This window comes from Pseudophryne corroboree, chromosome 4 (genome assembly GCF_028390025.1).
Source record: "Pseudophryne corroboree isolate aPseCor3 chromosome 4, aPseCor3.hap2, whole genome shotgun sequence".
Taxonomy (NCBI): Eukaryota; Metazoa; Chordata; class Amphibia; order Anura; family Myobatrachidae; genus Pseudophryne; species Pseudophryne corroboree.
Window position 1 is genome coordinate 121,462,569 of NC_086447.1, and position 576,716 is coordinate 122,039,284.

At 45.5% G+C, this 576,716-nt stretch overlaps 3 protein-coding genes and 2 long non-coding RNA genes across 7 annotated transcripts; 3 read left to right on the forward strand and 2 right to left on the reverse strand.

The window, feature by feature from the left end:
* Window positions 1-25,621: 25,621 nt before the first annotated feature.
* TRIB2 (tribbles pseudokinase 2) lies at window positions 25,622-52,034 on the reverse strand. 2 transcript variants are annotated; one of them, XM_063915388.1, is made up of 3 exons: window positions 51,957-52,034; window positions 49,127-49,419; window positions 25,622-28,019 (listed from the first exon to the last, which is right to left on the reverse strand). In XM_063915388.1, exons 2-3 carry the CDS (start codon window positions 49,279-49,281, stop codon window positions 27,551-27,553), a joined length of 624 nt encoding a protein of 207 aa, XP_063771458.1. In that variant the 5' UTR covers window positions 49,282-49,419; window positions 51,957-52,034; the 3' UTR covers window positions 25,622-27,550. The 2 variants fall into 2 exon arrangements, with proteins under 2 accessions (XP_063771458.1, XP_063771457.1); XM_063915387.1 differs by lacking the exon at window positions 51,957-52,034 and adding an exon at window positions 50,658-51,484.
* LOC134909018 (uncharacterized) lies at window positions 51,633-236,955 on the forward strand. Its single transcript, XR_010175829.1, has 3 exons — window positions 51,633-51,722; window positions 55,992-56,075; window positions 236,344-236,955. It is a non-coding gene; the product is annotated as an uncharacterized LOC134909018 (long non-coding RNA).
* Window positions 236,956-465,077: 228,122 nt separating this feature from the next.
* LOC134911155 (uncharacterized) lies at window positions 465,078-485,011 on the forward strand. Its single transcript, XR_010176361.1, has 3 exons — window positions 465,078-465,205; window positions 465,525-466,462; window positions 484,668-485,011. It is a non-coding gene; the product is annotated as an uncharacterized LOC134911155 (long non-coding RNA).
* Window positions 485,012-503,204: 18,193 nt separating this feature from the next.
* LOC134909019 (uncharacterized) lies at window positions 503,205-507,704 on the forward strand. Of its 2 annotated transcripts, none has more exons than XM_063915390.1 (2): window positions 503,205-504,447; window positions 504,884-507,704. In XM_063915390.1, the coding sequence occupies exon 2, from the start codon at window positions 506,247-506,249 to the stop codon at window positions 507,153-507,155; it is 909 nt and encodes a 302-aa protein (XP_063771460.1). In that variant the 5' UTR covers window positions 503,205-504,447; window positions 504,884-506,246; the 3' UTR covers window positions 507,156-507,704. The 2 variants fall into 2 exon arrangements, with proteins under 2 accessions (XP_063771460.1, XP_063771459.1); XM_063915389.1 differs by having other exon boundaries at window positions 503,205-504,250; window positions 504,349-507,704.
* An 11,689-nt stretch (window positions 507,705-519,393) lies between these two features.
* On the reverse strand, window positions 519,394-526,813 carry LOC134910852 (uncharacterized). The gene is made up of 4 exons (XM_063919237.1): window positions 526,379-526,813; window positions 525,734-525,793; window positions 525,449-525,658; window positions 519,394-519,620 (listed from the first exon to the last, which is right to left on the reverse strand). Exons 1-4 carry the CDS (start codon window positions 526,725-526,727, stop codon window positions 519,394-519,396), a joined length of 846 nt encoding a protein of 281 aa, XP_063775307.1. The 5' UTR covers window positions 526,728-526,813.
* Between the last annotated feature and the right edge of the window lie 49,903 nt (window positions 526,814-576,716).

The following is a 576,716-nucleotide window of genomic DNA, read 5'->3' on the forward strand; positions in this document are numbered from 1 at the left end:
ATCATGTAAATACCTTTTTATGATTGGGTAATGGAGGAGAGGAGAAGGTGAGAATGATATGACCTAGTGAGATAGTAGAAGCGTGTGTGTATGAATCCATGTCTGAGGGGTCATGTATCATCGTGCCGTACGTGTTTTAAATCAAGCTTCGAGGTATGGCAAAGTATACATTTGAATCCTTCTTATCCCGTATTAAGGGTCTGTGGATGGGCTGTCAAACTCTACCGAGCTCTTTTCGGCTTTTGGTTGCAACAAATGGGGTGCACATTAGTTGATGATACATGAAGGGGGAGAATATGTGGATGCTAGTATGTGAGGATCACCTGTCGACTATGTGAGATACTACCTGGAGGTTGTAGAGATGAAGATAAGAAACAATCGTTATAAATGCCGTCGTAAAACTATGTGAGTTTTAATAGACAGTCGCCGATTGAGGTCTTGTCTGATGTCTTGTCTTGATGTACATGTTGTCTGATGTCTCTCGGTGCTTTTGCTGTAAGTGGCGAGCAAAAGCTGTTCCAGTGTCCATAAAATTACAGTCTCTAAAGTTTTGGGTTTTCCGTAGATAGTTAAAGTCACTAAAAGTATTGGGGGTCTGTGACACAGTTCATCAATGGTCTGTATAGAAGAGGTTGTCAAATTCTTCTTCCAAGCGGATGTCTTTGTACCTTGGAGGAAAACAAAGGAGAAACGGGTGAAAGAAACGGACCGTGGAATCACGTTTTCATCACAACATTGTCTCTATCGTTGGGTCATAAATTAAATTAGTTGTTGTTATTACAGTGTCCTCGCTCCTCAGACTCATCACTCTGGTACTACGTTTACACTTCAGTAAAGTCCGAACGCATCTAAATATCAGACCAACCAATATGACGACTCCCAGAATACACAAGAGAAATTTCCCTACATCCATTATAATGCCTTGGGCCCATTCTCCTAAACCAGAGAACCAATTTCGTGGGTTCAACCATGACACCCAACCGGTCAGCTCATTACCCACAGCAGCAAGTGTGAAATTGTGTCTCCTTCGGAACTCCCACTTTAATTGTAAAATGTCATCCATCTTTTGGTCTATGACCTCGACCGGGTCCTCCGTGCTGTTTGTAATGTACGTGCAGCACTTTATTCCATACTGAGTTGCTAGGGTAACACAATACCCGCCTGTCACTGCTGTGAGATAATTGAGAATCATCCTATGCTGAACCAGCTCTGTTTTGTAGGCTTGTAACTCTCTCCCAGTATACCTGAACATGTCGTCATACATTTCGGTGATATTGTCTAACAAGTTTGCTAGCGCAGATATATACCTATAATTTATCACTCCTCTGGCTGTACGAGTGATATCTAACGCGAGTAGGAATTGAATTCCGGTGGATTCATGGATCAAATCAGAGGCCGGATGCTCTGTCCTTTCTATTAGGTGCCGTTTAACGACGTGCTCGTAGTGAGTGTGAGTATAAGGAGCTTGGGCACCACGGTGAATATCTTTAATTTTGATATGGGATACAGTCATTACTTCAGGCAGTACTTTTCCAATGTAACACAATCCCTCTGAGTTTGGGGCAAGCCACTTATACGCCTTCCTCCCACATGTGAAATATGCATCATCGGGGAGAACGTATGGGACTGAGTATGACATAACCATGTTACAAACTTTCCATGTGAAATCTCCTAACCCTTATTCTCCCATCTGTCTAGTACACGTATCCGATTGTATGATATGTGCACAGTATCCTGGTGATACTTCTCTAACTCGCATGGTCCTACTTCCTAGAGTGTACCTATACCGGAAATATTTTCCACTGTTGACTATGTGGCGTATAAGTTCTGTATCTATGGGCATTCTGTCGGCTCTGTGTGAAAAGGTCATGGTTTGATTACTCCATGACACTTCCCAATTTCCCGGCTTTCGGGGATTGGAAATGTTAAAGCATACTAAGGACCTATCCACATGATATTGGTGGAGCTTCAAACTAGGAGGACTAGAGATATTAAACCTCTTATCCACCGGCCTCCCACCACTTAACTCAAGTACCTCTCCTACAGTTAAAGGGAATGGTACTAGTCCTGATTTGCTATGACCTTGAGGTACTTGAGAGCATACCCAACAGTCTGTCTGGTTTAACACTTTACCCACTAAGGAGTGATAGTCACTCAATGGATGCCGGTCCATGTGGATATTAAAACTGGACTGACATTTCTTGATGCACCCATCCTCAACTATATTGTCACAATGCCTACAGATGCAGTTTTCTTCAGCTAACAATCCTTTACAATTCCTTCTATTGTCAATGCTACCAGATCGTTTTCTGATACTCGCCTTTACTCTGTGATTGTGTTGCTCTTGGAAATCTACGCCTCCATCCTAGTCATCCGAACCCATTCCAGATCCTTTCTCGACCTCCATGGTACTCTCACCGAAACAGACTGCTCTGGTCAACAACAGGGTCAACAGGAAAATCCGGATCACAGTCTCTTGGGGCGAGTCCATCTTACAGGAGGAGAAAGAGAAATTTGTAATGGGGGTACAAAAAAATAATTTGAGGGGAAAGAAAAATGTTACGATGCTTTTGTCCTCTAGTCTTGTTGTTCTTCTTGCTCTGTTGTCATCTCAAAGGTGCTGTCTCTCAGTCTTCCAAACGAACATTCTGGTGATACAATGTTCCTTCCAAATCTGCGATCTTTCTGTAAGGAGCAAAAATCTTGCATTACCATTTGTCTAACTGATGTGTGACATACCATCTGTAAAGCATGAGAACATGAGAGAGAAGAGAGAGAAAAAACAAACGAGAGAGAGAGAACAATTCATATATATGTTACATAAAACAACAAACAAAAAAAAACATTGTCAGATCTTCCGTTCACCATCAGGCTGTCACACCAACACATCCATTGGTATCTTTGCGCAGTCTCCCCCACCAGTATTTCCACACTCCACCCTTTTGTGCCTGGCCAGGACACACCGATGTCGGTAGGTCACACTGGGGTTAGGTAGACTTCTGCAAAGACCAAGTAGCTGTGTGATGTTTGAGTTCTGCCGATGAACGTCAGAGATGGGGAAAAAGAAACATTTACAGATAAATTACAAAGTTTACCCGGCCGTTCCTGTGTCTACAAGGAACTGACCTCCCAATATCATTAACTGTAACCTCGGGTTTACTACCAGTCCTAATGATCAACTTTCCTGACTGCATATTACAGGTGCGGCCCAAACTTCTTCCTAGGTGATTCCTGATTACAATTTCGTGTATCATGACTTTGCTCATGTTTTTGTCTAGGGGGTTGATATGACTTTTGTATATTTCTTGATCTACAATCTCTTGCAAAATGTCCCTCTTTGTGACAATGATAACAAACTATCACATTTGAATTTCTCACAGGGGTTTGGGGCTTAAGCTGGTGTGGCTTCGTTGTCAGGGCTTGTCTACTGATTGTCATTTGCTTACTGCCCTGTGACTCCAGGTGTCTTTTGATGTTCCATTCATGGTCAATAGCAGACTCTCTCAAAACAGCCACCGAGATACCTCTCCAGTTAGGTAGAGAGGTTTGTTCCCTTGTTCTCAATACTACCTTTAAACCATCCATTATTACCTTAACCGCTATATCTCTATGCTGTGCATTTCTCTCAATGTCCGTGATCCCAGTGTCTCTAGCCATTACTTGCAGTGCTCGATTGAAATAATTAGAAGTACTTTCTCCTCCTCTTTGTCTTATGGAGAAGATTTTGTTCCACTCGACAACGGCTGGGAAATATACTCCCAACTGTCGGTTGATCTGCTTAATACATTCCTGATTGTGTTCCTCCGTACGAGGTACTTCTGTGTTTAACTTACAATCAGTAATAAACTTCGCAGGGTCAACACTGGAGGGCAAACATGCCCTCAGCACTGTCCGCCAACCTTTGTTGGTGGGTTCTGTGGAGTTTCCTAGTTCTTTAATAAACCTCTGACATGCAACTAGATCTTTCCTAGGATCAGGGAATTCAGACATAATTGCTCCTAATTCTGTCCGAGACCAGGGACGGCGCATTGCACTGTCCCTGGCGGGAATGATTCCCTGAGCGTCAGTCTTCTCATTGGGGACTGTGATCACCCTGACAGGATTAAATTCAACCACATCATCTTGTGTTGGTTCTACAATATGAGGTACATTTGTTTGTGCGTGATATATAACACCGTACGTACCTGTGGACACGACCTCACCTGACCCTCCGTTAGGGGGTTTGACTACTGCCTTTACCGATTTGGTCGCGTCCACCTGGATGTCTTGTATGATGGCTGCTGGAAAAGGTGCCGACATCGTGCTGGGCTCACTTTCTTGCTTGTAATCCTGAGGGAAGTTTAACATGGGGTGCAACTTGCACGGCTTAACAGTTGTACATTTAACAGTTTTACTTTTATCATTATTACATTTGTTACAATTATTCTTATCATCAATAATACAGTTGCTAAGTGCACAATTATCATATACCAGTGTGCCATTCTCTGTAACCACTTTCTCTCTTGTTGCCATATTTTTCTTACCAAAGTGAGAGTCAGCTGTGTAAGCTAATCCTCCTTGTATTTCACTTTCCCGTTGCCATAACTGTAAACAATCATAATGTCGGATCCGCCTCTTCGCGGACTTAATTAGACATATCCTTTTCTTTAAATTTTGTAACACCTTGGGACTAAAACTGCCTACCCGTGGGAACTTTTCCCCGTCATGCACAGTCATTCTTTCCCATTCATTGAAAACCTTTGTGAGTGATTCATCTCGGACCTCCTGGTCTGTATCACACGTTATATACCTTGCCGACCTTATGGGTCGGTTTACTAAATCAACCTGATCCAGGGTTGATCGTCCCTTACCTGAACAACTGGCCCCCATCTTTGCAGGTGTTGCTTTCACTACCTCTGACCTTCAAATCAGGGTCTTCAGCGAACCCTTACAAAAACCAAGTTGCCCGGGGTAAGCCGACGGTGAAAGTTCGACCGAGTACTTTCACCCACTCTTCGCCCACGTTGGCCAGTACTTCAATCACTGACTCAGAGCTGCTGTACCCAACCTAGGGCCCCTATAAACCTTTATTTACTGGGGCGTGTGGGAGTAGGTTACCCGTCCCCAGCAAGTATCGGTTGTTAGAGAATTCCTGAGTGACCAGCGAACCTCCCTTAAAATAAAAAAATTTACACAAATCACGTTAGAATGTACAAATAGCGTTTATGACCCCTCTCATACGCAAACGGTACTGGGTCAAGTTACAAACTAATGCACACAATTACATGCGGTACAATCGTACTGCACATAAGCAACTAATCTTATGTGCGGAACGACCAACGGAATCGAAAATTACGGCTGCGAATTCCTTCAGCCAGAGCTTGATGGCCTATATGGGTACTGCACCAACCCTCCTGGGGTTGTACTTCTTGACTTTGTCTTATAGCGGACTTCCTAGTCTGCTGCACCTAGACCTCCTGGTCTGTCTCTGGACCTCCTGGTCCGTGACCTCCTGGTCTGTGTCTACAGTAGACCTCCTAATCTGCTATACTCTAATGCTCTTATTTCAATATTTAACAAGGGATGCCTCCCAAGCCACCACGCGCTGTCACTTTCACGGATGTACCTCACGAGAACTCGACTTCCGGGGGTTCCAACCAAAAATTAGAAACTTATATATATGCACACACTCTTTCACCTCATATACTCTTTACTTTTGTTTTCTGTACAGAAAATTCCTTTCATGCAGTATCACAGGCTAGTCCCAGAGGAGTTGCAACTAGAGAAGGATTTTAAATTTTGGACACTGAGATTAACTTGCGCTATTATCGCGTTGCTTCCGTATCGCCTACTAAAACAATACTATCGTGTGATTTGTATTAAGTGGGCGTACCCATACGCTTCGTTGCGTAATATACGCTACGTGTGTCAACCCTTGCGTCGCGTATGCTTGTCCCGCCCTTTGTTAGGGAAACGTGTACACAGGCCAGACACGTCCACAGTAACACAAGCAACACGTTTCTATCAATGCAAATGATATTTAACTGTAATCATTTACCGAGCACCACACAGCCCTCCCTTGTATCTTAGGCAAAGCCGTGTGCGTGTTTTACAAATTACTCCCTTACGTATTAATTTTACTTTTAACTACCAATAGCAACAAATCTTTCTCAGCACGTTATCAATGATAAATGGCAAACAGGAAAGTGAGATATGTGAAAATACACAGATGAAAATGCAATTCTAAATTAATCTAATAACATACATTAATGTAAACACACACATATAATATTACATATATGTACTAATCACTATTACATCTATGAGACCTTATTCAGTGCTTCTAATTTGCATATGAATGTGCTTTTAACTATCTGTGAAGGCGATTTCTTTCACTGCTGGGAGAAAAAAAACAGTTGAGAAGTATCACCAGTTACACAGGTTAATTTGCATCTCAATGGCCCATCTCACAAGTAGCAGAGTTAAAACAGACTCTTGAAGGGAGAAAGAGAGAGAAAAAAACAACAACTTTGTTTTATTTCTGTGTGTCGTTCTTACATCAAATATTAATTTTACTATTAACTTACATTAAACCCTATCTGAACTATTTATGATTGATTATGATATGGATTAAATAAATGCATTGAAAACTCATTAAATGGTGATTTCTTTTTGACAATGGATGGCTGATTATTCCTGAGTCAACTGAAAATCAGCCATTCAGATAAAAACATTTTTTTTGACCTTCCCAAAATGGCCGCTGCTCCTCCCCCTTCCACATCCATGAGGGTTACACAAAATGGAGGACAGACCATGCGGCTTCTTTTGTCACAAGGAAAATCATCATTCAAGCCCCTGAAGTTATTTTTTTTTTAAGCCTGGGTTAAAAATAAAACTATCAAGCTATGCAGAGCGATTAAAAATACTTTTAAACCTATTTAAACAGACAAGCAATCCAATCTGCGTGTGCAGTTGGCACCAAATAGAAATTAAAACCAGATTTAAAAAGACAATAGCTTAATGTTCTTACCTTCTTCGGATTTCACCAGTATCCCTACAAACCAAGAGAATCAGACGCAGACTCTCATCTGATCAGCACTACAAGATACCACCTTCCGCAGTTTGCTGATCGATAAAGTCTGCGCGTTTTCGCCTGACTGCGGATATGAGGTGGACCAGACTTGCCCCCAATTGATAGAGTCAGTTTTCTACCTTTTAACACAAGCTATTTACTAATACCTTCAAGCCGTAATGGCCGCTAAACCACGTGCACGTGCTACGCACTCCGCACGCTATTTGCGTACAAAGACCTCGCACGTGGCACGCAAGTTACGTACAAACGCTGCGCTGAGTGTACGGAATACCCACAGCGAGCGTACACACAGATAATAACCTTTTAAACATTAAACACAGAGTATGATTATACTGTAAGTCTTAGTATTGAGATACTGTAATGATATACCACTGGTTAACCTGGATATTTAAGCAAGCTGTTTGAGTGATTGAGATACTCAGAAACCCTTTGTACTAGCTAGAGAAACACAGACACCTTGCTGAGGTTCCAACACCTTTACTAACGAGATTTAGCTATGTAAAAAGGAAAAATACAGTTAACAGCTTATACACTACAGCACTAACATAAAACACTTAAACAGAATACTAGACATAAATATACAATAGCGTCTTAATCCTAAACAATAACAGTGAGAGAGAGAGAGTATGGCAAATACAGACAGAGAATAAGGTGGTCACAGAGAAACTTACACACGTGGGGAATGATCGCTAGCGCAGTCCTGGAAACCAGCTCTCTAGTTAGTCAATGATGAAAACCTTTGTGGAGAGAAGACTGAGCTGGCCCAGGCTGGCTGTTCTTATATACACAAAGTACAGTACACTACAAAGGGCCCTACAATCTTATTGTTCCTTGGACACAGGAATCTGTCTTCGCATTATAACCAAAGGTCATAGGTTTGTTTGAACAGGTGGGCTGTGACTATTTCAAACTGCTCAGGTGGGAGGTATCCTCTGGATTCTCCCTGCATGTGTAATTAAACTGCAAATACTGTAAATGTCCATAAACTTCTTTTAAACATAACTATACGCTGGAGCGACCGATCTTTTCCTAACCAACACCGGAATGTTTCTAATAAAATACTCTTCGGTTAGGTACTAAACACCACCGCTCAGACCCTGTCTGACCCTTCGTATAATGCAAAGAGGAATTCCCTTGTCCCTGAACCAGTTACACTAATCATACTTACAGATATTATTAAGGGGACCATAACCTATAAAATACACTATTTAGATTAACTATGTAACGCCAGACGCACACAAACTCTACCGTAAATGCGCATACCACGCGCCTGAGCGCACAACCGTGGAGGCGCCGTCACGCAACTGCGAATATGCGCACGCACGGGAGAGAATGTGCACGTGCAGCGGGCAAGCGCATGGGGTTAGTACAAGGCATCATAGGTCGCTATATTTTTCGACATTGACAGGGGGCGGTTTACTGTTTAATCTTGACTCCTCCCTCTACAATCCCAACTCCTCCCATCTGCAATCCAAACTCCTCCTCTCTAAATTCTGACTTAACTTTTTGAGTGAGACTGAGATAGAGCTTTGTGATTGTTCTATGTACATGTGACTGTGCTATGGGGTAATTGCATTTATTAGCCCTAGTACCCACACACCAGCAAGTGAGGGGCAAATGCTCTGTAACCCTTGCTCTCCTGGCTCCTCTGTGCTGCTGTGGTATAAGCTGCAGCACATCATTCTGCCTCAGGCTCTCCCCGGAGAGCTCTCTTCTGCTCAAAAGTGGGCGTGGCTATGACTGTGTTAGGGGGGGCGGTTGCCCCCTTCGCCCCCCCTAGATCCGGCCCTGTCTCTACTATGCCCACAACCAGAGAGATCAGCCTTCCAGCAGCGGGACGCTGCTCCAGCTCCACACGCCCAATATGCAGTTTTACATTTTCATTGGTGGATTGCTCTGGTTCCTGAACTCTGATCCCCAAGTCCCTAGCACCTACTGAAAGGTGGGACTCTCTAGCTTTTTATCCCATTCAAATCTAAGAAATCTATTTTCAGGAACTTGAGATATCTGCAGTCAAGCAAGCTGCCCTGACCCCCAGAAAATGATGAATATTAAGCCCACTCCACTATCGACCCCTCCCCTACGTATTAAACATCCCCTACTACCCTGAAAGTCATGTACCAGGGCCCCTTCATTCAGCACAATGTCCCCTTCTACAGTTTTGTGTTCTCCTTCCTGCCCCATCTGTGCAGTAAAGGAGTAATTAGCAGAAATTATTTCTCCAGGTCCTACATGCTGAGCGACAAATAGAACACCCCCTACCGCCCGCGGGACATCAAAGCTGCCTCTGACAGCACCACCCACCCCTACTTCTGGAGGATGGGTAGGGGCCCCAGTGCATTGCTGTGCGCAGGGGCCTACACTGCTGTAAAGACGGCTCTGGCTGTGACATGGAATAGATAAAAAAAAATGTTGTGTCAACCATTTTCCATGTTGATGTTTTCATGTGTGACCTTTTGTCAGTGTCGACCTAGACATCCATAACACACCCATCCATTAGATGATTCAGTTATAACATTACAGAATTCCTTACAGTGAATTCCTTATAAATAAAAAAGTCAATGTCTTACAGTAGGTTGCCATGTCGTACAATAGGTTATGTCTTGCAGTAATTTATGTTTGTCCCAAGGTGGATTACTAAAACTGAATATTTATTAGATCAAATTAAAATGACTTATATTAAAGAGTGTGATTCGTAGCCTACGCTAGCCTCTTAGCTTAGGTGTCTTCAAGATACTGTATATATATATATATATATATATATATATAGAGAGAGATATAGAGAGAGAGAGAGAGAGAGAGAGAGACTGGGTTTCTGTCTTATTTTTCTTTCAAATTAAATCTTTACTGCTCCAGACTTTCTTAGCTTTTTGAAAATGTACAAAAAAAATGAAATAAATAAAACCTAAGGGATAACAATTGTGTACTAAACATTCTTAAAATGATGTGAGATGTAGAACTCGAGAGCCTTTAATGTGTTTTGCTCGTGTCCCCTATTCTGTTTCATGCCTGTATATTGAAGTACAAATGGGCAATGAATGAAATAGATTACATCAGAGGTGTTGTATGCAATTAAATCCTTTGTGGTGAAGCTCTCTCTCTCTATTTAACTATCTATAGCAGGATCTAGTTTCATCACACAGGACTTTATTTCATGCAATACTTCCGATGTCATCTATTTAATTAATTGCCCGTTTGTATATAGGAAGGCTGATAAGAAAGCTAAAAACCAGAAGAAGGGGAACAGGTGAGAAATATCAGAGAGGATTCTACAGTTACATCATTTTAAGATTCTACATTCTTATGGTTCATAGTGAGAGGGCGTATATACTGTATTATTTCTGTGGTATGCAGTTTAATCTTTATTTTAACACCTGCAGATTCACAACCAGAATAACAATCCCTTGCCTGTAGGTTTTTTTTTTTTTTTACAGAAAATCTGGCAGTTAACACAACACATGGATTTAATAATTACACAAACAGCATATTACAGGTTTATTCATTTAATATGCTTTTGTAGAATAAAACAATGTCAGCTTTAAATAGTTCCTTTCTATTATTTGAGAAAGGGCCTATGCAGTCTGAATCATTGTAAATTTTAATAAACCAATGGGTTATTTTTTTTTCTTTGTAAGGATGTTCATGTCTATCCCATGCATGTTTAAATTGCTCTACTGACTTAAGGGCCCTACACATTTGTCGATCCGCCGCCAAGCTGCCCGACGGCGGATACGGCCGACGGGCGACCCAGCGGCGGGGGGGGGGGGGGGGAGTGAAGTTTCTTCACTCCCCCCGTCACCCGGCTCCATAGAATTGCAGGCAAATATGGACGAGATCGTCCATATTGGCCTGCATGCACAGCCAACGGGACACCAGCGATGCACGAGCGCGGGGCCGCGCTTCGTTCATCGCTGGAGCCTCCACACTCAAAGATATGAACGGTATCTCATTCATTAATGAACAAGATCGTTCATATCTTTGATATCGCCCAGTGTGTGGGGCCTATTAGCCTCTACCACCTCTGACGGGAGGCTATACCACTTGTCCACTACCCTTTCTGTGAAGTCATTTTTCCTTACATTTTCCCTGAACCTGCCTCCCTCCATTTTCAGTGTATGTCCTCGAGTTCTAATACTTCTCTTCTTCCTTGGTTATACACTTAATTACAGTTCGGAGTGCCGCTATTTATGAACTTTTATAACTAAACAGATCCAGGCACCCAACTAAAGGGGTCAATTTACTAAGGTGGGAGATTTTTTAGAACTGGTGATGTTGCTCATAGCACCCAATCAGATTCTTCTTAACATGTATCTACAGTAGCTGCTTCTAGAAGATTGATTGCTATGACCAACATCACCAGTTCTAAAAAAAACTCTCAATTTAATGTTAAATTACCTGTCATACTTTTCCAAGTAGTGCACCCTATATAAGATGTTCTATATAAAAAAAAAAAGAGTTTTGAAATGATAATATCTCAGAGAACAGAACATTATATAGGATGTGGTATTTGCTAAGGAAACGGTCAAGGACATGGATGCTATTACAAGATTGTGACTCCTGGCAGCGAGGGAACCTCAAGGCTGACTTTAGTACAAGTGATAAATATTTAAATTAATTTCCTTATAATCATTGTTTTATCTCCACAAATCTCTGTACATTTTGCATTGCCAGTGATGTAAAAGTTACAGAAGACATAGGGGTCTTAACAGGAAACAGTGAAAAGAGTGGAGAAGTCATCCAGTGGAGAAGTTGCCCATGGCAACCAATCAGCTGCTCTGTATAATTTTATAATAGGCAAATTATAAATGTTACATCAATGCTGATTGGTCGCCAAGGGCAACTTCTCCACCGTCTCACTTCTCCACACTTTCCACTGCTTCATGAATAGACCCCATAGTTGCATAGTTTTCACTATCCGCATTTGTAATATGGATGTGATAAGTAAGGTTTGGCAAAATTTGTAATGTGAAAATTTATATTTTCAAGCAAATTTACTAAAATACTCTTGTCAGGAGATGGACTCCACAGCCCGTCCTAGAGAAAGCTGGAAGTGTGGTTGTGTAACGCTATCACACTGCTTCCTTGTTCAGTGCCATGGCAGCCAAAGCGCGGCTGTTGTCCGATGCACTCTTCACCGCCGGCCAACACAGAAGGAGCCATAGGCTTGCCCTGCAGAAAAAAAAAGTGAATTAGTAGCCCATAGGTTACTATATGGTAACGCCATCTGGAGATGATGTTATTCTATCGGGGTCAAGCAGTCCAGAGCTTTGCAAATCCAGCAGCATTGCACGGGTTGCAGTGAGAGCTACATTTGAGGATGATGATGATGATGATGATAGATGAGTCATTGCAATATCTGAAGGAATACTAAATATATGTGGCATGTACCATAAATGTAACCCAGAAATCTTCGGAATGCCCATGATCTGCAATGGTCCAGCATCTATTCTGCAGGTTCTGTTACACACGTACAGTACTTTGGGGTCATTTTTAAATCAGCTGTATAGGTAGAAAGTCCTGCAAACCTGTTTGTGACTCTAGTCATCTGTCTGTAAGACTGTGGCACGTTTTATACTTATACACCTGCATTTCCTGAAAAGATTGCATCTTTACCATGGACACTTTCTTTTGCTCTGATTTATAGGGGTTCAGGTTAGGTCAGGGGTGGGCAATTATTTCAGCTGGGGGGCCTCTTAACACTTCCAGCGAATATTCGAGGGCCACACACAAAATACTCAGAGTCCCCTTTTTACACATTACGGCAGACAGCGTCCCCTTTTTACACATTACGGCAGACAGCATCCCCCCTTTTTACACATTACGGCAGACAGCGTGCCCTTTTTTACACATTACGGCAGACAGCGTCCCCTTTTTACACATTACGGCAGACAGCGTCCCCTTTTTACACATTACGGCAGACAGCATCCCCCCTTTTTACACATTACGGCAGACAGCGTGCCCTTTTTTACACATTACGGCAGACAGCGTCCCCTTTTTACACATTACGGCAGACAGCGTCCCCTTTTTACACATTACGGCAGACAGCGTCCCCCTTTTTATACATTACAGCAGACAGTCCCTACCCCCCCTTTCCTCCCCTCCCCTAAACCCATATTGCAGTTTTTAACTCCCCTCCCTCCCCACCCTTAAACCTATATGGCAGCTTAAGAACTGATCCAGGGGTTGGCTGGACAGGGGGTTTACCTGTTTGTCACAGTGGCAGACGATCCCCGCTGTCCGATGATCCGCGCTGCTGCCGGCCGGAGTCACCACTGATGTGGCCTCTCCTGCTCCGGCTCGCTGCCCGCTGCTTCTCCTCACTGGCCACCATTCAATCTCCTCCTCACAGGCCGCCGCTCCTGCTCACTGCAGTGCCCGCTCCCCGCGCCACCCAGCTAACAGAGGAAATCCCGGTCAGCTGACCCTGTGACGTGACCGGGATTTCCTCAGCGGCGCCGCATCTGAGAGCAGTGCAATGACAAGCGGCCTGTCGGGCCGCTTGTCATTGCACTCTGGTGGGGCACAGCGGGCCAGGCAGGATCGGTCCGCGGGCCGCATCCGGCCCGCGGGCCGCCTGTTGCCCACCCCTAGGTTAGGTGGTATGTTACTTATACATAGACAGAGGGCTGGTTCAGCACTATTATCACTAAAACAAGATTGTGTTTGGGCCACAGAGGGGGAGCTTAGGGGGAAGAAGAGAGGAACACATGAAGTGGGAGATGAAAAGGAGGGATTGATCTGTTGGTGATGAGAGAAGGGCCCAGGGCTGGGCCCAGGGCTGGTCCTAGGGGTGGGGCAAGTCCACATTAATTAGCCACACACTCTAGCTAGGGGAGGAGGGCCCCGGGATGTGGGTGAAGAAAAGCTGTGACAGAGGTAGGAGGTGGAACAGCTGGAAAAAGGATGATCTGCATCTGGACATTACCCGTGGTAACTCTAGGCAACGGCCGCACTGAGGGGCCAACTCAGACCTGATCACTGCTGTGCGTGTTCGCACAGCAGCGATCAGGTCTGAAGTGCGCATGTGCCGGCGCAAAAGTGCACCGGCACATGGCAGACAGCAGATGGCTGTCTTAGCCCTGCGATCGCTGCGTTTGGGCGCCGTTTAGTGGGCGTGGTCTGGGCAACGCAGGTGTGCCCGGACCATTGTGGGAGCTGGCCACTACGGCTGCGTAATGTCACATGCAGCCGCTGCGACCTGGGCAACGACGTGTAGCTCCCTGCCAACGCGCAGGAGCTGCGCTGGCTGGGAGCTACTCCTACAGTACAAAAGCATTGCCGCTGTGCGATGCTTTTGTACTTGTACGACGGGGTCGGGCCTGACATGCGGGGCGGACTAGACCTGTGCTGGACGTCCCCCCGCATGTCAGGGAAGCTGATCGTAGATGTGCTAAATTTAGCACATCTACGATCAGGTCTGAATCACCCCCGAGACCGTTATGGGGTGGCAACGCCCGTGCAGCCTCTCCGCTCGAACAGGCCTTGAGTGGTTATAACATATTGACATCTCACATTTGTGCACTGCTTTTTCAGGGTGTGGTAATAAGGCTCTTATCAATATTTAGAGGAGGAGTCGAGTGCATCACATTGACATAGTCCATTACATATTTCCAATCATTATTTTAATGTTTCGTTTAATGTGATCATTGTTTTATTATGGTAAATATCCTCATATTTCTAGATTTGGTGCTTTTAGAAAATTAACTGTTGCACAACCTAATGTCTTTAAATAGAACAATATTAACAAAATACAATAATAGAAATAACTGCTGCCCTAGTAGGCATACTACTGTAAATGAGCTAGTCATACAGTGCATCCGGAAAGTATTCACAGTGCTTAACTTTTTCCACATTTTGTTATGTTACAGCCTTATTCCAAAATGGAATAAATTGATTTTTCCCCTCAAACTCCTACACACACAATACCCCTTAATGACAATGCAAATTTATTAAAAATAATAAACTAAGAAATCACATGTATGTAAGTATTCACAGCCTTTGCATTGAAGCTCACAATTGAGCTCAGGTGCATTCTGTTTCCTTGAGATGTTCCTACAGCTTAACTGGAGTCCACCCGTGGTAACTTCAGTTGATTGGACATGATTTGGAAAGGCACACACCTGTTTATATAAGGTCTCACACTTGACTGGGCATGTCTGAGCACAAACCAAGCTTAAAGTCAAGGGAATTGTCTGTAGACCTCTGTGGAAGGGTACAGAAAAATATCTGCTGCTTTGAAGGTCCCAATGAGCACAGTGGCATCCATCATCCGTAAATGGAAGAAGTTCAGAACCACCAGGACGCTTCCTAGAGCTGGCCGGTCGTCTAAACTGAGGGATCGGGGGAGAAGGGCCCTAATCAGGGAGGTGACCAAGAACCTGATGGTCACTCTGTCAGAGATACAGCATTCTTCTGTGGAGAGAGGAGAACCTTCCAGAAAGACAACCATCTCTGCAGCAATCCACCAATCAGGCCTGTATGGTAGAGTGGCCAGACGGAAGGCACTCCTCAGTAAAAAAAATGCATGGCAGCCCACCTGGAGTTTGCCAAAATGCACCTGAAGGACCCTCAGACCATGAGAAACAAAATTCTCTGGTCTGATGAGACAAAATTTGAACTCTTTGGCGTGAATGCAAGGCATCATGTTTGGAGGAAACTAGGCACCGCTCATCACCAGGCCAATACCATCCCTACAGTGAAGTATGGTGGTGGCAGCATCATGCTGTGGGTATGTTTTTCAGTGGCAGGAACTGGGAGACTAGTCAGGATAGAGGGAAAGATGAATGCAGCAATGTACAGAGCCATCCTGGATGAATATCTGCTCCAGAGCGCACTTGACCTCAGACTGGGGCGACGGTTCATCTTTCAGCAGGACAACGACCCTAAGCACACAGCCAAGATATCAAAGGAGTGGCTTCAGGACAACTCTGTGAATGTCCTTGAGTGGCCCAGCCAGAGCCCAGACTTGAATCCGATTGAACATCTCTGGAGAGATCTGAAAATGGCTGTATACCGACGCTTCCCATCCAACCTGATGGAGCTTGAGAGGAATGCAAAGAGGAATGGGCGAAACTGCCCAAAGATAGGTGTGCCAAGCTTGTGGCATCATATTACAAAAGACTTGAGGCTGTAATTACTGCATCAACAAAGTATTGAGAAAAGGCTGTGAATACTTATGTACATGTGATTTCTTACTTTTTTATTTTTAATAAATTTGCAAAAATCACAAAAAAACTTTTTTCACATTGCCATTATGGGGTATTGTGTGTAGAATTTTGAGGGGAAAAATGAATTCTATTTTGGAATAAGGCTGTAACATAACAAAATGTGGAAAAAGTGAAGCACTGTGAATACTTTAGAGATGTACTGTATAGGACCTTGCTCTCTCTTTTCTAACCCCATAAAGGTTACATACTAGAGGGTCTAGTTATGAAAGCTAAAACCCAGCTGAAATGGCTCTTTCCCACATGATTTAGGTATCACGGCAATTCAACAAATGCCTAAAGCAGGAGAAACAGTATCAGAGATATGTACAGTATAAGGCAAGATAATGAATTAGTAAAGTAGTATATAATATATTTTATTGAAAATTCATCAAGAGTAAAGATTTGACCTCTGTGTCAGTTTAGCACATTGGAGTATAAACTTTATATTTTGACATGATAAAGAAATTGCTATGGCATAATCCTATTACGTGTTTTGCAGATATCCTGCCAGCTTCATCAGACCTGGTTATGTTGTATGCTTATGGTGGTAAATCTAATACGATCCTGACAAAATCATCAGTTGTGTGGCGTTGTATATCTGTCTCTTGACCAAACGGTTGTACTAAGCCTGTCTGGAAAACATTGCATCAGAGGGATCTTCAGATCCCTCCTGGCCAGTCTCCCTGCTTCTCATATCCCATCTACTGCCTGATGATACTTTTTGGGGCCCATTGTTACCAAAGATAAATAGACCTCTTAGGGTCCAATGAAAGTCAAGATTTTAAATGATCCAATAATGGCTTTTTTTGTCCATTGCCATGATATTTACAGTACCTTAATCAGGCCCCGAGTCAGTATTTTCATATACTGCACATAGGGGGTAATTCTGAGTTGATCGCAGCAGCAAGTTTGTTAGCAATTGGGCAAAACCATGTGCACTGCAGGGGGGCAGATATAACATATGCAGAGAGAGTTAGATTTGGGTAGGTTATTTTGTTTCTGTGCAGGGTAAATACTGGCTGCTTTATTTTTACACTGCAATTTAGATTGCAGATTGAACACACCCCACCCAAATCTAACTCTCTCTGCACATGTTATATCTGTCCCCCCTGCAGTGCACATGGTTTTGCCCAACTGCTAACAAATTTGATGCTGCGATCAACTCAGAATTAGGCCCATAATGCACTGGACTTTTCTAAACGAGTGTCAAAGCAGGAAACCAAGCAAGACCACATGATTCATTAAATAAACTGTTAGATTTGCTGGCTTCTGCCAAAAATGAACCCTATTTGTATGTGTGTGTGCATGAAGAATGAACTATAGCTTGTATGCTTTACTGGGGCAGGGACTGATTTGAATTACTAAATATTAACAGTAAGTACTACATAGTATTAGCTACTGCACAGACTTTAATCTTCCTGTTCTCCAGGTAGGCTTCATGCGCTATCCCAAGATGGCCACTAAAATCTCTACTGAACATGTGCAGGGCTCATATCTTTAATGTATGACTGTTTTAGAGCATCACAGTGGGAGACCTGTTTTCCACTCCAGAGAGACCTGCGAAAACCTGCAATCCACAATGATTCCAATGTTCTTGCACCACTATCCAGTGCCTACTTACCACTCACTGTTGAGCTGTATGACACTCATTTCCATGAGAATCAGTGCTGAACTAACTCTTCAATATCAACACTTGCACACACACATTTTGTGATCCCAATATAAATAACTGTATAAATAATATATTAAACTCAGCAGCCGTATGTAAAATGTATGAAGAGGTTTTCAAGGAACCATGTTGAGTATATTCTGCAAGCTTGTTACAGAGGGAAGTGGTTACCATACCACTAGTCGGGAACCTAGATGTCACAAGGCCGACACCGGAATCCGGACTAGCTCTGAAATACCGACGCCGGAATCCCGCTGCCACATGCTTTTTTCCCTCTATGGGTGCCCAGGACACACATAGGGGGAGAATAAGTACTGCGCGCAGCGTGGCGAGTGCAGCAAGCCCGCAAGGGGCTTGCTAGGGGATGCGGTCAAGATCCCGCCGCACGGAATCCCGGCGGTCGGAATCCCAACACCGGAATCCCGACATATTCTCCCTCTGTGGGTGTCCACAACGCCCATAGAGGGAGAATAAATTAGTGTGCCCGCAGCGTGGCGAGCGCAGTGAGCCCGCAAGGGGCTGCGTTGCGCTCACACCCCCCTGTCGGGATTGTGCCGGTCGGGATTCCGGTGTCAATATTCCGACCGCCAGGATCCCGTCCGGCGGGATTTCGTACTGATCCCCTTGCTAGTGCTCGCCCCGCTGCCGGCATACCGGTATCCGGGATCCCGCTGTCGGTATACTGACAGTCGGGATCCCATTACAGAAGAATAGTCCCTAACACAAGGTACTAAGACTATAACAGACTCTTATTCTTTTAGGGTTATCTTGGCTCCCTTCTTCCATTGCTACTTACCTTTATAAGATTGAACCAATTCCTTCTAGGAACTCTGATCTTCCATTCCGTCTACATTTTGAATATTTCACATTTGCTTCTTCTGTAAACCTCTGCATTATCCATTTGGGCCTGCCAATAACTTTGTGTCAGATGTGCAGATGACATACAGTACATGTGTCCCTTTTGCCATACCTGAAAACAAAGGCTGAACACAAAGAAAATGGGGGTTAATCTGCAAATCTCCATTATATCTGATGGAAGACCTTATAAATAAATGCAGTATCTGCAGATGATACATAGATCCTGCATTTATTTAGAAGGTCAGTGGCCCTCAGTAAGTGTTGTCCATTGTGTCTGTATAAGTGTACTGGACACTGATTTGTGCAGCATTTGATACATACTGTACTTTTATTAGATATAATGTAATTTATGTGCATTTCCTTTGTTTCATACCGGTTTGTCACAACTGTACTTTGTGCTGTCTGTGATACATTAATCTGACATGATTTGTCCTCTGTATGCTGGTTCCATGCATTTTTTTTTTATGTCTCACATAGTAACCATGGTGCAATGGTATTGGGATCCCGGAGCTTGGGATGCGGCAGTCAGAATACCAACAGCAGCACCTTGACACCTACTAGGAAAGTATTCTACCCCTAATCCTCCCCCCTCTGCAGCCTAATCCTAACCCTCCCTGGTGGTGCCTAACCCTAAACTCCCCCTATCCGCAGCCTAAACTTAACCTCTACCCCGGCATCCTAACTCCCCCCTTCCCCGCAGCCAAACCACAACACACCCCCACCCCTCCTCTCTGGAGTTCAGGCAGACCTTTATTCGGAATCCCAGCGCCGGCATTACGAGCCATGTTGGAATCCCGGCGTCAGTATTCCAAGCAGTATTGAGATACCGGTGGATTACCTGGAGTGACGTCATCTGTGATCATCCCACCTCCAATTCTGGGTGCTGCATGCACACTTGGTGTTGTGAAGGTATAAGGTTAATGTATGTTTGATACTTTCCATACTGTACCCCAATGACAGTGCAATAAACTTAGAATCAAAATGTTGGTGATTACACCTGCATCTGAGATCTTATTATATACCTGCGTGAAGCCATCCTTGCTGAATTATTGTTGGACTCTGTACTGGAGGACCTATGAAAGGCACCAGGGCCTTTCCATGACTACATGGGAGTGCCTCTTAACTTGGACTATAGAGAGATACAATATCACATATAGGCCCAGATTTATCAAGCCTCGGAGAGTGATAAATTTCACCGTGATAAAGTACCAATCAGCTCCTAACTGTAATTTTTAAACACCGCTTGTAACATGGCAGTTAGGAGCTGATTGGTTGGTAATTTATCACTCTCAGAGGCTTGATAAATCTGTAAATTCAATTTCTGCGGAATAGCAAATGAATACAGAAACTGCTGGATAACTATACAAATAGATGATAAAGTTATTTACGATATATATATTTTGTCTTCATAATTTTAAGCAGTAAATATGTTGAACCCATTAATCACTATATTAGACAAAGGTCCACGTGTTCCAAATGTTTATTACTATGAAGGATTACCGCTCAATCAGTGCCAAATTCCAACACACACCCTGTGTGGGATCCATGTTCTATTCTAATCTCTGCCAGTTTGGATGACATTGATAGATAATGGAACAAAGCGTCACAGCTTGAAAAGTACTGCTAACATTTTTATCGAACACCTCGCCAGCACGCATAGGCGGCAATCCTGATGCTTCCTCTAGGATGGCTGAAGTGAAAAGTCCTTTACATAAATCAGTTCTCTAATCATCAATGCAGAATTCTATGTACATAGTCTGAGCCAGGTAACTATCTCCTACACCCGGTGCTAGAATTTCGAAGAAAAAGCTGAAATATTAGTTGTTGTTTTTTATTATTCAAACAAAACATCTGAAACTGCAGAGATTTGTAACAAAACAAACGAGACTAAATAGGTTCGAGTGGGGCTTTATCAGAAGCCCAAAATTCCCTTTACATCCTTTGTTTCAGTCAAGACTAAATATAAAACTGGGTCAGATGTATTAAGCCTGGAGAAGTGATAAATCAGTGATAAGTGGAAGGTGATAATGCACCAGCCAATCAGCTCCTAACCGTCATTATTCAAACCGGTAATGATTGGCTGCTGTGTTAAAGCAGTGATAAGTGGAAGGTGATAATGCACCAGACAATCAGCTCCTACCTGTCATTTTTCAAACTGGTAATGATTGGCTGCTGTATTAAAGCCGGAGTGGAAGGTGATAATGCACCAGCCAATCAGCTCCTACCTGTCATTTTTCAAACCGGTAATGATTGGCTGCTGTGTTATCACCTTCCACTTATCACTGCTTTATCACTTCTCCAGGCTTAATACATCTGCCCCCATGGATGTTTTATTTGTCATTTTTAAGTATTTATCACCAGTTGATACAATTAGATTGATTATAAATAAATGGTATCATCTTGGAGAGTCACTGTACACTAATTTTCTTTCCCTTGAATTCAAATAGAAAGTTAGTCGTAAAATAAACATTTTATAATTTGGCACCTGTTTGGATATACCCTCTATACAGTACATGTTAACTCAAGGTCATTTAATGCACCATAATTTAACAACTCTTGCTGCTATTTGTTCCCATTCTGTGAATGTAGTCTGCCCATGTTGATTCACTTTGATTATTCCAGCTTTAATAAACCACTGTAAAATGTGTACAGTTTAACTTAAAGATGTTCGACAATCCAATATATATCTCTTTGGGTTTAGTACATCAGACAAAATTCTCCTGGACTATGAACAAATATGCACTTCATAGCGGACCATTACTATATTGTTTGCTCAAAAAAATACCAAAGTCGACAAGCTTATCCCATCCGTAATCTAAATACATTTTCTGTGTAAAGTCTATAGTTACTGTACGCAGCAGAAGCTAGAATGCATTTTGTACAGATATCTACTTAAATGAGAAATCTGAAATTATGATACAAGGGAAGTATCAAATACATTTTTCTAATAATTGTGGGAAAAAGAGGCATCATCTGCAGATCAAACATTTATTTGCTACTTTATATGTATCCCAGCATTATATGTGGAAGCAGTGGTCTTGTAGGCTATGAGCTTACGTATTAGCTGCGATATACAGCCATGGGCATAATTCTGGAGAGTCTTCCCGTATAGTTAAAACGGCACTCTTAAAAAGGCGAAGCCATCCTGGCTTTGCCTTTCAAAATGACTGCAGCATTAAAAAACACAGGGCAGCCCTGCTGGAATCTCATAGGCTATTACATAAATCTCTATATGCAAGTACAGAGAAATCTTCTAGAAACTCACCACAATAGTGTAACCCAGGAGGAGGTTCTCAAACGCGATCCTCAAGGCGCCTCAACGGTCCAGGGTTTAAGTATAGTCATGCTTGGCCACAGAAGATTTAAATTAGTACCTCAGTCCATTTGATTTAAACATCTGTGCTGAGCCATGGATATACCGTAGCAGTGCCTTGAGGTCTATTTCAGAACCTCTGGTAAACAATGGCAAATGATCAATAAAATAACAGATTATATATTATATATAAATATGGGAAAGTTATGTCAATAGTCACTGTCAGCAAATACAATTTATACAGCGGAATGTCGAACCAGGTATACCGACATAGAGGTTTATTCAATTAATGTTGGATCCTCTCCGACAGAGGATCTGACACTTCACTATTCAATTCCAACAGGTTTCGAATCAGCATTGTCAATAATGGGCCAAAAACCTGTCGGAAACGCCCATAAATTAGTCGAAAAAATGTGGATCCGCGGCTAACCCGCTGATTGACGTGTTTTCCGACAAGTCGGAAAAACAGTACTGGTATCGAATAGGTTGAATCCAGATTTGATCTAAAGTCGAAAAAAGTGCTATTTTTCTGACTAATTGAATAGACCACATAGTAGCAATGTCATTTAAAACATTGTAACTGTGTTACAGTTACAATGCTTTAAATAACAGTACTACAGTGTCCGCATACCGGTTTCGACATTCTACTGGCCACTATATACTATACAACATGTAAATAAACTTAAAAACACCACATAATACCAATGAAGAATACGTATTACTCTAAAATTCCTTAGAACATGAAACAGTCACTACAATAAAAGGAAAAAAAAAAAAAAAAAAAAATTATATATATATATATATATATATATATATATATATATATATACACATACATACATACACACACACACACATATATATATATATACACATATATATATATACATATATATATATATATATATATATATATATATATTTTCTGTCAAAAGTTTATGAAGTGTTCACTTGTTTGTGTTGAACTTACATGTACAGTCCAAGTTGAGAGGTGGATAAACTAAGCAGTGTTCTTGCAGAGTAGGAACAATTGCAGGATGACTGTGGGTTATCTGAGCCTCAACACTAATTGTTTTAATATTGCAATGCATGCTATAGTGACTTTAGAAATTCCTTTGTTCACAGAAGCTTGGTAACACGATTTACAGGATTTCATCAGATATCGTTATATACGTATTTTAATACACATTACCTGGAGTACTATGTTAATGGTGGTAGCACCTTTAAATATATTTAAAATAAAAAAAATCCATGAAATTAAAATTAATTAGCGATTAATATATGCCTCTTATACGGCAGGTATCAAGAACTAGTTTTGACAAAGAAAAAAAAGAAATGTTACAATGTCTTTTTTTTTTAAATGTATTAAGACAAGAAAAAAAAAAAACACACACCAGGTTTTAGTTCCACATTTCCAATAGGAAAGCAGCGTGAGCAACATTTCAAACATCAAACAGGTGCGCAGGGGAAAATAGTATTCCAAAAAGATTTTAAATACACAAACTTACACAATGGGGTTGTTTCAATTCAATGTGAATTGAATAGTGCCAGGGGAGGGAGCTCCCAGAGCTATTCAATTCAGCACAATGTTATGTCGGAGAATACAGAGTCACAAGCATTTAACATGGTGTTTAGTCTTGAGAAATGGCATTCTCGAACTTAAGGGCAAAGCGCAATGCTGTTTCTGGCACGCCAAGAGCAGAAAAACATTGCACCAGTAGTTTTGTTGGATTTCTGCTCGCTCCCCAGGAGGGGTGCGAGAGTAAATCCTCAACTCCGGCATAACATCGCACTGAATTGAATAGCTCCGGAAACTCCTTCCTGATGCTGTTAAATTCGCATTTAAATTAAATCGACCCAAGTAACTCTAAACACATCAACCTTCTGCCTTCTCTGTATTAAGTGGTTTAGAATTAGTATTGTGCTGAAATAAGCAGTAATATTTTCTATAATAGACCATGCTTGCTGTGTAATGGGCAGGGGGGGAGGGGGGGGGGTTTACAGATGTCTACATTCAAGAGCAAGGGAGAACTTTAATTTAACATGAATAGCAATTACTGAACCTTGGGTCTCCTGAAAAACACGAACAAAAAACAAAAAAGTGAAGCTGTATCAAGCTTTCTAATGAGCAAGAAGTGGGAGCTCTTGCCCCCAGTGGTCAGCTCCTATAGCTTGCACTGATCAAGTATATTCTGTAAAATGATATGTAGAACCTGATTGGTTGCTATGGGCGACTCCTCAACTCTTTAGAAGATACATATCCCCCAAAGTGTATTATATGGTCTCAATCTCTTCTGCCATGTGCCAATCAATGGAACAGAAATCACAGTAGGAGTTCCAACATCTAGCCATTATGTACTAATAAACATAAAATTATCAGGCACTTTGAATGCATGGGGTAGGACTAGCCAATAGCTGCTGAAGAGTTGGCATTCCTAGTGAAGCAACAAGACTGGATTAAAATTCTGCACATTCACACAAACCACACCCAGTGACCCAGCCATCAAATCTCAGACCTTTTTTTTGCACTAGACCTGGGATACCATACTCAGAGGAGAATTCCAGGCTTACATTACAACCCACTCCTGTCTCCTTACCAGAATTAGTTTTCATCCTCGGAAACACTCTCCTATATGCACTTTGACATAGGAGTCGCAACTAAACATGCTAGGAGGCCACTACCAGAGTCCTCTAGATCAAAGGTTCTCAAATGTGGTTCTCAAGGCACTACAACAGTCCAGGTTTTAGGTATATCCATTGCTCAGCACAGATAATTAGCACCTCAGTCAATTTGATTTAACTAAGACACTTGTGGCCAAGCATGGATAAACTTAAAACCTGGACCGTTTAGGTGCCTTGAGGACCGCGTTTGAGAACCTCTGCTCTATGGGGGCAATTCCAAGTTGATTGCAGCAGGACATTTTTTAGCAGTTGGGCAAAACCATGTGCACTGCAGGAAGGGCAGATATAACATGTGCAGAGAGAGTTAGATTTGGGTGTGGTGTGTTCAATCTGCAATCTAAATTACAGTGTAAAAATAAAGCAGCCAGCAATTACCCTGCACAGAAACAAAATAACCCACCCAAATCTAACTCTCTCTGCAAATGTTATATCTGCCCCCCTGCAGTGCACATGGTTTTGCCCAACTGCTAAAAAATGTCCTGCTGCGATCAACTTGGAATTACCCTCAATGTCCCACACCTTGCTACAGATCTTCAAGAACTCCGTAGGACCAGGTATTTCTGAAGCTGTGTGACAAATGGATCAGATGGAAAAGCCAGCATAGGGTTTATCTTGTGGCAGACTCATGAGTCAGCCCCTACATTTTAGGTACAAGATAATAATCCTGAACCCCTACAGGTCTAAAGTATCAATGATGAATAATTGGAGGGGTGTCACTAAGTCTGCTTAAGTGCGGCCCTTATACACAGGTTACACTGGGTTACATGACTCAGCCCTCCATTAGTAATAAACGAATAGACCCAATAAAAACTTGAAAAGGGTTTTAGTTAAATATGCACAATTTATTGAAGAGATTAGGACAAAAACATTAAACCAAAATACATAACATTCAAAGCACCAGAGGCATAACACCTCACCATGCATTTTTTATCACCAGTCACTCACCTTACAAGGAACTAAAAGATGGAGAAAATTAAATGGGCCTTTGGGGCAGGAGGGAACAAAAAAAAATAAAAAAAAAAAATAAAGTTTTGAATTGTAAAGTCCTTCTGACAAAGCACCATTGCCAGTGTTGTTTACCACTGCTTTTACTATTAGATACCAATAAACAAAATCGGATCAGCTGCAGTTGTCATATTTTAGTCAAATCTAAAATAAAAAAGTATAAATTGTCCGGAATAAATGGTGGAATAAAGAAAAAAAAAATATATTGGTAATTAAAAAACGTAGGTCTTCCCACAGGGCAGGCAATCTGTGTCCCAGAATTAATATGCCAAGTAGCTGCACGCACATGCCACATACTACAAGTAAGCACAAATTCAAGTAACATTTACATACTTACAAAGTCAACATGTACCTACCCAAAAAAAAACACAAAAAAAAAAAACAACCATTTCACAGAACAGATACAAGCAGTTTAAAAATCAGAACAACTGAGGTACAGGGAAACACAAATATTTATGCTTATATTTTTTATTATATAGCAATAGAGAGGTGGTGAGGGTGGGAAGAAATGCCAGGTCTCATTTATTACAAGCTATAAAATAAAAAAAATTCAAAAATAAAATAAAAAAAAAAAGTGGCAAAATACACACAGAAAAAAAAATAAGGTGTACAGCATGTAATAAGTCATTGTAAGTCAACCCGTAATTTAATTGAAGTACTGGCTTAATACATCACTACTGTGACATTTTCATGAAAATAAATAATTCTTGACAATACAAAAAGGTACACTTTAATGCATGTCCATGCAGGGGTTATGGGAAGGGGATCCTTACTGGGTAGTCATAAGCTTATAAAAACTATTTTCCTTGAAATGTTACCTTAAAATAAACTCTTCCTTGCTGAGGAATTATTTCAATGAGGAAAAAAAAAAAATATGGAGAAGTTATTTGAATACCATCCTTTAAAAAATGGCTCTGCAGCTTATATCATATACGCTCCTGGCTGTAAGTGCAAGATGGCAAGTCTGGAAGCCAGTATATCAAACCCTGTTTATTTTTCCAATTGTAATATTGTCCTCCCATTAGCATAGCAATAATGCATCTGGAAGTTTGAATGATAACAGCTTCCTGTAGAAAACCATTTAACAGAAAACAGAACAGCTTGTTAAATGAATTACTTCCCCTAAAGGGAGCAAAGCATTAAAATTTCATTTCCTGACAGGAATATTAAGTAGTTTGCAATTAGACAAAATAAGAGCTTAAAATTGGAGGGAAAAAAAAAATATACAACACTTATTCTGCTTTTAGCACCCACTTTGTGTCAGTGCATCAAACTTAGTTTTACCTTTCTATAGCTCACTGTACCATTTTTGGCACAAGTACAAAATAAGTAATAGCCAATTGTACCTTCCCTGAACAATGGCACAAGAAATATTCTGTAACAGTGCGATGCCAGGATGTGCGAGGCAAAACATTGACAAATTTGCCAATAACAGGAGTGACATAGCTGCACTGGAATTGGCTTGTGAGTCTCCTTGGCTCCAAACAGGGTGTAGCTACAATTGATCCATGCTAATTATTTAAGAAAAAACAAACAAAAACAAAATAAAAGAATAACTGTATAGCAGCCTTAATGCTACATGTGTAGAGTAGTTCCTTGTAGACTTGTCTTCTCAATCCAAGAAGCCCGGAGTAGCCTTTCCCAAGCTACAATCCTGGGACAATACAGATTTTGAATACTACAGTCCAGAAGGTCTTCTTCATGTGGACATGATCAGCTCAAGTACCGAAAATAAAGTTTTGTGCTCAGTTAAAAAATGCGTCCGTTTCCTCATCCATATTGACATCAGGCACCAGTTGATCCGATACTTCTTTAGCACCAAATCCTGAATTCAATGCATTGAAATCTGTGGAAAACCAAGGATGGTCCAGAATTTCTTGAGATGTTAGCCGTTCCGATGGCTCCCGACGAAGTATGCTACGTATGAGGCATTTTGCCTTGGGTGATAGTGTCTCTGGAATGTTAAACTGGCCACGACGTATTTTGCTGAACAACGAACTAGGCTCAATGTCGTGAAACGGATATCGTCCAACCAACATGGTATAGAGCATAACACCCAGACTCCAAACGTCAGCAGCTTTGCCAGAGTAACTGCCACTGGTATTTAGAATTTCAGGACTTACATAGGCTGGGCAGCCATGTTTGTCAGACAGAGAGTCATCATTTCCCGTTAGAACATAAGCATCTTCCAGACTTTCCAGTTTCACTCTAGTTCTGTAAGAAAAAACAAAATACACATTAAAAAAAAAGGTAAATAAATAATATGTACGTTTTTTTATTTTTATTAGGCTACAGAAAATAAGAGCAATAATAATTGGTTAATTGGCACAGAAAAAAAACCCCCACCTCTTCATCGATTAAGAGGAATGGACTTATTCTATTATATCAAGGAAGGCTGGACTAGGGCATTTTTCCCCAACAATGTAGTTCTGCATTCCAAAACAGTGCTAGAGTAAATAGAAGTAAGCAAGAAACACCCACCCCTTCAAAAAAAAAAAAAAAAAAGAAGGGGGGGGGGGGGGCGGCATCATAGAACCATCAATTTAAAAAAATAAATACAGGTTGAGTATCCCATATCCAAATATTCCGAAATACGGAATATTCCGAAATACGGACTTTTTTGAGTGAGACCGAGATAGTGAAATCTTAGTATTTTGATGGCTCAATGTACACAAACTTTGTTTAATACACAGTTATTAATAATACTGTATTAAATGACCTTCAGGCTGTGTGTATAAGGTATATATGAATTATAAATGAATTGTGTGAATATAGACACACTTTGTTTAATGCACAAAGTTATAAAAAATATTAGCTAAAATTACCTTCAGGCTGTGTGTATAAGGTGTATATGTAACATAAATGCATTCTGTGCTTAGATTTAGGTCCCATCACCATGATATCTCATTATGGTATGCAATTATTCCAAAATACGGAAAAATCCCATATCCAAAATACCTCTGGTCCCAAGCATTTTGGATAAGGGATACTCAACCTGTATATAAAAAAAGAAAAAAAATGCTCAAAAAGCATTAACAGAAAAAAAAAAAAAAAAAAAAAGAAGAGGAAAAGGACAAAAGAACCCTCCACATCTAGATCAATACTATGACTGTTTGATTAGATTTTGTTTCTGTCCAGAAGTCATGAGCATGTCAAAAAGAGGAAGCAATTGAGCCTGTGAATGCCTTCCCATTAGTGGTGAATGAAACCGCAGAAGCTTATATCAGTCAGCCATGGCACTTCAAGACAGGAAATGCATTGTTGTATCCATGGAAACAGACAGGGAACCCCATGCAAGACAAAGGCACTTTGATAAGGGAATTCAATCACTGCATTCAGCACTCTTACACAGCAACAAAAACAACTTGATCAATGAAATGGTTAGAAAACTATTTCACAGATCAACACCTCTGTTTATGATTCCCTTTTACCACAGACCACACTCGGAGATGAAATTGTCTGGTTATTTCTGATGCACGTACTCTAGTAGTTAAACAGGCTTGAGTACATGAACAGGTTAAAATAAATGCCCTCTTCGCACAGCCCCATACACACCATATGAGAGAGAGAGAGAGAGAGAGAGAGAGAGAGAGAGAGAGAGAGAGAGAGAGAGAGAGAGAGAGAGAGAGAGAGAGAGAGAGAGAGAGAGAGAGAGAGAGAGAGAGAGAGAGAGAGAGAGAGAGAGAGAGAGAGAGAGAGAGAGAGAGAGAGAGAGAGAGAGAATTATTTTTCCACGGATTTCCCTGCCTGTTGCCCGGGAAACGCAGACGTAGGTTCTGTCTTGAAGAATTACTGCTGTAATTCTGTGGTTTTCCCCCACTGGTAATAGAAAACATTTTGTATTCAGATTCATCTCTCAAGTGCTGTTAATGCTTTTCCATGTTGCAGCTCTTGAAAGTCAAAATGCCAAATACAGTTTGTATCATTAAAATATTAAAAATATTTGTGATTGCTTTTTCTTTTTGCTACTGTACAGAGCTGTTCGATTTGGAGTTTCCAGATAAGCTTTTCTATAAATTTTCTATGTACATTTGTAATTATATACACGCATATTTTGCTATATAGGATTGTGCAGCTTTAGAGATTATGAATGAAGCCCCAAATAGGCTTTACAGAATTGCCAGAAGGGGCCATGTACACCATACAGTGAGCTATGTACAGATTCCCCAAAGATTAGGAGATGGTGCCGACCATTCCCTCTAGCCTTTTAACAGTGTGACCAAAAAATAAATAATATCATTCAACACAGAGGCTAAGAAACGCAATGCAAAATGTTCCAACCAGACTCCAAACCATTGTCCCAACAAATAAAATAGAAGACTAGTTTCCACCCACAATGAGTATAGTGGAAGAGGCTTCTGTTGCACCCTGGAGACAGATAACACCCAAATAAATTAAACAGTCAGATTATTGCAAAGCTGAACGTTTACAGAATCTTGACATGCAATAAAAAATAAAAAAAATAAACCACAGGAGAGCAAATTAAGTCTTCCATGATGTTCAACTTGTGTATAATGAATAAAATCTAGTAAAATAAGCTTCAAGGTTATTCCAGCTAGAATGCTGAGAATGACTACTCCGTGACTACTCCGGCCGGACATGCACTTTGCTTATGTTTACTGGATCTAACATGAAAACAAAAACTTCCTTCTGGAGCCCAGCCTTGCATGTAGCAAATACTAAAGGGAGGATATAAAAATTCAATCCACATTTGGGAAGACTCAAAGCACTGGTTACTTGTTAACTCACAGAAGTCAGATTCTGCACGCAGCTGCCTTAATAGGCTGATAAACGTGCTACCGACAGCAGAGTCCATGAAACTGAATCTGCCCCCTAGTATTGCACACCCCACGCCACAGGAACATCTATACATCCGTGAAAATGAGGATATTCATGAATATGAAAAAAAATAAAAATTTAGAAATGTATAAAAAAAAAAATTATATATATATCTAGTTATCTATATACATAGACACACACACAAAGCTAGTATATGCTTTTAAAGAGGAGGACCATGAGGCCCTAAGACCCCCCCCCCCAGAAAAGTGTGTTGCCATTGAGTGTGTACACAGTTATAGTTCATTTCAATGGGATTACTGAAAATATATTTGCTGTAAATATATAGGGGTATATTCAATTCGGGTCGGATCCACTCCGACATGCATTTGTCGGAATGGATCAGACAACCCCTACTCAATCTCATCTTAATTCGACTTGAGATGAGGGACCCAGGGGAGGAGAGAGAGAGGGGGGGGTGGGGGGGGGGGAGCTGCAGGGAGACCAGCGGGGACCTCACTTGCTGGAGCCGGGTGGACACTGCCGTGAGCGGCGCAGCTGTGAGACATCCAACTGCTGTGCTGTAGCGCTTCTTTCCCAGGGTGCCCGCGGCTGTCCCGTCTCCCCGCGCCCCCGCTCTCCTCCTCCGGGTCCCACATCTCAGTCAGACACTGTCGGACTGAGATGGTCGGAAACGGGGCCAAATCCTATCGAATTTTGCCCCGTTTCACTCAAAAGTACGTGAATCGGCAGCTATACCGCCGATTCCTGTACTATTCGACAAGTCGAATTCCACGACTTGTCGAATAAAAACTGATGGGATTTAATAGGTCAAATCACTATTCGACCTTAAAAAGTCGAAAACGGCCATCTTTTCGACAGACGTCAGTTTTCGACCCTAATTGAATATACCCTACAGACTGTTATCCTGCAAGCAAGGCCCTCTTACCTCTTTGTTTGTCCGTTATTACCCAGTGTTTTATTATGGCTTTGTTCCCAATTGGAAAGCGTAATGGAATATGCTAGCACTATATACCAAATATTACATTCACTATTAACACTATCTGAAATATATTCAGCTCAAAGTCTCCTGAAGCTGCTGCTATTTTAAGACAGACAAATTTAGATTTAAGTTTAGTAATTAAATATAGAAAACAAAAACCAAAATGGTGTATGGACAACTGCCTGCAAGATTCCAGACTTTCCTGGGACTACACGGTTATCTATAACAGGTGTGTGAAGTGATAGTACATTTTATTTTTCATTAATGTAACCACAAAACGCAAATCTTTGTAAATGTATAACACCCACAGTAACAGCCTTTAGATTTTGTTAAAACACTGGGACTCAGATTATAAAATACACAGCGTTGCTTGAAATCGTACACTTGAACCAGCAGCTGCAGATGTGGTCATTGCGGAGTAGCTGCTCTTATAACAAAAATAAAATTATTAATACTTAGCCGATTAAATATAAAGATTACACTCAATGTAAAATTTCCCCACTTCATGTAATCTGGTTGGCAATTCTGCAAATCCGTAGGGTTCTAATATTGTATGGGGAATAAAATGGAAAAAGTGTATTGCCATATATACAACTGGTGTTAGGTAAGGTGTACATGTGGGATCAGGTCATGGAGTAGTAATGGAGTTTCAGACTAAGGAAGCATGGGTGTAAGGAGAGGGCATCACCACATCTGTTACAGGAAGCTAATCGAGCAAAGGTTCCAAAACTCCGCCCTCAATGCACCATAACAGTCCAGGTTTTAAAGGATAACCAAGCTTGGGCGCAGAGGACTTAATTAGCACCTCGATTTTATTGAATCATCTGCGCTCAGTGATACCCTTTAAACCTGGACCGTTAGGGTGCCTTAATGACTGAGTTTTGGAACTTCTGTAATATAATAAGATTTTACTTACCGGTAAATCTATTTCTCGTAGTCCGTAGAGGATGCTGGGACTCCGTAAGGACCATGGGGAATAGACAGGCTCCGCAGGATAGGGCACTTTAAGAAAGCTTTGGATTCTGGGTGTGCACTGGCTCCTCCCTCTATGCCCCTCCTCCAGACCTCAGTTAGGGAAACTGTGCCCAGAGGAGATGGACAGTACGAGGAAGGATTTTTGTAAATCTAAGGGCGAGATTCATTCCAGCCACACCAATCACACCGTATAACTTAAGATAAACTTACCCAGTTAACAGTATGAACAACATAGGCACGGTATCACCGAAAACTATAACATAACCCTTATGTAAGCAATAACTATATACAAGTCATGCAGAAGAAGTCCGCACTTGGGACGGGCGCCCAGCATCCTCTATGGACTACAAGAAATAGATTTACCGGTAAGTAAAATCTGATTTTCTCTAACGTCCTTGAGGATGCTGGGACTCCGTAAGGACCATGGGGATTATACCAAAGCTCCCAAACGGGCGGGAGAGTGCGGATGACTCTGCAGCACTGATTGAGCAAACAGGAGGTCCTCCTCAGCCAGGGTATCAAACCTATAGAACTTTGCAAAGGTGTTTGTCCCCGACCAAGTAGCTGCTCGGCACAACTGTAATGCCGAGACCCCTCGGGCAGCCGCCCAAGAAGAGCCCACTTTCCTAGTGGAGTGGGCCTTAACAGATTTCGGTAACTGCAATCCTGCCGTAGAATGCGCCTGCTGAATCGTGTTACAGATCCAGCGAGCAATAGTCTGCTTTGAAGCAGGGGCGCCAACCTTGTTGGCCGCATACAGAACAAACAAAGCTTCAGTCTTCCTGATCCAAGCCGTTCTGGTCACATAAATCTTCAAAGCCCTGACTACATCCAGGGACTCTGAATCCTCCAAGTCCCTTGTAGCCACAGGCACGACAATATGTTGGTTCACATGAAAAGATGAGACCACTTTTGGCAGAAAGTGAGGACGAGTCCTCAACTCTGCCCTATCCACGTAAAAAACTAGGTATGGGCTTTTATGCGATAAAGCCGCCAATTCTGAAACACGTCTCGCCGAAGCCAACGCCAACAACATGACCACTTTCCACGTGAGGTATTTCAACTCCACAGTTTTAAGTGGTTCAAACCAAGGTGACTTGAGGAAACGTAACACCACGTTAAGATCCCAAGGCGCCACCGGAGGCACAAAGGGAGGCTGAATATGCAGCACCCCCTTCACAAAAGTCTGTACCTCAGGAAGAGAGGCTAATTCTTTTTGAAAGAAAATGGATAAGGCCGAAATCTGGACCTTTATGGACCCTAATTTTAGGCCCAAGGTCACTCCTGTTTGAAGGAAGTTTAGTAGGCGGCCCAAATGGAACTCCTCCGTAGGAGCAGCTCTGGCCTCACACCAAGAAACATATTTCCGCCATATACGGTGATAAATGTTTCAACGTCACGTCTTTCCTAGCTTTGATCAGGGTAGGAATGACTTCCTCCGGAATTCCTTTTTCCGCTAGGATCCGGCGTTTAACCGCCATGCCGTCAAACGCAGCCGCGGTAAGTCTTGGAACAGACAGGGCCCCTGCTGCAGCAGGTCCTGCCTTAGAGGAAGAGGCCACGGATCTTCTGTGAGCAACTCTTGCAGTTCCGGATACCAAGTCCTCCGTGGCAAATCTGGAACAATGAGGATTGTTCTGACCCTGCTTATTCTTACAATTCTCAAGACCTTGGGTATAAGAGGAAGAGGAGGAAACACATAGACCGATCTGAACACCCAAGGTGTCACCAGAGCGTCTACCACTACCGCCTGAGGGTCCCTTGACCTGGCGCAATACCGCTTTAGCTTTTTGTTGAGACGGGACGCCATCATGTCTATTTGAGGCAGGCCCCACCGATCCGCGATCTGTGCAAAGACTTCTTGATGAAGTCCCCACTCCCCCGGATGCAGGTCGTGCCTGCTGAGGAAGTCCGCCTCCCAGTTGTCCACCCCCGGGATGAACACCGCTGACAGCGCGCTTACATGGCCTTCCGCCCAGCGTAGAATCCTGGTCGCTTCTGCCATGGCTACTCTGCTCCTTGTTCCGCCTTGGCGGTTTATATGAGCCACTGCCGTGACATTGTCTGACTGAATCAGAACCGGTCTTCTCCGAAGTAAGTTCTCCGCTTGATGCAGGGCGTTGTATATGGCCCTCAACTCCAGGACGTTGATGTGGAGACAAGTCTCCAGGCTTGACTAGAGACCTTGGAAATTTCTTCCCAGTGCCACTGCTCCCCAGCCTCGGATGCTTGCGTCCGTGGTCACCAGGACCCAGTCCTGAATGCCGAACCTGCGACCCTCTAGAAGGTGAGCACTGTTCAGCCACCACAGGAGAGATACCCTGGTCCTGGGAGACAGGGTGATCCTTTGATGCATTTGTAAATGGGACCCGGACCACTTGTCCAAGAGGTCCCATTGAAAAGTCCTCGCATGGAAACTAGCGAAAAGGGATGGCCTCGTATGAAGCCACCATCTTCCCCAGGACCCCGTGCACTGAAACCTTCTTTGGTTTCAATAGGTTCCTGACCATGGTCATGAGTTCCTGAACCTTTTCAATCGGAAGAAAAACCTCTTTCTGGTCTGTGTCTAGGATCAGGCCTAGAAAGGTCAGACGCGTTGTAGGAACTAGCTGGGACTTCGGTATATTGAGAATCCAGCCGTGTAGCTGCAACGTCTTCATGGACAGAGACACGCTGTCCAGCAACTTCTCCCGAGATCTCGCCTTTATTAGGAGATCGTCCAAGTATGGGATAATTGTGACCCCCTGTCTGCACAGGAGCACCATCATTTCCGCCATTACCTTGGTGAAAACCCTCGGGGCCGTGGAAAGCCCAAACGGCAACGTCTGAAATTGGTAATGACAGTCCTGCACTGCAAATCTCAGGAACGCCTGATGAAGGGGGGGGGGGGGGGGGGGGGAATATTGGAATATGAAGGTATGCATCCATTATGTCCAGGGACAAAATCCAATCCCCCCCCCCCCCCCCCCTCCAGGCTGGCGATGACCGCCCGGAGTGATTCTATTTTGAACTTGAAAAACCGAAGACGAGCACCCACCAGATCTGCTTCCCCCCGGGAAGCCCCAGCATCATGCGGTGGACTTTGCAGACGCAGGGGAGGACTTCTGCTCTTGGGAACTAGCTGTGTGCAGCTTCTTTCCCCTGCCTTTTCCTCTGGTAACAAAGGACGATCCCCTCACCTTCTTGTTTTTGTTGGAACGAAAGGACTGCATTTGATAATAAGGTGCCTTCTTAGTATGCTGCGGGGGGACATAAGGTAAGAAATTCGACTTAACAGCCGTAGTGACAAGGTCCGAGAGGCCGTCTCCAAACAACTCCTCCCCCTTGTACGGCATGGACTCCATGTGCCGCTTAGAATCGGCATCTCCCGTCCACTGCCGGGTCCACAGGGGTCGCCTAGCAGAACTAGACATAGCATTTATTCTGGAGCTTAATAAACAAATATCTCTCTGAGCATCCCTCATATACAAGGCAGCATCTCTGATATGCTCTATGGTCATTTGAATGGCATCCCTATCTAAGGTGTCAATCTCCGCAGATAAGGAATCTGCCCATGCCACAACCGCACTACAAACCCAGGCCGACGCCATAGCCGGTCTAGCAATAGTACTGGAGTGAGTGTAAATGTGCTTCAAGGTAATTTCCTGCCTGCGATCAGCCGGTTCCTTGAGGGAAGCCGTATCCTGAGAAGGCAGTGCCACCTTTTTGGACAAGCGTGTCAGCGCCTTGTCCACTTTTGGTGAAGATTCCCAGCGTATCCTATCAGTTTGTGGAAAAGGATACGCCATTAGAATCCTTTTGGGAACTTGTGGTCTCCTATCTGGAGAGTCCCAAGCCTTTTCGCACAATTCACTTAATTCAAATGATGATGGAAAAGTGACTTCAGGCTTTTTCTCTTTATACATGTGTACCCTCGTGTCAGGGACAGGGGGTTCCTCAGTAATATGCAAAACCTCTTTAATGGCCATAATAATGTACCGAAAACCTTTTGCCACCTTCGGCTGTAATTTTGCATCTTCATAGTCGACACTAGAGTCAGAATCTGTGTCGGTATCTGTGTCATCGATCTGGGATATGGTGCGCTTCTGAGACCCCGACGGGCCTGGCGCCATAGGGACAGGCATGGACTGGGTACCTGACTGATCCCTAGCTTCTGCCTTGTCTAACCTTTTATGCAATAGATTGACATTTGCATTCAAGACATTCAGCATATCCACCCATTCCGGTGTCGGCGTTGCCGACCTGACATTCAAACACTCCCCCTCCACAGTAAGCGAGCCTTCCTCGTCAAACATGTCGACACACGCGTACCGACACTTCACATACACAGGGAACCCCTTTCCTGAAGACAGTATCCCCGTCAAGGCCCTTTGGAGAGACAGAGTATGCCAGCACACACCCAAGCGCAATAACCCTGGAGACCAACACAAAGTGTTTTTCCCCAGCAGCGCTATGTAATATGTAAACCGCCAATTATGTGCCCCCCCTCTCTTTTAAGCACCTTTTCACCGTGTGTAAGCAGGGGAGAGTCCGGGGAGCTTCCTCAGCAGTGCTGTGGAGAGAAAATAGCGCTGGTGAGTGCTGAGGGAGAAGCCCCGCCCCCTCGGCGGCGGGCTTCTGTCCTGCTCAAATTTAGTAAAATATGGCGGGGGCTCTTTTATATACATGTACAGAGCCCACCTGTACATGTATATAGTCTTTTTGCCATGCAGAGGTTTATATTGCTGCCCAGGGCGGCGGGCGCCCCCCCCCCCTTCCTGCACCCTTACAGTGACCGGAGTGTGTGAGGTGTATGGGAGCAATGAGGCACAGCTGCAGTGCTGTGCGTTACCTCAGTGAAGCTGATGGCTTCTGCCGCCTGAGACGTCTTCCGACTTCTGGCTCTGTGAGGAGAACGGCGGCGCGGCTCCGGGGGTGGACGCCCAGTAAGAACCTGCATTCACCCCCTCTGGAGATAATGGTGTCCAGTAGCCGAGCCTATCTTTGACAAGAAGGTCTGCTCCTCTCTTCCTCGATGCAGGGAGCCTGTTGCCAGCAGTGCTCCCTGTGAAAAAGTAGTAAAAAGTAGAAGGAAAAATCCAAACAAAAATGCTTTCAGGCAGAGAACTCTGGAGAGCTCTCTGCAGTGCACCCATCTTGCTCTGGGCACAGTGTAAAACTGAGGTCTGGAGGAGGGGCATAGAGGGAGGAGCCAGTGCACCCCCAGAATCCAAAGCTTTCTTAAAGTGCCCTATCTCCTGTGGAGCCCGTCTATTCCCCATGGTCCTTACGGAGTCCCAGCATCCTCAAGGACGTTAGAGAAAGAGGGTTTTCAATTTGGTAGACCCACCATTCTAACCCAAAATTAACTGCTCAAAAAAACAAACATGCACATAATACAAAGTAACTACAGGTCATGACGTAACTACAGTAGCTGCTGCAGTTTGTGCTTACAGTCAGAACGGAAAACAAAAAAAACAAAAACAAAAGTACAACCAACACTATTTAATGCTTACAGCAATATGTGGCCATTTCAGATCACACACAGAAAAATATTTGTAACCTGTGTGAAAGTAGAGAAAAAAAAAAAAAAAAAGAAAAAAAAAAAAGGGGGGGGGGGGGGGGGGGGAATGCGGGTGTTGCATCAGAATGCTTGCTATTCAGAGCTCAGCACACAAACAGAACGCTGAGCAATGGTCAAATTTACACATTGTTCATATAGGAATGTGCTGAGGTGACAGGTTCAGTCACATCCTTCAGTCACTGCCACTGCTCTTTTCCCCAACACTTGGCCTGCTCATTCCTACACAAACATTGCAGTTTGGACTGCTGTCTCAATATGATTAAAAGCGCAGTCAGCAAAAATAAGAATTTACTTACCGATAATTCTATTTCTCGGAGTCCGTAGTGGATGCTGGGGTTCCTGAAAGGACCATGGGGAATAGCGGCTCCGCAGGAGACAGGGCACAAAAAAGTAAAGCTTTACTAGGTCAGGTGGTGTGCACTGGCTCCTCCCCCTATGACCCTCCTCCAGACTCCAGTTAGGTACTGTGCCCGGACGAGCATACACAATAAGGGAGGCATTTTGAATCCCGGGTAAGACTCATACCAGCCACACCAATCACACCGTACAACTTGTGATCTAAACCCAGTTAACAGTATGACAACAGAAAGGGCCTCTTAAAGATGGCTCCTTAACAATAACCCGAATTAGTTAACAATAACTATGTACAAGTATTGCAGATAATCCGCACTTGGGATGGGCGCCCAGCATCCACTACGGACTCCGAGAAATAGAATTATCGGTAAGTAAATTCTTATTTTCTCTATCGTCCTAAGTGGATGCTGGGGTTCCTGAAAGGACCATGGGGATTATACCAAAGCTCCCAAACGGGCGGGAGAGTGCGGATGACTCTGCAGCACCGAATGAGAGAACTCCAGGTCCTCCTTTGCCAGGGTATCAAATTTGTAAAATTTTACAAACGTGTTCTCCCCCGACCACGTAGCTGCTCGGCAGAGTTGTAATGCCGAGACCCCTCGGGCAGCCGCCCAAGATGAGCCCACCTTCCTTGTGGAGTGGGCTTTTACAGTTTTAGGCTGTGGCAGGCCTGCCACAGAATGTGCAAGTTGAATTGTGTTACAAATCCAACGAGCAATCGACTGCTTAGAAGCAGGTGCGCCCAACTTGTTGGGTGCATACAATATAAACAGCGAGTCAGATTTTCTGACTCCAGCCGTCCTTGCAATGTATATTTTTAAGGCTCTGACAACGTCCAACAACTTGGAGTCCTCCAAGTCGCTAGTGGCCGCAGGCACCACAATAGGTTGGTTCAGATGAAATGCTGATACCACTTTAGGGAGAAAATGCGGACGAGTCCGCAGTTCTGCCCTATCCGAATGGAAGATTAGATAAGGACTTTTATAAGATAAAGCCGCCAATTCAGATACTCTCCTGGCAGAGGCCAGGGCTAGTAACATAGTCACTTTCAATGTGAGATATTTCAAATCCACCTTTTTCAATGGTTCAAACCAATGGGATTTGAGGAAATCTAAAACTACATTTAGATCCCACGGTGCCACCGGAGGCCCCACAGGAGGCTGTATATGCAGTACTCCCTTGACAAAAGTCTGGACCTCAGGGACAGAGGCCAATTCTTTTTGGAAGAATATTGACAGGGCCGAAATTTGAACCTTAATGGATCCCAATTTGAGACCCATAGATAATCCTGATTGCAGGAAATGTAGGAAACGACCCAGTTGGAATTCCTCCGTCGGAACCCTCCGATCCTCGCACCACGCTACATATTTTCGCCAAATGCGGTGATAATGTTTCACGGTGACTTCCTTCCGTGCCTTAATCAAGGTAGGAATGACTTCTTCTGGAATGCCTTTCCCTTTTAGGATCTGGCGTTCAACCGCCATGCCGTCAAACGCAGCCGCGGTAAGTCTTGAAAAAGACAGGGACCCTGCTGTAGCAGGTCCCTTCTCAGAGGTAGAGGCCACGGTTCGTCCGTGAGCATCTCTTGAAGTTCCGGATACCAAGTCCTTCTCGGCCAATCCGGAACCACTAGTATTGTTCTTACTCTTCTTTGCCGTATGATCTTCAATACCTTTGGTATGAGCGGCAGAGGAGGAAACACATACACTGACTGGTACACCCAAGGAGTTACCAGTGCGTCCACAGCTATTGCCTGTGGATCTCTTGACCTGGCGCAATATTTGTCCAGTTTCTTGTGGAGGCGAGACGCCATCATGTCTACAATTGGTCTTTCCCAACGGTCTATTAACATGTTGAAGACTTCTGGATGTAGACCCCACTCTCCCGGATGAAGATCGTGTCTGCTGAGGAAGTCTGCTTCCCAGTTGTCCACGCCCGGGATGAACACTGCTGACAGTGCTATCACGTGATTCTCCGCCCAGCGAAGAATCTTGGCAGCTTCTGCCATTGCACTCCTGCTTCTTGTGCCGCCCTGCCTGTTTACATGGGCGACCGCCGTGATGTTGTCCGACTGAATCAACACCGGCTTTCCTTGCAGGAGAAGTTCCGCCTGGCTTAGAGCATTGTAGATTGCTCTTAGTTCCAGAATGTTTATGTGAAGAGACTTTTCCAGACTCGTCCATACTCCCTGGAAGTTTCTTCCTTGTGTGACTGCTCCCCAGCCTCTCAGGCTGGCGTCCGTGGTCACCAGGATCCAATCCTGAATGCCGAATCTGCGGCCTTCTAATAGGTGAGCCTTCTGCAACCACCACAGAAGTGACACCCTTGTCTTTGGTGACAGGGTTATTCGCAGGTGCATCTGCAGATGCGACCCTGACCATTTGTCCAACAGATCCCTTTGGAATATTCTTGCATGGAATCTGCCGAATGGAATTGCTTCGTAAGAAGCCACCATTTTTCCCAGGACTCTTGTGCATTGATGTACTGACACTTTTCCTGGTTTTAGGAGGTTCCTGACCAGATCGGATAACTCCTTGGCTTTTCCCTCTGGAAGGAAAACCTTTTTCTGAACCGTGTCCAGAATCATTCCTAGGAACAGCAGACGAGTTGTCGGGATTAAATGGGATTTTGGAATATTCAGAATCCACCCGTGTTGTCTTAGCACCTCTTGAGATAGTGCTAAAGCTGTCTCCAGCTGTTCTCTGGACCTTGCCCTTATTAGGAGATCGTCCAAGTATGGGATAACTAATACGCCTTTTCTTCGAAGAAGAATCATCATCTCGGCCATTACCTTGGTAAAGACCCGAGGCGCCGTGGACAATCCGAACGGCAGCGTCTGAAACTGATAGTGACAGTTTTGAACAATGAACCTGAGGTACCCCTGGTGTGCGGGGTAAATCGGAACGTGTAGATACGCATCCTTGATGTCCAAGGATACCATAAAGTCCCCTTCTTCCAGGTTCGCTATCACTGCTCTGAGTGACTCCATCTTGAACTTGAACTTTTTTATGTAGAGGTTCAAGGACTTCAGATTTAGAATAGGCCTTACCGAGCCATCCGGCTTCGGTACCACAAATAGAGTGGAATAATACCCCTTTCCTTGTTGTAATAGGGGTACTTTGACTATCACCTGCTGAGCGTACAGCTTGTGAATGGCTTCCAACACCCTCTCCCTTTCGGAAGAGACGGTTGGTAAGGCAGACTTCAGGAAACGATGAGGAGGATCCGTCTCTAATTCCAACCTGTACCCCTGAGATATTATCTGCAGGATCCAGGGGTCTACCTGCGAGTGAGCCCACTGCGCGCTGTAATTTTTGAGACGGCCCCCCACTGTCCCCGAGTCCGCTTGAGAGGCCCCAGCGTCATGCTGAGGTTTTTGCAGGAGCCGGGGAGGGCTTCTGTTCCTGGGAAGGAGCTGCCTGTTGGTGTCTCTTCCCTCTTCCTCTGCCTCGTGGCAGGTACGACAAGCCCTTTGCTCTCTTATTTTTGTAGGAGCGAAAAGGCTGCGGTTGAAAGGTCGGTGCCTTTCTCTGTTGGGGAGTGACTTGAGGTAAAAAAGTGGATTTCCCGGCAGTAGCCGTGGCCACCAAGTCTGATAGACCAACTCCAAATAACTCCTCCCCTTTATACGGCAAAACCTCCATGTGACGTTTTGAATCCGCATCGCCTGTCCACTGTCGTGTCCATAAGGCTCTTCTGGCTGAAATGGACATAGCACTCACCCGAGATGCCAGTGTGCAAATATCCCTCTGTGCATCACGCATATAGATAAATGCATCCTTTATTTGTTCTAACGACAGTAAAACATTGTCCCTATCTAGGGTATCAATATTTTCAATCAGGGATTCTGACCAAACTACTCCAGCACTGCACATCCAGGCAGTTGCTATAGCTGGTCGTAGTATAACACCTGCATGTGTGTATATATTCTTTTGAATAACTTCCATCTTTCTATCTGATGGATCCTTAAGTGCGGCCGTCTCAGGAGAGGGTAACGCCACTTGTTTGGATAAGCGTGTGAGCGCCTTGTCCACCTTAGGGGGTGTTTCCCAGCGCGCCCTAACCTCTGGCGGGAAAGGGTATAATGCCAATAACTTTTTTGAAATTATCAACTTTTTATCAGGAGCAACCCACGCTTCATCACACACGTCATTTAATTCTTCTGATTCAGGAAAAACTGTTTGTAGTTTTTTCACACCATACATAATACCCTGTTTTACGGTATCTGTAGTATCAGCTAAATGTAACGTCTCCTTCATTGCCAAAATCATATAACGTGTGGCCCTACTGGAAAATACGTTTGAATTTCTACCGTCGTCACTGGAATCAGTGCCCGTGTCTGGGTCTGTGTCGACCGACTGAGGCAAAGGGCGTTTTACAGCCCCTGACGGTGTTTGAGGCGCCTGGACAGGCATTAATTGATTGTCCGGCCGCCTCATGTCCTCAACTGACTGTTTAAGGGAAGATAAACCATCACGTAATTCCACAAATAAAGGCATCCATTCTGGTGTCGACCCCCTGGGGGGTGACATCTGCATATTTGGCAATTGCTCCGCCTCCACACCAATATCGTCCTCATACATGTCGACACCACGTACCGACACACACCGCAAACTCACAGGGAATGCTCTAATGAAGACAGGACCCACTAGCCCTTTTGGGGAGACAGAGGGAGAGTCTGCCAGCACACACCACAAAGCGCTATATATACAAGGGATATCCTTATATTAAGTGCTCCCTTATAGCTGCTTTAATATATATATATATATAGCCATTAATGTGCCCCCCCTCTCTGTTTTACCCTGTTTCTGTAGTGCAGTGCAGGGGAGAGACCTGGGAGCCGTTCTGACCAGCGGAGCTGTGACAGAAAATGGCGCCGTGTGCTGAGGAGATAGGCCCCGCCCCTTTTTCGGCGGGTTCTTCTCCCGCTATTTTTCCAGTCAGGCAGGGGTTAAATATCTCCATATAGCCCCTATGGGCTATATGTGAGGTATTTTTAGCCTTGTATAAGGTTTATATTTGCCTCTCAGAGCGCCCCCCCCCAGCGCTCTGCACCCTCAGTGACTGCCCAGTGAAGTGTGCTGAGAGGAAAATGGCGCACAGCTGCAGTGCTGTGCGCTACCTTATGAAGACTGAGGAGTCTTCAGCCGCCGGTTTCCGGACCTCTTCACGCTTCAGCATCTGCAAGGGGGTCGGCGGCGCGGCTCCGGGACCGGACTCCACGGCTGGGCCTGTGTTCGATCCCTCTGGAGCTAATGGTGTCCAGTAGCCAAGCAGCAAATCCACTCTGCATGCAGGTGAGTTTACTACTTTCCCCCTAAGTCCCACGTTGCAGTGATCCTGTTGCCAGCAGGACTCACTGTAAAGAAAAAAACCTAAACTAAACTTTCTCTAAGCAGCTCTTTAGGAGAGCCACCTAGATTGCACCCTTCTCGTTCGGGCACAAAATCTAACTGGAGTCTGGAGGAGGGTCATAGGGGGAGGAGCCAGTGCACACCACCTGACCTAGTAAAGCTTTACTTTTTTGTGCCCTGTCTCCTGCGGAGCCGCTATTCCCCATGGTCCTTTCAGGAACCCCAGCATCCACTTAGGACGATAGAGAAATGCAGGTTTAGCCAGCTTGTGCAACACCTTCAAAAGGGGGCGTGTACATTGTTGCACGCTACCAACACGAAACATGTGCTCCACATAAATAAGAGCGTGTCCTATTACATTGTGGCAACAATGAAATTACTTCCAAACTACTGCATTGAAATAAAAGATAACACGACTTTCCTCGTCCGATTATTTTAAAAGGAGTCCTGTCAATGTTACCTCTGAATAAGCCACAATTTTGTTCTATTTTATTTCTTTAAAGCAACACGATTTCCTGGCTCTTGAAACTAGTCTACAATAGTGCCTCCAGAATGTACTCTGTATATCCACCAGCATAAATGGAGAAGTACCAAACATCTCTGTGTATCAAACTCAATCACAGGCAGTACCACACACACACACACACACACACGAGAACCAAAAAAAATAAAAAAAAAATAAAAAAGGATAGATAAAACATTTTCTATGAATGGAGGTGTCTTGTAGTTTAATGTCTCATGCACTACAACATACATCTCCAGAACCTCCACTCAAAAGAACCAAACTGGAAATTCAGGCTTCCCATACACATGCCTTGGAATGCAAAAGATTACTTGAATTGTAAATACTAACAAGCAAAAGATGGACCTGAAGGAAGTTGGCAAAAACAAGTTGGGATGCCTGCAGCAAGGACATTATCTGGTCTACTGTTCCAAACAAGGGGGAGGGAGACCTTATCGCTGGGAAGCAATTTTTGCAGCCCTGCAACCAGATAGTCGCCGCCTACAGGGGAGTGTATTTTAGCTGTGCAAGTGTGCGATCGCATGTGTAGCAGAGCCGCACAAGCTGATTTTGTGCAGTCTCTGCGCAGCCCAGGACTTACTCAGCCACTGCAATCACATCAGGCTGTTCAGGACCGGATTTGACGTGAGACACCCTCCCTGCAAATGCTTGGACACTCCTGCATTTTTCCAAACACTCCCTGAAAACAGTCTGTTGCCACCCACAAATGCCCTCTTCCTGTCAATCTCCTTGCGAACGCCCGTGCGAATGGATCCTTGGCACGAACCAGTCACTGACCGGCGATCCGCTTTGCAGCTGTCCGTCACGCCTGCGCATTGCGGTGCATGCACAGTTTGGATCTGATCGACCACTGTGCGAAAACGCACAGCAGCGATCAGGCCTGAATGACCCCCAAAATTCATACACAGGAACACATTTGCAGGCCACCCACATGCTGAACAGGCCCATTTAGTTTTTTTTTTGTTTTGTTTTGTTTTTTTATTAAACATAGAACCAATGGTAACCAAACTTGAGGAACGTAGAACTTCTCAAATCAGGAAACCCTACAATAAATAAAAAAAAAACTGCCCTATTTTTATGCAACCCAGATTACATTATATTCTTAGCTAAAGCCGATTAACAATTTCCTCTAGCCCGGTTTGTGCTCTATTCAATTTGAGCGAGGTCAAGAGGTTAGCAATACCATGAGCAAGATCAGCTGACGGACATAAAAATGATACAAGAAAACCATTGTCAACAGCAGACTAATCCAGAAAACTCTCACCCTGGGATTCACATGGGAGAAAGTACAGCAGGAACGCTCTTGGATAGTCACCACCACATTACACTTACTGCAGGGAAATTCTGAAGATCGCCATCATCTAATGTTACTCATATGGGTATGTGGAATCTGTGTTTTAGTCTGGCTTTATGCTAGTTATACACAGTGCAATATAAGCAAAACAATACAGCCTGAAACTGCCATGTGTGGCCTAAAAACTAGTGATGCAGATAGCAACACAAGCCACAGCCATGGGGACCACAATTGGGCAAACTGGTAAATTTGATCAGAGGATGACTTCGCAAGGTGAGATGTATCAACCCCTCTAAAGAAAGGAGAAGAGGAGAAGTTGTACACAACAGTCAATCAGCTTCCACCTACCAAATTATAGAATGTACTTCATAAGTCGCTAGCTAGATGACAGTTGACTGCTATGGGTGACTTCTACACTCTCTAAAAGGTTTGATACATTTCCCCCTTGGTCTCTAGGTGTACTAATCGTCGGACCACGCTAACAGGCCCCAGTAACACCAAAATGTTATCCAAATGTTTGGGCCAAAGGGCTAAAACCCCTGTATCACCCAGCATCAACCAGGAGTAATTGGTGCCATCCCTGAAGAAAACAGTGGATCTTATGGAAGGTAGACTGGAAATAAGTGCAGACACTCCCAAAATATAAAAACACTATAAAATCAACAGTAGATTAAATCATTGTAGAAGAGATTCTACTGCAGAGGCCTATATGAAGTAATGGAAGATCGCACTGTGGTATCGGAATACAAATTGGATGAATGCGGGTAGACCAAATCCCACATAAAGTAGCATTAAAAGCCAGAGCAGACCCTCCACATAATCCTGCATTTGGTGCATTCCTAACATGAATTGGAGGCCTTAGATTGCTGTTGTACCAGCTTAGCACCTGGTTCTCCGTTTCTAGTTGAAAGCAGCCATAGTTGTGGATAAGAATTACAGTACCAAGAGCAATTCATTGGCACTTTGGGCTGTTCTATAACTAAATGGTCACAAATAGCAGCATCAGTACCACTTACGCCAATCTCCATCTGATCAGACTATTACAGGACACTAGAGGTAGACAATATTGGAAGGACAACCACCACTCTTCCTGGAGGCATACTTGTGGTTTGTGTCCTCTCTTAAAGATAAATGAATACTAGGCTCATTTGGATGAGCCCTTATGCTTAAGGATTGTCTGATAACAGACAGGAGATTACATGGTTGGCTATTCTCTATACACACACACACACACACACACACACACATTATTGGTTTCTGATGCCCTTCTAATTGGAAGAATTTCAAATATTATAGGTTTAGTGGCCTTATAAGTTGCAAAATGGGCAGAGAGAGGTCACAACATTCCCCAGAAAAATCTTTACTTTAAACCTATGGATTGTCAGATATGCGTGTGGTCTGATAAACAACCACCTGCCACTTGGGTGACCAGCTACAATTGCTGCCCACACCATACATAGTCAGGCGGAGGTTTGGAATGATCTAACAGGTGCAACAGTCAGCAGAAATATGTGGGATACAGCTAGCAATTACAGAACAGGCAGGTTGGCTGACACAGCGGACTGTGCTCTTATGCAACCAATCACAAGACAGCATCACTGCGCAGCACACACCATTATGACCATTCAATGAGTTCTTACAATTCTGACTGCAACAATGTTTGGTCATCCACTAAGTGAAAAACAATATTGCTGTGCGTGGGATGATGGAAGGATCTAATTAAGCAGTTTTTTTACTATACATAATCACTATATGAAGTCTATCAGACTTTGGCGAGTCTCTGCACGTACTTGTCGTTACATCAAAAGACCTTAGAACCCTTATGCGTGGTTCGCTGCCTATTAGTGTTGTTATAGGACTATCCTATGCTCTTGAAGCACTTTACAGCTGTGCTACTGTTCTCAAATGTTCTCCTTCATTACCTGCTCCTAGACTGAACAAGTTTACATGGCTTCAGGAGCAATAACCTCAATAGCACACTCATACTAATAGGCACCTTAGAATAACCAGCGGCTTCCAGACTCGGTCCTCAAGGATCCCCAACAGTTCCCATTTTCCAGGTCTCCTCACAGAATCACAAGTGAAATAATTAGCTCCAACTGTGGATCTTTTAAAATATCAGTGAGTAATGAATACACATGTGCACCTGCTGGGTGACCTAGAACACAAACTGTTGGGTGTCCTTGAGGACAGAGGGGCAGATTTATTAAGCCTGGTGAAGTGATAAGTGGAAGGTGATAATGCACCAATCACCTCCTAACTGTCATTTTTCAAACCCAGGCTGTAAAATGACAGTTAGGAGCCGATTGGCGGCTGGTGCGTTATCCCCTTCCACTTTATCACTTCGCCAGGCTTAATAAATCTGCCCCAGAGTTTGGGTACCACTGACCTAAACTGATAAAATATATCAAGAAACATTGCACAATTACAGGGATATTCAATTTGTCCCAAGGGTGCCGGGTGATAAGTATCGGCACCGGGGGCTATATAATTGGCCCTGATAAGCCGGCGCGTGCCACGGGTTATTGGGGGTTTTGCTTCACCTGCCAGCCACAGGCGAAGCAAAATCCCCGAAAACAGCCCCGTTTTCATCCAAAAACGGGGCTATTTCACCCAAAAACACACAGGTTTCACTGAACCTGTGTGTTTTCGGGTGTAAGAAGACTTGTTACCGGCCGAGCAAATTAAATAGCCCGACAGCAGCACCCGAAGAAACATCGGGGGTTTTTACTCCCGATGTCTCTTCGGGCCAAATTGAATATCAGGCAAGGAATATATATTCAGGAGTCCAAAACTATGGTGCCGTCACACGGTTTATTCAGGACATGTGAAACTCAATTTCTCTGCATCTGTACAGTCAATGGGTTGCCTACCTTGAACGTAATTAGTGGGCACTGGCAATATATACTTTTCTAATAGGCTATAATCTACAATGCTAAAAAATATCCTAAATCTCCACCTCAATCTAGTTTGGTCAGACATGCACAAGGATGCATCAGACTTGGTGCATGCATAATTAGGTCATTGTATAGGTATCTTCCGCTATGACAATGTACCATCTTGTACAATACGCAAAGACCAAATACATTGTTTGCTTCATTATAACCTACATATGAAATAGTTTACAAAACACCGCATTTCACACTTCTGCACAGCTGAGATGTTACACAGATCCTGGCTGTATAGATCAGGTTACAGGCTGCTAAATTATTAGAGAGAACAATAGCCTTAAATTGACTATAGGAAATGCTAATTTGTTGTGCAATGATTATTGTTTGAAAATATTCATTATAAAATGTAATATAACCATCTAAAACAAAGCAGTATATTACTAAACAGAGCTCTACGTTTAAGAGTTTTGTTTGTTTTTAGTATTGCTTTCAGTGTTTTGAAACCTAAAAGCACAAAAAAAAAAAAATTGGGGTTTTTTTTTTGCTTGTTTTTTAAATATAATAAAATGATGCACTTTGTAGTCTTACCTTTCTTCATCATTGAAAACAAATTTCCTAAGTTTAAGGTCTCTCAGTACCACTCCACCATCGTGACAGTGTGCTACGGCAGACACGATTTGATAGAACAGTCTGGCAGCCTCTTCCTCTTTGAGCTTTTTGCAGGTACGAACAAAAGAATGCATGTCCCCGTGGCTTTTCTCAAAGAACACGTAGGCTTTAGCCTCTCCAAGAATGATTTCAGCTATTTGGTTAATGTTGCTGTGTATAGGTAGACAAAAACAGGGAGCTAAGGACTCCTGATAGCAGCGTATATCAAAAACCTAAAACAAGAGATGAAACCAAAAAGAGGAGTTAAGAAGAAAAAAAAAAAAAAAAAAAAACGAAGAAGATTAAGAAAAACTGAACGCAGATGGAATCCTCACATGCACTGGAAGTTATAGCAATTAAGTCAGCAATGTGGCAGAAATATGAATCACACACATCTTTAAACTATATGACCCCAGCCTTTGTAGGGATAAAGCATAATATTTAATTCTTTACCCAAGAAACCTCTACAAAAATAATATATTTCTTATTTTTTTATTGGCACGAATTAAATGATTACCTGGGAACGAGAGTGTTTTACGTGTAGACTATGCAATTTCATTTAGTTATGTCAGCATAAAGTTGCATTGTGTGTAACAATAGGAACACGGCCACCGAGGGAAGCTTATGCAATGCAGGACTCTATTTCAACAAACTTTTAACATTTATAAAAGGGAACGGGAATACAAAAGTAAATGACAGGCATTCATAAACACTGTAAAACATGACTCATTCACAACTGGCGATTAACATTAGTCCCCCCTATAAATACATTTACTGCGTCTGCATTACATAAAGTATTCCATTGAAATCCTTCAGAATGGATTGCCATATTAGCCTCCATAGGGAATTATGTGTCTGTCTGCAGTTTGCAATTACATCATTCATGCCCCATTGTTTATGAATGAATGAAGAGAGCAGATTATATGTTGCATATGCACAAGATGTCTCTTTATGGTATACTGCAAAATAAAATAAAGTGAATGGAAACCGAACATAGGCAGGAGAAATAAAATGAGTTCTCTCATGTATGTTGACCCAAGTACTTGAACAGCAAAAGGGAAGCTATTGATGAGCGCCTGTATACAATGGGGTCATTTTATCTAGAGGGAACTGCTTGGACAACAGCAGGTACTGTATAAAGGGGCTTTGTGAGCACAGTTAGAATGCAACTATAAATGAGAGATCAAAGCGGAATTATTTTTTTCTAACCAAAAGGAGTTATGTGCACACCTGCAGACTCTATTTGGGAAGAGGGGGAGATGTATTCCCAAATGTATTATACTAGTCTGTCTGAACTACTCATTGACTGATCTGCTGCCCCTCCCCCACGCTAATGTAATGTCTACATCTTTTCTTTTACTGCAAACATAAAGAATCGGGACAATAAACTATTGAATTAAAACTGCTACATCATTGCACAAGCAATAAACAAAGAATAAACACACGATGAAGAGGATTGCCGGAGAATTACCTTGCAGAGCAGCTCCTCGCCACTATGTAGATGCACTGCACGGAAAACGTGGTCTCCCTCCAAAGGCTCCAACAATAAGTATTTCCCAATGCAGGAAACGCAATGCGACGAGTTGGGAGTCTCTGGGGGGCTTGGGGAGCCGAGGTTTGGGCTGAAGCTCTGGCTGGGTTCTGTACACCTTATGGTCGATAACTCTTCAAAATCCTGGGTTTTATTCCGCGATCTCCCATACCTTGTGATTGTAATAGGGTTCGACCTTTGTATGTTCATGAGTATGGGAGAGCAGCCAAATCCCAGGCTGGGGTGTATGGAGGATTTTGTGCTTTTGTTAGTAATGGGGGGGCTTTCCAAAATCACTGAGCAGCAATGTATCAAAGGCAGCGTCAATGTCAGAGGAAGGGGGTTGTGCAAGAGCAAAGATAGATCTCTATCAAGTGGAAGAATAGAAGTGGATGGGGGGTAGCTTGCTATGGGGGGAGAATAGCGCTGTGGGGCTAATAAGGCAGCGATCAGAGCGCTCGCCAGGTGCGTTTAGAACGTTGTGTTTAAAAGTTGTTACAATGCATCAATAACGTTCTAAGCGGACTTCAGCATTCCATCCGGCTCTCGTGCAAACACCAGCGCTTTCACAAGACAATACTATAGAGAGGTGAATATTTTATATTAATATAATTCCTTTCAAGAAGAAAAAAAAATACGATTTTCCAGAAAAATAATAAAATCTTTAATTTTTCAACTGCGATCTTTTCCTCTGCCACATAATAACGCGACTTTTATTGGGAACAATAACAAAGTTGACTTGGTGTTAACTGTAGATGGCGTGCGGAGCTCTTTCCGAGGACAATTCGCAATAAAAGGGAAATGAATGGTCTATGTACTATATAGTCCTGTAGAGGAGCATAGTAGGATTAGCAGCAGTGGGTTAAGCAGGAGCACAAGCCATGCACCGACTGAGGGTGGCCGAGCAATCAGATGGAGGAGGAACAATAACCCGATGTGCAAGGCTTGCAGCCCTGGGAAAGTTCAATCAAGGACAGAAGAGATCGATGGTCCTTCCACGATGGGGTGAGTGCATGTAAACTCCAGCAGAGGACGATTGCAGATTGGGAGCTTGGTGCTTTGTGTCCGGGCTCTGAGATGATTGCCTTGCAAAAAATAAAAATTACCCCAAAGAAAAAATATATAAAATGCTCTATATATAAACCAGCTTCTGCAGAGGTAGGAGGGAGAGGAGGAAAAGGGATGGCTGCAGCCGATCCCTTTCAGCAAGACATCATCTTCCACGGTGCTTGTACTTACGTGGCCGGGAAGCTCTCCCTTGTGCCTGAGTGGAGTGTGCCTGTCCTCTGACGCTGCAGCCTCACTACTCAATGTCAGCGGCTGCTCTCAGTGCAGGAGCGGGACTGAGCCATAGGGAGAACGGAGGCCATGCACGTCTCTGATAGGCCCGGTTCGCTGTCCATCAAGAGCAGAGGATGTCGAATACGGTTAGAGGCTCACGCAGCTCATGCTCCGCCTCCCCCCACTTATTCTGGGTTTGTGCTGCTAATCCTGTGGCTGCTCCAGTTAGAGAGCAAAGGAAATAGGGCATGTATCCCTCCGCGGGGGGTGAGATGTCTCAGGTGTTGTTATAATGCTTTCTAGGTAAAATATAACAAAAAGGTGCAGTTTTCGTTCTAAAGATTGAAGAGCTTTAGCTAGTAGATCGTAACTTTTTATTTCAGCAATGCATTTCTTGCAAACGTGCTCTACCTGTCTGGACGTCACTGATGCCTTAAGTTGACTATCTATCTATCTATCTATCTATCTATCTATCTATCTATCTATATATATGTGTATATATATGTGTGTGTGTGTGCGTGTGTATATATATATATATACAGACCCTCCAACATGACCCGCCCCACTAGGTACAAAATGCTCTGTTTCTGGACTTCCCTCTTAATTTATGATTTCCATCACCTGTGTTGAACTAGTTAAATGATAAGAAAGCTGTTTCTTCACAGGTGATGGCAATAATAAATTAAGAGGGAAGTCCAGAAACAGAGCATTTTGTACCTAGTGGGGCGGGTCATGTTGAAGGGTATGTATGTATATATATATATATATATATAATGTGTGTGTGTGTGGATAGATAGATATATGAAGTGTGTCACTGAAACATGTAAGCTACAGTTAAAAGGAAAAATAACATTATTCTTGCTTGAATATCTATTGTGTCTCCAGCAGGGGACTGTAGAGGGGTTTATATACATATATCAGCAGTGTCTATGTATTGTGATATGGAACTGGATTTTTAGGTTAACAAAACAAACGTAAATTCAAGTTCATACATGCATAATAAATATGTACACATATATACACAGATACACATAGCAAATGTTTCTAAAAACAACAACAAAAAACAGTAATATAGGAAGGGTGACAGGCTTCTGTTTTGACTCCTACTGACAGAAGGGAATCCGGTCGGGAAATACCGACGCCGGTATAGCGACACTGCTCGGAGTGCCGGCGCCGGCATCCCAAATGAGATCACAATCCTGGCGCAATTTCAGCCTCAACCTGACATAAGTACTGTACAAACACCCACCAATCCGTTATGAAAAGGCAGTTTGTGACATTCATTCCCATTATGCTAGAGGCAGACCATAGGCAGACTACAATTCCCAGCATACCTCTTGTTTACTGCTTTGATTCTTACGCTATCAAAGTGATAGTTTATAATTAGTGTATATAGGAATGCATGCATTTGCTTTTCATTCTATAACTTGTCTATCTATCTATCTATCTATCTATCTATCTATCTATCTATCTATCTATCTGTAATATAGGGGCTAATTCAGACCTGATCGCTGCTGTGCATTTTCGCACAGCGGGCGATCAGGTCTGAACTGCGCATGCGTATGCATCGCAATGCGCAGGCGTGTCGGTCCGCAGCACCAGTCAGTGCTGGGATGGTGCGCAAAAAAATCCGATCGCACCGGCGAACGCAAGGAGATTGACAGGAAGAGGCCGTTTGTGGGTGGCAACTGACCGTTTCCAGGGAGTGTCAGGAAAATCGAAGGAGGGTCCCGGCATTTTGTGGGAGGATTCCTGACGTCGGCTCCGGCTCTGATCATCGCAGCGGGTGAGTAAGTCCTGGGCTGTGCAGACCTGCACACAGCTAATACCCTCCTCCTGTAGGCGGCTACTACCTGATCGCAGGGATGCAAATAACGCACCCTAGTGATCAGGACTGACATAGAGGGCTTCACAGTGTCAGAGGTTGCAGTTGGAAGCTGCTTCGTTCCTGCATTCCGGAGTTCGGACCGTTCCTGCTTTTACCCAACCCCTGAGGTGGGAACAAAGCAAAAAAAAACAAGTAACTTTGTATCTGTGACAAACCATGCTGTAATGCAAGGGTTGCAGATACAGGTATTCATTTTTGCATGCAGGGTAAATACTGGCTACTTTTGCATGTAGCCCACACATGCTGGACAGCTTTATTTTTACACTGGTAGTATGGGATTGTTAGAAGTTGTGCAGAGACTTGGCTACTATATAAGTAAACCCATATGTTCATCTGACTACCTAGCACTGGGGTTAAGGATGTGTTTCCAACCAGGGCCTTATATGTGTGAAGTTTATATGTTGCTTTCCTCCCACAGTCCAAAAACATACCTAATTGGCTTTAGACAAAATGGGCCCTGATATGCTCTCTGGGGTCGATCCAATGTGATGCGAGACCGGTGTGAGAACCGCTGTAATAGTGTGGAAACGCCACAAACTGCACCACAAATTGCTCCCTTTGCCGCCTTATCTCACCCCGGACTTGTGAATTTTTGTATGTAGCCCTATGGATTTGGAGGTACCAAAAGTGCAGCTTATAACCTCACTCGCTCTTGGCCACAACTAATTTGTGGCTAATTAAATCGATACCTATACATCTATAGTGGAAAAGTAAAGGCATACTTGCCAATATTCTGGCTGCCCCATCTAGGAGGAGGCAGCCAGCTCGGCATGAGGGGGTGGGGGGTGGATGCGGCATACTGGGGGGGTGGCAGAGGGGGGTGATGCTGGGTAGGGGCAGAGTGGGGGGCATGTCCGCAAAATTGCATCATTGTGAACCCGCCCTCACTACCCAATGCTGAGATTTCAGGCATTGTGAGGCAAGGGGCGGGGCCCCAATGAGTCAATTCAATAGATCAACCTCATATGGTCAACAGGCAAAAGGTTGACAGGGTGAAAAGGTCAACTGTGTATAAGGTCAACAGGTACAAAAAGTCTACATGGATATGGTCCACACAAAAAAAGGTTGACACACATTTTTAATGTTTTTTGGACAAATTTGTTAATTTCACAGTCTGTGACCACGATTACCATGATTAGCCCAAAGGTAGACCCTGGGGTACACTTCACTTACCACACTTCGGGCAAGTTGCCTCGCTCCACTACTGCTGCACTCGCTACAGGTTACTATTGTAGTCTAAGTTACAGGTTCTCAAACTCAGTCCTCAGGACCCCACACAGTGCATGTTTTGCAGGTCTCCTCACAGAATCGCAAGTGAAATAATTAGCTCCACCTGTGGACCTTTTAAAATGTGTCAGTGAGTAATTAATACACCTGTGCACCTGCTGGGTTACCTGCAAAACATGCACCGTGTGGGGTCCTGAGGACCGAGTTTGAGAACCTATGGTCTAAGTCAGAGGTTCTCAAACTCGGTCCTCGGGGGCCCACACAGTGCATGTTTTGCAGGTCTCCTCACAGAATCGCAAGTGAAATAATTAGCTCCACCTGTGGACCTTTTAAAATGTGTCAGTGAGTAATTAATACACCTGTGCACCTGCTGGGTTACCTGCAAAACATGCACTGTGTGGGCTCCCGAGGACCGAGTTTGAGAACCTCTGGTCTAAGTGAATAGTAAATGAAGCAAAAGTTTAAAAAAATTTTTACAAAAATTTCAAAAAACTTGTGTTGACCATTTGTGTGTCAGCCATTGTTAAGTTGACCTTTTGTACCTGTCAACCATTAGCACAGTCGACCTTTTACCTGTCAACCTTTTGACCATGCTGACCTATTGCATACCTTTCCAGGAGGGACAAAATGCTCTGCTCCTGGACTTCCTTCTTAATTTATGATTACCATCACCTGTGGTGAAACACCTTTCTTATCCATTAAACTGTTCAAAACAGGTGCTGACAATCATAGATTCAGAGGAAAGTCCAGGAGCAGAGCATTGTGTCCCTCTCGGAATGGGTCATGTTGGGAGGCGTGCTATTGCATAACAACCACATGGAGTTGACCTATTGATTGTCTAACTAAGCACTGTCTATCTATACACTGGAACCCATTAGGCACGGTGAGGAAGATCAGCCACCTCTTCCAGGGGGTCTGTTGGACTACACAGAAAATCAGCAGTCTCCAGCACCTCCAGGAGAGTAAGTATGTTTTATTGTGTTATATGTCTCTTTAATAACTTTAATCTGTCTTCACTTGATTAGAAAGGCCATACTGCAGGTTCAGGATCTTTTATTTGCATTATTTTAATTTATTAAAGCATTACAGATAACATTGAAAACCTGCAGTCCTGCTTGTCTAAACTACAAGTCCCAGCAGCCTTTGCTCTGTTTGACAACATATAATTATTGAGATCTGTATTCAAATGCATGATGCAAATTCTAGGACACATCTCAACAGAAAGCAAAAAGCAAGCACTGTTAGACTTTCTGATGTAATACTCTGTAACAGGAACTTACAGCTTGATAGTTCTTGTGTTAATATTTACTTAAGTATTCCTTTTTTCCCCAGTGTTATGGTACAGGTTCTTATTTAAGCTATGAGTGAGCAGATCATTTTGTAAATGTTTTATGTATGTATCCACAGCCCTGCTGCTTCTCAGCCTGAATTCACGTCCTTTTGATTCTGTAATCAGGTTACACTTACCAGGTTTTCCAAATGTCACAACTGTCAGCTACTGGCATCCAGCAAGTCTGTGTTATTTACTACCTGACATGAAAGAATAGTAATTTTTCTTTTCCGTAATCATGTTTAGGAAGCGGTGACTGCAAATCACCCACATCTGAACGCTAACGTGTCCTTATTTAGCTGTGGTCACATCTCCAGTTAGCCAATGCATCCGTGGCCCACATAAAGGGGGTCATTCCGAGTTGTTCGCTCTGTATTTTTTTCTCGCAACGGAGCGATTAGTCGCTAATGCACATGCGCAATGTCCGCAGTGCGACTGCGCCAAATAAATTTGCTATGCGGTTAGGTATTTTACTCACGGCATTACGAGGTTTTTTCTTCGTTCTGGTGATCGTAATGTGATTGACAGGAAGTGGGTGTTTCTGGGCAGAAACTGGCCGTTTTATGGGTGTGTGCGAAAAAACGCTACAGTTTCTGGGAAAAACGCGGGAGTGGCTGGAGAAACGGAGGAGTGTCTGGGCGAACGCTGGGTGTGTTTGTGACGTCAAACCTGGAACGACAAGCACTGAACTGATCGCAGATGCCGAGTAAGTGTGGAGCTACTCAGAAACTGCTAAGAGGTGTCTATTCGCAATTCTGCTAATCTTTCGTTCGCAATTTTGATAAGCTAAGATTCACTCCCAGTAGGCGGCGGCTCAGCGTGTGCAAAGCTGCTAAAAGCAGCTTGCGAGCGAACAACTCGGAATGACCCCCAATATGTGGACTGCCACCCACAAAAACAAAATATGTTTGGCGTATATGGTTCCTGTACAGATGAGTAAAACGTTCAAAACTGTTCTTGAAAATATTCACCTTTGGGCACAGAGTTACCCCCTCTTCTGAGTCGGTCCAGCACCGCAGTCGTAATGCCACAAATTGTAGCATCACATTCCCCGCACCTCTCATCTGGACCTTTCACAAGTATGGTACTAAATGTGGCATGTTATGCCAGCAGAATATGTCCTTCACACACAAAGGCATAACGCGGGGCCATGGCACTCAGAGGAAATGCATGCTACAGCATCTCCCAAGACTCCCCTTTGCCCAATAGTGTAGTGTGCCTACGGAGGGCATGGCACCAGCATGTGGGTGGAAGTTGTAGTGGTTTTATAGTGTAACATCTCCAGCTATCTTTGAACTATAAGTTTTATCTTACCCTCTTTCAGGACTGGCTGCTTTGTAGTTCCATAATAGGATTCAGTATGACTTACCGGTAAGCTGGGATGCCGGCTGTCAATATACCGACAGCGCATCCTGGCCACCAGTATGCCGGCAGCGGGGCAAGCGCAAAGAGTCCGCTTGTGGGCTCACTGCACTCGCCGCGCTGCGGACTCGGTGGCTCACTGCGCTTGCTGCAGGATCTATTCCCACTTTATGGGTGCCGTGGACACCGACGAGTGGGAATAGTCCTGTAGCACCCGTATTCCGGCTGGCGACATTGCCAGCTGTCGGGATTCTGGCGTCGGTATCCTGACCGCCGGGATCCTGACAGCCAGCAAATTAAACGTATCCCACATAATACTAGAGAGCCAGAGGCACTGATTCTGGCCATATTGCCTCTCATACCTCTGCAGCTTCCCTGGAGCAGTGCAGGGGATTGAAGTCCATCCTTGCGTCACTAAAAAACATAAAAAGTAAAGCTTTCATTGCTGATTATTTGTGTTTTTATAGCAACATCATTTTGAGACTGCTTATTTAAACTAGCATTACCAAGACAGCCAGGGAGCTTGCCAAATTTTCTATCAATACAATTTTCAGGTTCCGAATTCGCTTTATGGCTCCACGCTGTGGGTCTGATGCAAGTTTGTCATAATACGGGTTTAAATGACTCTGAATCCCCCTCCCACCCCTCCACACACGCACACAAGATGCAGAGGCACGGCTGCCAACACCAGCTGGAGAAGGACGCTGTGGCTGTTTTTTCCTGGAATAGGGGGAAGCTATGCGCCCAGGCACCCTGTATGCCAAATTCAGATGCCACAGGGCAGTGGTGGTGTTGACCCCTAGGCCATGCGCCCTGGTCGATGGCACCCCTCGCCCACCTTTAGTTCCGGCCCTGACCCTCATCATCACTATCTATGCACCTCCTGTGACACTTGCAGATTATACTGGTATTATTACATTGACAATGTCATAAAGAAAGCCCAACAACGGTTATATTTTCTTAGGAAAATGCGTTTAGCAGGAATATCTGAGCCAATTTTAGTTAATTTTTATTCTTGTATTATTGAAAGTGTGCTTGCATATGGTATTTCTGTTTGGTATGGAAATTGTAAGGTAGCAGAGCGCGAATCGCTTGACAGAATTGTTAAAACTGCTGGAAGAATAGTTGGTTCAGTATTGCCAAACATTCAATCCATTTATGAAAAGAGGCTCCTTAAGAAGGCCAGGAGTATATTGAATGACGTAACCCACCCCAATTACGGGGTATTCACCCTGCTTCCTTCTAATTTACGTTATAGATCTTTATTGTGTAAGACCAGTCGGTTGAGGCATAGTTTTTTCCCTAGGGCAGTTAACATGCTTAATGGTTTAGGGGGAAGATAGGAGCGTAGTACCTGCTTATGTGTCTATTGTGTTCCTACGGCTTTTACAAATATTTGTAAAATATTTTATGGTGTTTTATTGGTGTTGTACTTATGATATCTGTTTCACTCACATGGAAATCTCATTGTTTGTTCATACGTGAATATTTAATGATAATAATTAGAGATGAGCGCCTGAAATTTTTCGGGTTTTGTGTTTTGGTTTTGGGTTCGGTTCCGCGGCCGTGTTTTGGGTTCGAACGCGTTTTGGCAAAACCTCACCGAATTATTTTTGTCGGATTCGGGTGTGTTTTGGATTCGGGTGTTTTTTTCCAAAAACACTAAAAAACAGCTTAAATCATAGAATTTGGGGGTCATTTTGATCCCAAAGTATTATTAACCTCAAAAACCATAATTTACACTCATTTTCAGTCTATTCTGAATACCTCACACCTCACAATATTATTTTTAGTCCTAAAATTTGCACCGAGGTCGCTGTGTGAGTAAGATAAGCGACCCTAGTGGCCGACACAAACACCGGGCCCATCTAGGAGTGGCACTGCAGTGTCACGCAGGATGTCCCTTCCAAAAAACCCTCCCCAAACAGCACATGACGCAAAGAAAAAAAGAGGTGCAATGAGGTAGCTGTGTGAGTAAGATTAGCGACCCTAGTGGCCGACACAAACACTGGGCCCATCTAGGAGTGGCACTGCAGTGTCACGCAGGATGGCCCTTCCAAAAAACCCTCCCCAAACAGCACATGACGCAAAGAAAAAAAGAGGCGCAATGAGGTAGCTGTGTGAGTAAGATTAGCGACCCTAGTGGCCGACACAAACACCGGGCCCATCTAGGAGTGGCACTGCAGTGTCACGCAGGATGGCCCTTCCAAAAAACCCTCCCCAAACAGCACATGACGCAAAGAAAAAAAGAGGTGCAATGAGGTTGCTGACTGTGTGAGTAAGATTAGCGACCCTAGTGGCCGACACAAACACCGGGCCCATCTAGGAGTGGCACTGCAGTGTCACGCAGGATGTCCCTTCCAAAAAACCCTCCCCAAACAGCACATGACGCAAAGAAAAAAAGAGGCGCAATGAGGTAGCTGTGTGAGTAAGATTAGCGACCCTAGTGGCCGACACAAACACCGGGCACATCTAGGAGTGGCACTGCAGTGTCACGCAGGATGTCCCTTCCAAAAAACCCTCCCCAAACAGCACATGACGCAAAGAAAAAAAGAGGCGCAATGAGGTAGCTGTGTGAGTAAGATTAGCGACCCTAGTGGCCGACACAAACACCGGGCCCATCTAGGAGTGGCACTGCAGTGTCACGCAGGATGTCCCTTCCAAAAAACCCTCCCCAATCAGCACATGATGCAAAGAAAAAGAAAAGAAAAAAGAGGTGCAAGATGGAATTATCCTTGGGCCCTCCCACCCACCCTTATGTTGTATAAACAAAACAGGACATGCACACTTTAACCAACCCATCATTTCAGTGACAGGGTCTGCCACACGACTGTGACTGATATGACGGGTTGGTTTGGACCCCCCCCAAAAAAGAAGCAATTAATCTCTCCTTGCACAAACTGGCTCTACAGAGGCAAGATGTCCACCTCATCTTCACCCTCCGATATATCACCGTGTACATCCCCCTCCTCACAGATTATCAATTCGTCCCCACTGGAATCCACCATCTCAGCTCCCTGTGTACTTTGTGGAGGCAATTGCTGCTGGTCAATGTCTCCGCGGAGGAATTGATTATAATTCATTTTAATGAACATCATCTTCTCCACATTTTCTGGATGTAACCTCGTACGCCGATTGCTGACAAGGTGAGCGGCGGCACTAAACACTCTTTCGGAGTACACACTTGTGGGAGGGCAACTTAGGTAGAATAAAGCCAGTTTGTGCAAGGGCCTCCAAATTGCCTCTTTTTCCTGCCAGTATAAGTACGGACTGTGTGACGTGCCTACTTGGATGCGGTCACTCATATAATCCTCCACCATTCTATCAATGTTGAGAGAATCATATGCAGTGACAGTAGACGACATGTCCGTAATCGTTGTCAGGTCCTTCAGTCCGGACCAGATGTCAGCATCAGCAGTCGCTCCAGACTGCCCTGCATCACCGCCAGCGGGTGGGCTCGGAATTCTGAGCCTTTTCCTCGCACCCCCAGTTGCGGGAGAATGTGAAGGAGGAGATGTTGACAGGTCGCGTTCCGCTTGACTTGACAATTTTGTCACCAGCAGGTCTTTCAACCCCAGCAGACCTGTGTCTGCCGGAAAGAGAGATCCAAGGTAGGCTTTAAATCTAGGATCGAGCACGGTGGCCAAAATGTAGTGCTCTGATTTCAACAGATTGACCACCCGTGAATCCTTGTTAAGCGAATTAAGGGCTGCATCCACAAGTCCCACATGCCTAGCGGAATCGCTCCGTGTTAGCTCCTCCTTCAATGCCTCCAGCTTCTTCTGCAAAAGCCTGATGAGGGGAATGACCTGACTCAGGCTGGCAGTGTCTGAACTGACTTCACGTGTGGCAAGTTCAAAGGGCATCAGAACCTTGCACAACGTTGAAATCATTCTCCACTGCACTTGAGACAGGTGCATTCCACCTACTATATCGTGCTCAATTGTATAGGCTTGAATGGCCTTTTGCTGCTCCTCCAACCTCTGAAGCATATAGAGGGTTGAATTCCACCTCGTTACCACTTCTTGCTTCAGATGATGGCAGGGCAGGTTCAGTAGTTTTTGGTGGTGCTCCAGTTTTCTGTACGTGGTGCCTGTACGCCGAAAGTGTCCCGCAATTCTTCTGGCCACCGACAGCATCTCTTGCACGCCCCTGTCGTTTTTTAAAAAATTCTGCACCACCAAATTCAAGGTATGTGCAAAACATGGGACGTGCTGGAATTGGCCCAGATTTAATGCACACACAATATTGCTGGCGTTGTCCGATGCCACAAATCCACAGGAGAGTCCAATTGGGGTAAGCCATTCCGCGATGATCTTCCTCAGTTGCCGTAAGAGGTTTTCAGCTGTGTGCGTATTCTGGAAAGCGGTGATACAAAGCGTAGCCTGCCTAGGAAAGAGTTGGCGTTTGCGAGATGCTGCTACTGGTGCCGCCGCTGCTGTTCTTGCGGCGGGAGTCCATACATCTACCCAGTGGGCTGTCACAGTCATATAGTCCTGACCCTGCCCTGCTCCACTTGTCCACATGTCCGTGGTTAAGTGGACATTGGGTACAGCTGCATTTTTTAGGACACTGGTGACTCTTTTTCTGAGGTCTGTGTACATTTTCGGTATCGCCTGCCTAGAGAAATGGAACCTAGATGGTATTTGGTACCGGGGACACAGTACCTCCAACAAGTCTCTAGTTGGCTCTGCAGTAATGATGGATACCGGAACCACGTTTCTCACCACCCAGGATGCCAAGGCCTCAGTTATCCGCTTTGCAGTAGGATGACTGCTGTGATATTTCATCTTCCTCGCAAAGGACTGTTGAACAGTCAATTGCTTACTGGAAGTAGTACAAGTGGGCTTACGACTTCCCCTCTGGGATGACCATCGACTCCCAGCGGCAACAACAGCAGCGCCAGCAGCAGTAGGCGTTACACGCAAGGATGCATCGGAGGAATCCCAGGCAGGAGAGGACTCGTCAGACTTGCCAGTGACATGGCCTGCAGGACTATTGGCATTCCTGGGGAAGGAGGAAATTGACACTGAGGGAGTTGGTGGGGTGGTTTGCGTGAGCTTGGTTACAAGAGGAAGGGATTTACTGGTCAGTGGACTGCTTCCGCTGTCACCCAAAGTTTTTGAACTTGTCACTGACTTATTATGAATGCGCTGCAGGTGACGTATAAGGGAGGATGTTCCGAGGTGGTTAACGTCCTTACCCCTACTTATTACAGCTTGACAAAGGGAACACACGGCTTGACACCTGTTGTCCGCATTTCTGGTGAAATACCTCCACACCGAAGAGCTGATTTTTTTGGTATTTTCACCTGGCATGTCAACGGCCATATTCCTCCCACGGACAACAGGTGTCTCCCCGGGTGCCTGACTTAAACAAACCACCTCACCATCAGAATCCTCCTGGTCAATTTCCTCCCCAGCGCCAGCAACACCCATATCCTCCTCATCCTGGTGTACTTCAACACTGACATCTTCAATCTGACTATCAGGAACTGGACTGCGGGTGCTCCTTCCAGCACTTGCAGGGGGCGTGCAAATGGTGGAAGGCGCATGCTCTTCACGTCCAGTGTTGGGAAGGTCAGGCATCGCAACCGACACAATTGGACTCTCCTTGTGGATTTGGGATTTCAAAGAACGCACAGTTCTTTGCGGTGCTTTTGCCAGCTTGAGTCTTTTCAGTTTTCTAGCGAGAGGCTGAGTGCTTCCATCCTCATGTGAAGCTGAACCACTAGCCATGAACATAGGCCAGGGCCTCAGCCGTTCCTTGCCACTCCGTGTGGTAAATGGCATATTGGCAAGTTTACGCTTCTCCTCCGACAATTTTATTTTAGGTTTTGGAGTCCTTTTTTTACTGATATTTGGTGTTTTGGTTTTGACATGCTCTGTACTATGCCATTGGGCATCGGCCTTGGCAGACGACGTTGCTGGCATTTCATCGTCTCGGCCATGACTAGTGGCAGCAGCTTCAGCACGAGGTGGAAGTGGATCTTGATCTTTCCCTAATTTTGGAACCTCAACATTTTTGTTCTCCATATTTTAATAGGCACAACTAAAAGGCACCTCAGGTAAACAATGGAGATGGATGGATTGGATACTAGTATACAATTATGGACGGGCTGCCGAGTGCCGACACAGAGGTAGCCACAGCCGTGAACTACCGCACTGTACTGTGTCTGCTGCTAATATATAGACTGGTTGATAAAGAGATAGTATACTCGTAACTAGTATGTATGTATAAAGAAAGAAAAAAAAACCACGGTTAGGTGGTATATACAATTATGGACGGGCTGCCGAGTGCCGACACAGAGGTAGCCACAGCCGTGAACTACCGCACTGTACTGTGTCTGCTGCTAATATATAGACTGGTTGATAAAGAGATAGTATACTCGTAACTAGTATGTATGTATAAAGAAAGAAAAAAAAACCACGATTAGGTCACTGGTATATACAATTATGGACGGGCTGCCGAGTGCCGACACAGAGGTAGCCACAGCCGTGAACTACCGCACTGTACTGTGTCTGCTGCTAATATATAGACTGGTTGATAAAGAGATAGTATACTCGTAACTAGTATGTATGTATAAAGAAAGAAAAAAAAACCACGATTAGGTCACTGGTATATACAATTATGGACGGGCTGCCGAGTGCCGACACAGAGGTAGCCACAGCCGTGAACTACCGCACTGTACTGTGTCTGCTGCTAATATAGACTGGTTGATAAAGAGATAGTATACTACTAATATTATATACTGGTGGTCAGGTCACTGGTCACTAGTCACACTGGCAGTGGCACTCCTGCAGCAAAAGTGTGCACTGTTTAATTTTAATATAATATTATGTACTCCTGGCTCCTGCTATAACCTATAACTGGCACTGCAGTAGTGCTCCCCAGTCTCCCCCACAATTATAAGCTGTGTGAGCTGAGCAGTCAGACAGATATATAATATATATAGATGATGCAGCACACTGGCCTGAGCCTGAGCAGTGCACACAGATATGGTATGTATGTGACTGAGTCACTGTGTGCTGTGTATCGCTTTTTTCAGGCAGAGAACGGATTATAAATAAAAGTGGTGGTCAGTCACTGGTCACTATCAGCAAAACTCTGCACTGTACACTACTGAGTACTCCTAATGCTCCCCAAAATTAGTAAATCAAGTGTCTAAACGGAGAGGACGCCAGCCACGTCCTCTCCCTATCAATCTCAATGCACGTGTGAAAATGGCGGCGACGCGCGGCTCCTTATATAGAATCCGAGTCTCGCGATAGAATCCGAGCCTCGCGAGAATCCGACAGCGTCATGATGACGTTCGGGCGCGCTCGGGTTAACCGAGCAAGGCGGGAAGATCCGAGTCGCTCGGACCCGTGTAAAAAAACATGAAGTTCGGGCGGGTTCGGATTCCGAGGAACCGAACCCGCTCATCTCTAATAATAATAAATTCAATTCAATACTGGTTTTCCAGCCATGCATGTGTATTTTTCTCATTCAGCATGCATCCTTAAAAATGAAAGACTATGAACAGAGCTGAGATAACAACATTACATTCATTCTGCTGCGGGGATATGTTTTTGTGACCGGTGGTCTCCCGGCATCTGACAATTCTGCCGGTCGGCATTCTGACCATCGGGGACTATATCCACTCGTAGGTGTCCACAACACCCATAGAGTGGGAATAGAACATGTGATGAGTGCAGCGAGCTTGCGAGGGGCTTTGTTCCGCTCGCCCACCCTGCCAGCCATCTCACTGCTGGGATCCAGGCGTCGGTATAGTGACCGGCGGTCAGGATACATACCCAACGCCTGCTGTGTGCTGTAGTTGGGGGTAGTACCGGCACCACTTTAGGCCAAATTCCACCTTTGTAACATGCTAAATATTCTCAATCAAGTGAGACATATATTAAATATTTAACATTTTTATCCCATCTCATCTTTGAATTTTAGAATGCCCACTTCTGAATTACTGCACTGGTCCACACCTGTCTACTCTCCCGGAACAGTTGCGAAGCCCCTGAAAATCGAGTGGTGCTCCCGGCCATCCAGAAGAGTGGGAGAGTCTGCCAGAGTCAGTCGCCACCTATCCACAGCCACCCACCTTCCAAGCAAAAGTGTGAGGTCTGGGCAGCTGGTGATTTGCGCTGAATTGCATCTTCATGGCACTACCGCCCCCCCCCCCCCCCCCCCCCCCACCTTCCCAGTAATCGTGCCATCACGCCCACCGGCCTGTACACTTTTCTGTGATATACCGATTTGGCTGACCGGAAGTCGATGAGTATGACTTGTACCCAGGGACGTGTGGTGAGCTTGGGTCAGGAGGCACTGGCTAGCACCAGAGCCAGATTTACACGCAATATATGAGCCAAATGGTACATCTGGGCATTATACACAGGTACAGCAGTATAAACTCCTGGAAATTTGGTGAGTTTTGATCAGAGATGTGCGACAAAGATAGGCAAGGGGGGGGGGGGGGGGAGCACTGCCTCGCCTGCCATAAACTTTTTACACCAGAGTTTTGGCAATAACACATTATTAGTATTTTTCATATACTTTATACAGTCAAAACTCTGGCACAAACGTTAGTATGACAGGAAAGGCTCTGCCTCACTTGCCTCACCCCACCACACGTCACTGCTGAGTGCAATTCTAGCAGTTATTTGCCTATTAGAAGTTACTTATGCGTACAGTACTTTTTGGATTTTGTATTATCAGTATATAAGAAAATAACTATTCCCTTTTTAATATATTGTATAATATATTACTGGAAATTGCTATTACAATAATTGTCTTATAGTCATTGTTACCACCATGTCATTGTTATGTTCTGCAGCTGTCATTACCTGTCTGACACCTATGTGAGCAGTTGCCTTTGATATATGCTTTTGCCTGTACTTCAGTAACTACTGCCCCCGCAGCCCTCGCGGTGGCTTGGGGGCGAGGGGCTGCGGGGGCGCCGCCACTGATTTAGAGCAGTTGACATGCGGACGAGCGTCCGAATGTCAATCTGTTGTCACTAACCCTCCCTGCTGTAAGGAGGGACACGGAGGGCACAGCGTGCGCCTCTTCCGTGTCCCTCCTGCATCTCCGTTGGGTCTAATAAAGGAAGTGCCGTTCGTGAGCTCTGATTGGCTCACGAACCGGCACTTCCTTTATTAGACCCGACGGAGATGCAGGAGGGACACGGGAGAGGCGCGCACTGTGCCCTCCTTGTCCCTCCTTACAGCAGCGGGGGAGCGCGGGGGGGGGGGCACTGAGGGGGCATATATGGCACTGAGGGGGCATATATGGCACTGGGGGGGCACTGAGGGGGCATATATGGCACTGGGGGGGCACTGAGGGGGCATATATGGCACTGGGTGGGGCACTGAGGGGGCATATATGGCACTGGGGGGGCACTGAGGGGGCATATATGGCATTGGGGGGGCACTGAGGGGGCATATATGGCACTGTATGTGTACCTGGCACATGGGGGGGGCTATATTTGGCACTGGGGGCACGTGAGCACCTGGCACTGTGGGGGAATATCTGGCACTGGGGGGGGGGGGGGGGCTATATTTGGCACTGGGGGCATGTGAGTACCTGGCACCGTGGGGGAATATCTGGCACTGGGGACATATGTGGCACTGGGAGCACAGCCCTAGCAACAAGCACTACCCCCTAGCAACGAGCATGGCACACAATGCATGAAACCCCTGGCAACGAGCATGACACCCAGTGCATGAAACACCTGTCAACGAGCATGACACCCTGAGCATGAAACCCCTGGCACCGTGCATGGAACCAAGAGCATGAAACCCCTGGCAACGACCAGGTAATTTAAAAGTAATTAGAAGACTTACTGTAGAACTTAATGTGTAATGGGCATTGCAGTGTGTGGCATAATGTATCACGGACATTGCGGTGTGTGTCATAATGTGTCAGGCATTACGGTGTGTTGTATACTATATCACGGGCATTGTGGTATGTGGTATAATGTCTCAGGGTCATTGCAGTGTGGCATAATGTATAACGGGCATTGCGGTATGTGTCAGGCATTACTGTGTGTTGTATACTATATCACGGGCATTGTGGTATGTGGTATAATGTCTCAGGTTCATTGCAGTGGGTGTCATAATGTGTCACAGGCATTGTATGTGCTATAGTCTATCAGGGGCATTGCAGTGTGTAGCACAATGTATAACTGGCATTGCGATTCCTGTCGTCATGTGTCACAGGCATTACGGTGTGTGGCATAATGTGTCACAGGCATTACGGTGTGTGGCATAATGTGTCACATACATTGTATGTGCTATAATGTATCAGGGGCATTGCAGTGTGTAGCATAATGTATAACGGGCATTGCGATTCCTGTCGTCATGTGTCACAGGCATTGTGGTGTGTGGCATAATGTGTCGGGGGCATTATGGTGTGTGGCATATTGTGTCATGGGCATTATTGTGTGTGGCATAATGTCTAAGGGCCATTGCAGTATGTGGCATGATGTATACTGGGCATTACTATAAGGAGGAAAAATGACAAATAATGTAAGGGGCATGAATCAGGATTATTTTCTTTCCTGTGGTGGCTAACGTCTGGGCGTGCAGGTTGCAAAACTGGGGCATAAGGAAGTCTTTTCCTGCAATGCCACGCCCCTTTATGCAAAGCCACGCCCATCCCAACGAAGCCACACACCCTTTTTTGCGGCATGCGTCTTCGGCGCGCGCATGTTTGTCCCTTTTAATAGTGCCAATTATGGGGGATGGGGGGGCGCCGAAGAATTTTTTGGCTTGGGGGAGAAAAACTTCTAGATACGCCACTGCTGTACTTGGCAGAGATTTAAGACTGTTGCCCTAATCAGAGTTAGTAAATACTCATAAATGTGAGCTATAAACTCTGTGTTTTTCTTTGTAAATAATATGTATTTCCTTTAATAAGTGTTGTCCTCAAATTATCTTCCCCTGGGTGTTACATAGATATTCAATTCTATGTTCATTGATAATGTGCTGTTTTTTGTGTGTGTTTTTGTTGTAATTACAGTGTTGTTAATTGCATTACACCACACACCCCGACACTCTGTATCCAGGACTGACACACCGCAGCACACTCTCATAGAATGAAATGATGTTGCTTTTTTAACACATGCTTTGGTGCCTGAGTGTTTATGAGGAAATGAGGAGGGTGGGGTGGCTGGAAGTGATAATTGAGTTTTCAGTTTGAAATGGAAGACCAATCACTTGCAGCAATGTTCTCCTGTGAGTTCTCTGTATGGCAAGTCTATGTACAATGTAATACAGCGAGCGGTAACTCGCCTCCTCCTCTCTTGAGACATTAAGCACAGTACAAATACATTTTATGTTTTACTTATATCACTTTAACACCGCCACTAAAAACCTGGGTTATTGCCGTGGTAACTCCGGAATGGCTAGGTGTAAAAGGGTTAACCCGGGTCCAGTTACCTGGGAATCCAACTGGGTATGCTTGCAGCGATGGTCCAGGGAAGGACCTAGGTTGCGGTGCAGTGTAAACGCAATGTGACTCGGGACCCATCTTTGCATAGAGAAGAGGCGGAGCTTGGAGATCATTTCATCTCCAAGCACCACCTCCGCACATGTAGGCGCTGACATCACCAAACCAGCATTATGCTTGGTCGGGCTGCTGTCTGGAATGGGTCTCTTGATGGGTCGCACCCGGGTGCGACCGGTCATTTTAGTATAGAAGCTGTATTCGCGTATAAGCAATGGTATTACATTTGAAAGCGTTATAGCATTCTGTGTTAACCCTAGTGATAATGTCGATATTATCTTAAACCATAAAGCTATACCTTTAAACACACTTTTACCATGGAGCCGCTGCAGCCGCTAGACTTAATATGCACTCTACGTACTTTGTACGCTATTTGCGTACAGAGTCCCGTACCTTGTACGGACTTAGCGTACAAACGCCGCGCTGGGGGTACAAAGTACACACAGCGCGCACACACCCAGAGTTATGCTTTAAACTTTATGCAGCGCTGACGGTACAAAGTACCCACAGCGCGTACACACCTTATCAATACACTTTTAAACCTTATACAGTTAGGTAATGTAATACACTTTAAACCCTAGCAGGGAAAAGAGGACACAACACCGATTTGTAGTTAAACACTGGGTTCTGACACCACAGAGTAATATATCTGAAAGGGGGTTAACAATACAATTTATACATTACAATACAACAGAGTAAATGGCTACAGTCAATGTACATACGTGAGAATATTTGCATGCGCTTCCTGGTCCAGTCCTCCGCTAATCAGGTAGATAGCGTTAAGAGTCTTCTGACTGGCCAGGCAGCAACAGGCTTTTTATACACTACTTCCAAAAGCAATACAATGGATACTGTAATCCCTTTGTCCATTGGACACAGGGATGCATCTTTACATTACAGGAGAGGTCATAGGTTGATTTGAAAAGGTGGGCGATGTCTTTCTCAACTGCTCTTGTGGGTGGTCTCCTTTAGATTCCCGCCGCATACATAATATACAGTAAATACAGTTTAAATCTATATTCTACTTCTGCACATAACTATACGCAGGAACATGCGATCTTCCTCTAACTAACACCGGAATGTTACACTTAAAATACCCTACAGCTGGATACCAAACACCACCTTATAACCTTAGTCTGTCCCCTCCTATCATGCAAAGGTGAATCCCTCCGTTCTGAAATAATTTAAACTGTTGATACTTGCTGATGTGGTGCAGGGGGACTATGTGTACAATGTGCACTATTTGGATTAAATATGTAATGTTTGGATAGCCCTCCATGCGTTCACAAACTCTGCCGTAAATACCCATACCACGCGCAGGATCGCGGGAGCGACCATACGCAAATTGCGGATATGTGCACGCACGGCGGAACAAGTGCACGCGCAGCGGGCATGTGTGTGTTGTTAGTACGTGATGTGTGTACTGCAATATTTTTCGACTTTGACACTAGTAATCTGCCAAAACATTTAGGTGGAGGTAGATGTCAAATGGCTTTTCTTTTTCTGTTATGTCCTACGGACTTGCGCCACTTGCTTAGCACATGCCAATTACATCAAGTTCTACGGATGGTGTAATGGTTAGCATTACTGCCTCACAGCACTAAGGTCATGGGTTTGATTCCCACCATGGCCCTAACTGTGTGGAGTTTGTATATTCTCCCCGTTCTTGCGTGGGTTTCCTCCCACAATCCAAAAATATATACTGGTAGGTTAATTGGCTTCTGACAAAAATGAACCCTAGTATGAATGTGTCTGTGTGTACATGTGATAGGGAATATAGATTGTAAGCTCCACTGGGGCAGGGACTGATGTGAATGGCCAAATATTCTCTGTAAAGCGCCGCAGAATATGCGTGCGCTATATAAATAACTGGTAATAATAATATTAATAATAATAATTAATGCAAGATAATATTTTTTATGGATGGAGCTTATGCATTTATTTATGGCCTTGTTGAGCAGGGGTGGGGAACCTATGGCCTACCAGCTGTTGTTGAACTACAAATTCCAGCATGCCCTGCAACAGTTTTAGCATGGCCAAATAGCAAAACTGTAGCAGGGCATGCTGGTATGTGTAGTTCAACAACAGTTGGAGGGCCAAAGGTTCCCCACCACTGTTGTAGAGGCTTTTTGCGCACAAAACATTTTGCATAACACCTGATGAGGTGGTTCATAAAGCTGGGTAAAAAGTGAGCGATATGTCATCCGATCCGGTGGATTGAACCGGCATATCGCTCACAACGATGCACATAGGACAGTGTGTATGCCCGATAGGTGAGTGCCTGCAGTTACTAGTGATGTTATCAGGTTTGGTGTGCTGCACCTCAAACTTGACAATATCACTAGCGTTCTGCAGTATGCTAATGAAGGACGGAGCATGTCCATCCTTCATTAACATTGATTGTTCCATCCTTCATTAACATTGCTCAATGTGTGCCCAGGTTCCGATGTGTCAGCTCGTACTCAGCTTTAGAAAGTATGAAACTCCAAAATGTCTACTTCTGCTGAATTGTGCAAATTTGAACTCGGAGTGATTCAATTCAGCCTGTGGGTTTCATGTCACAGCGGAACCAACCAGCACTGTTTTTATAGTGCCCAGCACCACATAGGCTGCCAGATTTGCCATAATCCTCAGACAATGGTGGTCATTCCGAGTTGATCGCTAGCTGCTTTCGGTTGCTCTGCAGCGATGAGGCTAAAAAACAGCACTTCTGCGCATGCGTATGTGACGCAATGCGCACACGCGTCGTACAATTGCAACCAACGATGTTGTTTCACACAAGGTCTAGCAAAGCTTTTCAGTCGCACTGCTGGCTGCAGAGTGATTGACAAGAAGTGGGCGTTTCTGGGTGTCAGCTGACCGTTTTCGGGGAGTGTACAGAAAAACACAGGCATGCCAGGAAAAACGCAGGCGTGGCTGTGCGAACGCAGGGCGTGTTCGTGACATCAAAACAGGAACTGAACAGTCTGAAGTGATCGCAAGCGCTGAGTAGGTATTAAGCTACTCTAAAACTGCACAAAAAAAGTTTGCCGCTGCTCTGCGATCCAGTGGGAGGCGGCATAGCGTTTGCATGGCTGCAAAAAACTGCTAGCGAGCGAACAACTCGAAATGACCACCAATAAGCAAAGATGGGACCTATCATTGGAAAGAGTGGACCCCCCTCTTTTTAAAATAGGTGTCCCTGATTTCATGGATTTACTAACAAAATTATTGTTAGTAAATTTCCCCCCAGGGATGGGGACAGAACTCCCACCAGAGTTCTTCCCCCATCCCTGGGGGGAAATTTACAAACAATAATTTTGGTGAGATTTGCCGTCACAATGCCATGATTTCACTAATTTCTGTAGCTGATTCAGTAAAAATTTGTCTTTTTTAATTGAACTATTACTGCTTTGTCAAAAAAGTTCTAATCCCAGCAATTGGCCTTCAGAAGCAGATTTGACCTCAAGTGCTTATATTACTCAATCTCAGGGTTATCTCATACTGATACTTTTCAACCACAAGTACCAGCATTCAGTGCTTTAAGAGCCCACTGGTACCTGTAGTCCCACCTGTAAAGGAAGTATATAAAAAAAAGGACAAACACACACACACACACACACACACACACACACACACACACTAACCTACATTCCCTGTAGCCATTCAGGTCCACTTCTCCAGAATCCACCATAACCTATAAAAATAAGAAATAAATATTCACTTATTTAGGTGTAGATCAGCCCTCTTCATTCCAGTAGGCATCCAGGGGTTAAAAAAAAAAAAAAATTACATACGCGTACCCTACGGATATAGGAGATCTATGTGTGTCCACATAGATCCCCTTTACTGAATGTCTGCCTCCACGTGACTTCTGTCACGAGGAGAGCTGACAGCCAATAGGAGCGCCATGCAATGCTGCTCTCCTGATGGCTATGTGCTGCAGCACTGTCAATAACCGTTTTCCATATTCTTCTATGGTAAGAATTATCCATAGAAGCGTATTGTGGAATACCAGTGGGCCCTTAATGCCCTGCATGCTGGTACTTGTGGTTTTCCACAACCTGTATTTCCACCAATAAAAGTCAATATTGGGCTAGATGCATCATCGCTTGGAAAGTGATAAAATGGACAGTGAAAAAGTACCAGCTAATTAGCTCATAACTGACATTTTTCAAACACAACCTGTGACATGGCAGCTAGGAGCTGATTGGCTGGTACTTTTTCACTTTCCATTTTATCACTTTCCAAGCGATGATGCATCTAGCCAATTATCTCTAACGTTTACACCTGAATTGCTATAAACTCGGCACCCACCACCCAGGGGTGCTGAGGATAGCCTCGGGCTCAGCCCTGGCCTTGGTTGCCCTGGAGGGGGTCACCCCTTTATTGGAGGGGTCCCCACTTCCCCAGAAATCCCCCCCAGCCAGGGCTGGCTAGTTGGAGAGGGGGGTGGGGGGTAATGCTGCGGGGGCCGGGACCAATATAAACATGTCCCTGGGTTGTGTCATTACCTCCCTGGATAATGGAACCCGTTACTGGGTACAAAAATACAGGGGTTTCCTACATCTTTCTTCCCCCTGTGTTTTAAGAACCAGGACCGTCTCAAAGAGCCCGGGGTTGGTTATGCTTATAGGGATTGGAGTCCATGCAGTTTTTTTTTTAATTAGCTCTTTATTTTACAAATTTTAACAGAGAAGCACAGCACGGACAAACATGGGTAAAATACGATTCTTAGTAAATTTAGCCCTGAGACTGATACAAAGTTCGCCACAATTCTCATGCATAACACTAGCTGCATTGACATAGCCATGCATGTAAGTTTGTACTGGAAGCACTGAACCTTGAAGGCAACGTTTACAATGCATTTATAGTATATAGTCTTTGTTTATTTATTAGGATGGCAATAATATTCAAAGAAAGGTCTAGTTCTCCCGTGGCAATATCTAGCACTAACCTAATATAGATCAGCTCTTTAATAGATTGACTAGCTTGTACAGCATCTGTTGCCTTGGCAATAGGAAACACAAGCATAAGATCCTACCCAGCCCAAGCCTAATTGACTACAGGGGTCAAAGTCATGTCCTGTTACCCCATAGTTCTAACACCTTCCCTAGATAAAGGTGATTAGAACAAGTGGTCTGTTGTCCTGTCTACAAAACCTCATAAATGAAGACTGCTAACAGCAGGAGATTTTCTGCTGAACACGTTACAGTATGTCACTCATTGGGGGGGGGGTATCCAATTAGCCTCGGTTAATTACCGCTGCTAATTGTCCCGCTGGAGGCTATCCAATTAGCTGGCGTGAGACTTATCAGGGAACCAAATCTCTGGAAACAGCCCCCAAACAGGGCTGTTTCTACCGAAAACACAGAGGTTTCACTGAACCTGTGTGTTTTTGGGAGAGAATGTTTTTTTTTACAAGCGACCAAATTGGATAGCCTATAAAAAAATCATGAAAAACATAAATTTTTCACGCCCGTCGTTTCTTCACCTGTAATTGGATACCCCCACATTGTGTTTTCAGACAAATTGATTTATGACATTTGTGTTAATTTGCTTCTATTTTTGGAAAACAAAATTTAAACCTAAAATAAAAAAAGAGCCACACATTGAGCAGATATACATTATAAACACGTTTTATACCTTTAAAGCAGCTTCTTAAACAACTGTTTTTCTTTAAAGTCATAAGAATATTTTTGCCTAAAAATAGAACTATGGTTTCAGTATCACACATTTTACTGTGAACTCAACTGCCGAACATTACACTTTCAATATACAAATAACACTCTACTGTATCTGTAATTGGATGTAACCTATGTTTGGCATATAATTAAGCATTATGATGTGCACAGTAAATAATGGAGAAGTTCACAGGACATTTCCATTCATTTGAAGCACTGTGGCAATCTTCTTACATCACTTCATTCACTATTTATAGTGTTACGCCACTTCTTCTCCCCTGATGAATCATCCTGCTTTGATAATTGTACTCAACATTCTTGTATATCCATTTATTTACAGTGGTAATAAAAGAGACAGCTCAGTGGATTCATTCCAAATCAAATTAAAGGGATTACAGAATACATAAAAGAAGAATAAACAAGAGAAAGGCATGGGGAGTCCAATGGGAACGGGTTTGAGAGACACTGAGCCATGATCTAATACAGCCATTTGGGTGAGCTTGACTTTCATAGCAGCCTTGTCATTACTTGAAAAGCAGGGAACAGCTATATATTTCTGCTTGTCAGTGTAATTAGCCTTTGTGAGAAAGCTCACACTGGTTTTCCAAGCACTCATGTAAGAGTGTTGATGTCACTGACATTCTCACTGCCTCTTTGCATGCCCGTACTCTTCCAGATGAAACTCAAAGGAGTAAAGAATTACCTAATGTGCAACTATACGAGAACAATATCAATGCATGCACTATGTTTCATGCAGAGCTGTAATACTGGCTGACAACAGTAAGTAGTGACTTACCACATCACCAGCCATCAGGGCCCTTACTACTCATGTGTGACTTGCCATTGTTGGGCCACACATGTGCATTGCCCCCGGAAGCTTTCTCTTGGGCTTCCCAGTGCAGTTTCAACAAAAAATGTAAATAGGAATTTTTTTAAGGGTTGGGTATGTGTTACCAGCGGTCAGGAGACCACTGGTAACAATACCAATGGCGAGATCCCGGCAGTCGGATGGCGGGCGGATGAGCGGAACGAAGCCCCTTGCGGCTCGCTGCACTCACCATGCAGCAATCCCGGTGGCTCGCTGTGCTCGCCACAGGTTCTGTTCCCACTCTATGGGGTTTGTGGACACCCATGAGTGGGAATAGTCCCTGTTGGTCGGCATACCCACTGGCAGGACTTTAATACACCAGGATCCCGGCGTCGGTATCCTGACCGGCAGTCACATAAACGCAACCCACTGTCAGGTTAGAACCCAGAGGCGGCAACAGTCCAGATACCACTGCTGTCCTTCTTAAGTATGCAGAAAGTTGATTCCCCACTCTTTGGAAACGGACGACGGAGAGCCCCTGTGGTGGCTACCACTGCCCATTGCAGGCTGCAGGCATTGATCCATAGAGTAAATCCTCATATCTACATAAAACACTTTTTATTTTTGTTTTAGGGACCTTCTCCATTTTATAAACAGACCCCATAATCACACAGCTGTTCAGGTCACTGCCTCACTCAAAATAAGCACTTACGGTGTATCAGACCTTCTAAAAAGGACAAGTGGAGGGGTTGCCCATACCAACCGATCACATTCCAGCTATCATTTATCTAGTACATTCTATAAAATGAGAGCAAGAATCTGACTGGTTCCTGTGGGCAGCACATCAACGTGTCCTCTTTTGAAGGTTTGCTAAATCTCATCCTTAGATTTACATTAAGTTCTTGGCAACAGGTTGCTCTATCAACACCTACTTCACAAGATTTTACACACAGATGAACGAAATGAATAAAAATATCAAATATATATTCAAACTTTAATATAAATTAAAATCATGGCACTAGAGAAGAACTGCAGATGGCAGTGCCATTTTTTTCTGGACAATAATTATTTTTTTGGAGAGAAGGGGGTAATAGATTAAAAAAAGTTTCATATTGCGTTAAATGAATTTTTTTAAAAAAAAAGATATGTTACTCTATACAATTTTTTTATAGTAAATTTAAATCCCTCAATTGATAGTTAATTATTTTATATGAGTTGGTAATTATTTTTATTCCTTTTCCTACTGTGTTCTGGTAGAATAATAAGCATATACTTGCATGGTATCATAGGCTTGGTTTATTCATGTTACACCATCAATGTACAGTAGATTTATAAGATAGCAGTCATGGATGCAGTAGCGGATCTTGCCATGGGCACACAGGATTTTTGCCCGGGGCGCCGCCTTCCGGAGGGCGCCACCGCCGTAGCAAGATCCGCTACTGGTGGTGCCCCCTGGTGCTGTGCTGTCACAGCTGTGTAGTACACGATGCACCGCACGGCATTGTGGGAGCGGCACATAGACACTAGGGGTCATAATTGACCTCTATTGTCTATGCTGCGCTATGGGAGAGACGTCATGACATTTCTCCCATAGATCAGAGAAGCGGCGCCTGCGGCCAGAGATGGAGATGGAGGTAAGCAGCGGTCGGGAATCAGGAGTGGGGATGGTGAGAATTAATTGTTTTTTTTTAAGTGGCACAAACGGGGGGCACAAGTCTACAGGGGGCACAAACGTGGGCAGAACTCTACAGGGGGCATACCTGACCACGCCCCTTTATGAAGCCATGCCCCTATTTTCGCCCGGGGCACCACAAGGGCTAGAACCGGCCCTGCATGGATGTATGTTTAGTGGTTCTACTTCCTCCTCCTGTTCACCCCACACTTCAAACCTCTGCAAGGAACCACCTTAAGGACTTTGGGGGAAAGGGAGAAACTAGTATAGCACATAATGATATTTAAATTATATGAATTTTCTAGTATTTTTAACGTTTGTACTACTCATGTAAATGGATCTAACAATGGAGCCCAGTGCCAGCATACCCACGTGTGTTTGGATACTTTATGATTGTATTATGTGACATTTTATGCTCCACTGAATGCATTACACACAAGAGAAAAACACTGAGGTCAATGATGAGACCTCTTGAATATCTGGAAATGTTACCTAGCAATGTCCAGGATGCGGTTTTCACTTGCATTGCAGTATAAATCAAAAGGCAGCAGGTAGCTGCCTAAAGTAAATGAAGTCATTGTTTGCAAATTATCTTATCATACATTGTTGTCTTTCAGTTTGGTTAGACAAAAATGCAGCACCTATCTTGACAGCTGCTGTTACAACAAATTACTCTGTCATTCCCAACCCAGGACTGAACCGCAGGGCAGGTGGAATGGCCATCTGCTTTAAAAAAAGCACTCATTTGAGTATATCACTGCCTGAAGATCTACAGCAGGGGTAGCCAACCCTGGTCCTCGAGAGCTACCAACAGTTCACATTTTTCAGGTCTCTTCACAGAATCACAAGTGAAGTAATTAGCTCCAACTGTGGATCTTTTAAAATGTGTCAGTAATGACTACACCTGTGCACCTGCTAGGGGAGCTGGAAAACGTGAACTGTTGGTAGCTCTCGAGGACCAGGGTTGGCTACCACTGATCTACAGAATTAAGTTTCAGAGTAATTCTCATTTACCGCCTCCCTGGACATATTGTTGCTGGACTAGTTCTGGAGCATCAAATGTGGCTGATTCTTGGGAATTTCAATGCATGGGTCGATGATGAGCTCTCACACTTTGACCAAAATCACCTGTGCACAATGAATGCATTAGGCCTCACACAAGTCATTGCTTCTTTTACACATAATGGATTGGATTAGACATCTCTGACCTAAAAATAAATCCAGTCATGTAGTCAGATCACCACTCAATATGGTTCTTAGTCGCAACCCCTCAAAATACAACTTTACCCATGGAGTTGACCAGGTATTGTCTAAGGAGGGGTATGACTCCCCAGGCTCTTGCAGCAAATATGGATCTCTCTGCGGTAATGGGTGTCTATGAAGATACTTGTTCCCTGGTTCATTACTATAACAGGTATGTGACAGCTGCAATGGATATTATTGTCTCTGTGCATATACGACCCTGCTTACCACACCATTGCAGATAAAGTATCTGCTATCCATTCTGGAATCTCCACAGTGCCATCAGAGGAGTGCCAAACTAACAAGTCTGCCAATGTAACCCACCTGTCTTCGTGGACCAGCTTTGACCCAGTGGCTGTAAAAGACATTGCCCAAATGTTGCGTGCCACCACCTGTGATCTGGACCCTTTCTCAACCAAGCTCCTAAAAGAGTGTATAGACATAATTGGCCCTGTATTTGCTAAAAATGTTCAATGCTCTTTGCAGACAGGCATTTTTCCTAAACCACTAAAGGAAGAACTTGTTAGACTACTTCTTAAAAAAGCTAATTTAGATCCTGACTGCTTGGCCAACTACAGACCGCCTGACAACCCAAGATATTTATGATCCATTCCAGTCAGGATTCAGGAGAAGACATGGCACTGAAACAGTCATGGTATGTCTGCTTAATGATCTGATGGCAAGAGACAGAGGTGTCTGTTCAATATTTATCCTTCTGGATCTCTCTGCAGCATTTTATACACTGAACAGTGGGATTCTAATTCAGCACCTAAAACATTTCTGTAGACTGTACCTCACTGTGCTTAGCTGGTTCAAATAATTTCTCATTGACAGGTCACAGTTTCTTCTGGAGTACACTCATTGTCACCAGTGCCAGTTCCATGTGGTGTCCCACAAGGTTGTATACTATCTCACATGTTTTTTTGCAATATACATGCTACCACTGGGTGAAATATTCAGGCTATGCAGATCATACACAACTGAACCTGTCCTTTGCTCCGGGTACTGAGAACCCAATAACAACGCTAAATGACTGTCTAGCTGAGCTCCAGGAGCGGATGAGAACCAATTGGCTGTGACTAAAACCTGATAAAACAGAAGTCCTTATGATAGGACAAAGGGCAAGACTGTAGCATAGCCAACTAACAAGACTTATGCTTGGAGTTTCAGAACTATAAAACAATGAACATCTGTGGAATCTTGGTGTTGTCCTGGATAGTGGCTTGACACTTAAACATTAAACATTGCTCAGTATTCACTACTAAAAGAGAGAGTAAGGGGCCACAGTTAAGTTGCAGGGATATTCAGAAACATGAAACAAGTACACTTACAGAGGAGAAGGTCCTAACAGAACTCTCAAAGCTGAAAGTGGACAAATCTATGGGGCCAGATGGGATACATCCAAGGATACTAAAAGAGCTTAAAGAGGTGCTGGTAGCACCATTAACAGAATTATTCAACCAGTCATTAGCTATAGAAGTAATTCAAGAGGACAGGAAAAGAACAAACGTAGTCTCACCGTGCAAAAGTGGAAGCAAGGAAGAGGCAAACAACTACAGACCAGTGAGTCTTACATCAATAGTAGGGAAATTAATGGAAACACTCTTAAAAGAAAGAGTTGTAGATTATGTCAAATAAGCAATTTACAGGATCCCAAACAGCATGGATTCACTGGTGAGAGATCATGTCAAACAAACAGTATTGACTTTTTTGACTGTGTGACTAAAGTGATGGATAATAGTGGAGCTGTGGATATAGCTTATCTAGACTTTAGTAAGGCTTTTGACAGTGTTCCACATCGCAGACTGCTAAATAAACTCGAAAGCTTGGGATTGGATACTAAGATTGTTGAATGGATAAGATCTTGGTTGCAGGATTAAAAACAGAGAGTTGTAGTAAATGGAGTACATTCACAGGAGGGAAATGTTACCAGTGGAGTACCCCAGGGATCTGTACTTGGACCAGTGTTTTTTAATATCTTTATTTGTGACATTGCAAATTGCATTATATGGAAAATATGCCTTTTTGCAGATAACACAAAGGTATGCAACAGGGTAGACACACCAGGAGGGGTAAAATAAATGATTGAGGATCTAGGTAGAAAATGTCAAGAGTGTGACAATTACAGTTTAATGCCAAAAATGCAAAATCATGCACTTGGGTCTCAAAAATACAAAGGCTAAATATAGTATTAATGGCACTATAATGGAAACTACTGTGGAGGAAAGGGATCTAGGAGTCACTATTTCAGGTGACTTAAAGGCAGGTAAGCAATGTAACAAAGCAATGAGGAAGGCTAGTCAGATGCTTGGCTGCATTGGGAGAGGAATCAGCAGCAGAAAGAAAGAAGTAATAATGCCATTGTATAGGTCATTGGTACGGCCTCTAGAATACTGTGTTTAATTCTGGAGGTCATATCTTCAAAAGGATATTAAAACATTAGAGACTGTACAAAGAAGGGTAACTAAAATGGTGCATGGTCTACATCACAAAGCATACCCAGAAAGACTAAAAAATCTCAATATGTATAGTTTGGAGCAGAGAAGGGAAAGGGGGGACATGACGGCAACTTTCAAATATATCAAAGGTTTTAAGTCCTGGAGGGAGGTAGGTTTAGGGGAAATTTGAGGACAAATTACTTCACAGAAAGGGTAGTGAATAGCCTCCCATCAGAGGTGGTAGAGGCTAAGACAGTAAAGCAATTTAAACATGCATGGGATAGACATAAAAGTATCCTTATGAAGAAATAAGGATCAAATAAGGTTTGAGATAAAAATATGGTTAAAAAAAGGGGGCATACTAGATTGGCCAAGTGGTTCTTATCTGCCGTCAAATTCTATGTTTCTATGTTAGGTATGAGCCACAATCAAATCCTCATTTGTTCATCTCAGGAACATAGACAGAATCAAGCACTTAATTCCCTCAGATGATCATAGTCAAACATGCTTAGAGGCTAAGACTGTAGAGCAATTTAAACATGCTTGGGATAGGCATATGAATATCCTTACAAAGAGTTAACAAAGAATTAAGGTTCAAAAAGGGTTGAGATTACCTAAAGGATAAAAAAGGGGCAGACTAGATGGGCCAAGTGGTTCTTATCTGCCATCAAATTCTATGTTTCTATGCATTTGTATCATCATGCCTAGACTACTGCAATGCCCACTACCTTGGTCTCCCAGCAAAAGAGTTGCACCACTTGCAGATGGTACAAAGTGTAGCTGTCAGGCTATTAACCAACCAACCTCATTCCAGCCACATAACACCCATTCTGGATTCCCTTCACTGGCTGCCTGTGTTTACAAGATTGGTTTATTGACTTTCAAAGCCCTAAATAACCAGGGCCCAACGTGCCTGAAGTAGCTTCTGATCCCTTACTGTCCTGCTTGATTGCTGCAATCTGTTGAAGAAGACTACTAACAGTACCTAGAATCTCCCAGAATTCATCTGGGGTCGAGCTTTCAGTTTTGTGGCTCTGACTCCATGGAACCCACTTCCCCGCACAGCTCAAGAAGCCTCCAAACTAGAATCCTCAAAAATAGTCTTGTGACTTTCCTGTCAACCCAAGCATTTCACTAATGTCTCTTTTTAAGCTTGTTTTGTATTTTGTGCTGTAAAGGCAAATGTAAAGCACTTTGAGACAATTTGTTGTTATTTGTGATGCTTTGAATAAAATTATTGTTTTCTCAGTTACCATATACCAACATTGGATGAAGACTTACACTCATCTCTACGTGGATTCCCATTCTTTATTGATTTTAAATTTCTCTAATCTCTATAAGGCTGACAATATTATTTTTTAAGTGAGAATACTTAGTTTCTATGGAAAACATGTATTGAGTTTGGGGAACTGCCCCACAGTTCCATGATGGTCACAGCACATTTGTCCCAACATGTGTTGGGAATGATGTGTGTGCAGGTGCTGTTATTTGCACAGTTAAATAGGCACAAACCAGCGGATCGCTCAAGCTATGAATAGCTCAGTTACTTAATCAGTGGTGTTAGTTTACTGAAGTATAAGAGATATAGCTGTACTCACTGTTGTATACACAAAATTGATGGACTAAAGCTTTGAGTTAAGTGGGGCTCTATACTGCTCACCTTCCAGTGATGTTGCTTAAAGATAGTGGTGCAGGGTTGCTGGAACAGCTTTATATTGCAGGTAATCACTGGGGTCTCCCTGGAGTCAAAAAAACTACAAGATGGCTGCAGTCACATTGTGCAGCAGTAATCAGTTTGGAGGACAGCCCTCTCTGGGTCCTAGTGCTCAGCATGCATGCACAATGGGGCCAAAGGAGTGCATTGCATTCTAACAATATGCAAGAGGTTGGGAGGGATCTCCATAAAAATGCTGTTTTTTTGTAAAAAGTGCTCACTGGGGGCTTAACCACGCCACCTGTCCCGATTTCCCCTCATCCAATGTTGGAAGATATGGAACATTAACTGTTAAACAAAGCATCTTACAGATACAAGCGTATCCCTGTGATATTTGGCATCACTTTTAAAGCGCGCAATTGTGAATAACTATAAGACTTGAAACTCATTAAAAATGTGATCTAAACCATAGCAACAAGAAAACTGACTTCATTTTGTAAACTACGCAGGAACAACTAGATTGGTTGCTAAGGGTTACAAGGCTTTTCTTATCCAAAAGTTTTTTGATATATTTCCCTCATTGTTTTAAAGTTCAGAAGTGTTTTAGTACAATGAACCCTGAGAATCCTGGATGTGAAGTTAGGTGTATAATAAAGTTCCATTTGCTCCCACACACAGCGATCTCATATGTTGCCTAGCAACAACATATTTGTCAATGATTAAGATGAGTCATTAATAATGACAGACAACACACTGCGCTGAAAGATTTCCTTGCTGCAAACTCTAAAAAGAAAGTTGAAACAAATGATCCTACCTAAAGTAATGTAAATAATGGTAGCATTTGCTCTGGAAGAAAAATAATGTTATGCCAGGGTCAGTATACCGTATTGGGAACCTGCTCACATAACTTAGCATTAAATGAAATGGACAGTAAAATGGACAACAATAGCCCATAGGCTTCAATGGGCTAACACTATCTTTTAATAGGTTGATAATTATAAGGGCCAAACTCAAGAAAGCTTGGCATTCCAAAGCTTGGTAAAGGTCACAGGATCCGGCCTCTAGGTTGACAATAACTAGGTCGACAGGGTCTCTAGGTCAACGGGGTCTCTAGGTCGACAGGTCAAAAGGTCGACATTAGTTTTTCACAATTTTTTTCTTTTTTTGACCTTTTTCATACTTAACGATCCACGTGGATTACGATTGGGAATAGTAACCTGTGCTGAGCCCAGCGGTAGAGGAGCGAGGCACCTTGACCAAAGCATGGCGAGCGAAGCGAGTCATGCGAGGGGACACGGTGCACTAATTGGGGTTCCCGGTCACGGTACAGAGAAAACAACACCAAAAAAACATAAAAAACTCATGTCTACCTTTTGACCTGTCAACCTAGACCCTGTCGACCTAGAGACCCTGTCGACCTAGTTACTGTCGACCAATAGTGGTCGACCTAGTTACTGTTGACCTAGTTACTCTCGACCTTGCATACCACACCCAAAGGTCACAATTTAGCAGCCCCAATACAAAAGCATGGGGGCAGCTTTTACAATAAAAAATGGAGGAACCTCAGCAGAAATCTCCATTCTCACTTCATAGATCCTTGGGGTGTTTATTTTTTGTGAGTATCCCCTAAAACATCTGTTTTTGGAGGATTTCCACAAAAAAGTTTAGCATTTCAGCCTACATAATAGAAACACCTCCATTCAATCCTATATGTGCAAGTTTCAGCAGGGAAACAGAAAATATATTTGAGAAACAAATTGTTTATGTAAGGTACATTTTTCCTAGGCATAGCAGACATCCTGTCACAGTAATCTCATATAAGTATCGTTTACATGGGTGTAAAAGTCCGTCAAGATTGTGAGGGGGTAGGATTTAGTGGGAGGTTATGTGACCGTCGGTCTCCTGAGCGCCGGTCACATGACTACATTCCGTTTATACATACTGTATGAAAATACCAGAAAACTACATATGATTCACATGAATACTAACATGATTTTCCCCATGTATCGCACTGTTACACATACAACCTATTATATTGCACAGTCGCAATATTATAAATCTCTGATTAGGCCCAGATACCAGTAGCTTCCACCTAAGTGCCTATCAAATGTAAATACACTGTAACATCCAGGTATGGAATCTTCTACTTACACTATATATTTGTGTATGATATTAGATACATTTTCGTATAACTTTCTGTTAGATTTAATGATGTGGAAATCGTATGTAATCATATAACGTCTTTTCATACATGTAATGTAATAAGACTAAAAAGTTCACAGACATAAATTGTATGAAATCTCACTTGTCTAGCAATAATGGAACAGATTTCAGTGTCAGATTAAATTCATACAAGAACGTACAAACATATTACTTATAATGTATACAAATATTCAACATTTCCCTTCTCAGATGACAGTACCTAAATAACTACAAGTAAAAAATGTAGGAACTGGCATGATAATGATTATAACCAATAAATGAACAATTTGGCCCGAAGAGACATCGGGAGTAAAAAACCCCAATGTTTCTTCGGGTGCTGCGGTCGGGCTATTTAATTAGGTCGGCCGGTAAAACGTGCTTTTACATCCGTAAACACACATGTTCAGTGAAACCTGTGTGTTTTCGGGTGAAATAGACCCATTTTCGGATGAAAACGGGCCTGTTAACGGACACTTTGCTTCGCCTGCCGGAGGCAGGTAAAGCAAAATCCCCGATGATCCGCGGCACCCGCCGGCTTATCAGGGCCAATTAAATAGCCCCCGGCGGCGATACTTATCACCCGCCAGTGACAGGACAAATTGAATAACCCCCATGGTGTAGTGAAGATATTCGGTTGATTGAATATGTTTATAGGTCAAAGTTATGTTAATCTAGCAGGTACGCAAGTGTAGTTGGATTTTTTTAAACAGGTGCTTCACAATATTAATTTATTTATAGAAATTTAATATCTAGCCTCACCCCTTCATGTTATATGACATTTCCAGCATCTGGTGGTGCCATTTTCTTTCTAGATATAGAGATCATACTTCCTAATCATTACCTACAGGTACCGGTAGGTTCTATGATGGAATCTAGATCCCAAGAGCTTTACAAACAGAGGACCCTATTCAGTAAGGATTGCAAATTCTGCTTATTAGTAGAATTTGCAATCCTTTTGTTCACATGCTGGGGGCCACTCATCACAGGGCAAGGCCGCCCACCATGCTAACCACCGGCCCCCCTCTGAGACCATGCTGAAATAGCGGTTGCATCACAATTTCAGAGTGATCGATGAAAGTAGGGAAGCCTCCTGCCGGCGTAGCCTGGCTGCATGGCAGGAGGGCCACCCCCATCTTTGTGATTGGAATGGCTGCGTGTGATTATGCCCACACCGCGCCCCCCATTCACACTGCCATGCCTCCGCTTCCCATCTGCCGCCCCCACAATGCTCCATCTCTGCCTTGGAAATGGAGCGTTGCCGCCCCGCGATCGCCTCTACCTGATGTGACCGCAAGCCTTAGTAATTTTTGCGGTTGGATCGCTCTTGAGGGCTAGAATTGAAATATAAAAGATGTGTTTGCACAATGCAAGACAACAGAATATTTTGCCATAGTCATGAGGTGTCCCACTGATGGTATCATGTACATGCAAACCTACATAAAAAGAAGGAAACCGACTACTCTTTAATTAATGGTTTACTAATGAGGTACTTTCAATTTTGTTGATTTGAGCTCATTGCCACACACCTGAGGAAGCAACAAAAGGCGTAAAGGCCCCATACATCTATGAGGCGATTTCCCAACAATGCTGGAAATGCTGATCCGCCAACTTCGATGGCTGCTGACCGGTGATCCGCCAGGGAATCGGGGAAATGAATCATATTAAAAATGCCCAAATTGCCAATCCCAACTTTTTCCGATCAGGGGCGGGCAATCAGAACTTTTAAACGTTGAGGGATCAGCCATTACCCCAATCCATTGCTGATGTATGGGGCATTAAGTCATTAACATAACCATGGGTGGTTCCTCTGGTTGCTTAGTGAAATACTTTTGAATCATGGATCTATGCATTCACTAATATGGAATATTTCCCCATATTTTCTGGCTGCAGCTTAGCAAAGGTTCTCATACACTCAGCGCCCGAGTATATCTTGATTAGATTTCTTTTAACTAATGTGGAAGAATTCTGTAAAATTAGATTACAGGGTAAATTTAAGTAGCAACAGTTTTGGCTTTAATTCAAAGCAGATGGGCATCGACAACGGTTTAGTGTCTAAAGAAACTGGCATTTAAAACCACTATTGATGCCCATCAGTTCTGAAGTCCCTATCCCGTCATATACTCTAGGAATTCACTTTCAATTAGCGACAGACTTCAAGCACTGCACACCTCAAAAGGGAGGGGCCATTCTAAGCAAGAATACATAAAACTGTTTTCCCCAGCATACCAAGGGATATTAGCAATAGACTTGAACACTACATGGTAGTAGATAATTCAGAGATCTTAGTTAAATACAGCGGCAGCTCCTACCTTGGTGGAGGAAGGGGACTGCCGCTGGTCATGCTGATGAGTCCGTCCTCTCTTGTCCCCACCACCGGGTCCCTTGTCCCTACCGTTGGCTGGGTCCCGACAGCTGTACAATGTAGTTCACAGAAGCTGAGACCAGCGCATGAGCAGTGTCAGTGACGGTATTGCACATGTGCAAACCCCAGGCTTCTATGGTCTGCATCGGCTGCAATACATAGAAGCCGGTTAGGGCTACCCAATAGGCAGAGAGCTGGCTCCCTGAAGCAAGGTCTCTGCTAATCACAGCCCGGTCTGGCAGTCCCGTAGGGAGGAAAAACCTCCTAATGGGACTGCCAGTAGTGTCTGTGACTGACGGGTTGGACTTCCAATAGAAAGTCACTGACAGTCTCAGTGAAGCCAGTGCAGTCTCACGGACTGGATCTGACTTCACATACTCTGTGCTGAAGTGGTGGATTTACCTGGGGAGGGCTGCAATCCTGCAGCCCATAGGCAAAATTAGCCACTGGTTACATATATTTGCAAAGATATGGTTAAGCCTCTAGGGCAGGGGTGGGCAATTATTTCAGCTGGGGGGCCGCTTAACACTTCAAGTGAATATTCGAGGGCCACACACAAGGGCGGGGACGAAGATGAATGACAAATATTTGTAGGAGTAAGTCCTGGGCTGCGCAGACTGCAGAAAGTAGATTTTTGCAGCTCTGTGTACACATACGATCGTACACTTGCACGGGTGAATTTACACTCCTCCTGGGGGCGGCGACTACCCGAACGCAGGACAGCAAAATTTGCAGCACAGTGATCAGGTCTGAATCAGCCCCTTAGTCAGCAGTTGCTGCAAAATGAGACCCGTTATAGGGCCCAATTCAGACCCGGTCGCTGCTGTGTATTTTCGCACAGCGGGTGATCGGGTCTGAACTGCGCATGCATTGCAGTGCGCAGGCACATCGGTCCGCCGCGCTGGGGAGCGTCAGGCAGTGATGGGATGGTGCGAACAAAGCGATCGCACAGGCGATCGCAAGGTGATTGACAGGAAGAGGCCGTTTGTGGGTGGCAACTGACCGGTTTAGAGGAGTGCACGGAAAAATGCAGGAGGGACCAGGCGTTTGGAGGGAGGGTTTCTGACATCAGCTCTGGCCCCGATCATCGCACTGGAAGAGTAAGTCCTGGGCTGAGCAGAGACTGCACAAACTTCTGTTTCTGCAGCTCTCCTGCACATGCGATCGCTCCCCTGCACAGCGATTACCCCCTTCCCCTGTAGGCGGCGACTACCTGATCGTAGCAGTGCAAAAATCACACCCTAGCGATCAGGTCTGAATTAGGCCCATAGTTTTATATATATATATATATATATATATATATAACTATAAAAACATAGTATCTCCTATATATTTGCCTACATCTGTGACTCTGTGCCTGGCCGTAACGCTGGGTGGACTCACAGGGCTGGCCGGGGCGGAACCACCTGCTTCTGACCACTGCCTAGATGGACAGCCACACAATCCAGCCACCATCATCACAGGGAACCAGCACTGGACGGACACCCCACTGAGCATGGTACCACACACCCCTCCCTTGCTTTCCCCACCACAAACACCCACTCACACCCCTAATGACACCTGCTATTCGCACCCGCACCCTAACCCACCACAGCCACGCTCCGCTAACCCCCCTCTCCAGCTCCCACCTGCAGCTTCTCATCGGACGCAGCACCGGAGCCACCCGCACCCCCCCACCCCGACCCAACACAGCCAGCCTCCACTCACCCCCGTCCCCAGCTCCCACCTCTCACATGAAGCCGGAGGACGGGAACCAACAGACAGCCGCAACTAGCACCGCTGCCTGCCTCCCCCACCAGCAACCTCCTTCACTCTCTCAGCGCCCGCACCACGGGAACCCTCCGCACCCCGACTCGCAGCACGGGACCCCCCCGCACCCCCCACCCCAACACAACACAGCCACCATCCACTCACCCCCGTCCCCAGCCCCCACCTCTCACATGAAGCCGGAGGACGGGAACGGCAAGACAGCCACAACTGCCACCGCTGCCTGCCTCCCCCACCCTCACCTCCTCCACTCTCCCTCACCTCCTCCACTCTCCCTCCCCCTCACCTCCTCCACTCTCTCACTGCCCACACCACGGGAACCCTTTGCACCCCGAACCCCAACACACCACAGCCACACTCCACTAACCCCCCTGCCCAGCTCCCACCCGCAGCACGGGAGCCACCTGCACCCCCCACCCCGACCCAACACAGCCAGACTCCACTCACCCCCGTCTCCAACTCTCACATGAAGCCGGAGGACGTGAACCAAAAGACAGCCGCAACTACCACCGCTGCCTGCCTCCGCCACCATCCCTCCCCAGCAACCTTCTCCAGTCGCTCAGCGGGCGCACCACGGGAACCCAATGCACCCCCAACCGCAACACACCACAACCACACTCCACTAACCCCCCTCACCAGCTCCCACCCGCAGCTTCTCATCACCCGCAGCACGGAAGAAGGCCGCACCCCCCACCCCGACCCCCAACATGTAGCCTCCAATAACCCCCCTCCCCAGCTGCTAACTCTCACACGCACCCCCTACCCCGACCGACCACATCCAGCCTACACTAACCCCCCTCCCCAGCTACCTCCTCCTGCCTCTCATCACCCGCAGCACGGGAGCCACCCGCACCTCAACCCACCACGGCCACACTCCACTAACCCCCGTACCCACCTCCCACCTGCATCTTCTCATCACCCGCAGCACAGGAGCAGCCCGCACCCCTCACCCCGCTACCAACACAGCCAGCCTCCCCTAAACCCCCTCCCCAGCTCCCACCTGCAGCCTGTCATCACCCCCAGTACGGGAGCAGCCCCCACACCCAACATCCACCCTCCACTTACCCCCCTCCACAGCTCCCACCTCTCACACGCACCCCCCACCCCGACCCACCACATCCAGCCTCCACTAACCCCCCTCCCCAGCTTCCACCTCCAGCCTGTCATCACCCGCAGCATGGGAGCCACCAGCACCCCCCACCCCGACCCACCAAAGGCAGCCTCCGCTAACCCCCCTCTCCAAATCCCATCCCCACCCTATCATCACCCGCAACACGGGGACCACCCTCACCAATGCTCCCTGCCTCCGCTAATCCTCCTACCCAGCTCCCACCTCCAGCCTGTCATCACCCGCAGCACGGGGCCCACCCGCACCACCCCCACCCACCACAGCCAGCCTCCGCTAACCCCCTCACCAGCTCCCACCTCCAGCCTCTCATCACCCGCAACACGGGAGCCACCCGCACCCCAACACAGGCAGCCTCCGCTAATCCCCCTCCCCAGCTCCTACTTCCAGCCTCTCACATCACCGCACCACGCTAGCCGCCCGCACCCCGACCCATCACAGCCACCCTCCCCAGCTCCCACCTCTCACATGAAGGCAGGGGACAGGAGCCCCAAGATACCCGCACATCGCATCAACGCTGCCTGCCTCCACCACCCCCCTCCCCACCTCCAGCCTCTCGCATGAAGCACAGGACTAAATCCCCAATACACCTGCACCACAATCCACCACAGGCTGCCTCCGCAAACACAACTCCCCAGCTCCCACCTCCAGCCTTTCGCATACAACGCTGTTTGACAGCCGCAACACACCCGCAGTACCACACACTCCTTCTGCATCCCCCCTCCACAACTCCCACATGTACACACTGCCCAGGAGCCACAGCCAAACGCTGCTGTGGACCGCACCAACACATTACTCTACATGCCGCCCATCATCCCCACCTGCCTATTTACCAGCCCCCACTGTCTGCTGCCCCCAAACCCCCACAAACACATGTGCCTTAAACTAACTCTCCCCCCTCCACACACAAAACACCTTAACCATCTTGACTCAACCACCACCCAACAACCAACACTCCTGCAGCCATCATCCTCAGACAACTAGGGTCAACCAAACAATAAACACACTAACACTACATTTAACACACATAGCCACACCGACACAACCACCTCTCCAACACCCAACCACCCCACCACAATACCATCACCCACCCCCAGTAACCCCATAGCCGAAAAACAACCTCAACAAATAAAACACCCCCTACACTCCTCTACAACATTACCCATATGACTAACCCACACCCCCCCTTCCCTACCCTTCCCTCCCATCTCTTCCCCTGCACACACCATAGCGCCCACAAAACACTCCACCATCCACCCGGCCATCCTATGTGCACCTCTTCCACCCATGGTAACTTCCACCCCCCTTCCCCACCCACCCATATCTGCATCCCACACAGCACCTCCAGTCACCACCATAAGCCCGCACCACTACGCAACAACATATACAGCCAGCAGTCCCACTCCACACACTCCCCACAGTTTCATACATCACAGAACACCACACACCAAACTACGCACCCCTTACAACTAAGACTCCACCACACTCCTTCCCTTCAAAAACCACAACAAAACACAACACCACCACCCGAACCCTATAACACACACACCGCTCTTCCTGTGCAACCATCTAATTCAGGCAAACCATACACACACCACAAAACCCACAACATTACCCCATATCGTAGTGACGCCCGTCACTTTACAAAAAATGTAGTTTTCAATCAAGTGTTTCAAATGTAAAACATGCCTTCACATACTTTACCTAAACAAAGCGTTTTCATTTACATTTTATTCCCATCCTAATTCTCTACATCGTACCCTTCACACACTCACAACCCCCTACACACCATTCACCATTACATTTCCCTTTTGCCATACAGCATTTAACCAACACCAAAAACCACAGTCCACCACAATACATACGTGGTTTTTTACAGGCAAATACAAATGTCTAAAAAACACATCCAGTAATAAAAAAATAAAAATAAAAAACTGCTGAAAACAAACAAACAAACAGCATCCTGTGTAATGCTGTTATCAATCGTATTCACAGCTGGTTACTAGCTCCCCCCACCCGCTTCCCTGAACCCACATAGCAGTCTCAAACCTCCCCTCTCCCTTAAACCCATATAGCAGTCTCTACCCCCCCTTCCCCCATCCCTGAACCCATATAGCAGTCACTACCCCCCTTCACCCCCTCCCCTGAACCTATACAGCAGTCTCTACCCACCTTCCCCTGAACCTATACAGCAGTCTCTACCCCCCTCCTCTCCTCCCTCCCTCCCTCCCTCCCTCCTCCTCCTCCCCCCGGACCCATATAGCAGCTTTACCTTTGATGTATTTTTTTCACAGTGGCAGATCTGCTGCCCAGATTATCCACCGCCTTCTGCCAGATCCGCTGCCCGCTGTGCTGCGCAGAGCTGCTGCTGCTACCCACTGCCCTCTGCACGCTCATGCCGTGGCTCCGCCCCATATGCCGCCCAGCGCCTGATGTCACAGAGGAAATCACGGTCAGCAGACCGGGTATTTCCTCAGCGGTGCCGCATCTCGGAGCTTCGTAGCGCAATGACAAGCGGCTCAGCCGGGCCGCTTGTCATTGCACAGTGGTATGTGACAGCGGGACAGGCAGAATCGGTTCGCGGGCCGCATCCGGCCCACGGGCCGCATGTTGCCCACCCCTACTCTAGGGGGTATATTTACTAAAATTCGATTTTGAGAAAGACTTTATGAATCTTCCAAATCGATTGAAATCGATTCTTTTTGGTCTTTGTAAACTTTTTTAATTTTACCTTATTCACTAAAAATCGATTTTTCATTCAATTTTAAAATTGAATTCGATGTTGATTCATGTTTAGAAGGGTTTTAGAATTTAATCTATGAAATCCCTTCCTAAATCGAACCTCAAATCCCCATTGAAATCCACAGCCAAATAGAATGTAAAATTAAACAGAACACCCTCATTGCTTCCTTTTGGTCCAAATGTATCACATGCTCACTAATTAAAGAGGAAACATACTGATTACATTGTTTTATACATGAAAAAATGTTTTATTAATTGTGCGTGATTATGCAATAGACGACAGCTTAGCAAAAAGATAAATTTGACAAATATTGTTTTAAAAATCTGAAATTTGTAAAAAAAAATATTATTAGAATCAAACAAAGATGCATTTTGCCAAGGATTGGGTGGCTGTATGTGCCTCTATTTTTTATTTTTTTTTACAATTTAACATATACTGCTATCTTGCACAACAACCATCCCTCTGCAATTTGTCCAACAAGATTTTAGACAGGGGTGAGTTGGTGAGGATTTAAGCATCCTGGGTATAATTTGGACAGCCACTTACTTTACTCTTGTTTTTTGGTAATTTATTCATAATTTACTGTAAATTTGCCAATATTGTGCTCTGGTGCTATCTTTTGCATATTTTTAAAAAAATTGCCTAAAAGTCTGAATTTGTGCAATACTCAACTCATGAGGCTACTGAAAGTACTCAGAATGTTTTTTTCAGTCAGGTGGTGTTTTGCATGATATAGGTAGGTGCACATCATACCATTGCCTTGGGCATCCAGTTTTGCCACTTTCACAGGACCCTATGTGTTTTTGGGTACTTAAAAAGTCATCAATATCATATTCCTATCTTTAGAATAGGGTTAGAAGCCAAAATTGAATGTCCAGGATCATTCTAAACATTTGGAGATTTGAGGATCGATTTGAGGTTCGATTTGGAGGGCCATTTCAAATCGAATATTAGTAAACTAGGGGATTTCATGTTGTTCTATGGAAAAACATCATTTTTTTTAGAAATTCAGTTTCTATTGGGATATACATTGAACAGTGCCGTAACTAGACATTTTAGCACTGTGTGTAAGAAACGGCATTAGCGTCCCCTCACCTTCCTTATGTAAAATAGGGGCAGAGCACGCCGTCGGTGCGTGAAAAATATATAGTGGTATGGCTTCATGGGGTAGAGGTGTGGCCACAAAATAATACCAATTCATATTACGGTGCACAGTAGTCTCCATTATTCAAATTATGCTGAACAGTAGCATCACTACACCAGGTAGAGCCCCTTTTACACATTACGCCAGACAGCATCCCTTTATTACACATTACGCAGATAGCGTCCCCTTTTTACACATTACGGCAGCCAGTCCCCCTTTTTACACATCATGGCAGACAGTGTCCCCCTTTTTACACATTATGGCAGACAGCGTCCCCCTTTTTACACATTGTGGCAGACAGCGTCCCCGTTTTTACACATTACGGCAGCCAGCGTCCCCCTTTTTACACATTACAGCAGACAGTGTCCCCCTTTTTACACATTATGGCAGACAGCGTCCCCCTTTTTACACATTACGGCAGTCAGTCCCCCCTTTATACACATTACGGCAGCCAGCGTCCCCCTTTTTACACATTACGGCAGACAGCGTCCCCCTTTTTACACATTATGGCAGACAGCGTCCCCTTTTTTACACATTACGGGAGACAGTCCCCCTTTTTACACATTACGGCACCCAGCGTCCCCCTTTTTACACATTATGGCACCCAGCGTCCCCCTTTTTACATATTATGGCAGCCAGCATCCCCCTTTTTACACATTATGGCAGCCAGCGTCCCCCTTTTTGGCAGGATAGATAGATAGATAGGCAGACAGAATAGTTGATACTTACCATCTCTCCGCTGGCTCAGTAAGTCAGGCTCCTCAGTGCTCGCAGGAGGAGGGACGGGGACTCCGTAGCCGCAGCAGCGCAGTGTAATTGGTAGCGGTGCCGCTGCAGCTGTCCCTCTCCTTCCACATTGGCTGGTCGCCACCGCTGTGAATGCTGGGATGAGGGAAGCGCATCCCAGCATTCACAGCAGCGGCGGCCAGCCTATGTGGAAGTAGAGGGACAGCTGCAGCGGCACCGATACCAATTACATAGCACTTCTGCAGCTCCGGAATCCCGCTCCTTCCTTTTCCTTCTCACCTGCCCAGGATCTCCTGCTCCTCGTCCTCTTCTCCTCAAGCACACACAGGCAGGGCTGGATTAAGCCTTGGGGGGGGCCCGGGGAACACACACAGGGGGGCCCTTCCCTACTCCTTCGGACTTTCCCCTCGTCATTCAGCAAGCCCGCAATTGCAAACAAAATTAATTATATTGGGGGAGGGGGGTATGTAACAGCCAATTTAATCACCTTAAATGTATACTGCCTGTTATCTAACTGCACTACATTAAATAAATTAACAGGAAACAATCCATGAAATAAATAAAAAGCAGAAAAGGATGTGAACGCTGGGGGCCTCAGGTAAGCAGGGGAGGAGCACATAATTGTGAAGCAGCATTTTATATATATATATATATATATATATATATATATATTCAAAAGGATAACGGCGTCACTCCAGGTCTTTCAAATGGTAAAAATGTATTTCAAATAAACATCACAAAATCCAATGTTTCGGGGCCCGTAGCCCCTTTGTCAAGGGGCTACGGGCCCCGAAACGTTGGATTTTGTGATGTTTATTTGAAATACACTTTTACCATTTGAAAGACCTGGAGTGACGCCGTTATCCTTTTGAATGCATGTTGAGACCAGCACGGAGGGCACCCAGGCAATTTACATCAGCAGGACCGGGAGTGCCGGGCACCATCGATACATCTATATATATATATATATATATATATATATATATATAATTCGTTATACAGCAGAGGTGAGTGACCAGTCAGGGTCCCGGGCAGCCAGTGCTTGCTCCTTCCTCACACAAGTACAGACCAGTCACCAGACTGGCCCCCTCGCTGCTCACTGCAATCCTCACTCATGGCACATAGGCTATAGAGTGCAGGGTGAGAATATATAGAGCCGCCGCTATCCAGTGCCGCCTGCGTCCACCCCACCCGCACCCGCAATAATCACTTTTACTTTTTTACCTCCCCTCCTCCCATCTTCACTCAGTACCTCTTCAGTGCCGCTGCCTCTGTGGATCTCCTCCTCCCGGCTCCCACGCGGCACACACACAATCCCCCTGATTTGGCGGCTGCACAATCCAGGGGCAGTGACGATGCCTCAGGTACCGACAAAGGGGGGTGGGGCAGCACAGTCTCCTCTAGCATTGCCATCGGGGGACACCTGTAAAAATAGCAAACTCAATTTGGGTGCCATATGTGTGCTTTGGCTGGGGGGCCCCCTTGTAGGGGTGACCCGGGGTACTGAACCCCCATGCCCCCACCCCCTTAATCCGGCTCTGCACACAGACGGCTTGTAATGAGTAAATTTGACTTATTACAAGCCGCTGACTTGGAATGCGGGCAGTTCCGTTCTCAGGGCGACTGCCCTGTGTGCCAGGCACACCTGGCACACACGTAGTTACGGCCCTGCAATCGAATCTGTCAATAGAATATATTTGACATTCGATTTGGGCTTTAGTAAATCTATTCTACCCAAATCAAATGGAAATCGAATTGAAACAGAATCCCAAATCCCTTGAATCACCAAAATCAAACTTTTGCCCCAGGTCGTCAAGGCTTATCTGATACTGAAGGTCCCTAATACTGCATGATAACAGTACCCACTCTGGGCATATAATTGTCTACTATAAGGCCACATGATAATAGCACTTACAAAAATATATCTAAAGCCAACTTAACTGAAGTCACCCCTATGTTCTCCAGAGGACGCTACAAGAACCATCATGCTCTCCAAATGTTGGTTCTACTCATGCATGAAAACCATTTCCAGGCCTCTTAGCCTGGGCTGGTATTGAAAAATGGGTAGAAGACTGATGTGGCATCCTCTCTATTTTTCAAAAACCAACACTAGGGTGTACCAGCCAGAACTGGTGACACTATAGCAGGGAAAAATGTAGCGTGGGGTCCCACTGACATAATGTCAACCAGCCCTAAGGTATTACAGCAGTTGGAGAGCCACAAGTGCCAGTATGCCCATGCATCGAAGGCCCATTAGAACCTGTACTCCACATGTGAAAAAATAGAAGACAAGACACATACCATAGAAAAGTAATTAATTAATAATGACTCCCCAACACCACTCATATCACCCATGTATTACAGAAGGAAGAAATCCAGTTCACTTCAGTCCATATACTGTAGCTTCCCGGGGTCTTGACAAAACAAAATATGATGTGACTGATCCTCACTCTTCACCATCACTAATGACAGGTCACTTGAGGAGCAGTTGCATTACTTTTTGCATTATTTTTTAATAAACATCAGATTCAACTGAAAGGAAAGTATTTTTGTTTTTACCCATTTTTATGCTCTAGGGTGTCTCTAGCGGTTTTTTTACAGGCAGTAAGTTACCTGTGCTGTTCTGCATTTTCTTGGCTACTGTGAGTAATATGCACACACCCATACATGCACACTTTTCAAAAATAGCTCAGGGAGATTTTAGTTGGCAGTAGTACGTGGCATGTAGGGGGGTGTCATGCTCCACCTAAAGGGTGAGTTTAACTCCACTTACTGCCCCTCAAGGGTGTGTCCTGCATTCGCACTCAGATTCCAATAGAACATTGGCAAATAAAAATTATTACTATATTCCGGTGCCCTTTACCAGGGACGCCAACATCTGCGCCGGGCCCTGGTACTGGGGGCATGGCCAATTCAGGGAGGTGTGTCCTGCTTCCCTCCTTAGGAAATATCCTAAATATTAGCTATTGTACAGCTGCACAGGGGGGCACCAGCATCAGGACTGATGGGTGCCAGAGGCAGGCGGGTAGCGGGCGGGAATGATCGATCACCATCCCCCCTGCACATCATGCAGGGAGAGAGAGGCCTCTCTCCCCAGTGGAGCACACAGCAGCAGGCACTAGTCTCTCGCCCTGCCCCAAGTGCTGCTGGCTACAATGGGAACGGGGTGGGTGGAGCGGAACTCGGGTTTTCACCCCAGGCCCCTCCAACAGCCCCCCCCCCCCCCCCTCGGTGCCACTGCCCTTACTAAATATGCATAACAAGATACAGAGCGTGGACATTTATTTCAGTTATTCTTCTGAGTTGTGGAAGTGCTACCTGACTGTTGTTATGTTAAAGTTGTTGCAGTACTGAGGGGGTCATTCAGACCTGATCGTAGCAGCAAATTTGTTAGCAGTTGGGCAACACCATGTGCACTGCAAGGGGGCAGATATAACATGTGCAGAGAGAGTTAGATTTGTGTGGGATGTGTTCAAACTGAAGCCTAAATTGCAGTGTAAAAATAAAGCAGCCAGTATTTACCCTGCACAGAAACAATATAACCCACCCAAATCTAACTCTCTGCAAATTTTATATCTGCCACACCTGCAGTGCACATGGTTTTGCCGAACTGCTAACAAATTTGCTGCTACAATCAGGTCTGAATTACTCCAAGAGTTCTTTCTGTGTTGACTCAGATGACTTGGAACTGCCAACACACAGACATACATACACAAAGTCAGCCATAATTAACATACACAGTAACAATTCAACAGCTTGGCAGCTATACCCATACAAAGTCACTGAACATTACTTGCTGTGTCATCTGCCACCCAGAACCAGCCATGCACAGAAGGGATTACTGGATATAGGTTACCTGAAATCACAATTAATGAGATTGCTGCTTTAATTGGGTATTTGACATTATTATTATTATTATTATTATTATTATTGTTACACTTTATTTATACGTCGCAACAAGTGGTCCGCAGAGCCGTAAAAAGGCAAATAGTAAGGGGGTATCCAATTATCCTTTGTAAATGACTAGGTAATCATGATATCCAGCCGCTTGATTGGCTGAAACAGCATCAGAGTTAATTGGATACCCCCTAAGATGGAACAGGGTAAAACAGAACATTAAAGTAGCCAAAACAGAAACAGAAACAATTAGCATCACAGATCTCAGTACACAATACAGCTGCTAAGCAGGTGAGCGACTAATGTCATTGTCACGACGCTGCCGGCCAATTCTACAAATACGCCAGTTTGAGAATTGCCACATGCGATGTGGGGGGCACTTTTGACACACAGGATTACTCAAACACAGTATACTGCCACCAGCTGAAGGAACAGTACTATATTTGAAGGCAAACTTCAGCCCTTACCTTCATACACAATTATTAATATTTTGAGAAATTGGTAACATGCCACACGGGGTTTTGGTTTATAAGAAACACAGAAAATCAGAACTAGAATTTTTTAAAGTTTAATTCCAAGAATACTTCAGAGCTTTAGTTACAAAAAGTGTTACAAAGATTATTAAGAATATTTTAAAAATACACACAGATTATGGCACAATATCCAACAAATGAAAATAAATAAAAGTACAGAAAACCTAACTCACTTACTCAAACGAACTTAGGTGGTTCTGTTGTGGAATTTCACAGAATATGCACTGGTCATCTCCAGCATATACAGTAGCTGTCTTCCCCAAGAGATGCACACTCAGTCCCAGTGAGAGGGACAGATATAGCCCTCAGCTGCAGCAGCCCCCACCTTTGGGATTTTTAACCACCTCCCTGCTGGACACTAAACATGCACCATTTTTACACACTGTAGGTGCCTGGCAACAGACAGGGGAGGGGGTTTAGCCCAGCGGGCACAGGAATCTCTTTCAAAGAGAGTGAGGTCTGCGAGGATCTGTACCTTGTCACCCCTGAATGGTTTTATGACTAGCCAGGAAGTTTAGTGGCTTAGTCATATAAACATGTAGAATTCCTTTATTTTCCATCAAGTGTGATTGATCCGGACATCTCCCCCATATCAGGATTTATAACCTCTGATCTGGTCATCGCACATGGAGCATTACTTTCATCCCCAACTTTAGGGTCTGTAGATAAGAGCTGGTTTGAGGGAGACAGAATCTGCTCTCTCTCTCCCAGCCTGGATACATGTAGGTCAAACGCAGGACATAGCCTGTCAGCCATTTTGTCACAGAAACTTAGGTCACATCTAAGATGAAAGAATACAAGATTATATATATACAGTCACTTGAAATCATTATTGGTGATTATTTCTGCAGGTAATCACCACACCTTAGATCACATATAATTTGTGATTCTCCTTTCTGCGTTTAAACATGACAGTCATCAATATCACATCATCAATAGTGATGGCGACACTAGTAATTTAAGAGTTGGCAGAAGAGATGAGTGGCTACAAGCGTCTACATTAATGTATACTTTATTTATATACTGTAAACGTCTCTAATTCATTATTATTGCAGCAAGGAATCTTATCAAAGCATGAGGCTATGTAATACAATATATCAAATGGAGGCTTAAAGTACAGTTCTGGTTTTGCCACTTCTCATTCACTGGGCAGTATTCAAATGATATATCAGGCCCAATATCCTTTCTAAAGTCATCCTCGTTATCACGCATATCACACCCATAGTAATCTGGTATAGCTGCACAGAGGGTTGGGTGCCCTCACTACCCCATTGGTGGTGAGCTGAAATTATTATACCATGCCTGTCAGGAGAAACAGAATGTGTATGGAAGGGGGTGAAAAGAATTGAATACAGCCATTTGTATGGTCTTGAACACTGTACAGTACAAACCCACAATATCATATACAGGGTCTTATGTGTTGATTAATTTTTCTGTTTTAATTATCTTCACTTTGCTCTTCACGCACTAACAAATTCCTTCTGCAATCCCAAGTAGAATATGCAAATAGCATTTCAATTATGAGGTCTGGATAGGGATAACCATCAATCATTGATGGTTTGATGAAGATGGTGACTACTTTTGCCATGGATGGAGGACTACTGATGGTAGACATTGTGGGAGGTCCAATGGTACATGGCATCCGCTGTCTGCACATGGCAGCAAATCATCGATGAGAGGGCAAAGCAGTGGTGCAAGTAGAAATTTTTACTTAGCGATATTGATGGTAAAAATGGGCGTGGTCACGTGTCGTGAGGGGGTGTGGTCACACAGAACTAGTGGAGTGGCTACATGACAATAGGGGCATGGCCACATTATTCCACACACCGTAATGCCTCTTACACAGTATGTCAAACACCGTAATGCCCATTACACATTATGCCACACACCGTAATGCCCATTACACATTATGCCACACACTGTAATGCTTATTACACATAATGCCACACACCGTAATGCCCATTACACATTAAGCCAGACACCGTAACACCCATTACACATTATGCCACACACTGTAATGCCTATTACATATTATGCCACACACAGTTATGCCACTAACACCATTTTTGTCCCACACACAAAAATGCCCCTTATAAATTATGCCCCAGTGGTGGGCTGGTAGTACCACCACCATACAGTATTTCTTAATGGTACTCCGTACCACCCTACTTTCAGCACTGGGGCAAAGTGAAAGCTCCTAGAAAAACGTGAACAACCTACAATAGCTGCTCTACTCCATTGAACCTGTCTCTCGTGAGCTGCAATATTTAATAATGTTTTATTACAAATTGTACAATAATAACAGGAAATAATAGAATTATTTTAAATATATTTAACACCATGTATCTACCCATAATATAAAACGTTTGCACGCACATTCTCGAGACTTCACATAAAGTCCCCAGAAAGTACTGTAAGTCTTGTTGCTACAGTTTAGAATTTTTACAAAATAAATACAGTTCCAGTACATTCCTATATAAGAATCTCTGCTAATCACACACCAGGACGTGTGCAGTAACAACAACAGGAAACCCCCACAAAATATCTGAGAAACCGGATTTAATTTGCGCCATTGTGAATGGTGTCTTTGTGTGCGGGCCCCTTTGTTTGCTTTACACGCACACAGCCTTCCAACTATTAATACTCTACTTCCACATTTAGTTTTTTTTGTGCGAACATTGACAATTCCATTTTTGCATTTCAGTTTTCTTGTGATAATGGCCCATCACTTTGAAAAGCAGGAAATGAAAAAAAAAAAAGATAAAAGGATGGTTCTACTTCAATGAGTTCTGACAACTAATGTTTTGGATAACCAGAAATGTGCTGTGGCACGCTTTGTATTCAGTTCCTCCGCTGTTCACATAATATGCAAGAATGTGCTTTGATTTTTGTCAGTCGCAGCAAATTGTTCTGTTCTGCAGTAGACGTGTAGCATTAAAATAACTGCTTTGCTATAAAATGATAGTGAGTAAATATAAAATTGTCAATTACCATTCCCTCAGATTACCATTCCCACAGATTACCATTACCTCAGATGCAGTTACAATGTCACACTGCCCTTTGTAGCACTACCAAAATGAAACAATTACTACAGTATGTTCATTTAAGATCATTAGCTGACCACTTGTATGAGAGAAATGTATTTCTGACTGCGAGCATCTATGAAAGAGGAAAGGATCCTGTGGTTCTTCAGATGCTGACGAACTACACATCTCATCATGCCCTAACAGTTTTTGTCACTCTATATAAGATGACTGACCTCTTTCATACCCAAATCAAACACAAATAACATACTGTTACACATACTAGAGGTTATATACAAAGTGCCACCTTGGTCCGTGCAAAATCCTTGTACCACTGCACTTCAGAGCTTCACTCAATGCACCTCAAGCCGTATACATTGTCTTTGTAGAGGGGTGGGAACATCTCTAGGACTGAGGTGCAGACTGTAAAGTGCCCATTTTGTAGTAACCTTTTCAATTAAATAAACTGCTTTTCTCATTTAATATCACATGTTTTAGCCTTATTTATGGCTAATACATCATGACAGAGACTGTGTTTTTATTGCATGTATCACTTTTGTGTGCGGTAAGCTTTTTATTGCACCGCTTGAGTACGCTGAGACATGCATTGCATCTTTAGTACATCTGGCCCTCAGTGCCTGACTCGGGCAAGTAGGGCCCACTGGGAAAATGCAATGGTAAGGGGCCCTGCTTAAGGGGGCGTGGCCAGCCACCACAGAATCTTGGCTAACTATTAGGTTATTCTTAGCGGAGATGTTGCCCATAGCAACCAATCAGATTCTATTTATCTTGTATCTTCTAGATGATAACACCTAGAATTTGATTTGTTGCTATGGGCAACATCTTCACTTCTGGAAACCTGCACTTTAGTAAATATACCCACTTAGTATAGATTATATAGAAGAGAACCAAGTACCCATGTTTATCAGTGGCCCTGCTGCTCCAGGTTAACTGACCCTCTAATAAAGTAACAATGTATAAGTTGACTGCACAGTTTGAAACCAGACCCCCTAGAGCAGGGGGTGGGCCCCTCAGGCAGTAGGGCCCACCAGGGAATTCCACTGTACCCCTGTGGGCCAGTACACCCTGGACACACTTGTGCAATACTGTGTAGTGGGTGTCAGCTGTTTCTGTGCTTCATAAATGGCCCCCACCGAGTGAGAAAACAAAGTTACTTCTCTGAAAGTTTTGCTCAACTTCCAAAGGTAACAGATTTCCATATTACACAGCTGGGCGCATAAAATACTGTACTGAGGTGACATAGTTATTGCACATTTAACAAGAAAGCAGATAGCTCACACAATAGCTCCTACAACCATAATGGAAGTAAAGCCGCTGCAGGAATATATTTTATCTACACAGCCCTAAAGAGATTAAATAAATCCCATTTATTTGGATGTAGTTGTAGACTTGTGTTTTATTTATATCTTTTTAGTAGCAAGGAGAGATTGTTTTATTGTGTCCTATCAGTACCTTCCACAATATTTTCTTGTTTATGTTTTTAGGAGAAATCTTAATTCCACACAGAGTTAGAAATTCAGTTTATTGAGTTTTCTGTTGTTACACAAAATATGTTTAGTTTTGGAGAAATTACTTATACCTTCTTCTGTTTTCTTCATTCAGGTAATAAAATCACCCAAGTGCCATTTTATGGTACAGTAAGTACTATGGGGGTCATTCCGAGTTGATCGTAGCTGTGCTAAATTTAGCACAGCTATGATCATTCACACTGACATGTGAGGGTACGCCCAGCACAGGGCTAGCCCGCCCCGCATGTCAGTGCCGCCCCCCCCCCCCCCCCCCCCGCAGAAGTGCAAAGGCATCGCACAGCGGCGATGCCTTTGCACTTCAAGAGTAGCTCCCGACCAGCGCAGCTTTAGCGTGCTGGCCGGGAGCTACTCGTCGCTCCCCGGCTTGCAGCGGCTGTGTGTGACGTCACGCAGCCACCGCGGCCCGCAACCCCAATGGTCCAGCCACACCTGCGTTGGCCGGACCGCGCCCCCTGAATGGCGGCTTAACGCCACTGTCCAGCCCCCTCCCGCCCAGCTACCGGCTCTGCCTCAGAGGTGATCGCTAGGCAATGACGTCTGCAATCCGCTGGCACACTGCGGCGCAGGCGCAGTTCCAACCCGATCGCTGCGCTGCGAGAAACTCCAGCGAGCAGTCGGGTCGGAATGACCCCCTATAAGCAGTGCTATTTTGAACTACAACGTGGCGCTCCCTGATTGGCTGAAGAAACCCACTTAATCAGGGAGCGCCACGTTGTAGCACCCTCCTGATCGGCTGTGTGCTCCTGTACTGTATGACAGGCGGCACACGGCAGTGTTACAATGTAGCGCCTATGCGCTCCATTGTAACCAATGGTGGGAACTTTCAGGTCAGCGGTTGACCGAAAGTGACCTCACCGCTGACCTGAAAGTTCCCACCATTGGTTACAATGGAGCGCATAGGCGCTACATTGTAACACTGCCGTGTGCCGCCTGTCAGACAGTACAGGAGCACACAGCCGATCAGGAGGGTGCTACAACGTAGCGCTCCCTGATTGGCTGAAGAAACCCACTTAGACATCAGTCAGAGTGGGTTTCTGGCATTCGGGGAAAGGGGACCCATGTGAAAACATGGGTCCCCTTTCAGTTCGTGGTCGGGTATCCGTTTTTTTATTTTTTCAAGTACGTGGATTACAAAAGGATTTACCGAGGAGCCGAAAACACTGGATTATGTGAGTATAATTTTTTCTACAGGTACACCATGGATTCTACTGGAGAAGAGGACCGACCTGCGTGGGAACATAAGGTAAGTATGTGTATATGGAGGTGTGGATGGATGTATTAAAGTTATACTGTCAAGGTGTGTGTGTGTGTGTTGTCTTTATTGGGGTATTTTTTTAGTAGTAGTACTACAGGTACCAGCAGGCCCGTTTTTCCGCCGCATGCTGGTACTTGTGGTTCTCCAAGTACCAGCTTGCGGGGGAGGCTTGCTGGGCCTTGTAGTACTGCTACTAAAAACAATATCAATCACTTTTCACAAAGGCTATCAGCCCCCCATCCGCAGCCTATTGGATGGGGGGGACAGCCTCGGGCTTCACCCCTGGCCCTTGGGTGGCTGGGGGGGGGACCCCTTGATTGAAGGGGTCCCCACTCCCCCAGGGTACCCCGGCCAGGGGTGACTAGTTGGATATTTGATGCCACGGCCGCAAGGCACTGTATAAAAGTGACCCCCGGCTGTGGCATTATCTGTCCAGCTAGTGGAGCCCGGTGCTGGTTTCAAAAATACGGGGGACCCCTACTCTTTTTGTCCCCCGTATTTTTGGAACCAGGACCAGGCGCAGAGCCCGATGCTGGTTGCTTAAATATGGGGGAACCCCTGTCCATTTTTTCCCCATATTTCTGCAACCAGGATCGGCTCAAAGAGCCCGAGGCTGGTTTGCCTTAGGAGGGGGGACCCCACGCTATTTTTTTTAACATTTAAACTTTATTTTTTTGTTTAACAAAGTGCACAATGAAGCCCAGCACGGATCTCTCAGATCCGGCCGAGATTCATTGTATTAAAGTCGGCAGTGTTTTACAAGTCACTCACGTAAAACACTGCCTAAAAAAACGAATGACATCGACATCGGAAAACCCGAAAATGCAGAATACGGCAGCTTAGTAAATTAGTCGTAATCAATTCAAAAAGTTGCATATTTACACTTTCGATGTCATTCGTGATTGAACTTTGACCTCAAACAGGAAAACACGAATCTTAGTAAATTTACCCCTTGGAGAGAGATAAAGAGAGACCAACCAATCAGCGCCTGTCATTTTTCAAACACAGCCTTCAACATGGTAGTTCGGAGCTGGTTGGCTGGTACTTTATCTCTCTCCAAGCGTTGATGCATATGCCCCAATATATCATAAAATATTTTATTTATTTGTGGAATTGTAAATTATTGTTATGCATCCATATTATTCATATGAGGTTTTGTGTCTGAATTTTAGCACGTGTCCTGTGTTTCATTGTCTGGTGACTAGAACACACAGCCAATTCATTTCGGTTTGTTTGCTAAGCAAGTGGCCATTTTCTATTGGCTAGTGAACAATTCGAAAACAAAGACATGGTGGCGTGCCAGAAGGCCACACTGCCACGAGTTGTGAACACGCCCCCTTTTCAGGCACGCCGCCACATCAATGCCAGGGCTCTTATACAGCCCCAGTCCGTCCCTGTTTTAGGGTGTTCTTGAACCTTACTGGGTAATGATGGATCGTTACACTCTGGATTGGTTCTTTTGATCCTCTTGAAACATAGGGGGTCATTCCGAGTTGATCGCTCGCTAGCAGTTTTTAGCAGCCATGCAAACGCATATTCGCCGCCCACGGGGGAGTGTATTTTCGCTTTGCAGGAGTGCGAACGCCTGTGCAGCAGAGCGCCTGCAAACACATTTTGTGCAAAACAAGACCAGCCCTGTAGTTACTTATCCTGTGTGATGATTGCTGCGACGAGTGACACGGTAATGACGTCAGATACCTGCCCAGCAAACGCCCGGCCACGCCTGCGTTTTTCCAAACACTCCCAGAAAATGGTCAGTTGACACCCATAAACGCCCTTTTTCTGTCAGTCTCCGTGCGTTCGGCTGTGCGATTGGAATCGTCGCTAGAACCAGTGCAAAACCACAATGGACTTCGTACCCATACGTCGCGCATGCGCATTGCGGTGCATACACATGCACAGATTAGCCATTTTTTTCACTGATCGCTATGCAGCGAACAACGGCAGCTAGCGATCAATTCGGAATGACTCCCAAAGAGGTAAGGAGGATTGCTCCAGACATAATTAATTATTCCTGTTTTTACCAAATAGCTTTCACTTTATATTAGATTCTGTTCTTGAGTAAGGTATGAGTAACCAGTTACAATATCAACTTCTCAAAATACTTGAATTTAATTAATATAACACCTGCCAACAATTAATAACACCTACAATGCATAAGAGTGTATATACTGTACATAACTCCTACTACTCCACTTTACTTAAGTACCTTAGGGGGTCTATTTACTAAGCCTTGGATGGAGATAAAGTGGTCGGAGATAAAGAACAAGCCAATCAGCTCCTGTCATTTTCAAACCTAGCCTGTAACATGACAGTTAGGAGCTGATTGGATGGTACTTGATCTCTGTTCACTTTGTCGCCATCCAAGGCTTAGTAAATTGATCCCTAAATCTGGACAAGGGTGGTCATTCCGAGTTGTTTGCTAGCTGCATTCGTTCGCTGTGCAGCGATGAGGCAAAAAAAGTAACTTCTGTGCATGCGTATGCGGCGCAATGCGCACGTGCGACGTACTTTTACAACGGCCGATGTAGTTTCACACAGGGTCTAGCGAGACTTTTCAGTCGCACTGGTTGCCGCAGAGTGATTGACATGAAGTGGGCGTTTCTGGGTGTCAACTGACCATTTTCAGGGAGTGTTCGAAAAAACCCAGGCGTGCCAGGAAAAATTAAGGCGTGGGTGGGAGAACGCAGGGCGTGTTTGTGACGTCAAAACAGGAACTGAACAGTCTGAAGTGATCGCAAGCACTGAGTAGGTTTTGAGCTACTCTGAAACTACACAAAAAAATCTCTGTAGCCGCTCTGCGATCCTTTCGTTCGCACGTCTGCTAAGCTAAAATACACGCCTAGTGGGCGGCGGCATACCGTCTGCACGGCTGCTAAAAACAGCTAGCAAGCGAACAACTCGGAATGACCACCTAGGTCTATTCTCCTTAATAAAATCTACCTTATAGGCCAAACTGCTTTCGTTGGTGCACATATAAATTGCTGATCCCTAGGTCTCTCAGGTTTAACATTGAAGTAGACCAATAACTCTCATGGTATCTATGGCTCAGTTAGGAGTAGGTAGGTTTACGGAGTAGCTCCTTCGACTGGTAACTCCTCAGAAATCATCTAAATTCTGTGAATGCCCACATAAGTCTGAATATATGGTTCCAAAGTTTAGTTAGAATTTTATCCTTCCTCAAGTTTGATTAGTGATTATTTTGTTAATAACGCCGGGTGCTAATGATATAACAGTTGATATACAGTTATTATGCTGCTCCTACTGGTTCAGGCCTATATGATGAGAAACTGCTGACTGGAAGATATTCACTTGCTAAATTCAAAGCCAGACTCCTGAGACTCAATGGGGTACTTTTGATCGCAATTAATTCTCTGTCTCTCCTTAATATGATATTATTTCCCAGCAGTCACTGATAATGTAATTAAAAGAAAGCTGTTCCTGACCTCCCTATGGGATAATAGTCTGAACGTACAGTAGCTGCAGTATCCTTTATCTTGACATGGCAGGGGTAGATAATCTATTAATAAAACAGAGAAAGTATCCCTGATTTTGGTGAGGACTGGCAAACTGTCTTAAAGGTGTGATGGAGGTTACGTTCCTGACTCCCTTGAATGGCAGCAGTGCTTTCCCAATTAAATACCATGTGGTATTTGCAGAATACAATCTGACAGGGCTAGCAGGGATCTGTTACTCATGAATCTCTGTCATGTTGGAGGTGCACCCTGATGTAACCTGTAGGCAGTGAGACAGTCTATAGTGTCACAGTGTTGCATTTACCTGCAGAGTAAAGAGACAGAAACTGTCTTCTTCACCCAGGTTCTGTGCTTCCATTACTTGACATGGGCTGCAACTGGAGTCACCACTGGCACCGCTATTTATACCCTCTGTACTTCCTCTGCACATGCGGCTGCCTTTCCCTTTGGACCCATATGCCGCTAGCTGTCTCCTGCAATGTCCTTACACAAACCAGGGTTAAGGGGGGGGGTCCCTTTGTTTCCCCCAGTGCAGTGGGGGCTCTTGTCAATAGCACTGAGGGCGTAGGCTACCCTGTTACACGTGTGGGGTTCTGAGCCCCTAATCAGTTAATGTATACTGTACATGGCCACCCAGGGTACTGGTGGTGATCCACAATAAGGGTATGCCTGAAGGCTAGGAGGCTGAATGAAAGTCTAATGGCCATGAAACAGCCCCGGAGACATCATGAACATGGGAGTAAGTGGTGATCATGAAGGAGGTGAGTCGGGAATCATTAGCCGATTGAAGTGGACAGGAGAGACTTTGTCAGGAACTGATGCTGGAAATGAAACGAGAGCATTATAGGTGAGAAGGAGACTTTTCAATTTAACTCTGAGTACAACAGAGAACCAGGGGCAGCAGAGGTAGAGCAACGAGAGATTAAAATTAGGCAAGCATCCAGCGGTGGCTGCTGTCCCTGTGCTGCAATGCAGACCACACATAGCATGGGGGGCGGGGTAGTGAAAACATATAAACATACCTTTAATGTTACATGTGATATGTGTGATGGCTGCCTGACCCCGGGGATCAGTAGCACTGCTGTGTATCACAGGAGTGGCTGCATTTGGGATGTAGCACTTAGCTTCAGTTCTCCTTCCTGGATAAGCATTCCCCCAGATTCCTGTGTAACCAGCCAATGGGAGTCTGGCGTGGGCTTATACAGTAAGGAGAACTGAGGCTGAATGCTGCATCCCAAGTGTAGCCGCAGCTGTGAAACACACAGCGCTGCTGATGCCCGGGGTCAGATTGCCATCACACATATTTCATGTAACATTAAAGGTATGTTTATTTGTTTGAACCACCTCCCCTACCCATGCAATGTGTGGTCTGCAGACAAGGAGGCAGCAGCTGCCGCCACACGCAGCACAGCTGAGGATCGACTAGAGAGGGGTGAGGTGGGTGTTAGGAAGGCCAGGAAGGAACAGAGTACATTAATCAAGGTGGGACATGATCAGGGTATGAATGAGAGTTTTAGTAGCTTTCAGGTTATTCTAGAAATAGAGTTGGAAACCATAGTAAGCCATTGCATAACACCCTCACAGAAATTAGTGATTTATGATCATTTGTTACATACATAGTGTATGTATACTTCAAATAATTTGAAGTACTGCAATCTACTCTATGTCATTGCATGGACGTGATTGGACCAGGAATGAGGAACATACAGATCAGATCAATAATCCTTGGCATAAAGGTAATTCCCACTGGTTTTACCTTTGGGGCTGAATGGAATGTCCATTGTGGTAGTGCCAGGCCTGGCTAGCTTACCTAATCAATCCAAATAATTTAAGCGCTTGAAATAATAGTTCCCAATGCACCGTATCAAATGTCTTTTACCAATCTTTTGAAAAATCATTGTTGTTGCATCTTGTTTGTATGCATTATCAAATATTTGATTTATCAGATATTGGGCCTAATTCTGAGTTTATCGCAGCAGCAAATTTGTTAGCAGTTGGGCAAAACCATGTGCACTGCAGGTGGGGCAGATATAACATGTGCAGAGAGAGTTAGATTTGGGTGGGGTGTGTTCAAACTGAAATCTGAATTGCAGTGTAAAAATAAAGCAGCCAGTATTTACCCTGCACAGAAACAAAATAACCCACCCAAATTTAACTCTCTCTGCAAATGTTATATCTGCCTCACCTGCAGTGCACATGGTTTTGCCCAATTGCTAACAAACTTGCTGCTGCGATCAACTTAGAATTACCCCCATTGTCGGGCAGTGATGAAGCCCATTTGTTCATTGACAGTACAGAAAGGGAAATATAGTAAGTATTTTTGCAAATGCAAAGATGGTTCAATAAATAAGGCAACAAGATCATTCATTGCGTAAATGTATTCAACTCGTACATATTATATGTATAATCAATAGTGCGGCCTTGGTACAGATTATTTTTTTACATAGTTCCCATACTTGTCTAAGCATTTGTTGCAACGGTACACCAAGGCATCTATCCCGGCATAGAATAAATCAGTGTCAAGCACCTGCAACCAGGACGTGCTGGCTTGCGGAACTTCACCGTCGGTTGTGAATCTCCTTCCACCCATGTGATACTTCAATGGTCTAAAGAGAGGGAAATCACTTGATGCCAGGTTAGGGCTGCAGGAAAGATGGCCATGCACTTCCCAATGGTAGCGCCATAACAACTGACGCTCGTGGTTGGCTGAGTGTGGCCTGGCATTATCATGCAGCAGTATGATGCCTAATCGCATCAACCCAGGTACAAGGTACCGTGTCAAGTGCACGAGAGACAATCTCATCCCATTGGGTTTGTTGACTTCTGTGAGTTGCTTCAGTACCAAGCATGAACACTTTTTCCTGTACCCCAGTTGCTCATGATAGTTGTTGTGCACAGTGCCCACTGAGGTGTTCAGTTTGTCATCGATATCAATACTCAAATGTGACTGTCCTTCTTAATCAGACCTTCAGTGCAGCACAAGTTGTCATCTGTGGTAGATGAGCTTGACTAGCCGTTCATCTTGAATGTCTATGCTGCCATTACCAAAGGCAGTGCACCAAACCCAAACCAATTACCATGACATGACATTATCACCTTACACCTTGACAAGTTGGCTATGAATTTCAGCTGCTGATTAAATTTTATCACACTACGTACCTCAATATGTGACCATATTTCCGCCAGCCCCTTCATCTTACCACTGACGTTGGGACAGTATGATTGGTATGAGGTGCAATCTAATGGCCTGAGGGGAAGCAGTGGTCTACCTGCTCTAGCATGGTGAGAAATTAGAATGAACAAAGAACATTACACATGTGAGAGGTCTTGTTAACTTATTGAACCACCTTCATATTTTGTAATGTCCGATTAGTGGGGTGTTTGTGATATTTGGAGTGAGAGGATCATGAGTTCCACAAACAAACCAGTTTTAGTTCTGTGTTGAGTGCCACGGTAAAAGAGAAGATGATCCATTAGCCTTGACTGAGTAGAGAATTTGGAGTAAAGTGCTGATTTGAAAATTTAGAACATATGAGATTCTTGAATATGATATTAAGACAAACTAAAATACAAGGATTAATAGAGGTTAGCTAAACTAATCCAAGTGAAAGTCAAATGCCGAGAGGCTGTGCATAGAGTAAATGCATCTATATATTATATACAACTAGCTGTTCTACACGTTCTTCGCACGGGAGTTTCTGATTTTCACGGTTGTACATATAGATGAGTATTAAAAATTTGATAAATCTATGGAGTTGTAAATTTGAGACGTCTTAATGTAAGTAAATATAAATCCATGGTTCTTGACGTTACCCGAGGAGCACCCACAGCAGATACGACAGTGACAGGACCATTTTTGTAGTTTATTAAATTCTACACACTGGAGGTGCAATCCAAATTTTGATCCGATTGTCCATTTGGGCATTATCGTTCACGCAACACAAGACACGCATCGGTATTGACGTCATTATGTCAAGCCCCTTTTCATCCCCTTAGGGGAAGTTTATTAAAATTCTAATTACGTAGTTTTCCTATTTCCCACCTTAAGAATACCTATGTTACATTTCAGCTTCCTAACTTATCGGAAAGTAAGAGAACTAGTGATGAGTCAGTCATTCAGTGAGTGAGGTCTTTCGCATTTATATATATATGGATGACCTTGTGCCCATTATTTTCATGAATTGTATCTGTGTACCACTCCACTTGCAAAATACTACATGCATTACATTTATTCCAGTGTGAACAAATCTCCATGTGTGAGGACATTTGATTCAGCAAAGAATTAGAATCTGTTGAGAATACGTTGGATTTAGTTACGTGTAAGTGGAAGTTTTGTCTAAAATATGTCTTATTGTAGTATTAAAGACAACAGTATGTAGAGATGAGAGAAAAATTGGTTCCAGAAACAGCTTTAGAGACAAGAGACATACACCAATACCATAGTGACTTTCCGGCTATGCAGCTCCCTCATCATCCTTATGTCGCATCCACCGGATTCTGCATGTTTGGAATATAAGACAGATAGAGTATGTTTATGCAAGAAAATCGCTACTCCTATGGTTTCATTGTTAAAACTAGCTGAATGGACTTGCGGGTTAATGTGTTGGAGCTAATTTTTTTGCCAATACTTTTTTGAGAAGTGGGTCCCTGGCTAAAAAGAATACTGTAATCTGCTTTGTGTGGGGAGTAATGGAAGTTCTGTTGTGTCTTCAAGGACTGCTAAGCCCCTGAGTGTTGAGATACTCAAATTGTAACTGTACTGATGTATTACCCGCAACTTTGATGCAAGAGTTGGGGAAGTCAGAGTGGTAGACGTACAAATAGCAATAATTTAGACAACACACCTGTAGACAGCCAGTACAGAAAATGAAAATAGAGAGGGTGAGTGAGAGAGAATGAAGGTGGGAAAGAAAGAAAGAAAGAAAGAAAGAAAGAAAGAAAGAAAGAAAGAAAGAAAGAAAGAAAGAAAGAAAGGAGAAAAAGAAAGAAAGAGAGAGGGGAGAGAGAGAGTGAGAATGCGGGGTGTTAGCAAATGTGTAGTGTAAGATAGCAGAATGGGGTCTTGAAAAAGGACCTGTTACAAGATTAAAGGAACCAAATAAACTGATTTACTCAAAATAAGGTAAACGGGAATATAGAAATAACTGAAATTAATGTACCATGAAGAAAAATAACTTCATTTTTAGTAAAGAAGAGCATCCCGCCTAAAATAGCCTTAACTATGAAGATAAACCATACGATAACAACAACATGACAGTCATGGAGACACAGGTTCTATTGTTTATGTCAATGTTTCTCAAACTTTCTAAATCACGGCACCCTAGAGTATCAGAATTTATTTTACCGCACCCCTAGGTCTTATTGGGAAATTTAGATTAAATACTAAATTAAGTAAATTGTGTTTATATTTCATCCTAAGGTTTCATTGTGTGATGAGGGACAAGATTTGCTCCTGTTTGTCCACTTATTGTATAATTGACAGCCACCAGCACTGGTTTTGCCAATTACATTGACCAAAAATAATTTTAATTGGTCCTGGACCATAAACCCAGGGCACCCCTGCAAATGTCCTGAGGCAGCCCAGGGTGCCACGGCACACAGTTTGAGAACCATTGGTTTATGTTATTTTAATAAAGAGGTTTATTGTCAAATACATAACTATCAGTGGAATTTGACATTTGGACAAAGGACCTTAAGCTAGAAGTTTAATAAAAGAGAGTCTAGAATGAACTGTCATGTTTCTTACTATACTGTACATTAATATTAAAGTTATAAAACTTGTCATTTATCAGTGGCTTGGAAACAACATACATTTTAGACAGAAATGATAAAATTACTAAACAAAATAAATCTAAACAACCATATCTATCACTATTGTTACCAAGATTAAGAGGAGTTAGACTGAATAATGTGACATTATCACTCTCCTAACTCTGTCATTACTATTGTGTACCATTAGTATACACGTTGGCATGACTGATGTATGTCTGGCACAAATACTACTATTTTGAGTTCTGCTAAACATTGTCAAATTAGCTTTTTGTGTATAATTTGTTCTGCATAAATTCCATGCACAAATGCATCCAGCAAGTTTAGAGTCAATTTTGCCAATTATGACGTCAATATAAATAGACTATAAATAACGAAATAAAATAAAAAAATGAATGCAGGACAAAAAAATTAGCTTAAATGTTTTGGTAACCATTTTAGTCAATACAAAAACAAAAGTAAAACAAAAGCCCGCTTTTGTCAAAGCCAAAACACCAGGGTCTGTCTGGGTGTGGTATGTTAGGTAGATTAGATTTAGGTCGACAGTGTTTAGGTCGACCACTATTGGTCAACCGAAAGTAGGTCGACAGGGACTCTAGGTCAACATGTACTAGACCGACATGAGAAAAGGTAGACATGAGGGTTTTTTTTACTTTTTTTGGTGTCGTTTTCTCTGTACAGTGACCGGGAACCCCAATTAGTGCACGGTGTTCCCTTGCATGGCTCGCTTCACTCGCCATGTTCGGTCAAGCTGCCTCACTCCACTAACGCTGCGCACGGCACAGGTTACCATTCCCAATTGTAGTCCACGTGGATCGTAAAGTATGAAAATTTTAATTATTTTTTTTAAACTCATGTCGACCTTTTGTCATGTTGACCTAGAACAAGTCAACACAGAAACCATGTCGACCTACTGACTGTCGACCAATAGTGGTCGACCTAGACTGTGTTGATCTACTTACTGTTGATCTAAAGACCAGATCCCGGTCTATCTATAGAGTTGACCCCACCAATTTGTACATGAGATAATTTTTTTGAAATGTAATGAAATATAAACACCTTCATATCAGTTACTTACCCCTTTAATCCAATGTCATCCTCTCAAGTTGACATAATGGGCCAAATGTAATAGAGTGAGAGTTTCAGAAAGTGAGAGATTTGATAAGGTGTTTCAGTTTTTTTTTAAAGTGACAATCATTTACACTGCAAAACAAGGTTGATTTTGCTGTGTAAATGAATTCCACTTTAAAAAACTCTCACTCTATTACATTTGGCCCAATATATGCTATTGAATCAGCAGGAGAGGTCTATATACAATCAGCCAACCAATAGTGTCCAGATAGAGCCGCTGATATTCATTACTTTTCTTTGAACCAGACCTCTAGTTCCCACAAGAAATCTGCCACCTAAGAGCAGCATATGTTTATGCAGGGGCGTAACTCCCAGTGGCAATGGAGACGCCTGCCTCCGGTCTCCAAGCCCTGAAGGCAGAGGCGGATTGGCCATAGGGTCTACAGGGAAGATTCCCGGAAGGCCGGCACACCCGTGGGGCCTGTTTTGTTTGAGGACATGTGGTCCTTTTTATAGACATAATGAATAAGATGCAAAATAATTTGCATATATGAAAATGACTTTGCCACTTAGCCTGTGATTGCAGATGATCTAGTGTATGCTCTGTCTGCCTGCTTGGCTGACATATAAGATTGAGTGAATAGTGATTGGGATACGGTTGGTGTAATAAGCAAGAAAATATATCTTTCTAAAGAATGATAACGTTTCCTAAATTCTTAAGGTGTATCATATAATGTGCTCATAATATTCAATTTTATTTCTTTTTAACTTCCCCCTTGATGCTGGACATGCCCTCTATCTGGAAAGTCTTGGGGGGAGGGTGCTGCAGCCATGGCCCATGGATAGACCTTACACCTCTGGTGCTGCCCATGTGGGGCCACTAGTACAAATTTTTCCAGGACCGCTTTTTGTTCCCAATCCGCCCCTGCCTGAAGGGGCACCTGCAAGTACAGCAGCATCTGTGTGGTTCACAGTGGGATCAAGTGTGACTGCTGCTCTGTCAACAGAGCTCTGTGGCACACCCGCTGATGCTGCAGTTAATCGGCTCTGTCCCAGGAGCCCTGCTAACACTTGCAATAGGGGACAGGACGGCTTCGGCCTTGTACTGCTCAGTCTGCACTGCAGCAAACAATGGTGCACCTGCTGCTAGACTGTAAGATGGGACCTGCTGGTGAATGGTGATTCTGCACGCTGTGCGATGCTTTTGCACCTATGGCAGACGGCAAACTGGCCCTGTACTGGGGGTCCACCCGCATGTCTGAGAAACTGATCCTAGATGTGCTAAATTTAGCACATCTACGATCAGATCTGAATTACCCCCCAAGATAGTAGTTTACTGTAATATTTACTATTACCATTTGTTCAAATATTTTTTTGTAAAAGGAATTGTTGACCGATACAACGACTGCACTTATATGAAAAGAAACTAATTTATTCTACTAAAACAGCCTAAGCTCTAAGCTCCAGAGTTCCAATAAGAAAAAGTATTTATATGTTTGTGAGTGTAAATTATATGTAAATATTTATTGTGTGGGTTTTTGTATTGTGGTGGAAACATTATTGTGGCAGTTGCTACTCATTGATTTCCTTAAGAATAATCTTCTTGAATAAAGTGAAGTTTCTTTGAGAACAAAGGAATACATTTATTTGTGCCAAGAATAACCCTCCTTACCTCTCTGGCCTGCTAAGAGGAAAAGAGAACTGAAAAAAAGCGCAGAAGGATCCACCCTCACTGATGAGGTATGAGAACAATCTAACACACCTTTACACAGCTTAGAAGGGTATTACAGACATTTGTATAGTGCGCATGCACAGTGTGAAAATGTGTATCTTCCCCTTGATTCCAGTTAAGGTAGTGAGCAGTGGCAGCTTCAGAAGTGGGACTGCAGCGTGGTTCAAAATTCAGACGGGATCCACACCAACTGCCACCCCAAACACTGCCAAACATCACCGGCCGGGACTCACTGGCAGTAGGTGTAGCTCCACAATTTAAATTTTGGACTGCATTGCTGCCCCACCTCTGGAGCCGCCACTGGTAGTGAGTCAGTGTTTCTTGAAGTATACCAATCAACAGTTCCACCATAGTGTCGCACGTGTGGAGGCCCCCTCTAACCCACTGCTGTCTTGGCACTGTGTCTATTCACAGGAGAGAGGGACCAGGGGCATGTTCAGCAGCTCATGGGCATGCCCCTAGCATGGTGAATATGGGGAACGTGACTCGCAGGAACAGCACTTGCCATGAGGCCACGCAACCTGTCATGAGGCCATATTCCCTTTTTCAGGCACACGTAAAAGTCTCCTTAATGTTGGAAGGTATGCTTAACCATCCAACCTTGAGGAGACTTTTAGAGACATGGGGGTATATTTACTAAAAATCGTATTTTTCCGAATGAGGTTAAAGTTCAATCACGAATGACATCGAAAGTGTAAAATTGCAACTTTTTGAATTTTTTACGACAAATTTACTAAGCTGTCGTATTCTGCATTTTCGTATTTACCGATGTCGATGTCATTCGTATTTTTTGGCAGTGTTTTACGGGAGTGAATTGTAAAACACTGCCGACTTTAACACAATGAATCTCGGCCGGATCTGTGAGATCCGTGCTGGCCTTCATTGTGCACCTTTCGTAAAAATTAAAACATTGTTAAACATTTTTTAAAAAAAATGCGTGGGGTCCCCCCTCCTAAGCAAAACCAGCCTCGGGCTCTTTGAGCCGGTCCTGGTTAAAAAAATATGGGGAAAAAATTGACCGGGGTTCCCCCATATTTAATCAACCAGCACCGGGCTCTGCGCCTGGTCCTGGTTCCAAAAATACGAGGGACAAAAAGCGTAGGGGTCCCCCGTATTTCTGAAACCAGCACCGGGCTCCACTAGCCAGATACATTATGCCACAGCCGGGGGACACTTTTATATTGGTCCCTGTGGCCCTGGCATTACATACCCAACTAGTCACCCCTGGCCGGGGTACCCTGGAGGAGTGGGGGCCACTTCAATCAAGGGGTCCCCCCCCTCCAGCCACCCAAGGGCCAGGGGTGAAGCCCGAGGCTGTCCCCCCCATCCAAGGGCGGCGGATGGGGGGCTGATAGCCTTTTTGACAAAATTTGAATATTGTTTTTAGTAGCAGTACTACAAGTCCCAGCAAGCCTCCCCCGCAAGCTGGTACTTGGAGAACCACAAGTACCAACATGCGGTGGAAAACTGGGCCCGCTGGTACCTGTAGTACTACTACTAAAAAAATACCCCAATAAAAACAGAAGACACACACCTTGAAAGTAAAAGTTTAATTCATACATCCACACCTCCAAACATACATACTTACCTATGTTCACACGAGGGTCGGTCCTCTTCTCCATGTAGAATCCATGGGGTACCTGTTGGAAAAATTATACTCACATAATCCAGTGTAGATCGGTCCTCTTCTGTTCTATTTGTAATCCACGTACTTTGCAAAATAAAAAAACGGACACCCGATCACGCACTTAAAGGGGCCCCATGTTTTCACATGGGACCCCTTTCCCCGACTGCCAGGAACCGCCCCCTGACTTCTGTCTAAGAGGGTTCCTTCAGCCAATCAGGGAGCGCCACGTCGTGGCACCCTCCTGATTGGCTGTGTGCTCCTGTAGTGTATGTCAGGCAGCACACGGCAGTGATACAATGTAGCGCCTATGCGCTCCATTGTAACCAATGGTGGGAACTTTGTGGTCAGCGGTGAGGTTACTTTCGGTCAACCGCTGACCACAAAGTTCCCACCATTGGTTACAATGGAGCGCATAGGTGCTACATTGTATCACTGCCGTGTGCTGCCTGACATACACTACAGGAGCACACAGCCAATCAGGAGGGTGCCACGACGTGGCGCTCCCTGATTGGCTGAAGGAACCCTCTTAGACAGAAGTCAGGGGGGGTTCCTGGCAGTCGGGGAAAGGGGTCCCATGTGAAAACATGGGGCCCCTTTAAGTGCGTGGTCGGGTGTCCGTTTTTTTATTTTGCAAAGTACGTGGATTACAAATAGAACAGAAGAGGACCGATCTACACTGGATTATGTGAGTATAATTTTTCCAACAGGTACCCCATGGATTCTACATGGAGAAGAGGACAGACCCTCGTGTGAACATAGGTAAGTATGTATGTTTGGAGGTGTGGATGTATGAATTAAACTTTTACTTTCAAGGTGTGTGTCTTCTGTTTTTATTGGGGTATTTTTTTAGTAGTAGTACTACAGGTACCAGTGGGCCCGGTTTTCCACCGCATGCTGGTACTTGTGGTTCTCCAAGTACCAGCTTGCGGGGGAGGCTTGCTGGAACTTGCAGTACTGCTACTAAAAACAATATTCAAATTTTGTCAAAAAGGCTATCAGCCCCCCATCCGCCGCCCTTGGATGGGGGGGAAAGCCTCAGGCTTCACCCCTGGCCCTTGGGTGGCTGGAGGGGGGGAACCCCTTGATTGAAGGGGCCCCCACTCCTCCAGGGTACCCCGGCCAGGGGTGACTAGTTGGGTATGTAATGCCAGGGCCGCAGGGACCAATATAAAAGTGTCCCCCGGCTGTGGCATTATATATCTGGCTAGTGGAGCCCGGTGCTGGTTTCAGAAATACGGGGGACCCCTATGCTTTTTGTCCCCCGTATTTTTGGAACCAGGACCAGGCGCAGAGCCCGGTGCTGGTTGATTAAATATGGGGGAACCCCGGTCAATTTTTCCCCCATATTTTTTCAACCAGGACCGGCTCAATGAGCCCGGGGCTGGTTTTGCTTAGGAGGGGGGACCCTACGCATTTTTTTTGGGCAAATGTAACACTTTCCCACCCCTTCCCACTGATAAACATGCACGGGTCTCATGGATCCGTGCATGCCTATCAGAACACGGTAAAAAAAAAGCAGGTCTGTTTTATTTTAGCACTTTTTCACGATTGGTATTTTTTCACGGCAGTGTTTGGCTATTGTCGGCAGTGTTTGTGAATTACAATTTTTAGTAAATGACCGAGTTCTACCAAATTACAGGCGTATTTAACCGATGGCGTATTCATTCGTATTTTTTTTCTTGGACTTCCAAAAAAATACGAATGCCCTCATCACTGCCGTGATTTGAGTTTAGTAAATTCCCGAGATGACACTTTGAAGAAAAAACACCATCTCGGTCAAAATCGGGACCTTAGTAAATATACCCCATTTTGGGGGAGATTCAAATGTTTGAAAAGTCAGTTGGGAGTCTGTGTTTTTTTCCTATCTAATAGACAGGAAAAAACAGACACCCAACCGACTTTTCAAACATTTGAATTTCCCCCTATGAGACTGTTAGTATAAGGGGATGAGAAAAAAGTTATGAGTGCGCTGTCAACGGCAGCCTTTATAGGGGGGGTCAGCCCCTGTAATAGATAAAGCAAAATGATAAAAGGTATACTGGCGCCGGCTGTAAAACCAATAAGGGACGGTAATAAATTTAAATAAAAAATTAGAACAATTTATTAAACATACATTCCTCCTGAGGAAACTGGCAGCCATCAGACCAGCGAAAAGCGTTGAGCCAAGGATCATTGACCACCAGCACTGCATCCACTTGTGTCACCTCTGGTACCAATTGGACTCTTTGCCTCATTTGGACACTACAAACAATCTACCATTGGAACCCGAAACCACCCCCATGCTGCTACTTGGATCCTCTTCTGCGAACTGAGATCCTTTGGGGACTGCATCTATAAGGACTGGGTAAATAATAACATCCAAATGAACCAAAGGTTATTGAGGAATGAGCCCTAACCGGAAGCTGCACACGGCACACTATATGAGTGAGATCTAAGTGGTCTAAATCCTAAATTCTCTGTCAAAATTTGAGACTAGATTGAGAACTGTGATAGTTCTCAAGATATACTTTTTAATTCTATTTTTAATGTATGTTTAATAAATTGTTCTAATTTTTTATTTAAATTTGTTACCGTCGTTTATTGGTTTTACAGCCGGCGCCAGTATACCTTTTACCATTTTAGTATAAGGGGATGACACTGATTTGCAAATAAAAGTGTTAGCACATTGGTAGTTATTCTCTAAGCTCACTTCTGCTCACTACAAGGTCAAAAAGGAAATAAAAAAATAGCATTGTCTAAATCTTTCATTACAGCTCCTGCCAGGCTTATTGGTAAGACAGTTCAATATAATTCCTTATTTCATCCATACATTATCTTTTTTTCTCTATAATATTAATATCAGTGCAATATATTAGCTATTAAATTGGTATTCATCGTATAAACGTTTGTAACCATAAACATACACTATTTATTAATAAATGTTACTATATGTTTTGTACAGAGAATCATAAATAAATGAACTGATAAAAAAACTACACAAATATAATAATCAAAATATACTGGCCCCTTCTGTGGTTTCCAGTTACAGATGTATTGCAGCAGGAATTTTGGCAGAACCTCAAATGTCAAACTCTGAAAAATACTTTACAAGGTTACAGTCATGTAAAACGCAATTTAATATGCCGACGTTATATAAATATACAGAATATTATTAATAAATGTAATTGTGGCACTTGTATTGTGATTGCCTATTTTCATCTGCACAACTGTGACTAATGCAATTCTACTAGAGGCATTACAAATGTGTTTGCCATGAATTTAAGAAATTGTTTAAGTTTCCACTTCAAATGAAAATTAATTTCAATTCTGTTTTAGCTCTTACACATTATGAAACTTATTCTGTGAGGGTTGTTGTACAATACAGACCCTACAATATTATACTTCAGTGTTTTTATACTTGCTGCGCACCATTCCCAGTATTATTTTTATCATGTGGTTTCTGCATTGGGTTTCCCTATTTATAGTCATGCATTCCAAAATAAATAAATTCTCCAATTAAGAAGGACTATTAAATGTACTGTGACAGAAGACACCATTTATTTATTGTGTACATGACTCATTTAAATAATTGGAAGCAGACGCAGCCCAACCCCATGAGAGGTTAAAGGGACACTTTTACCTCCCGCATTCTGTATCGTTTTATGATAGAAATTAAGCATGGATTTCTTATTTTACAATGTTCTATGTCATATAGTGGCGCCCACACAGTAAATGCAGTGTTATTTTAAACATGGATATCATGCCACCAACGAAACTCATTAGAAAGGAGAAACAGCCTCAGACCATGCTAACGAGTGACACTAAATTAGTGTTAAACCTACCGAAACATCACGCCATTCTCATTAATTGACATAAGGCATAGGATGCAATTAAAAATGATTGTTCTGCATCACATTGATAGGAAAATACATTATTTATGTTGAAAGCAGAATCTTTCCATTCTGTTATTTCCGTCCTCCTTGTGTACATTCGGAAAGGCAAGATTTAACTACCTGCCACAAGCAAAGCAAAAAGAAAATGAACAGTGACAAAGCCATACATCTGTTTTTTTATGTCATTTTTCATCACGTTCATTTAAGTATTCAATTATTTTGATTTTAAAAGACTGGAGAAACAAAAAATGCAAAGGTAGCAAATAGCTTTTAGGTTTCATGTATTAGTTCTCTTCCAGTACTTTCAATTAAAAATAAATCCAATAAAAATGACCATGTAAAAATCATTTACTGTCCATCTTTTAAAAAACGTTTTTAGATTTAGTTTCTCCATTTATATTAATACCGAAACATTATTAAATTGGACATGCATAGAAAAACAAATATTGCTTATCTGCCTTATCTACCTTAATTCCAGTTGATATTGATTCCTGTTAACAGATGCACGTTTTCTTCCTAATACTCCTAGTTACCAGGAGTAACTGTGGATTGAGATCAGGAAAATGTAATGAAGACCTTTTATTTTGTACATGCTTTTAAGAATTCACATTAAAATAAGTTAAAGAGTTTGACTGATACGTTAGACAACAGAACCATGGAACTACTATCTGGAATAGGGTGGCCAATTCCGGGCCATTTTTTCAATCCCGGGAATCGGGATTGAAAAATGATCAATCCCGGAATTGGTTCTTTTTCAATGTCTGCCCCCATGCAACCCCCCTCCCCCCGCCCCCTCTCAGCCACAAAACTTATAGTCATCTGAATGGTCCTCCTGCTAGAAGGAGTGGAGGTGCTGGACAGTGCAGGCACTGAGGTTCGAGCGGCAGGCGGCTGGCTGCGCAGCGCGACCTCTGACTTCACGTCATGCTGCACAGTGCGCACAGCCGGGGGCAGGGGGAGGTGAGCAGGGGGAGCCGGGCAGTGTCTGATCCTCCTGAGGATGCTCAACTCTGCCCGGCATTGAAAAAACAAAGCGGTTTCCTAATCCTGAAATCCCTGGGATTGGAAGCCCCAATCCCAGGATTTAATCCTGGCCAATTTTTGGCCAAAATCCTGGGATTCCACATATCCCGATCCCGGGATTGGCCATCCTAATCTGGTATGCATGGTATGTAGTAATATGGTAGGTGCATGATAAGAGGGAGTTTCTGCAGGCTATATGAATTTACTCTAATTAATGTTCCCTACTGTGCTGAACTGTGAGCATTAATTATGTGGTGTTTACTGTATCTCCCAATTATTGGTTCTCCTCTGATCTGACAAAAAGTTAAGATTTTGAATAGATGGTAGAAATATAAACTTTTAGAAAATGTAGTTTCTATTTTTGTTTTTTTACTTATAAAGGCAATTACTGACTTACACAATATTAAATAATACATTGCCACTTTAGGAACTATGGTAATGTCACAAGAAGTCCAGGAACTAGGAATGACATATGGATTCCACTCAAATCCCAGACGTCTGTATCCACTCAAATCCTGGTCTGTACAATCATTCTAATCTACACTATGGGGGTAATTCAGATTTGATCGCTGCTGTACGTTTTTGCACAGCTGGCGATCAGATCCTAATTGTGCATGCGTATACACCGCAATGCGCACGCTCGTCGGACAAAAACAACAGGCATTGCCGGTCAGCAACGGGATGGTGCGAAAAAATCTGATCGCATAGGCATTCGCAAGGCGATTGACAGGAAGAGGCCGTTCGTGGGTGGCAACTAAGCGTTTACAGGGAGTGTCCAGAAAAAAGCAGGCATTACCAAGCATTTTCAAGGAGGGTGTGCTCCTGCTCCGATAAGCCTGTTCTCATCGCACTGGAGGAGTAAGTCCTGGGCTGCGAACAAACTGCGCAAAGTGGATTTTTGCAGCTCAGCTACACATGGGATCGCACACTTGCACGAGCGAATCAACACTCCCCCTGGGGGCGGCGACTATCTGATCATATGACAGCAAAATTAGCAGCCCAGCAATCAGATCTGAATTACCCCCTATTTTCCCTCATAAAGTTCTAGTAGGAGATGCAATATAGCATTGTATCAGATTAGTGGCCACTTATAGTTACCAAACGGTTGCGCTTTTCTTTATATATGACACAGGAGTCTATTTGCTAAGCCTTGGACAGTGATAAAGTGGATGGAGATAAAGTACCAGCCAATCAGCTTCTAACTCATGTCACAGGCTTGGTTTGAAAAATGACAGCTAGGAGCTGATTGGCTGGTACGTTATCTCCATTCAAGGCAGTACGGGCACGCAGGACTTCTGGAGGGCACTGCCGCCGTGGCAAGATCTGCTACTGGTGGTGCTGTCCAGTGCTGTGCGGTGCTTGATGACGGCATTGCGCACCACACGGCATTGTGGGACCGGCACATAGACGCTAGGGGTCATAATTGACCTCTAGTGTCTATGCTGTGCTATGGGAGAGACGTCATGATGTCTCTCCCATAGATCCAAGGAGCGGCGCCGGTGGCCGGAGATGGAGGACAGCAGTGTTCAGGAAGCAGCAGCAGGGATTGTGACTATTTTTTTATTTTATTTTTTGGGGTGATCGGCGCTACTGGGGGCACAGTAATGGGGGCACAGCACAGTATTGGGGGCACAGTACAGGGGGCACAGCATTGGTTGCACAGTATGGGGGGCACAACGGATGAGGGCACAGCTACAGGGGGAATAACTGACCACGCCCCTTCTCCGAAGCCACGTCCCTATTTTTCATCCTGTTCGCCACAAGGCCTAGATCCGGCCCTGATTCAAGGCTTAGTAAATAGACCAAACAGTCCTGCTCTTCAAATGCTATCACTCACGACCGCTGGTGCTCACCTAATCTATTGCAGTCATCTCCCGAGTGGAAGCAAGCAGTTTGGCATCGTGATATGGAGAGTTTGGTCAGCTGATAGTTTAAGAGATTTGGCTTGGATTGCCGCAAAATCTTTTAAACCACCAGCTGACCAAATTCACCATAACACGATGCCAAACAGCTGTGCGAAAATATGCAAATGTCAAGGCTATTGGTATTTGTATTGAGACGCCCACTGGAGGCATCTGAGACCCACCGCTTGTGTACAAAGATGCAGACATTAGATGCTCATCAGTTGATAATCGACCTTTTGATTAACACTGTGGTAAGACTCATTTTAACTACATACAGGGTTGCAGTCGCAAGATTGGACACGCCATAAAAATGGTCGTGGTACACCAGCATTTGAGTACAGGTTCTCATGTAACTACTTAGCAGGTAAATATGTTGGAGAAATAAGTCCCTCCACTTAGGTTTGGAGAGAACTGATGCTGCACAGTGTTTGCCAAAACATAGAACAATGGGTGAGCAGATCCCCTCCTATACATAGAGGTAGATGGATAGCACCAGGGGTATCTGCTGTTGGACTAAAACCAGGAGTGAAACTGTTAATACAGCGCAGGATCACATGCCCTAGAGGAAGGACCAATGAGGAGATATAATTCTGAAATCTAAAATCAGTATAAGAAATTTCGACAGGGTGGATACACAGTGAACAATAGGTGAGTGATCCAGTGCAATGCAAGGGATCAGAATAGAAATAGGAAATCCTGTATGGTACACCTGCCCCTCGGTACCCAGATGCACTTGCAGCACAATAAAACAAGAATGGGTGTGTGCTCTCGCTGAAGAACCCAAGGAGAAGATGGTATCTGAGTGTGTATGCTGCGCTGCTGCAGAAGATTAGCCAGAGGAGTTCTCCAGTGCACTGTGGGAACTCCGTATGACACAGCCAAGATGTACGTTTCACCATTTCTCAATAGGTGATCATTCTCTCCTTACTTATTTTTGCTGCTTTAGCATACCATGTATCAGGCGGATTGGGATGGAAAACCAGTCCGGGAAATTTATGGAAGCAGCCCTAATGGAGGTGTGATCTGATGAGTGGGGCAGATGTATTAACCTGGAGAAGTGATAAAGCAGTGATAAATGCAAGGTGATAATGCACCAGCCAGTCAGCTCCTTACTGACATTTTTCAAATTCTTAATGATTGGCTGGTGCTTTATCACCTTGTGCTTATCACTGGTTTATCACTTCTTTATCCCTTCTCCAGGTTATTACATCTGCCCCAGTGTACCATGTAGCCATGGCTGCATCACTGGATGGCAGAGTTGCTGTACAGCAGAGATGGAATAACAGAATGAATGGGGACAATGCAGTGTACTGAGGGCCTAATTCAGACCTGATCGCTGGGCAGGGATTTTTGCTGTCCTGCGATCAGATAGTCACCGCCGACAGTGGGAGGGTATTTGAGCTGTGCATGTGTGCGAACGCATGTGTAGCAGAGGTGCACAAACTGATTTTGTGCAGTCTCTGCACAACCCAGGACTTACTCAGCCTCTGCGATCACTTTAGCCTGTCCGGGACCGTATTTGACGTCAGACACCCTCCCTGAAAACGCTTGCACATGCCTGCGTTTTTCCAGACACTCCAAGAAAACGGTCCATTGCAACCCACAAATGCCCTCTACCTGTCAATCTCCTTGCAATCGCCCATGCGATCGCTTTTTTCGCACCATCCCGTCACTATGCACCGATGCCCAGTGCAGTCGTCTGACTCGCCTGTGTTATGATTCCAGCACTCTGGTCAGAGGAGATCTTATGGCAAGGACCGGAACACCACGAACACCACTGGATATAAAACGGTGATCAGTCAGGACTCCAGGGACGAGATGGTAACTCCCGAGTACAGGACTTCTGAGGACTGGAATGACCGGATACAGCAGGACTGGAAACAGACTCTCAGCAAACAAAGGCAGCATGCAGGAAGCTATTACCGGCGTCTGTGAGAAGCCCTGGGAGTGTACTTAACAGGGAGTCCTCCAATCAGCTGTTTAGAGGCTGATTGGACTAAATGCCGTGCAGCTGCCTTGCTGCACGGCCAGAGAACAGGTGAACGCATTAAATCCTAAAACCCAGCAACGGGGAACGCGGTCCACCAGTGGCGTCCCCGTTGCTAGGGTCCGTGCGGCTTCAGCGCGCCCGGCGTCTAGCGTTGCTAGGGAGCCGGCGGCTGTACGTGCACGGCGTCCCTAGTTGCTAGGCGCCGGGTCGCGCGGACAAGCGGACCCTGGCGCCTAACAGTACCCCCCCCTTGAGGAGGGGTCAAGGAACCCCTAAAGCCAGGTTTCCGAGGAAATTCCCGAAAAAATGCCCTCTTGAGCCTCGGGGCATGAAGATCCTTATCCAGGACCCAAGACCTTTCCTCCGGACCATAGCCTTTCCAGTGAACCAGAAAATAAAGCCGGCCCCGGGACAATTTGGAATCGAGAACCTTCTCCACCAAGAACTCTTGTTGTCCCTGTACATCCACCGGAGATCTACCCTGAGAGATCCTCCGAGGAAATTTACTGGAAGAAACGTATTGTTTCAACAGGGAACAATGAAACGTATTTCCAATCCTGAGAGATCTTGGTAAACGTAACCGAAAGGCAACTGGGTTGACTCTTTTAATAATAAGAAATGGCCCAATAAATTTGGGTCCCAATCTAGCCGAGGATTGTCGAAGCCTGATGTTACGAGTCGACAACCATACCCTATCTCCCACCTTAAAAGTGCAAGGACGTCGGAGCCTGTCAGAAAATTTCTTCTCTCGAAAGGCCGCTTTTCTGAGAGCAAGGTGCACTTTTTTCCAAATGGCTCTGAGATGGGAGGTTAAGGTTAGCGAGGAGACTGAGGAATGATGAAAAAAAGAATTAGCTCTGGGGTGAAAACCAAAAACTGAAAAGAATGGAGACTCTTTAGTGGAGGAATGACAAGAATTATTGTAAGCAAACTCCGCCAACGGAAGAAACTCGGACCAATCATTCTGGAGTTTGGCAGGAATACAAGCGCAAATACTGTTTCAATGATTGGTTAACTCGCTCGGTTTGCCCGTTGGATTGTGGGTGGTAACCGGATGTTAACGACAATTTAATCTTTAATGAGGCACAAAAACATTTCCAGAATTGTGCGATGAATTGTGGACCCCGATCAGAAACAATATCAGTAGGCAACCCATGAAGTCTGAAAACATGGCGGAGAAACAAAACTGCCAACCCTTGGGCAGAAGGCAATCGGGGGAGAGCAATAAAATGAGCCATCTTGCTAAAACAGTCCACTACCACCCATATGACTCGGAATCCGGCTGAAAGGGGAAGGTCAACCACAAAATCCATGGAAATATGGGACCATGGCCTGAGAGGAACATTTAAGGGCATAAGTTGCCCGATAGGCAAGGAACGGGGAACCTTATGCTGTGCACAAACCTGACATGAATAAACAAACTCCCTAACGTCTTTAGAAAGACCAGGCCACCATCCTGAGCGAGAGATTAACTCCAAAGTCTTAGAGATTCCCGGATGCCCGGAAACTTTGTTATCATGGAATTCCGTTAAAACAGTAGCTCTCAAAAACTCAGGGACGTAAAGACGACCAGCAGGAGTATTTCCAGGAGCTTGGTGTTGAAGCTGTTTTAACTGGGTAAATAAATCTTGTGTGAGGCCTGCCCAGATGACCGAAGATGGAAGTATGGGAGTAACAGGACTGTTATTGTGAACCGGAAGAAAGCTGCGTGACAGGGCATCAGCCTTAGTATTCTTGGAACCAGGCCTGAAAGTGATTATAAATTTGAAACGAGTAAAAAATAAAGCCCAACGTGCCTGCCGGGCATTAAGCCGTTTAGCCGATTCGATGTATTGCAGGTTTTTATGATCAGTCAATACTGAAATAGTATGTTTTGCTCCCTCCAGCCAATGCCTCCACTCCTCGAAAGCCCACTTTACCGCCAGTAACTCCCGATTACCAACGTCATAGTTGGATTCAGCGGAGGAGAATTTCCTGGACATAAAGGCACAAGGATGTAACTCCAGAGACTCCGGATCCTTTTGAGAAAGGATAGCCCCCACTCCAACCTCCGAGGCATCAACCTCCACAACAAAGGGCAATTCCGGATTGGGATGTCTGAGGACTGGAGCCGAGACAAAGGCTTGTTTCAAGGCCTGGAAGGACAACTCAGCTTCACGCGACCAGTTGGTAGGATCCGCTCCTTTCTTTGTCAGAGCTACAATGGGAGCCACCAGGTCAGAAAAAGAATGAATGAACCTCCTATAATGATTCGCAAACCCTAAAAAGCGCTGAATTGCTTTTAAATTGGTGGGTTGCGCCCAACTAAGGATGGCCTGGAGCTTCTTTGGTTCCATGGAAAATCCCCGAGGGGAAATAATGTACCCTAAAAAAGATACTTCCGTGACATGAAACTCACACTTCTCCAGCTTGGCATATAAATGATTCTCGCGTAACTTTTGAAGAACCAGACGCACCTGGGTAACATGTTGTTCCATTGATTCAGAATAAATCAGGATGTCGTCTAAGTAAACGACCACGAATTTCCCTAGGAAGTCACGGAGCACATCGTTAATGAGGTCTTGAAAAACTGCTGGAGCATTAGACAAGCCGAACGGCATCACCAGGTACTCGTAGTGACCCGACTGAGTACTGAAGGCCGTTTTCCACTCATCTCCAGATTTAATTCGGATGAGGTTGTACGCTCCTCTAAGGTCAATTTTAGAAAAAATCACAACAGAACGTAACTGATCAAAGAGTACAGAAATCAACGGCAAAGGATAGATGTTTTTAACTGAGATCTTATTCAGGGCTCTAAAATCAATGCAAGGTCTAAGCGAGCCATCCTTTTTCTCCACAAAGAAGAAGCCTGCACTTAAAGGAGATTTTGATGGTCTAATAAATCCTTTCTCAAGGCTCTCCTTTACATAATCATTCATAGCCGCAGTTTCTGGCCCGGATAATGCATATAATCTTCCCTTTGGCAATGCGGCACCAGGAATTAACTCAATAGCACAATCATAAGGCCGATGGGGAGGCAGAATGTCCGCATTGCCTTTGGAGAAAACATCAGCAAACTCCTGGTATTCCACCGAAATGGGTTCTGGAATGATAGCTGCTACTCTGACTGGAAACGTGATACATTCCTTATCATAAAAAGTACCCCATTGTGAAATCTCCCCCGACCGCCAATCAATGGTGGGATTATGAAAGGCCAGCCAAGGGTGACCCAGAACAACTGGAACTGCTGGGCAATGTGTAAGAAAGAACTCGATTTTCTCGGAATGTAGAGCTCCTACTGTAAGTAGTACAGGGGGTGTACGGAGAGAAATAATCCCATTAGACAGCGGACTCCCATCTAAGCCATGCATGGTGACACACCTACCCAAAGGTAACTGAGGAATGCCTAAGGCCTTAGCCCAAGTTAAATCCATAAAGTTTCCTGCAGCTCCACTGTCAACAAAAGCCGAAACCGAAGAACTGAGGCTGCCAAAGGAAACTTTAACTGGGACTAAAAGGGAGTTATTCGAGGAGATAAGCTGCAGACCTAGGTGAACCCCCTCACAATTCACCTGGTCAAAGCGTTTCCCGACTTGTTCGGACAATTACGAGCAAAATGTCCCTTACCCCCACAGTACAGACAAAGACCAGAATTTTGCCTTCTGGCTCTTTCTTCAGGAGACAGCCGGGAGAGACCCATCTGCATGGGCTCCTCTACGTCTTCAGGAATGGAATATACACACGGAGTTGACCTTACAGGTGCTCCTTTTTCAGCCCTCCGCTCTCTGAGACGACGATCAATCTTAATAGAAAGCTCCATGAGTTTATCGAGAGTCTCAGGAGCGGGGTACTGAAGGAGACTGTCTTTTAGAGACTCTGATAAGCCGAGGTGAAACTGACTGCGCAGGGCTGGGTCATTCCAGCCACAGTCGTTCGACCAACGGCGAAACTCCGTACAATAAACCTCCGCAGGATTTCTACCCTGTCTGAGAGCGCGCAACTGACTTTCAGCGGACGCCTCTCTATCAGGGTCATCATACAAGAGCCCTAAAGACTCAAAAAAAGCGTCAACTGACAACAATGCCGGATCCTCTGCTCTTAAACCAAATGCCCAGGTCTGAGGATCCCCCTGGAGCAAAGAAATAATAATCCCGACCCGCTGAGATTCAGTACCCGAGGAAGTCGGTCTTAAACGAAAATAAAGTTTACAGGATTCTTTAAAATTAAAAAACTCTTTTCTATCACCAGAAAAACGGTCAGGCAAATGCATCTTTGGTTCAGGGACTACCCTTGGGGAAGCTCGCAAAAGATCTTCCTGCGACTTCACCCGAAGAGAAAGATCCTGAACCATCTAAGTTCTTGAATCTGGCTGACTAAGAGCTGACCAGGATTTGGCCCTAAACCTGTTGGATTCATGAGGCCGATAAACTCTCACAAAACTGAATGGGAAAAAATTAAACCCCGTTTAATTTTAAGTTTTGGTATGGCCGGTAATAATGTTATGATTCCAGCACTCTGGTCAGAGGAGATCTTATGGCAAGGACCGGAGCACTGGAACGGAATGCTGGGGAAGGGAGCAGGACAGGAAAATAGCCCCTGGCGCCCTAACTCTGTTGTCTCACCCGTGTTGTCAGAAATCCCCTGCGAGACTATGGTTTCTTGAGCCCTTGGCAGCCGCGTTTGAAGGGCGGATTATGTCTGCCCAACTTCGATGCCCCCCGGTCTTAATGAGAGACAAAGGGAAACCCGAGACAGGGTGATAACAAGAGGCCCTCTAACTAAACAACCAGGCCAGGGGCTAAGCAAACTCAAAACTATAATATGTGCGGAAAAACCGCCAAGGAAAAGGACAACCAAAATATCCACTTGTCCAATTCTCCTACCCGGCACCGCCGAGTACCAGAGAGGACTTGTGGAAGCGGAACCCTCCGCAAATGCTCCAAACACAAAATATAAAAGGTAAAGTGGCTGAGCCGCAACACACGGCAGAGCCGCAACTCATGAACACCACTGGCTATAAAACGGTGATCAGTCAGGACTCCAGGGACGAGATGGTAACTCCCGAGTACAGGACTTCTGAGGACTGGAATGACCGGATACAGCAGGACTGGAAACAGACTCTCAGCAAACAAAGGCAGCATGCAGGAAGCTATTACCGGCGTCTGTGAGAAGCCCTGGGAGTGTACTTAACAGGGAGTCCTCCAATCAGCTGTTTAGAGGCTGATTGGACTAAATGCCGTGCAGCTGCCTTGCTGCACGGCCAGAGAACAGGTGAACGCATTAAATCCTAAAACCCAGCAACGGGGAACGCGGTCCGCCAGTGGCGTCCCCGTTGCTAGGGTCCGTGCGGCTTCAGCGCGCCCGGCGTCTAGCGTTGCTAGGGAGCCGGCGGCTGTACGTGCACGGCGTCCCTAGTTGCTAGGCGCCGGGTCGCGCGGACAAGCGGACCCCGGCGCCTAACAGCCTGCGCATTGTGGTGCATATACATGCGCAGTTCTGTCCTGATCGCAGGCTGTGAGAAAACGCAGCCTAGTGATCAGGTCTGAATTACCCCCTGAGTGCGGTGGGCTGCCTGTCATGTGGGGGCTGGGGCCACATGACAAAACACAAAACAGGCCCCACAGACAGAGCGGCCTACCATGATTCTTCATGGTGAGCCCTATGGCCAATCCGCCCCTCAGAGCTCGATTAAGGGGGTCACAGGGGTACATTACCCTGGGCCCCCCTTCTACTAGGGGCCCCACAGTTCAGTGTGCAGCTGCACTGCAAAGTGCACCGCGAGCTGCATAAATTCCAAAGAAAGAAGAGGGACAGGGCAGAGGAGTGGAATCCGTGCCGGGGGCCGTGGCTGCACGGCACTGCTTTCTTCATACCTCCCAACTTTTTTGAAGTGGAAAGAGGGACCTTTGGTGTGGCTTAGCCGCGCTCCACTGGAAAAGGGTGCGTGCTCTCGAGAAAAGGGGCATGGCTACGCAATAGTGCCACGATCGCTGGCCACGCCCCTGGTTTTCGTCACTGAGGGGGCATGCCCAGTGCTCTGTGAGCTGCTGGCATGCCCCCTCTTCCTCTGTCTCCACTAGTTGGGAGGTATGCTTTCAGTTTCACTGCAGGCAGCATGTGAGAGGAGGGAGGAGAGAAGGCAGTAGGAGCAGAAATAGACAGTGTGCCCACAGCCCACCCAGTGTGTGATAGTGTAAGGTAAGAGCAGGGCTGTTTCTAGCCAATTTGGCTCCCAGTGCGAGATTTAAAAATGCGCCCCCCCATGACATAAAAAAAAAAAGCGCACTCCACCTAGATAAAAAATACCGGGGAGCCGGACGCCGGCAACTCATACTACACCCCTTTGAGATAGAGGTACCGTGCTATCCCACATACTCAGTGTTGTAAGTGATTTCATTTCTGCATTACTGCCTAGCTCAGTGGTTTCCAAACTTTTTTGAATCACGGCACCCTAGAATATCAGAATTTTTTTCACGACACCCCTAGGCCAAAAATTTTTTATTAAGAAATTTAGAAAGAAATATTACATTAAGTAGATTGCATTTATATGTCATCCTTAGGCTCAATTGTGTGGCGAGGGACAAGATTTGCTTCTGTTTGGACACATATTTTATGACTGGCAGCCACCAGCACTGGTTTTGCCTATTATATTGACCATGAATAATTTGAATTGGTCCTGGACCACCAACCCAGTGCACCCCTGCAAGTGTCCCGAGGCACCCCAGGGAGCCACGGCACACAGTTTGGGAACCTCTGGCCTAGCTACTGTATAATATATCTACACCGTTACAATGCTGCACTGATTATTTTCTATCAATTGACTTTATTTCATATGGTGTTTACCGACAATTGACTATGGGTATGGGTCGTTGGTCGACTCAACTTAGGTCAAGTCATTAGGTCGACCACCGACGGTCGACATTAGCATTAGGTCGAGAGGTAAAAAGGTCGACATTAGGTTTTGCACTGTTTTTGGTGTTGTCTTTGTAAAGTGACGGGGAACCCCAATTAGTACACCATGTCCCCTCGCATAGCTCGCGCTTCGGGCAAGATTACCATTCCAATTGTAGTCCACGTGGATTGTCAAGTATGGAAAACTCAAAAAAAATGGGAAAAAGTGAAAAACTCATGTCGACCTTTTGACCTGTCGACCTAGAACATGTCGACCTAATGACCATGTTGACCTATTGACCCTATTGACCTAATGTATGTTGACCTTCAGTGGTCGACTTAATGACCGTATTCCTTGACTATAAAGGGAAATCTTTCTCAGACTTATACTCCTTAGGAACTTCTATACTACTTGACCTATGACCTATGATTTACTTATGACGGTATTATTGTGAGAAGGGTTTTATATCATTTTTTCTCTCCATTTACATATTGGTCGACCTTGAGGTTTTTGCCTTCATTATTCTGGTCTCTGTCTATGTACCAGAGAATTGTATTGTCATTTTTTTGTTTTGTGTAATGCTGTATTGTTTGACCACCATGATCTTATTCTAACATATACTATTCAAAGTTCAGTTTTATATATCAGTAGGTTGAGTGTCCCCCAAAAAGAGAGTACTTTCTGTTGTTTTGTTGCTACACTATATATGACTCTCATGGGTGCACACAGTGACATTCTTTATACCAAGCTCAGGGGAGAGGTAGTCAATTAACCGCCTCACGGGATCCCGTCGGTCAATATACTGATGCCGGAATCCCAACAACAGCTGCAAAACCAGTGGTCGGGGAATAGAACCCTGTAGCGACCGAAAGTCACCACCAAGCCCGAATCATGGTGAGCGGACACGCTGCATCGGTCATCTGACCGCCGGGATCTCATACTGATCCTGTTTAAGGTTCTACATTACTCTGATTGCAGAATTAATTAGATCCCATACTTTATTATTTATTTATTTTTCAAATTATTTTTTATTGAATTTAAAGTTGTGGGATAGGGAAAGAGTACAGAAATAAAAAAGGGAACATACAGTATAGAAGGGAAAATAGACCATAGCGGTACAGCTATACAATTATATGAACATCAAGCAATCAGTGAATAAACACACCATAAATAGTAGTGCTCTAAAAATTAGTAATACGGGATAGAATAAGCAACAATACATGAAAAGTGAGACGTCTGTAAAGCCTGGAAACAGAAAACATAAAGCCTAACACAGAGCAAGATGAATCATGCCTACAACTGATCCCAATAGCTCAAACACATAGACTCAATATATTGGGAAGAAAAAATGCGAGGAGACTCAACCACCACATACTATTTCAGCTATTCCAAAATATATATTCGATAAGCTTCTCAAAAGAGGAAGTAAAGGTAGCTTATCTTGGTGGTACTCTCTCCTAATCACTCCTACTACATTTACAAAGGTACCCTCTATACTAAAGGAAGCAGACCTATCATGTTCCATTTCGGAAGAAGACTTGCAATTAATCTTCAGAACATGTTTTAACCTTTCTAGGTGAAGACCACCCCTGAACAACCAGTGTCTTAGCTGTAAATATTTGTAGAATTCTTTGGAAGATAGAGAATATTTCCTTCAATCTGAGTGAATGAGAGAAGAGTACAGGAAGACGTAAGCATGCCTAACGTGGTTGCCCCATTATTCGACCAGGAGAAAAGGGAGAGGTTCGGAGTAAGTAGTGCTAGACTGCCTAGTGAGAGATGGGAGATAGGGAAAGGAAATTCTACAGTAACATGTGGTTAACACCAAATTTGACTGGGTCAAGGAATGTACATTTATAGACGGGGGAAGCCATAAGCAGACTGTCAAAGGAAATGGGGAGGTCATATCTCGCTCCAATATGACCCACGTTTTAGGGTTTACTGAATCAAACCAAGCTCCAATTTGAGAGATTAAAGAAGCCAATTGATACTTGTGTAGGTCTGGGTAAGCCAGCCCCCATCTGATTTGGGGTAAGACAATAGTTTTCTTGCTAATCTAGGTTTTTTGCTTTTCCAAACATATTTAATAAAAGCAGAATGAAATTTATTCAATAAATGAGAATGGACTAATAGAGGGATAGTCCTAAATAAATATAATATTTTAGGAAGTAATACCATTTTTAACGCCGCAATTCTGCCCATCCAGGAAACATTTTGCATCATCCAATCAGACGTGAATAATGAAATTTAATTTAGAAGGGGATATAGTTAGCCTGAATTAAACCATCAGTGCTTGGTGTTAACTGAATTCCCAAGTATTTGAGAATTCTATCCTGCCAGGCATAATGATATTCTGATTGCAAAGATCGCAAGGGGTCGGGAGATAAGTTGACTGGTTGTGCTTCAGTTTTTGAACGGTTTAATTTATAATAGTATACTTTAGAATACCAGTTAAGGACTGAATGTAGGTGCGGTAAGGATGATTGTGGCTTGGTTAGGGTCAACAATACATCGTCCACGAACAAACAAATTTTATATGCAGTGCCATGAAAGATAGGTCCTTGTAGAGCTGTTCTAGATCTAATCATCTCTGCTAAGGGTTCTTTAGCCAAAGCGAATACTAGAGGGAAAAGGGGGCATCCTTGTCATGTACCATTTCTAATCGTAAATTAATGAGAAAGCAAACCATTGACAAACATCCTCGCTGAAGGAGCAGAATACAATGCTGAAATTGAAGATAGGGCTCTACCATTAATTCCAAAGTTCCGCAGGACTGCAATGGAGTCTGTCGAATGCCTTCTCTGCGTCTAATGACAGCAATAATATGAATTCACCAGTAGCGGAGAAGGCATCCACAATATCAATAATCCGCCTAGTATTGTCCAAGGATTGGCGACCCTGAACAAATCCCACCTGGTCCTGGTGGATTGGGGAGGGGAGGCAGTAGCGGATCTTGCCACGGGCAAGCAGGACTTTTGCCCGGGGCACCGCCTTCCGGAGGGCGCTGGCGCCATCCGAAGGGCGCCGCACCGTGGCAAGATCCGCCACTGCTGCCCGCTGTGTCCCCCGTCCGCCTCCGCTGCCCGCTGCCCGCTGCCGTCCGCCTCCTGTGAAGGGAACTAGACGCTATGCGTCTAGTTTCTCTTCGTGGAGAGTAACTTTGCTGAGCGGTGCGCGATGACGTCATCGCGCACCGCACAGCAAAGGTCCTCTCCACGAAGGGAACTAGACGCATAGTGTCTAGTTTCCCATCGCGGAGAGGACCTTTTGCTGTGCGGTGCGCGATGACATCATCGCGCACCGCTCAGCATTCAAGCTGCGCTAGCAATGTACAGGGGGCGTAACTGACCACGCCCCTTGTATTAGGTCACGCCCCTTTCCTGCCCGGGACACAGAGCGCCCTTGAACCGGCCCTGAGGGGAGGATAGGATTAAGTCTATTTGAGATAAGCTTTGCATGTATTTTCACATCAGTATTTAGCAAGGCAATCGGGCGGTAATTCAGTAATTGTGAAGGATCTTTACCTGGTTTAGGGAAAGCAACTATTCTCATCTCCAACATTTTCTTTGGAAAATGGCCTCCTAATGAAGCTCCATTAAATACTTGAAGTAAGATAGGGGATAGGATACCTTTAAAAGTTTTATAGAATGTATTAGTGTATCCATCAGGACCAGGGGCCTTATCAGAGGGGAGGGAATCAATGACAGTTCTATCTCTTTTGTAGACCAATGCCTATTTCCCTATAGATTGTAAGCTTGCGAGCAGGGACATCCAACCTCTGTGTCTGTCTGTTTTCCCCAGTTTTGTTCTATTACTGTTGTTCTAATTGTAAAGCGCAACAGACTATGCTACGCTATATAAGAAACTGTTGTTAATAATAATAATAGACCATGGGCATTCCAGATCGTTGAGTGTAGCTGCATCAATAGAGGGGAGCGTTACCTCCTTCAGGAACTTGTCAATTTCTACGTCAGAAGGTTGTGGAACTGATGGGTCATTAGCTAAATTATATAAATTGGAGTAATAAAGTGCAAAGGCCTCAGCAATATCTGAGGGGGTCTGAGACTTTAGAACCCTGCAAGTTGGTGACTACTCTAATTCGTTCCTTAGCCCTTTTGCCCCTGAGTTTCCTAACGAGAAGCCTTCCCGCCCTGTCTCCTTGAGTATTACATTTCTGTTTTAGCTTAAATAGAGATTTATGAACCTCCCTTAAAGCTAAAATGTTCCACTCTTCCGTTAGCTGAAAAAGTTCACAATAAGGTTTGAGAGTAGTGGGGGAAGATTTATGATTCGCCTCCAGAACTTTCAATCTGGATTCAATGTCAGCCTGGCGGGACATCTTAATCTTACGCTTTCGGGCTGCCGCTTGTATAGCAGAACCCCGATTCACAGCCTTTAATGTACACCAAAAATTAAAGAGAGAAGTATCATCAGGTTTGTTGTTGTCTAAAAAAATTGCGAGAGTCAGAAATGGTTTGCTTTGCCTTGTCATAAAAAAGCAAATGATCATTTAGATGCCATGGACTGGGAAGGGTTGTAGTTGACCTGATAGCCCATTGCAAACTTAAAGCTGCATGATCCGACCAGGTCACTTGGAGGATAGAAGCCCGTCCTACTTGTTGTAAGGTCCACTTATTAGAAATGGTCAAGTCGATACGGAAATAGGAGCCATGGACATGGGAAAAAAATTATATTACCGTTCCATGGGGTTTCTGGCTCTCCAGACATTGTAAAGATCATATTCACTCAATAAGCATCGCAACACAGCAGTATTGGGTCTAAGACCATATTGAAGTCTCCCACTATCAAAAGGTGTCCTTTACTACAGGAATGAAGAACAGAGCACAGTTACCTAGCAAAAGTGGTTTATTTAGTGTTTGGGGCATAAGCTACCATGATCGTTACTGCTCTGTCTTCGAGTTTACCAACAAGAATCAAATAGCGGCCATCTTGGTCATTTATCTGCTTGTCTAAAACAAAGGAACATGAATTTGAGAAGAGGATGGCTACCCCAGCTTTTTTAGATGGACCATTCGACATGTAACAGTGAGGATATTTGATATTTGAAAACTGAGGGGGAGATGACTGCATGAAATGCGTTTCCTGTAGGGCGACAATATATGCTTTATTTTTCGAAAGGAGTGGCGAAGAGCTACCTTTCTCTTGTTAGGAGAATTCAAACCGTTTACATTCAGAGATAGTACATTAACCATAATTGAAAGAGGTTGGTAAGATAAGACCCAGGCTGAACAGGCATCCTGTCTTCAATATAGCATGTAGAGCAAACAGTCGTAGCACTGTAAAAATAAAGAACAGAAAAACAGTACCCGTATACGTAAACTCAGATAAGAACAGGGACAAATGAAAAGAGCAAATAATTAAGAAAAGATAAAATAAAGATACAAAGGGACAAAAAAAGCACCACAGAGGTACTACGGGGACCTACCTGTGAGGCGGCACATTGGGGTGTGTGAAGGGAGCTACTTTACTCCATCACTCCATGCGGAACTGAGATTTAAAAAAAAACACATATAACCGAATAACAGCAACCAGAATTATCCTGGTACATATATTGTGTGGCGTGAGACTCAGCCAACATTACCAAAACATTAGCATAAATACCAAAATAGGATGCCAGCAAATGACACCAGAACTTTATACGGTGTTAGAAAAGATAACCAGTGGGGATTATACCAATGCACGAGGCAAGAAAATGGCTGAATGGGATTGTGAAACCCCAATAAACAAGTATGCAAAATACAACAATAAAGAAGAAGGAGACATAACTATGGGGGTAATTCTGAGTTGATCGCAGCAGCAAGTTTGTTAGCAATTGGGCAAAACCATGTGCACTGCAGGGGATGCAAATATAACATTTGCAGAGAGAATTAGAATTGGGTGGGTAATTTTGTTTCTGTGCAGGGTAAATACTGGCTGCTTTATTTTTACACTGCAATTTAGATTTCAGTTTGAATACACCCCACCTACATCTAACTCTCTCTGCCCATGTTATATCTGCCCCTCCTGCAGTGCACATGGTTTTGCCCAACTGCTAACAAATTTTCTGCTGCGATCAACTCAGAATTAGGCCCTATAAACCATTAGCAGGAGCATCCTGCAAAGGACCAGTCTTGAGCAAGTCGGGGGCCGCTCGGTACCTTAGACGAAATTACCTCTTGGTTCCAGGAAGACAGGATACGGGAGCCCTCGGCTGGAGTAGATGCCACATGTGTAGAGCCATTCCTTCATATCAGCAACTTTGTGGGAAACCCCATCGATAGGGAATATCAGTGTTGCGCAAAGCCTTGGTGACTGGCTGAAAAGATCTACGGAGGGCTAGGGTAGCCGCCGAGAGGTCTCCAAATACTTGGAGATCCCCGAGTACAGAATTGGATAAGTCTGATGGTTGAGCCACCCGAAGAATTGCCTCCTTAACGTTAAAATAATGGAGTCGTATTAGAGTGTCTCTGGGGACCCCTGGAGGGGCATTCCGTGCTTTAGGCAAATGTGAATATTATCTAAGAGGAATTAATTGATTGAGGTTGTTGGAAGGAGTTTCAAGAACAGATCGGTCACAAATTCACAAAGTTCTGAGGTCGACACGGATTCTGGGATTCTGCGGATTTTAATGTTATTCCGTCGTGACCTGTCCTCCAGGTCACCAACTTTACTTCGTAACGCCGTTACTTCCGTTTGGAGATCTTCGTGGAGAGTTATCAGGACATTGGGAAATTTGACCACTTCCTCCATTTTATTTTCAACATGATCTGTACGTTGACCAATGGTATCAACTGGCTGTTGACAAGATTGTAGGGTGGCTTTGAAGTCCGTGGAGATGTACGCTTTAAAGGTAGCCAGTAGCTGTTTCATGGTTCCCAAAGTTAATGCAGCATCATCATCCGAGCCATTAGCTGCCATAGTAGGTGCCGTAGTGGGTTCAAAAGGCGGACTATGTGCTGAAAGCTGTTTGAGGCCTTTGTCCTGTATAGAACTTCTTTTGGTTCCTTGTGTAGAGGAGGAAGATTTAAAGAAGCTTACTGGGGGCACCCTAGTCGAGTCTTTCTGATGTTTATGAGGCATTGAAATGATGAAAAGTACCATATATCCCAGGAGAAGTTATATCAGAAGCAGTTCCGAGAGTCAAATAGTGTGGCACAATGAAAACATGTTGAAGCGATGGAGGAAAGTAAAAAGGTGAATTCAGGGTGGAAGCATCTCCCGTGTCCCCCTGGACAGGAGAATTCCAAACACTGTAGAGGGGTAGCTGAAAATAATAGGCACAAATAGAGCAATCATGCCTGCACAGGTCGCCTTAAATGACGTATAGTAAACCTCCTGCTACTAGAAGTCTGTAGAATAGAGCAGAATGTCTCGTGGAGAGAAAAAGAAGAAAATAGCAACTACAGGGGCTGAAACACTCACCCTGTCAGTGCAGGTGGAGAGAAAGAGCAGGCTGTGAATGGAATTAGGCAGCTGGTGGCGCATATGGTGTACTGTCCCTCTCCAGTATGGCAGCTCAGCCCTTGTAATATAACAAAGCCTGGGATCCGCAGCTCCAGCCCTTATACAGGACTCATGCAGCACTCAGCAGCTTCAGAAGGGTGACCGGCTCCGCTCCCCTGTAGTAGTTCGGGTCGGTTCAAGAGCACAGGTCCTAGGCGCAGTAACCATCACTCCGGGCCCCATGTCTGTGCTCTTTTGAAGACTTGAAATATCCAGGTGTAGATTCCTCAGAGTTTCTGTGAGAGGATTAAACTTTAACATTAACTTTAAGCTCCCCTGTGCCGTGAGCCCTGCTTTCCAGGGCTGTGTCAGTGAGGAGCAGGGGAAGTGAACTTCCTGCTCTCCTGCAACCGAGATGCTCATCGCACACAGGTCTCAGCACGGAGCTTCCAGCAAGCTGGCCAGAGAACAGAGCAGTGTCCCAGGCAGGCAGAGAGTGCCAGTAGCGGGCAGGTCACTGACCATGAGGAGGCTTCCAGTTAATGCGGGTGGCAAGTTGCGGCTCGGTGCCGCACTTCCGGTGCGGCTCAGCAGGACTTCACAATCAAGGTCCCGGCTTGGAGATGGTGGGGAGGCTGCAATCTGCAGGGATGGAGAGGACGTTTCCACAGTGCATCCCCACAAACACCAGGCAGTAGGCTACGGGAGGGGTAAGTGAACAGGGACCCTAGGCCCCTCTGCGCAAAGAATGTTAGCTCTTATGATACTGAGAAAGACAGGAGCTCTTTCCCTACACAATCACCTTGGTCACCAGCCAAGCCACATCCCTCCCATAATTTAGTGTTTATACTAGTGCTTAGGATCTTCTCTCCTCCTCCTCCTCCTCTGCTTTGGTTATTACATAACAAGAATGTGACTGGATAACCTGGGATATGTTCAACTGAAGGTGTCCATACACGAGGTCTTCTTCTGTGAGCTGTAGTAGCCAAAATATTAGGCAGACCAATGGGACCATAGCCTATGCTTAGGAAATGTTAACGGCTTAATTATCTCAAGGACTAAATTCTTATTGAATAATCTGTTATTCCAGTACCTTTAATTCTTCATTTGCTAAAGTACTCCTTTTTTTTGGTAATACCCTGTAGATGGTAACAAACCAAGAACAAAAAATTCAATTAGTGTATGCTACCTTATCTATTAATTCATTTTTTTTTAAATTCTTTATTTTGTATGGTGAAACAAACTGGAAAAACAATACAACGAGGAGAAGGACAGAAGGTTATAGAACCACTGTGCAATATAAACCATATTATTTTTAGAGAAGAAAAACAACAACAATCGGAAGAAAAAAAACAATCGTTAGAAAAGCAGCAAATTTAGGGGAGGGGGGAGGGGGGGGATGGGGGGGACCACAATTCAGTCATATATTAATAGATATTTTGAGATCTTCCAAAGAATAGAAAAAGAGAGAGAGAAGGAAAGAGGAAGGAGAAAAAGTAACAGTTGTCGCCCATGGGTCCGCGGAGGGAGCTAACAACAGGAGGGAGGAGGCGTTAATCTATGCTCTGCAAGGAGCCAGGGGGTCCAAACCTGATCAAAAGTGCGCCCTCGATCATGAAGATAATATGTCCATAGCTGCAATGTGCCATATTTTGGCTGTGAGAGCCGAGAGAGAAGGGGGAGAAGCATTTTTCCAATTAAGAGCGACCAGCGATTTTGCCGCAGTTAAAATGTGGGTAACCAATATTTTTGAAAAGTTATCTAGTATCGGGGGAGGGTAACATAGCAAAAAAATCCAGGGATCTTTCGGCACCGGAGATTCCAGAAGGGAATTCAGGAGGGCATGGACTAAGTTCCAGAAGGGAACGATGATTGGACAGGCCCACCATATATGTAGCATAGTACCCCTGTAACCACAATCCCTCTAACAGTTAGGAGAGGCAGATGGGAATAGTTTATTGAGTCTATCCGGAGCATAGTACCAGCGATAGTAAATCTTGTATGCCGTCTCTTTGACAGTGGTAGCAATAGAGCTCTTAGCTATCCCCAGTCTCATGTCGTCCCAGTCCTCGTCCTCCGGGCGAGATCCAAGATCTCATTCCCAGGCAATTTCGTGGGACCTGGAAGAGGGAAGGGTGGAGTCTAGGAGGAGGGAATAAAGCTGGGATATTACGCCTTTGGAGATGTGATGGTTTTTACATATATTTTCAAAAGGGGTAAGGTCCCGAAGTAGAGCGAAGGAGGGCAAAGAAGATAAAAAGTGGCGAATTTGTAGGAATTGAAAAGGATTGAGTGTCCGTGAAGGGGTCATCTGTTGAAGATCAGATAGGGGTAACCATTGGCCCCATTTGGCAAAATCAGCAGGGAATTTAAGACCAAGCAGAGTCCATGTACGGAATCTCGTGGTCGAGGATCCCGGAGGAAACAGAGGGTTCTGCCAAATAGGGGTCAAGGGGTAGGGAAAGGAGGTAAGATTCATCTTCACAGAGTAACAGTCCCAGAGTTTAAGATTAAATTTGATAGTGGGGAGTAGCTTGGATGTGGGGGGTCGGGAAGTGGGAGATAAGCCCCACAAGGGGGTTAGGTCTGGAAGGTTAATATAAGATGATTCAATATCTAGCCAGGAAGCAGAACCAGAAGGAGCATAGGAGGTGACAATTTGGGAGAAATGAGAGGCCAGATAATAGAGTTTAATATCGGGGAGATCCCTACCGCCGGCGGAGACCGGCCTTTTCAGAGTGTTGGCAGCAATGCGGGGGGGTCTGTGATTCCAAATGAAACGGACAAGGGCTTTCTGGATATTGCAAAGGAAGGAAGCAGGGACAGCTACAGGGAGGGTCTGGAAGAGATAGAGCCATTTGGGGATTATATTAATTTTGACCGCTATAATCCTGCCCAGCCACAAGATGATAAGATTATACCAAGATGACAAATCAGATTGCGTCTTGGAGAGAAGTTGTGGGAAATTTTCACGAAAGAGAGAGTCGTAGTGGGAAGTCAAATAAATCCCCAAATATTTGAGTTTTGTGGGTTGCCATTTAAATTTTAATTTAGTTCGGAGGGTTTAAGCCTCCTGGGGGGGGGGGGACACATGGAGCAGCATAGCCTCCGACTTGGACTAGTTAATCTTATAGCCCGATACAAGACTATAAGAATGGAGGGCCAAGAATAAGTTCGAGAGCGATATGAGCGGTTGAGTCAGGGAGAGGAGGACGTCATCTGCGAAGAGAGAAATTTTGGGGTCGGTATGGCCCACTTGGACACCATGTATGTCCCGATGGGATCTAACTTGAGAGGCGAGCGGTTCAATTATAAGGGCAAATATCAGTGGGGATAAAGGGCCTCCCTGTCGTGTGCCATTGGAGATGTGGACTGGGGCAGACGGGACGCCGTTGATCAAGACCGTGGCAGAGGGAGTGGAGTATAGTGCTAGGACACCAGTGAGAAAGGGACCAGACAGGCCATAGGCCTCAAGAGCGGCTTTCAGAAAACTCCAGGAGATCAGATCAAAATCCTTTTCGGCATCTAGAGAGAGCAGGATCGTAGGGGACCCCCTGAAGTTCGAGATATGAATGAGATCAACTGCGCGTCTGGTATTGTCCCTCGCCTGGCGGCCCCGGAACAGACCCCACTTGGTCATAGTGAACCAGAGAGGGAAGATATGGGTTCAGGCGGTTAGCCAGAATTTTAGCAAATATTTTTAGGTCCAGGTTTAAGAGGGAAATAGGTCTGTAACTAGCACAATTAAGGGCGTCCTTACCTTCCTTAGGGATCACTACAATTCTAGCTTCCAGCATCTCAGGAGGAAAAGAGTCGCCATGGATAATCCTATTAAAGAGTGAGTGGAGGTGGGGGGTAAGCAGGTCAGAATTTTTTTTATAGTACAAAGCCGTGAACCCATCCGGGCCAGGAGACTTGCCAATTTTTTGCATGTTTATAATCTGAATTTTAAATTAGAGAAACTCCCGCACCAGATTGTACATTAATGATCCTTTATAGGGAATATTTATAATATAACATATTGTGCTGATAAATATTTCCGCACAATTGTATTCAAGTGGTGCTGCTTGTTGATCTGAATATATGAATATGTAGAGAAAAGAGAAAAAGCCAATCAACTTTATATAGCAGCACTCATTCCCTAAGTTCTTTTTTCAAAGCAAATGCACTTTATTAAATATATTAGAGATAATATAAACTTGGAAAAAGATTCTCAATACCCATATGTGATGTAAGTGCCTTTATTATTATCACATATGATGTATTATATGTCCCCTTATAGCAAAGGGGACAACTGAAGTGAAATATTAAAACATTAAAACAATAGAGATAGAATAACGTGTAAGAAAAAACTTAAATTTTATGTGTATAAAGATAATTTTAAAAGAAAATGCTGATGCGCTGTCTTAATTGATAAATCAATAAATACCTGTGATCAATAAGATTGTTAGATAATTTATTTAATTCATTGAAACAACCACTGATTCCTTTTTGGCCAGTGATGTTTATTAAGGGTTACAAGATGTGTCAGTGTTGTAACAATTCTAGTGCATTCTCAATTTTATATATCATGATGCAACATTTGTTGCTGTATGGTAATGCAAAAAGAATGTTAAGGACAACACTGCATATATCCGGATGACAGTTTGTCTGTCTATTTATCTACAGATTTGAGGCTGTTATTGCCTTAAATAATACCGGTATATGATTACACACTGGCAACTGGTAATTTAATATTGGGTATTATAAATTACCCCTGTTGGAATGTATGCTCACTAACTACTACTCCTAAAATGATATCTTGCTTATCGCAGCAATACCTGGGATGATAGTTATAATTTAATGTTGTACTATTTTTAGGAGTAAGCCTGCTTGAACACCTCTTTATGAGATTCTATAAGAGGGGAATGTGAAATAAATATATGCATATTAATGCTGCTGCAGAAATTGATGTTTAAACATATGCAGCTAATCCGGGCACATATAAATCTCAAGTTGGTAATTTAATCCTTTTTTCCTTTATAGTTCTAATTGTATGTGTTCACAATAAAATAAGAGGGAGCATGCCAGATTAATTCCTCTATGATTTATGTATACCTTTAAATATTACTACAAGTATACTGTTATAGATGAACAATTGATCCAAACCTATGTGGTTTCCAAATAGATAGTTATATCATTACATTATCACTGTTGGTTGTTATCCCCGTGACATGTATTCACACTAAATCAAGCATGTGATAAACATCACTGGCCAAAAAGGAATCAGTGGTTGTTTCAATGAAATAAATAAATTATCTAACAATCTTATTGATCACAGGTATTTATTGATTTATCAATTAAGACAGCGCATCAGCATTTTCTTTTAAAATTATCTTTATACACATAAAATTTAAGTTTTTTCTTACACGTTATTCTATCTCTATTGTTTTAATGTTTTAATATTTCACTTCAGTTGTCCCCTTTGCTATAAGGGGACATATAATACATCATATGTGATAATAATAAAGGCACTTACATCACATATGGGTATTGAGAATCTTTTTCCAAGTTTATATTATCTCTAATATATTTAATAAAGTGCATTTGCTTTGAAAAAAGAACTTAGGGAATGAGTGCTGCTATATAAAGTTGATTGGCTTTTTCTCTTTTCTCTACATGTTTATAATCTGAACAATTTCTTCCACCGAGATCTCACTATTAAGATGATCCATAGCATTCTGAGGTAGTATGGGCAGGTTCGAAGCAGAGTGAAAGTGGGAGATCAGGTCAGAATGGGACGGAGAGGATGAGGCAATTGAGGGGGATGGAAGATTGTATAAATCATTATAGTAGGTTTGGAAGGCGGCCCTAATTGCAACAGGATCATGAACTAAGTGGTTGTGGGGATCCCTAATTGAAATGATGTTCGTTTTGGCCCTAGTGGATCGGAGTCGCGATGCCAGGATTTTGTCCGCCTTGTCTCCTTTCTCATAAAAAGACTGGCGAAGCCATTTAAGACGTTTAGCCACTTGCCTGGAGAGAAGGAGATCAAGTTCCGCCTTAACTGTACGGAGTTCAGACAAAACCGTTTGGTCAGGAGACGCCTTATGTTGAGCATCTAAGGTGTGGAGTTTAATAGAAAGCTCGTTAATCCGGGTAAGGGACTACTTATTGATCTTGGAGGCCAGGCTGATCAGGTGTCCCCGAAGAACCGCTTTGTGAGCCAACCAAAGAGTGGATCTGGAAGTATCTGGGGAGTCAGTCAAAGCAAAGTAGTCAGTAAGTTGGTCACGAAGATGGGACAAACACTCCGGGTTGTGAAGTAGAGAATCGTATAGGCGCCATGTCATAGGACGAGGGCGAGAGAGTAGGCCTGAGATATCATAAGAGATAGGGGCATGGTCAGACCAGACAAGTGGATAAATATGGGCAGATTGAAGATTCAGAGCAAATTCGTGGCTGAGCAGGATCATATCGATGCGGGAGTAGGAATTGTGAGGTGAAGAGTAAAATGTGTAGTCACGAGCAGATGGGTCTTTCACCCTCCAGGAGTCATAGAGGAGCTGGGACTTCATGAGACGGAGGAGGGATCTAGAGCGGAGAGAGTCCGATGAGGAGGGAGAGGGCAAAGAAGGAGAGTGGTCCAATTTGGGGTTTAGAACAGAGTTGAAATCCCCTGCGAGTATGAGTTCTCCCTGCCGAAATTGGGTAAGGAGGGTATCTAGTTTGGCAAAAAACAGCTCTTGATGTTGATTGGGGGCATATACATTAGCTAATGTACATAGTTTATTGTTAAGTTTCCCCACTAGTACAAGAAAACGTCCCTCTCTGTCTACATGGGAGTCAATAAGTTCAAAAGTGAGGTGGCGGGCAATCAGGATCGCGACCCCTCGTTTCTTGGCCTTATGGTCGCATGCATAAAAGGAGTTAGGGTATGGCTTACAACGCAATGCAGGATGGGAGTTGTGTAGGAAATGTGTGTCCTGTAGAAAGACCAGGTCACCTTTATGAAGTTTAAGAGAGGGAAAAGCTTTCCCCGTTATTGGGTGCTGTTAAGCCCCTTCACATTAAAAGAAAGGACCTGAAGACCCATGGGCGAGCAACTGGGGAGCAGGCAAAAATAGAAAAAACGTTGCGAGAGACAACGTGGTCAGAGGGAAGGGAGGGGGGAGGAAAACCGGGATGAAGGGAGGGGGAGTTGGTCATCCGGCAATGGAGGCCAGGACCGGTGGTGCTGACAGGGGGAAGGGGTACTAGATGTCCGAGGGGCACCTAGGTCAGCTGGAGGGCCATAAGCCCCCAGGGGGCGCAGCAAGGCATCGAGGTGACGCATCACAGTGCACATAGCAAAAGGTGGGAGACAGACCTCCCCTGGAAAACCTGAGGGAAAATGCTAGAAAAGAAGACAAGAATGAAGAGCAGATGGAGCGCGAGCACAAAAGGGGTGCGAAGGAAGAGAAAAAAGAAACATGGAAAAAACAGAGTATCAAATTGCAGCAAAAGTTAGTAACATAATAATTGGGAACCGACTAAGGAATCGTAAGACCAGAACACAGTAAATCTAAAGTTAAACAGTTATCCAGCTAGGGAGTACGACCGTGGCCGGTCGCCACGAAGAAAGACACAAGGTAACAAAATAGAAAGCTTGAGGCTAAATCAGGTTACTGGAGGCGGAGCTGGAGAGGCCACAGCCGCTGGAACCGTAAACCACTCTGAGCGGGGGGGGGGGGCAGGGGGGCCTTCCGCTGTTCTTGTGGGGGTAGGCGTGCAGCAGTAGAGTCTTGTATGTCGGCAGGAATGCCTAGTTTGGACAACAACGATTGGGCCTCAGATGGGTTCCTAGCCGTGAGTAGTTTTCCTTGATGCCAGACCAAGATGCGGAAGGGATAACCCCAGCGGTACTTGACGTTGTGTTGAGAGAGCAGGGAAGTGATGGGTTTAAAGTCTCTACGTTTGGCCAGGGTGAGTGGGGAAAGATCTTGGAAGATCTGTAGGGAGACATTCTGAAAGGAAACAGAGCACAGTCGACAAAACTCTTTCATAATGGCCTCCTTTGCAGTGAAGTAATGCATTCTGAGAATGACGTCTCTAGGTTGGGAAGAATCTTGCGAACGAGGTCGGAGAGCTCGGTGAGCATGGTCTAGAAGGAGATGGTCTTCAGGAGTACCAGGGGATAACTGGGTAAAGAGACGCTTGAGGTAAAGGTCAAAGTGGGTCATTTCGATCCCTCAGGGATACCCCGAATCCTCAAATTGTTTCTTCTTGCCCTATTATCTTGGTCTTCATGATCCTCCCGTAGCTGGGCAATATCTTGACGAATCTGGTGGAAGTCGGTCTCGACTGATTGTTGGAACATCACCACCTCCTCCACCTGTCGTTCAAGTTGATCAGTTCTGGTGCCAATTTCCGCAATATCGGACTTCAGTGAGTGGAGGGCTTGGAGTGAGGTATTAACATCCCTGAACTCCTTGAGGAGGGAGAGAAAGTCCCGCCGGGTAAGGGGTGTGAGATCGTCGTCTTCGGGGTCGGAGTCTGAGAGACCGTGAGAGTGTTCAGAAGTATCGGATCTACTCTTGGCCGGGGTGCTTTTTTTAGTAAGGAAGGGTGTGAGGTCGGACCCCTGGGATTTTTTACCACCTCTAGGCATCTTGAGGGGGTGGAAATAGAGGTAGTCAGCAAGATAGAAGGTAAGAAGGGTGCTCCAGCAATTCGGCTCAGGACCAGGGGGGGTGGAGTAGCAGGTTCAGGGGAGAATCATGAGAGAGTCAACAGAGAGCCGTGGGTGAGACCGGGTTAGGGAAACACAGCACTGCAAGGGGTCTGTATGGTATGAAGAGGCAGGCAGGAGTGGGTGGCAATTATAACTGGGGAGCACACAACCCCATGCAGTGAGGCGCATCCACCACAGGGGGGAGCCAGATAATCAGGGATGATAGGTGGAGGGGATATAACGTTGTTCCTTGAGTGTTCACCCCTTTCCAGGGCCAATTTAGGGAGCCCACTTGCAAGGTGATGTCCGGCCACGGGGCGGCCAGTGACCGGGGCACCCCCAGAGCCAGGCAGCAGTGGAACAGCGGAGAAGGAGTGATGGCTGCCGGAGTACAGGCCGCAGCAGCAGCAGAGGGGACTCCTATGACCACCAGGACAGGCAGGGGCCTGGAGGATGGGTGGTAGAGGTGTTACAAGACCGCAGGAATCAGAATGAGTGAGGCGGGGGCCAATTCGGGCTTCCGAGCCCTTATCAGATGTAGCGTGTTAGCCCTGGAAGTCCGCGGTGGGGGCACCGCCAACTCGAGGTCCTGGTCCCTGGGGAGCGGGAAGGCCGCAGACCGCCAGAAGGCAGAGTGTCCAGTGCGGTACGGAAGCAACAGGCAGCAGGTCACGGCTTCCGGATGGAGGGTAGGCCGCAGTCGGAGAAGGCTCAATTCAGCGGAGAGGGTCCCCAAGGCTGGTCGCAGGTATGGACGGTCTTCAGGGCAGTGCGGGGAGCCAAAGGAGCAGGAGGCAGGTGGGTGAGATCCGTAAAGCTCCCGCCGCCGCTAGGACAGGTCCCGCCGGCCGCGTCCGCAGCAGCGGTGTTGAGATAGCCACCGGTTATCAGCTCCAGCCCGGGCGTCACACACAGGGTGGCCACCCGCCAGACAAGCAGGGCTCCACTCCCGCAACAGCCGATCCGTGGTGGTAAAGGGGAGGCAGAGAAAGTCCGTCCGTCCCGGGTGCCCCGGAGCTCCGGCCGGGCAGACTGCAAAATCGAGGTCCCGGTGGAGGATCAGTGAGTAGGCCGCGGGTCACAGCGGCATCTGCGGCACTCTCCAGGCGTGCCGCCAGCAGCAGAGGGTAAGGGAAGGAGTTAGTAGGAATGGGGAAAAAACTGGAAAAGAAAAAAAAGAAAAAAAAAAGGGCAGTTTAATCAGAATAAGAGCAGGAGCTCCGAGATGCTGCGACTGCTCTCTTTCAGTGCCAGGCCACGCCCTCCCCAATTCATTTTTTAAAGATATGAGATCAAAGGTTATTAGCTGTTGTCCCAGCAATACAAAAATGGCCAGCGTACCCATAGTAACTCCCAGCATGTTAACAAAGCCACAAAATGATGAGATGGATTGCAGAAGTTCTGACACAACTAATGATTAACCAGCAGTTGTGTCTTCTTTTTGGGAAAGTCTACTGGTGTCATCAAGTGTGAGCCAGTAACTAAACTAATATTAATGAAAAAAGTAACGTCACCTATTCTCTCAAAGCTAACTCTCATTATAAGAGTTAAGAAGACTAAACCTTCATTATTTCTGTATCTAATGGATTCCATTGGACTGTCATTTATAAAAGGTCTTAGGCCAGGCATGTCAAACTCAAAATCCCAACCGGACCAAATAATCAAGGTCTAACTCTTGAGTGGGCTGCAAGAAAAAGAAAATTCTTATATGCAATTTAGAAAGTTTTATTAGGAAAAACCAACAATAAAGTATAATCAAAAAGATGTCAAGTATCGGGAAGAAAATGACTTTAATAGTGTGAGCTGGAAGCTGTGTTATTCCCCCTCATATATCACTGAGTGGTCCCCTCTCCTCTATAACACATATCGGTGTGAGCCGGGAGCTGTGTTATTATCCCTCATATATCACTGTGCTGACCCCTCTCCTCTATGTATTAATAATACCACATATCAGTGTGTGCAAGGAGCTGTTATTCCCCCTCATATATCACTGTGCGGTCCCCTCTGCTCTATATATTAATAATACCACATATCAGTGTGAGCTGGGAATGGTGTTATTCCCCCTCATATTTATTTTCACTGTGCGGTGCCCTCTCCTTTATATAATAATACCCAGGGGCGGAACTGCCGGAGACAATGGAGTCTTTTGCCGCCGGGCTCCAACCCTGAAGGGGGCACTTACGTACCCTTCCAGCTGTAACAGACACAGGAGCTGATGAGTGGAGGGCAGCGTCAGCGGAGGCAGTGTGTACAGCGCAGGGACCAGCATTAGCACTGATTCCATTACTGCTGTAATCAGCGCGACTATGTCAGCACAGGTCGGAGACGATTCCAGCCATAGGCGTGCGCATGGGGGTGCCTGGTGTGCACAGGAACCCCCTAATATCTGGCACTCCCCTCGCACACGCTGCCCCACAGAACACTAGACGCTGTGTTGCTATATACTTCACTACCGTCTGAGCCACCACAGGCTGTCAGCGTTTGAACTGACAGCTGCCGGGACTCGAGCCGGCTCCAGCACACGTGACCGTGTCTCCTGCACGTCTACATCACGTGACATGCATGGAGAGAAGAGTCGGCCGAGGAGCTTGAAGACTGTAAGGTTCGCTGCCGCCTGGCCCAGAGACTGGATAGCAGATTACAAGGTGAACCTTTGCCCCAATGCCACTGTGCATTTGCTGTGAGTTGTGCTGATGCCATTGGCCATTACCCTGAAGGTGGGGGGGGGGGGGGGGGGGGCTGTGAGGTGCACTGATGACATTGCTGTGAGGGGTGGGGTGGGGGGATGTGAGGTGCACTGGTTCCATTGATGTGAAGGGGGGGAGGCTGTGAGGTGCACTGGTGCCATTACTGTGAAGGGGGGGAGGACTGTGAGGTGCACTGGTGTCATTGCTGTGAAGTGGGGGGAAGGCTGTGAGGTGCGCCGCTACCATTACTGTGAAGGGGGAGGGGGACAGTTTGTGAGGTGCACTGGTGCCATTACTGTGAAGGGAGGGGAGTTGTGAGGTGCACTGGTGCCATTGCTGTGAAGGGGGGTCTGAGAGGTGGGTGCGTTGGTGCATGGCATGATGTCAGCGAGATCACCCTGCACAGCCCCACGGCAGCCTCCACTTCAGCCATGCCCGTCTGCCATCAAGTTAAGCAGAGGATGATGCCAGTGAGCCCAGACAGTCACATGGGATGGTGGTGAGTGACACAACAGGTGACACTACAGTGTGTCAGTGTCACTCACACTAGCAGGTCCTGCCCAGGCTGCGGCCACTGGCCAGAAAGGGGTTTGTTGCAGGCTTAGCTGTTTAACATTAAAGTCAGGGGCGGAACTGCCGGAGACAATGGAGTCTTTTGCCGTCGGGCTCCAACCCTGAAGGGGGCATTTACTCCATTGTTCACCGGCAGTTACGTGCCCTTCCAGCTGTAACAGACACAGGAGCCGCCGAGTGGAGGGCAGCGTCAGAGGAGGCAGTGTGTACAGCGCAGGGACCAGTTACGGACTTTCATGACCTAGCATGGCTTTCCTGCCCCCACACCGCTAGCTGCTGCACTGCCAGCGGTGGGGAACAGCGGCTCCGCCTCCTTCTCACACCGCTGCATACAGCGAGCTGGGAGCGCTGTAGCTGCCCGCCTGCATGCTCAGCCCCTCATGGCTCCCGGCCTCTACTGCTTCTGTGACCCAGTGATCCCGGAAACAAAAGTGTAGCAACGCGGGGAGTGGAGATATGGGATGAGGTGCATGGCTGGAAAGCGGATGAGTGTCCTGTACAGTAGGTACTGTAACTGAGTGTCAAGTAACTGCCCAGAACACCCACTGCTGTCACCGGTCACAGGATCTTTTTACTAAGCCTGGCTCTGTGTCTCCTCTCTCCTGAACCTGTCACCCCTGCCCTGTCCGTGTCACCTCTGTGCTGGCCTTGTCATCTTTCTGCTGACCCTTCTGTCCTGTCCATGTCACCTCTGTGCTGAACCTGTCGCATCTGTGCTGGCCCTGTCTCCCCTCTTTCCTGTCCCTGTCACCCCTGTCCAGTCCTAACCCTGTCACCTGTGTGCTGGCCCTGTCTCCCCTCTCTCCTGTCCCCTCTGTCCTGTCCCTGTCACCCCTGTCCTGTCCCCTCTGTCCTGTCCCTGTCCCCTCTGTCCTGTCCCTGTCACCTCTGTCCTGTCCCTGTCCCCTCTGTCCTGTCCCTGTCACCTCTGTGCTGGCCCTGTCTCCCCTCTCTCCTGTCCCTGTCATCTCTCTCAGCTGACCCTTCTGTCCTGTCCCTGCCACCCCTTTCCTGTCTCTGTCACCCCTGTCCTGTCCCTGTCCCCTCTGTCCTGTCCCTGTCACCTCTGTGCTGGCCCTGTCTCCCCTCTCTCCTGTCCCTGTCATCTCTCTCAGCTGACCCTTCTGTCCTGTCCCTGCCACCCCTTTCCTGTCTCTGTCATCCCTGTCCTGTCCCTGTCCCCTCTGTCCTGTCCCTGTCACCCCTGTCCTGTCCCTGTCCCCTCTGTCCTGTCCCTGTCACCCCTGTCCTGTCCCTGTCACCCCTGTCCTGTCACTGTCACCCCTGTCCTGTCCCTGTCCCCTCTGTCCTGTCCCTGTCACCCCTGTCCTGTCCCTGTCCCCTCTGTCCTGTCCCTGTCCCCTCTGTCCTGTCCCTGTCCCCTCTGTCCTGTCCCTGTCACCCCTGTCCTGTCCCTGTCACCTCTGTCCTGTCCCTGTCATCCCTGTCCTGTCCCCTCTGTTCTGTCCCTATCACCTCTGTCCTGTCCCTGTCACCTCTGTCCTGTCCCTGTCACCTCTGTGCTGGCCCTGTCTCCCCTCTCTCCTGTCCCTGTCATCTCTCTCAGCTGACCCTTCTGTCCTGTCCCCTCTGTCCTGTCCCTGTCCCCTCTGTCCTGTCCCTGTCATCTCTCTCAGCTGACCCTTCTGTCCTGTCCCTGCCACCCCTTTCCTGTCCCTGTCACCCCGGTCCTGTCCCTGTCACCTCTGTCCTGTCCCTGTCCCCTCTGTCCTGTCCCTGTCACCCCTGTCCTGTCCCTGTCACCCCTGTCCTGTCTCTGTCACCCCTGTCCTGACCCTGTCGCATCTGTGCTGGCCCTGTCTCCCCTCTTTCCTGTCCCTGTCACCCCTGTCCTGTCCCTGTCCCCTCTGTCCTGTCCCCTCTGTCCTGTCCCTGTCCCCTCTGTCCTGTCCCTGTCACCCCTGTCCTGTCCCTGTCACCCCTGTCCTGTCTCTGTCACCCCTGTCCTGACCCTGTCGCATCTGTGCTGGCCCTGTCTCCCCTCTTTCCTGTCCCTATCACCCCTGTCCTGTCTCTGTCACCCCTGTCCTGACCCTGTCGCATCTGTGCTGGCCCTGTCTCCCCTCTTTCCTGTCCCTGTCCCCTCTGTTCTGTCCCTATCACCTCTGTCCTGTCCCTGTCACCTCTGTCCTGTCCCTGTCACCCCTGTCCTGTCCCTGTCCCCTCTGTCCTGTCCCTGTCACCCCTGTCCTGTCCCTGTCACCTGTGTGCTGGCTCTGTCTCCCCTCTCTCCTGTCCCTGTCACCTCTGTTCTGTCCCTGTCACCTCTGTCCTGTCCCTGTCACCCCTGTCCTGTCCCTGTCCCCTATGTCCTGTCCCTGTCACCCCTGTCCTGTCCCTGTCACATCTGTCCTGTCCCTGTCACCCCTGTCCTGTCCCGGTCACCTGTGTGCTGGCCCTGTCTCCCCTCTCTCCTGTCCCTGTCACCTCTGTCCTGTCCCTGTCACCTCTGTCCTGTCCCTGTTCCCTCTGTCCTGTCCCTGTCACCTCTGTCCTGTCCCTGTCACCCCTGTCCTTTCCCTGTCCCCTCTGTCCTGTCCCTGTCACCCCTGTCTTGTCCCTGTCACCTGTGTGCTGGCTCTGTCTCCCCTCTCTCCTGTCCCTGTCACCTCTGTCCTGTCCCTGTCACCTCTGTCCTGTCCCTGTCACCCCTGTCCTGTCCCTGTCCCCTCTGTCCTGTCCCTGTCACCCCTGTCCTGTCCCTGTCACCTGTGTGCTGGCTCTGTCTCCCCTCTCTCCTGTCCCTGTCACCTCTGTCCTGGCCCTGTCACCCCTGTCCTGGCCCTGTCACCTATGCTTGGTCCTATTTCTATTCTTCCCCACTGTCCCTGTCATCTCTGTATTGGCCCTGTCACCTCTGTCCTGTCCCTGACACCCTTCTCTCCTGTCCCCTCTATTCTGTCCTGGTCCTGTAACCCATCTCTCCTGCCCCATCTGTCCTGTCCTGTCCCTGTCCCCTCTGTCCTGTCCCTGTCACCTCTGTCCTGTCCCTGTCCCCTCTGTCCTGTCCCTGTCACCTCTGTCCTGTCCCCTCTGTCCTGTCCCTGTCACCCCTGTCCTGTCCCTGTCCCCTCTGTCCTGTCCCTGTCCCCTCTGTCCTGTCCCTGTCACCTCTGTCCTGTCCCTGTCACCTCTGTCCTGTCCCTGTCAACCCTGTCCTGTCCCTGTCCCCTCTGTCCTGTCCCTATCACCTCTGTCCTGTTCCTGTCACCTCTGTCCTGTCCCTGTCACCTCTGTGCTGGCCCTGTCTCCCCTCTCTCCTGTCCCTGTCATCTCTCTCAGCTGACCCTTCTGTCCTGTCCCTGCCACCCCTTTCCTGTCTCTGTCACCCCTGTCCTGTCCCTATCCCCTCTGTCCTGTCCCTGTCACCTCTGTGCTGGCCCTGTCTCCCCTCTCTCCTGTCCCTGTCATCTCTCTCAGCTGACCCTTCTGTCCTGTCCCTGCCACCCCTTTCCTGTCTCTGTCACCCCTGTCCTGTCCCTGTCTCCTCTGTCCTGTCCCTGTCACCTCTGTGCTGGCCCTGTCTCCCCTCTCTCCTGTCCCTGTCATCTCTCTCAGCTGACCCTTCTGTCCTGTCCCTGCCACCCCTTTCCTGTCTCTGTCATCCCTGTCCAGTCCCTGTCCCCTCTGTCCTGTCCCTGTCACCCCTGTCCTGTCCCTGTCACCTCTGCCCTGTCCCTGTCCCCTCTGTCCTGTCCCTGTCACCCCTGTCCTGTCCCTGTCACCCCTGTCCTGTCACTGTCACCCCTGTCCTGTCCCTGTCCCCTCTGTCCTGTCCCTGTCACCCCTGTCCTGTCCCTGTCCCCTCTGTCCTGTCCCTGTCCCCTCTGTCCTGTCCCTGTCATCCCTGTCCTGTCCCTGTCACCTCTGTCCTGTCCCTGTCATCCCTGTCCTGTCCCCTCTGTTCTGTCCCTATCACCTCTGTCCTGTCCCTGTCACCTCTGTCCTTTCCCTGTCACCTCTGTGCTGGCCCTGTCTCCCCTCACTCCTGTCCCTGTCATCTCTCTCAGCTGACCCTTCAGTCCTGTCCCTGTCCCCTCTGTCCTGTCCCTGTCCCCTCTGTCCTGTCCCTGTCATCTCTCTCAGCTGACCCTTCTGTCCTGTCCCTGCCACCCCTTTCCTGTCTCTGTCACCCCGGTCCTGACCCTGTCGCATCTGTGCTGGCCCTGTCTCCCCTCTTTCCTGTCCCTATCACCCCTGTCCTGTCCCAACCCTGTCACCTATGTGCTGGCCCTGTCTCCCCTCTCTCCTGACCCTGTCACCCCTGTCCTGTCCCTGTCCCCTCTGTCCTGTCCCTGTCACCTCTGTCCTGTCCCTGTCCCCTCTGTCCTGTCCCTGTCACCCCTGTCCTGTCTCTGTCACCCCTGTCCTGTCTCTGTCACCCCTGTTCTGACCCTGTCGCATCTGTGCTGGCCCTGTCTCCCCTCTTTCCTGTCCCTGTCACCCCTGTCCTGTCCCTGTCCCCTCTGTCCTGTCCCTGTCACCTCTGTCCTGTCCCCTCTGTCCTGTCCCTTCTGTCCTGTCCCTGTCACCCCTGTCCTGTCCCTGTCACCCCTGTCCTGTCTCTGTCACCCCTGTCCTGACCCTGTCGCATCTGTGCTGGCCCTGTCTCCCCTCTTTCCTGTCCCTATCACCCCTGTCCTGTCTCTGTCACCCCTGTCCTGACCCTGTCGCATCTGTGCTGGCCCTGTCTCCCCTCTTTCCTGTCCCTGTCCCCTCTGTTCTGTCCCTATCACCTCTGTCCTGTCCCTGTCACCTCTGTCCTGTCCCTGTCACCCCTGTCCTGTCCCCTCTGTCCTGTCCCTGTCACCCCTGTCCTGTCCCTGTCACCTGTGTGCTGGCTCTGTCTCCCCTCTCTCCTGTCCCTGTCACCTCTGTTCTGTCCCTGTCACCTCTGTCCTGTCCCTGTCACCCCTGTCCTGTCCCTGTCCCCTATGTCCTGTCCCTGTCACCCCTGTCCTGTCCCTGTCACCTCTGTCCTGTCCCTGTCACCCCTGTCCTGTCCCTGTCACATCTGTCCTGTCCCTGTCACCCCTGTCCTGTCCCGGTCACCTGTGTGCTGGCCCTGTCTCCCCTCTCTCCTGTCCCTGTCACCTCTGTCCTGTCCCTGTCACCTCTGTCCTGTCCCTGTCCCCTCTGTCCTGTCCCTGTCACCTCTGTCCTGGCCCTGTCTCCCCTCTTTCCTGTCCCTATCACCCCTGTCCTGTCTCTGTCACCCCTGTCCTGACCCTGTCGCATCTGTGCTGGCCCTGTCTCCCCTCTTTCCTGTCCCTGTCCCCTCTGTTCTGTCCCTATCACCTCTGTCCTGTCCCTGTCACCTCTGTCCTGTCCCTGTCACCCCTGTCCTGTCCCTGTCCCCTCTGTCCTGTCCCTGTCACCCCTGTCCTGTCCCTGTCACCTGTGTGCTGGCTCTGTCTCCCCTCTCTCCTGTCCCTGTCACCTCTGTTCTGTCCCTGTCACCTCTGTCCTGTCCCTGTCACCCCTGTCCTGTCCCTGTCCCCTATGTCCTGTCCCTGTCACCCCTGTCCTGTCCCTGTCACCTCTGTCCTGTCCCTGTCACCCCTGTCCTGTCCCTGTCACATCTGTCCTGTCCCTGTCACCCCTGTCCTGTCCCGGTCACCTGTGTGCTGGCCCTGTCTCCCCTCTCTCCTGTCCCTGTCACCTCTGTCCTGTCCCTGTCACCTCTGTCCTGTCCCTGTCCCCTCTGTCCTGTCCCTGTCACCTCTGTCCTGTCCCTGTCACCCCTGTCCTTTCCCTGTCCCCTCTGTCCTGTCCCTGTCACCCCTGTCTTGTCCCTGTCACCTGTGTGCTGGCTCTGTCTCCCCTCTCTCCTGTCCCTGTCACCTCTGTCCTGTCCCTGTCACCTCTGTCCTGTCCCTGTCACCTATGCTTGGTCCTATTTCTATTCTTCCCCACTGTCCCTGTCATCTCTGTATTGGCCCTGTCACCTCTGTCCTGTCCCTGACACCCTTCTCTCCTGTCCCCTCTATTCTGTCCTGGTCCTGTAACCCATCTCTCCTGCCCCATCTGTCCTGTCCTGTCCCTGTCCCCTCTGTCCTGTCCCTGTCACCTCTGTCCTGTCCCTGTCACCTCTGTCCTGTCCCCTCTGTCCTGTCCCTGTCACCCCTGTCCTGTCCCTGTCCCCTCTGTCCTGTCCCTGTCCCCTCTGTCCTGTCCCTGTCACCTCTGTCCTGTCCCTGTCACCTCTGTCCTGTCCCTGTCAACCCTGTCCTGTCCCTGTCCCCTCTGTCCTGTCCCTATCACCTCTGTCCTGTTCCTGTCACCTCTGTCCTGTCCCTGTCACCTCTGTGCTGGCCCTGTCTCCCCTCTCTCCTGTCCCTGTCATCTCTCTCAGCTGACCCTTCTGTCCTGTCCCTGCCACCCCTTTCCTGTCTCTGTCACCCCTGTCCTGTCCCTGTCCCCTCTGTCCTGTCCCTGTCACCTCTGTGCTGGCCCTGTCTCCCCTCTCTCCTGTCCCTGTCATCTCTCTCAGCTGACCCTTCTGTCCTGTCCCTGCCACCCCTTTCCTGTCTCTGTCATCCCTGTCCAGTCCCTGTCCCCTCTGTCCTGTCCCTGTCACCCCTGTCCTGTCCCTGTCACCTCTGCCCTGTCCCTGTCCCCTCTGTCCTGTCCCTGTCACCCCTGTCCTGTCCCTGTCACCCCTGTCCTGTCACTGTCACCCCTGTCCTGTCCCTGTCCCCTCTGTCCTGTCCCTGTCACCCCTGTCCTGTCCCTGTCCCCTCTGTCCTGTCCCTGTCCCCTCTGTCCTGTCCCTGTCACCCCTGTCCTGTCCCTGTCACCTCTGTCCTGTCCCTGTCATCCCTGTCCTGTCCCCTCTGTTCTGTCCCTATCACCTCTGTCCTGTCCCTGTCACCTCTGTCCTTTCCCTGTCACCTCTGTGCTGGCCCTGTCTCCCCTCACTCCTGTCCCTGTCATCTCTCTCAGCTGACCCTTCTGTCCTGTCCCTGTCCCCTCTGTCCTGTCCCTGTCCCCTCTGTCCTGTCCCTGTCATCTCTCTCAGCTGACCCTTCTGTCCTGTCCCTGCCACCCCTTTCCTGTCTCTGTCACCCCGGTCCTGACCCTGTCGCATCTGTGCTGGCCCTGTCTCCCCTCTTTCCTGTCCCTATCACCCCTGTCCTGTCCCAACCCTGTCACCTATGTGCTGGCCCTGTCTCCCCTCTCTCCTGTCCCTGTCACCCCTGTCCTGTCCCTGTCCCCTCTGTCCTGTCCCTGTCACCTCTGTCCTGTCCCTGTCCCCTCTGTCCTGTCCCTGTCACCCCTGTCCTGTCTCTGTCACCCCTGTCCTGTCTCTGTCACCCCTGTTCTGACCCTGTCGCATCTGTGCTGGCCCTGTCTCCCCTCTTTCCTGTCCCTGTCACCCCTGTCCTGTCCCTGTCCCCTCTGTCCTGTCCCTGTCACCTCTGTCCTGTCCCCTCTGTCCTGTCCCTTCTGTCCTGTCCCTGTCACCCCTGTCCTGTCCCTGTCACCCCTGTCCTGTCTCTGTCACCCCTGTCCTGACCCTGTCGCATCTGTGCTGGCCCTGTCTCCCCTCTTTCCTGTCCCTGTCCCCTCTGTTCTGTCCCTATCACCTCTGTCCTGTCCCTGTCACCTCTGTCCTGTCCCTGTCACCTCTGTCCTGTCCCTGTCCCCTCTGTCCTGTCCCTGTCACCCCTGTCCTGTCCCTGTCACCTGTGTGCTGGCTCTGTCTCCCCTCTCTCCTGTCCCTGTCACCTCTGTTCTGTCCCTGTCACCTCTGTCCTGTCCCTGTCACCCCTGTCCTGTCCCTGTCCCCTATGTCCTGTCCCTGTCACCCCTGTCCCTGTCACCTCTGTCCTGTCCCTGTCACCCCTGTCCTGTCCCTGTCACATCTGTCCTGTCCCTGTCACCCCTGTCCTGTCCCGGTCACCTGTGTGCTGGCCCTGTCTCCCCTCTGTCCTGTCCCTGTCACCTCTGTCCTGTCCCTGTCACCTCTGTCCTGTCCCTGTCCCCTCTGTCCTGTCCCTGTCACCTCTGTCCTGTCCCTGTCACCCCTGTCCTTTCCCTGTCCCCTCTGTCCTGTCCCTGTCACCCCTGTCTTGTCCCTGTCACCTGTGTGCTGGCTCTGTCTCCCCTCTCTCCTGTCCCTGTCACCTCTGTCCTGTCCCTGTCACCTCTGTCCTGTCCCTGTCACCCCTGTCCTGTCCCTGTCCCCTCTGTCCTGTCCCTGTCACCCCTGTCCTGTCCCTGTCACCTGTGTGCTGGCTCTGTCTCCCCTCTCTCCTGTCCCTGTCCCCTCTGTCCTGGCCCTGTCACCCCTGTCCTGGCCCTGTCACCTATGCTTGGTCCTATTTCTATTCTACCCCACTGTCCCTGTCATCTCTGTATTGGCCCTGTCACCTCTGTCCTGTCCCTGACACCCTTCTCTCCTGTCCCCTCTATTCTGTCCTGGTCCTGTAACCCATCTCTCCTGCCCCATCTGTCCTGTCCTGTCCCTGTCCCCTCTGTCCTGTCCCTGTCACCTCTGTCCTGTCCCTGTCCCCTCTGTCCTGTCCCTGTCACCTCTGTCCTGTCCCCTCTGTCCTGTTCCTGTCACCCCTGTCCTGTCCCTGTCCCCTCTGTCCTGTCCCTGTCCCCTCTGTCCTGTCCCTGTCACCCCTGTCCTGTCCCTGTCACCTCTGTCCTGTCCCTGTCAACCCTGTCCTGTCCCTGTCCCCTCTGTCCTGTCCCTATCACCTCTGTCCTGTTCCTGTCACCTCTGTCCTGTCCCTGTCACCCCTGTCCTGTCCCCTCTGTCCTGTCCCTGTCACCCCTGTCCTGTCCCTGTCACCTGTGTGCTGGCTCTGTCTCCCCTCTCTCCTGTCCCTGTCACCTCTGTTCTGTCCCTGTCACCTCTGTCCTGTCCCTGTCACCCCTGTCCTGTCCCTGTCCCCTCTGTCCTGTCCCTGTCACCCCTGTCCTGTCCCTGTCACCTCTGTCCTGTCCCTATCACCCCTGTCCTGTCCCCTCTGTCCTGTCAATGTCACCCCTGTCCTGTCCCTGTCACCTGTGTGCTGGCTCTGTCTCCCCTCTCTCCTGTCCCTGTCACCTCTGTTCTGTCCCTGTCATCTCTGTGCTGCTGGCCCTGTCATCTCTCTCTGCTGACCCTTCCGATCTGTGCAGTCCCTGTCACCCCTGTCCTGTCCCTGTTATTACCCTGTAAACTCTGTCCTAGCCCTGTTAACAATCTCTTCTATACCTTCAGTTCTGTCTCTGTCCCCTCTGTCCTGGCGCTGTCAACTATGCTTGGTCCTATTTCTATTCTTCCCCACTGTCCCTGTCATCTCTGTATTGGCCCTGTCACCTCTGTCCTGTCCCTGACACCCTTCTCTCCTGTCCCCTCTATTCTGCCCTGGTCCTGTAACCCATCTCTCCTGCTCCTCTGTTCTGGCCCTGTCACCTCTGACCTGTGCCTGTCCCTTTTGTCTTAGTCTGTCCTGGCCACACTGGACTGTCCCTTTCATCTCAGTACTGCCCGTATTACCTCTGTCCTGGTACTTTTTTTCGAGGGGCAGGGGCACCAAAATCTTACTTGCCTCCGGCCGACGGGGATGAACTTACGCCACTGATAATACCCATGGACGGACTCGGGCCTGGCATCTGTGTGCGCGCTTGTGCACATAAAAGGGGGTGTGCGCGCTGAGAAAGAGGCATGCGGACACTGCAAATGGGGGCATTCCCAGCTCTCTGTGGACCGACTAGCCCACCAGCCCATCAATCCTTCTGGCATTTGCCAGAAGTGCCAGATGGGCAGTCCGGCCCTGATAATACCACATATCAGTGTGAGCTGGGAATGGTGTTATTCCCCCTCATATTTCAATGCGCGATCCCCTCTCCTGTATAATACATATCAGTGTGAGCTGGGAACTGTTATTCCCCCTCATATTTCAATGTGCGATCCCCTCTCCTGTATAATACATATCAGTTTGAGCTAGTAAAATGTGTCATTTCCAACACCCCTCTATCCCTCCAGTCCAGCCACATGCCCCCTGGTATCCTCTCTTACTCCTTGTATCCCCTCCAGCCACAAGCCCACTGTGTCTCCTGTGCCAGCCCCCTCCAATTTACCTTCTTCGTTGAGAGATATTTTTCTATCCAGATTCCAGAAGAATCCTCCTGCAATTAGGGCAGCTGGGTACACAGGGCAGTTGGGCACACACACACACAGAGGGCATGGTGGCATCAGTGCTACTGGCACTGAGCAGATGGGATGATGCAGGGGGCAGAGCTTTGCAAAGGCAGCTGGGCATGCGCAGCAGCTCCCCCGTGGACATTTATCCATCTATATCACTGTCTTCTTGTGCATGTGCAGAACAGTGAATGCTGCCCGATCGGAGCTAAGCTCTGAGCATGACGGACGGGCCGACAGTAACTCATCCGGTGGTGGTGGGCCGCATTCCCATGTATGCATTGTGGGCCGCGAAGTTTGACACTTCTGTCTTAGGCCTGATTTATCCCAATCATAATCAGTGTCCATTTTGAGAACTACAATACTATTTATCAGCTAAAATGTCTGCATTCAGTTTGGATATATGTTTAGAAAGTAAAACTCTAGATTTCTCTTTCCTTTCCTTGATGCCAGGAAAATAGTTGATAAAAAAGTATTTTATGTATTATATTTACTCCTGTGACAAGATCACTGGAATAGTGGTGGAAAGCAGGTATATTTGCCTCAGTTTTCTTACCTAAGTGTTTTAAAACACCAGGAAAATTGTGTTGGTTCTGCTGTGAGCTTTTTTAGCCCCAGTGCAGGTCTTTGGCTTTTAGCCTTACAGAAGGCTTATTAGGGCTTTCAGCTGTATTGGTGTGTGCAAACGCTGTCAGCCTGAGATCATTTCTCTCTCACACTGCTTAGGGAAAGCACAGACTATGGAGTCTCTGGGGTATATTTACTAAGGTCCCGATTTTGACCGAGATGCCGTTTTTTCTTCAAAGTGTCATCTCGGTAATTTACTAAGCAAAAATCACGGCAGTGATGAGGGCATTCGTAATATTTTGGAAGTCCTAGGAAAAAATCACGAATCAATACACCATCGGTCAAATACGCCTGCAATTTGGTAAAAATCGGTCATTTACTAAAAAGTGCAAAACACAAACACTGCCGACAATAGCAAAACACTGCCGTGCTAAAATACAAATCGTGAAAAAGTGCTAAAAAAAAACAGACCTGCTTTTTTATCCCGTGTTTGTATAGGCATGCACGGATCCATGAGATCCGTGCATGTTTTTCAGTGGGAAGGGGTGGGAAATGTTATAGTTTAAAAAAAAAAAATGCGTGGGGTCCCCCCTCCTAAACCAAACCAGCCTCGGGCTCTTTGAGCCGGCCCTGGTTGCAAAAATATGGGGAAAAAATTGACAGGGGTTCCCCCATATTTAAGCAACCAGCACCGGGCTCTGCGCCTGGTCCTGGTTCCAAAAATACGGGGGACAAAAAGCGTAGGGGTCCACCGTATTTTTGAAACCAGCACCGGGCTCCACTAGCTGGACAGATAATGCCACAGCCGGGGGTCACTTTTATTCAGCCCGAGGCTGTCCCCCCCATCCAATGGGCTGCGGATGGGGGGCTGATAGCCTTTGTTGAAAGTAATGAATATTGTTTTTAGTAGCAGTAATACAAGTCCCAGCAAGCCTCCCCCGCAAGCTGGTACTTGGAGAACCACAAGTACCAGCATGCGGCGGAAAACCACTGATGTCTAAGTGGGTTTCTTCAGCCAATCAGGGAGCGCCACGTTGTGGCACCCTCCTGATCGTCTGTGTGCTCCTGTACTGTCTGACAGGCGGCACACGGCAGTGTTACAATGTAGCGCCTATGCGCTGCATTGTAACCAATGGTGGGAACTTTGTGGTCAGCGGTGAGGTCACTTTCGGTCAACCGCTGACCTCAAAGTTCCCACCATTGGTTACAATGGAGCGCATAGGCGCTACATTGTAACACTGCCGTGTGCCGCCTGTCAGACAGTACAGGAGCACACAGCCGATCTGGAGGGTGCCACAACGTGGCGCTCCCTGATTGGCTGAAGAAACCCACTTAGACATCAGTCAGAGGGGGTTTCTGGCATTCGGGGAAAGGGGTCCCATGTGAAAACATGGGTCCCCTTTCAGTTCGTGGTCGGGTGTCCCGTTTTTTATTTTTACAAGTACGTGGATTACAAATGGATTATCCGAGGAGCCCTCTACACTGGATTTGGTGAGTAGGATTTTTTCAACAGGTACACCATGGATTCTACAGGAGAAGAGGACCGACCCTCGTGTGAACATAAGGTAAGTATGTGTATATGGTGGTGTGTATGTATGCATTAAAGTTATACTTTCAAGGTGTGTGTGTAATGTCTTTATTGGGGTATTTTTTTAGTAGTAGTACTACAGGTACCAGCGGGCCCGGTTTTCCGCCGCATGCTGGTACTTGTGGTTCTCCAAGTACCAGCTTGCGGGGGAGGCTTGCTGGGACTTGTGACAATGCTAAATTCCTTTGTCGTATAAACAACCCTTTATGAAGCTAAGAACACTGTACGCTGTTTACTTAAGAAGTACCGTAATGGTACGCTATTGGCGTAGCGATCGCTCAGCCGTAGGCGAGACGCTCTAGCGTCACGTTCGCTCACGGCCCAGTGATCACAGGACACGTTATTGGCTATGACTAGAGTAATGATTCGCTATGGCGTAGCGGACGCTCGAGACCACGAGGAGATCACCAGCGGCGCAGACGCTCACAACGCTATACCTTAATGTTTAAACCTTATACCAATGAAATACACAGAATAACTTAATGTGAATACAGGGTGTAAGTGCAACCTTGTGTAACCTGACTAACTACAAAGCTGCTTGAGCGTCACCGACGCTCAAGTGAACACTTAACACTATAGAAAATACACAGATACTGGTTTAGGTTCCAAAGCCTATTAACTGTATTATATCTAATATACTTGTAAAAAGGGGATAACAGTACAAATGATACACTACAATATAACAAAGACTTCCTAACCACAGAACTAAACAATAAATACAAAAAGACAATACTACACTGACCTAAATGCAATACAATACAATACTATCTAATACAATACAATACTAGCCTAGTCTAGGGGAGATATGAGAGAACAGAACAGAGAGAGAGAGAGAGAGAGAGAGAGAGAGAGAGAGAAATTGGCTCACAGAAAGACAATGATAACGGAGAGAAACTTACGCACAAAGGGTATGATCGCCTGCGCCTCGATATCCAGCTCCCGGCTATCAGCAGATAACCGTTGATGAGAGAGTGAGAGCTGGATGTGGTCGGCCTGCCTATTTATGCCCCACACACAATGCAATCTCATGGTCCTACAATCCCATTGTCCATTGGCCGAAGGAATTCGGCCCTACATCATAACAAAAGGTCATAGGGTGATTCATACAGGTGGGCTGTGACGATTTCCAACAGCTCAGGTGGGTGGGAAACTGGGTTTCCCGCCGCATACCTGAGTATGTGTAAATAATAGAAATGGACATAAACTTCTTATGTCCATAACTATTCGCACGAGCGATTAATACGCTCCAAACCAACACCGGAATATTGCTAATTAAATACTCTTCCGATGGGTACCAAACACTGCTGTATGATTCCTGTTAGACCCTTCGTACGATATAAAGAGGGATTCCTCAGCTCTGGGACATTGTATTTTAACCAAACTTTCAGAATCTATCAAAGGGACCATGATCTATAAACTACATTAATTGTGAACATTTGTAACGAATGAGTCGCACGCTACGACTACATAAACTCTACCGTAAATACGCATACCGCGCCTGCGAGTGCACGCTATTGCGGGTATGCGCTTCCACGGGAGAGCGTACGCACGCGCAGCGCGGACCAGTGTGCGGTGCAAATATGGCAACGTGCATTGGGACATTTTTCTGACTTTGACAGTCCACCCTTTGGCAGTCAATAATAACTGCCACAAAACATTTAAGGAGAAAAATGTAAGTCAGGGGTTAATTGATTTCCATGGTTGGGTAGGGGAGGAGAGAGGAGAAGGTGTGAAGAGGGTATGACCTAGTGAGATAGCAGAAGCATGTGTGTATGAATCCATGTTTGGAGGGTCATGTATCATCGTGCCGTACGTGTGGTAAATCAAGCTTCGAGGTATTGCGAAGTATACATTTGAATTCCTTCTTATCCTGTGGTACAGGTCTGTGGATGGGCTGTCAAACTTTACCGAGCTCTTTTCGGATTTTGAACAAAATGGGGAGCACATTTTAGTTGATGATACATGAATGGGGGAGGTATGTGGTTGCTGATATCTGTGCCTGTATTCCCTATCGTCTATGTGTGTCATTACCTGAGGGTTGTAGAGATGAAGATAAAGAACACTTATGGAAAATGCAATGATATTCTATGTCAGGGAAATGTACATCTGTCGTCGAAGTTGTGTTCGGTATCTGTTGAGAGTCGTCTTCTTTGCGCTGTATTGCTCCTTGGGCATGAGCAAATAGCTTTGTCTGAGCCATCAGATTTACAAAAAAATGTTGGGCTAGCGTGAGTTTAAAAGTACTAGGGAAACTGGGGATCCATGGCAAAGTTCATCAAGTGTCCATATTTAAAGTTGTCAAATCTTCTTCTTTGGTGCTTGTCTGTTGTCTGTATAGCGTCTCGTCAACTTCCTCGTCCAAGGGGGTCTTTGTATCTTGGAGAAAAGCAGAAAAACAGGTGAAAGAAACGGACCGTATAATCGCATTTTCATCACATTCTGGTTTCTATCATTGGGTCATAAATCAAATCCAGGTTAATTACGGTTTCCTCGCTCCTCAAGCTCATCACTCTCGTACTTTGTTTGCACCTCATTAAAGCCTGCCCGCATCTAAATATCAATCCAATCGATATAACGACACCCAAGATACATAGTAGAAACTTTCCAACATCCATTATGACTCCTTGAGCCCAGTCTCCTAACCCGGAGAACCAATTTCGCGGGTTCAACCATGACACCCAACCAGTCAGCTCATTACCTACAGCAGCAAGGGTGAGATTGTGTTTTCGACGAAATTCCCACTTCAATTGGAGAATATCGTCCATCTTTTGGTCTATGACCTCTACCGGATCCTCGGTGCTATTTGTGATATACGTGCAACACTTTATGCCGTACTGTGTTGCCAATGTAACACAATATCCGCCTGTCACTGCTGTGAGATAATTAAGAACCATCCTATGCTGAACTAGTTCTGTTTTGTAAGCTTGAAGTTCTCTTCCAGTGTATCTAAACGTGTCATCATACATTTCAGTGATATTATCTAACAAATTTGCGAGTGCGGAAATGTATCAATAATTCATCACTCCTCGAGCGGTACGAGTGAAATCTAACGCTACCAGAACCTGAATCCCGGTGGATTCATGGATAAGATCAGAGGCCGGATGCTCTAACCTTTCTGACAGTTGTCTTTTAACTCGGTGCTCGTAATGAGTGTGAGTATAAGGAGCTTGGGCACCACGGTGTATGTCCTTCATTTTGTCATGTGTAACAGTCATCACTTCAGGCAATACTTTTCCAATATAACACAATCCTTCAGAGTTTGGGGCAAGCCACTTGTACGCCTTTCTCCCACATATGAAATATGCATCATCGGGGAGAACATATGGGACGGAGAAGGACATGACCATGTTACAAACCTTCCAGGTGAAATCTCCTGACCCTAATTCTTCCATCTGCCTAATGCACGTATCGGTTTGTACGATATGTGCACAGTATCCTGGTGATACCTCTCCAACTCTAGTAATCCTATTTCCTAAGGTATATCGATACCGAAAAGATTTTCCTCTACTGGCTATATGGCGTACGAGCTCTGTATCTGTAGGCATTCTATCTGCTCTGTGTGAAAAGGTCATGGTAAGGTTGCTCCATGACACTTCCCAATTTCCCGGTTTTCTGGGATTGGAGATGTTAAAACATAAGAGGGACCTATCCACATGGTATTGGTGGAGCTTCAAACTAGGAGGGCTGGAGATGTTAAACCTCCGGTCCACCGGTCTCCCACCACTTAGCTCAAGTACCTCCCCTAACGTTAAAGGAAATGGTACTAGCCCTGATTTGCTGTGACCCTGAGGTACTTGAGAGCATACCCAACAATCTGTTTGGTTTAACACGTTACCCACTAAGGAGTGATAGTCACTCAATGGATGCCGGTCTATATGGATATTAAAACTAGATTGGCATTTCTTTATGCATCCATCTTCAACCAGATTATCACAGAGCCTACAGATACAATTTTCTTCAGCCAACAATCCATCACAATTTCTTCTATCGGATCGTTTTCTGATACTCGCCTTTGCTTGTTGGTTTGGTTGATCTTGGAAAACTACGCCTCCATCATCATAATCGGAACCCATTCCAGAACCTCTCTCGACCTCTATGGTACTCTCGCCGGAACAGACTGCTCTGGTCAACATCATGGTTAACATCAAAATCCGGATCACAGTCTCTTGGGGCAAGTCCATCTTTGAGGAGGAAATAGAGAAGAATGAGAAGGGGGAAAAAGAAATTTTAAGGGAGAGGGGCTGGGAAGTGGAGAAAAACAATAAAAGGGAGAAGGGAGTCGACAACTGCTTTCGGTCTTCAAGGCTCAGGTGCCGCCTCAGTCCTCCTGGAACAGACACTCCAGTGATACAACCTCTACCGTCTGTTCCTTATCACGGGACTTCTCTGGATCAGCAACCTTTTTGCAGTGGGATGAATGGACCCAGGTCTCTCTCTCAGCAACCTTCAATGCTGTGGTGCTAGTCAATAAGACCTGGTATGGTCCTTCCCATCTATCAATAAGACAACCTGAGCGTAGAAAATTTCGTATCATTACATAATCCCCAGGTTCAATGTCATGACAATTACTATCTGGTAAATCAGGAATCATCAACTTCAGATTATCATTTTGATTCCTCAACTGCTTACTCATGTTAATCAAGTACTTTACAGTTACTTCATTGTTACATTTCAAATCATCCTGAGGGTTAATCATGACATGCGGTTGTCGACCAAACAAGATTTCAAAAGGAGACAGATTAAGAGGGGACCTGGGAGTGGTTCTGATGCTATACAAAACAATGGGTAAAGCTTCTGGCCACGTCAATCCTGTCTCTGCCATTACTTTACTCAATTTATTTTTAATAGTGCTGTTCACTCTTTCGACCTTCGCACTCGCCTGTGGACGGTACGGAGTGTGCAGCTTACTATCAATTCCCATCAACTTACACATTCCTTGAAAGACATCACCTGTAAAATGGGTACCCCTATCACTTTCAATGATTCTAGGGATACCATATCTACATACAAATTCCTGCACAATTTTCTTAGCTGTAAACATAGCGGTATTTGTAGCTGCTGGAAAAGCTTCGACCCAATTCGAGAAAACATCTATACAAACAAGTACATATTTCAAATTTCGACATGGGGGTAATTGAATGAAGTCAATTTGTATTACCTGGAAAGGGCCGCCGGCAGGTGGGATATGGGATGGTTCTGTAGGTATTGCTTTTCCAATATTCTTTCTCAGACAGGTAAGGCATGACATTGCTCTTTTACCCGCATGAGAGGAGAATCCTGGGGCGCACCAGTATGCTCTTACCAATTTGCACATCCCCTCCTTGCCTAGATGAGTCAGCCCGTGAGCTGCTTCAGCCAGACATGGAAGGTATGCCCTGGGGGCCACTGGTTTACCATGTCCATCCGTCCAGAGCCCTGAGGACTCCTGGCCATATCCCTTTGCCTTCCAGACTGCTCTCTCCTGTGTGGAACACAAATTCTGCATCTCACACAACTTTTGTGTGTTGATGGTATTAAATACCATCAGTTGTGTGGTGTCTGTCTGTATGGGGGTAGCAGCTGCAAGCTTTGCGGCTTCGTCTGCTCGGCTGTTACCAAGGGATACTGGGTCTTGGCTATATGTATGTGCTTTACATTTGATAACAGCCACTCTGTCGGGTTCCTGTATCGCTGTTAGAAGCCTTTTTATATAAGCTGCATGCGCTATCGGTGTACCAGCCGCCGTCATGAAATTTCTGAGCCGCCATAGCGCTCCGAAATCATGGACTACCCCGAACGCGTATCTGGAATCGGTGTAGATATTGGCTGACTTACCCTTAGCCAATTCACATGCTCTGGTTAGGGCGACCAGTTCAGCAACCTGGGCTGAGTGAGGTGGGCCTAGCGGTTCCGCTTCTATGGTGTCTTGGTCATCTACGACTGCGTATCTAGTACACAAGTCTCCCGAGTCTGACTGTCTGTGACAACTACCGTCCGTGTAGAACGTGAGTTCTGCATCTTCCAGTGGATTGTCACTGATGTCAGGCCTTGCGGTAAAATTTTGGGTCAAATATTCCATACAATCATGTGTATCTTCCTTTGCATTAAATCCTCCTTCCCCATCACTCTCACCTTCCACCCTTTGTGTCTGACCAGGCACACCTGGGAGAAATGTTGCAGGATTTAATGCGCTGCATCTCCTTATGGTGATGTTTACTGGGGCCATTAATGCCAATTCCCATCTTGTAAACCTTGCAGATGAGACGTGTCTGGTTTGGGCAGAATTCAATAAGGCAGATACCGCATGTGGTGTATGGATTGTGAGGTTGTGGCCTAGCACGACATCTTCGCTTTTCGTCACTAGCAATGCTATCGCCGCAACGCTACGCAAGCATGTGGGGAGGGATCGCGCTACCGTGTCTAGCTGGGCGCTGTAGTATGCGACTGGCCTGCTGGCGTCACCGTGTTTTTGTGTTAGTACACCTGCTGCGCACCCAGCACTTTCTGTTCCGTATAGTTCAAAGGGTTTCCCATAGTCTGGCATACCTAGTGCTGGTGCCTGCGTTAGGCACTGTTTGAGTCTCTCAAATGCTGTTTCAGATTCGTCTGTATGCGAAATCCGATCAGGTTTGTTTGAAGAGACCATTTCCTGCAAAGGTAGCGCCAATATGGAAAACCCTGGGATCCAATTACGGCAATACCCACACATTCCTAGAAACGTCCTGATCTGTTGTTGGGTTTGTGGCAGTGTCATGTCTCTAATGGCTTGGATTCTATCAGCGGTCAGGTGTCTCAGTCCTTGTGTTAGACAGTGTCCCAAATATTTTACCTTAGTTTGGCATAATTGCAACTTGTCTTTGGAAACCTTGTGACCTGTGTCTGAAAGATGAAACAGGAGCTGTTTCGTATCCTTCAGGGATGCCTCCAGTGAATCTGAACACAGTAATAAATCGTCCACATACTGTATCAATACTGATCCACTGTCTGGTTGGAAAGACTGTAAACAATCATGCAAAGCCTGAGAAAATATACTTGGACTATCTATGAAACCTTGGGGTAACCGAGTCCACGTGTATTGGACTCCTCTGTATGTGAATGCAAACAAATATTGGCTGTCAGGGTGCAGAGGTACCGAAAAGAAAGCGGAGCAGAGGTCAATAACAGTGAAAAATTTGGCAGTGGGAGGAATTTGCATTAGGATGACAGCTGGATTAGGCACTACGGGGAACTGACTCTCAACTATTTTGTTAATCCCCCTTAGATCCTGCACTAGCCTGTAACCCCTCCCCCCACTCTTTTTAACAGGGAAGATGGGACTATTTGCTGTGCTGGACGTTCTAACTAGAATGCCCTGTTGTAGCAAGCGCTCTATTACTGGGAAAACTCCTAACTCCACCTCTGGCTTCAGAGGATACTGTGGGATTTTTGGAGCTATCCTACCATCTTTTACTTGTACAACTACTGGAGCTACGTTTGCCATTAATCCAGTGTCCTGTCCATCTTTTGTCCAAAGTGACTCTGGTATCTGAGATATCATCTCTTCTACTTGGGATGGATTCCTATTTGTCATAATGGAATGTGACATTAATTTTGATGGGGAGTCTAGCATGTCTCGTACTTCCTGAGCGTGATTCTCTGGAATGTCCAAGAATACACCTTCAGGAGTACAATAAATGACGCAACCCATTTTACATAGTAAGTCTCTCCCCAGGAGATTAGTTGGTGCCGATGCAGCCAGCAAAAAGGAATGCTTGGTATGCAAAGGCCCTATTGTAATCTCGGCTGGTTTGCTAACAGGGTAGTGCTGGACTACTCCTGTTACTCCCATGGCTGGAATTGTCCTACCAGTGGTTCTCATGCCCACTGTCGAATTTATCACTGACTTGGCCGCCCCTGTGTCTACAAGAAAGTTTAAAGTTTTACCAGCTACATTGATTGCAATTTCTGGTTCGCTTCCAAGACTAGCAATCAACTTAACTGGGTGCAGATTACAGGTATGGCCACACCCCTATTGGGTATGCTGACCTCCCTGAATCCCGCTGGCAGCAACTACTTGTGAGGGAGTTAGCTGGGAACTACCAGAGGCATGCCAATCTCTGTTCGGGGGATATCTTTTTGTTTCCCCTGTATGTGGCTCAAAACTCCGCCTCTGTGGACCCTGCTCCCAATGTCGTGTGTTGTGTTGTTGTCTAGGGGGTTGAAAAGATCTTTGTACATTCTTTGTTCTACATTCTCGTGCAAAGTGTCCCGGTCTGTTACAAGAAAAACATGTTATTACACTTGCCTTACCCACAGGATTCGGTGGTACATACGCAGGCTGCCTTGTGGTCAGCGCCTGTATACTTACGGACATCAACTTATCACTTTGCGATTCCCTGTGCCTAGTGATGTTTCTGTCGTGATCAATAGCAGCCTCTCTCAATGTGGACACTGACAGACCTCGCCAACATGGCTGCGTGGTCTGTACCCTAGCTTTTAATGTTTCTTTCAAACCATCCATCAGTACAGATACTGCTACTTCTCGATGGTTTGGGTTGGTCTTAATGTCTTCTATACCAGTGTACTTTGCCATTTCTAATAGTGCCCGGTGAAAATATTCTGTTGCCGTTTCGGACTCCTTTTGCTTAATGGAAAATATTTTATTCCATTTAACAACGGCTGGGAAATACTCCTTTAGCTGTAAATTTATCCTTTTTACATTATCCTTGTTGTACACGTCTGTAAGCGGTACATCTTTATCCAATGCACAGTCAGCTAAAAATTGAGTTGCGTCAACATTGGAAGGTAAACAAGCTCTTAGCAGTATCTGCCAATCCTTGTTGTTGGGTTCTACAGTGTTACCTAGATCCCTGATGTATTTTTGGCTAGCAACTAAGTCCTTTCTGGGGTCAGGAAATTCGGACACTATTGTTCTTAATTCCATTCTGGAAAATGGAGTGTACATGGCAATGTTCCTTATGGGAGTGGCTCCAGACACATCTGTTTTTCCATTGGGAACTGCTATTACCCTTACAGGAGCAATTCTAACAGCCTCTTCCTGTGTAGATTCTACAGCTTGTTGTGGTTCAATTGTTTCAGTGTAGTGCATGGTGCCGTACTTACCCGTTGACACGACCTCACCTATCCCTCCGCTAGGGGCTTTCACTAATCTCGTGGGTGTCGCTGTGCCTACTGTGGTTTCTGCTATGGTGGCTGCAAGAGAGAGAGCTGAAATTGTTGCTGAATCGTCTTCTTGATCACACTCCTGAGGAAGGTTCAAAACAGGGTACATCTTGCACGGGTTAATACTTGCATGAGTTATTTGGTTAACATCATTAACATTTACAGGGTTACTAAGAGTTTGTGTTTTACAACCCAGTGCGTTTCTCTCCGCAATCAACTTCTCTCCTGCAATGTATGGTGGAGGAGGAGCTGTGGCAATCAACTTCCTGACTGCCCCAGATCCTGCCGCCAGAGCCAAACCTCTCTGTATCTCACCTTCCTGGTGCCATAACTGTAAATAATCATGATGCTGAATTCGTCTCTTTGCTGATTTTACGAGACATATCCTCCTCCTTAAATTTTGTAACACTTCTGGACTAAAGCTACCTATTCTTGGGAATTTGTCCCTGTCTTGTACAGTCATTCTCTCCCATTCATCACATAAAGATTCGGTGTGAATTCCATATTTTTCACACATTACATATCGTGCCGACCCAACTGGTCGGTTCACAGAATCAACCTGAACCAGGGTTGATCGCCCCCTACCTGAGCAACTGGCCCCCATAGTCTGCAGGTGTTGCTTAGTCCTCCTTGGATTTCTGTATCAAGGTTTTCAGCAAGCCTTTACAGACAACCAAATTACTCCACAGTAGGCCGGCGGTGGCGGTTTACCGAGTACCCCACTCACTCGCCCACCTCGACCAATACGACCTGATCACACCGATATGGTGCTGGCGTACTCGATACAGGGCCCCTATGGAACCTTCAGTTTACTGGAACATATGAGGGTTACCCGCAGGACACTTACTCTTTCCAGTAAAGTTGGGGTTGTTAGATAGTTCCTGAGTGACCAGCGAACTTCCCTTCCAAAAATAAAAAATTACACAAATCACGTCAGAATGTACAGATAGCGTTTGTGACCACTTTACTCTAATGGTATTAGGTCAGATTACTAACTACTGCACACAATTACGTGTGGTCCAATCGTTCAGTACACAAGCACTACTTGTCATGTACTGAAAGATCAATGGAATCGATGTTTCCGGCCGCGATTCCTTCAGCAAGAGCTTATGGCCTATATGGGTTCTGCACCAACACCCCAGGCGTTGTGCCACTGGACTTTTATAGCGGACCTTTTACCTTACGACCTCCTGGTCTTGTTACCTTATGACCTCCTGGTCTTGTTACCTTATGACCTCCTGGTCTTGTTACCTTATGGTCCGCTATACTCTAATGCTCAAATATTATTTAACCAGGGATGCCTCCCTAGCCACCGTATATGTCACTTACACGTGTGTCCCTTGACGAGTACCCGACTTTCCTTTTGGTTCCACCTTAAAGTTATATAAACTTTTGTATACAAAACACACTCACTCAACACATGTACACTTTTGTTTCTATATCTATTTCTGCGCAGAAATTGTCTTCAGTCCAACAGTGTTACCAATTAGGAGCAGGATCTGTTAAACTAAATTTCAGATTTTTTTTCCAAAAATAGATTTGCGTTATTTACCGCTTCGCGTTATCTACCGCTGTGCGTTACTTATCGCCTTTGCGCTAATTATCGCTTTGCGCTAATTCAACTTTTTCGTGACTTGAGCTACGTGAGCGTAACCGGACGCTACGTTGCGTAATGTACGCTGCGTGCGTCTGCCTTTTGGATTGCGTACGCTAGTCTTTGTTAGCGACACGTGTACGCAATGCAAAGATCCACCGTAACACAATATATACTTTTATCAATGTAAATGATCCCTGATCATCTACCGCAATCCACACTGACTGCCTTGTCTCTTAGACAAATCGTGTGTTGTTCTATACTTTAACTATTACCTTTATTATGAAATAACAGCAAATCTCTTTTTAGCACTTTCTATCAACTATAAAAATTGGCAAACAGGAATAGTGATATACGAAATTGAAAAAGAAATGCAGATAAATGTATGCGTGCGTGTATACGCAAGACAGAAGAGAAATAAAACAGTTTTAAAAGACACAAGCGTTTTGTTCTTACTTCCGGTTCCCGGATTCCTTCAGCACTCTTTATCTAAGCGAAGCAGACGCTTATCCCGTCAGCACTGTGAGACAACCTCCCACCCTTTGCTGGAGGGATAATGTCTGCTGATCTACCTAGTGCAGATATGAGAAGGATAGGACGAGTCCCCAATTGACAATGCTAAATTCCTTTGTCGTATAAACAACCCTTTATGAAGCTAAGAACACTGTACGCTGTTTACTTAAGAAGTACCGTAATGGTACGCTATTGGCGTAGCGATCGCTCAGCCGTAGGCGAGACGCTCTAGCGTCACGTTCGCTCACGGCCCAGTGATCACAGGACACGTTATTGGCTATGACTAGAGTAATGATTCGCTATGGCGTAGCGGACGCTCGAGACCACGAGGAGATCACCAGCGGCGCAGACGCTCACAACGCTATACCTTAATGTTTAAACCTTATACCAATGAAATACACAGAATAACTTAATGTGAATACAGGGTGTAAGTGCAACCTTGTGTAACCTGACTAACTACAAAGCTGCTTGAGCGTCACCGACGCTCAAGTGAACACTTAACACTATAGAAAATACACAGATACTGGTTTAGGTTCCAAAGCCTATTAACTGTATTATATCTAATATACTTGTAAAAAGGGGATAACAGTACAAATGATACACTACAATATAACAAAGACTTCCTAACCACAGAACTAAACAATAAATACAAAAAGACAATACTACACTGACCTAAATGCAATACAATACAATACTATCTAATACAATACAATACTAGCCTAGTCTAGGGGAGATATGAGAGAACAGAACAGAGAGAGAGAGAGAGAGAGAGAGAGAGAGAGAGAGAGAGAGAGAGAGAAATTGGCTCACAGAAAGACAATGATAACGGAGAGAAACTTACGCACAAAGGGTATGATCGCCTGCGCCTCGATATCCAGCTCCCGGCTATCAGCAGATAACCGTTGATGAGAGAGTGAGAGCTGGATGTGGTCGGCCTGCCTATTTATGCCCCACACACAATGCAATCTCATGGTCCTACAATCCCATTGTCCATTGGCCGAAGGAATTCGGCCCTACATCATAACAAAAGGTCATAGGGTGATTCATACAGGTGGGCTGTGACGATTTCCAACAGCTCAGGTGGGTGGGAAACTGGGTTTCCCGCCGCATACCTGAGTATGTGTAAATAATAGAAATGGACATAAACTTCTTATGTCCATAACTATTCGCACGAGCGATTAATACGCTCCAAACCAACACCGGAATATTGCTAATTAAATACTCTTCCGATGGGTACCAAACACTGCTGTATGATTCCTGTTAGACCCTTCGTACGATATAAAGAGGGATTCCTCAGCTCTGGGACATTGTATTTTAACCAAACTTTCAGAATCTATCAAAGGGACCATGATCTATAAACTACATTAATTGTGAACATTTGTAACGAATGAGTCGCACGCTACGACTACATAAACTCTACCGTAAATACGCATACCGCGCCTGCGAGTGCACGCTATTGCGGGTATGCGCCTCCACGGGAGAGCGTACGCACGCGCAGCGCGGACCAGTGTGCGGTGCAAATATGGCAACGTGCATTGGGACATTTTTCTGACTTTGACACTTGTAGTACTGCTACTAAAAACAATATTCATTACTTTCAACAAAGGCTATCAGCCCCCCATCCGCAGCCCATTGGATGGGGGGGGACAGCCTCGGGCTTCACCCCTGGCCCTTGGGTGGCTGGGGGGGGGACCCCTTGATTGAAGGGGTCCCCACTCCCCCAGGGTACCCCGGCCAGGGGTGACTAGTTGGATATTTGATGCCACGGCCGCAAGGCACTGTATAAAAGTGACCCCCGGCTGTGGCATTATCTGTCCAGCTAGTGGAGCCCGGTGCTGGTTTCAAAAATACGGGGGACCCCTACGCTTTTTGTCCCCCGTATTTTTGGAACCAGGACCAGGCGCAGAGCCCAGTGCTGGTTGCTTAAATATGGGGGAACCCCTGTCAATTTTTTTCCCATATTTTTGCAACCAGGGCCGGCTCAAAGAGCCCGAGGCTGGTTTGGCTTACGAGGGGGGACCCCACGCAAAAAAAAATTTAAGTTTAAACATTTTTTTTTTTTTTTTACAAGGTGCACAATGAAGCCCTGCATGGATCTCTCAGATCCGGCCGAGATTCATTGTATTAAAGTCGGCAGTGTTTTACAAGTCACTCACGTAAAACACTGCCTAAAAAATCGAATGACATCGACATCGGAAAAACCGAAAATGCAGAATACGGCAGCTTAGTAAATTAGTCGTAATCAATTCAAAAAGTTGCATATTTACACTTTCGATGTCATTCGTGATTGAACTTTGACCTCAAACGGAAAAATACAATTCTTAGTAAATTTACCCCTCTGTGAGAGAAACCTTCCCTTGTAATCCAGTGAGCTATGCCTGGTAAAAACCTCTTGTATTTTTTTCTTTTTTAGTGAGTTAGGGTTATCTTCTTGTGTATAGTTAGTACTGATCGGCAAGGTATTTATTTTGATGTTTATTTCTGTTTTTCTGCACAAAAAAACTGTATGTGGCCAGTTGCACCAAACCAACCGACCTGTGTAATCTCTCTGCTGCTGCTGACTGCCATCTACCCCAGGAGATAGTACCCAGGGCTGTACCCAGTGGTGCCTGGCACACAGCGTAGATGCTCTGTCTGCCTAATGTGCAAAAAAGGGGGATTATGCCTGCCGTAATGTGTAAGAGGGGGGACTCTGCTGCCATAATGTGTTAAAAGGGGTCTCTGCTGTTGTAATGTGTAAAAAGGGGGACTCTGCCTGCCTAATGTGTAAAAGGAGGACTCTACCTGCTGTACTGTGTAAAAGGGGGCTACACAGATGGAGCCATGCGCATCTAGGTTTCTCTGCTGCACCTAGGTGCACCAAGGTTTATTAGCATAAACCTTTCATCTATTGTTCTCAGCTGCAATACAATACAGAGAGAACACTACAGCAGGGGATTAAGTCATTACAGCAGGGAATTAATTCCGACTGCCCTAGCTCAGTTAATCCTATTAAAGGCAATGATGAGGAGGGCTCCATCTGTACCTGCCGTAACGTGTAAAAGGGGGCACTACCTGCTGTACTGTGTAAAAACGGGACTCTACCTGCTGTACTGTGTAAAAGGGGGCTCTACCTGCCTTAATGTGTAAAAGGGTACTCTACCTGCCTTACTATGTAAAAAGGGGACTCTACCTGCCGTACTGTGTAAAAGGGGGCTCTACCTGCTGTACTGTGTAAAAGTGGGCTCTACCTGCCATAATGTGTAAAAGGGGACTCTACCTGTCGTACTGTGTAAAAGTTGACTCTACCTGCTGTAAAGTGTAAAAGGGAGCTCTGCCTTACATAATGTATAAAAGGGAGCTCTATGGCCATGCCCCTTCATCATGAAACCACGACCCTATATTTTTGGCATGTGACTACGGCACACATTGACCCTGTTTTGTATATGGTGGGGGGTGCCAATGTGGTTTCTTGCACACAACACTAAAATGTCTAGTTATGGCACTGATAGTACCTGTTCCCCTGACCCTGTTACACTTTACTGTGATGTTTGATTGATTAGTGTTTTAGTATGTTGGTGAGTGTAGAGTAAATACTGCTGTCTAGGTAATGATCAATAAAGGCATTGCATCCGATTGCATAACTTTGTATTACATTTAAATAACTAACCAATGAGCAAAAGTGTTCTTACAATGTATGTGATAACTGTAATTCATTAATCCTTATTCAATAGATCAGTGATTTTCAACCTTTTTCAACTCATGGCACACTGAACAAGGTATGAAATCAGTTCTTTTTTAATAAAATTGAATATATAATAACAAATTATCAGCATATATTTAATATATGTTATTTGTTATTAGTTCCAGGTTTTTCTGAAATATGTGTGAATGTGTTACTTAGTTGACAGTTATCACCAAGCACGTGGCAATGACATAGGGGATCATTCAGACCTGATTGCACGCTAGGTCTTTTCGCAGCGCTGCGATCAGGTCCGAACTGCACATGCGTATGCACCGCAATGCACAGGCGCGTGGTATGGGTGCAAAGTGGATTGTTGCTGAGTGATGGATTTAACAAAGAATCCATTCGCACAGCCGATCGCAAGGAGATTGACAGGAAGAGGGCGTTTGTGGGTGTCAACTGACCGTTTTCTGGGAGTGTATGGAAAAACGCAGGCGCGTCCAAGCGTTTCCAGGGTGGGTGTCTGACGTCAATTCCAGCCCAGAACAGGGTGAAGTGATCGCAGCGGCTGAGTAGGTTCTGAGCTACTCAGAAACTGCACAAAACTTTTTTGTACTGCTCGGCTGCACATGCGATCGCACACTAGCAAAGCAAAAATACACTCCTCCTGTAGGTGGCGACTATCTGATCGCAGCGCTGCAAAAAGTAGCTAGCGAGCGATCAGGTCTGAATGACCCCCCATAGAGGGGAGATGCAGTTCACACCATTATTATGACAAGCAATTCAACAACCAAAATAGGATCACAGATAGCATCTTATTTTATACAGTAGAAGAAATATAAGGCAGATATTACAGGAGAGATACAGAACATTGGAGCACATGTATTAAGCCTGGAGAAGTGATAAAGCAGTGATAAGTGGAAGGTGATAACGCAGCAGCCAGTCATTACGGGTTTGAAAAATGACAGTTAGGGGCCCTCCACTTATCACTAGAGATGAGCGGGTTTGGTTCCTCGGAATCCGACCCCCCCCGAACTTCATCCATTTTACACGGGTCCGAGGCATACTCGGATTCTCCCGTATGGCTCGGTTAACCCGAGCGCGCCCGAACGTCATCAACCCGCTGTCGGATTCTCGCGAGATTCGGATTCTATATAAGGAGCCGCGCGTCGCCGCCATTTTTCACTCGTGCATTGGAAATGATAGTGAGAGGACGTGGCTGGCGTCCTCTCACTTTGTTTCAGGGGGCTGCATATCTTTATTCTGGGGACCAGCAGTATTATAGGAGGAGTACAGTGCAGAGTTTTGCTGACCAGTGACCACCAGTATACGTTGTCTGCCTGAAAAACGTTCCATATCTGTGCTCAGTGTGCTGCATATATCTGTGCTCACACTGCTTTATTGTGGGGACTGGGGACCACCAGTATATTATATAGGAGGAGTACAGTGCAGAGTTTTGCTGACCAGTGACCACTAGTATTATACGTTCTCTGCCTGAAAAACGCTCCATATCTGTGCTGCATTGCAGTATATAGTAGGAGTACAGTGCATAATTTTGCTGACCACCAGTATATAATATATAGGAATACAGTACAGAAGGCCACTACTCTACCTACCTCTGTGTCGTCAAGTATACTATCCGGGTTCACTACGGCTGGCCGGCGGTCGGGCTCCCGGCGACCAGCATCCCGGCGCCGGGAGCCCGACCGCCGGCTTACCGACAGCTTGGCGAGCGCAAATGAGCCCCTTGCGGGCTCGCTGCGCTCGCCACGCTACGGGCACGGTGGCGCGCTACGCGCGCCACACTATTTTATTCTCCCTCTATGGGGGTCTTGGACCCCAACGAGGGAAAATAAGTGTCGGTATGCCGGCTGTCGGGCTCCCGGCGCCGGTATACTGAGCGCCGGGAGCCCGACCGCCGGCAAACAGAAGACCACCCTACTATCCATCCATACCTGTGGTGCATTTCAGTTTTGCACAGTTTGCTGACCACCAGTATATAATATATAGGAGTACAGTACAGAAGGCCACTGCTCTACCTACCTCTGTGTCGTCAAGTATACTATCCATCCATACCTGTGGTGCATTTCAGTTTTGCACAGTTTGCTTACCACCAGTATATAATATATAGCAGTACGGTACAGTAGGCCACTGCTCTACCTACCTCTGTGTCGTCAAGTATACTATCCATCCATACCTGTGGTGCATTTCAGTTTTGCACAGTATATATAGTAGTAGGCCATTGCTATTGATACTGGCATATAATTCCACACATTAAAAAATGGAGATTAAAATGTGGAGGGTAAAATAGGGAAAGATCAAGATCCACTTCCACCTCGTGCTGAAGCTGCTGCCACTAGTCATGGCTGAGACGATGAAATGCCATCAACGTCGTCTGCCAAGGTCGATGCCCAATGTCATAGTAGAGAGCATGTAAAATCCAAAACACTTAAGTTCAGTAAAATGACCCAAAAATCTAAATTAAAAGCGTCTGAGGAGAAGCGTAAACTTGCCAATATGCCATTTACGACACGGAGTGGCCAGGAACGGCTGAGGCCCTGGCCTATGTTCATGGCTAGTGGTTCAGCTTCACATGAGGATGGAAGCACTCATCCTCTCGCTAGAAAACTGCAGTGCCACTCCTAGATGGGCCAGGTGTTTGTGTCGGCCATTTGGGTCGCTTAGCTTAGTCACACAGCTACCTCATTGCGCCTCTTTTTTTCTTTGCATCATGTGCTGTTTGGGGACAATTTTTTTAATCTGCCATCCTGTCTGACACTGCAGTGCCACTCCTAGATGGGCCATGTGTTTGTGTCGGCCACTTGGGTCGCTTAGCTTAGTCACACAGCTACCTCACTGCGCCTCTTTCTTTCTTTGCATCATGTGCTGTTTGGGGACAATTTTTTAAATCTGCCATCCTGTCTGACACTGCAGTGCCACTCCTAGATGGGCCAGATGTTTGTGTCGGCCACTTGGGTCGCTTAGCTTAGTCACACAGCTACCTCATTGCGCCTCTTTTTTTCTTTGCATCATGTGCTGTTTGGGGACAAATTTTTTAATCTGCCATCCTGTCTGACACTGCAGTGCCACTCCTAGATGGGCCAGGTGTTTGTGTCGGCCACTTGGGTCGCTTAGCTTAGTCACACAGCTACCTCATTGCGCCTCTTTTTTTCTTTGCATCATGTGCTGTTTGGGGACAATTTTTTTAATCTGCCATCCTGTCTGACACTGCAGTGCCACTCCTAGATGGGCCAGGTGTTTGTGTCGGCCACTTGGGTCGCTTAGCTTAGTCACACAGCTACCTCATTGCACCTCTTTTTTTCTTTGCATCATGTGCTGTTTGGGGACAATTTTTTTAATCTGTCATCCTGTCCGACACTGCAGTGCCACTCCTAGATGGGCCAGGTGTTTGTGTCGGCCACTTGGGTCGCTTAGCTTAGTCACACAGCTACCTCATTGCACCTCTTTTTTTTCTTTGCATCATGTGCTGTTTGGGGACTATTTTTTTGAAGTGCCATCCTGTCTGACACTGCAGTGCCACTCCTAGATGGGCCAGGTGTTTGTGTCGGCCACTTGGGTCGCTTAGCTTAGTCATCCAGCGACCTTGGTGCAAATTTTAGGACTAAAAATAATATTGTGAGGTGTGAGGTGTTCAGAATAGACTGAAAATTAGTAGAAATTATGGTTATTGAGGTTAATAATACTGTGGGATCAAAATGACCCCCAAATTCTATGATTTAAGCTGTTTTTGAGCGTTTTTTGTAAAAAACACCCGAATCCAAAACACACCCGAATCCGACAAAAAATTTTCAGGGAGATTTTGCCAAAACGCGTCCGTATCCAAAACACGGCTGCGGAACCGAATCCAAAACCTAAACACAAAACCCGAAAAATGTCCAGTGCACATCACTACTTATCACTGATTTATCACTTCTCCCGGTTTAATACATCTGCCCCAGTGTTCCATATTAACCTAAAGCGCTTTTCCCCCCTGCCCAGCGATGTCAGCGGGGGTGAGCGGCTTTCCATAGCAGGACGCTATGGAAAGCCGCTCACCCCGCCATTCATCTACTGGTAATACTAGTAGATGAACGGCGGCCACTGGCGATGAAGCGGGAGCACGCATCAGCACTCACGCTCATCGTTTGGGCATACACACTGGGTGGTTTTGAGCTGAAAGCAGCTCAACACACCAAAAGTGACCTGCTTTCAGCTCAAAATCACCCAGTGTGTATGGGCCTTAAGAAGCTGCAACCAGAGATGTAGCTAGGTGCCATGGTGACCGGAGAATGGGTATATTTTGGCACCCCCCTCTTATGTTACACTTGAAAAGAAAAAATATATAAAATAATCCTAAATTGGAGCCCATTCTGTTGTATTATTCTAAGCAGCACTCCTGTGGGTAAATTTACTAAGATGGGAGTTCTATTTAAGATGGGATGTTGCCCATAGCAACCAATCAGACTCTACTTCTCATTTATCTAGCACCTTCTAGAATATAATACCTGGAATCTGGTCGGTTGCTATAGGCAATATCCCATCTTAAATAGAACTCCCATCTTAGTAAATTTACCCCCTGGTGTCTTGAATAAAATACACTTATAGGCACAAGTCAAACTGGCAACGTTTCAGTGCCCTTTAATAGCGTGGCACTTTTGTCAGGTAACATAAGTGTATTTTATTCAAGACACCAGGAGTGCTGCTTATTTGGACATGCAGTGAAATTTGGATGCGGGCATCTGGCGCACACGCGCTATTGAAGAGTGAGCCAGACACCTTGGGGTAAATTTACTAAGAATCGTATTTTCCCGTTTGAGGTCAAAGTTCAATCACGAATGACATCGAAAGTGTAAATATGCAACTTTTTGAATTGATTATGACTAATTTACTAAGCTGCCGTATTCTGCATTTTCGGTTTTTCCGATGTCGATGTCATTCGTTTTTTTAGGCAGTGTTTTACGTGAGTGACTTGTAAAACACTGCCGACTTTAATACAATGAATCTCGGCCGGATCTGAGAGATCCATGCAGGGCTTCATTGTGCACCTTGTAAAAAAATAAATAAATGTTTAAACTTAAAAAAAAAATTGCGTGGGGTCCCCCCTCCTAAGCCAAACCAGCCTCGGGCTCTTTGAGCCGGTCCTGGTTGCAAAAATATGGGGAAAAAATTGACAGGGGTTCCCTTATATTTAAGCAACCAGCACTGGGCTCTGCGCCTGGTCCTGGTTCCAAAAATACGGGGGACAAAAAGCGTAGGGGTCCCCCGTATTTTTGAAACCAGCACCGGGCTCCACTAGCTGGACAGATAATGCCACAGCCGGGGGTCACTTTTATACAGTGCCTTGCGGCCGTGGCATCAAATATCCAACTAGTCACCCCTGGCCGGGGTACCCTGGGGGAGTGGGGACTCCTTCAATCAAGGGGTCCCCCCCCAGCCACCCAAGGGCCAGGGGTGAAGCCCGAGGCTGTCCCCCCCATCCAATGGGCTGCGGATGGGGGGCTGATAGCCTTTGTTGAAAGTAATGAATATTGTTTTTTGTAGCAGTACTACAAGTCCCAGCAAGCCTCCCCCGCAAGCTGGTACTTGGAGAACCACAAGTACCAGCATGTGGCGGAAAACCGGGCCCGCTGGTACCTGTAGTACTACTACTAAAAAAATATCCCAATAAAGACATTACACACGCACCTTGAAAGTATAACTTTAATGCATACATACACACCACCATATACACATACTTACCTTATGTTCAGTATGTTCAGTATTTCCTTAGAGACAGTTAAGGGGTCAGCTTGCTGGGGGTAGCTTGCTGGAATTTTTTAAGTGTGGAATTAATAAGTGTGTTATCCGAACAGTTAAAAAAAACAGTTGAACAAACATTGAAAAACATCAAGAAAAGGTAACTTACTTTAACAACTTACTCTACCTCCACTTAACCCATAATACACAAACAACCTCAGCATGCTCATCACACTACTGTGTCTAATTTCAATTCATGGAATTCTCACCAAATTTAACACATTCTACACTCACCCTGAAACTCACCCCTCTGTACACATTACAGCTTCTATTCTCCACTCCCCTCTTCTAAACACTCATGAGATTTATACTTTCCTCTCTGCAAGTACTTTGACAACCGCAATTGGCCACCAGTACAAACACTCGCAAACATCCACCAAGATTTATCTCACTCTTCTGCTTTTATTAGCTGGTGACATATCACCAAATCCAGGCCCCAGCTACCTTTCCCTCTCACACTCTGCTGTCTCAAAACAACATAGAAATCCATCTAACCTCATAAATATCACGTGTCTCCCATCCCCCTCCAAATCAGTAAAATGTGCCTTATTGAATGCACGCTCTGTTTGTAACAAATTAACATCCATCCATGACCTCTTCATATCTCACAACTTTAATCTGCTGGCTATAACAGAAACATGGCTCACACAATCAGACACTGCCTCCCCTGCAGCACTGTCACATGGTGGTTTCCACTTCTCACACACATCTAGGCCTAATAGTAAAGGTGGTGGGGTCGGAATCTTACTGTCACAGTTTTTCACATACACTGTTCTACCTCAGGTTCCATCACTCGCATTCACCTCATTTGAAGTTCACTCTATCAGGATTTTCACCCCCTTCTCTCTGCGTGTTGCAGCTATCTATCGCCCTCCTGGGCAACCTAAACAACAATTTCTAGAAGATTTCTCTGCCTGGCTCCCACACTTCTTATCCTCTGACATCTCCACCATCATTATGGGTGATTTCAATATAGCTCTTGACAGTCCACAATCTGTTCATGCATCCAAACTCCTCTCTCTAACCTCCTCTCTTGGCCTAACCCAATGGTCCGACTCCTCTACTCACCATGAGGGCCACTGCCTTGATCTTGTGTTCACCAGGCTCTGCTCAGTTTCCGAATTCAGTAACACTCCTTTCCCTCTCTCTGATCACAACCTGATCACCTTCACAATCTCTTCTATTACTTTAAATTCTAGGACACTAAAACCAAGCAAGCCTCCTCTAACCCGCAGAAATACTAACAATATACATTTTCAACAACTTTCCACTTCTCTGCAACAACTGCTCTCACCAATCTCTACATTTACTACACCTGACACTGCTGTATCACACCTGCACCAGACCCTAGAGAGTGCCCTTGATGAAGTGGCTCCAGCTACCCATCACACTCCACGTAGGCTTAGATGCCAACCATGGCACTCAAAATCAACAAGACACCTACAAAAACTGTCACGTAAAGTAGAACGTCAGTGGCGGAAATCTCAGAATCCAAGTGACTTTCTCACATATAAGACTACCTACCACTCCTATCGTCAGGCCCTGGACACTGCCAAACAAACATATTTCCAATCTCTCATCTCTTATCATGCCAACAACCCCAAGCGACTTTTTAATACATTTAAATCACTTCTTTACCCTCCCTCACCTCCCCCACTAGCTACTATCCGTGCACAAGAACTTGCTTCCTACTTCAAAGATAAGATTGATAAAATCCGAGATGAAATGGTATGCTCTAACTCAGCCAGTGACCTGCTCAATCCCCTACCTGAACCCTCTGGAACTTTCTCTTCATTTGATCCCACAAGTGAAGATGAAGTATCAACACTCTTTTCATCCTCCTACTCCACTACCTCTCCTCTTGATCCTATACCCTCACAGGTCAGTAAAACTTTGTCTCCTGTGCTTATCCCAACCTTAACTAAAATCTGTAATCTCTCTCTCTCTACTGGTATCTTTCCCTCTCTGTTTAAACATGCAGTCATTACTCCCATTCTAAAAAAACACAACTCTGACCCAAACACACTCTCTAACTACCGTCCCATTTCTCAGCTACCCAGTCCCTCCAAGCTACTTGAGAGGCTTGCCTACACTCGCCTTACACACTTTCTTAACTCGCACAACTTATTGGATCCACTTCAGTCAGGCTTTCGTGCTCAACACTCCACAGAGACGGCACTGACCAAAGTAGTGAATGATCTGGTCACTGCTAGATCTAAAGGCCATTACACACTACTTATTCTTCTAGATCTCTCTGCTGCTTTTGACACTGTTGACCACTCTCTTCTCATACAAACACTACAATCCCTAGGTCTTCAGGACACAGCCCTTTCTTGGTTCTCATCCTACCTATCTAATCGCTCTTTCAATGTTCACTTCTCTGATTCTACCTCCTCTTCTCTACCTCTATCAGTTGGAGTACCGCAAGGCTCAGTCTTAGGTCCTCTGCTTTTCTCAATCTATACCTCCTCTCTTGGTAAACTAATCAGCTCCTTTGGATTTCAGTATCATTTGTATGCTGATGATACTCAAATCTACCTATCCTCCCCAGATTTGTCACCACCAGTATTGGCTCGTGTCACTGGATGCCTGTCTGCCATTTCATCCTGGATGTCATCTCGCCACCTCAAACTCAACATTTCCAAAACCGAATTAATTATTTTCCCACCAGCTAAGAGTAGTTACCAACCTGATATCTCTATAACTGTTGACAATGCAACTATCCACCCCACCCCACAAGCTCGTTGCCTAGGTGTCACCCTCGACTCTGAACTGTCCTTTGTTCCACACATTCAATCTGTCTCTAAATCATGTTACATGCACCTTAAAAACATATCCAAAATACGCCCTTATCTTACACAAGACACTGCAAAAACTCTAATCCATGCACTCATCATCTCCCGCATTGATTATTGTAATAGTCTCCTTACTGGTCTTCCCAAACATAGGCTATCACCACTTCAATCCATTTTAAATGCAGCTGCGAGGCTAATCTTCCTCGCCAGACGTTCTTCATCTGCTGATCCGCTCTGTCAGTCCCTCCATTGGTTACCGGTATTCTATCGTGTCAAATATAAAATACTTTTACTTACATACAAGGCTATTAACCAAACTCCACCATCATACATCTTCTCACTCATCTCAAAATATCTCCCTACCAGACCTCTCCGCTCTGCACAAGATCTGCGTCTCTCATCCACATGTATTACCTGTTCCCACTCAAAATTACAGGACTTTACCCGGGCTTCACCCACTCTGTGGAATGCACTCCCACGCACAATAAGACTCTCCTCTAGTCTCCAAACCTTTAAACGTTCTCTGAAAACTCATCTCTTCAGACAAGCCTACCAAATTTCAGACCCACACACATAACCTTCACAGCTTCCCTATCAAGTTACATCCCCTCTGTACAGTCCACATAAACTCACATTTTGTCTTCCAACATTGCTGGGTGATCATATCATATACAACCCATTAAGAACCTAGCAACCTGGGGAACCATTATGTGACTGGTAGCATCTATCCTTGTGTATCAATGCCTATTTCCCTATAGATTGTAAGCTTGCGAGCAGGGCCTTCCTACCTCTGTCTGTCTGTCTTTGCCCAGTTTTGTTCTATAATTGTTGTTCTAATTGTAAAGCGCAACGGAATATGCTGCGCTATATAAGAAACTGCTAATAAATAATAATAAATAATGTTCACACGAGGGTCGGTCCTCTTCTCCATGTAGAATCCAAGGTGTACCTGTTGAAAAAATCCTACTCACCAAATCCAGTGTAGAGAGCTCCTCGGATAATCCATTTGTAATCCACGTACTTGTAAAAATAAAAAAACGGGACACCCGACCACGAACTGAAAGGGGCCCCATGTTTTCACATGGGACCCCTTTCCCCGAATGCCAGAAACCCCCTCTGACTGCGGTGAGGTCACTTTCGGTCAACCGCTGACCACAAAGTTCCCACCATTGGTTACAATGGAGCGCATAGGCGCTACATTGTAACACTGCCGTGTGCCGCCTGTCAGACAGTACAGGAGCACACAGCCGATCAGGAGGGTGCCACAATGTGGCGCTCCCTGATTGGCTGAAGAAACCCACTTAGACATCAGTCAGAGGGGGTTTCTGGCATTCGGGGAAAGGGGTCCCATGTGAAAACAAGGTGTGTGTGTAATGTCTTTATTGGGGTATTTTTTTAGTAGTAGTACTACAGGTACCAGCGGGCCCGGTTTTCCGCCGCATGCTGGTACTTGTGGTTCTCCAAGTACCAGCTTGCGGGGAGGCTTGCTGGGACTTATAGTACTGCTACTAAAAACAATATTCATTACTTTCAACAAAGGCTATCAGCCCCCCATCCGCAGCCCATTGGATGGGGGGGACAGCCTCGGGCTTCACCCCTGGCCCTTGGGTGGCTGGGGGGGGGACCCCTTGATTGAAGGGGTCCCCACTCCCCCAGGGTACCCCGGCCAGGGGTGACTAGTTGGATATTTGATGCCACGGCCGCAAGGCACTGTATAAAAGTGACCCCCGGCTGTGGCATTATCTGTCCAGCTAGTGGAGCCCGGTGCTGGTTTCAAAAATACGGGGGACCCCTACGCTTTTTGTCCCCCGTATTTTTGGAACCAGGACCAGGCGCAGAGCCCGGTGCTGGTTGTTTAAATATGGGGGAACCCCTGTCAATTTTTTCCCCATATTTTTGCAACCAGGGCCGGCTCAAAGAGCCCGAGGCTGGTTTGGTTTAGGAGGGGGGACCCCACGCATTTTTGTTTTTGAAAAATTAAAACATTTCCCACCCCTTCCCACTGAAAAACATGCACGGATCTCATGGATCCGTGCATGCCTATACAAACACGGGATAAAAAAGCAGGTCTGTTTTTTTTTTAGCACTTTTTCACGATTTGTATTTCATCACGGCAGTGTTTGGCAATTGTCGGCAGTGTTTGTGTTTTGCACTTTTTAGTAAATTCCCGATTTCTACCAAATTGCAAGCGTATTTGACCGATGGTGTATTGATTCGTGATTCTTTCCTAGGACTTCCAAAATATTACGAATGCCCTCATCACTGCCGTGATTTTTGCTTAGTAAATTACTGAGATGACACTTTGAAGAAAAAACGGCATCTCGGTCAAAATCGGGACCTTAGTAAATATACCCCCTTGTCTTATATACAGTATATATATATATATATATATATATATATTAGAGATGTGCGGCTGGCACTTTTCGTGTTTTGTGTTTTGGTTCTAATTCCACTTTCGTGTTTTGGATCTGGATTGGTTTTGCCAAAACCACCCTTTCGTGTTTTGGTTTTGGTTCTGGATGATTTAAAAAAAAAACCCATAAAAACAGCTAAAATCACAGAATTTGGGGGTCATTTTGCTCCTACGGTATTATTAACCTCAATAACATTCATTTCCACCCATTTCCAGTCTATTCTGAACACCTCACAATATTGTTTTTAGGCCTAAAAATTGCACCGAGGTGGCTGTATGACCAAGCTAAGCGACACAAGTGTGTGGCACAAACACCTGGCCCATCTAGGAGTGGCACTGCAGTGTAGACAGGATGGCACTTTTCAAAAACTAGGCCCCAAACAGCACCTCATGCAAATATGTAGAAGAGGTGCAATGAGGTAGCTGTATGACTAAGCCAAGCGACACAAATAATTGGCCCATCTAAGCGTGGCACTGCAGTGGCAGACAGGAGGGCAGATATGAATAAAGGCCCCCAACAGCACATGATGCAGAGAAGAAAAAAAGTGCGGCGGGCACTTTTCATGTTTTGTGTTTTGGTTATAATTCCATTTTTGTGTTTTGGTTTTGCCTTGGTTTTGCCAAAACCACCCTTTCGTGTTTTGGTTTTAGTTTTGGTTTTGGATCTGGATGATTTTTGAAAAAAACCCCATAAAAACAGCTAAAATCACAGAATTTGGGCGTCAATTTGCTCCTACGGTATTATTTAACTCAATAACAATCATTTCCACTCATTTCCAGTCTATTCTGAACACCTCACACCTCACAATATTGTTTTAAGGCCTAAAAGTTGCACCAAGGTGGCTGTATGATTAAGCTAAGCGACACAAGTGGACAACACAAACACCTGGCCCATCTAGGATTGGCACTGCAGTGTCAGACAGGATGGCAGATATAAAAAAAAAAGGCCCCAAACAGCACATGATGCAAAGAAGAAAAAAAGGTGCACGAGTTTGCTGTATGACTAAGCTAAGCGACACAACCACCTGGCCCATCTAGTAGTGTCACGCAGTGGCTGAATGTCGAGTGTGGGCCACAATTGTTCGGTCCACTGACAGCATCTCCAGCATGCTCCAGTCACTTTTTAAAAAAATCTGCAATTGGTGGACTTATACGGCAGCACCCCAGGACAAATACAGCTGTACCCCTGGACTCATACGGCAGTGTCACACAAGCTGGCACTTTTCAAAAACTAGGCCCCAAACAGCACCTCATGCAAAGATGTTGAAGAGGTGCAATGAGGTAGCTGTATGACTAAGCCAAGCGACAAAAACAATTCCACCTGGAATTATACGTCCAAATCACTGGAATTAATTGGCAAGATCACTGTAATTACTAATTGTAAATCACTGACATTAATTGGCAAAATCACTGTAATTATACGTCCAAATCACTGGAATTAATTGGCAAGATCACTGTAATTAATAATTATAAATCACTGAAATTAATTGGCAAAATCACTGTAATTAAACGTCCAAATCACTGGAATTAAATGGCAAAATCTCGCTATCGCCTGCCTAGTGAAGTGGAATCTAAATGGGATTTGGTACTGGGGACACAATACCTCCATCAATTGTCTAAATCCCACTGCACTAATGGCAGATACCGGACGCACGTCTAACACCAACATAAGTGTCAAGGCCTCAGTTATGAGGGCTTCCATCGTCATGTGAAGCTGAACCACTAGTCTTGAACATAGGCCAGGGCCTCAGCCGTTCCCTGCTACTCCGTGTCATAAATGGCATATTGGCAGTTTACGTTTCTCCTCAGACCGTTTAAATTTATTTTTGGGGGTCTTTTTACTGAACTTTGGCTTTTTTGATTTTACATGCCCTCTACTATCACAATGGGTATCGGCCTTGGCAAACAACGTTGATGGCATTTCATCGTCTATGTCATGGCTAGTGGCAGCAGCTTCAGCACTAGGAGGAAGTGGTTCTTGATCTTTTCCTAATTTATCCTCCAAATGTTTGTTCTCTATTATTTTTCTGGAGTTTATATGACACAATATGCAGCACAAGAGAGCATACCCCTACACCTCACAGGGCAAACCCTGTAAAAATTATTTGGATTAAATATTAATAACCGCTGTATTTGGAGTAAATAATATACAGCACAGGACAGCACCACTGAATTTATATGGCAGCACCACTGGACTGGATTTATACGGAATTATATGGATTTATATGGAATTATACGGCAGGATAACTGGAATTATACGGCAGTATCACGGGAATTATACGGCAATATCACAGGAATTATACGACAGTATCACGGGAATTATACACCAGTATTCCGAGAATTATACGGCAATGTCACAGGAATTATACGTCAGTATTCCGAGAATTATACGGCAATATCACAGGAATTATACGGCAATGTCACAGGAATTATACAGCAATATCATAGGAATTATACGCCAGTATTCCGAGAATTATACGGCAATATCACAGGAATTATACGCCAGTATTCTGAGAATTATACGGCAATGTCACAGGAATTATACGGCAATGTCACAGGAATTATACGCCAGTATTCCGAGAATTATTTGGCAATGTTACAGGAATTATACGGCAATATCATAGGAATTATACGCCAGTATTCCGAGAATTATATGGCAATAGCATAGGAATTATACGCCAGTATTCCGAGAATTATACGGCAATGTCACAGGAATTATACGCCAGTATTCCGAGAATTATACGGCAATGTCACAGGAATTATACTCCAGTATCACGTGAATTATACGGCAATATCACGGGAGTTATACGCCAGTATCACGGGAGTTATACGGCAGTAACACTGGATATATGGCAGCATAGGACACCACCACTGTGTCTGGTCACTGGACTGATGCACAAGAGACTTCCCCTGGTCTAATGCAGGACAAAACAGCACCACTGAAAGGGACTTATACAGCTACAATGGATATATGACAGCATAGGACACCACCACTGTGACTGGTCACTGGACTGATGCACAAGAGACTTCCCCTGGTCTGATGCAGGACAACACATCACCACTGAAAGGGACTTATACCGCATTCAGATCGCAAATGCCGGATCCCACCCGGTAAAAGAAACGTGTCCTTACCGGGTGGGATCCGGCATTTGCTCCTCTCTGCTGGCTTTCCGACCCGGTAATATACCGGGTCGGTTGCCATAGCAGCGGGGGGGCGCAGCAGCAGCAGGGGCGGGGGTGGAGGCGGCGCTGGGAGATGAGCTCATCTCCTGCGCCGCCTCTCCCTATGCTGTGAATGGTAACCGTGTCGCATCGACGCGGCTCCCATTCACACTGCACCTGACCCGGTATTCAACCCGGGTATAATCCTTCTTTTATACCGGGTTGAAGAACCGGGTAAGACGACCCGCTAATTCTTGGAAAGTGCTTTCACATCGCACACTGACCCGTGTCGACACGGCAATATGCCGTGTCGATACCGGGTTATTTGTGCGATGTGAAAGGGGTATTATACAGCTGCAATGGATATACTGTATGGCAGCAGAGGACACCACCACTGTGACTGGTCACTGGACTGATGCTGCACAAGAGAGACACTACCCCTGGTCTGATGCAAGACAACACAGCAAAACTGCAAGGGACTTATACAGCTACACTGGGGACATATAGCAGCAGAGGACACCACCACTGTGACTGGCTGGACTGATGCAGCACAATACACTGACTGCACTGGACTGAGCAGCACAACACAGCACAAGACTCGCCACCCCACTTTCCCGCCCCCAAACAGACACTGAGGACGGAGACACATCCTCTCACTACACTCTCCGAGACTGGAGTGAAAATGGCTGCGACGCGCGACTCCTTATATGGAATCCAAATCCCGCGAGAATCCGAAAGCGGGATGATGACGTTTTGCCTCGTTCGGGTTTCCCAGTCAGGCGGGAAAACCCGAGCCGGGCTCGGAACCGGGCTCTGAGCATGAGGTTCGGTACGGTTCGGTTCTCTGAGAACCGAACCTGCTCATCTCTAATATATATATATATATATATACACACACACACACACACACACACACACACACACACACACACACACACACACACACACACACACACACACAGTATGTATATATATACAGGTTGAGTATCCCTTATCCAAAATGCTTGGGACCAGAGGTATTTTGGATATGGGATTTTTCCGTATTTTGGAATAATTGCATACCATAATGAGATATCATGGGGATGGGACCCAAGACTAAGCACAGAATGCATTTATGTTTCATATACACCTTATACACACAGCCTGAAGGTAATTTTAGCCAATATTTTTAATAACTTTGTGCATTAAACAAAGTGTATGTACATTCACACAATTCATTTATATTTCATATACACCTTATACACACAGTCTGAAGGTCATTTAATACAATATTTTTAATAACTTTGAGTATTAAACGAAGTTTGTGTACATTGAGCCATCAGAAAACAAAGGTTTCACTATGTCACTCTCACTCAAAAAGGTCCGTATTTCGGAATATTCCGTATTTCGGAATATTTGGATATGGGATACTCAACCTGTATATATATATATATATATATATATATATATATATATACACATATATACACACAGTATATATATATATATATATATATATACACACACATATATGTAAATATATATATATATATATATATACATATACACACTGCTAAAAAAAATAAATGGAAGACTAAAATAACACATCCTAGATCTGAATGAATGAAATATTCTTATGAAATACTTTGTTCTTTACATAGTTGAATGTGCTGACAACAAAATCACACAAAAAATATCAATGGAAATCAAATTTATTAATCCATGGAGGTCTGGATTTGGAGTCACACTCAAAATTAAAGTGGAAAAACACACTACAGGCTGATTAACTTTGATGTAATGTCCTTAAAACAAGTCAAAATGAGGCTCAGTAGTGTGTGTGGCCTCCACGTGCCTGTATGACCTCCCTACAACTCCTGGGCATGCTCCTGATGAGGTGGCGGATGGTCTCCTGAGGGATCTCCTCCCAGACCTGGACTAAAGCATCCGCCAAATCCTGGACAGTCTGTGGTGCAACGTGGCATTGGTGGATGGAGCGAGACATGATGTCCCAGATGTGCTCAATTGGATTCAGGTCTGGGGAACAGGCGGGCCAGTCCATAGCATCAATGCCTTCATCTTGCAGGAACTGCTGACACACTCCAGCCACATGAGGTCTAGCATTGTCTTGCATTAGGAGGAACCCAGGGCCAACCGCACCAGCATATGGTCTCACAAGGGGTCTGAGGATCTCATCTCGGTACCTAATGGCAGTCAGGCTACCTCTGGCAAGCACATGGAGGGCTGTGCGGCTCCCCAAAGAAATGCCACCCCACACCATAACTGATCCACTGCCAAACCGGTCATGCTGGAGGATGTTTCAGGCAGCAGAACGTTCTACTTGGCGTCTCCAGACTCTGTCACGTCTGTCACATGTGCTCAGTGAGAACTTGCTTTCATCTGTGAAGAGCACATGGCGCCAGTGGTGAACTTGCCAATCTTGGTGTTCTCTGGCAAATGCCAAACGTCCTGCACGATGTTGGGCTGTAAGCACAACCCCCACCTGTGGACGTCGGGCCCTCATACCACCCTCATGGAGTCTGTTTTTGATCGTCTGAGTAGACACATGCACATTTGTGGCTTGCTGGAGGTCATTTTGCAGGGCTCTGGCAGTGCTCCTCCTGTTCCTCCTTGCACAAAGGCGAAGGTAGCAGTCCTACTGCTGGGTTGTTGCCCTCCTATGGCCTCATGTACTAGCCTGTCTCCTGGTAGCGCCTCCATGCTCTGGACACTACGCTGACAGACACAGCAAACCTTCTTGCCACAGCTCGCATTGATGTGCCATCCTGGATGAGCTGCACTACCTGAGCCACTTGTGTGGGTTGTAGACTCCGTCTCATGCTACCACTAGAGTGAAAGCACTGCCAGCTTTCAAAAGTGACCAAAACATCAGCCAGAAAGCATAGGAGCTGAGAAGTGGTCTGTGGTGACCACCTGCAGAACAACTCCTTTATTGGGGGTGTCTTGCTAATTGCCTATAATTTCCACCTGTTGTCTATTCCATTTGCACAACAGCATGTGAAATTGATTGTCAATCAGTGTTGCTTCCTAAGTGGACAGTTTGATTTCACAGAAGTGTGATTGACTTGGAGTTACATTGTGTTGTTTAAGTGTTCCCTTTATTTTTTTGAGCAGTGTATATATATATATATATATATATATATATATATATATCTTTTATAAAACGTATAATGTAGCAAATAGTTGCAGGCAAGCAGGCATAGCAGCTTTTCAACATTTGTTTTTTTAATGCTCGGTCACGGTGCCGCTGTGTGTCTCCTCCCATTGCACGTGCGCTGTGACGTTATGACGTTACACGCACCATTCCAGACTCGGGAGCGCGGAGGGAGGATGCAGCTCATGCTGTTGTTAAACAGCTGTGAGCTGCGAACTGCAGGCTGTGGGTGAACGGGAGGCAGGCGCCGGCAGAGTCGGGCTGCAGCACGCCTTCCAATATTTTAGGTGCCCGGAGCTTGAGCTCCCTTGGAGCCAACCTTCCTACGCACCTGGCTTCAACATCACTCCTACAGTGTTAGAGCAACAGTGTCCTGATAACGGAGACAGAGCCTAAATTTCAGCATGGCAGCAGACTACTACATTCCAGTTATACACCACACGGGCCATAGGAGCAGGGCCGGTTCTTGCTCTTGTTGCTCCCCAGGCAAAAATATAGGGGCGTGGCTTCACACGGGGGCGTGGTCAGTTACGCCCCCATTTGTGCCCCCTGTAGCGCCGCTGGAAGAGAATAAAAAAAAAAGTATACTTACTATCCCAGTTCCTGATTCCAGACCGCTGCAGACAGCCGCCGGCTCCGCTCCTCTCCTCGGATCAGCATAGACACTAGAGGTCAATTATGATCCCTAGTGTCTGTGCCACAATGCTGTGCGGTGCACGATGATGTCATCGCGCACCGCACAGCAAAGGTCCCCTCCACGAAGGGAAACTAGACGCGTAGCGTCTGGTTTCCTTCAGAGCGGGGGACCAGCGGGGGGCACAGCGGCAGGGGGCACAGTAGCGGATCTTGCCACGGTGCGGCACCCTCCAGATTGCGCCGGCGCCCTCCGGAAGGCGGCGCCCCGGGCAAAAGTCCTGCTTGCCCATGGCAAGATCCACTACTGCATAGAAGTACAAGAGCCTCCCCCCGGACCATCACTTGCGGCTTGTCACCTTGCTGGATGTTCCTTTTGCTGCTGTTGGGTAGTGGGATGCTAAGCTGCCGCTCAGGCTCTAGAAGGCAGAAGAACTGCAGGCAGGGAAGCAGCTTTGGGTCGGACTCCCAGCACACTGCAGGCTTTTCCTGCACACCCACGTTTATCCAGCAGTGAGGTAAGAGGATTACCTTTACTTACTGCTATTGTTCCTCGGTCTCTCCTGCTGTCAATGTCAGTGTCCAGCGTCATTACGTAATGCTAGGGATTGCCATCAGCCATCGATGATTCAAAATTATCAATGATTTATGGCCGATGTACAATAGTTTTTTCATCGATGGTTCCCCACCATAGATTAAACACAAGCATCAATTTTTTTTTCAAGGTGTTGGGACACAGAGCTTTGCTCCACCCCCTGACAGTCCCACGAAGCTCCACCCTCAGGCTCCCATTGGCCCACATTGCAAAGCATGGGTGACCATCAGTGGGGAAAACCATTGATGGTTCCATTGCAGATGGTTTCACACTATCAATGTTACCCACCAATGGTACCATCGATGGTGACCATCTATGGGCATCCACCGATGGCCATCCCTACATTACGCTCCCAGCTCAACCCTCTGTGCACTGGCAGGTATGATCTGCTTTTCCGGTGGCACACCTGATGACCGCTCGTGGCACACTAGTGTTCCGCAGCACAGTGGTTGAAAAATGCTGCAATAGAAGATTGAAAAAAAAAAAAAGTAGAGATAATAATAATAATAATAATAATAATAATAATAATCATCATTTTATTTATATAGCACTCTTTCTCCAGTAGGAATCAAGGCAGCTTAACAGATAGAATGAACATAATATAGTACAAAAACAATAAAGTACAGAAAAGCTTTTCATAAAATACAGAGAGCATGGAGATACTAAAGGGACATTATCGACATGATTGAGTAAACAGGAAGGTCTTGAGTCTATTTTTGAAAGATTCTAGAGTGGGGGCTTCTCGAACTGTGCAGGGAAATGAGTTCAATAGAGTCAGAGCTGCATGACTAAAAGTTAGAACCCAGATGAATTACGGGAGATTCTAGGTACTGATAAAAGTCCTTCATCTACAGATCGCAGTAATCGAGTGGGGCAGTATGGAATCAGAAGCTGCTTCAGGTACCTTGGGCCCTGGTCATGTAATGCTTTGAAACTCAGTAAGCCAATCTTGAAGATGATTCGCCATCTAACAGGCAACCAGCTGTAAGCGGTCAAATTCTTTTGCTGGGAGACCAAGGTAGAGGTCACTGTGAGATAATACAAATGCATGCATGACTGTTGACAGATCATCTGAAGGAATTAAGTGCTTGATTCTGGCTATGTTCCTCAGGTGAAAGAATGAGGATTTGATTGTGGCTGATATCTGATGTTTAAGTGTCAAGCCACCGTCAAGGACAAAGCCAGGATTCCGTATATGATCAGTGGTTTGTAATTCTGAATCCCCAAGTTTAAGTCCAGTTGGTTGGCTATGCTGCAGTCTTGTCCTTTGATTGGATGTGGATCATTAGATCGACAGTGTCTACGTCGACAATGTTTAGGTCGACCACTATAGGTCAACAGTCACTAGGTTGACAGGGTTTGAAGGTCGACAGGGTTTCTAGGTCGACATGTTCTAGGTCGACAGGTCAAAAGGTCGACATGAGTTTTTCACAGTACTGTGTTTTCAAGCTTAGCTGACCAAAGATCAAGTTTGCTCAGTGTTGTGTCTTGGTGGACAAAACAGCACAGCTTTTTAAATTGCACATGGCAATGGGAGATAAAGGATACGACACTATATCTGTACACCAGCAGTGGCCAACCCACGGCTCTTGAGCCTCATGTGGCTCTTTCTTTATGCTGATGCATCTCTCGCCACTCCTGACAGGTGCAGTAAGCTGCTCCGCCAGGCAGGGTCAGACTGGCCCAAAGGGGTATAGGGGAAACCACCGGTGGGCCCCACTGCCTGGGGCCCCACTCCTTCCTCTAGGGATCAGGTTTCAGACTGTGCACTTGTATTATACATGGTAGATATGTTGCATTACACTGCACAAGTCTATTGTGTATTTCAAGCCTCTGTAGAGGTTGGCCACACCCCCTTTGTAGACTGACCACCCCCCCGAGTATGGGCCCCTATCACTGCATTCCCCCGGTGGGATCTTCATGACCCAGTCCAACACTGCCACCAGGTAATGTGATGTAATTAGAGGCAGAGCCCAATCCATGAGGAGGACGCGGTTGTGGATGCCAGAAGCTAGTCTCCTTCCCTGGATTCTGCTGCAATCAAGTTGAGACTTGGTAATCACCGCAAGTGAAGCTGCCAACCTGAAAAGAATATAGACGCCCACCGGAGCAATCCGAAAGTTCTCAGCAACTGCGTACATATACATTTGCAGCCACTCCATGTTACCTCCCCCAAACGGTCCCTTCCTGTCAGTCACTCTGTGTTTAAAATCTCACTGTGAGCAGCAGCGCAAAGGTACCTTGGCATGTGCGCAGTTTACGATAATCAGTCAGCTGTGTGAACATCGCCATTGCATATAAACATGAATAAAGCCCTATATCCCCACACATTACCCCTATAGCACCCTACATAAATAGAACTCACACATCTCCCCTATGCATTATTTCAATACCCCTACACATTACACTAATACCAACCACACATTACACCAATAGCACCCACACTACACCATTACCAAACTCACTGCTCCATCAGCTGCACCTTCTCTGAGGCAAACAGAGCGTTCCACGGAGGGGTTTCCAAATTATTTTTTAATAAAGCAAAAAAAAAAAAAATAGATGCAATAATATATTATACTGTACATACTGTGAAAACTAAAACTATTGTAGTCATTCATATATATGGAATAAGCAAATACTGTGTATTGTATGCTGGAAGTCAGTTTCAGTGTAGATTCTTTTCTTGAATGTAATGGACAACTGTACATTAACACCTCTCAGGATGGACTCTCCAGAGTCCTCTCCTAAAGGTACAAGAGGAACATCAGGACTGTGTACCATGGGGGTAATTCCAAGTTGATCGCAGCAGGAAATTTTTTAGCAGTTGGGCAAAACCATGTGCACTGCAGGGGAGGCAGATATAACATGTGCAGAGAGAGTTAGATTTGGGTGGGTTATTTTGTTTCTGTGCAGGGTAAATACTGGCTGCTTTATTTTACACTGCAATTTAGATTGCAGATTGAACACACCACACCCAAATCTAACTCTCTCTGCACATGTTATATCTGCCTCCACTGCAGTGCAAATGGTTTTGCCAAATTGCTAACAAAGATCCTGCTGCGATCAACTCAGAATTACCCCCCATATACAAGCTTTCTGATACTCAGCATATGAGAAATACGATGCAGTTTGCTTAGATTTAGCACATTTTTGTGCTCCACTGATTCCTAACAGAACACTAGCAAGTTCCACTTAATATACTTGGTTAAGCAGTTAAAATATAATTTACAATGCAGAGATTCATGATGTTTGACCATTCAGTTACTGGTAGTGGAAGGACAAAAGTTAATTCATAAAGAGATCTCCACCTACTGTATATGTGAGTTAGTGGTTCTTTATGTGTCATTTGTTCCAGTAGCATCACTGGGGTCAGTGTCATTCAATTCGACAAATAGACCCTGTGCATGCCTTTGGCTTGTGTAGTAGCCTAAAAAGGGTTATGGTCTTGAGGGCAAGGTGGCACTGCTTCAAGGCATGCCCCTCATTTTCAACACTCTGAGTGCATGCCCAGCACTCCCGAAGATGTTGGGCTACCCTCAGAGACGCTCCCCACACTGTCAGCAGCTCCCCAGTAACCCTGAGCCAGGCACTGCACAATAATATCACTGAGAAGAAGACTGCGTTTTCGTGTCATCCCCTTGGATGGTGACACCTGGAGTGAACGCCCCCTAGTGACACCACTGATCTGTTCCATTGTCTCAGGAGGTGTCCAGACTTATGTGACTTCCGATACCAAATACATTAAGGTCAATACTGTCACTTTAGTATTTTAATGATTATAATTTTAATAATTATAATGTTACACCGTAGATTCAGCATTGACACGGACTGACGAGTAAAGATTTCTCAGTATATGAGGGAAGGCTGCCATGGCCATGAATGGTCTACCAAAAGACAGGTGATCGGTTGAAGCTGGAATATACAGCTCTCAGTTCTAGGGTTAAATGACTGGCATGATGAATCTGCAGCACAGTCCATGGATTGAGATAACCAGCTTTCTGGTATTACTGATGCTGCACTCATCATCCACCTGTAAACTTGCTATGGGCCATGATGACTTCTGAGCAGAATCTTATAAGTGACACTCTCAGCTGCCAGGACTTGAGCCAAATCAACACTTCATACTGCCATGTCAATGTGGTGTGAGCGCTAAAGCTGGATCCACATCTACCAACAGTTCCACGCAGCGATGCAGTGATGCGATGTAAGTAACTATACAAAGCACCACTGTACACACTATATGATCTGCTGTATGACAGCGCAATGTATCATTACATGCAGCTCTGTTCTCCCAAGCAATCTGATGCTGTGTCTTCGGACGCAGCAGCAGATCACACAAGCATGCAGAAGGCATCTCTTAGACTCCTGCAGCAGTAACATATTTGCACATTTGCTGCTGTGTTCACTCCATCCACTTCTGAATCCCTCCCAGTGTGTACCCAGCTAAAGAGCAGTCAGCAGTCGGGCTGACCATATGTATCAACAGCCCTGTCCACTGATACCTAACAGTGCACTAACTGTCTGGGGTGCACGAAATTCTGTTACTGTAAGCACAATTTGGGCAATAGAAAAGGCACAGTGAGTTCATGAGTAGATAAATGACAATATCTGCTGGTCTGTGGCAATGTCCTGCTGGCATTAGCTCCAGAATGGTTTATATGATTTGAGTGTTAGTGCACTAATTGCTTCCATAGATAAATGCTGTATATGTGTAATATCCCTTTCCCACATTTCCCACTGAATTTCATGGAGCATTTGCCACTGTGTACCTGGCACACCATGTTGCAGGGCTATTTAAGGCATGGGCACACTCAGCAGCTGCCCGAAGCCCCATGATTCTAGGGGCCTTCAAGCAAGCAGGGGCAGTCTGGTGTCCCCAGGGCTGGTGCCTCCTGAGCTACCTGTACTTGAGAGGGAAGTAGAGAATGCTGCCCGACTGCCCTGATTGAGAATTATACACATTAGGATGTGGCCAGGTAGAATTGCGTTGCCCAGAGCCCACAGTGAATTGCGTTGCCCAGAGCCCACAATGCTGTTAAAGACGGCCCTGCCATGTTGCACCGCAGGTGGTATTGATTGAAAATAGCATTTAGATTTGAAAAAGGGTGTTCAATCTCAAATCTAAATCACAGTATAAAAATAAAGCTGTCCAGCATTTGTGGGCTGCAGAAAAATTATAATAATAATTTGCACTCCTTGTATTGCATGAAGGTTTGTCCAGGAGCAGTTATTTATTTGTTTGTTTGTTATTTTTAACTTCCTTAATTTCCTTTTCGGTTCTGTGTCCCCAGTTAAAAGTTGTTCTATTGATGGTCTAGTTGGAAATACAGTATGTGTGTACAGGTGTGAGGATGTAGCAGAGTTTCTGTACACACCAGTGGATGCCTTACAGTATGATTGACCACGGGATGGGATTCCAGTAGGTACAATACCGACGCCGGAAACCCGATCTGTGAAATCCTGACAGGGGCAAGGTAAGTATGTGCTCCCCTGTCTCCTACCCCAAAACCCTAACCCTCTGTTCCCGCAGCCTAACCCTAACCTCCCTCCCTATGTGCCTAACCCTAATCCGGGGGTGCCTAAACCCAATCCCCCCTTCCACATAGCCTATGACTGTTTGTTATTACCCAGTTTTGTTTTATCATTGCTGTTTCCAATTTTAAAGCCCAACGGAATTTGCTGCTATATATAAGGAACTGTTAATAAATTATTATTATCCTTTATTTATATGGCGCCACAAGGGTTCCGCAGCGCCCAATTACAGAGTACATAAACAAATAATCAAAACAGGAAAACAGTGACTTACAGTTGAAGACAATATAGGACAAGTACAGGGTAACTAAGCATAGCTACACCAGTAAACGACATAGGGGGTCATTCCGAGTTGATCGCTCGTTGCCGATTTTTGCAATGGAGCGATTAAGGCTAAAATGCGCATGCGCATGGTACCCAGTATTTTAACACAAAACTTAGTAGATTTACTCACGTCCGAATGAAGAATTTTCATCGTTGTAGTGATCGGAGTGTGATTGACAGGAAGTGGGTGTTTCTGGGCGGAAACTGGCTGTTTTCTGGGAGTGTGCAGAAAAACACGGGAGTGTCTGGAGAAACAGGGGAGTGGCTGGCCAAACGCAGGGCGTGTTTGTGACGTCAAACCAGGAACGAAACGGCTTGAGCTGATCGCAATCTGTGAGTAGGTTTGGAGCTACTCAGAAACTGCTAAGAATTTTCTATTCGCAATTCTGCTAATCTTTCATTCGCTATTCTGCTAAACTAAGATACACTCCCAGAGGGCGGCGGCCTAGCGTGTGCAATGTTTCTAAAATCTGCTAGCGAGCTAACAACTCAGAATCACCCCCATAGAGATAAGTTCCAAGGTGGCCAAAAAACTAAAGTAAGAAAAGGATAAGCACATGAGGGAAGAGGGCCCTACTCGTGAGAGCTTACATTCTGAGGGGAGGGGTAGACAGACAGGAGTGACACAGATGGGGTACATAGAGAGCGGGGTACATAAATAAATAAAATAATAAATATTGCAATAGCAGGCTGAAAGCCATTGAAGTATACCAACTCTGAAGTGCTTCGATTCAAGCTGATAACATTTTAGTGTAGCAATTATTTTTGCAACAATTTAACAACCACATCTAATATTGCCACATTGTATCAATAATTGTTGTTCGTCATTCTTCCAAGTTGAATATGTATGATTTTATGTACTGTATATGTGTATTCTGTTGTAATAAATATTTTTAATACATATAATTTGGCACCATCGGCCTATATGATCCTTTTAGCGGAGTTAGTTACCATTATCTTAGCAGTGCCTACAGATCATTCCGATAATCGATCATCTGAGCTATGGTCACGGAGAATGGCCACAGAACTGAGACCCTGGTCCCAAGTTTTCTGCTTATGAGACTGCAGATGTAGATGTAGGGCCAGTCAGAGAACGTGGTAGGGTTAAGTGGAGAATGAGGAGATAACGAGATAAGCACCATGCAATAGAGAATTTTTTTTTTGCTGCATCACCTTCAGACCTCTGCCATGGATGGAAAAGCCATTGACCAACAGCGCCAAACTATTAATGGTTGCTGTCCATCAATGGGTCATATACAGAACAGAGGGAAACAAGAGGAATGTTTTACATGAAGTGAAATCAGTGAAAATAAAGGGCAAAAGATCTACCTATAGCAGGCGTCCCATCACGGTCAGCACACTACTGAAGTTGGCTAACATGCACGCGACACTCCAACTACACTCCCACTAGGCAGAGCAGTTCTGTGAATCTGATTGGTAGCCGCCCAGCTAATTCCCAGAAATGCCCATTTCTCAGAAAGAGTGGTCCAATCAATCCACCCTCCTCTACAATCTTCAGCCGTGTGTATGTCTGATTCAGCACATACATAATCACTGGTTTATTTATACGGTGCCTGTGCAGTTTGCTGAAGTCCATGAGATGGATCCTGGCATCCAACTCAGATCTAGGTAAATATTATATAGCCATTTACAGAGAAAATGCCATCGTTACATCGGTCCCTACCCCAGCAGAGTGTACAAATTTTAAGGTGTAACTTGGGGTGTGCAAACGGTGCCCAGGACACAGGGCACTGGGGGCAGCACCATTGCTACCTCATGGCCCCAGCATCTGACTAACACAAAGGGCCACCTTAACAGCATGGTAGGCACTGGGTAAAAAAAATGCACTGTGGCCCCTGCACACCGATTCACGGGAACCAATAAATAAAAATATAATTTGTTCCTCCTGCGGACCTGCGCAAACTCTCCACATTGTTCCATACAGTGAATGGCTATCAGCACTCTTATTGGTGGATAACTCCAGCCATCCACCAATCAGCATGCTTACAGCCATTCACGGTCTTGCTGCAGACTGGGAGGCAGGTAGAGAATGTTGCCTGGCTGCTCTAGCTATGTGACCACCACCTGCCACTGCTCGGTGGCCCCTAGAATTGTCACGCCCCGAACAGCTGCCCAGTGTGCCTATACATTAAGATGGCCTTGCTAACATGGTGTCTAGCATGGCACCCTGCAGCCAGTGTTGCTGATACAGAGCTACCCTGCAGCCCATACAGCTGCCCAGAGTGCCCCCAAGACACTACAGGCACTGCTGTACTTAACGGTGCTGGCAGCCCCGCCCTCTCAGTGCAATGTCATAATGGCAGTGGGCAGGGATGGCATATGGCGCAGTGAAGCCCTGTTATAGCATAACGTACCATCCACATTTCCTACCACATATATAGATATATACATATAGTACACAATAGAGTTGATTTGTTTTACATAGCAGGAAATTAATATACCAGTATAATTCTGGAGTGCGGAAGGAAGTCGAAGCAACTAGAGGAAACATGGTGAGAACATACACACTCCACACAGAGATGGTATTGGTCAGGAATTTAACTCGTGAGCACAGTCCTCTGAGGCAGTAATGCTAACCACTCTACCACTGTGTTGCCCAATAATATGTACAAAGAAAGGAGTCATAAAAAGAATAAGTAAAAGATGGGAATAGAAGTATATGGAGCAGCACTCCCAACAGATGTCCTCTGTAACATTCTCCTTACTGACACTTCTGAATTCCCACTGTACTGTACATTATGAATACAATGTAAAACTATGTTAACAAAGTTTGTTTTTCTCACAACAAACAGCTGACAAATGTGTTAATCAGGGACAGTATTTTACTGAAGTTTGACTAGATAAATATAAGTTTGAGTGTAATGACAATTGTCAGGATAAAAATCCATCTCCTATACAGTATGTTCCCTCTGCAGATTACAGGGAAATGACTATAATCGAGACGTAAGTGCTAAGTGCTTTAGGTGCTTTACAAAACATTTCACCATGGAGATTGCCTTGTATTGCAGCTTCAAAAAGTTGTTCAACACTAATTGCTATCTTTATGAATCATGATTGTAATGTTTTAGTTTACAGTGAAAGCTATGCTTTAGGCTGTCAGAAACAAAGCCTTATTTTATACTGTACAGTATGTGCAAAGGAGGAAATCTGAGCTGGGATAGTTTACTGAAGTGTCAACTTCTAATTATATTGCCTATATTAGATATGCAACAAGATGATACTATTGCTGGATGCTGTGTAAGTGGCATTTTCCACGAATGCCTATCATAGGGGATAAACAAAGCACAATTGGAAATCTGATTTTACCCTTTGAGCCTTATTTATTAATGTACTTTTGCTGCATTATTTAACTATTGGGGCTTTTTAAAATGATCCCATGGGGACTGCGAACATGATAGTTATGTAGCTTATAGGCTCCACATATTTTTAGCCAAATAGGGCCCTTTTAGATCCCTCCATGCAGCGGCGCTTCTAGAGAGGAGGGGACCCGTGTGCAGACTCCGTGTGTGGGCCCCCTCCTCTCCTGTAACCATCACCACCGCTGTCAGCGCTGAGACTCTGGCACAGTGCCAGAGTCTACAGCGCATGTGCAGGACTCAGAAAAATGGCCACTGCGCCATTTTTCTGGAGTCCTGCATATGCACTGTAGACTCTGGCACAGTGCCAGAGTCTCTAGCGCTCAGTGTACTAGCAGCGGCGGTGGAGGGGACCCACACACAATCACCGATGGACGCCGGAAAGGTAAGTACAGAAGAAGTGGGTGCAGTGTGTGCGGTGTGGGCCCCCTCTGGACTCAGGGGCCCGTGTGCACCACACACACTGCATCCATTATAGATATGCCAGTGCCTCCATGGCAGCCTATGATCGTACAGTATATATACTGTATGTACAGTACGTATGCTGTATCTAAATTCTTCAGTAAAGGTATAGTACAAGCTATCACTTTTTACTCTTCATCTGGATCGGCTCTTATCAGAGTCACTGTTTACATGGACATTTTGCAAAACAATTATAATTTTTGTTTCAGATGAATCGACATCAAAAATCTTGTTTAAACTGTGAAAGTTTATACACTGCATGAATACTAATGGTACCTCATTTCCGTGAATAATCCTAGGTTATAAAAATGTGTTCATGGAAGCTTCTGTGCCCGATAGCAAAAATAGTTTGCATATATACAAAAATAGTGCACACACACAATACATGATCCTGCATAAAAACCATGAGATTTCTAACTACATGAAGCTGCTTGCACTTTGTAAAGTTATAATCAGCATTGCAATTGAGGGCCTAATTCAGACCTGATCGCAACAGCACAAATTTTCTCTTATGGGCAAAACCATGGGGCTCATTCCGAGTTGTTCGCTCGTTAGCTGCTTTTAGCAGCATTGCAAACGCTAGGCCACGCTCTCTGGGAGTGTATCTTAGCTTAGCAGAATAGCGAACGAAAGGATAGCAGATTTGCTATTACATATTTCTTTGCAGTTTCTGAGTAGCTCCGGACCTACTCACAGATAGCGATCAGCTCAGTCCGTTTAGTTCCTGGTTTGACGTCACAAATACGCCCTGCGTTCGGCCAGCCACTCCCCCGTTTCTCCAGCCACTCCCGCGTTTTTCCTTGGCACGCCTGCGTTTTTTTAGCAAACGCCGTGAAAACGCTGAGTTGCCGCCCAGAAACACCCACTTCCTGTCAATCACACTACGATCACTCGAGCGTTGAAAAAACTTCGCTCGAGCTTGTGTAAATCTACTAAATTCTTAGTTAAATTACTAAGCGCATGCGCTCTGCGTACCATGCGCATGCGCATTTTCCACCTAATCGCTGCGTTGCGAAAATCGGCAACGAGCGAACAACTCGGAATGACCCCCCATGTGCACTGCAGGGGGGGCAGATGTAACATGTGCAGAGAGAGTTACATTTGGGTGGGGTGTGTTCAAACTGAAATCTAAATTGCAGTGTAAACAATAAAGCAGCCAGTATTTATCCTGTACAATATAACCCACCCAAATCTAACTCTCTCTGCACATGTTACATCTGCCCCACCGGCAGTGCACATGGTTTTGCCCATTAGAGGAAGATTTTGCGATTAGATCTGAATTAACCCCTAAGCAGATCTATGTAGTGTGCTGCCACACATCCGATCTCTTGCAGCCACACATTACATAGATCTGCTCAGCCAAAATGCTGATAAGTTTTTCACAAAGTACAAGGTAAGCTTCAAATAGTTAGAATTCTCTAGCTTTCTATGTAAGGGCAAATAGCTCAATTAATAGAGAGTCTGACTGCAATGCTACAGGCGATGGGTTTGAGTCACAGGTATGTCAGCATCTTTAAATGTAATAAAGGACAGGGTGACTGAATAACAAAGAGCTCTCAATCTAAGTTCATGAATGTTCTATAGGTATTAACGACAGAAAGGGTGTGGGAAGGAGACAGGGGTGGTCAGCAGATGCAGGGCTTCAAAAAGGGTGAAAGCTACAAGTGGAAGTAATGAATACAAATAATTGACAAGTGCCACCAACAGCGCCCCCTACCCTGCAGCGCTATGTGTGGTGGCACACTCCGCACATACCTAGTTACGGCCCTGATTATTATTATGATTATTATCCTTTATTTATATGTCACCACAAGCGGTCTGCAGTGCCTTACAGAGTACTTAACCAGAAACAGTATGAAAAAAAAACAAAAAACATTGCAGAATATGGACAAGGTTTATAAACATTGTTGCAGCAGCAGTCAAATACCCAAAATGAGCAGCAGGGTGGCCAGACCAAAAGTTTGGTGCAGTTGTTGGCCATAGGAATGAGATGATGGTATAAGTGATGGAAGCAAAAGCATATGAGGGGAGAGGGCCATGTTCATGAGAGCTTACAATCTAAAGGGGAGTGGGAGAAAGACTGGTGACAGAAGGGAGAGACAGCAAGGAGCATGGAGCAGTGGGTCAGGCTGAGAGCTGAAAAGCTTTAATAAAGAGAGGGTCTTGAGAGCCCATTTTAATTTTTTTAGAGAGGTGGAGAGTCTGACAGGGATAAGGACAGAGTTCCAGTGGTAGGGAGCAGCACGTGCAGAATCTTGGAGCCAGGAGTGGGAGGAAGTAATCAGGAGTGACGAGAGCCGATACTTATTAATGGAGTGAAGTTGGCAGGCATGAATGTGATGGATGTGAGGTCAGAGATATAGATAAAAGAGGATTGGGTGAGGGCTTTGTAAGTGAGTGTAAGAAGCTTAAATTTGGTTCTAAAGGGGAAGTGTAACCAGTGAAGGACTTGTAGGAGAGGGGAGGCAGACATACCATATTTGGAGAAGAATATGTGCTGGGCAGAAGTATTGGCGTGGGGAGAGATGGGAAACAGGGAATCTAGATAAAAAGGTTACAGAAGTCAAGTCTAGAGCTGACAAATGGATGAGTCTAACTTGCCTCCAATGTTAGAAAGGGTCTGATCCCAGAGATATTTCTGAGATGGAAATGGCAGGACTGCGAAAAGAACTGAACGTGAGTTTTCAAGGAGAGGGAGGAGTCAAGGATAATTCCAAGACATGGTGATAGTGGTGCTATCAATAATTAATGAAATTAAGGAAGGTGAAGTTATTCGGCAGAGTGGAAAGATGATCAGCTAAGTCTTATATATGTTAGTTTAAGAAAGCGCTGGGACATTCAGGAAGGATTAGCAGAGAGATCGTTGAGGATACGAGTGAGGAGAGAGGATAAGAGGTCAACGTAGAAGAGGTGTCGTCAGCATATAGATAATATTAGAGGCTGAAGCAGCTGATGAGCTCACCTAAGGAGGATGTACTGTATAAAGGGAGAATAGAAGGGGTTCAAGAACAGAACCTTGGGGAACACCTAGAGATGTGCACCGGAAATTTTTCGGGTTTTGTGTTTTGGTTTTGGGTTCGGTTCCGCGGCCGTGTTTTGGGTTCGACCGCGTTTTGGCAAAACCTCACCGATTTTTTTTTGTCGGATTCGGGTGTGTTTGGATTCGGGTGTTTTTTTCAAAAAACACTAAAAAACAGCTTAAATCATAGAATTTGGGGGTCATTTTGATCCCAAAGTATTATTAACCTCAAAAACCATAATTTCCACTCATTTTCAGTCTATTCTGAATACCTCACACCTCACAATATTATTTTTAGTCCTAAAATTTGCACCGAGGTCGCTGGATGACTAAGCTAAGCGACCCTAGTGGCCGACACAAACACCTGGCCCATCTAGGAGTGGCACTGCAGTGTCACGCAGGATGTCCCTTCCAAAAAACCCTCCCCAAACAGCACATGACGCAAAGAAAAAAAGAGGCGCAATGAGGTAGCTGTGTGAGTAAGCTAAGCGACCCTAGTGGCCGACACAAACACCGGGCCCATCTAGGAGTGGCACTGCAGTGTCACGCAGGATGTCCCTTCCAAAAAACCCTCCCCAAACAGCACGACGCAAAGAAAAAAAGAGGCGCAATGAGGTAGCTGTGTGAGTAAGATAAGCGACCCTAGTGGCCGACACAAACACCGGGCCCATCTAGGAGTGGCACTGCAGTGGCACGCAGGATGGCCCTTCCAAAAAACCCTCCCCAAACAGCACATGACGCAAAGAAAAAAAGAGGCGCAATGAGGTAGCTGTGTGAGTAAGATAAGCGACCCTAGTGGCCGACACAAACACCGGGCCCATCTAGGAGTGGCACTGCAGTGTCACGCAGGATGTCCCTTCCAAAAAACCCTCCCCAAACAGCACATGACGCAAAGAAAAAAAGAGGCGCAATGAGGTAGCTGTGTGAGTAAGCTAAGCGACCCTAGTGGCCGACACAAACACCGGGCCCATCTAGGAGTGGCACTGCAGTGTCACGCAGGATGGCCCTTCCAAAAAACCCTCCCCAAACAGCACATGACGCAAAGAAAAAAAGAGGCGCAATGAGGTAGCTGTGTGAGTAAGATAAGCGACCCTAGTGGCCGACACAAACACCGGGCCCATCTAGGAGTGGCACTGCAGTGGCACGCAGGATGGCCCTTCCAAAAAACCCTCCCCAAACAGCACATGACGCAAAGAAAAAAAGAGGCGCAATGAGGTAGCTGTGTGAGTAAGATAAGCGACCCTAGTGGCCGACACAAACACCGGGCCCATCTAGGAGTGGCACTGCAGTGTCACGCAGGATGTCCCTTCCAAAAAACCCTCCCCAAACAGCACATGACGCAAAGAAAAAAAGAGGCACAATGAGGTAGCTGTGTGAGTAAGCTAAGCGACCCTAGTGGCCGACACAAACACCGGGCCCATCTAGGAGTGGCACTGCAGTGTCACGCAGGATGGCCCTTCCAAAAAACCCTCCCCAAACAGCACATGACGCAAAGAAAAAAAGAGGCGCAATGAGGTAGCTGTGTGAGTAAGCTAAGCGACCCTAGTGGCCGACACAAACACCGGGCCCATCTAGGAGTGGCACTGCAGTGTCACGCAGGATGTCCCTTCCAAAAAACCCTCCCCAAACAGCACATGACGCAAAGAAAAAAAGAGGCGCAATGAGGTAGCTGTGTGAGTAAGATAAGCGACCCTAGTTGCCGACACAAACACCGGGCCCATCTAGGAGTGGCACTGCAGTGGCACGCAGGATGGCCCTTCCAAAAAACCCTCCCCAAACAGCACATGACGCAAAAAATTAAATTAAGAAAAATTAATTAATTAATTAAATTAAGAAAAATTAAAGAAAAAAGAGGTGCAAGATGGAATTGTCCTTGGGCCCTCCCACCCACCCTTATGTTGTATAAACAGGACATGCACACTTTAACCAACCCATCATTTCAGTGACAGGGTCTGCCACACGACTGTGACTGAAATGACGGGTTGGTTTGGACCCCCACCAAAAAAGAAGCAATTAATCGCTCCTTGCACAAACTGGCTCTACAGAGGCACGATCTCCACCTCATCATCATCCTCCGATATATCACCGTGTACATCCCCCTCCTCACAGATTATCAATTCGTCCCCACTGGAATCCACCATCTCAGCTCCCTGTGTACTTTGTGGAGGCAATTGCTGCTGGTGAATGTCTCCACGGAGGAATTGATTATAATTAATTTTAATGAACATCATCTTCTCCACATTTTCTGGATGTAACCTCGTACGCCGATTGCTGACAAGGTGAGCGGCGGCACTAAACACTCTTTCGGAGTACACACTTGTGGGAGGGCAACTTAGGTAGAATAAAGCCAGTTTGTGCAAGGGCCTCCAAATTGCCTCTTTTTCCTGCCAGTATAAGTACGGACTGTGTGACGTGCCTACTTGGATGCGGTCACTCATATAATCCTCCACCATTCTTTCAATGGTGAGAGAATCATATGCAGTGACAGTAGACGACATGTCCGTAATCGCTGTCAGGTCCTTCAGTCCGGACCAGATGTCAGCATCAGCAGTCGCTCCAGACTGCCCTGCATCACCGCCAGCGGGTGGGCTCGGAATTCTGAGCCTTTTCCTCGCACCCCCAGTTGCGGGAGAATGTGAAGGAGGAGATGTTGACAGGTCGCGTTCCGCTTGACTTGACAATTTTGTCACCAGCAGGTCTTTGAACCCCAGCAGACTTGTGACTGCCGGAAAGAGAGATCCAAGGTAGGCTTTAAATCTAGGATCGAGCACGGTGGCCAAAATGTAGTGCTCTGATTTCAACAGATTGACCACCCGTGAATCCTTGTTAAGCGAATTAAGGGCTCCATCCACAAGTCCCACATACCTAGCGGAATCGCTCCGTGTTAGCTCCTCCTTCAATGTCTCCAGCTTCTTCTGCAAAAGCCTGATGAGGGGAATGACCTGACTCAGGCTGGCAGTGTCTGAACTGACTTCACGTGTGGCAAGTTCAAAGGGCATCAGAACCTTGCACAATGTTGAAATCATTCTCCACTGCGCTTGAGACAGGTGCATTCCACCTCCTATATCGTGCTCAATTGTATAGGCTTGAATGGCCTTTTGCTGCTCCTCCAACCTCTGAAGCATATAGAGGGTTGAATTCCACCTCGCTACCACTTCTTGCTTCAGATGATGGCAGGGCAGGTTCAGTTGTTTTTGGTGGTGCTCCAGTCTTCTGTACGTGGTGCCTGTACGCCGAAAGTGTCCCGCAATTCTTCTGACCACCGACAGCATCTCTTGCACGCCCCTGTCGTTTTTTTAAAAATTCTGCACCACCAAATTCAAGGTATGTGCAAAACATGGGACGTGCTGGAATTTGCCCATATTTAATGCACAGACAATATTGCTGGCGTTGTCCGATGCCACAAATCCACAGGAGAGTCCAATTGGGGTAAGCCATTCCGCGATGATCTTCCTCAGTTGCCGTAAGAGGTTTTCAGCTGTGTGCGTATTCTGGAAAGCGGTGATACAAAGCGTAGCCTGCCTAGGAAAGAGTTGGCGTTTGCGAGATGCTGCTACTGGTGCCGCCGCTGCTGTTCTTGCGGCGGGAGTCCATACATCTACCCAGTGGGCTGTCACAGTCATATAGTCCTGACCCTGCCCTGCTCCACTTGTCCACATGTCCGTGGTTAAGTGGACATTGGGTACAACTGCATTTTTTAGGACACTGGTGAGTCTTTTTCTGACGTTCGCGTACATTATCGGTATCGCCTGCCTAGAGAAGTGGAACCTAGATGGTATTTGGTAACGCACTACCTCAAGAAATTGTCTAGTTCCCTGTGAACTAACGGAGGATACCGGACGCACGTCTAACACCAACATAGTTGTCAAGGCCTCAGTTATCCGCTTTGCAGCAGGATGACTGCTGTGATATTTCATCTTCCTCGCAAAGGACTGTTGGACAGTCAATTGCTTACTGGAAGTAGTACAAGTGGGCTTACGACTTCCCCTCTGGGATGACCATCGACTCCCAGCAGCAACAACAGCAGCGCCAGCAGCAGTAGGCGTTACACGCAAGGATGCATCGGAGGAATCCCAGGCAGGAGAGGAATCGTAAGAATTGCCAGTGACATGGCCTGCAGGACTATTGGCATTCCTGGGGAAGGAGGAAATTGACACTGAGGGAGTTGGTGGGGTGGTTTGCGTGAGCTTGGTTACAAGAGGAAGGGATTTACTGGTCAGTGGACAGCTTCCGCTGTCACCCAAAGTTTTTGAACTTGTCACTGACTTATTATGAATGCGCTGCAGGTGACGTATAAGGGAGGATGTTCCGAGGTGGTTAACGTCCTTACCCCTACTTATTACAGCTTGACAAAGGCAACACACGGCTTGACAAATGTTGTCCGCATTTCTGGTGAAATACTTCCACACCGAAGAGCTGATTTTTTTGGTATTTTGACCAGGCATGTCAATGGCCCTATTCCTCCCATGGACAACAGGTGTCTCCCCGGGTGCCTGACTTAAACAAACCACCTCACCATCAGAATCCTCCTTGTCAATTTCCTCCCCAGCGCCAGCAACACCCATATCCTCCTCATCCTGGTGTACTTCAACACTGACATCTTCAATCTGACTATCAGGAACTGGACTGCGGGTGCTCCTTCCAGCACTTGCAGGGGGCGTGCAAATGGTGGAAGGCGCATGCTCTTCACGTCCAGTGTTGGGAAGGTCAGGCATCGCAACCGACACAATTGGAGTCGGACTCTCCTTGTGGATTTGGGATTTCGAAGAACGCACAGTTCTTTGCGGTGCTTTTGCCAGCTTGAGTCTTTTCATTTTTCTAGCGAGAGGCTGAGTGCTTCCATCCTCATGTGAAGCTGAACCACTAGCCATGAACATAGGCCAGGGCCTCAGCCGTTCCTTGCCACTCCGTGTGGTAAATGGCATATTGGCAAGTTTACGCTTCTCCTCCGACAATTTGATTTTAGATTTTGGAGTCCTTTTTTTACTGATATTTGGTGTTTTGGATTTTACATGCTCTGTACTATGACATTGGGCATCGGCCTTGGCAGACGACGTTGCTGGCATTTCATCGTCTCGGCCATGACTAGAGGCAGCAGCTTCAGCACGAGGTGGAAGTGGATCTTGATCTTTCCCTAATTTTGGAACCTCAACATTTTTGTTCTCCATATTTTAATAGGCACAACTAAAAGGCACCTCAGGTAAACAATGGAGATGGATGGATACTAGTATACTTATGGATGGACTGCCGAGTGCCGACACAGAGGTAGCTACAGCCGTGGACTACCGTACTGTGTCTGCTGCTAATATAGACTGGATGATAATGAGATGAAATCAATATAATATCACTAGTACTGCAGCCGGACAGGTATGTATATTTATTATGTAATGACTGATGACGGACCTGCTGGACACTGTCAGCTCAGCAGCACCGCAGACTGCTACAGTAAGCTACTATACTATAGTAGTATGTACAAAGAAGAAAGAAAAAAAAAAACACGGGGAGGTGGTATACAATTATGGATGGACTGCCGAGTGCCGACACAGAGGTAGCTACAGCCGTGGACTAACGTACTGTGTCTGCTGCTAATATAGACTGGATGATAATGAGATGAAATCAATATATATGTATATATAATATCACTAGTACTGCAGCCGGACAGGTATATATATTTATTATGTAATGACTGATGACAGACCTGCTGGACACTGCCAGCTCAGCAGTACCGCAGACTGCTACAGTAAGCTACTATACTATAGTAGTATGTACAAAGAAGAAAGAAAAAAAAAAAACCACGGGGAGGTGGTATACAATTATGGATGGACTGCCGAGTGCCGACACAGAGGTAGCTACAGCCGTGGACTAACGTACTGTGTCTGCTGCTAATATAGACTGGATGATAATGAGATGAAATCAATATATATGTATATATAATATCACTAGTACTGCAGCCGGACAGGTATATATATTTATTATGTAATGACTGATGACGGACCTGCTGGACACTGTCAGCTCAGCAGCACCGCAGACTGCTACAGTAAGCTACTATACTATAGTAGTATGTACAAAGAAGAAAAAGAAAAAAAAACCACGGGGAGGTGGTATACAATTATGGATGGACTGCCGAGTGCCGACACAGAGGTAGCTACAGCCGTGGACTAACGTACTGTGTCTGCTGCTAATATAGACTGGATGATAATGAGATGAAATCAATATATATGTATATATAATATCAATAGTACTGCAGCCGGACAGGTATATATATTTATTATGTAATGACTGATGACGGACCTGCTGGACACTGTCAGCTCAGCAGCACCGCAGACTGCTACAGTAAGCTACTATACTATAGTAGTATGTACAAAGAAGAAAGAAAAAAAAAACCACGGGGAGGTGGTATACAATTATGGATGGACTGCCGAGTGCCGAAACAGAGGTAGCTACAGCCGTGGACTAACGTACTGTGTCTGCTGCTAATATAGACTGGATGATAATGAGATGAAATCAATATATATGTATATATAATATCACTAGTACTGCAGCCGGACAGGTATATATATTTATTATGTAATGACTGATGACGGACCTGCTGGACACTGTCAGCTCAGCAGCACCGCAGACTGCTACAGTAAGCTACTATACTATAGTAGTATGTACAAAGAAGAAAGAAAAAAAAAAAACACGGGGAGGTGGTATACAATTATGGATGGACTGCCGAGTGCCGACACAGAGGTAGCTACAGCCGTGGACTAACGTACTGTGTCTGCTGCTAATATAGACTGGATGATAATGAGATGAAATCAATATATATGTATATATAATATCACTAGTACTGCAGCCGGACAGGTATATATATTTATTATGTAATGACTGATGACGGACCTGCTGGACACTGTCAGCTCAGCAGCACCGCAGACTGCTACAGTAAGCTACTATACTATAGTAGTATGTACAAAGAAGAAAGAAAAGAAAAAAACCACGGGGAGGTGGTATACAATTATGGATGGACTGCCGAGTGCCGACACAGAGGTAGCTACAGCCGTGGACTAACGTACTGTGTCTGCTGCTAATATAGACTGGATGATAATGAGATGAAATCAATATATATGTATATATAATATCACTAGTACTGTAGCCGGACAGGTATATATATTTATTATGTAATGACTGATGACGGACCTGCTGGACACTGTCAGCTCAGCAGCACCGCAGACTGCTACAGTAAGCTACTATACTATAGTAGTATGTACAAAGAAGAAAGAAAAAAAAAAACCACGGGGAGGTGGTATACAATTATGGATGGACTGCCGAGTGCCGACACAGAGGTAGCTACAGCCGTGGACTAACGTACTGTGTCTGCTGCTAATATAGACTGGATGATAATGAGATGAAATCAATATATATGTATATATAATATCAATAGTACTGCAGCCGGACAGGTATATATATTTATTATGTAATGACTGATGACGGACCTGCTGGACACTGTCAGCTCAGCAGCACCGCAGACTGCTACAGTAAGCTACTATACTATAGTAGTATGTACAAGGAAGAAAGAAAAAAAAAAAACCACGGGGAGGTGGTATACAATTATGGATGGACTGCCGAGTGCCGACACAGAGGTAGCTACAGCCGTGGACTAACGTACTGTGTCTGCTGCTAATATAGACTGGATGATAATGAGATGAAATCAATATATATGTATATATAATATCAATAGTACTGCAGTCGGACAGGTATATATATTTATTATGTAATGACTGATGACGGACCTGCTGGACACTGTCAGCTCAGCAGCACCGCAGACTGCTACAGTAAGCTACTATACTATAGTAGTATGTACAAAGAAGAAAGAAAAAAAAAAACACGGGGAGGTGGTATACAATTATGGATGGACTGCCGAGTGCCGACACAGAGGTAGCTACAGCCGTGGACTAACGTACTGTGTCTGCTGCTAATATAGACTGGATGATAATGAGATGAAATCAATATATATGTATATATAGTATCACTAGTACTGCAGCCGGACAGGTATATATATTTATTATGTAATGACTGATGACGGACCTGCTGGACACTGTCAGCTCAGCAGCACCGCAGACTGCTACAGTAAGCTACTATAGTAGTATGTATAAAGAAGAATGAAAAAAACAAAAACCACGGGTAGGTGGTATACAATATTATATATATATATATATATTATATACAATTATATATATATATATATTAAACTGGTGGTGGTGATTGATTATTAAACTGGTGGTCAGGTCACTGGTCACACTATCAGCAACTTGCAAGTAGTACTCCTAAGCAGACAATCACAAAATATATTATACTGGTCTGGTGGTCAGTGTGGTCACAATGGCAGTGTGGCACTGACTCTGGCAGCAAAAGTGTGCACTGTACGTTATATGTACTCCTGAGTCCTGCTCTCAGACTCTAACTGCTCCCCACTGTCAGTGTCTCCCCCACAAGTCAGATAATTAATACAGTCACACTATCTAATCTATATCACTTCAGCAAGTAGTAGTAGTATAGTAGTACTCCTCCTAATAATGCTCCCCAAAATTACTACTACTGTGTCTCTCTCTACTGTCTCACTCTCTTCTCTAAACGGAGAGGACGCCAGCCACGTCCTCTCCCTATGAATCTCAATGCACGTGTGAAAATGGCGGCGACGCGCGGCTCCTTATATAGAATCCGAGTCTCGCGATAGAATCTGAGCCTCGCGAGAATCCGACAGCGGGATGATGACGTTCGGGCGCGCTCGGGTCAACCGAGCAAGGCGGGAAGATCCGAGTCGCTCGGACCCGTGTAAAAAAACATGAAGTTCGGGCGGGTTCGGTTTCCGAGGAACCGAACCCGCTCATCTCTAGGAACACCTACTGTTGAACATCAGGACTACCCCTGGGCCTAACCTTCAAAGTGAGCAGGTAGCTGTGGGAGAAGAGCACCAGGACCAGGCTCAGCAGGGACATTTCCATCGGACTTGAGTGTGCTCCCCACATTCTCATACCCACCCATACTGCTCCCATGAGACCAGGACATTTTTAATTTTAGCAAAATAATGTTATCATAATTTTCCCCCTTTCATTGGTTACCTGCAAATGTTTTTTCTTACCATGTGCTATTTTTCCCTATCAACGTACTTCCACCCCACAGTGTGCTATTCCTGTAATGTGTACCTCCACTGATTGCATACCCTGTCATCTGTGACCTATGTAGTGCACCACAGATGGTTTCCTCAGATAGTTCCTCTATAGGCAGGATGTTCCTCACGTGGATCTTTCCATTCAGGGAATATCATACTACTACACAAATGTCAGTTTTCCCATTTATGCATTGGACCTTGTATGGGTCACCTCCCACAGTGTAACCTTCGTAGTGCACCCAACATGGCTGCCTAATCTGGTACGCTTGTGGTGTACAGTTGGAGGGCTTGAGGAAACCAGGGAATGGAGGATAGAGAAGGGGAACAAGTGGTAGAAGAGAAAATTATCTAGAAAGAGTGAGTTACAGAAACACTGTAGTTAAAATGTAAAAAATGCGGGTTAAAAACAGTGGCCCTCATTCCGAGTTGTTCGCTCGCAAGCTGCTTTTAGCAGCATTGCACACGCTAAGCCGCCGCCTACTGGGAGTGAATCTTAGCTTATCAAAATTGCGAACTAAAGATTAGCAGAATTGCGAATAGACACTTCTTAGCAGTTTCTGAGTAGCTCCACACTTACTCGGCAACTGCGATCAGTTCAGTCAGTTTCGTTCCTGGTTTGATGTCACAAACACACCCAGCGTTCGCCCAGACACTCCCCCGTTTCTTCAGACACTCCCGCGTTTTTCCCAGAAACGGCAGCGTTTTTTCACACACTCCCATAAAATGGCCAGTTTCCGCCCAGAAACACCCACTTCCTGTCAATCACATTACGATCACCAGAACGAAGAAAAAACCTTGTAATGCCGTGAGTAAAAAACCTAACTGCATAGCAAATTTACTTGGCGCAGTCGCACTGCGGACATTGCGCATGCGCATTTGCGACTAATCGCTCCGTTGCGAAAAAAAAATAACGAGCGAACAACTCGGAATGACCACCCGTGTTAGTAAATATATGATCAGATATAAAATAGTATATTATGAAGATGAATAGTTTGGAGCTGTTATGGGTGCTGGAATATAATATTAAGAAAAATAATGTTAAAAATGTATGGATTTAAGGCAATGGTAAAAAAGCAATGGCAATGCTGGTAGAAATAACAATGGTGTAAAGATAAAATGGCAGTGGCACAGGAGTGCCATAAACAGAAATTTGTATAAAAACGTCAAACAAAAGTGCAGCAAGCAAGGTGGTAACTCCTTGAAATGTCCAAGCTGGGAGTTCAGTAAGGAGTGTCCAGGATATGGAGAAAACAGTTATTTGAGGTGGAGAGAGGCCAACAGCATAGAAGTTTGTTAAAAAGAGGTCTCACATTAGCAAATATTTCAGGTTATTATTATTATTTCTGCCAGATATTTATATAGGTTGAATGTTCTCCTTCTGTTTTCTTCCTGTTTTACTCCGACATTACTCTGATTTATGCTTTAAATCTAATTACACTTTAGAAAAAAAGAAACAAAAATTAATAAAATCATGCAGCCTATAAGACTTGCACCTAGGCAGTGCTATTGAACTATAGATACCAGGCATGTTTGTTCACTGATTACAAGCAACCCTCAATGCCCTCCAACTACAAAGGCATGCAATAAAAGACTTAAACAGTGCAAGAGCAAGATCGGCATACCATGTACAGTATCTAGGAATCAGAGTCATGCCATAAATTAGACTAGAGTCTGGATATACTGTAGTAATTATTTACATTGTACCTAAATTAATATCCTAGAAATCACTTTTGTTTCAATAACAGATGCTTGATGCAATATAGTATTTTACCTTAATTAATGTCCCAGAAAGTACTTTTATTCCAATAACGGATGCCTGGTGCAATATAATAGTATATTACCTATGGGCAAGATAATGCCATGTATGTCAACATATAATGGAATGTGTGTGAAACATTATAAACAACTTTTTAAATCAATTATTTTATTTATTATGGATGAAAATTAGGTGGTTTCCAGAGGTGGCAATCACTACAAATGTATTACTAAGTGTTGTTGTCCCTAGCGCTGGAGGAGTTAAGAGTAAAACTGGCGAGAGATGGATATAAACATTTAACATTTTTAAATAAATAATAATAAGGTATTTAATTTTCATTGAATGTAGGAAGAGTTTTGGGCATTGCCATCAAACATGGGAGAACCTAAATGTATATTATTATTTTGGTATGCTGTTAATGTTTTTGTGTTTAAAAATGTATTTATTTAAATATTAAGGTATTCTCTCAATTTAAATAGTTATATTGCTTCCTGTTGATATTATAGATCTGTGAATTCACAAAATGTATAGCATTATTTTAATTGCACAAAATACATAATTCAATTCTACTGTCTAGTCCAATGACTATGTAAACCCCAGTGGAGTTACATAATTGAATTGCAGTCCAGCCTGTATACATTTCTCGGCACCCATTCACTATCAGCATTCATTTAACTATATTAAAATTGATCCATGTCTTTACTTTATCACTAGTCAACACCTTGCCATTAGTACATATGTCATTTGCAGGTCAAAATGTTACAGGTTTAAAGGGACAGCAAAGGCCGTGACCTTTTGTTCTTTCATTATTAAATTCTGTTGCTTGAATGCAAGTTATTCTGATATTGGGGGTAATTCAGAGTTGGTCGCAGCAGCATATTTGTTGGCAATTGGGCAAAACCATGTGCAATACAGGTGGGGCAGATGTAACGTGCAGAGAGAGTTAGATTTGGGTGGGTTATTTTGTTTATGTGCAGGGCAAATACTGGCTGCTTTATTTTTACACTGCAATTTAGATTTCAGTTTGAACACACTCCACCCACATCTTTGTCTGCACGTTATATCTGCCCCCCCCCCCCCCCCGCAGTGCACATGGCTGGTCATTCCGAGTTGATCGCAGCCAGCAACTTTTTGCTGTTGCTGCGATCAACTAGTACACGCCTATGGGGGAGTGTATTTTAGCTTAGCAGGGCTGCGATCGCTTGTGCAGCCCTGCTAAGCTAAAAAAATTTCAAGCAGAAGTAGACCAGTCCTATACCTACTTACCCTGTGCGACGATCTCTGCGATGCTGGAGTCGGCTTTGACGTCAGACATCCGCACTCCGTTCTGCTGGACACACCTGCGTTCTCCTTACCACTCCCCGAAAACGGTCTCCAACGGTTCGGATCCGCCCGGGTACGCCTTCTTCCTGTCAATCTTCTTTGCGGTCGGCTCTGTGACCGCTTCCTTCGTTAGACACGACGTAACCGCAACGTCGCACACGCACATTGTGGCCGCCGCACATGCGCATTCTGGACCCGTTCGCACCGCAGCGATAAACCGATGCGTGCAAACAGGTCGGAATGACCCCCATCGTTTTGCCCAACTACTAACAAATTTGCTGCTGCGATCAACTCTGAATTAGGCCCATAGAGAGAGAGAGATAGATAGATAGATAGATAGATAGATAGATAGATAGATAGATAGATAGATAGATAGTGATTTAGAAGATATTACATATGTTTAAGTCATTTTTAGAATTCGGTATTAGTCTATATCTAATACATTTTTTAATAATGGTCCAGGATTTGACAATCTACAAAATGTGTTAGGGGTTGCTGCCAATATTATGGCTGTGTGCACCCATGGAAAAATTTAAAGGAGACACAATATTTACTACACAAAATACAAACATCTCCATTGAAATGAAACAGGAGACAACTCAAACCTTAATTATATTGCTTATGAAGTCACCAGACGGAGCCTGCCTGGAGTAATAGTGAAATAATGTTGATGATGTGGATTTTTGGATAGAAACCAAAGCGTTACATTCATACGGTCCAGCGAGCAGGCATTATATTGCCAGGGTTCTAATCCACAGTGAGCTGAGTTGGACTCAAGTCAAAATTTTGCAGATAAACATATTTTCCACAGAGTCTTACTGTTCAGCGCTGCAAAACATTCTGGTGTTATATCAATACAGTATAAGGATAAAAATCAGAAACCAATTAAAGTGAAAACTACATTTCATAGGCACAAAATATTTGTATCATGTGTATGTATAAGGAGAGATGTCTGAATGATGGGCTAACAATGGATTTTTACTGTCTTTAGGGCTGACGCAGAGATAATTATTACCATTGATTAGTATGTTTTGTTTAATCCACTACACATTTCCGCATGTGTATGCATACAGTTATAGGTTTTGCAGATTTCCCCTACTCGGAGGTGCTCGGGTCTGGTAATTGCACTGATTCTCTGTCTGAACACTGCGATTTGGCAAAGCAGTGCGTTTGGGTATGTGAGGGTGGGAGCGAGTTAGTGAATGCTACATGGGGTGGTTTTATGAAAGGGGCTTAGAATATAGAGAGTGACAAACCATGAGAGTGGAAGATGTTCCCTGGTTGCAGCAGGAGGGGTGTCTAGTCTGCAACGCTATAGTGATTTGCTTGCTATGTAGGTTTGTGGATAGAAAGCACAGTTTGGAGGAAATAAGGAGGAAACATTATACAATACGTTGTGTTCCGGATACACCTGTGTATAGCGATATTAGTGCAGGGAGTGGGTGACAGTCTCTTGTGTGGTGGATTAGTGGTGCTTATCTGTTATTGTCTGCAAACATCAGCACATGATAGGAGATACTGGGCAGAGGATACTCAGAGTACAGCACTCCAGTCTTTAGTGTACTGAGCAGTTCCAAATCAAACAACGGAAAGCAAACAGCAAGCATCTGCTGTAGTCTAATACAGGGGTCAGGGAACTTTTTTACCTTTTACCCCAAAATATATTTAGATACGCCGACGTTACCCCCTTGATTTGAAAGGAAGGAAATCATATATTATTGTGCATATATACTGGTCATCACTGTTTATATGGCATTTCTGAGATACTGTATATATTAGTAATTAGGTGTGAGACGAGAGTTGTGAGTTGTGAGTTGCCGTTGTCTCTGCAAATTCACATTTTGCAATCCAATTAGAAACTCGCACTGAACCAGGTAGAGTAAACTCACATCTTTCTGCTTTCACCTCCCTGAGGGTGAGAGATGGTAGGGAAAACCCTTATTTTAAAAATAAAATTTCGGGACACCATGCAGAACTCATTGGACACCCCCCCTCCCCAAGTGACTAGTTAGGAAATTGCAAGTTTCCATTTAGCTTAATTAGTCCAATAATAGCATGTCATTTTTCAGGGTTTAAAAAAAATGGCCTTAAATTACATTGAAATAAAATATTGCATTGCCTTATGCACCCCAAATTGAATTAGAGTATTTATTTTTAAAAACACAATTGATGTTTATCATTTTTTTTTTCATTTTTTAAAGTTCCATTTTTTTTATTTTAAAAATCAACTCCAAAGTGCCCCAAAAGTATATTTTTTCCTACTTTTTTATATTTCATTTTTTGAATGAAAGTAAACCCAAAAAGTTTTTATAATTTTTTTTACTTTAAAAAAAAATTATAATAATAAACCAGCCATTTGACACAATTTAAAAAATCTATAGTACTTTCCTTATGTCCACTAACAGCCTTTTGTATAATTCTGCAAATAAAACTGCTATTTTTATGGGGTCCAGGAAGGTCTCCCCACTTTTTCATGCACTTCTCTCACATCGCATATGGCTGACAGTGCAAACCTCCGCTGCAAGTACAGTGAATAGGCATTTGTAATTGAATTGGAGAATACTTGGGGAGAGTGCATTTGTGCGAATGTGAGTTTCATGAAACATCTCGCAACTTGCACTTTATTGGATTGAGAACTTAGCTTATGTATTGCCAATTTGCCGCGCTGTTACGCACATTCAGCTACAAATGGAGATACAACTGAGACACTTAGGGGTCTATTTACTAAGATTTGGATGAAGATAAGGTGGATGGAGATAAAGTACCAGCCAATCAGCTCCTAACTGCCATGTCTCAGGCTGGGTTTGAAAAATGACAGTTAGGAGCGGGTTGGCTGATACTTTATCTCCACTTTATCTCCATCCAAGGCTTAGTAAATGCCCCTGAGACACATACAGCTCTGATTAACCTGTAGCTGTTCATAGCTGCATACACCCAGTCATAGGCGTGCGCACGGGGGGTGCCTGGTGCGCACAGGCACCCCCTAATGGCCGGCACCCCCCGCACGTCTCGCGCCTGTGATCCGTTGTGCTGCTGATGTGAAGCCGCCAGCGGCTCTGCAGTCGCACATCTGAGCAGAGCCGCCTGCGGTAGCGCCGGAGCGGGTGCACTGCGGGCTGCGGCGCGGGCACTGTAGTCAGCGTATGTATGATAGCCCCTAAGAAATATGGCGGCCGCTCCGGGAGGAGGGCTGCTGCGCATGCCCGGCTGCAGCAGCTCCTCCTCCCATGGTCCTTTGTGGAGTCAGTGAGACTCCAGGCACTGCGCCACCACTGAGCCCGGACCCTGCTACCCTCCCATCACAAAATGCAGGGGCGGACCAGCGCATGATGACGGCTATTTTTGATAAAAGTAAGGCAGCTTACATGTATTCAAAAGTGTCTGTGTGTGTGTGTATATTATATATATACATATACACACTCAGTGTGTGTGTGTGTGTGTGTGTATATATATATATATATATATATTTATATATATTTATATTTATGTATAGATGCTAAGTGGATGGTGGCACTTACAGGACTTTAAAGCATGCTGTGTTCCTCTGCTGAGTTGTCAACATTTCAATTTATTCAATACATTTTCGTCAGGACAATAATTTTCATTATGAATAAATTGAAACGTTGACAACTCATACTTTAAAGTCCTGCAAGTGCCGCCATCCACTTAGCATCTATTGTTTCTACCAGAGGGCAGCAAGGCCAGTTGTGAATAGGGAGGCCAATCCCGAGATTGGGAGTGGGATCTGCGGGATCCCGGCCCAAAAACACCAGGGTTTGAATCCTGGGATTAGCGCTTCCAATCACGGGATTATACTGCGTATGCGCAGTTCCCTGCTCCACTTCCCCCAGCAGCTTCTTTTCCGAGTGTGTGTAACCCCTTTTTTTTTATATATATGTGTATACTAGCCCATTAGGCGGTGCTAGACACGCCCAGTAGGTGGTGCTAGGCACGCCCAGTAGGCGGTGCTAGGCACGCCACTCCAGTCGTGCACCCCCTAATAAAATGTGCTGCGCACGCCTACGTGACCCAGTGTCTAATCAGGGATGGTTTAAGAGAAAGGGGGACCCTTGTACAGTTTCCATATATTCCCATCTCCTTTTCCCATCTCACCGGCACTGTGGCAGAGTGTCCTGTGCATGCCCAAATCTCAGTTGATTTCTGCGGCGTTGACAGAGAAGTGTCATGTATGTGTGCAGTGTGGGCGATGTGTCCAACGACGTGCACTTGTTTCAGGAGAAGTAATAATGCCTAATAGTATGCCAACATTGTCCGTAATGCCCATTAATAATCTACCTTTAAGTTATCCCCACTATAGTCAGTAATAGTAGCGTCCATTATAGTACAAGCCATAGCAGTAATGCTCATTTGTAAGTCACCAGTAAAATGCCTCCAGTATTAATAATGACCATTATTTAACTGGTGGCATATTCAGTTCCCAGACATCCAGCACTTATAATCCTGCCTCCCCAAGCACCAATCACCAAATGCAGAGGTTCCCTGTTGTTACTGTCATACAGTATGTGGCAACTTCAGTTGAATGCAATTGAAATCCTAAAGGGCCTCATACACTACAACGATAATGCCCTATGAAAAGATAAAAGTGGCAAATCGGATGTGTTTTACATCCGATCTGATCTGATGCGCAGTCCCGTCAGCATCGGATCGGAGCCCCTAGATCGTTAGTGCTGCACTCATGATATCTTGGTTCCTGCAGGCATGGCTGGGATCGCATAAGATACATCGTACGCAAAAGGACCGCATACGATGTATCTTATGCGTTCCTGCCGCCCAGGAGGCTGCCGGGTGGTTCAAGGGAAATCTTATGTGACATGAGGGTCCGACATGTCTCTGTAGTGTATGGGGCCCTAAACAGTAAGTACTGGGGTTAGGCACTAGGGGGAGGGTTAGGCTGCAGGGATGGGGGAGGTTAGCATTAAGCTGGGGGGGTTTAGGCACTAGGGGGAAGGTTAGGATTAGGCTGCTAGGGTTGGGGAGGTTAGCGTTAGGCTGAGGAGGGGCATTAGTGTTAGGCACTAGGGTAAGGGTTAGGGTTAGGCTGCAGGAGGGGATTTTTAGGGTTAGGCTCTAGGAGGAGACAGTAAGGGTTAGGCTGCTGGAAGGGGTAGGGTTAAAATACTTACCAGGATATATTGGGGTTTTGACCATCAGGATGCCGCTGCCGGCGTCTGACCATTGAGATTGTAAATACCAGGATTTCGTACCCATCCCTCTGAAATCAGGATAAAGGAGAATCAAAATGATATTTTAAAAAATAGTTTACTGTAGCTCCCGTAGGGGCCACCATAAGATGCAGCTCTCTGGTTGTCATTTGGCCACCACTGCTTTATACAGAGGGGTATTCATTTATTTCTTATTTTTTGTAATGTTTAGTAGAAGTCTATCTCTGTATTACGGTATTATCCATGGCAGTCTATAACAGCAACTTGTTCTTACTGCAATCACTGCATGTACTATGGGCCTCCTTCAGAGTTGTACACTAATACATACACAGCGGATCTGCGGAAATATGCAAATGACACCGACGCCTGGATTTCTATTGAGGCGCCCAGTGTCGGCTTCTCAGAACCAAGCAACTATTAGAAGTGCACAGCGGTGGACGCAGATCCTTCAGTAATAGACTCCATATGGTTGCACAGAACGGCTGTGGGAATTGAGACTCAGATGCCATGCTAGGTGCATACAGGATCGCAGTTGTAGGCTGAGACACGCCCCAAGAACGGTTGTGACATGACCGTGTTTTTGCTGCCACTCCCCGTTACCTCCTTCAAATGCTCCCTGCCTCTCAATGCCAACGCAAATCTACGATCAAACTCTTAGGCATGTGGTGGGACGCCCAGCACAGGGCTAGTCCACCCTGCATGCCAGGCGGGATCCAATCTGAAGATCGACACTGTCTAGGTCGACAATGTTTAGGTCGACCACTATAGGTCGACAGTCACTAGATCGACTAGGTTGGAAGGTCGACAGGGTTTCTAGGTCGACATGTGCTAGTTCGACAGGTCAAAAGGTCGATACAAGTTTTTCTATTTTTTTTCTTTTTTTTTTTACTTTTTCATACTTAACGATCCACGTGGACTATCCACGTGTATTTTTCGGACCATAAGACGCACCTGACCATAAGACGCACCTCGTTTTTAGAGTAGGAAAACTGGAAAAAAAATATTCTAAACCAAATAGTGTAATAAAATATTTAATATTTAATAAACTATAACAGAATAGCTCTGCCTCCCTAGTTTTCACCGACCTCTAAGAGATATTTCCAGTTCTGTGTGATTTATCAGACTCCTACAAGGATTCTGTACAGTGCAGCCTTCTGTCAGAGCCACCTTCTGATGAAACCGTTCAATTGATACAACGGAGAAACGCGTTAAGGACCTATTCCATACTCCATCTGGGAACACCAACGTTTGGGACGATAGAACCGGTATCTTGGCAAAAATCTCCAACGTATATCTTGGTGAGAAGCTCCCTTAAAAGTATTAATGAGGAGAAGCTGAGTGGCGTGCAGCCACAGCGGAGAGCTGTCTTCTCACCCTTCTAACTGGAAGCTCTGAGGTCAGTACGTGAAGCTGCTACCACTCCGGGAATACGCGACTCCGGCAGAGATACATCCAGCGGCGCGCAGCCGCAGCCGGGCACTGCGTCTCCCGGAGCTTTACATCTGAAACCCTGCTGCTGTGGAGGTGAGCAACAATAGTTCACGATATCCCATAATTGACTGATTCTACTAATCAAAAATTCAGTACTGGAATCAGACCCTGGAATTAACGATAGAAAATTACCAACTATGGTTATGTGATACAAAACAAATTTCGTTACTAGGAGTGGCAACATATGTACTTTATTTGGGTTGGAGACCAAGGACTGTCCCAATAGCTATTTACAGGTACCATCTAGCGCTTTGAGTGTTCCCATCAATGTGAATCCGTGATATATATGAAAATTGATAAAGTTTACAATATGTAGTTTTCATTTTTATGTGAACCCATGATGAATGCAAAAGTTATGAAAGATTATAATATTTAACTTTTTATGTGTAATAAATTTTATATAATATAAAAAATATTATAATTATCTTTCCTTGTTTATATAATTAATTTATAGACATAGCAGGTGTTTAGCGCTCTTTTTATTATTTATTTGTTCTGTCAGAGCCAGCATACACAGACACACACACACACACACACACACACACACACACACACACACATCAGAGCCAGCATACACACACACACACACACACACACACACACACACACACACACACACACACACACACACACATATAGACAGTACCAGTGGTTCCCAGTTTCCAGGCTCTCAGGTAACGCTGCCCGCAGTGCACTCCTGAGGAGGTGGGGGGGAAAGGGGGAGTCACATGATGCCTGCTCTGCTGCTGGGCTCTGAGATGCGGGTGCTCTGCTGATGACGGTGCAGCAGCAGCATCCAGGACCCGGCGCTACCCGCTACCTGCAACCTCCATCTGTGCTGACTCTTATTCGCTCCATAAGACGCACATACTTTTTCCCGCACATTTTTGGGGAGAAAAAGTGCGTCTTATGGTCCGAAAAATACGGTAATCTTGGACCTTGCCCGAAGCATGGCGAGGGGACACGGTGCACTAATTCTGCTTCCCGGTCACTGTACGCAGAAAACAACACCAAAAAACCCCCCAAAACCTCATGTCGAACTCCTCCTACAGACGTGCGGAAGCATCGCACAGTGGCTCAGAAGCCCTGTGCTGCAGTGCGGCTGCTGCATGTGCGCACACAGTACAGGGCTTCAGCCTGCGATCGCTGCAGCGACCCGGTCTGAATTAGGCCCAATGTTCTGTACTTCTGGATCCAATCAGATTTTAAGAGTGCTCAAAGCAGCACAGATTATTTCCGGAGATGAGCCAGTGATCTGACCACTCATCTGATTATGCTAGTGAGGGGAAGGGCTGTACTGTGATGTGAGGCATGTGGAAAGCCAGGAAAGAATCAGGGTCTCCCAACAGTTCATTAGGGGGCAAACACGTTATTCACACCCTTTATGGAAACCAACCAAGTTTCCAGATTTAGGGCATAATTCAGACCTGATCACAGCAGCAAAATCTTTCTCTAAATGGGCAAAGCCATGTGCACTACAGGTGGGGTAGATATAACATGTGCAGAGAGAGTTAGTGGGTTATATTGTTTCTGTGCAGGGTAAATGCTGTCTGCTTTCTTTTTACACTGCAATTTAGATTTCAGTTTTAACACATCGCTCCCAAATCTAACTCTCTCTGCACGTTACATCTGCCCCACCTGCACTGCACATGATATTGTCCATTTGAGAATCTCTGAGTCCTTTGAGAAAACACTTATGTTTTTCCTGATGATTGATTTTATCAGCAAACCAATTTTTTGCGGCCAATTTTTACTTTTGGTAAATATACCCCTTATTCTGTTTAGGGTTGTGAAATAAATTTGGTTGCGGTAATTCACCTTGTAAAATTGTATTGATCAAGTTCATTTCATATTAAAACACCGTGGAAGTTAATTAACCAGTACGACTTGCGCTCAATTAATATCTCCTAACCTGTCCATTTGTAAATTTATGTTCAGAATCTTCTAATTAAATGTTATGACCCATGCCATATATTGATATTTTCTCATTTTCAATCAATAGTCGGGTTCTGTAATTCCATAAAGGAAATTCTATGCATTTCCTGACTTGCTGTCTTCAATATACTGTATTATTTTTTTTATATGTATAAATCCACATTATTGTTTGGTGATTATATAATGTTCTTCACCCACATTCATCACTGCTGGATAATATCAGATTTTTTTAAGAAAGGTTGTAAAATTCATGAAGAAGCAATTTGACATGTTCACACATCTATATAAAAAACACATTGCAGCAAGTCTTATCATATAATGGTTCTATCTTCTGGGAAATCCCAGGCTGCGAGATTATATTGTATGGTATTTTCTGTGGATGGTGAGATTTATCCTTTCCCCTGCAATGGTCAGCAATTGATACAAATGTCAAATATGCACAATGAAAGCCACATCATCACTGCAACATCTGTCACAGAAATAAAGCGTTGGACTTTGGACAGTATGAATGGCTTTCCCTGCCTTTGTTATGTTAGCTGATGGATAGATTGGATAACAGACAATGTTTTTGTAATGAAAAAAAAAAAAAGAATATGACGTTAAAATGTAGAAAAAAATACTTTTTAATACAAAATATAAATGATGGGGGTTTTGTTAGTGGATTGGCCAATGCACAGAAGCCTGCAAACCGATCGCCAAGGTACCCCACCTTCACGCAGGTCCTACACTATCACAGAGTTTTAAAACCTGACTACTGTTTCACACATCATCTGCCTTCTTGATTTAATGTGCACCTGCCTCACACTTTATGGCTTTTAAAGGTACAATAGTCACCTTACACTGGCTAATAGATTGCTAGGGAACAGCTGAGACAGGTTCAGGATAATAGAGTCCACATAGGGGTGCATGATAAAGCTAATGGCCACGGTTAATAACAGTGCTACACACAGTACCAGTCAAAAGTTTGGACACACCTTCTCATTCAATGGTTTTTATTTATTTTTATTATTTTCTACATTGTAGATTAATACTGAAGACATCAAAACTATGAAAGAACACATATGGAATTGTGTTGTAAACAGAAATGTGTTAAACAAATCAAAATATGTTTTAGATTTTAGATTCCTCAAAGTAGCCCCCTTTTGCTTTGATGACAGCTTTGCACACTCTTGGCATTTTCTCAATCAGCTTCATGAGGTAGTCTCCTGGAATGGTTTTGAATTAGCAGGTGTGCCTTGTCAAGAGTCAATCTGTGGAATTACTTGCCTTCTTAATGTGTTTGAGACCATCAGTTGTGTTGTGCAGAGGTAGGGTTAGTACACAGTGGACATCCCTATTTGACTACTGTTGTAATCCATATTATGGCACGAACCACTCAACTCAGCAAAGAGAAACGACAGTCCATCATTACTTTAAGGCATGAAGGTCAGTCGATACGGAAAATTTCAAGAACTTTGAATGTATCCTTAAGTGCAGTTGCAAAAACTATCAAACGCTATGATGAAACTGGCTCTCATGAGGACCACCCCAGGAAAGGAAGACCAAGGGGTAAATTTACTAAGATGGGAGTTCTATTTAAGATGGGATGTTGCCCATAGCAACCAATCAGATTCTACTTCTCATTTATCTGGCACCTTCTAGAAGATAATACCTGGAATCTGATTGGTTGCCACAGGCAACATCCCATCTTAAATAGAACTCCCATCTTAGAAAATTTACCCCCAAGAGTAACCTCTGCTGCAGAGGAAAAGTTATTAGAGTTACCATCCTCAGAAACCAGTACTTAACAGCACCTCAGATTAGAGCCCACATAAATTCTTCGCAGAGTTCAAGTAGCAGACAAATCTCAACATCAACTGTTCAGAGGAGACTGCGTGAATCAGGCCTTCATGGTCGAATTGCTGCAAAGAAGCCACTACTGAGGATGAACAACAAGAAGAAGAGAATTCTTTGGGACAAGAAACACAAGGAATGGACATTAGACCAGTGGAAATCTGTACTTTGGTCTGATGAATCCAAATTAGAGATTTTGGGTTCCAACCGCCATGTCTTTGTGAGACACAGAGAAGGGGAGCGGATTGTTTCTGCATGTGTGGTTCCCACTGTGAAGCATGGAGGAGGAGGTGTGATGGTGTGGGGGTACTTTGCTGGTGACACTGGGGGTAATTCAGAGTTGATCGCAGCAGCAAATTTGTTAGCAGTTGGGCAAAACCATGTGCACTGCAGGGGGGGAGGGCAGATATAACATTTGCAGAGAGAGTTAGATTTGGGTGGGTTATTTTGTTTTTGTGCAGGGTAAATACTGGCTGCTTTATTTTTACACTGCAATTTAGATTTCATTTTGAACACACCCCACCCAAATCTAACTCTCTCTGCACATATTATATTTGCCCCCCCCTGCAGTGCACATGGTATTGCCCAACTGCTAACAAATTTGCTGCTGCGACTGCTAACAAATTTGCTGCTGCAATCAACTCTGAATTACCCCAACTGTTGGTAATTTATTCAAAATTCAGGGCACACTTAACCAGCATAGCTACCACAGCATTCTGCCGCGCCATTCCATCCCATCTGGTTTGCGCTTACTGGGACCATCATTTGTTTTTCAACAAGACAATGACCCCAAACACACCTCCAGGCAATGTAAGGGCTACTTGACCAAGAAGGAAAGTGATGGAGTGCTGCGTAAGACCTGGCCTCCACAATCACCCAACCTAAACCCAATTGAGATGGTTTGGGATGAGTTGGACCACAGAGTGAAGGAAAAGCAGCCAACAAGTGCTCAGCACCTCTGGGAACTCCTTCAAGACTGTTGGAAAACCATTCCAGGAGACTACCTCATGAAGCTGATTGATAGAATGCCAAAAGTGCGCAAAGCTGTCGTATGTAAGAATCGTATGCTCTATTGATTAGACATGAATGTCCAGATATATAGTATCCTCTTCTGATTTTGATGATTGCCTCATTCATAGTAAGGTATGTGCCCTTATGTATTGAAGGCCTTGTTCCTTACGTTTATCCCTCTCTGCTTTTTTGTTCGTCTTTTATGTAAATTTTTTGGTTATGTCATCAGCTTGATTTTATTATTTATTATTCCTATTTCTTGTGTATTGGAAATAACATATATCCAAAAATTATATTCTACACTCATAGATGTACCCCTGATGAAGTCGCGGCAAAAGACGAAATGTGTTGGATTATCTGTTTCTGTTTGTGACCTCCAATCTACGAAAATAGGAGGAAAATATGGATTGCTGTGAAAAAGGATTACTGTGAAACAATGGACATTGTTACATTTTATGAATTTAAATAAATATATGGATCAAGTGGAACATATTCGACATTTGTCATTTTAAGAATCTGGATATCACTTCTTGCCACCAGGCGGTAATTGCTGATGTTAATGTGAATCCATTCGGATTTTAATAATATAGGGGCACCTATTCACTATATAGGCTTGCAAAGGTGCGTCACTCAGACTGGAATAACTGACGCTTAAAACTGTGGAGAAGTTATCAACGTTTCAATATTTTATATATTGTCATCAGGATCCAAAACACTTGAGGGTGGTTTTGCCAAAACCAAAACATGATGATGAATTAGAACCAAAACTAAAAACACAGGGCTCCATACACCTCTCATCTACAAAGGAAGAGGCTAGAATGCATACCCATCTGATATCCCATTTTAAAGCTATTTAATAAAATCTGTCCATTCCATCTGAAAATTCAGTTTTATAAAAATGTGAATATTAAAGACACAGGACCTGATCCAGAGATGTATGAAATCCCTATGTTAGAAGATTGGCGTATGTGCAGTATGTGTACCTTGCATATGCCCGTCTTCCACTGCACGATCTTTCGCAGTTCCCCAATGCCATTTGGGTGCTGGCTGGGGATGTGTCACCCTTGTTTTCTGGGAGTGATGAGGCCAGGGTCTGCATCTTCTGACACAGATATCCTGGCCTCAGCTACGGAGCTGCGACAGCCAGTCTGGGTAGCCTCAGGCTCACTCCGATGGCCAAGGTTTTCACAGAGTGATCAAATGGTGCATTTTTGGATGCAGCGGCGAATAGTAGAAGCTGCCAGGAGGCATTTATTTACACAAGACGCCTCCTGCTGCATTAGAATATGTTCACATCGCTGCTCAATCCAAAGATGCAGCAGTGATGTGAATTGCATCCACTTGTGAATTAGGACTATAGTTTAATACATGCTCAATTAGCCAAACAAACTGATTATACATACTACACCTGATCCTATTTAATTCAGATAACAGACATATGTGCCATGCAGTCCCAATTTGGCTACCACCCTACAGTTTCACCTGGGCCCCATATATATATCTTCACAGTTCTGCAGAGAAGCCCAACATAATCGGCCAGCCGGAGGATCGGTTGGGAATCCATCATCAACAACAGCACAAGAGCCACAGGTTGACTACATCTGGTGCTGGGTATACTGAGGATATATAGTTGCCAAAAACTGGGGTAGATGTATCAAGTGGTACAAGGATTGAAGTCTTGGACAAGTGGAAAAGATGCCTATACCCAGGGACAGATTGGGAAACAAAAGTGGCCCTGGAAAAGTTTCTAGAAGTGGCCTCATGTGGGCAGCACCAAACCAACTGTAGGCGGAGCCAATACCAAAGTAGGCGGGATTACTTCAAAATTTAATGTACGCGGAGTTACACCAACAAAAGGCAGAGCATGTCAAATTAGCTGGACCTAACACATTAAAAGTTTAGAAAGTATTGTGTTGTAGCAGGAGTAGAAAGTAAGAAATTAAAACTGGGGTGACATTTAATCCTCTGCACACTCATATCTCAATCCATCTCCTTCATTTGTCTCTGCTTCTAAGGGGTCAATTCAGTTCAACACGGATTGAATAGCGCTGGGAGGGAGCTCCTGGTGCTATTCAATTCAGAGCGATGCTGTCCCTGACTAGAGGATTTCTTCTTGCACCCTTCCAAGGGTGCGAGCCGAAATTCAACAAAACTATGGGGGAGAGTCAAATGTTTGAAAAGTCAGTTGGGTGTCTATTTTTTCCTATCTAATAGACAGGAAAAAACAGACACCCAACCGACTTTTCAAACATTTGAATTTCCCCCTAATTTTCATTACACTGTACATAATGCCTCTATTTCATATTACACCACTGAGTAGTGCCCCATATTCACGCTATGATACACAGTAGCTCCCCTTATACACATGCCCACAGTATCAGTGCCGCTTATATATATAATAATACCCACGATATCAGTGCCATTTGTACACATAATAATGCCAACGGTAGCAGTGACGCTTATACACATAATGGCCATGGTATCAGTGCCGCTTATACACATGGGTGGTCATTCCGAGTTGATCGCTAGCTGCATTCGTTCACTGTGCAGCGATGAGACAAAAAATGGCACTTCTGCGCATTCATATGCGGCACAATGCGCACGCGCAACGTACTATTACAACGGCCGATGTAGTTTCACACAGGGTCTAGCGAAGCTTTTCAGTCGCAGTACTGACCGCAGCGTGATTGACATGAAGTGGGCGTTTCTGGGTGGCAACTGACCGTTTTCAGGGAGTGTTCGTGCCAGGAAAAACGCAGGCGTGGCTGGGCGAATGCAGGGCGTGTTTGTGACATCAAAACAGGAACTAAACAGTCTAAAGTCATCGCAAGCGCTGAATAGGTATTGAGCTACTCTAAAACTGCGCAAAAAAACTTTGCCGCCGCTCTGCGATCCTTTCGTTCGCACTTCAGCTAAGCGAAAATACACTCCAAGTGGGCGGCGGCTTAGCGTTTGCACGGCTGCTAAAAACTGCTAGCGAGTGAACAACTCGGAATGACCACCATAATGGGCACAGTATCAGTGCCACTTATATACATAATAATGCCCACGGTAGCAGTGCCGCTTAAACACATAATAATGGCCACTGTAATAGTGCCGCTTATACACAGGATGGGCACAGTATCAGTGGCGCTTATACACATACTGGGCACGGTATCAGTGCCACTTGTATAAATAATAATGCCCACGGTAGCAGTGCCGCTTATACACATAATGGCCATCGTAGCAGTGCTGCTTATACACATAATGGCCATCGTAGCAGTGCTGCTTATACACATAATGGGCATCGTAGCAGTGCTGCTTATACACATAATGGGCACAGTATCAGTGACATTTATATACATAATAATGCCCACGGGAGTAGTGCCGCTTATAAACACATGGGCCCTCATTCCGAGTTGTTCGCTCGTTGCCGAATCTCGCTATATTGCGATTAGTCGCTTACTGCGCATGCGCAAGGTTCGCAGAGCGCATGCGCTTAGTTATTTTACTCAAAAGTTTGGTATTTTACTCACGGCATTACGAGGATTTTTCTCCGTTCTGGTGATCGTAGTGTGATTGACAGGAAGTGGGTGTTTCTGGGCGGAAACTGGCCGTTTTATGGGTGTGTTTGAAAAAACGCTGCCGTTTCTGGGAAAAACGCGGGAGTGGCTGGAGAAACGGGGGAGTGCCTGGGCGAACGCTGGGTGTGTTTGTGACGTTAAACCAGGAACGAAACTGACTGAACTGATCGCAGTGGCAGAGTAAGTGTCGAGCTACTCGAAACTGCTAAGAAATTTCTAATCGCAAGTTTGCCAATCTTTCGTTCGCAATTCTGCTAAGCTAAGATTCACTCCCAGAGGGCGGCGGCTTAGCGTGTGCAATGCTGCTAAAAGCAGCTAGCGAGCGAACAACTCGGAATGAGGGCCCTAATGCCCACGGTAGCAGTGCCGCTTAAACACATAATAATGGTCACTGTAACAGTGCCGCTTATACACATGATGGGCACAGTATCAGTGGCGCTTATACACATACTGGGCATGGTATCAGTGCCGCTTGTATACATAATAATGCCCACGGTAGCAGTGCCGCTTATACACATAATGGCAATCGTAGCAGTGCTGCTTATACACATAATGGCCATCGTAGCAGTGTTGCTTATACACATAATGGGCACAGTATCAGTGCCACTTATATACATAATAATGCCCACTGTAACAGTGACACTTATACACATAATGGGCACAGTATCATTGGCGCTTATACACATAATGGGCATCGTATCAGTGCCGCTTATATACATAATAATGCCCATGGTAGCAGTGCTGCTTATACACATAATGCCCACAGTAGCCGTGCTGCTTATACACATAATAATGGCCATTGTAGCAGTACTGCTTATACACATGTCCACGGAAGCAGTGCCCCTTTTACACATAATAAATGTCACCCCCACCCCACTTGCCTCATATCTCAGTGGTGTCTGCTCTCAGTGCGCCACCAGCTCCTTATTCCCTCTGCAGTCCAGCACCATTGGAGGGGGACTGGGGGAGGAGGGCTAAGGGTATCAGTCTAGCTCCTCCTGCCCACCATCCCTTCTATTTGTGTGGGAGCTGCGGCTACACTACAGCGCAGCACTAAAGAATTCTCATGGCTGGGCAAAGTAGGCTGGAGGAAATTGAACAGAGAGTATTCCTCTTTAGCATACTGTTACACCCCCCCCATCCAGATCTCCATGTTCCACTAGCACTGCAGCTCTCAATCTTTAAAAAAAAGTCCTGCAAACTACAATACCTGATAGTGGTACATGGAGATCTGTCTGACTGCTGCAATCAGGGCATGCTCCATGTCACCATTTCTTCCAGCTTCTTCCTCCCTCCCTGCAGACAGGCTGGCATTACAGTCTGGCGGTGGCTGGGAGCGCAGTGCAGGCAGAGGTCAGAGTAGACTTATACCAGTGGCGGATCTAGACTTTACTTATAGGGGTGGGGGTGGGGGGTTAGGAATCAGGGTTCCTCCACTCATAGCTCCTCCCACTTTGTTATGCCCCTCCCATTTTCAATATTGAAAGAGAGAGATGGGAAGAAAAAGGGTTTTGAGAGAAAGAGAGAGAAAGAGGGAGAGAGGTTAGACAGAGAAGGAGGGTGAGAGAGGGTTAAAAGAGAGAGGTGGGGGGAGAGAGAAGGAGAGAGAGGCGAGACAGAGAAGGAGGATGAAAGATAAGGTTGCGTGAGACTGGGGGTGAAAGAAAGGGTTGAAAGTGGGAGAGGGAGGTGGGGGAGAGAGAGCAGGGCAGAGAGAGAGGGAGGGGACAGAGAGAGAGAGAGAAAATATGAGAGAAAGAAAGAGCAAAAGAGAGAAAAAGAATAAGAGAGAAAGAGAAGGGGGTGAGAGAGGGGACGAGGAGAGAAGAAAGAAAAACAAAGAAATCAAAAAAGAAAGGGGGTGAGAGAGAGGGTTGAGAGAGAGAGAGAGAGAGAGAGAGAGAGAGAGAGAGAGAGAGAGAGAGGTGGCACCAGGTACAGGTGGCACCAGGGCTGGCTCCATGCCTATTAGTACCCTGAGCGAGAACATGTATAAGCGCCCCCCCACACCCCTATGTGCGCGCCGAAGGCGCGCTCCAGTAAAGGTGGGTGTGGCCTCTGGAAAAGTGGGCATGGTCTCATAACTTCATATTATTAGACTATAAATAAATATATTTTCACTGCCCCTCTACGCACACAATTAGCAGCCTTACACATAACAGCCACAGTAGTGTTCCTTACACACAATGTCTCCAGTATAGTGCCAGATATACATAATGTCTCCAGTATAGTGCCAGATACACATAATGTCTCCAGTATAGTGTCAGATACACATAATGTGCAGTGCCAGATAGACATGATATGCCCCGCAGCAGTGCCAGCTACACATGACATGCCCTGCAGCCGTGCCAGCTACACATGACATGCCCCCCAGCAGTGCCAGCTACACATGATAGTGTTCACTTTTTAGGGCAGGGTGCTGATCACAGGGAGGGCACATTTTTAAGTTAGGAGGGCAAAATGATGTACATACTGTAATGCTTGGTGCTCATCTACCTACATGCTAAAGCATGGACAGTGCGCGCCAAAGGCGCACAGCAAAAATTTAGGGGCATTGCTTTGTGGGGAAGGTGTGTGGCCACATAATAGTGGCAATTCGCATTACACCACACAGTAGTGCAGCTAATACACATTGCACCAGGTAGAACCTCCTATACACACTGCGCCAGGCAGAGCACGTTAGACACTTTGCGCCAGGCAGAGCACTAAAACATATTGCGCCAGGTAGAGCACTGAGACACACTGTGCCAGGTAGAGCACTGAGACACACTGTGCCAGGTAGAGCACTGAGACACACTGTGCCAGGTAGAGCACTGCGACACACTGTATCAGGTAGAGCACTGAGACACATTGCGCCAGGTAGAGCACAGACGCCTAGCGGGAACACTACATGATATGCTCCCCAGCCGTGCCAGCTACACATGACATGCCCCCCAGCAGTGCCAGATACATAAATGGCCACACAGTGCCAGATATGTCCCCACAGTTCCAGATACATAAATGCCCCCACAGTGCCAGATACATAAATGCTCCCACAGTGCCAGATAAATAAATGCCGCCACAGTGCCAGATAAATAAATGCCCCCACAGTGCCAGATAAATAAATGCCCCCACAGTGCCAGATATGCCCCCAGAGTGCCAGATAAATAAATGCCGCCACAGTGCCAGATATGCCCCCACAGTGCCAGATAAATAAATGCCCCCACAGTGCCAGATATGCCCCCAGAGTGCCAGATAAAAAAATACCACCACAGTGCCAGATATGCCCCCAGTGCCAGATAAATAAATGCTGCCACAGTGCCAGATAAATAAATGCCCCCACAGTGCCAGATAAATAAATGCCCCCACAGTGCCAGATAAATAAATGCCGCCACAGTGCCAGATATGCCCCCACAGTGCCAGATAAATAAATGCTGCCACAGTGCCAGATATGCCCCCACAGTGCCACATACATAAATGCCCCCACAGTGCCAGATACATAAATGCCCCCACAGTGCAAGATATGCCCCCACAGTGCCAGATAAATAAATACCACCACAGTGCCAGATATGCCCCCAGTGCCAGATAAATAAATGCTGCCATAGTGCCAGATAAATAAATGCTCCCACAGTGCCAGATAAATAAATGCCCCCACAGTGCCAGATATGCCCCCACAGTGCTGGATACATAAATTCCCCCACAGTGCTAGATATGCCCCCACAGTGCCAGATAAATAAATGCCGCCACAGTGTCAGATATGCCCCCACAGTGTCAGATAAGTAAATGCCCCCACAGTGCCAGATAAATAAATGCCGCCACAGTGCCAGATATGCCTCCACAGTGCCAGATAAATAAATGCCGCCACAGTGCCAGATATGCCCCCACAGTGCCACATACATAAATGCCCCACAGTGCCAGATACATAAATGCCCCCACAGTGCAAGATATGCCCCCACAGTGCCAGATAAATAAATACCACCACAGTGCCAGATATGCCCCCAGTGCCAGATAAATAAATGCTGCCATAGTGCCAGAAAAATAAATGCTCCCACAGTGCCAGATAAATAAATGCCCCCACAGTGCCAGATATGCCCCCACAGTGCTAGATACATAAATTCCCCCACAGTGCTAGATATGCCCCCACAGTGCCAGATAAATAAATGCCGCAACAGTGCCAGATATGCCCCCACAGTGCCAGATACATAAATGCCGCCACAGTGCCAGATATGCCCCCACAGTGCCACATACATAAATGCCGCCACAGTGCCAGATACATAAATGCCCCCACAGTGCCAGATATGCCCCCACAGTGCCAGATAAATAAATGCCGCCACAGTGCCAGATATGCCCCCACAGTGCCACATACATAAATGCCCCCACAGTGCCAGATACATAAATGCCCCCACAGTGCAAGATATGCCCCCACAGTGCCAGATAAATAAATACCACCACAGTGCCAGATATGCCCCCAGTGCCAGATAAATAAATGCCGCCACAGTGCCAGATAAATAAATGCCCCCACAGTGCCAGATAAATAAATGCCCCCACAGTGCCAGATAAATAAATGCCGCCACAGTGCCAGATATGCCCCCACAGTGCCAGATAAATAAATGCCGCCACAGTGCCAGATATGCCCCCACAGTGCCACATACATAAATGCCCCCACAGTGCCAGATACATAAATGCCCCCACAGTGCAAGATATGCCCCCACAGTGCCAGATAAATAAATACCACCACAGTGCCAGATATGCCCCAAGTGCCAGATAAATAAATGCTGCCATAGTGCCAGATAAATAAATGCTCCCACAGTGCCAGATAAATAAATGCCCCCACAGTGCCAGATATGCCCCCTCAGTGCTAGATACATAAATTCCCCCACAGTGCTAGATATGCCCCCACAGTGCCAGATAAATAAATGCCGCCACAGTGCCAGATATGCCCCCACAGTGCCAGATACATAAATGCCCCCACAGTGCCAGATACATAAATGCCCCCACAGTGCCAGATAAATAAATGCTGCCACAGTGCCAGATAAATAAATGCCCCCACAGTGCAGATATGACCCCACACAGTGCCAGATAAATGCCCCCACAGTGCCAGATACAAAAATGCCCCCACAGTGCAGATATGACCCCACACAGTGCCAGCCATAAATGTCCCCCACAATACCTGCGGCGCTGGGAGGGGAGGAGTGCTGCTGTCTGAGGGCGCAGGTGGGCGGGCTCCAAAGCGCTTGTGTGCGCTATACACGCTGCGCAGCGCCGGCGTCTGACGTCAGACACCGGCGCCACACAGCGTGCACTGGCACACAGGCCGAGACAGGGTAATGGTGCACACGGCCGGCTCCAGGTTCGAATATGGCGGTCCAGCGCGCAGCACCCATCATGGGTGGCGCCCCGCGTGGCCGCTCTATTCGAACATGCCTGGAGCCGGCCCTGGGTGGCACTGTGTACCATGCTGTCCCCCCACCCCTGATACAAGAGTCACTGTGTGTGTGTGTCCCTTCAGTACAAGCAGCACTGTTTAACTTGGGTAGCAGCAGGTCCCCCTTCTCATCAGCGCTGGCTGTAGCGGGTCCCCTCTTCTGGTTTTTGTGGGATTGTGACGTCGGGCAACAGCATCAGAGCGGAAGAAAAAGCGAAAGGAGGGGCTGAATTTGCTGGACTCCTCCTCTTGCTAGTACTACGCCGACAGTGCTGCTGCATACACCCTCATTGCACCATACTGCCGCAGGTCTCTGTTTAAAAAACAAAGTGTCCGAAATAACATGTGGGGTGGAACGGGCCCATGTCTGTGTGCACCCACCCCCCTGGATCTGACAGTGCCTCCTGTCACCTCACACACAGCCTACTCCCCCCAGCCACCACCCCCACGCACAGCCTTTTACCCCCCCGTCACCACACACACACATAGCCTTTTACCCCCCCGTCACCACACACACACATAGCCTATTACATCCCAGTCACCACACACACACATAGCCTATTACATTCCAGTCACCACACACACACATAGCCTATTACATCCCAGTCACCACACACACACTTAGCCTATTACATCCCAGTCACCACACACACACATAGCCTATTACATTCCAGTCACCACACACACACATAGCCTATTACATCCCAGTCACCACACACACACACATAGCCTATTACATCCCAGTCACCACACACACACATAGCCTATTACATCCCAGTCACCACACACACACATAGCCTATTACATCCCAGTCACCACACACACACACATAGCCTATTACATCCCAGTCACCACACACACACATAGCCTATTACATCCCAGTCACCACACACACACATAGCCTATTACATCCCAGTCACCACACACACACATAGCCTATTACATCCCAGTCACCACACACACATAGCCTATTACATCCCAGTCACCACACACACACATAGCCTATTACATCCCAGTCACCACACACACATAGCCTATTACATCCCAGTCACCACACACACACATAGCCTATTACATCCCAGTCACCACACACACACATAGCCTATTACATCCCAGTCACCACACACACACATAGCCTATTACATCCCAGTCACCACACACACACATAGCCTATTACATCCCAGTCACCACACACACACATAGCCTTTTACCCCCCCGTCACCACACACACACATAGCCTATTACATCCCAGTCACCACACACACACATAGCCTATTACATCCCAGTCACCACACACACACACATAGCCTATTACATCCCAGTCACCACACACACACATAGCCTATTACATCCCAGTCACCACACACACACATAGCCTATTACATCCCAGTCACCACACACACACATAGCCTATTACATCCCAGTCACCACACACACACATAGCCTATTACATCCCAGTCACCACACACACACATAGCCTATTACATCCCAGTCACCACACACACACATAGCCTATTACATCCCAGTCACCACACACACACATAGCCTATTACATCCCAGTCACCACACACACACATAGCCTTTTACCCCCCCGTCACCACACACACACATAGCCTATTACATCCCAGTCACCACACACACACATAGCCTATTACATCCCAGTCACCACACACACACATAGCCTATTACATTCCAGTCACCACACACACACACATAGCCTATTACATCCCAGTCACCACACACACACATAGCCTATTACATCCCAGTCACCACACACACACATAGCCTATTACATCCCAGTCACCACACACACACATAGCCTATTACATCCCAGTCACCACACACACACATAGCCTATTACATCCCAGTCACCACACACACACACATAGCCTATTACATCCCAGTCACCACACACACACATAGCCTATTACATCCCAGTCACCACACACACACATAGCCTATTACATCCCAGTCACCACACACACACATAGCCTATTACATCCCAGTCACCACACACACATAGCCTATTACATCCCAGTCACCACACACACACATAGCCTATTACATCCCAGTCACCACACACACATAGCCTATTACATCCCAGTCACCACACACACACATAGCCTATTACATCCCAGTCACCACACACACACATAGCCTATTACATCCCAGTCACCACACACACACATAGCCTATTACATCCCAGTCACCACACACACACATAGCCTATTACATCCCAGTCACCACACACACACATAGCCTTTTACCCCCCCGTCACCACACACACACATAGCCTATTACATCCCAGTCACCACACACACACATAGCCTATTACATCCCAGTCACCACACACACACACATAGCCTATTACATCCCAGTCACCACACACACACATAGCCTATTACATCCCAGTCACCACACACACACATAGCCTATTACATCCCAGTCACCACACACACACATAGCCTATTACATCCCAGTCACCACACACACACATAGCCTATTACATCCCAGTCACCACACACACACATAGCCTATTACATCCCAGTCACCACACACACACATAGCCTATTACATCCCAGTCACCACACACACACATAGCCTATTACATCCCAGTCACCACACACACACATAGCCTATTACATCCCAGTCACCACACACACACATAGCCTATTACATCCCAGTCACCACACACACACATAGCCTATTACATCCCAGTCACCACACACACACATAGCCTATTACATCCCAGTCACCACACACACACATAGCCTATTACATCCCAGTCACCACACACACACATAGCCTTTTACCCCCCCGTCACCACACACACACATAGCCTATTACATCCCAGTCACCACACACACACATAGCCTATTACATCCCAGTCACCACACACACATAGCCTATTACATCCCAGTCACCACACACACACATAGCCTATTACATCCCAGTCACCACACACACACATAGCCTATTACATCCCAGTCACCACACACACACATAGCCTATTACATCCCAGTCACCACACACACACATAGCCTATTACATCCCAGTCACCACACACACACATAGCCTATTACATCCCAGTCACCACACACACACATAGCCTATTACATCCCAGTCACCACACACACACATAGCCTATTACATCCCAGTCACCACACACACACATAGCCTATTACATCCCAGTCACCACACACACACATAGCCTATTACATCCCAGTCACCACACACACACATAGCCTATTACATCCCAGTCACCACACACACACAAAGCCTATTACATCCCAGTCACCACACGCACAGCCTGCTACATCCCAGTCACCACACACACAGCCTGCTACATCCCAGTCACCACACACACACAGCCTGTTACCCCCCCCGGGATCAGTACGTAATCCCGCTGGACGGGATCCCGGCAGTCGAAATACCGACGCCGGAATCCCGACCACACAATCCCGACAGGGGTGGCAAGCGGAACGCTGCCCCTTGCGGGCTCGCTTCGCTCGCCACGCTCGGCACACTGTTATATTCTCCCTCTATGGGTGTCGTGGACATCCACGGAGGGAGAATATGTCGGGATTCCGGCGTCTGTATTTCGACCGCCGGGATCCCGTCCAGCGGGATGTTGACCGCATCCCACCCCCCCCAAGTTACCACACACACAGCCTGTCACAACCCAGTCACCACACACACACACACACAGCCTAGTACATCCCAGTCACCACACACACAGACTGTTACCCCCCATGTCACCACATACACACAGCCTGTTACCCACCAAGTTACCACACACACAGCCTGTTACATCCCATTCACCACACACACACACACACACACACACACACACACACACACACACACACACACACACATGCAGCCTGTTACCACACAGCCTGTTACCTTCCATGTCACCACACACACACAGCCTTTTACCCGCCAAGTTACCACACACACAGCCTATTACATCCCATTCCCCACCCACACACACACACGCACACTCGGGATGTGCACTTGAAATTTTTCGGGTTTTGTGTTTTGGTTTTGGGTTCGGTTCCGCGGCCGTGTTTTGGGTTCGACCGCGTTTTGGCAAAACCTCACCGAATTTTTTTTGTCGGATTCGGGTGTGTTTTGGATTCGGGTGTTTTTTTCAAAAAACCCTAAAAAACAGCTTAAATCATAGAATTTGGGGGTCATTTTGATCCCAAAGTATTATTAACCTCAAAAACCATAATTTCCACTCATTTTCAGTCTATTCTGAATACCTCACACCTCACAAAATTATTTTTAGTCCTAAAATTTGCACCGAGGTCGCTGGATGACTAAGCTAAGCGACCCTAGTGGCCGACACAAACACCTGGCCCATCTAGGAGTGGCACTGCAGTGTTACGCAGGATGGCCCTTCCAAAAAACACTCCCCAAACAGCACAAATGACGCAAAGAAGAAAAAAAGAGGCGCAATGAGGTAGCTGTGTGAGTAAGCTAAGCGACCCTAGTGGCCGACACAAACACCTGGCCCATCTAGGAGTGGCACTGCAGTGTCACGCAGGATGGCCCTTCCAAAAAACACTCCCCAAACAGCACATGACGCAAATAAAAATGAAAGAAAAAAGAGGTGCAAGATGGAATTGTCCTTGGGCCCTCCCACCCACCCTTATGTTGTATAAACAGGACATGCACACTTTAACCAACCCATCATTTCAGTGACAGGGTCTGCCACACGACTGTGACTGAAATGACGGGTTGGTTTGGACCCCCACCGAAAAAGAAGCAATTAATCTCTCCTTGCACAAACTGGCTCTACAGAGGCAAGATGTCCACCTCATCATCATCCTCCGATATATCACCGTGTACATCCCGCTCCTCACAGATTATCAATTCGTCCCCACTGGAATCCACCATCTCAGCTCCCTGTGTACTTTGTGGAGGCAATTGCTGCTAGTCAATGTCTCCACGGAGGAATTGATTATAATTCATTTTAATGAACATCATCTTCTCCACATTTTCTGGAAGTAACCTCGTACGCAGATTGCTGACAAGGTGAGCGGCGGCACTAAACACTCTTTCGGAGTACACACTTGTGGGAGGGCAACTTAGGTAGAATAAAGCCAGTTTGTGCAAGGGCCTCCAAATTGCCTCTTTTTCCTGCCAGTATAAGTACGGACTGTCTGACGTGCCTACTTGGATGCGGTCACTCATATAATCCTCCACCATTCTTTCAATGGTGAGAGAATCATATGCAGTGACAGTAGACGACATGTCCGTAATCGTTGTCAGGTCCTTCAGTCCGGACCAGATGTCAGCATCAGCAGTCGCTCCAGACTGCCCTGCATCACCGCCAGCGGGTGGGCTCGGAATTCTGAGCCTTTTCCGCGCACCCCCAGTTGCGGGAGAATGTGAAGGAGGAGATGTTGACAGGTCGCGTTCCGCTTGACTTGACAATTTTGTCACCAGCAGGTCTTTGAACCCCAGCAGACTTGTGTCTGCCGGAAAGAGAGATCCAAGGTAGGTTTTAAATCTAGGATCGAGCACGGTGGCCAAAATGTAGTGCTCTGATTTCAACAGATTGACCACCCGTGAATCCTTGTTAAGCGAATTAAGGGCTCCATCCACAAGTCCCACATGCCTAGCGGAATCGCTCCCTTTCAGCTCCTCCTTCAATGCCTCCAGCTTCTTCTGCAAAAGCCTGATGAGGGGAATGACCTGACTCAGGCTGGCAGTGTCTGAACTGACTTCACGTGTGGCAAGTTCAAAAGGTTGCAGAACCTTGCACAACGTTGAAATCATTCTCCACTGCGCTTGAGACAGGTACATTCCACCTCCTATATCGTGCTCAATTGTATAGGCTTGAATGGCCTTTTGCTGCTCCTCCAATCTCTGAAGCATATAGAGGGTTGAATTCCACCTCGTTACCACTTCTTGCTTCAGATGATGGCAGGGCAGGTTCAGGCGTTTTTGGTGGTGCTCCAGTCTTCTGTACGTGGTGCCTGTACGCCGAAAGTGTCCCGCAATTCTTCTGGCCACCGACAGCATCTCTTGCACGCCCCTGTCGTTTTTAAAAAAATTCTGCACCACCAAATTCAAGGTATGTGCAAAACATGGGACGTGCTGGAATTTGCCCATATTTAATGCACACACAATATTGCTGGCGTTGTCCGATGCCACAAATCCACAGGAGAGTCCAATTGGGGTAAGCCATTCCGCGATGATCTTCCTCAGTTGCCGTAAGAGGTTTTCAGCTGTGTGCGTATTCTGGAAACCGGTGATACAAAGCGTAGCCTGCCTAGGAAAGAGTTGGCGTTTGCGAGATGCTGCTACTGGTGCCGCCGCTGCTGTTCTTGCGGCGGGAGTCCATACATCTACCCAGTGGGCTGTCACAGTCATATAGTCCTGACCCTGCCCTGCTCCACTTGTCCACATGTCCGTGGTTAAGTGGACATTGGGTACAACTGCATTTTTTAGGACACTGGTGAGTATTTTTCTGACGTCCGTGTACATTCTCGGTATCGCCTGCCTAGAGAAGTGGAACCTAGATGGTATTTGGTAACGGTGGCACACTGCCTCAAGAAATTGTCTAGTTCCCTGTGAACTAACGGCGGATACCGGACGCACGTCTAACACCAACATAGTTGTCAAGGCCTCAGTTATCCGCTTTGCAACAGGATGACTGCTGTGATATTTCATCTTCCTCGCAAAGGACTGTTGGACAGTCAATTGCTTGGTGGAAGTAGTAAAAGTGGGCTTACGACTTCCCCTCTGGGATGACCATCGACTCCCAGCAGCAACAACAGCAGCGCCAGCAGTAGTAGGCGTTACACGCAAGGATGCATCGGAGGAATCCCAGGCAGGAGAGGACTCGTCAGAATTGCCAGTGACATGGCATGCAGGACTATTGGCATTCCTGGGGAAGGAGGAAATTGACACTGAGGGAGTTGGTGGGGTGGTTTGCGTGAGCTTGGTTACAAGAGGAAGGGATTTACTGGTCAGTGGACTGCTTCCGCTGTCGCCCAAAGTTTTTGAACTTGTCACTGACTTATTATGAATGCGCTGCAGGTGACGTATAAGGGAGGATGTTCCGAGGTGGTTAACGTCCTTACCCCTACTTATTACAGCTTGACAAAGGCAACACACGGCTTGACAAATGTTGTCCGCATTTCTGGTGAAATACTTCCACACCGAAGAGCTGATTTTTTTGGTATTTTCACCAGGCATGTCAACGGCCCTATTCCTCCCACGGACAACAGGTGTCTCCCCGGGTGCCTGACTTAAACAAACCACCTCACCATCAGAATCCTCCTTGTCAATTTCCTCCCCAGCGCCAGCAACACCCATATCCTCCTCATCCTGGTGTACTTCAACACTGACATCTTCAATCTGACTATCAGGAACTGGACTGCGGGTGCTCCTTCCAGCACTTGCAGGGGGCGTGCAAATGGTGGAAGGCGCATGCTCTTCACGTCCAGTGTTGGGAAGGTCAGGCATCGCAACCAACACAATTGGACTCTCCTTGTGGATTTGGGATTTCGAAGAACGCACAGTTCTTTGCGGTGCTTTTGCCAGCTTGAGTCTTTTCAGTTTTCTAGCGAGAGGCTGAGTGCTTCCATCCTCATGTGAAGCTGAACCACTAGCCATGAACATAGGCCAGGGCCTCAGCCGTTCCTTGCCACTCCGTGTGGTAAATGGCATATTGGCAAGTTTACGCTTCTCCTCCGACAATTTTATTTTAGATTTTGGAGTCCTTTTTTTACTGATATTTGGTGTTTTGGATTTTACATGCTCTGTACTATGACATTGGGCATCGGCCTTGGCAGACGACGTTGCTGGCATTTCATCGTCTCGGCCATGACTAGTGGCAGCAGCTTCAGCACGAGGTGGAAGTGGATCTTGATCTTTCCCTAATTTTGGAACCTCAACATTTTTGTTCTCCATATTTTAATAGGCACAACTAAAAGGCACCTCAGGTAAACAATGGAGATGGATGGATACTAGTATACTTATGGATGGACGAGCGACTGCCGACACAGAGGTAGCTACAGCCGTGGACTACCGTACTGTGTCTGCTGCTAATATAGACTGGATGATAAGGAGATGAAATTAATATATATATATATATATATATACCATGTATATTCCTGCACTCACATCAGTACTATAAACAACAGTAGGGTGCTCCCTAGTGGAAATCTCCCCAAACCGGGTGGATCCACAATATTTAACCCAAAGTCCAACAATATGGAGGTGCACTCATCAGGTTCAAACAGTCAACGGTTCTGGTTTATTCATAACAGCTTTATTGCAGTGTATATTCGGCTCAATTAGTCGACGTTTCGATCCTAATTCGTGGATCTTTCTCAAGACAAGCTTCGATTTTAATACAGTTTTTGAAAGCATCATACATTGATTATCAGGGAATCAATGTCTCTTGTTCAGACAATGAACGTGCTGTATGGATGGGTCAGACTTAGTACTAACAGGTTTTGGTGTGCTTACTTAGCCACACAACCTCCGAGCAACTCTGACAACATAGGAGATCACCACTCTACAGGAGATGCTGACACCTTCTACAGCCTGTGGCTGTAGAAGGTGTCAGCATCTCCTGTAGAGTGGTGATCTCCTATGTTGTCAGAGTTGCTCGGAGGTTGTGTGGCTAAGTAAGCACACCAAAACCTGTTAGTACTAAGTCTGACCCATCCATACAGCACGTTCATTGTCTGAACAAGAGACATTGATTCCCTGATAATCAATGTATGATGCTTTCAAAAACTGTATAAAAATCGAAGCTTGTCTTGAGAAAGATCCACGAATTAGGATCGAAACGTCGACTAATTGAGCCGAATATACACTGCAATAAAGCTGTTATGAATAAACCAGAACCGTTGACTGTTTGAACCTGATGAGTGCACCTCCATATTGTTGGACTTTGGGTTATATATATATATATATATATATATATATATAATATCACTAGTACTGCAGCCGGACAGGTATATATATTTATTATGTAATGACTGATGACGGACCTGCTGGACACTGTCAGCTCAGCAGCACCGCAGACTGCTACAGTAAGCTACTATAGTAGTATGTATAAAGAAGAAAGAAAAAAAAAACCACCACGGGTAGGTGGTATACAATTATGGATGGACGAGCGACTGCCGACACAGAGGTAGCTACAGCCGTGGACTACCGTACTGTGTCTGCTGCTAATATAGACTGGATGATAATGAGATGAAATCAATATATATTATATCACACTAGTACTGCAGCCGGACAGGTAGATATATTTATTATGTAATGACTGATGACGGACCTGCTGGACACTGTCAGCTCAGCAGCACCGCAGACTGCTATAGTAAGCTACTATAGTAGTATGTATAAAGAAGAAAGAAAAACACGGGTAGGTGGTATACAATTATGGATGGACGAGCGACTGCCGACACAGAGGTAGCTACAGCCGTGGACTACCGTACTGTGTCTGCTGCTAATATAGACTGGATGATAAGGAGATGAAATTAATATATATATATATATATATATAATATCACTAGTACTGCAGCCGGACAGGTATATATATTTATTATGTAATGACTGATGACGGACCTGCTGGACACTGTCAGCTCAGCAGCACCGCAGACTGCTACAGTAAGCTACTATAGTAGTATGTATAAAGAAGAAAGAAAAAAAAAACCACGGGTAGGTGGTATACAATTATGGATGGACGAGCGACTGCCGACACAGAGGTAGCTACAGCCGTTGACTACCGTACTGTGTCTGCTGCTAATATAGACTGGATGATAATGAGATGAAATCAATATATATATATATATAATATCACTAGTACTGCAGCCGGACAGGTATATATATTTATTATGTAATGACTGATGACGGACCTGCTGGACACTGTCAGCTCAGCAGCACCGCAGACTGCTACAGTAAGCTACTATAGTAGTATGTATAAAGAAGAAAGAAAAGAAAAAAAACCACGGGTAGGTGGTATACAATTATGGATGGACGAGCGACTGCCGACACAGAGGTAGCTACAGCCGTGGACTACCGTACTGTGTCTGCTGCTAATATAGACTGGATGATAATGAGATGAAATCAATATATATATATATAATATCACTAGTACTGCAGCCGGACAGGTATATATATTTATTATGTAATGACTGATGACGGACCTGCTGGACACAGTCAGCTCAGCAGCACCGCAGACTGCTACAGTAAGCTACTATAGTAGTATGTATAAAGAAGAAAGAAAAAAAAAAACCACGGGTAGGTGGTATACAATATTATATATATATATATTATATACAATTATATATATATATATATATATATATATATATATTAAACTGGTGGTGACTGGTGGTCAGGTCACTGGTCACACTATCAGCAACTTGCAAGTAGTACTCCTAAGCAGACAATCACAATATATATTATACTGGTGGTCAGTGTGGTCACAATGGCAGTGTGGCACTCTGGCAGCAAAAGTGTGCACTGTACGTTATATGTACTCCTGAGTCCTGCTCTCAGACTCTAACTGCTCCCCACTGTCAGTGTCTCCCCCACAAGTCAGATAATATACAGTCACACTATCTATCACTTCAGCAAGTAACTAGTACTCCTCCTAATGCTCCCCAAAATTACTACTGTGTCTCTCTCTACTGTCTCACTCTCTTCTCTATAAACGGAGAGGACGCCAGCCACGTCCTCTCCCTATGAATCTCAATGCACGTGTGAAAATGGCGGCGACGCGCGGCTCCTTATATAGAATCCGAGTCTCGCGATAGAATCCGAGCCTCGCGAGAATCCGACAGCGGGATGATGACGTTCGGGCGCGCTCGGGTTAACCGAGCAAGGCGGGAAGATCCGAGTCGCTCGGCCCCGTGTAAAAAAACATGAAGTTCGGGCGGGTTCGGATTCCGAGGAACCGAACCCGCTCATCCCTAACGCACACACGCACACAGCCTGTTCCCTGGAGTCACCACCCTCCACACAAGCCCATATATGCATGCATACATACATATAACTCAAATATTAGGTACGTATCAGATGGTTATATGGTGCAGATTATTAGTGCAAGCTAGGGCCGACTTTGACTTCTGCTGGTGCTGGGCACAGTGGGGCAGATCCTTACTCCAGCGCCACCACCTCCTCTCCTGGGCTCCATCCTGCAGCTTGCTATGGGGTTTTAAAAAAAGGGGGCGTGGCAACGTGGGTCTGTGATTAGGCCAACGTTGCCTGGGGTCAAGTGATCGTCTCAGTGTGGCCCGTCCCCTGCCTACCTCCCTCTGTGCTGTGGGGACCTGGAGGTAATAAGTAGAGAAATACTGAAGGAGTGGTGAAAATACTGTGCAAAACCCATATTGTCTGGCCAGACTATTTTTGTGGACCCTTATTATCACAATAGACGGTTCATTAAATTTTTGGAGCTTGATTTATTATCTGCTAAAACGGACTTGCCTTGATTGGAGCTGAAAGCAAAACACTTTATTAATAAGGCACTCCAAAAGGAAAGCAAATTCATCTATGTGGTCTTTCAGCTAATTGAAGCAATTGGTTACACTGGCGACTGAATGAATTCCTATAGTTCGTATTATGTGATTAAGTATTCTTATTGAGAAAAGCATTGTGTAACACTTCTCCACATAATTCGAGGCCAATAAAACCCTTGGTAACATTGTTGCCTTGTGTAGAAAACTTATATTGTATCATGTACAAGATAAAAACCGGCCGGTAGTCTTCTGTTTTATTGTATACATGCATATTTTAAAAAAAATATATTTTTAATTAGATTCCTGTGCGCTGTAACGAGTTTCTTGTACTGTTCTGTGTTTTCTAAGGGAGGAGTAACCCTTAAGTTACCAGCTGCAGGTGGAATCTAATTTTTATATGGTATTATTTTCGGTCAAGCGCTTTATCCAAATTTGTTTTTCTTGATACATCTCCCCCGCTGTTACAAAGTCAGAACACTTCCGCACCTATTTCAATGTGTATAATCCCAATAGAACTGGTACCCCATGTGTGCAGCAAGATTATAAACCTCTGCTCAATTTAACATAAAAGATACATTGAGAAAAGATAAATGACAATATTTTTACCCCGACTGATTGTGAACGAACCATATGAATGCTTTTATCGCAATCCTATAAAATAAATGAAATTGAATGCACCCTACAGCTTGTTATAAAAGTGAAACCCTATGTTGAAGGCATAATCTTTCAAAAATTCATTACCACAACTTTAATTTCAAAATCCCATCTCTATAAAAGAAGAAATGAACCATATGATGTACTAAATTATACAAAATTAATGAAGTCTGCATATCCAAGACAGCTTTTAATATCAAATCTGATGGAACTTCAATGTCATAAAACGTCAAATAACATAAAACTGTGTTTAGGAAGCAGAGAATTCATTCAGTGTTTGCAGATTATTTTAATGCAGTTTAAGCAATATCTTTCATCATTTCAACTGTTTAATGACTATTTAAGTTGTAAGGTAATGGTTTATAACACCCTTTGAGGTCTCTGCATAATTTCTAGATGGGCATGCATTGCAATATGCCATCTATTGTATACTGTATATTTGTTTTTCCAATTCCACAACAAATCAGTTCTTTCTCTCCCACCATTATGATAACATTAATGTCTGTCTGTCTGTCTGTCTAACTATCTATGTCTTTCTGTCTGTCTATCTATGTCTTTCTGTCTGTCTAACTATCTATTTCTTTCTGTCTGTCTAACTATCTATGTCTTTCTGTCTGTCTATCTGTTAGAGATGTGCGCCAACCCCCATGTTTTGATTTGGGATCTGTATTAACCTTGTGTTTTGGTTTTGGATCTGTATTTTTTTTATTGATAAAAACAGCTAAAATCACATAATTTGGCCATTCTTTGTTCCTACAGTATTATTGACCTCAATAACATTTATTTCCAGTCATTTTCACTCAAATTTGACCACCTCACAGCTCACAATATTGTTTTTATCCAACTTTAGGCCAATAGATTGCACCGAGCTAGCTGACTGATTAAGCTAAGTGACAGCAGTGGGTGGCACACACACGTGGCTGTGTAACTTCAAACATGGCACATATGGGAAATAGAGTGGCACTGCAGTGGCAGACAGGATGGCAGTTTAATAAACTATATGACTCCATAGAAAGTAACTAATAATGTTTTTATTAATAAAGATCTAGCTCAGAGACCCGAGGGAAGTACAGTTAAATGGAAGTGTACAGATGGAGCCATGCTAGCCGTGGCTCCATCTGTGACTAAGCGCGTCCGCCTTGGCGCACCTAGTCACTGTGAGGATCTCCGCCTGGATGGGTGCGCGCGCCCGGACGGAGACGCTGCCCATTCACTTGAATGGAGAGCGTGTCCGTCCAGGCCGGCGCACTTGCCCAGACAGAGACGCTTACAATGGGAAGCGTCTCTGTGCACTCCCGGCGTGACTAGGCAGATGGCTCGCCTTGTCACGCCGGAAATGCACGCCTGCAACTAGGCAGGCAACGATAACGGAGGCTCCATCTGCAGTTTAAAGTGGAAGGCAGGTGAAAGAATGATTGATTGATTGGTTGGTTGATTCATTAAAAAAAATGTATATTGAGACGTGGACTATGGGCCAGATTCAGTAAGAATTGCAAATACTGCTAAGTAGCAGAATTTGCAATCCCTGTGATCGCATGTTGGGGGCCGCGCATGTTGGGGGCCGCGCATGGCAGGACAAGGCTGACCGCTCACCCCCCCCCCTTGACCAAGCAGTAATTGCATTCGCACTGCAATTTCTGCGTGATTCCAGAAGTTAAGGTTGCCTCTTGGCGGTGACATCACGCAGCTGCCGCGAACACACCCACGCCACGCACTCCGTTTTCATGATGCCGCCCCCGTTTCCCCACCTCTGCAATGCTGTCTCCACCTAGGAAATGGATCATTGATTAACAGGCAGAAGCGTTCGCATTTTCTGCAGGGGATGGGCCCTGTACATGCACCTGCATTCTCATCGTAGTTTTTGTGGTTGGGTTGCTTATAGCGATCTAACCTGAATCAGCCCCTATATCAACATTCTGTTTTGCAGCACATCAGGAGAGAAAAGGCCATTGTCACACGCCATAGGCGGCGTTCACCGCGCTTACCCCTGCGTGCCTGCTGGTCTGTGTTGCGGCCTCCGCCTTCGGTGGTCCACGGGCTCCGGCGTCTGGCTGGCGCGGCTCCCGGCGGTTCCCCGGGGCAGGGGCGCCGCCATGACACCCGGCATCACGTGGGCGGGGAGCAGGTGACGTCATCAGACTGTTCCGCCAATCCAGCGGAGGCGCGAGATTCAAAGTCAGACGCTGGGCAGAGCCTCGGCGCCTGAGTATCATCTTTTCCCCTGACGTGGATGCCAGTGCACCTGTTCCTGACGGATCGCTCTGCAGTCGTACCCCAGTGTCTCCGGCACTTCCAGGTGCCAGTTGCTGCACAGTTCAGCGTATACTGCGGCTGGTGTGTTCCTCTGCAATCCAGTCACCAGTGCTTCCTGGAGTCAGCGTGTGCTGTGGGCTAAACACCGCTCTCAAGTTCTACAGTCATCAGTGTCTTTAATCACCGCTCCCAAGTTTTGCAAGTTGCCAGTGTCTTTAATCACCGCTCTCAAGTTCTACAAATCATCAGTGTCTTTAATCACCGCTCTCAAGTTCTACAAATCATCAGTGTCTTTAATCACCGCTCCCAAGTTTTGCAAGTTGCCAGTGTCTTTAACCACCGCTCTCAAGTTCTACAAACCATCAGTGTCTTTAATCATCGCTCTCAAGTCATACAAATCATCAGTGTCTTTAACCACCGTTCTCAAGTTCTACAAGTCATCAGAGTCTTTAACCACCGTTCACCAGTTCTTTAATTCACCAGTATCTTTAAAAACATCACTTACAAGTTCTTCAGTCATTATTATCTGGTACCAACACTCACAAGTTCTTCTTTTCCTGGAATCCTTAGCATTGCTTACAAGTTCTCCTATAGGCCTGGACATTCCCCCATACGTTCCTTCTCTGCTATGTGACATTGTGTTGCTCTCTTCCTGCAATAAAGTTCTTTAATATTTTCACCAAGTTTTACTGTCAGAGTCCTGCATGAGGAAGACCTATATTAAGCCATCCCTGTTCCGACCCAACTGTGGTTCCTCTCCCCTACCATCGGGAGAACCCCCGAGTTCACAACACCCCCAACCTAGGTCAGTGACAGTATTCTCAGGCCTCATGGACCCGGGGGATCGGAGCCCAGAGGCAAGTACCATCCAGGACTTGATTTCTCGAATACAAAGTCAGGAAGCAGCACTGGACCAGGTGATGCATTATCTCCAGGAATTGTCTGGCCGGCTGGATCAAATTCAGACTTCTCTGGCTTCAGTAGTACCGGCTCCAGCTCCAGTACCTGCTCCAGTGGTTGTTTCCAGTAATGTTCCACCCTCCTCTGGAACCAGGTCACGCCTTCAGCTCCCTGCTCCTTCTCGCTATAATGGGAATCCTAAGAATTGCCGTGGTTTTCTCAATCAGTGCGAGGTACATTTTGAACTTCTTTCACATAACTTCCCTACTGATCGGTCCAAGGTGGCATACATTATTTCTTTGCTCGAGGGTTCAGCGATGGATTGGGTGTCTCCATTATGGGAGCGATCTGATCCATTGGTTTCTAGTTACACCAATTTCATTGCGTCATTCCGGAGGATCTTTGATGAGCCAGGCAGGATGACCGCTGCCTCTGCAGACTTGCTTCGTCTCCGACAAGGCTCTCGTTCAGTGGGACAGTATGTGATTAATTTTCAAACCATAGCCTCAGAACTGCGTTGGAATAATGATGCCCTTCGGGCTGCCTTTTGGAACGGGCTCTCTACAATCGTCTAAAGGACGAGTTGGTCACTAGAGATTTGCCGGATTCTTTAGAACAGTTGATCTCGCTCTGTGTAAAGGTGGATCTTCGCATGCAGGAACGATGTGGCGAACGTAGTCGGTCAGATCGATCAAGGGTCTGATCTTTTCCATCTAAGCAAACGGTTATTCCAAGTCCTGATGAACCCATGCAGATTAATCGATCTCGGCTGTTCCCGAAAGAACATCAGCGTCGTCGTGAGGGTAGACTCTGCCTCTACTGTGGAGCCGCGGATCATTTTCTCAAGTTTTGCAAGTCTCGTCCGGGAAACGGGCAGTCCTAGCTTGTTCCGGAGGAGTCGAGCTAGGGGTTTCTTCTAAACCTTCTCCGTCAGTGGACTGTTTACTCTCCGTGTCTCTGTTCTACGAGTCAATAGCCAAACCCGTTAAGGCTCTGCTGGACTCAGGGGCTGCAGGAAATTTTATCTCCCTTTCCTGCGCTCAGAATCTGGGTTTTCAGCTATGGTCGGTCAAACGACCTATTACGTTGACTGCTATCAATGGTACCCAAATTTCTAACGGTCTAATTTCAAGTTGTACAGTACCAATCAAACTGCAAGTGGGAGCTCTGCATCAAGAACATCTGGAGTTCCTAGTGATTCGGGAGATGCCCCACGATCTGGTTCTTGGCCTTCCTTGGCTTAAACTTAACAACCCTCACGTCGACTGGAGTTCGACACAAATAACATCTTGGAGTCCTTTTTGTCATTCAAATTGTCTCACCCCTGTCTATCCGCTCCGTGTATCTTCCAAGTCAGATGAAGGGCTCATTCCGGTGGCCTATCGGGAGTTTTCTGACGTGTTCTCGGAGCAAGCGGCTGATCTGCTACCACCGCATAGACCCTGGGACTGTCCCATTGAGCTCATTCCGGGGAAAATGCCACCTCGGGGTCGCACTTATCCCTTATCATTACCCGAGACCCAAGCTATGTCGGACTATATCAAGTCTAATCTGCAGAAAGGATTCATCTGCCCCTCTACCTCCCCGGCGGGGGCGGGTTTCTTTTTTGTGAAGAAGAAGGACGGAGGGCTAAGACCATGTATTGACTGTCGTGGTCTAAATGATGTCACCATTAAGAATAAGTATCCTTTGCCGCTCATTACGGAGCTCTTTGATAGAGTTTGCGGAGCCCGAGTTTTCACCAAGCTTGATTTAAGGGGAGCTTATAATTTGATACGTATCTGACAGGGAGACGAATGGAAGACGGCCTTCAATACCAGGGACGGGCATTGCGAGTACCTGGTAATGCCGTTTGGCCTCAGCAACGCCCCTGCCATCTTCCAGGGATTCATTAACGAAGTCTTTCGGGATATGCTATACCTAAGTGTCGTGGTATATTTGGATGACATTCTGATATTTTCTAAAAATCTCACAGAGCACAGAATACAGGTCAAAGAGGTACTTCTTCGATTACGAGAGAATCATCTTTATGGCAAGATTTCCAAATGTACCTTTGAGGTTTCTTCTATTCCATTTCTTGGTTACATCATTTCGGGCACGGAGCTTCGTATGGATCCAGAGAAACTCACTGCCATCCGGGACTGGACTCGGCCTCTTTCTTTGAAAGCGGTACAACGATTTCTGGGCTTTGCAAATTACTACCGGAAATTCATAAAGGGATTCTCTACCATTGTGGCACCTATTACTGCCCTAACCAAGAAGGGTTCTGACCCAAGTCATTGGTCCTCCGAAGCTGTAGCAGCGTTCGCTCAGTTAAAGGCAGCCTTTATGTCCGCTCCAGTACTTCAGCAACCAGATTTTGCAAAACCATTCTTTTTGGAGGTTGATGCTTCCACGGAAGGCATAGGTGCAGTGCTTTCGCAGTAGGCTCCAGATGGGAAGTTACATCCATGTGGTTTCCATTCTCGCAAATTCTCTCCTGCGGAACAGAATTACACCATTGGAGACAAAGAACTTTTGGCAATAAAATCTGCCTTGGAGGAATGGAGATATCTTTTGGAAGGTGCTAAACACCTAATTACAATTTTCACTGATCATAAGAATTTGCTGTACCTCAAGACGGCCCAGTGCTTGAATCCCCGTCAAGCTAGATGGGCGCTCTTCTTTACTCGGTTTTTCGTTTGTCATTAAGTACCGGGCTGGGACTTTTAACACCAAGGCTGATGCTTTATCCCGTTCCTTAACAGCTTCGGATGAGGAGAATTCCGTTGAGAAGGCTTTGATTCTCAGTCCAGTTTCTATGTCGGCGGCTCCCACCGCTCTGGGTCCTCCTCCTGGGAGAATGTCTGTGCCAGCTGAATTTCGACCAAGGTTGTTGCAGTGGGCTCATATTTCCAAGTTTTCCGGTCATCCTGGAGTTCAAAAGATGTGGGAGTTTCTACGAAGGTCTTACTGGTGGGACACTATGAAGAAGGATATTCAAGATTATGTCAACTCATGTCCTCAGTGTGCTCAGCACAAAATTCCTCGTTTGCCTCCTGCGGGGTTGTTGCATCCACTGTCCATTCCTCATAGGCCATGGACCCATATCTCTATGGACTTCGTCACTGAATTGCCTCTCTCCAAGGGTCACATTACTGTCTGGGTAATTATCGACCGTTTCTCTAAGATGGCACATTTTGTACCTTTGACCGGGTTACCATCAGCTCCCAAGTTGGCTTTGTTATTTATCCGAGAACATTTCCGCCTGCACGGCTTACCTCAGGAAATCGTCTCTGACCGGGGGGTACAATTCACTGCAAGATTCTGGAGAGCTCTCTGTACGGCCTTACAAATAAAACTCAAGTTTTCATCCGCTTACCATCCACAGACCAACGGGCAAACTGAACGCGTCAATCAAGATTTAGAGACTTTTCTCCGTGTTTATCTCTCTCCCTCGCAAGATGATTGGGTGGAACTGTTGCCATGGGCCGAGTTTGCCCATAATCATCTGTACCACTCTTCGACTGGTGAGTCCCCATTTTTCATTAATTATGGGTTCCATCCTCAAGTTCTTGAATTACCCATTTGTCCTCCAGAGGATGTTCCTGCTGCAGCCTCTACTCTTCGGCACTTCAGTCAAATTTGGAGTCGAGTTCATGCTAATCTCAAGAGAGTCTCCGGCCGCTATAAGTTCTTTGCGGATAGGAAGCGACGAGCAGCTCCCCAATACAAGGTTGGTGACAGGGTATGGCTCTCCACCCGCAACCTCTGGTTAAGGGTGCCCACTATGAAGTTCGCCCCAAAGTTTATTGGTCCTTACCCCATGTTACAAGTCCTGAATCCGGTTGTCTGCAAATTGGGATTGCCTTCCCACCTCCGGATACCAAACTCCTTTCATATTTCTCTCCTTCGCCCCCTTATTTTAAACCGGTTCTATTTAAAGTCCCTGAGGCCAACCTCTGCAGAGTCTGAAGCTGGAACGGACTTTGAAATCAAAGCTATTCTTGACTCTCGTTATCTTTACAAGAATCCACAGTATTTAGTGGAGTGGATAGGTTTTGGCCCCGAGGAGAGGAGCTGGGTCAAGGCTACTGAAGTTATGGCTCCCCGACTGGTGCGGATTTTCCATCCCAGACATCCAACAAAACCTGGAAAGTGTCCGTGGGCCACTCCTGGAGGAGGGGGTACTGTCACACGCCATAAGTGGCGTTCACCACGCTTACCCCTGCGTGCCTGCTGGTCTGTGTTGCGGCCTTCGGTGGTCCACGGGCTCCGGCGTCTGGCTGGCGCGGCTCCCGGCGGTTTGCCGGGGCAGGGGTGCCGCCATGATACCCGGCATCACGTGGGCGGGGAGCAGGTGACATCATCAGACTGTTCCGCCAATCCAGCGGAGGCGCGAGATTCAAAGTCAGACGCCGGACAGAGCCTCGGCGCCTGAGTATCGTCTTTTCCCCTGACGTGGATGCCAGTGCTCCTGTTCCTGACGGATCTCTCTGCAGTCGTACCCCAGTGTCTCCGGCACTTCCAGGTGCCAGTTGCTGAACAGTTCAGTGTATACTGCGGCTGGTGTGATCCTCTGCAATCCAGTGACCAGTGCTTCTTGGAGTCAGCGTGTGCTGTGGGCTAAACGCCGCTCTCAAGTTCTACAAGTCATCAGTGTCTTTAATCACCGCTCCCAAGTTTTGCAAGTTGCCAGTGTCTTTAATCACCGCTCTCAAGTTCTACAAATCATCAGTGTCTTTAATCACCGCTCTCAAGTTCTACAAATCATCAGTGTCTTTAATCACCGCTCTCAAGTTATACACATCATCAGTGTCTTTAACCACCGCTCCCAAGTTTTGCAAGTTGCCAGTGTCTTTAACCACTGCTCTCAAGTTCTACAAATCATCAGTGTCTTTAATCACCGCTCTCAAGTTCTACAAATCATCAGTCTTTAACCACCGTTCACCAGTTCTTCAATTCACCAGTATCTTTAAAAACATCACTTACAAGTTCTTCAGTCATTATTATCTGGTACCAACACTCACAAGTTCTTCTTTTCCTGGAATCCTTAGCATTGCTTACAAGTTCTCCTATAGGCCTGGACATTCCCCCATACGTTCCTTCTCTGCTATGTGACATTGTGTTGCTCTCTTCCTGCAATAAAGTTCTTTAATATTTTCACCAAGCTTTACTGTCAGAGTCCTGCATGAGGAAGACCTATATTAAGCCATCCCTGTTCCGACCCAACTGTGGTTCCTCTCCCCTACCATCGGAAGAACCCCCGAGTTCACAACACCCCCAACCTAGGTCAGTGACAGCCATAAAAGAATATGAGAATGATGGATGGATTGATCGATTATTTAAAATAAATTCTAATTGAGACGTGGACTGTATTGATCTTCTTTTTTGCAGCAAATCAGGAGAGGAAAAGGCATAAAAGAATACTAGAATGATCGATTGATTGATTAAATTTAAAGTGTGAGGCACCACATAATTTCTTGTTAAAAATGTGTTGCAAATTAGTAATGCAAAGATCGTCCCCAATGCCCTCTAAAAATACAGCCCATTATGAAATGAAAAGTGGTGCAAGATGAAATTGTCCTTTGGCCCTTCCAGCGACATTTATGAAGGACATGCACAGATTAACACACCAAGTATTTTAGCGACAGGGACTGCAACTTTTGTTATTAAAGTATTTTTTTTCAAAAGGAGAACAGCGGCAGCACTACTGCTATTTACGTCAGTCAGATTTGATATAAGAGCTGGCAGGCACTAGGACCCGCCACGGCTCTAACAGCAAGTCCGTGTGGTAACCAATGGGGAGGATGGAGCTGCAGCTCCTGCCTCCCCCACTGCCAGCCAGCCAGAGTCCAGCCCAGGTGCGGGGTTGAAATGCCAGCATTGAGTAAGACTGTTACTTATGACGGCGCAGAAGGCTTCATTAGCCCTCATTGCACCGCAGTTTCCCAGCGCTTCCTCCTCCACTTCCTTTACCACCGTGATAGGTGCAGTCAAACTCAGCCTCAGCTTTGAGAAGGCGGCCCGTGTGAATGTGAGAGGGCTGCAGTGGCAAACGCAGGATTTGCATGGGTGGGTTTCCAGAACTGGGCGGAGCCAATCACGGGGGTGGGGACTGAGGTGACCCAGTATATGCTGGGTCCGTAAAACTAGTGTGTGTGTGTGTGTGTGTGTGTGTGTGTATATATATATATATATATATATATATATATATCTACACACACACACACACACACACACACACATATATATATATATACTAGGTGCTTCATCGCACCCTACGGGCGCTCTTCACACCGTCGCAAGGGGCTACGCCCCCTTAACCCTTGCATGCCTTTCTGGGGTTTAATATTTGTATTATATGGAGTATTACCTGCATTCCTTTGTTAGTGGTTTAATATTGCACAATGAAAGGGCGTGCGATGGTGAAGAAGGCGCAGCCCCTTGCGACGGCGTGAACAGCACCTGCAGGGCACGATGTACAGAATGTAGCGGGTGCGGGGGGGACTGCGGATGGTGTCTGTAGATGCTGCGGGTGGAGGGGAGGCAGAAGTGGGGGTGGGGCCCGGATGGGGAAGGTTCGGGAGGTGCTGCGCGTGGGGGAGGGGCAGAGGAGTGGGGGATGCAGATGGGGAGGGGTCCGGAGGCACTGAAGGTGGGGGAGGGGCAGGGGTGCCACGGGTGGGAGAGGGGCAGGGGTGGGGATGTTGTGGATGGATGAAGGGTTCCGGAGGTGCTGTGGGATGGGAAGGGACGGGAGTGCCGGGGGTGGGGTAGGGGACCGCAGGCACCATGGGTAGGGTAGGGGCAGGTACGGGTGTTGCGGCGGATGGGAAAGGAGGTCCGCAGGTGCTGCAGGTGGTGGAGGGGCAGGTGCGGGGGTGCCATTGGTGGGGGAGGGGTGGGTGAGGGGGGGACCGCTGATGGAGGAGGGTGTCTGCAGATGCTGCGGGTGGAGGGGGGCAGGTGTGGGGGGAGACATATAAAGGGGGTGAATGGTGGAAGGGGCCTGGAGGTGCTGTGGGTGGTGAAGGGGTGGAGGAGTGGGAGCCACGGGTGGTGTAGGGGGTCTGTAGGCACAGCATGTGGGGGAGGGGTGGAGTGCCGCATGTGGAGGAGGGGAAGGTGCGGAGGTGTGGTGCATTGGGGAGAGGTCTGGAGGCGCTGCGGGTACTGTATATGCCATAAAAGGTAGTTGGAGGGTATGCAGTAACAGGACCAGGACAGGGGTGACAGGGTCAGTACAGGGTTGACGGGGCCAGGACAGGGGTGACAGGGTCAGAACAGGGGTGACGGTGCCAGGACAGGGGTGACGGGGCCAGGACAGGGGTGACGGGGCCAGGACAGGGGTGACGGGGCCAGGACAGAAATGATAGGGACAGGATAAGGGTGACAGGGCCAGGATAAGGGTGAAAGGGCCAGGATAAGGATGGCAGGGCAAGGCCAGGGGTGACAGGGACATGACAGAACACAGGGCACGGGAGAGATTGGTATTAGGGACAAAACAGTGGTGACAGACAGATGTGTCTTACCGGAGTCACTGCTGCTGGCTGCTGCTGTTCCACTCCAACCTGTTGGGATCTGCTGCTGCTGGAGACTTGGCATGGCTGACTCTCTCAGGCTGGATTCCTGCTTCCTCTGCCCGTCCGCATCCCTCCCCCCCTCCTCAGTCACACACCGCAGACCTCGCGCAGCTGCCAGGCACTGTGGTAAGGTGAGACTGGAAATGACTGGTTAGCCCCCAGGAGATGCTGCGGCTGGAGGGAGGAGGGGGTCATAGCATGCACGTGGCGCGGACCTCACGGCTTCCGGGCACTGTGGTAAGGGGAGACTGGGAGTGACTGGTTAGCTCCCAGGAGACGCTGCGGCTGGAGGGAGGAGTGGGTCAGAGCCTGCAAGCAGCTCGGATTTCTGTAGCGCTACCCGCCAGCTAAAGTGTGTGAAGGAGCTGGGTGCACCTCACTGCGGGTGGCAGTGCTTCAGCTAGCGGTGGGGTTGCTGGGGCTGGAGATAACAGAGGCAGTACGGAACCTGCACAGCGGCAGGTGCCCCACTAAACTGCAGCTAAGAAGCGTGGAGTGTGCCAGAAAGTGACGCTCCTCCACACCAGAGAGACCCTGCTGAGTATGCTGATGTGGGGGGTCAAGCACACAGTGAGCCGGTGCCCGTCTGTCTGTATGACATACCCCTCACACACCCCCATACCTCCTAAATCTCCCGATTTTCGCGGGACAGTCCCATTTTTTGGGGTCTGTCCCGCTGTCCCACCCGCGGGTCGCAGTGTCCTGCGGTGGGGGGGGGGGGCAGTTGGAAAGCTCCTGTACTCGCTGTTCTGCTTAGCAGAGCAGCGGTGAACAGTGGAGACAGAGGGAGAGGGGGCATCAGGGGGTACGGATTAATGGGGGGGTTCCAGCAGCAGAGCCGGATTAAGGTGGGGGGGGCAGGGGATACGTACCGTTGGCCCCACAGTTTTAGGGGCCCCCCCGGCTGGAGTAGCTCTGTTCCAGCTCAGAAGCCCCCCCCCCCCGTCCTGCCAGCAACAGCGGCAGCATTTGTGCTACAATCAGCACACGCTGCTGCATATTGGCAGGTCTGTGGTGTTGCAGGGAGGCAGCAGCCTCCCTGCTTTCTTCTCCCTGTGCGGGTGTGTAGGGGGGAGCGACCACCTCCTCTGGATTTAGCCCTAGCTGAGGGGCCAAAATCCCATCAAAAAAATAAAAATAAGAATCGAAATTTGCATAAGGGGCGTGGCCACGCGGGCCGCGATTAGGCCACGCCCCTAACCCACAGCAGGCACAGCAATGAGATAGGGCTCCCCTGTCACAAGTGCCCTGGGCCCCCCGGACTCATAATCAGCCCCTGGGAGCATGCCAGCAGCTCACAGAGCGCTGTGCATGCTCCCTCACTGACGAAAACGGGGCCCTCCCGTGAAGCCACGCCCCCTTTTCGCCGAGTGTGTTTCCCTCCTTCTGCCTGGATAAAGCTCCTGCAGAAAGCTGGGAGGTCTGCACCCCTGCCTGTGCCATGCCCAATGCCCATGCTATCTGCTTCTGCTCCTAGTCTCCTGTAGATTTGGCCAGATCTCTGTGACTCATTTGACTAACTCCGCCCAGTGTTGTAACTCCGCCCAGCGTTAGCAAATGAATCACAAGGTCACAGAATAGGGCTATTATATAGGAGATATATATATATATACATACACAGTTACACACACACACATACATATACACGGGTGGTCTTCAGTATGCCGGCGGTCGGGCTCCCGGCGACCAGCATACCGGCGCTGGGAGCCTGACCGCCGGCATACCGACACTTATTCTACCTCGTGGGGGTCCATGACCCCCCTGGAGGGAGAATAGAATAGTGTGGCGCGCGCAGCGTGGCGAGCGCAGAGAGCCCGCAAGGGGCTCATTTGCGCTCGCCACACTGTTGGTAAGCCGGCGGCCAGCCTCCCGGCGCCGGTATGCTGGTCGCCGGGAGGCCGGCCACCGGGAGATCGTAGTGAACCCATATACACATATACATAGCATATTAAATATGCATACATATATATATATATATATATATATACACACACACATACAGTACACATATATATACACATGTATATATATATATGTATCATATGTGTGTGTGTGTGTTTATATGTATGTATGTATGTATGTATATACATGTGTATATATGTAGGCACATGGATATATATGTACTATAATTAAAATAAAGTAAACTTTTATTGCACTTGCAAGTGCCACCAGGAAGACAGCAGGCTGCAGAGGACGCTAGACAGTCATTAATAATACTCATGCAGCTAAAAAAAAAAAAAAAAAAAAAAATTTTTTTTTTTTTTAGTGGAGGGGGGTTTCTGGGTACTCGGAAACCCCCCCTGGGTGCGCCACCGGGCTGTCCTGCAGATGTCTTATGCTGCTTGTTTGAGATCCAGCTGGCTGCTTCTGCTAATCAAAGATGGGACGTTCATGTCCTGCAGTCTGAGTCTCAGTGCAGTGCCGAAAACAAGGTATGCTGCACCTGTCACCACTGACTAAAAACTTTAATAATTATATTGTGCTGGGGTGCCTTCCAGTCTCCCATAACTAATGGAACAGGTGACCAACATTTCAAGGCCCAATCAGCCTTTTCATCAGGGTGAAACATTGGCAATAAACCAGGATGTGCTCCTACAGCCAATCATTACCTGATGGGAGTATTTTGTGAGGCCACACCCCCGTGATACCACACCCCTTTTATGGGAGCATGCGTGCCTTAGGTGCATGTAAATATAACTATTACTGTTCTCCTATCATGGTACCCCCCTTTCATTTTCTTCTGGATCCGCCCCTGTATCTATCTATCTATCTACCAATATCTATCTAAGGGCAGAATAGATAGGCAAAGTAGTTTTTCTGCCATCAAATTCTATTTAACATTCAGCTTAAAATATGCATATATGTGAATATTACATCAGTTGTGACAGTACCCTGGGGGAAGTATGGTCCAGGGGTCTCTGAAAGTCAGATGTTACAGTACCTCAATATGCAGTACCACTGAGTGGGACAAAACCTGGGCAGACCTCCTTGCCAGTAACTAGGAATGGGCAATCTAGGTATCCTAATGCTGGTAGGAGCCACAACTCAAACAAAAAAAGTAGGTCAAAAGTAAACAAATAAATAAAAGGATAAAAGAAACTGGTATTCAAAAATACATAACTTTATTACAAATAAATAACTGACTTACAAATCAGTAGTCAGAAGAGTGCTTGTAGTGTCGTATTGGGTAGTGCAATCTTACATACTGGAACCCTGCTTTCCATGGGTGCTACCATTAGGTGAACCTTGGTGGTCACCTCGGTGCCAATGGTTATTCAGCACATAAAACAGTCAATTGGTGACACATTGCCATTCATTCAGTGCTTTTAATGTACCCATGGTGCTTCTACACAAATGGCTAGCTATTGGCATTAAGAGGAAGCAATCAGCTACATCTTAACTGTGAAGATTTCAGCTGCTGCTAGTCAGTAATTGACTCACAGAATTGCGCTGGGCTATGATTTTATTGCCTAAGGCCGCTGTTCTGGACTTAGGCATGGCCATCAGTGAGTTAACTATCGATGATAACCATAGATGGTCTGAGTGGTTGTTTAAAACAATCAATAGGGGGTCCATTGATGGTTTCACCTGCTGATGGTCATTTATTGATTCATTGCTCATGAGGTAGTGGTCCAAACAGAGAAGGGAGCAGGGTTTTGTAGGTTGCATCAGGGGGTGGAGATAAGCCCCATGTCCCATTGCCACAGAAAGGGGAAAAAACCATCAGGGAGTTTTGTGCCATCCATGGCAGAGAAACATTTGATCTCCACCATCGATGGTAAAACCATCTAACATCGGTTGTTAACCAGTGATGGTTGTCAACCCTCGATGGCCATACCTAGACTGAAGGAAGCAGAAAATGTAATTCCCATTCTTTCCCATTTGATAAGGTAGAAAGCAGCAGGGGGGTAGAAAGTCCATCTCCAAGCAAGTTTGAGGATGTGCTCTCCAGGGGGTAGAAAGCGTGCTGCCTAGAACACAACACTATTTCCTCCAGCCCATTCACACTCAATCATTTTAGCTATAAAGTAACAATGATACCACACTGATATTTAAATACAATGACATAAACCATTAAATCCATTAAGGACCACTATTTCATTAATATATCCAATAGACCTCTCTTTTCATATGTATTAAGTTTTGTTCCTTCTCGTGTACCTGTATATACATTTTTGTTGATTTTTTTTTTTTAAGATAAAGCAATTATTTTTGCCATAAACAGACCACCATGTATAACTAGTATAGCTACAGTATATACTAAACTAGCATTGTTCAGTACACAAAAAATAGGGTGACATATAAGAAAATTAGCTTTTACACCTGCCATGACTGTAAGCTTAACAAATGCTGGAGTGCCAACTCACCCATGTTCTTACCAATTGGGCTGTGGCTGAACCTAGCTCTCCAGAGCTACAAAGGTTGCATCTTTAGCTTTGAAACCGTTGCAGCAAATAACAGTAGACCAGTACACCCCAATGTTGAAATAATGGGCTCCAGTCTGGGGCCATGTTGTCACTGTGTTAGAGTACCGCAGTAGAGATCGGCGATTATTTGCAACCCACAACATCCGGTGTTTCTGCACTGCTACCCACTGCCTAGATACACTTATCGGCTGGTGAATTGTATGACACCCCACTCCACTCAAGCTCTGTTCCATCTACCAGTGGGTATAACAGTGAGTATGGCTTTACCTGTATTATCCTCAATAAACTACACAGTTTAGTTACTGGACTGTTTATAGGGGGTAATTCCAAGTTGATTGCAGCAGGAAATTTTTTAGCAGTTGGGCAAAACCATGTGCACTGCAGGGGGGGCAGATATAACATGTGCAGAGAGAGTTAGATTTGGGTGGGTTATTTTGTTTCTGTGCAGGGTAAATACTGGCTGCATTACTTTTACACTGCAATTTAGATTGCAGATTTAACTCACCACACCCAAATCTAACTCTCTCTGCACATGTTATATCTGCCCCCCCCCCTGCAGTGCATATGGTTTTGCCCAAATGCTAAAAAATTTCCTGCTGCGATCAACTCAGAATTACCCCCATAGTTCTAAGGCATCCGCTGGAGTGTATCAAAACATCATCTAACCTGCACACACGATTCCAACACATTTAAATACACCAATCCTGCAACACCATCCCCCTTACCAGGTAACATAGTAACATAGTAACTAAGGTTGAAAAAAGACAATTGTCCATCGAGTTCAACCTATTTGTGGTCTCCTACATCTACTAAAGTGTAGAATTATAGATCACATAAAAAGTAACCCAATGAATTAATGTGCAGAACTTCAAAGAAAGCATGCTAAAACCCCGAACATCTATATGAATTATACACAAGAGCCTTTGTGGCTCAGGTTTCTTTTGAATACGTTTAAATGTAAAATATACATTGTGTTTTCTTTTTACTCCCATAATGCTTATTAATGTCCTTTATATAGAGCTTATGTGTGTCCTTTCTCAGCCCTACATGAGGTTCTTGCCAACATAATGCCTTTGGCTAAAGGTCATCCATTAATGCAGTCTCATTTCCTAGGTAAATATTCAGCACTGAAATAGTTCCAGGCCATTGCACAATGCTGGCAGCACAGGAATAATTCTGCAGAATCACTAGCCAGCAGCACAAAGTGTGCCCTGTAAGCGTGGCCTTTGTGTATCATCATATTTATCTATCACATTATTGCCTTATGGCCTATTAAGCAGTTGAATACAAATGTAAGAGTAATACAGCAGACTGACATGTATTATTATATGAGGCACTGTATCTCTATTTTATTTTCATTTTTTTAGACCCCAATTTTGAATGAATGTAGTTTTTTTTTTTAGATTTAGGGGCATACAGTAGCGGCTCTTGCCACGGGCAAGCAGGCTTCTTGCCCGGGGCGCAGCTACACTGAGGACGCTGCCATGGCAAGAGCCGCTACTAATGATCCTTCCTCGCTCCCCGTCTCCCGGCCCCCGGCTGCAGCGAGCGCCGTGTGCGCCCGCTACAGCCGGCGTCGCTGACTCACACTAGAGGTCAAAATTGACCCCTAGTGTCAGTGGCTGCGGCGCTGCTATGTGAGAGACGTCATGACACCTCTCCCATAGAGAGGAGCCGGCGCCCGGAGACAGCAGCAGCAGCGGTCTGGAAGCAGGAGCTAGGCAGGTAAGTATTGTGATTTTTCTTTTAGGGTTTCACAGCGGTGCTACTACTACTAGGAGCAGAGCTACAAGGGGCACTACTACTGGTGGCACATACAGGGGGCACAGCTACAAGGGGCACTACTACTGGTGGCACATACAGGGGGCACAGCTACAAGGGGCACTACAACTGGGGGCACATACAGGGGGCACAACTACAAGGGGCACTACTACAGGGGCACTGCTACAAGGGGCACAACTACAGGGGGACAGCTACTGGGGGCAAATTAACTGGGGGCACAGCTGCTGGGGCACAACTACTGGGGGCACAGCTACTGGGGGCAAATCTATAGGGGGCACAACCACTGGGGGCACAGCTACAGGGGGAAAATCTACTGGGGGGCACAACTACTTGGGGCAAATCTGGGGGCACAGCTACTGGGGGCATAACTATGGCCATGACCCTCCCCTATGAAGCCATGCCCCTGTTTTGCCGCATGGGGGGGGGGGGGGGGCGCCAGTGGAAACTCTTGCACTGGGCGCCACAAGGTGTAGAACCGGCCCTGGGGGCATACTTCTAATGTAATCCCAATAATTAAAATTTCTTGTTACCACTATTTGCGAATTATGGAGAAAAGAGAATGGGGCTGTACTAATAAGGTGCACAAAAAAGAATTATAAATTAAAATATAACTTTTATTATCACATTAAAGGCCGTAAATCGGTCAGCATGGCGAAATATATGGTTAAAGTGACAGATACAGTTTAGAAAGATCAAGTGCTCTAAAATAGAAAAGTGATAAGATTTAAAATGTATCCACTTCGATGAATGCAAAAACTACCAATGAGAAATTAATTGAGCTATTAGTCCATTAACGAATGAATCTGTTGTATGTATACATAAGTAGATCAATTATATACTACTTAGTAAAACCACAAATAGTGGCTACTACAAACTTTCAGCTCCCAGTGTCCTCTATAATGTGGGTGTTGTTATGAATTCTTTTATCTGAGTTAAATACTCTACCATCAACAACCTACATGTGTCAAAAGAAACATTTATTGTATAAAGTTTTGAAATAAACAAAATGATAATAATACAAAATTATGTGTCCTGAATTAACTATCCACTTTCGCCTGGGTATTCACTCCCAGTGTCTACACAGCTATGTCGATAGCCACGTAGAATCACCTGAAACATGTTAATCGATAAGTGATAATTTATTAAGCATGTATCATGAAATATATAAGAACCAACTTTGTTGGAAAATGTCTTTGTTACAAAGCAGCAGTCCAACCCCCGTGAGCATAACAGATAAGGTAGTTAGTGCAAAGGCATCAGAGCGGGGAGGGATGCCGATGCGCGCATTTCGCGTATAGCTTTTTCGAGGCTTGATATGTAATTCCACCACACTCTCAATGCTAGGCACAATAGATATTGTTCTAGAATCACTAACAATCCGTGTTAGGGAATAGAGATTATCCCCTTTATAGACACGAATGAAGGTGCCAATCCTTGCTTGCATATTGAACATCAGTACACAGGCTTAATCAACCCCATCCAGATATAATCTATCTCTGAAAAGGTGGTGCAGTGGCAGCAATTGCTGTGAATACAGTATTTTTGAAATAAAGTGACACATTTGTAACAAAGACATTTTCCAACAAAGTTGGTTCTTATATATTTCATGATACATGCTTAATAAATTATCACTTATCGATTAACATGTTTCAGGTGATTCTACGTGGCTATCGACATAGCTGTGTAGACACTGGGAGTGAATACCCAGGCGAAAGTGGATAGTTAATTCAGGACACAATTTTGTATTATTATCATTTTGTTTATTTCAAAACTTTATACAATAAATGTTTCTTTTGACACATGTAGGTTGTTGATGGTAGAGTATTTAACTCAGATAAAAGAATTCATAACAACACCCACATTATAGAGGACACTGGGAGCTGAAAGTTTGTAGTAGCCACTATTTGTGGTTTTACTAAGTAGTATATAATTGATCTACTTATGTATACATACAACAGATTCATTCGTTAATGGACTAATAGCTCAATTAATTTCTCATTGGTAGTTTTTGCATTCATCGGAGTGGATACATTTTAAATCTTATCACTTTTCTATCTTAGAGCACTTGATCTTTCTAAACTCTGTCATTTTAACCATATATTTCGCCATGCTGACCGATTTACTGCCTTTAATGTGATAATAAAAGTTATATTTTAATTTATAATTCTTTTTTGTGCACCTTATTAGTACAACCCCATTCTCTTTTCTCCATAATTTGTGTTGCTAACTGGTTGTCTTAGGTAGCACCCCCAAGATTTATGTACATTAAATATAAGTGATATTGGGGTTAATGCAAGTGATCTATTTCACTTTATTAGTTCACAATAGAAATTAGAGAGTGCAGATTTCCTCCCAATTCTTGTTGTTGGATACCACTATTTGCGGCAATAAGAAAGTAACAATTAACTGAATGGATTCAAAATGACATGCTGGGACTGCGATGTGTAAAGATGTGAAATGATGGCAAAAGGAATCCTTTCCCTTCTATATCTGCAGACCACGCATGTGCGGTCATTGCAAGGGAGGGTTCCAGAACCCTCTCCCAGGAATTATCGCAAAATAGTAGCCCACAGGCCACTGGCGTATCTGTAATGAGTGCAGTGTGTGCGGTGCACATGGGCCCCTGAGTACAAGAGGGGACCACACCGCACCCATTTTTTTAACACTCACCCCTCTGAAGTCCCACGCCGACGTCACCAGTGCTGTTAAAACTCTGTGAAAATGGCGCAGCAGCCATTTTCACAGAGTTCTGCCCATGCGCAGTAGAGAAGTCACTGGGAAAATGGTCGCTGCACCATTTTCCCGGAGACCTGTGCATGCCCTGTAGTGCTCAGACTCTAAAGAGCTCCTGGCAGAGAGAAGGGGGCTCGAACGGAAGATGCAGCACACAGGCCTCATCCTCTCTTATAACGCCCTTGCCACAGGCTACTAAAGGATAATGCAATTTGGAGATGACATTATCCGAACAGGGCCAAGCCATTCCGGAGCTTGGTAAATCTGACAACTTTGCAGTCCTCATAGAAAGCTATATATAGGACTTCAATATCTGCTGTGATCCCTCCATAGTACATTTGGGGGATCCTTAATATGTGTAGGTATCCCCCAAAAACATGTGTTGTCTGGGATATCCCGCAAATATTATTTTATAAATAGGCCTCTTAAACGATAATCCGTTTTTTTTTTAAAGGAAGAAAATCCTTTGAATGAATTTTTATGCGAAAACATGAAAAGAATTGGAAGCTCATTCGTACTGGACACATCTTCTAAAGAGTAGGGGACGTGATCCTCTGCCGGGTCACATAGTGGTTTTGCAGGTTATCTTGAATAGCTATGAAGAAAGCTGCTGTTAGTACATCTGAGCAACTGTGAGTACAGACTGTGGCTGACCCTATGTGGACTTTGTAAGGTGAAAAGCCACCTACAGCTCTAGCAGGGACGGACTGGGGCTGTACGGTAGCAGTCGTGAGTGACCGAAAGGGAATATGGTTACAGCTCACAGGGGTGTGGCCTCACAGCAAGCCCAGTGTTTCTGTATGTCAGGGGACCGATTAGATCGCCGGGAGGATGTACTGCTCAGCTAGCCCGTCTCTCTGTGTGACTGTACCAGCCGTCAGCACTCCTGGCGTTTGCCAGAAGTGCCAGATGGGTCCTGAACTCTACGGAGACTATAAGGGATATGTACTAAGCAGTGATAAAAGTGGAGAAGTGAGCCAGTGGGGAAGTTGCCCATGGCAACCAAACAGCTGCCCTGTATACATTTATAGTATGCAAATTCTAAATGTTACGTTAATGCTGATTGGTTTCCATGGGCAGCTTCTCCACTGGCTCACTTCTCCACTTTTATCACCGCTTAGTACATGTCCCTCTATAATTGGGGAAGAGTCTCCTGGGAGAATGTGGAGCAAGGGGTGTAGTGACACAAATTGTATCAATGGGACCCTGCCCCCTATAACATAATGATGAATATCACTTCAATATATTGTGGGTGGGGCTGTGATGTACGCGATTCATAGCAGAATGCCCATACCACATCCAACTAGACCTGCTTCACCATGGACCTCCTGAAATTGGCCTTACCCCTCATTTGCATTTTAGCACATGTCTAGACGTACTTGCCCAAATGTAGGCACATGGCAGGTCCAAATCTGATATTCTACCACACAGTACTTCCTAAATGATTTGTACTTCCTAAATGATCTCTATTGTGTTTATATTACAATGTATTGCCTGGGTATACAACTCTATGGGCCAGGGGCGGGGAACATTTTTTCTACCAAGGGACATTTGGATATTTATAAAATCCTTCGGGGGCCATACAAAAATTATCAACTTAAAAATTAGCCTGCCCCCCAGTAGTTACGCCCCTTAGTGGTACTGAGTGCGCGCGCCCAAAAAATGGGTGTAGCCAATTATAATGGGACGTGATACACATATGCCCCCAATAGTGCAATGCCAGATACACATATGCCAGTGCAGTGCCAGATACACATATGCCGCCACAGTGCCAGATACACAAATGCCCCACAGTGCCAGATACACAAATGCCCCAGCCCCACAGTGCCAGATACACATTGACTGACAGTGCCGGATACACAAATGCCCCACAGTGCCAGATACACAAATGCGCCACAGTGCCAGATACACAAATGACCCACAGCGCCAGATACACAAAATCCCCACAGTGCCAGATACACATATGCCCCCAATAGTGCAATGCCAGATACACATATGCCAGTGCAGTGCCAGATACACATATGCCGCCACAGTGCCAGATACACAAATGCCCCACAGTGCCAGATACACAAATTCCCCAGCCCCACAGTGCCAGATACACAAATGCCCCAGCCCCACAGTGCCAGATACACATAGACTGACAGTGCCAGATACACAAATGCCCCACAGTGCCAGATACACAAATGCGCCACAGTGCCAGATACACAAATGACCCACAGCGCCAGATACACAAATGCCCCACAGCGCCAGATACACAAATGCCCCCACAGAGCCAGATACACAAATGCCCCAGTGCCAGATACACAAATGCCCCACAGTGCCAGATATACATTGCCCCACACATGCCCACCCCACTGTGCTGCTCACCGCTGCAGCTGCGGTGTGTGGGGAGGAGAGAGCAGCATGCGCCTCTCCTGCCCGTAAGTGCTCCGTCTGGTGGCGGCATGTGTCAGGGCGGGCAGGGAGGAGAGCGCAGCTATGTCGGGCGGCGGCGTTTAAGACCTCAAACCAGCCACCGGTTTGCCAATCATAGCTTGCAGACTGGCAGCCAATCAGGAGTCACCGCTGCCGGTCTGCGAGCTCTTATTGGCTCACGAACCGGCGGCTGATTTGAGATCATACCCGCCGCTGCCTCCGGACATAGCTGCGCTCTCCTCCCTGCCCTGACAGCTGGACTGAGGGGCGGCGTGTCTCGCTGACATAGAGTAGAGGGTGGGCCGGAACAAATGGCTTTGCTGGCCTTATACGGCCCGCCCAACCCTGCTATAAGCTATAGAGCTAATAATCATAGAAGAATTTTGTTTTTGTTTTGTGCTAGTAAGTCTGTTGTAAAACACCACATTTAATTAGTTACCTAGATGATCAGAACCGCAGAGAAGATCATCGGGGCCAACCTTCCCCCAGTCCAGGACCTATAACTGTCCAGAGCTAAAAAGCGGGCAATGAAGATAGTAAAGGACCAGCTACACCCCGGCCACAGCATGTTTAATTTGCTTCCTTCTGGCAGGCGTTACAGGGCCGTCCCCGCCGGGTCCACCAGAAGCCTGAAAAGTTTCTTTCCCCAAGCGGTCCGCCTGCTGAACTCCTGAACATTGACTGACTAGACGTACATGTAACCCACTTGTGTCCCTACGGTATGCCTATCGGTATGACTTTACTTGCCCCCCCACCTACTTATCTGTTACCTACTTGGCTGTTGTATAGCAAACAGAAGACAAATTCCTAGTATACGCAAGTATACCTGGTCAATAAAGCTGATTCTGATAAGTTATGTCGCTGTGATTGGCCAGATTCTATAGTGGGTGTTACTTGTATCCAAAATGTTGGGTGAATTATGAGCAGTCCATGGATTTGATTGCCAATGGCTCTCAAATAAAATAAAATTCTGATAAATCCAGTACATAAGGCATCACTGTAGTTTGTTCACACTCCAGCTGCTGTACAAGACAGGTGACTGAGTTTGTGACTTATAATTGAAAAAATGTCCCTTTGCCGTGATTAGTTCCTTATGGTATCACTCACATTTGTCAGCAATATCTGGTGCTAGTAATAAACGGCTGACCTTGATTACCTGTGAACTTTGACGATCATAAGACAAATGTTGCTCAGCAATGCCAAGGATGATGAGATACAGTACTCTGATCATAAAAGACAGTCACCGGACTGACTTATTGACCTGTGGTTACTAGATCCTGTTTAATGAATAGACCGATTTTCACATTTTTGTATATACAGAAGGTTATTTTTATATTTGTTCCATGAAGGAAAAAGCTTTTAGTACCATTTTCTGATACATTTACTTTTATTTATTATCATTATACTGTAAATGGAAAAAAATGGAAAATAGGAATACAGGTTGAGTCGCCCATATTCAAAATTCTGTAATACGGAAAATTCCAAAATATGGACTTTTTTTGAGCAAGACTGAGATAGTGACGCATTTCATGTCTGATGGCTCAATGTACACAAACGTTGTTTAATGCAAACAATTATTCAAATGTTGTATAAAATGACCTTCAGGATAAGTGTATAAGGTATATGAAACATAAATACATTCCGTGTTTAGACTTGGCTCCCATCCCCATGATATCTCATTATGGTATGCAAATATTCCAAAATACAGAAAAATCCAATATCCACAATACTACTGGTCTCAAATATTTTGTCTATGGGAGACACAACCTGTAATACTTTTGCTTTATGATCAAATATTTAGCAAACTGAGTATAATAATATTAGTTTACTCTAGAATGTAACCATCTAATTTCCCAGCTTTATGGTTGGAAAATACAGTACTTAAAATATATCATTTGCAAAGAAACAAAAACATTGCCCCCCCACAATGCAAAGCCATTTGCTACTGTTTCTGCACCATTTGCCTACAGGGGCAGCCTTTATTTTTATAAAGTTTTTTTCTGCAAAAAAAAAAGTAATTGTTCTATTTTTCTATTTTTCAGATGTATTTTTTCTTTTTTCTTTTTTTTTTGGGGGGTGGTGGGGGGTGGGGGTGGGACTGGAGACTTAATGGTGAGTACACACTTGGCCAACTGACCAGGGGCTCTCATGCTTGGTAAGGTATTCCACACTCCCCGATCGTTTATATGCATATGACTGCCCAATCAGTGGATTCTGCGGCTCCTATATCATTCAGACAGTGGGTAGGCCATATAAACAGGCAGATGTATCAATATAAAAAACAACAAGAGTGGGCGCTAGTGTACTGGCTGTGAGACACTTATACCCCTTTCACACCGCAGCTTGAACCCGGTAAATTGCCGATTTTTCAGGCTTCCTAAACGGTTCAAGCTGCGATGTGAAAGGGTCACCTTCAATTTACCGTTTTCAAAATACCGGTATTTTGAAACGGTAAAAAAGCAGGGTCCTACCCGTTTCAGACCCGTTTCATTGTGCAGTGTGAAAGGGTCTGAAACGGTATTTGTAAGCCCCAGAAGGTGATAGGCTGTCTCCATGTGTGATGTCACCAGGCAGAAGCAGGGAAAAAACATTTAAAATGACAACCACTGTTTTGTATGGGTGAAACGGGTTCAGTGTGAAAGGTACCTAAACGGTAATGAAATGGTAATACACTGGTTACAACATGCGATGTGAAGGGGGTTTAACTGCTCAGACCCATTTTAAGAACCGTTTAAAGAACCGTTTCAAAAGCAGGTTTTGCGATGTGAAAGCAGCATTAATAACATGATTGCAGACACTTCTCACAGACTGCCGCTTCACACTTTGAGGAGCTGAACCTCAAAAAAAAAAAAAATGAAATAGAGAAACCAAGAAGGGAAGCGCTATTTATGAAAGTATCAAGCAATCCAAAATTTATTACAATTACAATACATACATTCCACTAGTCACAATGAACACAATCAACAGAAAATAAAAATATGAAAAATATATAAAATCACACTCTCTTTGAGCCAATGAATAGTCTGCAGACCCAGCACTGAAAGTAAGTCAGTTTGTATCCACTTAATAACTATAGAGGAACAGGTTTGTATCCAAATGACTGAGTTCTCCTCGTTAGTTTGTAACAACAATTCTTAGGCCGTTCTTTCAGAACACTGATTTCCACACAGCGGTAGATGATTAATGCAGAGTAAATGCAAATTTATTAGTTGGTAATTTCTTATGCATTACTTATTAGCAAAGGCATCTCATTTAGTATTAGTATAACAGTCAGTATAAAACATAATAAGCGCTGCAATAAAATAACTGGTTAATTAGTACAGACCATCTATTTGGGGCACTGATGAGGCAGCTTGGTGCAAGGCAGGATCGTGTATGAGTAGCCTTGGTCCTGCTGTAGTCCACTGACAATCATTGGTCTAATGGGTGGACATGCTTACCCCAGCCTCTGTTTAGAGGGGTCCGTGAGATCTGTCCTCCTGTTGCTGGTGCCAGCTAGCCAAGCACATTCGGAGCGGTAACCGGAGCTGAGCTGATGGGAGCTTGTAACAACTGACGCTGTGGATCAGTCTGCAGGCATCAACGTGTGACGGTACTTGACGCGCTTCTCAACCACTGAAGTGGGGCTGTTTCCTCAGAAGTGGTCTTCTAAAGCATGTCCACCCATTAGACCGATAATGGTCAGTGGACTACAGCAGGACCAAGGCTACTCATACACAATCCTGCCTTGCACCAAGCTGCCCCAAATTGATGGTCTGTAATTAGCCAGTTATTTTATTGCAGCGCTTATTATGTTTTATACTGACTGTTATACCAATACTAAATGAGATGCCTTTGCTAATAAGTAATGCATAAGAAATTACCAACTAATAACTTTGCATTTACTCTGCATTAATCATCTACCGCTGTGTGGAAATCACAGTGTTCTGAAAGAACGGCCTAAGAATTGTTGTTACAAACTAACGAGTAGAACTCAGTCATCTGGATACAAACCTGTTCTTCTATAGTTAATTGGATACAAACTGACTTAAGGGCCCTACACATTTAGCGATCCGCCGCCGAGCTGCCCGATGGCGGATATTACCGACGGGCAACCCGGCGGCGGGGGGGCAGTGACGGGGGGAGTGAAGTTCCTTCACTCCCCCCGTCACCCAGTTCCATAGAAGTGCAGGCATATATGGACGAGATCGTCCATATTGGCCTGCATGCACAGCCGACGGGACACCAGCGATGAACGAGCGCGGGGCCGCGCATCGTTCATCGCTTGTGCCTCCCCACTGAAAGATATGAACGGTATCTCGTTCATTAATGAATGAGATCGTTCATATCTTTCGGTCAGATCGACCAGTGTGTAGGGACTATTACTTTCAGTGCTGGGTCTGCAGACTATTCATTGGCTCAAATGGGCCCTACACATATGGCGATGTGCCGCAGAAGTGCCCGACGGCCGATACGGCCGACGGGCGACCCGGCGGCGGGGGGGCAGTGACGGGGGGAGTGAAGTTTCTTCACTGCCCCCGTCACCCGGCTCCATAGACGTGCAGGCAAATATGGACGAGATCGTCAATATTGGCCTGCATGCACAGCCGACGGGGGACCAGCGATGAACAAGCGCGGGGCCGTGCATCGTTCATCGCTGGAGCCTCCACACTGAAAGATATGAACGAGTTCTCGTTCATTTATGAACGAGATCGTTCATATCTTTCAAAAAATCGGCATGTGTGTAGGGCCTAAAAGAGTGTGATTTTATATATTTTTTTCATATTTTTATTTTCTTTTGATTGTGTTCATTGTGACTAGTAGAATGTATGTATTGTAATACATTTTGGATTGCTTGATACTTTCATGGACAGCGCTACCCTTCTTAGTTTCTCTAGATGTACCAATATATCTGCATGATATATCGGCGCCGCCCGTGCTCCAGGGCTGGCCTGATATGTTTGTTAATGACATCATTTGCAGACATATCGGCTGTATACACAAGTAAATGGTCCAACCGATATATCATTCATCGGCTATATGAGCAATATATCTGCAAGTGTGTACCCAGCCTAAAGCAAGTGTGTACCCAGCGCACATTGGGGGTCATTACGACCTGATCGCACGCTGCAGTTGTTCACAGCGATCAGGTCAGAACTGCGCATGCGCCGGTGCCGCAGTGTGCCGGTGCCGCAGTGCGCTGGTGCCGCAGTGTGCCGGTGCCGCAGTGCGCCAGCGCATGCCAGACGGCCGAAGGCCGTCGTTACCTAGCGATCGCCTCTGCCTGATTGACAGGCAGAGGCGGTCGCTGGGTGGGAAGAGGTGGCACGGTGGCATCTGGACGCCGTTTTCTGGATACGGTCCGGCCAATGCAGGCGTGGCCAGACCATGGAGTCACACGCAGTCTCTGCGACCCGGGGCAGCGATGAGTAACTCCCGGCCAGCCGCAGGGCTGCGCTGGCTGGGAGTTACTCTTCAAGTACCAATCCATTGCCGCTGTGCGATGCTTTTGTACTTGTGTGGGGGGGGGGGGGGGGCTGACATGTGGGGCGGACTAGCCCTGTGCTGGGCGTCCCCCCGCATGTCTGGGAAGATGATCGTATCTGTGCTAAATTTAGCACAGCTATGATCAACTCGGAATGACCCCCATTGTCTGTGACATAGCTGGTACACACTAGATGATGCTTCCAATATGTTGGTCCAATCCGCCGAATCGGACGTAATAACATCTAGTGTGTACCCAGCATAAGTCTGGGCTTTCAGTCCACTGAACATGTAAGAACCGGAAGGGAAGTCCAAACTAAAATTGTATGTAATGCTATAACAGTGAAATTGTGGGTAGGGGATATACAGTATAATGCACTCCCCCCTCAGTTAGGTAATACAGGCAGGTGAGAATAACATTTCATGGCATTGAGATCAGATCTCACTATTTGACTTGCATCCTTTGATAGTGGATTTGGTGTCCTGAAAAATGTGAGGATTAACTGATTCCTTGATGTGTCCTTTATGTCATCCTCCTCAAATTGTAGTTCTCAGTTGTCTTCCTTCAGTGCGTTAAACTGCTACGCGTTTCGCATGTCACGTCAGCTTCCTCAGGGAAATTGGAGCGTATGGAGGGTGCATTATATATCACTTAGCCACATTTTCACTGTATTATAACATTTTATACTATAGATTTTTCTTTTTTTATTTTGCGTTCCCCTGTGAAGGTATTGTCTTCATTTATTTCAGGTCCCTTAATTAGAGCAAGAACTAATTACAAACTACTAATTAAATTACATTTTTGTTTTAAGTGGATTTAGCCTTGAATGTACAGTAGTTTGGAATAGTGACCTTAAAACACATTGCTTTATTTTTTCTCTAAAGCAAAGTAAAAGCCATTTTTAAAATTGTGTAGACATTAAAATATATAGCTATGCTTTTCAGCAATCAAAAATACCCCACCATGGGGTATTTAATTAAAGTAAAAATATACAGCATAGGAGAGATACAGTATATGGTATACAGTGATTACTTTTCATACGCATAATGCTAATACTACCATATTAAACTATAATGTAAACTTGTACCCACCAAATGAACTGTTTTGGTACACACTTGTTAAGGATATTGAAAATCCATAATGTCTTTTATAAGTCATAAATTAAGAAGTGATTATGATTTCCCCAAAGCAAACACACAGGCGTAAATTTGAATGATAGATGATTACCTCTTGCAGAGCCAGCAGACAGGCAAAGTAATTTGCCTTAAAAGTTCATTAGGCAGTTTTATTGCAAATAATACATTTGCATGATGTTTGTAAATTTATGCGCCACGAGCCAGGGGAAAGGACACTATCCTGCTGAATAGGCAAAGCAATAAAAAAACAGAACTGTAAATGCTTGTTTTAAATATTGTAATAAATGGTTATGAAATTTTCATGATAATAAAACAGAGGTAATATACATGTAGTGATGCACATAAAATACAGAAACAGGGGGATATTTGTTTTCCATAAAGCAATCATTTATATTTATTGTAAAGTATTGTACAGTATGATCCTTAGGGCTATGAGTTAAAAAAATATAAACGCTAAACTGTATATAGGCAGTGACACTTAGTGTTGGACTGGGGCATGTAGGATCCACTGGGGGAATGCAGTGGTAGGGGCCCATGTTTAGGGGTATGGCCAGTCCACAGAGGGGGTGTGGCATGCCACCTCATTGGTTTGACTATCCATTAGAGCAGGGGTGGGGAACCTTTTTTCCACCGAGGGCCATTCGGATATTTATAAAATCCTTCGGGGGCCATACAAAAATTCTCAACTTAAAAAATGACCCTGCCCCCCCAGTAGGTCTGCCCCTTAGAGGTGCTGTGTGTGCGCGCCCAAAAAATGGGTGTGGCCAGTTAAAATGGGACGTGATACACATATGCCCCCAATAGTGCGGTGCCAGATCCACAATTGCCCCCACAGTGCCAGGTATACAAATGCCCCCCACAGTTCCAGGTATACAAATGCCCCTCACAGTGCCAGGTATACAGATGCCCCCACAGTGCCAGGTGTACAAATGCCCCCCACAGTGCCAGGTATACAAATGCCCTCACAGTGCCAGGTATACAGAATCCCCCACAGTGCCAGGTATACAAATGCCCCCCACAGTGCCAGGTATACAAATGCCCTCACAGTGCCAGGTATACAAATGCCCCCCACAGTGCCAGGTATACAGATGCCCCCAGAGTGCCAGGTATACAGATGCCCCCACAGTGCCAGGTATACAGATGCCCCCACAGTGCCAGGTGTACAAATGCCCCCCACAGTGCCAGGTATACAGATGCCCCTCACAGTGCCAGGTATACAAATGCCCCCACAGTGCCAAGTATACAAATGCCCCTCACAGTGCCAGGTATACAAATGCCCCCCACAGTGCCAGTTATACAGATGCCCCCACAGTGCCAGGTATACAAATGCCCCCCACAGTGCCAGGTATACAGATGCCCCCACAGTGCCAGGTATGCAGATGCCCCCACAGTGCCAGGTATACAGATGCCCCCACAGTGCCAGGTATACAGATGCCCCTCACAGTGCCAGGTATACAGATGCCCCCTACAGTGCCAGGTATACAGATGCCCCCACAGTGCCAGGTATGCAGATGCCCCCACAGTGCCAGGTATACAGATGCCCCCACAGTGCCAGGTATACAAATGCCCCCCACAGTGCCAGGTATACAAATGCCCCCCACAGTGCCAGGTATGCAGATGCCCTCCCCCCTCCCCCCTCCCCTCCGTGCTGCTTACCTTGGGACACGGAGGAGAGTACGGCTGTCGGGTCAGGGCAGGGAGGAGAGCGCGGCTATGTCAGGCTGCGGCGGCGTGTACTACTTCAAACCAGCCGCCGGTTCGAGAGCCAATCAGAGCTCGCGGACCGGCAGCCGCGGCTCCTGATTGGCTGCCGGTCCGCGAGCTCTGATTGGCTCACGGACCGGCGACTGGTTTGAAGTAATACACGCCGCCGCAGCCGCACGAGAGCCGCGCTCTCCTCCGTCTCCCTGTTCTAACAGCTGAGACACGCTGCCGCCGGACTGAGCGGCAGCGTGTCTCACTGACACCAACTGGTGGGCCGGACCAAACGGCTTCGCGGGCCGTATACGGCCCGCGGGCCGGAGGTTCCCCACCCCTGCATTAGAGAGTGCAACGTCTGGGCCCCTTCATAAATATATACAGTAAATTCATCTGCTGTATGCATGATAATGTACCAGATTAATAACAACAATGCACTGTAGAAAATACACCATAGTCCAGTATAAGGTAACATTTGTATTATGTATAATTCAAGTGCACAGTCTAGAACAGAGGTTCCCAAACTGTGTGCCGTGGCTCCCTGGGGTGCCTCGGGACACTTGCAGGGGTGCCCTGGGTTGGAGGTCCAGGACCAATTCAAATTATTCATGGTCAATATAATAGGCAAAACCCATGCTGGTGGCTGCCAGTCATAAAATATGTGGCCAAACAGAAGCAAATCTTGTCCCTCACTACACAACTGACCCTAAGGATGACATATAAACGCAATCTACTTAATGTAATTTTTCTTTCTAAATTTCTCATTAAGAAATTTTTGGCCTAGGGGTGCCTTGAAAAGAATTATGATATTCTAGGGCTCCATGATTCAAAAAAGTTTGGAAACCACTGGTCTAGAACATGATCCTTAGAGCAGGAGGTGGGCCCCTAGGCAGTGTGGCCCACTGGTGGTTTCCCCTGTACCCCTGTGGGCCAGTCCAAGCCTGGTGACACTATCAGCAGCCACCTCAGTGTTTATGGTCTAAATGTTTACATCATGCCAGTGGAATACTTTCCCACTTTTCCTATGTGGCCTCCAATAGGTGCAGGAAAGGAGAGACGCAGGTGGGAAGAGTGGGTGTATACCGTATAGTGCTATGAACTGCTTCATTGCAGCTCTGCAACATAATGACACAAATCACATAGCCATTGGAGAAATGGGCAGGATGCGGGAGAGATGCCCACTACCCGGTAGCCTTGGGTATATGAGCAAACATTACACTCAGCATTGAATATTAATATTATTATTCTGTATATTTATATACAATGACATGAAGATGAAGATGACCCAGGGACACTTACTGGACCTGCACTTGTGCCTGGTAACTTTGTGATGCAAAATTCAAATAAGAAGGTATACTATATATACACAGGGCTGTAGAGAATGGTGACTGGGTAAATTAGGGATGTGGCCTATTCACGGAGACGTGGCCACACATTCTAAAGAATAATATTTGAACAAACTGTCAGTCAGGGGCAGAACCATGGGTGAGGCGATCAGGTCCCGCAAGATAGAGGAAAGAGACTGCTGCCGCTGAAAGGTAAGAAGAAGAAGGGGGTTGGAGGATCCAGGCAACTGCTGGGCCCCTCCTTCAAGCCCAGGTAATTAGTACTCCTCCCGCCGTCGTCGTCCCCCCCCACCACACACACACACACTGAATATGCACTTGTCAACTATCAGAGTAGGCAGCAGGGGCGGCTCCAGAGGTGCGGCTGAAGCTCAGTTCAAAATTCAAATAATGGAGGCATACCAACTGCCAGGGAGTCTGTTTAAAATGGCAGCTGGTGATAGTTGTTATGGCTCCCCTGTTTGAAATATGAACCAGCCTGCAGCCCCCACTGGTAGGCAGCCATTTGTAGTGTTGAACTTATATCAATGCGAATGCAGTCTATCAGTGACTCGCCAAGAGATGAGCATCACATGGTTCCTAGTGAATGGATTTTTTATGAATATTGGTTCACAAGTGAAGTGAAGGGACATAGCTTAGTCACATTGGACTGCTGCTGTGAACCCCCCCCAACCCCGCCCTGTTATGCCTCTACTCTGTCCCATCCCCTTCCTGCTGTATGTACTTACCCTTTCCGGGTGTAGAGTGGTCCCCGGCTATGGTTTGCCCCATTGCTCACTGCAGTGGGAGCTGTAAGAGGGGCAGTGTGAAACCTGGCACCCAATGGGCACAAAATGGTTGCCTCCTTTGAGAGTGACAGGTCTGCTTTAAGGACCGGATTCTGATTTGTACGATATTGCACAGCTGCAAGCTGCAGGGAAGTGGCTGTGCAATACCGCACAACTAAAATGCGAATGCAGTAGGAGGCACCTGTAGGAAATAGATGCCTCCGGCATGCATCCGCGATCGGCTGAATCCAGGATGCAGCATCAGATTACCATTGTGACCATCACAATACCTTTATATCCCTGTCCATTATTAAGCTAGCAGCACATGGTATGTTCATGCTGCTCGGCTGACTGTTAGGACTAGAGTTCAGTTGGGCTAGACACATAAAAGACCAGACTGGATGACATTTAACACTCAGGTTGAACAGATGTATCTCTTAAAGCAGGGTGGCTAAACGTTTTGGGCTCTAAAGGCTACCTGCTCCTTAAAATACATTTGGAAGTCTACCAAGACATTTTGGTGGTCATTCCGAGTTGTTCGCTCGGTAATTTTCTTCGCATCGCAGCGATTTTCCGCTAACAGCGCATGCGCAATGTTCGCACTGCGACTGCGCCAAGTAAATTTGCTATGCAGTTAGGTATTTTACTCACGGCATTACGAGGTTTTTTCTTCGTTCTGGTGATCGTAATGTGATTGACAGGAAGTGGGTGTTTCTGGGCGGAAACTGGCCATTTTATGGGAGTGTTTGAAAAAACGCTACCGTTTCTGGGAAAAACGCGGGAGTGGCTGGAGAAATGGAGGAGTGTCTGGCCGAACGCTGGGTGTGTTTCAAACCAGGAACGACAAGCACTGAACTGATCGCACTGGCAGAGTAAGTCTCGAGCTACTCAGAAACTGCACAGAGAAGTATTTTCGCAATATTGCGAATCTTTCGTTCACAATTTTGAGAAGCTAAGATTCACTCCCAGTAGGCGGCGGCTTAGCGCGTGCAAAGCTGCTAAAAGCAGCTTGCGAGTGAACAACTCGGAATGAGGGCCTTTGTGCAAATAATATAAGATGTACAATAAGATGTTAATAATAAACATAACAAAGCTTTAAGTTCAATTAGTATTAATGGACCAGGCTGACTCTGGCCACTAAAATATCCTGCCATCTATAGGACAAAGACAAGTGGAAGTTATCACCGGTCACAGACTCTTAAAGGCGGCTAGAGATAATGGCCCTCATTCCGAGTTGATCGGTCGCAAGGCGAATTTAGCAGAGTTACACACGCTAAGCCGCCGCCTACTGGGAGTGTATCTTAGCATCTTAAAATTGCGACCGATGTATTCGCAATATTGCGAGCACAAACTACTTAGCAGTTTTAGAGTAGCTCCAGACTTACTCTGCCTGTGCGATCAGTTCAGTGCTTGTCGTTCCTGGTTTGACGTCACAAACACACCCAGCGTTCGCCCAACCACTCCCCCGTTTCTCCGGCCACTCCTGCGTTTTTTCCGGAAACGGTAGCGTTTTCAGCCACACGCCCATAAAACGCAGTGTTTCCGCCCAGTAACACCCATTTCCTGTCAATCACATTACGTTCGCCGGAGCGATGAGAAAGCCGTGAGTAAAAATACTTTCTTCATAGCAAAGATACTTGGCGCAGTCGCAGTGCGAATATTGCGCATGCGCACTAAGCGGAATTTCACTGCGATGCGATGAAAAATACCGAGCGAACGACTCGGAATGAGGGCCAATATCTGAATCTGATGCTTGCACCATACGACTTGTGTGCGGTTGCAGGAAGGTTAGGTATGGGATGTCACATCATCATGCAGGTTGGAGCTATATTGACACAGACTACTCTACTGCTTGCTGAACCTGAAGAAACAGAGCTGCTTTCCTGGAATCATTGATTTATGCTCATGATGTGCCTATCTGTGTGTGGATTGTGCTGTGCCACCCACTGCTGGGTTCTCTGCCCATGCTACACTACTCATATCATTTCATGTCCTGCAACAGTGTGGGTGCAGAAGGTAGCTGGAGATCATTCCATGGGTAGTGGTTCACAGCAGTGATTTATCGTCAGCCACTAAATATGGCTCCATGGTCAACCTATAGATAATGGTCAGTCTCTTGGCCACCCCTGTCATATACAGTAGCATGACTGGGGCTTGTTAGAAAGACTGGAAAATGTTTGCACAAGCTGGTTGACAGAAGCTACCTGTAGTCATCTTCTGCTCATATTTGCCAACATATCCATCAATAGGACAACTCATTTTAATGAGATTATTTTTAGACTGGGGTCAAATAAGGACCACAAAGACTGCAATCCAGGCCCAACTGAACAATAATGCTGCAGGCCTCAGAGTGTCTGGCCAGCATTACTTGGGCCAAGGGCCAACCCTGGCTTTGCCTCTTTGTAATTCCTACGTGTTTCCTGACCTCACTGGGAGCTATCTATTACTTAGAAATGTGCAGCAAGAAAATGAGACGCTGTAAACTTTATCCTGTCCACACCCACCTTGTTTTCATTCCTCTGCAATCTATTTTACTTATTTTGGATTTTGGGATTGGGTACAGAAATGTCTGTAATTGCACTGTGTCTAGAGAGCCAATAAATCTGAATTCAGCTACTGAGCTATGGCCAAAAGATTGCTTTGATTTGAGATTTTACCATATTTATCTAGAGCAACAATAGAACAGTGAATAGAGCACTGAACAGTGCTGTAGTCACAAACTAGTGACGTTTAAAATAGGTCTTTTTGTTGTCATTGTAGAGTTATTAATCCACTAGCTTCAGTGTCTATTCCTACACTTTTGTAAACAATATTTTGATATCTCACCACCAGGCAATAAAAGGGGATAAAACATATCCTTAAAGATGGGAAGTATATATTGCCATTGATTTTATGTGGAAGATGACATGACTTTAGGTGAAGAGCAGTTGAACACACTTAGGTTATTTGCTGCTTTTGATTGGCCATGTAAAGGGCAATGGAATGGTTTTGTGTTAGCAGACAAGGTCATCAAACGGACATGTAACAGAGATGGAATGTAGACCTTAGGACTATACCAGGTCATGTGATCACAATAATTTGAAAGTGTCACAAGCTTTCTGATTCCATCTAATGAACAGTCAACAAAAGGCCAGTCATTGTAATTGCTTTTTATTGATTATGAGTTTCCATTCAAGTTAAGAGTACATGTTGCATGTACAATGGTGACCTGAAGATGACTTGTAAGTACAGAACTGAATGACTATTAGTGATAGTCATCACAGGTCATAGAAAAATTACCTGCAAGTTTTTATTTAAAGAGAAGGTTACGATGTTCTTCCTTTCAAGAGGAATTTTTATAGTTTTGAAAATACTGTACATTCTTCCTTGCCACAGACAATAAACTGACATTTGTGTTATTATTTGTGCCTGCAGGTTTCACTATCCTTGCGGCAACCATCGTGTTATTAACTATATAATAATGTCACATTTGTGTAAGGAAATATATTTACCAATTATCCAAATTGACATTTTTCAAAGGGCAGACCCAGGATCTGTAACAAAAAGAGATATAAATGTCTATATATATTATTGGGTGAAAGTCCTATGGCGGGCAAGAACGGGTGTTTTCAGTAGCGATGGAGCTTCAGCCTATACATTGAGAATGTTTTACCTGTGGTATCTTGCAGAATGGGGAAGTCTATTTAACAAGTATTGTCGCTATTCATGTACTACCAAAATGCTTGTTTTCACTTTATTCAGCTTGTCAATATTATACATTTGTTTTAAACATATTAAAAATAATTAAACCTTCTATCGGATGAAGTGTGTCATGTATGCAAATCACTTAACAACAATATAATAATAATAATAATAATAATAATAATAATAATAATAATAATAAAAAAGACACAGAGACATACATTTTTCAGAAAAAGTGTGAGCTATTAAATCATGTATTTATTTAAATATACATATTTAAGGAAAAGTATGGTGGCAAAGAAAGGATGGCCAGAAACGGCACAATCCACAATAACAACCAACAGCATGCATTGTAGGCAGCTATAGCATCCCAAAGGGAATCCACTCGTCCTTCAAACTTGACTACCCCCCCATTCTGGTGATGACACTGCCCCCTGTTAGGGTGGTATAGCCAACTACCAGTCAACAAAGGGAGCGCACCCAAAATAAATGGTTGCTCCCGGACTGATGATCTGCTGCGCTTTTACGCTGCAGAATAGCCAATGATCAATAACCAACCAAGAAAACTATTGGGGGAGGAGGATGGGAAAACTGGAACAAAGAGGTTTAGGTCCACAGCCCAAGCCTTTACATGAAGTCCAACACAAACACACACCATGTCACACCATAGGCAGTCAAGTCAAGTGATCTTCCTCCATGCCAGTTCCCATCCTAGAGGTTTAATATAGCAATCAGTTTCTCATAGCTATTTTTTATCTTTTTTTTTTTTTTTAAATTGAACTAAAATCTAATTCATTTCCAATAGCCAAATCCTGTGTATACTGTATACTCCATCAGATTAAACCGGCAAAGCGATGAGTTAAGACTTTCTGTACCACTTCCGCCACGTTTTGCTGAGACAACTGCATAACACACTACTGCGAGTAATTTTCTTGCAGCAGAATATCATCCTTATTTTCAGGTATTAATAAACAAATCCCACAGTCTTGCTCTTTGGGTGGTTCAAAGAAATTTTGGTTGCTGTCACTTAAAGTGGTTGAGGATGTGGCATCATGCTAGGTGCTATTATCATAAAAAGTGTTAAGTTCAGTGTTATTACCTTTCATTGAATTGTAATGGACAGTCTATACATAAAGGATGCCCCTAAATTATTGCCTAACTTATGCTATGGAACCTTTTAATTATGTGATCATTGGGCCTTATTCAGACCCTGTTGCAGATGGTTGCATTGTGCGTGGTGGGATAGCTTGAGATGATTGCACCCCAGCAGCATGCGCTTGCATCATGTCTGACAGGCGACGGGCGTCCGTGGGCAGCAGCATGACTTTGGGGAGGGGGGGGGGGGGGAGTGTCGCCGGAAACACATGGCCATTTATGGGGCAAGCTGATAACATCACCTGAGTTTCCTGTGATCGGAAACATGGCGGTGGTTCCCCTGCTTACGTAGCCATGCTGTGCATGCAGGGGTCAACATCTATTTGAGGTTTTTGCGATGCCACATATGCTGGGCGGCCTTGCCCTGTGCTGGGTGGCCCCAGCATGTGATTTTGTGGGCGCAAATTTTGCCAAGATAGCAAAATCTGTTACCAACTCAATGAATAGTTCCCATTGTCTGAAGAATGTTCATTGCTGACAAACTGCCACTATGGAAAATTCCAATGTCATAGGAAATATTGGGGAGGATGTATCAAGCCTTCTAAAAAGTGGGCAACTGGAAATAATGCCCATAGCACCAAATCATCTCTTACCTATAATTTTATAGCATGTGCTTGACATGTTAGCTAGTAGCTTATTGGTTGCTATGGGCAACTCCTCCACTTACTGTATCCACTCTTTGGAAGTCTTGATATATCTCCTCCATTGATGCCTACCATAACTCGTATGGCTGTGGACATTTGAAATAGTAATACAGTATGCACAGTAGACTTTAGTGCATGTCAGCTGTGAATGGAGAGCAACAGTTATTTTATGGATTAATGCAGAGGTGTAACTAGCAATTCCTTGTGCTCCTTAGAGAACCTTGTATTGTGATGGCCCATTGATATGTATCTAATTACTGCTTCAAGTACTTCTTCACTCTCCACAGTTGAAGGACCATAAATTGCCACCACCCTCCCCTCGCCAATGGTCCCCACAGCAAGCACATGTGCTGCCACATTAGTAGTTCCACTGCTAGATCAATGATCCCTGTGATGACAAATGTGGTTGAATGCTTGTTTTCTAACGCTAGTTTCCTAAGCTGTAAATTAGTCCAAAATGCCAAAGCAGAGGGGGTAGATTTAAGGGACTAGACTTGCTCTATGAGTTGAATGACAAGAAAATGAGTTCAAAGTCTGATCCAATAAGAGCTCAATCAGGGGCGTTTTAAGAGCGGAAGAGGCCCGTGTGCAGCCTTCTGCATCAGAGGCCCCCTCCTCTCTGACCAATGGGTTTTAATACTTACCTCTCCGGCGTCCCCCGGCGGTGCCATCCTTCTCCGCAGCGGCAATAGAGTCTGAGAGCAGACTCTATTGCGCATGCGCAAACCTCCAGGAACAAGGTGCGGTGGCCATTTTCCCGAAGATTTTCCTAATGCGCATAACTCCGGAATAATGGCCGCCGTGCCATCTTTCCGGAGTTTTCAGCAGGCACAATAGAGTTTGTTCCCCCTAGTGTTCACACTCTATTGCGCTGCCGAGAAGGGGTGGCTCCGACGGGGGACTCCAGAGAGGTAATTATTAAACAAATGGGTGCAGTGTGTGCGGGGTGGGCCCCCGGACCGCGGAGCTCGTCTGCCCCGCACACACTGCACCCATTATAGATACACCAATGAGCTCAATGCATAAAGTGGAACTACAGCATCAAAAAGAGAAAGCAATAAAAAATAATAGACAAAACCCTCTTTTCACACTACTGTGTAATTATCACTTAGCGCAGCAAAATATCTCTAAATTGCCCAGAAAGTTGGCTCACAAATCTGAAGAGACGGGACAAGACAGGGAAGGAGCATTCTGACGAAGGTTGAGGACAGTGAGGTTCATGCCTATTCATGTAATCACAAATGCATGAAGGCTGAGAAATAGACGTATATACAGCAGGGACGTGCGGGGAGCTAAATGGCTCAGGAGGCACAGGCTAACACCAGAACCAGATTTACATGCAATATATGAGCCAAAGCGTACATCTGGGCATTATACACAGGTGCAGCAATATAAAGTCCTGGAAATTTGGTGAGTTTTGATTAGAGATGAGCGCCTGAAATTTTTCGGGTTTTGTGTTTTGGTTTTGGGTTCGGTTCCGCGGCCGTGTTTTGGGTTCGAACGCGTTTTGGCAAAACCTCACCGAATTTTTTTTGTCGGATTCGGGTGTGTTTTGGATTCGGGTGTTTTTTTCAAAAAACCCTAAAAAACAGCTTAAATCATAGAATTTGGGGGTAATTTTGATCCCAAAGTATTATTAAGCTCAAAAAACATAATTTACACTCATTTTCAGCCTATTCTGAACACATCACACCTCACAATATTATTTTTAGTCCTAAAATTTGCACCGAGGTCGCTGTGTGAGTAAGATAAGCGACCCTAGTGGCCGACACAAACACCGGGCCCATCTAGGAGTGGCACTGCAGTGTCACGCAGGATGTCCCTTCCAAAAAACCCTCCCCAAACAGCACATGACGCAAAGAAAAAAAGAGGCGCAATGAGGTAGCTGACTGTGTGAGAAAGATAAGCGACCCTAGTGGCCGACACAAACACCGGGCCCATCTAGGAGTGGCACTGCAGTGTCACGCAGGATGTCCCTTCCAAAAAACCCTCCCCAAACAGCACATGACGCAAAGAAAAAAAGAGGCGCAATGAGGTAGCTGTGTGAGAAAGATAAGCGACCCTAGTGGCCGACACAAACACCGGGCCCATCTAGGAGTGGCACTGCAGTGTCACGCAGGATGTCCCTTCCAAAAAACCCTCCCCAAACAGCACATGACGCAAAGAAAAAAAGAGGCGCAATGAGGTAGCTGTGTGAGTAAGATTAGCGACCCTAGTGGCCGACACAAACACCGGGCCCATCTAGGAGTGGCACTGCAGTGTCACGCAGGATGGCCCTTCCAAAAAACCCTCCCCAAACAGCACATGACGCAAAGAAAAAAAGAGGCGCAATGAGGTAGCGGACTGTGTGAGTAAGATTAGCGACCCTAGTGGCCGACACAAACACCGGGCACATCTAGGAGTGGCACTGCAGTGTCACGCAGGATGTCCCTTCCAAAAAACCCTCCCCAAACAGCACATGACGCAAAGAAAAAAAGAGGCGCAATGAGGTAGCTGACTGTGTGAGAAAGATAAGCGACCCTAGTGGCCGACACAAACACCGGGCCCATCTAGGAGTGGCACTGCAGTGTCACGCAGGATGTCCCTTCCAAAAAACCCTCCCCAATCAGCACATGATGCAAAGAAAAAGAAAAGAAAAAAGAGGTGCAAGATGGAATTATCCTTGGGCCCTCCCACCCACCCTTATGTTGTATAAACAAAACAGGACATGCACACTTTAACCAACCCATCATTTCAGTGACAGGGTCTGCCACACGACTGTGACTGATATGACGGGTTGGTTTGGACCCCCCCCAAAAAAGAAGCAATTAATCTCTCCTTGCACAAACTGGCTCTACAGAGGCAAGATGTCCACCTCATCTTCACCCTCCGATATATCACCGTGTACATCCCCCTCCTCACAGATTATCAATTCGTCCCCACTGGAATCCACCATCTCAGCTCCCTGTGTACTTTGTGGAGGCAATTGCTGCTGGTCAATGTCTCCGCGGAGGAATTGATTATAATTCATTTTAATGAACATCATCTTCTCCACATTTTCTGGATGTAACCTCGTACGCCGATTGCTGACAAGGTGAGCGGCGGCACTAAACACTCTTTCGGAGTACACACTTGTGGGAGGGCAACTTAGGTAGAATAAAGCCAGTTTGTGCAAGGGCCTCCAAATTGCCTCTTTTTCCTGCCAGTATAAGTACGGACTGTGTGACGTGCCTACTTGGATGCGGTCACTCATATAATCCTCCACCATTCTATCAATGTTGAGAGAATCATATGCAGTGACAGTAGACGACATGTCCGTAATCGTTGTCAGGTCCTTCAGTCCGGACCAGATGTCAGCATCAGCAGTCGCTCCAGACTGCCCTGCATCACCGCCAGCGGGTGGGCTCGGAATTCTGAGCCTTTTCCTCGCACCCCCAGTTGCGGGAGAATGTGAAGGAGGAGATGTTGACAGGTCGCGTTCCGCTTGACTTGACAATTTTGTCACCAGCAGGTCTTTCAACCCCAGCAGACCTGTGTCTGCCGGAAAGAGAGATCCAAGGTAGGCTTTAAATCTAGGATCGAGCACGGTGGCCAAAATGTAGTGCTCTGATTTCAACAGATTGACCACCCGTGAATCCTTGTTAAGCGAATTAAGGGCTGCATCCACAAGTCCCACATGCCTAGCGGAATCGCTCCGTGTTAGCTCCTTCTTCAATGCCTCCAGCTTCTTCTGCAAAAGCCTGATGAGGGGAATGACCTGACTCAGGCTGGCAGTGTCTGAACTGACTTCACGTGTGGCAAGTTCAAAGGGCATCAGAACCTTGCACAACGTTGAAATCATTCTCCACTGCACTTGAGACAGGTGCATTCCATCTCCTATATCGTGCTCAATTGTATAGGCTTGAATGGCCTTTTGCTGCTCCTCCAACCTCTGAAGCATATAGAGGGTTGAATTCCACCTCGTTACCACTTCTTGCTTCAGATGATGGCAGGGCAGGTTCAGTAGTTTTTGGTGGTGCTCCAGTCTTCTGTACGTGGTGCCTGTACGCCGAAAGTGTCCCGCAATTTTTCTGGCCACCGACAGCATCTCTTGCACGCCCCTGTCGTTTTTTAAAAAATTCTGCACCACCAAATTCAAGGTATGTGCAAAACATGGGACGTGCTGGAATTTGCCCATATTTAATGCACACACAATATTGCTGGCGTTGTCCGATGCCACAAATCCACAGGAGAGTCCAATTGGGGTAAGCCATTCCGCGATGATCTTCCTCAGTTGCCGTAAGAGGTTTTCAGCTGTGTGCGTATTCTGGAAAGCGGTGATACAAAGCGTAGCCTGCCTAGGAAAAAGTTGGCGTTTGCGAGATGCTGCTACTGGTGCCGCCGCTGCTGTTCTTGCGGCGGGAGTCCATACATCTACCCAGTGGGCTGTCACAGTCATATAGTCCTGACCCTGCCCTGCTCCACTTGTCCACATGTCCGTGGTTAAGTGGACATTGGGTACAACTGCATTTTTTAGGACACTGGTGAGTCTTTTTCTGACGTCCGTGTACATTCTCGGTATCGCCTGCCTAGAGAAGTGGAACCTAGATGGTATTTGGTAACGGGGGCACACTGCCTCAATAAATTGTCTAGTTCCCTGTGAACTAACGGCGGATACCGGATGCACGTCTAACACCAACATAGTTGTCAAGGACTCAGTTATCCGCTTTGCGGTAGGATGACTGCTGTGATATTTCATCTTCCTCGCAAAGGACTGTTGAACAGTCAATTGCTTACTGGAAGTAGTACAAGTGGGCTTACGACTTCCCCTCTGGGATGACCATCGACTCCCAGCGGCAACAACAGCAGCGCCAGCAGCAGTAGGCGTTACACGCAAGGATGCATCGGAGGAATCCCAGGCAGGAGAGGACTCGTCAGACTTGCCAGTGACATGGCCTGCAGGACTATTGGCATTCCTGGGGAAGGAGGAAATTGACACTGAGGGAGTTGGTGGGGTGGTTTGCGTGAGCTTGGTTACAAGAGGAAGGGATTTACTGGTCAGTGGACTGCTTCCGCTGTCACCCAAAGTTTTTGAACTTGTCACTGACTTATTATGAATGCGCTGCAGGTGACGTATAAGGGAGGATGTTCCGAGGTGGTTAACGTCCTTACCCCTACTTATTACAGCTTGACAAAGGGAACACACGGCTTGACACCTGTTGTCCGCATTTCTGGTGAAATACCTCCACACCGAAGAGCTGATTTTTTTGGTATTTTCACCTGGCATGTCAATGGCCATATTCGTCCCACGGACAACAGGTGTCTCCCCGGGTGCCTGACTTAAACAAACCACCTCACCATCAGAATCCTCCTGGTCAATTTCCTCCCCAGCGCCAGCAACACCCATATCCTCCTCATCCTGGTGTACTTCAACACTGACATCTTCAATCTGACTATCAGGAACTGGACTGCGGGTGCTCCTTCCAGCACTTGCAGGGGGCATGCAAATAGTGGAAGGCGCATGCTCTTCACGTCCAGTGTTGGGAAGGTCAGGCATCGCAAACGACACAATTGGACTCTCCTTGTGGATTTGGGATTTCAAAGAACGCACAGTTCTTTGCGGTGCTTTTGCCAGCTTGAGTCTTTTCAGTTTTCTAGCGAGAGGCTGAGTGCTTCCATCCTCATGTGAAGCTGAACCACTAGCCATGAACATAGGCCAGGGCCTCAGCCGTTCCTTGCCACTCCGTGTGGTAAATGGCATATTGGCAAGTTTACGCTTCTCCTCCGACAATTTTATTTTAGGTTTTGGAGTCCTTTTTTTTCTGATATTTGGTGTTTTGGATTTGACATGCTCTGTACTATGACATTGGGCATCGGCCTTGGCAGACGACGTTGCTGGCATTTCATCGTCTCGGCCATGACTAGTGGCAGCAGCTTCAGCACGAGGTGGAAGTGGATCTTGATCTTTCCCTAATTTTGGAACCTCAACTTTTTTGTTCTCCATATTTTATAGGCAGAACTAAAAGGCACCTCAGGTAAACAATGGAGATGGATGGATTGGATACTAGTATACAATTATGGACGGACTGCCACGGTTAGGTGGTATAAAAAAACCACGGTTAGGTGGTATATATTATAATAATAATACAATTATGGATGGACGGACTGCCTGCCGACTGCCGACACAGAGGTAGCCACAGCCGTGAACTACCGCACTGTACACTGGTTGATAAAGAGATAGTAGTATACTCGTAACAACTAGTATGACACTATGACGACGGTATAAAGAAAGAAAAAAAAATACCACAGTTAGGTGGTATATATTATAATAATAATACAATTATGGATGGACGGACTGCCTGCCGACTGCCGACACAGAGGTAGCCACAGCCGTGAACTACCGCACTGTACACTGGTTGATAAAGAGATAGTAGTATACTCGTAACAACTAGTATGACACTATGACGACGGTATAAAGAAAGAAAAAAAAATACCACAGTTAGGTGGTATATATTATAATAATAATACAATTATGGATGGACGGACTGCCTGCCGACTGCCGACACAGAGGTAGCCACAGCCGTGAACTACCGCACTGTACACTGGTTGATAAAGAGATAGTAGTATACTCGTAACAACTAGTATGACACTATGACGACGGTATAAAGAAAGAAAAAAAAATACCACAGTTAGGTGGTATATATTATAATAATAATACAATTATGGATGGACGGACTGCCTGCCGACTGCCGACACAGAGGTAGCCACAGCCGTGAACTACCGCACTGTACACTGGTTGATAAAGAGATAGTAGTATACTCGTAACAACTAGTATGACACTATGACGACGGTATAAAGAATGAAAAAAAAACCACGGTTAGGTGGTATATATTATAATAATAATACAATTATGGATGGACGGACTGCCTGCCGACTGCCGACACAGAGGTAGCCACAGCCGTGAACTACCGCACTGTACACTGGTTGATAAAGAGATAGTAGTATACTCGTAACAACTAGTATGACACTATGACGGTATAAAGAATGAAAAAAAAACCACGGTTAGGTGGTATATATTATAATAATAATACAATTATGGATGGACGGACTGCCTGCCGACTGCCGACACAGAGGTAGCCACAGCCGTGAACTACCGCACTGTACACTGGTTGATAAAGAGATAGTAGTATACTCGTAACAACTAGTATGACACTATGACGACGGTATAAAGAAAGAAAAAAAAATACCACAGTTAGGTGGTATATATTATAATAATAATACAATTATGGATGGACGGACTGCCTGCCGACTGCCGACACAGAGGTAGCCACAGCCGTGAACTACCGCACTGTACACTGGTTGATAAAGAGATAGTAGTATACTCGTAACAACTAGTATGACACTATGACGACGGTATAAAGAATGAAAAAAAAACCACGGTTAGGTGGTATATATTATAATAATAATACAATTATGGATGGACGGACTGCCTGCCGACTGCCGACACAGAGGTAGCCACAGCCGTGAACTACCGCACTGTACACTGGTTGATAAAGAGATAGTAGTATACTCGTAACAACTAGTATGACACTATGACGACGGTATAAAGAAAGAAAAAAAAATACCACAGTTAGGTGGTATATATTATAATAATAATACAATTATGGATGGACGGACTGCCTGCCGACTGCCGACACAGAGGTAGCCACAGCCGTGAACTACCGCACTGTACACTGGTTGATAAAGAGATAGTAGTATACTCGTAACAACTAGTATGACACTATGACGACGGTATAAAGAAAGAAAAAAAAATACCACAGTTAGGTGGTATATATTATAATAATAATACAATTATGGATGGACGGACTGCCTGCCGACTGCCGACACAGAGGTAGCCACAGCCGTGAACTACCGCACTGTACACTGGTTGATAAAGAGATAGTAGTATACTCGTAACAACTAGTATGACACTATGACGACGGTATAAAGAATGAAAAAAAAACCACGGTTAGGTGGTATATATTATAATAATAATACAATTATGGATGGACGGACTGCCTGCCGACTGCCGACACAGAGGTAGCCACAGCCGTGAACTACCGCACTGTACACTGGTTGATAAAGAGATAGTAGTATACTCGTAACAACTAGTATGACACTATGACGGTATAAAGAATGAAAAAAAAACCACGGTTAGGTGGTATATATTATAATAATAATACAATTATGGATGGACGGACTGCCTGCCGACTGCCGACACAGAGGTAGCCACAGCCGTGAACTACCGCACTGTACACTGGTTGATAAAGAGATAGTAGTATACTCGTAACAACTAGTATGACACTATGACGACGGTATAAAGAAAGAAAAAAAAATACCACGGTTAGGTGGTATATATTGTAATACAATTATGGATGGACGGACTGCCTGCCGAGTTCCGACTGCCGACACAGAGGTAGCCACAGCCGTGAACTACCGCACTGTACTGTGTCTGCTGCTAATATAGACTGGTTGATAAAGAGATAGTATACAATACATACAACAATATACTACTATACTGGTGGTCAGGCACTGGTCACCACTAGTCACACTGGCAGTGGCACTCCTGCAGCAAAAGTGTGCACTGTTTAATTTTAAATTAATATAATATTATGTACTCCTGGGGGCTCCTGCTATAACAACCTGCAGTGCTCCCCAGTCTCCCCCACAATTATTATAAGCTTTGCCTTTTATACATTGATGTGCAGCACACTGGGCTGAGCTGAGTGCACACAGACTGAGTCACACTGTGTGACTGGCTGCTGCTGTGTATCGTTTTTTTTCAGGCAGAGAACGGATATAGCAGAGAACGGATATATATTAAAATAAATAAAAGTTAACTAACAACAACTGCACTGGTCACTGTGGTAAACTCTGTCTGACTCTGCACAATCTCTCTCTCTCTTCTAATCTAATTTCTAATGGAGAGGACGCCAGCCACGTCCTCTCCCTATCAATCTCAATGCACGTGTGAAAATGGCGGCGACGCGCGGCTCCTTATATAGAATCCGAGTCTCGCGAGAATCCGACAGCGTCATGATGACGTTCGGGCGCGCTCGGGTTAACCGAGCAAGGCGGGAGGATCCGAGTCTGCTCGGACCCGTAAAAAAAACATGAAGTTCGTGCGGGTTCGGTTTCAGAGAAACCGAACCCGCTCATCTCTAGTTTTGATCAGATTAGAATAATGCAAAGAAGATATTTCTAACATATTCTTTGTATTTTTAATATACTTTATACAGTCAAAACTCTGGAATAAATGTTGGTATGTCAGGAAAGGCTCTGCCTCACCTGCCTCACCCCACCGCACGTCACTGATATACAGTATGCCTGGGAAAGCGGATTTATTTAATGGTGGTCATGGGTAGTTTTATTTGCTGTTTGCAAATATACTGCTGATTATGGCCCAGATGTATCAAGCCTTGGAGAGTGATAAATTGCATAGTGATAAAGTCCCAACCAATCAGCTCCTAACCAGGGCCGGTGCAAGGTCTCTCTGCACCCTAGGCAAAATTTCAGCCTACCGCCCCCCTAACCTGCAACAAACCCCCCCCCCCCCACCTCACCGCCGTCCGGAGGTATCATTATACATAGACAGAGAAAAGAGATGAAACTCAAGGACTTTTCAAATGATAATATATATTGTAATATGTGTAAATTGTAGGTGGCATGTTAGGAATCGAATAGGACACTGAGGTCAGTATCACTTTTATGCTGGGTGATATACATCTGGTGGGGATATTTAATTGTGTGTGTGTACATACATATATACGCACCTACATATATTTTTATGTTCCTGTGTTTTCTCTAATGTGCTGTCCAAACCCCACCCTCCCCAAACTTTCCCCCACCCACCCTCTGTGGTCCCGCAGAAACTCCCATGGGTTACTTACCTTATGTTTTTTCCCCTCATCATTGGCATGGTTCCTCTTACAGTCGGCAGCAGCATTACAACGATGATGCTAGGTGCAGACATGTAGTCATGTGCTGCTTGCTACTAGAGAGCCAGGATCCAGGGGCCTGGAGGAGGTGCATCAGGGCTATGAGGAGCGCTCGTGGGGGGCCCCTCAGGAGCCATAGTTACGTCATGCCTTCACATGACTTGAGGATACACGTGTCGGCACGGAGGAAGCGCTGAGGCATTATGCAGCGCAGCCTCATAGCGGCAGCTGCACCTGATTAGACCTGCAGCCGCTGCCAGTGCAGTGTAAAAGGAGAATGTCTCATACAGAGACATCCTTCAATTTATTGCTTGGTGAATTTAGTGGCGCCCTCCAGGGGCCGGCGCCACTAGGCAGCCGCCTAATGGAAGAGCCGGCCCTGCTCCTAACTGTCACTTTTTTTTTTAAACACAGCCTGTAACATGGCAGTTAGGAGCTGGCTGGATGGTACTTTATCACCCGGCAATTTATCACTCTGCAAGGCTTGATAAATCTGGTCCACTGGCTGCTACTTTCTTTGTTGTGTGAGCACATGATGTGTGTGTGTGTGTGTGTGTGTGTGTGTGTGTGTGTGTGTGTGTGTAATTAAGCAACATTTATTTTCTCCTTGTGTGAAAGACAGTTGTTTCTGAAGCACTATAAAAGTTTTATTAATGCCTAATAGTGACTGCATATAGACGTGGGTGTGAGTATATGGGACATACGCCTGGCACAAACTGTGTTGTCTGTGATGGCTTTGTATACACACAATTTCAGGTGTTTTAGTGAACACAATTGCACATGGGAAAGAAATACGCGCAAATATGCATTAGATGCAATACGCCAAGTTGTCAGCTGGCAGATAAGTCATAGCTCAGCAGCTTTTCCCATCCAGCTCTGCCTGTGACACCATTATTTCCATAACAGTGGCCACACAGTGCATGTTTGTTGTGTCACAACTTGTGTGTACCTAACATACTGTAACACCTGCTCACTTGTATTTACCTTCCTGGAAGAGTGATACATACTTTCCAACATGACCCTCTCCAGGAGGGATAGAATGCTCTGCTCCTGGACTTTTCTCTTAATTTATGATTGCCATCACCTGTGGTGAAACACTTTTCTTATCCAGTAACCTGTTCAACACAGGTGCTGGCAATCATAACTAAAGAGAAAAGTCTAGAAGCAGAGCATTGTGTCCCTCCTGGAGAGGGTCATGTTGGGAGGTATGGTGATAGGGTCACATTAACTAACTAGGTACATTTCTGTGTCTTGGCACTGTCTTCCCTAAAGCTTTAGGCTTCTTCCACGAATGGTGATACACCAGAGGTCAGCTCCTCTATGACCTATTGCGTAGGTCAAGTGAACCTTGGGGCAGATGTATTAACCTGGGAAAGGCATAAGGAAGTGATAAACCAGTGATATGTGCAAGGTGATAATGCACCAGCCAATCAGATCCAATATGTAAATTAACAGTTAGGAGTTGATTAGCTGGTGTGTTTATCACCTTGCAGGTATCACTGGTTTATCACTTCCTTATGCCTTCTCCAGGTTAATACATCTGCCCCCTTGTTCCCTCCCTAATCCAGTAAGAAAGCACACAGGTAAACAATGCAATTTTATTAAATGGGAATAGAACAAAGTTGCAGCAAATGCTGGCATCACTAAAATATACTGTATGATGTAGTAGTAGTAGTAGAAGTAGTAGTAGTATTCCCTAGACCAGTGGTTCCAAAACTTTCTTGAGTCAAGGTGACCTAAAGTACAGTATTAGCATTTTTTTCAGGGCACCCCTAGGCCAAAAGACTTTTATCAAGAAATTCAGAAGAAAAAACAAACAAACATTAAGTGAAGTAACTTTTGCTTACCTGTCATCCATGATTGTTACGTCGTGATGGACAAGGTTGCACTTTTTGTTTCTCCACTGATTTTATAAGTGGCAGCCACCAACACTGTAACCCTCCTTACACTATACTTTGTTACATCCTTAAGATAACACACCTATTAGTTCTTAAATTAAATGAAATCTTTGACAATTGCCAGATTTGCTTATAGCATGGTAACATACCTCCCAACATGAGCCATTTCATGAGGGACTAAGGGGCCCTACTCATCTGACGATGCGCCGCCGAGGTGCCCGACGGCCGAAACGGCCGACGAGCGACCCGGCGGCGGGGGGGCAGTGACGGGGGGAGTGAAGTTTCTTCACTCCCCCCGTCACTCGGCTGCATTGAAGTGCAGGCAAATATGGACGAGATCGTCCATATTGGCCTGCATGCACAGCCGACGGGAGACCAGCGATGAACGAGCGCGGGGACGCGCATCGTTCATCGCTGGAGTCTCCACACGGAAAGATATGAACGAGTTCTCGTTCATATCTTTCAGAAAATCGGCCAGTGTGTAGGGCCTATAAATGCTTTCTATCTGGACTTTCCACTTAACATATGATGGGCGTCACCTGTGTTGAACTATTTAATTGATGAGAAAGGTATTTCAACACAGGTGATTGCAATAATAAATTAAGAGGGAAGTTCAGGTAGAGAGCATTTTGTCCCTCTGGAATGGGTCATTTTGGCAGGTGTGTGGTAAGGGAATACTTAATTTGTCAGTTACATCACATGCATTACTGCAAGTGTATTAAATATACAAAAACATTACACAACAAAAACATCTTCCTCTGAAGCAAATTTCCAACCAATAACTTAACCAAATGTTACTATGCCCAATCTCCCTTTGCCTAGACCCTACATTTGTGCGAAAACCCTTATTAGAAATTATTTAGTCTCCAAGCAACAAATGACATCTAATTTTAATCCCTATGGATTCTAAATCCCTTAAACTGTATATGCTAAGTAGATGTTAGAGCCTTGTAACTAACCATAGCACCAATTTACTCTCACACTCACCAAACTCACATACACTGTGATACACTATGATATTACTATGCAATTTATATAACTAACAATGAAGACTTAGTTTTCAGTAATGTCGCCATCTAATACCCATTAATATGTTGGTGCACTTTTTAAAATTGTTCGACCCGAGTCTTATTATACTGAATACTAAAGAGCAGTACTTTAATGGGAATTAAATAGAGGCTCAATACTCCTAGGGCAGTATTTTTCAACCACTGTGCCGTGGCACACTAGTGTGCCCTGAGCAGTCTCCAGGTGTGCCGCCATAGAAGCACAGCCAGGCCCGGCAGTGTTTTGCCGCTACTGAGGCCCTGGAATGATCAATATTGGTGGGTTTAGTGACTGCAGAGCCAGTTCTAATTTTGGGCCCGGGCAGTGTTGGGGTCTTCTGGCTCTCAGATGTGGCTCAAGCATTACCTATGGAGAAGCTGCAACATGACATCCTAGGACACGCAACTGCACCATGCATCACCATTATATTTGAATGTGCCTTGGCGATATTTAAATCTTGCTCAGTGTGCCGCGAGATGTAAAAGGTTGAAAATCTCTGTCCTAGGGTAATGTTATCAGACAGGTTTGAATTAATGATAATGTTATACTTTTTAGCTTATACTCTATTCTCAACCCTGTATCACTTTCATAATGGACTGCTTTGCGCTTCTTTTAAGGTCTCAGGTGAGCTTGCACAGTGAACATCTTTCACTAATTGGTACATGCAGCTGCACTGCTGATAACTGCATATAACCAAAGTCTCTTATGCTACCATGCAGCTTAATCTTCGACAGTGTTTCCAAACCTTGGTCCTCAAGGCACACTATGTCACACTGGGCGGAGATTGAGGTTCAGACGAGTGGGCGTCAGCTGAAGAAGAAGATGTCTCCGCGCGAAGAAAACAAGGAGGCTGAACATAGTTCCTTCTCTTAAAACTTGGAGCTTTAGGAATGGACAAGAAGAGAGTTGTAAACTGAGGACTGAGAAGCGATTACTTGGTAACGTGACAGAAAAACTCTCCGGAATGAAGACTTGTAAACTGTGGAAAGAATGCTTGTTGACTGTAGTTTAGGAAAACTGCCAAATGAGGACTTGAAGACTGAAGGGTTCAGAAGAATAAAGACTTGCAGCCTAAAGAATGTATGCTTGGTAAACGAGGTTGAAGAGCACTGAATAATAAAGACTTGTTGACTGAAGAATGCATGCTTGTCAAATGAGGTTGAAGAGCACTGAAGCCTGAAGAATAATTGCTTGGCAGATGTGGCTGAAGAACACTGAAGAATGAAGACTGAAGAATTGCTTGGCAGATGTGGCTGAAGAACACTGAAGAATGAGGACTGAAGAATGATTACTTAGCAGATGCGGCTGAAGAACACTGAAGAATGAAGGCTAAAGACTGAAGAATGATTGCTTGGCAGACGTGGCAGAAGAATACTGAAGAATGAAGACTGAAGAATGATTGCTTGGCACACGTGGCTGAAGAACACTGAAGAATGAAGAGTGAATAATGATTGCTTAGCAAACGTGGCTGAAGAACACTGAAGAATGAAGACTGTAGACTGAAGAATGATTGCTTGGCAAACATGGCTGAAGAGCACGGCTCAGAATCCAGGAGTCCCTTTCCAATTGTCGGACACCCGAGGTCTCTGCACGATGATTGGTCTGGCCGCAGATGGCGGGACTGGAGCGACAACAGCGGCTACACAGCAGAAGACTATGGGGTGTCTAAATGGCAGAATTGGGAACCTCTGAAGTAGAAAAACCATAGGAAAAAGCATGAGGAGAGCACAGAGCTGGAGTACCTGCACAAGGCAGTAACATAAAGCACTGGCAGCGTTTGGACCAGAACTGATCCCTATTAATAGAGGAGCTTGCCCAGGATTGGCTGAATGCAAAAGTAAGCCCAGACCATTGGTCACTGGGAATTGGTCTCCAACATGGCGGCTCCCATTTCAGCTGACACACAAGCGTGCATTGCCTCACCTGCTTGGCCCCCCGCCTCCCGCACACCAGAGACCGTGCCAGGCACCACCGCCAGACCTGCCGGGCCTAACCATGAGTCGCCACTGCCCTCCACCGCTGCAGCACTGCCAGGCAGCGAACGGGTAGACCCCGGGATCTGCCAGTGGATGTAAGACCCCGGACCCTGACACACAGTCCAGGTTTTAAGGAATAGCTATTCTTGAGTACAGGTGACTTATTTAGTACCTCAGTTATTTTGATTTAACCATCCGTGCAGAAGCAGGGATATCCTCAAAACCTAGACTGTTAGTGTGCCTTGAAGACAGAGGTTGGGAAACACTGTTCTACGAGCTAGTACTAAAGCCAGTGATGAAGGTGGGCATGAACGTATAGTGTGCACTACTATTCAGTCTTGACAAATTCTCTGATGATTTGTACAGATCCACAGCTCCTGTTACACTGTTGCTAGTGACTGATGCATACTCAATAATCCAGACTCCACTTAGTTGCCCTGTTTGGGAATTATTGAGGGACCTCTTCAAACCACAACACAATCTTCTCCACTCCCAAGACCCGTGAATAACTGAAACGCTTTCAAACAGCGACTGTTACTGACAAACTGGTGACAAAAACAACAACCCTTGTGATACCTTTAGTCGCAAACCCCGTGATTGTACTCACTCACACCGTGAGTCAACTCAAGATCAATCAGGTCTCGTGAACACTTCCAGTCTAAAAGGCATGACTCCCCCCCCCCACCACCACCCCACTCAATTAGCTCCTGAGTTAACACTGTCACTACCAGCAATAGCCCATAACAGACAGTGGGGGTTAAATAAATTATAATTCAGTAGTCTTTTATATGGTGCAAAATGTGTTAAGATATGTTTAAAAAATATTCAATGACTTTTGAAATTATTCTGAATAACTAATGTTTTTATGTTACATCTGTTTAACTGCCAAAAAAAACCACCACATTTTGCATAAATATGATTTTTGTTAAATAAAACATTTGTCTAAAAAAAATAAAATAAAAAAAAAGACATTTGAAAGATGTCTCTCAACTACACAGAGCAAGGATTTGTTATCAGTCCTGAAGCATGGCTGGAATGCTGGAAATGTCTTACTGATTCTTGATCATAACACAAGATAGGCAGACACATTTTCTAACAAAGACTTTAAGACGCTACAGCACCCAAGATCCTGTTCTTTGTTTGCAAAACGATTTCTTGGAAGAATGCATTATGCAGCGAGATTGTGCTCTGCGATTACGGGGACAGATATACATAGGGATGTTGGCTGATAACGTCACGGTTTCCAGGTATTTTTTATTTGCCATGAGATATTTTTTTGTATTACTGTGAAATCTTTAAAAAAGTATGAATTAACTTTGTCAACAAAATGGCAAACAACAATAAAAGTCTATTACTGGCCTGATTGTGAGTTGAACACCAGTCCAAAAGCAGATGCTTCTCGGGATCATTTGCAAACTTCGCCGCAAGAAGCCATTGCAGACTGCGCATGTCCTGAGCCAGGCATATGCACTTTCAGGATGTGATGAGGATAAGAGAGCAGTTTACTCCGTGCATGTTTATGAAGGGGTCACTTATGGGTGGCAACTGGGAGGTTCCCATGCTGTCACTGGCGTATGAATAATGGGTGCAGTGTGTGCGGTGCACATGGGCCCCTGAGTCCAGGGGGGCCCACATTGCACATGCTGCACCCATTTATTGAATACTTACTCCTCCGTAGTCCCGCACCACTGTCAGCAGCGCTGTTAAATCACCATGAAAATGGTGCAGCGGACATTTTCATGGAGTTCTACACATTTGCAGTAGAGAAATCACAGGGAAAATGGCCGCCATGCTATTTTCCCGGAGATCTGTGCTCAGTGCTCAGACTCTCAACGCAGCCGGCAGAGAGGAGGGAGGGCCAAACGGAGGAGGCTGCACACAGGTCTCCTCCTCTCTTAAAGCGCTCCTGCATGCAGTCCCATCTCATGGAAGTGCTGTGGCATGTAGCCTGGCATCCTTGATTGTTTGAGACGTGCAGATGAAGATGGGACACCTGTTTCCAATAGATTGTAGGTGCAAGTGCCGATTAATGATGATTATGGCAATGGGAAAACAGCTGGCGGAGCAGTGCATACCCATAAAGATGGCCGAATACTCGCATAGATGCTTTGAACCAGGCATATGCACTTTCAGTATGAGAAAAGGATAAGAGAGCAGATGGTTTACTCCGTACAGTCACTGGCGTATTTATAATGAGTGCAGAGTGTGCGGTGTCCAGGGGGCCCCACACTACACACCCTTAACCCATTTTTTCAATACTTATCTCTCCAGAGTCCCCCACTGGTGGTAACAGCACTGCTCAGTGGCCATTTTCCCAGCGTTTTGCACATGCGCAGTAGGAAAATAACCGGAAAAATGCTTGCTGCACCATTTCCCCGGAGACCTGTGCATGCGCACTAGACTCTAGAACAGTGCTAGAGTCTCCTAGTGACCCTATTGCCCAGAGTCTCTGTGCTGCTGGATATAGAGGAGGGCGGCCAGATGGAAACTGTACATGGGCCCTCTCCTCTCTTAATACTCCCCAGAGATGGCAGATACTTGTATTAGCATAAGGTAGTTAATCTGGCATTTGCATCTGACTTTAGTTTTGGATGAAGACGCTCCAAATTTCAAACCGTTATGAAATTTGATAGAACTTCACCAGTTTGATGGTGACTTGGTCACAGCACAGTTGACCATAGAGCACGATTTGCTGTTTGATTTCAACGTTTGTTTAAGGATCGCTGTCTATGTTTGAGGTTCACCTCTCATGGTCACTCTTTGCTATAAAATTTATATTACAGGTTGAGTATCCCATATCCAAATATTCCGAAAATACGGAATTTTTTCGAAATACGGATTTTTTTGAGTACGAGTGAGATAGTGAAACCTTTGTTTTCTGATGGCACAATGTACACAAACTTTGTTTAATGCACAAAGTTAGTAAAAATATTGTATTTAATGACCTTCAGGCTGTGTGTATAAGGTGTATATGAAACATAAATGCATTCTGTGCTTAGATTTGGAAAAATCCGATATCCAAAATACTGCTGGTCCCAAGCATTTTGGATAAGGGATACTCAACCTGTATTAACATATTTTATTTTTAAAACATTAAGTTATTTTTGGGAGATAATGAAAAAGTATATTAACACTTTTAAATTTCAACTCTTTATTGTGGTCACGATTAAGAGCCATTATACCAGGGGTGGTCAACCAGTCAGCGACAAAGTGCCAAAAAAATCTTGTTAGGTACGTCAAAGAGCCGAAATCGAGCCGCAAGTGCAAAAATGGTGTGTGGCATTATGCCTGCTATGCCACTTCCCTGGTATAAAATACATAACGCCAGAGCCACATAAAATATATTGAAAAAGCCAGATTCACATAATATACTTCAGCTCACCCATGTGTCACTCCTGCTAGCACCCTCCTGTATAACTTCAGCCAGCTCCCTCCTGTGTCACTCCAGCCAGCACCCTCCTGTGTCACTCCAGCTAGCACCCTCCTGTGTCACTCCTGCCAGCACCCTCTTGTGTTACTCCAGCCAGCTCTCTCCTGTGTCACTCCAGCCAGCTCCCTCTTGTGTCACTCCTGCCAGCACCCTCCTGTGTCACTCCAGCCAGCACCCTCTTGTGTCACTCCAGCCAGCTCCCTCTTGTGTCACTCCAGCCAGCACCCTCTTGTGTCACTTCAGCCAGCTCTCTCCTGTGTCACTCCAGCCAGCTCCCTCTTGTGTCACTCCAGCCAGCACCCTCCTGTGTCACTCCTGCCAGCACCCTCCTGTGTCACTCCAGCCAGCACCCTCTTGTGTCACTCCAGCCAGCACCCTCTTGTGTCACTCCAGCCAGCTCTCTCCTGTGTCACTCCAGCCAGCTCCCTCTTGTGTCACTCCAGCCAGCACCCTCTTGTGTCACTCCAGCCAGCACCCTCCTGTGTCACTCCAGCCAGCACCCTCTTGTGTGACTCCAGCCAGCACCCTCTTGTGTGACTCCAGCCAGCTCTCTCCTGTGTCACTCCAGCCAGCACCCTCTTGTGTCACTCCAGCCAGCACCCTCCTGTGTCACGCCTGCCAGCACCCTCTTGTGTCACTCCAGCCAGCACCCTCCTGTGTCACTCCTGCCAGCACCCTCCTGTGTCACTCCAGTCAGCACCCTCTGTGTCACTCCAGTCAGCACCCTCTGTGTCACTCCAGTCAGCACCCTCCTGTGTCACTCCAGCCAGCACCCTCCTGTGTTACTTCTGCCAGCACCCTCCTGTGTCACTCCAGCCACTCTCCCCCCCCCCCCCCCCAACTCATGCCATTGCAGCCAGCCCTTATGTGTCCTCTTTGCCGGTGGGTGTCTCACCTCTAGTATCTGGCTCCCTCAGTTCTCAGTCCTTGTAATGCTGCTGCGATTCTGGATGGAGTGCAGCAGTATCCGGATCTGTTGTAGTCACGTGACTTTGAGTGTTGGGAGCCACATTTGAATAAAGAAAGAGCCACATACAGCTCAAGAGCCACTGTTGGCCACTGCTGCATTAGACCATATATACGTTTAAGCTCAAATGGATTTAAACCAGATAGCACATGTGTGAGCGGACATACTCTCGATGAAAACATTCTTCAACGGGTATGCAAATTGAACCTGAAAGCAGCCTGCAAAACCTCATCATCACAGTCCAGATATGACCTACTACCGGACGCAAACATTAGGTGGGATGTAATGCGGGATGCCGGACAAACGCGGATGTTTTTTAAACGGGCAATCACTTACAAGGCATGGTTTTGCTTTTGTAAGTGATTGCCCCTTTAAAAACGTCAGAGTTCGGCCGGCATCCATGTCAGTGGCGGTCTCTTCACTGCTGTGCCTGTGCAGTATATTGAAACTACAAGTCCTGGCAACCCCTACAGCTGATCTGCTCTCTCAAGTAGACTTACTACTCACATGAGGACTGGAGATTTGACCTGCCTGCAAGTTGAGGACTCTGGTGTCATGAACAAAACATGTCCTCTCTTAATTTGCATGAACTGGATGTCATTATAATGCTATTGGTAAGCAATGGTCTTATCACTGTTTGAGATAATTTGGTCACTGATTGGTGCTTTACATGTTAAAATATGTGTGTACAGGTGGCTGTGGTATGGCAGAGTAGGTGTACACACCAGCAAATGCCTTGAACTTCAAACAGCCCAAAAGCTTAACCACTAGAGTGGTTTATTGAAGGTAGATGAAGTACAGCCATACTCACTGTTATACACACTGGTGGAGCGGAGCTTGAGCCGATCAATGTGTCATACAGCTCACCAGCTGATGACTGTATCTGCTAGCAGGTAGCAGTATGTATGTAAGCAGTGCCATCACCTGTGGTGAAACACCTTTCTTATCGATTAACTAGCTCACCTCAGGTGATCGCAATCATATATTACCAGGAAAATCCAGGAACAGAGCATTTGCTCCCTCATGGAGAGGTTCAGGTAGGCAAGTATGATGTACAGTAAAGGTGGGCATATACTATACATTTATCTGGCAGATTATTTGCCAGATCTGGCTAGTTGGAATGAAAATCTGGTAATGGATGAGAGCAAATGACAATTGACCATTTGCTACCAAACACTGAAAAACAAACAAAAACTGTCATTCATACAAATTGGTTAAATCATGGATAGGTTTTGTTCATTTTCTAGTATTTGGTAGCAAATGGTCAATTGTCATTTGCTCTCATTCATTACCAGATTTTCATTCCAACCAGCCAGATCTGGCAGATTATCTGCTAGATAATTGTATAGTGGATGTATGCCCATCTTAAATCAATAGTGTTTCATTTATTGTTAAAGCAAGCAAAAATATTTCTCAGCAGTTGAAAGTAAATAGCTTTGACATACAAAATGACACTTTGTCCCTCCCACTGGCATTCCTGAACCTATTTTCTAGGAAAAATAAAAAGCACTGTATAGAAGACGTGCCTAGAGTACATACTTGTCTAATCAACACTGCTTCAGAATTTAATTAGTCCTTCAAAGCCACCGTTATGTGCAGGTTCACCTTACATCAGACATGCTTCAGGTGCCTATAAGTAATAACAGCTAAACTATCCAGCTGCAATCTGTGCAAAGCCACAATCGCAATGATACAATACACACTAGTACCTTTCGAACTGTGGATCATTCGTTCCTCATGAAAAACAAACAAATGTGTTATATCTTTGTGTTACCTGCTTTCGTTGGCATTCTAATATGTTTAGTAGGCGGTTCACAGCAATAATACTTAAGGATAGTATCACAAATGGAGCATGTTTCAGTTTGATGAAACGATCAGTAGACCCCAGCTGTTGAGAAGAAGACAAATTGGATTTCACTTATAGGCCCTACACACTGGCTGATATTCCTCAAAGATATGAACGATCTCGTTCATTATTGAACGAAATACCGTTCATATCTTTGAGTGTGGAGTCACCAGCAATGAACGCTGCGCGGCCCCGCGCTCGTTCATCACTAGTGCCCCGTCGGCTGTACATGCAGACCAATATGGACGATCTTGTCCATATTTGCCTGCACTTCAATGGAGCCGGGTGATGGGGGGAGTGAAGAAACTTCACTCCCCCGTCACTGCCACCCCGCCGCCGGGTCACCCGTCGGCCGTATCCGCCGTCGGGCAGCTCGGCGGCGGATCTTTATATGTGTAGAGCCCATTACTTCATCCAATCCATTGGCAGGGCTATCTGGCTGGTGCTACACATCACAGCAGATGAGCATACTGATAGGTGCTTGATTGCATTATTTATCTGAAATAATTGTGCTCTAATCATATGCCTGCTGTATTATACTTATTATAGTTTCCTCTGCTTTGTGTGCAATTTCTAGATTTAGAAAAACACACAAAACATTTCATCAAAATGCATTTGTTTGCATTCATGTTCTGTTGGTGGGGAGGTGTTAAATTAAACAATGTGCAAAAGTACAGGATAAATGGTGGCAGTAATTATCCCACACTGCACTGCTTTATGGGAGTAATTCTGAGTTGATCGCAGCAGCAAGTTTGTTAGCAATTGGGCAAAACCAGGGGGGTAATTCTGAGTTGATCGCAGCAGCAAGAAAGTTAGCAATTGGGCAAAACCATGTGCACTGCAGGTGTGGCAGATATAACATTTGCAAAGAGATTTAGATTTGGGTGGGTTATTTTATTTCTGTGCAGGGTAAATACTGGCTGCTTTATTTTTACACTGCAAATTAGATTGCAGATTGAACACACCACACCCAAATCTAACTCTCTCTGCAAATGTTATATCTGCCCCCCCCCCCCCCCCCTGCAGTGCACATGGTTTTGCCCAATTGCTAAAAAAAATTCTGCTGCGATCAACTTGGAATTACCCCCCATGTGCACTGCAGGGGGGGCAGATATAACATTTGCAGCGAGAGTTAGATTTGGGTGGGTTATTTTGTTTCTGTGCAGGGTAAATACTGGCTGCTTTATTTTTACACTGCAATGTAGATTTCAGTTTGAATACACCCCACCCAAATCTGACTCTCTCTGCACATGTTATATCTGCCCCTCCTGCAGTGCACATGGGGGGTAATTCCAAGTTGATCGCAGAAGGAATTTTTTTAGCAGTTGGGCAAAACCATGTGCACTGCAGGGGAGGCAGATATAACATGTGCAGAGAGAGTTAGATTTGGGTGGGTTATTTTGTTTCTGTGCAGGGTAAATACTGGCTACTTTATTTTTACACTGCAAATTAGATTGCAGATTGAACACACCCCACCCAAATCTTAACTCTCTCTGCACATGTTATATCTGCCTCCCCTGCAGTGCACATGATTTTGTCCAATTGCTACCAAAATTCCTGCTGCGATCAACTTGGAATTACCCCCATGGTTTTGCCCAACTGCTAACAAAATTGCTGCTGCGATCAACTCAGAATTAGGCCCTATGTGTCTATGGGGCTAATTCAGGTTGGATCATAAATCGTAATCCAACCTGAGTTTTTGCGTTCGCCCCGCGGGTGCATGCACAGGGCCCGTCCTGCGCATGTGCCTGCATTTAATTACGAACGCCTCTGCCTGATTGACAGGCAGAGGCGTTCGAGGGGCGGGAGGGGGGCGGCAATCCTCCATTTCCAAGGTGGAGATGGAGAGTTACAGGGGCGGCGAGTGGGAAACGGAGGCGTGGTGGCCGGAATGAAGGTTGTGGCGTGGGCATGTTCGGGGCAGCTGCATGACGTCATATGCAGCCACTCCGATCAAAAAGATGGCGGCGGTCCTCCTGCCGTCGCAGCCAGGCTTCCCTATTTTCAGTGACAGCGCACTAATTGCGGTGCAGATGGGGGGGATGCGGATTGCAGATGGGGGGGGGGGGTGGCGGTTAGCATGCTGGGTGGCCTTGCCTTGCAATGGGCGGCTCCCAGCATGTGAGGCAAAGGATTGCAAATTCTACAAAAAATCTGAATTTGCAATCCTTATTGAATAGGGGGCAATGTCTTGGCTTGTTTCACGCAGGTTGAACCAGTGGTCAATGTATAGAGAGAAGGTCAGGTAAACAGGCCGAGCAATAAGCATGGGACAGGTACAGCTAGACTTTAGTGACTCCAGCAAGGTAAGTGTGTATTTATTTTCTTATTTTAGCTTTCATTAACACCTAAAACTATTTTTCGTTGTAGATAGAGTTTATATTCTTATACTTTGTTTTCTAAAGATAGAAATGTGCAATGGTATTTGCATACCTCCCAACATGACCCTCTCCAGGAGGGACACAATGCTCTGCTTCTGGACTTTTCTCTTAATGTATGATTGCCATCACCCGTGTTGAACAGGTTAATGGATAAGAAAGGTGTTTCAGCACAGGTGAGGGCAACAATAAATTAATTGGAAAGTCCAGGAGCAGAGCATTGTGTCCCTCCTGGAGTGGGTCATGTTGGGAGGTATGTATTTGGCATGTTTTCTAATTTAGAAATAAGAGAGCAGATGCACCATACAACCATAAGAATTATAATAAATTTAATAATTATCTGTCATATAAGAGGATTTTGATATAAAATTGGCCAATATTATAAGCCTACGCACCAATCATCAAGGTAACCTCACTGGGTAGGCCCCTAACATTATAAGGGTTCACCTGCGAGGCACAGTGATACTTCACTGCTATCTTTTATATGTGTGGGTGGTTTACGGGTGCCCAGTGCCAAGCAGGAGAACTACTAGAATGTTAGGGACCTACCCGATGAGGTTATCTTGATGATTGGTTGGTAGGCTCATAATATTGGCCAATTTTATGTCAAAATCATTTTATATGATGTATAATTATTACATTTACTATAATTCTAATGGTTGTATGGTGCACCCCTTAAAAATCTATTTACAATGTACAAGAAATTCGCTCATTGGGGGCCATTCAGATCTGATCACTGGGCTGATAATTTTGCTGTCCTGCGATCACAGTCGCCACCTACAGGGGGAGTGTATATTCGCTGTACAAGTGTGTGATTGCATGTGAACACTGAGCGGCTAAAATCCACTTTGTGCAGTCTCTGCGCAGCCCAGGACTTACTCCTACAGTGTGATCACATCAGGCTGATCGGGGCCGTAGCTGACGTCACACACCCTCCCTGAAAACGCTTGGACAAGCCTGCAATTTTCCGGACACTCCCAGTAAACGGTCAGTTACCACCCACAAATGGCTTCCTCCTGTCAATCACCTTGTGAACGCCCGTGCAAATGGATTTTTCGCACCATCCTGTCGCTGACCATCGATGCCCTTTGTTGCTGTCCGATGCATGTGCGCATTGCGATGCATACGCATGCGCAGTTAGTACCTGATTGCCCGCTGTGCGAAAACACACAGCAGCGATCAGATCTGAATGACCCCCCATTGTTGGGTAAACAGAATTGCAAAAGAATATTGGCCCTCATTCCGAGTTGTTCGCTCGCAAGCTGCTTTTAGTAGCATTGCACACGCTAAGCCGCCGCCTACTGGGAGTGAATCTTAGCTTAGCAGAATTGCGAACGAAAGATTCTCAAAATTGCGAATAGAAATTTCTAAGCAGTTTCTAAATAGCTCGACACTTACTCTGCCACTGCGATCAGTTCAGTCAGTTTCGTTCCTGGTTTGACGTCACAAACACACCCAGCGTTCGCCCAGACACTCCCCCGTTTCTCCAGCCACTCCCACGTTTTTCCCAGAAACGGCAGCGTTTTTTCACACACTCCCATAAAACAGCCAGTTTCCGCCCAGAAACACCCACTTCCTGTCAATCACACTACGATCACCAGAACGAAGAAAAAACCTTGTAATGCCGTGAGTAAAATACCAAACTTCTTAGCAAATTTACTTGGCGCAGCCGCAGTGCGAATATTGCGCATGCGCAGTTTGCGGAAAATCGCTGCGATGCAATGAAAAATAAAGAGCAAACAACTCGGAATGAGGGCCATTGTTTCAAATGTTTTGGAGAAAATTCTATACAAATTCAAGCTTTTGGACAGATTAAGAGTATGGACATCCTTTTAGTCCTTAGAGTAAATGTAACAAATGAGCCACAGGAACAGCTCTATGGTTGGTTCTCTAATTCTGTTTGTAGATACGATTTGGTTTATCTCGATATTTAAGTTAAGATGTTTCTCAATTGCTCTCAATGCATTTTCCTATCAACCACTAATATCTAGGAATGCATTTTTATCCAGCCCGTTTGTGGATCAGTTGAGCAGATATGGCAGGGTGTCACTGAGTGTGCCCGTGAAACAAATGAAAGAGCAAAATAGTTCTGTAATAAAATAAACAGCTGAGAGTATAAGCAGATGAGAACATTTGATACGGGACATAATTGGACAGACAGCTGGATATCTGTCTCAGCGTGACACGTAATACATTTCAGTCTGGAAGAGATGGATTTAGCAGGATGTGGTTCTGTATAGTATGTCTAGGACAGCGGTACGTAAGTGACTGTGTAACAAATCCTGTAATCCTTTGCCGGTTATCTTACTCCTAAATGCACAATATTTCACTTATGGAAAATTACATGACTGATGCCCACATTCTGATCAGATTACATTCATGGCATAAACGGAATATATAAATGGAATCTCTTATTCCTTCTGTAAAAAACTCACACTGCTCCAAAAATACAGCATGTGTCATTATTGCACAGTGCTATTTCCCAGTAATCTTGTGATTACACCAACCAGGGCTATAGGTAATGAGGTGCAAGCAGTACTGCAGCCCAGGATGCAAGAATGAGGGGGCATATAGTTGCTCTGGTGCCTCTAATGGAAACCTGGAGAGATGGTCAAGAGCCGCCTGCAGGGTCCTTGAGACGGGTAGCAGTTGATTTACCGACGGACACAATACCAATGGTCATAATCCCAGCAGCCATTGACCGACAGTCAAAATGCCGACATGGGCAAAATAGCGACATTCACTGTGCCGACATGTTCAAAATGCAGACATGCTCAGAATACCAATATTAGAAATGCAGACATGCCAAAATGCAGAAATGCGTTTTTAAGGAATTTCTGCCCCAAAACAGACTTGTTCATACTTTACCATCCCAGTGGACATGGAGGGGGAATGTAATAGTGCGTCGCGAGCCATGCAAGGGGATGTGGTACACTTAGACAGTGTCCATGTCGACCTATGTCGACATTGACAAAAAAACACTGAAAAACTCATTTCTGTATTTTGACACGTCGGCATTTAAAATGTTGGTATTCTTATTGTTGGCATTTTGAACATGTTGGCATGATGAATGTCGGTATTTTGACCGTGTTGGTATTTTGACTGTCGGTCAATGGCTGTCAGGATTATGACTGAGGTTATTGTGTCCGTCGGTAAATCATATTGAACCCTTTGAGACACCCCCATCGATCACTGGGGATCATTTACTCATATTGCACCCTTAGTTTTTTGACTCATGTGTAATGTGTTTTTTTTTAATGCAAGAAGGAAGAAAGCAGAAATGTGTAGCTCTTCAGTCCCCTTGGCTGCTAAAGCAAAACTCTTGGCAACATACTGCATGGGAGCAGGGGTGTAGCGAGTGTGGCTCTAGTGGAGCGCGAGCTCCGGGCGCTGGAAAAGTTAGATGGTGTGTTGCCGTCTGCCCACCTCCTCCTTCTGTCCCCTATACTGCAAGCAGCTGTACAGGCAGCCGCAGAGCAGGAGGAGAAGCAGACGGGGTACACACTCAGTGCGCACTGTCCCTGTTTTAAACATGTGGGGTGCCCAAAGGAAACTTTCGCCCTGAGATCCACAAGTTCTAGAACCGGCCCTGTCACCAATCTAGGATTTTTCAATATTTTTTCTTTTCAAATGTAACATGCCATCCCCAATTCAGTAAAGGGGAGGGGGCGCCAAAACATACCCTTTCTCCGGGCACCATGGTACCTAGCTACACCTCTGCATGGGAGATGCAGAGGTGGGAGGAGTTTGGCATGTGGCCCAGTGAATTATATAATTACAGCCTCGCCCTCCTCTGCTCAATGTGGTGATTGCACAATTGAACAGCAGGGGCAGGGCCACAATGAGTCAGTTCACTGCATATTACGTAATCAGGCTTTTGAAAAAAAAGTCTTTATAGATTCCAGTCTTCCTGTTATCCAGGGAGGCTTCGTATCCTATCCCAAGATGGCCACTGAGATCTCTACGGAGAATATGCAGGGGCCATCTTTAAACTATGCGAGAGATTGTGTAGTACAGTATGTCGGAGATAGAGGTGTAGCTCCTATGAGAGACCTAATTAATATCTGCATATGAAGCTGTTCCAACATCCCCGCACAGCTACCCATTTGCAGTATACAATCACCGACTGGGGGCTGTATAAAACTCCACTCAGCTCAAGCCACACTCCTTCACCAGTGTACATGTAACAGTGAGTACGCCTGTACCTGCTATCTATCAATAAACCAACATCACTGGTTAGTGTGAGCCTTCCACTCGTGTGTGACTACATAACTTTGCAATATCAACACTTGCACACACATCATTTCTAACTCAAGCCACAGGGACCCAGTAAAGTGGGAGGACAGTCGGCAAATATGCACAAGTGATGAATAAAAGATCCAAGAAAAAGAACAAGAAAGTCTATTAATTGACAATGGACAGTCAAGTCTCTAATAAAAAATCTAATAGGTAATCAACAAAATTCCTTTTAGAATTTAACAGAAAAAAAAAATATAGAGAAGACATTAAAAAAGTAATGACCCAGGCGAACGATCGTACTTCCCAGCGCAGATGTCATTGTTTCCTGTTGTAAACGTAAAACACAAACAAGTTCCGACAAACACATTTTTCTAAATGCTTTCCAGTTTCTTTGGCTAAACGTGCACTACACAGGATATGCAGATAGCGCTGGCATCCAGCACATGATGTCCCAGTACAGTACCACGCTTTCAGTGGCTCCTTAAAATATCAACAGAGCGAGGATTCAGTAGCATATCTTTTAACACATTCATGAAAACTAAAACGCCAATTTAATCTCCCCTCATTCCCTGCCTGCAGCCGGGATATAACATAGTAAAAATAAATCGCAGCAAGACGGAATTAAATACAACTGTGGCTAACAAAGGACATGTCTGGCCTTAAATAAAATGAAGTCTTTCTAAAGGAATGTCCAGCAGGTGTAAAGCAGAAAGCGTTTTAAATACAGGAATCCTATCGTTAAAGATGCCTCTTGAGATCACAAAAATGAAATATTACTATTGTGTTACCAGTGGCTATATCCACTTATGTTTATTAGCAGCATTCAGATAAATACAAGGCAATGCTTTGTATTGAAATACTAGCTGTCTTTGTGTTTTATATCTAGTGACATGGCTTAAATTAGCTAGGAAGAAGGAACACGTTACAGTAGCCGCTGCTCACAATCCTCCTTTAAGAATGACTCTTTGTCCTTTTTTTGACTTGAAACATTAGACTATCCCTTGGCTGAATGGGCCTTTATTTCGTTCAAGTTAAAAACGGGATCACAGTACAATGGGATTGGCTCCGATTTCTCTGTAGCACAGGAAGCATTAAATATGAATGGAAGCTGGAGACCCACTGAGTTTTCCACAATCTCTGACCTGGTGCACACATCCTGATTGCCAGGTCAGTTGCTCTGAAGGACATCCTGTGAGTCGTTCTTGTGCTCGGATCACTGTTACACAGACCTGAGTAGGGGTGAAACATTTTACTTTGGGGGTCCTTATATTTAACTTTGTAATCATTTCAATTAAAGGTGAACGGGTTCGGTTCTCAGAGAACCGACCCCCAAGGACTTCACATCACGAGCCCGGATCCGAGTCAGGCAAAACGTCATCATTGAGGTTAATAATACCGTAGGATCAAAATTACCCCCAAATTCTGTGATTTTAGCTGTGTTTCTGTTTTTTTTAAAAATCATCCAGATCCAAAACCAAAACACGAAAGGGTGGTTTTGGCAAAACCAAACCAAAACACGAGCGGGGAATTAGACCCAAAACCAAAACACAAAACATGAAAAGTGCCCGCCGCACATCTCTAATTTCAATATAATTCAGTGCATGCATAGAGAAAAATTTTATTTTTTGTATGTAAATGGAGAAAATTAATTTGTGTAAAAAATAATTGGTGTAGTAATTTTGCTGTGACTCTCTACAACTAATTGAGGAAATATGCCCGGGGCAAGTCAGTGATACTCAGCTGTCCCTGTATTGTCTTCTGGGTCCTGGTGGTCAGGTGTGGTTCATTAGATTGACATGAGTTAGGTTTACATACATTGGGTCGACCACGTTTGGTCGACATGCATTATGTCGACATGGAAAAGTGTCGTCATGAGTTTTTTTTTAAACTTTTTTGGTGTAGTTTTCATCGTAAAGTGACTGGGAACGCCGATTAGTGCACCGTGCCCCCTCGCATGGCTCGCCCTTTGGGCAAGGTGCCTTGCTCCGCTACAACTACGCTCGGCACAGGTTACCATTCCCAAATGTAGTCCACGTGGATCATTAAGTATGAAAAAGGTCAAAAAATGAAAAAAAAATTGAAAAACTCATGTCAACCTTTTTCCATGTCGACCTAGTACATGTCGACCTAATGTCCATGTTGACCTAGTGATCATGTCGACCTAATGCATGTTGACCAAACATGGTCAACCCAATGTAAGTCGACCTAACTCATGTCGACCTAATGACCGCCATCCCTGGTGGTAATGGGACTGTCACTTCTGGGTCAGAACTACAGTACAATCCCACGGCATTTGGGTAAGTATGTCTTCCTTATCTATTCCCTACCAGCAATACTAAGGTGCCCTCGGTGACATGGACTCGAGCATTAAGGGACAACCCCTCTGCTGGACCAGACTCTGTAGAACTTGGCTTAGCCAGAAGGTTTGTGCATGCGCAGTATTCACTTCCACTTATACAATAAATAAATACATTATATAAAACAAATGATAAAAATATGTAACTAAAATGAAAAAATATTTAAAAAAACATGCACTGAAAAAAATGCTCAAAAATTATAAAATAATATTTTAAAATCATTTTAATCTTAGACACTCTGATATATTTATATAAAACAAATTGTGGCACTATTTATACTACCATTATATTTGTTAAATAGGTTTCCACCGTTTCTCGGAACAGCTGATTAAGTTCTTCTGTCTGGCTCTGTAACACCTAGGGCCATCATCATAAATCTACAGTAGACTGTAGGTGCGCTTGCTCAAACTGATTTTCACGGCGAGTCCAAAGTTTTACATAGTGTAGTGGACATTAGGAAATCATCTTCATAGTGCTCCCCTTGTTTTCTGCTCTACATTGTTGTTTGCTGTGCATTAGCTCTGTTTTTTTTAACTAGAAATCAAATTTCTCTAAAGGAGGGTACACACGGAGAGATCCGTGTTTAAAATCTAAGCAATCTGACTAGATTGCTTAGATTTTAAGCACGGATCTGTCATGTGTATGCCCGCCAGCGATAGCAATACGCGACCCTGCACGTAGCTATCGCTGGTGCTAGATTGGCCTGCATGCAGGCTCAACCTAGCGGGTCGCTCATTTCAGCAATGAAATGTGCTGAGCGGGGGGAGAGATGTGTGCTGAGCGGTCTGTATTAAGATCGCTCATCACACATCTCTCCCATCAGTACTGGCCTTAAGAGTCTAATTCATTACAATCAAATTCAGTGTTTCCCAGATTTGGTCCCAAAGGCACTCTAACAGTCCAGGTGTAAAGGATATCCATGTCTGTGCATACTGTAGATTCTACCGTCAAACTGACTGAAGGGGATGTAGTCAAAATGTCAACAATAACGGGACGACATTCATAATATTGATAGTTATGATGTCAACATTGTTAAAATGTCGACCATTAACATGTCAACAATCTCAGACTGTAGACAGGTGAAATGTCAACATCTGAATGAAGAAGTGGTAATATTGTCAGAATGTCGACATTAGGGTTAGGCAGCAGGCAGGAAGGTTAGAGTTCGACAACGGGAGGAGGTTAGGGTTTTGCTGTGGGGAGGGGGAGAGGTAGGGGTTTCAGGACCGCCAGCAGGGGGGGGATTGCAGGGACTGGAGTCCCAGGACCAGACAGAGAGGGGGGCGCACACTGGTTGCTCCTACTGCTGATACCTGGAGAGCTGCACCAGTCTGCGCAACAGTGGACCAATGCATAGGGAGGACTTCTTAAAACAAGACTTCCCAGCACATTGGCCCTCTGCGAATCGTTTCTGCAGGTCGACAATGCTCCATTTACATATGACGTCACATAGGGGTAATGCAGTGTGGCAGAATCTTTTTTTTTTTTTTTTTGCAGTGGGGGTGCTCTCTATGTTGTCAGTCCCGTGCCCCACAATTTCCGATGGCAGCCCTGGGGTAGGCACTAGAGGGAAGGGTAGGGAATGCATAAGGAAGATATACTTACCCAAACATCTCAGGATTGGAACTCTGACCCGGAAGTGACAGACACATGGCCACCAGGACCCAGAAGAAATCTCCAGAGATGCTGAAGCCGCCAGGAGAAGGAAGTCACCGCTAGGCCACCAGGACAAAATGTCGATATTCTAACATGTGAACATGGTCACTATTGACAATATAACCATGTTAGAAAAATACAATGGTCATTTTTTGCGCTCACAAGCACTCAATGCAGCTAAACCACGAATAATAGGATATCACCATCTTGAAAAATCTGTATGTGAAGAGAATCCTAGTTTCAGCGCTTCAAATGTTCTTATGTTCCTCAAAAAAAGAAGAGATCTTTCATAGTGTAATTTGTTTTATATAGAATAATTGAGTGATGCCACCACCTTGTAGTAATCACACTTGAATAAAAGACACGTATACACCTTTTAGCTGAATACCCCTTTTGGCCGTTTCTTTTGTGTGCTGAAGGGATCTCATTGGTGTATTTTTTGTTTTTAAACCCTTTTGTATATGGGTTTTTAAAAAGGGTAATTTCATTACCAAAAGGGGTATTCAGCTAAACAGTATATACGTCTCTTCTATTGAAGTGTGATTAATAGAAGGTGGTGGCGTCACTCAATTATTCTATATAAAACAAATTACACTATGAAAGATCTCCTCTTTTTTTGAAGAACATAAGAATATTTGAAGTGCTGAAACTAGGATTCTATTCATATACGAATATAACCATGTTGACACAATTGTGTCGGCATGATGAATGTTGACATGATGGCTGTCGACATTTCGTACCCTACGTGACTGAGGTACTAATTAAGTTACCTGTGATTAAGCATGGATATTCTTAAAACCCTGACTGTTTAGGTGCCTTGAGCCCTAAGTTTGTTAACCACTGGTCTAATTCATTAAAGTGTTTCCAGGATCCAGTGTTCAGTGATAATAAATGTTTATGGTAATAGGACCTGTTAGTAGCCTTCTGTATAGCTAAAATGTTAATATAATACATTGTAAAGTTTTGTATTTAAATTTTGAAAACAATACTATTTGGTTATCAAGAGGCCTATTCAGAAATTCCCGCAAGTTAATGTTGCGCGGAACATGCTCTGTACTTGAGCAAATGCAATGTAGGGCATGTAGAGGGAATTGTGGGCAATTCAGAAATCAGTGGACACAGAGAACTGTTGGATTTAAGATTGATCTCTTGCTCCAAGGATAGGGCTGGTTCAGTTGTTCGTTGATAATGATGGCTGCTACCAGTGGCAATTGCAGAGGTGGGACTGCAGCACAGTTCAAAATCCAATTAGTGGAGCCACGCCAACTGCCACCCCAAACACTGCCAAATATCACCGGCCGGGACTCACTGGCAGTTAATGTGGCTCCTCTGTTTGAATTTTGGACTGCCCCACTGGATGATACGCTCACAAGCGGATGGATAGAAGCGTCAAATCCACATTTATATCTGCGCGCACAAAGTGTCCGTCCTGCATGCGACTCTGATACAGCGCCCAAGAATAATCATACTGCACAGTCTTATTTTTCAAAGGGAGATGTGATATACTAACAACGTAATACATGATATTAAAGATATGTGGCGGGCACTTTTTGGGTTTTGTGTTTTGGCTTTGGATCTGGATCCCCACTCTTGTGTTGGATCTGGATTGGTTTTGCCAAAACCACCCATTCGAGTTTTGGTTTTGGATCAGGATGATTTTTGAAAAACAAAACAAAACATAAAAACAGCTAAAATCACAGAATTTGGGGGTAATTTTGATACTACGTTATTATTCACCTCAATAACGTTCATTTCCACTCATTTCCAGTCTATTCTGAACACCTCACACCTCACAATATTGTTTTTAGGCCAAAAGGTTGCACCGAGGTAGCTGGATGACTAAGCTAAGTGACACAAGTGGGCGGCACAAACACCTGGCCCATCTAGGAGTGGCACTGCAGTAGCAGACAGGATGGTAGTTTTAAAAACTAGGCCTCAAAGACCACAAAATGCAAAGACAAAAAAGAGGTACAAGATGGAATTGTCTTGGGCCCTCCCACGCACTTTTATGTTGTTTAAACAGGACATGCACAGTTTAATAAACCCATCATTTCAGTGACAGGTGGTCCCTCTGGAAAAAGCTCACAGAGTTCTCTGAATCATTATTAGCTACAAACATACCACCTCCATATTTGATGACTTTTCACATTATGAGAAAAGGCAAGAGGAAGAAGATAGTGTCAAGAAGGTGATTAAAAATTAGAGAGGCACACGCAATCAGGAACAACACACAGACTTTCAACTCCACTCCTATATTGGTGTGGAACAGAAAGGACTTCAACCAAGCAAATATTTAATTATTAATTACCACATTACAGGACAAACTGAAAAATTAGAGGCCAAAGCCTCCTTCTCCAATTTCAGGGATTAAGCTAATCTCGATTTTAATGCTGGGATGCAAATAAACAGATGTATACCACAAGATTAAGATTGGATATTTTCCCCTCCATGGTGTCTGAAGACTTATTTTGTGAAAATCTCGTGGGTTTCTTTTTTTCCATTTTTTTATTGCATTGTTATTTACATATTTTGTTGCAGATGCCTTATCTTTGTTTTTCACAGCTCCCAGTTACCTGCATGTGAGCAATGCATACCTGTGTGTCCCAGTTACACGCATGTGAGCATACCTGTGGGTTTATTTTATTCCTATTAAGTGCTAAGCACGACTGTGCAGTACATTGTTTTGTTATTGAGCCCCTGCCCTAGTGGAGCTTACCACTCTACAGTCCAAACTCATTTCATACTATAAGTAGGACTGTGGGAGGAAGCAATGCTAACCTCTGTGCCCACAGCAAGCCTCAGCCTGGCAAGCCAGACATCTTCCTGGCTGTAAGCCACCATGAGACTCCATACTGGGCCTTATTCAGTAACTGTTTGTGCCTCTCAGGAGCTCATGGCCCATCTAGTGATGTAGTGCAATGGAAAGCTGATGCAATGCAAGATCATGGAAACTCTGTTCTTCTAATACCGCTAGGTCTTGCAATAACCCTACGCAGCCCTTTGGAAAATAAGATCCCTGTACAACAAATGCTCATCTTCTAAATAAATTATCCCAAAATGTGGACCAGCAATAATAAATCAAAATTAAGGTTGCATAATTGAAGCCATTCATTTGAGTGAGTCCCTAACAATAAATAATAGAATCTCTCTCTAATGGTCCGGCAGAAAACGTCACATTTACCTCTTTGGCAGTTGCACTGGATTATGATTCAGTCCCTTCTGAGTCACACTGACTTTGGCCACAAATGTGCTGTCTCCCCACTTTATTTAAAAACACTTTGGCAATTTCCAATTCCACCTTTGTGGCTAGTTTTCACAAATCTGTTTGTGATGTTGAAGCTTGTTTCATATCTGCTCTAGGCTTTCATTTAAACCAAGGATTAAGAACAGCAGCACCACTGGACTTATACAGCATATGCAGCACCCCTGGAGAATTACACAGCACAGCAGACAGGCAACAGCACCCCTGGACATAAACGGCAGTGGGGCAGCACTCCTGGGCTGATAGGGCAGAGGGGCAGCACCCCATATAGGGCAGCGTCCCTGTAACGATGTGGCAAAGAAAAGATGTGCAAGATGGAATTGTCCTTGGGCCCTCCCACCCACCCTTATGTTCTATAAACAGGACATGCACACTTTAACAAACCAATCATTTCAGCGACAGGGTCTGCCACACAATTGTGGCTGAAATGATTGGTTTGTTTGGGCCCCCACCAAAAAAGAAGCAATTAATTTATCCTTGCACAAACTGGCACTACAGTGGCAAGATGTTGTTCTCATCCTCAGATTCCCCCCCCCACACACACACACACACACACACACACACACACACACACACACACACACACACACACACACACAGACACACACCTTCAGTGTTTACATCCTCATCCTCACAGAGAAATAATATTCAAACAAACAAATCACATCATTTATGTGTCAGTGGACTGCTTACGCTATTAACCAAAGTTTCTGCACTTGACAATGACTTATGATGAATGAGCTGCAGGTGATGTATAAGGGAGGATGTTCCTAGGTGGTTAACGTCCTTACCCCTACTTATTATGGATTGACAAAGGCAACAAAAGGATTTAAATTACCTACCGGTAAATCCTTTTCTCGTAGTCCGGAGACTCCGTAGAGGATACTGGAGTTCCATTTAGTACCATGGGTATAGACGGGTCCACTAGGAGCCATGGGCACTTTAAGAATCTTATAGTGTTGGCTGGCTCCTCCCTCTATGCCCCTCCTACCAGACTCAGTATAGGAAACTGTGCCCGAGGAGACGGACATACTTTGAGAGAAGGATATAAAGGATAGTGGTGAGATTCTGAACCAGCACACACAAACCAGAGGAAAGCTATACTAACCCAACTTTAAACAGGAACAGCAACAGCTGAACCAACAATACTTAACCAAGTAACAGTGCAGGAAGAACGAAGCACCGGGGCGGGTGCCCAGTATCTTCTACGGACTACGAGAAAAGGATTTACCGGTAGGTAATTAAAATTCTATTTTCTCTTATATCCTAGAGGATACTGGGGTTCCATTTAGTACCATGGGGATGTACCAAAGCTCTCAAACCGGGTGGGAGAGTGCTGAGGTTCCTGCAGAACTGATTGACCAAATTGAAGGTTCTCAGAGGCCAAAGTATCAAACTTGTCAAACTTAGCAAACGTGTTTGAACCAGACCAAGTAGCCGCTCGGCAGAGCTGTAAAGCCGAAACACTCCGGGCAGCCGCCCAGGAAGAGCCCACCGACCTAGTAGAGGGGCCTGTACAGATTTTGGAACCGGCAAACCTGCCATGGAATAAGCATGCTGGATAGTGAGCCTGATCCAGCATGCAATTGTCTGCTTTGAAGCAGGACACCCAATTTTATTGGGATCATAGAGAACGAACAGCGAGTCAGATTTCCTGTGATGAGCTGTCCTCTTTACGTATACCTTCAAAGCCCTCACAACATCCAAAGACTTTGAAGTAGCAGAGGTGTCAGTGACAACAGGAACCACAAAAGGTTAGTTAAAACGCAGACACCACTTTAGGAAGAAATTGCTGATGAGTTCTGAGTTCAGCTCTGTCCTCATGGGAAATTAAATAGGGGCTATTGTGAGACAAAGCCTCCAGCTCTGACACACGTCTTGCTGAAGCCAAGGTCAACAGTGTGACGGTCTTCCACATAAGATATTTTACGTCCACTTCCTGTAATGGTTCAAACCAGTCTGATTGGAGGAACTGCAGCACCAAATTAGGATCCCAAGGTGCCGTTAGAGGCACAAAGGGAGATTGGATGTGCAGAACACGTTTCAAGAATGTCTGGACTTCAGGGAGAGAAGCCAATTGTTTTTGAAAGAAAATGGACAAGGCCAAAATCTGGACTATTATGGAGCCCAGACGTAGGCCCACATCCACACCTGCCTGCAGAAAAAGCAGGAAACGTCCCAGATGAAATTCCACTGCAGAATAATTTCTGCTCTCATGGAGCCACGGTAAGTCCTAATAGATGAACGGGCCCTTTTGCAGAAGATCCTTGTGAAGAGGTAGAGGTCACGAATCTTCGAGGAGCATCTCCAGAAGGTCTGCGTACCAGGCCCTTCTTGGCCAGTCTGGAGCAATGAGTATTGCTTGAACCTTTTCCCTTTTTATTCTTGTTAGAATTCTTGGGATCAGAGGAAGTGGATGAAACACATACACCATCTGATAGACCCATGGAGTCGTCAGAGCGTCTACCGCCACTGCCTAAGGGTCTCTTGACCTGGAACAATACTGCTTGAGCTTCTTGTTGAGATGAGAGGCCATCATGTCAATTTGTGGCTATCCCATCGACATGTCAAGCACCTGAACACTTCCGGGTGAAGGCCCCACTCCCCGGGTGCAGGTCGTGTCTGCTGAGGAAGTCTTCTTCCCAGTTGTCTACTCCCAGAAAGAAGACCGCTGACAACGCTACAGCGTTTTTCTTTGCCCAGAGGAGAATTCTTGACACCTCTAATATTGATGCTCTGCTTTTCATTCCGCCTTGTTGGTTTATGTATGTCACTGCTGTCGCATTGTCCGATTGGACCTGAATGGCCCGATCTTGAAGAAGATATGAGGCCTGCAGAAGGGCATTGTATGTGGCCCTGAGTTCCAGAATATTGATTGGAAGGACGACTTCCTTACGTGACCATCTTCCTTGAAATTGCACCCTCTGAGTGACTGCTCCCCAACCTCTGAGGCTTGCGTCTGTGATTAACATAATCCAGTTCTGAATTCTGAACCTCGACCCTCGACGAGGTGAGAAGTCTGTAGCCACCACAGAAGGGAGATCCTGGCTTTTGGAGACAGACGGATCCTCTGGTGAACGTGAAGATGCGATCCGGACCATTTGTCCAACAGATCGAGCTGGAAGGGTCTTGTGTGAAACCTTCCGTATTGAAGCACCTCGTAAGAGGCCACCATTTTCCCCAGAAGGTGAATGCATAGATGCACTGATATCTGAGTTGGCTTTAGGACATCCCAAAACATCGACTGGATTACCAATGCCTTTTCCAATGGAAAGAACACTTTCTGCGACTCCGTGTCCAGTTTCATTCCCAGGAATAGATGCCTCCATGTTGGCTTTAGGTGAGATTTTGGAAGGTTCAGAATCCACCTGTGATCCTGGAGAAGTTTAGTTGAGAGACCAATGCTGTCCAGCAACCTCTTCCTGGACGGTGCCTTTATCAGAAGATTGTCCAGGTATGGAATTATATTTACTCCCTGTTTGCGGATGAAATAAACATCATCTATGCCATAACTTTGGTGAATACCCTCGGTGCTGTGGAGAGACCAAATGGCAGGGCCTGGAACTGGTAGTGACAGTCCTGCAGTGAAAACCGTAGATAAGCCTGATGATGCGGCCAGATCAGAATGTGAAGATACGCATGCTTGATATCCTGAGATACTAGGAATTCCCCTTCCTCCAGACCTGAGATCACCGCTCTCAGAGACTCCATTTTGTTCAAGGACTTGAGGTTCAGAATCGGCCGCACTGAACCGTCCAGTTTCGGTACTACAAACAAGCTGGAATAGTACCCCTTGTTGTGCAGATGAGGTGGAACTGGGACAATGACTTGAGTCTGCACCAGTTTTTGGATGGCCTGCTGTAAAGTTATACTTGTCTCTTGTAAAACTGGTAAGCCTGATTTGAAGAATCTGTGAGGTGGGAGCTCTCTGAACTCCAGTCTGTAGCCCTGGGAAAAAAGATCTATGACCCAGGGATCCCGGCACAAACCACATGTGACTGAAGACTTTTAGTCGGGCTCCCACCTGACAGCCCTCCTGGCATCGCGGTCCACCGTCATGCTGAAAGCTTTGAGGAAGCAGAGCCTGAGCTCTGTTCCTGAGCACCTGCAGTTACTGGTTTGCATGGTTTACCTCTTGCGCCTCTAGAGGCCATAGAAGCACCTCTGGATTTGCCCTTAAACTTGGTCGTCCGAAAGGACTGTAAATTTGAAGCTGAATAAGCTTTCCTGGCTGGGGGAGAGCTGCAGAAGGAAGATACGTAGACTTACCGGCAGTAGCTTTGGAGATCCAGTTGTCTAGTTCATTTTCAAACAAGGCCTCTCCTGTGAATGGTAGGCCTTCCACGCCTTTCCTGAAGTCTACATCAGCAGTCCACTGGCATAGCCACAAGCCCCTGCGTGCTGACACCAGGGCCGGTGCAAGGTCATTTGGCACCCTAGGCAAAACTCCTGAACCCCCACCCCCACGCACACACACACACACACACACACACACACACACACACACACACACACACCCTCTTAGATGAAAAAGTGTGGAGGTAATAGATTTATGTCAGTGTTCAACTCCTTCTCACCATGCTGGCACTGTGCGGCGACCTCTGGTGGGCTTGTTCCTGTGTACAGTGTGGACCTCTCGCAGCTGGTGCCACTGTGATTGGTTAGTGAATATGGGGGCGTGTGGGAGAGCAGTAGTGTATCTGCAGGGTACAGTGTGTACAGTGGGGGTCATTCCAAGTTGATTGCTCGCTGCCGATTTTCGCAGCGCAGCAATCAGGTATCTACTGCGCATGCGTAGGCACTGCAATGCGCACACGCATCATACGGGTACAAAGCGGATCGTTGCTGGGTGATGGATTTAACGAAGAATCTATTCGCACAGCCGATCGCAAGGAGATTGACAGGAAGAGGACGTTTATGCGTGGCAACTGACCATTTTCTGGGAGTGTTTGGAAAAACGCAGGTGTGTCCGGGCGGTTTGCTGGGTGGGTGTCTGACGTCAATTCCGGCACCAAAAAGACTGAAGTGATCGCAGCGCTGAGTAAGTTCAGATCTACTCAGAAACTGCACAAAATGTTTTTGTAGAGATCGGCTGCACAGGCGTTCGCACACTTGCAAAGTGAAAATACACTCCCCCGTGGGCGGCGACTATGTGTTTGCACGGCTGCTAAAAACAGCTAGCGAGCGATCAACTCGGAATGACCCTCTGTGGGCGCTACTGCTGACTCTGGCGTTGCTGAAGAATTTTTAGAAGGGACAGAGGATATTGCCCATACTTTATAACCTCTCTATTAACAACAAATAGACAAAAGAACACTTTAGTGTTATATGTTATGTGAAAAATGAGAGCGATACAATGCTGCACCTTTTGTTCAAAATTCACTTTCAAGCTTTTAACTCCACAATAGCCACCAATGCAATAATTGATTGTTAATAAATTTCTGTCAAGCTTGAAAAGTACTTTTAACTAGAGATGAGCGCCTGAAATTTTTCGGGTTTTGTGTTTTGGTTTTGGGTTCGGTTCCGCGGCCGTGTTTTGGGTTCGACCGCGTTTTGGCAAAACCTCACCGAATTTTTTTTGTCGGATTCGGGTGTGTTTTGGATTCGGGTGGTTTTTTCAAAAAACCCTAAAAAACATCTTAAAACATTGAATTTGGGGGTCATTTTGATCCCATAGTATTATTAACCTCAATAACCATAATTAACACTCATTTTCAGTCTATTCTGAACACCTTACACCTCACAATATTATTTTTAGTCCTAAAATTTGCACCGAGGTCGCTGGATGACTAAGCTCAGCGACCCTAGTGGCCGACACAAACACCGGGCCCATCTAGGAGTGGCACTGCAGTGTCACGCAGGATGTCCCTTCCAAAAAACCCTCCCCAAACAGCACATGACGCAAAGAAAAAAAGAGGCGCAATGAGGTAGCTGTGTGAGTAAGATTAGCGACCCTAGTGGCCGACACAAACACCGGGCCCATCTAGGAGTGGCACTGCAGTGTCACGCAGGATGTCCCTTCCAAAAAACCCTCCCCAAACAGCACATGACGCAAAGAAAAAAAGAGGCGCAATGAGGTAGCTGACTGTGTGAGAAAGATAAGCGACCCTAGTGGCCGACACAAACACCGGGCCCATCTAGGAGTGGCACTGCAGTGTCACGCAGGATGTCCCTTCCAAAAAACCCTCCCCAAACAGCACATGACGCAAAGAAAAAAAGAGGCGCAATGAGGTAGCTGTGTGAGTAAGATTAGCGACCCTAGTGGCCGACACAAACACCTGGCCCATCTAGGAGTGGCACTGCAGTGTCACGCAGGATGTCCCTTCCAAAAAACCCTCCCCAAACAGCACATGACGCAAAGAAAAAAAGAGGCGCAATGAGGTAGCTGACTGTGTGAGAAAGATAAGCGACCCTAGTGGCCGACACAAACACCGGGCCCATCTAGGAGTGGCACTGCAGTGTCACGCAGGATGTCCCTTCCAAAAAACCCTCCCCAAACAGCACATGACGCAAAGAAAAAAAGAGGCGCAATGAGGTAGCTGTGTGAGTAAGATTAGCGACCCTAGTGGCCGACACAAACACCTGGCCCATCTAGGAGTGGCACTGCAGTGTCACGCAGGATGTCCCTTCCAAAAAACCCTCCCCAAACAGCACATGACGCAAAGAAAAATAAAAGAAAAAAGAGGTGCAAGATGGAATTGTCCTTGGGCCCTTCCCACCCACCCTTATGTTGTATAAACAAAACAGGACATGCACACTTTAACCAACCCATCATTTCAGTGACAGGGTCTGCCACACGACTGTGACTCAAATGACGGGTTGGTTTGGACCCCCACCAAAAAAGAAGCAATTAATCTCTCCTTGCACAAACTGGCTCTACAGAGGCAAGATGTCCACCTCATCATCATCCTCCGATATATCACCGTGTACATCCCCCTCCTCACAGATTATCAATTCGTCCCCACTGGAATCCACCATGTCAGCTCCCTGTGTACTTTGTGGAGGCAATTGCTGCTGGTCAATGTCTCCGCGGAGGAATTGATTATAATTCATTTTAATGAACATCATCTTCTCCACATTTTCTGGATGTAACCTCGTACGCCGATTGCTGACAAGGTGAGCGGCGGCACTAAACACTCTTTCGGAGTACACACTTGTGGGAGGGCAACTTAGGTAGAATAAAGCCAGTTTGTGCAAGGGCCTCCAAATTGCCTCTTTTTCCTGCCAGTATAAGTACGGACTGTGTGACGTGCCTACTTGGATGCGGTCACTCATATAATCCTCCACCATTCTATCAATGGTGAGAGAATCATATGCAGTGACAGTAGACGACATGTCCGTAATGGTTGTCAGGTCCTTCAGTCCGGACCAGATGTCAGCATCAGCAGTCGCTCCAGACTGCCCTGCATCACCGCCAGCGGGTGGGCTCGGAATTCGGATTTGGGATTTCGAAGAATGCACAGTTCTTTGCTGTGCTGCTTTTGCCAGCTTGAGTCTTTTCATTTTTCTAGCGAGAGGCTGAGTGCTTCCATCCTCATGTGAAGCTGAACCACTAGCCATGAACATAGGCCAGGGCCTCAGCCGTTCCTTGCCACTCCGTGTGGTAAATGGCATATTGGCAAGTTTACGCTTCTCCTCCGACAATTTTATTTTAGGTTTTGGAGTCCTTATTTTTCTGATATTTGGTGTTTTGGATTTGACATGCTCTGTACTATGACATTGGGCATCGGCCTTGGCAGACGACGTTGCTGGCATTTCATCGTCTCGGCCATGACTAGTGGCAGCAGCTTCAGCACGAGGTGGAAGTGGATCTTGATCTTTCCCTAATTTTGGAACCTCAACTTTTTTGTTCTCCATATTTTATAGGCAGAACTAAAAGGCACCTCAGGTAAACAATGGAGATGGATGGATTGGATACTAGTATACAATTATGGACGGACTGCCACGGTTAGGTGGTATAAAAAAACCACGGTTAGGTGGTATATAATACAATTATGGATGGACGGACTGCCTGCCGAGTTCCGACACAGAGGTAGCCACAGCCGTGAACTACCGCACTGTACACTGGTTGATAAAGAGATAGTAGTATACTCGTAACAACTAGTATGACACTATGACGACGGTATAAAGAATGAAAAAAAAACCACGGTTAGGTGGTATATATTATAATAATAATACAATTATGGATGGACGGACTGCCTGCCGACTGCCGACACAGAGGTAGCCACAGCCGTGAACTACCGCACTGTACACTGGTTGATAAAGAGATAGTAGTATACTCGTAACAACTAGTATGACACTATGACGACGGTATAAAGAATGAAAAAAAAACCACGGTTAGGTGGTATATATTATAATAATAATACAATTATGGATGGACGGACTGCCTGCCGACTGCCGACACAGAGGTAGCCACAGCCGTGAACTACCGCACTGTACACTGGTTGATAAAGAGATAGTAGTATACTCGTAACAACTAGTATGACACTATGACGACGGTATAAAGAATGAAAAAAAAACCACGGTTAGGTGGTATATATTATAATAATAATACAATTATGGATGGACGGACTGCCTGCCGACTGCCGACACAGAGGTAGCCACAGCCGTGAACTACCGCACTGTACACTGGTTGATAAAGAGATAGTAGTATACTCGTAACAACTAGTATGACACTATGACGACGGTATAAAGAATGAAAAAAAAACCACGGTTAGGTGGTATATATTATAATAATAATACAATTATGGATGGACGGACTGCCTGCCGACTGCCGACACAGAGGTAGCCACAGCCGTGAACTACCGCACTGTACACTGGTTGATAAAGAGATAGTAGTATACTCGTAACAACTAGTATGACACTATGACGACGGTATAAAGAATGAAAAAAAAACCACGGTTAGGTGGTATATATTATAATAATAATACAATTATGGATGGACGGACTGCCTGCCGACTGCCGACACAGAGGTAGCCACAGCCGTGAACTACCGCACTGTACACTGGTTGATAAAGAGATAGTAGTATACTCGTAACAACTAGTATGACACTATGACGACGGTATAAAGAAAGAAAAAAAAAATACCACGGTTAGGTGGTATATATTATAATAATAATACAATTATGGATGGACGGACTGCCTGCCGACTGCCGACACAGAGGTAGCCACAGCCGTGAACTACCGCACTGTACACTGGTTGATAAAGAGATAGTAGTATACTCGTAACAACTAGTATGACACTATGACGGTATAAAGAATGAAAAAAAAACCACGGTTAGGTGGTATATATTATAATAATAATACAATTATGGATGGACGGACTGCCTGCCGACTGCCGACACAGAGGTAGCCACAGCCGTGAACTACCGCACTGTACACTGGTTGATAAAGAGATAGTAGTATACTCGTAACAACTAGTATGACACTATGACGACGGTATAAAGAAAGAAAAAAAAATACCACGGTTAGGTGGTATATATTGTAATACAATTATGGATGGACGGACTGCCTGCCGAGTTCCGACTGCCGACACAGAGGTAGCCACAGCCGTGAACTACCGCACTGTACTGTGTCTGCTGCTAATATAGACTGGTTGATAAAGAGATAGTATACGATACATACAACAATATACTACTATACTGGTGGTCAGGCACTGGTCACCACTAGTCACACTGGCAGTGGCACTCCTGCAGCAAAAGTGTGCACTGTTTAATTTTAAATTAATATAATATTATGTACTCCTGGGGGCTCCTGCTATAACAACCTGCAGTGCTCCCCAGTCTCCCCCACAATTATTATAAGCTTTGCCTTTTATACATTGATGTGCAGCACACTGGGCTGAGCTGAGTGCACACAGACTGAGTCACACTGTGTGACTGGCTGCTGCTGTGTATCGTTTTTTTTCAGGCAGAGAACGGATATAGCAGAGAACGGATATATTATATTAAAATAAATAAAAGTTAACTAACAACAACTGCACTGGTCACTGTGGTAAACTCTGTCTGACTCTGCACAATCTCTCTCTCTCTTCTAATCTAATTTCTAATGGAGAGGACGCCAGCCACGTCCTCTCCCTATCAATCTCAATGCACGTGTGAAAATGGCGGCGACGCGCGGCTCCTTATATAGAATCCGAGTCTCGCGAGAATCCGACAGCGTCATGATGACATTCGGGCGCGCTCGGGTTAACCGAGCAAGGCGGGAGGATCCGAGTCTGCTCGGACCCGTGAAAAAAACATGAAGTTCGTGCGGGTTCGGTTTCAGAGAAACCGAACCCGCTCATCTCTACTTTTAACTCCACATTAATCATAGATGTAATAACTTTTTTTTCAGAAATTGGAATAAAACCATGTCCAGCTCACAAAACAGTCATATAAATAAAACATCTTCCTGCAGAGCTAAGAATACTCACATTAGGTTGGCTTCCAGTGCTGGTCAGATGAGCTCCCCTTTAAAAACTACTGGTCTGTAATCACTTGCCTGTAAAGGGAACAGAGGTGTTCCGTATAAAATATGCATTCCTTCTGACCTTTTACGCGTGAATAAAATTGGATGTTTTTAAGAGTACTGGCAACTTTAAACTTTTGTGTCATTAACTATTGCATTTGGGATGGTACTTTATTGAGGAGAAAGAATAAATATTACACACACAGTATAAACTTTGTCTTTGTTGGATACTTTTTGAAACAGTATTTGATAAAGTGTGTCCGCATGGGACAATGAATTTTGCTTATTTATAGGATGGTACTTTTGAACAGGGCATAGTATTTTGCATATTTAATAAGTGCATTTCCCATTAGTTTTGAACTGGATTCAATAAGGTGGCAGCTGGCACTTCCTAATGCCACTGAAGTACACAGTGGCATATCCAGAGCAAAATGACTGGGGGGGGGGGGGGGGGGGGGACGACACACCATGACAGGGGAAGGGTGTTATTTGTGTGCGCCAAAGGTGTACACACCCCTGGAAAAGTGGGTGTGGCCTTGCCCCAAAGTGCATGGCCTCAAAGGGAATGTCATATCCAAATGACTGGGTAAGAGTGATGCCTTGAAGAGGCAGAGAGTGACAGGAGAGAGTGCAATGGGAAGCTTGTGATGAGGCAGATGATGAGACATTTAGTGGCGGGGAGATAGTGAGAGACTGAGGAGCAGTGGGTGACAGAAGAGGGTGACAGTGAGAGGCAGTATATGACACCAGAGAATGGGTAACAGAGAGATGCAGTGGTTGCTGCCAGGGAATGGGTGACACGAGAGAGAGAGGTGACATGGAGAGATAGTGGGAGAGTGGCCGTGGGTGACAGGAAAGGGTGACGGGGAAAGGCAGTGGATGACAGGGAGAAGGTGATAGGGGGAGGCAGTGACAGGGTGAGACAGTGGGGGATGGAGAGAAGCACAGAATGATGGTGAGAGGTGCAAACATTACATGGAACAAACAGGTAATTTATGTATAACTCGTGGAGGTATAGTTGGCATGGGGTTCCAATACTAACTGGGTGAAAATATGAGGAGAGTGGTTATAAGAGTTAGTAATCATGAATACCAGTAACCACAGTCTAAAAGGTACATAAGTATTTTTTATACGGTAAGAAAATTATTACAAATATTCTAATACCATTCATAAGGGTTCTCTACTGCAGGTTAATTTTAGGAGAGAGATGTATTGTACAGTATGTGTATCCCAGAATCTTCATTGGTTTCTTTATTATTTTTAATTTGATAAAGTTCTGTTGTTACAGTAATGGGCCCTACACACTGGCAGATAAAACAGAATGATATGAAAGTTCTCGTTCATAAATGAATGAGAACTCATTCATATCGTTCTGTGTGTAGGCACCAATGATTAACGATGCGCGGCCCCGTGCTCGTTAATCGTTGGTGCCCAGTGCTTATGCATGCAGGCCAATATGGATGACCTCGTCCATATTCGCCTGCACTGCTATGGAGCCGGGTGACGGGGGGGGAGTGAAGAAACTTCACTCCCCCCGTCACTGCCCCCCCCCCCCCGCCTCCGGGTCGCCCGTCGCCGCCGTTGGGCAGCTCGTCGGCGGATCGGTATGGGTGTAGGGCCCATAAGTATCTGCCAGTGATGGTAATTATATCGTTTTGGGCAAATTTAGCTGAAGGAATAGATAATGCAGGACAACAAAACCTTATCACATTAAAAATTATAAATAAACCAATTAAGTCACACACTCCTCTCACCTAAAATCAACCTGTGGTAGAGAACCCTTATAAATTACATTGGTATTCATGACCCTGGCACCCAGTGCTATTTTGATACAAGGAGTGCCAGACCTTCCTCTATGTTTATGTATATATATATATATATATATATATATATATATATGTGTGTGTGGTATGTGTGGTGTGTGTGTGGAGAGAGAGAGAGAGAGAGAGAGAGAGAGAGAGAGAGAGAGAGAGACAGGGATGGTCCGGCTCTCCTAATAGTAATGCTGTGTGCGCTGGGTGCCTGCATATATATGTAGATATAGGGAGCTGGTGGTACGGCACCTGCAGAATTTGAGGAGTAGGTGAGGGAGCAGCAGTTCTCATGCTCCTCTATGCAGAGAGTGCGACTGAGCTCTGCTGATGAGAGGTCCCTGCAGCACCGCGGTCGCGATCGCGGTTTGTATTGAGACAGAGACACAGCTGTCTCTGTCTCTGCAAAAAAATAATTTGGCTGATCAGGGGTGGTTTCTGGATATTCAGAACCCCCCCCTGCTTGCGCCACTGTGGCAGTGTCTGGAAAACCAAGAGCAGCACTTACTTTACAGAGTGCGGGGGAGCCACCAGCAGCCTGAGTGCACTAAGGGGGTAATTCCAAGTTGATCGCAGCAGGAAATTTTTTAACAGTTGGGCAATGCCATGTGCACTGCAGGGGAGGCAGATATAACATGTGCAGAGAGAGATAGATTTGGATGTGGTGAGTTCAATCTGCAATCTAAATTGCAGTGTAAAAATAAAGCAGCCAGTATTTACCCTGCACAGAAACAAAATAACCCACCCAAATCTAACTCTCTGCAAATGTTATATCTGCCCCCCTTCCCCCCTGCAGTGCACATGGTTTTGCCCAACTGCTAAAAATTTTCCTGCTGCGATCAACTTGGAATTACCCCCTAAAAACATTCTTTCTGTCTATGGATGAGCCTACTTACTCAGAAAGGGGGCTTGTGAGGTGCTCTGGTGGCAGGGAGCAGGTTGTCCTGCTCTTTCTTCTCTTGTGTGCTCCTTTCTCCGCTCCCCACTCCTGCCTGCCCCTGCAGGACATTCTCTTTCCGGAAGGTGGAAAAGGATCTGTCCCCTCCTAGAGGCAACTCGGAGGTTACGAATACCTCAGTGTCCGGAACAGATCTACGCTGGACACATGAAGGCTGCTGAGGTAACTTGCTGGCTGCTGCACTGTCAAGATGTGCTGCACGCGGACCTGCAATAGAGTGACAGAGGTGGCATTTTGAATGCAGCACTAGCTGCGATTGGCTCACAGCTAATGCTGCATTAAAAATGCCGCCTCTGTCACTCTATTGCAGGTCCTCAGGCAGCACAGCTTGACACGAAGACAAATCCTCACCGCTGCCACTGCTGCTCCTCAGCGCGATGCCGTGACGCGCCACTACAGCACCGCCCTCACTGTTGCGCTGTATTCAGGGCGTACCCGGCGTACCAATTGAGCCGGCTCTGCCTTCACTCTGCAGCATAAATTTTCCAGGGCATTCTCAGCGGACCGCCCCTTCAGATCACCCGCCCATAGGCAGCTGCCTAAAGCTGCCTAATGGAAGCGCCGGCCCTGGCTGACACTGCCATAGCGGTGGTGCGTGCATTAAGCAAGCCTATCTCTTTTATGGCTTCTACCATAATTCTCGCAGAGTCCTGTATATGCTGCAGGAATAAAACAACATCCCTCTAGACAAGGAATCTAACCCCTCAATTAGGTTACCTGACCATTTAGCAATGGCTTTTGTGATCCACGCACATGCAATAGTGGGTCTCTGGGCCACCCCAGCAGCTGTGTACAATGATTTGAGTGTAGTCTCAATTTTACGTTCAGCCGTGTCTTTTAGACAGGCAATACAATTTTTGGTGACAGCCTAGAGACTGATGTGTCCACTATCGGTGGATTTTCCCTCTTTTTCCTATCCTCCAGAGGAAAAAGAAAAGATGAGAGCAACCTTTTAGGGATTTGAAATTTCTTATCAGGATTAACCCACGGTTCTTCAAACAGGGTATTTAATTCCTTTGACGCAGGGAAAGTGACTGAGGACTTCTTTTTTACATTAAAACAAGGTTCCTCACACTCCGGACACCTTATTAGGAATTTGCAGAACTTCTCTGATAGCCTCTGTAAGACCCTCAATTTCCTGACAGAGTGTCATCCCCTCCCCTCCAAATCCACCACACCCTCCTCCATGTCTGACCTGTCAGCGTCAGAGTCAGACTGCAGGATATGGGCCAGAGATTGTTTTTGCAGACAAATGGGAGGGGATTGAGACGCTGGTTTGGGGACTGAGTCTCTAGTCATTAACCCATACACAGTCTGTCTTAAGTATTGTGTCTCTTTCTCAATGCGGGATAATTTCTTAGAAATATTGGAGATCATTCCTTTAATGAAATTAACCCACTCCGGTTCAGCACCGCTATTCTGGGAAGGTGCACTGTCATGAGTAGCCAGTAGTGAGCCCCCTGGTGAAGAGGAACACTCTTCTGTACAAGAAACACACTCTTTGCCTGACATAATGTAAATGTGACAGCGCGCACACACACACACACAGGAAAAGGTTAAGCACAATTAACCCACAAAGAGCCCTTCAGGGAGGCATAGAGTTATATGGAGCCAGCCCCCACCGCGCTCTTATCACTAATGCCAAGCTTAGCCAGGTCGAAGACTAAGTACCCTGACAGGGCACTTAGTACACTAATAATCGCTTCCCCCCTGCTATGACTACCTGGTACCACTGAGGTAATCTGGAGTCTCTCAGGAGATGCGCGTCCCTGTCAGTCAGCATCTGTGTACACTGCAGAGGGAAAATGGCGCTGGTGAGCTGCTTGATCCACTCATAGTGAAGGCCCCGCCCCTTCAATGGCACGCAGTCTTCCCACTTTTTTATACTGGCTGAGGTAATCTGGTGCTTAAAATGGAGAGAAAACCGTTTTAAGGCTGTTTTTGCCAGTGTGGGTACTGTGTACAGTGTAGTGAGAGGCAGCTGTGTACTGTGTCTGGAGACACATTCCACCCCAGTTAGAAGCCATGTGTCTCCGTACCCTCATGCTGCCATAATGGCTGGCGCCAAGCTAAACAGGACGCCGGCTTAGTACTCACCACTCTTCATTCTTCTGGCTCTGTTAGGGGTGGCGGCGTTCTGTGGGAATGGCGGGGCTTGCGAATAGTTCCCTCAGGAGCTCAGTGTCCTGTCAGCAGGGAATGGGACCATTAACCCCTCAAGAGGTTGGGCCGTTATCCCCCCTAAGTCCCACGAAGCAGGCAGACTGGTGCCATCCAACCCTGCCTGAAAATAACAAACATATAAAATAAATGCAAAAAACTCTTCAGGAGCACCCATAAGCGTGACCAGCTCCTCCAGGCAAATTTTCTAAACTGCGTGTGGTAGGAGGGGCATAAAGGGAGGAGCCAGCCCACACTATCAAATTCTTAAAGTGCCCATGGCTCCTAGTGGACCTGTCTATACCCATGGTACTAAATGGAACCCCAGTATCCTCTAGGATGTAAGAGAAAGATGGCTTGACACCTGTTGTCCAGATTTGTGGAGAAACAATTCCACACCAAAGAGGTGGCTTTTTTGGTATTTGCCAAGGCATGACAATAGGCTTTTCATCCCATGGCCAAAACTGTCTCCACTGGTGCCTTATTCAAACAAACTACATCACCATCAGAATCCTCATTGTCAACTTGCTCTGCAGTGCCAGCTACACCCATATCCTCCTCATCCTGGTGTACTTCTACAGTGACATCCTCAATCTCAATAGCAGCAACTGGACTGGTGGTGCTCCTCCCACCACTTGCAGGGTGCGTGCAAATGGTGGTAGGAGCCTCCTGTACCCATACAGTATTGTGAAGATCAGGCCTAGACATCGCAACCGTAGACAGTGCCAGCACCCCTGTATTTTCACAACACCCCTTTAATTTTACAGCATACAAGACAGGGCCAGTGTACATTGATTTTCACTGCACCCTAGAATTATTACAGTATACAAGACAGGGCCAGTGTACATTGATTTTCACTGCACCCTAGAATTATTACAGCATACAAGACAGGGCCAGTGTACAGTACATTGATTTTCACTGCACCCATGAATTTTTATAGCATACAGAGCCATTGTAATGTTATTTGAACAGCAACACCCCTATATTTTACAGCATACAGCAGTGTGCTTTTAATTTTTAAAAACTGCACCCCTGAATTTTTATAGCATACAGGGCCAGTGTAATGTTATTTGAACAGCAACACCCCTATACAGTATTTTACAGCATACAGCAGTGTACTTTTAATTATTAACAACTGCACCCCTGAATCTTTACAACTTACAGGGCCAGCAGCACCCTTATATTTGACAGCATACATGAGCAGTGTGCTTTTAATTTTTAAAAAACTGCACCCCTGAATTTTTAGAACATACAGGGCCAGCAGCACCCCAATATTTTACAGCATGCCGAAGCAGTGTGCTTTTAATTTTTAACAACTGCACCCCTGAATTTTTACTTCAGGAGTAGCTCCCGGCCAGCGCAGCTTTTGCACGCTGGCCCGGAGCTACTCGTTGCTGCCCGGCTCGCAGCGGCTGCGTGTGACGTCATGCAGCCGCTGCGGCCTGCCCCCCGCGCGGTGCAGCCATGCCTGCGTTGGCCAGAATGTGCCCACAAAATGGCGGCCAAACGCCACCGTGCCACCCCATCCTGCCTAACGACAGCCTCTGCCTGTCAATCAGGCAGAGGTGATAGCTAGCCAATGACAGCCGTCGGCTGTCAGCCATGCGCCGGCACACTGCGGCACCAGCACATGCGCAGTTCTGACCTGATTTCTGCGCTGCGATAAACTGCAGCGAGCAATCAGGTCAGAATACCCCCCATGTACACTGCAGTTGGGCAGATATAACATGTGCAGAGAGAGTTAGATTTGGGTGGAGTGTTTTCAAATTGAAATCTAAATTGCAGTGCAAAAATAAAGCAGCCAGTGCTTACCCTGCACAGAAACCAAATAACCCACCCAAATATAACGCTCTCTACTAGAGATGAGCAGGTTCGGTTCCTCGAGATCCGAACCCCCCCCCCCCCCCGAACTTCACCCATTTTACACGGTTCCGATGCAGCCTCGGATCTTCCCGCCTTGCTCGGTTAACACGAACGTGCCCGAACGTCATCATCCCGCTGTCGTATTCTCGCGAGATTCATATTGCATATAAAGAGCCGCGCGTCGCCGCCATTTTCACTCGTGCATTGGAGATGATAGCGAGAGGATGTGGCTGCGTTCTCAGTTTCTGTGTTCAGTGTGCTGCAAATATCTGTGCTCAGTGTGCTGCAAATATCTGTGCTCAGTGTGCTGCAAATATCTGTGCTCAGTGTGCTGCAAATATCTACGTTCTCTGCCTCAAAACGCTCCATATCTATGCTGCATTGTAGTATATAGTAGGAGGACAGTGCAGAATTTTGCTGACCACCAGTATATATATATATAGCAGTACGGTACAGTAGTCCATTGCTCTACCTCTGTGTCATCAAGTATACTATCCATCCATATCTGTGCTGCATTGTAGTTGTGCGCAGTATATAGTAGGAGGACAGTGCATAATTTTGCTGACCACCAGTATATATATATAGCAGTACGGTACAGTAGTCCATTGCTCTACCTCTGTGTCGTCAAGTATACTATCCATCCATATCTGTGCTGCATTGTAGTTGTGCGCAGTATATAGTAGGAGGACAGTGCAGAATCTTGCTGACCACCAGTATATATATAGCAGTACGGTACAGTAGTCCATTGCTCTACCTCTGTGTCGTCAAGTATACTATCCATTCATATCTGTGCTGCATTGTAGTTGTGCGCAGTATATAGTAGGAGGACAGTGCAGAATTTTGCTGACCACCAGTATATATATAGCAGTACGGTACAGTTGTCCATTGCTCTACCTCTGTGTCATCAAGTATACTATCCATCCATATCTGTGCTGCATTGTAGTTGTGCGCAGTATATAGTAGGAGGACAGTGCAGAATTTTGCTGACCAGCAGTATATATATAGCAGTACGGTACAGTAGTCCATTGCTCTACCTCTGTGTCGTCAAGTATACTATCCATCCATATCTGTGCTGCATTGTAGTTGTGCACAGTATATAGTAGGAGGACAGTGCAGAATTTTGCTGACCACCAGTATATATATAGCAGTACGGTACAGTAGTCCATTGCTCTACCTCTGTGTCATCAAGTATACTATCCATGCATATCTGTGCTACATTGTAGTTGTGCACAGTATATAGTAGGAGGACAGTGCAGAATTTTGCTGACCACCAGTATATATATATATATATATATATATATAGCAGTACGGTACAGTAGGCCATTGCTAGAACAAAAATGTGGAGGGTAAAATAGGGAAAGATCAAGATCCACTTCAACCTCGTTCTGAAGCTGCTGCCACTAGTCATGGCCGAGACGATGAAATGCGATCAACGTCATCTGCCAAGACCGATGCCCAATGTCATAGTAGAGAGCATGTAAAATCCAAAAAACAAAAGTTCAGTAAAATGACCCAAAAATCAAAACTAAAAGCGTCTGATGAGAAGCGTAAACTTGCCAATATGCCATTTACGACACGGAGTGGCAAGGAACGGCTGAAGCCCTGTCCTATGTTCATGGCTAGTGGTTCAGTTTCACATGAGGATGGAAGCACTCATCCTCCCGCTAGAAAAATGAAAAGACTTAAGCTGGCAAAAGCACAGCAAAGAACTGTACGTTCTTCTAAATCACAAATCCTCAAGGAGAGTCCAATTGTGTCGGTTGTGATGCCTGACCTTCCCAACACTGGATGGGAAGAGGTGGCACCTTCCACCATTTGCACTCCCCCTGCAAGTGCTGGAAGGAGCACCCGCAGTCCAGTTCCTGATAGTCAAATTGAAGATGTCACTGTTGAAGTACACCAGGATGAGGATATGGGTGTTGCTTGCGCTGAGGAGAAAATTGACAAGGAGGATTCTGATGGTGAGGTGGTTTGTTTAAGTCAGGCACCCGGGGAGACACCTGTTGTCCGTGGGACGAATATGGCCATTGACATGCCTGGTCAAATTACCCAAAAAAATCACCTCTTCGGTGTGGAATTATTTTAACAGAAATGCGGACAACAGGTGTCAAGCCGTGTGTTGCCTTTGTCAAGCTGTAATAAGTAGGGGTAAGGACGCTAACCACCTAGGAACATCCTCCCTTATACGTCACCTGAAGCACATTCATCAGAAGTCATTGACAAGTTCAAAAACTTTGGGTGACAGCGGAAGCAGTCCACTGACATCTAAATCCCTTCTTCCTCTTGTACCCAAGCTCCTGCAAACCACACCACTATCTCCCTCAGTGTCAATTTCCTCCTTAGACAGGAACACCAATAGTCCTGCAGGCCATGTCACTGGCAAGTCTGACGAGTCCTCTCCTGCCTGGGATTCCTCCGATGCATCCTTGAGTGTAATGCCTACTGCTGCTGGCGCTGCTGTTGTTGCTGCTGGGAGTCGATCGTCATCCCAGAGGGGAAGTTGGAAGACCACTTGTACTACTTCCAGTAAGCAATTGACTGTCCAACAGTCCTTTGCGAGGAAGATTAAATATCACAGCAGTCATCCAGCTGCAAAGCGGATAACTCAGTTCTTGGCAGCTGCGGTGGTGTTAAACGTGTGTCCGGTATCCACCGTTAATTCACAGGGAATTAGAGAATTGATTGAGGTACTATGTCCCCGGTACCAAATACCATCTAGGTTCCATTTCTCTAGGCAGGCGATACCAAGAATGTACACAGACCTCAGAAAAAGAGTCACCAGTGTCCTAAAAAATGCAGTTGTACCCAATGTCCACTTAACCACGGACATGTGGACAAGTGGAGCAGGGCAGACTCAGGACTATATGACTGTGACAGCCCACTGGGTAGATGTATTGCCTCCCGCAGCAAGAACAGCAGCGGCGGCACCAGTAGCAGCATCTCGCAAACACCAACTCGTTCCTAGGCAGGCCGAAGGCTACGCTTTGTATCACCGCTTTCCATAAGAGGCACACAGCTGACAACCTCTTACGGAAACTGAGGAACATCATCGCAGAATGGCTTACCCCAATTGGACTCTCCTGGGGATTTGTGACATCGGACAACGCCACCAATACTGTGCGTGCATTACATCTGGGCATTTTCCAGCACATCCCATGATTTGCGCATACATTGAATTTGGTGGTGCAGAATTTTTAAAAAAACGACAGGGATGCTGTCAGTGGCCCGAAGAATTGCGGGCCACTTTCGGCATTCAGCCACCGCGTGCCGAAGACTGGAGCACCAGCAAACACTCCTGAACCTGCCCAGCCATCATCTGAAGCAAGAGGTGGTAACGAGGTGGAATTCAAGCCTCTATATGCTTCAGAGGATGGAGGAGCAGCAAAAGGCCATTCAAGCCTATACATCTGCCTACGATATAGGCAAAGGAGGGGGAATGCACCTGACTCAAGCACAGTGGAGAATGATTTCAACGTTGTGCAAGGTTCTGCAACCCTTTGAACTTGCCACACGTGAAGTCAGTTCAGACACTGCCAGCATGAGTCAGGTCATTCCCCTCATCAGGCTTTTGCAGAAGAAGCTGGAGAGATTGAAGGAGGAGCTAAAACGGAGCGATTCCGCTAGGCATGTGGTACTTGTGGATGGAGCCCTTAATTCGCTTAACCAGGATTCACGGGTGGTCAATCTGTTGAAATCAGAGCACTGCATTTTGGCCACCGTGCTCGATCCTAGGTTTAAAGCCTACGTTGTATCTCTCTTTCCGGCAGACACAAGTCTGCAGAGGTGCAAAGACCTGCTGGTGAGACACTTGTCAAGTCAAGCGGAACGTGACCTGTCAACAGCGCCTCCTTCACATTCTCCCGCAACTGGGGCTGCGAAAAAAAGACTAAGAATTCCGAGCCCACCCACTGGCGGTGATGCACGGCAGTCTGGAGCGAGTGCTGACATCTGGTCCGGACTGAAGGACCTGCCAACGATTACTGACATGTTGTCTACTGTCACTGCATATGATTCTGTCACCATTGAAAGAATGGTGGAGGATTATATGAGTGACCGCATCCAAGTAGGCACGTCAGACAGTCCGTACGTATACTGGCAGGAAAAAGAGGCAATTTGGAGGCCCTTGCACAAACTGGCTTTATTTTACCTAAGTTGCCCCCCTCCAGTGTGTACTTCGAAAGAGTGTTTAGTGCAGCCGCTCACCTTGTCAGCAATCGGCGTACAAGGTTACTTCCAGAAAATGTGGAGAAGATGATGTTCATCAAAATGAATTATAATCAATTCCTCTGTGGAGACATTCACCAGCATTTGCCTCCAGAAAGTACACAGGGACCTGAGATGGTGGATTCCAGTGGGGACGAATTAATAATCTGTGAAGAGGGGGATGTACACAGTGAAAGGGGTGAGGAATCGGAGGATGAGGAGGAGGTGGACATCTTGCCTCTGTAGAGCCAGTTTGTGCAAGGAGAGATTGATTGCTTCTTTTTTGGTGGGGGCCCAAACCAACCAGTCATTTCAGTCACAGTCGTGTGGCAGACCCTGTCGCTGAAATGATGGGTTTGTTAAAGTGTGCATGTCCTGTTTATACAACATACGGGTGGGTGGGAGGGCCCAAGGACAATTCCATCTTCCACCTCTTTTTTCTTTAATTTATCTTTGCATCATGTGATGTTTGGGGCTAATTTTTTTAAGTGCCATCCTGTCTGACACTGCAGTGCCACTCCTAGATGGGCCAGGTGTTTGTGCCGGCCACTTGGGTCGCTTAGCTTAGTCATCCAGCGACCTCGGTGCAAATTTTAGGACTAAAAATAATATTGTGAGGTGTGAGGTGTTCAGAATAGACTGGAAATGAGTGGAAATTATGGTTATTGAGGTTAATAATACTATGGGATCAAAATTACCCCCAAATTCTATGATTTAAGCTGTTTTTGAGGGGTTTTTGAAAAAAACACCAGAATCCGACAATAAATTTTCAGGGAGGTTTTGCCAAAACGCGTCCGAATCCAAAACACGGCCGCGGGACCGAATCCAAAACCAAAACACAAAACCCGAAAAATTTCCGGTGCACATCACTACTCTCTACACATGTTATATCTGCCCCCCCCCCCCGCAGTGCACATGGTTTTCCCCAACTGCTAACAAATTTGCTGCTGCGATCAACTCTGAGTTACCCCATTGTACAAACACACCCGCATAACAACTGCTGTATAAGTAGGCTATGGGCAGTATTCAATTGAAGTCAGAACTGCTGTCTAGTCAGAAAGACGGCAGTTTCCGACTTTTTTAGGTCGAATCATGATTCGACCTATACAATGGGGCTGCCATTATTCCCACTTGTCAGCAATACTGACTTGTCGGAAAACACGTGGATCGGCGGATTAGCCGCGAAGCCACATGTTTTGTTGAATTTGCGGCCAAATCTGACAGGTTTTAGTCCCGTCTTCGACAATGTCAATCCGACTTTAAAAAAGTTGGATTGACATTGTCGAAAATGGACAAAACCAGTCGGATTTGCCCACAATTGAATGCTACATTGTCGGATCCTCTCCGTCGGAGAGGATCTAACTTGCATTGAATACTGCCCTAAAGCTTTAAAAACCTAAAACCTTTCAGCAGCTAAGAAATTGGGATACTGAAGGGTGATAGAAAGGAGGAGGCAGTTAATTGCAGTAAATATAAGTAATTGTAAATCATAATATCCTAATTTTAAGACCATGATACAGTCCCTTTGTCACTCCTTCATGTGGCCAGTCCTAACTGTCTACAATGCACCCTTTCTCACAACTAGGTTTATTGGCCCTATACATGAACACAATACCATTCTTCACCAGTTTGAACTTTGTAGGAAAAGATTTATACATACTAGGGTTGGCCATCAACCATCGAAGATTAGCTACCATTGCGGGTCTGGTGGTGATGGCAACTAGTTTTACCATCAGTGTGATGTCCAGATAGCTAATTCCAACAGGTGCAAAGTTAAGACATTGATGGCTCAACTATTGATAGTTTCTAACCAGTGCTTTAAAACCAATGACCATTGCTGGCAGAACCATCAATGAACAACCCTAGTGAAACCTCATATGCACCATTTATCGCTATACAGATAAGGTTGACTTTGATGCCCACTTAGGAAATTAACAAGTTTTAGATACACTGTAAAATACTGAGTCACATACAAAGCTTGGACCAAATTGATGATACCAACATGCAAATGAGGTAGGACAAATATAGCAACTCCTCTAAAATAATCAATGAGCCGTTTTCTAGAGTATAGCGATGCCCATTAAGGCCAGAAGCAGAACAGTTCAAAAGAAAAGTATTATAGAGCATAGAGTAATTACAACAAAAGTATCTGTAAATTACTTATTCTACCAGGATCTTAGAACTGTTAGTAGCAGTGCCAGCTGCCAGTGAGCAAGATAGAAGTGATACAGGGTTGAGTTCTATAAGCGATAGTTATGTACTCTATATCATTACTGGTTTTGTCTATGGGACTGGAGTACTTATCTGGATTGGTATCTAGGGCAAGTGGCTGAAAGCTAGGAGGTCTACTGTAATTCCTGCTCATGTGTATCAATGCCTATTTCCCTATAGATTGTAAGCTTGCGAGCAGGGCCCTCCTACCTCTATGTCTGTCTGTCTTTGCCCAGTTTTGTTCTATAACTGGTGTTATAATTGTAAAGATTGCAACGGAATATGCTGCGCTATATAAGAAACTGCTAATAATTAAATAATAAATAAATGGGCATGGAACAAGAATAGATGGTGTTTGGGTATACTTGTGTGTTTTAAACTGGCGAGCAAGATGTGGCTGCTAATGACTGGAGGCACTGGTGAAACAGCTAGAGTCTTGAGGGAACTAGTAGATAGATACTGAGCACACAGGTACAGGCAGAAAGAGTATGATAGCTGAAGTCAATGGAATGCTGCAGAAACCAGAATGCTGTATTCTCCGGTGTGGTGCTGGATGCGGAATAAATGAGGATGATGGCTGGTGCATGGGAATTGACTGAGACCTAGTACAGAGGAGTGGAGTCTACTGAATAGTAACTGTAGAGTGGAGTAACTTGTGCCTTTCTAGCTGCAGCTCAGTCCCTGCTAACAAGAGTACCAAGTCTTGACCAGCATATGCAAACAAACAACAGAGAGTGGTCCTCAAGCGCTGCTAGATTTTTCCAAACTAGTCCAGTAGACAGCAACCTGCACTGTTGGTATATGTGGAAGAAGATCAAAGGGACACAATTTATCCGATAGCAGACATCAATCATAGCCACTGTAGAAAGGAACCTTCAAACTCACCCTAACACAGTGAAATGCGTTCACATAAAGGTTTCTTTCATTGGTAGGTATTCAACTTCTTCCAAATATAATAATCTCATATGGAGTAACACTCCCCTGGGTCATATGTCCCTATTTGCATCAAAAGGTTTCTTTGTATCACTAATGTCCTCCACAGTGACTCCAAACAGACCAGATATGGAATATAATCTTCGCAATGATTCCAGAAAAAAAAAAAAATATATATAATTCACATAAAAGTCTATATACGTATATCCAAGATAAAAAATATATTTTTAATAATATATATTTAAAAATTCACATACATAAAAAAAACCCATAAAGGTTCCTGGCATTGTAATAGGTTTTGTTCCACTCTAGACCTTGAGACATATAGGAATGCAAAAAAAGGAGTAGGACTTCCTCACCACATTGTTCCCGGGAAAAACAAATTTGGGATAAAGTACCTCCTTAAATTTAAATCATAAACAGACCTTGGAAAAAAGGCCAATAGGTAAACAATGAGTGGACGCCAACCTCCAGGACACCTCAACACCAATGCGTTTTGGAATGCCTTCCTTCCTCAGGGTGAGGAGTTAAACAATGTGGGCTTCTTATACCCTAAACTTCAGGTCACATGTTAATTTCCACCAATCCTGATACATCCTCTTCAAAACTAACAAAATATTTATCAATATATTCTAAAACTAAAATATCTAATGCAAAACAAACATGCATATTATTAATATACCACAATATCCACAATCTGATGATAATACAATGCTTTTTATACAACAATAATGCTGATTGGTTAAAATGAAGAGATGACATGGAGTGAGGGAATGGTCGGTGGTCCTGTGTTTTTACTTAAATGAAGTCCGTTCTACCATCATCAAAAGTCATTCTGTTAGAGGTGTTCACACACTGTCACGATCCTGACTAGTTATCCTGACTGTAGTTCTCGTATTTGGTGACTTACCCCTGCCATCTGTCCTGGATCCTGTGTCTTTTTTCTCATTGAGATAAACAGCTTGTCAGTACCATAAGTTCCCTGAGTGAGAGTTAACGAGCTCCACCTGTGCTGATTAATCTCCTGTGTGAGTCTGAATTCAGCAATCTGAAGTTAGGTCTAAAAGCCAGTATCCTCTGTTCGTTTGCAGAAGTTGAGGCTTCAGTGTTCTTTCGGCCTGCTAGGCCTCACTCCACATCAGAAGCCTAGTCTAGAGTACTCACAGGACAGTGACTGTTCACCTGACCCAGATCAGTCCAATCCTGTGCCAGCCTGAGACTCTCTGGATCACCTGCCATTGCTCACCAATCATCAAGGACCAGGAAGTATAAGTCAGGAGACTTGAGTTGGAGACTCTGCCAGTTCCTTGTGTCACACACAGCTCTGTGTGAGCTTAGAAGCTGAGCTCCCTAAAGGTAACACTTGTACTTTGGTTTCCTGTAAAACTCTGCTCTTTTGCTACCCAGTCTGGATTACAGTTGTGTTACCATAGACATCCAGTATTTCTACAGTCCTATCTTTAAGACACAGCTGCAGTATTCTACAGTCTCATGTTAAAGCCACAGCTGCAGTATTCTACAGTCTCATCTTAAAGCCACTGCCGCAATATTCTTCAGCCTTGCCTTAAAGTCACAGCCACAGTCATCGTTCTACTTTCAGTGGCTGTTCCCAGTCTCACCGGTAACCAGCCCAGTTCCAGTCTCACCAGTAACCAGTCCTGTTCTCAATCTCGCCATTAACCAGCCCAGTTCTGTGCAACTCCAGAGAACCTATTTCATAGTAACCTTGAGTACACAAGCACCTACTCCTGTGACAGTATATCCAGTTCTATCTCACCAATACATTCACCATCCTGCTATCAACACCAATTCCCTGGTGATCCAGTGGTCAGGATACGGCTACCTCTGCTGAGGCCCGGGTTTGATCCCCGGTCAGGGATTGCTCTTTCTTCTCACTGATTCCTACAGACCAGCCTAATATACACATAGTCCTCCAGTCACCCGCTCAGACTTCACTAACACCGGGTTCACAAAAACCATAGTCATGACAGTAGAAACTGGCCCCATGGACCCGGCCGAAGGTGTTTGTCTGACGTGAGACCTCCTAAGCCATATTGCAGGATGCTTGGAGGGTTTGGAGTTAACTCAGCATCAATTGGCACAGTGTCTGCAGTGGAACTCATTCTCCAAAGATTCTCAGACTCTCTGTACTTGGACTCCTGACCAACTGTGGATTCTCTACAAGATGTTAATACAGTTACAAGAACTTTTGACCAGTATTCTTTCTGTGATGCCTGAACTCCTCAGGAATACCACCAACGTTGTTGATCCTGTTTTGTTCCATCCAGTTTCTAAAGTCTCTTCCCCTGTGCAAGGAAAAGTTGTCCATCAGTGCTATCCACGGCCTAAGCTCTCTGAAGCTGAACGTCAGTGGCGTAGGGAGCTAAACCTCTGTTTTTACTATGGAAATTCCGGTCATTTTGTTAAGGATTGCATTCTTCGCAAGCTAGGAATTGGTGACAAATCTCAGTATCTTAGCGCTCATGTCTACAAGTCATCTACAGTAGCCAATCCTGCTACTGCTGACGGGGGTGTCAAGAAGGCTACTCTAAAAGAGACTCAAATTTATGACTGGGGTCCTGTGACTAAAATACCCTATCCCAAGTTGGGTGACCAGGAAAGAATGTTCAAGCCATTTAAAGCCACAGAGGAGTCCGTGTCTTCAGCCCAAGGAGGGGCGTCCATGTCTTCAGACCAAGGAGGGGCATCCGTGCATTCAGCCCAAGGAGGGGCGTCTGTGCCTTCAGCCCAAGGAGGGGTGTCTGTGCCTTCAGCCCAAGGAGGGGCTTCTGTGCCTTCAGCCCAAGGAGGGGCATCCGTGCCTTCAGTCTAAGGTGGGGCATCCGTGCCTTCAGCCCAAGGTGGGGCGTCCGAGTCTTCAACCCAAGGTGTGGCATCTGAGTCTTCAGCCCAAGGTGAGGCGTCTGAGTCTTCAGCCCAAGGAGGGGCATCCGAGTCTTCAGCCCAAAGAGGGGCATCCGAGTCTTCAGCCAAAAGAGGGGCGTCCGAGTCTTCAGCCGAAGGAGGGGCATCCGTGTCTTCAGCCCCAGGAGGGGGTTCCAGGTGTCCATACCCAGGAGAGGGTTCTGAGCGTGCAGCCCCAGGAGGGGTATCCAATGTTCAAGCTCTGGTAGGGGCATATGAGTCTTCATCTCAAAAATAAATAAATGATCTGTCAACCCCAGGAGGGGTGTTGGAAATAACCCTAAGAGAGGTGTCTGATTTGTCAACCCCAGGAGGGGTCACCAAAGTTTCAGCCCCAAGGGAAGTATCCAGAGCCAAGTTCCCAGATGGAAATTTTTGTGCTACAGATGCAGTTATGAACTCCTGTTTGCCATCCTCAGAGTGCACCACCCTGTTGGTATACAGCAAGGTGCAGGTCCAGGATGGGCTATATAAACACTTGGATTCTACTCACTCCGCTTCCAGCCAAAATCTGCCTCCTTCGGTCCCATTTGATTCTAATTTCTCTGGACTCAATCCGGTTCTGTCCAAGGTCCAGGGATTCCTCCGGTCTCAGCCGGTTCAAGTTCATCCAGACTCAATCTGGTCCCGTCCATATGTCCGGTTCAGTCTGTCCCGGTTCCAGCCGGTCCAGCAGCAATTCTCCAGGACCAGCCTGGTCAGTCTCCTTTGGTTCCAGCCAATTCAAGTATCCTCGGATCCAATCCAGTCCTACTCGTCCAGCCAAAGATTTCTCCAGTTTCAGTCAGTTTAAGCTCATCTAGACTGAAACCGATTCCAAGCATTGGTCCGAGTAAAGAACTTTTGTCATTTAGTCCCAGTGAAGGACTACAGGCTACTGTTGCTGAGAGGGATACTGATGTTGCTTCCTCAATCCAGTCACCAGAGTCATTTGCCTCAGTCGCAGACGTGAGTGTCGCAGCTTCAGGGAAAATTACTAGCATCTCCATCCAGAATGAGATTTCAAGTGACTTCTCAGTCTCATTTGAGGATTCCAGCGAGGCAAGTTCAAAAGGATATTTTCTCATCGATGTCTAGATAATTCTGCTGTAGCATCTAAAGTCAAGAAAAATACCAAGGCTATTGACCTAATGTCTGAATGTGAACTTCAGTCTAATGTTGTGTCAATGGCATCTGTTTCCTTGAGTCCAATTTCATCCTCCACTCAGTCTTCAGAACATTCAGCCAATGCTCCGTTTTCTGACCCATCGCTTTATGAGCAAGATAATGCCTTGATGGACCAATACATTAGGAACTTCAGGAATGCCAAGAATTGGAAAACAGTACAAAGACAACAGCCTGTTGATTTAAGAGTTGGTTATTTTTCCATTGATTCCACTCCAAGTTCCTTGTATTGTTCTAAACTTGTTAATGCAGCTTACAAAATGGATGAAGTTCCTCCCAAAGAAGACTGGTATCTTCTATTAGACTTGGATTCAGACTCTGACTTTGATCCAGTTCATGATGCTACTCCTTTCCTGGGAGGTCCTATGTTTTCTAAAGAAGTATTTTCTTTACAGGAGATTCCGCTCTCCCTGGTCAAAGCCAAATGTTCCCATAAGAAGAAGAGGCATCGACGAAGGTCCTAAGTTCTTCTGTATGAATTTTTCAAGTTCCTCTAAGATTCAAGATGGGTGTCCGGAGTCCACCCTTGAAGAGGGGGGTACTGTCACGATCCTGACTGTAGATCTCGTATTTGGTGACTTACCCCTGCCATCTGTCCTGGATCTTGTGTCTTTTTGCTCACTGAGATAAACAGCTTGTCAGTACCATGAGTTTCCTGAGTGCAGAGTTAACTGGCTCCACCTGTGGTGATTAATCTTCTGTGTGAATCTGAATTCAGCAATCTGAAGTTAGGTCTAAAAGCCAGTATCCTCTGTTCGTTTGCAGAAGTTGAGGCTTCAGTGTTCTCTTAGCCTGCTAGGCCTCACTCCACATCAGAAACCTATTCTAGAGTGCTCACAGGACAGTGACTGTTCACCTGACCAAGATCAGTCCAATCCTGTGCCAGCCTGAGACTCTCTGGATCACCTGACATTGCTCACCAATCATCAAGGACCAGGAAGTATAAGTCAGGAGACTTGAGTTGGAGACTCTGCCAATTCCTTGTGTCACACACAGCTCTGTGTGAGCTTAGAAGCTGAGCTCCCTAAAGGTAACACTTGTACTTTGGTTTCCTGTAAAACTCTGCTCTTTTGCTACCCAGTCTGGATTACAGTTGTGTTACCATAGACATCCAGTATTTCTACAGTCCCATCTTAAAGACACAGCTGCAGTATTCTACAGTCTCATGTTAAAGCACAGCTGCAGTATTCTTCAGTCTCATCTTAAAGCCACAGCTGCAGTATTCACAGTCTCATCTTAAAGCCACAGCTGCAGTGTTCTTCAGCCTTGCCTTAAAGGCACAGCCACAGTCATCGTTCTACTTTCAGTGGTGGCTCCCAGTCTCACCGGTAACCAGCCCAGTTCCAGTCTCACCAGTAACCAGTCCGATTCTCAATCTCGCCAGTAACCAGCCCAGTTCTGCGTAACTCCAGAGAACCTATTTCATAGTAACCTTGAGTACACAAGCACCTATTCCTGTGGCAGTATATCCAGTTCTATCTCACCAATACATTCACCATCCTACTGTCAACACCAATTCCCTGGTGATCCAGTGGACAGGATATGGCTACCTCTGCCGAGGCCCGGGTAAGATCCCCGGTCAGGGATTGCTCCTTCTTCTCACTGATTCCTACAGACCAGCCTAATTTACACATAGTCTTCCAGTTGCCCGCACAGACTTCACTAACACCAGGTTCACAAAAACCACAGTCATGACACACACCCATAAGTCCTTGTACTTCCCGCACAAACTAAGTGGACATCCGTTACGATAGTAACATCCCTTTCGTCAGCGGTAGTTATCATCAGTTCAGTGGCCGCTCAAGTTCTGGTATCGGAAGTCCTGTAACATCACTTCCTGTTTGTGGAATGCAAACAGGAAGTAGGCTCCTGCTTGATGAAATGCATGTAGTGCTGAATCCGAAGATAAATTCTGTGGATAGAACCATATAAAAATAAAATAAAAGACACATCAGCAATATTTAAAATAAGACTGGTCTTTTGTATTAGCAATTTACACATATATGAAGTAGACTTTGAGACATTATAAAGGACAAGTTTCTACATAAGTATACAAAAGTCCAGTCTTATTTTAAACATTGCTGATGTGTTTTTTATTTTATTTTTTATATGGTTCTATCCACAGAATTTAACTTCAGATTCAGTGCTACATGGGTTTCATCAAGCGGGAGCATACTTCCTGTTTGCGTTGCACAACCAGGAAGTGATGTTACGGGACTTCCGATACCACAACTTGAGCGGCCACTGAACTGATGATAACTTCCGCTGACGAACGGGATGTTACTATGGTAACCGATGTCCACTTTGTTTGTGCGGGAAGTACAAGGACTTATAGGTGTGTGAACACCTCTAATTGAAGGACTTTTGATGATGGTGGAATGGACTTCATTTAAGTAAAACACAAGACCACCAACCATTCCCTCACTCCGTGTCATCTCTTCGTTTTAACCAATCACCATTATTGTTGTATAAAAAGCACTTTATTATCATCAGATTGTGGATATTGTGGTATATTAATAATATGCATGTATGTTTTGCATTAGATATTTTAGTTTTAGAATATATTGATAAATATTTTGTTAGCTTTGAAGAGGAACCTGAGGAAGGAAGGCATTCCGAAACGCGTTGGTGTTGAGGTGTCCAGCAGGTTGGCGTCCACTCATTGTTTACCTATTTGCCTTTTTTCCAAAGTTTGCTTATGATTTAAATCTAAGGAGGTACTTTATCCCAAATTTGTTTTTCCCGGGAACAACGTGATGAGGAAGTCCTGCTCCTTTTTTTGCATTCCTATATGCCTCAAGATCTAGAGTGGAACAAAACCTATTACCATGCCAGGAACCTTTATGGGTTTTTTATGTATGTGAATTTTTAAATATATATTATTAAAAAATATATTTTTTATGTTGGATATACGTATATGGACTTTTATGTGAATTATATTTTTTATTTTTTAAAATAAAAAAATATTTTTCTGGAATCATTGCGGAGATTATATTCCATATCTGGCCCATTTGGAGTCACTGTGGAGAACATTAGTGACAAAAAGAAACCTTTTGATGCACAAAGGGTCATATGACCCAGGGGAGTGTTACTCCATTGATTATTATATTTGGAAGAAGTTGAATACCTACCAATGAAAGAAACATTTATGTGAACGCATCTCACTGTGTTAGGGTGAGTTTGAAGGTTCCTTTCTACAGTGGCCACGATTGATGTCTGGTATTGGATAAATTGTGTCACTTTGTTCTTCTTTCACATATACCAACAGTGCAGGTCGCTGTCTACGGGACTAGTTTGGGAAAATCTAGCAGTGCTTGAGGACCGCTCTCTGTTATTTGTTTGTGGAGTCTACTGCATTGGTGGTCTTCAGCAGGGACCCTGCAAGGGAGTTTGGGCTTAGCAGTGCCAAAAGCACAGGTCGTGGTCTTCAGACCAGGTTTCCCAGTACTGGTGCCAGAATACCAGAAATGGAATGAGACAGCAGTAATCAGGATAGTACTAGATGCTGGACCATCAGGATGAAACCGGAATAACAGTAGCACCATAACGGAACTAGTGGTACTAATTATCAGACTGGAACTGATGGTACTGGTTATTTTTACTGGACCCGATGGTAATGGTTATAGGACTGGAACTAATGGTGCAGGATATTGGACTGAAACCGATGGTACATAATCAGACTGGAACCGATGGTGTAAGATATCGGTCTGGAAGCGAAAGAAAGCCAGGAGTGCAGCAGGATGGTAATCTGCACTTGGAGTCACTAGGAAATACAAGAATCTGTAGGAGCTCCCAGAATTAGCACACAGCTAGGCTGTGGACAACATTGCACTGGCACCGTATGCCTCTCAAGCAAGTCCCTTTATACTGTACTCCTGGCTGATCAGGGATAGGCTGTAGGCATCATTTGACAGTAAACTGGCTTCTGGTTGGTATTTGGTCGATGACATGATCCAGACTGTCATGGCTGCACCCATCACTGATTGTGGAGGGAACTCTGGCACGGAGCATACTGCAGCTAGAATAGCAATACATCCACATGATCTCTGCAGTTCAGGTCCAGCACTACCAGCTGAACTGCAAACACTGCTGTAATCAGGACTCTGCAGAATTCACAGAGAAATTATCAGCTTGGAAAAATATTTAACATACACAAATGCTGCACAGACCACTCTGGATATCCAAGACTACAAGACAGATGGCAGAGGGAAGTCACAGGACAAACTAGTAGAATATAAGAGTAGTAGTCAGGATGGTAACCACTGTGGATCACAGCAGCAGCACTCAACACGCATCACTCAGATTCAGTACACCTTCCTGTATAAGACCGCCCACAAACTCCTTATACAGGAGGGTGAAGCTAAGTGCTGCGTCCTGGATGCAGCAGCTGTGATCCACAGCTCTGCTGAACCCCAGGGACAGACTGTCATTGCATTTTTTAAAAACCACATTAAAGGTACTATAAGGATTATGTATTGACCTGCCGACCCCCCCCTGCGATATGTCATCTGCCCATGGGCAGTAGCCACAATTAATCATTGGTGAACTTAATTGTCATTTATAAAACTCAATCCTATATTATTTTTTATCTTGCTCATATGCATCATTAAATGGAACAAGTACAAATACCTCTGAAAAGACACAACAAACCACACAACCACCACCTCTGGTCCATTTGTGCATTTGAAGAATGATTTTTATTCCATACAAAATTTTGTAACTTTGAAATTAATAGTTTTTATGTAGTCAGTATGAACTAAGGCTTTTCCATTGCTAGGGTTGATCCTGCAACTTAAGTTATGAAATGACTGCAAGAGTTTATCCCCAGAATTAGTGTTCCACACTTCACAGGACAGTACCTAAGAAATTATGGAAGACTTGGACATATACATAAGCATTGCCATTGCCCACACCACCTGAAAGCCTCAGGGAAAGAATAAAGGCAACAGTTAATTGTTTTTAACCAATTTAGCATTAGTACCATTATACATATATATATATATATATATATATATTGTGACAAGAACACTGGGATAGTGTTTGAGGGCAGGTATATTTGTCCCAGGTTCTTGTCTTACATGTTTTAGAAAATGTTAACTTCTAGGAAAAATGCTTTTTGTTTTGTCTGAACCTTTTCAGTTTGCTGTAAAAGCTGGGTAAAGGCTCTGAGAGAGAGATAAGGCGAGTTCTAGACATTGGGCCCAGTTCGGGTCTTTGGCCTCACAGAGGGCTAATCAGGGTTTCAGCTGTGTAAGAGTGATATAGTGCTTCTAACCTGATTAGTAGGGGCAGACTGCCTGGGAAGGCTGCAGGATCTGTGTGTGAGAGACACGCTTTCTGATGCAAGTGAGCTGTACAGTATGTACTGAAGAACTCTGTGTTTTGTTTAGTGACAGTTAGGAATATCTTATGTTTAGTTAGTGCCGGACAGGCAAGGTATTTTTATTTTGGGGTTTGTTTTATTTTCTGTTTCATTAAAACTGGCCGGGGTCAGTTGTACCAGAAACTGGACTTGTGTTGTTCCTCAGCTGCTGCATGCTGCCATATTCCCCAGGAAAAGGCGCCTTGCACCCCTACAGTGTTACAACTTGGTGGAGAATGCGAGCACACCGTTCTGCGCATAAGTGAAAGCAGCAGCTTGGTGAGGCCTGCAGAAAACGGTGGTTTATGCAGATACAGCCCAGTGTGAAGTTACTGAGACTCACCCCTGAGGGTTTGATATATGTCCTGGGTGAAAGCAGCTGCAAAGCCGCCTGAAAAATCTGTCGACATGGAGGATCTGCTTAAAGCCTTGCTGCAAGCTACAGCGGCTCAGCAGGAGGCCAACCGACAGCAGCAGGTGGCAATGGAGGAAAATTGGAGACTACAGCAGGAGGCCAACAGACAGCAGCAGGTGGCAATGGAGGAAAATATAAGACAGCAGCAGGTGGCAATGGAGGAAAATAAGAGACAACAGCAGGCAGTTGTTGATGAACTTTACAGGCAACAGCGTCAGGATAGAGAGGCCTTAGCAGAAGTGGTGCAGAGACTTGCAGCTCGGGTTGGAGATGTGGCCGTCAGTGCTCCAACCAGCTCTAGTTCTATACGGGCCAGTCACTTCCTGCAGAAAATGACAGAGGCTGATGATGTGGAGGCCTATCTGACCACGTTTGAAAGGACTGCCGAGCGTGAGAACTGGCCGAAAGCACAGTGGGCCAGTCTGCTGGCACCTTTCCTGTCAGGTGAGCCCCAAAAAGCTTACTTTGATTTAAGCCCTGCTGAGGCTCGGGACTATGATAAACTAAAGACTGAGATCCTGACCCGCCTGGGAGTCACGCTGTCAGTACGAGCACAACGGGTGCACCGTTGGCTGTACGCCATGGAGAAGCCTCCGCGCTCCCAGATGCACGACCTTATTCAGCTAACAAAAAAATGGCTACAGCCAGAGACATTAACTGGTCCCCAGATGGTGGAAAGAGTCGTCATGGACCGCTACTTGAGATCTTTGCCCATGGTCCTGCGCAAGTGGGTGAGCCATGGAAACCCGGGTACTGCTGACCAATTAGTGGACATGGTAGAGAGGTATTTGGCAGCAGAGGAACTACTGATGACCACCCAGCAACCCATAGATCCTCGACAGCGCCCTTCAGTAAAGACTGGTAAGACTGTTCCGTGGGAAAACGTTGCTGGGCGGTTAAGAGAACGCAAGGCTGGAGAGACTGTAAACACTGGCCCTGGAAACAGGCCAATGGGGCTAGAACGGTCTATGCTGCCCAAATGGGTTGATAATCGTGTGGTTAAATGTTTTAGGTGTGGTATGCCAGGTCATGTTATTGCCAATTGCCCAGTCACGCAAGAACCCATGCAATGTGATGCTGCCTTTGAATGTCGCAGAATATCTTTCTTTGCTAGGTTAGCCTGTACTGTGGTACCTTCACCTGAGCTGGAAAAACAAATGTGCGATGTGTTCTTAGAGGGTAACCGGGTAGAGGCCTTGCTAGATTCAGGAAGTTTAGTTACCCTCGTGAAAGCTGGGTTAGTGAACCCCTTAAAGGTCCAGCAAATACCTATTGGGGTAACTTGCATACATGGGGATACCCAACATTATGCCACTGCTGAGGTGAATATAGAAACTTGTTGTGGGTCAGCAATGGTTAAAGTGGGACTGGTCCCTACCTTGGTGCATGAGGCCATAATAGGGAGGGATTTTCCTCATTTTTGGAAACTGTGGGAATCACGGTTATCAACAGATGTGAGAAGTAAAAACCCAGTTGATAATACCGGTGATTTTATGGATGTACGTGGGTCTTCGGAACTTTCTGTCCCTTTGCCTTTTGCTAGTTTGGCTGGGGAAGTGACAGATGGGGAGTCCAGTGAGGACCCTCTTGCCGGGAACAGAGACATAGTAGTTAGAACTGAAAGCGTGCCTGACCTGGAGGTAAAGAAGGATCTGTTTGCGTCTGAACAGTTAAAGGATCCTACCTTAATAAAGGCTAGAGAGAATGTTAAGATTGTTAATGGGGAACCTGTGGTACCAGGTGACAGGGTTACGTATCCCCACATGGCCATCTGTAATGAGCTCTTGTACCACATTGTCAAAAGGGGTGAGGATGTGGTGGAACAGCTGGTAGTTCCCCAGCCTTATCGGAGAACGGTACTAGATTTAGCTCATAGTCACGTTACCGCAGGACATTTAGGGGCAGAAAAAACCACTGAAAGAGTTTTACAAAGGTTCTTTTGGCCAGGGGTTTATAAAGAAGTGTCTGAATATTGTTCTTCCTGTCCTGAATGCCAGTATCATGCCCCTAGACCCCATTTCAGGAGCCCACTAGTTCCCATGCCTATTATAGAGGTCCCGTTTGACAGAATAGCCATGGATCTCGTGGGGCCCTTGTTAAAGTCTGCTCGGGGCCATCAGTATATCCTGGTAATTATGGACTATGCCACTCGATATCCTGAGGCTGTCCCATTACGCACTATCACAACCAAGGCGATAGCTAGGGAGCTGGTGCAGGTATTTAGTAGAGTGGGAATACCAAAAGAAATTTTGACTGACCAAGGTACTCCATTTATGTCAAGGATCATGAAAGAATTGTGCAAGTTATTTAAGGTCACTCACCTCAGGACGTCCATCTACCATCCCCAAACTGACGGGTTGGTGGAAAGGTTTAATAAAACATTAAAAAGTATGTTAAAAAAGGTTGTTGAGAGAGATGGGAAAAACTGGGATTGTTTGTTGCCCTACTTGTTAATGGCCATCAGAGAAGTCCCTCAGTCCTCTACGGGGTTTTCTCCATTTGATTTGTTGTATGGTAGACACCCCAGAGGGCTGTTGGATATTGCCAAAGAGACGTGGGAAGGACAGCCCACTCCTTATAGAAGCGTTATTGAGCATGTAACACAAATGCAGGATAGGATTGCAGCCGTGGTACCTGTTGTCAGAGAGCACATGGAACAGGCCCAAAGTGCTCAACAGAGGGTCTATAACCGGAGTGCCAAGATACGGGAATTTGCTCCTGGAGATAGAGTTCTTGTTTTGGTACCCACTGTGGAAAGCAAATTCCTAGCTAAATGGCAGGGTCCATTTGAGATTAGGGAAAAAGTGAATGAGGTTAATTACAAAGTATACCAGCCGGGAAAGAGAAAACCCGAACAGATCTACCATGTTAACTTAATCAAACCCTGGAAAGATAGGTTGTCTCTGTCAGCGGAGCCTTGCCCTTCGGTGTCTTCACCCCGGTTGCTTCCCGCAGTGAAGGTGTCAGAGACATTATCAGCTGATCAGAACAATCAGGTTAAAGAATTTCTCATCCAAAATAGGGAGGTATTTTCAGAGCTGCCTGGCCGAACGACCATAATAAAACATGACATTGTCACAGAACCAGGGGTCAGGGTTCATTTAAAGCCATATAGGATTCCTGAAGCTCAGCGAGAAGCTATTTCTAAGGAAGTTAAAACCATGTTAGAACTTGGAGTCATAGAGGAGTCTAACAGTGAGTGGTCCAGTCCCATAGTGCTCATCCCGAAGCCCGACGGTAGCATACGCTTCTGTAATGACTTTCGTAAGTTAAATGAGGTGTCCAAGTTTGACGCATACCCCATGCCCCGTGTGGATGAGCTTGTAGAAAGGCTGGGAGCAGCCAGGTTTCTCACCACATTGGACCTGACCAAAGGTTACTGGCAAATACCTTTATCTGATAGCGCCAAAGAAAAAACAGCCTTTTCGGTTCCGGAGGGGCTGTACCAGTATAAGATGTTACCCTTTGGGTTGCATGGGGCTCCAGCAACCTTTCAACGGGCGATGGATAAAATTTTGAGGCCCCATAGAAAATATGCAGCTGCCTATTTGGATGATGTGGTAATTCACAGTACAGACTGGGGGTCCCATTTGGTTAAAGTACAAGCAGTACTGGACTCAATCAGAGAGGCAGGGTTAACTGCTAACCCAAAGAAGTGCTGCCTCGCAATGGAGGAGGTCAAATACTTGGGCTTCACCATAGGCAGAGGTCTGATTAGGCCCCAATTGAATAAAGTTGATGCTATTCAAAACTGGCCTCGTCCAGTGAATAAAAAACAGGTAAGGGCTTTTTTGGGAATTACTGGGTACTATAGACGGTTTATTCCTAATTTTGCGACCACAGCGGTGCCGTTGTCAGACCTTACCAAAGGGAAGCAGTCAAATGTGGTGAAATGGAACCCTGATGCAAAAAAGGCGTTCCAAGCGTTAAAAGTGGCTTTGTGTTCACAACCGGTGTTGATAACACCAGATTTTTCAAAAGAATTTGTGGTACAGACAGATGCCTCAGAGGTAGGGATAGGTGCTGTGCTGTCCCAAACCAGAGATGGGGACGAACACCCTATCATTTATTTGAGTAGGAAACTCAATGAGCATGAAAAAAGGTATGCCATTGTGGAAAAGGAGGCTTTGGCCATTAAGTGGGCACTAGATACCTTGAGATATTACCTCTTGGGTAGACAATTCAGACTAGTGACAGACCATGCCCCTTTAAAATGGATGTATGTAAATAGAGGCAAGAATGCTCGTGTAACTAGATGGTTTCTAGCGTTGCAGGACTTTAAGTTTACTGTCGAACATAGACCGGGAACACAATTGGCCAACGCAGATGCATTGTCTCGCATCTTCTGTTTGGGGGCTACAAGTGTTCCGGCCCCTAGGTCGAAACAGGGGAGGGGGATATGTGACAAGAACACTGGGATAGTGTTTGAGGGCAGGTATATTTGTCCCAGGTTCTTGTCTTACATGTTTTAGAAAATGTTAACTTCTAGGAAAAATGCTTTTTGTTTTGTCTGAACCTTTTCAGTTTGCTGTAAAAGCTGGGTAAAGGCTCTGAGAGAGAGATAAGGCGAGTTCTAGACATTGGGCCCAGTTCGGGTCTTTGGCCTCACAGAGGGCTAATCAGGGTTTCAGCTGTGTAAGAGTGATATAGTGCTTCTAACCTGATTAGTAGGGGCAGACTGCCTGGGAAGGCTGCAGGATCTGTGTGTGAGAGACACGCTTTCTGATGCAAGTGAGCTGTACAGTATGTACTGAAGAACTCTGTGTTTTGTTTAGTGACAGTTAGGAATATCTTATGTTTAGTTAGTGCCGGACAGGCAAGGTATTTTTATTTTGGGGTTTGTTTTATTTTCTGTTTCATTAAAACTGGCCGGGGTCAGTTGTACCAGAAACTGGACTTGTGTTGTTCCTCAGCTGCTGCATGCTGCCATATTCCCCAGGAAAAGGCGCCTTGCACCCCTACAGTGTTACAACATATATATATATACACACACACACACTGCTCAAAAAAATAAAAAGAACACTAAAATAACACATCCTAGATCTGAATGAATGAAATACTCTTATTAAATACTTTGTTCTTTACATAGTTGAATGTGCTGACAACAAAATCACACAAAAATGATCAATGGAAATCAAATTTATGAACCCATGGAGGTCTGGATTTGGAGTCACACTCAAACTTAAAGTGGAAAAACACACTACAGGCTGATCCAACTTTGATGTAATGTCCTTAAAACAAGTCAAAATGAGGGTCAGCAGTGTGTGTGGCCTCCACGTGCCTGTATAACCTCCCTACAACGCCTGGGCATGCTCCTGATGAGGTGGCGGATGGTCTCCTGAGGGATCTCCTCCCAGATCTGGACTAAAGCATCCGCCAACTCCTGGACAGTCTGTGGTGCAATGTGGCGTTGGTGGATAGAGCGAGACATGATGTCCCAGATGTGCTCAATTGGATTAAGGTTTGGGGAACGGACGGGCCAGTCCATAGCATCAATGCCTTTGTCTTGCAGGAACTGCTGACACACTCCAGCCACATGAGGTCTAGCATTGTCTTGCATTAGGAGGAACCCAGGGCCAACCGCACCAGCATATGGTCTCACAAGGGGTCTGAGGATCTCATCTCGGTACCTAATGACAGTCAGGCTACCTCTGGCGACCACATGGAGGGCTGTGCGGCCTCCCAAAGAAATGCCACCCCACACCATTACTGACCCACTGCCAAACCGGTCATGCTGGAGCATGTTGCAGGCAGCAGAACGTTCTCCTTGGCGTCTCCAGACTCTGTCACGTCTGTCACATGTGCTCAGTGAGAACCTGCTTTCATCTGTGAAGAGCACAGGGCGCCAGTGGCGAATTTGCCAATCTTGGTGTTCTCTGGCAAATGCCAAACGGTGTTGGGTTGTAAGCACAACCCCCACCTGTGGACGTCGGGCCCTCATACCACCCTCATGGAGTCTGTTTCTGATCATTTGAGTAGACACATGTACATTTGTGGCTTGCTGGAGGTCATTTTGCAGGGCTCTGGCAGTGCTCCTCCTGTTCCTTCTTGCACAAGGCGGAGGTAGCGGTCTTGCTGCTGGGTTGTTGCTCTCCTACGGCCTCCTCCACGTCTCCTGATGTACTGGCCTGTCTGCCACAGCTCGCATTGATGTGCCATCCTGGATGAGCTGCACTACCTGAGCCACTTGTGTGGGTTGTAGGGAGGTCATACAGACACGTGGAGGCCACACACACTACTGAGCCTCATTTTGACTTGTTTTAAGGACATTACATCAAAGTTGGATCAGCCTGTAGTGTGTTTTTCCACTTTAATTTTAAATGTGACTCCAAATCCAGACCTCCATGGGTTAATAAATTTGATTTCCATTGATAATTTTTGTGCGATTTTGTTGTCAGCACATTCAACATGTAAAGAACAAAGTATTTCATAAGAATATTTCATTCATTCAGATCTAGGATGTGTTATTTTAGTGTTCCCTTTATTTTTTTGAGCAGTGTATATATTTATATATATATATATATATATATATATATATATATATTAGTGATGAGCGGGTTCGGTTTCTCGGAAACCGAACCCCCCCGAACTTCACCCTTTTTACACGGGTCCGAGCCATACTCGGATTCTCCCGTATGGCTCGGGTAACCCGAGCGCGCCCGAACGTCATCATCCCGCTGTCGGATTCTCGCGAGATTCGGATTCTATATAAGCAGCCGCGCGTCGCCGCCATTTTCACTCGTGCATTGGAAATGTTAGGGAGAGGACGTGGCTGGCGTCCTCTCCGTTATTGTTGAACTTGATTGTGCTGTGCACTATTTCTTAATTGTGGGGAGGGCTGGGGAGCAGCTGTATAATATAGGAGGAGTACAGTGCAGAGTTTTGCTGATCAGTGACCACCAGTTATCCGTTCTCTGCCTGAAAAAAACGCTCCATATCTGTGCTCAGTGTGCTGCATATATCTGTGCTCACACTGCTTAATTGTGGGGACTAGGGAGCAGCTGTATTATATAGCAGGAGTACAGTGCAGAGTTTTGCTGACAGTGACCACCAATATACGTTGTCTGCCTGAAAACACTCCATATCTGTGCTCAGTGTGCTGCTTTATTGTGGGGACTGGGGACCACCAGTATAATATTATATAGGAGTACAGTGCAGAGTTTTGCTAACCAGTGAACACCAGTATATAATATATAGCATTACGGTACAGTAGGCCACTGCTGTACCTACCTCTGTGTCGTCATTAAGTATACTATCCATCTACATTCTATACCTGTGGTGCATTTTAGTTTTGCAGTTTGCTGATACAGTGACCACCAGTATACTATATATAATAGCAGTACGGTACGGAAGGCCACTGCTGTACCTACCTCTGTGTCGTCATTAAGTATACTATCCATCTACATTCTATACCTGTGGTGCATTTTAGTTTTGCAGTTTGCTGACCCAGTGACCACCAGTATACTATATATAGCAGTACGGAAAGCCACTGCTGTACCTACCTCTGTGTCGTCATTAAGTATACTATCCATCTACATTCTATACCTGTGGTGCATTTTAGTTTTGCAGTTTGCTGACCCAGTGACCACCAGTATACTATATATAGCAGTACGGAAAGCCACTGCTGTACCTACCTCTGTGTCGTCATTAAGTATACTATCCATCTACATTCTATACCTGTGGTGCATTTTAGTTTTGCAGTTTGCTGACACAGTGACCACCAGTATACTATATATAGCAGTACGGAAGGCCACTGCTGTACCTACCTCTGAGTCGTCATTAAGTATACTATCCATCTACATTCTATACCTGTGGTGCATTTTAGTTTTGCAGTTTGCTGACACAGTGACCACCAGTATACTATATATAGCAGTACGGAAGGCCACTGCTGTACCTACCTCTGTGTCGTCATTGAGTATACTATCCATCTACATTCTATACCTGTGGTGCATTTTAGTTTTGCAGTTTGCTGACACAGTGACCACCAGTATACTATATATAGCAGTACGGAAGGCCACTGCTGTACCTACCTCTGTGTCGTCATTAAGTATACTATCCATCTACATTCTATACCTGTGGTGCATTTTAGTTTTGCAGTTTGCTGACACAGTGACCACCAGTATACTATATATAGCAGTACGGAAGGCCACTGCTGTACCTACCTCTGTGTCGTCATTAAGTATACTATCCATCTACATTCTATACCTGTGGTGCATTTTAGTTTTGCAGTTTGCTGACACAGTGACCACCAGTATACTATATATAATAGCAGTACGGTACGGAAGGCCACTGCTGTACCTACCTCTGTGTCGTCATTAAGTATACTATCCATCTACATTCTATACCTGTGGTGCATTTTAGTTTTGCAGTTTGCTGACACAGTGACCACCAGTATACTATATATAGCAGTACGGTACGGAAGGCCACTGCTGTACCTACCTCTGTGTCATCATTAAGTATACTATCCATCTACATTCTATACCTGTGGTGCATTTTAGTTTTGCAGTTTGCTGACACAGTGACCACCAGTATACTATATATAGCAGTACGGTACGGAAGGCCACTGCTGTACCTACCTCTGTGTCGTCATTAAGTATACTATCCATCTACATTCTATACCTGTGGTGCATTTTAGTTTTGCAGTTTGCTAACACAGTGACCACCAGTATATATAGCAGTACGGTACGGAAGGCCACTGCTCTACCTACCTCTGTGTCGTCAAGTATACTATCCATCCATACCTGTGGTGCATTTCAGTTGTGCGCAGTATATATAGTAGTAGGCCATTGCTATTGATACTGGCATATAATTCAACACGTTAAAAAATGGAGAACAAAAATGTGGAGGTTAAAATAGGGAAAGATCAAGATCCACTTCCACCTCGTGCTGAAGCTGCTGCCACTAGTCATGGCCGAGACGATGAAATGCCATCAACGTCGTCTGCCAAGGCCGATGCCCAATGTCATAGTAGAGAGCATGTAAAATCCAAACAACAAAAGTTCAGTAAAATGACCCAAAAATCAAAATTAAAAGCGTCTGAGGAGAAGCGTAAACTTGCCAATATGCCATTTACGACACGGAGTGGCAAGGAACGGCTGAGGCCCTGGCCTATGTTCATGGCTAGTGGTTCAGATTCACATGAGGATGGAAGCACTCATCCTCTCGCTAGAAAAATGAAAAGACTTAAGCTGGCAAAAGCACAGCAAAGAACTGTGCGTTCTTCTAAATCACAAATACCCAAGGAGAGTCCAATTGTGTCGGTTGCGATGCCTGACCTTCCCAACACTGGACGGGAAGAGCTTGCGCCTTTCACCATTTGCACGCCCCCTGCAAGTGCTGGAAGGAGCACCCGCAGTCCAGTTCCTGATAGTCAAATTAAAGATGTCACTGTTGAAGTACACCAGGATGAGGATATGGGTGTTGCTGGCGCTGGGGAGGAAATTGACAAGGAGGATTCTGATGGTGAGGTGGTTTGTTTAAGTCAGGCACCCAGGGAGACACCTGTTGTCCGTGGGACGAATATGGCCATTGACATGCCTGGTCAAAATACAAAAAAAAATCAGCTCTTCGGTGTGGAATTATTTCAACACAAATGCGGACAACAGGTGTCAAGCCGTGTGTTGCCTTTGTCAAGCTGTAATAAGTAGGGGTAAGGACGTTAACCACCTCGGAACATGCTCCCTTATACGTCACCTGCAGCGCATTCATCATAAGTCAGTGACAAGTTCAAAAACTTTGGGTGACAGCGGAAGCAGTCCACTGACCACTAAATCCCTTCCTCTTGTACCCAAGCTCCTGCAAACCACACCACCAACTCCCTCAGTGTCAATTTCCTCCTTACCCAGGAAAGCCAATAGTCCTGCAGGCCATGTCACTGGCAAGTCTGACGAGTCCTCTCCTGCCTGGGATTCCTCCGATGCATCCTCGAGTGTAACGCCTACTGCTGCTGGCGCTGCTGTTGTAGCTGCTGGGAGTCGATCGTCATCCCAGAGGGGAAGTCGGAAGACCACTTGTACTACTTCCAGTAAGCAATTGACTGTCCAACAGTCCTTTGCGAGGAAGATGAAATATCACAGCAGTCATCCTGCTGCAAAGCAGATAACTCAGGCCTTGGCAGCCTGGGCGGTGAGAAACGTGGTTCCGGTATCCACCGTTAATTCAGAGCCAACTAGAGACTTGATTGAGGTACTGTGTCCCCGGTACCAAATACCATCTAGGTTCCATTTCTCTAGGCAGGCGATACCGAAAATGTACACAGACCTCAGAAAAAGACTCACCAGTGTCCTAAAAAATGCAGTTGTACCCAATGTCCACTTAACCATGGACATGTGGACAAGTGGAGCAGGGCAGACTCAGGACTATATGACTGTGACAGCCCACTGGGTAGATGTATTGCCTCCCGCAGCAAGAACAGCAGCGGCGGCACCAGTAGCAGCATCTCGCAAACGCCAACTCGTTCCTAGGCAGGCTACACTTTGTATCACCGCTTTCCAGAATAGGCACACAGCTGACAACCTCTTACGGAAACTGAGGAAGATCATCGCAGAATGGCTTACCCCAATTGGACTCTCCTGGGGATTTGTGACATCGGACAATGCCAGCAATTTTGTGCGTGCATTACATCTGGGCAAATTCCAATACGTCCCATGTTTTGCACATACATTAAATTTGGTGGTGCAGAATTATTTAAAAAACGACAGGGGCGTGCAAGAGATGCTGTCGGTGGCCCGAAGAATTGCGTGCCACTTTCGGCATTCAGCCACCGCGTACAGAAGACTGGAGCACCACCAAACATTCCTGAACCTGCCCTGCCATCATCTGAAGCAAGAGGTGGTAACGAGGTGGAATTCAACCCTCTATATGCTTCAGAGGATGGAGGAGCAGCAAAAGGCCATTCAAGCCTATACATCTGCCCACGATATAGGCAAAGGAGGGGGAATGCACCTGACTCAAGCGCAGTGGAGAATGATTTCAACGTTGTGCAAGGTTCTGCAACCCTTTGAACTTGCCACACGTGAAGTCAGTTCAGACACTGCCAGCCTGAGTCAGGTCATTCCCCTCATCAGGCTTTTGCAGAAGAAGCTGGAGACATTGAAGGAGGAGCTAAAACAGAGCGATTCCACTAGGCATGTGGGACTTGTGGATGGAGCCCTTAATTCGCTTAACCAGGATTCACGGGTGGTCAATCTGTTGAAATCAGAGCACTACATTTTGGCCACCGTGCTCGATCCTAGATTTAAAACCTACGTTGTATCTCTCTTTCCGGCAGACACAAGTCTGCAGAGGTTCAAAGACCTGCTGGTGAGAAAATTGTCAAGTCAAGCGGAACGTGACCCGTCAACATCTCCTCCTTCACATTCTCCCGCAACTGGGGGTGCGAGGAAAAGGCTAAGAATTCCGAGCCCACCCGCTGGCGGTGATGCAGAGCAGTCTGGAGCGAGTGCTGACATCTGGTCCGGACTGAAGGACCTGCCAACGATTACTGACATGTCGTCTACTGTCACTGCATATGATTCTCTCACCATTGAAAGAATGGTGGAGGATTATATTAGTGACCGCATCCAAGTAGGCACGTCAGACAGTCCGTACGTATACTGGCAGGAAAAAGAGGCAATTTGGAGGCCCTTGCACAAACTGGCTTTATTATACCTAAGTTGCCCTCCCTCCAGTGTGTACTCCGAAAGAGTGTTTAGTGCAGCCGCTCACCTTGTCAGCAATCGGCGTACGAGGTTACTTCCAGAAAATGTGGAGAAGATGATGTTCATCAAAATGAATAATAATCAATTCCTCCGTGGAGACATTCACCAGCAGCAATTGCCTCCACAAAGTACACAGGGACCTGAGATGGTGGATTCCAGTGGGGACGAATTAATAATCTGTGAGGAGGGGGATGTACACAGTGAAAGGGGTGAGGAATCAGAGGATGATGATGAGGTGGACATCTTGCCTCTGTAGAGCCAGTTTGTGCAAGGATAGATTGATTGCTTCTTTTTTTGGTGGGGGCCCAAACCAACCAGTCATTTCAGTCACAGTCGTGTGGCAGACCCTGTCGCTGAAATGATGGGTTCGTTAAAGTGTGCATGTCCTGTTTATACAACATAAGGGTGGGTGGTAGGGCCCAAGGACAATTCCATCTTGCACCTCTTTTTTCTTTAATTTTTCTTTGCATCATGTGCTGTTTGGTGACAATTTTTTTGAAGTGCCATCCTGCCTGACACTGCAGTGCCACTCCTAGATGGGCCAGGTGTTTGTGTCGGCCACTTGTGTCGCTTAGCTTAGTCACACAGCGACCTTGGTGCGCCTCTTTTTTTCTTTGCATCATGTGCTGTTTGGGGACAATTTTTTTGAAGTGCCATCCTGCCTGACACTGCAGTGCCACTCCTAGATGGGCCAGGTGTTTGTGTCGGCCACTTGTGTCGCTTAGCTTAGTCACACAGCGACCTTGGTGCGCCTCTTTTTTTCTTTGCATCATGTGCTGTTTGGGGACAATTTTTTTGAAGTGCCATCCTGCCTGACACTGCAGTGCCACTCCTAGATGGGCCAGGTGTTTGTGTCGCCACTTGTGTCGCTTAGCTTAGTCACACAGCGACCTTGGTGCGCCTCTTTTTTTCTTTGCATTATGTGCTGTTTGGGGACTATTTTTTTGAAGTGCCATCCTGCCTGACACTGCAGTACCACTCCTAGATGGGCCAGGTGTTTGTGTCGGCCACTTGTGTCGCTTAGCTTAGCCATCCAGCGACCTCGGTGCAAATTTTAGGACTAAAAATAATATTGTGAGGTGTGAGGTGTTCAGAATAGACTGGAAATGAGTGGAAATTATGGTTATTGAGGTTAACAAAACTATGGGATCAAAATGACCCCCAAATTCTATGATTTTAGCTGTTTTTTAGGGTTTTTTGTAAAAAACACCCGAATACAAAACACACCCGAATCCGACAAAAAATTTTCGGTGAGGTTTTGCCAAAACGCGTCCGAATCCAAAACACGGCCGCGGAACCGAATCCAAAACCAAAACACAAAACCCGAAAAATGTCCGGTGCACATCACTGTATATATATATATATATATATATATATATCCCAAGCATCAGGTCATCATCTAAAAGGAACACTAGACTCAGTCCAAAGGGAATACTAGCCTAAGAGATGGCCATCAGCACCTCTTATGTCTGTTTCTGCTCTTGCTGTGCCATATAATGATTCATTTATTTTGTACTATTACAGGCTACATCCTATAATAAAATGTGTAAATCCTTTAATAAATATATATAAGAGCACAGGAAAAAGACCCAGACCAGTTAACCCACTTCATTGAACCAGTACAAGACCCACTTGAGCCAAAATGGACAAAGCTATACCAAGTGCTACTGACCACACACAGCTGTTAAGGTAAAGATCTGTGTCGACAAGACTTAGGTCGACAGTATCTAGGTCGACAGGGGCTCTAGGTCGACATGTTCTAGGTCGACAGGTCACAAGGTCGACATGAGTTTTCCAAAATTTTTTCTTTTTTTGAACTTTTCATACTTTACGATCCATATGGACTACAATTGGGAATGGTAACCTGTGGCAAGCGCAGCGAGGCACCTTGCCTGAAGCGAGGGGACGCGGTGCACTAATTGGGCTTCCCGGTCACTCTACGGTGAAAATGACAGGTTTAAAAAAACTCATGTCAACCTTTTGACCTGTCGACCTAGAGACCATGTCGACCTAGAATCCCTGTCGACCTAGCTACCGTCGACCAATAGTGGTCAACCTAGACACTGTCGACCTAAGTGTGGTCGACCTTCAATACCACACCCAAAGTTCTGAACATTGGGTCATATAACAGTAGGCTACTGCTCTGGAACTAGATAAAAGTCCCACTCTGGTAAACTAAAGCCTATTTGCTCTACCAGTGTCACCAACCACAGAGCCTTTTGCTCACCGGTGTGTTTGTGGCCCATATTATTCTTATGGACTGTACCATTTACAGCATGCTGGTTCATGGAGCATGATTGCCTGTGCATCCATACAGTAGACCAGAGGTTCCCAAACGCGGTCCTCAAGGCACCCCAACAGTCCGGGTTTTAAATGTATCCATGCTTGGCCACAGGTGACTTAATTAGCACCTAAGTCAATTTGATTTAACCATCTGTGCTGAGCCATGGCTATGCCTAAATCCTGGACTGTTGGGGTGCCTTGAGGACCGTGTTTGGGAACCTCTGCAGTAGACAATGGAAGTTTACAATGAAGAGACAATAACACCCTTTTGATTTCCTCCACTTACAGTACGTGAGTCACTGCGGACCTATACGGAGAGATGGTATGTGAGGGTGGCTAGGCACTATTCAAATAATTTGCGGCATCTGCTCTCCTGTATCCTCGGAGGGAATATTTCCCATGACAGACATTCCTAAAATGAATACTCATAGAATTGCAAGATCGTTATCAAGACTTCTTCTCTGTCATTCTTTGCAAATATGGCTAAATATTACTGTTTTCAATTCCTTTGTTGTCCAAATAAATATAACAAATTAATAAGTAAGCATGGTTTAATACATCTGTTCATTGTTATATTTGCACTGTTTATTTATTATTGATATATTTTATTAATATGGTGCAGCACAGCACAAATATTAACAATACAAATTATACATAACTATTAATACATCACTACCACAAAATGCAGGGTATAAGGGAATAAGGGAAGGGAAGTGAAGGATAAGTAACGGCTCACTATGTAAAGTGTAAGAGTCCCGGAGGCAGTTGAGTCGGTTGCCGCCGGGCTCCAGCAGTGAAGGGGGCACCTTCTCCATTGCCTCTGGTTCATTTCCATCACTATGTGCCAGTCACTTACAGTGAGCGTACAGTATATGCTCACTAGCAGCATTTCATTTAGTGTAAGTGGAGGCGGTGTTTGGCGGCTGTGTGTCTGCCCCCTGACAACCCAGCAGCACGGCCCTGTCCCTGACAACCCGGCTGCCCATTCCAGGCCCTGCACTCAGCTCCCTGACTTCCACCTATGGACGCCCCGGCTGCATGGATCCCGCCCCGGTCACCCCAGCTGGCCAGCTCCCGCATGCAGCGGCATATCCAGCAGCGGCAACGGTGTCTGCATGAGGAGTAATGGGTGAGTAGAGGGGATTGACAGGGAAGGCTGACGGTGCGGGGACAGAGAGAGAGTATATGTGGCTATGTGTATAGTTGTGATTGTGTGCGCACATATCTAAATATGTGGCTGTGTATATGTTATATGTGTGTGTGTGCGTGTATATGTGGTTGTTTGTGTATATCATATGTATATATGTGGCTGTGTATATGTTGTGTGTGTGTGTGTGTGTGTGTAAGTATATGTGGTTGTGTATATTATATGTATATATGTGGCTGTGTATATGTATATATGTGGTTGTGTGTATATGTGTCTGTGTATATGTTATATGTGTGTGTGTGTATATGTGGTTGTTTGTGTATATCATATGTATATGTGGCTGTGTATATGTTATGTGTGTGTGTGTGTGTGTGTGTGTGTGTGTGTGGTTGTGTATATTATATGTATATATGTGGCTGTGTATAGTATATATGTGGTTGTGTGTGTATATGTGTCTGTGTGTGTGTATATGTATCTGTGTGTGTTTATATATGGCTATGTATATATGTGGCTGTCTGTATATGTATATACCTGTTTGATCTTGGCTTGTCCAGACCACGGAGATGGGATAGCACAGTGTATATTACTCACCACTGGCACGCTCACAGCTACCATCATCCTCTGTTGATTTTGATCGGCATGGACTACGGAAATGGGAGACGGGATATTTTTAGAGTTGTTTCACACTAGGCGGTTTTGGCTGTCCAGCCATAAATCGGACAGCTTATTAGGCATTCCACACACCGCATGAACACGGAGTGACCGCCGTGTTACAGCCGTCTTCACGTATCACTCCCATCTGGCTGCTGCTACTGCTGCGGTGGCTGCTGCTGCGCACGCTCACAACTTTCAACACGGCAAAAAGCTATTGTGTGTGAAAGTCACTGATCACGGGCAAAAAAACAGGTGGCTTATTTCTATTGTGAAATAGCCCTTAAGGAGCCGCTCACTTATTACCAGTTCCGGTTGCTGCACCTAACGTCATACAGGTCAAGGGGGGCACCATCGTCTATTTTGCCTCTGGGCGTCTGGTATGAACTTACGCCCCTGGTAAGAGGGTGATTCACTAAAGATCACTGATACGCATATACATACTTGGCCCTGCAATATCAGCTCAGGAGTTCGAACGCCTCTGCCTGATTGACATACAGAGGCATTCGTGGGGAGGGATGGGGGCAGGAGCATCCAGCATTTGGGAAATGGGGGCGTTACCCCTGTTTTCTGGGAATGGCGAGGCAAAGGACTGCGTAGCGAGATGCAGTTTCCTTGGCCTCACAAGCTGCCCTGTGACAGCAAGGCTGAGAAAGTTCAGGCTCACTCAGCCTGCTGTGACAGAAGAACATCAAGACCGATGGTCACGATCGTCATCTCAGATGTGATCACATCTGCTGCAAACAGCTTTGCAATTGCAATCCTTAGTGAATTAGGCCCTAAGTACTGCAAGTAATGATAATTCACACAGGGGGTAGAGTAGAAAGAAAATTATAGTAGTATTCATTGATCTTGTAGTTACGAAGCGGGCAGGCACAAAGGATTAGCAACGCTGGTGGGCAAGGGATACAGGGGAAGAAAGCCATCCGAATGTCAGGGGTAGAGCTAGGGGGGGGAGGACAAGGGATGAGGGAGCCTACCAGTGAGACTTTACAGTATAGCACCACTTGTCTATAAAGGGGATAGTCTTTTACCTGTTAGAGATCTCCCGCTATCACCATATTAGAACTTACCACTCTCACCCCACCTTGAGAAGGTAAGATTATTTTTGACCCTGAAATCAATGTTAAGAAATATACTTGATGCATTAGATGACATGCAACACGATTGCACAAGGGCTGGTTTGTATGGGTATCACATACTGCCGTTAGTCTATGGCAGGCATGTCCAAACTGCGGCCCTCCAGCTGTTGTGAAACTACATATCCCAGCATGCCCAGACACAGCTGTCAGAGAATACTAAAGCTGTGACTCGGCATGCTGGGATGTGTAGTTTCTCAACAGCTGGAGGGCCGCAGTTTGGACATACCTGGTCTATGGTGTTTCAGGGATGTGTTTTAGGTGGGTCAGAGCCTCTTTGTGTCTTCCCCACGCTTCCTTTCCTTGTTTACTTTGTGTTTGGTGGTTGTTTTACTTTTTGATGTTGGCTATTTGCGGGGTGGAATAGGGAAATAGGGGAGCCACACCAACTGCCACTCCAAACACTGTCAAACATCGCTGTCCGGGACTCAATGGACGTCGGTGTGGCTCCACTATTTGAATTTTGGACTGCGCTGCAGCACCACCTCTGGAGCCACCAATGGTCATGACCCTACTAGTTGGGTAGTCAAGTTATACGGTTGAGTGGATACCTTTGTTGTCTATTTGATATGTGTTTGTGCACCTTGGCCAGTATACGCCTGCAATGCATGTTGTTGTTAGTTTTTTGTACATTATTGTACTGATTTGGGCAGTTCTTTCACCATACTCATTTTGTTTTAATAAATTCATAAATATTGATAAACAGCTAACAGTTTTTAGGGCAAAGTTAAGTCTCCTTGTCTTTATTTTTTATTATTACTTTATTTTTTGCTGTCTTGGTATTAATGTGGTGCACACACATGACACCCCTCAGTCGAACAATGGGAAAAAATCTCACTGGTTGTAATTTGTAGCCAGCTTGTCTGGGAGATTTGTTATTATTGTATGAATAAATATGATAATTTCCTTATAATCTTCTTTCAGCTGTTCTGTACCTACAGTAGATATCCATATGTAAAGTAAAACAAAGCTAATGACATCTTTTTGATGTCACACTGGTATCTACAGTAATAGGACTGGCGATAGTCATGTTGATTTTGACAGTCTAGCAAAGGGATATAGGGACGTAGAATGTAGGGGATCTGTAATTGTTAAAAGGATAATAGGCCCTACACACTGGCCGATAATCGTCAAACATATGAACGATCTCGTTCATTAATGAACGAGATAACGTTCATATCTTTGAGTGTGGAGGCACCAGCGATGAACGTTGCGCGGCCCCGCGCTCATTCATCGCTGGTGCCCCGTCGGCTGTGCATACAGGCCAATATTTGCCTGCGCTGCTATGGAGCCGTGTGACGGGGGGAGTGAAGAAACTTCACTCCCCCCGTCACTGCCCCCCCCGCCGCCGAGTCGCCCATCGCCAGCATCCGCCGTCTGGCAGCTCGGCGGCAGATCTTTAAATGTGTAGGGCCCTTAAGGCCCCTGTACTAAAGCGTCTCCTAGAATTTGGCCCATTCTGTAGATACCTCTGATGGACCTATAAGGTGTTTATTCTGATCCCTTCCATCTGCTGTATTTCACCGTTTTTTTCTACCTGTTCAGATTAAATTGCCTGAGTAGCTATTCAGTTCTGCCTTGGACTAAATTGGAAACATATATTGGAACGAGAATTTGTGACAGGTGAAGATAAACTGCCTCTCTTATTATGCAGGCTGCCTCAGGGTCATGTATGCTTGGAGCAGCATTAATAGCTTGCCAATGACATGTATACTAAGTGAAGGCAACTGCTTGAAGTTTGGTACAGGGTGACTGATTGACAGAGGGGATTGAGCACAAAGATTCTACTGTCTTTCTGGCAGACTTAGAGCAAGGATAAAATATCACAAAGCTCCTGGAATGCCATAATGATATGTGTGTTTTGTAAAAGAATGATTTCCAGTCCTTGGATACATTGCTCCTCAGAACTCTACTAAAAGGTAGCTTCATAATAGAATGGTAGTTATAGAGGTATAAATCACCTGTTTTCCAAAACTCCAGTTACAAATAAAACATAAGCAAACAAAGAAAAAATCCTACGAATTTCTCTGCGATTCCTAAAAGAACACGAAAATCCACAATAATGTTCTCACGGGTCTCGGACACTCATAGAGGGATCTAGATACAGTCATACCCCTTTAAGACTGACAAATATTTCCCAGGTTATTGCACATGAACGCGCATCAACCCGGGAATTTTCTCAGTGTGAAAGGGTTCTGGAACAATATCCCGAGATGAGCGTCCCGGCATTTCATCCCAGGTCTCGACCAGGGTTGAATCCAGGATCGTCCCGGGAAGCGGTGCAGTGTGAACGGGTAAGCCAGGTCAAGGCGACCCGGCACCCGTTCTCTGCATAGGAGGAGGCGGTGCTTGGAGAAGATTATCTCCAAGCACAGCCTCCGGTAACGTCAGCGGTGATGTCACCAACCCGGCAATATGCCGGGTCGGGCCCGAAGTCTGAAGGGGTCTCAAGCCGGGTCGCACCTGGGAAGCACCTGTGTACACATTCCCGAGTGCGATCCGGCTCTTGTCAGTCTGAAAGGGGTATAAGTGTGTTTTGCAGTTGTCATGTTGTTTGTTTGGTGGTTTCCAAAATGTGCAGTCAAAGTAAAAAAATAAGAATTTACTTACCGATAATTCTATTTCTCATAGTCCGTAGTGGATGCTGGGGACTCCGTAAGGACCATGGGGAATAGCGGCTCCGCAGGAGACTGGGCACATCTAAAGAAAGCTTTAGGACTATCTGGTGTGCACTGGCTCCTCCCCCCCATGACCCTCCTCCAAGCCTCAGTTAGGATACTGTGCCCGGACGAGCGTACACAATAAGGAAGGATTTTGAATCCCGGGTAAGACTCATACCAGCCACACCAATCACACCGTATAACCTGTGATCTGAACCCAGTTAACAGCATGATAACAGAGGAGCCTCTGAAAGATGGCTCACAACAATAATAACCCGATTTTTGTAACAATAACTATGTACAAGTATTGCAGACAATCCGCACTTGGGATGGGCGCCCAGCATCCACTACGGACTATGAGAAATAGAATTATCGGTAAGTAAATTCTTATTTTCTCTAACGTCCTAAGTGGATGCTGGGGACTCCGTAAGGACCATGGGGATTATACCAAAGCTCCCAAACGGGCGGGAGAGTGCGGATGACTCTGCAGCACCAAATGAGAGAACTCCAGGTCCTCCTCAGCCAGGATATCAATTTTGTAGAATTTTACAAACGTATTTGCTCCTGACCAAGTAGCTGCTCGGCAAAGTTGTAAAGCCGAGACCCCTCGGGCAGCCGCCCAAGATAAGCCCACCTTCCTTGTGGAGTGGGCATTTACAGATTTTTGGCTGTGGCAGGCCTGCCACAGAATGTGCAAGCTGAATTGTACTACAAATCCAACGAGCAATAGTCTGCTTAGAAGCAGGAGCACCCAGCTTGTTGGGTGCACACAGGATAAACAGCGAGTCAGATTTCCTGACTCCAGCCGTCCTGGAAACATATATTTTCAGGGCACTGACAACGTCTAGCAACTTGGAGGCCTCCAAGTCCCTAGTAGCCGCAGGCACCACCAATAGGTTGGTTCAGGTGAGACGCTGAAACCACCTTGGGGAGAAACTGAGGACGAGTCCTCAATTCGCCCTGTCCGAATGGAAAATCAGATAAGGGCTTTTTCAGGATAAAGCCGCCAATTCTGACACGCGCCTGGCCCAGGCCAGGGCCAACAGCATGACCACTTTCCATGTGAGATATTTTAACTCCACAGATTTAAGTGGTTCAAACCAATGTGACTTTTGGAACCCAAAACTACATTGAGATCCCAAAGTGCCACTGGAGGCACAAAAGGAGGCTGTATATGCAGTACCCCTTTTACAAACGTCTGAACTTCAGGGACTGAAGCTAGTTCTTTTTGGAAGAAAATTGACAGGGCCGAAATTTGAACCTTAATGGACCCCAATTTCAGGCCCATAGACACTCCTGTTTGCAGGAAATGTAGGAATCGACCCAGTTGAATTTCCTCCGTCGGGCCTTACTGGCCTCGCACCACGCAACATATTTTCGCCAATTACGGTGATAATGTTTTTGCGGTTACATCCTTCCTGGCTTTGATCAGGATAGGGATGACTTCATCCGGAATGCCTTTTTTCCTTCAGGATCCGGCGTTCAACCGCCATGCCGTCAAACGCAGCCGCAGTAAGTCTTGGAACAGACAGGGTCCTTGCTGGAGCAGGTCCCTTCTTAGAGGTAGAGGCCACGGATCCTCCGTGAGCATCTCTTGAAGTTCCGGTTACCAAGTCCTTCTTGGCCAATCCGGAACCACGAATATAGTGCTTACTCCTCTCCATCTTATCAATCTCAGTACCTTGGGTATGAGAGGCAGAGGAGGGAACACATACCCTGACTGGTACACCCACGGTGTTACCAGAGCGTCTACAGCTTATTGCCTGAGGGTCCCTGGACCTGGCGCAATACCTGTCGAGTTTTTAATCATGTGGAAGACTTCTGGGTGAAGTCCCCACTCTCCCGGGTGGAGGTCGTGCTGAGGAAGTCTGCTTCCCAGTTGTCCACTCCCGGAATGAATACTGCTGACAGTGCTATCACATGATTTTCCGCCCAGCGAAGAATCCTTGCAGCTTCTGCCATTGCCCTCCTGCTTCTTGTGCCACCCTGTCTGTTTACGTGGGTGACTGCCGTGATGTTGTCCGACTGGATCAACACCGGCTGACCTTGAAGCAGAGGTCTTGCTAAGCTTAGAGCATTGTAAATGTCCCTTAGCTTCAGGATATTTATGTGAAGTGATGTCTCCAGGCTTGACCATAAGCCCTGGATATTCCTTCCCTGTGTGACTGCTCCCCAGCCTCGCAGGCTGGCATCCGTGGTCACCAGGACCCAGTCCTGAATGCCTAATCTGCGGCCCTCTAGAAGATGAGCACTCTGCAACCACCACAGGAGGGACACCCTTGTCCTTGGTGACAGGGTTATCCGCTGATGCATCTGAAGATGCGATCCGGACCATTTGTCCAGCAGGTCCCACTGGAAAGTTCTTGCGTGGAATCTGCCGAATGGGATTGCTTCGTAGGAAGCCACCATTTTACCCAGAACCCTTGTGCATTGATGCACTGAGACTTGGCTCGGTTTTAGGAGGTTCCTGACTAGCTCGGATAACTCCCTGGCTTTCTCCTCCGGGAGAAACACCTTTTTCTGGACTGTGTCCAGGATCATCCCTAGGAACAGAAGACACGTCGTCGGAACCAGGTGCGATTTTGGAATATTGAGAATCCAATCGTGCTGCCGCAACACTACCTGAGATAGTGCTACACCGACCTCCAACTGTTCCCTGGATCTTACCCTTATCAGGGAATTGTCCAAGGAAGGGATAACTAAAATTTACTTCCTTCGAAGGAATATCATCATTTCGGCCATTACCTTGGTAAAGACCCGGGGTGCCGTGTACCATCCATACGGCAGCGTCTGAACTGATAGTGACAGTTCTGTACCATAAACCTGAGGTACCCTTGGTGAGAAGGGTAAATTTTGACATGAAGGTAAGCATCCTTGATGTCCCGAGACATCATGTAGTCCCCTTCTTCCAGGTTCGCAATCACTGCTCTGAGTGACTCAATCTTGAATTTGAACCTCTGTACGTAAGTGTTCAAAGATTTTAGATTTAGAATCGGTCTCACCGAGCCGTCCGGCTTCGGTACAACAACAGTGTGGAATAATACCCCGTTCCCTGTTGCAGGAGGGGTATCTTGATTATCACCTGCTGGGAATACAGCTTGTGAATGGCTTCCAAAACTGTCTCCCTGTCAGAAGGAGACATCGGTAAAGCCGACTTTAGGAAACGGCGAGGGGGAGACGTCTCGAATTCTAATTTGTACCCCTGAGATATCACCTGAAGGATCCAGGGGTCTACTTGCGAGTGAGCCCACTGCGCGCTGAAATTCATTGAGACGGGCCCCCCACCGTGCCTGATTCTGCTTGTAAAGCCCCAGCGTATACTGAGGGCTTGGCAGAGGCGGGAGAGGGTTTCTGTTCCTGGGAACTGGCTAATTTCTGCAGCCTTTTTCCTCTCCCTCTGTCACGGGGCAGAAATGAGGAACCTTTTGCCCGCTTGTCCACGAAAAGACTGCGCCTGATAATACGGCGTCTTCTCATGTTGAGAGGCGACCTGGGGTACAAACGTGGAATTCCCAGCTGTTGCCGTGGCCACCAGGTCTGAAAGACCGACCCCAAATAACTCCTCCCTTAATAAAGCAATACTTCCAAATGCCGTTTGGAATACGCATCACCTGACCACTGACGTGTCCATAACCCTCTACTGGTAGAAATGGACAATGCGCTTAGACTTGATGCCAGTCGGCAAATATTCCGCTGTGCATCACGCATATATAAAAATGCATCTTTTAAATGCTCTATAGGCAAAAATATACTGTCCCTATCTAGGGTATCAATATTTTCAGTCAGAGAATCCGACCATGCCAACCCAGCACTGCACATCCAGGCTGAGGCGATTGCTGGTCGCAGTATAACACCAGTATGTGTGTAAATACCTTTTAGGATACCCTCCTGCTTTCTATCAGCAGGATCCTTAAGGGCGGCCATCTCAGGCGAAGGTAGAGCCCTTACAAGCGTGTGAGCGCTTTATCCCCCCTGGGGGGTGTTTCCCAACGCACCCTAACCTCTGGCGGGAAAGGATATAATGCCAATAACATTTTAGAAATTATCCGTTGTTATCGGGGGAAACCCACGCATCATCACACACCTCATTTAATTTCTTCTAAAACTTTCACTAAGAAGCTCAGGAGAGCCCCTAATGTGCACCCTTCTCGTTCGGGCACAGAGATCTAACTGAGGCTTGGAGGAGGGTCATGGGGGGAGGAGCCAGTGCACACCAGATAGTCCTAAAGCTTTCTTTAGATGTGCCCAGTCTCCTGCGGAGCCGCTATTCCCCATGGTCCTTACGGAGTCCCCAGCATCCACTTAGGACGTTAGAGAAAAAGCAGTTACAAAAGCATTATTTCAACCACAGTGCTGGGTTTGAGACCTCAATGGGCCCGATACATGTTTGTATGGAATTGCACAGCCGCAAGGAAGAAGCTGTGCAATTCCACCTAATTAGAATTCTAATGCAGCAAGAGGTCGTCTGTAGGAGATTGACGCCTCCTCTTAGTGTGATATAACGATAAAGTGGGTGGAGTGGATTCATAACTGAAGTTCAGTCGTATTCGCGGTCAGCTGTATCCACTCTTCAACGATGTCGAGACCAGCGACTATTCTTCACGTCACCTGTAATGCTGGGACAGAAGGACCAGGAGGACCCCGGAAGGATAACCCAAACACAGTATACTCAAGGACCATTACACAGGGAGACGGTGACAACCATTTATTGAACGGAAAATTATCAGTCACCGCTGTAACTCAATTCTTGTTAGGAACAATCATTACAACACCCCAATTTCTCCAGTGTCTATAACAGCAACCACAGCTTATGTATTTCAAAGGCACGACAATGGCTTGGTCAAACAATCATATATATCACGTGCAATAGCAGTCATTAAAATGTAATGAACCACTTCTTCTATTTTAAGGTAAGAAATGTCCTGACAGGGAGATTGGTACACTATCTAAACTGTCCACAGGGTGGCGCTACACCTCAGACAACAATGTTCGTGCGCCTTAGTTGCGTTTGGGGTCAATGCCTCCTTTAATGAAAATTTGTACATTAATAGTGGACTCCTGGGAAGACGTAGGTGGATGTAAGGTAAGTATTTGTAGGAAGGCGTGTAGGATGGGTAAATTGTAATATAACACAGTAACAATGGGGAACGGTGTTAAAAGATATTTGTATCCACGGAAAGGTAAGTAATTTGGCAGTGTCAGGCGCCTCTATGACTGGAGAGGTATTTGTATCCACGGAAAGGTAAGTAATTTGGCAGTGTCAGGCGCCTCTATGACTGGAGAGGTATTTGTATCCACGGAAAGGTAAGTAATTTGGCAGTGTCAGGCGCCTCTATGACTGGAGAGGTATTTGTATCCACGGAAAGGTAAGTAATTTGGCAGTGTCAGGCGCCTCTATGACTGGAGAGGTATTTGTATCCACGGAAAGGTAAGTAATTTGGCAGTGTCAGGCGCCTCTATGACTGGAGAGGTATTTGTATCCACGGAAAGGTAAGTAATTTGGCAGTGTCAGGCGCCTCTATGACTGGAGAGGTATTTGTATCCATGGAAAGGTTAGTGATTCAGAAAACAAAACGACTCTGGATAAAATGTTGCTTAATGTAAATTATGGAGGGTCTGAGGTGGTCTTGGCTGACAAAAGGGGAACGTGAGTTCTATTCCTGTGCCGGGTTTTGGAGTAACATGGGATCAGAGTTCAAGTAGAGTGTCACAACGGGGAACACACAGGTAAGGCACCTTTTATTATCAGGAAGGGACTCCCCCCACGTGTAAAACAACTGACGACAGGGGTGATCAGGTACCTGTATATAGCAGTGGGTGCTCCAGCTGGTAGCTTCTTACTAGTGACTGCCTGTGGCTGCAGTCACAGTCTCTCAAGGGTGCTGACTGCCGGGAGCCTGCTCCATTGACCCCCTTCAGTGTGGACCCAGCAGCCCAGCTGTATTTCCCCTCTGACTTGCAGTGGTAGCTGGCTACGTCTCTTCTTTACCCATGCGGTGGTATTTTCTCTTTACTAGAGATGGCTACTGACTCACTGTCTCAATACAGTGACTCGAATCATCAGGAAGTGTGAATGATTCGAGTCACTCACTGAGTAATGAGTGGAGACAGCTGCAGCAGCCTCTCTCAGCCAGAGGGAGGAAACTCAGTGTGTCCTTCAGTCAGTGTCTTCTGCTGTGTGTCTTTAGCTGTGATTGGCCAGAGGCTATACCAGGTGACACCCAGTGGGAGGGGGGAGGGAGCAGTCACGACTCACCAGTCAGTGAGTGCTGTGCTGCTGTGCCTGAGTCATGTCATGAATCATGATTCATCCTGAGTCTGCAAGTGAGTTGAGACAGTTGTACACTGTGTAGACTCAGTGGGGTTTATTTACTAAGATTCGTATATTTCAGAATCATGTTCAAGTTCAATCGCGACTGACATCGACAGTGTAAACTTGCAACTTTTTGAATTGATTACGACTCATTTACTAAGCGTTCGTATTCGTATTTTTTCAATCTTCCGATGTCGATGTCATTCGTGCTTTTCTGCTGTTGATTGCGGCCGCGTTTGCTATTTCGCGGCCGCGTTGGGGGTTTTTTTTTACGACTGCGTCACAAGTCTGTTACGGCAGTGATTTGGAATTTGCTGCCGCGTTTTGACTTCTAAGTTTCGTTTACGTCACGCGGCCGTGATTGGTTGTATTCGTAAAGGAGGAGTGTCTGTGCATGTTACTATAAAAACGCCCCAAACACTCCGCACCTCGTGGGTTTAGCTAGTGGAGAGGAGAGAGGAAGGTGTATTTGGAGTTGGTGAGTTTGGTGGAGTTTTTGGTGGATTTGGAGAGGAGTTTGGTGATTGTTGAGTGCTGTACTGTGTGTGTTAGGAGTCTTGTGAACTTTGTAGTATTGTTTTTTCCCAGTTTGTAAACTTTTTTGTCCTTGTTTTATTATTTCAGTCTTTTGTCATTGTTTGCGAGTGAGTGAGCGTGTGTTGGCTGTGTGGTGTGTAGTAGGAGTAGTGGAGGAGTGTGTTTTGTGTTTTCATTTTTCAGTGTTTTATGTTGTTTGTCATGTCCGACTCAGAGGTCAGTGTGGTGGCGGAGGTTAGTGAGGTGGAGGCTGGTAGTGAGGTGGAGGCTGGTAGTGAGGTGGAGGCTCGTAGTGAGGTGGAGGCTGGTAGTGAGGTGGAGGGGGGTAGTGAGAGGGAGGAGGTTAGTGAGGAGGAGGAGGAGGGGGTGCCTGTTGCTGGATTTTCCAGTGATAGTGATGGTGTTGTGGCTCCGCAGCCACGCACCACTACCAAGACTGGCAGGAATATAAAGTTCAGCTATGCTGAAAACATGGCGTTGGTACGTGAGCTGATGAAGCACCATCGCCAATTGTTTGGTCAGGATGCTGCCAGGGTGTCCTCCCGCAGGAAGTCTGCCCTGTGGGGGCAAGTTATACTTGCTGTAAATAGTGAGGGTGTGGTGAGGCGGACAGAGGACACGTGCCGCAAGCGATTTTACGATATTAAGCGGCGTGTCAAGGCCAAGATGGCCAAAGAGTCCAAATCTGCACGTAGAACCGGAGGTGGGCCACCTTTACGTGTAAGCTATCGGGACTGGGAGGAGCCTGTGCGGGCATTGATTCCTGGCGAGGTGGTGTCTGCTACTCATGTCCGGGGATTCGGACCGACCCACGCAGGATGGTAAGTTTGTTTTGTATTATTGTTCTTAAAATGTGTGTTCAATTTCTTTAATGTAATTTTTAAAGTTTTAAGGATGTTTTTTTTGGCAAAAAACAGATTGCATGCCTATGCTCCCTTAAGGTGTGTTTGTTTTTTGAATGTGTTTTTTTGCTCCTTGCTTTTTTTTTTTGTTTTTTTTTATAACAAAAACATGTGCAGTTTTTTTAAAGGTTTTTTTTTTTTTTTTTGGGTGCAAATTTTTGCGATAATGCTTGAACATGTGTGTTTGTTTTAAATCCTCAAAATGTATTTGTTTTAAGTAAAAACTTAAAAGCGGGGCAATTTTTAAAACATTAAATTATTTTAAAATTGGCAAGTACTAAATCTCTGCAATATCTGAGTCCAAAATCTTTTAGGTATAAACTTTATTGTGTGCCACATCAAGTACATTTTGATATTCAACTAAAAATCATGAATATAGAAGCTCTTAAGCTTATTTTTTTTTTGGAAACCAAACCAAATAGATGCTTACAGTACATTAATGGTTTTCACTGGTTCATTTGACAAAAAACATGGTAATAATGTTGGGGTCACTTTTTCCACAGTCACACAGACCAGCCGCCCAGACAGGCCTCAGACCAGTCAGGATGATGGTGGTATTGCAGGTAAGTCTTCACTGTAGTCACATATTCTGAAAACACATAGAAGTACAAAATAATAATGCTAAATTTTGCACCTAGGTTCTGCTTCTGGAAGCCGACCTCCTGTAAGGCGCCCATCACAGGGCTTGGGCCACTTACCCAGGAGGCCAACTAAGACACGGCGTCTTGGCTCTGATTCTGCACCTCCATCATCCCCACCCAGGCGAAGACTATCGGCAGTGTCACCCCAGCCACCACTGGCACTATTGGCGAGTTCGCAGAGTGATGAGCCCAGATCACCTCAGTTATCTGGTGAGTAAAAACATAAATTAAACACATAAGCAATAATATACACAGTACACTTAAGATGTTGTTAGTTGGTTTGGAGTTTACATGTTTTCCTCAACAAGCAATGTGATGTAACGTCTTCAATTGCTCAAGGTGCTTTAATAAAAATAGATAAGGTCTTAGTGGATGGTCTAGACAACCTATTTGTATGAAAAGAACAGATTTGAGTATACATTAAGCACACACACGTTCACATTTTTCAAAAATATGAAGACAAATAAATTTTGGCCCAAAAAAAAAAACCCATTAGAGTGTTCACACATCGCCCCTGTCCAGTATGTAGATGGCTTACTTGCTCAGCTCCTCTGGACTATACAGGTAAGTAGTCTATATCGTGGTGAGGGGAGGGAATCTAACAGTGTAATGTTGTGGAGGGAAGTTAGTTAGGTGAGGAATATGCTAATTTGCCAATGTTTGCGCCTGTGTTGTTTTTTTTATCAAAAAATGTTATCAATTTTTTACGTTGCAAAAAACAAGAGCTACTAATGCAAAAATGTAGTTTTAGGAATGTATTAATGTGTTGCATTAGCCTTGACAAATTCTAAAAATTACAACATTGCATGTTGCCTACCCCATACAGAGCACAACTTGATGTCCGCCGAGGACCAGCAGGGACCAGAACAACAGCCATCCTTCACACTGCAATTAACAGCTGTGGATCCAAGCATGCCAATCCAGTTGCAGGATATACCCCAACCATCCAGCAGTCCACAACTGGCACAAGCTCCGCCCCCAAGCCAAATTCCTGACGATTTTTGGGCAAGTTGGACAAGCCAACAGGCCCAAAGCAATGCCACCCTGACCCAACATACACAACACCTTGCCAGTCTGCCCCATCATCTACCGCGTATTAGTCGCAACTCGGGCAGACTAATAGTACAAGTAGGGAGAATGGCTACCTCTATGGAGCAAATTAGGGCAGAAAACAGCCAAATGAATGCTAATTTATCCCGCATTATAGATGAACAACAGCGACATCAGCAGGCACTAGTTCAGATAATTCAACACAATCAAGTGGTGAATGAGGCCTTATCCAGGATTGTAGCCAGCCACACTGCTACAAACACTCAGCTGATTGCCAGTTTAAATAATCTGAGCAGCAATATTGCTATGATGGGTGCTCAGCAAGTTACCTCCAGCTCGGGAACCACGACCCCTGTTCAAACGCCAGTAACCTCCCCTGTCCGGCGTTCATCAAGAGCACGTGCCAGTGAGCCAGCACCCAGCACACACAAAAGAAAAAAATAACATAAAACTTTTTGTGCAAATAAATAAAAGAATTTGTAAAAAAAACACATTCCTGTGTCCGTCTCCAAAATTAAAGAAGCTGGTCTGTATGTATGTAGTTATGTTTTTCAAGGGTAATGACTGTAAATGTTTTGTTAGCATCAACTAAGCACAATGGACACACCACTATAAACAACAAACAGTAAGTAACAGAACACACAATAGAAAGTAGAGCAAAGTGTTTAGTGAAGGATAATTACAGCATAATAAAACTTACCTGTAAAATATCGCAGGATCACTTCTTGACGTACCTGCCTCCCTACAATTGCACTCACACTGTCACCAGATGTATCTAACTCCTCTGCTTGCGGACTGCTTTCTCCCTCACCATGTGCCAGATGTTGACTTAAACACAGATTATGGAGAAAACAGCAGCAGAACACAATTCGAGTCACCTTTGAGGGACTATACAACAAAAGGCCACCAGATTTATCAAGACACCGAAAACGTGACTTCAGCACCCCAAAACATCTTTCTATCACATTCCGCGTAGCCTTATGTGCATGATTATAACTGTGTTCAGCAGGAGAATCAGGTAGGGACAATGGAGTAAGGAGCCAAGAGTAGCAGCCGTAACCCCCATCACCTGAAAAACATATATAGTCAACATTAGGACATATGTTAGATTATTCTCTCACCTCCTCCAAAATCTAGGCTGTGGTTAAAAGACATACACACATAACATTTTCAACATACCCAACAGCCAGCCATCAGGCATTTGTCCCTCCTCAAATTTATCGAAGAGCGATGACTGACTGAGGATGAAGGAGTCATGGCAGGCACCAGGGTAACCTGCAACAACACTCATAATTTTTAAGTTTGCATCACAGACCACCTGGACATTAGTTGATTGATCCATATGCCTATTAGTATATATATACTGGCGGCCCTTAGGTGATCTCAGCTGAACGTGTGTGCAATCTATGGCCCCCAGCACATTGGGCATGCCAGCAAGCTCATAGAAAGCTACCCTGACAGCACTCCACTCCGACTCCTCAGTAGGGAAGCAGATTGAGGCTTTAATGTGTGGCTCCAACACATCCAAAACCTGAGTGGACATTAAATAAGCTAAGGTGAGTGTCATGTTAGGTATTCTCTACAATACTGTGGTGTTTCAACTTACACAAGCAACACTTAGCCATAACCGCATATGTATTTTTAGACTCACCTGCATCAAAGATTTTGAAAAGGTGGGCTGTGAGATCCCAATGACGTCGCCTGCCACAGCCTGGAAGCTCCCAGTAGCCATAAAGTGTAACACAGCCAGGAGTTTGTGTAGGCCTGAGACAGAGCGAGAGCGTGCTGTCTCAGGGTCTATGCCCAGTTTGACAAGGTCATACAGGTGAAAAATGTTGTTTCTATTTAGGCGGAACATCTGTATGACCCTATCATCGGACAATGCATTTAGGTTTAAACGACCTCTAAAAAAACGAGGCTGGCGCAGCCTCCGCGGTACCTGGACAACCTGTTGGCCATGTTCACTTACCTGGTCCTGATTCCTGGAAGCCTCATGGAGCAGTCTAACGTATCCCACAGCCAACAAAAATCCATTGCCACACACCACAGCCGCCATTTCAGAGTGAGAGAAGTTCAGAATGTGCCTGAAACACTTTTATAGGGCCAAAAAAACAGGTGTGAGTAATGGATAATTCAGTTCACATGTAAACGCGGTTTTCAAAGGCTGGCGCGTTTTTTTTTTAGGAAAAAAATGCGAATCGTAATTTTCCGCGGCCGCGAAACCATTTTCGCGGCAGCAAATACAATTACGAATGGTTAGTAAATGACCGAGATTCACATCTAAACAGGCGTAATTTGACCGATGGTGTATTCATTCGTAATTTTTCACTTGGACAAGAAAAAAAATACGAATGGCCTCATCACTGCCGTGATTACTGTTTAGTAAATGACCGAGATGCCACTTAGAACAAAAAACGCCATCACGGTCAAAATCGGGAGCTTAGTAAATATACCCCAGTGACTCAGTGGATGGATCTGATTCATGCAGCATAAGCCTGCAGGAGGTGGAGCCCCTGTGGTACAGGGCTCTAAGCTCAGTGCTCACTGATCCTGCTCAGTGTGATTGTGGGTGGCAAACTCCCTGGAGGCTAGATAGCGGATAATATAATAAATTCAAGACCACCTAAAATCATCCAATTAGCAAAGTATGCAAAATAAAAAAGAACATTTTTATTTGGTTTAGTTACAGACTGAATGATGTGTTTCATGGCTGTTAAGCTTTCTCTCATCAACCAGAAGTAATGTGCATATTCTGTAACTAGTATGCAATAAGTGGTTATTAATAATATATCAACATAACAGTGAATCTATGTTAATATATTATTAACAATCAGTGCATAAGCAGCTGCCTCCCCCAGATACACTGCACAATCACTGCAGCTGAATAACTCCCTCCATGGGGTATATTTACAAAGATTCGTGTTTTGGCCGTTTTGAAGGGTGTTTGAACTCGAATGGTATCGGGTGCATTTTACTGCAACTTTTTGAATCCTGATACGATCATTCACTAAGCTGCCGAGTTTTGCACAATCGTTTTTTCCGATGTCGATGTGATTCGTAATATCAAGCAGTGTTTTACGGGAGTGATGAGTAAAACACTGCCTGACAAAACACAAGGATCTGTGAGATCCGTGCAGGGCTTCATTGTGTACCTTAAAAAGTTGATTAAAGTCTTAAAAATTCTGAAAAAAAATTGCGTGGGGTCCCCCCTCCTAAGCACAACCAGCCTCGGGCTCTTTGAGCCGGTCCTGGTAGAAAAAATATGGGGGAAAAAATGACAGGGGTTCCCCCATATTTAATCAACCAGCACGGCTCTGCGCCTGGTCCTGGTTCCAAAAATACGGGGGACAAAAAGCGTAGGGGTCCCCCGTATTTTTTAAACCAGCACCGGGCTCCACTAGCCAGGTACATAAAGCCACAGCCGGGGGACACTTTTATACTGGTCCCTGCGGCCCTGGCATTACATACCCATCTAGTCACCCCTGGCCGGGGTACCCTGGAGTAGTGGGAACCCCTTAAATCAAGGGGTCCCCCCCTTCCAGCCACCCAAGGGCCAGGGGTGAAGCCCGAGGCTGTTCCCCCCATCCAAGGGCGGCGGATGGGGGGCTGATAGCCTTGTGAAAAAATAAGAATTTACTTACCGATAATTCTATTTCTCGGAGTCCGTAGTGGATGCTGGGGTTCCTGAAAGGACCATGGGGAATAGCGGCTCCGCAGGAGACAGGGCACAAAAAGTAAAGCTTTAGGATCAGGTGGTGTGCACTAGCTCCTCCCCCCATGACCCTCCTCCAAGCCTCAGTTAGGATACTGTGCCCGGACGAGCGTACACAATAAGGAAGGATTTTGAATCCCGGGTAAGACTCATACCAGCCACACCAATCACACTGTACAACCTGTGATCTGAACCCAGTTAACAGTATGATAACAGCGGAGCCTCTGAAAAGATGGCTCACAACAATAATAACCCGATTTTTGTAACTATGTACAAGTATTGCAGATAATCCGCACTTGGGATGGGCGCCCAGCATCCACTACGGACTCAGAGAAATAGAATTATCGGTAAGTAAATTCTTATTTTCTCTATCGTCCTAGTGGATGCTGGGGTTCCTGAAAGGACCATGGGGATAATACCAAAGCTCCCAAACGGGCGGGAGAGTGCGGATGACTCTGCAGCACCGAATGAGAGAACTCCAGGTCCTCCTTAGCCAGGGTATCAAATTTGTAGGATTTTACCAACGTGTTTGCCCCTGACTAAATAGCCGCTCGGCAAAGTTGTAAAGCCGAGACCCCTCGGGCAGCCGCCCAAGATAAGCCCACCTTCCTTGTGGAATGGGCATTTACATATTTTGGCTGTGGCAGGCCTGCCACAGAATGTGCAAGCTGAATTGTATTACACATCCAACTAGCAATAGTCTGCTTAGAAGCAAGAGCACCCAGTTTGTTGGGTGCATACAGGATAACAGCAAGTCAGTTTTCCTGACTCCAGCCGTCCTGGAACCTATATTTACAGGGCCCTGACAACATCTAGCAACCTGGAGTCCTCCAAGTCCCTAGTAGGCGCAAGGCACCAAAATAAGCTGGTTCAGGTGAAACACTGACACCACCTTAGGGAGAGAACTGGGGACGAGTCCGCAGCTCTGCCCTGTCCAAATGGACAACCAGATATGGGCTTTTTTGAGAAAAAAACCACCAATTTGACACTCGCCTGGTCCAGGCCAGGGCCAAGAGCATGGTCACTTTTCATGTGAGATGCTTCAAATCCACAGATTTGACTGGTTTTAAACCAATGTGATTTGAGGAATCCCAGAACTACGTTGAGATCCCACAGTGCCACTGGAGGCACAAAAGGGGGTTGTATATGCAATACTCCCTTGACAAACTTCTGGACTTCAGGAACTGAAGCCACTTCTTTCTGGAAGAAAATCGACAGGGCCGAAATTTGAACCTTAATGGACCCCAATTTGAGGCCCATAGACACTCCTGTTTGCAGGAAATGCAGGAATCGACCGAGTTGAAATTTCTTCGTGGGGCCTTTCTGGCCTCACACCACGCAACATATTTTTGCCACATGTGGTGATAATGTTGTGCGGTCACCTCCTTTCTGGCTTTGACCAGGGTAGGAATGACCTCTTCCGGAATGCCTTTTTCCCTTAGGATCCGGCGTTCCACCGCCATGCCGTCAAACGCAGCTGCGGTAAGTCTTGGAACAGACATGGTACTTGCTGAAACAAGTCCCTTCTTAGCGGCAGAGGCCATAAGTCCTCTGTGAGCATCTCTTGAAGTTCCGGGTACCAAGTCCTTCTTGGCCAATCCGGAGCCATGAGTATAGTTCTTACTCCTCTACGTCTTATAAGTCTCAGTACCTTAGGTATGAGAAGCAGAGGATGGAACACATACACCGACTGGTACATCCATGGTGTTACCAGAACGTCCACAGCTATTGCCTGAGGGTCTCTTAACCTGGCGCAATACCTGTCCCGTTTTTTGTTCAGACGGGACGCCATCATGTCCACCTTTGGTATTTCCCAACGGTTTACAATCATGTGGAAAACTTCCCGATGAAGTTTCCATTCTGCCGGGTGGAGGTCGTGCCTGCTGAGGAAGTCTGCTTCCCAGTTTCCATTCCCGGAATGAAACACTGCTGACAGTGCTATCACATGATTTTCCGCCCAGCGAAAAGTCCTTGCAGTTTTTGCCATTGCCCTCCTGCTTCTTGTGCCGCCCTGTCTATTTACGTGGGCGACTGCCGTGATGTTTTTCCCACTGGATCAATACCGGCTGACCTTGAAGCAGAGGTCTTGCTAAGCTTAGAGTATTATAAATTTACCCTTAGCTCCAGTATATTTATGTGGAGAAAAGTCTCCAGACTTGATCACACTCCCTGGAAATTTTTTTCCTTGTGTGACTGCTCCCCAGCCTCTCGGGCTGGCCTCCGTGGTCACCAGCATCCAATCCTGAATGCCGAATCTGCGGCCCTCTAGAAGATGAGCACTCTGTAACCACCACAGGAGAGACACCCTTGTCCTTGGATATAGGGTTATCCGCTGATGCATCTGAAGATGCGATCCGGACCATTTGTCCAGCAGATCCCACTGAAAAATTCTTGCGTGAAATCTGCCGAATGGAATTGCTTCGTAGGAAGTCACCATCTTTACCAGGACCCTTGTGCAATGATGCACTGATTTTAGGAGGTTCCTGACTAGCTCGGATAACTCCCTGGCTTTCTCTTCCGGGAGAAACACCTTTTTCTGGACTGTGTCCAGAATCATCCCTAGGCACAGCAGACTTGTCGTCGGGATCAGCTGCGATTTTGGAATATTTAGAATCCACCCGTGCTGTTGTAGCAGTATCCGAGATAGTGCTACTCCGACCTCCAACTGTTCCCTGGACTTTGCCCTTATCAGGAGATCGTCCAAGTAAGGGATAATTAAGACGCCTTTTCTTCGAAGAAGAATCATCATTTCGGCCATTACCTTGGTAAAGACCCGGGGTGCCGTGGACAATCCAAACGGCAGCGTCTGAAACTGATAGTGACAGTTCTGTACCACGAACCTGAGGTACCCTTAGTGAGAAGGGCAAATTTTGGACATGGAGGTAAGCATCCCTGATGTCTCGGGACACTATATAGTCCCCTTCTTCCTGGTTCGTTATCACTGCTCTGAGTGACTCCATCTTGATTTGAACCTTTGTAAGTGTTCAAATTTTTTTAGATTTAGAATAGGTCTCACCTAGCCTTCTGGCTTCAGTACCACAATATAATGTGGAATAATACCCCTTTTCTTGTTGTAGGAGGGGTAATTTGATTATCACCTGCTGGGAATACAGCTTGTGAATTGTTTCCCATACTGCCTCCTTGTCGGAGGGAGACCTTGGTAAACCAGACTTCAGGAGCCTGCGAAGGGGAAACGTCTCGACATTCCAATCTGTACCCCTGGGATACTACATGTAGGATCCAGGGGTCCTGTACGGTCCCAGCGTCATGCTGAGAGCTTGGCAGAAGCGGTGGAACGCTTCTGTTCCTGGGAATGGGCTGCCTGCTGCAGTCTTCTTCCCTTTCCTCTATCCCTGGGCAGATATGACTCTTATAGGGACGAAAGGACTGAGGCTGAAAAGACGGTGTCTTTTTCTGCAGAGATGTGACTTAGGGTAAAAACGGTGGATTTTCCAGCAGTTGCCGTGGCCACCAGGTCCGATGGACCGACCCCAAATAACTCCTCTTCCTTTATACGGCAATACACCTTTGTGCCGTTTGGAAACTGCATCACCTGACCACTGTCGTGTCCATAAACATCTTCTGGCAGATATGGACATCGCACTTACTCTTGATGCCAGAGTGCAAATATCCCTCTGTGCATCTGCATATATAGAAAATGCATCCTTTAAATGCTCTATAGTCAATAAAATACTGTCCCTGTCAAAGGTATCAATATTTTTAGTCAGGGAATCCGACCAAGCCACCCCAGCTCTGCACATCCAGGCTGAGGCGATCGCTGGTCGCAGTATAACACGAGTATGTTTGTATATACTTTTTATGATATTTTCCAGCCTCCTGTCAGCTGGCTCCTTGAGGACGGCCCTATCTATAGACGGTACCGCCACTTGTTTTGATAAGCGTGTGAGCGCCTTATCCACCCTAAGGGGTGTTTCCCAACGCGCCCTAACTTCTGGCGGGAAAGGGTATACCGCCCATAATTTTCTATCGGGGGGAACCCACGCATCATCACACACTTCATTTAATTTATCTGATTCAGGAAAAACTACGGTAGTTTTTTCACATCCCACATAATACCCTCTTTTGTGGTACTTGTAGTATCAGAAATATGTAACACCTCCTTCATTGCCCTTAACGTGTGGCCCTAATAAGGAATACGTTTGTTTATTCACCGTCGACACTGGATTCAGTGTCCGTGTCTGTGTCTGTGTCGACCGACTAAAGTAAACGGGCGTTTTAAAAACCCCTGACGGTGTTTCTGAGACGTCTGGACCGGTACTAATTGTTTGTCGGCCGTCTCATGTCGTCAACCGACCTTGCAGCGTGTTGACATTATCACATAATTCCCTAAATAATCCATCCATTCCGGTGTCGACTCCCTAGAGAGTGACATCACCATTACAGGCAATTGCTCCGCCTCCTCACCAACATCGTCCTCATACATGTCGACACACACGTACCGACACACAGCACACACACAGGGAATGCTCTGATAGAGGACAGGACCCACTAGCCCTTTGGAGAGACAGAGGGAGAGTTTGCCAGCACACACCAAAAACGCTATAATTATATAGGGACAACCTTATATAAGTGTTTTCCCTTATAGCATCTTTTATATATTTCTAACGCCAAATTAGTGCCCCCCCTCTCTGTTTTAACCCTGTTTCTGTAGTGCAGTGCAGGGGAGAGCCTGGGAGCCTTCCCTCCAGCCTTTCTGTGAGGGAAAATGGCGCTGTGTGCTGAGGAGATAGGCCCCGCCCCTTTTTCGGCGGGCTCGTCTCCCGCTCTTTAATGGATTCTGGCAGGGGTTAAATATCTCCATATAGCCCCCGGAGGCTATATGTGAGGTATTTTTAGCCAAAAAAGGTTTTCATTTGCCTCCCAGGGCGCCCCCCTCCCAGCGCCCTGCACCCTCAGTGACTGCCGTGTGAAGTGTGCTGAGAGGAAATGGCGCACAGCTGCAGTGCTGTGCGCTACCTTAAGAAGACTGAGGAGTCTTCTGCCGCCGATTCTGGACCTCTTCTCGTTTCAGCATCTGCAAGGGGGCCGGCGGCGAGGCTCCGGTGACCATCCAGGCTGTACCTGTGATCGTCCCTCTGGAGCTAATGTCCAGTAGCCAAAGAAGCCAATCCATCCTGCACGCAGGTGAGTTCACTTCTTCTCCCCTAAGTCCCTCGTTGCAGTGATCCTGTTGCCAGCAGGACTCACTGTAAAATAAAAAACCTAAGCTAAACTTTTCTAAGCAGCTCTTTAGGGGAGCCACCTAGATTGCACCCTTCTCGGCCGGGCACAAAAATCTAACTGAGGCTTGGAGGAGGGTCATGGGGGGAGGAGCCAGTGCACACCACCTGATCCTAAAGCTTTACTTTTTGTGCCCTGTCTCCTGCGGAGCCGCTATTCCCCATGGTCCTTTCAGGAACCCCAGCATCCACTAGGACGATAGAGAAAATGTGAATATTGCTTTTAGTAGCAGTACTACAAGTCCCAGCAAGCCTCCCCCGCAAGCTGGTACTTGGAGAACCACAAGTACCAGCATGCGGTGAAAAACCGGGCCCGCTGGTACCTGTAGTACTACTACTAAAAAAATACCCCCAAAAAAACAGGACACACACACCGTGAAAGTATAAGTTTATTACATACATGCACACCTCCATACATACATACTTACCTATGTTCCCACAAGGCTCGGTCGTCTTCTCCATGTAGAATCGTTGGGGTACCTGTGAAAAAAATTATACTCACATAATCCAGTGTAGAATCAGACCTTTGTATAATCCACGTACTTGGCAAAATAATAAAACGGAAACCCAACCACGCACTGAAAGGGGCCCCATGTTTACACATGGGACCCCTTTCCCCGACTGCCAGGACCCCCCCTGACTCCTGTCAAAGAGGGTCCCTTCAGCCAATCAGGGAGCGCCACGTCATGGCACTCTCCTGATTGGCTGTGTGCTCCTGTAGTGTCTGTCAGGCAGCACACGGCACAGATACAATGTAGCGCCTATGCGCTCCATTGTAGCCAATGGTGGGAACTTTGCGGTCAGCCGCGTTTGAATGATGGTCTATTCATTCGTATTTCTGAACGTTGTCATTCAAACCATTATGAATAGTCCAAACACTGCCGAGATTGGTGCTTAGTGAATTCCCGGATTGGGACTTAGAAAAAAAAACACAAATCGGACAAACTCGGATTCATAGTAAATACTGGCCCATGAGTCCAGCACTGATCTGCCAGCACTGGCAACTCACTGATTCATGTGCAGTCTCTGCAATACATTAAAATACAAATGAGTCATGACTCATGTGCCGAGACACTGACTCGAGACACTTCACTGAACTGAGTCATGTGTCTCAACTCAGTTCAGTGAATCACTTTGCCCATGACTACTCCTTACACCACCGCGCTCTGCTCAGCCGCACAGGTCTCGCTGCCGCCTCTCCTCACTCCTACGTGATGCGGCTTCGGTCCTTCCGGCTGCTTCTGGCCACCTTGCTCTCCTTCTCTTGTGCACACCTGCCGCGCTCAGCTCCACCACGGGTCCCGTCTCCTTGTGCAGCCGCGGCTCTTCACATCCCGTCCTCCTCTCTCCTCACGGTCAGGTGTCCTCCTTCTTCTGTCTTCGCTCCTCCGGCCGTCCAATCCCCGTCCCTCCTGGCTTCCCACGCGCTGTCCTCATGCACGGGCTGCCCTGGGTCCTAACGCCCTCCATCTCCGCTCTGTCTGCGGGTCGTTGCCAGGCGACCGTAGCAGAGAGTTGATTAGGCAGTTTTTTTTAACCCTGTCAGTGCCTTAGTTAATTTTGATGAACTTTCAGGCAGCACTAGCTGTCAGTTAGGGCTGCAATCGCATGCAGCAATTGTGCCCCAAACATGGGTACCACATGGATCCCCAGTGGAAAGTTGCGTGTCCTCACGCATTTGGTAGTGGGCCAAAGTCTCTAACACGAGTCCCTCAATTCAGAAATAACATTAAACGAGTGCAAACGAATTCAATATAAGCCAAGATTGGAAATAGTCAACGATTTACTCTCTATATCTTAAAGGCGGGATGCCTTTTGTGCTTCCCCCCCGACTTTCTGGTCTCGGCCACAGAAATGTCGCCCTCGCTAGGAGCGGTAACTAGGCTAGGCCGATCCTGGCTTTCAACAGGCCTGTTGAACACCGGACCTGGAACTATAGGTGGTGCTGAATACAGTGGTGGTAGACCGCCCATAAACACTAAGAGCTCCATGGGATCGTGTAAGGGTATGCCCCCCAGGGTCTCCTGTCCCTCTACCACAGGTGAGTCTGCACTCTTCGTTGGTAGTTCTATGGTACAGAGCTTGAGTTGGTCTCTTGGCACAATGCTGACTGGACCTTCTGGGCCTCTACGGATTTCGTAGGTATATTGTCCGTCCTCAGGAACACTGACCACGATCTACGGGTAACTTTCCCACATAGCGTCGAGCTTGCTGGTGCGGTGGTTCCGTCTCTTCCAGACAAGGTCTCCAGTTTTCAGTGGCTCAGGTCGGATGTTGGCATTGAAGTTCATCTCTTAGCGATGCTGAGCGCTCTCCACTCTTTTCGTGTACACTGTGGGGACACTCAAGCAACCAATGGTTTATACTCTCTTCCTCCATAGGACATTCCCATAATGAGCTAGAACCATCCCAGACTGACAGCAATGTGATTGTCTGAGTGGATAATTACACTCCTGCCAGCGGTGCAAGTATGCGGGTACAGGTGGGTACGGCGTACCCTTAAGAATTTAGCCGTGGGTACACTGTAACCACACCGACGGGCCGCCGCACCTCGCCACTCCCCGTCCCTCCCTCCCTCTGCTGCTACCCGACGCTCCCCGCCACTCACCGCCACTGATGTGAGGGGAGGAGAGCGCAGCCTGCCCCTCAGTGTCTTCGTTTAATTCAGCGCCGCCCGTGAGCCAATCAGAGCTCGCGGACTGGCAGCCAAGGGTGCCAGAGCGCGAGCTTTGATTGGCTCACAGATCGGCACTGAATTGAACGGAGCCACCCACACCCGCTGGACACTGAGGGGAAGGAGAGGCGCAGGCTGCGCTCTCCTCCCCTCACACACACAGGAAAGCAGCGCCAGCAGCAACGGTGAGCAGCAGGGGAGCGGGGGTGGGGGGGCTTCATGTACACCTGGCACTGGGGGCATGTATACCTGGCACTGGGGGCATATCTGGCACTGGGGGACATCTGGCAATGGTGGCATATCTGGCAATGGTGGCATATCTGGCAATGGTGGCATATCTGGCAATGGTGGCATATCTGACAATGGGGGGACATGTGTAACTGGCACTGGGGGCATATCTGGCAATGGCCCTCATTCCGAGTTGTTCTCTCGCTAGCTGCTTTTAGCAGCATTGCACACGCTAAGCCGCCGCCCTCTGGGAGTGTATCTTAGCTTAGCAGAATTGCGAACGAAAGATTAGCAGAATTGCGAATAGAAATTTCTTAGCAGTTTCTGAGTAGCTCCAGACTTACTCAGTCATTGCGATCAGTTCAGTCAGTTTCGTTCCTGGTTTGACGTCACAAACACACCCAGCGTTCGCCCAGACACTCCCCCGTTTCTTCAGACACTCCCGCGTTTTTCCCAGAAACGCCAGCGTTTTTTCGCACACGCCCAGAAAACGGCAGGTGTTCGCCCAGAAACACCCACTTCCTGTCAATCACAGTACGATCACCAGAACGATGAAAAAACCTCGTTATGCCGTGAGTAAAATACCTAACTTTTGTGTAAAATAACTAAGCGCGGGGGTCATTCCGAGTTGTTCGCTCTGTAAATTTTTTCGCATCGCAGCGATTTTCCACTTAGTGCGCATGCGCAATGTCCGCACTGCGACTGCGCCAAGTAAATTTGCTATGCAGTTAGGAATTTTACTCACGGTTTTTTCTTCGTTCTGGTGATCGTAATGTGATTGACAGGAAGTGGGTGTTTCTGGGCGGAAACTGGCCGTTTTATGGGAGTGTGTGAAAAAACGCTACCGTTTCTGGGAAAAACGCGGGAGTGGCTGGAGAAACGGAGGAGTGTCTGGGCGAACGCTGGGTGTGTTTGTGACGTCAAACCAGGAACGACAAGCACTGAACTGATCGCAGATGCCGAGTAAGTCTCGAGCTACTCAGAAACTGCACAGAGATGTATTTTCGCAATTTTGCTAATCTTTCGTTCGCAATTTTGATAAGCTAAGATTCACTCCCAGTAGGCGGCGGCTTAGCGTGTGCAATGCTGCTAAAAGCAGCTTGCGAGCGAACAACTCGGAATGACCCCCGCATGCGCTCTGCGAACCTTGCACATGCGCAGTAAGTGACTAATCGCAATATAGCGAAAATCGGCAACGAGCGAACAACTCGGAATGACCCCCAATGGGGGACATGTGTATCTGGCACTGGGTGATATCTGGCACTGGGGGCATATCTGGCAATGGGTGGACATGTGTATCTGGCACTGGAGGCATATCTGGCACTGCGGGGACATGTGTATCTGGCACTGTGGCCATATATGGCACTTGGGGGACATGTGTATCTGGCACTGGGGGCATTTCTGTATCTGGCACTGGGGGCATATCTGGCACTGTGGGTGCATTTCTGTATCTTGCACTGGGGGGAAATGTATATCTGACACAGTGGGGGCATTTGTGTATCTGGCACTGTGGGGCAATGTGTATCTGGCACTGTGAGGCAATGTATATCTGGCACTCTGGGGGCATTTGTGTATCTGGCACAGTAAGGCAATGTGTATCTGGCACTGTGAGGCAATGTATATCTGGCACTGTGAGGCAATGTATATCTGGCACTGTGAGGCAATGTATATCTGGCACTGTGAGGCAATGTATATCTGGCACTGTGAGGCAATGTATATCTGGCACTGTGAGGCAATGTATATCTGGCACTGTGAGGCAATGTATATCTGGCACTGTGAGGCAATGTATATCTGGCACTCTGGGGGCATTTGTGTATCTGGCACAGTGAGGCAATGTGTATCTGGCACAGTGGGGCAATGTATATCTGGCACTGTAGGGCAATATATATCTGGCACTGTGGGGCAACGTGTATCTGGCACTATTGGGGTCATATGTGTATCTGGCACTATTGGGGTCATATGTGTATCTGCCTCTCCCCCATACGTGTATCACGCCCCCATTTTCATTGGCCACGCCCCATGTGGCATTTGGCCACACCCATTTTTGTTGCACGCGCCGAAGGCGCGCGCACACAGTACCCATAAGACATTTTTTCTACTTGCACCACTGACTCCTGCTGAATTTAGTGATGGGTGCTCCAAGTGCTTCCTATGGTTTGTTATATTATTCTGATTGCATTGCAAAGAAAGAAGGATTTCTATTGAATTACAGTGGGCCAAGGATAAAGATTTTTGTCTTTATAACAAAGTGGTTACTGGAGTTTTTATTTCAATGAAATATTTATGCCCAGAAATATCAAGGATTGGAGAGTGATAAATAGCACGGTGATAAAGTACCAACCAATTAGCTCCTAACTGTCATTTTTCTAACACAGCCGGTAACATGGCAGTTAGGAGCTGATTTGCTGGTATTTTATCGGGATCAGTACGAGATCCCGGCGGTCGGGATCCCGGCGGTCAGGAGGCCGACACCGGGATCCTGGCGGTGAGCGCAGCGTGTCCCCTCACGGACTCGCTACGCTTCGGGCCAGGTTTCTATTCCTCTCCAGGTGGTGGCGTGGATCACCACCCAAGAGGGGTAACTAGCCGGTGGTCAGAACGCCGACTGCCGGTATTTGAGCTGGTGTCGGGATTCCGGTGTTGGTATCCTGACCACCGGGATCCCGACAGGCGGTCAATTGACTGCTTCCCATTTTATCATTGTGCTATAATATTTATCACTTTCCAAGGCTTGATAAGTGGGCCTCCTATTTTTTAAATAAGTTTGTATGTTTGTCTATTACTTATTTTTTTATGCCTTATTAGTGTAATGAGAAGGGGTCTTACCATCCCCCTATCATTGAGATGCGGTTGCAGGGGACTTCTGCTTTTCAGTATCCTTGCCCTCAAACCCATTTCAGTAGAGGGATGCTTTTTTTTGAAAGTCTCCTTCTTATAAATTTCAGAGTGTTTTATAACACACTCATTTTGCTGCCTTGGAACAAGATATGTGGAATGTGAACACAGCTGGACTAAGAATAATCAGGGTTAATAGGAGTACAGTAGCATGGAAATTTCAAATAAATATTTGAAAGATTAAAGGAGTGGTTAGAAGTGGGTGGGGTGAATTTGAGTACAGTCACATGTGTAGTGGCTAGGGTGGTATTAGTCCTTGATGGAAGTTTGCAAGTGGACAAGTACTGTACCTACATACATTATGGAGTGATGGTGTAGTGTTTGTAAAAAACAATAATAGCATCAGCTTTGAGATTGAAGGACACCGCAGCAGTTAAAGGCAGCGAGTGGTTGCAGACTACCTTTAATCTCCATCTAGGAGTAAACCAGGACAGGACCCACAACATGCCAAGCAGGTCAAATTTCCAGAATGTTCAAACACATTTCCTGCTTCTCAGTCCTTGTGCAAAAGTTGTCATTTCCCTTGTGGGGGACCTACAGGAGAATCTGTTGACAGCACCTGACCAGCAGAGTGGTTGCAAAGGTGCAGCGCCATAAAGCAGATGCGGCCACATAATGCAAGGAGTGACAGGCACTGAGAATCAGAGGAACAGAGATCCCAAGAGGTGCCAAGAGAGAAAGGTATGGCAATGAGGCGCAGAGTGGGGCCCATTTGGTCATACAGGGGAGGAATGAGGAGGAGGAAGAACTTTGTAGAGCAGAGTGGTGGCCCATTCGGTCATACAGGGAAGTAATGAGGAGGAAGAAGAACTTTGTGAGGAAGAAAAGGCTGCAGCAGCTCCCTTAGACCCATGAAGGAGTGTCTCCCAGGCTTACCATATGGTGGACAGGAGAGGAGGTCCATGTGAGTGCCTGGTCCTTGCCAATGACAGTGGATGTTGGAGTTAAAGGAGAACAATGCTTGGCCTCTTTGAGCGGCCACATGATAAAGTTAGTTACTGATATTGGGACACAGAAGAAATTGAGATGTTTTGACTGATCAATAATATTTACTATCCTAAAGAGAATTCAGTGACTGCAGGAATTAGCAAGTAAGTGGGTTTAGTGAAGGAAGTAATTAGCTTGGAAGAACATGCAGTGTAATACATCTCATTTGATGTGGCTAATCAGTGGCTGAAGAGGCTCTGAGCCTATGTCTGAGGTGCATGCAGACGCCACAGCTGCATCTTTTGTTACAACCACAGTTGCGTCCTTATGCTAATTCTCACTGGCGGCAGCACGGCCGCCGGCACTGACATTACTGGTATGGCTGGTAACTAGTATGTTACATGATACTGCACAAGACTATGGTGTAGTTTCTACAGTGCATTGTTGTTACTGTATTACACACTATATTTATAAAGGAGCCCAAACCTTGCAAACTCTAATGGTTTACCAAGCCTCTGCGGCCCACATCCCTAAGTATAGGCCCTTATTATTGCACACACACCCCCACGCCCCCGCGGACGGGCCCATCATGTCCCAGTCCGACACTGCTAATGGCTTACAGTGGGGAGAATGTAATAGAGTGCGAGAACCATGAAGTACAGGATTTTTAAGGAGGCAATCAGTGACACAGCAAAACAAGGTTGGTTTTGCAAAGTAACTGACTGCGCTTTTAAAATACGTGAGAACTCAGACAAAGTCCCGCACTTCCTGGTTCTCTTTTGCTAGCCTATTTGCAGTGTGCTGGGGGAATGTTGTTTGTTTTCTTGTCTAAATTAACCCCTCCCTTACATGCTCTTGAGGTGGGCGATAAAATGATTTGATCAACTACTAATACCGCTTTCACATTGCAAATGCCGGGTCGCACGCAGGAATTGGAAACGGGTCCTTCCAGGGTACGACCCGGCATTGGACCCTAACACTGGCTTCCCTGAGCCAGCAATATGCCGGGTTGGTTGTCATCGGGGTGGGGATCACGGCATAATTGAGGGCAGCGCTGGGAGAAAAGATCATCTCCTCACCGCCTCTCCCTATGTAGTGAATGGGCCGTGGGTCGCATCGACGCGGGTAACCCGTCAACACTGTACCTAATGACCCAAGAATAACCCTTCTTTATTCCCAGGTTGAATTACTGGGTCAGGCGACCCCGGATTTTGGGAGTGACCCTTTCACACCGCACTGTGACCCATATCGACCCGGCAATATACCAGGTCGATACTGGGTTATTTGTGCGGTGTGAAAGGGGTATATTTTGCGTAAGTAGATTCCCCACAAGATGGGAAACCCCTTTACTGTGCAATGAGGCATCTGTTCCACCTGTAATTAGAGATGAGCGGTTTCGGTTCTCAGAGAACCGGACCCTACCGAACTTCACGTCTCGAGCCCGGATCCGAGTCAGGCTCGGATTTTCCCGCCTGACTCAGAAACCCGAACACGGAAAAACATCATCATCCTGAATGGAATCCATATAAGGAGCCGCGCGTCCCCGCCATTTCCACTCCGGCATTGGAGAGAGTAGCGAGAGGATGTGTCTCCGTCCTCAGTGTCCTGCATCAGTACAGTGGTAGTGTCTTGTGCTGCATCAGTCCAGTCACAGTGGTGGTGTCCTATGCTGCCTTATGTCCAGTGCTGCTGTATAAGTCCAGTCCAGTGGTGCTGTGTTGTTTTCAGTCCAGTCTCGGAGAGTGTATTGAGAGGATGTGGGGGCGGGAAACGGGTGGCGAGTCTTGTGCTGTGTTGTGCTGCTCAGTCCAATCCAGTGTAGTCAGTGTATTGTGCTGCATCAGTCCAGCCAGTCACAGTGTTGGTGTCCTCTCCTGCCAGTGTAGCTGTATAAACTGGACTGTCCAGTTCAGTGTAGTCAGTGTATTGTGCTGCATCAGTCCAGCCAGTCACAGTGTTGGTGTTCTCTGCTGCCATATCTCCAGTTTAGCTGTATAAAGTGGTGCTGTGTTGTGTTGTCCAGTCCAGTGTAGTAAGTGTATTGTTCTGCTGCTTCTGCATCAGTCCAGCCAGTCACAGTGTTGGTGTCCTCTCCTCCCAGTGTAGCTGTATAAAGTGGTGCTGTGTTGTGCTGTCCAGTCCGGTGAAGTCAGTGTATTGTGCTGCATCAGTCCAGTCAGTCACAGTGTTGGTGTTCTCTGCTGCCATATATCCAGTGTAGCTGTATAAAGTGTTGTTGTGTTGTGCTGTATCAGACCAGTGGTAGTGTCCTGTTCATCAGTCATTCCAGTGACGATATACGCTGCTGCTATATGTCCACTGCTGCCGTATAATAATAATAACAACCACAAATCCCTTACAGTGTTGTTGTGTTGTGCTGCATTAGACCAGTGGTAGTGTCCTGTCTCATCAGTCATTCCAGTGACGATATACGCTGCTGCTATATGTCCACTGCTACCGTATAATAATTATAACAACAACCACAAGTCCCTTACAGTTGTGTTGTGCTGCTGCTGCATCAGACCAGTGGTAGTGTTCTGTCCATCAGTCATTCCAGTGATGAGGCAGTCACAGTGGTATACGCTGCTGCTATATGTCCCCTGCTGGCGAATAATAATAATAACAACAACAACAAGTCCCTTACAGTGTTGTTGTGGTGTGCTGCATCAGACCATTGGTAGTGCCCTGTCCATCAGTCATTCCAGTGACGATATACGCTGCTGCTATATGTCCACTGCTATCGTATAATAATTATAACAACAACCACAAGTCCCTTACAGTGCTGTTGTGTTGTGCTGCATCAGACCAGTGGTAGTGTCCTGTCCATCCGTCATTCCTGTGCCGCATATTGTCTTATATAACTCCCAAAAAATAATGGAGAACAAAAATTTTGAGGAAAAAATAGGGAAAGATCAAGAAGACCCACTTCCTCCTAGTGCTGAAGCCATGACTAGCTATGACATAGACGATGAAATGCCATCAACGTCGTCTGCCGAGGCTGATACCCAATGTGATAGTAGAGGGCATGTAAAATCCAAAAAGCCAAAGTTCAGTAAAAATAACCAAAAAAAGAAATTTAAATCGTCTGAGGAGAAACGTAAACTTGCCAATGTGCTATTTACGACACGGAGTGGCAAGGAACGGCTGAGGCCCTGGCCTATGTTCAAGGCTAGTGGTTCAGCTTCACATGACGATGGAAGCCCTCATCCTCCCGCTAGAAAAATTAAAAGAGTTAAGCTGGAAGGAGCACAGGAAAGAACTGTGCGTTTTGACATGGTATCACAAATCCCCAAAGAGATGAGGATATGGGTGTTGCTGGCGCTGAGGAGAAAGTTGATGATGAGGATTCTGATAGTGATGTGGTTTGTTTAAGTCAGGCACCGGGGGAGACACTTGTTGCCCATGGGATGACGATAGCCCATTGTGATGCCTGGGCAAACTACCAAAAAGCCACCTCTTCGGTGTGGAATTACTTCTCCACAAATCCGGACAACAGGTGTCAAGCCATCTGTTGCCTCTGTCAATCTGTAATAAGTAGGGGTAAGGACGTTAACAACCTAGGAACATCCTCCCTTATATGTCACCTGCTGTGCATTCATCAGAAGTCAGTGTCAAGTTGTGAAACTTTGGGTAAGAGCGTAAGCAGTCCACTGACACCTAAATCCCTTCTTCCTCCTGTACCCAAGCTCCTGCAAGCCACACCACCAACTCCCTCAACATCAACTTCCTCCTCAGTCAGGAATGTCAGTAGTCCTGCAGGCCATGTCACTGTCAAACACACAAGTATAGTATCTGCACACTCGATATTGTACTAGTATATAGTGGATATATGTTTTTCGTCACCATAAATCCACTTAATATAAACCCCTTTCTTCCTAATATTGAAGAGTATTTTATATAGGAGGGGGTGCAGTCAACTACAGTAATAGTAAACTAGAATTGGGAGGGGAAAAAAGACAAGAAGAAGTCTGTACTGTTGACGCACTTGAGACAGAAAATGATTATGTAATAAAAAATAACCTTTATTAAATATACATTAAAATTGAGATGTATTTATATATTTATCCCAAACTCGCAGTGAAACATAAGGTTTAATAATATTATTTTCTACACTACATACATTGAAACATTCCGCCCAAAGAATCTTAATCGGGAATATGGTTAAAAGGGACATAGAGATATAGTGATCCCTAACGACTGATCAACCCTGTAACTGGAGGTGGGTTAAATTTATTATACCTATCTACCCCCACAGCCCTATTACTGGGAATGATTATTTAAGAATCTACCCTCGCCGGGTGAATAGTGTATAAATAACAAGTCTCACTAAGAATATTACAGTATAAAATTATTACATTAGTAACTTGACCATACACAGGATAAATCGGTTGAGGTGGTCTAGTAAAGAATTACACGTGGACACGCTTCTTAATCTTTCATTCACATTTCTTTATTTTTTCTCATCACCTATATGTTTGTTTTGTGATTTTAAACCTTATGTTTCACTGCGAGTTTGGGATAAATATATAAATACATCTCAATTTTAATGTATATTTAATAAAGGTTATTTTTTATTACATAATCATTTTCTGTCTCAAGTGCGTCAACAGTACAGACTTCTTCTTGTCTTTTTTCCCCTCCCAATTCATGTCACTGGCAAGACTGAGGAGTCCTCTCCTAACCGGGATTCCTCCGTAGGATCCTTGAGTGGTACGCCTGCTGTTGCTGCCGCTACTGTTGTTGCTGCTGGGAGTCGATCGTCATCCGAGAAGGAAAGAGTCGGAAGACCACTTTTACTACTTGCAGTAAGCAATTGACTGTACAACAGTCCTTTGTGAGGAAGAAGAAATATGACAGCAGTCATCTTTTTGCAAAGCTGATAACTGAGGCCTTGACAGCTATGTTGGTGTTAGAGGTGCGTCCGGTATCCACCATTAGTTCAGTGGGACTTAGAGAATTGTTTGAGGTACTGTGTCTCTGGTATCAAATCCCATCTAGGTTCCACCTCTCTAGGCAGGCGATACCGAGAATGTACACAGACATCAGAAAAAGAGTCACCAGTGTCCTACAAAATGCGGTTGTATCCAGTGTCCACTTAACCACAGACATGTGGACAAGTGGAACAGGGCAGACTAAGGACTATATGACTGTAACAGCTCACTGTGTATATTTATGGCCTCCCGCAGCAACAACAGCAGCGGCACCAGTAGCAGCATCTCGCAAACGCCAACTCGTTCCTAGGCAGGCTACGCTATGTATCACCACTTTCCGTAAGAGACAAACAGCTGACAACCTCTTACGGAAACTGAGGAACATCATCGCAGAATGGCTTACCCCAATTGGACTCTCCTGGGGATTTCTGATATCGGACGATGTCACCAATATTGTGCGTGCATTACATCTGGGCAAATTCCAGCATGTCCAATGTTTTGCACATACAATTAATTTGGTGGTGAAGAATTTTTTGAAAAATGACAGGGGTGTGCAGGAGATGCTGTCGGTGGCCCAAAAAATTACGGGCACCTTTAGGCATTCTGTCACCGCGTGCCAAAGACTGGAGCGCCAGGAAACACTCCTGAACCTGCCCCGCCATCAACTGAAGCAAGAGGTGGTAACGATTTGGAATTCAACACTCTATATGCTTCAGAGGATGGAGGAGCAGCGGCAATTCAAGCCTATACATCCACCTACGATGTAGGCAAAGGAGGGGTAATGCACCTGACTCAAGCGCAGTGGAGAATGATTTCCGTCTTTTGCAAGGTTCTCCAACCCTTCGAACTTGCCACACGTGAAGTCAGTTCAGACACTGCCAGCTTGAGTCAGGTCATTCCCCTCATCAGGCTTTTGCAGAAGCAGCTGGATAAATTGAAGGAGGAGCTAAGAGCGATTCCGCAAAGTATGTAGGACTTGTGGATGGAGCCCTTCATTCGCTTTGCCAGGCTTCAAGGGTGGTCAATCTGTTGAAATCAGAGCACTACATTTTGGCCACCGTGCTCGTTCCTAGGTTTAAAGCCTATGTTGTATCTCTCTTTCCAGCAGACACAAGTGTGCTGGTTAGTAAATTGTCAACTCAAGCGGAACATGCCCCGTCAAAAGCTCGTCCTTCAATTTCTCCCGCCACTGGGGCTGCAAGGAAAAGGATAAGATTTCCTAGCCCACCTGCTGGCGGTGATGCAGGGAAGTCAGAAGCGAGAGCTGACATTTGGTCCGGACTGAAGTACCTGCCAACGATTACTGATATGTCTACTGTCACTGCATATGATTCTGTCACCATTGAAAGAATGGTGGAGAATTATATGATTGACAGCATCCAAGTAGGCATGGCAGACGGTCTGTATGTATACTGGCAGGAAAAAGAGGCAATTTGGAGGCCCTTGCACAAACTGGCTTTATTTTACCTAAGTTGCCCCCCATCCAGTGTGTACTCCAAAAGAGTGTTTAGTGCAGCTGGTAACCTTGTCAGCGATCGGCGTAGGAGGTTACTTCCACTAAATGTGGAAAAGATGATGTTCATCAAAATGAATTATAAATTCCTCCAGGAAGACCTTTACCAGCAATTGCCTCCAGAAAGTACACAGGGACCTGTGATGGTGGATTCCAGTGGGGACGAATTAATACTCTGGCTGGACGATGTACACAGTGAAAGGGGTGAGGAATCGGAGGATGAGGATGAGGTGGACATCTTGCCTCTGTAGACCCAGTTTGTGCAAGGAGAGATTGATTGCTTTTTTCTTTTGGTGGGGGACCAAACAAACCAGTAATTTCAGCCGCAGTCGTGTGGCAGACCCTGTCGCTGAAATGATGGGTTTGTTAAAGTGTGCATGTCCTGTTTATACAACATAAGGGTGGGTGGGAGGGCCCAAGGACAATTCCATCTTGCTCCTATTTTTCTTCTTTGCATTATGTGCTGTTTGGGGACTAGTTTTTTTTTGTGCCATCCTGTCTGTAACTGCAGTGCCACTCCTAGATGGGCCAGGTGTTTGTGCCGCACACTTGTGTCGCTTAGCTTGGCCATCCAGCTACCTAATTGCACCTCTTTTTCTTCTTTGCATCATGTGCTGTTTGGGGACTAGTTATTGAATAGTGCCATCCTGTCTGACACTGCAGTACCACTCCTAGATGGGCCAGGTGTTTGTGCCGCACACTTGTGTCGCTTAGCTTAGTCATACAGCCAACTCGGTGCAACTTTTAGGCCTAAAAACAATATTGTGAGGTGTGAGGTGTTCAGAATAGACTGGAAATGAGTGGAAATGAATTTTATTGAGGTTAATAATACCGTAGGAGCAAAATTACCCCCAAATTCTGTGATTTTAGCGTTTAAGTTTTTTTCAAAAATCATCCAGATCCAAAATCAAAATCAAAATCAAAACACGAAAGGGTGGTTTTGGCAAAACCAAGCCAAAACCAAAACATGAAAGTGGAATTAGAACCAAAACCAAAACACGAAAAGTGTCCGCCGCACATCTCTACCTGTAATGGATATCGGAGTGTGTTCTATCATTTATAGAACCTTCATATGCTGTAATAATTGAATAACTGTGTTTGTGACCTGACTCCAGTTCAGCCAGGTGAAGTAGATAACAGTGCTGTGAGATAACGGGCTTGCTTCTACTAATGTGGTACCTAGGTCTTCTATATTTAGTGTCAGGAACATAACCATCCACCTACAGCAAGTCACACGTTCAGAGTTTTTGTTAATTTATTCCTGGTCCCTCGCTATTTCCATTTCCTTTTAATGTGCTTTATATTAATAGCTACAAGCCATGCACAATCTGTGTATGACTGAAAACAGATGATTGAAGATTTCCATGTGTTTCATAAACTTGGGGGGAGATTTATAAACGCTTGGTGAGTGATAAAGTGAAGAGAGATAAAGTACCAATCAGTCCCTAACTATCATGCTACAGGCTGTTTTTGAAAAAATGACAGTTAAAAGCTGGTTGGTGGTTGGTAGTTTATACTTCTCCAATTTATCTCTCACCAAGCTTTGATACATTTCCCCATGTGTTCTTTATTATATATATAATTTTTTTTTAAATCTGCCATTTGATATACACATTACAATTAACACATTGTGAGTTTTCAATATAAATATTACAGACACGGCTCTGTGCAATATTTACATTAATTTCCTTTTATGACATCAGTGCACATTTGGTTTATTAATAATGTCCAAGCGTTTGATTAAATCGCCAAAGAATTGTTGCTGTGTGGCGACTCTCCCTTTTAGAATGACGTCTTTGATTGCTCTTACTAAAGAGACAGCTGCATGGATTAGCTCTCCGGTCACCAGAGATTCTTGCGGAGCAACTGTTCATCAATATGGAATCTTTTTTATCTTTCTTTTTAATACAAAAACATGTTCTCAGTCTCGCCAGATAAAAACAATGACGGGGATATTAGCAGAGACAGGGAAGTATTTAAACGATACACTGGCTTGTTGGATGCTTTTACGTTGTGTGCCAAAACCAGTGGAAAACAAAAAGATTAATAGAAAAAAAGAAAACCGCACATTTCTCAGCAGAGTGAAGCCGAGCAAGTGGATTTTGTACATTTCAGAATACAACAGATTTTGGACCCTGTTCAGGTTGTATTGCAGATTCTGCTAAAAAGCAGAATCCGCAACTGTTACTATCGCTTGCTGGGGAGCCCCCAGCGCAGGGCAAGACCACCCAGCATACTACCCTCTGCCGTTTATACATTGCAGGTGCAGCAATTGTGAATGATCCCCTGCCTTCGCAGCCTGGCTACGAATGCAAGCGAACCGCAGCTGCGTGTGATGGGGAAGCGATCACACTATGAATGCGAATGCATGCATTGTACGGCCGCAGTGCATGCGCAGTGTACCAAAAATAGCTTAAGTTAAGTTTTTCGGTATAACGCGATCCAACCTCAATAGCATCCTTTGTCCAGTTTAGGATGTCCACAATACAGTATATTGAGATTAGCCAATAATAATTGCTGTTTACAAATCCATATCCAATCTGCGAGATTGGGCAGCAGTGCAGGATTGCCGGCAGGGTGGCTGAGGCATTGGCGTTTCTATAATGGGTGCAATGTGTACGGTGCACACGAGACCCTGGGTCCAGGGGGGCCACACCACACACACTGCACCCATTTTAATAATTACCTTTCTGGAGTCCAGCATCGGGTGCTGCGATCGCAGCGGAAATCGACACCAAAATGGCCGCCGCGCATGCATGGTAGCCATATTGGTCTCTGGATCAAGACGGGAGTCATGTTTCCTGAGACCTGCCCATGCGCAGTAGACTCTGGCACAATGCCGGAGTCTACAGCGCCATGCAGAGGAGGTGCACACGGGCCCCCTCCTCTGTTGAAACGCCTAAATCAGACCTGATCATAGCAGCAATTTTTAGCAATTGTTAGCAGATGGGCAAAACCATGTGCACTGCAGGGGGGGCAGATATAACATGTGCAGAGAGGGGTGGCGTGTGTTAAAATAGGATTTTGGTTACCTACGTTGAGGATGCTGGGGTCCACATTAGTACCAAGGGGTATAGACGGGTCCACCAGGAGCCATTGGCACTTTAAGAGTTTGAGAGTGTGGGCTGGCTCCTCCCTCTATGCCCCTCCTACAAGACTCTGTCTAGAAACTGTGGAGACGGACATCTTCGAGAGAAGGATTTTACACAGATAGTGGCGAGATTCACACCAGCTCACACATACAAGGCACATCAAGCTAACTAGCTTGAAACGCAGCAACCGCTGACACTTTACTTGCCAAGTAACAATGCAGTACTCAACTAAAACGAAGTTGTACTGAACCAAATAACGATAGCAGGAAAACGAAGCGCTGGGCGGGCGCCCAGCATCCTCTACGGACTACGAGAAAAGGATTTACCAGTAGATAACCAAAATCCTATTTTCTCTTGCATCCTAGAGGATGCTGGGGTCCACATTAGTACCATGGGGATGTATCAAATGCCTAAGAATGGGAGGGAGAGCGCGGAGGCTCCTGCAGATCTGATTGACCAAACTTCAGGTCTTCAGCGGCCAAAGTATCGAACTTGTAGAACTTTGCAAACGTGTTCGACCCAGACCAAGTGGCTGCTCAGCAAAGCTGTAAAGCAGAGACACCCCGGGCAGCCGCCCAGGAAGAACCCACCTTACGAGCAGAGTGGGCAATCCTGCCATAGAATACACATGCTGAATAGTGAACCTGATCCAGGGAGAGATTGTCTGCTTAGAAGCAGGACACCTAAGTTTCTTGGGATCATACAGGACAAACAGAGTCCAATTTTCTGTGACGAGCAGTCCTCTTCACATATATTTTCAGAGCCCTTACAACATCCAAGGACTTTGATGAAATTGAGGAGTCAGTAGCAACTGGCACCACAATAGGTTGGTTGATATGAAATGCCGATACAAACTTCGGAAGAAACTGCTGACGTATCCGAAGCTCAGCCCTATCTTCATGGAAGTATGGGCTTCTACAGGATAAAGCCTCCAACTCAGACACACGTCTAGCAGAAGCTAAGGCCAACAAAGTGACAGCCTTCCACGTGAGAAACTTGACCTCAACCTCCTGTAGAGGCTCAAACCAGCCCGACTGGAGAAACTGCAACACCACGTTAAGATACCAGGGTGCCGTAGGTGGCACAACTGGAGGTTGGATATGCAGAACTCCCTTCAAAAAAGTCTGAACCTCAGGAAGGGCAGCCAACTGTTTCTGGAAGAAAATGCATAGGGCCGAAATTGGGACCTTTATGGATCCCAACCTCAGGCCCATATCCACTCCTGCTTGCAGGAAGAGGAGAAAACGTCCCAGTTGAAACTCCACCGTAGGAAACTTCTTGGACTCACACCAAGATACATATTTTTTCCAAATACGATGGTAAGGTTTAGACATAACTCCTTTCCTAGCCTGTATCAGGGTAGGAATAACCTTGTTCGGAATGCCCTTCCGAGCTAGTATCTGGCGTTCAACCTCCATGCCATCAAACGCAGCCGCTGTAAGTCTTAATAGGCGAACGGCCCCTGCGGCAGCAGGTCCTCCCGAAGAGGAAGGTGCCTCGGGTCTTCTAGCAGTAGATCCAGAAGATCCGCGTACCAAGACCTTCTTGGCCAGTCTGGGGCAATGAGGATCGCTTGAACCCTTGTTCTCCTTATGGGGTTTAGCACTCTTGGAATGAGTGGGAGTGGTGGAAACACGTACACCGACTGGAAAACCCACGGAGTCACCAGGGCGTTCACCGCTTGCGTGTCCCTCGACCTGGAACAATATTGCTGAAGCTTCTTGTTGAGACGAGAGGCCATCAAGTCGATTTGAGGTATCCCCCAAAGATCTAATACCTCCATGAACACCTCCGGATGGAGTCCCCACTCTCCTGGATGGAGATCGTTTCTGCTGAGGAAGTCCTCTTCCCAGTTGTCTACTCCCGGAATGAAGATTGCTGACAGCGCCAACGTGTGTTTTTCTGCCCAAAGGATGATTCTTGTTACCTCTGACATTGCAGCTCTGCTCTTCGTTCCACCCTGTTGGTTGATGTAAGCCACTGTCGTTACATTGTCCGACTGCACTTGAATGGCCTGATTTCTTGGAAGATGGGCCACTTGGAGAAGACCGTTGTAGATGGTTCTTAGTTCTAGAATGTTTATCGGCAGGCCGGCTTCCAGACTTGACCACCTTCCTTGGAAGGTCTCCCCTTGAGTGACTGCGCCCCAGCCTCGGAGACTTGCATCCATGGTTAGCAGGATCCAGTCTTGAATCCCGAACCTGCAGCCCTCCAGAAGGTGAGGTAGTTGCAACCACCAGATGAGTGAAATCCTGGCCTTTGGTGACAGACGTATCCTCTGGTGCATATGTATATGGGATCCCGACCACTTGTCCAGGAGATCCAGTTGGAAGGACATGAAACCTCCCATACTGTAGAGCCTCGTAAGAGGCCACCATCTTTCCCAGAAGGCGAATGCACTGATGAACCGACACCCGGGTTGGCTTCAGGTCATCCCGGACCACTGTTTGTATCACCAACGCTTTTTCCTCTGGAAGAAACACCCACTGCACTTCCGTGTCGAGGATCATTCCCAGAATGGACAACCTCCTGGTTGGTACCAAATGTGATTTTGGAAGATTCAGGATCCAACCTTGTTCCCTGAGCAGGTGGGTTGTGAGAAGGATGGCCTGTAACAGCTTTTCCTTGGATGACGCCTTTATGAGCAGATCGTCCAGATATTGAATTATGTTCACCCCCTGTCTGCGGAGGAGAACCATCAGTTCTGCCATCACCTTGGTGAAAACTGTCGGTGCTGTGGAGAGGCCAAATGGCAGAGCCTGGAACTGATAGTGACAGTCCAACAGTGCGAAACGGAGATATGCCTGGTGCGGCGGCCAAATCGGAATGTGGAGGTACGCATCCTTGATTTCCAGGGATACCAGGAATTCCACCCTCTTCCAGACTTGAAATCACCTCCCTTAGAGACTCCATTTTGAACTTGAACTCCTTCAGAAAGGGATTTAGCGATTTTAGGTTCAGAATGGGCCTGACCGAACCATCCAGTTTCGGTACCACGAAAAGGTTTGAATAGTAACCTTTGTTTTGCAGATTTGGAGGGACCGGTACAATAACCCGTGCCTCCACCAACTTCTGGACAGCTGCTTGCAGGACAGACCTGTCAGCCTGCAAAGCTGGCAAGCCTGATTTGAAGAATCAGTGAGGAGGGAGATCTTGAAATTCCAGCATGTACCCCTGGGACACGATATCTTGCACCCAGGGATCCAGGCCGGACGACACCCAGACGTGACAGAAAAGCCTGAGTCTTGCTCCCACTGGCCCCACCTCCAGGGCATGCAGTCCACTGTCATGTGGAGGACTTTGGCGTACCTGAAGTAGGTTTCTGTTCCTGGGAACCCACCGCAGCCGGTTTCTTGGATTTGGGCCGGCTTCCCCTAAAGAAGGTGTTGGACAGTCTGGCCTTTCGTGGCTTGGCAGCCCGAAAGGGCTGTGATGCAGTTGAAGAAAAGGGTTTCTTCGTAGCAGGTGCAGCTGAGGGAAGAAAAGGTGACTTACCCGCCGTAGCCATGGAGATCCACGCATCTAACGCCTCCCCAAAGAGAGCCTGACCTGTGTAGGGTAGGGTCTCCACACTTCTCCTGGATTCTGCGTCGGCAGACCACTGTCGCAGCCACAGTCCTCAACGAGCTGAGACAGACATGGAAGAAATTCCTGCAGCCATGGAACCCAGGTCTTTCATGGATTCTACCAGAAATCCTGCCGAATCCTGAATGTTACGCAAAAACAATTCAACATCAGATTTATCCATAGTATCCAAATCTTCAAGTAATGTGCCTGACTACTTTACTATAGCTTTGGCAATCCAACCACTGGGAATAGTGGGACCTAATATAGCCCCTGAAGCTGTGTACATGGATTTTATTATTATTATTAGCCTTTATTTATATGGCGCCACAAGGGTTCCGCAGCGCCCAATTACAGAGTACAAATGCACATAAAAAATAGGAAAACAGTGACTTACAGTTGAATACAATATAGGACAAGTACAGGGCAACTAAGCATAACTACACCAGTAAACATAGAGATAAGTTCCAGGTGGTCAAAAAACTGTTGGATCTGGGCAGTTGAGGATTATTAAAGTAAGAAAAGTATAAGCACATGAGGGAAGAGGGCCCTACTCGTGAGAGCTTACATTCTAAGGGGAGGGGTAGACAGACAGGGATGACATAGATGGGGTACATAGAGAGCGTGGAACAGAGGGTTATGTTGAGATTTGGCTAGGTTTGGTAAAGAAATGGGTCTTAAGAGCCCGTTTGAAGTTTTGTAGAGAGGTAGAGAGTCTGAGGGGGAGAGGTAAAGAATTCCAGAGAAAGGGAGCACGTGAAAAATCTTGGAGATAGGAGTGGGAGGAAGTAATCAGAAGACAGGAGAGACGGCGTGCATTAGCAGAGCGAAGAGGACGGGTGGGAGAGTAAAGGGAGATAAGGTCAGAGATGTAGATGGGAGAGGAGTGGGTGAGGGCTTTGTAAGTGAGTGTGAGAAGTTTGAATTGGATTCTGAAAGGGAAGGGAAGCCAGTGGAGGGCCTGTAGGAGAGGGGAGGTAGACGTAGTGCGTTTGGTGAGGAAGATGAGCCGGGCAGCAGCATTGAGGATAGATTGGAGTGGAGAGAGGTGATTGTCAGGGAGGCCAGTTAAGAGGAGATTACAGTAGTCCAGTCTGGAAATAATCAGTGAGTGAATAATGATCTTAGTGGCATCCTGTGTGAGAAAAGGTCTGATTCTAGAAATGTTTTTGAGATGAAAATGACAGGTTTGTGAGAGGTGCTGAATGTGTGGTTTGAAGGAGAGGGAGGAGTCAAGGATTACGCCAAGACAGCGTACTTGGGGGCTAGGGGAGATAGTCGTGCCATCAATGGATAATGAGATTGTGGGAGGTGAGGCTGTGCGGGAGGGTGGGAAGATGATCAGCTCAGTCTTAGACATGTTGAGTTTAAGAAAGCGCTGAGACATCCAGGAAGAGATAGCAGAAAGACAGTTTGAGGTACGAGTGAGGAGAGCCGTGGAGAGATCAGGGGAGGAGAGGTAGATTTGAGTGTCATCAGCATAGAGGTGATATTGGAAGTTAAAAGAACTGAGTTCACCTAAAGAGGACGTATAGAGAGAGAAAAGGAGAGGACCAAGAACAGAGCCTTGGGGGACACCAACAGTTAGTGGAAGTGGGGGGGAGGTAGCATCATGAGAGGAGACAGAGAAGGAACGATCAGAGAGGTAGGAGGACAGCCAGGAGAGGGCAGTATCACGCAGACCAAGAGAGTGAAGGATTTGCAGAAGGAGAGGATGGTCCACAGTGTCAAAAGCAGCAGAGAGGTCAAGAAGAATAAGCAGAGAGTAGTGGCCCTTAGATTTGGCTGCATGGAGGTCATTGCAGACTTTTGTGAGGGCAGTTTCAGTGGAGTGGAGAGAACGGAAACCAGACTGGAATGGGTCAAGCAGTGAGTGAGAGGAAAGAAAGGCAGTGAGGCGATTATAGACAATACGCTCAAGAAGTTTGGAGGCAAAGGGGAGGAGAGAGATGGGTCGATAGTTGGAGAGAGTGTTAGGATCAAGGGTAGGTTTTTTAACAGGGGAGACAAGAGCATGCTTGAAGGCAGAGGGGACAGTGCCTGATGAAAGGGAGAGATTGAGAAGGTGGGCAAGATGGGAACAGGCAGAAGGGGAGAGGTAACGGAGGAGGTGGGAGGGGATAGGGTCGAGCGGGGAGGTTGTGGGGGGGGAGGAACGGATGAGGGCCATGACTTCCTCGCCAGATACATGGGAGAAAGATGTCAGAGTTGGTAAGAGGGAAGGGGAGGGGTGGCAAGGGATGGGTGGTGGCTGGTTGCTGGTCTGGTGGGAAGTGATATCCTGACGTATGGAGTCAATCTTGGATGTGAAATAAGTGGCAAAGTCAAGAGCAGACAATGAGGAAGGGAGAGGAGGTGGTGGTGGGCAGAGGAGGGAGTTAACAGTGGCAAAGAGGCGCCGGGGGTTGGAAGACTGTGTAGAAATGAGGATTTTGAAGTATGATTGTTTAGCAAGGGAAAGGGCAGTACTGAAGGATGAGAGCATGAATTTGAAATGGAGGAAGTCTGCTTTAGAGCGTGATTTCCTCCACTGTCGCTCGGCAGTACGTGAGCATTTTTGTAGGTATCTGGTGCATTTGGTGTGCCAGGGTTGAGGTGTTGATCTGCGAGGGTGAATAGTGGTTGGCGGAGCAACAGAGTCAAGGGCAGAAGTAAGAGATGCATTGTATAGGGATGTGGCTTGTTCAGGGCATGTGAGAGAGAGAAGAGGAGAGAGAAGGGAGTCAAACAGGGAGGACAGGGATGAGGTGTCAATAGCCTCAATGTTACGCTTCGTGATGGTAGCCTTAGGAGGGAGAGATGGGGAAGCAGAGATAGATAAGTTGAAAGAGAGCAAGTGGTGGTCAGAGAGGGGAAAAGGGGAATTGGAGAAATCAGAAATATCACAGCGGTGAGTGAAAACCAGATTCTGTGAGCTCCCGTTCACATGGGAGGGTGAGGTGGTCCACTGGGAGAGACCAAGTGAAGAGGTGAGGTTAAGGAGTTTAGAGGCAGGTGATTTTGTGGGGTTATCGATAGGGATGTTGAAATCACCTAGAATAATGGAGGGAATGTCAGAAGAGAGGAGGTGAGGTAGCCAGGAAGCAAAGTTGTCAAGGAATTTGGAGGAAATGCCAGGTGGACGGTAAATTACAGCAACTCGAAGATTAGTAGGTTGGTAGAGGCGTAATGCATGGACCTCAAATGTAGAGAATGTAAGAGAAGGTTCTGGAGGTATAAGTTGGTATGTGTAGCTTGAGGGTAAAAGGATCCCAACACCACCCCCATGGCGACCCCCGGGTCGGGGTGTGTGTGAGAATGTGAGGCCCCCAGCAGAGAGAGCAGCAGGAGAAGTGGTGTCATGAGGAGTAATCCAGGTTTCTGTAATGGCCAGGAGGTGCAGGGAGTTGGAAATGAAAAGGTCATGAGTGGGGGCCAGTTTGTTGCAAACAGATCTGGCATTCCAGAGTGCACAAGATAGGGGGTATGAGTTTGTGGGAGAGATGTGAATGAGATTATCAGGATTGCTGTAGCGTTGAGGTAGGAGTAATTTGGAAGGAGAGGATAAAGAGGGTGTGATGATGGTGCTGGGGCCTTGGCTAGGAAGGGAGACTGGATGCGTGAAACAGGGAGGGAGTGCAGTTTGATACTGGTGGAGGAGAGGTGAGGAGACAGGCAGAGGAGGGAGAGAGCAGGGTTGAGTGGTGGGGTATAAGTGGTGTGAAGGGGCAGAAGTGAATTGCAATGGGGAAATAGAAGAGGGGTAGGGAGGCAGACAGAGGAGAGGAGAGAGGATGAGATGTAGGAGACTGTGAGAGAGGGATAGAGGTGGTAACAGGGGACAGAATAAAGGATTAGAAGGACAATGAGTAATGGGGGTTGCCAGCCTGGCCATAGTGTGGATGGTGTGTAAACTGGTAGTAAAATGAGAATAGGAGGAGGAGTGGTGGCTGTATGAGAGAGCAGTGAAGTTTGCAGAAAGAAATACGATTTGCAAGTATTTAAAATGATAATATCTACAGATTACCAGTAAATCAAATATTTGTTGATGTTAGATGGAAAATTACACAGTGTTGGCAAACCACAAGTCAGTGTTACTTCATCAAATATGCTTCTCAATTAAACATTTGTTTTCCAGGTATTTGCAGGGTCAGAGTAAAAGTTGTATTGCAGTTTTTTTGCAGAAAGTGAATGTTTAGTGTCCGGGTAAGTGAGGTTTGGAGAATAATAGGTGTGTACATACATTTGTAGCTGCAGTCCAAGTTTTGGTGGATTGTGATGATTTATTTGCTTTTGTTTGGAGTTTCCATGCAGTTTCCGTCCAGTTAAAGTCCAGTATAAGTCCCAGACGTATCCCTTAGAGATTTTCTCCACACAATGATTCAGCTACGCTAATTCAGCTAAACTACACACTAATATAAAGCCCAAACATGTGTATGTAAGCACATTGATTGATTGGACCCTCCCCTAGCCCATCACCCATTTGGAGCAATAAAACTTAAACAAACAAATGATGTGTAGGGATGAAACCATTACACATTCCCCAAATAACTACAAATAAAACTTGAATAAATCTGCTAATATTTAATACACTAGTGACTAGACATACCTATGGCTAAGCATTCAGGATATTCCTATATGATAATTAGCAGACTCAGTACAGCTTGCTGGGCAGTGTTGTTCCACTAGACATACCTATGGCTAAGCATTCAGGATATTCCTATATGATAATTAGCAGACTCAGTACAGCTTGCTGGGCAGTGTTGTTCCACTAGACATACCTATGGCTAAGCATTCAGGATATTCCTATATGATAATTAGCAGACTCAGTACAGCTTGCTGGGCAGTGTTGTTCCACTAGACATACCTGGTAAGAGAACAATGAGATATGAGGTTACTTCATAGTTCATGCAAATTGATCACAAAAGTAGTCCAGTATAAGTCCCAGACGAATCCCTTAGAGATTTTCTCCCTTTGAGATCTTTCTCCACACAATCATTCAGCTACGCTAATTCAGCTAAACAGCGTATTATCAATTTTACAATCAGACGGCTCTTTCAAGGTGGTGGATCCTGGAACAGGTAAAACCACCTTTGTTGAGAGTGTGGATACAGATGCGTCAACAATGGACGGGTTTTCCCATTTTTTTCTATCCTCCACAGGGAAAGGAAACGCCACCAGGACCTTTTTAGGGATCTGGAATTTTTTCTCGGGGTTTTCCCATGCTTTTTCAAAAATAGCATTTCATTCTTTTGACGCAGGAAAGGTTAGCAAGGCTTTCTTATTTTCAGTAAAGTAAGCCTCTTCAACCTGCACAGGTGTTGAATCAGTAATATTTAACACATCCCTAATGGCCTCTATCATCAACTGCACCCCTTTTGCAAGAGATGCTGCCCCCCTCAACACATCCCCATCACCGTCCTCAGTGTTAGAATCGGTATCCGTGTCATCTTGCATAATCTGTACAAGAGCACGTTTTGGGGAATATACAGCGAGGGGGCCCTGAGGTAACAGAACTGGGCCAGACTGCCATAGAGTTCTGTAAATCCTGAGTTGGAAACTCATTATGTGCAGCCCTAGTAGAAATCTGAGAAATCATAGATTTGATAGAGGATAACCACTCAGGCTCCCTTGCTAGTATCTGTGCTAAAACAGTGCAATCCTAATTACATGGAATGGGATCATCCTGGGAGGAAATATCCTCTGCAGCAGTGGTCTCCAACCTTAATTGGGGTGTGAGCTACTTTCAGAAAATAAAACCTATGAAGGAGCTACCCCCTCCTCCAATGTGCCTGCGTTCCTGCGAAAGTGGGTGTGGCCTCACAACTACAAGTAATGCCCCCCCCGCATAGTGCCAGATACTCAAATAATGCCCCTCAGCAGTGCCAGATACACAAATAATGCCCCTCAGCAGTGCCAGATATTCAAATAATGCCTCCCAGCAGTGCCAGATACACAAATAATGCCCCTCAGCAGTGCCAGATACACAAATAATGCCCCTCAGCAGTGCCAGATACACAAATAATGCCCCTCAGCAATGCCAGATACACAAATAATGCCCTCAGCAATGCCAGATACACAAATAATGCCCCTCAGCAGTGCCAGATATTCAAATAGTGCCCCCAGCACTGCCAGGTACACAAATAATGCCCCCAGCAGTACCAGATACACAAATAATGCACCCCGCAGTGTCCGATACAGTGCCCCACACAGTGCTAACCCTTGCTGGCTTCTTCTACTGCTGCCGGTGCTGCTCATACTGTATGAGGGACGGAAGGGGAGGAGAGCGCAGCGCGCGCCTCTCCTGTGAAGTCCGGAGAGCGGCTGATGTGAGGGTGACAGAGTCTCCAGCGGCGGCGGGCATGTAAAATATGGAGCTGGTAAGTGAGCCACTGCCGGTCCACGAGCTCTGATTGGCTGACGGCCGGCACCATATTAAAAATGAAGGGAGGAGGAGTGCCAGTGACTGCCCAAGCCCATGCGCTCTGTGAGCTACCAAAAATACTACGGCGAGCTACCGGTAGCTCGCGAGCTACGGGTTGGAGATCACTGCTCTGCAGCATATGACACAGTGTCCTTGGAGATAGCTTAATGGAGACCACAGACACTCCACACACACAGGGGAGGGCAGACAGAGTTTCACCCCCAAGAATGGCAAGAGACACACAGAGATTGGAGCCAACCCACACACAGCGCTTTTTAGGTAAAGGGAGACCCCAACCAGCGCTGACTGTGCACCTTAATAGGTTACACAGCCTGTATACAGCCTCCCCCCCCCCCCCCCCCTTCTACAACCCTCTGGTACCGTGAGAGATAGCTGGAGCTGTTCTGGAGTGACTTGCTCTTCATTGACAGTGTTGTGCAGGCAGGAAAATGGCGCTGAACACTGCTGGGTCCGCTCTGAGGAGAAGCTCCGCCCCCAAATGGCGCTGTCTTCCCACTCTTCATAGGATTATACTGGCCTGTGGAATTATGCTGGCAGAGATCCCGGGACCCCGACAGGCTGTGTAACTAGTGTAGTGTTTCGTTCACTGTACTTGGTACTCCTGAAACTGGGCGGATGAGCCCCAAGTACAGGAACGTAATGCTGGAGTGGGAACGGAGTTCCGCAGCAACCCCTACAGAAACCCTGACTCCGTTGTTCCACCCGCATGGTCAGTCTACGCCTGCGAGACTATATTTGCTTGGGCCCACGGCAACCGCGTTTGAAGGGTGGATTATGTCTGCCCAACTCCGATTCCCCCCAGTCTTAGTTGGAGGCAAGGTGTAAACTGAGACAGGGCGAGAACAAGGGGAACCTCTAACTAAACAGAAACCCGAGTTAGGGGCAACTACAGAACTCAAACAAAAGTATGTGCGGCTCAACCGCCAAGACGAACTACAACAAAGGAAATGCTGACCACACGCTGACACAATACTGTTGTGTCCCGGCGATGACAGCATAAGCAGAACCCTCTGCAGAAAATCCAAAGCAAATATAACATGAAGCTACGGCCAAGGCCGTAAGGTGCGACAAAGCCGCTACTCACAACACCGGTGCTAATACAGGCAGGTGAACGGGAACCCCGAGGCCGCAGGCACAGGCTCACAGGAATGGAAAGCTGGAAGGATTCCAGCAACAGGCCACAGGACACCAGGACTCAGGATTACAGGATCAAAGGCAGACAAAACTCAGGATTCCAGGACAGGAACGCTCCAGGGCTGGAAGCAGCTCACGAGAAGCTCCAGACTCTGACAGAGCTGAGTACACAGGATTCCAGTATCAGACAGGGCCAGGACACAGATGCAATACTGGACTAGACACTAACCAGGAACATCCAGGTATAAATACAAACGTCTATCACCAGCTCAGAACTGCATAGCTAGCTAGGTAATAAGGGAACATGCCCCAATCAGGATGGCTGGAGGCCAGGCACACTGTAATGACCAAAATAGCTGCAGGTGGCTCATAACATGTAGGGTGTAGGCGCCGGCTTAGAGTGCCCCTCACAGTGCCGCACTATGGGCCTAATTCTGAGTTGATCGCAGCATCAAATTTGTTAGCAGTTGGGCAAAACCATGTGCACTGCAGGGGGGACAGATATAACATGTGCAGAGAGAGTTAGATTTGGGTGGGGTGTGTTCAAACTGAAATCCAAATTGCAGTGTAAAAATAAAGCAGCCAGTATTTACCCTGCACAGAAACAAAATAACCCACCCAAATCTAACTCTCTCTGCAAATGTTATATCTGCCCCCCCCCCTGCAGTGCACATGGTTTTGCCCAATTGCTAACAAACTTGCTGCTGCAATCAACTCATAATTACCCCCTATGTACTACTGAGCCCTGGAGTGCAGTTAGTGCTGCGCTCCATACCCTGTTGCCGCCATCTTCACACCGGCCCCCAACTTGCTAGGGGGGTTGGTGACTCACTCGCCACCAATCTTCTGGCTCTGTAAGGGGTTGGCTGCATGCTACTGGGGTGAGCGATCCCCTGTGGCGGGGGAACTATCAATCCCCTCAGGAGCTCAGTGTCCTGTCAGCGTAGATAGTGGCTCAGACCCCGCAGGGCGGACACTACCCCCCCCCCCCCCCTTAGTCCCACGAAGCAGGGAGGCTGCTTCTACAGAAGCTTTGTAGAGCTCCCCTAGTTGTGACCGGCTCCTTCGGGCACATTTTCTAAACTGAGTCTTGTAGGAGGGGCATAGAGAGAGGAGCCAGCCTACACTCTCAAACTCTTAAAGTGCCAATGGCTCCTGGTGGATCCGTCTATACCCCATGGTACTAATGTGGACCCCATCATCCTCTAGGACGTAAGAGAAAACTGAAATCTAAATTGCAGTGTAAAAATAAAGCGGGCAGTATTTACCCTGGCGCCATGTTTTCTGCATACAGGATAGCAAATTAAGGCAGATACAGTACGTGCCTCTAAAACGGTTGCATCATGCCTGCGTTATTTGCCTGCCACTCCCCATTACCTCCCCCAAATGGTCCCTTATTGTCAATCATTTGTGATTAAATCTTCACTGTGAGCAGCATCACAAAGGTATGTTGGCGTGTGTGCAGTGCGGTCGTGTTGCATGCGCAGTCTAACGATGATTGCTTAGTTGTGTGAACATCGGCATTGCATACAAATAGGAATCAGGCCCTATGTCACATAAGCTACACATAAAGGAGCCAATAACTGCTCTAAATGCATGCAGGACAGCCGGAGCCTGCCAGCAACAACAGATATGTACAGGAAAGGGTAAACAGTGGCAACGTTTAACTGAATGTAACATGGGTGACACTGTGTGGCTTAGTGTGAATTGGGGAGGCACAGCAGTGTGGCATAATGAGAACTCAAGTGTGCACTACAGTGTGGGTCATAATGTGAATATATAGTTCTTTCAGCTTGTGGCATAATGGGAGCTGGTAGGTACATCGGTATGTGGCATAATGGTACTTATTAGTAGGAGCCTCCACAAGTTAGTTACCTTGGGGCCCCCACAAGCCACAACCATTAATCTGTTACTGATGAATAATAAACAGGAGATTCCTGGGTGCTGGTTTCAGTTCTGGAATACTTTTTACATCTTCTCTAATCTAGCTAAAAAGAAGTGGTACAGGTAGCCCAGGGTTCCAGCTCTGTGTTCATGGGTTTTCTTTGCTGCTTTCTAGAGCTGCCTCTCAGGTCCTACTGCCTGGTGTATTTTGTGTGCAAATTTGGGAAAGCATTTCCTTTTTTTCTGATGAGTTTCTTTCTGATTTTATTTAACCCCAAGAAATTTTTCTGTTTTCATCTGTCCCGTCTGGTTTCTAAGAAAAAATATATTCAGAAAACTTGAGAGAGTACCTTTGCCAGGAGAGTAGCTTTCCCAAGAAGAGTAGCATTCACATGAGAGTAGCTTTCCCAGGAGTGTAGTTTTCCCAGGAGAGTAGCTTTCCTAGGAGAGTTGCATCCCCAGGAGAGTAGCATCCCCAGGAGAGTAGCTTTCCCAGGAGAGTAGCATTCCCAGGGGGAGGTATTAATTTTGCCGGCTGTCGGGATTCCGAATGTGAGGATACCGATGCTGGAATCCTGACACCCGGTGAAATACCCACTTGGGTGGTGGTCCACGCCACCAGCCGAGGGAGATTATATAACCCTGTGGTGACCAGAGGTCGCCAATGGGCCCGAAGCGTGGTGAGCGCAGTGACCCCACGAGGGGACATGCTGCGCTCACTGCCAGTATTCCAGCTGCTGGGGTCTCCTGACTGCCGGGATCCCGACAGCCGAGATATCATACTGAATCCTTCCCAGGAGAGTAGCTTTACCAGGAGAGTATCATTCCCAGGAGAGTAGCTTTACCAGGAGAGTATCATTCCCAGGAGAGTAGCTTTCCTAGGAGAGTAAACAGAACAGCAACAGAAGATAATTTAGATCAAAACCAAATATCCACAGCAACAGAAGATAATTCAGATCAGATAGGCAGAGAAATGAACATAGGCCCTCATTCCGAGTCGTTCGCTCTGTATTTTTCTTCGCATCGCAGCGTTTTTCTGCTTAGTACGCATGCGCAATGTTCGCACTGCGACTGCGCCAAGTAATTTTGCTATGAAGATAGTATTTTTACTCACGGCTTTTTCTTCGCTCCGGCGATCGTAGTGTGATTGACAGGAAATGGGTGTTACTGGGCGGAAACACGGCATTTTATGGGCGTGTGGATAAAAACGCTACCGTTTCCGGAAAAAACGCGGGAGTGGCTGGAGAAACGGGGGAGTGTCTGGGCGAACGCTGGGTGTGTTTGTGACGTCAAACCAGGAACGACAAGCACTGAACTGATCGCAGATGCCGAGTAAGGTTGAAGCTACTCAGAAACTGCTAAGTAGTTTGTAATCGCAATATTGCGAATACATCGTTCGCAATTTTAAGAAGCTAAGATTCACTCCCAGTAGGCGGCGGCTTAGCGTGTGTAACTCTGCTAAAATCGCCTTGCAAGCGAACAACTCGGAATGAGGGCCATAGCTAGGAACAGGAAAAGAACAAAAAAAACTAGAACAGCTATATGTGCAAATGCTAGGAGCTTAGGAAATAAAGGGGGTCATTCCGAGTTGTTCGCTCGTTATTTTTTTCTCGCAACGGAGCGATTAGTCGCTAATGCGCATGCGCAATGTCCGCAGTGCGACTGCGCCAAGTAAATTTGCTATGCAGTTAGGTATTTTACTCACGGCATTACGAGGTTTTTTCTTCGTTCTGGTGATCGTATTGTGATTGACAGGAAGTGGGTGTTTCTGGGCGGAAACTGGCCGTTTTATGGGTGTGTGCGAAAAAACGCTGCCGTTTCTGGGAAAAACGCGGGAGTGGCTGGAGAAACGGAGGAGTGTCTGGGCGAACGCTGGGTGTGTTTGTGACGTCAAACCAGGAACGAAACTGACTGAACTGTTCGCAGATGCCGAGTAAGTCTGGAGCTACTCAGAAACTGCTAAGAAGTGTCTATTCGCAATTCTGCTAATCTTTCGTTCGCAATTTTGATAAGCTAAGATTCACTCCCAGTAGGCGGCGGCTTAGCGTGTGCAAAGCTGCTAAAAGCAGCTTGCGAGCGAACAACTCGGAATGACCACCAAAATCCCAGAACTAATTGCAATAGTGACAAGGAATGATATAGCTATTGTGGCTATTACAGAGTCATGGTGCAATGAAAAGCATGACTGGGACATAGTCATACCGGGATATACTTTATTTAGGAAGGACAGAATGAGAAGATCTGAGGAAGGGTAGCAATGCATGTAAAAAAAAGCATAAATACTACCTTAATACAAAGTATTGAAGAAAAAACTGAGGGTGACCATAGAAATAGGGGAGAAGCCTATTCTTCGTATTGGGGTGATATACAGGCCATCATGTCAGGAAGAGGAACTGTACAAGAACCTATTGCAAGACATCAGTAAAATGGCATTAAAATGAGAGGTAATAATCATGGGAGACTTTAATCTTCCTGATGTAAAGTGGGAGGTGTCTGTTGCTAATTCCACTAGAAGTAGGTACATTTTGAATTCCATGCAGGGAGCATACTTCCACAAATTGGTGAGGGAGCCCACTCAGGATGATGCAATATTAGACTTAATACTTATGTAACACCCCACTGGTAGTAAGTATGCAAAATCTGCAGTCACTGTGTATAGTGCATCACACTTACTCTGCCCCGGCTGGTCATGGGTTCAGGCACGGATACCAGAGGGCGCCCTGAATAATCAGGTGTTTAATTACAAGTGCATTGTGGGTGTGGACTACAGGTGTCGGTGCAGCGCATAAAGAATTGGGCGCCAGGCCATCTCAGAAAAACAGCATAAAGTTTATTTTAACATCAAACAGGGATATTGCAGGGATAACTTGTGAACACTCCTCCAGCACAAAGCATAACAGTTACAGTGGATCACATATCAGGGCACCTCCTCCAGCGCATCGCTTAGTCGCAGCGGCATATATATGGCGAACATCAGTACGTACCAGGGCATTCTGTGACCAGTAGTGCTACACATCAGGTTGCCATCTCTCTCTCTCTCTTACTTAGCGAGGATTCTTTTCCATGGGGGCTTTTAATCACGCCGCGTGGCTTCCGACCACTTCACCCAGATACCTCTCGAGACTCACACCTTTAGCACACTTTTCTCCTGGCATCACCCTTTCACTGGATTCTGCATACTGCTGCTCTCACACTGCGGTGTCTCCCTCTGTCAAGTGCCTTGCTGTGGCCAAAACATGTGGGGAGCCCTCACTGGGGCTACATCTTTCTGGTTAATCCACCACACTTCTGCTAGCTAATACACGTGCTTCTCCTCACTGTCTGTCTGCTCTCTGTTCTCTGTTGTAGTTGTGCACTCTCTCACTGCAGGACAACCTTTTTATAACCTCGCATTCCCAGGGACACATTCCATCTGGGATTTCCCGCTCTGAATTTCCCACTCTCAGTTTCCCGCTCTGAGTCTGCAAATGGGTGAGTCATGCCCTCTGCATTTTGCAGACTGATCTGTATTGCTGTGAGCTGGGCTGTTAACTCCTTCTGTGCTGCAAGCTGTAGGCTGCTGGCTCTGTTCTATATTACACAGCCATGCTGGCACCTGTAGTGCCACAGTTGATTTGTGCTTGCAGTTCCAGGGTATTACACTTACAAATGGTGACAGAATATCTGACGTAAAAGTGGGTGAAAACCTGGGTTCCAGTGATCATCAAGCAGTATAGTTCAGCATAGATACAGAGACTGACTCATCCCATACAAAAACAAAGGTGTTAGATTTTAGGAATGCTGATTTTGTAGGGATGGGAAAATGTGTAAGCGATTCTTTGGCAGAGTGGAGGAACTTGGAAGGAGCGCAGGAGAAGTGGGAAACATTAAAAAGTGAAATATTAAAGGCAACAGCCCTTTGTATCAAAAGTGTTAGGAAAAACACAAGGAAAAGGAAGCCAGTGTGGTTTGTGAAAGAAGAAGCAAGTATTATGAGAGCAAAAAAGATGGATTTTAGGAAATATAAGCAGACACAAAATAATGAAGACAAAGAGATATGTCTTGTTAGACAGAAGGAGACTAAGAAGCGAATCAGATGTGCAAAGGCACAAGCTGAGGAGAAAATGGCCCAGTCAGTGGGTAAAGGAGGCAAAACTTTTTTTTAGGTATATAAGCAAGAGGAGAATAACGAAAGGAGGAATAATACGACTAAAGACAGAGACTGGGAGTCTTGTTGAGGGAGACAATGTGATAGCGGATCATCTTAATTATTATTTTCGCTCAGTATTCACTATTGAAAGAGAGGGGAATGGGCCACAGTTAAGTTGCAGGGATATACAGAAAAATTAAACAAGTACATTTACAGAGGAGAAGGTCCTAATAGAATTCTCAAAGCTGAAAGTGGATAAATCAATAGAGCCAGATGGGATACATCCACACTGAAGCCATCCAGCTCTGCCAATCCAGGGGCATCACACTCCACACCTCCATAACCCCAATCTGGGTCTATGATTACCCAGCAAAGAGCCATATGGAGCATTATTGGGTTGCTACAAGGTAGGTAGCTCTTAGCCTAGATATATTTCAGTAAGGAGCCATTATCATGTGGCTCTTTGCTGGGAAATCATAGACCCAGATTGGGGTAATGGAGGTGTGGGGTGTGGTGCCCCTGGATTGGCTGAGCTGGATGGCTTCAGTGTGGCATACCTTTACATTCTATTAACACTTATCACATTCATTTCTTTAACACTATTTTTTATTTTAATTAAATCTAATTTTTGTATCATTTTCTTTATAGCTTCGGCTTCCTAACACTAATTTATTAACACTATAGTTTTTTCACTGGTATGCTGCCCTGGGCTTTCTGGTTTATGCTGATTTTTGGGGTGCCACACCCTGCACCAAGATATGTCGCTAGGGACCCCCAATATACAGAGAGGCCTTGACGCCGTTTGGGGGCTTAATCATACATTTGTGCAAATATATGTAACCAAGATCTCTCAATTCTAATATTGTGTGGGATTTAAATCTGGTTACTGCTATCATTCAGGGTGCTGGGGGAAACAAAATGCCTTTTTTTCTGACATTGCAAATGACATTAAAGGGAAAGTATGCCTTTTTGCAGAGGCCACCAGTATGGGTAAAACAAATGATTGAGGATTTAGGTAGACTAGAGGAATGGTCAAGAGCATGGCAATTACAGTTGTATGTCAAAAAATGCAAACTCATGCACTTGGGTCACAAAAAAATCCAAAAGCTAAATCTAGTATTAATAGCACTATACTGAAAACTACTGAGGAGGAAAGGGATATAGGAGTCACTATTTCAGGTGACTTAAAGGTAGGTAAGCAATGTAACAAAGCAATGAGGAAGGCTAATCAGATGCTTGGTTGCATAGGGAGAGGAATTATCAACAGAAAGAAAGAAGTAATAATGCCACTGTATAGGTCACTGCAATGGCCTCATTAAGAATACTGTGTTCAATTCTGGAAGCCATATCTTCAGAAGGATATTAATACAATAGAGACTGTACAAAGAAGGGCAACCAAAATGGTGCATGGCCTACATCATAAAACATACCCAGAAAGACAAAAAAATCTCAATATGTATTGTTTGGAGCAGAGAAGGGAAAGGGGGAGGGGGGGCATGATTGAAGGGGTTTTAACAAAGTCCAGGAGGGAAACATTCTTCCAATGAAGAGAAGTATTAGAACACGAGGACATGCACTGAAAGTGGAGAAAGGCAGGTTCAGGGGAAATTTGAGGAAGAATGACTTCACAGAAAGACTAGTGGACAAGTGGAATAGCCTCCCATTAGAGGTGGCAGAGGCTAAGACAGTAGAGAAATTTAAACATGCATGGGATAGACATAAGGAAATCTTTACAAAGAAATGAGGATCAAATAAGGTTTGAGGTAAAAATATGGTAAAACAAAGGGCAGACTAGATGGGCCAAGTGGTTCTTATCTGCTGTCACATTCCATGTTTCTATGTAGCTTTTCCAGGAGAGTAGTTATCGCAGGAGAGTAACTTTACCTGAAGAGTAGCTTTCCCAGGACAGTATCATTCCAAGGAGAGTACCATCCCCAGAAGACTAACTTTCCCAGGAGAGTATCTTTCCAAGGAGAGAAATTTTCCCAGGAGAGTAGCTTTATCAGTAGAGTAGCCTTTCCAGGAGGGTATCTTTCTAAGGAGAGTAGCATTCCGAGAAGAGTAACTTTCCCAGGAGAGTAGCTTTCCAAGGAGAGTAGCATTCCAAGGAGAGTAGCATCCTCAGACGAGTAGCTTTCCCAGGAGAGTAGCTTTCCCAGGAGAGTATCTTTCCAAGGAGAGTAGCTTCCCCTGAAGAGTAACTTTCCAAGGAGAGTAACTTTCCCAGGAGAGTAGCTTTCCAAGGAGAGTAGTATCCCCAGAAGAGTAACTTTCCCAGTAGAGTTTCTTTCCAAGGAGAGTAGCATCCCCAGAAGAGTAACTTTCCCAGGAGAGTAGTTTTTCCAGGAGAGGGTAATTCTGTTATTCCCAGGAGAGTAGCTTTCCCTGATTATTTTTCTCAGGAGAGTAGCATACCCAGAAGAATAACTTCCCAGGAGAGTAGTATTCCTAGGAGAGTAGCATTCACATGAGAGTACCTTTCCCAGGAGCGTGTCATTACCAAGAGAGTAGCATTCCCACGCTCCTGAACGGCAACTCTGTGTTTATCTGCACGTTATCTGGACGTATGCACAGTGCGAGTTAGACGCATGCACAGAATATAAGAATCCCTCCACTGCATCCGACATCAATAGTATTAATAGTAATAATAATAGTGCTGCTTCTTTCCCTTAAGATCTCACAGGAAGCTGCCTCTCCCCTCTTTGATATCCAGCTTCAATGTGATGTGTGAACTGAAGTTGCTATGACAATGCATTTTAAGCTAAGCTGTTTTTGCAGCTGAACACCTGATTGCAGTGTATTCAGGTAATAGAGATAATGGGGGGAGGGGCTGCTTTATATACAGTATGTATACTATATTTTTACTTGAGTGAAAAATAAATTGTGGCTGTGGTTTTCCCTTGAATTCTCAGACCATTTTGGAATAGGTCCATTAGTGGATATAGAAGGCAGCAATCGCCACACAAGAAGCGCCACGAAGAACTTCACATTAATTATTTTAGTACATTTTTACTTGCACTATTTTCACTTAAGTCTATTAGGGCAAAAAAAGGGATATTGGCCCTCATTCCGAGTTGAGCGCTCGCTAGCTACTTTTTGCAGCGCTGCGATCAGATAGTCGCCGCCTATAGGGGAGTGTATTTTCGCTTTGCAAGTGTGCGAACGCTTGTGCAGCCGACTGGTACAAAAAAGTTTTGTGCAGTTTCTGAGTAGCTCAGAACTTACTCAGCCGCTGCGATCACTTCAGTCTGTTTTTGTCCAGAATTGACCTCAGACACCCGCCCTGCAAACGCTTGGACACGCCTGCGTTTTTCCAAACACTCCCAGAAAACGGTCAGTTGACACCCACAAACGCCTTCTTCCTGTCAATCTCCTTGCAATCCACTGTGTGAATGTATTCTTCGTTAAATCCATCGTTCAGCATCGATCCGCTTTGCACCCCTACGACGCGCCTGCACATTGCTATGCATACACATGCACAGTTGTGACCTGTTCGCTGTGCTGCAAAAAACGGCAGCGTGCGATCAACTCGGAATGAGGGCCCTACACTGTAGTAAAATGAGCTTGAACCATCATGCTGTATATACCCTATTATCTCAAAGCTATTAATTCCATAACAATCCAATAACATTAACCAAATCAAGTATTACAATTCTAATAACATGATACTGAAACAGCATTTGGTTTATGAACGTAGAGGAGATTAAGGGCAATTCACTTGTGGGGCCACTACCACTAATGGTGATGGTAATAGAAGTATTATGTGTAAATACTCTCAGCAACACAAGTGCGTTGAATACACTGTCGTGTCCCTCAGTTCACATAATGCCCCACAGAAACCTCTGCTTTTCATATAGCAAAAATCAAAATCTTAAAGGTAAAAAAAAATAAAAAATAATGACATAAAGGCATCAAGAAGGGCATTGTGAATACAATGCATCCTGCCACTGATAGCAGGCATATCGGTGTTTATTAACGCCATATGCATGAAGATGTAAGCAAAGGACAGCTCTTCCAGTTAGAGCTGTACTCTGTAGTGTGGGGACTTCCGGGTTTGTGACCAGGGAGTCCTTCTGCACATGCGTCATATGACGAGTGCGCCGTAGGGGACTCTGGGAGCGATCTGATTCTATGTGAAAAAGAGACCATAGGCTTCTTTTGGGTAATTGTCAAAATGGGGTTGAGGTAGAAAAACTGCGCTGTATAGACTTTAGCTGGCCTAGGGGTGGTCACAGGGCTCCCCTGTTGAGCCCAAAAATAGAAATGGATATATGCAATACAGAAAGAGGACTACTCCTGATTGGCGCTTGTCAGATAACACCCACATAAAACATTGTGATTGAGCCATGATTGGTAGGAAATAAAGCATGTGTCTAGTGTTATGTAAAAACAATCTCTGTTTTAATTTAAACAAACACTTAAAATCAAAACACATATAAAATGGAAGTAGATAACACAGAGAATCCTACCAAGATGGTGGCCGGAGCCGCAGGTGTTATATGCAAGGTATACCCGGGAAAGATACCCTGCATAAGGCTCCGGAAGGCGAGATTTTCCCTGTGGTATAAACTGAGTCCAAAAACGTCCTTGGAAGTCCAGAGCACTGGTAGGCAGACACCAACGCGTTTCGGGACATCAAAGTCCCTTTTTCAAGGTAGTATCTTGGTAGGATTCTCTGTGTTATCTACTTCCATTTTATATGTGTTTTGATTTTAAGTGTTTGTTTAAATTAAAACAGAGATTGTTTTTACATAACACTAGACACATGCTTTATTTCCTACCAATCATGGCTCAATCATAATGTTTTATGTGGGTGTTATCTGACAAGCGCCAATCAGGAGTAGTCCTCTTTCTGTATTGCATATATCCATTTCTTTTGGGTAATGCCATCTAAAGGATGCGTTACACACTTGGCACAAGCTCGGTGCATATGTGAAATGTGGCCAAACCCCTAAACTGAGCTTTGATACATCCCATCCAAAATGTTAAAGCAAGTGCCTAAATTACCGGAGTTAAAACCAATACAACAAATATCTACTTGCTCCAACTATTATAACTAGAAACATTTGCTTCTTAAATACATTGTAGATTATGCCCTCTACCTGTATATATTTACACATATATTTACACATATAGGGGTATATGCAATTGCGGTCAGCCGTTTTTGGATTCGACACAATTCGACAGTCGAATCCCAGCCGACGGGACACGAATGCGACATATTCAATAAAAAACGGATTCGACTGTCCCGCTGTCGAAAAACTGAGCAATTGACGATAGTGTGCGTCCTGGATTCGACTTCATGGACGGCAGAAAAGTGTTAAAAAAAACCTGAAAAAAATTGCCTGGGGTCCCCCCTCCTAAGCATAACCAGCCTCGAGCTCTTTGAGCCGGCTCTGGTTGTAAAAATACGGGGGGGGGGGGGGGGGAATGACATGGGATCCCCCGTATTTTAACAACCAGCACCGGGCTCTGCGTCCGGTCCTGGTGCCAAAAATACGGGGGACAAAACACGTAGGGGTCCCCCGTATTTTTAACAATAGCACCGGGCTCCACTAGCTAGAGAGATAATGCCACAGCCGAGGGACACTTTTATACCAGTCCCTGCGGCCTTGGCATTAAATCCCCAACTTAAATCAAGGGGTCCCCCCTCCAGCCACCCAAGGGCCAGGGGTGAAGCCCGAGGCTGTCCCCCCCATCCAAGGGCGGTGGATGGGAGGCTGATAGCCAAGTGTAAAAAAAAAAGAATATTGTTTTTTGTAGCAGAACTACAAGTCCCAGCAAGCCTCCCCGCAAGCTGGTACTTGGAGAACCACAAGTACCAGCATGCAGGGGGAAAACGGGCCCACTGGTACCTGTAGTTCTTCTACAAAAAAAACCCAAATAAAAACAGTACACACATACTGTGACAGTACAACTTTATTACATACATGCACACCGACATACACACATACTTACCTATGTTGACACGAGGCTCGGTCCCCTTGTCCACGTAGAATCCACGGGGTACCTGTAAATAAAATTATACTCACAACAATCCAGTGTAGATCTGTCCTCTTCTTAGTTTGTAATCCACGTACTTGGCAAAATAAAAAAACGCAAAACACGATCCACGCACTGAAAGGGGTCCCATGTTTACACATGGGACCCCTTTCCCCGACTGCCGGGACCCCCCATGACTGTTGTCAAAGAGGGTCCCTTCAGGCAATCAGGGAGCGCCACGTCGTGGCACTCTCATGATTGGCTTTGCGCATCTGAGCTGGTAGGAACACGTTTCTCACCGCCCAGGCTGCCAAGGCCTGAGTTATCCGCTTTGCAGCAGGATGACTGCTGTGATATTTCATCTTCCTCGCAAAGGACTGTTGGACAGTCAATTGCTTACTGGAAGTAGTACAAGTGGTCTTCCGACTTCCCCTCTGGGATAACGATCGACTCCCAGCAGCAACAACAGCAGCGCCAGCAGCAGTAGGCGTTACACTCAAGGATGCATCGGAGGACTCCCAGGCAGGAGAGGACTCGTCAGACTTCCCAGTGACATGGCCTGCAGGACTATTGGCTTTCCTGTGTAAGGAGGAAATTGACACTGAGGGAGTTGGTGGTGTGGTTTGCAGGAGCTTGGTTACAAGAGGAAGGGATTTAGTGGTCAGTGGACTGCTTCCGCTGTCATCCAAAGTTTTTGAACTTGTCACTGACTTATGATGAATGCGCTGCAGGTGACGTATAAGGGAGGATGTTCCTAGGTGGTTAACGTGCTTACCCCTACTTATTAAGGATTGACAAAGGCAACAGATGGCTTGATACCTGTTGTCCGGATTTGTGAAGAAATAATTCCACACTGAAGAGGTGGCTTTTTTGGTATTTTGCCCAGGCATAACAATGGGCTTTATCATCCCATGGCCAACAACTGTCTCCACTGGTGCCTTTTGAAACAAGCCACTTCACCATCAGAATTCTCATTGTTAACTTCCTCCGCAGCGCCAGCTACACTCATATCCTCCTCATCATGGCGTACTTCTACAGTGACATCCTCAATCTCAATATCAGCAACTGGACTGGCGTTGCACTTGCAGAGGGCGTGCAAATGGTGGTAGGAGCCTCCTCTTCCCATACAGTGTTGTGAAGGTTAGGCATATACATCACAACAGCGGACATTGCCAGCACCCCTGTATTTTCCCAACACCCCTGTAATTTTACAGCATACAAGGTGTACATTTATTCTCATTGCACACCTGTATTTTTACAACATACAGGACCAGTGTGCTTTTATTTTAACAACTGCACCCCTGAATTTTTTACAGCATTCAAGACAGGGCCAGTGTACATTTAGTTTTACAGCAGCACCCCTATTTTTACTGCATACAGGAGGACAGTGCCCCTGCCCCCTGTACAACACAGTGACAGCCAGGACAGCAACACCCATGTACAGCTTCAGCACCCCTTACAGCACATGAAAGTTGAACACCAGTGACAGCTAGGACAGCACCCCTAACAGCACAGGTACACCACAGTGACTGGAGCAGCACCCCTACACTGACCCCACCCGACGCCACCACCAACAGAGAGACAGAGGTCTGTCTCCCTCACTCTCCAAGTCTGGAGTGAAAATGGCGGTGATACTCAGGCTGTTTATATGGAATTCAAAACGCAGAGAATCTGACAGTGGGATGATGGCATTTTGCCACGTTCTGGTTTCCGAGTCTGTCTGGAAGTCCCGAGCCAGTCTCGGATCTGGGCTCAGAACGGGATGTTCGGGAGAGGGGGGTCGGTTCTCTGAGAACCGAACCCACTCATCTCTAATTAAAACCACCATAGTATTTCAGTATCTTTCCGTCATATTTCAGACTTGTGGCCAACCTGTGTCTGCTTCATGTAAAGATTAACCTTTACATACCTCCCAACAATCTTGATTTAAATTAGGTAGTCCCAATTATTGGTTCTGCCCCACAACTGTCCAAGGAAACCATTGTATTGGAGCTCTACTTCATGCTGTGTGACTGTGGGCACTGCAAGGCATTTACTCTGGCCACAGTACAAGGCAACTCGCCTCTGATGTTCTCTTTTCTGAGCAGGGAGTTCAGATCAAGTGCAGTGGAGAAGGATGAAGAGGATACGTCAATGTAAGTATCTATTGTGGTTTCTTTCAAATTTTCATTGGTTGATGTGGTTAGCTGTTTCTTATAGTTATCCTAAGTACTTATCTGGCCCTAATAAATTCACATCTGAATAAATGTTTTCATTTATTCAGATGTGAGATCTGACCACTCAGCCCCTCTGGCTGGTTAATACTTCATTACCACATATTGTATATCAAACGAATCAGCTGATGAAATATTACATATATGTAAATGTATTGAGCTTCTTTAACTGATGGAGCAATAACTAACATGAATTTTGGGTTCAGCCATATTATGAATATAGGAGCTGATACTGAGTCGGGTCTGCGTCTTTATGCAGATGCCGCTACAAAGCCCCTCCCTGGTGTACAACTTGCTTCCAAATGAGCAAGGACTGAGACATCCACTGTATGCATCTGCAGACGCTGACATATAGCTTGGTGCACCTTTAGATGTCACCATCAGTCACACCAACGAAACTTGTGTAATCCCTATGGCAATTGCAGAATCTTCATCGGAGTATGGCCTCCTATATGGGCGGTTCAGCATATTTCTGCACAGCCACTTACCGTGACATGGCTGCAACATGCCTCCGCTGCTGCCAGTTGACATGTGAGGAACCCGGGACACTCCAGCAAGCCTAGACCCGGGAAATTAGTAACACCTCCCTCCCCTCTCTGCACCTCTGCTCATAAGACGTAACATGCACCAACACTCATAAGATGCAACAATGTGCTGACACTCATAAGATGCATCATGTTCCGACACTCATAATATGGAAGATGTGCCAACACATGTGCACAAGAAAAACATAGCTTCACTGCAGCTTACATAGAAGCTGCATCCGAATCAGACCCACAGAGTTTGACTTAGCTGAGGTGCATAGTTTCCATGATCGGGTGGGTCTATAGTATCTCTCCTAACTGCAAACCTGCTATTGATGACCCACCTGCATTGGTGCTTTTTGGGGAGACCTGCTGGATCAGAAGAGGACATCACCCAGGGATCTAGAATTCTGTATGTTATTATAACTATGGGCCTAATTCATATCTGATCGCTGGGCAGCGATTTTTGCAGTCCTGCCATCAGATAGTCGCTGCCTACAGGGGGAGTGTATTTTCACTGTGTAAGTGTGCGATCGCATGTGTAGAAGAGCTACACAAACTGATTTTGTGCAGTCTCTGCGCAGCCCAGGACTTACTCTTCCTGTGCGATGGAATTCTGCTGATCGGGGCCGGAGCTGACATCAGACACCCTTCCTGAAAAAGCTTGAGCCCACCTGCGTTTTTCCGGACACTCCCTGAAAACGGTCAGTTGCCACCCACAAAGGCCCTCTTCCTGTCAATTTCCTTGCGAATGCCCATGCGAATGGATCCTTCACATCATCTCATCGCTGAGCAACGTTGCTGTGCGACGCACCAGCGCAGTGTGGTGCATACGCATGTGCCGTTTGGATCTGATCGCCCGCTGCGCGATAATGCACAGCAGCGATCAGATCTGAATGACCCCCTGTGTTTTCTACTTTACATAAATGATTCCATTCCATAATCTTATGTTTGTATAACTTAATACCAAGTGCAATATTGTGATTGTTCAAAATGATTCCCCAGCCTATACACCATTTGTTTATATATACTTATTTACAGACAACAAAAGTCTGATTGCCTCCACCTAAGTATATAAACAAACAGATGTTGGTTACAGAAGACATGAAGGAATATAAAATACACGAGCTGGAGCCAAGAAACACGTCTTATTCCAATTACTGAAAACATATATTCCATAGAATTCCACTATTATTCACTGTAAAACCAACACAATATATATATATATATATATATATATATATATACACACACATATATATATATATATATATATATATATATCTCCACCAATCTCCTCATCAAGATACGCAGCGTGGTCTCATCAGCTCTGAAATCCCACAGTGTCACACAGATGAGTGTTTCTCTTTTCCTTACTCTTAATGTTAACCCTGCCCAGCTAGATGTTACAATCAGAGTATATGGAATCACACTGTTTAATGTCTTGGGGTCCTCACCCGTGCCTTACGCTGTCCAGGCTTTTATTGTATGAAGCAAAGTCACACCTTTGGGAGAAGGGTCATTGTGGTCTTATATGATTCTAATATTGCTTATGGCTATTGCTACTGGAATCGTTGTGCTAGAGGTAATCTGCAATGGCAAGGGAAGACTCTCCATTGTACTACGCAAAGGCTGGTGCTGGCTACACACAGGCAGATCCTAACCTGAGCGCCCAGTGATTGGAGCAACGCCCACTTTGGCCATATATGTAGTAGCCAAATTGTGGTTAGATCAGATGCATCAAACCTTGTAAAGGTGAATCAGCTTTTACCTGCTGTCTACAGTAAGTGCTTGCTATAATATGATAGCTAGAAGCTTATTGATTGGTTGCTGTGGGCAACTTCTCCACCTGTCCTACTTAGAAGGTTTGAAACATCTCCCTATGAGTGAGATTTGACCATTCAGCCCCTCTGGCTGAGCAGCCATATATCTCCAAGTATAACCAGGGCTTTGTAGTGTGAATGAAAGATAACCACACACCCAGGATGATAGCGGTGATAAAAATTACAGCCAAGTCCATATAATTATTTCAAGTTTATATCATTATTTTACTATGTAAAGTCCAAAATGTGTACAGGATGGATTGTCTGTCCCGCTGTCCCTCCCGCGGGCTGTCGTGTGCCGCAGGGGAAGGGGGAGGGGGCAGGTCGGAGAGCCTGTGATCACTGGTGCTCTGCACAGCAAAAACAGTCTGGGGGCTGCTCAGAGTATGTGATGTGAGGCCAAGCCCACCCACTCGAGGTCATGCCCCTTATCAACAGAAGCCCCGCCCCCTTTCCAGGCTTGTTCAGTTGCTATTGAAGAAACACGTTGGGACTGACTTCAAGTCAAGAATAACCTTAATTGGCGTAGCGTGGGTTTCAGACTGTATACTTCACTAGATACTTAATAGCATGTTGTCATTAGCTGCAGGATTGATTTCCAATAAAGTCTTGTTTAATGCGTCTTTATTTTACATTATTTCTCCTTACGTCCTAGAGGATGCTGGGGGCACTTCAAGAACCATGGGGTATAGACGGGATCCACAAGAGACATGGGCACTTTAGGACTTTAAAAGGGGTGTGAACTGGCTCCTCCCTCTATGCCCCTCCTCCAGACTCCAGTTTAGAATCTGTGCTCAGTGAGACTGGTTGCACAGTGGGGAGCTCTCCAGAGTTTCTCAGAAAAAGACTTATGTTAGGTTTATTATTTTCAGGGAGAACTGCTGGCAACAGTCTCCCTGCATCGTGGGACTTAGGGGAGAGAAGCAGACCTACCTCTGTGAGTTTCAAGGCTCTGCTTCTTAGGCTACAGGACACCATTAGCTCCTGAGGGTCTGAACGCTAGGTACGCCTAGATGCTCGTTCCCGGAGCCCGCCGACACCCCCCTTGCAGAGCCAGAAGTCAGAAGACGGGTGAGTAGTAGAAGATCAGAAGACTTCAGTGACGGCTTTGAGGTACCGCACAGCGGCCGCGCTGCGCGCCATGCTCCCACACACACAGCGGCACTACAGATTGCAGGGCGCGAGGGGGGGGGGGCGCCCTGGGCAGACTGTAAATCCTCAATATGTCCTTGCAAAAAGTGTTTTTTAAGTGCCTAGGCACTGAATCCGGTCCCCCGCCAGTATAAATATTTGCTAAAACAGCGGGCTGAAGCGCGCCATTGAGGGGGCATGGCTTAGCCCTCACAGCTCTCACCAGCGTCATTTTCTCTCCACAGAGTTGCAGAGACGCTGGCCTTACTCACCACTGCTGTACAAGTAACAGGGTGCAAAACAGGGGGGGGCACAGTACACTTGGTGCTATTTAATGTAATATAAAAGCGCTAACAGGTCTGGGGCTTTATATAAAAGTGTTCAGAACTGGGATAAGCGCTGGGTTGTGAGCTGGCAAACTCCCTCTGTGTTTCTCTGACAGGCTTTACTGTGGGTCTGTCCCCTATATGCCCAGTGTGTTTGTGAGTGTCGGTGCACGTGTGTCAACATGTCTGAGGCAGAGTGCTCTTCCCAGGAGGAGACTGGATAAGGGAAAGAAACGGCTGTGGGAGTGACCCTGTCAGCACCGCCGACTCCTGATTGGGTAAATGTTCTGAGTGCTTTGAATGCGAATGTGGCTCGGTTGAATAAAAGATTGGATAAATCTGAGTCTCAAAACCAGGCATGGAAAAATCAGTAGAGGATGTGTTGTCCCAGGTTCAGACCCCCTCGGGGTCACAAAAGCGTTCATTTACCCAGATAGCAGATACAGATACCGACACGGACTCTGACTCCAGTGTCGACTATAGTGATGCCAGATTAAATCCAAAACTGGCTAAGAGCATTCAGTACATGATTGTGGCGATAAAAGATGTGTTACATATCACGGAGGACCCTGCTGTTCCTGATACAATGGTCTGTATGTTTAAAGGAAAGAAACCTGAGGTAACGTTTCCTCCCTCTCATGAACTGAACGCTCTTTTTGAAAAGGTTTGGGAAAATCCTGACAAGAAGTTTCAAATTCCCAAGAGAATTCCGGTGGCATATCCGTTCCCCTCTGGGGATAGAGAAAAGTGGGAGTCACCCCCCACTGTGGACAAAGCTCTGTCACGGCTGTCCAAAAAGGTGGCGCTTCCGTCTCCTGACACGGCAGCCCTAAAAGAACCTGCGGAGACATTGGCCTTTTGGGATCAAGAGCCAATGCTATGGCAGTCTCAGCTAGGAGAGCATTGTGGATTCATCAATGGAATGCTGATGCTGACTCTAAGAAGGCTATGTAGTCTCTGCCGTATAAAAGTGGTGTCTTGTTTGGTAACGGCCTCGCTGACCTGGTATCTACGGCTACCGCGGGTAAGTCATCCTTTTTACCTTATGTTCCTGCACAACAAAAGAAAACGCACCACTATCAGATGCAGTCCTTTCGGCCCAATAAATACAAAAAAGGACTAGGGTCTTCCTTCCTTGCTTCTAGAGGAAGAGGAAAGGGAAAAAGGTCACCGGCTGTGGCAGGTTCCCAAGAGCAGAAGTCCTCTCCGGCACCAAATCCACCGCATGACGCTGGGACTCCTCTCCTGAGTCCGCACCAGTGGGGGCACGTCTCCGACTCTTCAGTCATTTCTGGGTTCGTTCGACCCTAGACCCATGGGTATTAGAAATAGTCTCCCAAGGGTACGATTTTTCAAATCAGCCTTACCAGTTTCTCTTCCGGACAGGGAGGTGGTATGCGGTGCTATACAAAAACTATGTCAAAATCAAGTCCCTGTCACAGTGCCCCCTTCACAACAGGGAAAAGGCTTTTATTCGAGCCTGTTCGTGGCCCCGAAGCCGGACGGCTCGGTCAGACCTATTCTGAACTTAAAATCCCTCAATTTCTATCTAAAAAATTGAAATTCAAGATGGAGTCTCTCCGAGCAGTGATCTCCAGTCTGGAGGAAGGGGATTTTATGGTGACGGTCGACATAAAGGATGCCTACTTACACGTCCCCATAAATCCTCCACATCAGGCTTACCCGAGGTTTGCCGTTCAGGATTGTCATTACCAATTTCAGATGTTGCCGTTTAGTCTGTCCACGGCTCCGAGGGTTTTCACCAAAGTTATGGCGGAAATGATGGTTCTCCTGCGCAAGCAAGGAGTCACAATTATCCCGCTCTTGGACGATCTCCTGATAAAAGTGAGGTCCAAGGAACAATTACTGCAGAGTGTGACGCTCTCCCTGACAATTCTGCAACAACATGGTTGGCTCCTAAACTTGCCAAAATCACAGTTGGTTCCGACGACAAGACTGTCGTTCTTGGGTATGATTCTGGTCACGGAATTACAGAGAGTTTTTCTTCCAGTGGAAAAGGCTCTGGAAATTCAGAACCTGGTCAATCAGATTCTGAAGCCAGCAAGAGTGTCGATTCATCAATGCACTCGGTTGCTAGGGAAGATGGTGGCGGCCTATGAGGCCATTCAATTGGCAGATTCCATGCCAGAGTTTTTCAGTGGGACCTGTTGGACAAGTGGTCCGGATTCCATCTGCACATGCACCGACAGATAATCCTGTCTTCCAAAACCAGAATCTCACTCCTGTGGTGGCTGCACAGCTCTCACCTCCTAGAGGGATGCAGATTCGGGATCCAGGACTGGATCCTGGTGACCACGGATGCGAGTCTCCGAGGCTGGGGTGCAGTCACACAGGGGGAAAATTTCCAGGGAAAATGGTCAAGTCAGGAAGCTTGTCTACACAAAAACATTCTGGAGTTAAGGGCCATTTACAACGGCCTTCTACAAGCGGAGCATCTTCTTTGTGATCTGCCCGTCTTGATTCAGTCGGACAACATAACAGCAGTGGCATACATAAACCACCAGGGCGGAACGAAGAGCAGAGCAGCAATGGCAGAAGCCACAAAAGTTTTTTGCTGGGTGGAAAGGCATGTAAGCGCTCTGTCAGCAGTCTTCATTCCGGGTGTAGACAACTGGGAAGCAGACTTCCTCAGCAGACACGATCTCCATCCAGGAGAGTGGGGTCTTCATCAAGAGGTCTTTGCAGAAGTGACAAGTCGTTGGGGAATTCCTCAAATAGACATGATGGCGTCTCGCCTCAAAAAGAAACTTCCGAGATATTGTTCCAAGTCGAGGGACCCTCAAGCAATAGCAGTAGATGCCATAGTGACACCGTGGGTGTTTCAGTCGGTATATGTGTTCCCTCCGATTCCAGTCATTCCAAAAGTGATAAAGATCATAAGAAGAACAAGGGTTCAGGCAATCCTCATTGTTCCAGACTGGCCAAGGAGGGCTTGGTATCCAGATCTTCAGGAATTGCTCATAGGAGATCCCTGGCCTCTTCCTCTACGAGAGGATCTGTTACAGCAGGGGCCGTGCATGTACCAAGACTTACCGCGGCTTCATTTGACGGCTTGGAGGTTGAGCGCAGAATCCTAGCTTATTCCCGGTGAAGTAATTCCCACACTGCTTCAGGCTAGAAAAGAGGTAACGGCGAAACATTATCACCGTATTTGGAGAAAATATGTGTCTTGGTGTGAATCCAAGAAAGCTCCTTCGGAAGAATTTCAGCTGGGCCGTTTTCTCCATTTTCTGCTCAATTAAAGTACAAATTTCGGCCTTGTCAATTTTCTTTCAAAAAGAATTGGCTTCCCTTCCGGAAGTTCAGACTTTCGTGAAAGGCGTGCTGCACATCCAACCTCCCTTTGTGCCCCCGGTGGCACCATGGGATCTTAACGTGGTGTTGCGGTTCCTGCAATCTCATTGGTTTGAACCTTTACGTAAGGCAGAGTTGAAATTCGTCACTTGGAAAGTGATCATGCTGTTGGCCTTGGCCTCTGCAAGGCGGGTGTCTGAATTGGCGGCTTTGTCTCACAAGAGCCCCTATCTAATCTTCCATGAAGATAGAGCGGAGTTGAGAACTCGTCAGCAATTTCTGCCTAAAGTGGTGTCATCGTTTCACATGAACCAACCTATTGTGGTGCCAGTGGCTACTGACACCTTTGAGAAATCGAATATGTGGTCAGAGCTTTGAAAATGTATGTATCCAGAACGGCTCAGATTAGGAAAACGGAGGCTCTGTTTGTCCTGTATGATCCCAACAAGATTGGGGCTCCTGCTTCCAAGCAGACTATTGCACGCTGGATCTGTAATACGATTCGGCAAGCTCATTCTACGGCTGGATTGCCGTTACCGAAATTGGTGAAGGCCCATTCTACCAGAAAGGTGGGCTCATCCTGGGAAGCTGCCCGGGGGGTCTCGGCATTACAGCTTTGCCGAGCAGCTACTTGGTCTGGTTCAAACACTTTTGCAAAGTTTTACAAGTTTGATACCCTGGCTAAGGAAGACCTCTTGTTTGGTCAATCGGTGCTGCAGAGTCATCCGCACTCTCCCGCCCGTTCTTGAGCTTTGGTATAAAACCCATGGTTCTTGAAGTGTCCCTAGCATCCTCTAGGATGTAAGGAGAAAAGGATTTACCGGTAGGTATTAAAATCCTATTTTTTTCAATGGTCCCAGTCGGCTTGTCCCCCAGATTACAGTGCCAGCATACACGGATGAGGTCTGCCAGGTAAAAATTAATAGTAATCTCCATCTTTAAATGTACTATCACAAGTTACACCAGGGATGTCCAGCTGAGGAGCCCTAGTATGTTCCCCCCTAGGGAAATGCTTTGGGAGCCCCTGTTACAGTGTAAGCAGCTCATCCTGTCACAGCCTAGTGTCAGAAGCAGCTTCTGGGGGAGGGGAACATTCTGTCCATGTCCACGCATTAATAGACAAGTTAACATAGGTTCAGAATGGACCCCAAACACTCGCAGGTATATCACCCGATGATATATACTTACTGTAGCAGTATTTCATTTAGAACCACACTGGCTCTGCACAACAATAGGAACAGATTTAAACTTCAGAAAACTAACTAGTTGGTAATAATTAGTAGTAAGTATATGCGTGAGTACCAGCGATGAAGAATGTCGGCGGGCAAGAACCAACAATGTGGCAAGACGGAGTTCCCCTCTTTGATCCTGCCTAATAGCCATCGCTGCACGCACTATCAGATTCAAGTTGCAGCAGCCAGTGCCCAGCCATCCGGATTCTTGAGAAGGAACGAACTGCACAGTTTTTATACTGTATATCCCGTTGTCATTACAATAATCGCTAAATAAGTTACAGTAATTGGTTAAATGATAATCGCACATCACACAGAAAATAAAGATACACAATACTGTGTGTGTGTATGTGGGGGGTCAAGGAAGGGGTTCCACTAAACATAAGTGTACCAGGACCCAAGATTCCTGTTGCCAGCCGTGAACACATCAAAGCCGTGCACATTGGGTGACAGCTTCAAGCCCTACCCAAAGTGTCGTTCCCACCCCCTCTTCCACTGTTGATGTCTCCCAAGGAGGAGACAGCCTCTTTTTGAATTCAAGATGGACACTGCTAGGTCAGGAAAGAGTAGTTGCACATTGGCCACCTTGGAATGAATGATAAAACCAGGGCTTCCCTGTGAGCCAGCAACAGTGGAGAGGACACAACAGCAGTGACTGCTGCCCGGGCCAGGTGAGTAGTGAATGTCCCAGGTGGGGAGTGGTGTGGGGGTTTATGGGGTTTGTAGGCCTGCAGTGTATGTCCTGGGTAGGGGGAATGGTAGCCTATGTCTGGTGGGGATGGGGAGGGAGTGGCATACACATTGCTGTATGCCACATACGTCATTGAAGTTGCCACTTTTGTTTTTTTTTAAGAAAGAAACAAACAATTATTATTTTGCTTGATCATTTTATTTGTTGGCTTCTTGGATGGTTTATGTTTTTCATTTTGAGAATAAGGGCAAATCAGCCTAATGACAACAACGGAATTGGAGAGAGGAGATAATTGATATTACAGGCAGACACTAGCATCCCGTTTTATTAGTAGCTGGTGGAAACAGGCTTACTGCAAGGTGATAAGAAGATTACAAATGACCAATATTTGGCTTATGGTGACTTTAACGCCTGCAGCAAAGAGGGGCATTGTTAGGAAACAGAACATTGCAGTGAATCAGCAGTATATGGGGGGTCATTCCGACCCGTTCACACGCAGCGGTTCTTCGCTGTGGTGCGAACGGGTCGGAACTGCGGCTGCACAGCGCTCTCGCGTCGTTGCCCAGCAACGCCCTTCGCCGGGCAGCAATGCCAGGACCGATGAAAGCGATTGCAGGCGCGATCGCAAGAAGATTGACAGCGGGAAGGAGGATCGGGGCGTTTACTCACCATTTTCCGGCCGTGGTAAGTCGAACGCAGGCATGTCCAGGCGTTTGGAGGGCGGATGTCTGACGTCACAGCCGGGACCTTCATCGCTGGATCCGTCGCACTGGTAAGTAGCTGCAGGGCTGGTCTTGTTTTGCTTTAAACTTTTTTAGCAGAGCAGGGTTGCACAAGCGATCGAAGCCCTGCTATGCTAAAATACACTCCCCCATAGGCGGCGTCAGGTTGACCGCACGAGCAGCAAAAAGTTGCTACGTGCGATCAACTCGGAATGACCCCCATAGTGCATAACTGGTACTGCTCTAATAGCAAGATGAAATTAGATTTAAAATAATACAAAATTAGGCCCTTGTCCAGGGACAGTAGTTATTTCCATATATTCATAAGAAGTATCTTTTATCTAGCGCTTTGTTAAAATCTTTTTCTTTTTTTTTTACTCTTTGTACTAGAACATAGGATGCTGGTCTTTGTTCCATTTACATACTATGAATAACTTAGTCTGAAAAAAAAAAACCTGTATATTTGAGAGCCTTGAATTCAACTGTGCAAATTAATTTTATTATTCCAAAGATTTGTTTCCAAGAATACAGTGATCAAGAATTTCATGCTTAACTGATTATTTTTATCACATGTTTCTAACGGAATAATTATGCTAAATAAAGACAAAGACAATTACTGTTGAAAAAGTAAGACTTCTTTTCTTTTTAATCCTTGTCTCCGTATTTTAAGCTACAGCAGATCCCAAAATAATACATTTATGTACCCCGACTTTCCATCTCGCTCCCGCAGAAACAGCACCACTCCGTCCGACAGGAACTAAACTAGAGTTACTTAATGAGGACTACAGCAGCACGTACAGCGGAGGAAGCCGGTTACACACCTGTTGGAAGCAGTATCGTTTGCAAGCGCTCAACCACAGCTGCACCATCACCATGGACCTTGCCTATGTAAAAATAAATTAACGAAAATACTAAAACCCTCATCCCAAAAGTGTTGTCAGCACCCACGCCCCTTGCGATGCACCGACTTGCCCCTGGTTATGGTTCAAAGTGTCAACCTAGTTAAGGTTGGCAGTAAATAGGTCGACCACTATCGGTTGACATGGACATGGTCAACAGGTCGACACAGTGAAATGGTTGACATGTGACAGGTCGACACATGCAACGGTCAACATGGCATTTTTTACTGTTTTTTTGTCATTTTTTGCGTAACATGACCAGGAACCCAATTAGTGCACAGCGCCCCCCTCGCATAGCTTGCTTTGTTCGACCATGCTGCGGGCAAGGTAACTATTCCCAACACGTGGATGGTAAAGTATGAAAAAGTTAAAAATCTAATTTTGTTTTATAAAAAAAAGTCATGTCGACCTTTTCATGTTTCGACCTGTCCTATGTTGACAGTGTTAGTGTGTCAATCTTTTTTCCATGTCAACCATGTTCATGTCGACAAATAGTGGTTGACCTACCAACTGTCGACCTACCATCCGGATACCCCTGCCTCTACGTGTACACTTATTTTGCTACTAGCACTGGTGTATTTCTAATCGGTGCAGTATGTGTGGTGCACACAGGCCCCCTGGGGTCCAGGGGAGCCCACACCATGCACCCATTATTTTTAATACTTAGGGGTACATTTACTAAGCAGTGATAAGAGCGGAGAAGTGAGCCCGTGGAGAAGTTGCCCATGGCAACCAATCAGCACTGAAGAAACATCTATAATTTGCATACTATAAAATTATACAGAGCTGCTGATTGGTTGATGGGGAAATTTCTCCACCGGCTCACTTCTCTGCTCTTATCACTGCTTAGTAAATGCCCCCCTTAGCCTCCAGAGTCCTGCGGGGCAGCAGCAGCACTGCAGAAATCACTGGGAAAATGGTGCGGCACCATTTTCTATGTGTTTCGCACATGTGCAGTAGGAAAATCTCTGAGAAAATGGCAGCTGCACCATTTTCCCAGAGACCCTGGGACAGCTCTAGGGTGCTCTAGATTTCCCCCATAGATTTCAACAGGGACTGCTAAAATACATAATTTAGCAAGCTCTGGAATCTGAATGTATACTCCAGATGGTGTTTGGCATCGTAGCCTGTGGGCTACAGAACACAAAAATTACCAGGAGAGGGATCTGTAGGATCCCTCCGCCCAGCAATGTCTGCTCCTATATATGTGATCTGGTGACCGTACTTGAGCAGTAGTGCAGCCGCCTCCATACCAGGAAGTAAAGTGATTACAAATGTGATCACTTTTCTTCTTACTGATCGCTGGGATGGGCCTAAGAGTCTAAGAATAGTACATTCCCCCCAAAATAGTATTCTTAATTTTCAGGGGCTTTCCACTAGTCTTCATAAATATGAACATTTGGCTCTAAGTTACAAATTTGCTTTCTGACCTCCAGTATTCCTCAGAAAGTGATATGAAACTCCAGTTATACCATAAATAATGATGTTACACATTAGCCTCTTCACATGATATTAAGGAGATCCCATGACAGGAGCCATTATTGGGCAGGGGTCACTTTGTCATGATGACAGTTATTCCTCCTAACTGCTGGCAAAAGAACAAACCTATAATATTTAGTGGTCTATTCATGAAGCAGTGAAAAAAGTGGAGAAGTGAGCCTGTGGAGCAACCAATCAGCTGCTCTGTACAATTGTATAGTAAGCAAATTATAAATGTTACTTCAATGTTGATTGGTTGCCATGGGCAATTTCTCCACTGGCTCACTTCGCCACACTTTTCACTGCTTCATGAATAGACCCCTTTGAGCCTAAAAAAAACTTGTGAAGATGCTCCACTAAAGAGCATTGGAATCAGCATTTGTCCATTGATGAAACACGCTGATTCCAATCTTTATCCACTTACCGCTTCATATTGCAGTAATGTGATTGTGAAATAGCATTTTATTCTACTCAGTTCATACATGACGAAGCCCAGAGCATTTATTGCAGCCGTCTCCTTATATCAATTAGATTAGATTACATTCAATAAAAAAAAAAAATTAACTGCAGAGGTAAACTCCAGATACATCCTGCAGCTGCTGAGGGGACATAGATAAGTCCCCTCTGCACAGATCCGTCCCAGTAAAAATCAATGGAAAACATATATTTAAATATCTTTATTTAAAACAAAACATACTTTGTATCATGCTCTCAAATACAAGATATTGATTTGACCTTGACAGACACTTTGGATCTATTTGCACACTATGGGCCTGATTTAAAGGTGCGTCCGCTCTTGTGCCTGTTGCTGGAGTTGTTGGAGCTATAATATGCAAATGCTTGTGTCAGCCTGCCCATATTGTACACACGTGCGTCTGAGATGTTTACTTTCTCTGTGCGTGCACGCTGCTACACCGCCGGTGACTCTGGACATGTCACTATCGCACGCACCATTGACACTTGTACTATCCTATGGTAGGTGCAGTTTCTTTGTCTGAACGGCTTTGCATCTGGGAATGGAACCACTTTCACTGACACCCACAATATGCCCATGAAACTGACTTTTAGTATTCACTTCACGCCACTTCTCAGTCACCACAAAGGATTGCCCATTTCTTTGCCACTCCATTGGCTGTCCAATTTGAGCTACTTTTCACTAGTGTAATGCCTCGGGCCTTTAGCTTGTGCCATGCCCTAGATTTGAACCTTAGGAATGTTCGGGAACCACATGATGATGTCACCTGGCCATGGTAGGTGGGCCCATATATTTTAGCCAGAAACTATGCTAAGAACCTAAATTTAGCTCCATGCAGAGTTTATTATTACTGTTCTGAGTATCAGTGTTCTTAGTGTTTAGAGTGTGCACCTGCATTTTCTCTTTTTTTCTGTGTGGTCCTACAAGTCTCAGCATAGTATGCACCTCTTAGTATGTTTAGACTTAGGGTGTGCAGTCCAGCCCTCCTTCCCCCATACAATCTGACCCATATGCAACAGCACCTTTGTGCATATACTCGGAATAATGCATGCGCTGCCGGGGTTTTCTGAGCTATTCACTCATGCGCAGTAGCAAATAATCAACAACGTGAACATTGGAATTTTGTGGTCAACGTGAATCAAAAGTAGATTTACTTTTTGAAATACCTTTGTGTTGTAGTATATTATAGCTTGCTTAACTGCAGGTCTCATCAGCCTTTTTACCAAACACAGAGAGTGTTGCTGGCTGATCCCACTTGACTCATCTCTGTACTAGCAGACTGTCTATAGAATGTCTATTCATGAACTCAGTGTGACTTTAACTACCACAATAGTAGTAAGGAGGCTTACGCAAATTGAACTTTACTGCTCCATGTTGGCCAACCATACTGTACATCTATTGGCTTGTACAGTGTTTGCACAGCCAGCGATGCAGAACCATAACTTCCAGCCAGCCAGTGCCAAGGATATAAGATGTCACCAGTGCAAGATTTGGATCAGTGACTTTTACTTAGGCTTTAGCTACTTTTGTCTTTCACAAATTATCTATCATAGAGAAGAAAGAATACAGTAATTTCCTGAAGCAAATACAGTATATCCCTATTACAATGGGAACTCGGTAATTTCTTCTTTACATTGACATCAATAAAACACAGCAGAGGTCACCGTGGCAGTATCTTCAGGAGCAGTAAATAGAATCACAAGTGTTAAAGCAAAATAATACCTGGGAAACCAAATGATCCATCACTGTAAGTGTGGGATTGAGTACAGGAGCCTATTTCAAATTAGCTCTGTACTTACATCTTCAGATGGCATTAGTACTGTATGTACCTACAGCAGTCCTGCCAGAGAGGGGTCATGGGATCCGTCTTTGGTAGGCTGGAGGAGATCTGGATACATATCATGTCTTCTTTGCATTGCACCTGCACAGCTGGATAGCGGTGTATGCGAGGTACAGCCGCATGGATGGGTCTGAAACCAGATATGCATTCATAATACTTCTGATCGCTGCCCCGGCAATTTAGAATGATATATTGCCTTGGTAATAAATATGCCCCTTTGGGTTAATTGACTTTCAGTACGGATATGTTATAGATCTGTTACAGGGATCACATGATTTCCATTGCCTATAATGTGTGTATAACATGTGTTATTTATAGCTTCAGGACAGCTCACGTCAGAAACGCATAGAGAGGGGGAGAGCGAGAGAGAGAGAGAGAGAGATGACAAGGTTACCAGTGCTACGTGATAACCATAATGGTCAGGAAAAACACATGATGCATTGTTTCCTATGACAGTTAAATCATATTGGCAGCAGTCTATAGCAATTATTATCCAGCAGTTCTGACATGATGTATGTACAGCAGATACTTAAACATTAAGCCTTGGAGAGTGATAAAAGTGAGAGAGATAAAGTATCAGCCGATCAGCTCCTAACTGCTATGTTACCGGCTGTGTTTGAAAAATGTCAGAAGCTTGATTGGTTTGTACACTATCGCTCTACACTTTATCTCTTTCCAAGGCATAGTACATCTGCCTCTCAGAAACATGTAAATGCATTGCCTAACATGTTACCTTTGATGTCTCTAGTACTGAGAGGTTCTATAAGTGCAGTAGATGCCCAATCATTGGAATTTCTAAGTAATAGCTTATCCTTATCCCAATAGAGTATCCAAATGAGACCCGGTTACTGCGTAATACAGCTAAATCTTCATTTGTTTTTATAATATTGTATTACAGGTTGAGTATCCCATATCCAAATATTCCGAAATACGGAATATTCCGAAATACGGACTTTTTGGAGTGAGAGTGAGATAGTGAAACCTTTGTTTTTTGATGGCTCAATGTACACAAACTTTGTTTAATACACAAAGTTATTAAAACTATTGTATTAAATGACCTTCAGGCTGTGTGTATAAGGTGTATATGAAACATAAATGAATTGTGTGAATGTACACACACTTTGTTTAATGCACAAAGTTATAAAAAATATTGGCTAAAATGACCTTCAGGCTGTGTGTATAAGGTGTATATGTAACAAAAATGCATTCTGTGCTTAGATTTAGGTCCCATCACCATGATATCTCATTATGGCATGCAATTATTCCAAAATACCTCTGGTCCCAAGCATTTTGGATAAGGGATACTCAACCTGTATTTGGTTTTCAGCTATAAAAATACATCATGAGCTGCCATACAATAAAGTAGGTGGTGTGGTGGGATACTGCCAGAAAAGTGTGACTATCCCACCAAAAGTGGGAATGCTGAGGGGTATGGATTTGTTGCTGCAGATTACATAAAATGCATCTTTTTGGGGGCACATTTTATGCCTGTGCCTTTATAGCAAAATGCATCCAATTCTACATCAGCATCAATGGGCCGATTTGGGCGAATCAGGTTTATTACACGGTCAAATCACATTATAATGACCACCTCCTACATTTGATGTCGGCAGCACGTAGCACATGTTGTGCGCTGGCTTGGTGGGTATATAAGGTGTGCGATAGGCCGTCTGCACACATATCACTTGTTTCTGTCATGGGTTAAAGGGGCAATTTATCAAAGTTGCAAAAAGGGATGATTATGCTTTTGGGCAAAGGGTGGCGGTATTTCTGAAACAGTGCAGGTTGTGAACTGTGTGCGTGCTGCTGTGGTGAAGGTGTATTGTGACTGGACAAATGGCAAGATTGCGAATAACCGACGTGGAAACTGCAGAGCACCACATGCCATTAATTTGAGATGTGAATGTCCGCTACGAAGATGCTACAGTGGAGTAGCTAAACCATCAGAATGAACCTGGGGGCTACCAGACATGTGTCTAAAATGATAGTTCAGCCCGCTTACTGCTGTCCATACTGAACACAGCGGTTGCTCTGGCTATTAGCTGGTGGTCATAATAATGTGACTTGACCGTATATCCTAAATATTATCAGAGACATTTTTTGGCAGGGTTGTGTTTATGTCAAAAACACTGAATTTGGTTGAATAAATAAAAAAAAAATAGATATTTATAATAAAAATAGATCCATCCCTAAGACGTAAAACTGTTGGCATGTAGTTAAATGGTTGAACGCAACAAGCTGTCTCTTACTTGACTGTTATTGTACATAACTCATCAGCCACAATAACATCACATCTCTGAGTCACCAGACTTAAAGGTCAAACTGATTAGACTAAAGGTACATGTTGTTTACTTAGCTCTATAAATGGTTCTGCATATGCCCAAGCCTGTCACTGTAATATTGGAGTGTCATAGTGCTGTATGACTGTACAGTACTTAGCCCAGGAGAGATTAATTATATTGACTGCTATTATATTGACTGCTGTTTATCTTCTATCACCTTTTCTCTTTAATAAAACCCACTTTGGTTTGGAGTCTATGTATGGACTAACCTGCTTGTTCACCAGTGGCGGAAGTCCCGGAGGCAGTGGAGTCGATTGCCGCCGGGCTCTAGCAGTGAAGGGGGCACCTTCTCCATTGCCTCTGGTGCCCTTCAATCACTGTGCGCCAGCCACTTATGAGTATAGTCGCTACCACAGCAGCATCATTTCTGTAGAGCCCCTTCACTGTTTATTCAGTGAAAGTGGCGGTGGGTTTTGACGGCAGTGTGCCCGCTTCCTGAGGCTGCCCTACTCCCGTCCACTGAAATCCCTGCTGCCCGGCCCCCGGACAGCGCATATGCCTCGCGATAGCGCGTATGCCCGGCACCAGCTCCCGCATGCAGACACCCCGCTGCCTGGCTCCCTCCACCAGATAACGCATATGCCCGGCACCGGCTCCCGCATGCAGTCACCCCGCTGCCTGGCAATTGGTGAGAAGGGGGAATGACAGGGGAGAGTGCCGGGTTGGGCACAGTGTGTGTGTGTGTACATATATGTCTTTGTGTGTGCGTGCATATCTAGCTGTGTGTTTGTGTGTATGATGAAATTGAGGGGGGGGGGGGGGGCACCATTGGTATTTTTTGCCTCCGGGCGTCTGATAGGAACTTACGCCCCTGTTGTTCACATCTGCTACGCACCCACCAACTTGTAGGAATCTGCCAATAAATACTTGGTCTGGTAATTTATTTAAGCTTTTCTTATATAGTGCAGCATATTCCATTGTGCTTTACAATTGGAACAACAGTAATAGATCTTGCACACTCCTAATCATGGCAGTGTCACATGGGCGTATCTATAACGGTTGAAGGGTGTGTAGTGCGCACGGGCACCTGAATCCAGGAGGGCCCAAACCCTGCACCCATACATAATACTTTCCTCTCTGGCGTCGATGTCCCAGAAATCACGGAGAAAATGGAGCAGCTGCCATTTCCCTGAAGATCTGTACACATGCAGCAGACTCTGGCACAGTTTACGCCAACTGCGAGAAGTGTGTGTGTCTGTGTGTGTGTGTGTGTGTGTGGGGGGGGGGGGGGGTGCACGGGTCATATACTCTCAGAGGGGTATTCTTACTAAAGGTTCTACATATTTTAATTGCTGATGTTACCCATAGCAAACAATCAAATTTTGTCTATCATCTCTCTATTGCATTTTAAAAACAGATAGACAGGTGATTGGTTGCTGTGGGCATCATCACCACTTTTAATTTTTAGAAGCTTTAGTAAATTTACCCCATAAACCATTCCTGCCCTGTCATATCATAATGGGTATTGTAGTCAGCTGAGGTCCAGCTAGACAAAACCGGACAGGGGGATCTTAGATGAATGAGCTTGTTAAGGTTGTGTCCTTGGAAACAATTGTTGGCAACCACTATATCTGCATACAATTGCATATTCCAAATCATAAAAGAAAGCTAAAAAAGATTTGATAAAATCCCAGTGGAAATACAAACAGAAAGTGTTTACAATACACTGCGTACACTATCACCACACATATCCTGCAAGCAGTCATAACATTTCACATGGCCGCATAACACTGCACATTAAACCTTGAAAGATTTCTCAACACATGCTAGTTCTTTTTTTTCTGTTTTACCTCTTGACAGTATTTTGTAATACTGTCCAAGGGCAAATTCCTCCGGTCAAATGAGACCTGCAAGGTTACTAAGAATTAATAGAAGATAAAAATGTTATGCTTGCATAATAGATGTTTTGCAAACCACATGCAGTTACATCATGTAACCTTGTGCAATAAAAGGTGAATTTTACAATAACCATAAGGTCAAATAGCGGTGTGTCAGTTTCAGCCTGAAGCTGATACGTTTCACCTAGAAAAATCATTTTTCAAAAAAATGAGCTTAGTGGTGTCATAATTCCCATTGTGCCAGTTACAACCTATCACTTCCTGCACTGCTAGCCAGGAGGCGAGAGCAGTGCTAGTGCTGAAGGCATGGAGCTGTAGCTGCTAGGGGGCTGGCAGCTGAGGGGGTATCTTACCCATCAAAGGTCAAAGGAGAGATGGGTGTTAGCACAACAGGCAAAGTAAGTGAATTGAATTGAGAGAAAAAGGGATATTAGAGTGACCCAACAGAAATTTGTTGGCCCTTTTAAAATCTTTTTATATTGCATTCAATATTCTATCCACACCCTTGCTCCCCCAAAAAGGCAGCGTGGCTTTGTGGCAACGCCACGAACAGCCCCGTTTTCCATCACTGTGGGATCATGCCCAACGTTCTATGAGCTGCCGACATGCCCCCAGTCCCTCGCACATTCACTGCAGTGCAGCAAGCTACAGGAGCCTCCCAACTCCAAACTACCGCAGGAGAGAGTCCCGCTACTTGTTCATTCGGATTACCAGTGGTCAGGATTCCGGCACTGGGCAGGTGATCCTATTCAGGATGTCGGTGTCGGCATTCCGTCGGAACCTTGACCGGATCCCCTACATTGGTTCAGAAAATAAACTAGGGCACCATTATGGGATATAAAATTAATAACTGCTGCGGAGAGGTGTCTCTCTAAGAGCATTGGGACAGATGCCTTTTTAAAACATGTTGCTATGGGGCCCACAGCGTTCTGGTTACACCCCTGAAAGCTAGTGTTAGATAACTTTTCATGCTTAGTACAATTCAAGTTTAATTAAACGTGTACAAAGCAAAACTCGATATTCTCTTCTCTGCTATGAGATCAACATTTAGAATAGAAATCTGAGCAATATAACACAGAGTTTCCATTCAATGAAGATAAGAGAATTTATTTTGGAAAGCTTTCCGCATACATCAGATATATTAAAAGTGGTGCATTGTGGGTATTATGCAGATAGGTAGACTTTAGTAGCTTGTGCTGCTTCTAGTTTCTGTTGCTACAGTATAAACTCAGTGCCTTCAGCTGCATTTTTGCACACAGGTTTGGTTTCATCTCTGGATGCTGACGTGCAAGTATTGCAGGAGCGTATTTTAGTTTATGTAAAGGAGTGGACTTTGGTCATACGCACACAGCTGCTGCATAGCGGACAAATTTGTTTTTCAAACATTACAAGAAAATTATGTTGCAATGTAAAAGATATCAATGTACGTAAAGGATTTTTAAAGAAACACTAAAACTAAACTCCAAATGCTTTTTAGGGAAGAACAGCTAATCTCATTAGCAAAACAAATATTTAAATGTTCCAAGTGCTCTTCAGGGGGGAGATGTATCAAACCTTGGGAGAGACAAAGTGGAGAGAGATACCATTCAATCATCTTCGAAGTGTCATATGGGCAACACCTCCACTTTTCCTTTTTAAGAAGTTTTTGTAAGTCTACACCTAAAGTACCGTATGTTTCTTGTTTGTTTGTTTGTTTGTTTTTTGTTTTTGGGGGGGGCATCTAGTATTATATCATATGCCACATTTAATGTAGACCAGTAATGGACATACTGATAGACTTCAGGGATGCTTTGAGCTACCACCTATCCTTCAGTATTGCCACACATTACTCTTAATCTCTGTACAAGGTTAAAGTAATACATTTAATCAATACAATAGTCACATATTTGTATCCAGTTTTTGCCAGTGGCTTTGTCCTCGTTGAAGTCGTCACGGGCAACATTCTTTGATTTGAGGTATTTAGACATGTGTCACCCAGGGTATCTGATCGTGGGAGTGTCCCTCATGACCATCAGCCTTAGGGCGGGATGTACTAACCTCCGCCGCAGCATTAAATTACGTTTTCTCAGCGATCTCATCTAACCGCTCCACTGACCGCCACTTCCCCTTAGCTCCCCCGTCTGCTTTCTCTCTCCTCTCCCTCCTCATCACCGCTGCAGCCACTGAAGTTCTCATACCGCTGCGCTCCCCCTGGCCGTTGGCACATGCGCACATCTCAACAGGTCCAACAAGCCTGTGTGCGCATGCCCGGAAAACCAGTGAGATATGCGCATGCTCCAACGGCCAGGGGGAGTGCAGCGGTATGAGAACTTCAGTGGCTGCAGTGGTGATGAGGAGGGAGAGGAGAGAGAAAGCAGATGGGGGAGCTAAGGGGAAGCAGCGGCCAGCGGAGCGGTTAGATGAGATCGCAGAGAAGACGTAACTTAACGCTGCTGCGAAGGTTAGTACATCCCGCCCTTACACAGATTGGCAGTGGTTGCACCTTCACTTAACACAAGATCACATGGCCCTGAGCACACATGGAATAGTGTTATGATCCTGTCTGCAACAATCAAGTTCTTGTATTTCTTACTGGATTTACCTTGTTGCCTAGCCTGCAGGTCATGTTTCCTGTTTGTCTTGTGAACTGTTGCTGTTGGAGCATGTTAGCTGCTTGCATTCCCTACAGTCACAATGCTCCTTGCCTCAGATGACATTAGCAACAAATCAGAGACTTGCAATTCCTATGTATACCTTGTCTGCCTTTTGTTCTGTTCCAGTGCATAAGTCATTCTGACTCCTAGCAAGTCACAGTTTGACTCCCTGGTTCCTGAGTGTATTCCACAGTTCCCAGTGATTTGACCTTGCTTTGCCTTATTCCTGGTCTGCATTGCCTGCTGTCTACAGTTTTTCACTCGGCTTTCACCACAATAGGATTACACAGACTTAAGCCATTAATTTGTACCTTCAGTAAACCTGTAAGCTTCCTGGTTCTCAGTCTGCAACCACTACTGCTTGGTCAAGTGCCTATGTTTCTAAGCTTCACTACAGACTAAAGTTCTGTATAGATGCCACCTGAGTCTGCAGCCTGCTTCTGATTACAGTGCTCACCATAGCCTTCTACAAGGATGTTGTAGTGATCCTGAACTTTGTCATGTGATTAACCTCTGTGTGCCAGTCAGCTGTATTGGTTCAGTGAGTACTTTACCTCCATGTCCAGTCATTGCACCAGAACACAGCAGCACAGTCTCTCTCCACCAACATCCAGTGGCAGTTTGCTCCTGTTCAAGTTCAGCCTTATTCAGTCAGTACAGTGTGGCATCTTATCCTGTTTTATCTTGCACTCTTCAGTGCTACAGCAGTGCATCCAAGTCTGTCTCCATTCCGGTTCAGGTTTCCAACTCCAGTCTGGTCCAAGTCTGTTCCAGCTCAAGTATCTGACTCCAGTCCAATCTAAGTCCAGTTCCAGTCTGCTCCAGTATCCAATTGATTCCAGTCCATTTCAGTATCCAGTTCCAGTCAGACACTGGAAGCAACCCAGTGTCCAGTCAATTCCAAGTTACTACAGCAACTGAACAGGACTGCCTGATGCTGTGTCTGCTGACTATCCTGACGGATCTGGACAGGGCGGATCCTGATCAATAGGTGCTGTTGTACGCAGTGGTGAGAAGATGATGGTATAAGTGAGGGAAGAGGGCCCTGCTCATAAGAGCTTACAGTAAGTATATCCCTGATGGCACTCTACATATAGTCTGAGCACAATTATTTGTATACCTAGACCAGTGATTCTTTAACTCGGTCCTCAGGACCCCACACAGTTCCTGTTTTTCAGGTCACCTCCTGTGGATCCTTGAAATGTGACAGTTGGTCATATACCTGTGCCCGGCTACTGTAGGTGACCTAGAAAACATGTACTGTATGGGGTCCTGAGCACCAAGTTTGAGAACCACTGACCTAGATGAACCACAGTTCCTTATAACTGCTACCACCTGTTCAGGCTCGTCAACCAGACTACCACAAACTAATTTAATAGTGAGGAGTTTTGATTACTTGGTTTTTGAACAGACAGACAGACAAAGAGACTTAAATTCTAAAAATGGCTAATTTGGTCTAGGTACCCTGCCAGAATAAACATTATACCAGTTAAATCACATGAAAGGAAGTACCTCCATAAGTTTTAGTAGGGGGACCCACTGCAAGCACACAGTGGACTCTGGCTCTAATTCAGCATGGATCGTAGATGTGTGAAAAATTGCACATTTACGATCCAGTACTCTGACATGCGGGCGGATGCTCAGCACAGGGCAAAAAAAACATGAAAAACGGCTGCGCTGTATGTCAGAAATATATCAGGGAAAAGAGCCAACGTATATAAAAGAATATTTATTATAAAACTGTTATTATCAGGTTCATTGGTACCAATAACTATGGGTGAATTAATTAAAATAATGGCCCTCATTCCGAGTTGATCGGTCGCAAGGCGAATTTAGCAGAGTTACACACGCTAAGCCGCCGCCTACTGGGAGTGAATCTTAGCTTCTTAAAATTGCGACCGATGTATTCGCAATATTGCGATTACTAACTACTTAGCAGTTTCAGAGTAGCTCCAGACTTACTCTGCCTGTGCGATCAGTTCAGTGCTTGTCGTTCCTGGTTGACGTCACAAACACACCCAGCGTTCGCCCAGGCACTCCCACCGTTTCTCCGGCCACTCCTGCGTTTTTTCCGGAAACGGTAGCGTTTTCAGCCACACGCCCCTGAAACGCTGTGTTTCCGCCCAGTAACACCCATTTCCTGTCAATCACATTACGATCGCCGGAGCGAAGAAAAAGCCGTGAGTAAAAATACTTTCTTCATAGTAAAGTTACTTGGCGCAGTCGCAGTGCGAACTTTGCGCATGCGTACTAAGCGGATTTTCACTGCGATACGATGAAAAAGAACGAGCGTACAACTCGGAATGAGGGCCTATGAACACACAACTTTTCTCACAAGGTGTCAGATGGCCGGTAATCTTCCGATATGATGGTATTGGAAATCAAGGAGACAGTCTATATCCACAGCTGCTAATATTAGCTGCTGTTAAAACACTGGAAAGTCCGTGTTATCGATGCAGTTCCAGATCTAATAGATTGTGCAGCACCCGTAGATAAAGTGATTATTACCTCTCTGGTGGGCTGGTCAATGATCCGGGCGTCCCCGGTCAGATGTCCTGCGTTGCCCACAGTCGCTGTGCAGCGGAGAGGAAAAGCCGCGCCGTATGCAGTGGGCTGGCTGAGAGTGTCGGGATCCGTTGGTGCTTGAAAAAGTCACGTGGAGCGCGACGAAACGCATTAGGACCTGCCTCTTCACACACCTTGCACAGGTGTCCTTGTTAGTACATCCATCAGACATCTTGGACGGTCATATCCCTGTTGCTTCACTGCTACCAGCAGCACCAACGGATCCCGACACTCTCAGCCAGCCCACTGCATACGGCGCGGCTTTTCCTCTCCGCTGCACAGCGACTGTGGGCAACGCAGGACATCTGACCGGGGACGCCCGGATCATTGACCAGCCCACCAGAGAGGTAATAATCACTTTATCTACGGGTGCTGCACAATCTATTAGATCTGGAACTGCATCGATAACACGGACTTTCCAGTGTTTTAACAGCAGCTAATATTAGCAGCTGTGGATATAGACTGTCTCCTTGATTTCCAATACCATCATATCGGAAGATTACCGGCCATCTGACACCTTGTGAGAAAAGTTGTGTGTTCATTATTTTAATTAATTCACCCATAGTTATTGGTACCAATGAACCTGATAATAACAGTTTTATAATAAATATTCTTTTATATACGTTGGCTCTTTTCCCTGATATATTTCTGACATACAGCGCAGCCGTTTTTCATGTTTTTTTTGTTCTTGTTATTCAACTACACATAGTTGGTCGGCAAGCGCAGTAATTCAGAAAATTATTATTCTATTAAATATCTTTGCATATTGCACATGATAATACATCTACAGAGGCGCTGTTTTAGCAGTTAATAGATCTTATTCTGTTTTTGCAATTCAGCACAGGGCAAGTCTGCCCCGCATGCCGGATCCAGCCCCCTTGCACACATGCAAAAGCATCACACGGTGGCAATGCTTTTGCATGTTTAGGGTAGCCCTCTGCCTATGCGGCCTAGTTGCGAAGGCAGTCGGCTGCAAGCCATGTTTCGGGTTGCAGCGGCTGCATGTGACGTCACGCAGCTGCCGAGGGCTGCCCCGCAAATGGTCCGGACACGCCTGTGATGTCTGGACTGTGCCCCCCTAACGCCGCTGCGATGCCCCTTAAATGCCGCATTGACGCCCCTCCCTCTCATCGCATCTCACTGTGTACGCACACGCAGTGCAGCTTCTGTGCATGAGCATACTTCACAGGGCATCAGCATGCGAGCGCTGCCGCAGCAGTGTTCCATGTTGAGTTAGGCCCTGTGTTGTGGGTGCAGGATGTGCAAGGAGCCTCATTGCACTGTGGCCCATGAGCACTGCACACTGCCTTACTTAAAAAGCCCCTCTACTTGTTCAGTTATCACTTTGTATGTTTTCACCTCCTACTGTAGCTTCATTTGCCAGCAATTAGATCTTGAGTTTTAAAGGCCTAAAAAAGGTGCTGCTATAGGTGGGCATCTTAGCTTTATAGGTTAAAGATGCTACTATATTTGAGCATATTGGTGGTCATTCCGAGTTGTTCGCTAGCTGCATTCGTTCGCTGTGCAGCGAGGAGGGAAATAAACGGCACTTCTACTATGTTTGAGCATATTGGTGGTCATTCCGAGTTGTTCGCTAGCTGCATTCGTTCGCTGTGCAGTGATGAGGGGAAAAAACGGCACTTCTGCGCATGCGTATGCAGCGCAATTCGCATGTGCGGCGTACTATTACAACGAACTATGTAGTTTTACACAGGGTCTAGCGATGCTTTTCAGTCGCACAGGTAGCCGCAGAGTGATTGACAGAAAGTGGGCGTTTCTGGGTGTCAACTGACCGTTTTCAGGGAGTGTTCGGAAAAACACAGGCGTGCCAGGAAATACGCAGGCGTGGCTGGGCAAACACAGGGCATGTTCATGACGTCAAACCCGGAACTGAATAGTCTGAAGTGATCGCAAGCGCTGAGTAGGTCTGGAGCTACTTTGAAACTGCACAAATTTTTTTTGTAGCCTCTCTGCAATCCCTTCGTTTGCACTTCTGCTAAGCTAAGATACACTCCCAGTGAGCGGCGGCATAGCATTTGCACGGCTGCTAAAAACTGCTAGCAAGCGATCAACTCGGAATGACCCCCATTAGCTCTATAAGTAAAATGTGCTGCTATACAGCATGTGAGTATATTAGCTCTATTTTTAAAAGGTGCTGCTATAGGTGAGTGTATTATCTTTATTGGTGCAAGAAGGTGTGAGTTGGAACTTGACTACAAACTCGCACCGCATTACATCCCGGCCATGGCCTGTTTTTATTGTTCACAATAAGGGAAAAACCTTTTTTCTAGGAAACGTGCAAAATTAAATGTCACCACCTACAAACTGTAATCCGACCCTTACTAATAATATTAGAAATCCTATGTAAAAACTATTTTAATAAATTATTTTATTTACAAGCAGAGCAACTAAGCCCGGCACCCTGTCTCCCGAGCACACGCTGTAGTGAAGTTATATCAAATGTTTGTGAGATATGAAAAAAAAAATACAGAACAAAATAATAGAAAATCAATAGTGTGACAATGTCATGTAGTATAGTGTATAGTAGTATAAGCATCAGTCATATCTGAACGCTGATTAAGTATTTTACATATTCCCAGCAAGAGACATCAATCTAAAAGTATCTACACAATGTCACAACAGTAGCCAGACTCTTGTTTGATTACTAGGTAGATGGTTACTACACTGCCATACATATGGATGAACACCAAAGAACGCTACATGAGCCATAATAAGGAAAGCACAGACAAAAAAATTGTTAATTATAGGTTATTTTATTAATGTAATTAATGTCATTGTAATGAAAGCTTTAGATATTTCGTATAATTAATAAAATAGAACATTTATTAATGACTTAATTCACTGATTCATACGGTGCGATGTAATGGCGTCCGAGATCGCCGGACGAGCAGGACACCTGCCAATCTTGGACGCTTTTTTAAAAGGGGTAATCATTTATAAGGCAAAACCATGCCTTGTATGGGATTGCCTCTTTAAAAAAAAAAGTCGGAGATTGGCGGGTGTCCCGCACATCCAGTGATCTCGGACGCCATTACATCTCACCCTAAATCTTCATTGATGTTGAGAAAAACATTTAGTGTTGCTGGTGATTCTAAGGACATAGAAACACGCACCAAAAATGCAGGATTACTTGGAATATACCTACTGTAACACAGTAGTGTGTCATTGAGGTGGTAAAGGGCACTGAGGAAAGGGTTAGAATAATAGACTGTATGAAGTAGTGAGTCTTGGGGTGTGTAAGGTGTCAGAAAGTCTAACAGTATGATGGAGTGAGTTCCAGATTATAGGAACAGCACGGGAGAAATCTTGAATACAGGATTGAGAGGAAGTGACCGGGGTGGAGGCAAGACGGTAGTTAGTGGAGGAGCAGGAGGGCTGTAGGAAGTGAGAACAGACATGAAGTCGTAAATGTAGGTTGGAGGAACTGAGGTCTTTAAATGGGAGGATGAGGAGTTTAAACTGTATTCTGAGGCAGCTGTGGAGCCACTAAGGGGGTGGTTGACACAGAATGGCAATAGATGAATGAGCCAGGCAACAGCATTTATTAGAGATGACAGAGGAAGGCTAAAGAGGAGGAGATTGCAGTAGTCTTGGTGGGAAATGACTAGTGCATGAATGAGGGTTTTGGTGGCATCCATGATGAGGAAAGGTCTGATTCTGGAGATGTTGCGAAAGAGGACGTAGAGTGTGAAAGAGTCTGAATATCTGGGATGAAGGAGAGGGAGAATTATGGGGTAATGCCCAGTCAGTGAATTTGAGGGACATAAGTGAGTGTAGTGTTGTTAACATATAGAATGAGTAAGAGAGTCCTGGTTGGGGGGAACATAATAAGTTTGGTTTTAGACATATTGAGTTTGAGAAATCTCTGGGACATCCAGGAGGAGATGACAGACAGTTAGAGATATGAGAGAGGTCAGGAATGGACAAGTAGATTTAGGTGTAATCTGCATAACAGCGGTACTGGATGCCAAAAGAGCTGATGAGATCACCAAGGGATGATGTGCAAAGAGAGAAGAGAAGGGGACATAGAAAAGATTCCTGGGGGACCAACAGGTATAAGAGAAGGAGTAGAAGTGGAGTCAGAGAAGGTGGTGGGATTTAAAAACAGACTGGAGTGGGTCAAGGAGTGAATGGGAGGAGAAGAAGATAGTGAGGCTGCTATAGAAAGGTTTCTCAAAGATCTTAGAAGCAGAGGGAAGGACATATATAAGGTTATAACTGGACAGACAGCCAGGGTCGAGTATTTTTTGATGATGGATGTGATAATAGGATTTTGGTACTTACCGATAAATCCTTTTCTCCTAGTCCGTAGAGGATGCTGGGGACTCCAAAAGGACCATGGGGTATAGACGGGATCCGCAGGAGCTTGGGCACACTGAAAAGACTAAATCTGGGTGTGAACTGGCTCCTCCCTATATGCCCCTCCTCCAGACCTCAGTTATAGGAACTGTGCCCAGGAGAGACGGACATTTCGAGGAAAGATTTTTGTTTAAACTAAGGGCTACCAACATACCAGCCCACACCACAAACATACCGTACAACCAGAGTAACATTAAACCAGATAACAGTATGAATTAACAACAGCAACAAGCTGAAACAAGAAATACACAACCCGTGTATAAACTAATTTAACTAGCAAGAAAACACTGCAAGTAACAGTCCGCACTGGGATGGGCGCCCAGCATCCTCTACGGACTAAGAGAAAATGATTTATCGGTAAGTACCAAAATCCTATTTTCTCTTACGTCCTAGAGGATGCTGGGGACTCCAAAAGGACCATGGGGTTTATACCAAAGCTCCAGAACGGGCGGGAGAGTGCAGACGACTCTGCAGCACCGACTGAGCAAACGCAAGGTCCTCATCAGGCAGGGTATCAAACTTATAGAACTTAGCAAAAGTGTTTGAACCCAACCAAGTAGCTGCTCGGCAAAGCTGTAACGCCGAGACGCCTCGGGCAGCCGCCCAAGATGAGCCCACTTTTCTGGTAGAATGGGCTTTTACTGACTTCGGCACCGGTAGTCCGGCCGAAGAATGAGCCTGCTGAATCGTACTACAAATCCAGCGTGCAATAGTCTGTTTTGAAGCAGTATGATCAATTTTGTTGGAAGCATACAAGACAAAAAGTGCCTCAGTTTTTCTGGCAACAGCTGTCCTAGTGACGTAGATCGTCAACGCTCTTACAACATCCAGAGATTTTGGATTTGCCACAGCCTCCGTAGCCACCGGGACCACAATAGGTTGGTTAATGTGAAATGATGAAACCACCTTCGGCAGAAATTGTTGACGAGTCCTCAATTCCGCCCTATCCGAATGAAAAATCAAGTACGGGCTCTTATGAGATAAGGCCGCCAACTCTGACACCCGCCTGGCAGACGCCAGCGCCAACAGCATAACTACCTTCCAAGTGAAAAATTTCAATTCAACCTTACACAAAGGTTCAAACCAGGAAGACATGAGAAACCGTAAGACCACATCAAGCTCCCATGGAGCTACAGGAGGCACAAACGGAGGATTGATATGCATTACTCCTTTCACAAAAGTCTGAACCTCTGGGAGGACCGCTAATTCTTTTTGAAAGAAAATAGACAAAAAGCCGAAATCTGCACTTTGATGGAACCTAATTTCAGGCCTGCTTCTACTCCCACCTGTAAAAAGTGGTGAAAGCGCCCCAAGTGAAAATCTTCTGCAGGAGCCATTTTAGACTCACACCAGGAAACATACTTTCACCAAATACGGTGATAATGTTTCGCCGTAACCTCCTTCCTAGACTTAATGAGAGTTGGAATGACCTCCCTGGGGATACCCTTACGAGCTAAGATCTGGCGCTCAACCTCCATGCCGTCAAACGCAGCCGCGGTAAGTCTGGAAACACGCATGGACCCTGCAACAACAGGTCCTCTCTTAGAGGAAGCGGCCAAGGATCTTCCACCAGTAATTCCTGAAGATCCGGGTACCAGGCCCTTCTTGGCCAATCTGGAACGACGAGAATCGCCTGAACCCTTGCTCGCCGAATGATCCCCAGTACCTTTGTAATGAGAGGAAGTGGAGGGAACACATACACCGACTGGAACACCCACGGAGACACCAGGGCGTCCACTGCACTGGCTTGGGGGTCCCTTGACCCAGGGACGTGCAGTCAGGGGAGGCAGGGGAGGCAGTGCCTCCCCTGTCATAATGCTTCAAATAATACAAAGAAGATACTTATAACACATATTCTGTGTTATATATATCTTCTTTGCATTTTCCTAATAATTGTTGCCCTGAAACTGCAGCAAAATCGGAGTGGAGGCAGCGAAGAGGGCTGCCTCCCACTGACAATAGTAAACTGCTGAAGCAGGGGGGCGGGGCCAAGCCACGGGCAACAAAAAAGCCCATTGAAAAAAATGAAGAAGAGAGGCAGCTGTACATGTGCCTCATTGGTGGGGCTGTGCCTTCTGCTCACACTAAAGCACACCCCCTGCCAGTCATTGGACAGCAGATCCATCACTGCTTCTGAGGAAATGGTCAGTAGTCATGGGCAAAGTGATTCACTGAACTGAGTTGAGACACATGACTCAGTTCAGTGAAGTGTCTCGAGTCAGTGTCTCGGCACATGAGTCATGACTCATTTGTAGTGGAATGTATTGCAGAGACTGCACATGAATCAGTGAGTTGCCAGTGCTGGCAGATCAGTGCTGGACTCATGGAGGGAGTTATTCAGCTGCAATGATTGTGCAGTGTATCTGGGGGAGGCAGCTGCTTATGCACTGATTGTTAATAATATATTAACATAGATTCAGTGTTATGTTGATATATTATTAATAAGCACTTATTGCATACTAGTTACAGAATATGCACATTACTTCTGGCTGAGGAGAGAAAGCTTAACAGCCATGAAACACATCAATCAGTCTGTAACTAAACCAAATAAAAACATTTTTTTTTACTTTGCATACTTTGCTAATTAGATAAATTTAGGTGGGCTTGTATTTATTATATTATCCACTATCTAGCCTCCAGGGAGTTTGCCACCCACAATCACATTGAGCAGGAACAGTGAGTTGAGAACACTGAGCTGAGAGCCCTGTACCACAGGGGCTCCACCTCCTGCAGGCTTATGCTGCATGAATCAGATCCATCCACTGAGTCACTGAGTCTACACAGAGTACAACTGTCTCAACTCACCGGCAGACTCTGGATGAATCATGATTCATGACATGACTCAGGCACAGCAGCACAGCACTCACTGACTGGTGAGTCGTGACTGCTCCCTCCCCCCTCCCACTGGGTGTCACCTGGTATAGCCTCTGGCCAATCACAGCTAAAGACACTCAGCAGAAGACACTGACTGAAGTACACACTGAGGGGTAAATGTATGAAGCAGTGATAAGAGTGGAGATGTGAGCCAGTGGAGAAGTTGCCCATGGCAACTAATCAGCATTGAAGTAACATTTATAATTTGCATACTATAAAATTATACAGAGCAGCTGATTGGTTGCCATGGGCAACTTCTCCACTGGCTCACTTCTCCACTCTTATCACTGCTTCATACATTTACCCCTGAGTCTCCTCCCTCTGGCTGAGAGAGGCTGCTGCTGCCTGCTGCAGCTGTCTCGACTCATTAAACAGTGAGTGACTCGAATCATTCACACTTCCTGATGATTCCAGTCACTGTGTTGAGACAGTGAGTCAGTAGCCATCTCTAATGGTCAGTGAGTGAAGAAACACCAGCATACTGTGACTATTGCAGAAGCCACCACAGCACACTGACTGCTGCAGCCGGCTGTGTACACATGGACACCAAAGGTTAGCAGACAGGGGCCATTAATAATCTGTCACTCTGCACTTTTACACAGGAGACAGCAATACAGGGTGAGTTATCCTCAGCACTGTAACTCTTTGATTACACACAGGGTAGTGTTTCTCCCTTCTTACTGCACTATGGCCCTCATTCCGAGTCGTTCGCTCGGTAATTTTCATCGCATCGCAGTGAAATTCCGCTTAGTACGCATGCGCAATAATCGCACTGCGACTGCGCCAAGTAATTTTACAATGAAGATAGTATTTTTACTCACGGCTTTTTCTTCGCTCCGGCGATCGTAGTGTGATTGACAGGAAATGGGTGTTACTGGGCGGAAACACGGCGTTTTCGGGGCGTGTGGATAAAAACGCTACCGTTTCCGGAAAAAACGCAGGAGTGGCCGGAGAAACGGAGGAGTGTCTGGGCGAACGCTGGGTGTGTTTATGACGTCAAACCAGGAACGACAAGCACTGAACTGATCGCAGATGCCGAGTAAGTCTGAAGCTACTCTGAAACTGCTAAGTAGTTTGTAATCGCAATATTGCGAATACATCGGTCGCAATTTTAAGAAGCTAAGATACACTCCCAGTAGGCGTAGGCTTAGCGTGAGCAACTCTGCTAAATTCGCCTTGCGAGCGATCAACTCGGAATGAGGGCCTATGGGTGTTATTCAGAGATGGATGCAGATCTTGCTTCCCTCAGCAAAATCTGCGTCCATCTACTCAAATGCTAGGGGCAGCCCAGCACAGGGCAAGGCCACCTGGCATGTGTGTGTGCAATGCGGACTCTTGATGTGTCCGCATTGATTTGAGGTTGACCCCTGCCAGAGCCATTTTTCTTTTTGGAGCAGCTATGTCAGCGCCATAACTACGTGTGTGCCTGGCACACAGCGCAGTCGCCCTGGGGGCGCAACGACCAGCGGCTTGTAATGAGTCAAATTGACTCATTACAAGCCGCCTCTGCTGTGTGCGCTGCGCTGGAGAAGCCGGGGAGCAGAGCAGCAGCGCCGGAGGCAGGGGAGGAGGAGGAGGGAGGGGGACTGGAGCTGCAGCAGCGCTATGTCATTGGTAAAGGCGCCGCTGCAGCAGTCCCCTCTCCTTCCGCATTGGCTGCCCGATGCTGCTGTGAATGCTGGGATGTGCTTCCCTCATCCTAGCATTCACAGCGGCGTCTGCCAGCCAATGCAGAAGGAGAGGGGACTGCTGCAGCGGCGCATCTACCACTTACATAGCGCTGCTATGGCTCCAGTCCCCTTCCCTCCTCCTTCTCCCCTGCCTGGGATCTGCCAGCACGAGGAGCCTGACTGCCAGCGGGGAGAGATGATAAATATCTATCTATCTATCTATCTATCTATCTATCTATCTATCTCTCTCTCTCTCTCTCTCTATCTATTCTATCTGCCGCAATGTGTAAAAAGGGGACGCTGTCTGCGTAATGTGTAAAAAGGGGACGCTGCCTGTCGTCATGTGTAAAAGGGGCTCTACCTGGTGTAATGACGCTGCTGTGCAGCGTAATTTGAATAATGGAGACTACTGTGCACCGTAGTATGAATTGGTATTATATTGTGGCCACGCTCCTTCCCCGTGAAGCCACGCCCCATATATATTTTTTGCGCGCCTGTGGCGCGCACTGCCCCTATCTTGCATAGGAGGGGGGGGCACCTTGCCATTTCTTGCACACAGTGCCAAAATGCCCCTAGTTACGGCACTGAGCTATGTATGACATCACACAGCTGCTCCAAAAATGCTCCTCACAAGCCACCATTTTGCCCCGACGCTCTCGCAACGTCATGTCGCCTCCCTCCCCAACGGCCACTGCTGTCAATCTCCTTGAGGCCGCATCCTGCTATAAGGTGTAGGGTCACGAACGCACACTGCTGCCAGTGTGCATGCGCAGACCCTCTGAATGCAGCCTCTGCATAGATGCGCGGCTGCGTTCGGGTCTGAATAGACCCCAATATATTGTGTCTTTAAATTTGTTTTTATCATCCATCAAAAAGGTCTGCATAGGACCTGATTGTTTGACTGTGTCATTGTGCAGTAACGTTTCAACCATTAGAAAGCACTGGGATTTATACTTGAACGAAATCCTGCTTATATTAACTGCTTTACAGTTATGTATATTTTGAACAAGAAATCTGTGGCAACGTGTGAGGCCTGCGTTATATTGTGGGTTTAGTCACACAAGCAAAACTCTAAAGATGGCACCCCCTCTTTCACCCCCATGTGTGCCTCCCCAGCCACTGACCTCACCGCACGTCACTGCCTTGACCTGGAACAATACCTTGGGAGTTTCTTGTTGAGACGAGACGCCATCATGTCGATCAACGGAATTCCCCAACGTTTTGTCACCTCTGCAAATACCTCTTGGTGAAGAGCCCACTCTCCCGGATGGAGATCGTGTCTGCTGAGCAAATCTGCTTCCCAGTTGTCCACTCCCGGCAGGAAGACTGCTGACAGGGCGCTCACGTGTTGTTCCGCCCAGCGAAGGATTCTTGTGGCCTCCGCCATTGCCGCTCTGCTCCTTGTTCCGCCTTGACGGTTTATATGTGCCACCGCTGTGATGTTGTCTGACTGTACCAGGACAGGTCGACTCTGAAGAAGGCTTCTTGCTTGTAGCAGGCCGTTGTAAATGGCTCTTAACTAGAGAACATTTATGTGGAGACAAGCTTCCTGGAGCGACCATTTCCTCTGGAAGTTCCTTCCTTGGGTGACTGCGCCCCAGCCCCGGAGACTTGCATCTGTTGTCAGAAGTACCCAATCCTGGATACCGAACCGGCGTCCCCCTAGGAGGTGAGGACTTTGTAGCCACCACAGGAGAGAAATTCTGGCTCTGGGAGATAGACTTATCTTCCGGTGCATGTGCAGGTGAGACCCGGACCATTTGCTCAGCAAGTCCCATTGAAACACCCGGGCATGAAACCTGCCAAATGGAATGGCTTCGTACGCCGCAACCATTTTCCCCAGAACCCGAGTACAGTGATGGATCGACACACTCGTCGGCCTCAGAAGTTCCCTGACCATCGTCTGCAGTTCCAGAGCTTTTTCTTCTGGAAGAAATACTTTTCTGTAAATCCGTGTCTAGAATTATGCCCAGAAAAGGCAGCCGAGTGGTCGGAATCAACTGAGATTTTGGCAAATTGAGTACCCAACCGTGCTGTCGCAGAACCGACAGTGACAAATTTACACTTCTCAGCAACCGTTCCTTGGACCTCGCCTTTATCAGGAGATCGTCCAAGTATGGGATAATTGTAACCCCTTGTTTGCGAAGGAGAACCATCATTTCCGCCATGACTTTGGTGAAAATCCTCGGAGCCGTAGAAAGCCCAAACGGCAACGTCTGAAATTGGTAATGAGAATCCTGTATCGCTAACCTGAGGAAGGCCTGATGTGGAGGACCCATCGGGACATGTAAGTAGGCATCCTTTATGTCGACTGATGCCATAAAATCCCCCCCTTCCAGGCTGGCAATTACCGCTTGAAGAGATTCCATCTTGAACTTGAAAACTTTCAAGTATGGATTGAGGGATTTTAGATTTAGAATTGGTCTGACCGAACCGTCCGGTTTCGGCACACCAAAGAGGCTCGAGTAGAACCCCTCCCCCTGTTGGGACGAGGGAACGGGAACAATGACCCTCTGTAGACACAATTTTTGTATCGCTGCCAGCACCACCTCCCTGTCCGGAAGAGCTACTGGTAACGCCGAAATGAAGAACCGGTGAGGGGATATCTCCCGAAACTCCAGCTTGTATCCCTGAGACACAATCTCTAGGACCCAAGGATCCAGGTCTGATTGAATCCAGACCTGACTGAATATTTGTAGACGGCCCCCCACCAATCCGGACTCCCCCAGGGAAGCCCCAGCGTCATGCGGTGGACTTGGTAGAAGCAGGGGAGGACTTTTGGTCCTGGGCGCCTGACACTGCAGGTGGTTTCCTTCCCCTTCCTCTACCTTTTGAAGTGAGGAAGGACGAACCTTTTCCACGCCTGTATTTATTGTGACGAAAGGACTGCATCTGCTGATGTGGTGCCTTTTTCTGTTGTGTGGGAACATAAGGAAGAAAAGAGGACTTACCCGCAGTCGCGGTCGAGACCAGGTCAGCCAAGCCATCCCCAAACAAGACAGTACCTTTGAAGGGTAACGCTTCCATAGCCCTCTTGGAGTCGGCATCAGCATTCCATTGATGGATCCACAACGCCCTCCTGGCTGATATCGACATGGCATTAGCTCTTGATCCCAAGAGACAGACATCCCTCGCCACATCCTTCAGGTAATCTGCAGCGTCCTTGATATAACCAAGAGTCAAAAGAACATTATCTTTATCAAGGGTATCCATATCATTAGCTAAATTCTCCGCCCATTTAGCAATAGCACTACTCACCCATACCGACCCCACAGCAGGTCTGAGCAATGCACCCGAATTAGCGAAAATGGACTTCAGAGAGGTCTCCAGCTTGCGATCCGCCGGATCTTTGAGAGCTGCCGTGTCAGGAGACGGAAGCGCCACTTTCTTAGAAAAGCGAGATAGAGCTTTGTCAACATTTGGAGACGCCTCCCATTTTTCCCTGTCATCCGAGGGGCACGTATATGCCATGTAAATCCTCTTGGGAATCTGTCACCTCTTATCCAGCGACTCCCAAGCCTTTTCACAAAGAGTATTCATTTCATGAGAGGCGGGAAACTTCACCACAGGTTTTTTTCCCTTAAACAAGCTAATCCTTGTTTCCTGTACCGCAGGTTCATTAGAAATGTGTAAAACATCTTTTATAGCCACAATCATGTACTGAATATTCTTAACTAATCGTGGATGTAAAGCAGCCTCAGTGAAATCGACCTCGGAATCAGAGTCCGTGTCGGTATCCGTATCTACCACTTGAGTAAATGGCCGCTTTTGCGACCCAGATGGGGTCTGTACCTGAGACAAAGCTTCTTCCATGGACTTTTTCCACACCTGTGTCTGTGACTCAGACTTATCCAACCTCTTTGATAAAGAAGCTACATTCGAATTTATCGTACTGAGCAATGCGAGTAAATCAGGTGTCGGCTGCGTCGACAGTCCCAAATCTAGCCCAGCATCCGCTCCCCCAATAACCTCCTCTGGTTAATAACATTCAGCCTCAGACATGCCGACACGTAGTACCGACACACAGATACACACAGAATGTCCCAGCTAGGTGACAGGCTCACAATGAAGCCCAGATAGAGGACACAGAGGGAGTATGCCAGCTCACACCCCAGCGCCCATATATCCCGACAAAAGATGTATGTACCCAGCGCTGCTTAATTTATAATGATAAGAAGCACCACACTGCGGCCCCCCCCCCTTCTGAATATCTCCCCGTTACTTGTGAGAGGAATGTGGAGGTCCCGGCAGCGTCTCCTTCAGCCGCGTGTTGAAGGAGAAGATGGCGCCTGTGAGCCGCGAGACGAAGCTCCGCCCCCTTCCCGGCGCGCTTCGGCCCGCCAAATTTGAAAATGAAAAAGATGCCGACGGGGGTTTAAGAAATGGTGCCGAGGCACCGAAAGCCTACTGCCGGTCCCCGACCTCAGTAACATGCTGCCTCGAGCTAACACCCCCCCCCCCCAGCGCCCTGCACCCTGTAACTACCGTTGGTGATGTGTGTGGGAGCATGGAGCACAGTGTTACCGCTGTGCTGTACCTTCCGTTACTGAAGTCTTCTGCCGTACTGAAGACTTCTGATATTCTCATACTCACCCGACTTCTTTCTTCTGGCTTCTGTGAGGGGGTGACGGCGTGGCTCCGGGAACAAGCAGCTAGGCGCACCACGTGATCGAACCCTCTGGAGCTAATGGTGTCCAGTAGCCGAGAAGCAGAGCCTTTAACTAAGAAGAAGTAGGTCCTGCTTCTCTCCCCTCACTCCCACGCTGCAGGGAGCCTGTAGCCAGCAGGTCTCCCTGAAAATAAAAAACCTAACAAAAAGTCTTTTCCAGAGAAACTCAGGAGAGCTCCCCTGTGACTGACCAGTCAGTCCTGGGCACAAAGTCTAAGTGAGGTCTGGAGGAGGGGCATAGAGGAAGGAGCCAGTTCACACCCAGATTAAGTCTTTTCAGTGTGCCCAAGCTCCTGCGAAGAGTCCAGGGCACAGGTAAGGCTGGAGTTTTACAGGAATAGAGCCTGGTCAGGGCAAGTGAGTGTAAAGATGGAGGAGAGAACTGAATTGAGGGATGAAAGGCCAGATCCAGTGTGCTGAGATTGCTTGTGGTGACGGCAGACTTAGGAGGAGGAGACGGGAAAGAAAAGGCTAAAATAGAGTAGATGATGAACCTACTGTAAGACCCCAATAAATTGTATGTCATTACTGGTATAGCTAAAGTATATATAGTATATCTAAAGAGGATGCAAAGTTATAGAAAGCAACACTAGACAATGGTGTTATGTAATAAATAAGGGACTGACTCTTAGTCGCAGACTACTGTGCCCGCTTGATTGTCTTTTGCAGCAGTCGCGTCTGTGGTGTGCAAGTGTGCTTTGTACTTGCAAGGGATGGGGCGCCCACTTTGTGCGTCTGAAGTCTCAACTATTAGAAGCACAACTGGGACTTGCGCCAGCTCCATGCCAGGTGCAGAATCTCCATCAGAGTATGGCCTCTAATGTGCGCAATTTAGCATCTGAGTTTGCAACCTTTCTTGCAAAGCACCTGCAACACTCTCACGCCTCTCACATCACGCCATCAGGCGGAATATCTTCATGCGTTAGCCACCCCTCCAGTCACCGCACAGGAATTCCAAAAATATCAGGTAGGCACTGCTGGTTTGAATGCAGTATATAGTTTATAACCTTAAAAATATAATAATAATCATCATCACAATAATGGTGGTAGTAATAATAATAATAATAATAATAATAATAATAATAATAAAACAATGTATATGCAGGTTGACAAAATTTAATATCTCAAAGGCATGGAAATAAAGTCAGAATGGATCCTGCTTAAAAATTAATGGATTAAGAATATATGACAAATGGCAGAGTTGCAGTTCAGCAGATAATAGTTAAATATAATGATTGAATGTAATATTCAGGCAGCAAATCAATAAGTAAGCAGTCCATTCACAGCTGAAAGGTGTCAGGTATGATGGTGCACAATGCACACTCCAGCAGGTAGAACTGAAACTCAATGGAAACACTCCAATGTTTTTAAGTCTTTATCACTGGCAGTCTCTGCCTCTACCCTGGATAGGGGAGGGTAATACAGGTTGAGTATCCCATATCCAAATATTCCGAAATACGGAATATTCCGAAATACGGACTTTTTTGAGTGAGAGTGAGATAGTGTAACCATTGTTTTTTGATGGCTCAATGTACACAAACTTTGTTTAATACACAAAGTTATTAAAAATATTGTATTAAATGACCTTCAGGCTGTGTGTATAAGGTGTATATGAAACATAAATGAATTGTGTGAATGTAGACACACTTTGTTTAATGCACAAAGTTATAAAAAATATTGTCTAAAATTACCTTCAGGCTGTGTGTATAAGGTGTATATGTAACATAAATGCATTCTGTGCTTATATTTAGGTCCCATCACCATGATATCTCATTATGGTATGAAATTATTCCAAAATACGGAAAAATCCGATATCCAAAATACCTCTGGTCCCAAGCATTTTGGATAAGGGATACTCAACCTGTATATGGTTCTTACCAGCAAGTGTATGGTGATTGCAGCACACTGCAACCGGTGTGGGCTAGGTGCAACGGGACCGGGAGGGAGGGAAGGGAGGGGAGGGGGGGGGGATTTGGGGGTGTGAAGGTGCTAGGACCCAGAAAAATAATAGAAATAATCTGATTTGTTTGCTATGGGCAACATCACTGCTTTAATAAATAATAAATATACCCTTAAGTGTGCACAGAACAGGAGATAAGATAAATGTTAAAATAATCAGAGACTAAGGGGTCTATTTACTAAGTTATGGATGGAGATAAAGTGGACAGATATAAAGTACCAGCCAATCATCTCCTAACTGTCATTTTTCAAACCCAGCCTTTGACATGGCAGTTAGAAGCTGATTGGCTGGTACTTTATCTCCGTCCAGTTTATCTCCATCCAAGGCTTAGTAAATAGACCTATAAGGCACTGATAAGTCTCAGCTTGCATCAGATGTGACAGTCAGTAATATTGTACCATTGTCAATTCAACATTCACCTTACAACAATCCAGTGAGCATGATACCGCTTTCAGATCGCAATGCCGGGTCCCACCTGGTAATTGGAAACAGGTCCTTCCAGGGTGGGACCCGGTATTGGACCCTACACACCGCACTCCCAACCCGGCAATATACCAGGTTGGGTTGCGGGGACGGCGGGGACGGAGCTCGGCATTGGGAGCGGCTGCGGAGGCAGCACTGAGAGAGGAGTTCCTCTATGCGCCGCCTCTCCCTATGCAGTGAATGGGTACCCGGTCGCATTGACCCATGTAACCCATTCACACTGCACCTGACTGGGTACTTACCCGGGAATAACCCTTCTTATAGCCCGAGTTGAATTACCGGGTCAGGCGACCCAGGAATTTGTCCATGGCCCCTTTCACACCGCACAGTGACCCGTGTCAATCCGGCAATATACCAGGTCGAAGCCGGATTATTTGTGGGGTGTGAAAGGGGTATGAGTGTTATAGGGGAAATAAGCGCCTTATGTAATACTTTAGATGTGATATTTCTTGATTTTTGGTAAATTGGCTTTTTTATTGTGCATGCACTGTGACTGACCTGATTTGCCAGGATGCGAAAATTTACTAGCCACATTTTTGGCAAATCTGGACTTTTTTCTGCAAATTCACGAATTACTAAAATCTGTCCAAATTTCAGAATCACATAAATCTTTTTGTTATCTGTGTCAGTCTAATGATGTAATATTAATGTGAGATCTGGTTTCTTAGGATGCGTACGCCGTACAGACCGACATTTACTATTCAATGTGGCCAGAGCCCATGCCTCCCGGTTCACTCATCTCTGTTTCACAGGTTTGTAAATCAAGGGATAAAAGCAGTGGCTGTCGTCAAGATGTTCTTTTACTAACAAGCAATAAAAGTAACTGACATACTGTAATTAGGCTGTGGTTTATATTTGGCTGTGAACCCATTCACACTGGAACACATACAGTAGTTGCCTACCCTCCCTCATTCTGCAGGAGACTCCCTGAAATAGCAGCGATCTCCCTCACTCTCTGAATATACCAGCAATCTCCCTGATTGCACCTTATCCCCATTATGCAGCTGTTACATTCTTGGGGGGAAAAAGAAATCAAGAGATACATACATTCAAATGAGATCATCAGTGCCATTTCCCTGCATTGGTTATAAGGCATAATGAGGCAGATGTAATAACCTGGAGAAGGCATAAGGAAGTGATAAACCAGTGATATGTGCAAGGTGATAAAGGCACCAGCCAATCAGCTCCAATATGTAAATTAACAGTTAGAATCTGATTGGCTGGTGCCTTTATCACCTTGCACATATCACTGGTTTATCACATCCTTATGTTTTCTCCAGGTTAATACATCTGCCCCCATGATCCCTATGGCCACTTACAGTATATGGAACCTCTTTTAAAACACTATACCAGAGCAAATTCTGCAAAATATCAGTGTCTTTTCTTCAACAAATAGATCTTACTAACTTTGGAGCTCATTTACATTTGCATGTAAAGGGGGGTACACACGGAGAGATCCGTGCTTAAAATCTAAGCAATCTTGCTAGATTGCTTAGATTTTAAGCACGGATCTGCCGTGTGTATGCCCCCCAGCGATAGCGATGCGCGGCCCCGCACATCGCTATCGCCGGTGCTAGATTGAGCCTGCATGCAGGCTCAATCTAGCGGGTCGCTCACTTCACCGTTGTGTGAAGTGAGCGGCCCCCCGTCGGCTTTCCCCCTCGCTCAGCACATCGCGCTGTGCTGAGCGGGGAGAGAGATGTGTGCTGAGCGGTCTGTGTTAAGATCGCTCAGCACACATCTCTCCCGTGAGTACCCCCCTTAAGTAATTTCTATTACACGCCTCTCCGATGTAGCGGTACGCACCCGCGCTGATAGTTGTTACTTTCACAGTCTACCTGAAATGCTTTTTCAAAAGTAGGCAAGTATGCTGGAAAAGGGAAGGACATAAAAGATTGCGATGTATTTTACCAGTGCATACTGTAGTTTATAGGGGGTCATTCCGAGTTGATCGCTAGCTGCTTTCGTTCGCTGCGCATCGATCAGGCAAAAAATCAGCACTTCTGCGCATGCGTATGCGGTGCAATGCGCATGCGCATCGTACTATTACAACGAACGATGTAGTTTCACACAAGGTCTAGCGAAGCTTTTCAGTCGCACTGCTGGCCGCAGAGTGATTGACAGGAAGTGGGCGTTTCTGGGTGTCAACTGACCATTTTCAGGGAGTGCTCAAAAAAACGCAGGCGTGGTAGGAAAAAGTCAGGCGTGGCTGGGCGAATGCAGGGTGTGTTCGTGACATCAAAACAGGAACTGAATAGTCTGAAGTGTTCGCAAGCGCTGAGTAGGTCTGAAGCTACTCTGAAACTGCGCAAAATTATTTTGTAGCCGCTTTGCAATCCTTTCGTTCGCACTTCTGCTAAGCTAAAATACACTCCCAGTGGGAGGCGGCATAGCGTTTGCACGGCTGCTAAAAACTGCTAGCGAGCGAACAACTCGGAATGACCCCCATAAAGCGTTAGTTTGACGTTTGTGTCGTACACTGTGATATTATTTATTATGGTAGCTGAAAGGAACAAAAGAGTATAGAAAGAACAGTTATTCTACATTCGGCAAATGCTATAGTACTGCAATTTAAAAAGTTGTTCAAAATCCATACAAGATTTTTTAGTTGTTGCTGTTGTTTCATTGTTGTTGTTTTTTTTAAATGTGCAAGGAGAGGGAGGCATGAGGCATTTAAGAAAATATGTCATTGAGGAAATCATGTACAGTACTGTAATATCAACTTCACTTCCCATTGTGTAAAATAGAGATTGTTATAGTCACTCGTAGTAAAATGAACAGAGAAGCCTTTGAAATGATTTTCTGATGACTGTATTTATTTTACACTGCAAATTCAGGTATCTGAGGTGCTAAGCAACAATTAACGTTTATAGACTCTGACAAATATATTACAAAATTTAGGTATAACGCAGACACGTTGAAGGTAATCACATTTCAAGTATCATGTTATAAACACTCCATGGTGGATTTACTACAAATACTAATTAATGTAATTTATTATGATTTTATGGGTATGATTTTTTTTTTAGATAAGCGTAAACCTAGAACTGAGGCTTGAAGCACCTTAGGTCTGAAAGTGAAAGTTCATGTGAGATCATACTATTATGTGAGATGTTTGTATTGTTTTTTTCTTCCATTGCTTTAATAGGTTTCTGTTATGCATGACACACAAAACCATAATAGTTGTGCTACCACATATCAAATAGAAATTACTGCATTGGGTACTATATACAGTGCTTCCGGAAAGTATTCACAGTGCTTCACTTTTTCCACATTTTGTTATGTTACAGCCTTATTCCAAAATGGAAAAAATAATTTTTCCCCCTCAAAATTCTACACACAATACCCCACAATGACAACATAAAAGTTTTTTTGAGATTTTTACAAATTTATTAAAAATAAAAAAATAAGAAATCACATGTACATATTTATTCACAGCCTTTGCTCAATACTTTGTTGATGCACCGTTGGCAGCAATTACAGCCTCAAGTATTTTTGAATATGATGCCACAAGCTTGGCACACCTATCTTTGGGCAGTTTTGCCCATTCCTCTTTGCAGCATCTCTCAAGCTCCATCAGGTTGGATGGGAAGCGTCATTATGCATGACACACAAAACCATAATAGTTGTGCTACCACATATCAAATAGAAATGACTGCATTGGGTACTATATACAGTGCTTCCGGAAAGTATTCACAGTGCTTCACTTTTTCCACATTTTGTTATGTTACAGCCTTATTCCAAAATGGAAAAAATAATTTTCCCCCTCAAAATTCTACACACAATACCCCACAATGACAACATAAAAGTTTTTTTGAGATTTTTACAAATTTATTAAAAATAAAAAAATAAGAAATCACATGTACATATTTATTCACAGCCTTTGCTCAATACTTTGTTGATGCACCGTTGGCAGCAATTACAGCCTCAAGTATTTTTGAATATGATGCCACAAGCTTGGCACACCTATCTTTGGGCAGTTTTGCCCATTCCTCTTTGCAGCATCTCTCAAGCTCCATCAGGTTGGATGGGAAGCGTCGGTGCACAGCCATTTTCAGATCTCTCCAGAGATGTTCAATCGGATTCAATCTGGCTGGGCCGCTCAAGGACATTCACAGAGTTGTCCTGAAGCCACTCCTTTGATATCCTGGCTGTGTGCTTAGGGTCGTTGTCCTGCTGAAAGATGAACCGTTGCCCCAGGTCCCGGCATCCTGACACTAGTGGCCCAGCCCTCCCGGATCCCACTGTCCCTAGCAGGCCTATCACCTGGACACTAATTGTCTTCAGGAGCCTTGACTCATGGGAGAGACTCTGCTTTAAACCCAGCACCCAGGTGCTGGCTGATGAAGCAGCTTCTTGGGCTAAGAAGCCTATTTATTATTATTATTATCCTTTATTTATATGGCGCCACAAGGGTTCCGCAGCGCCCAATTACAGAGTACATATGCACATAATCAAAACAGGAAAACAGTGACTTACAGTTGAAGACAATATAGGACAAGTACAAGGTAACTAAGCATAACTACACTAGTAAACGACATAGAGATAAGTTCCAAGGTGGCCAAAAAACTGCGGGATTTGGGCAGTTGAGGATTATTAAAGTAAGAAAAGGATAAGCACAGGAGTGAAGAGGGCCCTGCTCGTGAGAGCTTACATTCTAAGGACCTGGTCTGGGCCAAATGGATGGGAACCCGGTCCATCCACACTTCCCATCTACCCCCAGGACTCTGTGTGTAGCTTACAGGTGGCAAAGTACCTCTCCTGCCACTATATATATATATACACAGAGACGTCCACCTGAGTTACAGTATATTTGACATGACAGCTTGAAGCAAAAGAGGGGGTAATTCCAAGTTGATCGCAGCAGGAAATATTTTAGCAGTTGGGCAAAACCATGTGCACTGCAGGGAGGGGGGGGGCAGATATAACATTTGCAGAGAGAGTTAGATTTGGGTCGGTTGTTTTGTTTCTGTGCAGGGTAAATACTGGCTGCTTTATTTTTACACTGCAATTTAGATTGCAGATTGAACTCACCACACCCAAATCTATCTCTCTCTGCACATGTTATATCTGCCCCCCCTGCAGTGCACATGTTTTTGCCCAACTGCTAAAAAATTTCCTGCTGCGATCAACTTGGAATTACCCCCAGAGACCAGTAGCACTCTATAAAAATGGTATAAAACAACTAATAACTAAAATCTTCTAGAACATTGAAGGAAAAACATACTGTAGAAAAAGAAAAGAGAACTACAGTGTTGTAAATGAGGAGTATAGCTCTGTACACACATACCTGATCTTTGGCTTGCGATCAGCCGAGCAGTATGTATCCAGCGTGACTCCGTGAGGCGGCAGCAGCAGCAGTGAGGTAAGCGGCTCCTCTATGGGGATCTGGTGGTCGTCTGTGCAGTACATAACATGCGACTTCCCAATCAGGGCTGTTTCTAGCCAATTTGGCTCCCAGTGCGAGATTTAAAAATGTGCCCCCCCTCCACATTGACATAAAAAAAAAATGCGCCCACCCACTCTAGATATAAAAGAAAAAACCTTGTGCTCACCATAGGCGCGTGCGCTCCCGACAAGGAGTGTGGCCTCATTAAAATGGGCGTGGTCCCATTAAAATGGGCATGGCCTCATCTGAAAAGACTACCTTACACCCCAGTTTTTGACCCTGCACCAACAGATCACGGCCACCACATTACGGCAGGCAAGAGTCCCCATTTTACATATTACGGCAGGCGAAAGTCCCCATTTTACACATTATGGCAGGCAAGTGTCCTTATTTTACACATTATGGCAGGCAAGTGTCCCCATTTTACACATTATGGCAGGCAAGTGTCCCCATTTTACACATTATGGCAGGCAAAAGTCCCCATTTTACACATTATGGCAGGCAAGTGTCCCCATTTTACACATTATGGCAGGCAAGTGTCCCCATTTTACACATTACGGCAGGCAAAAGTCCCCATTTTACACATTACGGCAGGAAAAAGTCCCCATTTTACACATTACGGCAGGCAAGTGTCCCCATTTTACACATTATGGCAGGCAAGTGTCCCCATTTTACACATTATGGCAGGCAAGAGTCCCCATTTTACACATTATGGCAGGCAAGAGTCCCCATTTTACACATTATGGCAGGCAAGTGTCCCCATTTTACACATTATGGCAGGCAAGTGTCCCATTTTACACATTATGGCAGACTAGTGTCCCCATTTTACACATTACGGCAAGCAAGTGTCCTTATTTTACACATTATGGCAGCAAGTGTCCCCACTGAGAGAGAGAGAGAGATACTAATATTTATGTTTTGCAGAGGCGCTTCCCGCTCTTCGACCCACCTCTCCAGTCCCTCCTCGCACCGGCCACCTATCCCTCCTTGTAGATTGGCAGCGGCTTCCCCTCCTAAGTACTCCGCTTGGGGTGGGCGGAGTTTCACGGAATGACGTGGTTGCATAGTGATGTCACGACGCAATTGCGTCATTCCACGAAACTCCACCCCCCGAGTGGGTTACTCTGGAAGAGGGAGGAGGGGGAAGCAAGGAGTCACAGAAGTGCCACAGCGGGTGCCCCTTGCGACTGCATCACTCGCTCACCACAAGAAACGGCACTGCTCCCAATCCTGACCATTGCAGGTGTATTATAAGCCATTTAACGGCTAATGCTCCTGGATGAGCACTGCATGCACACCTATGCAATCATCGGCCGTTCACCAAATGTCGTGATAACGGAATCACTGTTGTATAGGCTGACTGTTGTATAAGTGTGTAACCAGCTTTAACTAAATTGGTGCAATCAATGGTGCCAAGGTCGGACAGACAATAATCTTCTGTTTTATTGTCAGGATGGTAAAAATAAGATAAACAAAAATCCAATTTCCCCTGTATGATCCCTGTCACTAATCTGACACAGATCGGCCATCTTCTCCACCACTGATCCCCCCACCACAGGGAACGCAAGCCTTTAAAACCCCAACCAGCTCCCTAGCTTTATCCTGATTGACAGATGTCAATACCTGTACTATGTATTTCCTCACCAAGTTCAATACCAACCAACTCTCCTAAATAAAACTAATAAGGGCAGGTCCTCTATATTGCTAAATTCCTGAATTGAGTGAAGCCAGAACTACTCTCCTGTCCATCGTTAAAGTCTCCGAGAACAACTGACGCTTTCTTGCAGTGTAGTAGCAAAGGTAAATCGGACTATAATAATATAGACTAAACTACTCTGGTTCCTGTAATGTTGGACAGTGGCTCACAGGTGACCAACATTTCCATATGCTGAACACCGGTCCACCAGGCTCTCTCAGCTGCTGGAGTGTATGGACTGTCTCCAATCTCTTTTGCATGTGGTATGAGCTTAGTCAAGAACACTGGTAGTTTTGTGAACTGTTTTGCACAAAAATCTCTTCAAAATTGCATTAAATCTAGATGGTTTTTATTTATTTATTTATTTGTTTATTTATTAGCAGTTTCTTATATAGCGCAGCATATTCCGTTGCGCTTGCGTTGCACAAACCATTTCTGAAGGACTTTTCTGGAGTTGGGGTGAAGTGAGCTTTCACTAGAAATGCTTTATGCATTAGTTTCCACACAGAACCATTTCTTATGGAGTTTAGTTAGACCACGCTATCTGATCTTTTATTTCCCAAACTGCCAGTCATGGAATTGTTGAGTTTTATTTGAAGCTGTACTGTGACTCCAGTCTAAATAGGAATCTCAAGCTTCAAGTGTCTATAGTCAAGAACCTCCGATTCACCTAAATCCATATAAGCTTGTCAGATCTTGCCTTAGAAAAATTACATACTGTATAATGTCAGTCTGCTTCTTCTTTCATTTGCACTTTTCAACACATTAAATTGCTATCATGTACACCTTGACATCATCTGCTGATGTCATTTTCTGAAAGCACAAGAGGACTGTAACCCCTTCTTCTGTTGTGCCAGTATTAGATGATTCATCATCGCTTGCAGTAGCTGAGTGGCCTTCTGCAGAGTCATAGCTCTTTGTAACACTAGTGTTTGCCGTGTAGCCATAGGTATGCGCAGGGGGGGTGCCTGGTGTGCACAGGCACCCCCTAATATCTGGCACCCCGATCTCAGATGCCTGATGCAGCGATCGCCGAGTAGGCTGATTACTGTCCCCTCTGTGCTGCACCATGTCAGGACTGTATTACTGACCGGACGCCTGGGTTAATCAAGGGTGCCACTGCCACCGGCTTTCAAACTCCCGGTTCCACCTCCATGTACAAAAACAGCGTGATGTGATTACGTCATGCTGCTCGCACGCACACCCGCCACATGCCCACCTCTCTCCTTCTATGCTATGCCAACGCCAGCCACTGATGAGGATCAGCATGCCGTCAGCGTTCCTCTTAGGAAGACAAATTCAATACTGGCAGGCGGTCGGCAGCAGCATTGACACGTCACTAGACACACCCCTCCGACGGTGCACCACCTAATAAAATGTGCTGCGCACGCCTAGGAGTGTAGCAGTAATTTGCTACAGGCCCTTGAACATTTCTTGTATTGTATCTTTTTAGCAGGGGTGGAAAGCAGAATCTACCTTCCCTAAGTATTCTTCTATCAAAGAGAACGCTGGGTCTTCCAAGATGGCGCTCACAAAGTATTTATAGTTTAACCATTTAACTGACATTTTTTTTTTAAACTGCTCAGAAATTGTCAGGTTTATATTATTATTTAAACAAAGTTTAAAGATTATTTTTTATAATATATTTAAATATTTTATTTAATTAACATATGTTTGCACCTCCCCTTCATCCCGCCCGTATCCATAGGCCCCCATTATAAAATAACTTCCCACCCCCATTGGCAATAGACCCCTCAACACCCTCAGTGGTCTTAAATACCAATAATAGTACACCCCCACACACACTCTTAGTAGTAAAAAAAATCCATGTTTTATAAACTAACCCCCCCTATAAAAAGCCGCTTTTTGCACCTCCTCCTCCTCTTACCCTGTGTTCATTATATTTTTTTTTATTATTTAACCCCCATCTCTCCCCTTCAGCATATTATATCTTTATATTGTCCCTTCTCCACCTCAACAGATACTAGATCTTCCCTGGGGGTTACTCCCCCGTACCCCATGGACATATACCTACCCCTTCCCCACATGCAGAGTCAGGGTTGGTTCTAGACCTCGTGGCGCCCAGGGAGAACATTTTCTTCAGTGCTCCCACATTCAAAACAGGGACAGTGCGCACCGAATGCATGCATAAAAAAATCTAGGGGTGTGTCTTCATGGGGAAGGGGTATGGCCACAGAATACTACCAATTTACTTTACACCACACAGTAGTGTCCATCAGTCACATTACACCACACAGTAGTACCCCTTACACACATTATGCCATGTTAGCGCCCCTTACATGCATTACACCATAGTAGAGCAGAGCCCCTTATACACACCAGGTAGGGCCGCTTATATACAAGTTACGCCAGGTAGAAACCCTTATACATGTTACACCAGGTAGAGCCCCTTACACCAGTTATGCCAGGTAGAGCCCCAAATACATGTTATTCCAGGTCTAGCACCTTATACACATTGTGCCAGGTAATGTAGAACCCCTTATACATGTTATAGCAGCTAGAGCCCCTTACACACATTATGCCAGGTAGAACCTCTTATGCACATTGCGCCAGATAGAGCCCCTTAAACACGTTACACCAGGTAGAGCCCCTCTATAGAGAGAGAGAGAGAGAGAGAGAGTGCATATGTGTGTGTGATCTGCCCCGCTGCCTGTGTCCTCACAACTCACCAGCTTTCTGGGTCCGGCTGCGGCAGTAGGTCCTCCGGCTCCTGACCATCCCTCCTACTTCCAGCTGCGGGCAGTTCATACCTCATTGTAGCAAGATGTGACCAGAGGGGGTCGGGCAGTGGTGGCCAGCATGGTGCAGGCAGCGGGCAGGCGCATGCAAATCACATGGCGCTAGAGGGGTCATCCCGAGCAGTTTCTCTGCTAGCCGACACCTAAAACTGCTACTGTGCAGAGGGCAGCGGATCATGTGTCAGTGGGGAATGATGATCAGTCCCCCCTTCTGCAGCTAATCTCTGCACTTGCAGAGATCAGCACAACAGGTATTGGATGCAGGGCCGGATTAAGCCGTGGAGGTTCCTAAAGCAGGGGAGCCCTGGTGGAGGGGTGTATTGTGTGTATTAAAATAAAACCAATGGTGTATAATAGATTTAAACTAATATTTTAATAATGCTTAAGAATGTTTATATCTCCACCAAATTGAAAGTCATTTTATATGTTATAACATTTTCTTGTACTGGAACAGAGACAACTTAAACAACCTTAAAATGCACTTTTAAAATAAAAATTTTAGAAAAATAAAATCTTTAATTTATCATGTCACATGTAAGAATAGCAGCAGCCTCTGTACTACTTACACACTGGGACAGGACTCAGTAGGACTCTGTGTGTGTGTGTGTGTGTGTGTGTGTGTGTGTGTGTGTGTGTGTCTCTCTCTAGATCCTCATTAGATAACAGGTTACACAGGACCCAGACACCCAGGCGGGGGGAGATGAAGCTGGGATCCCTGTGTCAGTTACAGCTCTCTCCACCCTCCTATCTCTCCTCTGTTCAGAAAGCTCTATCAGTAGCTCATGAAACCTGATACCCCTGTGTCTCTGCCTACACTACATACTGTACTGCTTGCATTCTGGCTGCCTGGTTCTGTTACTGTATAAAAGGTAAAGCTAGTGATGTCCGGCTGGGGGCCCCCTGACTAAGGGGGCCTGGGGTACACTGTACCCTGTGCCCCCCTTAAATCTGGCTATGCTTGGAGGGGAACAAAGTTCCCCTTCTCACATTTTGATCCCCACCGCATGTGCTCCAGAATCCTTTATCGGACTTAACAAGATCATGTTTATCAAACTCTCTGATTTTCATTAATACATTTTAATAAACAAATAATCCTTATTGCTGCGATGTTTGGTGAAAAGGAATCTAAATATTCGGGGGGCTTGTCACATTCTATAATAAATATGCCCCTTAATCATACCGATAAATAAAAGGCTAAAGGGTATAATAAATTAATAATGGATCATTTTAATCATATTTAAGCTCTGGTCTCAGTGTCAAGAATGCAAAGTATTGTAATGCTTAGAGAACACATCTCCAGAGTTAGATTGAATCCTCTCAGAATGACTGGCACAGTACATAACCTCCCGAACAGTTTCCTCTCTAAAAACAACTTGTAGAAGTTGAAATTTTACATTATGGTTTCCACCCAGAGCAATCACGGAGCCTTTTCTTAAGAAACAAATTACTTGTTACAAATTTTTAAAAAAATGGAGCGCTTGAATATGTGTGAGAACGCCCATACCTGTGGAATAAAATTGATTAATGAATGTGTACAGCTCTTTTTTGAAGATGTTTAAAAGGGATTGAGTTTTTTTCTTTTTAATGAGCCCGGGGATTCCTATAATCCGGTATAGCCTTGGTTTATGGGAGCAAGATACCTTTCCCTGCTATCCCTACCTGCAAATTCAGCTTCAGCAATTTGATTCAGCCTGATGGCTGCGAGCGCCGGCTTCAGCGGCTTCTGTCTCCTTCAGTGCAAGCTGCGGCTTGGTTTCCCTGATGCAGTGAGACGTGTCAGAGAACGCTGGCGGCTTCGGAGTTTTGATGTTATTCAGCCTGACCAGCTGCGGCGCCGGCCTCGGCGACTCCCGTGTTCCTGCAGCTCCAACTCCGGCTTGGTTTCCCCGATGCTGCTGATGGCTTCACAGAGCACTAACAGGCTGTTAGCTTGTACGTCTCCCTCCTCAATCACAATAGTCTATCCAACGCATTTCGGGCTGGGACGCCCTTCATCTAGGATTCTGAATGTTAAAACTTTGCTTCTTTATGTACTTAGAAAACTTTATTATTTTATCATTAAAACAGGAATTATTAAAAAAGGAAGTATAAATAAACAGCGGCAACCATGTGCCTATTAAAACATATATGGAACATATTAAAAGTGTTACATTATCTTATTTATTTTGGTATGGCGTTCATAATTAATTTGTATTTTATATGATATGTGATGTAAATACAATACGGTGTCAATTTAAATATATTTTATCCTTTAATTTAATTATCTAGCAAAAAGGCATTAATATTAATTTCTACGTTTAATCCTTCGGGTTGTAAGGTCTGCATATAGTATATCCATTTTGTTTCTTTTTTTCTGAGTTCCAGGCATATATCGCCTCCCCTCACTTTTTGTATACCTATACATTTCAGAGTAGATGGATCTCTATCATGGCAATCTTTATAGTGTTTGGAGATGCTGTGTGTTTCCAGTCCTCTTTGTATATTGTATATATGTTCTGAGATCCTTATTCGTAATTTTATTTTTGTCTGACCAATGTATTGGTATCCACACGGGCATTGTAAGATATAAATTACTCCCTCTGACTCGCAAGTAATCCTTTCCTTTATTTTGTAAATTTTCTTTGTTATATTAGACTTAAAATAAGAATTTACTTACCGATAATTCTATTTCTCGTAGTCCGTAGTGGATGCTGGGAACTCCGTAAGGACCATGGGGAATAGCGGCTCCGCAGGAGACTGGGCACAAAAGTAAAGCTTTAGGACTACCTGGTGTGCACTGGCTCCTCCCCCTATGACCCTCCTCCAAGCCTCAGTTAAGATACTGTGGCCGGACGAGCGTACACAATAAGGAAGGATTCATGAATCCCGGGTAAGACTCATACCAGCCACACCAATCACACCGTACAACTTGTGATATGAACCCAGTTAACAGCATGATAACAGAGGAGCCTCTGGAAAGATGTCTCACTATAACAATAACCCGAATTAGTTAACAATAACTATGTACAAGTATTGCAGACAATCCGCACTTGGGATGGGCGCCCAGCATCCACTACGGACTACGAGAAATAGAATTATCGGTAAGTAAATTCTTATTTTCTCTGACGTCCTAGTGGATGCTGGGAACTCCGTAAGGACCATGGGGATTATACCAAAGCTCCCAAACGGGCGGGAGAGTGCGGATGACTCTACAGCACCGAATGAGAGAACTCCAGGTCCTCCTCAGCCAGGGTATCAAATTTGTAGAATTTAGCAAACGTATTTGCCCCTGACCAAGTAGCTGCTCGGCAAAGTTGTAGAGCCGAGACCCCTCGGGCAGCCGCCCAAGAAGAGCCCACCTTCCGTGTGGAATGGGCTTTTACAGATTTTGGCTGTGGCAGGCCTGCCACAGAATGTGCAAGCTGAATTGTACTACAAATCCAACGAGCAATAGTCTGCTTAGAAGCAGGAGCACCCAGCTTGTTGGGTGCATACAGAATAAACAGCGAGTCAGATTTTCTGACTCCAGCCGTCCTGGAAACATATATTTTCAGGGCCCTGACTACGTCCAGTAACTTGGAGTCCTCCAAGTCCCTAGTAGCCGCAGGTACCACAATAGGCTGGTTCAGGTGAAACGCTGAAACCACCTTAGGGAGAAATTGAGGACGAGTCCTCAATTCTGCCCTGTCCGTATGAAAAATCAGGTAAGGGCTTTTACAGGATAAAGCCGCCAATTCTGACACGCGCCTGGCCGAAGCCAAGGCAAACAACATGACCACTTTCCACGTGAGATATTTTAAATCCACAGATTTAAGCGGTTCAAACCAATGTGATTTTAGGAACCCCAAAACGACATTGAGATCCCAAGGTGCCACTGGAGGCACAAAAGGAGGCTGTATATGCAGCACCCCCTTGACAAACGTCTGAACTTCAGGCACTGAAGCCAGTTCTTTCTGGAAGAAAATCGACAGGGCCGAAATCTGAACCTTTATGGATCCCAATTTGAGGCCCATAGACACTCCTGTCTGCAGGAAATGTAGGAATCGACCCAGTTGAAATTCCTCCGTAGGGGCCTTCCTGGCCTCGCACCAAGCAACGTATTTCCGCCAAATGCGGTGATAATGCTTTATGGTTACATCCTTCCTGGCTTTGATCAGGGTAGGGATGACTTCCTCCGGAATGCCTTTCTCTTTCAGGATCCGGCGTTCAACCGCCATGCCGTCAAACGCAGCCGCGGTAAGTCTTGGAACAGACAGGGTCCTTGCTGGAGCAGGTCCCTTCTTAGAGGTAGAGGCCATGGGTCCTCTGTGAGCATCTCTTGAAGTTCCGGGTACCAAGTCCTTCTTGGCTAATCCGGAGCCACGAGTATAGTTCTCACTCCTCTCCGTCTTATAATTCTCAGTACCTTGGGTATGAGAGGCAGAGGAGGGAACACATACACTGACTGGTACACCCACGGTGTTACCAGAGCGTCCACAGCTATTGCCTGAGGGTCCCTTGACCTGGCGCAATACCTGTCCAGTTTTTTGTTGAGGCGGGACGCCATCATGTCCACCTTTGGTTTTTCCCAACGGTTTACAATCATGTGGAAGACTTCTGGGTGAAGACCCCACTCTCCCGGGTGGAGGTCGTGCCTGCTGAGGAAGTCTGCTTCCCAGTTGTCCACTCCCGGAATGAACACTGCTGACAGTGTTATCACATGATTTTCCGCCCAGCGAAGAATCCTTGCAACTTCTGCCATTGCCCTCCTGCTTCTTGTGCCGCCCTGTCTGTTTACGTGGGCGACTGCCGTGATGTTGTCCGACTGGATCAGTATCGGCAGACCTTGAAGCAGAGGTCTTGCTTGGCTTGGAGCATTGTAAATGGCTCTCAACTCCAGAATATTTATGTGAAGTGATGTCTCCAGGCTTGACCACAAGCCCTGGAAATTTCTTCCCTGTGTGACTGCTCCCCAGCCTCGCAGGCTGGCATCTGTGGTCACCAGGACCCAGTCCTGAATGCCGAATCTGCGGCCCTCGAGAAGATGAGCACTCTGCAACCACCACAGGAGAGACACCCTTGTCCTTGGAGACAGGGTTATCCGCTGATGCATCTGAAGATGCGATCCGGACCATTTGTCCAGCAGGTCCCACTGGAATGTTCTTGCGTGGAATCTGCCGAACTGTGTCGTCGGGATCAGCTGCGATTTTGGGATATTGAGAATCCAACCGTGTTGCCACAGCACTACTTGAGATAGTGCTACTCCGACTACCAACTGTTCCCTGGATCTTGCCCTTATCAGGAGATCGTCCAAGTAAGGGATAATCAAAACTCCTTTCTTTCGAAGGAGTATCATCATTTCGGCCATTACTTTGGTAAAGACCCGGGGCGCCGTGGACAATCCAAACGGCAGCGTCTGAAACTGATAGTGGCAGTTCTGTACCACAAACCTGAGGTACCCTTGATGAGAAGGGTAAATTGGGACATGGAGGTAAGCATCCTTGATGTCCAGAGACACCATATAATCCCCTTCTTCCAGGTTCGCGATCACTGCTATGAGTGACTCCATCTTGAATTTGAACCTCTGTATGTAAGTGTTCAAAGATTTTAGATTTAAAATAGGTCTCACGAGCCGTCCGGCTTCGGTACCACAAACAGTGTGGAATAATACCCCTTTCCCTGTTGCAGGAGGGGTACCTTGATTATCACCCGCTGGGAATACAGCTTGTGAATGGCTTCCAATACCGCCTCCCTGTCGGAGGGAGACGTCGGTAAAGCAGACTTTAGGAAACAGCGAGGGGGAGACGTCTCGAATTCCAATTTGTACCCCTGAGATACCACCTGAAGGATCCAGGGGTTCACTTGTGAGTGAGCCCACTGCGCGCTGAAATTCTTGAGACGGGCCCCTACCGTACCCGAGTCCGCTTGTAAAGCCCCAGCGTCATGCTGAGGACTTGGCAGAAGCGGGAGAGGGCTTCTGTTCCTGGGAACTGGCTGTCTGCTGCAGCCTTTTTCCTCTTCCTCTGCCACGGGGCAGAAAAGAGGAGCCTTTTGCCCTCTTACCCTTATGGGGCCGAAAGGACTGCGCCTGATAATACGGCGTCTTCTTATGTTGAGAGGCTACCTGGGGTAAAAATGTGGATTTCCCAGCAGTCGCCGTGGCCACCAGGTCTGATAGACCTACCCCAAATAACTCCTCCCCTTTATAAGGTAATACTTCCATATGCCTTTTGGAATCCGCATCACCTGACCACTGCCGCGTCCATAACCCCCTTCTGGCAGAAATGGACAGCGCACTTACTCTTGATGCCAGTCGGCAAATATCCCTCTGTGCATCACGCATATATAAAAATGCATCTTTTAAATGCTCTATAGTCAGTAATATACTATCCCTATCCAGGGTATCAATATTGTCAGTCAGGGAATCCGACCAAGCCACCCCAGCACTGCACATCCAGGCTGAGGCGATTGCTGGTCGCAGTATAACACCAGTATGTGTGTATATACATTTTAGGATATTCTCCTGCTTTCTGTCAGCAGGTTCCTTAAGGGCGGCCGTATCAGGAGACTGTAGTGCCACTTGTTTTGACAAGCGTGTGAGCGCTTTATCCACCCTAGGGGGTGTTTCCCAACGTGCCCTATCCTCTGGCGGGAAAGGGTATGATGCCAATAACTTTTTAGGAATTATCAGTTTTTTATCGGGGGAAACCCACGCTTCATCACACACTTCATTTAATTCATCAGATGCAGGAAAAACTACGGGTAGTTTTTTCTCACCAAACATAATACCCTTTTTAGAGGTACTTGTACTATCAGAAATGTGTAAAACATCTTTCATTGCCTCAATCATGTAACGTGTGGCCCTACTGGAAGTCACATTTGTCTCTTCACCGTCGACACTGGAGTCAATATCCGTGTCGGCGTCTGTATCTGCCATCTGAGGTAACGGGCGTTTTAGAGCCCAATGATATAGATAAGTGAATACACAAAATGGAAGCTGGATGTCAGTTTGTCTATTGCTTAAAAGAAACTGTTGCTTTAAATGAGATTCTTATATGTTTGCAGAAACTTTGATTTTAGTAGCAATTAAGGAAGTTAGTCTAGCTTTACAGTATTTCATAGACTGTGGTTAGCTAGTATCCTATAGAAAAGGGAAGTCGAAAGTATGTTGAAGGTAAAAGTATATTTTTAATGTAACAGTCATAATCACAAGATGCTGAGCTAATTAATTGGAAATCCCCCATAAGGGGAGTTTATAAATTATAATATATTCTGATATTTGAAATGTAATTGGTCTATGTATATGATTGGCTTGTTAATTTGATTAGATCATGTAATGCTATGATGAAAGTATATAAGATGAAATCAACGTGTCAATGTGCAGTTCATGATATTCTTTTATCGTGAGCCCTGTGAACTTCACAATGCAATAAATCTACCAAAGAGACTTCATTGTTCTTCAATTATTTTACATGACCATATCATTTTGGAGGTTCCACCGAGATCAACCCAACATTGACACACGAAGAAGGAAGGTGGGCTGGAGCCGGGACACCTGGATCAACTGTGGCCATAGGTAAGAGCTGTTATCTTACTTCTGCTCCTTGTGTCCCTGCCTCGGTCTGCTGACTTTGTGTGTTATTGTTGGCTTGTGACTCCTTGAAGTCTTTTTGGAGATTGTGAGTATGGAACCAAAATGATTTTAACTGCATTTTATTACCAGATGCAGTGATTAGTATAGAGTGTTAAGATTGTAATTTCTGTCATTATCATATTTAATGATTTTATGGGATCTTTTGCCTGCCATATCTTGCTAAATTAAGCGTGAAGTCTGTGAGTGATTATGAGTGTGATTGGCCGAGGCTTTACGCCGGCAGATTCTGGACAGGGCCCAGGTAGGAGAGAGGCTCCGGTTAAACTCTCCTATGCTGGATAGTATCAGGGATACTCACCCACTGTGAAAAGCACCTTGTACACTATAAGGCCAAGCTTAGCAGAGTGTGGAACACGTGTGCCTGTTCAGAGCCGTGGCACCTGACGAGGTGGTGAGGTTTCCTAAGTGGAGTAATATCTCTCTAAACAAGGGGAGCGTCCCTGTTTACCATTGTATTGGACATTGAGGCTGGACTGTAAAATAAAGATTAGCCATTACAATGGGTCAAGAGATGTCCACACCGAAGGGCTCTTCTATGTTAGAGATCCCGCACGGCAGTCCAGCGAGTGTGATGTATCAGAGACATGGGAGTGTGGCTGTGAAATTTCTCAGGAGATGGCATGCAAAATACCTTGATAGATCATTCATAGGAACATTTAGCATAGACAAGTGGATAGAATTAAGTAAATTAAGGGAAAAAGGCTGAAGAATGGAAGGTATATACATTATGGCTAGAAACATCTCGTTATATTCCCCCTTCTGCCTATTTAGCATAGATATCATTGAGAAAAATGAAGACAATGAATGTGTTCCACTTAAAAAGGGAAAGGAAAAAAAAAAAAGGGTGCAAATTATGCCAACATACACCCAGATAACATGACTGCAACTGGAATTACATGAAGTAAGGTAGCACAGCAACAAACACTTTTACGTGCTCCACTAAGAGTAGTAACTACTGATGAGGGCAAGTTATGGTCAATCCATGTGCCCTGGACCCTAAAAAAATGTAACCATTACAGGAGAAAGCCAAAGTAAGTTAATCAAGCTAATACGGCTGTATAAGACACATTCATTTACACATAGTAATATGGGCCCTCATTCCGAGTTGTTCGCTCGGTATTTTTCATCGCATCGCAGTGAGAATTCTCTTAGTGCGCATGCGTAATGTTCGCACTGCGCATGCGTCAAGTAACTTTACTAAGAAGAAAGTAATTTTACTCACGGCTTTTTCGTCGCTCCGGAGAACGCATTGTGATTGACAGGAAATGGGTGTTACTGGGCGGATGTACGGCGTTTTAGGGGCGTGTGGCAGGAAACGCTACCGTTTCCGGAAAAAACGCAGGCGTGTCTGGAGAAACGGTGGGAGTGCTTGGGCGAACGCTGGGTGTGTTTATGACGTCAGCCGGGACCGAAAAGCACTGAATTGATCGCACAGGCAGAGTAAGTCTGGAGTTACTCAGAAACTGCTAACTCGGTTTTGATCGCAATATTGCGAATACATCGGTCGCACATTTAAGATGTTTAGATTCACTCCCAGTAGGCGGCGGCTTAGCGTGTGTAACTCTGCTACATTCGCCTTGCGAGCGAACAACTCGGAATGAGGGCCTTGGTACAATTGTTTACTGGTTTATTAACAACTGAAGAATAAAAGGCACTCACTAAAGAAGAAGGGTGAGAAAACATCCATTTCAAACACACAGGATACAAATAGAGTAAAAAAATATGTTTCTCAGAGACCTACAAAGAAAACATACCAGAGATTATTGGGTAAGGTTCAAACCAGAAGTACAAAATTATGGACAAATAAAAGAGATATTTGATCACAAGAAACCTTTTACAATGTTGACCATTGCTTTTGTTGAGGGTCTTAGATCGCATATCAAAAATTGGTTGACCATTAATGATCTACTGTGGCGCACACAAGTCCCAGAGGATTTGACAACCTTAGCAGTACACCATGAAGATAACTTGGTGTTCAATAAAGTTAGAAACAAGTTAAAGTTGCTGAAGTCACTGGTAATATGGCTGGGTGGGCAACAGAAAGGTACCACCCCTAGACATAGACCGTTTCAGCGTGAAACAGGCAGGTGTCCAGTCTGATCAACTGGATACTTGCGCTGTCGAGCTGAAATTGTTTGTTAATTCTGTAGAAACCAACTGCAGATAATACGTTGTTAATTTGACCTGCAGACCGTGCTGGGCAGGACAGTTCCAGAGAAGAATAAAATATATTAGTTTTTAATTAAGGCATATAATGTAATTTCACCTCATATTGTATAGCAAACCATGCTAACAGAAATCCCTGCAAAGCAAAATAATAATAACAGCAGCTCTACTAACTTGTCAGAAAACTCGGCATGACACTGTGGCACGCTTACCAGAATGGGAACTGGTCCTCATTATTTCTACCACCATTACCCTGGTCAAATGTAATATTTTGAAGTCTGCTACTTTACAAATGGTTAATGAAACTGATGGGTTTCAGAGAGAGGAATGGAGGGAGGAAAGTGTAACCCCTCGTGCTTGCTTAACATACCCTGACTAAGCTGATAATAACTGCCAAGGTAGCAGCACGAAAATAAATTGTAATAAAAATGTTTACATGTTTACTAAAGATATATGTATACTAAATGAACAAACATTAATCAAAATGCAAAAAGCTTGTTATTTACAGGAAAGGACTAAAGAGGGAAAATGCAATGAAGGCTTGTGGCACAGCTCTGAAGGTAAAACTGTTGCCCCAAAATCACTCTTGCCAGCATTGGCACAGATGTCCCATGGACTGACCCATGCAGGTAAGATGGCCATAATTAGTCTGATTCAGACTTACTGGGATGCACCTTGTTTTGCATCAGTTGCAACCAAATACTGTGCTTCTTGCATCATCTTGCAGAGGAATGCTGGAAGAACAGTTAAGACTATACCTTCACATCTTCCCCAGACAACTGGTCCTTTCCAAGTTATACAAATTGATGTCATTCAGCTTCCAAAGGTTAGGATGTTTTAGCATATATTGGTTTGTGTAGACAGGTTCAGTGGCTAGGTAGAGCATCAAGTCCAGCACAGAAATTGGTACAGGAATTTATAGGTATACCATATGTGATATGGTATAGCATATGTGATATAATCTAACCAAGGCATACATTTTATGGGACTAGTGTTTAAAAAGATGTGCCAACCAGCAGCAAAATTGAACATTGCAACGGGACTATTAAAAATAAGCTGGCCAAAATATGTAAAGAAACCAGCTTGCAGTGGCCAGAAACTTTGCCATTAGTGTTGCACTCGATCAGAACAACACCAAGGGGGGAGTTGAACATTTCTCCGTATGAAATACTGTTTGGAAAATTGCCCAATGTTGCTATTGCACCCGCATATGAACTCAGTAAAACAAATGATTTAACTGTGAACTATCTTATTTCATTAAGCAACCAGCTAAAGAAGATCCAAGCTACTGTGACCAGCACACAACCAATCCATGTGAAAGGTGCTTGTCATAATCTACATCCTGGTGATGAGGTGATGGTCAGAAATTTCCTGAGATCGGGCTCGCTGACAGACCGGTGGGAAGGACCTTACCAAGTCTTGTTGACAACCCCAACTGCTGTTAAGATAAAGGAGAAGACTTCGTGGATCCACTCCACCCACTGCAGAAAAGTCACGCCTCCTGAGACAGCACATGTGGAAAATATTCTCCAAGACTCCTCTGCACTTCACCAGTAAAACCAGCAAGTGAGTGGTTCGGGCATAATAATCCCTTGAGCCACTTGCCAACGCAGTATCTCTGTGGAGGGTACATAACTCCTAGAAGAGTACTGTGAAGATCAAAGGACAACAAAGACAATGCTAAACAGGATGATGCTGATAGGCCAAAGGCCAGACCGTGGACTATGGGGGTGCATTCTCTCATGGGCATGTCTGATTACAATCATACTCATTGTGCTTGAGTGTTGTATATACATTCCAGGGTCTGTTAACAATGTGACCAGTCAAACAGGTAATGTAACATCTTACAATGAAGCGTTATTCAAGACACGTGTGTGTAGGGCCTTACAAAAAAATTATTATGGAGGAGAATTTACAGGTAATTCCATGATAGCAATGCACAGTAAAATGGCAAAGGCTCTCAACACAAGCAAATGTTGGATTTGTACTCACCTACCCATCAGTGTAGAGGCAGGCATACCCCTCCTGGCTCATTACATAAGCACAGCTGACATGATAGACAGAGATTGGTCCTGCCATAGACGAAAGAATGGTAGTCACATTTGTGCCAATAACATGCCTAAAGTACAGAATATAGTAGACTTCCCATATTTGAATGTTTCAAGCAGAGGTCTGCTGCATTCACCTGCTCTACAAGTAACCGCAGCCACAGGGAGGCCTGAATTTTGTTTAAGTGTCAATTCAAAGCCAGGCAACTACAAGTTAAAAAGAAAGAAAACTATATTCAGGGCAAAAAGACAAAACCTGGGATATACTAACTGTACTGGAGCCACATTTGTAGTTCAAAGTTCAAAAAAGTGTACACTAAAAACCCTCAAAACCTGTTGGCATTCCATAGATGCAAATGGGGCATTAACACCTAACGATACTTTATACCAACTACAGAAAAAGGTGTACACTTGATAACAGCACATGTGGAGATGCCAATGGTAATAACACAGGGTACTTTATGATATATATAGGACTCATTTACACTAAAGTACTTGGAATGCCTCTGCCTAAGGGTATGTATTGGGTTTGTGGAAAATGGGCATACTCATGGATTCCCTTAGGTGCTAAAGGACAATGTGTACTCTCCTCAGTATTCCTATAGAGAATGACTTGGTGCCAAGTGACCTGACATATTTAAGACATCTCAGTAAAAGAGAAGTGAAAAAAAAAGGATATGTATCTTTCAGATTTTCTGATGGTGAACGTACGGCTGGAACTTTGTTTCCTCTGTCCACTATCTATTTGGTGGAAAAAGCTGTGTCCCAAACCTTAACGGTACTAGATCAGATGGTAGGGGAATTGGTAGTTTCAATCAATCAGACAGTGGAAGAGCTGGCTCAAGTAAGAAAAGTGGCTTTACAAAATAGGATGGCACTGGATCAGCTGTTGGCAGCAGAAGGGGGCACGTGTGCAGTGGTAGGACAAGAATGTTGTACTTATATTGAAGATCACAGAGCTGAAATAAGTGCTCATCTGAGCAAGGTGGGAGAGTTGCAGCAGGAAATGATAAGGTTAGGTGCTAGTGAAGGTTGGGATCCACTTGGATGGCTAGGAGGAAATATTGCAAAGCTTTTTTCTGGAGTATTGCAGTACATTGTGTTTGCTGCACTGATTGTAGGAATCATATATCTTACCATCAAGTGTGGACCAGTAGTCTGTGTACAATGTGGTAAAGGATTTAAAAGGTTGAAAGTGCACCATAAAATGACCATTGTGGTGGTAGATGATGAGGTTCCACTAGAACAGGTGACTCAGGGAACAAGTCAGGGGCAGCAGGAAAGACAGGTGGTATATGCTGACATGAGCAAATCTTATGAAAGTTTACAACTCCAGGAAGCTGAGCCCATATACCAGGCTTTAGAGGAGGATCAGGCAGGTAGGGAAAGTACACAGCTTGTTAATTTTACTTATGGACTGGATAACAGGGTAGAAATGAATCAGGATGAGTATGTTAGACATGAAATACAAGCGAGTTTCACCTAACTGTGTCAACACCCTCTTAGCCAACACCAGAAGGTTCCTATAAAAAGAACAGGGATTCCCGTCCAGTGCGGTGAGCATTGGCGCCAGGCCCATCCCCGTGAACCTACCTTTTTCCTATGTTGTGCGTCTACCTAACCCTCATTAAAAATTGTGAAATTGAACCTTCTGATTTGTGTATTAGAGTGCCAAGTATATTGGCAGAGAGAGGAATGATATAGATAAGTGAATACACAAAATGGAAGCTGGATGTCAGTTTGTCTATTGCTTAAAAGAAACTGTTGCTTTAAATGAGATTCTTATATGTTTGCAGAAACTTTGATTTTAGTAGCAATTAAGGAAGTTAGTCTAGCTTTACAGTATTTCATAGACTGTGGTTAGCTAGTATCCTATAGAAAAGGGAAGTCGAAAGTATGTTGAAGGTAAAAGTATATTTTTAATGTAACAGTCATAATCACAAGATGCTGAGCTAATTAATTGGAAATCCCCCATAAGGGGAGTTTATAAATTATAATATATTCTGATATTTGAAATGTAATTGGTCTATGTATATGATTGGCTTGTTAATTTGATTAGATCATGTAATGCTATGATGAAAGTATATAAGATGAAATCAACGTGTCAATGTGCAGTTCATGATATTCTTTTATCGTGAGCCCTGTGAACTTCACAATGCAATAAATCTACCAAAGAGACTTCATTGTTCTTCAATTATTTTACATGACCATATCACCCTGATGGCCTTTGAGACGCCAGGACAGGCACAAGCTGAGTAGCCGGCTGTCTCATGTCATCAACTGTCTTTTGTAAAGAGCTGACACTATCACGTAAGTCCTTCCATAAGTTCATCCACTCGGGTGTCGACTCCCTAGGGGGTGACATCACCATTACCGGCAATTGCTCCGCCTCCACATCATTTTCCTCCTCATACACGTCGACACAATCGTACCGACACACAGCCCACACACCGGGAATGCTCTGATAGAGGACAGGACCCCACTAGCCCTTTGGGGAGACAGAGGGAGAGTATGCCAGCACACACCAGAGCGCTATATATATATATATAGGGATAACCTTATATAAGTGTTTTTCCCCTTATAGCTGCTGTTATGTTAATACTGCGCCCAATTAGTGCCCCCCTCTCTTGTTTTACCCTTTTCTGTAGTGCAGGACTGCAGGGGAGAGTCAGGGAGACGTCCTTCCAGCGGAGCTGTGAGGGAAAATGGCGCCTGTGTGCTGAGGAAATAGGCTCCGCCCCCTTCTCGGCGGACTTTTCTCCCGCTTTTTGCTGTATTCTGGCAGGGGTTAAAATACATCCATATAGCCCTGGGGGCTATATGTGAGGTATTTTCGCCAGCCAAGGTGTTTTTATTGCTGCTCAGGGCGCCCCCCCCCAGCGCCCTGCACCCTCAGTGGCCGGAGTGTGAAGTGTGCCTGAGGAGCAATGGCGCACAGCTGCAGTGCTGTGCGCTACCTTGGTGAAGACTGATGTCTTCTGCCGCCGATTTTCCGGACCTCTTCTTGCTTCTGGCTCTGTAAGGGGGCCGGCGGCGCGGCTCTGGGACCGGACTCCGAGGCTGGGCCTGTGTTCGGTCCCTCTGGAGCTAATGGTGTCCAGTAGCCAAGAAGCCCAAGCTGGCTGCAAGCAGGCAGGTTCGCTTCTTCTCCCCTTAGTCCCTCGATGCAGTGAGCCTGTTGCCAGCAGGTCTCACTGAAAATAAGAAACCTAAAACTAAACTTTTTCTTAGAAACTCAGGAGAGTCCTAGAATGCACCCTTCTCGGCCGGGCACAAAAATCTAACTGAGCCTTGGAGGAGGGTCATAGGGGGAGGAGCCAGTGCACACCAGGTAGTCCTAAAGCTTTACTTTTGTGCCCAGTCTCCTGCGGAGCCGCTATTCCCCATGGTCCTTACGGAGTTCTTAGCATCCACTAGGACGTCAGAGAAAATCTGTTACTGGTCTTGTGGATCTATTTCTTGTTACCTTGCAAGCTCGACAATTCAAACAATGAAAATTACCTTTCTCTCCAACTTGGTTGTTTGTTTCCATTTGTACATAGCTGTTTACAAGGTTTACTCCTTGCTTTTTATATATATAATTTGTGGTTTTTCCTTTATATATGGAGCCAATTGTTTATCCAAATGTAGAACATGCCAATGTTTCTGTAATATCGACTCAAATTGATGGTGTTGGCTATTGAATTGTGTTATAAAAGCAGTATTAAAATTGTTTTCGTTTGTTCTCTTCCTATACTGAATCATGGATGAAATCTGTTCAATCTCGTTCTGTAAAGCTGTGTCTCTATATCCTTTCTCCACAAATTTGTCCTTCATTTTCTGACTTTGCAGTTGATACAGTATGTTTCTTGATGGGTGCAGTTTCTTCTTAGTCTCCTAAATTGACCACTTGGGATATTCTGAAAACTGTTTGCATGGTGATTGCTTGTTTGACTAAGCATATTATTCCCATTACATTCTTTTGTGTGATTCCTTGTACAAATCTTTTTGCCCTGGATGAAGATCTCCAAATCCAGGTATACCACCATATTTTTACTGACCGTCGATGTAAATTCCAAGCCATATGTATTTTCTTCCATATATTTCAGGAATTCTGTCAGAGTTTGTTGTGGTCCTTTCCATATAAACAGCAGATCATCTATGTACCTTTTCCATATCACTATATTTCTCCGAACGGGTTGTTATCCCAGATCTTTTCCTCCTCCCACCTAGCCACGAAAAGATTAGCGTAGCTAGGTGCGAAGGAGGAACCCATTGCGGTTCCTTTTACCTGATTGTAGAACTGACCCTGATTCCAAAAATAGTTTCTGTTCAGTATATATTGTATACAGCTGATTATGAAGTTAATCTGAAAATTGGGTAGCTTTGTACAATTCGAAAGGAAGAATCTGCTCATTACAGACAAGTCCAAAATTAGCTACTTCTTACTACACCTGGACCTTCCAGCAGCTTTTGTAACATTCAGATGTCTGTTCACTGGTAACTTATGGTCTAATTAAGATTTGCACATCGTAAACTCCATGGTTTTCATACAAATCCAATGGTTGTGAGCAGTGGCGGCTCAAGAGGTGGGGTTGTAACACAGTCTAGAAATTCAAATAAGGGAGACACACCAACTGCCCCCCAAACACTGCCAAACATCCCCGGCCGGGACTCACTAACAGGTATCATTAGCTCTAATGGAATTTAATGTAAATCAGTCAACAAACTAAAGACTGTTACTGGAGTGCCGCATGGAGGAATCTCTGTTTCTATTATATATATATATATATATATATATATATATATGCAAAAAGAAAACCACAGCACTCGCCACCCCAGAAGCGGGGTACAGCAATGCACTAACCACTCAAAGGGTGGGGTGCACGTAACACGGCACTCGCCATCCCAAAAGAGGGGTACACAGCTACACTTACCACTCACAGGGTGGGGTGCATGTAGCCCATGACCACATTGCTCTAAAACATACAAACAGAAGACCCAGCACTCACCAATGTAATCACAGAAAAAGAAGGTAAAGCTCCCAGCGCTCAATTAAATCATGTCAATGAGAAACCCACAATGAGCTGAAATAGCTTAATAAAATGGTATAGAGTAAAAAGTTCAAATGAAGATGGCGAGGTACTGTGGCAAGGAGGAAATTCTGAAACTGTCAAATTCTTTCCGTCTGTAGAAGTATCCAAAAAAAACCTTCAGAACCACACTTACTTTTTAACCCCTTGTGTCGTTCCTCAAAAGGTATCTTTGTAATCCCTCTGTACGTGTATGTGTACTTTCAGCGAGGAGAGGAAAAGTCCCTCAGTGTTTCAGCGGCAATCCGGACACCCAATCATTAAAAAGATAAAAATTATCCAATGAGGATTTTAATGGTAATAAATGACACTTAAGCACATATAAAAGGAGGCGGAACCTCCGAAACGCGTTGATATACATTGCAGAATCTGGACGGGGACGGAGTGAGACCATCTTCAGCTTTCAAGCTTGAGGCTGTTGCCGTGGCAGCGCGCTGAGACTAGCCGGACGTCTTTAGCTGGAGCGCACAGCCTCCACAGAAAGCGGGTACGATCCCCTTCGATCCCTATCCATTGTTAGATGAAGATTTTACCTTGTTTTATATGTGCTTAAGTGTCATTTATTACCATTAAAATCCTCATTGGATAATTTTAATCTTTTTAATGATTGGGTGTCCGGATTGCCGCTGACACACTGACGGGCTTTTCCTCTCCTCGCTGAAAGTACACATACACGTACAGAGGGATTATACAGCCTCCACAGAGAGCGGGTGTCTGAATACTGCTGATACACAGATGGGCTTTTCTCTCCTTGCTGAAAGTACACTGACACGTACAGAGGGATTACAAAGATACCTTTTGAGGAACGACACAAGGGGTTAAAAAGTAAGTGTGGTTCTGAAGGGGTTTTTTGGATACTTCTACGGACGGAAAGAATTTGACAGTTTCAGAATTACCTCCTTGCCACAGTACCTCGCCATCTTCATTTGAACTTTTTACTCTATACCATCTTATTAAGCTATTTCAGCTCATTGTGGGTTTCTCATTGACATGATTTAATTGAGCGCTGGGAGCTTTACCTTCTTTTTCTGTGAATGTATTGATTGGTGTAGGTGGACACCATTAGGTAAAGACCGGCTGCTATAAAAAGGCGCTGCGTAAAGGTTTCCTTTTTTCTGTTATACTCACCAATGTAAGCTCACTTATCCTCAACATTCAATAAATAAATAAATTGTTGAGTGCTGGGTCTTCTGTTTGTATGTATTAGAGCGATGTGGTCATGGGCTACATGCACCCCACCCTGTGAGTGGTAAGTGTAGCTGTGTACCCCTCTTTTGGGATGGCGAGTGCCGTGTTACGTGCACCCCACCCTTTGAGTGGTTAGTGAATTGCTGTACCCCGCTTCTGGAGTGGCGAGTGCTGTGGTTTTCTTTTTGCGTATATGATGGGGTTAATCTATGGTTAACTCTTATTAACCGTGGCCACTAGCTTTCTCATGCACCCCTGTGTGGACTCTATTATCCTGAACCTGTCTCAGCTGTTCCTTAGCAATCTATCTAAGCCAATGTAAGGTGACGAGTGTACCTTTAAAAGCCATAAAGTCTGTGGCAGATGCACCTTAAATCTAGCAGGCAGATGATGTGTGTAACAGCAGTGAAGTAGTCAGGTTTTAAGACTCTGTGATAGTGTAGGACCTGCTTGAAGGTGGGGTACCTTGGCGAGCGGTTTGCAGGCTTCCGTGCGTTGGCCAATCCACTAACTAAACACCCATCATTTATTTATTGAATTGTTGAGGATAAGTGAGCTTACATTGGTGAGTGCTGGGTCTTCTGTTTGTATATATATATATTGTGACAAGAACACTGGAATAGTGTTTGAGGGCAGGTATGTTTGTCCAAGGTTCTTGTCTTACATGTATTAGAAAAATGAAAACTTCTAGGAAAATGTTTTGTTTTGTCAGAACCTTTTTCAGTTTATTGGAAAAGCTGGATAAGGGCCCTGAAAGAGAGATAGGGCAAGTTCCAGACATTGGGCCCAGTTCGGGTCTTTGGCCTCACAGAGGGCTAATCAGGGCTTTCAGCTGTGCAAGAGCCTTTTAGGGCTGCTAGCCTGATCAGTGTGTGCAGATTGCCTGGGGAGAGACTGCAGAATCACTGTGAGAGGAGCTTCCTTATACAAGTGAGCTATACAGTGTTTACTGGAGAACTCTGTGTTTTTGTTTAGTAATAGTTAGGAACGTCTTGTGTTTAGTTAGTGCCGGACAGGCAAGGAATTTTCTTTTGGTGTTTGTTTTATTTTCTGTTTAATAGAACTGGCTGTGGCCAGTTGCTCCACAAACTGGACTTGTGTGATTCCTCAGCTGCTGCGTGCTGCCATTTACCCCAGGAAATGGCACCTTGTACCCTTACAGTGTTACAACTTGGTGGAGAATGCGAGCATGCCGTTCTGCGCATAAGTGAAAGCAGCAGCTTTATGAGGCTTGCAGAAAACGGTGGTTTATGCAGATACAGCCCAGTGTGAAGTTACTGAGACTCGCCCTGAGGATTTGATATATGTCCTGGGTGAAAGCAACTACAAAGCCGCCTGAAAAGTCTGTTGACATGGAGGAACTGCTCAAAGCCTTGCTGCAAGCTACAGCGGCTCAGCAGGAGGCCAACAGACAGCAGCAGGTGGCAATGGAGGAAAATAGGAGACAGCAGCAGGTGGCTATTGACGAACTTTACAGGCAACAGCGTCAGGATAGAGAGGCCTTAACAGAAGTGGTGCAGAGCCTTGCAGCCCGGATTGAAGATATGGCCATCATATGACCAGCTCTAGTTCTATAAGGGCCAGTCACTTCCTGCAGAAAATGACAGAAGCTGATGATGTGGAGGCCTACCTGACCATGTTTGAAAGGACTGCCGAGCGTGAGAACTGGCCAAAAGCACAGTGGGCCAGTCTGCTGGCACCTTTTCTGTCAGGTGAGCCCCAAAAAGCGTACTTTGATTTAAGCCCTGCCGAGGCTCGGGACTATGATAAGCTAAAGACTGAGATCCTGACCCGCCTGGGAGTCACGCTGTCAGTATGAGCACAACGGGTGCACCGTTGGGTTTACGCCATGGAGAAGCCTCCTCGCTCCCAGATGCATGACCTTATTCAGCTAATAAAAAAATGGTTACAGCCAGAGACATTAACTGGTCCCCAGATGGTTGAAAGAGTCGTCATGGACCGCTATTTGAGATCTTTGCCCGTGGTCCTGCGCAAGTGGGTGAGCCATGGAAACCCGGATACTGCCGACCAATTAGTGGACATGGTAGAGAGGTATTTGGCGGCAGAGGAACTACTGATGACCACCCAGCAACCCATAGATCATCGACAGCACCCTTCAGTAAAGATTGGTAAGACTGTTCCGTGGGAAAACGTTGCTGGGCGGTTAGGAGAACGCAAGGCTGGAGAGACTGTAAACACTGGCCCTGGAGACAGGCCAATGGGGCTAGAATGGTCTATGCTGCCCAAACTGGTTGATAATCGTGTGGTTAAATGTTTTAGGTGTGGTATGCCAGGTCATGTTATTGCCAATTGCCCAGTCACGCAAGAACCCATGCAATGTGATGCTGCCGTTGAATGTCGCAGAATGTCTTTCTTTGCTAGGTTAGTCTGTACTGTGGTACCTTCACCTGAGCTGGAAAAACAAATGTGTGATGTGTTCTTAGAGGGTAACCGGGTAGAGGCCTTGCTAGATTCAGGAAGTTTAGTTACCCTCGTGAAAGCTGGGTTAGTGAACCCATTAAAGGTCCAGCAAATACCTATTGGGGTAACTTGCATACATGGGGATACCCAACATTATGTCACTGCTGAAGTGAATATAGAAACTTGCTGTGGGTCAGCAATTGTTAAAGTAGGACTGGTCCCCACCTTGGTGCATGAGGCCATAATAGGGAGGGATTTTCCTCATTTTTGGAAACTGTGGGAATCACATTTATCAACAGATGTGAGAAGTAAAGAGCCAGTTGATAATACCAGTGATTTTATGGATGTACATGTGTCTTCAGAACTTTCTGACCCTTTACCTTTTGCTAGTTTGGCTGGGGAAGTGACAGATGGGGAGTCCAGTGAGGACCCTCTTGCTGGGAACAGAGACATAGTTGTTAGAACTGAAAGCGTGCCTGATCTGGAGATAAAGAAGGATCTGTTTGCGTCTGAACAGTTAAAGGATCCTACCTTAATAAAGGCTAGAGAGAATGTTAAGGTTGTTAATGGGGAACCTGTGGTACCAGGTGACAGGGTTACGTATCCCCACATGGCCATCTGTAATGAGCTCTTGTACCACATTGTCAAAAGGGGTGAGGATGTGGTGGAACAGCTGGTAGTTCCCCAGCCTTATCGGAGAACGGTACTAGATTTAGCTCATAGTCACGTTACAGCAGGACATTTAGGGGCAGAAAAAACCACTGAAAGAGTTTTAAAAAGGTTCTTTTGGCCAGGGGTTTATAAAGAAGTGTCTGAATATTGTTCTTCCTGTCCTGAATGCCAGTATCATGCCCCTAGACCCCATTTCAGGAGCCCACTAGTTCCCATGCCTATTATAGAGGTCCCGTTTGACAGAATAGCCATGGATCTCGTGGGGCCCTTGTTAAAGTCTGCTCGGGGCCATCAGTATATCCTGGTAATTATGGACTATGCCACTCGATATCCTGAGGCTGTCCCTTTACGCACTATCACAACCAAGGCGATAGCTAGGGAGCTGGTGCAGGTTTTTAGTAGAGTGGGAATACCAAAAGAAATTTTGACTGACCAAGGTACTCCATTTATGTCAAGGATCATGAAAGAATTGTGCAAATTATTTAAGGTCACTCACCTCAGGACGTCCATCTACCATCCCCAAACTGACGGGTTGGTGGAAAGGTTAAATAAAACATTAAAAAGTATGTTAAAAAAAGTTGTTGATAGAGATGGGAAAAACTGGGATTGTTTGTTACCCTACTTGTTAATGGCCATCAGAGAAGTTCCTCAGCCCTCTACGGGGTTTTCTCCATTTGATTTGTTGTATGGTAGACACCCCAGAGGGCTGTTGGACATTGCCAAAGAGACGTGGGAAGGACAGCCCACTCCTTATAGAAGCGTTGTTGAACATGTAACCCAAATGCAGGATAGGATTGCAGCCGTGGTACCTATTGTCAGAGAGCACATGGAACAGGCCCAAAGTGCTCAACAGAGGGTATATAACTGGAGTGCCAAGATACAGGAATTTGCTCCCGGAGATAGAGTTCTTGTTTTGGTACCCACTGTGGAAAGCAAATTCCTAGCTAAATGGCAGGGTCCATTTGAGATTAGGGAAAAAAGTGAATGAGGTTAATTACAAAGTATACCAGCTGGGAAAGAGAAAACCCGAACAAATCTACCATGTTAACTTAATCAAACCCTGGAAAGATAGGTTGTCTCTGTCTGCGGAGCCTTGCCCTTCGGTGTCTTCACCTCGGTTGCTTCCCGCAGTAAAGGTGTCAGAGACATTATCAGCTGATCAGAACAATCAGGTTAAAGAATTTCTCATCCAAAATAGGGAGATATTTTCAGAGCTGCCTGGCCGAACGACCATAATAAAACATGACATTGTCACAGAACCAGGGGTCAGGGTCCATTTAAAGCCATATAGGATTCCTGAAGCTCAGCGAGAAGCTGTTTCTAAAGAAGTTAAAACCATGTTAGAACTTGGAGTCATAGAGGAATCTAACAGTGAGTGGTCCAGTTCCATAGTTCTCATCCCGAAGCCAGACGGTAGCATACGCTTCTGTAATGACTTTCGTAAGTTAAATGAGGTGTCCAAATTTGACGCATACCCCATGCCCCGTGTGGATGAGCTTATAGAAAGGCTGGGAACAGCCAGGTTTCTCACCACGTTGGACTTGACCAAAGGTTACTGGCAAATACCTTTAACTGATAGCGCAAAAGAAAAAACAGCCTTTTCAGTTCCGGAGGGGCTATACCAGTATAAGATGTTACCCTTTGGGTTGCATGGGGCTCCAGCAACCTTTCAACGGGCGATGGATAAAATTTTGAGGCCCCATAGAAAATATGCAGCTGCCTATTTAGATGATGTGGTAATTCACAGTACAGACTGGGGGTCCCATTTGGTTAAAGTACAAGCAGTACTGGACTCAATCAGAGAGGCAGGGTTAACTGCTAACCCAAATAGTGCTGCCTTGCAATGGAGGAGGTCAAATACTTGGGCTTCACCATAGGCAGAGGTCTGATTAGTCCCCAATTGAATAAAGTTGATGCTATTCAAAACTGGCCTCGTCCAGTGAATAAAAAAACAGGTAAGGGCTTTTTTGGGAATAACTGGGTACTATAGACGGTTTATTCCCAATTTTGTGACCACAGCAGTGCCGTTGTCAGACCTTACCAAAGGGAAGCAGTCAAATATGGTGAAATGGAACCCTGATGCAGAAAAAGTGTTCCAACATTAAAAGTGGCTTTGTGTTCACAACCGGTATTGATAACACCAGATTTTTCAAAATAATTTGTTGTACAGACAGATGCCTCAGAGGTAGGGATAGGGGCTGTGTTGTCCCAAACCAGAGATGGGGACGAACACCCTATCATTTATTTGAGTAGGAAACTCAATGAGCATGAAAAAAGGTATGCCATTGTGGAAAAGGAGGCTTTGGCCATTAAATGGGCACTAGATGCCTTGAGATATTACCTCTTGGGTAGACAATTCAGACTAGTGACAGGTCATGCCCCTTTAAAATGGATGTATGTAAATAGAGGTCAGAATGCTCGGGTAACTAGATGGTTTCTAGCATTGCAGGATTTTAAGTTTACTATTGAACATAGACCGGGTACACAATTGGCCAACGCAGATGCATTGTCCCGCATCTTCTGTTTGGGGGCTACAAGTGTTTCGGCCCCTAGGTCGAAACAGGGGAGGGGGATATGTGACAAGAACACTGGAATAGTGTTTGAGGGCAGGTATGTTTGTCCCAGGTTCTTGTCTTACATGTATTAGAAAAATGAAAACTTCTAGGAAAATGTTTTGTTTTGTCAGAACCTTTTTCAGTTTATTGGAAAAGCTGGATAAGGGCCCTGAAAGAGAGATAGGGCAAGTTCCAGACATTGGGCCCAGTTCGGGTCTTTGGCCTCACAGAGGACTAATCAGGGCTTTCAGCTGTGCAAGAGCCTTTTAGGGCTGCTAGCCTGATCAGTGTGTGCAGATTGCCTGGGGAGAGACTGCAGAATCTCTGTGAGAGGAGCTTCCTTATACAAGTGAGCTATACAGTGTTTACTGGAGAACTCTGTGTTTTTGTTTAGTGATAGTTAGGAACGTCTTGTGTTTAGTTAGTGCCGGACAGTTAAGGTATTTTCTTTTGGTGTTTGTTTTATTTTCTGTTTAATAAAACTGGCTGTGGCCAGTTGCTCCACAAACTGGACTTGTGTGATTCCTCAGCTGCTGCGTGCTGCCATTTACCCCAGAAAACGGCACCTTGTACCCTTACAGTGTTACAATATATATATATATATATATATATATATATATATATAAAATAAAAATATTATAACATTTATTAAAACAATATTTCCCTCTAAACACTTTTTACAGTACAAATCACAATTCATATATATGCACCAAATAACTGTCGATCTGATATCACTTTTTCAGACGTGTTCATCAAGGTATAAAACGGGTATAGGGGCACTGATTGGATAGAACATTTGCTAATGAAATTACTTGCTGGAAAAAGCTAATGGAGTTTGAAAAGGGGATCATCGTAGGCTGCGCGATGTCATGTTTCCATGGTGACGCTGGACTGGTATACAGAAATTTCGGCAAACCCGGATGGACTGGTCAGCTCAGAGTCCAGACCTAACCCCAAAGAGAACCTCTGGGACAAATTGTAGAGACGGGTGTGTTCTAGACCAACTCAACCTTCTTCAGTGTCATAGTTGGTCACCGTAAAACATACCGCCTGCAGTTGTCCAGGAACTTGTGGACAGTTTGCCAAGAAGGGTCTCCGCAGTAACCATTGCACATGGTGGACCTACAAAGTGTCGATGTCAATAAAAACTAGTTTATGTGTGTGTGTACTGTGTATATATATATATATATATATATACACAAATCCGGCACTCAATATGTCCCGTGAAATACTTGCCGGGTGTCCTCCATAATAAACTGCAATACTAGCAGCCATTTATGTATTTGCATGGAGAGGTGGGAAGCAGCTTATTCACTGGTGTTGTATAGGTGGTGAGAACATACCTTAAATACCGGTCAGCACCATACCACCGCTCCGGACCGGAGACCCGCTGACGTCATCCTAGCGCGACCGCGCCGGCGTCCTGGGAACTCCTGGGGGTGTGGTGATCACCTGTGTTTCCTAGCAACTAAACAAAAACATAAACAGTGCAGTGGGTAGACTGATCAGCAAATTGAGATACACTGTATACTTTTAAAGAATAACAGAATTCTACAGAGTATACTGCAAGTCAGCTGTTGAAATATATAACTATAAATGAACAGTGTAGCAGTCACTGCGCAGGTGGCTACAAAGAAGTAATAAACCGCATGCTTGATGAAATATCAAATAGTGGATAAAGATGATATTCTATCTCAACTATAATATATGGCCTTTGCTCATCCATTAAAGAGAATAAATCTGCTGTATTAAAGTATCAATTATAAAAAAGAAGAAAAGGAGAGCATCTCGTTTAATCCATGTGGTCGCACAGTTCTTAGCTTGTGGATCCAAAAGGCTTGTTTTTGCAGAATTTTGGGTTCTCTGTCACCACGTCCCATACTGGTACACAGTCGATCACCTTGTATCTTAAAGTAGCAAGACCATGTTTGTTTTGCAAAAAGTGGCGAGCAACAGGTTGATCCGCTTTTCCGCTCTCCAAGGCTGCACCAATGCTTGACCTGTGCATGGCCATTCTTTCTTTCAATTGCCGGGAAGTCTTCCCTATGTATAAAAGACGACAAGGACACCTAATATACTAAAACGATGAACCTTAAAGAACATGTGAGAATATGTTTGATTTTCAAGATCTTCCCTGTGTGGGGATGTACAAACGTGTCACAAGTCTCTAAAAAGCTGCAAGTTGTGCAATCAGTGCACCTGTAATTGCCCGGTTTACGGCTCAAAAAATGACTGGTGGTAATTGTGCTGAAAGAAGAGATATCGTTCTGTACCACAATATCTTTTATATTGCATCCTCTCCTATAGGATGGCAAAATCGAGTGATCCAATAGTACAAAATACTTAGTCCGGTGCCTTCCTAGGTGCCCCTGGCTGGGACCCAACTCATTCCGTCTAGAGGGCGGCACTCCGCAGCTAAGAGCTCACACAGAAGCGGGTAGATATATCAACGTTTCAAGACATTATTGTCTCGTCATTAGGACTCAGCAGTGCATAACCACAAACTGACCTTATATCGGCCTTCCCCACCACGTGTAACGCCGGTCAACAGGTTGCCCAGAGCACGTCTATAGATGACATCATCAGGTCACGCCCGCAAACCCGACTGCATAAATCAACATACATCACTAAAGATATAACCATATAAATGTACAAAAGTTAAAAAAATACACACATAATAATAAATCTACATACACAAAATCACAAAGTTACAATCAACATATTTCATTACTATTCTCGGACATGTAGTTTATAATAATGCATCAAACAGCTATAATAGCATTAATCTTATTCCTTGCAACATTATAATGAGACAAAATAGAAACACCTAATTGCAACAGTAATGTCAATACTAATGTCAATGCTCAAATACTTGGATAATTAACCCCTGTATGTTAATGTCAATACTAATGTCAATACTTCAATGCTTAGATCATTAACCCTTACAGGATATGAGAGACGGCTACCTTAATTAAAGTGACAGAACCACTAATCACTCATTTGGGTTGCACCCCCTCCCCCCTGCCTGTTGCCAAGCACCAAGTATGTAAAAATTGTGTATGTTTAGTGTCCAGCAGGGAAATAGTTAAAAATCCCAAGGGTGGTAGCTGATGAAGCTGAGGACTATATCTGTGCCTCTCATTGGGGCAGAGAGTGCATCTCTTGGGGACTCAACAATATGTTGGAGATGACCTGAGTTATTCTGTGAAACTCCCCCACAACAGAACCACCTAAGTTCGTTTGAGTAAGTGAGTTTGGTTTTCTGTATTTTTTATTTATTTTCATTTGTTGAGATTGCTGTATACTATGTGTGTTTTTAAAATATTCTTAATAATCTTTGTAACATCTTTTTGTAACTAAAGCTCTGAAGTATTCTTGAAATTAAATATCTAATTTTTGTTCTATTCCTGTGATTCTTATGAACGAAAGCCTTGTGTGGCCCCCGTCTACCTACTTTTCTAAGTATTGCAGTGTGTGTGTGATAGGTAGAAGCGAAGGCTACCTTGCGGTTAGATGCTTATTTCCTCTTGCTGGTGGCAGCTAAGGTGTTTGATTAATCCCGTGGGTCAAAAGTGACCCCCACGTCGCATGTGGCAATTCTCAAATTATCGTATTTGTGGAATTGGCCGGCAGCGTCGTGACAACTAGAAATTTCAATGCTGCACAGAAGGCTACCATCTGGCACATCTGTTTTACGGAGCATATTCAAAAAAGAAGTAGTATCTAAAAGAAAACCAGGACTGTTAACCACACAAGGCTGTAACACAGCATCCAGATAGACAGAAACCAGCTGAAGGAGCAAACCACGTGCCGAAATAATTGGTCGCCCAGGGGGCAGACCAAATTTTTCTGGATTTTAGGAAGTGTGTATGACACAGAAACTGACGGACACACCGATATTAGTGCGTCCATCATATCCTGTGAAACAAATCCCGTATCCACCACAGTTTTCAGTAATGAGCTAATCAAATTAGTAAATGTGCAAGTAGGATCACTAATTAACTGGTATACACCCTCATTGGATAACTGTTGTTCAATCTCTTTATATGCCTGCAGGTCCTGTATAACAATTGCGCCGCCCTTATCGGCGCGGCGACTCACGATATCAACATAACCAGATAAATCAAGTAGGGCATAAAATTCACATTTGGACAAATTGTTACCACATTTTGGTTTCAACCCTAATTCAGGTGTTATAGAATTAACATCATGTTCCAGCATGCGACTGACCATATGTATAGAGGAACTACTGGAACCAGGTCAAAAGTACTTTTCTTGAGACATTTACATAGTTGTAACGGTATATCCTTGTTCTCCCTATTCAGTTGTTGTACAACAGAATTAGGGTTGAAACAAAAATGTGGTAACAATTTGTCCAAATGTGAAGGCACTTTGTATGATTGGAGTGCTGCCTTTACGTCTAAGTGTGGGTATGTGTATATATATATATATATATATATATATATATACATCCAAAATGAACGGCACTCAGAGACTGTCATAAATGCAAAGGTATGTATTACATACCTTTGCATTTATGACAGTCTCTGGGGTATATTTACTAAGGTCCCGATTTTGACCGAGATGCCGTTTTTTCTTCAAAGTGTCATCTCGGGAATTTACTAAGCAGAAATCACGGCAGTGATGAGGCCATTCGTATTTTTTTGCAAGTCCAAGAATAAAAATACGAATGAATACACCATCGGTCAAAACGCGGCTGTTTAGATATGAATCTCGGTCATTTACTAACAATTCGTATTTGTAATGTCTACCGTGAAAATGCATTTGCGGCCGTGAAAAAATACAAATCGTAAAAAAGTCCTAAAAAAAACAGACCTGCTTTTGAGAAGCGTGTTTACATGTGTAGTCAATTATCCATTACTCACACCTGAATGTTTGGCCCTATAAAAGGGTCCCAGGCACAATTGGAAATTCTCTCACTCTGAAATGGCGGCTGTGGTGTGTGCTACAGATGTCCTGGTTGCTGGGGGATACCTGAGACTGGTCCATGAGTCTGGAAGCAATCTGGGCCAGGTAAGTCAACATGGTCAGCAGGTTGTACAGGTGCCGCGGAGGCTGCGCCAGCCACGTTTTTTTAGGGGTCGTTTAAACTTAAACGCATTGTCTGATGATAGGGTCATACAGATGTTTCGCCTAAATAGAACCAACATTTTTCGCCTGTATGACCTTGTCAAACTGGGACTAGACCCTGAGACAGCACGCTCTCGCTCTGTCTCAGGCCTGCACAAACTCCTGGCTGTGTTACACTTTATGGCTACTGGGAGCTTCCAGGCTGTGTCAGGCGACGTTATTGGTATCTCCCAGCCCACCTTTTCTAAATATTTGAATCAGGTGAGTTTAAAAATACATACACGTCTATGTCTAAGTGTTGCTTCTGTAAGGTCTTATAACACAGTATTGTATTGAATACAGATCATGACACTCACCTTAGATTTATTAATGTCCACTCAGGTTTTGGATGTCTTGGAACCACATATAAATGCCTCTATCTGCTTCCCTACCCAGGAGTCGCAGTGGCATGCTGTCAGGGTAGCTTTCTATGAGCTTGCTGACATGCCCAATGTGCTGGGGGCCATAGATTGCACACACGTTGAGCTGAGACCACCTAGGGGCCGACAATATATCTATACTAATCGGCATTCTAGCCAATCAACTAATGTCCAGGTGGTTTGTGATGCAAATCTCAAAATTATGAGTGTGGTTGCAGGTTACCCTGGCGGCTGCCATGACTCCTTCATCCTCAGTCAGTCATCTCTCTTTGATAAATTTGAGGACGGACAAATGCCTGATGGCTGGCCTGATGGCTGGCTGCTGGGTATGTTCAAAGTGTGTTGTGTGTATGTGTGTTAACTACAAACACTTTTTTTTTTTAAAGTAATTATTCATCAGACACATGTACTAATGTTGCCTATATCTGTATTTCAGGTGATGGGGGTTATGGCTGCTACTCTTGGCTACTGACTCCATTGTCCCAACCTGATTCTCCTGCTGAACACAGTTACAATCATGCACATAAGGCTACGCGGAATGTGATAGAAAGATGTTTTGGTGTGCTGAAATCTAGGTTTCGGTGTCTGGATAAATCTGCAGGCCTTTTGTTGTATAGTCCCTCCAAGGTGACTAGGATTGTGTTCTGCTGCTGTTTTCTACATAATCTGTGTTTGAATCAACATCTGGCACATGATGATGTAGAAAACAGTCAGCAAGCAGAGGAGTTAGAAACATCTGGTGACAGTGTGAGTACAGATGTAGGGAGGCAGGTAAGGCAAGAAGTGATTCTGCGGTATTTTACCGGTAAGTTTTTTTTGGATGTAATTAACCTTGACTAAACGCTTTGCAATACATTTTTGTAAGTGTGAATGTGTGTTTTCTTACTTAGTGTTTGTTCTTTATAGTGGTCTGTACATTTTAGTTAGTGATTGTTAAAAATACATTGTCATTCATTACCCCAGAAAATAATACACACATAGCGTGTTCTACAATGTTTGACACAGACACCGGAAGTTGTGTGATTTGAATAATCAAAGTTTTATTGTGTTACTCAATTTTTATTTTGTTGTTATTTTTTTTTCTTGTGTGTGCTGGGTGCCGTGCTTTGTGCTGGGTCGCTGGCACGTGCTCTGGAGGATCTACGAACAGGGGAGGTTACTGGGGTTTGGATAGGGGTCGTGGTTCCTGAGCTGGAGCTCACTTGTTGTGCTGCCATCAAAGTGATGCTTTGGCTTAAATTGTGGATGCTGGCATTCAGTTGGTTGTTACTTGCAGTGTGGCTGGCCACAATCCTCGACAATGCCTCATTTACCACCTGATTGTGTTGGACCAGTTGGATGAGTGCTTGCTGCTGGCGCTGTTGCTCATCAATTATGCGCGTTAAATTAGCCAGCATTTGAGTGTTGTCGGTCCGGATTTGCTCCATAGAAGTGGCAATTCTGCCTACCTGGACAATCAGTCTGCCCGAGTTCCTACTAATGCGCGGCAGATGATGGGGCAGACTGGCAAGGTGTTGGGTGTGGGCGTTCAGGCAGGCAGTGTTTTGGCTCTGTTGGTTTGTCAAACTGGACCAAAAGTCCGCGGACATTTGTGGCTGGGGTGGAGCTTGGATCAGTTGTGGAGTAATGGAGGGTTGGGGGATATCCTGCGGCTGGGTTGCCTGGGTCTGAACAACGGGTGTTAGTTGCAGTGTATAGGTGGCCTGTTGGTCTGGTTCCTGCTGGTCCACGTCGGCCATGAAGGTTGGTTCTGTATGGGGTGGCCAACATGCACTGTTTAGTTTACATTTAATATATTTTGTAGTCCTAAACATTTCAAACTTAATAATACTCCGGACATTTTTATATTTAAGTTGTGTATTTCTAAACGAGTAATCTTTTGTTTATAAAAACATATGTCCCATCACAGGCGTGCACATAGACTGACTGGCGGGTTCCACACCTATCTACCTCCCCTCCACAGCATTATAGTGTTCTGTCACCTCCCCTGTCCAGGATATAGACTGCTCACCTGGATGGTCCAGAGGAGCGGATCAAGTAAGCAGTCTACATCCAGGACAGGGGAGGTGTGTGAACACTATAATGCTGTGGTGGGGAGGTAGTTAGGTGAGTAAGTTGCTCTTCTTTTTCTGTGCACGTGTGTGGACTAAATTTAGTAAGATGGGTGGTAATTTTTAAATGTGATGTTGGCCATAGCAAACAATTAGACTTTGTTAATTTTTGCATTTGCACCTTCAAGAAGTTTATTCGTGAAATCAGATTGGTTGTTATGGCAAACATGTCATCTCAACTACAAATCACATCATAGTAAATGTACTGTGTCTAAATTTTTGAATGTGTTTAGTGTATGTTTTTACTCACCAGATAATTGAGGTGATCGGGGCTCATCACTTTGGGGACTAGCCAATAGTGCCTGTGGTGGCTGGGACAAGACTGCAGAGATGCGCCGCCTGGGTGGGGAAGATGGATCCGCTGATTCCAAATCAACACGGCGCGTCTTACTTGGCCTCCTCGGTAAGTTACCCGAGCCCTGTGATGGGCGCCTTAGAGGGCGGCTTGCAGAAGAAGAACCTATGTGAATAGATAAACATTAATATTTTGTACTTCTATGTGTTTGCAGAATATGTGACTACAGTGAATTCATACCTGCAATCCCAGCACCCACATCAGTTGGCAGTGGCCTGTCTGGAGCGCTGGTCTGGCGTACTGTTGAAAAATTTAAACAAACATTATGACCATACTTTGAAAAAACATTGTTAACTGCAAAACCTTAGTGTACTGTAACCATTTTGAACGTAATGTAAAGTAAACTAATTTCTGCTTAAGATAATCTGGATGACTTAATTTGTTGTGTATTTACAAATGAACATGGTGTTGCACTAAATAATCCAGAAACATTGATGAATTGTGTGCAATATATTGCAGAGATTGATTAATTGCTAATTGACCCAAACATCATTTTAAAAAATAGATATGCAAAAGAATTCAAAACACACGAACAAATTAAATAAATATGCAATTAGATACAACAGCTATGGACAAGCAAAATCTCAGATTAAGTATTGGAACTACACATACCAGCATGCACTGCACCTTATTTAACATTCACTAATCTAAAAACACAGCCAAGGCATGATGGGAAATGTATTTTAAAAACACAATTACAGCTTAAGGGTGCACAGGCCTGAACAACATGACCAACACAATGTATGCATACTTAAAAAAACATTTACATTTTGCAGCATTATCAGTTTGGAATGTTTAAAATTAAAATATAAATAAAAAACTCACCATCCTGCCTTGGACGGTCCGAATCCCGGACATGAGTTGCAGACACCACTTCTGCAGGAATCAGTGCCCGCACAGGCTCCTCCCAATCACGATACGTGGCCCGGAAAGGGGGGCCACCCCCGGTTTGGCGGGCTGATTTTGCCTCCTTGGCCATCTTGGCCTTGACACGGCGCTTGATGTCGTAAAACCTTTTGCGACACGTGTCCTCAGTCCGCCTCACCACACCCTCACTATTAACTGCCTGGATAACTTTCCCCCACAGGACAGACTTCCTGCGGGAGGACACCTTGGCAGCATCCTGCCCAAACAATTGGCGATGATGCCTCATCAGCTCCCGCACCAACGCCATGTTTTCAGCATAGCTGAACTTTACATTGCGCCCAGTCTTGGTAGTGGTGCGTGGCTGCGGAGCCACAGCACCATCGCTATCACTGGAGGACGCAGCAACAGGCACCCCCTCCTCCTCCTCACTAACCTCCTCCCTCTCACTACCCCCCTCCACCTCACTCACCTCCTCCCTCTCACTAACCTCCTCCACCACACTGACCTCCTCCCTCTCACTAACCTCCTCCACCACACTGACCTCTGAGTCAGACATAACCAGGACAAACTACACAACACAGAAAAAACAAAACAGAAAACACACTCCTCCACTACCGCTACACACCACACAGCCAACACACACACACACACACTCACTCACTCACTCACTCACTCACTCACAAACAATGACAATAGACTTGAAAAAATAAACAAGGACAAAAAATTTTACAAACTTTGAAAAAACAACACAACAAGTATGACAAGACTACTAACACACACACAGTACAGCACTCAACAATCGCTAAACTCCTCACAAAAACCACCAAAAAATCCACCAAACTCACCAACTCCAAATACACCTTCCTCTCTCCTCTCCACTAGCTAAACCCACGAGGTGCGGTGTGTTTGGGGCGTTTTTATAGTAATGTGCACAGACACTCCTCCATTACGAATACAACCAATCACGGACGACTGACAAAAACGAAACTTAGGAAAAAAACGCGGCCGTGCACGGACAAACACTGCCGTAACAGACATGTGACGCAGTCGTAAAAAAACACGAAAACACGGCCGCAAAACTACCAAATCGGCCGCATTACACACCAGAAAATCACGAATGACATCGACATCGAAAAACACGAAAATGCAAAATACGACCGCTTAGTAAATTCGTCGTAATAAATTCAAAAAGTTGCAGTTTTACACTTTCGATGTCATTCGTGATTATTCTCCCACCAAATCGGGAGAATTGCGAATGTTAGTAAATATACCCCTCTGAGTGCCGTTCATTTTGGATGTATATGGATTATTTGTGAACTGGACACCGGGGCAATTATGTTCGTTTTGTGAGTGCCGGCTGAATTGGATTCTTATATATATATATATATATATATATATATATATATAGACTGCTCAAAAAAATAAAGGGAACACTTAAACAACACAATGTAACTCCAAGTCAATCACACTTCTGTGAAATCAAACTGTTCACTTAGGAAGCAACACTGATTGACAATCAATTTCACATGCTGTTGTGCAAATGGAATAGACAACATGCTGTTGTGCAAATGGAAATTATAGGCAATTAGCAAGACACCCCCAATAAAGGAGTTGTTCTGCAGGTGATGACCACAGACCACTTCTCAGCTCCTATGCTTTCTGGCTGATGTTTTGGTCACTTTTGAAAGCAGGCGGTGCTTACACGGAGTCCACAACCCACACAAGTGGCTCAGGCAGTGCAGCTCATCCAGGATGGCACATCAATGCGAGCTGTGGCAAGAAGGTTTGCTGTGTCTGTCAGCGTAGTGTCCAGAGCATGGAGGCGCTACCAGGAGACAGGCCAGTACATCAGGAGATGTGGAGGAGGCCGTAGGAGGGCAATAACCCAGCAGCAGGACCACTACCTCTGCCTTTGTGCAAGGAGGAACACTGCCAGAGCCCTGATAAATGACCTCCAGCAAGCCACAAATGTGCATGTGTCTACTAAAACGATCAGAAACAGACTCCATGAGGGTGGTATGAGGGCCCGACGTCCACAGGCTTACAGCCCAACACCGTGCAGGACATTTGGCATTTGCCAGAGAACACCAAGATTGGCAAATTCGCCACTGGCGCCCTGTGCTCTTCACAGATGAAAGCAGGTTCTCACTGAGCACATGTGACAGACGTGACAGAGTCTGGAGACGCCAAGGAGAATGTTCTGCTGCCTACAACATCCTCCAGCATGACCGGTTTGGCAGTGGGTCAGTAATGGTGTGGGGTGGCATTTCTTTGGGGGGCCGCACAGCCCTCCATGTGCTCGCCAGAGGTAGCCTGACTGCCATTAGGTACCGAGATGAGATCCTCAGACCCCTTGTGAGACCATATGCTGGTGCGGTTGGCCCTGGGTTCCTCCTAATGCAAGACAATGCTAGACCTCATGTGGCTGGAGTGTGTCAGCAGTTCCTGCAAGACGAAGGTATTGATGCTATGGACTGGCCCACCTGTTCCCCAGACTTGAATCCAATTGAGCACATCTGGGACATCATGTCTCGCTCCATCCACCAATGCCACGTTGCACCACAGACTGTCCAGGAGTTGGCGGATGCTTTAGTCCAGGTCTAGGAGGAGATACCTCAGGAGACCATCCACCTCCTCATCAGGAGCATGCCCAGGCATTGTAGGGAGGTCATACAGGCACGTGGAGGTCACACACACTACTGAGCCTCATTTTGTTTTAAGGACATTACATCAAAGTTGGATCAGCCTGTAGTGTGTTTTTCCACCTTAATTTTGAGTGTGACTCCAAATCCAGACCTCCATGGGTTAATACATTTGATTTCCATTGATAATTTTTGTGTGATTTTGTTGTCAGCACATTCAACTATGTAAAGAACAAAGTATTTAATAAGAATATTTCATTCATTCAGATCTAGGATGTGTTGTTTAAGTGTTCCCTTTATTTTTTTGAGCAGTGTTTATATACAGGAACGACGGCACACGTTTCAGTGCTATATATATATAAATAACTGGTAATATACTGTATATACTGTATGCATATATATATATATATATATATATATAGAGAGAGAGAGAGAGAGAGACAGAGAGACAGAGAGAGATACAGAGAGAGAGAGCACTGAAACCCACGCTCTCACGTGGGTACTGGAGAATACTTGCTGCTGTGCCCTCTGGTGTGGTCTGTTATAGATAGCGAGGAATCAGCGACACTCCACAGTCTAATGCAGTAAAAAAGATTACTTTATTTGGTCCAAACAAATGGACCGAATAAAGTAATCTTTTTTTTTCACTGCATTAGACCATTAGACTGTGGAGTGCTGCAGAATTTGTGATTTTCTGGCCATTTGTCAGAGAATATGAATGATAACTCACAAACTTTTCTTTCACTCATGGTTAGTGGTTGGGTAAAGCCATTTATTGTCAAACAACTGTGTTTACTCTTTTTAAATCATAATGACAACAGAAACTACCCAAATGACCCTGATCAAAAGTTTACATACCCCAGTTCTTAATACCGTGTATTGCCCCCTTTAACATCAATGACAGCTTGAAGTCTTTTGTGGTAGTTGTGGATGAGGCTCTTTATTTTCTCAGATGGTAAAGCTGCCCATTCTTCTTGGCAAAAAGCCTCCAGTTCCTGTAAATTCTTGGGCTGTCTTGCATGAACTGCACGTTTGAGATCTCCCCAGAGTGGCTCAATGATATTGAGGTCAGGAGACTGAGATGGCCACTCCCGAACCTTCACTTTATTCTGCTGTAGCCAATGACAGGTTAACTTGGCCCTGTGTTTTGGATCATTTCATGTTGGAACGTCCAAGTATGTCCCATGCGCAGCTTTCGGGCTGATGAGTGCAAATTTTCCTCCAGTATTTTCTGATAACATGCTGCATTCATCTTGCCATCAATTTTGACCAAGTTTCCAGTGCATTTGTAGCTCACACATCCCCAAAACATCAGTGATCCACCTCCGTGTTTCACAGTAGGAATGGTGTACCTTTCATCATAGGCCTTGTTGACTCCTCTTCAAATGTAACGTTTATGGTTGTGGCCAAAAAGTTCAATTTTGGTCTCATCACTCCAAATTACTTTGTTCCAGAAGTCTTGAGGCTTGTCTCTGTGCTGTTTGTAGTATTGTAAGCGGGATGCTTTGTGGCATTTGCGTAGTAATGGCTTTCTTCTGACGACTCGACCATGCAGCCCATTTTTCTTCAAATGCCTCCTTATTGTGCATCTTGAAATAACCACACCACTTTTTTTTCAGAGAGTCCTGTATTTCAGCTGAAGTTATTTGTGGCTTTTTCTTTGCATCCCGGACAATTTTCCTGGCAGTTGTGGCTGAAAATTTTGTTGGTCTACCTGACCGTGATTTGGTTTCCACAGAATCCCTCATTTTCCACTTCTTAATTAGAGTTTGAACACTGCTGATAGGCATTCTCAATTGCTTGGATATCTTTTTATATCCCTTTCCTGTTTTATACAGTTCAATTACCTTTTCCCGCAGATCCTTTGACAATTCTTTTGCTTTCTCCATAACTCAGAATCCAGACATTTCAGTGCAGCACTGGATGAAAGATGCAAGGGTCTTTCAGGAGTCCAGAAACTCACTGACATTTTATACACACACACTGAATACAAGCAAACAGATCACAGGTGAGGATGGTTACCTTTAGTAGCCATTCAAACCCGTTTGTGTCAACTTGTGTGCATGTTATCAGGCCAAAATCTCCAGGGTATGTAAACTTTTGATCAGGGTCATTTGGGTAGTTTCTGTTGTCATTATGATTTAAAAAGAGTAAACACAGTTGTTTGACAATAAATGGCTTCACCCAACCACTAACCATGAGTGAAAGAAAAGTTTGTGAGTTATCATTCATATTGTCTGACAAATGGCCAGAAAATCACAAATTCTGCTAGGCTATGTAAACTTATGAGCACAACTGTATATATACTTTGGAGGTTGCCATACTTTCCTGTTTTACACCACTGCTGATGAATTTGACAAAACGTACAGTATTTCAAACAATGTTTGAAACCTGTGTCCACATTTGGCACAAGCTAGCATTCTGTCTAGGATGGTAGAAAAAGTGGTAATATTCCATCTAGCAGGAAAAGTGGTATCAGATCACCCGTTATTTGGTGCATATATATTATTTGTGATTTGTACTGTAAAAAAGTTTTTATATGGAAATACTGTTTTAATACTTTTTCTATATTTTTAAAATATGTCAAAACATGTCACTATCTGGTACATTTAAATTACTTATATATCAGCTTTTATGAGATGAAAACATCAGTTGTAAGTTAGACCACATATGTGACAAACTAAGAGGTAGCCATCACACTGTGTCTACCAGAGCACCCTTTTGATTCAAATTAGGTAACACATTGTTAGATAGAACTCTCACTGGTGGGTTCTCTTCAAGAGGTGCTCTCTTTCTACATATCTATCTATCTATCTATCTATCTATCTATCTATCTATCTATCTATCTACATATAGTGCCTTTCTAAAGTATTCACCCCCTTGGCTTTTTACCTATTTTGTTAAATTACAACCTGTAATTTATTTATTTTTTTAATCTGAATTTTATGTGATGGATATGCACAAAATAATTTAAGTTGGTGAAGTGAAATGAGAAAAATTTATATAAAAAAATAATTTTTATAAATAAAAATCTGAAAATTGGCATGTGCATATATACTGTATTCACCCCCTTTGCTATGAAGCCCATCAAAAATGCTGGTGCAACCAATTACCTTCAGAAGTCATATAATTAGCGAAATGAAGTCCACCTGTGTGCAATCTTAAGGTGTGTACACACGGTGAGATAAATCTGTAAGATTTTGACTATATAGTCAAAATCTTATGAAAAGTTAGTGCATATCTCATGGTGCTAGGCAGCTTGCGATACAGATTTGATCCCGATGCAAGCTCCCGTGGGGTCGGTATCGTAAGGCTAGATAGACTGTGCAGGCAAGTCAATCTTGACTATCTAGTGTACAATCTAGTACAAAGTATAGTCAAAATTGGCACTTAGTCAAAATCGTACATAGACAAAATCTCATGCACAGATAGTCAAAATCTGTACAATCTGTGCTATCTGGGCTCTGGGGAAGTTCAAGGGAAATTGCATAGTCAAAATCGAACATAGCAGGGATCTCACCGTGTGTACACACCTTAAGTGTCACATGATCTGTCAGTATAAACACACGTTTTCTGAAAGGCCCCAGAGGCTGCAACACCACTAAGCAAGAGGCATCACTCCATGAAGACTAAGAAGCTCTCCAAACAAGTCAGGCACAAAGGTGTTGAGAAGTACAAGTCAGGGTTGGGTTATAAAAAAATATCCACATCTTTGATGATTACCCGGAGCACCATCAAATCCATCATCTTCAAATGAAAAGAATATGGTACCACAACAAACCTGCCAAGAGTGGGCCAGCCACCAAAACTCACAGACCGGGCAAGGAGGGCATTAATCAGAGAGGCAGCACAGAGACCAAAGGTAACCCTGAAGAGCTGCAGAGTTCCACAGCAGAGACTGGTGTATCTGCGCATGTGACCACAATAAGCCGTACACTCCATAGAGCTGGCCTTTATGGAAGAGTGGCCAGAAAAAAGTCATTACTTAGTGTTAAAAATAAGAAGGCACATTTTGAATTTGCCAAACGGCATGTGGACCACTACCCAAATGTATGGAGGAAGGTGCTCTGGTCAGCTGAGACTAAAATTTAACTTTTCGTCCACCAAGGAAAACGCTATGTCTGGCGCAAACCCAGCACATCCCATCACCCCAAGAACACCATCCCCACAGTGAAACATGGTGGTGGCAGCATCATGCTGTGGGGATGTTTTTTAGCAGCAGGGACTGGGAAACTGTTTCCAGTCGAGGGAAAGATTGATGGTGCTAAATTCAGGGATATTCTTGAGCAAAACCTATTTAAGTCTACCTCTGATTTGAGACTGGGATGGAGGTTCACCTTCCAGCAGGACAACACTTGAGTGGTTTAAGGGGAAACATTCAAATGTGTTGGAATGGCCTAGTGAAATCCCAGATCTCAATCCAATTGAGAATCTGTGGTCAGGCTTGAAGATTGCTGTTCACAAGCGTAAAACCATCCAACATGAACGAGCTGGAGCACTTTTGCCTTGAGGAATGGGCAAAAATCCAAGTAGCAAGATGTGGCAGGCTCATAGAGACTTATCCAAAGCGACTTGCAGCTGTAATTGCTGCAAAAGGTGGCTCTACAAAGTACTGACTTTAGGGGGGTGAATAGTTATGAATGCTGAAGTTTTATGTTATTTTGTCCTATTTGTTGTTTGCTTCACAATAAAAAAAATCTTCAAAGTTGTAGACATGTACTGTGAATGAAAAGATGCAAACCGTCAAACAATCCATTTTAATTCTAGGTTGTGAGGCAACAAAACATGAAAAATGCAAAGGGAGGGGGGTGAATACTTTATCAAGGCACTGTATATATTCGTGTTTGTAGATAGTTTGAAACATTGAGAGGAGACTGCAGACATGTAGCAGAGAGTCGTGTAGTTTGATGAGGCTGAAGTGGAATTGTTTTGCCTGAATGCTGAGCAGTATGTACAGTATGGCACAAATTAGACACTGCATACCAGCCAAGTAACACTATCCACACAGTCAAGCACTTTGTAGCAGCGGTAACATTATGTTATATTGATATTTTACGGTGTTACATACCTTGTAACCTTGTAAGAATTGATGGGAAGATCACTGACACATATTAGAGACTATGGGATAAATTTTATAAGGTGGGAGTTTTTTTAGTACTGGTGATGTTGCCCATAGCAGCCAATCAAATTCTAGCTATTATCTTCTAGAAGCAGCTAGATAAATGTTAAGTAGAATCTGATTGGTTGCTACGAGCAACATCACCAGTTTTTGTTTTCTTGAAAACTCACACCTTAGTAAATTTTCCACTAACTGTACTCAAAAAACCTGGTAAACTCTGGTAAAAAGCTCAAACTTGTCTTTCACCAGGACAATCATCATTGCTTATTTAATAATTCATACAAAATAACAAAATTATGTTCAATAATTACATAAAGCCAAACACACACAAATAAAACAATAATAAAACACAATAATCATAATAATCATAGTCTTTCAGGGTCCTAAGTAAATTTATTATGTTTGACACACATGTATGGATGGGGTCAATTGCAAAAAAAAACCCCAGTAGCTTAGTGACAAACGGCTCTGGCTATGCTGTGATGACGAAGATATAGTAAAGATGCACTAAAAAAGGTAGATGGTGCACAGTGGCATCACAAGGCGGGTGCAGAGGTGCGGCCTCTGAGTGTTACACCAAAATGCTGGCTTCTCCTCAGTGAAAGGAGCCAGGTGCTGTCATAGATGAGGACCCAACAGAGCAGCCGCATCTGGAGTGATGATCTTGGCTTATCCAGTGAGGCCATGCCCCTTCATATGTGGCTAGCCACCCTTTTCACAGCGCGCGCCTCTGGCATGCTGGAAGATGAAGGGTCGCGCACCGAGTGTCACCAGATCTGGTGACGCGCTCTGGTGGTGCATCAAGAGACAAGGGACTGATGGGTGTACAGAAGAGGGAGGTTGACTGCATCTAAAGCAGCAGATAGGAGTATGGAGGAAGATACAGATGTATCCACATACACCTATTATAAAATTGCACTAACTAGTCCCGTTTTGGCCACGACAAGCATCTTGTCGGAGACTTCTTCACTAAATATGCATCTTACGCTCATTGCTAATGCAACAAAATGACAACGCACGGGTACGCTGGACACTGGAGATGTCAGTGCAGGCAGATATAGGGGCAGATGTATTAACCTGGAGAAGGCATAAGGAAGTGATAAACCAGCGATAAATGCACCAGCCAATCAGCTCCTACCTTAAATATACATATTGGAGCTGATTGGCTGGTGCGTTTATCACCTTGCACATATAACTGATTTATTACTTCCTTATGACTTCCCCAGGTTAATACACCTGCCCCACAATGTGCTACTCAGATGCTATCCTGTGTAAGAAGGCAAAAGATGGAGATCCCATACGAGTGAGCTCTGCCATACATCATTTAGTTTGTGACTTTATACCAACTCCTTAGCAACAAAATGGTTTAATGGTTAGCATTACTGCATCTCAGCTCTGAGGTCATGGGTTCAGTACCCAACATGGCCCTAACTGTTGGAGTTTGTATGTTGTGCCCGTTGTTTTGTGGGTTTACTCTCACACTCCAAAATATACTGGTAGGTTATTTTGGCTCCTAACAAAAATTAACGAAAGGGGGGCCTGGGGGAAAGGGAGGTGTATATTGGATTGTGCATACCACCCAACACCTATTCCAGGAGGGATAAGATGCTCTGTATCTGGACTTCCCTCTTTATATGATTTGCGTCACCTGTGTTGAACTAGTTGAACTAGTTAATTGAAAATAAAGGTATTTCAATAGAGTTGATTGTAATCATAAATGAAGAGGGAAGTCCAGGTAGACAGCATTGTGTCCCTCCTGGAATGGGTCATGTTGGGAGGTATGAATTGTGTATATTAAATTTAAACCAATGGTGTATATTAGATTTAAACTTATAGTTTCATAATGCCCAGGTACTGTTTATACTGTAGCTCCACCTAATTGAGAGAAAATTATTTTATAAAGTTTTCTGTAGTGGAACAAAGACAACTTCAACAACCTTAAAATAAACTTAGAAAAATGTATCTTGCAAAATGCAATAGCAGCAGCCTCTATACTACATAAACACTGGGACAGGACTCAGGAGGGCTCTCTGTGCGTCTCTCTCTCTCTCTCTCTCTCTAGACCCAAATGCTCTCTTTAGATAACAGGTTACACAGGACCCAGACACCCAGGTGGGGAGGAGAAGCTGGGATCCCTGGGTCACTTACAGCTCTCTCCCCTCCTATCTATCCCCTTGGTCGGGAGGCTCCATTGGTAGCTCATGAAACCTGATACTCCTGTGTCTCTGCCTGCACTACATACTGTCCTGCTCACATTCTGGCTGCCTGGTTCTGCTGCTGCACAAGGGCAAGTGCTAGTGATTTCAGGGGCTAATTCATTTCTAATCACTAGCAAGCGATTTTTACACTGCTGCGATCAGATAGTCGCCGCCTTCAGGGGGAGTGTATTTTAGCTGTGCAAGTGTGCGAATGCATGTTTAGCAGAGCTGCACAAACAGATCTTTTGCAGTATGTGCGCAGTCCAGGACTTACTCAACCACTTCGATCACATCAGCCTGTCCGGGACCAGAACTGACGTCAGGAAGCCTCCCTGCAAACTCATGGACAAGCCTGCGTTTTTCCAACCCCTCCCTGAAAACGTTCAGTTGTCACCCACAAACTCCTTCTTCCTGTCAATCACTTTGCGATCGCCCATGCGAACGGATCCGTCGCAAAAACCCATCTCTGAGCGGCGATCCGCTTTGTACTCGTGCGACGTGCCTGTGCATTGCTGTGCATACGCAGTTTGGACCTTATCGCAGGCTGTGAGAAAACGCAGCCTAGCGATCAGGTCTGAATCACCCCCTCAGTGTACTCTGTAGTATTCAGCTTAGCTGTGAGAAGATCTTGGAGAGTAGAAGCACTGGGGAGAACTAAAGATACAGAATCTGCACTTGCCAGACTGGAGATAAAAACAATCATCTTAAAACTTCGATTCCAGGTTGTTTAAACAAAGATTTTGAGACCAAATGGTTTCTATCATTTCTGGGTCACCAATGTACTGTATATGAGAACAGTATCCGCACTCTGGGTCGACACCACTTAGGCCCACACCCATTGGTCAACAGTGACTAGGTCAACACTAGAAATAGGTCGACATGAACAAGGTCGACATGCTAAAGGTCAACATGAGTTTTTAAAAAAAAAATATCTTATTTTGAACTTTTTAATATTTTATGATCCATGTGGACTACGACTGGGACCGGTAACCTGTGCCAAGCACAGCAGTAGCAGAGCTAGGCACCTTGCCCGAAGCAAGCGAGCCATGCGAGGGGACATGGTGCACTATTCGGGGTTCCCGATCACTTTACGAAGAAAGCGACACCAGAAAAACATGAAAAACTCATGTCGACCTTTTTACATGCCGACCTTGTTCATGTCGACCTAATAGCCTTGTTGACCTATTTCTAGTGTCGACTTAGCCACTGTCGACCAATATATGTCAACCTAATGGGTGTTGACCTAGACACTGTTGACCCTGAGTCCCATACCCTATGAGAACTGTTGAATTTATTCCTATGAGCCAATATTAATTGTGTTTTTTTAATTATTCCCATTTTTTCTCTCCATTGTTTTTGGGGGTGGGTTGTTACATAACGATATTGTGAGGGGGTGTGAGCAATTATCTATATGCATTTGTAATCATGTTCTCAAGTAATGTTACATATTTTTGATATGTGCTACATCCCTGTATAACTTCGTACAGATTGTTGTAATATGTATACATCTGAGAAATGTGTAATTTAGATTGGGAAATAGGATCGTATGTATTATGCTGGTTAGATTTGTATTGTCCATTTTAAATTATAATCATTTTGTTGCTAGACTGTATATGGGGTACACTTATGTATACAGTAGGTCCACAGCATGAACAACCAACTGAAGGAAAAAGGAGGGTATATAAGGAGGGTATATAATGTGTATCCAGTGAACTAACAGCGATCCTGAAAAAGGAGATTATTCTCTGAAACGCGTTGATGTGCTGACTGTTGGACAGCTGGAAGGACTCACTTTCGCACCCACACCATACCCTAAACCTGAAGCTGCTGTCAGATCATCTAGTCTGTCAATTCCCGGGATGGTATCAGACTATGGGGTCTATTTACTAAGCCTTGGATAGAGGTAAAGTGGACGGAGATAAAGTACCAGCCAATCAGCTCCTAAATCCCTTGTTATAGGTGGTGGTTGAAAAATGACAGGAGCTGGTTGGTTGGTACTGTCCTTACTCTTTATCTCTCTCCACTTTATCTATCTCCAAGACTTAGTAAATCGATACCTGAGTGTGCAGCCTTCTCTTTGAGAGGGTATGGATTCTGCTACTCCTGCTTGTTAATACCGTACTTTGTATTTTATTGATCCCCACATATGCTGATTTTAATGATTACAAAGTGATACTGAACGATACAAGTGGGCTTAATGTAAGTGTTCTACATTGGGGATTGCCATAACTGTGGTTTTTCTCAGTAAATACTGTACATATTGCAGGTGGAACGGTGTGTAATAAATGCTGGGACGAACCTGCTGTGATACTTATACAGTGCTATAGATAGACACTGTTTTATCTGATCAACCAACTATTATGTTGGTTGTAACATTGTATATATTTTATGTTGACTCATAAGTTTGGTATGATCCAAGCGCTGGGGTCAATTACTTTCTTATAACTTGTATTATCTATTGGTGTGGTGTACACCTGTATTAGATCAAGCAGCAGGATTCAGATAGCGCAGGTGGAAGATTTTGTTTGTTTATTTGGGTAGAATAATGGAATAGACTGAGCTGGAAGAGGAAGAGAGGGGCTTAAAGCAGGTTCTGGTGAGAAATAAAAAACTGTAGTGAGAAACAGTAGCGAAGAAGCTGTCATTGGAGATTTTCTCTATTGGTACTTGGCAAGTCAGTTGATTTGTAGTTGGTGGGTCTGCTTGGAGTTGGATCGCCATAGATGATGTAAGGTGGCTGTGGGCGTTGAAGTATGTGGAAGGAGTTTAGAGACAACAGCCTCAGTAGGTTTATCAGTAGGGATGTAAAGATCCCCCCCGCCCCCCAAAATGAGAAGGAGTAATTAAGTGCCCAGGCTGTAAATTGGTTGAGAACCCTGGAGACTGGGGCCTGGGTAGGTGATAGATGACTGCAACGCAAAGATGGAGCAGAGAGAATAGAAGGGTGGTTTGGATATCAAGTTATCAGAACAGGGAGGGTTCTGGTGGTAGCTAAGGGAGAGTAAGAAGCCCACTCCTCTGCCTTGTTTGGCATCTGGTGGACGAGGGTGGGTGACAGGAGAAAGATTTCTTGGGAAACTGTGTCAGAGAGGATAACCAAGCTTCAGTAATGACAAAGAGACTATAGGAATTAGATATATGGATGGATGGATGGATGGATGGATGGATGCGAGTTTGTGTTTGCAGCAGACAGATTTACCATTCCAGAGTGCACAGGAAAAGGGGAAGGAGGGAAGCAGACAGATGTGACTGATCCACTGCATACTATAAAGCAACACTGTAGTGGTTTGGCATGAAGGAGCCCAGTCGGAGTCCTGAATACAGCCACAGCAAACAACTGTGCCAAGATCTCAAGAGCAATGACCATCACTACTCCTCAACTTATCTGATCAAGCTTAATGAGTTCTACAAAGAATGGTAAATACTGTATTATTTCCTCTAGACGTTAATCAAGACTCATCCAGAATTCCTACTGGCTGTAATAGTAGCCTGATGTTTTACAATACAACATAGGATTAAATATTTTCACAATTTTTGATAACTCAAGACTGAGATGTAGACTGAAAACTGACAACGGTTGAAGTGGCAGCTTGCATATAGTCAATGGGTGGGATGGCTTCCCGATGGAAGACATTTAACCCTTGCATTAGCCCATCAGACTAAGGTTAAGGTAAGTAAATCAGGCTTCAGCAGCCACCTGTCAGCCTACACTTCAGCAACTTTGTGTGTGACTCAGAATCAGCATCTTAATGTGAAAGGGGGCATTACACCATTTGTCTTGCACGTGGGATAATGCCAGGTTGAGTATTGTAGACTTTACCAGGTTGTGAAATGTGTATCCTACAGGGTCAGTATATGAGTGTTTCCCCTTACAGGGTCGTAACTAGGGGTGTGTAAGGAATGCAGTGCAGGGATATGTGGTTGGCACTGTCGCTGTCCAATGGTCCCTGCATTTGGCTAGCAGGGCACCTAGAACTGCACCCTGAAGCCAGGATCACTGCTGCAGCACCGGCAGGAGCATCTATTATATGCTCCAGACAGTCACCCTGCAGTACCTGCAGCCCCCTGGAGCATCCTGTGGACACTCTGGGCAATGCTGCACTCACTGCTGCTGGTGGCATTGTCCCCTTTGTGGCACTATTGATACAGGTGGCCCTGCCTCATATGCACCACCATTGGTCAGGATGCATGGTAGGGGGCGTGGCTGACACAGGGCACCGTCCATCTCTTTTATGGCTCTGTCCTCTTACATATGAAGATGCACCAATGTCTTGTACTTAGTTTCCTGAAGGTCTGAGTGACTGCAGGCTATAATCTATCGCCTTTAAAATTGGGGACGATAAAATACAAGAGATGAAGACTGAATACGAAATGTTGCTGGTGAAAGTGCTATGGCTGCTCCCTTAATGAGGACACCTGATTAATAAAGTGCAGGCATATTTTTTATATGGATTGGTCAGTGGAAAATTAACTTTGCCTGACCTACAACACTAATATAATGTCTAACATGAATATATATTGGATTACGATTGATGCTACTTTAATTAAAGAAGGTGAGAGGTTATATAGGGCAAGGTGAAAATGAACAAAACATGAGAGGATCCTTCTAAAAGAGCAAGATATAATAAATCTATACAGGATTTACATTTTTCCAGTTTGGCAACTGCACTACTTTTAATTAAATATTATTCTACATTTAAGTGCCCTCTGAGAATCAATCAAAAACATTGCTTTGGAATACTAGCATACACCTTCTCCTTTTGGGTCGCAGCCTGTCCCACATATGGTCTGGACACGCCTGCATTGTCTGGACCGTGTCCCCCAATGTCTCCGTGATGCTCCTTAAACGCCGCCACGATGCCCCCTCCTGCCCCGCGAATGCCTCTGCCTGTCAATCAGGCAGGGGCATTAGCAGATGTGAAATGCCATCACATCTCACTGCGTGCACACGCACAGTGCAGCTTCTTCATGTGTGCACACTTCAGAGGGCATCAGCATGCGAATGCTACCGCAGCAGTGTTCCATCCTGAATTAGGCCTATAGGCCCTGTGTGCACGCGCAGGTCCTGCTCTGCGCAGAGCAGGCCTGAAACTGCGTTCCCATCACACTGATGCTAACACCTTTGCCTGATTGACAGGCAGAGGCGGTTGCAGAGTGGCGATACGGCGTTGTGGGTGTGTGACATCTGGCACAGTGGCAGGTCAGAGCCATTTTCAGGGCATCCGTGTGATGTCACACACAGCCCCTGTGAACAGGAAAATAGCGGTGGACAGACTGCTTTCGCGGCCAGGCTGTGCAGGCAGGGGGGCTTCCCTTATTCACTGATGCAATCGCAATTGAATTGCAATTGCATTGCTGGCCACCATTAGCATGCTGGGTGGTCTTGCCCTGTGCTGGGCGGCCCCCAGCATGTGACTGATAGCAGATACAGTTTTGCTATATTAGCAAAACTGCAACTGACGCTGAATGTGCTGCTGGGGTTCCTGGGAGGGATCTGATTGGGTGGAATGGCACCCTGTGGCCAGTAGAGCTACTGCACAGCTGCCTGGAGCATCCAAAGAATGCTCTGGGCAGGCACCCTGCATCTATAGGGCTTTACTTCCTAGAGTCGACGGCCCAGCCTCTTAAAACCGAACTGCCACCATGTTATGGAGCTGTTGAGTCAAAACATATACTTTGGTAAAAGATGAAGCTATCAGTTTGTTTCCTATTACAAACAGTATGGAAAAAAATAGTGCTAGAACCACTGGCGTATCTATAATGGATGCAGGGTGTGCATTGCACATGGACCACTGAGTCATGGGGGCCCAAACCACACACCTGCACCCATTTTTTCAATACTCACCTCTCTGGAGTCCCCCGTCAGTGCTAGCACCTCCCCACAAATTGGGAAAATGGTGCAGTGGCCATTCTCCTGGCATTTTGCGCATGCGCAGTAAGGAAATCTCCAGGGACATCTTCCCCCTAGTGCGCTGGCAGATAAGGAGGAGGGGCCTGAATGGTCCTCCTCCTCTGTTGATATGCCCCTGGCTAGAACCTGACTAATTTACTATGATTTACTGCTCCTTTTTTCTGTACCTTAGTGTTCATAAATATCCCATAATCATAGGCATTTCTATCATGGACGCAATGTGTGGCCCCGGGGTCCAGGGGGACCCCACACCGCACACATTGCACCCATATTTTAATAATCACCTCTCCAGAGTCCAGCGTCAGATGCTGCAGCCGTCACGGCAAAAAAATCACTTCCAAAATGGCCACCGCGCATGCGCAGTATGACTCCGGCACAATGCCACAGTCCACGGCACCGTGGAGAGGAGGGGGCCCACCTGGAGTCTGCACATGGGCGCTCTCCTCTCTTGACATGCCCCTGCCCATAATGTATTTAAAATTAGTATCCTCACCCACACACTGGGATCTCCTAATAATTATGATGTTACTTCCTTCCTAGTCTAGAAGGCTGCACGGATCCCAGCTTTGTCAGTGGCACTGTTAATGGCGTCACCTGAGAGTGTTGATAAAAGATTACAGAGAAAATTACTGTACCAGGACCGCGGAGAAGTAAGACTATGAGACTAATGTAATTTTGAATGACATTCTTAATACTAGGATAATATAAAATATTGCGCCTGTAAATTTTTGTAACTGTAGTCTATTGCAGACTATAAATACAAATTGAGAAAGAAGTGTTTGAATTACTAGCTTATAAAGCATGAAGAGTTGGAGACATGAGTGACCATCGTGCAAATTCTCTCCATAAATCACAAGGGGAACATTCTGTGCGAAACAATAAGGCTCCCCAGTGAGGATCTACAGCACCTGAATAAATAGACTCTCCTTGAAACGCACTAGATTTATGACATTGAAAAGTTCTGGGCTGCAGAATCCCGACTGAATGATCGCATTCATGATTATTTCCTACAGTGTCATCATTCACAGAGAGCAATGCACGAAAGGTGTTACCGCCGTAGAAAGTCGAATTACTCAAAATTATTTGTTTTTGCACACTGTTTAAATCAATCAGTGATTCAAGTGTCAGCTTACTCCAGCGGAGCTCACAGCCAAGTGCTCTCTGCAGTCATCTTGCTAAGTAAAAAGATATACCCAATCCTCAGAAATTAGATTTTAGTTTAGGAGATGAACAAGTCTCTATTACAAGCCAGAAAGGCAGGAAAATGAGTATTTCTGAACGATACGTTATTCCATGGGGCTTTTTTGGACTTACTAAGGGGTATAATATTAACAGTTTTATTATCAGTTTCTTATATAGCACAGCAAATTCCATTGTGCTTTACAACTAGACACAATTAGAAGACAAAACTTGGTAAAAACAAACAGTCATAGAGGTAGGAGGGCCCTGCTTGCAAGCTTACAATCTATGGGGAAATAGGCATTGATACATAAGGATAGGTGCAATCTATTGCATAGTTGTCCACCAGATTTGGACTGTACTGTGGGGATATAATTGGATAGGTATGAAGGTAATGTGAGCGGTTCTGGAATTTGATAAGCTTGTCTGAATAGGTGAGTTTTCAGGGAACGCTTGAAGGTTTGAAGACTAGAGGAGAGTCTTATTATACATGGTAAGGAATTCCACAGAGTGGGTGCAGCCCGAAGAAAGTCTTGAAATCGTGCATGGGAGCAAGTAATGAGTGTGGATGAGAGACGTAGATCTTGTGAAGAGCAAAGGGGCCAGGTTGGGAGATATTTTGAGATAAGTGAAGAGATGTATGTTGGTGTAGTATGGTTAATAGCCTTGTATGTAAGTAACAGTATTTTATATTGAATACAGTAGACTACAGGTAGCCAATGGAGGGACTGTCAAAGTGGGTCTGCAGACGATGAATGTGTAGTGAGGAATATTAGCCTCGCAGCTGCATTCAGAATGGATTGTAATGGTGAGAGCCTCTTCTTAGTAAGACCAGTAAGAAGACTATTGCAATAATCAATGCGGGAGATGATGAGAGCATGGATTAGGGTTTTAGCAGTGTCTTGTGTAAGGTATGATCATATTTTGGATATGTTTCTTAGATGCATGTAACATGATTTTGAGACAGATTGAATGTGGGGAGCAAAGGATAGTTTTGAGTCAAGTATGACACCCAGGCAGTGAGCTTGTGATGTAGGGTTGATTCTAGCGTTCTCAACAGTAATAGAAATATCAGGTTGGTAACTGCTATTGGCTGGTCGAAATATAATTAACTCTGTTTTATAAATATTAAGTTTGAGGTGGCGAGATGACATCCAAGATGAAATGGCAGAGAGGCATTCAGTGACCCGGCCCAATACAGATAGAGACAAATCAGGGGAGGATAGGTAGATTTGAGTATCATCTGCGTACAGATGATACTGAAATCCAAAAGAGCTGATTAGTTTACCAAGAGATGAGGTATAGATTGAGAAAAACAGAGGACCCAAGACTATGTAAGGTATATTCAATTATGTCCAGATTTTTCGGCAACCCAAAAAATCCGGACATAGCTATTTAATCCCAGCCGTTTTTGGCCACTTTTCCAACAACGCGGATTCGACTTGCGAATCTACATCTGTGGAAAATAGTCGAAAATAGCCGCGTTTTCTACAAAAACACGTGAATCGCGAGTAATTTGCCGATCAACGTGTTTACCGACAGTCACGGATTTTTCGACAGTCGAAAAATCGGCACTTTGATTGAATAGGTTGAATGTAAATTCGATCTAAAACGGGCAAAAAAATTAAGTTTTTCCGACTGTCGGAAAACTCAGTACTAATTGAATTACCCCCCTAAGGGAAATATTTATTACAATCTCCATTTTTTGTGCGATGTGATAAATTTTCTAGCCATAAATTCGCAAAATCAAAATGAATTTTTTCATGCCTAATTACTCATTTCTGCTGCGGGGTACACTGGGCTCCACAAGGAATGAACATTGGGGTGTAGAGTAGGATCTTGATCCGAAGCACCAACAGGCTCAAAAGCTTTGACCTTCTTCCCAAGATGCATAGCGCCGCCTCCTATATCACCCCGCCTCCATGCACAGGAGCTCAGTTTGTAGTTGGTGCTTGCAGTGCAAGCATGTAACAGTAAGAGCTGCTCACAGCAGCTCTATAAAAGCTTTTTCTGAGGAAAAAAGAAGACTACAAGGGCTGCAGCAGAGGCACAGATTGTGCTGGATGTCAGTAGACATTGCCTGCTGCAGCTCCATCTCTCCCCCAGCGGCGCTGTACACTCCCGAGCCCTCGTTGCCGGGTACCTACAGCGGAGGCTCCGGTTTTCTTCACGTTAGACACACACGGCTGGGGCTCTCCAGGATCGCGTGGCCGCGCTTCGGGAGGTGGTAAGTGGGTCCCGCTTGCGGGACCCGGTCTTTATCGCGATCCGGCGCGGTCAGTGGGAGGCGGGCCGCACGCGCTGGCGGTGGACACTGTGGCAGTACAGGCGATCCCACTAGATCACCAGGGCATGGGCGCAGGTCAGGTTTTCTCTCTAAACCGGTTTTATATCGCCCACAGTACCCGGTGGTTTTGCCAGCAGAGGGGATACGGCTTAGACCTGAAGCCCCCCCAGCCCCAGGGCGCCATTTCTAGCAAGTGTTCCCGCCCTGGAGCTACATTTCTGTCTTTTCCTCACTCCCTGTCAGTGTCTGCGGCGTCATTATTCCTCAGTTCACTGTTCCTGGGACTGCTTGGGCAAATGCTCCTATGTAAAGCCGCCTGGTTGTCAGCGCTGTGACTTTACATGACACTTAAGTATTCTACCTGCCTTTTTAGACAGTGATAGTTAAGAAAGAGTGCATTTAGTCAGGGTTTCCTAGTACAATTACCCTGTAATATACATCCAGTTCTTACTGTGTAGTGTTATATCTATTGACTATTTAGCAATATAAGCTAGTCCAGTGCAGTATTATTGTCAGTAATAACCTCTGCATTGTAATAACTGTGACTTTCTGTGTGTGCATTTGATAGCTAAGTGGTGTCCATTTCGTGTCTTTCACTCAACTTTCTATCCCTATATTCCATAACCTGAGGGGGCTTGGTGCGTCAGGTGTTATCTAATATAGGATTTTCACAAAGATATACTGTATTACGTATTTTTCTCTGTGATTTAGTCACCATATCTCTCCTTTATCTCTGCTAGTGCTGACTACACTGCGCAGGGGTTTGGGTTTAGAGGTATAGTGCTGCTGATAATTGTACTGTGTTACCTCATACTGCAAGTTATATCATGTCTGCTTCTGAGGGTAACGGTTCTGGGGCGGAACACACTGCCGGTGTTGCTGAAGCCACAGACACATATGAGGAGAATATAGCAGCTGTGGGCTCTGGTTCTGGGAGCTCCTTGCCTACCAGTGGGACTGTGGCAGCGGAGGCACATACTGACCCACCGTGGGCCGCTTTTTCCACGCTTCTGCATACGCTAGTTCATAAACTAACATGCCCTATGGGTCTCCCTATGCCGGTACAACCGTATGTGGTCCCTGCAGCTAACCCGCCATGGGCGGACGATTTATCTGCTCAATTGAAGAAGTTAAACCAGTTCTTGACTACTAAAAAGTCTGACCAACGCTCGCCTAAGTCGAAGAGGTCCTCTAAGCGAGCGCTTGTCTCCTCACAATCCACTGCTGTCACTGACACCTCGTCTGATGAAGACGGCACATATACTGACCCCACAGGTTCTGACTCATATACGGCTGATGGGGAGGGTAGTTCACATGTGGATGTTCCTGATCTTTTGGAGGCTATTAAGTTAATTTTACAGATTACGGATGATCCCGAGCCATCCGTTCCTCCTAAGAAACCAGATAGGTTCAAGCGTCAGAAGGTGATTAAACAAGTTTTACCTCACTCTGACCACCTAATTGATATACGTCAGGAACCCTGGGAAAACCCGGGTACGAACTTGGTGCCTCAAAAGAAGATGCTGGCTCGCTAGCCCCTTGTGCCGGAGCTGTCTAAGACCCGAATCCAAAACCAAAACACAGAACACGAAAAATGCCCGCTGCACATCTCTAGTTTAAATATGTTACATTTAAATATTAACACATATATTTATTATCATGTACTTATATATAATAAAGGAAGCTAAGCTACTGTATTCCATTTGTTTCATGTGTGTCTACGTGCAATATAAAAAAAACAATACTATTCATTTTTAATGCATTAATATATACAGTACAGCCAGGAGAGCATGAGGTTTACACATACACACCTGTCTCTTCTTTTTGGGGTCATTCTGAGTTGATCGCTTGCTAGCTAGTTTTAGCAGCCGTGCAAATGCATAGTCGCCGCCCACGGGGGAGTGTATTTTCACTCTGCAAGTGTTATGAGCCACGGCAGTGGCTCATTCCTGTTTTGCATTTTGGTTATGTATTTTATGTTATACTTCTGTTTCTGTTCCCCGTGGGTGTCATGGGGTGTTCGGAGCCCACCCTTAAGGAGAGGGTACTGTTATGAACCACGGGTAGTGGTTCATTCCTATTTTATGTTTATAGTTCTCTTGCAGGCCAGGATTTCCCTTTTCTCTGGTTTAGAAGATTCTTGTTTGCTGTCGGTGGTGAGTCTGTGTAATTGCAGCCTGTTCCATGTGTTTGGCCTCACCTGTCTGCTAATTGCATCTTGTCAGTTTGGAGTCATGCAACAGGGCAGCTGCGCGACATAATTAATTAAGGCTCTCTGTTATATTCTGGCTGAGTGCAATACACAGACGCCGGTGATAGTTCTTGAGTTCTGAGCTAGTTCCTGAGTGTCGGTTCCAGTGTCGGTTCCAGTGTCGGTTCCAGTGTCTGATCCAGTGTCTGATCCAGTGTCTGATCCCATGTCCTGCCGTGAGGCGTTCCTGTCCAGAAGTCCTGTGGCTTTGTCTGTTCCTGGTCGAGTATCTGGCTTCTTGGTGTCCATCGGTCTGTCGTTTGGGATTCTGCCTGTCCTCCGGTTCTGAGAGCCTGTGTCGACCACATTGGGGGTTCCAGTCCGTTTGCCAGTATTTGTACCGGTTCCGTGAGTAGCGGCTTTGCCACATCCGTCGGCCTTGGCCGCTGTATTCCTTGGTTATATCTGTTACTGGTGTTTTGCAGAGGGTTCTGCATATGCTGTCACCGCCGGTACACAACAGTATAGTGTCGGCGTGTGGACAGCATTTCCTTTGTTGTTCTTTTCCTTTGGCGGCGTGCCGCACATGTATTTAGTTTTAGGGTTGTTAGTAGCCCCTAGCCTTCTGTTTGCTTTAGTTAGAGGTCCCCTTGTTATTATCCTGTCTCGGTTGACGCCTTGTCTCACTCTAAGACCTGGGGGCATCGGAGTTGGGCAGACCTAATCCGCCCTTCAAACGCGTCTGCCGTGGGCCCAAGAAACCATAGTCATGCAGGCGTGAACTGACCACACGGGTGAAACAATGGAGGTAGGCTGCTAGGGGCTATTTCCATACCACACCTTATTTCAGCGTCACGTTCTGGTGCTCTGGACTCACTACGCAACATCTCTCTTGTTCTGAGCACCAGGAACGTAACATTATCACCGGCCATACAACAAAAAAGAAACAAAGCTAAATAGTAGTTTTTTCTTTTTTGGTCCAGTGTCTTGTCTAGAATCCAGTCCTGTCTAGAACTCAGTGTGCAGAATCCAGTCCGGTGTCTAGAATCCAGTCCTATCTAGAATTCAGTGTGCAGAATCCAGTCCGGTGTTTAGAATCCAGTCCTGTCTAGAATTCAGTGTGCAGAATTCAGTCCGGAGTTTAGAATCCAGTTCTGTCTAGAACTCAGTGTGCAGAATCCAGTCCGGTGTTTAGAATCCAGTCCTGTCTAGAATCCAGTGTGCAGAATTCAGTCCGGTGTTTAGAATCCAGTACTGTCTAGAATTCAGTGTGCAGAATCCAGTCCGGTGTGCAGAATCCAGTCCGGTGTGCAGAATCCAGTCTTGTCTTGTCTAGTTTTAAAAAAAATAAAAAAATCCAGTCCAGTCTTGTCTTGTCTAGTCTAGTCTTGTCTTGTCTAGTTTAAAATCCTCCTATGCCAACTATGCAAACCCTGCAAGCATCTCTCTCAGCCCTGAACTCTGCTTTCAGTGCTTTGAAACCTGAGCGGCTGGAAGTTTTGCAGCAATCCTTAAAGCTACTGCAAAACCTTCTGACCAAAATTTTGCTTATTTTGCCAGAAGTTGTTGAGAGTTCATCCTCTAAAGAGACTCTTGTTCACAGTATGGTGACAAGTGAATCCTCAGGTTTAATTGAAGAGAAAAAGTTTAAAAGTTTTCTGCGGCCCAGGCTCTCAGAAGAGGAGCGTCTGCGTCGCAGAAACTTAAATTTATGCCTATATTGTGGGGGTTTAGGCCACTATCTGCAGACCTGTGAGTTGCGCAAGCCAAAGTGTGGCGACAAGTCCTGCCCTCTGGCCAAGTTGAGTCAGGATACAAGACCTACTCCTGTCTCTACTGTGGCAGAGGTACTTGTCACACAACCCACACTAAAAGGCACTCTGTCCTATAATTGCGGTCCTTGGGCTAGGGAGCCCCATTATAGATTCAGGAACCGAAGAAGAATGTTTCTCTCCTCTCTTGATTTTCCTGTTGAAGCAGAGTTGCAAACCCCTGGAGTGGTGCCCGATGCCCGGGGTCCTGGAGTGGTGCCCGGGGTCCTGGAGTGGTGCCCGATGCCCGGGGTCCTGGAGTGGTGTCCGATGCCCGGGGTCCTGGAGTGGTGCCCGATGCCCGGAGTCCTGGAGTGGTGCCCGATGCCCAGGGTCCTGGAGTGGTGCCCGATGCCCAGGGTCCTGGGGTGGTGCCCGATGCCCAGGGTCCTGGGGCGGTGCCCGATGCCCAGGGTCCTGGAGCGGTACCCGATGCCCAGAGTCCTGGAGCTGTACCTGATGCCCAGAGTCCTGGAGCGGTACCCGATGCCCAGAGTCCTGGAGCGGTACCCGATGCCCAGAGTCATAGAGGGACATCGAACGTTATAGCTCAGGTGTCAATACCAGAAGCTGTTACCCCAGGTAGGGACTTGAAAAGCGCAACTCCAGAGAAGGTGTCTAAAACCATAGTTCTAGAAGGGAACTCGAGAAGCAAAACCCCAGAAGGGATCTTTGAAGTAATATTCCCAAGTGGGGTCTTGAGAGACACAGTCCCAGAGAAGGGTCTAGAAGTCGCTTCCCCAGGAAAGGACTCAAGAGGCATAGCGTTAGTGGAGGTTCTGAAGGTTATAGCTTCAGCAAAAGTCCCGGAAGTCATAGTCCCGGGAGAAGTTTCGATAATTATCGACTCAGAGAGGGAGGCTGACGGCCCGGTCCTAGAGAGGGAGGCTGAAGGCCCGGTCCCGGAGAGGGAGGCTGACGGCCCGGTCCCAGAGAGGGAGGCTGACGGCCCGGTCCCAGAGAGGGAGGCTGACGGCCCGGTCCCAGAGAGGGAGGCTGACGGCCCGGTCCCAGAGAGGGAGGCTGATGGCCCGGTCCCAGTAAAAGAATCCGAGGTGCTGCCCCCAGCGGGGTTCCCGAAGGCCACTGCCCCAGCGGGGTTCCCGAAGTCCACTGCCCCAGAGGGGGTTCTGAGGGCCTCTGCCCCGGGTGGGGTTCAGAAAGTCACTGCCCCGGGTGGGGTTCCGAGGGCCACTGCCCCGGGTGGGGTTCAGAACGTCACTACCCCGGGTGGGGTTCCGAGAGCCACTGCCCCAGGTGGGGTTCCGAGGGCCACTGCCCCAGGTGGGGTTCAGAAAGTCACTGCCCCAGGAGGGGTTCAGAAAGTCTCAGCCTCGAGTAAGGTCAGTAGTTACCAGGTCCTAGCAAAGCACTCTAGTCAGTCAGATGGGAAGGAAGCAGATCCTGACTCTGTTGATATCTCAACATCTATAATCTTTGATGGGGACTTTGTCCAATTTCTGGCGCTTTACAAACACTATTACATCATTATGTTGTCTAGACCATTTCTGGGGATCACTTCAGAGAACCTTGTGCTCTATCTGATATATTCCTTTAGAGGGGAGCCTTTTGAGTGGGCATCCAATTTAATGAAAACTGAAGATCCCATTCTTCAGGATCCCCCAGCATTCAGTGATGCAGTTATTAAGAGATATGGTTCCAAAGAAATTGGTTCAGGTTTCTCTAGGTCACCCGTCTTATCTGCTGAGAGTCCACCAAATACTGTAAACTCGGCACAAGAGTCTCAGACGTTGTTTTGACTGCAGGATGTGCTTTTCTGTCTTCTTCTAATAATAGTACGTTGCCTGAAAGTTCAGCTCCCAAGGTTAAGAAACCAATCTCTGATTTGAACCCAGCCTTGCTGGGAGGTACCATCATTTCAAACAATGTTTGGGGAATTACCTTGGTCAGACCTCAAGAACTTTGTAAAAATAAGAAGAAGAAAAAGAAATAATTATTGACTGTTGCCTTGTTATAAAAAAAAAAGATTTTTTTTTCAATGTCTTGTGTCCAGTGGCCACCGTCAAGGGGGGGGGGGGGCACTATTACAAGCTGTTGCCACAGCTTGTTTCTGTTTTCTTGCTTGTTAGACCAGTGTGTCAGGTTTTTTTTTTGTATCCCTTGTTTTGGAAAGTCTGAATTTTGGGGTCCGTTGACCCCTCCTCAAGGGGGGGTACTGTTATGAGCCACGGCAGTGGCTCATTCCTGTTTTGCATTTTGGTTATGTATTTTATGTTATACTTATGTTTGTGTTCCCCGTGGGTGTCATGGGGTGTTCGGAGCCCACCCTTAAGGAGAGGGTACTGTTATGAACCACGGGTAGGGGTTTATTCCTATTTTATGTTTATAGTTCTCTTGCAGGCTAGGATTTCCCTTTTCTCTGGTTTAGAAGATTCTTGTTTGCTGTCGGTGGTGAGTCTGTGTAATTGCAGCCTGTTCCATGTGTTTGGCCTCACCTGTCTGCTAATTGCATCTTGTCAGTTTGGAGTCATGCAACAGGGCAGCTGCGCGACATAATTAATTAGGGCTCTCTGTTATATTCTGGCTGAGTGCAATACACAGACGCCGGTGATAGTTCTTGAGTTCTGAGCTAGTTCCTGAGTGTCGGTTCCAGTGTCGGTTCCAGTGTTGGTTCCAGTGTCGGTTCCAGTGTCTGATCCCATGTCCTGCCGTGAGGCGTTCCTGTCCAGAAGTCCTGTGGCTTTGTCTGTTCCTGGTCGAGTATCTGGCTTCTTGGTGTCCACCGGTCTGTCGTTTGGGATTCTGCCTGTCCTCCGGTTCTGAGAGCCTGTGTCGACTACACTGGGGGTTCCAGTCCGTTTGCCAGTATTTGTACCGGTTCAGCGAGTAGCAGCTTTGCCGCATCCGTCGGCCTTGGCCGCTGTATTCCTTGGTTATATCTGTTACTGGTGTTTTGCAGAGGGTTCTGCATATACTGTCACCGCCGGTACACAACAGTATAGTGTCGGCGTGTGGACAGCATTTCCTTTGTTGTTCTTTTCCTTTGGCGGTGTGCCGCACATGTATTTAGTTTTAGGGTTGTTAGTAGCCCCTAGCCTTCTGTTTGCTTTAGTTAGAGGTCCCCTTGTTATTATCCTGTCTCGGTTGACGCCTTGTCTCACTCTAAGACCTGGGGGCATCGGAGTTGGGCAGACCTAATCCGCCCTTCAAACGCGGCTGCCGTGGGCCCAAGAAACCATAGTCATGCAGACGTGAACTGACCACACGGGTGAAACAATGGAGGTAGGCTGCTAGGGGCTATTTCCATACCACACCTTATTTCAGCGTCACGTTCTGGTGCTCTGGACTCACTACGCAACATCTCTCTTGTTCTGAGCACCAGGAACGTAACAGCAAGTGTGCGAACGCGCATGCAACCGAGCAGGACGAAAACGTTTTTTGCAGTTTCTGAGTAGCTCCAGACTCACTTAGCCCTTGCGATCACTTCAGTCTTTTTGGTCCCGGAATTGACGTCAGACACCCGCCCTGCAAACGCTAGGACATGCCTGCGTTTTTCCAAACACTCCCTGAAAAAGGTCAGTTGACACCCACAAACGCCCTCTTCCTGTCAATCTCCTTGCGATCGGCTGTGCGTATGGATTCTTCATTAAATCCATCGCCCAGCAACGATCCGCTTTGTACTCGTACGATGCGCCTGCGCATTGCGGTGCATACGCTTGTGCAGTAGTGACCTGATCGCTGCGAAAAGAAGGGGGTGCCGCCGGCCAGGGCATCGTACCTGCTTGGTCCCCCATAGTTACCTCGCCCGCTGCCCCCACCGCCGCCGTCATTGTGCTGCTGCCTGTATAGCTGATTTCCTCCCTTCCCACCGCGCCGCTGAGCTAGACCCGCACGTCGTGGTGCTCGGCGGCAATTGAGCAGCAGCATCCAGTCACCTGCTGCTGGGAGGGAGCGTGACTGAGCTTCCCGCTGCTTGGCCACCCCGCTCCGTCCGGACTTGCAGGCTCCCCGGCTCCCTGGCTCCCACTTTCCCGGCTCCCGGCTCCCTGACTTGAGACCCGGCTCCCAGCTGAAGGTAAGGGGTGGGGGGGTAAAATAACACAGACACACACACACATACACACACACAAAACACACACGCACTATCTCTCTTAAGGGGGGAGGAGGACACTAAGAGACATAGGGTGGGATGTAATAACATACATCGCCACCCCTCGTCGCCCATCGCAGTGATGTTAATCGCATATGTACTAACATATGTGATTGACATCACAATACGGTGACGGAGGCCCCCCGCAATACCTGTGGGGTGGTGTGCGGGGGGTTTCCATCATCTCCCTGGAGTCTCCGGCTGTCCCAGGTGCCTCCTCCTCCTCCTCCCTGCAGTCGGACAGCATTACTACTATTACTTTCATGCCAGGCCTTCAGTCCCTCCCCCACTCGCACGCCCTATTTTCAGTAGCCACTCCCCTTCAGGAATGTGGCCCCGCCCATTTTTCAGGCGCACGCATACAGTTGCTTTATGTCCCTTTTTTTCGGGGGGGGGGGGGGGGGGGGCATTCGTAATCTTGCCCTGGGCTCCAAAAACCCTAGTTACGCCTCTGGATATGACTAAACTGCATTAGGGACATGATTTAGCTGATATGGGCCAAATGCTGGAGCATGTCCAAACTTTATATTTGCTATACCCTTTGCAGCCCTTAACTTGGTAAAAAGTAGAGAAATCTCTTTATTCTAAAGATAAATGAAAGGACACAGTGCAGCACTGATGGGGCGCTCCTTCCAATGCATAGTAATGTATATACAGGTTTTTAAGTAAGAAAATATGGACAATAAACACATGTAATTTTCTCTAAAAAAACTGAATGGAGTAAATGGTGTGGAACATGTATGTTGGGTGTTGTACTGATGGGAACTGTGTTTGGGAGCAGCACTAGGACCCAGGGAGGTGCGACCTGCAACCTGATGTGCTACTGCACACGTGCAGATGGCTGTTTACCCCTGCATTACCAGTGTTTTCCTGCATTATCCTGTAACTCCTGCTTACCAATAAACCTTAGCATCCTGGTTAAGAACTATATGGCCTAACAGTCACTTTCACATCCACGGTGTCTCTATTGTGACCGCCATCCCAACCGACTACAATATATCAACAAATGGGGTTTTGAACTTACAGATGGCAGTTACAAGGGTTTTTTACAACCTTTTGCAAACATGTATATGCACATTTTAATTAACCTCATATACTCTAAATGCTTTTCCATCATTTTGAAAAGTTGCAAAAACCAACCGTTTGATGATATCCTGTGAGCACAGGACACGGAATCCAAGGCTAATTGCATCTCCCTTTATGTCTACATATGTGTTGGAAACCATGGATTCTGTGAACAGAAAAGCTGGAATCACACTAGTGTTAGAACTGAGCTGTTTACCAGGCACAGAGGCAAAGTGTCCTGAACCTCATGTAGAGAGAAGCAGCAGTGAACCTAGAGCTTTGTCTCTGTGTCACATAGAAGTAGCTTCCAAGAGTTTCACCTTTCAAATCATGGCTAGGTAACGCTATAACAAGTGAAGCTAAAGCTTCCCCTGCTCTCTGTCACTCAGAGCTGTGTCATATTGGCAATTCTGTGTCAGCATTTAGCAGCTGGAGATAGATGGATAGATGGATAGATGGCGAGCGCAGTGAGCCGGGAAGGGGACTCATTGCGCTCGCACCCCATGCGGGCATTACGCGGCCGGGATCCTGCCGTCAGGTTGCTGAACGCCGGGATCCCAGCCACCAGTAACCCACACCCAACCCAGATAGATTATTTTGCTGCTTAAAAATCCCACATAGAAATAGTTGTTTTTAGCCGGTGTAACATTCTCTCGGGTGTGGTACAATCTGTTGACAGTCATAAGGGTATATTTACTAAAGTGTGGGAATGTTGCCCAGAGCAACCAACCAGATTCAATTTATCGTTTATATAGCACCTTCTAGAAGATAATAGCTATAATCTGATTGGTTGCTATTGGCAACATCTTCACTTCTAAAAACTCACACAAATATACCCCATAATGTTGACGTGAGAATGTTGACATGGTCATAATGTAGATATTGTATGTTGACAGTGATGAAAAGTCGAGATGTTAGAATGTCAACAGTGTTGACAGATGTTAGAATTTCCCAGGTGGCCCAGCAGACACTTACCTGCTCCTGATGGTGGCAGCAGCCCCAGCACTGCTTCTAGGTCCTGGTGGTCATGTGACCGTCACTTCCAGGTCAGACCTCTGCTGATCCAGCATTCTGGTGAGTATTCCTCCCTCACCCCTAACCCTAATCTCTGCAGCTAACTCAGGGGTGCTCAGATGACAGATTAGCAAGGTCATTGCCTATGGAGCTGTAGCTTTGAAAGTTGCAGTCAGCCCGACTCCTCAGTCTCTGTATCATTCTGTTAGAGGCGAACTCCGCGCTGCTTCTGTTTACCCAGCAACTCTCCACAGAGATTGACCTCCAACCTTCTGCTCATGTGTAGCTTCCTGCCTCGTTCTTTCCTTCGGCACCAATACAGGAGGACCATAGGCGTTTCTATAATGGGTGCAAGGTGTGCGGTGCACACTGGCTCCTGGGTCCAGGAGGTCCCACACCGCACACCTTGTACTCATATATTATACAAACCCCTCCAGTGTCCCACGGCGGCCATTACTGAGTGATGTGGACATGCGCACTGGAGGTGTCCCACATGAACAATGGGGGTCATTCCACGTTGATCGCTCGCTAGCTAGTTTTAGCAGCCGTGCAAATGCTATGCCGCCGCCCACTGGGGAGTGTATTTTAGCTTAGCAGAAGTGCGAACGCCTGTGCAGCCGAGCTCTGCAAAAACAGTTTGTGCAGTTTCTGAATAGCTCTGAACCTACTCAGCGCTTAGTATCACTTCAACCTATTCGTGTCCGCATTTGATGTCATACACCCGCCCAGTGAATGCCCAGCCATGCCTGCATTTTTTCAGACACGCCTGCGTTTTTGCAAACACTCCCAGAAAATGGTCAGTTGACACCCAGAAATGCCCCCTTCCTGTCAATCTTCTTGCGGCCGTCAGTGCGACTGAAAACTTCTGTAGAACCTGTACAAAACAACAAATGCATTTGTGCCCGTACATCGCGCGTGCGCATTGCAGTGCATATGCATGCACAGAAATGCAGATTTTTAGCCTGATCGCTGCGCTGCGAACAAAGGCAGCTGGCGATCAACTCGGAATGACCCCCAATGTGCGGGAACCATATTCCCGGAGATCAATGCTACTCGCTGTCATAGAGAAGGGGCCCCACAATATAGGCTCTACCCTCTCATAAAGCACCCCTGAGGAGGACACTTGGTTTAGTGCTTGAACAGTTGGTTATTATTTAATTTTCCAGAAAGTGGGAGGATGATATGATTCCGGCAAATCAGCACACCACATTATTGCACATAACAAACTGGCTCAATCACATTGCTTCTGACAAATATGTACAGTACCTGTGATCCTTATATAACAGCACACCATGGGGGTCATTCCGAGTTGTTCGCTCGCAAGCTGTTTTTAGCAGCATTGCACACGCTAAGCCGCCGCCTACTGGGAGTGAATCTTAGCTTATCAAAATTGCGAACGAAAGATTAGCAGAATTGCGAATAGACACTTCTTAGCAGTTTCTGAGTAGCTCCAGACTTACTCGGCATCTGCGATCAGTTCAGTCAGTTTCGTTCCAGGTTTGACGTCACAAACACACCCAGCGTTCGCCCAGACACTCCTCCGTTTCTCCAGACACTCCCGCGTTTTTCCCAGAAACGGTAGCGTTTTTTCGCACACACCCATAGAACGGCCTGTTTCCGCCCAGAAACACCCACTTCCTGTCAATCACATTACGATCACCAGAACGAAGAACCTTGTAATGCCGTGAGTAAAATACCTAACTGCATAGCAAATTTACTTGGCGCAGTCGCACTGCGGGCATTGCGCATGCGCATTACCGACTAATCGCTCCGTTGCGAGAAAAAAATACAGAGTGAACAACTCGGAATGACCCCCCATGATCCATATACTGTAAGTCATACAAAACCTGGACAGCTAAGAGTTAAGTGCACCTGCAAAGAGAGTGTTCTGAACAGAAGCCAAACCTCAACTAAAATGCCTATCACACTTACATTTTAATAAGCAAAACAAGTGCTATAAAAAGAATTGATCGTTTATATGCAAATAATGTTTTCCAGTTTTTGGCAGGCTAATTAGGTGATTTCGTTCTTTGTTTTCATGCTCACACTTCTGTATTCTAAGAATAGTCCTTAGCTTTTTCTTTTGTATGGTGTGCAACACAGTTAGACCGAGCATGTGACATATTACAATGTCAAATAGTGTCACAGTTATTAGTTTCCCTTATCAGCTGAAAACCAGAATTAGCTGTAACCGCTGCACATGTGTATGTAACACTATAACACATAGCAAGTCTCAACAGCTATTAATAAGCCTGCTAGCTCTCAAGGACAATGCACACACCAAGCCATCATGCTTAATAGCCTATAACCTGTACCGGCTGAGAATAATGGCTTTTTGGGGCTTTGCATCACTTATAGACAGGTACCCAGGAAGGCTACAATGTTTTTTTATTTTTATGCAACGTTGTTGCTTCTATTTTCAAGCAGAAATGTTAAATATAACCAAACGGATGACATTATTATTACATATTTGCATGTCTGTATCCCTAGGTTTATTTATACTGCGGCAAAAAACGTAGGCAGCTGCTTGCAGCAGAAGTCACTAACTAGGATGAGTTGTAACATCAGTAGGAAGTATAGGAAGTACAATAGAACAGAGACATCTGCTGTAGAACTTACAATGTCATTAATGAAATCTCTTACTTTACGATCGCGACATCCTATTTACTTCCTTAAGATAATACGAGAATCCAACTGTGTATGTCCAAAATCCGTACATCTGTGGCAGCCCATCTCTGTAACTACTGTTATGTCTGCAGACATGGCCTTTAAGGGCCCCATCAGAGCTGCCATCAGAAATTGTGGTGCCCGGCTCTGATAAAATAGGCAGGGCCCCCTTCTGGGAGGGGGAGGAGCCATGGATAATGTGGGTGGAGCTACATCAGTCGCGGGGCATCAGTTGGTGCGTAAGCCAGTTTAAACATTTTTTTTTACATTTTGGGCCGTGGGGTTTGATGTTTTTGATAACCTGTCAATAACATATGAAACTATATTGGGAAAGCCACACCGATTCTACATACACAATACCAATACATAGATATATACATACACACTATTTAGCATAAAAGTCAGATCCACATAAAATACATTGAAAAGCCACATTTACATATAAATATACTGAAAAAGCCAGATCTACATATAAATAAACGGAAAAAGCCAGATCTACATATAAAAACACTGAAAAAGCCAGATCTACAGAAAAGAACAAACATTGAAATAGTGGTAGGCCCAGGTGTAAAAAATAAGATTTTACTCACCGGTAAATCTATTTCTCGTAGTCCATAGTGGATGCTGGGGACTCCGTAAGGACCATGGGGAATAGACGGGCTCCGCAGGAGACTGGGCACTCGAAGAAAGATTTAGTACTACTGGTGTGCACTGGCTCCTCCCTCTATGTCCCTCCTCCAGACCTCAGTTAAGGAAACTGTGCCCAGAAGAGCTGACAGTACAAGGAAAGGATTTTGGAATCCAGGGTAAGACTCATACCAGCCACACCAATCACACCGTATAACTTGTGATAACATACCCAGTCAACAGTATGAACAACAACAGAGCATCAGACAAACCTGATGCAACCATAACATAACCCTTATTTAAGCAATAACTATATACAAGTATTGCAGAAGAAGTCCGCACTTGGGACGGGCGCCCAGCATCCACTACGGACTACGAGAAATAGATTTACCGGTGAGTAAAATCTTATTTTCTCTAACGTCCTAGTGGATGCTGGGGACTCCATAAGGACCATGGGGATTATACCAAAGCTCCCAAACGGGCGGGAGAGTGCGGATGACTCTGCAGCACCGAATGAGCAAACACAAGGTCCTCATCAGCCAGGGTATCAAACTTGTAGAACTTTGCAAAAGTGTTTGAACCCGACCAAGTAGCTGCTCGGCAAAGCTGTAATGCCGAGACCACTCGGGCAGCCGCCCAAGAAGAGCCCACCTTCCTTGTGGAATGGGCTTTTACTGATTTTGGAGGCGGCAAGCCAGCTGCAGAATGAGCCTGCTGAATCGTGTTACAGATCCAGCGAGCAATAGTTTGCTTTGAAGCAGGAGCACCCAGCTTGTTGGATGCATACAGGATAAACAGCGAGTCAGTTTTCCTGACTCCAGCCGTTCTGGCTACATAAATCTTCAAAGCCCTGACTACATCTAGTAACTTTGAATCCTCCAAGTCACGAGTAGCCGCAGGCACCACAATAGGTTGGTTCAAATGAAAAGATGACACCACCTTTGGCAGAAATTGCGGACGAGTCCGTAATTCTGCCCTGTCCATATGGAAAACCAGATAGGGGCTTTTACATGACAAAACCGCCAATTCTGACACACGCCTAGCCGAAGCTAAGGCCAATAGCATGACCACTGTCCACGTGAGATATTTTAACTCCACGGTCTTAAGCGGCTCAAACCAGTGAGATTTCAGGAAACTCAACACCACGTTAAGATCCCAAGGTGCCACTGGTGGCACAAAAGGGGGCTGAATATGCAGCACTCCCTTTACAAACGTCTGAACTTCAGGTAGAGAAGCTAGTTTTTTATGAAAGAAAATGGATAGGGCCGAAATCTGGACCTTAATGGACCCCAATTCTAGGCCCAAAGTCACTCCCGACTGTAGGAAGTGAAGGAAACGGCCCAGCTGGAATTCCTCTGTAGAGGCATTCCTGGCCTCACACCCAGCAACATATTTTCGCCGTATACGGTGATAATGTTTAGCCGTCACGTCCTTCCTAGCCTTTATCCGCGTAGGAATAACCTCATCCGGAATCCCTTTTTTCTACTAGGATCCGGCGTTCAACCGCCATGCCATCAAATGCAGCTGCGGTAAGTCTTGGAACATACAAGGTCCCTGCTGCAACAGATCCTGCCCTAGAGGCAGAGGCCATGGGTCCTCTGTGAGCATTTCTTGCAGCTCTGGATACCAAGTCCTTCTTGGCCAATCCTGAACAATGAGTATTGTTTTCACTCCTCTTTTCCTTATGATTCTCAGCACCTTGGGTAAGAGAGGAAGAGGAGGAAACACATAAACCGACTGGAACATCCACGGTGTCACCAGTGCGTCTACAGCTATCGCCTGAGAGTCTCTTGACCTGGCGCAATACCTCTGTAGCTTTTTGTTGAGGCGGGATGCCATCATGTCCACCTGTGGCAGTTCCCACCGACCTACAATCTGCGCGAAGACTTCTTGATGAAGTCCCACCTCTCCCGGGTGGAGGTCGTGCCTGCTGAGGAAGTCTGCTTCCCAGTTGTCCACTCCCGGAATGAACACTGCTGACAGTGCTCGTACGTGATTCTCCGCCCATCAAAGAATTCTGGTGGCTTCCGCCATCGCCACCCTGCTCCTTGTGCCGCCTTGGCGATTTACATGAGCCACTGCAGTGATGTTGTCTGATTGGATCAGCACCGATTGGTTGCGAAGCAGGGTCTCCGCTTGACTTAGGGCATTGTATATGGCCCTTAGTTCCAGGATATTGATGTGAAGGCAAGTCTCCTGACTTGACCACAGCCCTTGGAAACTTCTTCCCTGAGTGACTGCCCCCCACCTTCGGAGGCTTGCATCCGTGGTCACCAGGACCCAGTCCTGAATGCCGAACCTGCGGCCCTCGAGAAGGTGAGTACTCTGCAGCCACCACCGGAGAGACACCCTGGCCCCGGGGGATAGGGTGATTAACCGATGTGATCCGGACCACTTTGTCCAGTAAGTCCCATTAGAAGGTCCTCTCATGGAACCTGCCGAAAGGAATGGCCTCGTATGATGCCACCATCCTTCCCAGGACTCGAGTGCAGTGATGCACTGACATCTGTTTTGGTTTTAATAGATTCCTGACCAGTGTCACGAGCTCCTGAGCTCTCTCTATCGGGAGATAAACCCTTTTCTGGTCTGTTTCAAGGATCATGCCTAGGAGAGGCAGATGAGCTGTAGGAACCAACTGCGACTTTGGAATATATAGAATCCAGCCGTGTTGCCGTTACACTTCCAGAGAAAGTGATACGCTGTTCAGCCACTGCTCTCTTGATCTCGCTTTTATGAGATCGTCCAAGTACGTGATAATAGTGACACCTTGCTTCCGCAGGAGCACCATCATTTCCGCCATTACCTTGGTGAATATTCTCGGGGCCGTGGAGAGACCAAACGGCAACGTCTGAAATTGGTAATGACAATCCCGTACCGCAATTCTGAGGTACGCCTGATGAGGTGGATAAATGGGGACATGAAGGTATGCCTCCTTTATGTCCCGAGTCACGATAAAATCTCCCCCTTTCAGACTTGTAATGACCGCTCTTAGCGATTCCATCTTGAACTTTATCCTTTTCAGGTATATGTTCAGGGATTTTAAATTCAATATGGGTCTGACCGAACCGTCTGGTTTCGGGACTACCACATGGTCGAATAATAACCCCCTCCTTGTCGAAGGAGGGGAAGCTTGACCACCACCTGTTGAAGCTACAATTTGTGAATTGCAGTTAACCCTGTTTCCCTCTAGTGGGGGGAAGCCGTCAGGGCCGTCAGTGAGGAGGCATCTTCTCAAAGTCCAGCTTGTATCCCTGAGACACAATATCTATTGCCCAGGGATCTAACAGGGAGTGAACCCACTTGTTGCAGAACTTACGAAAGCGTGCCCCCACCGGGCCTAGCTCCGTCTGTGGAGCCCCAGCGACATGCAGTGGATTTTCATAGAGGCTGGGGAGGACTTCTGTTCATGGGAACTAGCTGTGTTGTGCAGCTTCTTTCCTCTGGCCCCGCGTCTGGCAAGAAAGGACGCATCTCGGACTTTCTTGTTTCTTTGTTCGAAAAGCTGCATTTGATAATGACGTGCTTTCCTAGGCTGTGCAGGAATATAAGGCAAAATATCCGAATTACCAGCTATAGCCGTGGAGACCAGGTCCGAGAACCCTTCTCCACACAATCCTCAGCCTTCCATATGCCACTTAAGTTGGCATCATCTGTCCATTGCATATTCTACAGGACACGTCAAGCAGAAATCGACATAGCTTTGACTCTAGGACCCAGTATACTCATGTCTCTTTGGGCATGTTTGATTATATATATCTCTTAAGACAGCATCTTTAATATATAAACATATCTCTCTATATACACATATATATATATATATATATATATATATATACATACTAGGGTCTCAATTTCTGCTGATAAGGTACCTGTCCACGCCGCCCCAGCGCTATAAACCCATGCCGACACAATCGCCGGTCTGAGTAGTGTACCAGAATGTGCACGCTATCTGCAGGATCCCTGAGAATAGCTAGGGCTACCTTCTGGGCAAACGTGACACCCTAGGGGAAGATTCCCATCACATCCTGGCCCTAGCGGAGAAAGATTACTGCCTGAGAATTCTTTGTGGGAAACTGCAGTCTCTTGTCTGGAGATTCCCACTCTTTTTCCTCATGAGAGGAGGGAAATTTACCTCAGCTTTCTTCCCCTTAAACATGTGTACCCTTGTGTCAGGAACAAATGAGTCATCAGTGATATGCAAATCATCTTTTATTACAATAATCATATATTGAATACTTTTCTGCCATTTTGGCTGTAACTTTGCATTATCGTAGTCGACACTGGAGTCAAACTCCGTGTCGATCTCAGTGTTTATTATTTTGGATAGTGAGCATTGTGAGACTCTGAAGGTCTCTGCGCCATAGGGACAGACATGGGTAGATTTCCTGTCTGTTCTCTAATCTTTTGTGCAATAAATTCACCTTAGCACTTACACATATCCAAACAGGTGTCGGCGTTGTCGACGGAGACACCCTCTCACACACATATTTGCTCTATCTCCTCCTTAGGGGAGCCTTTTACCTCAGACATGTCGACACACACGTACCGACACACCACACACACAGGGGATGCTCTATTTGAAGACAGTTCCCCCACAAGGCCCTTTGGAGAGACAGAGAGAGAGTATGCCAGCACACACCCCAGCGCTATATGACCCAGGAATCACACAGTAACTTAGTGTTAACCCAGTAGCTGCTGTATATATTGTTTTTACGCCAAATTTATGTGCCCCCCCTCTCTTTTTCACCCTCTTCTATCGTGCTTCTGCAGGGGAGATGTAAAGAGCTCCCTAGAAAGAAGAACAGGCGCTTCTTATAAAGTTGCAGCACCAAGCAGCTGCCACAAAAACAGTAATGTCAATCCCGTGTAGACTACAGAAAAGATTGTGGGTTGGCAGCGCTAATAATGAAGTGATCGGATTAGTACAATACTTTAACAGTTTATTTTTAGTAAAAACACATGTAGGAAACAATTACTCTCCTCATATTTAAAAAATAATAAATGAATAGAATAAAATAAAACACATCACATTCAGTTCGTCCTATTGCTGTTTAGGATCACTCGGTGTCTGTTCCTTTAAGTTGCCCAGAAACGTCCACTGATTTGTACAGAGGTTTGATTAGTTTAGCACAGTTCGGTTTGTTTCTATAATTACCGGTCACCGCTTTAGAGGTGGAAAGGCTTCCATAGGTAGCAGTCCATGTTAGATGGAAAATGTCCTCATTAGTAGTGGTGAGTGCTACGGTTGTCCTCTTTGTTGCCGCACGGCAGATTAGTAGTGGATCCAAGGCTGGTTCAGACACGTACTGGAGATCATTGGAACTGAAGTGATGTAAAACAGGGGGGTCCTGACGCGTTTCGCTGCACCCCAATAAGTTCAGCAGCTTTATCAAAGGATACTGTGCATTAAAAGAGTGGGGTTTATATACCCTTACTAATGAGGAGAGTTACTAGCAGCTGTACAGGTAGTCAATCCAATCACTTCATCCAAAATGTAAAACACCAATATGATATATAGGAGGCAGACCTATTGGATAAATGTAATGATAGCATAATTCTATGTTTTATAATTCTAATCCAATAGCAATAAAAAAGTGTTGTTTGTTTCACTTCTAATAAACATAGACCGTTTTTGACCAATAGATGGCATTGTTTATTTTCCATTGCCATGGAAACTAAAAAATACTGTTTCACTATTGGCTAGTAATTTTGATGGACTTGAATTCTGTACAATCAAATAAGATTAATTCATTTAAAGAATAGTGGTCACATGACCGCAAGTATGAGTGACGATACTTTTCTTAAAACACCTCTATTGGTCGATACAGATGACAAACTCACAGTACGGCCTATCATCGCCATCCTTGGTATTCTGTAATGGTCACATGACCATTTCTCACGTGACCATTACGTTCGTGGGTATTGTTATTGTCCCGCCTGGTGCTGCGTGACGTGCGCCGGTCACGTGACACGGCCCCGGCACGCAGCCAGACGTGAGAGCCGCGTTGTCATGACAACCGGACACTTTTTAAACTAATAGGAAATCATGTAGACATCAAGGAGAAAAGGAACTGAGGGGCTAAACAGGGTTAAGTGTATATTAGTATAATGAGGTGACATTGAAAATTAGATAGATATGAGAGGAAATAATTACGATCACATGACCAGTAATATGACTCCATGTCAATCTCTAGTTATTGTTACTTTTCTGACCCACATAGATCACGTGATCAAATCACATGACCGGGGCCAGTCATTCATCAATTGGCAAGGTCTTGTCAGAGAGAAAAAACAGGACAAAAGATCCCATTATAGAAGGGGAAGTTATATACTTATTGTTCTGGTAATAACAATTATGTAGGCTATATAGAGATACACAGAAAAGCGGAAAATCATCTATATGATCATGGATATAAGAACTTATATAAGGTAACAATATAAGAGTTTCTGCCATTTAGCTAAATAGTGATAAATTACCTATATAACAGGATTTATAATAACACATTCAATTCAACCGCTTCGTTCAATCCATCAGGATAAATAGAGCCCACTTTGTGCATCCAATACACTTCTTGTTTGCAAAGTTTCTTGAACCGATCTCCACCTCTACTAGTGGTTGATATATGTTCCACTCCTATCAGTTTAAGACTACTGGGATCTCCATTATGGAAATCAAAAAAGTGTTTGGATAAACTGTGTGTTAAATTATGATTCAAAATATTCCTTCGATGTTCCAGAAATCTGATCCGTAATTTCCTAGTCGTGCGACCAACATACTTCTGATTGCAGCCGCAAATTAATATGTAAATAACATATGAGCTGTTACAATTAATAAAAATTTTTATATCCCAATGTTCTTGATGACTAGACTTCTTTTTTGTTTCTTGTACATAATTACATGTGATGCATTTATTTCCCCCACATTTAAAAAATCCCTTCGGTTTTGGTGGAAGCCAGGAAAGATTACCTTCTCGTTGTATTAATGTTTCTTCATTTTTAAGGAAGCTAGGAGCTAGTATATTTTTTAGAGATAAGTTCTTTTTGAAAATGAAGAGGGGTTCTGACGGTAAATCCTTACTTAATAAATGATCTTGTTTGAGGATATTGTAATTCTTTTTAACAATTCGTTTAATTTCCGTACACTGGTTATTATATGTAGATATGAATGCTACTTTATTGTTTGTGTGTTTAGGGGTTTTTGTTTTAGGGGCTAGATGATCTCCCCTTTCTAAAGACAATACTTCTTTATAGGCTGACTGAAGAATGGCAGTTGGATAGCCCCTTTGTGTGAAGGAATCCAGCATAGAAGCAGCTTGTTTTTCAAATTCTTTCTTCTCCGTACAATTTCTACGGAGTCGAATTAATTGTCCCTTCAGGATGTTTTGTTTCCACGGTGGGTAGTGGGCACTTTGAAAATGCAAGTATGCATTAGTGCCCACTTCTTTTATATAATTGGTGGTATTGATAGTGTTATTTTGTACTGTTAGAGTCAAATCCAAAAAGTGAATCAAAGAAGGGTGAAATGTGTAAGTGAACTGTAAATTATAGGGATTGTGGTTAAGGTGATCTATAAAGGGAAGTGCTGATGTAAGATCCCCATCCCAAATGATAAATAGGTCGTCAATGTAGCGCCCATAGAGGACCAGGTTCACACCGAAGTCGCCCCCCTAAATGAGGGTGTCCTCGACCTCCCCCATATAGAGGTTGGCGTAACTCGGCGCGAACCTGGTCCCCATGGCCGTCCCCATGACTTGTAGGTAGTGATTGTCCAGAAATTTGAAGTGATTGTGACGGAGAATAAAAGCTATTGAATCTATGAGAAAGGATTGGTGATCTTCAGTTAAATCATTATCAAGGTGTAAACGGTTAGAGATACTTTGAATGCCAAGATCGTGTGGTATATTAGAATATAAACTCTGAACATCCAGAGTAAGAAAATTCTAAGTACTTTTCCATTCTATTCCATTAATAAGTGAAAGAAAATGCGTGGTATCTTTAACATGTGATCTAAGTGTAGGTACTCATGGCTGTAGGTGGGAGTCAACATAAAAGGAAAGATTGGACGTGAGGGAACCTATACCAGAAATTATGGGGCGACCAGGGGGTGAGGTGAGGGATTTGTGTATTTTTGGGAGGTGATAATAGATAGGGATTACTGCAGGGGAGAGCCTGGGGAGCTTCCTCTCAGCTGTGGAGAGAAAATGGCGCTGGTGAGTGCTGAGGAAGAAGCCCCACCCCCTCAGCGGCGGGCTTCTGTCCCGCGATTTTGAGTAAAAATAATGGTGGGGGCTCATGCATATTACAGTGCTCAGCTGTATATATGCTGCTTTTTGCCAGGAGGTACTCAATTGCTGCCCAGGGCGCCCCCCCCCCTGCGCCCTGCACCCTACAGTGACCGGAGTGTGTGGGTTAGTGTGGGAGCAATGGCGCACAGCTGCAGTGCTGTGCGCTACCTCATATGAAGACAGGAGTCTTCTGCCGCCGATTTTGACGTCTTCTTGCTTCAACCCGCCGGCTTCTGTCTTCTGGCTCTGCGAGGGGGACGGCGGCGTGGCTCCGGGAACTGACGACCAAGGTTAAGATCCTGTGTTCGATCCCTCTGGAGCTAATGGTGTCCAGTAGCCTAAGAAGCGCAACCTAGCCGCAGTTAGTAGGTTTGCTTCTCTCCCCTCAGTCCCACGTAGCAGAGAGTCTGTTGCCAGCAGAAGCTCTCTGAAAATAAAAAACCTAACTAAAATACTTTCTTAATAGCAAGCTCAGGAGAGCTCACTAAAATGCACCCAGCTCCTTCCGGGCACAGATTCTAACTGAGGTCTGGAGGAGGGGCATAGAGGGAGGAGCCAGTGCACACAAGTAGTACTAAATCTTTCTTAGAGTGCTCAGTCTCCTGCGGAGCCCGTCTATTCCCCATGGTCCTTACGGAGTCCCCAGCATCCACTAGGACGTTAGAGAAATATGTTTTGCCCCCTCCCGCATCATGAGAGGCAGTGGGTGACAGGGAAAGAGGGTGACGGACAGAGGGTGATAAGAAGAGGCAGAGGGTGAGGAGCAGAGAGTGATGGATGAATGGTGATGGTGAGAGGCAGATGGTAATGAGCAGAGAGTGATAGGAAGAGGCATTGGATGACAGGGAAAAGCAGAAGGTGATGAGTAGAGGCACAGGGCGATGGGCAGAGGATGACAGGCAAAGAGTGATGGGGAGAGGGAGACAATGATGAACAGAGGGTAAAAGGCAGAAGCAGAGAGTGACAGGTCGCTATCACCTTTCTTTATACTTTATGACAACATCTACTTAAGGTATTACCATTACATTATGTCCCTGCTCACTGCACAGCACACATGTGTCCTGCCTGTACCTGTATGAAAGCTCTACACACATACACACATACCATCTACACACAAATCTACACATGCATACCATCTACACACACACATCTACACATACAAACACATCTACACATACATATCATCTACACACACATCTACACATATATATATACCATCTACACACACATCTACACATACATACCATCTACATACACACACACATATACCATCTACATACACCCACACACATACCATACACACACACACACCATCTACATACACACACACACAAATCTGCACATACATACCATCTACACACACATTATTTTCTCCCTACGTCCATAATACAGAAAACATGCAGAGGAATAAGCTTACTGTGCAGGTGACTCATTTTCCCCTATGCGTGTCCCTTCAGCACCAGGCACAAATGAAGTGGTGACAGCGGGGGCATTTCAAATTCAGCGCAAGCTGTGAACCAATTGGAATTCGCGGACCGGCAGCCAATCAAGAGTGGCTGCATCGGCCGCTCCTGATTGGCTGCTAGTCCGTGAGCTCCAATTGGCTCACGGCCGGTGCCAGATTTGATATGCTGCAGGGCCCGGCCGGAGCTGTCTCTCGTCTGTGAATGCCTGCCGCTGCCGCTGCTTCAGCTATTATCTAGCTGGCGGTGCTGGTGCTAATTTACACAACTGCCACCCATGCCCTCTTCGCTGTCTGGGCCTGGGACAGCAAACCCCACAGACCCCCCTTGATGGCGGGCCTGGACTCCATAGCAACATTTTGAAAGGGCCCCTGTCCCAATGCTTCTAAAGAGACACCTCTCCACAGCAGTTGTTAGTTTTATGAATAGTGCCCTAGTTCATTTTCTGAACCAAAGTAGTGCTTTAGTTGATGTTATGCCACTAATAGTGCCCTAGTTTATTCTTGGATTCATAGTAGTGCCCTAGTTCAAATGATGTCACATTGTAGAGCTGCCTGTACACATAACCTCCCAATTCACATTATGACATACAGTGTCCCCAGTTCATAGTATGTCACATTACAAAGAGCAGGTCCAGGGGTGTAACTAGATATATTTTAGGATCAAAAGGCAAACGTTTGTAAGGGCCCCTATGTACCACCCAATGGTGAAAAATGCATATACAGTACTGTAACACATGGAACTTTGACAGGGAAGGTGTCCGCTCTCAGCTCTGGGCCCCATAGCAGCTGCACTCCCTGCACCTAAGGTAGCTACGCTCTTGCCCATGATCATCAGTAGCGAGACTTGCGCCCACTCCAAGCTAGCTCATGTCGTGATCTGTCATTGGATGGATCAATCTGCCCACACATGCAATCTCCAATTGCCTGTATAAGTACAGTGCTGAGCATACAGTCACTAATTTCTTTCTACGGAACATACACAGTCAGGCAAAATTCCATCCGCAATCCCAATTGTGTCGACTCAGGATCAGGTCCTTAGCGCTTATTCTAGTTGTCAGTAATGATAATTAATATCACTCTTCAAGAGCTAAGACATTTACACATATTGGGGCTCATGGTAACTTTATATATGTACATATAAAATACATCCCTGAAAAAGGCTCATTTTACTATGCTAACATAGCTGGCCACAGGGCTGGCCTGCCCACCTGGCACTACTGGCAAAGGCTCCGGCCAAACAGAGAAACCTGAGCTGGCTGAGCAGTGCAGCTCTACTCGGCCCGCCCGCATCCATAGGCATGGGGCGTGCCACGAGGCTTTGACCAAGGACACTGAGCATGGGTGGAAGCGGGGGTTTTCTGTACTTACCCCCATTCACACATGGGTGACAACCCAGGTTATTCCCAGGTTTGTCATCCTTCACACTGGTCTTTCAGTGACATGGGTCTTCCGTCTTATAGTGGGCTCTTAGGGATGATGTCATCTCCAAGCGCTACTGTCCTCCACCAATGAATTTCTTTTAGACATGACCCAGGTCATACCTTTCACAAACAAGCCGGGGAACTGACCCAAGTTGCAAGTCCTGTGAATATCCTTCGTCAATTGAAGGGACTGTCAACCCGGGTAAGACCCTTTCAGACATAAGCCGGACCCAGGTCGATGAGCATGCACGGCAAAAATCCCAGGGTTTTGGCTTATATCTGACAGGGGTATTACTAAACAGGCAACAAGTGACATAAATACTGTATATAGACACAACCCTAAAAAATACATCACACAAAATATAAGAAGTTGAGATTGTATTCTCCACATTCGTGAAGTGACAAAATGTTAAGCAAGTATTATTGTCCTACAAGCAATCCATGTATTACGCAGACTGCACGATCATTTAGTGGTGGCTTTAAACACATTTATTAAAGGGCTATTTAGCCCCAGAGGCTCCCTCTGGTTTATTTATCTTCTGCCGGAGGCTAAATAAATAATTTAAGCGCCAAAATATCTGTGGAGGAAACACTTGTGTTTCAGATCCCCCTGTCATGGTGATGTGCGTTTATTTCTATATATCCCAGCCGGAGGGCTAAGAAATATATAAACATTCTGTATTATATCCATGGGCCTGACAGGCAGAGGGGATGCGGTTAATATACATGTATTATAGGCAGAGACTTCCCCTATTTTCTTACATGTTTCCACTTATTTCTCTCCCATGACTATGTAACTGCTCAGTCTGAACTATACAGTACTTCTATATACAGTAACTGTACAGTACTTCTATATATTGTACCTAAGCATTAGCTGGATGAGATATGTCCTCTAGTGCTACCAGAGCCGGCCCTAACCAATATAATGCCCTAGGCAAGATTTTGGCTGGTGCCCCCTAGCACCGATGCTTGTTCCGCCTCTGACCCAACACCATCGCCCCTCACCCATAGCAGTCCCCATTTTGGTGCTCCTACCCCTTATATTTTAAATAGGAACAGTGCAAACATTTGGCGCACAGCCCAAAAAGTGGTGTGTTCTTGCCGGGAAGGGGCATGGCCACACAATAGTACCTTCACTTCAAATTACACCACACAATAGTGCAACTTTATTTACATTATATCATGCGATAGTGTCCCATATTCACGTTACATCACACAGTAGTACCACTTTACGTTATATACGTTACTCCTCACTGTAGAGCCCCTTATTCACATTACATCACACTGAATTGCTCCTTATTCACATTATTCATATAACACCACACAGTAGTGCCCTTTCTATATGTTACACCACACAGTAGAGCACCTTATACACATAATGTATTTTAGTTTACTGTCATGCTTATAAAAGTACCCAGATACATTTGTTGTGTCTTAACTTTAGGGGGAAATTTGACATAGCTTGAGGAGAGATAAAGTGGAGACAGCAGTAGCGCACGCAGGGGGGTTTCTGAGTACCCAGAACCACCCCACCCCCCCCCATGACGGACCAAATTCTTTATTTTTCAGAGACGTAGACAGTCTTGTCTCCGTCTCTGCAACAGCCACAAGCCCCCAGCTGTGATCAGAGCTGCCCGGCATTCCACTGCCGGATCAGTTGTCAGCGCTTCCAGGTCAGGTGGCTTTCATATACCTGATGCGGAGCGATGACCGCTGAACTGACAGTGGGAGGGCGGGCAGTGTGCCGCAATGACAGACAGGAACATGGCAGGATCTGTGCTGCCTAGCTGCCGGGAGGGTTACGAAAGACACACACAGCTTTTCTACAGGAGCTGCGGACCTAAGTATGATGTGTGCCCTGCGTTTGTAAGTGTAATATCTGTGTATGCATGTGTATAACTATGCTATGTGTAATGTGCTGTATGCTATGTGTGTGTGTGTGTGTGTGTATGTACTGTATGTATGTATGTTGTATGTATAAGTATGTTATGTGCATGTGTGCTATGCATGTGTGTGTGCTGTGTATGTGTATGTGTCTGTGTGTGTATGTATGCTATGTGCATTAATGCAAGTATGCAGTGTGTACTGTATGTATGTGTGCAACACATGTTTAAAAAAATAAAATAAAAATATTCTATGCCGCTCGGCACTCCCATCCATTCAATGATATCTATTGCCAGGTGCCCTCCATAATAAAATTGATGCACTCGTTCTAAACTGGCCGCACACACAAACCACAAAAGAATCACAGATAGGTGCTTTGCTTCTATGTTTCGGTTTATTCAAACCGAGTAAAACCGAACCTCGCTCATCACTACTGTCATCAGGACAGGAATACAGATATAATACATTGTTTAATGCATTGTAACCAATAGCACAGATATAAAACATTTGGAGAAGCAAAGCAGCTATCTGTGATTGTTTTGTGGTCCGTGAGAGCCTCCACTTCGGAATGGGATACGGTTATGTGACCGGCGGTCAGGAGACTGCCGGTCACAATACGAACATATACCGACCGATGTATACACCCCCCTTCCCCCCCTGAAAATCAGGCGTTTTCCCCTGGACAGAGGTGTATCTTCCCCTTGGCCAGGATGGCACTCGCCAGGGGAGCTGGCCAAGGAGAGGGTGCCGCCCAGCGGTGACACCTGCGGTCAGGGGGTAGAATCACCTACTGTGTTTGGTATGTCCGGATTTCAGCAGGGCATGGGGTCGGGCCTGAATCCTGAAAGATTCAGTTCCTGTCAGCCATTAATGCAGCATGCAGTAGTGGCACACTTAGCCCATTTAAAAAATGGTGCTACGGGCCGTGATTGGCTTGCTCATGGCACCATCTTTGAAAATCTCCAAGTTCTGCCCCCGTTTTGGTACAGCACTGCCCTTTCTCCGGTCACCGGTCCCTCCCTCTAACATCATCATCCTTACTGCTGCTGCTGGCGATGGGAACATCAAAAAGGGGTGTTTTTGACCAGGGTCGGACTGGCCCACAGGCGTACCAGGGAAACCACCGGTAGGCCTCACTGCCTGAGGGCCCACTCCTTATTCTAGGGATCAGGTTCCAGACTGTGCACTTGTATTATACATGGTAGATATGTTGCATTATTCTGCACTAGACTATTGTGTATTTCAAGCCTCTGTGGAGGCTGACCACACCCCCTTTTTAGTCTGGCCACACCCCTAAGTATGGGCCCCTATTACTGCATACCCCCGGTGGGCTCTTCATGCCCCAGTCCGACACTGTTTGTGGCCAGTAGCTATCAGGCAGCTGAACAGCTGGTGCCCGGAGGATAGTGCCCATTATTAGTGATGTACTCTGATGCCGGATATGAGTAGCGCCTGCAGCGGAGACCATAAGACTGAAAACCAACATGAGCACCAGGGGGAGCAAGATGAAGCCCCAAGACGAGGAATGGGTCAGAGAGGGTAATGCCTGCACCGCTGTCACAGGTGAGAGTGTGCTGCTTGGGCAGTGCCTTGTGGGGCCTTGGAGCCAGGAGAGAGCATACACAATGGGGTGTCACTGTAGCAGGGTTACCCTTAGTGCCCAGGGTGAGTAGAATGCCATAGATGCTCAATTCAACATACACTCTAACTATTAAGTGGAAGAGCACAGCTGGCTTTGGGCTTCTGCCATTCACGCCAGTAGTTAGAATCTTTTCAAAGTTCTCTGTGATATGATTCCAGGGCAGCTGCCTGCTTGTGTGGATCTTCCTGATTCTCTTCATATAATCCCAGTGAGCCCCACTGCTTGAGGACCCACCCCTCCTCTAGAGATTACATTCCAGACAGTGCACTTGAATTATACATTTGGCTACAAGCCTAAGCATGGTCCCCTACCACTGCATTCCCCCTGGTGGGCCCCTCATCACTGGTGTATCTATAATGGGTGCTGTGTGCGGTGCACACGGGCCCCTGAGTCCAGAGGGGGCCCACACCGCACACACTCACCCACTTCTTCTGTACTTACCTTTCTGGAGTCCAACGCTGAATGTGTGTGGGCCGCCTCCTCTCCTGTAGCCGTCACAGCCGCTGCTAGCGCATAGAGCGCTAGAGACTCTGGCACAGTGCCAGAGTCTACAGAGCATGTGCAGGACTCCGGAAAAATGGCGCAGCAGTCCTGAAGACCATAGGTAAAATTCACCACTGGTGATCAATGCTATCGCAAGTAACCATCTTTACCATAAAAACAGCTGCACTTTGAATATCTATAGCTGGCCATTACCGTTCACCTTTGCTACATCTGACTAAAATTCCAGACAGGCAGTCATTTTACTAGGGGAACCAACTTCTTCCAGTCACTCTAAACATTTATGGGATGAAATGGCAAACTGGGCCCATTGCCTGTGTCAGAATAATGATCTGTAAATGAAGGTTCATTGTAAATGAGGACAGGTGAATACAATGTGAGAACAAGAAGTTGTATTAAACATGTATAGTATAATTATAACAGCATTACCTTCCTGTAACACATCCATGAGGAACAATAAATTACATAAACACAGGAAGTTATAGGCATCACATGGAGCTCACGTTTCAGAGAACCGTTTCCCCTCTGTGCAATATGGCCCTCATTCCGAGTTGTTCGCTCGGTATTTTTCATCGCATCGCAGTGAAAATCCGCTTAGTACGCATGCGCAATGTTCGCACTGCGACTGCGCCAAGTAACTTTACTATGAAGAAAGTAATTTTACTCACGGCTTTTTCATCGCTCCGGCGATCGTAATGTGATTGACAGGAAATGGGTGTTACTGGGCGGAAACACGGCGTTTCAGGGGCGTGTGGCTGAAAACGCTACCGTTTCCGGAAAAAACGCAGGAGTGGCCGGGGAAACGGTGGGAGTGCCTGGGCGAACGCTGGGTGTGTTTGTGACGTCAACCAGGAACGACAAGCACTGAAATGATCGCACAGGCAGAGTAAGTCTGAAGCTACTCTGAAACTGCTAAGTAGTTAGTAATCGCAATATTGCGAATACATCGGTCGCAATTTTAAGAAGCTAAGATTCACTCCCAGTAGGCGGCGGCTTAGCGTGTGTAACTCTGCTAAATTCGCCTTGCGACCGATCAACTCGGAATGAGGGCCTATATCCGGTGTAATGGAATATATCCGGGACAAATGTCTCACTACTGGACTCCAGCTCGAAAATGGATCCAATGCTTTCTGTTTAAGGCAGGAAACTCCTTAAAGTAAAAATGATGTTATAGCCATAATGTAACTCTGTTGCTAGTATTCCACAAAAACCTTCTTCATAACACCAACTTTAGCCCAACTCGCAGCAAAAAATAAAAATCTATTTCAACTTTAAATACTAAACATAGCCCTTAACCTATAAGTAATTCTGGTATCACACGAGCAGCCAAAACCTTATTCCAAAGCATACTGTAACCCTACTTGTATATCTACAGCACATTCTAAACCCAATCCTTTCACTATCACCTTCTATGTATTCTTAAAATGAAAGACATTTTCGTAGATGGCAACATATTAAAATATTGTATATGGCAGTGGTTCCCAAACTGGGTGCAGTGGCACCTTGTCGTGCTTCGGTGGAATTGGAGGGTTACCCTGGGTTGATGGTCCTGGAAAAATGTAAATTATTTATGGTCAATGTAATAGACAAAACAAGTGCTTGTGGCTTCCAATCATAAAATATGTGGACAATTCGAAGCGAATCCTGTCCCTCACCACATAACTGACACTTTGAAAAAGGATTGTGATCTGAAACGCGTCAGTGTATTGTGGGAATTGGACTGAAGGCATCCTCCCTGGTCTCTTGGTACGTGTAAGATTTATTTACTTGCTTGTTCAGGCTGTACTATACTCTCCTAAAGTTCCGGACTTAGGAGTTTACCATCTATCTTGTAATTTTCCCAGTGGGCAGTGGTTGATGTCTCCAGTCAGGGGTTGTTATTTTACTTTTTGGTTTTATATGTAACCTTGTTTCCTGTGGTTTTAGAACCAATACATTTTTTATGCTTTTTTGGAATATTATGTGTCTCCATGTATATTTGAGGACATAAGGAATAAAAGGACGTATAAAGATATCAACCCCTGTTGATTCATCGAAATCGGCATGAAAGAAACCTTTATGGGAACATAGGGGATTGTATGAAGGTCAGTCCACCTCTTATGTTTGAATATTGCTGTATTTACATGAAGATACAGGGGAAATTTGAGGTCCGCATATAAAGATACCTTTCAACGCACATAGGGCACTACCTTAAGGTCAGTGCCAGGTTGACTTTCTCATACAGTCCTCATTACTTCAAAAATTTGCATGTAGAGGGAAAAGAAGGTCTGTGAGCC

What these genes read in the sequence shown, in the direction of transcription:
- TRIB2 (XM_063915387.1), bottom strand. Translation starts at nt 50,927, where the DNA reads ATGAACATACAAAGGTCGAACCCTATTACAATCACAAGGTATGGGAGA. An exon ending in GCGAGGAGCTGCTCTGCAAG is followed by an intron (nt 49,420 to 50,657) that starts GTAATTCTCCGG and finishes CTCTTGTTTTAG; the next exon opens with GTTTTTGATATACGCTGCTA. An exon ending in GTTTTCAATGATGAAGAAAG is followed by an intron (nt 28,020 to 49,126) that starts GTAAGACTACAA and finishes TTTTTCTTACAG; the next exon opens with AACTAGAGTGAAACTGGAAA.
- LOC134909019 (XM_063915390.1), top strand. Translation starts at nt 506,247, where the DNA reads ATGTGTACTCTCCTCAGTATTCCTATAGAGAATGACTTGGTGCCAAGT.
- LOC134910852 (XM_063919237.1), bottom strand. Translation starts at nt 526,727, where the DNA reads ATGGCGTTGGTGCGGGAGCTGATGAGGCATCATCGCCAATTGTTTGGG. An exon ending in GGACCGTCCAAGGCAGGATG is followed by an intron (nt 525,794 to 526,378) that starts GTGAGTTTTTTA and finishes ATTTTTCAACAG; the next exon opens with TACGCCAGACCAGCGCTCCA. An exon ending in TGTGGGTGCTGGGATTGCAG is followed by an intron (nt 525,659 to 525,733) that starts GTATGAATTCAC and finishes CTATTCACATAG; the next exon opens with GTTCTTCTTCTGCAAGCCGC.